This window comes from Triturus cristatus, chromosome 10 (genome assembly GCF_964204655.1).
Source record: "Triturus cristatus chromosome 10, aTriCri1.1, whole genome shotgun sequence".
In the NCBI taxonomy this organism is placed as follows: Eukaryota; Metazoa; Chordata; class Amphibia; order Caudata; family Salamandridae; genus Triturus; species Triturus cristatus.
Genome location: NC_140593.1, coordinates 322987166 through 323475401, shown reverse-complemented (window position 1 = coordinate 323475401; position 488236 = coordinate 322987166). Strand labels below are relative to the sequence as shown.

Genomic DNA, 488236 nt, shown 5'->3' with positions numbered 1-488236 from the left:
TCCCTTTCCTTGTACCAGCAGGGCATCCCTCCACTCAATAGGTATGTGCATCAAGAGACTGGCTCCCCAATCCACTGCAGGGACCCTGTGTGCCTCCAGGGCAACCTCATAGACTTTGAACTACTTATCTATGTCACCCCTCGCAAAAACAGTTAGTCACCATATCCTTCAGAATGTGTACCCTCTTGTCTCCAGTGGACACTTGGGTATTGCTGCCATCATTGTTGCTAAACTCTACTTGCTTGGCCCTGATGTCCAGGTCTCTGAGACTTTGCTCATGGGCCATTCTCATTTCCTCTATGGCCAATTTCTTTCCCTTGAGGGCCCTCTTTGCAGCAGCCTTCTCTTTGGCAGCCTCCCTCTTGGCAGCAGCCTCCTCCTGGCTGACTTCCTGGAGCTCCTTTTTGCTGGAAGCCCCCTCTCCTTGCAGGATCCTCTGAGCTCAGCTGCAATGCAACTCTCCAGGTTGCTGAGCTAAACATCCTTGCTTTCAGGCAGGGTCACAGGCACAAGCAGTCATGTAAAATGAAAGTAAATTTGGAAAAAGCAAAAAAGGCCAATTGAGGAAAATGTAAAAAAAGGTTGAATCTGGTATCAAATTATTTATTCTGAGATTTGTAATCACTGAATGGAACTGCGCAAACGCATGTACCAGATCCCACCACTGAGTCCCAATGTGAGAAATTGGATCATTGGTTGAGTGGGTGAAACCATACACAAGCAACAACCACAATTCTTGTCAGGGTGAAACACGAATAGTAATTAAATTAACCTGTGCTTAACCATCAGGTAGCTTGGCAAAAAACAGTCAGGTTTAACTAAGAGGCAATCTGTAAACTATTTATGCCGCACGAAAGTAACAAAGTGAGAACACAACATAGGGAAAATCCCACACCAATGTGGAAAAATTAATTTGTGAATTTTTCACTACAAGGACATATAAAACTTAAATGTCATTGTCCATCTTTTCAATTACATTGCAAGCTGCTGCCCTATGGGGTGTTTATGGCCTACCCTAGGGCTAACCTATTTGTAATGAAAAAGAAGGGTTAAGCCTCGCAAAAGGTTTATTTTATATGCTACAGATACACTGTGAGCAGCTTCATATTTGAAAACTAAAGATTGATCAATTCAAGACTTCAATAAAGGAATATAATTGATGAAAAGGTCATATTTGTTTTGTTTGGAACGTTATCAATTTATCTTATTTACAGTGGAAGCCTGCGGGCCTGAAGGAAGTGTGTCTTGGTTCTGGTTAACCATTTGGCCACCAGCTATTGATTCTGTAAAAGGTTTATTTTGCTAGATCAAAATGGCAGTTTAAAGCTGTATACGCAGACTATGATGGCAGACCTAAGCCATGAATCAAAAAGCTATTCTAAGTGAGTGGCACAATCAGTACTGCAGGCCCATTCGTGGCATTTAATTTACAGGGCCTGGGTGCATGTAGTACCCCTTTACTAGGGACTTACAAGAAAATTAAACATGCCAATTGGGTGTATGTCAATTTTATCATGTTTAAAGGAGAGGGCACTTTAGCTCTGGTTAGCAGTGGTAAAGTCCACAGAGACCTAAAACCAACAAAAATGTGTTTAGAAAACAGGAGAGATGAAGATAAGAAGCTTGGCAATGACCCTGCAGAGAGAGACAAGTCCAACCAAAAAGTATATATGCTATATAGCTCTCAAGATTGTATAAAGGGTCTTCTAACATTGAAATTATTTTTTTTGTGAGCCCTCTGACAAAATGCATTGTATTTGATAAATATTTTGGAGAATTACTGCAGGAAACTAATTACACTAACCATAAACATTTTCAGGACAGAACTGATTGCTGCCATCAACGGGAGCTGTATTCATTGTTAAAAAAGGTGCTAAGGCTTACCTATGTTCAAAACAGTAGAAAGCATACTTCTGAAGTTTTCCATTGTTCCTCTAGCTAGAGTTATTCATTATTAATTCAGATATTACCCAGCCACTTCACAGATCTTGCTCTTAATTTCTCAAACTAATAGTATGTTGATGCACGCACACTGAGCTCATATTGACAGTCGCCAAGCTGTGAAGCAGCATTGCAGGTGGTATTTGTGGGTGCCAGTACTGCAGCTCTCTGTAAAGCACAATATTGAATCACCACCTCCCGTTGGAGAAGAGGGCAAAGACAATAACAGTGGAATCACACAAGCTTAGCTACAGTATCAGATCAAATTCATTCAATTCACAGTCTTTGTTGTTATTCAGGCTTTTGTAGACATAACAGATTTCAAATAAAATTAATGGCAAATTTACTGTATTACACATTGTTTCTTGTTTTACTGTCAAAATGTACAATGCGAAGCACACTGCTAACTCAAGAGTGAGAATACTAAATAGCTGAGGCCTTGCCTTAGTTGTTTCTCTTACTTAAATATCAAGTTATTGTGAGTGTGACTATGGGCACCTACAACTTTTGTATATTGGGCACATTAACATTAAATGGTCAAGCAGGAAAGCCATGTTTTTATTAGTCTCTATAGTTTCTCCCCTGATTTTGGCAATTATCCTAGGCCAATTAGGGATTCTGCATTGCATATAATAGATGAGCACTGGCTTCACAGGTTGCATCATATCACTTGTGCTCACTATAATATTTCCCTTTATAATTTGTAAACTTTGTAATGTATTAATTGACAAACCTCATCTAGAACTTCCATATAATCAACCAAATTAATTGTCTCCCCCACTTGCAATATATTAACTGGCAAATGTTATCTATAACTTACATAGCCTCAGACAAAATCCCCCAGCCCGAGTTTGAGAAATTCTATATCCAGAGACCACTAACAGTCTCCTCCGCTGGAGTCTCTCAACCTACGAAAAGACAGCACAAGAGGCAGGGCCGTTTCTAGGTGTTTTGCCGCCCTAGGCGAGAATTGAAAAATGCCAACCCCTCCCTTTTACCCGTTTCAATGTCCATTGCTTAAATCCTTACAAAACATAAGTAGTATAGTTTAAAAAGACAACATCCCTGAAGAAAGAGCAGCAGTACACATTTTATAACCTACAATAAGGAAAAGAGCTGATAAGGATCACATTAAAAGTTTTCCACTCCAGTCATCAACCAGGTAGAACCTCCAGGAATGGTGCACTTCCACACCCTCGAAAAACAATGCTGTTCAAAGAATGACGAGAAAGGAAAAGTAGCCCTTCACTGGCAAACTCCATAAAGTGGCACTAATGTGTTTGGGTGAGCAAAAAAACAATCTGGCCACTTTGCGACCACTCTGTAATGCTTTATTTTGTTATTTATTTTTCGTATTGTGCACCTATTTTTCTCTTGGCCCCGAGGCTGCACTTTGGAACAGGCAAATGTAAGAAAAAGAGTATATTTCCAACAAAAGTGTTTCTTTCATCTGTGGATCTATTTCACAGGGGAACGAATGAAGGAAATTAGAGGAACAGAGGGTAAGAGACATTTATTGAAGCTGGGATCGGGTGTTTTTTGCGTTTAAGAGGCGGGTCTGTGAAAGATTCAGAGAGAGAAATGTAATGAACTGCATCTGAAGTGTGGTGAACACACCCATTAGCTACATTAACCGCACAACCAGAGATATCCCCAGGGCCTGTGGGGGAAGGGGTGGCAATGTGGAGGGAACTTTCGATGTCCTGGCAGTGCGGTTACAGGAACCTAGACTCGGTTCAACTGAGGGTATTTCTTTGAAAAGGGCACCCATAATATTTATTGGATAGTTATATTGAAGAACTGGGCTTACCTTGTGCCTTAGGTGTCGGTGACTAGCGCTTCCCTATTGTGAGTGTTGAAAGGGAAGCAAGGGGCCAAGAGGGGGGCCCAGCCCAGCCTTGTCCGGCCGCAGTAGGGCCTGGTTTTGGCCCGGTTTTAACCCAGGCACTTGTCTGGGAGCATTGTGCGCCTGCGTAGCCTGGCACACTAAACTGTGCTTGCCGGTCATTGGCGCCTTCCTCCTGGGCTCATGCTGACAGCTTGAGGCTGTAGTCCCTGAAGCGGCCCTTTTTGAGAAGCAAGTACGGCGGGAACAGGTTGAAGCATGGTTTTCAGCAAGTGAGGAGCTGCGAGAGAGAGACAGAAATAAAGGGAATAAGAGGAAGAAAGAGAGGGGGGCAGCTGACAGCGGCCGAGCAGGAAAAGTGGACACTTCAACCACTGATCTTACCTTAATACACCTGCTGGGCACCTAGGAAATACCATACGCAACAGAAGCAGGCTTCAGGGTAGGCCAACCAGTCTTTGCCTTGATGTTCCTGACTCCGCCCCTCTCGAGCTCCAGACAACAATACTCCGGGTCTACTGCGTGGGAGTGGCCGACCGCGCCAAGGCAAATTCAGAAATTCAAAAGTGAAACAAAAAACGACAGGCCTGTGCCTCATGAGATCATTGGTCCATTCTCTCTGGGGGCAGGCCAGAAACAAGAAACAGGCCTGTCATAAGTAGTGTGTTCGTGCTATGAATTATTGACGGCCGTGATTGTTACAGACATCTGTGGGGGCCGCGGAAATTACGAATTTTGCGCACACAAGGGAAAATGTCCCAACTTCCTTTTGCCGCCCTAGGCGGCCGCCTAGTCTTGCCTAATGGTAGAAATGGACCTGATCAAGAGGCTCAGAAAAACTCACAGCAAACAAAGAGTTAAAGGACCTCCACCCGTGCATCTCAAGCAAGTCTACTCCATCCTGATTCCAGCCTCTAAGACTCTCGAAGCAGCCGATACGAGAGAAAAAGAGGATCTGCCAAGAGTAATTAAACTAAATAAGGAAGCCAAGGACATTCCAGAGTCCTCCAAATACACCCTCCCTTCCCCTAAGTGCAATATCAACCATTGAAGTAGTCATTACCAAACAAATCAGCTCGAGACCTGAACACAGCTGAGGGTATTCACCCTGGAACTATCTAAGCTAACCTGATAGGTGTCCAACACATCCAATCAGAGCATCAAGCGTTCCCTGTGGTGGTAACTGAACTTAACTCTCCCTCCCAAACGATTAGAAGAGAAGGCTGGGTGCCCAACTGGCAGTCTAGCCATCAGTCATTGGGCTTTCCCTTGACTTCATGGCAATTATTTTAAGAGAAAAATACAATATTGATTCATGTATCTATGATCAACCAAATTGATCCTGGCGTGAGTGAGACAAGAAAAGCAGACTGGTTTAAAAAAAAAAAATTGAAGTTATATTTTTAAGAAATACTCTTATATATACATACATTGAAAACGTTTATCATGGTTGCTCCAAAGAGTACGTGAAAAGGTGTATATGAATGTGCTCATGTGCGAAGTGACATAGAAGGAAAAAAGAATGTCAATGAACTTATTTGTATTTTAATGTGGAACATTGGCTAATGTAGCTCAAAATAGCCAATGTAATCAGCCTGTTTGAAAAGGACCTTTTCCTTTCATTTATGTTAAGTCTGTATCTCAGGATATGCGGTCAAAGAATCCAAACACACTACCCCTAAGGATCTAGAAATTAAATCCAGGCCAGAAAGTAAATATTAACGTTTCGACCCGACTACTGTGTGGGGTTTGGCTTTAACCTTGCATGCGGGTCTTCATTAGGACTGTAACAAATTGAGAAAAAAAGGGCTACCTGTAGTATTGCTATCATGGGATCGAAACTCAATATACTTGTGTAAGGGCCCAAGGCTTCTTAGTCCAAAATCACAACATGATAAAGAGATTTCACATCCCCATGGTGAAATGGACGACTTAATCAAACAAGGGAAAATAATAATATTCCAAGGATGATTGTGCTGGTTTTAATCAGGCCTTAGTTGTCATGACCAAGTGATTTATAAGGCCAAACAATGAGAGCCCGGAAAACAAATGAATCATGGAAGGTCTCTCAGAGGATCGACCACAGCTCTCAGCACATCAACCCAAGTGCACCTCTGAAGGCTGACAGTCCCTCAGATAGTCTGCGCAACCACATCTTCATACGAAAATACAAATTGCTGGGACAGTTTAATATAATCAACAGAGGTACAGTGCTTCGCATGGTGCAAGAAATTCTGTCCCTAAAGCACATCAAGTCTTCAGACATACACTCAGTCACTTTTTTAAACCCTTTAAACCCCGGTGTTGAAGAAGCCACAGTCACTACCTCGGCAACCCCTCTGCTTGTGGATCAGGTATGGGCAGAGAAGCCGGTGCTCAAAAATTGGGGTATTGAGATCTCTCGCCATGAGGTTTAAGCTCATCCCCAGATTTTAGCACCTCATAGTCTCGGTAAAGGCCTTGCTCCAATAGCGTATCCAGGAAATTAGGGCAAAAAAGACCCAGCCATGAGGTTAGATGCCCACGAGCAATGTCCGTTCTTAGATCCGGCTCTGAGTTGCTCGGTATCAAATGTAAACTGCCAAGACACCTTCTCAGATGGCTACAATGAGGCCAAAATGGTCACAAACTCAACCCTATTATGCCACAACTGATTGGGCTTGGCTCTTGGGCATCCTGCTACCAGACACAAATAGGCGCAGAAGGTTCTAACACAGCAACCGCCTAATTGACTGGAACCCAAAGGAGAGGTTCTCAATCTGTGCACGGAAGATCGAGGGCTTATCAAGTAAAATTGAGGATGGGCACTTTTTAGCCTACATCAAGTCCTTTCACCTGGCAATATTCAAAGAAACCTGTGCCCTAGAGGCTCAAGAACTTCCAGCATTTTTGGGATTCAGCAAACTAGCAATCAAAACTCACTTGCTAGGCCACCCTGCTGTGGGCTTGCCATCTACAAAGCGGTTGAAATCAATGCCAAAATAGAAGAGATCAACATTGATCATCCCACCCTGCACACAGTCAAGCTCTCAGAATGCTTGAGAACGAGTGCTTTCCCTTGTTGATTATAAATGTCTACACCCTTCCCTCGCTTGCTAAGAAGAAAGTAACTATAAACACTTTACTGGCTTTCATGACGGCTCAAACAACCTCATGCCTGTGCCCGCTCATTCTTATGTACGGTGACTTCAATATAGAAGATCAAGTTGTGGAAATAGATGATCAAATCTGGCATAACCCTACATTTCAAATACTTACGCAGAGGAAGGATGCTAGGGGTTGCTTATTCACCAACGATGTGGAGCATCTGGGCTTGAGAGTCCTGAATGGTCACATCAACCCGGACATTCCAGCTCAGCCCACGTATCACTAGGCAACCTCCAACTCAATCCTCAATTACACCTTCGGGTCCCTAGGTTTATTTCACATGATCACCCATTACCAACTGAGACCTCGACTGGATAGCGACCATCAACCTAAGAAGATCCTGTTATGCTTACACTGCTCAATACATGACCAGGTTCAGTCTGCCATAGGTACTGACTCCACCACTAACCACAGAAGACTTTACTGGTTAACAGGTCCATTGAGTGAGTGGAACGTAAAGCCTGGCATACCTGGGAGATAGCATGCAAATCTGATCCATTGAACCAGTAGGGCATGCACCCTACACTCCTCCTGGATGCCCTGGACCAATCCTGTGGGGCTGTAAACCCTCCAGCTTCAGCACAGGGCTGGCCCAGGAGGACTTCGGCTCAACTCACCATAGCCAAAAAGAAGCTGAAATAGTGAAAATTTGTCTTTTTGGAGGGCGACCCTCCCCCAAGCTAAGATCACTGTATAAAATAGCTAATGGGGGTCTGTTAAGCCAGAAGCAGACCGTAACTGGTGTAATATTTTCCTGGCATCGAGAAGAAACAGTGATGGAGAGTTCTGGAGATTGATGAACCAGGCCTAAAGCTCTAGGCTACCCCCTCTTCCTCGAACATCCCAGAAGCCACCTGGATCACTTATCTCTAGGAAATGTATGGGGGCCCCAAGTCACCATATGGGCACCATGAAATAGGCTTCCATCCCGGGGATGGCACATCGTAGTTCCCCAATTATATTGAGGGACGTGGAGAAAACAATTGTTGCCAGATGTCACAATGGCGCCCAGGGGCCCAAAGGCCAGCCACAGGAGATCCTTAAACAGAACACCCATTACTGAGCCAATCATCTGTCCACTTTGTACAACCATGTCCTTACCAGTCAGGTTATCCCAGATAGCTATCAAGGGTCGATCATAGCCCCGATTTTGCCAAACTTCTACTTGCCGACCTGACTGACTGGGCAGAGGAAGGCTCACTGGGTGAATCAAACTTGGTTCATAAAGAAAACAGGCACATCCACCAACATCTTAATGCTTACTCTGTTAATCAACCAAGCTAGATGCTGCTCTTCAGATACACACCTGTGCTTTGTGGACTTTTGCCCTGCTTTTGGAGTTTTTCAGCAAAACATCCTGTGGTCCAAGCAAAAAAGCTGGAGAATCTCTCCTTCCCTTCTGAAAGCCATCCAACTGCTCTTTACTAATACGTGGTCAAGGATCAGGCTGGGCACAGGTGCCTCGATCTTGAAGAAAATACCCGTAAGCAACGGCCTTAAACAAGGATGTGTCTTGGCTCTATTTCTGCTTAATTTGTACCTAATGGTGCTGACAACTGCTCTTAACAGTGTTAACTCTCATTCTCCCATGTTGTCTGGACTTACCGCTTCGCACATGCGGTACACCGATGACGTTCTCCTGATCAGTTAAACCAAAGTCGACCTACAGCAACTAATTGAGGCAACTGCTTTGTATGCTGCAAATCATAGGCTTCAAGTTAACCTTAACAAAACGAAAACAATGCTAGTGAGCTCCAGAAGAAGCTCGCCTCCCATCTTTCATCTGGATGGCTCAGCCTTGGAATCCTTTCTGGAAGATATTGATAGTAGATGATTGTCAACACTCAATCAGACTACCTTCCCTCCTAATGACAGTATCAGGATTAACTCCAAAATGTTTTAAAGGAACACCGCATTGCTACGCAGCATGGCTCTGGTGTGATTCACCAATGTGTAGATGGGGTCTAGGTCAACTTAAAAGGGATGTACACAAAAAATCGGGGGGATGGAACACTTTCAAGGGGGAGATCTGTACGTCACCGACGGAAGAGATGGCGATGCACAGACGGACTCAACTCTAATCTTCTATGTGTCTGGATTATGTATCATATGATTATCGATGTATTGTATTGTGTATTTATATACCGCAAAAACTGTCACCCAAAGGGTATCCTGGCGCTTTGACTTTTTACCAACACGCTATGTTACAATATCCAGACAAATTAACCTGACCTAGGAAAAAGATGAGTTTTTAATCCTTTCCTAAAGGAGGAAAGATCCGCCATACTTCTCAGCGACAGAGGTAGGGAGTTCCAACATTTGGCTGCCACAAATCTAAAGGACCGTCCGCCCATCCGGGCCCTCAAAACCTTCGGAACCACCAGTAGATAGGCTGACAATGATCGGAGAGAACGTGCGGGTACATACCACGCGAACATTTCCTGCAGCGGGACAGGGCCTTGCCCATGAAGCGCCTTAAACACCAAACACAGTGCTTTAAAAACAATCCGCTGCGAGGTAGGCAACCAATGAAGGTCCGCCAGCGCCGTGGTGGAAGAATCAGAACGCCGCCGAGAAAGGGCCAACTTAGCAGCCATATTCTGCACTCGTTGCAGTTTACCCACCAAATTGGCGGGTGCTCCTAACAGCAATGCGTTGCAGTAGTCCAACCTGCTCAATATAATGCCACGCACCACCTCTGGCCGAGCATGGACCGGTAGCAACGGAAGGATTTTCCATAGCATACGGAGCAGCGCCATACAAGTGGCCACAGTCTTGTTTACAAATACGTCTAGCTGAAGATTGGGCCCGAACATCACACCCAGGTTCCGGACGGAGCCTGCTGCCAAAGGAGCATCCTGGGAGGAGGTGGGCCAGAAATCAAATGGCAGCGGACGGGTGACACGATCCATCGAGCAATGCAGTACCTCTGTTTTGGAGCTATTGAATTGCAGGGAGTTTTGCCTCAACCAATCTGCGGTTGCTGCCATGCGACGATGGAAGGTCTCCAGAGGCACCGCGTCCTTACCCTCGATAGAAAAAATAAGCTGCGTGTCATCAGCGTAATTAATGACCGCAATGCCAAATGATTTAATCAAGCTCACCAAGGGCCAAAGATAAAGATTAAACAGAATGGGGCTGATGGCAGACCCTTGAGGAACACCCTGCCCAACCACCTTGATGTCAGACTGAAACGGTGGCAAGGCTACCACCTGACGTCTGCCCCCCAGATAAGAGACCAGCCACTCACGGGCCAAACCCGTCACTCCGATTTCCTCTAGTCTACTGACCAGGATGGCGTGGTTGACCGTATCGAATGCGGCCGACATATCGAGCAGCACTAAAAAGGCTGCCCGTCCAATGTCGACTCGTGAACGAAGATCGTCCAGGACGGTCACCAAGGCGGACTCAGTACCGTGAGCTGGTCTGAAGCCAAACTGGGTCACGTCCAGACAGATGTTAGTCTCCAGAAAACCGGACAGATGTTTAGTGACCAGTTTCTCCAGAATCTTAATGGGAAAAGGGAGCAGCGATATGGGTCTATAATTCGCGAGACAGGTGGGATCCAGTGTTTCTTTCTTCAGCAATGGGGAAACCACCGCGAGTTTCCAACTATCCGGAACTCGAGCCGTGGTAAGGGACTGACAGCAGATAGCATACAGCGGAGGAAAAAGCTCCGCTTGGAACAATTTCCAATATTTGTGTGGCAATGGGTCCCGGGGGAGCCAGAGTATACACTGTTGGCCAAAGAACAGAAATCCTCAAAGGAGGGGGTGGAAAGCTGTCCAACCATACCTGTCTGCCATCTACCTCTGCGGTCTCTGAATCAGTCACCAGCACGGGAACAGGCACAGGATGAGTGGCAGGCGTGGTCAACAAAGCAAGCTTGCTCAAAATCCGAGCGATCTTATCTTCAAAGGCCTGCGCCAGAGAGTCGCACAGAGCCTGAGAGGCTGGGATGTCATTAGCAGCACAGACTGGTCGAGAAAGGTCTCTAAAGATCTTAAGTAAGGTCTGTGATTTATTCGCTGCTTGTAGTAGCGACTCCTCGAGAAATCTCGCTTTGGCACCCTTAATCTGCGTCTTATAGTCGGTCAGTGCCTGTTTAAAGAGGACTTTATCCGGCTCGAGGTATTGTTTTCTCCAGGTCCGCTCTGCCCGCCTGCATTGAAGTTTCAGCTGCAACAACTCAGCTGTAAACCAAGGCATAGCGATTTTGGACCTATCCCTAATTTTCCGCAGGGGAGCCAATAATTCCAGAGAGTCTAGGATTTTCCGGCTAAGAGACTCATAGCTCTCATCCACACAATCTCCTAGAAGGATACCCCCTCCCAGCAGAGACGGCAGGCAAGATTGTTTCAGTAGCCTCGACCACTGCCTACCAGTCTTGGTCATGATACCAGTGCTCCCACTCCTAGATGTCTCCAATGCAGTATTGTGATTGGTCTGAGCACCGTGGTTCAGCGCTCAGCCAGGTAATGGGAGCCTGGGCATGTTCTGCACCCAGGCTGTAATGCAGAAACATTCATGCGCACTTAGGGAGTGCAAACCACTCCTCCCTTGCTCTGTCAGAGCATGAGCAGCCCCGCCTGTAAAGCACCCGCAGCAGGGAGAAAAATAAAATGATAGTAACCTTGATTTAATATCATTTTATTTTTCCTATATTTCGCCCCAAAGCAGTGGGGCGACGCTCCTCCGCCTTAGCGGAGGAGCTGCCACTGGTGTCTAGTCATGTTTTTATATGCTGAACAAGTTCTCCTTAAGAAATGAAACTGATTATTTGCACTGCTTCAAGCAATTTATTTATTGTAAGTTGATAATGTCAGCTCTCTTGATTCACGCAAAGGTGTTACTCCACAGTTGTAGAATTGATTGGCGCAATACATCATGGAAACAATCTTCTTGCATACATGATTAGTTCCAAAACCCAATGCCTTTCAGGAGGAAAAAATCCTTCTGCAAGGGTAACTATAAATGAAATTGGAAGCAAAAAGGGTCTATTTAGGAAAAATCGTATGGAGTCAGAGAATATGAGATGACAACATGTCAGTTACAGGATGTGCGAAAGAATGTTTTTCATTTTTAGAGAAGTGCCCGCCCATCCATATCTTCCATGCTATAACAAATTGATGCGCTGAAAACAACTATCTACTAACCGAACTGTACAATGAGGTTAACCCTCAGAATCTGTGTGCCAAAACCAAGTGCAGACCACATGACAGCTCCTGATTTGAGTGAAACCCGCCACCTTGTGAACCAAAATAGAAAGAAAATTAAAGTGATAATGCTGTATCCACTCTTAAGAATTGCCCTCTTGCAAGTGAGGCTGTGAACCATGAAGCCAATGCAAACCGTCTGTGCAAAAGAAATAAACATGCAAGTACCAGCATGCATCACAACAGATGATAGAACACATTACTCACAAACAATTGCGCTAAAGGAGCGTCATCAACGTGGCTGGTGAACAGAATGAGTTACAATCAGCATGGGGAAGTGGCCCGAAGCAGCTGGGAGGTATACTATAAGAATGACTTGAGACTGGTTATAAGATTACCGAGTCCGTGCAGATGCACCCATGCATTAGAAACAAGCATTGGTAAATGCAATAGGTTCCACCCATGTGATTAATAATATGTTGTTGTTGTTGCAAGTTTAGGATGAGTGATAACAGGTGGGGATTAGGAGCGGAGAATGTGTTGAAGGGAAACTAAATGGCAGAAAAGTGGCCAGGAAGTAGAGGGAGTTACAGATAGCAAAGTAGCAGGAATAAATAGACCCAATCAATGTAAAAAAATGAGAATATGATGAGAGGAGTGTCGTGTCTCTCTAGGCCAAATGACGACAGACACCGTGGTCTTGGTACAAGGTCTTTATTCAAACGTCTTGCCTCGTCCCTGTCTCTTCCCTAAACTGCCCGCGTCCCGTCTAGCTCCTCCCTTTCCTCTCGACCCCTCTACTCCGCCCCTCTAACCACTAGACTGTCCTGCAACTGTACATCTCCCCCTTTGTTAACAAAATAAAGAAACACTGTGTTACATCTCTTCAATTAACCTTTTGGGCCGTTGAATTGTTTGTCGTGGTCTGAGAGACCGGCCTTCCGCCTCACCTCGGGGGGTGCCCCTTTCATCCCATTCCAGGCTCGTGGCACCCTCGGCTCGTTCCTCAGTCTGCTCAGTTCTCGGCGTCACTGCCCGGGACCCAAGGGCTTCCTGTAGAGCAGGACTACATTTGTGAAAGTGCGACACATTTCGAGTGATGCGCCTCTTGTCTGATTCTGCAGTCAGCATGGTGCCCTTTTGTCGGATGACGGTCAGGGGTTCCGCTCTAAACCTGCTGTCAGTCTTTCTGCTCTGCTCCTGCTTGACTATCACACAGTCCCCTTTCCGAAGGGAGAGTGACCGTGCTCGTCTCCTGCTATCAGCATACGCCTTCATATTGTCTTTGCGGGCTCTGTCTGCGACCCTTACTTCCTGATGTATGCGGTTGGGCGATACCGGTCGAAGGGCTCCTTCCCAGGTAGGTATCCTTGTCCGAGCAGGACGTCCTAACATGAGTGTCGCTGGACACTTGCCTGTGGTGGCATGAGGCGTCGTCCGGTACGATCGGAGCACATCATTGAGTGCTGTTTGCAGATCTCTTTTGTCCAGCGTGGCTTGTTGGAACATTTTCTTGAGGGTGGCCATGAACCTCTCGACCGTGACGTTTGCTTGTGGCCATAACGGTGTTATCCGCCGGTGTCGAATATCCATGAGCCTCATGAACTCCCCAAATTCCTGACTGTTGAAAGGTGGGCCATTGTCTGTTTTCAGTTCTGTAGGCACACCCCAGGCTGCAAAGACTTCATCCAGCACCGGAATGGTCGCAGCTGCGCTGGTAGACGACACGAACTGAGCAATGGGGAAACGCGAGTATTCATCAATCACCACTAGAACATATTTGCCCGATTGCATGGGGCCATAGAAGTCCATGGCTAGCTCGCGCCACACACCCGACGGTAGTGGCGTCATCTGGAGTGGGGCCGGAGGGTCTACCTGCCCCACCACCTGGCACTGCGGACAGTCTTTCAGGGTGAGTTCCACCATCCTGTCAAGAGAGGGGAACCAGACGCGCTCACGAAGGGCTCTCTTGGTCGCAACCACACCTCGGTGACTTTCATGCGCCAAGTTGATGACTCCTTGGCGCAGTAGACTGGGAATGACGATGCGGTGGTCTCGCAGTAGCAGACCCTCTGAGGTGACAGACAGCTCCTCGCTCACATTCTTGAACGCCTGCAGTTCTTGATGCGTCACCGGATCACTCCCTTCCTGGGGTTCTTCGTGCCGCCATCGGTGTGCCTGAACTTTGCGAATCACCCTCTGTAGTGTCTCATCCTGCGAGGTGGCTTGTTGGATGACATCCAGGGGGACAGCCGGTGGCCACGCCTGGTCCACCACAAAGTGAACATATTCCTCGGCAACCGACGGTCTGGAGAGTTGGGATGTCTCAGGGTGTCACGACATGTAGTCGGCAGGGTTGGCTGACTTCCCCGGCTTGTGTACAATGGTGCATGTGTACTCCTGCAACCGAAGTCCCCATCGTTCAATGCGAGGCGGCATTTTGGAGCGCGGATTACCAAAGATGGTGACTAGCGCTTGGTGGTCCGTCACTAAGGTGAAATGCTTCCCATATATGAACACGTGAAAGTGTTCACAGGCCCATACTACCGCAAGACTTTCTTTTTCGGGTTGTGAGTAAGCTTTTTCCGTGTCGAGAGACTCCGGCTGGCATGGGCCACTATGTGGCGTTGATCAGTGTCATTGTCGTATTGGGCTAGGATGGCACCTAGACCGACCGACAAGACAGAAATCTACTGTGATTTCTGTCTTGCGGCCAGGGTTGAAATAAGCTAGGCTCTCGGCTGCTCCTACCGCTTGTTTAATCTCTTGGAAGGCTTGCTCGCACTCGGAAGTCCATTCGAATTTCTGCCCTTGTTTGGTCAGGGTTCGGAGTGGTTGACTTAGTGTGGCGTAGTCTTTGATGTACCTTGAGCAGTAGCTCGCCATGCCCAGGAAGGATCTCACGTCGCTGACGTCCCGCGGGCTTTTGGTGTCGTTTAGCGTGCTCACTTTGTCCGGGTCAGGCTTCATCCCAGCCCCTGAGAAGATGTGCCCGAAGAATTTCAGCTTCGATTGATGCATTTCACATTTCTCTTTGTTGAGTGTTAAGTTCGCGTCTAGGAGGGCGTGACAAACTCGATCTAAGGCCGTGTCATGGTCCTGGACATTTGCCCCATACACCAGGATGTCGTCACTGTAGTTCAGTGTGTTGGGGATATGGTGAATGGTTTGCAGAATCGCTTCTTGGAATATTTCAGCGGCTGAGGAGATGCCAAAGTTCAACCTCTTGTATCTGAATAGCCCCAGGTGCGTCGCGAAGGTTGTAATATACCGAGAGCTGTCGTGGAGTTCCAACTGGTGGTACCCTTTATTAAGGTCCAGCTTGGAGAATACTCGAGCACCATTCAGCGCGGCTATCATGTCACTTAAGTGTGGGCCTCTGGTGACGCTCTCTTTCGATGGCGGTATTGGGCATCCGCATGTCCACACACAGCCGTACCTTCCCAGGAGTCCCTTTCTTTGGGACGATCACTACGGGTGACACCCAAGGCGTGGGACCCTCCGTACGTTCGATGATGTCAGCTTGTAGAAGATCTTGCAGTTCATCTTCCACGGCCTGCTGAAGATGGAATGGCACCTTCTGGGGGTGCTGGGCGACTGGCTGAACCTGTTCATTGATGTGGAGACGTATCTGGCTTCTGTTCATTTTCCCCAGTCCCATGAACAGCTTCGGGAACTTGTGGACAATTTCACTGTCATTGCTGACGCGGTATAGGACTTCCACCAGCCGGAGTCGTTCGGCCGTCGGCAGACTAAGAAGGCAGTCGGCCTCCGGTCCTTCTATGACGTGTATCACGGCAGGGACAGATGTTGTTTGGTGTCGTAGTATGGTTGAAAACTTCCCGAGGCACGGGAGTGGCTTCCTGGACATCCAGGTGTAGACACGGACGTGCGCGGGGCTCAGTCGAGGACGAGGATTCATTTTGTTGTATTCAGTCACTGGGAGGTAGTTTAGTGACGCCCCACTGTCCATTACGAACTTTGTGTTGTGTTCACCGACACTGATATCCAGTCGGGGATATTTCTTGAGCTGATCTGGGTCAGCAACCATGTTTGCATACTCCACCGTGTAGTCTCGTTCCTCGGATGTCGATCTGGAATCCCGAGATGGTGACCTCCTCGACCATCGCGATGTCCGCGACTCCCTGCTGGAATGCGAAGACCTTGACGAGGACTTTGGTCGGTCATGCACCGCTCGCGCGTTGTGCCGGTGGGAGTCGCCCCGCGACGACTCGGGTGTATCCTTTTCCTTCTCGCGGTGATACTCTCCGCACATGGCCTCAAAGTGGTTGCTTCGACCACACTTGCGACATTGCTGTCCCATGGCTGGACATGCTCCGGTGTGTGGGAAATCGTACCCGCATCTGTAGCATCTTCGTGCCGGTGTCTTTCGCACGTGGTCATGGCGCTTGCTTCTCCTTCCTGAGTCTGGCCGTCGATGTCCCGAACGACGGCGGCGCGATGATGGCCGGGTGTGGCGTCTGTGCTCCCGGGACCCTCGGCGGGGACGGCTGGTTCGCACCTGGCATATCTGTTCTCTGCGTTCCGTACGCCCTGCTTCAATGGTCTTGGCCTGCTCCTCGGCCTGATCATGCACCCTCGTCATCTCTTCGATCTCGTCGAGGGTGTGACTTTTCTTCAACAATTTCCTTCGAAGGGTCTCGGACTGGCAGCCATCAATGATGCGCAGTCGTATGGCATCATCCGTCGAGAACACTTCGAAGTTGCAGTGTCGCGCCAGCCGGCGCAGTCGGTTTATGTAAGTACTCACCATCTCATCTTTTTCTTGGTGCGCCCGCTGGAACACATACCTTTCGTAGTCTACATTTTTCTTATGAAGGAATTTCTTGTCTAGGGCCTCCCGTACCTTGGCGTATGTCCCTGCATCCGCAGCCGGGAGTTCCTTGATCATTTTGCTGATGTCCTTTCCCACTAGGTTGCGCAGCGCGATTAGTTGGTCCTCATCGCCAAGCACTTTGGAGCCTTTGATGTAATCTTCAAAATCTTCAATCCACTCCTCCCAGCGGGGGCCCATGCTACTTCCGACCACAAGCGCTAGAGGCTCTGGAGGACGCAAGTGAGACAGTCCCATCACAACGGGCTTCACCTCTTGGCGTGCAGGCGATTCTTGGTTCGACATCTTGCTGCACTAGTGTTTGATTCTTTCTCCGTTTATTTTCTGCTCGTACTTGGGCCAGACTATTTTCCTTCCACTTGATTTTGCCCGTGTTTGATTTCTTGTTCCTTGCTTGGTTCGTGCTTATGTGGTCTCTATCTTGCTGTTGCTTATGCTTGTCTTTCTATTCACTTGCTCTTGCTTGTTTAATTTTGCTATTGCCTTTGCCTGGGTTTGTTTTGTGCCTGACTCCAAGATGGCCGCCTACTTGTTTTCCAGAGCAATGTCCTGTGGTGGCCGCCTGGTTTAAAGATGGCCGCCGGGCCGTCTCCACGCGCGGTGCTTGCCACGAGGTTCAACAGTTTCTCAGATTCCTTCCCACATGGATCGCGCTACCGGCAGCCTCACTCGCTCGCTCTCTGGGCCTTCGTCACTACAGGTAAGCACGCGCAGTTGCTGTCGCTCCCCTTGGCACACACACGAGGCTCTGGCTTCACGCTGGGGTCTCACCTTCCACACGGTGGATTTCTCTTCACCTCGGATCAACGCCGCACTCTGACCCACGCAGCAGGGGTCAGGCCCGGGGGCTGGGGTCTCGCTTTTGTCCCTCTCTCTCGGGGTCTTTGATCCAGCACAGGTTCCGGTCGCGCTCCGGACAGGGCCGCTTTCAGGTGATCTTTAATACAGTATATACAGATGTCAGTGAAAGTGTCGGAGGGGTTAGGGAATAGTGGAAAGGCAGAGGCACAGGACAGTAACTGGCATAAAGAGAAAGCTCAGTGAAATAGCAATGAAATAGTATGTAGAAAAGAAAGAGAGAATAGACGTGCACCAATCGGGAGTGATACTACTCACGTATCAGAAAAATACCAGTGGCATGATAACAGTAAGAAAGGCAAGTGATTTAGCACAGAGAGAAAGAGCAGCCTGGAGCATCAAAAGATATAAACGCAATGGCAGGATAGAGAGAGAATAGAGAGTGCTTGAAAACACCATGGAAATGAGACTGAGATTGAAAAGTGCATAAAAACATCAAAGAGATGACTGAGTCAGAAGCACCCAGGGCTACATTACGAAAACTACCTGTAGTCAACCTCTCAGTTCTTCTTCATTCTCACCACCAATCTCAGTGTGTGTCCCCTTTTACCACGTACCTTGAATACAATGCCAGCTTCTCAATGTGCTCTCATCCCCTGCTACCTGCTTAATTATACATCACAAGAACACCACCGGGTGTGGGGGGGGGCGGAGGGGGGGGCTCACCATTGACTCACCTGCAGAGAGCTCCTAATGAAAGCTACCTCGGGAGGGGAAACTGGGGCAACAACAGTGGGAAAGGGAGAGGGATGATGGGTGGTTGAAGTAGGGTACACACAAGACCAGTGATAAGTCACAGAGAAAGGAAAGGAAAAGACGGGTGTGAACTGAGGGTCTGGTAAGAGTTGGGAACAAACACAATTTGGGCCAAACAGGGGGCAGCACAGACCACAGACTAGCTTGTTCGTGTGAAAAAGGCTGCTTTATTGGAAACAGGTGCACCTTACAAACAACATCCCCTTGGCCTGTGCCGTACAAAACTAATCCTCACTAAATATAGCCTTCCTATCTTACCCCCACCCCCTCCCCTAAACATGTTTCCCCCTGCAACAATCATAACACAACTTACAATTCCCAACTTTCCTACACCTACCTAACCAGGTAACTTCTTATGTTCTATCACACTGTAACCATACCTCATTATATCCTCAATGACCTAGGGAAAAAACGCCCCCCAAAGCATAGCGCACCACACCAGCACCTGTTCCAGCGACAACCCCGTACACTTCATACCCCCCGATGCACCTGCTCCCAAGAAAACCACCCACGAGCCTGATAAGCCAAAAAACGGGCCCCCCCCCCACAAGGGCCCACATTTAGGAAACACGCGAAGCTGCATATGTAGAGAGCAGTTAGAAAGGAACACCTCCGATCAAATACCTCTGAAAACACAAATGCCAACTACTTACCCTTACAGTGACACCCTGCGGGCCCCTGGGAGATTCGTAACAAGATGTGATCACATCAAGATAATATGAATGACATCATCTAAAGGCATTGTGTTTTATTTTGGACACAATTTTGCCTGTGCCATTTTCAATGACTTGTAGCTACAAAAGTGGAAACATAACCCAAGTGACATGCAATTTATATTTGATTAAATGCTGTGTACCTGAGCAGTGATATTTTTCTGAAGTCATGGAAGATGCCAAGGGGCAGAGCTTTTCATTTTTCTGTTTTTCAATTTTCGCTTCTGTTACATCAAACAGTTGGCCTGGGCAGGCAGCAGGCTGCAGATACGTCTCTGTAGTTAGTTCAGCCATAAAACAGCCCGTAAACAGCATTATGTTAATCCTGTTAGATTGTACCCTGTATGTGATGGGTACCTAGATTATGCAGTAATATGTGCTGTTTTCTTATGGGGCTGAATTTTTCACCACCAATGTCTATTAAATATGACTCAAAGACTTTCACCCAGTCTTTCCATGGAGTGTTAGGCTCTCCCATTTCATTAAGGAATGGAGCAGGTTGTGCCGTGCTAGCCGCCATGACTGCAAGAAACAACAGTTGATAGAGAAAAGGAAAGATATGAAGAACCTTATAGGAAGCACCCAGGAGTTATATGTGGATGGAAACAAAGGTTCCCAATTAAGCATTGGGTGAGAGTAGGTGAGCGTATCACCGAGGAAATATGTGACACACAGGAGTAAACCTTTATATAGGTGCGGGTATCGGCAAACAAGAATAGAATGAGATGAGTAATAATATGTGACCATGAGAAAGTGTGCGTATCACTGAACTCCTGGTGACACGCAATAGAAGAAGGTACTCAATTAAGCCTTGAACGAGAATTGGTGAGTTGCCAGAAAAATTGTAAAAGAGAAAGAACCTCATCAGAAAGCAATTCTGGTATTTTACTGACCTCTGCTGGTAATTTTCTATCAAGACAGTTGAATAGAGGCAGTTGAACAGAAAAAAAGGTCCCTAAGTTGAAGCAGACAAGTCCTAGGGCTGATCTCCAGAGCCCGCAAAGTACATTCACATAAATATATACTAAAGTATATACTAAAGTATATATACTAAAGTATATACATGCGGTCTCGAATGCTCGACTTAAAAATAACAACATCATCAAGGAGGGACAAAGTATGGGAGACTCTCCTGGAGAGTAAACCACAGTTTCTAGGCGCACAGCAATCAGTACACTGAGTAGGAACACAGTTTGCAAGAGAAAAGCATGCATGCAGTCAAGAAATAGATCAACTTCTGAAGTATTGTTCATGCATTCACCAGCATAGATTTATTCATGAGTATCCGTTTGACTTCTTTCTTGAATGAGGCAGTTGAGGGATTCCTTCTGATTTCAGAGGGAAGGTCGTTCCAGATACTCAGGGCCCTGCCTGAGAAGGTTCTGTTGTAAGTTTTCTTTTTATGAAATTCTGGTGGTTTCAGAAGTAGGGAACTAGTACTTTTAGGTGCTCTGACACCACCAGGCAGCTCTATTTTTTCTGCAAGGTACCTTGTAAGATGAAGGGAGAGATAAAAAAGATAAGAATACAAATCTCAACACTTCAACAGGCATCCAATAAATCCAAGAACCCTCTGGGCAAAATGTGTCAACACAGTATGTGCAAATCATACATAGAAATTTCTAAAAGCCTCTGCTCAAACAAATGGCCAATTAAAGAACTACATACATTTCTATCATAATTCTGATATCAGATATCAAAAAGCAGTCAAGTTTCAGTTCCCTTCTCTCGAGAGTTTTGCAATTAGTTAGCGCCTCATTACATAAACAAAGCGGAGACGTTGCACTCGAGCAACCAAGAAATTCAGTTTCCTCCCAACTACATGACGAAAAACAATCAAGGTGGAAGAAAAATATTGATCTCTTTCATCTTTTCATGAAATGACAATGATAGAATTTCATAATCTTGTAAATGGCAGAGGTGCAGCTGGCTGGCTGTCCATCTGAGCCTTGCCCTTCACAAACTTTCAAAATGTTTCCTCTATCAACATCGGCAGCTGTACTAGTCAGAAACATAGTCAATAATGCCCTATCAACAGTTCATTTTCAAGGGGACTTACAGAATGTATACAAATGCCCATTGCCAGATTAAAGTTATTTGGACTGAGAAGACCCTAGCAATTACAGATCAATCTCTAATGGACCTTTCTTTGGCAAACTAATGGGAACAGCAGTATTTCTCCAGATTTCAAAACTCATAGAATAAAATTATTTACTCTCTGACTACCGAACTAGATTCCACAGACAAGTAGGCACTGAATCAGGTCTAATAGCAATTCTGGGTAATATAAAAACAGTCAACAAAAATAGTGCGGCTGCCTTGCAACTTTTGCATCTTTCAGCACAGTGCACCACAAAATCTTAATTTTCAGATTCTAATAAATTGTCATTGAGGGTATCAATAATGATTGCTTGGACTTCATCCTACTTGTAAAGCAAGACTAAAATGATTCATAGCCCCCCTTTCTCAATGATATATTGCAACATAAAAACAGGAGTTACACAAGGACCTATCGTTTCACCTCTCCTCTTCTTCATTTACACAGAACAGTTAACAGAGCTAATCAACAACTTTGAACCTACCTGCTACAGTTGTGTGCATAATACACAGAAGATTCTCAAATTGGAAAATGATTAGGGCAATAAAAATGTATACTAAATAACAGCCTTACAGCTTTTGACCAGTGGATGACATTGAATCACCTCAAATTAAATGATTCAAAAGCTGAAACACTCACTATTGATAAATGCAAAAGTTAGGATCCTGTATCCTCCTAGCCTGTTGAACTGGGACCTACATCATAGCTGGCTAAAGATGTATGAAACCTTGAAAGTATCATGGGTTTTTGTACTTTCTAAGTGCTCAAATGAAATCATTCTGCTGCACAGTGTATAAACATTTGAATGATCTTTCCACATCTTGTATATCCTCAAAAAATTCAAACAACAACTTAATTCAAACGCATTTAACTATGAGAAACTCAGCAGCAAAACTACTATATGTAAATACTCAAACCCCAACCTCCTGAAAGCTATCCTTCGGTTACTAGTTGGAAGATAATATTAATTCAAGCTATTATGCATAACACACAGAGGAATAAACAGTAAAAGCTCCTATATTCTTGAAGACAAATCTCAACAAAAGCTGACAACGTCGGAACATAAGTTACAGGCCAGCACTTTATCAAATAATAATGGAATTCCAACTGAGCAAATATAACAGCCACTCAGAACAATCTAAAATTCAGAAAATGAGTTGCTTATTCCCAATGTGATCAAATGAGAACATCAGTATGATTTATTTGTGTTGGGACAGAAAAGTACCTTGAATCGTGAGAGATATTCAGCCCTGCCCTCAGTTCTCCAACTGTAATCATGTCTGGATCCTTAATGCTGATTTTTGTTGTCACTGGCGTTCACGGATCATGTGTGTGCACCATGACATATGCCTGCCCCATGAATTGCAGTATTTTTGGACCTGTAGGGGGCCCCAAAGCTCTACTCTCATAGTGGTGAAATGTTACTGCCTTTACCAGGAGCTAAGCAGCATGAGCACGGTGGTGGTAGCATACCTTGTAGTAAACAGTAGGAGTGAACAGGTATTTTTACCTGTATCACTGAGTGAGGCCTACAGGTTCATTTATTTATGGTTGCACTGATGTGTTGTTATATTCCATATAGGTACCCTGTATAGGCTCAGGTAACATTATAATCTTTCACCTATATCCTTCCCTACATTACATACATAACGGTTCTTGGGGACTGACCTTTTACCCAGATATGACACTGTAGTCAGAACGCGGGTTTTCCCTAGTTCGATTCTCATACATTATGCATGAGGCTTCTTGGAATCACAGCAGGACTAACAGCAGGATTACCATCTCCTGTATAATATCTCTGTATAAAGTTCAGGGCCGACGTCATCCTTTAGGCCATGGGTACTCGTAAACATTTTTGCGGGGGCCAAAATGTTTGCTCTGTGATCTGCAGAGGGCCGCATTGATGCCAGCGGGGTGGTGCTCGCGGCAAAAGGGTTAGCGGGGTGGTGTCTGTGGTACAGTGGGTATAGGGAAAGCAAAGTATGTTTCTTTTTTTTTTAAACATTTTTATTAAGGTTAACAATGGTTCACAGCCAGATACAATTAAGTAGGTCATACTTTAAGACAGTACAATTGTTTTCCAGTTCCTTTGCCACAAAGAGCTCTCCACATAGACAAATAATCTTGCCATTTGTCTCCGCCCCTTAAACCGTAAAGATGTGGTGCGCTGTCCCTCAATGCTCTTCCAACGCTTTTCAGTCGCTCAGGTCCGGATCTGAGTCCTCTGGTGGAGGAGCACATATATTCCCACGAAATTTGTTCCATCTGCCCCATACCCTCTTCCATTTTTGAGGACAGCCTCTATTAATATAGACTGCTCTTTCTGCCACCATGGCGCCGTCGAGATCAGAGCACCATTGTTTGTGAGAGGGGGTCGCCTGAGCCCCCCACTGTCGAGCAATGTTTCGTTTGGCAAATGCCATACCCATGGTCGCCCAGTTTTGCTCTGCATGGTTCAAGTCTGTTGGTTCCCACACATTGAGTAGGCATTTCCTCGGTTCGAGGGAGATCTCATGACCACCAACCCTGGTGAGTGTGTCGAGCATCGCCTTCCAATAGGTATCAATTTGGGGACAGTCCCATAGTGTGTGGTAAAAGGTACCCTCGGCCCCACAGTCTCTAAGGCAAAGCGGAGACTCTGACCTTGCTATCTTATAGAGTGTGGTCCTGTTGCAGTAAGTTCTGTGCAATATTTTAAGTTGCACTAATGTTAGCCTTGAAGGGATTGCCACCTCTCCTGGGGAAGCAAGGGCTTCCTGCCAGTCTTGTTCGTGCATTTCGCCCATCTCAGCTTGCCATTTCTCCCTAAGAGTCTGGGTAGGGTCTGTTTGGTTATTAATCAATTTACGATATGTTAGGTAGGTCGCTTTTTTGGTGAGGTGGTCTGTCAGTAGTCGGTCCTCTAGCGGCGAGGCGTCGGGGAGGTCAGTTCCCGGGGGTACAGCTTTTGTGAGTGCGTGCTTTATTTGTATGTATCTGAAGTACTCAGTCCCGGCCATTTGATATGTTGCTGGTAGCTGGGCGAACATCCCCACTTCCCCTTTTTTCCACAGGTCCCCGACCATGGAGATGCCTATTTGGTCCCACCGGGAAAATCCTTTACTGGTGCGTAGTGTACCCAAGCTGGGGGAGTCCCAGAGTGGTGTATGTTTTGTCATCACTCACTCCCAACCTAATGCCCGCTGTGCCACTGACCAGACATGTACAGTGTGTGCTGTAGGACTCCTCAGTCCCTGCTTCCGTTTGTTGTCATATAGGGCTCCCATAATCCCATCTGTGCCGAGAGTGTGCCTGTCTATACATAATGCAGGTTTGTCTTGTGGGGTGTGGAGCCATTGATTAATCACAATGAGTTGGGAGGCCCAGTAGTAGAACTTAATGTTGGGAAGGGCTATACCCCCATCATACCAACTCCGAATTAGCTTATGCTGCGCTATCCGTGGGGGCTTTCCCTCCCATAGGAGGTATCCCACTTCCGCTTCGATTGATTTGAAGTAGGAGTCCGGAACAGGTGATGGGGTGTTCTGTAGCGCGTATAAGAATCTGGGCAGAGCCATAATTTTGAACATGGCTGCTCTCCCGAGTAGTGTCAGTGGGAGGGAGAGCCACCATCTCACATCACTGCGGAGTCTCTTCAGTGGGGGCAGGAGATTATGGTCGTAGAACTGTGTGGGGTGTGGTGTGATGTATATACCGAGATATTTAAATCCCTCCTTTGCCAGAGATATTCCTACGCCTGAGGGGAGATGCGGGGGGGGGACCTTTGAGCATGTACAATACCGACTTTGCCCAGTTAATTGTATAGCCGGAAACTCTGCCGTATGATGTGCAGATGTCTAGCAGGCAGATATTGGACTTTCGGGGGTTTGCCATGTAAAGCAGGATGTCATCTGCATAGAGGGATATTCTATCTTCCCACCCCTCAGTCCAGTGCAGTTCCCGTATTGCCGGGTCCCACCTAATCCATGCCGCCAGTGGCTCCAGTACCAGAGCGAACAACAACGGGGACAGGGGGCACCCCTGTCTGGTGCCACGCTCCAAGAAGAACTCTTCTGACAGTCGCCCGTTGACCACCACCTGTGCCAATGGTTTAGTGTACAGCAACCGGGTCCAGGTACAAAAATTTGGCCCAAAGCCGAGGTGTTGCAGAGCTGCGAAAAGAAAGGGCCATTCGACCCGGTCGAAGGCCATACTTGCATCCAGAGAAAGGATGACCGCCTCTTCCTGTATGGTAGGTGCCCTAGCTAGCACCCCATGGAGTCTTCGCAGATTCATTGCTGTGTTTCTGCCTGGCATGAAGCCAGATTGGTCGGAGTGTATTAAGGTCGCGAGATGAGGTTGTAGCCTGGTGGCTAACACTTTGGCAAGTATTTTCGCCTCTGCGTTCAGGAGTGAGATTGGGCGGTAAGAGGAACAGTCCTGTGGAGGTTTGCCTGGTTTCGGGATTGCAATAAGAGTGGCCAACCGTTGGTCCCCAGGGAGCATCCCTTCCTCTAGGCTAGTCTTGAACATGTTCAATAAGTGAGGCGCCAGCATGTCGGACTCTTTCTTATAGAGTTCTATTGGGATACCGTTGGGACCCAAGGCTTTCCCAGACTGCAGCCCTTTAATGTCAGCAGTGATTTCCTCCAACGTGAGGCCCACCTCCAACGCCTGAGTATCTTGCGGTGCCAGTTTTGGCATAGGTATGTCTTTGATGTATGCTAGGCTGTCCTCTTCTGAGGTTGTTGCTATGGGGGAGTATACTGCTTCACAGTGTTGTGCGAATGTGGTGACTATGTCATTAGGGTCCCTCAGCAATTCTCCCGAGGGAAGACGAATCTGTGCCACACAGCGACTGGCCCGTTCTTTTTTTTTCAACCAGGCCTGCAGCCTTCCCGCTTTGTCCCCGACTTCGTAGATGGCGTGTTGCGGTTTTGTAATCTTCCCCTTGGCGCGTTCCCGTGTAAAGTAACCGTAGGCTTGTTGCGCCAGTCGAAGGGAGTGGGTCGTATGGTCGGTGGGCTCTGCCGCATGTATGCTCTCAGCTAGGCTAACTGCCCGCTCCAGCTCCCCAATCTGGTGATTTTGTTCCCGTTTGTGGGCAGTGATCACTGAAATGGCTTGCCCGTGGAGGACTGTTTTATAGGCTTCCCATAGGATGACAGGTGAGGCCACCGAGTGTATGTTGTCTTGGAAATAGTGTTTAGAGGTCTTATGGAGGGTTTTCCAAATTTTGGGATCTTTAAGGTATCCTGGGTGTAGTGGATATGTGCGTCTCCGTCTCATGAGGTGAGATGTATATGTCATACGTACGGGTCCGTGATCTGAGATATCCCTTGGAAGGTGTTCAATTTCACTTATTTCCTCTACGCTGGCCGGGGAGGTAAATATATAATCAATACGGGATAAGCTGTTATGTACCCCTGAGTGGAAGGTGTATTGTAGTGTTTCAGGATGACGAGTGCGCCACGCATCCACCAGCCCCACTGCATCTAAGAATTCCCGGAGGGGAGAGGAAGCAGCTCCCTGATCTCTGTGTGGGTATCTGTCAATGGCAGCGTCCACTGTGGCATTAAAGTCACCTCCCATAATTTATTCCCCGGGAGGAAGTGTCAACAGGAATTTACCTAGGGCAGGGAAGGTGAGGCTGTGAAGTGCTGGGGGAATGTAAACTGTCACTATGTTGTACAGTCGCCCCTCCCACTGACAGGATAGTGCCGCAAAACGCCCTTGATCGTCCGTCCAAGTCCTGGTTACTATTAGTGGGCAGCTTTTCTTCAAGAGTATCCCAACTCCTCTTGAACCCGATGTGAACTCAGCATGGACCGCCATATGAAATCCCCATCTGTCCAACGCCTTGGTCGCCGTACTGACCAGATGTGATTCCTGTATTAGGACTACAGATAGGGCATGCCTTTTAAGATATTGTAGCACTAATCCCCTCTTTATTTTGTTACCCAGGCCATTCACATTCCAGGATATAACCTTTAGGGGGGCCCCCAGTGTGTGCGGGTCATAGGGCTGTGACTGGGAGGGGCTGTGTATTCCGGATCCTAGCGTCTGTGAGCGGTCAATCTACATAGGAACATTTGTTTCTTTGTGGGTTCGAGAGGCCCCTTTCCAGTGACAAAGTGTTTTGGCTGCGAATATTCTTTTGAAACTACCTTTGAAACAATAAACGACAACTTAAACAACACCCCTCCTTCCTCCCCCCTTCCTGCTCCCCTGCAAGACGGATTCCCAACTACCCACCCCCCAAACATTGCAGAGCGCTTCAACCCCTTAAACAGTACTTGCGTGTGGGAGATGCAGTCCGAGATGTCCCTCGGGGCTCCCCATTGACCCCAACTTAGGCGATTATGGTATTGTAAGTGTTAGTGTTGGCGTCGGCCCCTGCAGAGTCTCTAATTAGTCCGGCACCAGCCTACCCTGTCCAGCCGTGTCAGTCCATCTTCTCAGTGCTGCAGTGCTAACCAGTATCTACCAGCCTGTCCTGCGGTTGTTGAGTAGTTGTTTCGATCTGTGGGATCCTTGACCTCACCTTCCAGCCTCTCCCTGTGTGGCGTTTATGGTATCTCCGCCATTCTTATCGCTTGAAGAATGCATCCCGCGTTGAACGCCGTTGATGTTGACTCGCTTATCTATCTGTACGTCTCACTTGCCTCCATCCCTCCAGCCAGTCATAGGCTTCCTCCGGCGCCTCAAAGAACCAGGTTTTGCCCTCCGCTACAACCCTTAATCTTGCTGGAAACAACATAGCGTATGCGATTTCTCTGCGTCGTAGTTCTTTTTTCACCTCTAGGAAGTTCCGCCTTCTCTTGGTGACTGCAGCCATATCATCCGGGAAAAAGGAGACCACCGAGTTCATGATGCGCAATGGTGGGGCCACCCGTGCCATCTGCAGAATGGCATCGCGGTCCCGGAAGTTGAAGATGCGGGCCAACACCCGTCGTGGGGGGGCTCCCGGTTTAGTTTTACCTCCTGGTACTCTATGCGCCCTTTCGACAGAGAAGAAACTAGATAGTCCCCTCGGCTGGAGTCTCGTCTTGATTGGCTCTTCAATGTACAGGTCAATTGCTGGTCCCCCCTCACTCTCCGGAATACCCGTGATCCTGACGTTGTTGCGTCGGGAGCGCCCTTCCTGGTCATCCAGCTTCTCTGCCATGAACCTATTTTCGGCCTCTAGTTGTTTGACCTTCTGTTGCAAGATGATGGTGTCTTTGACCAGAGAGGACGTTACGTCCTCCACTTCCTTCACTCCCGCGGCCATTTTGTGGAAGTCCGCGCGTAAAAATGAAACATCCGCTGAAATTTACCCTACCCTTGTTTGCACATTAGTAAGTGCAGCCATAATATCCTGCAGTGTTACTTCATGCTGGCCGTCCTGTGTGGGAGGTTGTTCCTTGGTGGCTGTTTTATCAGGCAGCGCCGGAGAGTCCTTGGAGTAGGCAAATTTGTCCAGTTTCAGCTGTTGCGGCGCCCGCTGGCCCTTACTCCCCATTACGATGCTGTGCGTGGCAGAAAGTGCCCACTTTAGATATGGCGCAGCATTCGCTGCCGCTTGCCGCACGGGTGGACCCGCGCTCGGCCTGTTTTTCTGCTTTGGCGGGGACACCGTCCCTGTAGATGGGGTGGGTATGCTGTGTCGCTGTTGCGTCTGGAGGGGTACTTGAGGGGTTGTGTCACCCAGCCTTAGACTCCTTCCCTGTTGTCTGCTGTATTGCTGGGCCTGGTACTGATTCTGTCTGAACGTGGCCCGGCGGGAATGAGGGATGACGCCCTGCGCCAAAACTGGTGACACCCCGGGGCACTTACAGTACGTTTATGGATCCAGCACTGCGCCCAATTCAGGTCAGCCTTCGCCCCTGAGGCCTGCTCTGTCTGTTAGGAGGGCTGCCCTGCCCAAAGTCTATGCCAGATCCCCCGGGTACCTCCAAGTGCAGGCGGCTGTGATGGTGGGAGAGTCAGCGCTATGTGGCGTGAGGTATGAGGCACCGCCACTGCGTCCTCAGTGCACTCCTTGGCAGAGGCCCCGGGGCTTCAGGACCCCAGGAGGGCCTCACTATTGCTTGTTCCGCACTGCCCTTTCCCTCTGTGGGAGAGAGGAGGGGAGGGCCGTCGCGGTCCAGGCGTTACCTTCCCGGGCCAGCGCCAAACTCGGGGCTGCCGCTGCAGATGTATGTCCAGGCCTTGGCTGGTTCCGTTCTGCTGCTGCCGCACAGCGGTGCGATTTAGCCCCCGGACTATGCCTACCTGGAGCCTGACCTCCTCCACTTTTAATGCGATGCGGGGGGGCCCGCCGCACAGGGCACTGCCGCTGCCGGCCGGGCGTCACTTCGCTGGGCTTGTCCATCACTCGATGCCACTGCTGTGGAGGCGCGCACAGGCCTCAGATGATTGTTGTTCGCCGGCGCCGCACTTCTGCAAGAACGTCCCGGGAAATTCACTCACCAGGGGCCGAATTATTATTATTATTATTATTATTGAATTTTGTACCGCGCACGGTTACCATGAGGCATCCCAGCGCTTATAGAAACCAAGAGCAGGCTACTAATAAAAAACAGAGAAGCTACAGTTATTCTGGGAACAGATACGTTTTCAGATGTTTCCGGAATCTGAGAAGGTTTGGTTCGGACCGCAGCGAGAATGGGAGGGAGTTCCAGGCGAGCGCTGTATGGATAGAAAAACTCCTGCCCCCTGAGCGGGCTCTCCTGATTCTCTTAGTCTGAAGGAAATGTTTATTGTCAGAGCGTAAGGCTCTTGTAGACTTATAAGGGCGAATCATGTCCTTCAGAATAGCTGGTCCTTTCCCCTGTATGCTCTTGTGAGCGATGCACAGGGCCTTAAAGGTAACTCTCTCTTTAACAGGGAGCCAATGGAGTGCTTTTAAAGCAGGCCTGGCTGACTGCCTGGCCGGAGCATTCCGCAGCAGCCTTGCTGCTGCGTTCTGCACTTGTTGCAGGATCTTAAACGTTGACTCTGGTGCTCCAAGAAAGAGCGCGTTACTGTAGTCCAGGCGTGAGATGATTAATCCTTGGACTAACAGCTTCCGGGAGAGTTCTGGTAACAGGGGGAGAACCTTACGGGCCGACCGGAGCATTCCATAACAAACGCCCGCGATCTTCTTGGCGTGTGTCCTAAAGGACAAGTCCGGCTCCAGCCAGACCCCCAGGCTCTTGATCTCTTTTTTTGGGTCAGGCGGGGTGCCCATGCAGTTGGGCCAGCTGCTTGGCGAGAGGGCAAAACTTGAATGACCCAAGATCATCAGCTCAGTTTTTGAGCCATTCAGTTTGAGCGATGACCTGGACATCCAATCAAACACCTCTCTCAAGCAAGCATGGAGTGTCTCTGGCTGTTTCTCCAGCTGTGTAAGACTCACCACTAGCTGGGTGTCATCCGCATAGCTTATGGTCTTAAAGCCAAACGGAGACACCACACCCTCCAAGGGTGCCATATACACGTTAAATAACGTGGGGCTAAGGGATGAGCCCTGTGGCACCCCGCAGTGGAGTGGGAGGGGAGGGGATTTTGCATTTCCTTCCCAAACCTCGAAGGTACGCCCCTCCAAAAAGGAGGCCAACCATTCCAGGGCCCCTCCTGTGACACCCGACTCAGCTAGACGTTGTATCAGCACCCCATGGTTGACGGTATCGAAGGCCGCACTGAGGTCCAGGAGGATCACTGCCACTGATCCCCCTGCATCCAAAGTGTTTCTGGCCTCCTCTACCACTGCTAGCAGAGCCGTGTCCGTACCATGGCCTGGTCGAAATCCCGTCTGGGAGTCCCTCAACCGGCCATTCTCCTCAAGAAAGTTTGATAACCGATGGTTCGCCAGCCTCTCGGCAATCTTACTCACTCCTGGTAGTAAGGAGATGGGCCTGAAATTGGCCAAGTTCTGCGGGTCCAAGCCCGGCTTCTTCAGAAGCGCTTTGACAACCGCACTTTTCCAGTCAGGCGGCACTGTCCCCTGAGTGAACGAGAGATTGATCAGATTGGTCAGGGGCTCTCCTATCGTCAGGGCGGCCTGCTTAAGGTACCGCATCGGGACAGGGTCCCGAGGTGAGCCACTTTTCATGCTCCCGAGGACCTTCAGTACTTCACCTGTAGATACAGGGCCAAATGACGTCAGTCGATTTTCCGACATGCTGAAGTCCTCAGAAGGGGGCGATGTTCCCAAGACCGAGGGGAGAGAACTAATAATAATGTCGATTTTGTTTTTGAAGTAGGTGGCTAATTCCAGACATTTTTCCTGTGGTCTATCATAGACAGGAGTAGGCTCAGGTGGTTTAAGAAGCTCCTTCATCACTAAGAAAGCTTCCCTGGATGAGGACGCAGCATGGTTTACTCTCTCCCCATAGAAGGAGGCCTTAGCAGTACGTATAGCACGTTTGTATATTCTAAGTTCGATGCGATATTTTTCCCTGCTATCTATCTCCGGGCACCTTCTCCATAATCTCTCCGCGCGTTTGCAGTTCTGTCTCAAGGTTCTGAGCTCTGGGGTATACCAAGGGGCAGACCCCATTCTCTTGTCCCTAATGAGCATCTTCTTGAGGGGAAGCACATGGTCCAGTGCATTGGTCAACCAGTTCCTCACTATAACATCTGCAGACACCGGGTCACAGCCCTTCTCAGGCTGAGTGTCCTCCAGACGGGCATTCCAAGTGTCTACCGGGAGCCTTGACCATGCCCTATCTATTCTAAATTCCCTGAGTGGGAGCGTGTCATCACACTTAATCTCCCAGTTAGCCATGATCAGTGAGTGGTCAGACCAAGGAAGAGCGAGGGGAGGCATGGCGGATATACCCGTCATGTTCGAAAAAATGGGGTCAAGAAGATGACCTTTGACATGGGTGGCCCCAGTATTTATCAGTTTCATCTGCAGGGCACTCAGCTCGCTCGACAAATTGGTAGCCCTAGGGTCAATTTCTTCATCGAAATGGCAATTGAGATCTCCTAGCAAGATGAAGTTGGATGCGGCCGCAGCCAGCAGAGTAGTAGTTTCCATTAGTGACGATGTAAAATCACCCATGTTTCCAGGGGGCCGGTAGACTAGGAGTCCTGTCAACGTGTAGGTAGGGGAAAATTGAAGCGAGAATTGGCAGCTCTCACAATCCTTGACCCCTGCCTCACGTGCCTTACAACTCAGTGACTCCCTGTATAAAATGGCCAGACCCCCCCCTCTCCCTGTGCCTCTGTCAAGATGGTAGATCAGATATCCCGGCGCCAGCGCTATCACCGTATCCGGACCCGAGGTGTCAGATAGCCAAGTCTCAGTAAGAAACAAGGCATCAACCTTGTGGTCCAGTAGTAGGGAGTTAATCTCTGTAGCGTGGCAGGGGAGTGATCTACAGTTAAGCAGGGCAAGCCGACACAAGGTAGTGGGGATGGCCTCTTCTACATCCAAGTGGCAAACTCTACATCCCCTAAAGCGCTTTCCGTCTTTGGCAACATAGCAGCATTTGTCGTATTTCGGTGTTCGGTAGGATAGGAGCTCGTCCTTCGTATACCTGATCGTGATGGAGTGCTGGGGACTCACATCGGGCATAGCTACTGGCCCCGGACCCGGTTGGGCCCGGACGGGCACAGACGGGCTTAACTCTGGCGAAACTCCGGCGCTAGTCCGGCGCGTCCGCTGCTCGCGTCCGCTGCGCGGAGCCATAAGGGACTATTTATATAGGGCGACTAGACCGCTCGGCGAATGTGCCCCCACCTAAGATGGCCGCCAAAACTGGGTCGAGCCCGGGGCCGGTCTAAACCCAGCACCCAGGGATCAGGGACAGATGGAAATGATTTATCTGCCTAACGAGGGTAGGAGCGTTTCAGAAAAACAATTTTAAAAGTGATTTTAAAAGTCCGTTTTTTTCGTCCTAAAAAGTAGTTCTAAATGCAGGGGGGATCGGACACAAGGGATAAATCAAGTGCAATTCTTTATCAACACCTTCCAATCACCGTGGCAGCGTGTTGGGGGTATGTTCAATGCGGATTAATGTTCGGATGGCTGGGGGAACCTCTCAGTGGTCCTGGAGCTCCTTTAGGCTGCGGCCATATTGCACGGCAGCAAGCCACGCCCCCCCAAAGTATATTTCTAGTAATGAACTGCACAATGTGAAACCAGAAAACCTGGGATTAATCCCGGCTTCCAAACTTTGCCAAACTGTGTGATACTAGGCAGGTGTCACTTACCCTCCCTTTTCTTCATATCACTTCTAAGAAGACCTTAAAATATATGACTCCAGGATGTGCTCTTTACAAAATCCTCTCCTGTGTTTGATTTAATAAATTATGATGTTGTTCATGTTGAATAGTAACCCAGACCACCCAAGATTATGCAAATAACAACTGACTATTTAATAGTCAATTCAATATTGGCATTGTTGTCAGGGTGGGAGGAAGAATTAATGTTTTTAAATTCATGTTTAGAAACTATCACTTTAACCAAAAAATACTTCTCAACACACTGATATAATCTGATGTACTATGGAGAAATGGTACTGCATGTTAATGAAATAAACTTTTTGAATTTTAAAGTGACTTTATAAAATGTTTACACTTTTGCAGCAAGATGTGTTTAAAAATGAAAGTGTTCCTAAAGTTAAGAGGTGCAGGACACCCTAGTTACTCCTTTTCTTTAGCTTCACTTAACCTTTAAATAAATGCTCAGCCATTTATTTAACACCTTTGTATTTAATGTTAGTGCTGAGTCGAGTAAACAGCAGCCCAGTGCTGCTGGTGACCTGAGGGCCGCAGGTAAAGGTCAAGAGGGCTGCATGCGACCCCCGGGCCGTACTTTGAGTATCAGTGCTTTAGGCCGACACAGTAACACAGCAAGGTAGGACCCCTGGGGAGACCTATGGGTATAAATACATCACATCTTGCTCAGGAAGATAGAGGAGACCGTGACTTCCTGGCTGACACACTGACCAGAGATGCTGAGGTTCCTGCATGCAGACACTCCAGCTAGCAGTGGTCTAACATCCCTCTCGGGGTATCCAACTCGAGACCAGGACGGGGTCCCATATTCTCTCACTCTCAGGTAATGGGGTGTGCTAGATCCTAGAGGTATTCCTGGCATAATACCTACACAGATGCTAGGTACATTTAGGTAGATCTAGTTAGGGAGACATCGTAGGAGTACGTGTACTTTTTATCATGAGTTTTATGTACTTCTAAGTATTCAAGATTTTTGCAAGATGGTAGAACTATACCATCCATTTACTTTCTTAGTGCTTCTAATCATATATCTCTGCTACTGTCTAATGGTTGTTGCAGCTCATCTATTCTACACTAGAATAACAACAGTTGAATACATCCTTATTGAAACGCCCAGCCTGTTTATTCTGTGCATCTCTGAGACAAACTAAGTGAGCATGAGTGACTGAGCGAAAAGTAGTATATTATTTCCACGATCCTGGAGGATCAGGGTTGTCATGTTCTGAGGTTGCCAAGAACTATTCTCTCCCCGATAAGAGGAGATTCTAGTGGCACTGTGAGCTAGCTGATGCAAAACAGGTTAATGTATCCAGTGGGGGTGCACGGAATCAGTCTGCCACCAATCCTAAAGTTTCTGTTATCCAAACGCGCAGATCCTGTATAGGGTATATAGGAACTACATGACATGGTGCCCAACGTTGGTTGGGGACCTATTTAACAGTAGAAACTGAGTAGTTCAGTTGTGCTATTCTCAGAGGCCCTTACTCACAAAACACCAGCGACATCTTGAGTGGTTGGGCACAAACTCCACCACAGCTGAGTAGGCTAAAAAATCCTAATTATTGGCTGTTGGTTATTCAAGCTTAAAGGACACATAGTTCCTAAAATTGTGCATTAAAACCATTATCTGTGTTCCCTTGAACAAACTGCTTCTTTACAAAAAGACTGAGGACAGAGATAACCCAGTAGTAAACCTACATATCTCAGCTGGAGAAGAAACAATGCCACCAGGAGACTTACTCATAGAACACAAAGATGTGATTAAAATCTTTAGAAACTTGATACAATTCGTCATGAGGACATTTACAGTCCAACCCACAATAGTTGCAACAAATGGGACTCAAACACAGGGTACAGCAACTAAAATCACACCACAAACATTACACGCAGTGATGGGTAAAATGCCCTCTAAACGTGAACAAATGCCATTCTGGGTAGCTCAGAAAATAACTCACCTCGAAGCAGTATTCCCGAATACTCCCCGTATGAAAAACACAGAATGCTAACAATCTGCTTGCCCATGGGGATAATACCACAAGTAGAGGATTGTACCACTTGGGGTACAGTCTTTGCTGCCATTTATACCAGAACGCATGGTATCCCGTCATGAGCAGTAGTACCAGACGTATTGAGACAAATACAAAATGAGTACGGAGCAGAGCCTGCTCTGAACTTTGGGATGAAGTTGAGCGGTAACTATGCCCAGGTATCAGCCATAATACTAGCTAATATTAAAGGGGCAGCAGCTTCAGTGGCAATCCGTCAACGCCTAAGGGAGTTCAGTCCTTTAGAACAGGAACACACACTACCCAAAATAATTGAAAATGCAAAAGCAGAATTACGCAGCGACAGTTTGGGTGGGGAAGCTGAAAACCACAACTAATGAGCAGTCCTGAAAAGGACACTTCTAAGCAGACACCTGCTTCAACTAAGAAGAAGTGGGGCAATAAATAACAACAAAACTTGAAAGGAAACAGATCTCAGTCCCGAGGTAGATCTCCTCCACAGGAGCCCTCCGAAAAGAGGTATAACCTTAGGAATAGGGATAACATTAGGAAACCTGACAGGTATCAGGATACTGATACACGTTCCTCTCGTTCCTTTCAGGGTTCATCGAAAAACTCTGAGAGATAAGGACGGTCAGAAAGACAAGAAGAGCATACAAAGTCCAGAGACAAGCTGCAAGCTCAAGATTACACTTCTAAAAAAAAGAAAAACCAAAGCAAAAGCCACAGTTCAAAAAGAAGAAAGTTGCAGGCTGTTAGAATTCCCAAGATCCCTAGTTGGCGGAGGTAGGTACTGCCGGCCAAGCAGGGACCCGTGAGCTCCAACGTTAGGGAAAAGAGAGGTAGCCTCCAGAGATAGCCCCCGTTCCACCCCCTTGGTAGCTTGGCACGAGCAGCCAGGCTTATCTTCAAGGATTAATGTGTAAAGTATTTGCAATTATGCTCACAGCAATCCAATGATGACACCACAAATAGACTCCACGCGAGTTTCATAGAAAACAAGTATATGTTTATAAAACGATATACGATGCGACCACACAATACTAAACCAACATATGCGTCGGGGTGATGTTCCCCCTGGCCTATTATTATTGAGATAAACTAAACAATCCAACGTAATCCTAATGTCGTAAGATGCAGTTCGATATGCAACAGTCAGGTACTTCACAAAATAAGAATAATACAGCTCGTAATACGGTTATCTGGCGATTGGTACTGTCACTGTAATGCAATACGTAAAGCAACAACGTGGTAAATTGTTATGCCCCTGTAATGCAATGCGTATGGTCCCCTTTTAGGTACTCTGTTAGGAAAAAGCAATGCAACATGTAATACAGTTATCAGGCAATTTTTTATGCAAAACTAATGCAATGTGGAACACATATATCCGCCAGTTCGGTATGCAACACAAATGCAATGTGTAATACAACAATCTGGCAGATGGTGATGCAGGATTAAGACAAGGCATAACACATCTATCAGGCAGTTTATTATGCAAACCTAGTGCAATGCGTAACACACCTATCAGGCAGTTCGTTAGGCAAACCAATACAATGGGCAATACGATAAAACAGGCAGTCTGTTGTGCAGAAATGAAGCAATGCGTTATACAATCATCAGATACTCCGGTACGCAGAAGTAATGCATTACGTAAGTTACTCCAGCCCCATTCACGGTGCCTCCGGCAGTCTCTCCGCCACTCTTGCTGGCCCACAGTTAGTCTCCGGCCACAGTTGCCCCCCCACACGGGTAAGGTAGAACACAGTAAATGCAGCTTTGCATTCAGGCCCCAGTGCTGCCACTCCCTTGGCACATGGGCCTCAATCCAAGCCGAAGCAGAGGCTCGCGCTGCAGAACAAAGAGAGAGGCCGAGACGTCTCCCTCCGAACCCGTGCCCGCCCCAGGAGTCGACACACATTACCTGGGGGGCACGAACCCACTCTACTCTCCTCGTCCAGCGACTTGGGCCTCCGATGCAATTTCTGACTTTCCGGGCAATGGGAAGATCCCAGGCTGCACACTACACCCGCACTCAGAGTAATTAAGACTCAAGGGAACTCCGGGTGCACATTAACCAGACAACTCCTCACGAGGGTCTCAGGCTACGCACGACACAAGCACGCAGTGCCGCTGAGACACACTTGATCTTCTTGTGCCCACGATCACAAGGCACAACTTGTGCAGGTCTCATGTGGTAGAAAGCACACGCATTCCGTGTCCCTAGCGAGGGTCGCAGGCTGCGAAAAGCACACGCACACAGCATCCCTGAGGCACACTTGCTCTCCTCGTGTACACGATCATGGGCCAATCCACACGAAAGTCTCAGGTTGCCCCCAAGCACACGCACACAGCATCGCTGAGACTTACTTGGCTCCACGGTACATACGTTCACAGTACGATCCTCTCGAAGGACTCAGGCTAGACAGAACACACGCACCCACGGCATATCTGAGTCTGGTTTTGAACTCCAGGTGCCCAAGATCACAGGGCACAACTTGCGATGGTCTCAGGCTAGACAGAGGACACGCACCCACGGCGTATCTGAGAGTCTTCTCTAGAAACTTTTGTGTTCCTGTGTTTCCAAACAGGGAGGCAGCTCACCTCAGGCCCCTGGGGATAGTTACTTCAGGACACAGCACACAACAAAGTCCTTCAAGCAGGGGGACACAGCACACAGCAAAGTCCTTACAGCCTTTCCTTAGTTAAAACAGCAAACTGCAACTCAGCCCTAGATCACATAGCAAGAGCAGTCCTATCCAGCAGTCTATTCAGTTGTTTCTTCCTTGGTAAAGGTTCCTCTTGATCCACGAAGTAGCTCCAGTCTTGTTCACACTTGATCAAGGCATTCTCCCAAAGTTCAGGGGCTTCAGCTCGCATAGTTATACCCCTCAATGGCTTTTAAGTCTTTGTGTTACAGGGGGGACTGACCCCTGCTCAAACCAATTCTGGGTGCCTCCCTACCAGTGACACCTTCTCCCTTTGATTAGTGGGGGTCTGGATTCTCAATCACTCAGCAGGAGATGGGACAATTGTTTTATAGCACCAGCCCAGGCCTCTTCACCTCTAGGCCTACTCCTCCTCCTACACACCAGAAGCAGGTCAGCCTGTGCTGTATAACCTCCTCCCCTGGTTCAAGACATTCCCCTGATCCTATCGCTTTCAAATCCAGCCAGTCAATCCACAACCAGGCAGAGACACACAGAAATGTTTAAAGCACAAAAACCCAGCCACTTCTAAAAGAGTAGCTTACAAACACACAATGCAAAAACCATCTTAATAACAAGATGTGTTATTGCAGGGTGAGTTCAGGCATATTAAACTTCACCTTTCCATCTTAAGCCTTTGGGGAGATAGGCTGGAAAACATATTACACAGCCTCCCCGTTCTATTCTAATGGGCAAGATGACCTTTCAGCAGTGAAAACAAAATGGAGATTATTCCACTGCCAGGACATGGCACATGCTGTGGTACATGTCCCACCTTTCACATACACTGCACCCTGACCAGGGGGTACCCTAGACCCACCATAGGGGTGCCTGATGTGTATGGAAAGGGAAGGGCAGGGTCTGGCAAGTGCGTGCACTTACCAGAACAACATGGCAGTTTAGGAAACTGCGCGCGTAATGGACAGCCAATCTCCATTACACTTTACACAGGAAGCACTAGAACTCTGACACTGTTTAGCAGTGGCAAAGTGTCCAAAGCATCTAATTTGGCAACACCATATCCGTCACAGTACTAAAAATAGAGGAGGTAGAGGCAAAAAGTCACTTGAATGATTATATCATGGTGGAAACACCTGATACTAGAGTAAGCATCCCACATAAAGTATATGAGATAACGCTCCAAATGGAGGGGGACAAATGTAGAAAAGTGAGAGGTCTCTTTTGGTAGAGCCTAACATTTGGCTATGACATTCTGTTAGCTGAACAAGATTGGCTGCCAGCATTCACCATAGATTGCCCTAAAGGAGAAACTGTAATTCTACCAGCCTTCTCAGATCATATTCCCAAGTACTTGCAGCATACTTATGCGCAGGAGTGGGCGGTAGCCCAGACTCCAGCATTATACAAAAACTATGGGGCATATCAGCAACAACCAGCGATAATTATCGCTAGGCGCACTTAGCGCTAGGATAATTATCGCCGGCTAGTGTGGATTTTTATCGCTGAAATAGCGTGCTATTAGCAACGCTTATCTCAAAAGCGATAAAAATCCTAACGCTAACTGCCTAACGTGAGATTATCGCTGGAAACCCAGCGATAATCTCACGAAATGTGGCGTTAGCTTGTTAATAGGGCCCCACAAACTTAGCCATGATATCCACCTTCCATAGGATATCATGGCTAAGTCAGTCCTGAAGCAGGCGTAAGGAAAGTAGCGATAACAGGGCTTATCGCTACTTTTCTTGCTGCTATGCTTCATAGCATGGGGCTTGATGATAGGAGAAATGTCGCTTAGCGACATTTCTCCTGTCATGTTAGGTCAGGAACGCCCACTTTGCATCTCATTAGAGATGCAAACCTGGGCGTTAAGATTTCGTGCGCTAAAGCAAGGTTTCACGCGTTAGCGTGGCCTTGCTAATTAGGCAATAAAATTATCGCCGCTTTTCGGCCGAAAACAGCCGCAAAAGCGGCGATAATTTTTTATTGCCGCCTTGTTAATATGCCCCTATGTAGGTTGGGATGAGGATTCAACCTACCACATAATTCCTTTAAAAAATACTCCAACTGTACAGAGGCAGTATCCAATAAAGCAGGAAGCTAGAAAACAGGTCAAGGAGATCTTAGATAAACTTGAATACCGAGGGGTAATTGAAACCTGCACCTCTCAAATGAACAATCCTTTTTTCTGGTCATGATACCCGGCAATACATATTGTCTAGTTTTAGATTACAGACATTTAAACACTTGCACTAAGACGTTTGCAGTACAAAATGCACACAGTGCCGCATTGATGAATAACATTGTGCGAAAAAAATTCAAAACGACACTTGATATCTCAAATGGATTTTTCTGCCAAAATATAGCACCTGAAAGCAGGTATCTAACAGCCTTCTCAAAGCTAGGGACTTACCAGCAATTTTGTCGACTCTCCCAAGGGTATAAGAACAGCCCAGGGTTGTTTTCGGCAAGAGTAACTGAGTTACCTCAGAAATTAGATGAAGAGGCATTGTCCTATGTGGATGATATTTATCTGACAGACGCTGACTTAGAGAAACACTTGAACAGGGTGAATACCATAATTTTAGGATTTGCATCTGAGAGCTACAAATTGGTACAAATCAAAAATTGCCCACCTCAGTGTTCTGTTTTTAGGAAATGAGCTTCCAAGTGAAGGGAAAAGCCCGGCAGCTAATTTTTTAGAAAAATGTGCATTGCTCCAACCTCCAAAATCATTAAATACCTACAGTCAATTCTGGCATTCCTAAATTTTGGTAGAACATACATTTTAGATCTACGACTTAATAAAACTTGATTTTTCAGTAAGACAATGGACACATGAACACAAAGATACAATTTGTTCCTAACAAGCTGACATGATAGCTTCCAAACACTTACAGACACGCGTAAACGTACGTAACCAAGTGATCCGTATAATTGCAGATCAATCTGGGTACACCTATCTGACATATCATGAAGGTGAAACAGTACCAATAGCATACAAATCACATTTGTACACAAATGCTGAGATGCGCTTTGCACCTACAGAAAAGATTCTAACAGTAGTACAGACTGCTGTAGTGAGAGAAAGAGCACTGGCTCAGGGGAAACAAATAATAGTAGTGAGTCCAGTTCCAGCCTTGGAGGCTGCAACAAAGGTGAGCTAAAGCTTTACATCTGAGATGGATACAATGGGCTAATTCTCTCACTGCAACAGATTAGGATATAGTTATGACCCTAATTTAAAGACGCAAGCGTTCCTGCAATACGGACAAGAATATCCTCTACCAAACAAAATAATGTCTCTCGATCAGTATGAATCTATTATTTACACTGACGGATATGCTCAACCGGCCATAGGAAGTAAGCAACAATATAGCGCAGCATGTGCAATCATTAAAGGTTGTATGCGGGATGGAAAGTTCCACCCCAGTTGCACAAAAGCACAGTCTCTAGGAGACTGCACAGCACAGTTGGCAGAGTTAAAAGCGCTGATACTGGCACTTGTAAATACGGATCGAGAATTCCCCACACTAATTTTGTGCTATTCCTTTTACTGTGTGCAGTCATATAATGAATTTTTGCAGTACTGGGTTCAAAACGGATTCAAAGAAGCAAAAGGTGGCACAATTAAAGCATAAAATGCTATGGGAACAGGTAGTGGAGTTGAAATCCAAACTTACGAGGGCTCACGTGATTCACACACTGAGTCATCAGCGTGATGGCGTTCGCATTGAAGAGAGCTCTGAACAACATGCCAAGAAGTTCTCTAGGGGGTGTCACTCCATATGAGGTCCATTTGGGACAAGAATGCAGGTACCTGATCTTGATTGTGAAGGCCCAGTGGTGGATGAAAAGCCTTTTGACATCCATGATCGTTTGGCTGTTTTACAGGATCAAAATGAATCCAGGACACAACAAAGTAATGTCCATCTGAAGCACACCGCCACTGGGGAAGTCAAATCAGTCACGGCAAGACCTGTCTGTATCCCAAAAGTCGGGGAAGTGGTCAGAGAGAAAATAGCGGACAAGAAAGAATTTGGACCATCTTACAGAAAGCCTGTGCCGGTCTTATCAATTGAAGGAACAAGAACTGTACTTCTACCGCCTCTTGCTGGACAAAAGGAGAAAAGATTTGTCTCAATTGTCCTAATCAAACCACGTTATGTGGCCGATACTAAGCAGTAGGCCCCGTGGACTCCAAAGTAGCAGTTGCCCTCCTCTCGCTACAATTCAAGAAGTTCAACCGGAAAGACTCATCACGTTCGAAGAGTCCCATGTAAGGAATAATGGAATATGCAACAATGCTATGGAACTCGTTCCTCTTGAACCTGAAGTTCAACTTCAAAATAAAACTCAAAGTAACAAGCAAATCGCTATAAGACCATATACAGATGTCTACGTCAACATACCTCGAGAAGAGCAAACTACGATTTCAACAAATCCTGATGCAATTCCAACAATTGATCGAAAGAGCTTCTGGCTACTTCATAAACTTTGATACGATTTCTTTGGATCCAAGTAAACCTGAAACGATGCCAGCCCAAAAATCACCAAAGCAGCAAGATAAAGACTTTCTGAACTTTCTTAAGAAGACTTACCTGGTATCACCTTGGGTAGAACTATGGGTAATCACTCTGATACTTTTCTTTCTTTTCTGGTTAGGCTAAGTGATAGTTTTTAACACGCTTATGAATGGACAATACATTCAGCAAAGCTCTGCAACCCAAAAGGTGAATTTAATTTTAAAAGCACACCAATCATCTCATCGAGAAAAAATAGACCCGTCATCAGTGAATATTACAGCAGTTTCTATACCTGATGGTATAGTTTGGGACAATGTTGATTTCGATGTCTTCGTCCCAACCAAACTTTTAAAGATTCCACATTTATTCAAAATATCATTAAGTGATATCATTACCTCAAGTACATTTTCCGATGATTGTGATTTTGAAACTGTAAATAACATGCTGTCTGATTCAGAAAAATCTGCTGCATTTGCTAATAGTGAAACATTGGAAAGCACATCAGATTTCAAATCTATGTATTGTTTTCAACATTATGGTCATCATTTTTTGCCTAAATCTGTTAATCCTAGAAATATTTTCATATATCACCAGTGGGAACATTGTCCAACACCGCCGAAGGGCAATTCAAAAACATTTACACAAATGTTTCCATATTTTTCAGTGTTTAATATGTCTGACCCAGCCTCATATTTTGTAAGGTTGCACCAACATCAGCAAAGAAAAACATGTTAACAAACACCAAACAGATTTACTCTGCATTCTTTATTGCCCAGTTGTCCGAACAAGGTTTCAACTTATTGAAAGACACAATAGACTTAAAATCCGTCTGGGGTACTAGAGAATGGCAAGTGCAGGGAACAGAAGCTTTATTTAGAGCATGCCTCATCCCTCAATAGATCATGTTTTTGAACAAGACAGTGCAACAGACGTCTTGCCTTGGACTAGCCAAGAACAAAGACTTGAACACACCTCGAGCTGCCAACACCATCACTGACCGAGGGTAATAAAACATCACAAGAAGGGATTACAATAGATGACATCATGCAGTACAACAGATCAGACCCCGATTGGAAGAAATGGTTGATTTGGCCCACAGACACCAATAGTTGTCAGTAAAGATTCATGGGTAAAACCGAAGCGTTTAGTATCCATAGGCCAGATCCACGTTATGTACAAAGACAACATCCAGAGGTAGTGACATCCTACAGTGTTAGGAAGTTGTGCCTTGATTGGCTAAAAGCCTCAACACTCACACAGGTGAAACACTTATCCTTACTCTCACAATATATAGATCTTAGGCATTTTTTACTAGGTCCCAGGATACCACCTCAGAAACATTTCATATATGCTGGCATTTATGCTGCCTACAATGAAATATGGAAAATATCACAACAAGAGGCTGTAGAAAGATTACGGGAAATAGACCGTATAAACCTTATAACATCTCTAGCAGTGTGTAAGGAGGCTCGAGGGCCAGACTAGTGGTATGGACGGAAACCAGTCGGTCTGTGGGGTATTTTGGTGGATACTGTTTATTAACTTATTCGCCACAGTATGAAGGAGGCAGTCTGTGTTAAGGAAACAACTGAAGGGTCAAACAATAGTAGCCTCCGTAAAGAATCACTACAACATCTGGGTTGAAAAGGATTAGTCCCGCTACCACTCCTTTCTGTACTCCAGGTTGTCTTTGCCTTCCCGTTTCTCTGTCTGGTTTCGCTCTCTCCGGGGAACTCCAAAATAGGGCAGCAAAAGAAACAAAGAGAAGAAACACTCGGGTTAGGCTTTATCTCTTCCTACTAAGTGATTGTGCCACCGTCACCAGAACGTCGTGGGGGAAAGGAAAATGGGAGTCAGGGAGGGACCTTTAAGGGGTGAGAGGGGTGTGAGTGGGGTATACGGACTCCGGTAGCGTGCGGCTGTGTTTTAACTCCTTTTGGGCACCCCAGCTACCCCACCAAAAAGACCCTCTGAGCGGCACTTTCCTGGGGCCACGACCCGTGAACAGGGCCGTGGCAGCTGGCCCCGGGGCGTCCTCTCCCTCTCTTAAGCCGCCGGGTTTGTACGCGGTGTACTCCTTCTCCGTTGTCGTCGCGACCTCCGCGATTCCTGCGCCTGGTTCTCCGGCCTTCTCCGGTCTTCCCCTCCTCCGTGGATCTTCGGAAGCGCCTCCGCTCCTCCTCTTGCGTACCTCGGCTTCTTCTCCTCCTGTTGCTCGTTGCGCCGCTGTCCTCTCTCCTCGGCTGATCTCGATCTCCGCGTTGCTCTGGCCGCTGTCGTCCCAGGTTCCGCCCTTCTTGTTCTCTATTGGTGGATGCGTCCTGACGTCACGCGTTCCTAGCGCGACTAGAACGCGAGCTGTTTCCGGTGTCTCCTCCATGACTTCGTCCGTGTTTCCCGACTTCCGCCGGGCTGAGCCGTCCTCCTCCTTACACAGTGGTAGACAATGGGTTAACTACATTGACCTCCAGAATATATATTCCTTAGGCAACATTGTATCTTCTGCGATAGACATATTGGAATGCTGCACAGGGCTTGTAATGGTCCTGTAGCGAACTTGTCCTGTCATCTGAGGGGTTTCCCAGCTGCAGTGATTACTCCAGTGTTCGGGCTACTTTCAAATGGGAGTTACTTGATGCTGAACAATCAAGTCTGCTGCGGAATGCTTCCGGGCATCACATATCTGGTAACCGTGAGCTCCAGGGTTACTTGTTGTATGCAAGTTTTGTTTCCACCGACACATACAGTTAGGGAGAAACTGTTATGGCCTTTACTGAATGTTTCTTTAATACTGTTTGATACTCTAAGCAGAATGAAAGCCATGCTTTTACAGAAGTTGGTGCCCTTAACCTCCGCTCGAGAGACTTTTGATCTCCTGGTCGCAAGGTCATCAGCAGAGATACAGATGCTTATTCATAGTAACTGCCCTTACCTTTTCGCAGAAATGGTAAATCGTATCTTTAATATGTCTGATACGAGTGGCCTTGTTCACCTATTTAAGACCATAGGTTCTGGACTTATAAGGACCTTTCAGACGGTACTTGGAGTTATACCAAACTTCATACACTCTGTATTCGGAAGCATCTTTGGAGGACTACCGCTGATTCTGATTCTAATAGCAGGTATCCTGATTGTCTTCTAGCTGCTACACAATGGACGTCCCAGTCACCAACGAGATGGAAAAAGCACTCCTGGAGTGGAAATACCATGATCGCATGGTACAATACCTAGGCATGCCTCGCTTAAGAGAACTAAGTGCATCTTGGTTCTTATCATTTCGACCAGTCTGGATTGACGACTGCATCTCACCTGTCCTCCGATGCCTATTTTGCGGAGAAGAATGCGTGTTAGACCTTTGTTTGACACTCCCATCATGTGCGCAACTGTACGAGAATGCGTTACTGAACCCGATGACGGCCCATGTTCTGCAATGTCCTCAGTTTATTCCAATGTTGCTGGCGGCATTCCTTGAGCCACTGCAGGTAGTAACTGCACCTGTTGGTATGGACACCGGCTCCTCCACTGACACCCAGGCTTTGGATGGCGCACAGGCTGCCACAGCACCAGCTGCGGACAGCATGGAACATCATCTGTGCTTAGTTCACGTTTTCTGCGAGGTGTTACAGGTGCCGTCTACTGTGGAAGTAAGCAACAGAAATGTTGCGTTTACCATCCAGGACACATAAACATTTGACTCATTTGGCTCGTCGTGTGCTGGGAAGAAATTTGCCCTTTCTTAAACAAGCTCAAATTTGAAACTCAAAACAAAATTGACATTCCTTTTATTTATCGGGCATACATGGCTTTCTAATGCTAATAGTGCTTTGGACTATAATACGAACATTTCAAAGCTAGGGCTTGCATTTTTTGAATTTTTTTTATTAAAACTTTTAGAATTTTTTTTAGAAGTTTTTAAACCTTTTAAGCAAATTCAATGTTTTTAAGACTTTCTTTGAGTATGCGTACCACTGTCTAGTTAGATAGGTTATACGGTACTTAGTTTACATATGTCGTCCAGTCGGAAGAGGAGTGGGTATTATATTCAATATAGGTACCCTATTTAGGCTCAGGTAACATTATAACCTTTCACCTATATTCTTCCCTACATACATAACGGATCTTGGAGACTGACCTTTTACCCAGATATGACAATGCAGTCAGAACGCGGGTTTTCCCTAGTTCGATTCTCATATATTATGCATGAGGCTTCTTGGAAGCACAGCAGGACTAACAGCAGGATAACCATCTCCAGTATAATATCTCTGTATAAAGTTCAGGGCCGACATCATCCTTTAGGCCGACACAGTAACACAGCAAGGTAGGACCCCTGGGGAGTCCTATGGGCATAAATACATCACATCTTGCTTAGGAAGATAGAGGAGACCGTGACTTCCCGGCTGCCACACTGACCTGAGACGCTGAGGTTCCTGCATGCAGACGCTGCTGCAAGCAGTGGTCTAACATCCCTCGCGGGATGTCCAACTCGAGTCCAGGACGGGGTCCCATATTCTCTCACCCTCAGGTAATGGAGTGGACTAGATCCTACAGGGATTCTTGGCATAACACCTACACAGATTCTAGGTACATTTAGGTACATCTAGTTAGGGAAACATCGTAGGAGTCTGTGCACTTTTTATCATGTGTTTTATGTACTTCTATGTTTTCATGATTATTGCAAGATGATAGAACTATACCATCCATTTACTTTCTTAGTGCTTCTAATCATATATCTCTGCTACTGTCTAATGGTTGTTGCAGCTCATCTACTCTACACTAGAATAACAACTGTTCGATAAATCCTTATTGAAACACCCAGCCTGTTTATTCGGTGTATCTCTGAGACAAACTAAGTGAGCATGAGTGACTGAGCGAAAAGTAGTATATTGTTTCCACGATCCTGGGGAGATCAGGGTTGTCATGTTCTGAGGTGCCAGGAACTATTCCCTCCCCGATAAGAGAAGATTCTAGTGGCACTGCGAGCTAGCTGAAGCAAAACAGGCTAACGTATCCGGTAGGGGTGCACGGGATCAGTCTGCCACCAATCCCACAGTTTATGTTATCCAAACGCCCAGATACTGTATAGGGTATATAGCAACTACACGACAGTGTGCTTAACTCACCCTTAGCCTACATTGGTTTGGTGGGTGGTCCTGCTCAGTGTATGTGTTATATATGTGCTGGGTGTATGTGTGCCTGTGAGTGGCACAATACATGGGAGATTCTGGGTTCCATTTTGGGAGACTCACAGTGAACTGGAGGAACATGAGGAGGTTTCATAAACCCTCTAGACAGATTTGCGGATTTCTGCATTCCAGTGAGCTGGGTGGAACAAACTGAAGGAAAGGGGAGCCAGTTTCTTCAGTATGCTTCAAAGGGTGCTCTTTCATTCAACATTCAGAAAAATGTCACTAGGAAGTGGCCAGGGCATATCTCAAGAAGGCAATGGGGCTGATAAGAGAATCATAATGAGTCGGGCTGAGCCACTGAGGTAACATTTTGATGCTCATATCACTGTGGCTAATGCAAAAACAACAGTTGATGGACAGAATGCAGAACACTGTCATACATTCACCCCAGTACAGAGATCTGGGCCTAAATCCATAGTTCTGGAACAGGTTTTCCTCCCACTGGAATTGGTGCCACTCTGGCTACTTAGACAATGGTGGGGCAGGGATGCCCCTTTGATGTTTGTGCAGTTGGTGGGCACATCCCCCCAGACCACACTGTCAGGAGACAGTCACACCTTTTACCAGTCAAGGGCCTTTTGTTCCTTTTCCTGGGAGCCACTCACACGTCCTTGCAGAGGGCCATCAGGCTGCTCGGTAACAGTTGGAGTTAACTATGAAAAGGTGACAGGAGGCTTTCGGCAGGAAAATGGCAAGTTTCTAAAAGTGGCATTTTCAAAATAGTAATTTAAAATATGATTTGACCATTTGATTGGATTCTCAATAACAATTAATTTGAGTTCTTGATTCATGGACCTAGCTATTCACAAGCTTAGGTTTTGCATTATAAGGTGTTATAATATAACCCAGTGATTTTCTATGGGAGACCCGCCCTTGCCACTACTTTAGGGATGAATTATAGTTATTAATAAGAAATGTTTAAGCATGACAAAAGGTTTATTTTGCCAGATTGAATTTACAATTTTTAAATTGCACGCTCAAGCTGCAGGGGCAGGCCTAGACACATGTTTTGCAATGTCACTTTAGTGGTGGTAAAATAGGTGCTGCAGTCCACAGGTGACTTTTAACTTACAAACCCTTGGTACACTGTTTTCCAAATACTAGGGGCTTATGGGTATGATAAAAGTGCTAATTAGGTTTTTAACCAGTTCAACATGTAGGGGTCAGAGCACATGCACTGGGACCTGGCTAGCAGAGCCCAGTGCACAGAGTCCAACAGCATCAGTTAAATAAATTGGGAGTGATCATGCAAAAAAGAGGCATTTTCTTACAAAAGTCTTGCCCAAAATCTTGTTCAAAGAAAAGAGCATAACAGAAAGGAATATGCAAAGTTCAAAAACAGTCCACTCTTTAAATATCTGCTTGCCTAATTCCAAGGAATATTCAACAGTACAAAATGCAAAACATAGTAATATTACTTATAAAGATACAGGCCATGAACCGAGAAGTATGGGTGTAACTTTATGAAACTTTCAAAGAAGACAATTCAACACTATTTGACAGTCAAGCCTACTGAGCATGGTGAGAGAATATATAGCACCTCACGCATATAATGACCAGTGTAACTTTAGGACCAAGTATGAAAATAAGCATGACTTTCCTCTATGACGGTACTCATGTCTCTATCAGCCTCCTCTCACTGGCTCTACTCTCCCTAATCAAAATTGGCTACATCACCTGGCTATTGCCTTTGAATCCCATATGCACATTTTCCTACATCATGACAATCTCCACATTTCCTTCTAATCCATCTGCACACTTACCAAATAATTTGCATGAAAGGTCAACTCTCCAAGATCCTTATTCAGGAGAGCACTCTGGTGTGCCAAAAGAGAAATAAATTAGGACTTCTGGCTTCACCTGCTAGCAGCCAGTAAGGGAAGGAACCCAAGTAAATGTTGGTCTCTGATTAATCACGCCACAATTGTAAGCAGGAGGGGGACCAACAACAACATCTCAGAATCAGAGTGGATCACGTTATTTTCCTCCCACTTCTCATCAGTGCCCAAAAGCTCAAACCATTCTTGCAGCCCGACAGGCATCCACAGTGCCAGACTTGTGCGCCCAAATGCCAGCAAAATGCCTGGCCCTGCAAATGCTCCAGAATCCTGTAGTAGACTAGAGGAATGCTGCACTCAAAAATTGGCAACGCTGTGCAAAGTTGGAGCCCCTGCCCCCAATGGGTTACCCACTGCTTTCTTTGCTTCCGACCCGGCTCTCTGGTCTGAGGTTTTAACTCCTCTGTTCAAACACTGTCTCGTAACAGATTCCACCCCTGAGTCTTGGAGAGGGTCTATAATCCAACCTATTTTCAAAGAGGGCTCGAAATCAAACCCTAGCTACCACCGTCTCATCGCTCTAATTGACACCGACACCAAACTTCAAGCCAGCCTGCTACTTGATGACCTCAAAGCCTGGGCAGAATTTCATCAGATCATACCCAATAATCAATTGCAGCCTCAGGGACAAGTGTGGCACCTCCTCAAACCGAATGGCTCTGGTCCTCATGTGCAACAAAGCATTCAAAGGCAAAAGGGTACTTTATTCCTGCTTTGTTGACTTTAAAGCCACCTTTGACAGCATTCCAAGAGAGAATCTCTGGCGTAAACTGCAGGACTGGGGGCTTCCAGACGACCTACTGAGAACAATACAGTTCCATACCAACATTTCTGTTCGTATCAAACTAAGAGACGGCTCCACCATCTCAAGGCTGATCCCCATGAGCTCTTACCTGAAGCAAGGCTGTGTGCTTGCCTCCCTGCTTTTTAATTTATACTTAGCTGACATGTAGCAACAACTCGATGAAACAAATTGCAACCCGCCTAAGCTAGGAGGCCAAAGCATGTCACTCCTGCTCTATGCAGACAACCTGGTGCTCCTCAGTCAGACAAAGGTCAGCCGTGAATGGCTCCTGACCCCCTTATACAACTACACAGGCATGAACATGCTGGAAATTATTCAGGAAAAGACAAAAACTGTCTTATTTAGCCAAAAGCCATACCAGGCTCATGTGTGGCTGCTCAAGGCCATCATGCTCCAGCACAGTAAGCACAGCAAATACTTAGGGATCGTGCTAGGCGGCAAATGGTCACTCATGTCTCACATATCCACCATAAAGAGCAAGGGCTTGAGCCTAATGTTTGCCCTGTCAACTATTGTGCCATAGCTACAATACCCTAGCCTCAGAGCTTTAAGTAGGATGAAAAAACTGGGGGGCCTCTCAAAGCAGCGTGGCCAATGTAATTAAGGGCGTGGCTTAACGCACGTAAGCTAAAAATCTGTGCTTAGCATAGTGTGCTGCCCGACTTGTATTTTGCTGTTCTGTCATTCCATCCAGATATATGATACAACAAGTAACATCATACTTACAAGAAGTCAGGAATATTGCCTTTGTTAGTGGTTGTTAGTTGCATAAGATAAATAAGCAGCAACTATGGCTTGTATATAATATTGAAAAAGCTTCCATGTAAAGCCCTGGTGACACCACGACGATGTTGCTGCTCCTGAATTTCAAAAAAGAGAAAGAAAGTCCAGAGAGAAAATGACTCTCTTGAATGGATTTCCTTTCCCCTACAACGCTCACCTGGAATGACGGCATGCCGTAACTTCTCCACTAGTGAGAAGTGAGCAGTGTGAGTACGTGCACAGCGATGTGCCTGCTGTCACTACAGTCCGGAAAAAACGGACCGCCTGTGCCAGAGCACAAAATAGAGCCCGAAAGAGACCCGTTTCGAGCCCCCCTTTAGAAAACTGCTGGAGCTCAGCACCAGTGAGACCCAGCCCGCTGAAAGCCACACCTTGACCCCCTCCTCCAGGTGACGAAAGCAAAAATCACACCCACTCTAACATATGGGAGCAAAGTCAGCCGGGGCAAGGAAGCAGGGACCGTAGACAAACTAGTCACCAAGGTATACAAGTCTACTCTGTGCCTCCCTAAAAGAGCATCACTGGCCAAGTGAGACTTGAGTTAAACATCACAAGACAGTACTGTGTCAGAGGCAGCTGCCTCCTCAACTTCTGCCACAGGCTCAGACAGGCATCTCCTAACACCATGCATGGCCTAATCTGGTGTGAAATTGAGCATCACGACTCAAGATCTCCTTCTTAGAAACAACACATTGAGGCCAAACTGTCTGAATTCTCTCTAGTCGAAACCTGGAGCAAACACCTTTCACAACAGGTCTTCAAGAGCTTAGCAGCCCAAACGGCCACTAAACTGTCAAAACTTGAAGACATGGCAACTATGTGCAAGCGCTCTCATGCGAGGTCAGTCATAAACTCATATTCCTAACCAAAGCAGTGCTACATCACCAGCACCCACCCCTTATGGATGAAACTGAGGCTTCTGGCATTAAGAATGGGCGAGTGGAACTTCTGTATCCACTTCCCGCCTTGGCACCGCCTAGCTACCCATGATACCAGCTGTAGGTAAAGAAACTCTAAGCCATATCTTATGCACCTGTCCTCAACTCATGGAGCAAAGGAGAACTCCCCTCTGAGTAGACTACCTCCGGCTAGGGGTGGGCACATGCCTGCAAGCAGTGATCGCCAGTCTGAACCCAGCAAATACATCACTAAACATTAAAACTGTTAAATTTCTTCGAACCACAGCAAGTAAACTGGACTGAGCCAACTGTACTAACACTGAAGTATTTTCCTCACAAACATCGAAAACGTTGCCGCTGTGCTGGCCGGCACTTTCAACTGTATGAAAGAGGCGGCTGATCTTGCTACATTGTTGAATTGCATCATGCCTTTCATTTTGGACTGTACAAGGCACACTTTGAGCAAGAGAACACGCCTGCTGACCGCCACAGCTCAGCCGATTATTGCACTTTAAGTACTGTGTCATGCGACATTTGCGCATTGCTTTCAGCGTCTTTGCCAAGCCGGTCCTCCCTGGTGCCTTGTCTGCTGCTCTAACTAATTTTAAAGATTTTTGACTATTGCTTTTAATCATTTAAAGCATCTTGTTCACTCTCCTGAGTTACATTTTACACCACCCCACCCCCCCGCACTAGGTCCGAGGCCTCTTCTTCAGTTCATTGATAACCTTCTTATTGCATCACAAGCAGCGCGACCAACAAGAACCAGGACCGTAGGCACCTGTGATTTTTTATTTTATCTGCATGTTGTTCACTTGTCTTTTATCTTTTCTAAAGGTTTTTATTATCCATACAACAAAATACAATACTATTCTCCACCCAACAATGACGTTTCATCTTTCCTAATATAATTAATCAACCACTGAATTTTTAACTCAGCTATCCTTTAATTTCTAACCTAACCATTACAAAAAATAATTCATTTCAATAACAAATAAACGTAGATGTAATGACATGGAACATTTTGAGAGCGCAAGACCCATTAGCTTCAACAGCAAAGGTCTTAGGTTAAGGTATGAAATGGGTTCTATCTGAAGAGACACTTCTGTCAAAAACAAGATCCCTTTGGGTTCCTTTTAAAGCATACAGGTACTATCAGTTATCATACATACACCATTCAAATCATCAGCATTCATACGAAACCAAAAAAGATAATATAAAATTTTCTCTTATTTTATTATATATAGTTTTCATGAGATTCAAGATATACAAATAAAAATAAATTCATAAAAAACACATCATCAATGTACAACAAATGATCAAAGAGAATTAAAATTGTTCTAAAACACAATCTAAAAGACTGTGGGGCATATGCATCAACAATGCCATTTGCGATTCCTTATTAGCGAAAAATAAGGATTCGCTAATAAGGAATAGCAAAAGGCTATGCATGTAGGAATCGCTATTCAAATAGCGATTCCTTAACTTTCCTTAATTGCGACTAGCAAATAGCGAGTAACAATTAAGGAATGCCGTCCCAATCATTCCTATGGGCCTCCAGGCCCATAGGAATGAATTGGAGATTGCATGAGCAAATTGCGAGTACCAGTAGGTTCTCGCAAATTGCTCATGCAATTTCAAGGGTGCAAGGGTGTCAAAATGACACCCTATTGCACCCCTGAAATTGATATGTGCACATATGTTGCACACACACATGCTCTAAGGGCATGTGTGTGCGCAACATGAAACTTTGAAAAATGCACAAAAGTGCTTTTTTCAAAGTTTTTGCAAATTACCATGCAGTTCATCTTCATGGTAATTTGCTCCCCCTATTAGCGAAATCGCTAATTTTTTAACTTTGATGCATTGCATTTAAGGAATCTCACTTTGGGATTCCTTAAATGCAATCGCTATTTAAGGAATCGCTATTTAAGGAATCCCTATTTAAAGAATCGCTATTTAAGGATTCCTTAAATAGCGATTTTTGCTTTTGGGTTGATGCATTGGGATTGGGTATTTTTAACTAGCTAACGGGAGTTATTAACGAATCGGTATTTTACCGACGGTTTTTTGGCTTGATGCATGAGGCTGTGGGACAATTGTTGGAGACATAAGACCCAATCTTTAGTAAATTGGCACACCAAGTCTTACAACCAAATAGATCAGGGTCAACACTTTTTCATATTATCCTTTTTCTTAATGACCCCTGGGGATGCTTAGGTGCTCAAATAACACAAAGCTATCTGAAGAGTACAAACCGAAAGTTCAACAATCCTGGACGAGCCTCTAAATCTTGGTTGCTATAGATGCCTGCTACTCGCCAAAAAGCAATTCAATGCCTTGTGAGCGTTACTAAGTGCTAAAAAAAAACAATAGAAAACTGAACTAAATTTCAGATATCTCAGACAATATTGTTTGCATGATCTGGCCTATACCTCTGAAAATTTCTGTTTTTTTCTCACTCCTGGAGTCATGTGTTTTTCACAACCAAGAAGGCTTTTTAGGTCGAGGACTACCGGTCTGCCGAAAGGCAGAACCGGAAGTCGGAGATTTAATGACTTGGAGAAGAGGGGCTTGATCCAGCCCCTCTTCTCCCCTGTTCTCCATTGGCTGGCCTCGTAAATGCTGGCCAGCCACTGGAGAAGAGGTCAGTCACTCCGATCAGGCCCTGTCCTTTTCGGATCGGGGGGCGTGGTTTTTGCGAAAAGTCTCAGGGAGGAGACAACAGCAAAACACGCCCCCGAATCCGAAAACAACGCTGCCTTTTCGGTGGTGTGTGCTTGCTCTTGTTTCTGCTCTCCTCGCTGCTCCCCCTTACATACCCTTACTTCCCATTGTCCCTTTCCTTCTCCCACGAGGGCTCCACTTCGTTTTCTGCCAGCTGTCCCTGTGCGACTGCCCCCCCCACCTACCTCGTGACTCCCCTTCTCTGAACCCGTAATTCATGGTATACCCGCTGTGCACTGATGCCGCCCCCCACCAAAAAACCCACGTTCTGAGGCTGCCACATATGCCTCCCCTTTGTTCTGTTCGAATCCTCCTCGCTTCCTGGTGCGCCTCTGTGCCCTCCCCCTCACTCCTGGGCTCGGGCTTCTTTGTTTACGAGTCAGACGCTGGATGGTTTGTGGAGGACGGACTGCGGGACTTGTGTAGTCTCTTTTCTTGCCTCTGCTGCACTCTGCGTGGTCTCCAGTTTGGTCCGAACACTGAGTTTGGGAGAAGTGTGTGACGGGAGGGGGGGTGGGGGTGGTTAGCCCGTTCAGTCTTCACCCCCTTCCCTTGCAGCCCCCTAACTCCATCTTTATCAATCTCTGCTCAGAATTCATTGTAGGAACGTAGTATTCGGCGATAGGCGCTTTCTGTGGGGCGTTGGTTGGTGTGATTTTCATATTTCGCAGGGCTCGGGCCAAAGTCTAGCAGACTTCAAATGTGATGGGGCAAGGGGTAAGTAAGGCTCTTTGATGTTTCCAAGAAAGCTTCCGAAATCCGTCTCGAGGAGATCGAGGCATAACCGCGGGCGGGTCACGAGATTCTGCGCAGCCCCCCCTCCCCCCCGTGCTTCCACAGTCCTGAATATTGCTTCCTGCTGGCATTACTGGGAGGCTGGCACAGAGGAAGCGGCAGCCGCGTGCACCCTCTGCAGAGAGGAAGCGGTGAGCTCGCGCACCGCCCTGTCCTGTCTGAAGTGAGAGAGGAGCTCCTTTGTTTGTTTTGGGTCAGTAGGTATGTAGGACCTCTGCCCTACACGTGCCAGTTGTGTCTGGGACTTCAGTGGCACACCTCTGCCCTCCATGTGCAGGTCTTTTCTGGCCTAGCCTGTGATTCAAAAGCAGACTATATGTATATAATCTGCACATCCCACGGGGGAGGTTCTCCGCAGCTGTCCTACAGTATTTTTTACGTGCAGTCATTGGTATCCTGAAAGTGTGTATTATGCCAGATTTTAAAATTAAAATATATTTTTATTCTCCTCAAAACAGTATTTTTGGCAATAAACGTTACCCTTCTACTGGTTAAATAACATCATGTGTTCCCAGCTTCCCACATAGTAGAAAACGACCTAATTAAATTCCCTCTGGCGCCCTGAATGGATCAGTCCTTTGTGAGGAGATCTCCCTGGCCGACTAATGTCCACAATTCACTCATCCCTCCCCATACACAATCCGTCATACTAACCGTTCTCCATCACTGTATTATGTTTGTGCCGGATTTATTCCCGCTTGTTCATGTTCTTGGGACTGAAGTAGTTAAATAGGCCGGTGCTCCCAGGTACTTAGTACATGCATTTGTTTACATTTTGGGAGGGAGAGTACCTGCACTTCTCAGCAGAGCTGTGATACCGCATCACTTTTGATGGGAATCAAATAAAGCTCAAGGCCTGACCCGCCTGCTTCTGCCTTCCTATGAAAGAAGCGTCATCTGATCTTTGGCCATGGTATTGGTAATCAAGATATTCCGCAATGAGCCTAGGAGCTTGGTTGATGCCATGCGAGCATTGCGACCCAAAGGATAAAATGTTGCAAAATCACATTTGAGGTGTGGCACACATTTGCTTCATAATCAAACCCAAAATTTACTCTGGAGAATGTGCAGAAGGGTTTGTGTTGGCTAATTGGCATACTCCGGACTGTGGGTACTCACAAAAATCTTCTCGGGCGCCAAAAAGTACAGTTTGGGTTGTGTCCCAGGGCAGCACCTATACAGTAGCACTCACCACCCCCCTACTCACTCCCCTGTTTTTTTTTTAAAATTTAAAAGGCACAATTAGCGCTATATCAAAAAATTGCATTTCGTACAACTTTTATTTACTAATTCACCTTGGATTTGTAAATAAAAAGCGAACAAAAATGTTCACCTTGTTTTCTAGGCGCCAGCATCCACATTAGCGTGTGCCTTCAAAATGCCACAAGAGTGTTTTTTTTTTTTTAAAAACCTTCTTTTCAGCCATGCCGCATTACAGCATGGCTAACAAGCATTTACAATGCAACGGTCTCGGCATTGTTAAAGTTAGAGCTATTGGCATTGCTCATGACAATGCCGTTTCTTTAAATGTTTTAAAAACAAAAACATAAACAAAAATAATGTCATGAGCAATGCCAATAGCTCTAATTTTACCAATGCCGAGACCATTGCATTGTAAATGCTTGTTCTAATTCTGCAAATGCTACAGAAGCACAACTGATTCATGCAGTGCTGGCATCAACTGTTTCCAACACAAAAGCTCTGCTTATAGCTTCCCAAGTTAGCAAGCAAAGGAAACATTTTTATTGTTACCCAACTCAATGATACTCATTTTATTGACTTTAGAAAGATGAAAGACTGAGTACATCCACCATGATTTTATCCTGTGACCTGTAGGTAATATGCAGATCCTTGGAGTATATGGATTGCTCTACTGGGGCACTAGGTTGGGAACACGAAAGAGTGAGTGAAAATGCACTGTGAATTCATATGTTTGTCTTACAGGTTACATGCAGCTGTTTATGTATACATTAGAGATACATAAGGGGAAGATTCCTCCCCCAGGCAGACCCATCGTGTCCGGGATTGGGTCCATTTTGGAACCATTATCCAAATATACTGACTGGTTCTTACGTCCCTTGGTAAAGAAAATCAAATCGTACGTCCAAGATACAAAGCACATTTTCAACCTCCTCACACAGGTTGAATATGACCCTATGGAGAATTTCCTGGTATGCCTAGATGTGGAAGCTCTTTATACTAATATACCACAGATGGAGAGTATTAGAGCAGCACAAGAGAGTTTAACACAAGAAGACTGGAAATGGGCAGCTCCCGTGGAATGGGTGGTTACCCTCATACATCTAGCCCTTACTGAAAACTTCTTTATTTTTGAAGACCAGATGTATTTACAAGTACACGGTACATCTATGGGCAGTACATTCGCCCCGAGTCTGGCCTGCCTGTATGTCAGTGTCTTTGAAGACCAACATATATGGACACACAACCCATTTAGTGAGAACATACACAAATGGTACAGATATATAGACGATGTCTTTATGATCTGGAAGGGTGATATAACGAGCCTTGAGAATTTTAAAACATGGATAAATTCTCTGAATCCCCACCTTCAATTTACAATGAATATGGACAGGGAGAAAATTTCCTTCCTGGATGTCACATTCACAGCAAAAGACGGGACTCTTGAAAGTTCCCTTTATACCAAACCAACGGACAGAAATAGTCTATTAAGATTTGACAGTGCTCACCCTCGCTCCCTTAGAGAGAATCTCCCAGTAGGACAATTCCTTAGAATTCGCAGAAACTGTTCCAACATCCAGACTTACAAAAAAGAAGCAGCAGTTTTGAAGAACAAGCTGAAACAGAAGAAGTATCCAACTAAGATCGTGGACAGGGCAAACAAAAGAGCACGAAACACCCCAAGAGAGGCTCTTTTGGAAACAAATGAGAAAAATGAACTGGATCAGGTGATTTGCGTAACTACATATAATTCATCATCTAATGAATTGAAGAAAATAATAAACAAAAAATGGCCTATATTGACATCGAACAGATTGGCCTTTGAAAAACCAATGTTTTCTTTTAAAAGAAACAGTAGTTTAAAAGATGCCCTAGTACACACCAACAGTATGACATCTAGTATCGCAAATCAGGCAACACTTTGGGGTACATCCCCTGTTGTGGGACATTACCCATGCGGCTCATGTGTCGCTTGCCCGTTCACAGAACATACTAAAACCTTAGAACTGGGTTTACACTCACCATGGGAGCAAAGGTCACACACAAACTGTAATTCCGAGTCAGTCATCTACATGATAAGTTGCCCATGCGGGTTAAGATACATTGGGATGACGACTCGGAAAATCAAGGTCCGCATTGGCGAACATCGGAGCACAATAAGGAGAGCAATTACAGCTACGAAACTGACAGCACACTATAACGAGAAAAATCATAAGGATACTGAGTTAAAATGGACTGTCCTTGAGAAGGTAAAGATCACTGGCAATCTCCAGAAAAAACTCCTAGAAAGAGAACAACGATGGATTTATCGTTTAAAAACACATGAAACAGGTCTCAATGATTTCATACCTTGGAGTCAATTAAATAAATAAGATATTTCACATTCACTCCTTAAAAATTGTGCAATATCAGTAATATTTATGGGCACACTCTTGATTGATGTAAATTACATCAAATACATATCAATCAGAGTACCCTAATAGTCAGGATATACGAATTGCTGTACGAAATATTGGGGATTGGTGATGTACACAAATAAAGAACCACAGCAAGGTTTTACAATTCCTACAGATCGTATCCTAACGCTGTAGAATACGATATATCCTCAAAAATATGACTGACGATAAGGGCACTCCTCAGAACAATGCTTATGCACACACAATCTCGTACGAGTATTGAAGGTCCCTATTTATTTATTTAGTTTTTCCAATAAACCTTTGAAAAACTCAGTACTAACATGAATAGGAAATCTGGCTCTCGCCATAAGCCAAGCTTGAAGGGTAAAAAACTACATTTCCCTTGATTTACCGATTCAGAACTACAAAATCCGTGTCAAAATCTATTGGATCTGGCTCCGGTCACGTGCCTCGTGCGCACGGAAGGAAATCGGAATACTGATCCTCCCCCAGAACATGATCCGGTGAAAAATCGGAACTTGGATAAAACACCTAACCTTGTCTTTTAGCCGAATATTTTAATAACATGCCACGATCTTTAGTACTAGCGTAGACGGGTTAATAGGCTGACGTGAAACATCACGTGAGTAGGCTGACCAACCCTATCAAGCTACGTCATATGCGGAAGTATAAACTCGCCATGCAAACGATACACGGCGCGAAACGCCGGGGATCGAGACCAAGTAGGTGGACAAACGGGGCAGGACTCTTGATGAAGTAAGTGGGGTGTCAAAGCGGGGGAGCGCTTTTTTGTCCCCAGTGTGACAGATGATCATCATTAGATTATCCTTATATCGCCTCCATTTTCCTCTCTCCCTTAAACTCGGGGGTCCCTTCTCAAATAAGAGTGTGACTATAGAGCTACCCCTGTACAGTCCTACGATTCCCTGAGAAACGGAGCCCGTCCGAAAATCGGGTAAGAGTGAGTGCATGTGTGTGTAATATCACAAAAAAACCACACAGTTTTTAATGAATCACGCATGGTCTAGACAATACCAGGTTTGATCACGGATGCCATAGGAGTGATGAATGTGAGTGGTACATGAGAGAGTTTTTATATTGATAGTGTACACTAACTGGCATGGAGTTACAGTTAGGATGCGAGCGATTTCGCCACCGCACAATATACCTGACGCACTAACTTAGTGTACAGTTACAGGTATGAGTGGCACATGGATGGAGTGAGCTGCACACCACCTGGCCTAATGATCACCTAAATACATATAGGTACCACTTGTGGCTAACAATGGTTATGGCCACTAAAAGAACGCACAAATATAAGTTGGTTGCTGTTTGTTTTTCTTTTATTCTCTTTTCAGATGGAATACGAATTATGACGGATTAATATATCAGTCACTCTTTCAAGGAGCAGCTACTCTGCCCTTGTATCTAAAAACAGGCTAGGGAATCCCCTGCACTGTTTTCCTGGGTGGTTTTTTGTTTTGCCCTGATGAAAGTCCTGGACCTTCATGGCCATTTCAAGGACTGAAACATGTTGGCACTAGGGTCTTAGGACCATAATTATCCTAAAAAGACCCTATTTTGAAGTATTTTAGTATCCCAGACAGACCCGCAAATAAAGGGATACTGGGGATCTGTCTGAGGTTTTTTTAAAAAGAATTTTCTAGCCCCCCTGGTCTATAACATCTTCAAAGAGCTCCCAACATTGTGGTTGAGCCCACCCCGACTTTTAGGCGTCGGGGTGACCCGATGATGAAGCATGACACCACTAGGGTGTGTGAGGGTACCTAAATCAAAAAGGATTTTTTTCCTTGCTCACCTATTGGTGAAGTAGACATACCCCCCCACAATAACTTCATCATAGTATTCCATCTATACATTTAGATATCAGACCACTTCTGAAGGTCAGTTGGAGTAAAATTGTTGTGATACTACATGCAGCTGTTCACACACATAGGGATCTCAGAAACAAATGCATTTGCCCAGGGGTCTAACTTACACAGAACTGTGGCCTTCAGGTTACACGCAATTTTCTACAACAGGCAAGTTAACCCACTGAGCTATTTCAGCATCGCGCAAAACCATGCCCTGAAATTACAAACAGATATTTGTAGCAACTATATTACCCATGTGATACAATATGCAGACACGCGGTTATTTTTAGTAGATTAAAATGTGTTCTTAAATCCAGCTCCGTCCGTCCTCTCTACATACCAAATCACATCTCTCTTTCCATATTTGTGGGTCATATGAGCACGGGATTCTTTTTCAATTTCATGCACTATAAATTCCTGTTGGGTTTTTCCTTCTGGGTTCAAAGGAAACAACTTAAAGCTGTAGGCATGTCTACTCAGCCCTCCGAGTCGGTGCCTGCAGTATTCCTGCGGTCAGTATGCAGCAGATAAAAGCAAGGTACTGGGAAAGCGATCGTGCATTGTAAAGCTTCAAGCAGGCACTTCCGCACGAGCCACCTGGGGCTGGGAGATGAGGGGCGTTTTGGAAGCAGTTAATTTGACACTGTAGCTCGAAAGCTCCAGGGGAGGTTTTCGGCGGCGTTTAATGTAAATATGACTGCCATCGGTCACGCTGATCACAGGGCCTGTGGCAGACAGTCGATAATGCTCTTCCGATGGGGGAGTGAAGGGCGGGAGCCTAACAGGGGGAAGCTGCGCCGAGATAAGGCAGAGGCGCCGTTTTAGTGCTGTACGGAGGGGCCCCCTCCTCTCTCCAGGGAAAGGAGAAGCGGCGAGGCTGGCAGCAGGATACCACCTCTGCTTCAGGACCACGCCCCCCACGCTCGCATCGACCTACATTATAGAGTCCTAAGTAGCGGCATGTTTTGGCGCACATCTGTCGTGTACTCAGGCATCATTGCGCAACCCAAATATGAAATCCCCTGTTTGCTGTAATCAACTCGGGGCCTCGTCTAAAGACTACGGGAGCCCCAGAGTTCAGCTGAGGTAATGAGCGCAGCGCCTTGAAGTGGAAATCACCGTTAGACAAAACCTCGGTGGTAGTAACTATGTTAGATGACAAGGACACACATTTGTTTTACATCTTGCTTACATACAACTCATATCCCACCTAACTGAAGCCCCCCTCCGTCCTCGACAGAGGACAATTTGTGAGTATAGACCAGATGTGCTGGTGACGGAGGAAGGGGGGTGCGGAGTGTCCCCGTCGGTGTCAGGAGGAGGGGCGGTATCCAGACAGAAGGAGTTACCGAGCGGTAAAAACCGGGGCTGTCGGGGCCCGGGGGCGTGCTCAGACTGCCTCCTCATCACAGACAGACCCAGACGGGGAGCGGACTCCTGGCGGGGGTGGGGGCGGGGCAGGAGAGGAAGTGATGGAGAGGAGGGAGCAGTGGTAGATGGAGGTCGGTGGCAAACACGGCGCGCGCCGCTCCGGCCGCCACACTCACGGCTGCTTTCTCCTACAACCCGGGCTCTGAGAGGCCTCCCAGGCAGCCCGGAGGCATGGAGACGCGAGGGATGAAGGTGTTCACCCTCCTCATCCTCGTCTGCACCTGTCTGCTTCTCTTCTCCTTCTGGCTGACATCTGAGGTGCTTCCCCCTTCCAGGTAAGCGACCACGAAGATGCTGTCAGTGCACGGCTCACCGGACTCCAGAACCGGTCCAGTGCCTTCTGCCGTGGGAGGTGCTCTTCCCTCAACACTGACATCTGCGACAGGGGCTCTGTACCTGCTTCACGGACGGGCGTACCCTCCCTCCAGTGCCAGCTGTGAGACGGGTATAGTGCCTGCTGGAGAGGGCGGTGGTCATCTCTTCCCCGTGGCATATGTGACAGGGACTCTGTACCTGCTTCGGAGGGCTGCGTCTCTTCCCAGTGACATGCGGGACTGGGGCACCCTAACCGCTTCAGGGAGGTGTCTACCCTCTCTCCAGTACCTTCTGTGACAGGGGTATAGTACCTGGTGCAGATGGCGGTGGGCATCTCTTACCCGTGGCATATGTGACAGGGACTCTGTACCTGGTACAGTCAGGCAGGGGTGTTACCTGTATTCAGTGCTATTTGTAACGGGGTCTCTGTACCTGCTGCAGCGGGGGGGGGGGGGGGGGGGCGTCTCTTACCAGTGACATGTGGGACCGGGGCTTTGTACCTGCCTCGGGTCAGGGTGTTCAACTCTCTCCAGTGCCAACTGTGACAGGGATAGGCGTTCATCCCTCAATAGTTACATCTGTGATTGGGGATATTTACCTGCTTGGGGGGTGGTGGGGGGAGGGGCAGGGGGTGTTGACCTCTTAGCAGTGGCTTTTCTGACTGAGACTCAGTACCTGGTGCAGAGGGCGCCGTCTCTTACCAGTGACAAGTGTGGCAGGGGCTGTGTACCTGGTACAGGCAGGCAGGGGTGCTACCTGTATCCAGTGATGTGTCTCACAGGGTCTCTGTACCTGCGGGGGGCGTCTCTTACCAGTGACAAGTGTGGCAGGGGCTGTGTACCTGGTACAGGCAGGCAGGGGTGCTACCTGTATCCAGTGATGTGTCTCACAGGGTCTCTGTACCTGCGGGGGGCGTCTCTTACCAGTGACAAGTGTGATAGGGGCTCAGTACTTGCTGCTGAGGACATCATCTCTTACTAGCGACATCAAGGACAGGGGCTCAGTACCTGGTGAAAAGGGATGTATCTCTCATTAGTGACATTGATGACAGGGTCTCACTACCTGCTAGAGAGGGTTACATTTCTCACTAGTGACATCGATAACAGATGACAGGGGCTCAGTACCTGCTGCAGGGTGCTGCGTCTCTCACTAGTGACAGGATGACGTGGGCTCAGTACCTGCTGCAGAGGGCTGCATCTCTCACTAGTGACATTGTTGACAGATGACAGGGGCTCAGTACCTGCTGGAGCGGGCTGCATCTCTCACTAGTGACATTGCTGACAGATGACAGGGGCTCAGTACCTGCTGCAGAGGGCTGTATCACTAGTGACATCGATGACAGATGACAGGGGCTCAGTACCTGCTGCAGGGTGCTGCGTCTCTCACTAGTGACAGGATGACGTGGGCTCAGTACCTGCTGCAGAGGGCTGCATCTCTCACTAGTGACATTGCTGACAGATGACAGGGGCTCAGTACCTGCTGCAGAGGGCTGTATCACTAGTGACATCGATGACAGGGGCTAAGAACCTGCTGGAGAGGGCTGCATTTCTCACTAGTGACATCAATGACAGATGACAGGAGCTCATGACCTGCTGCAGGGTACTGCATTTCTCACTAGTGACATCAATGACAGATGACAGGAGCTCATGACCTGCTGCAGGGTACTGCGTTTCTCACTAGAGACATCAATGACAGGGGCTCAGTACATGCTGCAGAGGGCTGCATATCCCACTAGTGACATCGATGACAGGGGTTCAGTACCTGCTGGAGAGGGCTGCATCTCTCACTAGTGACACAATGACAGGGGCTCAGTTCCTGCTGGAGAGGGCTGCATCTCTCACTAGTGACATCGATGACAGATGCCAGGGGCTCAGTACCTGCTGCAGGGGGCTGCGTCTCTCACTAGTGACATTGCTGACAGATGACAGGGGCTCAGTACCTGCTGTAGGGTGCTGCATCTCTCACTAGTGATAATTGATGACTGGAGCTCAGAACCTGCTGTGGAGGACTGAATCTTCCGCTACTGACATTGATGACACAGGCTCAGTACCTGCTGCAGAGGGCTGAATCTCTCACTAGTGACATTGATGACAGGGGCTTAGTACCTGCTGCAGAGGGCTGAATCTCCCACTAGTGACATCGATGACACAGGCTCAGTACCTGCTGCAGAGGCCTGAATCTCCCACTAGTGACATCGATGACAGGGACTTAGTACCTGCTGCAGAGGGCTGAATCTCCCACTAGTGACATTGATGACAGGGGCTTAGTACCTGCTGCAGAGGGCTGAATCTCCCACTAGTGACATCGATGACACAGGCTCAGTACCTGCTGCAGAGGGCTGAATCTCCCACTAGTGACATCGATGACACAGGCCCAGTACCTGCTGCAGAGGGCTGAATCTCCCACTAGTGGCATCGATGACACAGGCTCAGTACCTGCTGCAGAGGCCTGAATCTCTCACTAGTGACATCGATGACAGGGACTTGTACCTGCTGCAGAGGGCTGAATCTCTCACTAGTGACATCGATGACAGGGGCTTAGTACCTGCTGCAGAGGGCTGAATCTCTCACTAGTGACATCGATGGCACAGGCCCAGTACCTGCTGCAGAGGGCTGAATCTCCCACTAGTGGCATCGATGACACAGGCTCAGTACCTGCTGCAGAGGCCTGAATCTCTCACTAGTGACATCGATGACAGGGACTTGTACCTGCTGCAGAGGGCTGAATCTCTCACTAGTGACATCGATGACAGGGGCTTAGTACCTGCTGCAGAGGGCTGAATCTCTCACTAGTGACATCGATGGCACAGGCTCAGTACCTGCTGCAGAGGGCTGAATCTCCCACTAGTGACATCAATGACACAGGCTCGGTACCTGCTGCAGAGGGCTGAATCTCCCACTAGTGATATTGATTACAAGGGCTTAGTACCTGCTGCAGATATCTGTACTTCTTTCTAGGGACATCCATGGCATGCACTCAGGCACGTGTGACAAGGGTCTGAACCTGCTGCAGAGGGCGTTATTGCTTACCAGTGAAAAGTGTGCTAAGGGTTCAGCCCAGACCTGTGACTTGGGGTGTGTGACTGAAAAGTACGAGCGCCTCGTGCATCATCTCCCTGTGTTAGCTTTGTTCGCCTTAAGTTTTCTGAGTATTCCCATATGTGGGTCACTTGCTCACTTTGCCACTGGATTCAAGCTAGCCTGGCTGATGAGGGCTGTTACCCCAAAACCGGTCCCAGGATGGTTTTTTTTTCAGTCCAGGGAAGACCTGGCTTGGCAGTTCGGGCTGGACTGTTCCCATGAGGAACAGGGTCAAGACTAATTTGCATATGGCTGGGTCAGAACTGGGGTGGTGAAATGAGCTAAAGAACAATTATGGATTCAACCCAGATCTGTGACTGGGGGTGAGTGTCTGAAAAGTTTCAGCGCTCGGTCCATCATCTCCTGGTGTTTGCTTTGTTCGCACTAAGTTGCCAGGGTGTGCCCAGACATGGGTCCCTTGCTCACTTTGCCACTGGATTCAAGCTAGCCTGGTTGATGAGGGATGTTACCTCGAATCCGGTCCCAGGATGCTTGTTTCCTGTCCAGGGAAGACCTGGCTTGGCAGTTTGGGCTGGACTGTTCCCATAAGGAACAGGGTCAAGACTGATTTTCATATGGCTGGGTCTGAACTGGGGTGGCAAAGTGAGCTAAAGAATGATGATGGCGTCAACCCAGATCTGTGACTGGGGGTGAGTGTCTGAAAAGTTTCAGCACCCCTTCCATCATCTCCTTGTGTTTGCTTTGTTTGCCCTAAGTTGGCAAGGTATGCTCACATGTGGGTCCCTTTGCTCACTTTGCCACTAGATTCAAGTTAGCCTGGCTGATGAGGGGTTTTACCCTAAAACCAGTCCCAGGATGCTTGTTTCCAGTCCAGGAAAGTCCTGGCTTGGCAGTTAGGGCTGGACTGTTCCCATGAGGAACAGGGTCAAGACTTATTTGCACATGGCTGGGTCTGAACTGGGGTGTGAAGTGAGCTAAAGAAAGATGATGGATTCAACCCAGATCTGTGACTGGTGGTTAGTGTCTGAAAAGTCTCAGCGCTCTGTCTATCATCTCCTTATGTTTGCTTAGTTAGCCCTAAGTTGGCAGGGTATGCCCAGACGTGGCTCTCTTGCTCACTTTGTAACTGGATTCAAGCTAGCCTGGCTGATGAGGGGTGTTACCCCGAAACTGGTCCCAGGATGCTAGTTTCCGGTCCAGGGAAGACCTCCCTTGGCAGTTTGGGCTGGACTGAGGAACAGGGTCAAGACTGATTTGGATACAGCTGGGTCTGAACTGAGTTGGCAAAGTGAGCTGAGGAACGATGATGGATTCAACCCAGATCCTTGACTGGGGGTGAGTGTCTGAAAAGTTTCAGCCCTCTGTCCATCATCTCCTTGTGTTTGCTTTGTTCGCACTAAGTTGGCAGGGTGTGCCCAGATGTGGGTCCCTTGCTCACTTTGCCACTGGATTCAAGCTATCTTGGTTTATGAGGGGTGTTACTCTGTATCCTGTCCCATCATGCTTGTTTCCGGTCCTGGGAAGACCTGGCTTGGCAGTTTGGGCTGGACTGTTCCCATGAGGAACAGGGTCAAGACTAATTTGCATATGTCTGGTTCTGAACTGGGGTGGTGAAGTGAGCTAAAGAACGATGATGGATTCAACCCAAATGTGTGACTGAGGGTGAGTGTCTGAAAAGTTTCAGCACTCCGTCCATCATCTCCTTGTGTTTGCTTTGTTTGCCCTAAGTTGGCAGGGTATGCCCATACCTGGACACCTTGCTCACTTTGCCACTGGATTCAAGCTATCCTGGCTGATGAGGGGTATTATCCCAAAACCAGTCCCAGGATGCTTGTTTTTGGTCCAGGGAAGACCTGGCTTGGCAGTTTCGTCTGGACTGTTCCCATGAGGAACAGGGTCAAGACTGATTTGCATATGGCTGGGTCTGAACTGGGGTGGCGAAGTGAGCTAAAGAACGATGATGGATTCATCCCAAATCTGTGACTGGGGGGTGAGTGTCTGAAAAGTGTTTGAAAGGTTCAGTACCTTCTGCAGAAGGCACAATCTTTTACTGGTGGCATCTGTGACAGGGGCTCAGTACGTGCTGCAGAGTGCTGCATCTACTAAGAATGGCATGTATGACAGGGGTCTGAAAGTGCTGCAAAGTACGCCATTTCTTGCCAGTGCAAATTGTGATGGGGTTCTGTATCTGACACAAACGATGCCATTTCTTACTAGTGACTTTTGTGACATACGCTCAAGGCGGGCCGCAGGGGGCGGCATCTCTGTCAGTGACGCGTGTCAGGTTCAGTACTTACTGCAGGTAAAGATGCACATTTCCTGACACTGGCACAAAGCAGGGTTTCTGCCCCTGTTGCTGGAAGTTGTAATTTTTTTCAGTTGTTGGATGGTCTCAGTACCTGCCGAATAGGGCACCATCTCTTACCTTTGACAAGGGCTCAGTACCTGCCAAAGAGGGTGCCATCTCTTACCTGTGGCAGGGGCTTAGTATCAGCAGAAGAGGAAGTCATCTCTTACTTGTGACAGGGGATCCGTAGGTACCTGCTGCCGAGGGCACCATCACTTTCCAGAGGCACCAATCACAAGACCTCTATGTGGCCTGCAGGGAGCAGTAAGCCTCTAACCCAGGGGTCTCCAACCTTCTCTGTTATGAGAGCTAATTATGATCAACAAAAATTGTCCAGAGCTGCTAATATAATTTGTATTATAATTGTGATTACATCAGAAAAATAGTTAGTGGCCAACCTATTTAAAATTAACACCAGTGGTCACCTCTGCATCAGGCAGGGTAGCCAGCAGTAATGTGAAAAAAAGCCTTTATCAATTTGGAACGCGTTTGCATGGGTAAGACATAACAGTCAAAGCTTGAATACCCCTTGCACCAAGGTCATAATATTAGTAATAAACCTCCCCAGCGCCACATGGTTTATCACTCTTTTATCAGCTTTGAAAGTATTTTGGAAATGCAACCCTCTTTTTATCAGTTCAAAAAATACACACATTCTCGTTTTGAAAACACATTTTTCAATTTTGGTATACATATATTGAATTGGTCAAGCAAAAGCTTCTAATTTATTAGGCTGGACTGGACCCAGGAGAGCTACTTTTAGGCAGCTGAAGAGCTACCAGTAGCTCATGAGCTACTCGTTGGAGATTGGGTCACGAGATTATAGTTGAAGCACCGATCCCAATGATATTTTGAGACCAAACTATGGCATTTATTTTATTGCTGAGTCATATGTCCATTATACCACGCGCGTTGGACAGCAACACAGAAGGCCTGGTTCCAAAATAGAGGAAGGGTAACACAATGTTTCCTTAAAGTTACAGATTATAAATAAATGGCAGCCTGCCCTTGAATTCTATTGTCTCTCATCACACCAGGACAGCGGTGGTGTTTACGGAGACCAAACAAGAGCACAATAAACAGCAGACAAAGTTGCTCTATAAAGAGAGTCAACTGGGAGCAGTGAAAATCTATTTCAAGTAATGAACTACATACAAAGTAGCCTTTAGTGAGGCCTAAATATGTTTTCTGTTGAACGATTTTATCACATTATTCAAAGTTATTAATGCAGACAACAGCGATGTCATCCCATAAATCACAATATTAACGAATGTGCAATTGCAATAACGTTGATGTAAAATCGTGACATTAGCAATAAACTGATATCAAGGGATAATAGTATTTAATCACAAGATAGTTATAGGAAATTAACTCCTATTTAATAATATAATAAATATGTCTAGCATGAGGATGAACCTAAGGGCGCAGACGATTAGACACATATGGTGTCCAATACATAAAATTTGATTACAAGATATAAAAAATGGAATGCAAAAGTTCATGCTGAACAGAATATTAAGTTGAGTTATAAACGCACAAGGTAAATTAGCCTATTAATATATTCCTATACCTGGTCTCATGAAAGTCTGGAATTTGGTATTCTGAAACCCAAATTAATAGTCTGGTTTACTATTATACTGGTTTATGCTTGGCGAGTGAACAGTTTCAGCAAAGGGAATAAGATTAGGGCGCATCTCCTTGGATGCCAGGGGCTCTCCACGTCTGTGGACCGGATTCGGGTCATAAACTTCTCCTAAAAGCAGCAGTTTTAACAAAACACTGTACAAAGGCTCAGTCCTTCTCAGGCAGTGCACTAGAACTCCTTCCTTCCAGCTGTGCCCTAGATTAGAACCTGGAACTCCTTCCTGCTTGCCAGCCATTCCATAGGCTAGAATCTGGAAGTCTTTCCTGCCAGCCGTGCCCTGGACTAGAATCTGGAACTCTTTCCTGCCAGCCGTGCCCTAGACTAGAATCTGGGACTCCGGCCATGCCCTAGACTAGAATCTAGGACTCCAGCTGTGCCCTAGATTAGAATCTGGAACTGCAGTCATGCCCTAGACTAGAATCTGGAACTGCAGCCGTGCCCTAGACTAGAATCTGGGACTCCAGCCATACCCTAGACTAGAATCTAAGACTCCAGCCGTGCCCTAGACTAGAATATGGAACTGCAGCCATGCCCTAGACTAGAAACTGGAGCTGCAGCCGTGCCCTAGACTAGAATGTGGAACTCCAGCCGTGCCTTAGACTAGAATCGGGAACTCTTACCTGCCAGCCGTGCCCTAGGCTAGAATCTTGAACTCTTTCCTGCCAGCTGTGTCCTAGACTGGAATCCTGAATTCATTACTGCCAGCCTGCTTTAGACTAGAATCTGGAACTCCTTCCTGCCAGCCGTGCCCTAGACTAGAACCTGGAACTCCTTCCTGCCAACCGTTCCCTATCCTGCTGTGCCTTAGACTAGAATCTGGAACTCCTTCCTGCTAGCCGTGCCCTAAACTAGAATCTGGGACATCCCCCGTGTCCTAGACTGGAATCTGGAACTGTAGCCGTGCTCTAGACTAGAATCTAGAACTCCTTCCTGCCAGCCGTGCCCTAGACTAAGTCGCTGGCTGATTCAGGAATAATACACTTTCTCCTCGTCGCCTTACGAGGATGCTTCCTACTTCTAAATAAAGTTGTCAGGGTTTATCTTGCTGCTTCCTTTACATTCTGATGTTTCAAACACCTGCCCTTTGTAAATGTAGATAGTCTTTGATTATTGTTTCTTCTCCTCCTTAATGAGTTTACATTTTTATTTTTAAAGTACCCTGTCCTGTATCAGTTCAGGTTTATTGAATATATATATTCATTAAGTTGTCCCGGACTTCACTGGCTCTGCTTTGGCAGCTTGTTCGTGTTCCAAGGTATTGGTTAGCCTGGGCCCGCCTCGGACTTTGGGAAGAGGCAGGGCGGTTGTGGGGTTATTAACCCCATGTTGGGCGGTGTGCACTGTCACTGCTGCCCCCGCCGTAAGAATTCCTGATATCTGAGGCTGAAGCGGTGAGGGGACCCGAGGAGGTGCTTTTGTTTAAATATCAAGCAGGAAAATTTGGTTTTTAACAGCATCGTGTGACACCCTGCACCCCCGCATAACCACTCGGTGTTATGTATACCCCCATGCACCACCTACCTGGTTTCATTACAATGGATTGTGGGTTCTGTAGTTCACACGAGCACCATGAACTAGAACAGGTGAGCGGACATTTGGGGGCGAAGCGGACTTACTTTGTTAAGATGGAGGCAGGACTTACAGTCATCTTGCTGCAAACCTCCTGGACACTTGGGCGCTGAAGAAGTCAAATTATGTGCAGAAATGCATTCGCCAGAACAACATCAATAAAGTGCTTTCAAAGGTTTTCCCATGTGGCCTCTACTCTCTCGCAAGAAGGAGGTGGTTGGATATTGTTTTCGCGTCGGCCAGGGATGCGATTTAGAGACACCCGCTTCATAAAGTTGGCCCGACTTCACTGGCTCTGCTGTGGCAGCTTGTTCGTGTTCCAAGGTATTGGTTAGCCTGGGCCTGCCTCAGACTTTGGGAAGAGACAGGGCGGTTGTGGGGTTATTAACCCCATGTTGGGCGGTGTGCACTGTCAATGCTGCCCCCGCCGTAAGAATTCCTGATATCTGAGGCTGAAGCGGTGAGGGGACCCGAGGAGGTGCTTTCGTTTAAATATCAAGCAGGAAAATTTGGTTTTTAACAGCATCGTGTGACACCCTGCACCCCCGCATAACCACTCGGTGTTATGTATACCCCCATGCACCACCTACTTGGTTTCATTACAATGGATTGTGGGTTCTGTAGTTCACACGAGCACCATGAACTAGAACAGGTGAGCGGACATTTGGGGGCGAAGCGGACTTACTTTGTTAAGATGGAGGCAGGACTTTCAGTCATCTTGCTGCAAACCTCCTGGACACTTGGGCGCTGAAGAAGTCAAATTATGTGCAGAAATGCATTCGCCAGAACAACATCAATAAAGTGCTTTCAAAGGTTTTCCCATGTGGCCTCTACTCTCTCGCAAGAAGGAGGTGGTTGGATATTGTTTTCGCGTCGGCCAGGGATGCGATTTAGAGGCCCCCGCTTCATAAAGTTGGCCCGACTTCACTGGCTCTGCTGTGGCAGCTTGTTCGTGTTCCAAGGTATTGGTTAGCCTGGGCCTGCCTCAGACTTTGGGAAGAGACAGGGCGGTTGTGGGGTTATTAACCCCATGTTGGGCGGTGTGCACTGTCAATGCTGCCCCCGCCGTAAGAATTCCTGATATCTGAGGCTGAAGTGGTGAAGGGACCCGAGGAGGCACTTTTGTTTAAATATCAAGTAGGAAAATTTAGTTTTTAACAGCATTGTGTGACACCCTGCACCCCTGTATAATCACTCGGTGTTATGTATACCCCCATGCACCACCTACCTGGTTTCATTACAATGGATTCTGGGTTCTGTAGTTACACGAGCACCGTGAACTAGCACAGGTGAGCGGACATTTGAGGGCGGAGCGGGCTTACTTTGTTAAGAAGGAGGCAGGACTTACAGTCATCTTGCTGCAAACTTCCTGGACACTTGGGCGCTGAGGAAAGCAGAATATGTGCCGAAATGCATTCGCCAGAACAACATCAATAAAGTGCTTCCAAAGGTTTTCCCCTGTGTGGCCTCTACTCTCTCGCAAGAAGGAGGTGGTTGGATATATATATATATTCACTGAAAAAACCAAAGGTTTCAGGGGCGTTATAGTTAGGAATTGGCATTTAAAAAACCTTAGACATTCACTGAAAAACCAAAGGTTTCAGGGGTGTTATAGTTAGCTGGACATTTCCCTCGTACAAAACCCTAGAAATTCCCCTGTTATAGTTAGTTCAGCTAACTATAACTCGCGCCCCCGCAATGCACTGCTGATGATGTCACATGTTACATCACTCATGACATGGTCAGTGACATCACTCATGACATCACTGATGACATCTCAAATGACATCACTGATGACATCACTGATGACGTCATCCATGTGATAAATTAGTACATCTTCTCACACCCTAATATAACCTTTGATACACCGACTCAAAATTTCAGACGGCCATTTTGACAACCATAGATACTCCAATACCAATAACTACTCACCCACTCATTGACTTTTAGGTCTACATACATCTCCACTCACTCACCTGTACAGTCACTCATACTTACAGTCACTCTGTGCATTTATACACCTATATAGACACTCACACACCGCCAATCATCCATTGAGGTACTGACACATCTAGTCAGTCATGCAAATAATTAATCACAGTAAAATTTACTCACCTATACAGTTAAAAACACTCAAGTTCACTTACTCATAAAAATACTAACAAATTCTGTGTCTTCCTGCAGAAAAACAAACAGCACATGACACAGATATCCTTGCACTATAGCGCATACAGCCACTCCCAAAATCACACACTCTCACATATAGATAGTTATATACTCTTACACACATATACACTGCGTTTCACATATGTAGTTACTGACACATGTACAACTGAGATATACATTCAATCACTAACACACCCATACATACACTCACCCAACCATACAGTCCATCACAGATGCACTCTTAAAAACATGCACCCACTGAATCACCCACTCACACATCTAGTCACAGAGTCACACACACCCTACCCACAAAAACACTCAGGCACCCATACAGATACTCAGACAACCAATCAATAACCCATATAGACACTCATATAGCTATTCACAAAACCATGCAGCCACTTATACACCAACGCACAGACACATACAGACATTCACACAGTTTAGTCACTAGTCTGCAGTAAGATACATTTAATGACTCACTTATAGACTCAGTTACGCACCTAGAAAATCATCCATTCACACACTTGTACACCCACTTATTTTTCAACAGGCCTTTCCCTATATATATTAAACATAATAAAACTGTTCAGAAACACATACTCAATGGATGATGTCATCAGTGATGTCATCAGTGATGTCATTTGAGATGTCATCAGTGATGTCATCAATGATGTCACTGACCATGTCATGAGTGATGTAATATGTGACGTCATCAGCAGTGCATTGCGGGGGCGCGAGGTATAGTTAGCTGAACTAACTATAACAGGGGAATTTCTAGGGTTTTGTACGAGGGAAATGTCCAGCTAACTATAACACCCCTGAAACCTATGTTTTTTTTCAGTGAATTTCTAAGGTTTTTTTAAATGCCAATTCCTAACTATAACGCCCCTGAAACCTTTGTTTTTTCAGGGAATATATATATATATATATATATATATATATATATATATATATATATATATATATATATATATATATATATATATATATATATATATATATATATATATATATATATATATATATATATATCCAAAACAGTCAAAGTTGCCCTCGGTGGGAAAGCCCTCACGATCACGTATCCCCATCCAGCCAGGCCAACGCAGCAGTCACCAGCCCTCCAAACAAACACTGTAGCAAGCTCGACGCGTTTCGGAGGTTAATCCTTCTTCTTAGAGCCATTCACAAAGAAAAAGCAGCGACAGCATGATTTGGAACACCTGCTATTTATTGAAAAGAGTCCCGCCTTTAAATGCAGATTCTCCCGCCTGATCTGGCGTGTGCCGCAAGGCACCATGGTTGTTGCAGTCCAAACCAATGAATAAAACCCAAGTGGGTGCTGCCGATGACAATCTGTGAAAATATTAGATCCCCAGTGGGTCAATGTCTATGGGAGCTCCATGCCTGCTGCTTACAAACAATGAGCCTACTGTTAGGCGTTCTCGTCCCTTGTGCGTGCCGGGACCTCCCAACATCGCAGGTCCGCACTGATGCGGCGAGGCAATCCCGCGACTTGGGCCAAGCCGCAAATATCCAAAACAGTCAAAGTTGCCCTCGGTGGGAAAGCCCTCACGATCACGTATCCCCATCCAGCCAGGCCAACGCAGCAGTCACCAGCCCTCCAAACAAACACTGTAGCAAGCTCGACGCGTTTCGGAGGTTAATCCTTCTTCTTAGAGCCATTCACAAAGAAAAAGCAGCGACAGCATGATTTGGAACACCTGCTATTTATTGAAAAGAGTCCCGCCTTTAAATGCAGATTCTCCCGCCTGATCTGGCGTGTGCCGCAAGGCACCATGGTTGTTGCAGTCCAAACCAATGAATAAAACCCAAGTGGGTGCTGCCGATGACAATCTGTGAAAATATTAGATCCCCAGTGGGTCAATGTCTATGGGAGCGCCATGCCTGCTGCTTACAAACAATGAGCCTACTGTTAGGCGTTCTCGTCCCTTGTGCGTGCCGGGACCTCCCAACATCGCAGGTCCGCACTGATGCGGCGGGGCAATCCCGCGACTTGGGCCAAGCCGCAAATATCCAAAACAGTCAAAGTTGCCCTCGGTGGGAAAGCCCTCACGATCACGTATCCCCATCCAGCCAGGCCAACGCAGCAGTCACCAGCCCTCCAAACAAACACTGTAGCAAGCTCGACGCGTTTCGGAGGTTAATCCTTCTTCTTAGAGCCATTCACAAAGAAAAAGCAGCGACAGCATGATTTGGAACACCTGCTATTTATTGAAAAGAGTCCCGCCTTTAAATGCAGATTCTCCCGCCTGATCTGGCGTGTGCCGCAAGGCACCATGGTTGTTGCAGTCCAAACCAATGAATAAAACCCAAGTGGGTGCTGCCGATGACAATCTGTGAAAATATTAGATCCCCAGTGGGTCAATGTCTATGGGAGCGCCATGCCTGCTGCTTACAAACAATGAGCCTACTGTTAGGCGTTCTCGTCCCTTGTGCGTGCCGGGACCTCCCAACATCGCAGGTCCGCACTGATGCGGCGGGGCAATCCCGCGACTTGGGCCAAGCCGCAAATATCCAAAACAGTCAAAGTTGCCCTCGGTGGGAAAGCCCTCACGATCACGTATCCCCATCCAGCCAGGCCAACGCAGCAGTCACCAGCCCTCCAAACAAACACTGTAGCAAGCTCGACGCGTTTCGGAGGTTAATCCTTCTTCTTAGAGCCATTCACAAAGAAAAAGCAGCGGCAGCATGATTTGGAACACCTGCTATTTATTGAAAAGAGTCCCGCCTTTAAATGCAGATTCTCCCGCCTGATCTGGCGTGTGCCGCAAGGCACCATGGTTGTTGCAGTCCAAACCAATGAATAAAACCCAAGTGGGTGCTGCCGATGACAATCTGTGAAAATATTAGATCCCCAGTGGGTCAATGTCTATGGGAGCGCCATGCCTGCTGCTTACAAACAATGAGCCTACTGTTAGGCGTTCTCGTCCCTTGTGCGTGCCGGGACCTCCCAACATCGCAGGTCCGCACTGATGCGGCGGGGCAATCCCGCGACTTGGGCCAAGCCGCAAATATCCAAAACAGTCAAAGTTGCCCTCGGTGGGAAAGCCCTCACGATCACGTATCCCCATCCAGCCAGGCCAACGCAGCAGTCACCAGCCCTCCAAACAAACACTGTAGCAAGCTCGACGCGTTTCGGAGGTTAATCCTTCTTCTTAGAGCCATTCACAAAGAAAAAGCAGCGACAGCATGATTTGGAACACCTGCTATTTATTGAAAAGAGTCCCGCCTTTAAATGCAGATTCTCCCGCCTGATCTGGCGTGTGCCGCAAGGCACCATGGTTGTTGCAGTCCAAACCAATGAATAAAACCCAAGTGGGTGCTGCCGATGACAATCTGTGAAAATATTAGATCCCCAGTGGGTCAATGTCTATGGGAGCGCCATGCCTGCTGCTTACAAACAATGAGCCTACTGTTAGGCGTTCTCGTCCCTTGTGCGTGCCGGGACCTCCCAACATCGCAGGTCCGCACTGATGCGGCGGGGCAATCCCGCGACTTGGGCCAAGCCGCAAATATCCAAAACAGTCAAAGTTGCCCTCGGTGGGAAAGCCCTCACGATCACGTATCCCCATCCAGCCAGGCCAACGCAGCAGTCACCAGCCCTCCAAACAAACACTGTAGCAAGCTCGACGCGTTTCGGAGGTTAATCCTTCTTCTTAGAGCCATTCACAAAGAAAAAGCAGCGACAGCATGATTTGGAACACCTGCTATTTATTGAAAAGAGTCCCGCCTTTAAATGCAGATTCTCCCGCCTGATCTGGCGTGTGCCGCAAGGCACCATGGTTGTTGCAGTCCAAACCAATGAATAAAACCCAAGTGGGTTCTGCCGATGACAATCTGTGAAAATATTAGATCCCCAGTGGGTCAATGTCTATGGGAGCGCCATGCCTGCTGCTTACAAACAATGAGCCTACTGTTAGGCGTTCTCGTCCCTTGTGCGTGCCGGGACCTCCCAACATCGCAGGTCCGCACTGATGCGGCGGGGCAATCCCGCGACTTGGGCCAAGCCGCAAATATCCAAAACAGTCAAAGTTGCCCTCGGTGGGAAAGCCCTCACGATCACGTATCCCCATCCAGCCAGGCCAACGCAGCAGTCACCAGCCCTCCAAACAAACACTGTAGCAAGCTCGACGCGTTTCGGAGGTTAATCCTTCTTCTTAGAGCCATTCACAAAGAACTTTGACTGTTTTGGATATTTGCGGCTTGGCCCAAGTCGCGGGATTGCCCCGCCGCATCAGTGCGGACCTGCGATGTTGGGAGGTCCCGGCACGCACAAGGGACGAGAACGCCTAACAGTAGGCTCATTGTTTGTAAGCAGCAGGCATGGCGCTCCCATAGACATTGACCCACTGGGGATCTAATATTTTCACAGATTGTCATCGGCAGCACCCACTTGGGTTTTATTCATTGGTTTGGACTGCAACAACCATGGTGCCTTGCGGCACACGCCAGATCAGGCGGGAGAATCTGCATTTAAAGGCGGGACTCTTTTCAATAAATAGCAGGTGTTCCAAATCATGCTGTCGCTGCTTTTTCTTTGTGAATGGCTCTAAGAAGAAGGATTAACCTCCGAAACGCGTCGAGCTTGCTACAGTGTTTGTTTGGAGGGCTGGTGACTGCTGCGTTGGCCTGGCTGGATGGGGATACGTGATCGTGAGGGCTTTCCCACCGAGGGCAACTTTGACTGTTTTGGATATTTGCGGCTTGGCCCAAGTCGCGGGATTGCCCCGCCGCATCAGTGCGGACCTGCGATGTTGGGAGGTCCCGGCACGCACAAGGGACGAGAACGCCTAACAGTAGGCTCATTGTTTGTAAGCAGCAGGCATGGCGCTCCCATAGACATTGACCCACTGGGGATCTAATATTTTCACAGATTGTCATCGGCAGCACCCACTTGGGTTTTATTCATTGGTTTGGACTGCAACAACCATGGTGCCTTGCGGCACACGCCAGATCAGGCGGGAGAATCTGCATTTAAAGGCGGGACTCTTTTCAATAAATAGCAGGTGTTCCAAATCATGCTGTCGCTGCTTTTTCTTTGTGAATGGCTCTAAGAAGAAGGATTAACCTCCGAAACGCGTCGAGCTTGCTACAGTGTTTGTTTGGAGGGCTGGTGACTGCTGCGTTGGCCTGGCTGGATTGGGATACGTGATCGTGAGGGCTTTCCCACCGAGGGCAACTTTGACTGTTTTGGATATTTGCGGCTTGGCCCAAGTCGCGGGATTGCCCCGCCGCATCAGTGCGGACCTGCGATGTTGGGAGGTCCCGGCACGCACAAGGGACGAGAACGCCTAACAGTAGGCTCATTGTTTGTAAGCAGCAGGCATGGCGCTCCCATAGACATTGACCCACTGGGGATCTAATATTTTCACAGATTGTCATCGGCAGCACCCACTTGGGTTTTATTCATTGGTTTGGACTGCAACAACCATGGTGCCTTGCGGCACACGCCAGATCAGGCGGGAGAATCTGCATTTAAAGGCGGGACTCTTTTCAATAAATAGCAGGTGTTCCAAATCATGCTGTCGCTGCTTTTTCTTTGTGAATGGCTCTAAGAAGAAGGATTAACCTCCGAAACGCGTCGAGCTTGCTACAGTGTTTGTTTGGAGGGCTGGTGACTGCTGCGTTGGCCTGGCTGGATGGGGATACGTGATCGTGAGGGCTTTCCCACCGAGGGCAACTTTGACTGTTTTGGATATTTGCGGCTTGGCCCAAGTCGCGGGATTGCCCCGCCGCATCAGTGCGGACCTGCGATGTTGGGAGGTCCCGGCACGCACAAGGGACGAGAACGCCTAACAGTAGGCTCATTGTTTGTAAGCAGCAGGCATGGCGCTCCCATAGACATTGACCCACTGGGGATCTAATATTTTCACAGATTGTCATCGGCAGCACCCACTTGGGTTTTATTCATTGGTTTGGACTGCAACAACCATGGTGCCTTGCGGCACACGCCAGATCAGGCGGGAGAATCTGCATTTAAAGGCGGGACTCTTTTCAATAAATAGCAGGTGTTCCAAATCATGCTGTCGCTGCTTTTTCTTTGTGAATGGCTCTAAGAAGAAGGATTAACCTCCGAAACGCGTCGAGCTTGCTACAGTGTTTGTTTGGAGGGCTGGTGACTGCTGCGTTGGCCTGGCTGGATGGGGATACGTGATCGTGAGGGCTTTCCCACCGAGGGCAACTTTGACTGTTTTGGATATTTGCGGCTTGGCCCAAGTCGCGGGATTGCCCCGCCGCATCAGTGCGGACCTGCGATGTTGGGAGGTCCCGGCACGCACAAGGGACGAGAACGCCTAACAGTAGGCTCATTGTTTGTAAGCAGCAGGCATGGCGCTCCCATAGACATTGACCCACTGGGGATCTAATATTTTCACAGATTGTCATCGGCAGCACCCACTTGGGTTTTATTCATTGGTTTGGACTGCAACAACCATGGTGCCTTGCGGCACACGCCAGATCAGGCGGGAGAATCTGCATTTAAAGGCGGGACTCTTTTCAATAAATAGCAGGTGTTCCAAATCATGCTGTCGCTGCTTTTTCTTTGTGAATGGCTCTAAGAAGAAGGATTAACCTCCGAAACGCGTCGAGCTTGCTACAGTGTTTGTTTGGAGGGCTGGTGACTGCTGCGTTGGCCTGGCTGGATGGGGATACGTGATCGTGAGGGCTTTCCCACCGAGGGCAACTTTGACTGTTTTGGATATATATATATATATATATATAGATATATACTATTCGTTTCATATAAAAGGGAAACATAGGTAACATTGAAATGTGTTTCTTGTGTTCTTTGTTGGATTTACTGCACTCCACAGTGTCAAAAACATTATTTGTTCGCTAGGGCCAGAGTGGGTCACTTTTCATTAAAGTAAGAAGGCTCAATTACTTCTTTCTCTCTCGGTGTGGTTCTTTACAGTAACATCAAACTGAAAGCCTGCATACAGTAAACAGTCCACTCTAAGGGTATCTGTCTGAACTTTGAGTTTTTCACTCCCCTCATATTCCTAATAACTTTCTTCCCTTGTTTTTTTCCACAATTTGACCAAGAGGCCATCTTCTTCCAGAGATCATTTGTTCATCCCCAAGAACCACTTCAAATCTACTCAGTGGCGCTGAGGAATTTATTTACTTCTACTGTAAGGGAGTACTACTGTGCTTAACAGCCTGGCAACGGTGCAGGCAGAGAAGAACACTATCTCTATGACATGTTTTCCAAAAATCAACATGCACTAAAGAATTTCTATTTCTGATAAATAAAAAAGAGTAAAAATAACAAGGCAACAGACAGTGTCCTTCCATGCACCCAGGGTTTAGAACAACATCCTGTATCAGAAATGCTTCAACCTTGCTTCAATTTAGTAAAGAGTTGATGATGTACCTCTTTAAAGAACACTATATCACAATGCAGTTACAGTACACTTCTGCTCCTAGAACCCAGCTTCCTTTTCAATCACTCATTGACTCTGTCTTTGCCTTCCACCCTGTACTGCACTCTCTGCTGCCCTTTGCACTATACAAATGTTAAATACATACATGATTTCTACATGTGGGTGTTGTAAGGTCACACACTGCAGCCCACATTTGACATCCATCTTGTATACAAGTGGTGGCTTTTGTATTATATTACTACTGACTTTCTAAAGTGGGAGGAAGGTCATTAACTACTTTTAACATATTTTGAAGGGCAGAGCCCCTGGATAAGAAGATGTTCAGTAGTCTCCCAGCGCTGAGAATTAAAACAGACCCGTAAGCAGTCACATAAAAGTAAAAGAATATAGGGAGACCCTGCAGAAAGGAAATTTTCCCTTCAATGTTTATGTGTTTGTCATTCTTCTTATAGTTTACCTAAACCCCTGGATCCACTTTGCATAGAGATTTGGTATTTAAACACTTTACATTAATGACACCGCAACTGTCTGGGCTGTGCAAAATTAGCCCATTAGCCATTTGCTTTCTTCTGAAGAAATCACTCTGTTCACAGCACATGCACCAACTCAGTAAGCACAAGTTGTATTGTCTGTACTGTGTGACACTTTTCTCTCAAGTACTAATATTTCTAGAGGAAAATGTTATAGCTTGGATCTTATTGTTAAGAAGTAAGGTGAAGGCGGTAACCCTTAAAACTTTTGCATCTTGTACCTCATCCCATCTATGTAAGAACAACATACCCTTAACTCATCAGTGTAGAGAAACAGGAAGTGATCCGGGCTGATCTCTGTGGTTTTAGAGCTCCTGTCTAGTGCCCTGTGTCATGTGTTTTTGTCTCATATCTATTCAGGCGCTGCTGGGACTAGTTTAAAGGAGAGTGTTAAATTGTGACTGACCCAGAGCCCCTCACATGGTTCCCATTGCGATCGTATGGGCACTTTGATATTTTTCTGGCAGTTGTCAGTAGGACCCTCTGTCAGGGTCAGGCTTTCAGTGCTCATTGTTGCAGCCATGAACTGTCCTGGATTTTCCAGGAAAGCCCTGTTTTTTCCCATATCTGTCCCAGCAAATTTTAGCAAATTTAGCACACAACCTGGTTTTCAGAGATGATAGAGTGAAAACAGCTGGAATCGAGTTTTATACATTCAAGCACAGACCTACTTAGTAATCCTCATGAGAAAACAATTTAGCATAAACTAAAGGTCGCATTTAATTTTTAATTCCCCTTAGTGTCTCATAGAGTGTGTTTTCTGTGTTGGTGTGTGCCGTCAAATAAGCCTTTCTTTGCCCCTAAGACAATGCAACATTTTAGTCCTGCTTCTGTGTTTGTTGATAGTCTCAGTTTTTGGCTTTTATAATCTGGTCACCCTACTTATTTGCAGTGTCTAGGTACTCTAAATAGGACAGCCGGAAAACCCAACGCTTTTTTCCAGATGTCCTGTTTGGATATCCCATATCCACCAAACTCTAAATCCGCCCTATGTACATTATGAAGAAAGACAGACTGCAAAATTTAGAAAGTTTTTAAGAAGGCAGTCACTAGACTCTCCATGCTCATGCATAATTGGAAGCCCTGAAGACCTGACGCAGGGCGCAGAGTTGATCGCCGAGAGGGAACATAGTTAGGGATGTGACACGGGTTGCCGATGGAGCAGGCTCGCTACAAGCACTGTCCCAGTCCCAATCCCGACACCTGACGACTCAGGGACCGAGGGCTGCCTAAGGCACAGAAGGCGTGGCGGAAAATGGAGAGACCTCCCACAGTTGGAAGACACGGAGTGCATGTCTGAGGTCCGGTGGGGGCTGCAGTGTGCAGTGGGGTTGGCGTGCCTCCCACGCTCATGGGTGGGCCAGGTGCGCCAGTGAGCAGTGGCGTAACGACATGGTGCAGTCACGCGTAGACCAAAGTGACGGCTAGGTCTCAGGTGCCTCTGCTGGTGTACCCGCTGCACCTGGCCCTGAGCATACCACCTACAGCGAGTTCTGCTAGTACTCTGAGGAGCTCTGAGGCCCTGCTCTGCCTGCAGTGTGTGGTGGAGGTAACCATAGGCTGGTGCAGTGGTGAGACGAGGCCCGGAGCGGGAGGGGCACCAGTGACCTGGGTGAGGGACCCGGTGTACCTTGCCAAAGCCCTCAAGAACCCGGAAAAAGCCCTAAGAATCTTCAAGAAGCCTCCAAAGCCCAAGAAAGAGGGCAGTTCTGAGAGAGTATTTTATTACCTCACACCTCACCATAAAAGTGACTTCTCCCTTTGCAAGCTAACAGCTCAAGGGAGGGGTGAGGTGGCACACTTTAGCAACAAAAAGACCAGAAAGTCAAATTGTCAGTAAACACCAGGGGGCAAAGGTGGCGCAGCACAAGGTCACAACCCCCTGGGGCCAGCCTATCAATCCATCTGCCTATCTGTAATCCCCTACTGGAGCTTCACAGAAAGAAAGCAGCCTACAGTGGGGGCCTGTGAGAGTCCTTAGGTGGTTGGTGTCAGTGGGGAGCAGGCGCGGAAGCGACCTGAGTTAGCCCAGTGAGGTTTGCATCTCCCCTGCAGCCTGTTACCACACGCACTTCCCTCCATTTGTCCATCTAAAAGTGCATAGAGCTTCATCTGTGGACAGGGGTAGGACAACCACGGTGAACAACCTTTACAACGCAACTTTTACACCGCACTACCATTACAACGAAACTATTACAACGCGAAATCTGTTACAACGCATGCCATTACAACGCATGCCATTACAACGAAATGCACTAGATGGCGTGCTAACATTAGAAATAGTGTAGTTTTACTATCCAAACACCTTCCCTACTGCAACGTGGACTGGAGTTAGAATAGTAAATTATACATTTCTAATGTCAGCACTCCATCTAGTGTACGTCGTTGTAAAAGCATGCGTTGTAAAGGCTGGCGTTGTAACAGATCTTGCGGTGTAAAAAATGCGTTGTAACGGCATGCAGTGTAAAAGCATGCGTTGTAACGTCATACATCCGACAACCACAGCTTGATGCAGCTACCGCAATGCAATCTGGCAAATCACGGGGAACCAGTGGTGACCCAAAAGAGGAGAAAAAAGAGGATATCACCATCAAGGGGCTGCACGTCACCCTAAGCCCCACCGTGATTGTTCTCACAAGGGCTCTGCCCTGCCTTCAGCTGGAAGGGAGCCCAAGATGTTGTATGGTTTTCAAAAGTTTTGAAGCCACTAAGGATCCCTCCTACAAAGAGTGTGCCTTTGCTGTCCAAGGCAGGGTTGAGGAGTTGCCTGTTCATTTCAGCTCGAGAAGTCTCTTCAGCCCCTTACACCAAGATAAATCAGAGGGGCCAGAGACAACAGCCAGGGAGATCAATTTCAAACTTATGGCTATGAGACACTCAATGCAGCCTTTGCTTAGCTCGTTGCTAGGAGGGGAAGACTTGTCCCATCTAATTACTCAAATAGAGGAAGAGGAAAAAAAACGGGTTCCTCCCTGGACTGAGGCTCCATCAGCCTCCAAAGTAGGACCCAGTTCCACCAGTCCAACTATATTGAGGCACCCCAAGGGAGTGTCACCACTCTGTCAGGAAACGGGCCACAAAGGATGCAAAGAACTGTAGGGAAGTGCATAAAACCAACCAGGTCAAACCGAGGATGACTTATGAATTTTTGCGAAAGATATATCATACCTCCACTCAAAAGAATAGGAGAATATGTTGGCCTTGTATGGCAATGACAAAAAGAACAATTGATGGACAGAATGCTGACCAATGTCACACATTCACCCGAATACAGAGATCTGGGCCTAAATCCTTCGTTTTTCTGCTCCCCATACCATTCCAGTTTAAACCCAGCCATATGCAAATCAGTCTTGACCCAGTTCACCATTGGAACAGTCCAGCTCGAACTGCCAGGTCAGGTCTTTCCTGGACTGGAGCAAGCATCCTGAGACCAGTTTCTGGGTTTCACCTCTCATCGGCCAAGTTAGCTTGACTCCAGTGGCATGGTGAGCACGGGACCCACGTCTGGGCATACCCGTCACACTCAGGGTGACAAATGCAAAAAGAGCAAAAGAATGATGGATTAAACCCAGATCCTTGTGACTGGGGGTTGAATGTTTGCATTGTTCAGCATTCCATTCATCATTTGTTCCTTTTGCTTTTGTCATCCTAAGTGGGAAGGTTATGCCCAGACGTGGGTCCTGTGCTCACTGAGCAACTGGATTCAAGCTAGCCTTGTTGATGAGGGGTGATGCCCTGAAACTGGTCCCTGAATGCTTGTTTCTGGTCCAGGGAGGACCTGGCTTGGCAGTTCAGGCTGGACTGTTCGCTTGAGGAACAGGGTCAAGCTGGATTTGCATATGGCTGGGTCCAAACTGGGGTGGCGTGGTGAGCAATAGAACAATGGATTAAACCCATATCCTTGTGACTGGGGCTGAATGTTTGCATTGTTCTCCATTCCGTCCGTCATTTGTTCCTTTTGCTTTTGCCATCCTAAGTGGATAGGATATGCCCAGACGTGGGTCCCATGCTCACTGCACCACTGGATTCAAGCTAGCCTGGCTGATGAGGGGTGATGCTGTGAAACTGGTCCCTGAATGCTTGTTTCTGGTCCAGGGAGGACCTGGCTTGACAGTTCGGGCTGGACTATTCCCAAGAGGAACAGGGTCAAGACGGATTTGCATATGGCTGGGTCCAAACTGGGGTGGTTTCGTGAGCAAAAGAAAGATGGATTAAACCCAGATCCTTGTGACTGGGGGTGAATGTTTGCATTGTTCTGCATTCCGTCCGTCATTTGTTCCTTTTGCCGCCCTAAGTGAGAAGGATATGCCCAGACGTGGGTCCCGTGCTCACTGCGCCACTGGATTCAAGCTAGCCTGGCAGATGAGGGGTGATGCTGTGAAACTGGTCCCAGGATGCTTGTTTCTGGTCCAGGAAGGACCTGGCTTGGCAGTGTGGGGTGGACTGTTCCCATGAGGAACAGGGTCAAGACTGATTTGCATATGGCTAGGTCCAAACTGGGGTGGCGTGGTGAGCAAAAGAACGATGGATTAAACCCATATCCTTGTGACTGGGGGTGAATGTTTGCATTGTTCTGCATTCTGTCCATCATTTGTTCCTTTCGCTTTTGTCGGCGCTAAGTGGGAAGGGTATGGCCAGACCTTGGTCCCGTGCTAACTGCTCTACTGGATGCAAGCTAGTCTGGCTGCTGTGGGGTGATGCCATAAAACCGGTCCGAGGATGCTTGTTTCTGGTCCAGGGAGGACCTGGCCTAGCAGTTCGGGCTGGACTGTTCCCATTAGGAACAGGGTCAAGACTGATTTGCATATGGCTGGGTCCAAACTGGGGTGGCGTGGTGAGCAAAAGAATGATGCCTTAAATCCAGATCCTTGTGACTGGAGGTGAATGTTTGTATTTTTCATCACTCCATCCATCATTTGTTCCTTTTGCTCATATGGCAACAAAACACCAAAAAACTCTAGCCCCATCACAACTGGCAATGAGGAACCCCAAGGGCCCCAAGACCTGCTCTGGGTAACAGCACTCAGAATCTTTCATAACTCAGTGGAGGCAGTGAACTTCCAAGCCAATAAAATGGACATACAGATCAGTCTACTGAACACTCTAGCAATGTACATAGCAAGAATCGACAAAAAGATCTCAAACCTAAACAACTTGAGAAAAAGAGCATAGGCAGACACAGGGGCCAGGCCAGGGATGCAATTGCTCCCCGGTTCTCAACAATCTATCTACACTTCCAGCGATGATGTCAAAGCTAGTGGGCAACCTGAAGGAGGTGGTCAAAGTGAAACCTCAAAAGAGTAAAGGAAGATCGCAAGAAGAAGTGATAGTTGATTATGGAAATACAGCGCACAGCAATAAGAATGGGGCGATAGTGACATTCCTTGGACTCGAGGAGGAATCCCGCAAATGGCAGGAGCCATCACCTCTCGCCGTAAAAGATCTTGCAACACTCGTGTCCCTGGACTCGGGGGACCAACCACCTTCAGAGTCAAGGGTTGGCCCCCAGGACAATTTGCAGGCTTCATCTGCAGCATCCTGCATGTTATCCTACCCGGATTACAAGTCCAAGGGTTAATTTGAGATTTTAAACTGGGGTAATATCCTCCAGCTTGTTCGATCTATGGGCACTTTCGGAGAAGTCACATCATAATAATACATCACCTCTATTGAATGTATTAATCCAAGCACTGGCCAGAGTAATGAAATGACCAAAGTAACCTGGAGATCCACAGAGCTGGCCCAGAAGCTCCTGGGAAAGCTGAGACCTTTAAGCAGTGGGGGATTATAATTACTCTGTCAAGGAAACCTGGATTTCCGCATGTCCTGGAGAGTCTGAGGGAAGAGGTCACCACACCGACTTCATCTAGACCAGTTACTAGGTCTTAAGAAATGCCCTAAGTAAATCCCCAGGTCCGCAACTGAGCAAACCAGCAGGCCCTATGATACGCCTGCTTCTGGCACTGAAGCGGCAGCTAATTGGGGTTGGATGACGAAAGCTTTAAATTCAACCAGACTTCTATGATGACAAAACACTAACTTAACCAATTACTCAGATCAGGTGCTTAAGGTGTGCTCCTGGAACATCAATGGATTGACAAGTTGGGTGAATTTGAAATCCTTCAATACCTCCACTCTTTTCAAATTGTCCTCCTACAAGAGACTTTGACACAGACGGCACTCCATTTGGAGGGCTACACAAATCTCTTCATCCCTGCAATCAAACAATCAGACAAGCACAGGCGCGGCAAGGGCGGTCTTGCCATTTACGTATCCATCACCAGTGCAATTCAGCCCTGGGAGCAATATGACAATGATGCGGGCTACAAAAAGAAGGACTATCACTCAAAACATCCAACGGCCAAAACAAGAAAATAACCTTGGTAAACGTTTACATCGACCCAAACACTAGATCAAGGACAGAGGTCTCTGACAAGCTGATTGACATCATAGTAGGCTTAAGGTCAGGGAGGCCCAGTAATGACTTCAATATGTAGCTAATAATGTACTACCTGCAAATGAGATCACAGAGGCACAAGACAGCAACTGGATGACACTGACTCAAGATACTCCTGGGTGTCATAAAGACGACAAGAGAGGACGGTCCTTATAAGGCAATCTCGAACACCTTGGCCTTAGAGCTTTAAATGGATGCATACTCCTAGACAAACCACCTGGCCTCTCATACCTAGCATCATCTGGGGCATCTTTTATCGATTATATCTTTGTCAATCTCCCCCTGCTGAACACCATCTCCTCCTTTGGCTTTGGAGAGAAAATGGACAGCGACCACATGAGATAACACCTGATATAAATCTGGATGATTATGACTGGGCAGCAGATCATGGGACCATAAGGCACACAGTCAATTTCAAATGCATCCGGTGCACCCCAGGCACCCTCCCAACTCTGGCCTCAGAAGCTAAACAACTACTGACATCCATTCATATTCTCGAGGAGGACCCTCTATCTCGCTGAGTAGGTTTACCGAAAAATACGCAAATCAGCACGATAAGCCTGTCCTAGCCAAAATGAAACCTAAAAGCACAAAATTCGACCCTGCCCCAAGGATGGGAAAATAACCACTCGACAAGGAGGGCCAAAAGAAGGGTAAACTCACTGTGGAGAGCCCTCAAAAGATCGCCAATGGACCCATTAATACTCTACAAGCTAAGGGAGGCAAGAAGGAAGTTAAGGGAGGATAAAAAGAAGAGACAGATGAAGAGAGATGGAACTACTTATGGGCAACATTACTGCATTTCAACAGGTCAAACAACTCTGTGAACTTCTGGCAGACAGTAAATGGAGTGGGCAGAAACTTCCAAATGTGGTTTCTTCCAACATCTCAGAGTCAACCTGGTATCACTTCCTGCTTGACTACTTCAATCCATCGGCACAGCCGGAACAGTCTCATGTACAGGGAGATGGCGCAAAGGCTTTTAAATTCCTATCATTTCAGCCTAGGAGCAGTGATCACAAAACATCCCGGTGCTCTATCACCGTAAGTCCAGTTCAGAAACAAATTGCAAAGGGCCACAGAGAGGGGGCGTCAGGCACAGGCGGAATTCGTCCCTCATGGCAGGGCTCGATTCTTGCACCAATATTCCAGGGTGGAGACAAAGGGGACCCCGGACACTATTGTTTGGTAGCTCTAATTGACAATTACACCAAACATTTTGCAGGGGTGTTACTAGAAGAGCTACAGCATTGGGCCGAGGCTAATACCATCATTCAGCCAAATCAAAGTGGGTTCACTAAGTATACAGGGACCTCAGTCAACATTATGGCACTCTACCTATTATCTGACCAGGCGAAATCCAACAGCCAACTTGGGTTTCATCGACTACAAGTCTGCATTCAACAGGGTCAACCGCGGGAGGCCCTGGTGGAAATTGGCCCTCCTTAACATCCTGGGTGGCATACCAAGGGCACTGGAATTACTGCACAAAGACACATGGGTCAGAATAAAAATCGGAGGTGGCTCTGCTTGTCCAGGCCAATCAATACCATGCAATACTATGCAATACTATAGCAGGCCTGCATCCGCGCACCAACATTATTCAACCTGTTCTTATCTGCTCTGACTCCCACATTAAATGTACTTAATTCCCACCTGCCCAAACTGGGGGGCTTTCCGCTCTCGAATTAGCTGTATGTGGATGACCTAGTCCTGATCAGAAGAACCAAGGTTGGCCTGCAGCGCCTTCTTGATGCAAACTCAGCTTACTCCACTTGGAACGGTCTGACAATTAACGGAAAAAAAACCTAAAATCCTGATAATGCAAGGGACTAGATTACAAAAACCCACATGGTTTCTGGACCCATTAAAGTTAGTGTAAACTAAAACTTTTGAGTACCTCGAAGTCTACTTCAACGAGAATGGGAGATACAGTAATCAATTAGAAGAAATTGGAAAAAAGGGGCAAAGCATTGACCTTTGGCTTTAGGTTCTCTTCACACAAAACTGAATGCATTCCTCCAGGTGGCCCAAGCAAAGGTTCTTCCAACCTTAACTTACAAACCAAGGATCTTAAGGGGTGGGATAGCACAATATTGGACAAAATGCTACTCAAGGTCTACAGATCAATTTTTCAGCTGCCCTTTCGCTCATCTCCAGCCCAGATAAGGCTGGTGTTTGGCATTGTTAAGCAGTCACTAGCACAGATGGCGGCTTTCACGATGTGTTGTCACAAACTCAGGTCAGCAAAAGAAGATTCACTGGGCCATTACCTTTGGTCTGAACTGGAAACAAAGCACAGTTCCCCTGCAAGGTCCTACCTGTTGCAGGCCTTGAACTCCCTTGGTCTAACGAACGCTTGGGACCTACCCACTAACCATCAGGAGTTCAAAAGGCTGGCAGAAGCAAGCACACAAGTGGTCTCCCTGCTAAAGGACAAGGCCTGCCTGTCTTGATGCAAATACAACTGGATTATGCTTTATACTTAGATGCGGTTAAAACCACAGTTACTTGAGCGAACTCTATATTGATTGGACCAAGGTACAGTTCATGAAATACAGGATGAGGATATTACCAACCTCAATTTACTATCCTGCATGGAAAAGACAAGAGGCGCAGGTGAAATGTTGGCTATGCGACCAGGGTCAGGAAGACATTATCCATATACTGTGCGTTTGCCCCACACTTATGGGGGACCGGCAGGAACTTCTATGAAGAATGTGGAATCACCAAGGCGTAAGGTCCTGCAGGGAGGCAGTGTTGGCCTGCTTTGAACCATCAGACATTAGGTTAAATTATGCAGTGGTGAAATTCATTCCGCGATTTATAAAAAAGGTTGAGGCCACAGCTCCAGCAGATGAAGGGTTGGGGTGTGACTAGATAATAGATAGCATTGGTTTTAGCCTAACCCCCGCCCTTATGTGTATGTAGACTTTATAAGCCGGGCAAAGTATTTAAATGCCAAGCATGTTGCAATCGCACCTATCATGACAACGCCCCTAGTACCCTAATGACCTTGCCCTGGGGTCAAGTTTTTTTACATTCTTCTGCCTCTATCATTTATCACTTGGAACATCAACAATACTTCTGCCCTAAATGACTCATTAGGTGCAAGAAGGTTCACCAGCCTGCTATAGTTTTGCCTGTAGATGCCTAGACCCTTGCACCTTAACCGCCCTGTGCTCAGACGCAGCTTTAATTTTATCCTAGGCATATTGCACTTTAACCGCCGCACCCACACTTTCACGGTTTTATTGATTATTGAAATTGTTTTTTTTACAAAAATCCATATCGCATTGGGGAAGGGGGAGTACGCTTAGAAAATCGGCCACATTTTACTAGTGCACTTCAATTATATATGTTCCCGCCAGTCGAGACAACTGGTATCAATAGTCTTGGGGCGACTCACCTCAATCTACAGGGCAGCAAGTGGGTCCCTTTAAAATCTTTCCACAAATCCCACCTCCAGATGGGTCTTGCCCTGTTATTATCGAGGTTGTGGGACGGCATTCTACAGGTGAGACTGTTTACTATCAATCACTGTTTATCAGCAAATACTCGCTGTCTTGGCAATTGTACAGAACTCAGGATCATTTCACTTAGGAGCAGAACTATGTATATACAGCCCCATACTGATCCCAAGCCTTGGAATTCAAATGGTCTATGTTCGTTTCACATTACTTTTCTGTCTGTTTTCTTAAACTATTAGCCATGGATTATTAATGCAACTCTAGAACATATTTAAATGCACTTTGTTCTTATTTTTATTCTCACATATTTCTAGGGCTGCCATAATGATTCTTGACTAATAGTTAAAGCAAATACAGACAGAAAGCTCATGCTACAATTGATCAGAGACAGTGTGATGGCTGAGGGCACTGTACTGAAAAGAGCAGCTCGGTCAGTCCCTGCTGAGGGAGAGGGATCTGAGTGCAGGAGCAGCAGAGAGCAGTCCATCCAACGGGTCAGTGTTGGATGCTGCAGCAACAGGTAGTCTCCGTCGTTGGGCAGGGAGATCCATCAGGCTGATTCTAGGGCAATGCTTTTGATGTTTTGTATAATTGTTGTTCAATTATACTTCTATTTTGTACCACATTTACTGTGCAGGACTATGTTGACGCATGCATTTCTCATCGCATAACTTTATTTCTTAGTAGCTACACAATAAACTTGGGGCAGTAGATAATCCAGGCGTATCCAGATTCCCTAATAACAAATAATTAGTTATCCGTAAAAAATATACCTGTGCGTTTAAGTGCTCTGAGAAATGCAAAACATTATTTTACAATTATGTCCATCTGCTTTTACTTTTATGTTGCATAGTTATGTTATGCATACTTTCCTTTCTTAACATTTTTCTTTTGCTAAGTGACCCATTCTCTAGATTCCACCCAGAACTTAATTCATGCTGTGCCCTGTAGTTATCACTTTACTTCAATGGTCCCCTTTTCTAACTATCTCACCCCGCACTCCACGCTTTGAAACAACGCTATATAAATACGCTCCAGTTTAGCCTCCATTACTTAAGTTCCCAATTTACAACTCTGTTACTGAGGCAGGGGACATTTGTAAGATGTAGAAGCTCTCATAATAGCTGCAAGAACTGCAAAAAAGCTTTTAATCTTACACAGACACCTGTAGTTAGAGAGAAGGCCAGAAGTAGCGACCTACGCGGTGGCCTTACAAATGCAAGGTCAATGTGTAAGCACGCTCTGCATATCTATGATTTAATAGTTAATGATAATCTGGATTGCCTTTTTGTGACCGAAACTTGGCTAAAAGCCTGGGGTAACCCGGACATTGTAAACACCCTCTCCCCGGATGTCGCATTCAGAGGGTAGATAGAGTGCTACAACGAGGGAGTGGACTCGGTATTATTTACCGTGATACTCTCAGGTGCACCATAGACCAACTACATGACTTGAAAGGAGCAGAGGGCATTAGTTTCTGTATTCAGTTACATGACTCCTTCTCCTTCACAGGAGCACTACCCTATCGCCCCCCGGGTCCGCATAAAGAATTCCTAGAGAATATTGGAGAGTTGATTAGTACGCTAGCTCTCAGGTTCTCTAATTTTACGTTACTAGGCGATGTTAACTTACACATCGACTCTCACAAGGACCCAGGAGCTATTTGTTTCAAGGAGATAATGGACGTATTTGGCTAAGAACAACGCTCCATATCTCCCACTCACAGGGCTGGCCATACGTTGGACTGTATATGTTCAAACTTGGAAACAAGGCCTCACAACAAGACAAGGCTAGATGAAAGGAACTAATAGGACATCCAGATCTTCTTTCAAATGCCCTCAAGGGTAGGAGATCCTACAGCAGATAACCAGCTTTTTGGGCAGTGGATTCATGCCTTGCAAGATCAGCTGTTACCCCCAGTCTCACGTCTTAGTTCTTCAAAAAAGAATGCAAATGAGCTTAAAAATTCAAAACAGCCCTCAGAAAATATCATGCCCTGATCAAAACCTTCAAAAAAGAATATTATACGGAGGCTATTAAAACTACCAATAACAATCAAAAAGAGATTTTTAAAATAGTAAATCCATTCACAAATCCTAAAAGTCTACAACAATAGATTCCCCCCTCTCAGAGACTCTGCAATAAGATAGCTGATTTCTTTGAAGAGAAAGTTCAGAAACTACTTAAAGACTTCCCCTCTCCCCTCCACGAACAAGGAAATCTCCGGAGACACAGGCAGAGCAAGTATGCTGACCTTTAAGCCTATTACAATGGAAGAATCGCTTCTGGCGATCATGTCCATTAAATCAGGATCTCCCTTTGATCCCTGCCCCCCCACCCTATTACAAGCTCTCAAAGATATTGTGAATCCCAATATAAATAACATAATCAACTCTTCCCTTTCCACAGCAAAGATCCCAGTAGAGTGGAAACTGGCTGCAGAAAAACCACTCCAAAAGAAACAACTGGCGGATCCGACTATCCTCCCTAACCTACGCCCCATCTCGCTCCTCCCTAGTCTGTGTAAGCTGACTGAAAAATGCATCAACAAGCAACTTACAACACTTCTGGAGAATACGAATTCGCTGCACACTAATCAATCAGGTTTCAGAGCACAACACTCCACAGAATCCGCACTATTGTATACGACTGAAACCCTATGAGCAGCCCTTGACCTGGGAAAGAGAGTAGTCTTGGTGTTATTAGACCTATTGGCTGCTTTCGACACGATCTCACATGTCATTTCTTTTAGACCGTCTCGCATCATATGGCATTTCTGGCACTGTTGGAGAAAGAACTTCCTGCAAGATCGCCGTTAAGCGATCACATTAGGCCAATATAACTCTCCGGAAAAGGCAACTCCGTCGGGGGTTCCCCAGGGCTCTAGTCTCAGCCCGACCCTCTTTAATGCCTATATGTCCCCGCTGATTAAATTAATATTGTCCTTTAATATAAACACCATCTCATATGAGGATGATACGCAGCTAATCTTGTTCCTAGACAATGATACCACCCAGGCGGAAGAAAATCTCCGAAACTGTCTTACAGCGACTTTCAGTTGGATGAATAATAACCACCTGAGATGTAACTCGGAAAAAAATTTAATTTTACGATTAGGTCAACAAAACGCTTTCTCGCCCAAACTCTGGTGGCCAGCAAATACTACTCCCCCTCCAAACACAGTAAATGGTCAGAAATCTTGGAATAAAATTTGACATTGCCCTATCGTTTAAACAGCAATCCCTGGCAGTTGCCGGGGCCTGTTTTCACATCACAAAAAGCCTTAAGAAATTCTATGATCTAATTCCCATCTTGGCAAGGCAAACTGTCGCTGTCACCCTTATCCCCTCCAGGCTAGATTATTGCAATAGTCTATATGCAGGAACTAATAGATCAGTACTGCATAAGCTCCAGATGGTCCAGCATGCTGCTGCACGGCTGGTTCTGAAATGGCCCAGGCGATCGTCCGCAACAGCGGCACTAGATATCCTACACTGGCTACCAATTCACAAACGCATTTTGTTTAAGGTCCTCATTATCACTTTTAGGGCCTTCCATTTTCTGGGCCCCCAATACCTTCGAACTGGTTTTAAGCGTTATGTTCCCTCCCGAAGTTTGAGATCAGCAAATGCCAATCTGCTGAGAATACCTGCCTTCAGATTGGTGTCAAAGGGAGGAAAATCGCTCACAGTCTTAGGTTCAAAAGGCTTGGAATAAACGTCCCCCAAAACTTCGCCAGATTACATCAGAGTCCCTGTTTAGGAAGGCACTAAAAACCTGGATTTTCACTGCTCCGGACCCTCTATGCAAAACCCTGATCTGATCTCCCACTCCAACCGTTTTAGCAGTAAACCAGCTCTTCTTCCATCTTGGTTTTTCCGTCCCAGTGCCAAGATGCCATCGCGCTATACAAATATACCATTACATTACATTACATAATGTCCTCCACCCTTTCTGCCTTGAGAGAGCCTTTTGGGTGCGTTACTACAGTAAAATTTCATAATGGTTCAACCTTCTGAAATCTGTTTTCGCTAACTGGGGTGTAGGTTCTGCTTAACAAGTCATGTCCTATGGGTGTGCCACTACATCACAAAATTGCCTTAATGCTTTATTACATGGAGCAATGTTTGCAAAAATATCCCTTTTTAGGGTTGAGCCTGCGAGAGCATGCACTAGCGCATGCATCTTGCTTGCGAGACACTGTTGTTAACAAAAAGAGCTTGGAGTCCATCCACTGCTTACCATTTGTTGGCTTGAGTGGCGAATATATACTTTTACTTCGCATGCATTACATCGCATGCCTTTACAACGCAGTCATTACAACGACCGCGTTGTTACAACGCAAACCATTACATCGCAAGTCATTTCAACGACTTGCCGTTAGGGGGGCCCTGGACTTAGGAATAATATAATTTACTATTCCTACTTCAGTTTGTGCAACAGCAGGGAAGGTGTTGGATTCTAAATCCAACACCAGTGCGCCCCCTACAGCAAGTCGTTGAAACGACTTGCGATGTAATGGTTCACGTTGTAACAACGCGGTCGTTGTAATGATCACGTTGTAAAGGCATGCGATGTAAGGCATGCATTGTTATGGCTGTTTCCCTTGAGGGGCACTCTTCTTTACAGCCTCGTAATTCATCAAGGCAGACCTAACATCATTTCTGTTTCTCTCTGTGGAGCTGGCACCAAGTACTGATTGATTTAACTTAATCAGTTCCCGTCTGCTGCTCCCAATGTGATTGAGGTGCAATTTTCTTCTTTTCAACTATTAGTGCACTGCAAAACAGAAGGCGTGTGACTGGCAAAAACGTGCCCTGTAGGGCAAACAAAATTGCAAAGATTTTTTTTTCCATAGTTAACTTTCTATTATTTTGCCATGTCTTCTTTTCTCACTTTGCAGTCATGCTTTCTTTTGTTTTTGCTTGTGGGCGCTGTTCTCAAAAGATGAGGATTATGTATTGCAAAGTGACATTGTTTCTTTTTTATGTGTAATTTCTGAAATTATACTTTCACACATAATTGTGCAGTACACCCCAATCCGCCCCACTCCAATCCACACCAATCCACCTCGCTCAATCCAATCCTCCCCAGACCAATCCAACCCACCCCAGACCAATCCAAACCACTCACCCAAATCAAATTCACTGCAATCCACAATACTCCAATCCTATCAACCCTCCCTACTCCAGTCTGCCCCACTCCAATCCAAAACCATGTGCCCCTCTCCAATCTGCCCCACTCCAGTCTAAAACAGTCTGTTCACTCCAATCCGCCCCACTCCAATCCAAAACAATCCCCCCACTCCAATCCTAAACAATCTTTCCCACTCCAATCCTCCCATCCAATCCTTCCCAATTCAATCTGCCTCCCTCCAATACGCCTAACTCCATTCTAATACAATCTGCCCACTCCAGTCTGCCCCACTTCAAAACAATCTGACCCACTTCAAAACAATCGGCCCCACTCAAATCAAAAACAATTTGCTCCAATCCAATCCATCCCACCACACTCCAGGCCAATCCACCCCACTCCAGTCAAATCCACGCCACTCCAGTCAAATCTACTGCACTCTAATCCACCCCTCCAATCCAATCTACCCCCCTCCAGTCAGTCCAATCCACCCCCTGCACTCCACTCTAATTCACCCCTCTCCAAACCACCCTACTCTAATCCGATCCACCCCACCCCAATCCAATCCACTCCACCTCAAATAACCTAATACACCCCACTCCAGTCTACTCCAATCCGCCTCAACCCATTTCAACCCACCCCACTCCAATCCAATCTACCCCATCCAGTCTAACCACTCCAATCCACCCCATTTAATCCAACCCACACTGTCCCAATCCTATCCACCCCAATCTACTCCAGTACAATTCACCCACTACCTCAATCTGCTCTAGCCCACTCCACCCGATTCCACTCCACGACACTGCACTCTACAACACTCTTTGCCACTGAACTCTACTCCCTTCTACGACACTTTACTCCCCTTACTCCACTCTACAACACCCTACTCCAACAAATCCAGTCTATGGCACTCTACTCCCCCCACGCCATTCTAGGGCACTCCATGCCACTAACTTTTAGCCATACTGAACTGCAACCACACTGGAGTACAACATGGTAAAATACATTCCCAAAGCCAAAAGCTCCTGTATAGGCGAGACCTACTGGCTTTGCTAATGCTTGTTAGCATGAGTTGTAAAACAGAAGTTTAGAGTGGTAAATGCCACTGATTTTGGTAGGTTCACGCTGCATTTGCATAAATGGTCATTTTCTTGCTGCACATAACCTTGGTTTCAGCGCACAAACTAAACTTACACTGCAGCACACAGTGGAAAAAAATTAGAGGTAACATGTGACCTCTATGTCTCTCCAAGAAGAAGGCATTTGGTAGAAAAGCTTTGTCAGAATTAAAACGATATCAAAGTTGGAAAAGTTGTAGGCCATGCAAAATGTACCATATTTTAAGGTAAACCTGTTTACAATGCGATCTCAGATAGCCCCGCTGACCGAAGCGTGTCCTGTGCCGTAGGCAGACTGAGTTCGCATCACAGCTCTATGTTGAGAATAATTTTGTGTTTCTAGGAATGGCTCCAGCGTGGATTGTTGCAGCGGATGCTGTTGAAATGTAAACATCCCCTGATTGTGAAACATTTCCTGCCAGTGAATTCATTCACACACCACACCTAAATATAACAGTGCTCTGAAAAAGATAAACCAATTCTCACCTGGCAAGTCTTAGATCCACTACTTGTTAAAGCTACAAAGGGTGCTTTACAAATGTGACTGAACTTCAAAGTTACTTCAGACAAATATGGGATCAATTCAAGATAAACAGGGATAATGTCAACCCCGTCACTTGAAGTTAATTTTGAAAGTGATAGAAAGTTGGTGTGATCTGTTTCCGGAATAAATGATGCTTGCAGAATTACAGTGGTTATTAATTCTTATGTGTTCAAATATGAGATAGGGAAACGCTTCAAAGCTAACAGCAATGGGTATATTTAAGTGGATATCTTGTGTAATTCAAATTTAGGAGTGTTGGGCAATGGTCAACTAATATGGGACTTAGGTTACAGTTTTGTATACGACTGCTGCAGAACGCTCTTGATCTACGAATTGCATACGGTTGGATCGGAAATCATTAATTATAAGCCACGATGCTAGTACATGCCATCATTACCAATGTTCTTCCATATATACCTATTCAGCTATTTAGAGGTGCTGTCCTATGATGCGTAATGTTCTAATTTACTAGAGTTGCTGTCACAAGATGCCAGATTTCTGCTCCTAGTACCATTAATTTGGGGGATCTCTGATACTAAACCAGCCCACGGATTCCCATTGTGCCAGTGGTGCTGCTCACATATGCCATGCGTGCTAATGGTGTTGCTCTAATAGATCATGGGTCCTTAAGGTATCACTGAAAGTAGGATGTATGGCCATGGGATCTAAGGATTGATGCTTTCCAGTGTATGCGTGAGCTGTTAAGTTTCTGCCTTACTATTCCAATCTGAGGATGGTACTCGCGGTACCCAGTGCAGAGATAGCTATATTACGCAGCGCAGAATGGGGCTCTGTCCCTCTAAGGCAGGGGTCTCCAACCTTTTCTGGAATAAGAGCTACTTAAGTTCAATGAAAATAATTCTGAGCTACCAATATTATTGGTGTTACAATAGTGAGCACATCAGATAATACTAAATTAGTGGCCACCCAAAGCAAGATTCCTAACAGTAATCACCCCAGGGCATCCACTATGGTGACCACCAGTGATTAATGGTAAGTAACATTAAAAAAGCCCTTATCAATTTGTTGCATTTGTCTTAATTATTTAAATGTACCTATTACCATGCTAAAGTGTTCATGCAAAAAATGTTGGAAACACAAATGGACTCCTGCGGATATGTGACAACGTGAACCTAATGTGCGGCTTGGTGAGGGGAACATTCATTTCGTCAGGAGAACTAAATTAAATTGAACCGACTCCCCATGGTGTAGGCAACCCAATTATGGGTAGAACTTGCGGACAGGACTGAAGAATTGGGCCATCTGTGTGGTGATATTGAAAGTTGTGCCCAAAGGTTTTACTGCCCACTTTCAGAGCAATTAATTATTTAATATATGATGACTTCCTGGCAAATGATGTGAGAACGAGGGCACTACCTTCCAAAATCATGTATAAACTACCACACTAGGATGGCTGCTGCACTAACTAGATTGAAACAAGGACAGCTACAGTCTCCATATCCAATTGGCTTACCCCCCAATGGAAGTGCATGAGGTAACACTTAAAATGCTACCTGCGCACATGATGTTAATCAATTTGAAAAGCAAGTATTCTACAACAAAATTGCCACCATCTACGAACACTTCGACCCAGAACCAACCAGCGACAACTTTGACGAACTCCTCAACAGCAGTGACTCCACCTCAAACACTATAATCACTACGTGGGATGAAATAACAACGCAAACCGCTACCATTATGAGCTCCATCCACTCAGGAGCACCCAGGGACCACTGCCCCCACCACATCTTCAACCTGGGGAACATCTCCATCAGTAAGGAACTCACCACTCACCACCATCCTAATCTTACACATCACCTCTGCCTCCTTCCCAGAGGGATGGAAACATTCAGCAGTAAAACATCTGCTAAAACTACCAGCCCATCTCCCTGCTCCCGTTCCCAGCTAAAGTGCTTGAGAAAGCAATAAACAGCTAACTCTCTAACCACCTAGAGATCAACAACCTCCTGAATACATCCCAATTGGGATTCCACGCTAATCACAGCACAGAAACCACCCTAATTGCAGCCACAGATGACATCCGATCTCTCCTTAGACCGCGGCCCTGATCCTCCTCGACCTCTCCGCATCCTTCGGCATCGTGTCATACTACACCCTCCTACATGGACTCCATCAGATGGGGATCCAAGGTAATACCCTTAAATAGATTGCTTCCTTCCTCACCAGAAGAACCCAGAGCGCCTCCTCCTGCCTTATACCTCAGGCCTAAAGAGCATCATCTGCGGTGTTCCCTAAGGGTCCTCACTGAGTCCAACTCTGTTCAACTCATACTTTCCCCCCCTGGCCACGCTGGTCAAATCCAATAGGATGAACATCATATCATATGGTGACAACACTCAGCTCATTCTCTCACTATCCTCAAACCCCACTAACACCAAAAACAATTTCCACATGTGCATGGCCAGTGTATCCAGCTGGATGCAAAACAAATGCCTCAAACTCAACACCGACAAAACAGAGGTACTCATCTGCGGGAGAAACACCTCCCCATGGGACGACTCCTGGTGGCCAGCAGAACTGGGCCCCTCGCCCACTCCCACTGACCACACCAGAAACCTCATCATCATACTTGACAACAAGCTCAGCATGAAGAAGCAGATAAGCGATGTCTCCTGAGCCTGCTTTCTCACCCTACGAATGCTCCAGAAAATATTCAAATGGCTCCATCACCACCGGATGCATTGTCACCCAAGCCCTCATCACCAGCTGCCTGCACTATGGAATCTCCCTCTATGTGGGCAACACCTCACAACTACTGAGCAGACTGCAAACAATCCAAAACGCTGCAGCTAGGCTCATCCTTGACCTCCCAAGTAGAGCCCACATAACCCCCCACCCTAGAGTGTTCCACTGTGCCAGTTCAAACTACTGACCCACTCCTACAAGGCCCGGCACAATAAAGGACCAGCCAACTGTAACAGCAGACTGAACTTCCACCAACCTGGCAGACAACTACGCTCCGCCTCCTTCTCCCTCGTCCACACCCCCTGCTTCCACAAAAGCAGAAGCGGCTGCCGCGCCTTCCCCTACCTGGCCACCAAGACCTGGAATGGCCTCCCACTCAACCTCTGGACTACACCGACCCTACAGAAGTTCAGAAATGGCCTAGAAACCTGGATATTTGATTGGCAACTCCCAGCAGCCGCTCCCCCCCAGTGCCTGAGTACCCTTACTGGTGATAAGCAGTGCTCTACAATTCGTTGATTGATTGAGTATTGAGAAAATCATAAGCCGAAATACGCTTACCTGTTAATAAATGAATTGAAACCTACCCCATGAGTGCTCCGTGCTACCCTTCGGAATTTTATATATATTTATATTCACTGAAAAAACCATGGGTTTCACACACGTTATAGTTAGGAATTAGCATTTAAAAAACCTTAGAAATTCAATGAAAAAACCAAAGGTTTCACACATGTTATAGTTAGCTGGACATTTCACTCGTAAAAAACCAATGAAATTTCCCTGTTATAGTTAGTTCAGCTAACTATAACTCGCGCGCCCGCAATGCACTACTGATGACGTCACATATTACATCACTCATGACATGGTCACTGACATCACTCATGACATCACTGATGACATCTCAAATGACATCACTGATGACATCACTGATGACATCATCCAGTGAATGTGTGTTTTTCTGAAAATTAAATATGTTTTATATTTATGTATATCTCAAGGTCAATGGAAGAATAAATGGGTATATAAGTGTCTAAATGGATGCTTTTTTTTGAATTTTTTTTTGTGTAACTGACTGATTAAGTGCATCATAGTGAATACATGGCTTACTGAGTAATGTTTAAATATGAAAATATCTGTATCAGTCTCTCACTTTGTGTATAAGTGGCTGCATGGGTTGGTGAGTAGCTTCATGGGTATCTATATAGGTTAATTGTTCTTTTTTTAAGTATCAGTCTGAGTGTCTGTATGGTTCGGTGGGGGGTATTACGTAGTGCATTGGTGCATGAATGAGTGACTCACTCTTTGTATGTGTTGAAGACAACATGTGTGCAGGACTGTATGGGTGGATGAGTGTGTGTATGGGTGTGTTAGTGAGTGAATGACTGTCTCAATAGTGTCTTTATGAGTAACTACATATCTATTAAACTAGTATATGTGACTATTGGTGTATATAAGTGAGTATATGTGAGAGTGAGAGATTGAAAGAGTTCCTGTATGAATAAGTATGTGTTTCTATAAGTGATTGTTTTTTAGACTAACTATGTGTAAGTTTCAGTAGAAGTAAGTGTGGTGGTGTGTGTATAACTGTATAAGCTAATAAATGTATGTTTGTTTCTTTATTAGCATGAGTGACTATTTGTGAGTAACTCTATGGATGAGTGGCATTGTGTAACAGGATGTATAGGTGTGTGAGTACATATGATGAGTGAGTACATGTATGAGTGACTGTATAGGACTGTTGGTGAATGAGTGGATGTGTATGTGGTTCTTAGAATTACTGAATAGGTTGTTGTAACTGATATTGGTATGTCCATTGTTTTGAAAATTTTAGTTTCTATTTTTGTATGTGTGTATCAAAGGTTATATTAGGGGAAGAGGAGGTCTGCCACTCTATCACAAGGATGATGTCATCAGTGATGTCATCAGTGATGTAATTTGAGATGTCATCAGTGATGTCATGAGTGATGTCAGTGACCATGTCATGAGTGATGTAATATGTGACGTCATCAGTAGTGCATTGCGGGCGCGCGAGTTATAGTTAGCTGAACTAACTATAACGGGGAAATTTCATTGGTTTTTTACGAGTGAAATGTCCAGCTAACTATAACATGTGTGAAACCTTTGGTTTTTTCATTGAATTTCTAAGGTTTTTTAAATGCTAATTCCTAACTATAACGTGTGTGAAACCCATGGTTTTTTTTCACTGAATTTGCAAGGTTTTTTAAATGCTTTTTTTTTTTTTTTTTTTTTTTCATTTTTTTTTACATATTTTTTTTTAATTTTCTATCCTTTTTTAAAGTCTATGGTTAAATTTTAAAAATTCTACAATTTGTTTTTTTTTTACCATTTTTATAAAATAAACAGGTAAGATTTATTAGTATAACATATTGGTTTTTTTTTCGTTTTTTAAAAAAAAAAATTTTTTTTAACGTGCGCCTACGGTAAGCGCACGTCTTGCTTTCATTACGTTAGATTTCTACGCTGTTTGCGTTCATTTACGCAATTTGCGTAGACGTACGTCGCGCGCGCGCAGCGCGCAACGCGTACGCTGCACGCGCTTGTTACGCGGAAGTGAAGGGGCGTGCCTGTTTTGCGCATGCGCGCGAGCGCGTGTCTTTTTTATGCGCATGCGTACTTTTGCCGTAAGCGCACCGTAAGCGCACCGTAAGCGCAACGTACGTGCACGGTGGGTCATGTGATCATGAAACACAACTTTTGATTGGTTGAAACTACTTTCAGTTCTAGAACTCTCCTACACCACACCCATTCCCCTCATTTCTGCTTGTGATCCCTTAGGAGAAGGAGCTGAGTTGCCTTTGTGATACGATGGCAGAACAGCAGAACTCTTCTGAGAGTGAGGCTAGCAGCACTACCTTGAGGCAGAGAAGGAGGAAACAAAAGAGCTCTTTCATATGGGAGTATTTTTCTTTTCCAGAGGGCAAGAAAAAGGTAAATGCACCCTTAGTGACTTGTAAGCTTTGTGGCCGTGTACTTTCAAGAGGGAATCCCAACAAGAAGTATTCCTTCGGGAATCACACCATGTTGAGACACCTTCAAGATGTACACGGTAGGACATTTGCTCGACATACTGAAGGTAACCCTTCAGTAAGTCAACCAAGCACATCCACAGCAGCTCAGCCTGGTCCATCATCTGCAGTGCCGAGTCCATCTTCGGCAGGTCAGCTGAGCCCTTCATCTGTGGGGGGAGCATCTCCTTTTTCTCGTCCTCTGGAAATCAACCATCGGTTTTCGAGGGTTTTAGTCCGGTGCGCCACTTGTCATGATCTAATTGCTCACAGGGAGACCAGTGTTGCCCTAGTGAACAATTTAATAGATCAGCACATTTGTCGTAGAGACTAATATTCCCACTCTTTCTTTCCTCTGTCCCTGCATGAACACAACGGCTCTTTTAAGAGCCAACCTAACCTTTTAACTTTTTTTAATATATTTTTTAAAACGTTTTTTTTTTTTTTTTTACCGTACGCGTACGGTACGCGTAATTTTTTTTTATTTTTTTTAAAAACCACTAAAAATCAATTATCACATTACAAGGTCCTTGAGAGACTACAATGAAAAACTGAAAATGTGATTGTGGTGAAGTGGAAAAAAGGGACCATGAAATTTTAGACTTACCATACCCACTCAAAAAATTATTTATTAATTTAAATTTATTTTTAATTCCTTTAAAAATGGTTCTAGTTTTCGAAAATGTTCTATCTCAATCTGAAAAAAAAGAAAAAAATATTAATATTTAATAAAATATTTTATAATACAGTACACATATTTACATATTTTCCCCAAAAAATGTTTGCCTTTTTTTGCTGTTTTCAGAATATATTGCATTTCACTATAAATTGTGAAAGCAATTGCATTCATCATTTAACAGCGGGCAAAAAAAAAATTAACAATCTCAAAGATTGTTTAAAAAAAGCTCACAATCTCTTTTTGCATAAACATAACTTTATAGAAATGCATAATATTCTTAAAAAATATCATCTAATATCAATACTTATTTCTTTAAAATACCGTCTGACATTTTTGTTTCAGAAGTATATTCTCAAAACTATATCTCAAATAACTCCACAATACATCTGGTTCCATTTCCTTTAGGCCAAATAGTAATTTTAAAATTCTTTTTTGATTAAATTTCCAATGGTAATCCAATAAAATTGTAAAGTTTAAATTGTACAGATCTCACCGATTGTCTGTAACATTTTGGTTTCCGAAAGATTAATTAATAATTAAATAAGTCCACAATAGAATTGTTTACCTTTCCGCATGGCCAAATAGTAATTTTAAAAATCTTTTTAGAATAAATTTCCAATGGCAATCCAATAACATTCCAAAATTAAAATTGTGCAGATGTTACCGATTTTGTCTAAATTTTTGGTTTTCCAAAGTTTCATAAAAAATTGAAAAAGTCCACATTACAATTGGTTACCTTTGATGTTGCCAAATCTCTCTAAAATTTAGGTTTCAGGAAGATTAGATAGGAATTTGCTAAATCAAAAGGCAAACGTTGCTTGAAAAACAATTGGGAATCATTACACAGTGTCCAGCCTTTTTCACATTTAAGATAAACTGTGTAATGTCCAGAAGTTACAGTAGGTCCTTCATGGAAAATTATTCCAACTGTTACAAAAGTTTTTCCTGAAATTGATAATTGCTGTCCTGTAAACTTCTTTATTAAAGTATCTAATTTTGAACCATCAGCTTTACAGCGTTGCATCATTAAAATTACATATTGTCCGTATTCCTTTAAAATTAACGTTGAAAACATTTCAGATTTACACTCACTGCATTCCATGCTATGATTAGCATCTTTAACTAATTTAGCAAAAGTGACTGTTTTACTTTCTGGCAATGTTAAATAAATAAACCTTTCAGAATCAACATTAGAGCCACATGTATTGTAACAGTTTACACAACTATGTTCCCATTTATAAGAGAGACCAAACAAATTTTCAATGGGAACCCCTTCTTCTTCCAGTACCTGAAGAAAAAACATCAAGAATTCCTGTGCGTCTTGCTGTACATTTTGAGAAAACTGTGTTCGTCCTGAACATACATCTAAAAGTTTTCTAATTTCAGTAGCACTTTCTATTTGAGTTTTATCATTAGTCAGCTTTTGAAAAAGGAGACTCAACTCAGAACAGAATCTTTTTCCCTGATTTACTATTATCTGCTATTGCACACTTTCCAGATAAAATACAACATTCAGCACTACATTAGCGTAGCAGTTGACACCAGAGCTATTTTCAAAATGACATCCAACAACCTGTTCTTCATTTTCCTTTTTCTTTTTGCTTGCAATTACATCACTCCTCTTTTTTTTCCTCCTCTCTACATCTTCATTACAGATATTCTCATTTCTCCTTTTACGAGAAACTACACGTTTCTCCAACACAGGATACTGACCTAAATGAGGAGCATAGGTTCTTCTTAATCTATTATACTCCTTTACACAATTTGTATCAGCACTAACTTTTGAGTCATCAAAGTCTATCAAGAATAAACCAGATAATGTTTTCACTCGTGACAAAGCTACATAAGCCATACCTTCTTTGAACACAGTTGAACCAACGTTCACAAAAGCACAATCTACAGTCAATCCTTGAGACTTGTGAATAGTTACAGCATATGCTAGAGAAAACGGAAAATGCTTCCTACGTACATACAAGTCTTTCACAAGCATGAAACGAACTGAACAACGACAAATATCTTTAACTTCTTCTATCTGATCAAATTTTATTTTTAAACATTCAATTCCATCTTTTTTCTGATAATTAATAAAACCCACAACTCTTCCCATAGCTCCATTAACTAAACCCTTTTCAACATCCAAATTTCTCCTTAAAAATACTCTACAGTTCATGCAAACATATAGATTTTTTTCTAATCCAGCTGTTTTGGAAATGTTCTTCTCTAGTGAATCCAATTTATTTTTCAGTGTGCCTGTTAATGTGATAGTAATTCTTCCATCTTCAATTTTGTCCACTGCTTCCAATTTCCTGATATCTTCCTTTTCCAATTTTAAAAGCTCCTTATTGAATATTGAGCATTCACGTAGAGTGGGCATTAAGCAGATGACACTTTTCTTTTCTGCAATGTTCTTGTATATCTTCTCTGCAACTATTTCTTCCTTTGGAAATAAATTATGTAGCAGCCGACTCTGTAAGGCTTTTTTGCCAACTTCTGTGAGTAGTCCAATCCTGATATCTTTCAGAATACTTCCATATTCTTCATCGTTTGCTTGCCTCATATTAGTAGTAAGTTCCTTGTACTCAAAGAAGGACCAAATATTTGCATTACCGATGCTTCCCAATGACTTCTTTGTGTCTTCATGTGTCACAGTATTAAACACTGGTTGTCCTTTAACTGGAGTAAGCTGTAGAAGATCCCCAAAAACTATGACATGTTTTCCACCAAATAACACGTCATAGTCTGTCCTTAGAATTTGCTGCATTCTTAAATGCACAAAGGCAAGCATTAAGTTTGACACCATGCTCACCTCATCAATAATGAGAACTTGCATCTTCTTCAATACTCTTGAAACATCCAAGCATACTTCTCCAGTTAGCTTGTGGTATTGTATTTTGTTCTCATGCTCCACTGGTAACATTAGCAAACGATGTAAGGTGATTCCTTTTATGTTATATGCTGCTAACCCAGTTGGAGCAGTAACCACACAAGACAAAGTAGAATCCGTTTTTTGCTGTAGGTAGCTTCTGATGACTTTTATTAGGAAACTTTTTCCAGTTCCAGCTTGTCCGCTTACTTACATCCTGATTGGATGAAATGATGTGCAGCTGGGTGTATGCTAAGAGTCTGCTTCTGCACAAAAAAATGGCTCCCCCTTTCCATCTAATGCAAATGTGAAATCTCCAGATCAATACGCAATAAATCTCTGCCTGTAATTCCTATTTGCACACAGAGTCATGTTTTCACATTAGTCACAAAACGAAATTTCTTTGCCAATTTGAAAGCACACTTACTACTCTTTTTTTTGGCAAGTGATAAACACTTTTACAGACTGACACATTTTGAATCCACTTTTCAGATTCTTAAAAAAGCACATGTCCAAACTGCTTTTTCAGACCAGCACCATGTGTAACCTGGGTGACTGACTACACTCCAGCAAGGGCAACCAGCCTTAGTGATGCTGAATGTATTTGCATTACTGACTGAAACCTCAAACCCCACTCGGTTGTGAATACTGTGCATGATTCCACAGGATAAGCATCTGGGTGTTTGCTAAGAGTCTGCTTCTGCACAAAAAAATGGCTCCCCCTTTCCATCTAATGCAAATGTGAAATCTCCAGATCAATACGCAATAAATCTCTGCCTGTAATTCCTATTTGCACACAGAGTCATGTTTTCACATTAGTCACAAAACGAAATTTATTTGCCAATTTGAAAGCACACTTACTACTCTTTTTTTTGGCAAGTGATAAACACTTTTACAGACTGACACATTTTGAATCCACTTTTCAGATTCTTAAAAAAGCACATGTCCAAACTGCTTTTTGAAACCAGCAACATGTGTAACCTGGGTGACTGACTACACTCCAGCAAGGGCAACCAGCCTTACTGATGCTGAATGTATTTGCATTACTGACTGAAACCTCAAACCCCACTCGGTTGTCATTACTATGCATGATTCCACAGGATAAGCAGCTGGCTGTGTGCTAAGAGTCTGCTTCTGCACAAAAAAATGGCTCCCCCTTTACATCTAATGCAAATGTAAATTCACCAGAGCAATACGCAATAAATCTCTGCCTGTAATTCCTCTTTGCACACAGAGTCATGTTTTCACATTAGTCACAAAACGAAATTTCTTTGCCATTTTGAAAGCACACGTACTACTCTTTTTTGTGGCAAGTGATAAACACTTTTACAGACTGACACATTTTGAATCCACTTTTCAGATTCTTAAAAAAGCACATGTCCAAACTGCTTTTTCAGACCAGCACCATGTGTAACCTGGGTGACTGACTACACTCCAGCAAGGGCAACCAGCCTTAGTGATGCTGAATGTATTTGCATTACTGACTGAAACCTCAAACCCCACTCGGTTGTGAATACTGTGCATGATTCCACAGGATAAGCAGCTGGGTATGTGCTAAGAGTCTGCTTCTGCACAACAAAAATGGCTCCCCCTTTCCATCTATTGCAAATGTAAAATCACCAGAACAATACGCAATAAATATCTGCCTGTAATTCCTATTTGCACACAGAGTCATGTTTTCACATTATTCACAAAACGAAATTTCTTTGCCAATTTGAAAGCACACTTACTACTCTTTTTTTTGGCAAGTGATAAGTACTTTTACAGACTGACACATTTTGAATCCACTTTTCAGATTCTTAAAAAAGCACATGTCCAAACTGCTTTTTCAGACCAGCACCATGTGTAACCTGGGTGACTGACTACACTCCAGCAAGGGCAACCAGCCTTAGTGATGCTGAATGTATTTGCATTACTGACTGAAACCTCAAACCCCACTCGGTTGTGAATACTGTGCATGATTCCACAGGATAAGCAGCTGGGTGTGTGCTAAGAGTCTGCTTCTGCACAAAAAATGGCTCCCCCTTTCCATCTAATGAAAATGTGAAATCTCCAGAGCAATACGCAATAAATCTCTGCCTGTAATTCATATTTGCACACAGAGTCATGTTTTCACATTAGTCACAAAACGAAATTTCTTTGCCAATTTGAAAGCACACTTACTACTCTTTTTTTTGGCAAGTGATAAACACTTTTACAGACTGACACATTTTGAATCCACTTTTCAGATTCTGAAAACAGCACATGTCCAAACTGCTTTTTCAAACCAGCACCATGTGTAACCTGGGTGACTGCCTACACTCCAGCAAGGGCAACCAGCCTTACTGATGCTGTATGTATTTGCATTACTGAGTGCAACCTCAAACCCTTAAAGTATTCCTTATTTTTACCAGTACACCTTAATTTATCGTGAAAACATAGTCCATATTATTTTACATGTTCCTCACATTTAAATTTCTCCCAAAACAGAAAATAATAAACACAACTTCAACAAAAGGAATTCCAATTCTATTATTCATTTCTTAATTTACCATATACATCCCCTCTCAAACTCTAAACTCACCTTTAAAATTAGTTAGTTGTGAAAGAAATGTGGCACTCAAACAGCAGATTTTCAGAGCCAGGATCTCTGTTCTTTACACCTCTCTCCTCTCAGCAGAACCAGATAATGGCAAACTTTCTCTCTCTTTTTCCACACATATACATGTTAATTTCAAATCTCAGTGCTTCCCCCTTTTTTTCAAATGTAATCACACATTTCTATTGGTTGAAAACCAACCCTTTTCCAAAAGTACCCTTCCCCCAACTTGACTTCTGCCTAGTACCCTTCCCCCAACTTGACTTCTGCCTGCTACCATAGCAACAGCTCATGGAACACTGCTGTGTGGAGTTAGGTCAGAAGTTCGCCACACAATGTTTCATTTCCAAAGAGCAGGAGTGCTTGACTTTTCAAACCTAACAGCAAATCCAAAGTACTGTTCTTTAGTAACACATTTTTCTGTACCAATACAAAACATGCTTCTATAAATTTACACATACAGCCTAGTTTTTATTCTAGAATGGTATGAAACAGCCAATCAGTTCTTTTTTTTATAAAAAAAATATGTATGCCTCCATTTCCAAACTGTCTTTCATTTCTTTTTACCATTCTACTGAATTACACCTCCTGAGTGCATCCACTTCTCCTTTGAAGATGTTCACAGTGTGGATTGTAGGGCACAGCTATGTCTTCTGGAGTGAAAAGTATGCAGAGAAAACAGATATGGTGAGAGACCTTGCTTTGCCAAATGTAGACATTAAATGGATTGGTCAGAGAGGGTTAAAGTGGCACCAATTGATGCCATTGGTGAAATCCTTCATGCAAATCCAACACCCTGACCTCATAATAGTGCACTCTGGTGGCAATGACCTAGGCACTTTGACTGGGGTAGGTCTGGAAATGCTTATGAAGGACACCTTTGCACAACTGTTTTCACTTTTCCCTAATACTGCCTTTGTGTTTTCTAACATATGCCAAAGGCAAAAATGGAACTGGTCCAATCATTTTTGTCCGCAGATTGACAAAGCAAGAAAGCACGTCAACAAATCTGTTTCTGCTTTCCTCCGTGACTATGGTATGGGTTCCATTTACCACAACAACTTGCGTTACGACATGCAAGACATTTATAGAGGAGATGGTGTACACTTCACTGATGAAGGGAACAGAGTCTTCCTCTTGAACCTTAGACTCTGCATCGGTACTTACTTGTAGGTACCACTAAAAAATCACTTCATAAACACAACGGCTCTTTTTAGAGCCCCCAATATCTAAACTCTTAAATCTGCATTTCATTTCATTTTTTATTTTCTTTTACCGTACGCGTACGGTAAGCTTACCGTACGCGTACCCCGCGATTTTTTTTTAAAATCAATAAATGTTTTCTTTGTACTTTTCTGTCCTTCTTTGACCCCCTTACAAATGTTAGGGGGTCTGTAACTCTCTTCCTTGCCCCCTTTTCAAGATATCACCCTTTTTTTTCTGAGTGAAATACACAAAATGGCGGCCGCCGCTTCCTGGTTTCGACCGATTCGAATGTTTACTAAGATCTAAGAGCCAATCAGAATCGCGCTCGCGCACGTCACCGTACGCGTACGGTAAGCTGGCTCAGATATATATATTGATTTAAAGGCTATTTTCTCAGAATCTACTGAATAGATTTACACCAAACCTACAAAAGGCACTTCCTTGACCTGAGGACTACCTCTCTGCCAAATTTCAAGTGATTCTGTTCAGCCGTTCGGGCTGTAGCTGTGTCTAAAGGTCCTATGGAAAAATGCATGGGAAAAATGCGTTTTGGGACCCCCCTTTTATCTCAGCCCCCGCTTGACGAATCCCCCCGAGACTTTCAGGGTAGGAGCGGAGCGTATCGCCCCACCTATTTTGAAAAATTCGTGAGGATTCGTCGACCGGCGCCAAAGTTATTCAAAATAGAATGTTGCGGATTTCCTATGGAAACGTGGTCCTAACTATAACTACCTACTGGCGACCGCCAGTAGGTAATATATATACATACACAAAAGACGCCGCACTCAACAAATCCACAATTGTCCCAGATTTATTATCTGAGAACATATAACGCTTCACCAATGCGTTTCAGCCTCACAGGACCTTTGTCACAGTAGGTGAGTCTTTCTTTCTTTTTGCTATTTATACTACTTTCACATTAGCCTTCAAAGTGGCATTGTGGGAGTAGTAGTTCATGATGATTGTTAAACATTTACATTTCTTTTTAGTGTGCAAAACAAATGTCATTTTTGCTTATCACATATTTTGTAATCGATTTGTTATTTTAACAGCACGGTAATACATTTACTTGTATTGTACTTAGATGTTACCATCATATCTTCTGAGATAATAAATCTGGGACAATTGTGGATTTGTTGAGTGCAGCGTCTTTTGTTTTCAAAATTGAACTGGGCTTGGATACGGCCCCTAAGCTTGCACCCATTGTTGTGCACTCAGAAACAAGAATCACATTGTTTTGAATATATATATATATATATATATATATATTCACAGAAAAAACCATAGGTTTCAGGCACGTTATAGTTAGGAATTAGCATTTAAAAAACCTCAGAAATTCACTGAAAAAACCATAGGTTTCAGGGGTGTTATAGTTAGCTGGACTTTTCACTTGTACAAAACCATTGAAATTCCCCCGTTACAGTTAGTTCAGCTAACTATAACTCGCGCGCCCGCAATGCACTGCTGATGACGTCACATATTACATCACTCATGACATGGTCAGTGACATCACTCATGACATCACTGATGACATCTCAAATGACATCACTGATGACATCATCCAGTGAATGTGTGTTTTTCTGAAAATTAAATATGTTTTATATATGTATATCTCAAGGTCGATGGAAGAATAAATGGGTATATAAGTGTCTAAATGGATGATTTGTTTTTGAAAAATTGATTGTGTAACTGACTGATTAAGTGTATCATGTTTAAATATGTAAATATCTGTATCAGGCTCTCACTTTGTGTATAAGTGGCTGCATGGGTTGGTGAGTAGCTACATGGGTGTCTATATAGGTTATTAGTTGGTTTTTTGAGTATTAGTCTGAGTGTCTGCATGGTTCGGTGGGGGGTATTACGTAGTGCATAGGTGCATGAATGAGTGACTCACTCTTTGTATGTGTTGAAGACAGCATGTGTGCAGGACTGTATGGGTGGATGAGTGTGTGTATGGATGTGTTAGTGAGTGAATGACTGTCTCAATAGTGTCTTTATGAGTAACTACATATGTTTTAAACTAGTATATGTGACTATTGGTGTATATAAGTGAATATATGTGAGAGTGAGAGATTGAAAGAGTTCCTGTATGAATAAGTATGTGTTTCTATAAGTGATTGTTTAAAAGACTAAGTATGTGTAAGTTTCCGTAGAAGTAAGTGTGGTGGTGTGTGTATAACTGTATATGCAAGTAAATGTATGTTTGATTCTTTATTAGCATGAGTGACTATGTGTGTGAGTAACTCTATGGATGAGTGGCATTGTGTAACAGGATGTTTAGGTGTATGAGTACATATGATGAGTGAGTACATGTATGAGTGACTGTATAGGACTGTTGGTGAATGAGTGGATGTGTATGTGGATCTTAGAATTACTGAAGAGGTTGTTGTAACTGGTATTGGTATGTCCATTGTTTGGAAAAGTTTAGTCTCTATTTTTGAATGTGTGTATCAAAGGTTATATTAGGGTGAGAGGAGGTCTGCCACTCTATCACAAGGATGATGTCATCAGTGATGTAATTTGAGATGTCATCAGTGATGTCATGAGTGATGTCACTGACCATGTCATGAGTGATGTAATATGTGACGTCATCAGCAGTGCATTGCGGGCACGCGAGTTATAGTTAGCTGAACTAACTATAACAGGGGAATTTCAATGGTTTTGTACAAGTGAAAAGTCCAGCTAACTATAACACCCCTGAAACCTATGGTTTTTTCAGTGAATTTCTGAGGTTTTTTAAATGCTAATTCCTAACTATAACGTGCCTGAAACCTATGTTTTTTTCTGTGAATTTCAAAGGTTTTTTAAATGCTAATTTCTAACAATGCCTACAGAGATAGGACATGTGAAGAAAGAAGAAAAAATGCACAGAAAGAAAAAAAAGAAGTGCAGAAAGAAGCAACAGAAGTCCTCAAAGACAAAGAAAAGTGCAGGAAGAAGGATAACGTGCAGAAAGAACAAACAGAAGAGCAGAAAGAAGCCTTGTTGCAAAATCATCCTGTACCCTCAACTTTTTCAGACGGATACTGGTGGTAACTGAGTCTGACTAACCAGTCCTAGAGCCAGTGCTATGTTAAAAGACACTTAGAATACAGTGAAAACACCTACATACACTAGGGAACATTATGCGTTGGGGTCCCCCTGTGATTAGCATGACCTCCTCTGTAAGCCCCTAGTATATAATATGGCAGGGGGATTAAAACTACCTCTTAAAACAGGCCACAGGGCGTTTTTGCACATGTTAACTCAGGCCCTGTCCCCTCCCTTCACCACTGTGTAAACACGCCCTGTGTCCGTTTTTAGTTGGGAGATTAAGTTCATTTGAATCCTGAGGGTCCCTAGGGTCCAACTAGCCCACTAGGTACCTCCAGTAAGTGCCACAGAGCTGCGTTGCAGGGAGGTGTAAAAAGCGGCACGGCCTGGACCACCTCTCTGCAATGCAGCTCAGTGGCGCTTACTGGAAGCACTTGGTGGGCTAGTTAGCCCCCAGGGGCCCTCAGTATTGAAGGAAAATTATATCCCCAATTTAAAACGTGCCATAGTGCGTGTTTGCACACGTCACCTCAGGCCCCGTCCCCTCCCTTCACCACTGTGTAAACGCGCCCTGTGGCTGTTCTAAGTTGAGAGTTAAGTCCCCTTGAATCCTAAGGGTCCCTAGGGTCAAACTAGACCACTAGGTACCTCCAGTAAGCGCCACAGAGCTGCGTTGCAGAGAGGTGTAAAAAGGGGCTTGGCCTCAGAACACCTGTCTGCAGCGCAGCTCCGCTGGCGCATACTGGAGATGCCTGTTGGGCTAGTTGGCCCTCAGGGACCCTCAGTATTGAAGAGGAATTAATTCCCCAACTTACAACTCGCCTGGGGGCACGTTTGCAGAGTGCTGCAAGGAGGGGGCGTGGCCTCCGACACGATGCCAGTCTTTTATTTATTTTAATTTTTTAAGAAGGGGGGCTGTGTGGTTCCCCTTCTTATTCTAATTTATTGGCCCTGATGACCCCATCCCCCAGGGCCTGTCTCCTAATTATATATTTTTGACCCCAATCCCCAGGGCCGGCCACTGTTTTTTATTATTTTAAAAAAAATATATTTATAGACACACCTAGGACATGCTGGAAAACCGTACGTACCTATCACCATGACGATTTGCGTGATATTCATTAAAAGGCGACTATGCATACAATGAATCCACGTGGAATGTATTTACACCACTAGTGAAGCTCTGACATGTCTGATGCCCTACCATGCCTAATCCCGGTAAACACCCTTGTCGTTTATTTATACAAACACGGGTAGCTATTGACGGGCACATTTAATACACATGCACACCAAGCCATTCAAAGGGGATTCGACAAAAATTCGACCAAAACTATGCAAGAAACCCCCCTCACGGTTAATAAAACACACATCCACTGCCGGATGTGTAATACTTTTTATTTTACTCTCTGGAAAGGGAACGAACATCACTTGAGAGTCACAGCGCGCTCCTGGCAGAGACCAATGCTGTGTTACACCCACCATTGCCTGCTGAGTGCCACACACCTCTGTGTTGTATTCCACTAGCTAGTGCATATGCTATGACACTCTCTAGCCCATGTGCACTGTAACACCACCCCGTGAATATGTCATGCCACACTTGTCTTCGCACGGGTTATATTGCCCCATCTAACATGCCTTCCTCGATGCCTATGTTATAACGCACAGTGCAATGCCATACATATTACAATCTGGGATCCATATCTTTGTCACAGTGCATATGCAACGTTACACTCCCCAGCACATATTTTATATTACAACTTTAGAGACTAGTTAGGTTACACAACACTGCCCTGTGTATATTACACTCCAAGGCGCATATCGCATAGCACGCGCTAGTGCCTGTGCTATCTCGCGCTCTCCAATGAATCTGTCATTGCGCACAATGTATTGCATATTATATTTCACGCCCGGTTCATCTTATATCACACTTTTTGGTGCATAGTTTATACCATACACTATATCTAGTTTTCATTTTCAATCGTGCTCTCAGGACTATGTTCTATATAACACTGTGTTCACCTACCCTTTTCACTGGCATTACATTTTGCGATAGGGGGTGGAGGGTCAGGGGGTGTTTCTGCCAAGTGAGCCCGGAGTCAGTCACAAACGTCCTCTTCTTCCTGAATAAAAGTGAGATTATGCTGCATACTTGTTCATATTTTAAGTAGTTCGCACAGACACACGTTTTAAAAACAATAAAGTTCCTAATACTCGCCTTCTCTGAACAGTTAGCTTGCTGCCCCATCCCCCTCCTCCCTATCCTCTGTTGTGTGAATCCATGGACTAGCCTCCTCCCTCCTGCCATGCATGGTCTGATGTGCTGCCACTGCCCTCAATTTAGTATGATGTACCAGTCCACTCCTCCTGCCCTCCATTGCCCAATTCTATGCCCCATCATTGACCTCCTGCTTAAACTCTGTGCTTAGCTTGCTGCCCCTGTTCTCCTTCCCCCTGCCCTCCGATGTCTTTGTGTATGCCCCTGCTCCATCCTTTTTGCCCACCATGTTCCATGGACCTGCCACTCCTATTTACTCTGAGTGTTCTGTTGAGCTGCCACTCCCCTCCCACCTGCCTAGCATTGTCAGATGACTGTAACCTGTCCCTGCCACCTCCACCCTGCCTGTCCACATGCCATGCCCCTATCCTCTTCCTCCTGTCCTACATGGTCCATTGTACTGCCACACCCTTCTGCCCTCCCTGGTCTGTTGTGCTGCAACTGCTCCTCCTGCCTGCCCCGTGCGGTCTGTTGTGAGGCCCCTTCCCCTGAACTTTCTTGTCTGTGCACAGGTCCTGACCCTCCCTTCTATCCTCCATCGTCCTTTGTGCATGCCCCTGCACCCTCCTTCTTGCCATCATAGCCATTGTGCTGCCACTAACCCTCCCACTTGCCATGCATGGTCTTCTGTGCTTCCATGGCCCCTCCCACCTTCCCTGTGTGGTGAGTTAGCTGCCCCTGAACCCCTCCCACCTTCCCTCCATGGTCTGTGTGTATGCCATCACAGTCTCACTGTTGCTCTTCATGGTGTGTCTTGCTTCTAGTGCCCATCCTGCCTGACCTCCATGGCTATCTTGCTGCTCCTGCCCCCTTGCCCCCTTGCCCCCAGCCCTCTGTTTCCATGTGCAGACCCCTACTCCCTCCCTCCTGGCTTGTCTGTTCCATTGTAATGCCCCTGATCCGTCCCTCCTGCCCTTTATGGTCTGTTATGCTGCAGCTTTCTCTCCTGTCTGTCCATTATGGTCAGCTAGCTACCATTGCCTCTTGCCCCTCTGTTCTCTGTTGTCCATGTGCATGGTCCTGTCCCCTCCCTCTTGCTTTCTATGGATTGTTGTGCTGCACTCCCGTCCCGCATGCCCTGTGTGGTGTATTGTGCTGCTGCAAACCCTGATGCCTGCCCTGCAGGGTCAGTTTGGTGCACCTCTCCATGTCCCTCCTGTCCTCTGTTATCCAAGTCCATGTCCCTACCCCATTTCCTTCCATGATCCAATGTACCATACTTGCGAACATTTTGAACTTGGTAAGAGGGAGATTTTGAAAAAAAACTGGGGTATTGATTTTCCCCTTTGAGTTACATTGAAAAAGAGGAGATTGTAGACAGGAGACAGATCAAATAAAGCCCATTTGAGCTTAAAAACATTGGACTGAATCGGCTGAATCGGGTCTGTTGGCATGTATGGTTGTACTACCATTGCCTCTTGCTTCTGCCCACAATGGTCTATTACATTGCCACAGCCTCTCTTGCAAGTCCTGTATTGTTGGTTTGTTGCCCCTGCCCCACTTTCCACTGCCCTCCATAGTCTGTTGTGCTGCCACGGCCCTTCCTGCGTGCTCAGTGTGGTTAAATTGTTGCCTTTGCACCCTCCTACCTGCCTTCAATTTTCAGAGTCCGTGCCCCTGGCCTCTGCCTCTCAACAGTATCCTAATGAACAACTAGATTGCTAACATTCTATATTTATTACAAAAGTGTGGAACGCCTGACGTCATCTTGATGTAATCAAAACTGTAATACCTAGAGAATTTCCTTTAGAAATTACATATATGAGAGGGTCTTATTGGCATCAAAATTATGGTTAGTGCTCTAAAAGACTAAAATAAGGACATATTTTCCGAGTTTTCAAATAGCGACAAAGCACTTTTAAATTATTTGTTACCTTTGTTTTTTTATCCAGTTGACCACTTGATTAAATGTTGCACTTAGGGGAGAGGATGTGGTGTTACTTCCAGAACTGCAGACTTTGCAACTGGGCAACCAGGTTGGAGTTTCTGCTTCAGCTCGACATTCTGTGATTCTGGTCAAATCACTTAGTCTCCCCATGTCTACAACCAAAATGAATTTGTTCTTGTGTGATGTAACCAATGCTCATGTTAAGCACTCCAATACCTGACAAGTCTGCACTATATAACACTGCAAAAACACAAAATAATAAGTGTTTTGCACACTTCTGTCATTGGGCTATATTTGGGCTACATCTGGGTGATTTTGGGCTACATTTGGGCACTTTTGTCTCCGGTGGCCATCTTGGGAGATTTATTTGTTATGAAGTTTCCTAATTTCCTCATGTACTGCAGTCTCCTCAGTAGGAAATGCTTTCAGTTTTTTACTTTGATTCCATCATGAAGGTATTCAGATATGTCACACATTTGCCATAAATTCTTAATGTTAGCACTCTAGTTGCTCATTAGATCACTGTAGTAAAACTACTGTTCACCATGGAAGTCTGCTCCTGGTATTAAAAGTGCATGTTTCAGTCTGCATGTCAGAATTTTTTAATGAAATAGAAGAGGATTTGAGAAGTCACTCAAAATGTGCCCTCATTTTCTTTCTTCAGCATTAATCATAATTTCTATGGCAAAATGAACCCCCTCATTGTGTTCCTTTTTAAATTAAATGTTTTAAGTGTTACCAGTTTATTCCAATCAAGATGGCTTCAGGTGTGCCATACTTTTGTCATAATGAAGACAGTAAGCGCTCTAGTTGTTTTTAAGAACACTCTGGGACATTCTGTCATTGGGCTATACTTGGGCTACATCTGGGTGATATTTGGGCTACATTTGGGCTCTTTTTCTCTGGTGGCCATCTTGGGAGACTTATTTGTTATGAAGTTTCCTAATTTCCTCATTTACTGCAGTCTCCTCAGTAGGAAATACTTTCAGTTTTTTACTTTGATTCCATCAAGAAGGCATTCAGATGTGTCACACATTTGCCATAAATTCAGAATGTTAGCACTCTTTTTGCTCATTAGATCACTGTAGTAAAGCTACTGCTCACCATGGAAAACTGCTGCTGGTATTGAAAGTGCATGTTTTAGTCTGCATGTCAGAATTTTTTTATGAAATAGAAGAGGATTTGAGAAGTCACTCAAAATGTGCCCTAATTTTTCTTTCTGCAGCACTAATCATACTTTTTATGGAAAAATGAACCCCCTCATTTCGTTCCTTTTTAAATTAAATGTTTTAAGAGTCACCACTTTAATCCAAGCAAGATGGCTTCAGGTGTGCCATACGTTTATCATAAGTAGGACTGTTAGCGCTCTAGTTGTTCTTTGGAACACTCTGGGAAGCTGCAGTAGAACACAAAGGAATCAACTGACAGTCTCTGCCCTTGTTGGATGTACATGTTTTACTGAGAATGTCAGACTTCATTCTCACATGACTGAGAAAGATAATGTGAATTTACAGAAAATAAGCTCTCAGTTTAGCTTATAGATCACCTTCCAAACCTCTGTGGGAAAAGCATGAGAAAATATTTTTCTCCCAATCATGATATCCCAGCAGAAGGCTTTTTCACATGGTGAAATCACCTTAGAACATACCACAATTCCTAAAATGAGTATGGTACCATCAACAAATGATTTATAATGTAACTAAAGTCTTAAAACCTTCTATTAACTGCAATGCTTTTTAATGAGGTGCTATCATGTATATTGGTCCCAAGATGGCTGCCAACACTTCTTGGATGAAGTGCTGACAGCCAATCAGATCTCAGGATGAGATGTGTGGTTAGGCTCCGCCCACATATATATATGATTTTACTTTTGATTTTCTCAGGAACTACTGATCAGATTGACACCAGACCTGCAAAAGGCACATCCCTGACCTGAGGACTACCTCTCTGCCAAATTTCAAGTAATTCTGTTCAGCCGTTCGGGCTGTACCTTGGACCCTATTTCCCTATGGAAAATTGCATGAGGAAAATGCGTTTTGGGACCCCCCTTTTTTCTCAGCCCCCGCTTGACGAATCCCCCCGAGACTTTCAGGGTAGGAGCGGAGCGGAGCGCCTCACCTATTTTGAACATTTCTCGAGGATTCGTCAACCGGCGCCAAAGTTATTCCAAATAGAATGTTGCGGATTTCCTATGGAAACACGGTCCTAACTATAACTATCTACTGGCGACCGCCAGTAGATAATATATATATATATACATATACATACATACATACATACACACACACTATTGGCGGTCGCCAGTATGTAGTTATAGTTAGGACCTAGTTTCCATAGGAAAAGCATTTTTGTTTTCCCAATAACTTTGGCGCCGGTTGACGAATCTTCGCAAAATTTTCAAAGCTAGTGATCAGCGTTGGTCAGCTCCTGTCGGGGCGATTCGCCAAGTGGGGGCCGAGAAAAAAGGGGGGTCCCAAAACGCGTTTTCCCCATGTTAATTTCCATAGGAAACTTTAGACAAAGCTACAGCCCAAACTGCTGAACGGAATTACACCAAATTTGGCAAAAATGTAGTTCTTGGTACAGAAAGAGTCCTGTTTGTTAAATGATATAAATCTGTCCAGTAGTTGCTGAGAAATTTAAAAAAGAAAATGTTTCGATATCTTTGGCCTCTGTGGATTCGTGAACCCTCCCGACCACGAGCTTCATTCTAATTTGCTGCCAACACTCCAAACCAGGAAGTGTTGGCAGCCATCTTGTGACTTGGTATCCGAGTCACAAGAAATCAGAAAAAAAACATGAAAAACAAGACAAGGAGGCAGGGTAGCAACACCTTGACCACCTAGGCCTGCCTAGGCCCAAAAAAATGTTGGTTTTTAAAACGGCAGAAATCGCGCTGGGTGCATGAATCCTGCTGATAAAAGTTTAAAACAAATAAGCGCGGGCTCCCGCGCTTCGTTGTATTTAAGTCCCGGGTGGGCCAGGTCCCAGGGGCATGAGTAATTATGTTGCGGGGGCCTACGGGGCCCCCCGTAGCCCTGGCGACTGCCACCTCTCTGGGGCTTCATTTATGATTTGCGGGGGGGAACACGCAGCCCCCCCCGTAGCCTGTGAATCACTACCTCCCTGGGGCTTTCACTTTAAAACATTTTTGGGGGGGCTCGAGCTCCCACACACCCCAGGGACCACCACCTCCCCAGGGCTTTGCCCTTGTAGGGACGGGGGCCGCCCTCCATGGCCCTGGGGACCGCCACCCCCCAGGGCCCGCTCCAGCAGTTTCCCGGGGTGCCCACCCCCGGGACACTGCTGTTTGCTATGGCAGGCGGGAGCCGTGCGGCTCCCGTCCTGTCATAGCAAACACTGGTTTGGATTTTGAAAGCGAGAGCAGGGAAACCTGCTCTTGCTTTTAAAACCCAAACCAGATTGCTTTTCCACAAGGGGAGCTGCATGTTAGCAGCTGTAATGTACATGTAATGTAAATAGGAATTTGTAGAGCACTAACTGTCACTCCGCGAGGAGTATCCTGGCGCTGGTAGAATGGAAGTGAGAGGGGGTCCGAGGCGTGCTAGATCTTAGACCTGCTAAATCAGTGCTAGACAGAATACATCTGAGGTGCTATGCAGTGACGGCCCGTGTAGGGCGTTTTACCGGGGCGGTGACGTGGCGCAGAGGAGGGGAAGGGTGGGGGGTTGCAAAATGCGACAAACTGCCGATTTCAGGTGTTACGAAAAAAATTAATAAAACGAATTTCGTTGCGCGCGCTGCATCGCATTTGGCGATGCAGCGTGCACAACAAAATTCGTTTTATTCATTTTTTTCGTAACTTACCTGAACTCGGCCGTATGCCTCCACCCTGCCCCTCCTCTGCGCCACGTCACTGCCCCGGTAAAACGCCCTACACGGGCCGTCACTGGTGCTATGTATCCTTGTTTTCAAAGCCTTCCTGAATTGAATTTCTGTTTTCTGAAATCTTAGATTGATTGGTAGTGCATTCCAGGCTTTGGTCCCCAGTGCGGCCACAGTTTTTCCTCCTTTTGTTATACATCTAAAAATGGGTGGTTTAAGGAGGTTGGCTGTCGAGGACCTGAGAGTCCTAGTAGTGGTGTATGGGAGAACCGTGCTGAAAGGTACTTAGGTCCTAGTTTAAGCGTGGCTCTATAGGTAATTAGAAGAATTTAAAAAAGGATTCTTTTGTGACTCGGCAACCAATGGAGGACTTTGAGTGCAGCTGATGCTGAAGCTCTACGTGGGAGCTTCAGAACTAGACGCGCTGCAGCGTTTTGGACAACTTGAAGTTTTTTTATAGTTTATTTGTTTGCTCCTGCAAAAAGGCTATTGCAGTAGTCAAGGCGCGAGAGAATCAGGGCCACTGCTACTGATGTCTTTGCAGAGAGTGGAATCAGGTCAAATAATTTTGTTAATGATTTGATGAGGCTGAAACAGGTCCCAACCATGGCCGAGGCATACGGAAGGAACGAAAGCGCAGTGTCAAACTGTACCCCTAGATTTTTGGCTACCTTGACCACGTCTGGCGGGGGTGTAGTTCCCTCTTGCCACCACATGTCCGGCTTGAAAGTTACATCTTTCCCAATGGGGAGGATTTCGTTTTGTCGGTGTTACATCTAAGGTGGTTATCCTTCATCCACTGGATGACTTTCGATAGAGAGCATTTGAAATTCCGTTCGGCATCTATATTGTTGTTATCGAGTGATACAATCATTTGAGACTCGTCTGCATAGAACGTTACTTCAATCCCGCAGGAGCTTATGAGAGAGATGAGCGGGGGTCATATAAATATTGAACAACAGAGGGCTCAATGATGAACCTTGTGGGACTCCTGTTGTTATGTTTCTCTCCATCGAAAGAAAGGTTCCAAGGCTTGTCTGCGGTTGGTAAGAAATGATTTAATCCATTCCAGAGCGGTACCTGAAATGCCGCCGAGTTCGAGTCTCTTCAAAAGAATACCATGCAAGAGGGTGTCGAACGCGGCCGACAGATCGAGTAGGATCAGGACTGCTTTCCTGCCTGTGTCGGCTAAAGTTTTTAGTGCATCTGTAACTTCCAAAAGGGCTGATTCTGTTGAATGCTTTAGGTGGAAGCCCGATTCTCGTGGGTGAAGAATATTAGCAGCTTCAATAAACTTGGTTAGTTCCATATGTACAAATTTCTCTGTGATTTTGCCTAGCAGGGGAAGTAATGAGATGGGCCGGAGATTTGAGAGCACGGAGGGGTCAATGTTTTGTTTCTTTTTAAGAGGTTTTACCAGAGCAAGCTTCCACTCATCTGGTACTATGCCCGTGCTTAAAGATGAGTTGACTATCTGATTTATGACTGGATTGACCGTATCAATGATTTTATGGAGAATCCTGGGTGGGCATGCATCTAATGGGGAGCCTGATTTGCAGGCTCTGATAGCCTCATGAGTCTCTTCTAGAGATACAGGTGCAAACATTTTGATGCAGTGAGCAGTATCGACAGGAACTGATTCAGTGGTATCATCCCAGTCGTGGATGGGAATGGTTAAAATGTCCTTTTGGATATTAAGAATTCTTTCTTCAAAGTAGGTATTTCTTTCTGCTGTGCTTCTGGGTTAGTAAATGACTTTATGATCGAAAAGTTCATAAAGAGGGGAGAGGAGTTGGCCTAACGGCTAGAGCGCTCGACCTCGGACCTGGGGAACTGGGTTCGAGTCTCGGTAATGACGCTGAACTTCCTGTGATTCTGGGCAAATCACTTAATCTCTCTGTGCCTAACAAAAAAATGAATGTGTGTCCTCATGTAACGTAACTGGTGCTATGCAAAGCGCTCTGATACCTGGTTGGATTCGGGTCAAGTTTGCGCTATATAAAACTCTGCAAAAAAAAAAAAGATGACTCTGATCTGGGTAGGCCTCCTTTATTTTCATTGAGTAGTACTCTTTTTTGGCGATTTTAATCTGGTGGTGATTGCGCTTTCTGCTATTTCTGTAAACTATTCTGTCTTCATTGTTGTATGAACTTCTCCACTTATGCTCCGGCTGCTTACAATTAAGGTGTTTTAGTGCTAGATCAGGCGTGAACCAGGGGACCTTCTGTATTTTTGATTTCTTATTCTTATCGTATTTCTCTGGTGGCATTAGATCATTGGAAGGGGTCCCTAGGGCCGAAATTGGCCTCTGCAGTGGGGCCACGCGGCCCCCTTCCTGTTTTTTTCTTTTAAAGTACAAAAACGGGTCAGGCCGTGGGGATGGGGTCCCCAGGGCCCAAAATATTGTAAAAAAAAGGGGGGCCACACAGACCCCCTTTGATAAAAATTAAATTTTTAAAAAGCCGGCATCGTGCCGGAGGCCCCGCCCCCTCCCTGCAGCACTCAGAAAATGTGCCCCCTGGCATGTTGTAAGTTGGGGAATTAAATCCACTTGAATACTGGGGGTCCCTGGGGGCCAACTAGCCCACCAGGTACCTCCAGTATGCACCACAGGGCTGTGTTGCAGACAGGTGGTCTGAGGCCACACCCCTTTTGACACTTCTCTGCAACGCAGCTCAGTGGCGCTTACTGGAGGTACCTGGTGGGCTAGTTGGCCCCCCGGGGACCCTCAGGATTCAAGGGGACATAATCTTCCAAGTTACAACGGACCAGGGGGCGCGTTTGCAGAGTTGTGCTGGGAAGGGGCGGGGCCTGATATGGCAAGTGTGCCAACGTGCCCCCTGGCACGTTGTACCTTGGAAGATTAGGTCCCCTTCAATCCTGAGGGTCTCTGGGGGTCAACTAGCCCACCAGGTACCTCCAGTAAGCACCACAGAGCTGCGTTGCAGAGAGGTGTAAAAAGGGGCGTGGCCTTGGACCACCTCTCTGCAACGCAGCCTTGTGGTGCTTACTGAAGGTACCTGGTGGGCTAGTTGGGCCCCAGGGACCCTCAGGACTCAAGGGGTATTAATCCCCCAATTTACAACATGCCAGGGGGCACGTTTGCACAGTGGTGCAGGGAGGGGACGGGGCCTAACAAAACAAGTTTGCAAATGTGCCCCCTGGCGCATTGTAAATTGGGGGACTAAGTCGGGTTCAATTCTGAGGGTCTCTAAAGACCAAGCAGCCCACCAGGTACCTCTAATAAGTGCCACAGAGCTGCATTGCAGAGAGGTGGTTCGAGGCCACGCCCCTTTATACAGCACTCTGCAACGCAGCTCTGTGGCGCTTACTGGAGGTACCTGGTGCGCTAGTTTGCCCCCAGGTACCTCAGGATTCAAGGGGACTTAATAGGGACGTTATAGATAAAAATTAGCATTTAAAAAACCTTTGAAAGTCACTGAAAAAAACCATAGTTTTCAGGCACATTATAGTTAGAAATTGCAATTTAAAAAACCTTACAAATTCACTTAAAAAACCATAGGTTTCAGGGACGTTATATTTAGTTGGACATTTCACTCATACAAAACCAGAGAAATTCCACCGGTATAGTTAGTTCAGCTAACTATAACTCGCACCCCCACAATGCACTGCGGATCACTTCACATATTACATCATTCATTACATGGTCAGTGACATCACTGATGACATCTCAAATGACATCACTGATGACATCATCCACATGATAATCTGATGCACCTCCTCACACCCTAATATAACCTTTGATACACCCAGACTACCATTTTCGAAACCATAGACACACCAATACCACTTACTACATACCCACTCACTGATTCCTAGGTCTACACACACGCCCACTCATTCACCCATACAGCCACTCATAGATGCAGTCACTCATTAATACAGCACTATCATATGCACTCATACACCTATACAGACACTCACACACCACCACTCATCCAGAGTTACTCACACACCTAGTCAGTCATGCAAAGAATAAATCACACTTCCATTTACTCACCTATACAGTTATACACACTCCACATCACTTATTCATACAGATACTAACACATACTTACTCTCTTACACAATCACTGATACAAGTACACACTCATCCATACAGCCACTCTCACAATCACTGACTCTCACGTATAGTCATTTATATGCTCCAACTCTCACATACACTGCCTTTTACATATGTAGTTACTTCGACATGTACCACTGAGACATCTATTCACTCACCAACACACCCAAACACCCACTCACCCACTCATACAGCTGTTTCCACATGTACTCTTGAAACCCATACACCCAGTGAATCAACCACTCACACATCTATGCACAGAGTCACACACCTCCCACCCACACACACACTCAGGTACCCATACAAATACTCAGGCAACCAATCAATAACCCATATAGACACTCATGAAGCTACTGACCAACCCATGCGGCAGCTTACACAACAACAGACAGACTGATACAGACATTCACATAGTTTAGTCACTAACCCATGCATTTAGTAAAACACATTTAATCACTCACTTATACAATCACTCACACACCTACTAAATCCTCCATCCATACAAGTAGACACCCACTCATTCTTCAATACACCTTGGCATATATATAAAACATATTTAAACTTTACAGAAACACACAGTCACTGGATTATGTCATCAGTGATGTTATCAGTGATGTCATTTGAGTTGTCATCAGTGATGTCACTGACCATGTCATGAATGATGTGACATCATCAGCAGTGCATTGCGGGGGCGCGAGGTATAGTTAGCTGAACTAACTATAACAGTGGATTTTCTCTGGTTTTGTACGAGTGAAATGTCCAACTAATTATAACGTCCCTGAAACCTATGGTTTTTCCAGTGAATATATATCTATATAAATATATTTATATATAGATATATATATATAGAGATATATATATGTAGATAGATATATAGATATACATCTATATATATATATATATATATATATATACATCTATATATAGATATACATCTATATATATATATATTCCTTCACCTCGGCAATTTATAGTTAGTTAGTGTTTTTTGTTATCCTGTGGTGTATCTTTCCACAATATTGTTTGTTACTTTCTAATAGGGTGACTGCATTTTTATTGTAAAGCACTCTAATACCTTTGGGCCATGTTCGCACTATATAAAGCTGCATAAACAAATGACGTATGAATAAATATTGTGACTGGAGAGGCAACCTGATTCGGGTGGGAAATTGAGTTGCCACTGCCCTAAAATTGGAATGACTCCTTTTAAGGAGTAATGGGTGGGTGGGAGGGTGGGGAAGGGGGGAGTTTTCGGGTGTTGTATTAAAATATTGACGGACAGCTGGGGACTGAGGCGGATGGGAGAAAAGCGGATGTTGCCGTGGGAAAGTTATCTGCTCTATTGTGCCAGAATGGTTCTGATACTTAGGGGCCGGTAATGTTGTGCCGCCCAGCCTCCGGGATGTGGGCTGAATGGCTGTGTAAAGTGTTACAATGATGCGAGCCTGTGAAACACATTGTGGGCATGGGACGCTATTGTGGAGTTCTCATACATAATTCTGCAATAAAAATACGTTTAAAAAAAAAAAAAAATGACACCTTTTAAGGAAATCCCACACTTCCACCATGCTTCCCTGAGTAATTTTGCCTGTAAAAGCCCGGTGGAAAATTTCTAGGAAAAAGTGTGTGAAATTATTGAATGTCAGCCAAAATCGACGTGCAAGCACTGATTATTCTGGTTAAACCTCATTCTGAGGACTAAGCCTCAGAATGATACAGTAATTTCGCCCAAACTAAATACCAATCCCTGCATTGTAGGTGTTTCCCAAAGGGTTAATTCACAGTCATTACATTGTAATATTTGACAATATTGGGCATTTAAGTCCTAGATGAATATTCTTCTTTAGTTTGTGGAACCCGTTGGATTTTTGGCTTAACGAGTCCCGTATATTTTTTGGGGAGATTCAAGTTTTTCTATTCAGCCATGGGCCGAAATCTCTGGGAGCGATGCTAAACAACATTTATTGAGCTCGGCGATGTATTTAGGATGTTTCTAGTTACAACAAATACCCTCTTACAGAGCAAAAGGACAACTGACAATGTGAAAATGTAAAATAGAGAAAATACACAGAAGGGGTGGAGAGGGAAAGTACAGGAGGGTGAGGCCTATGACAGAAAAAAAACAGGGCGAGTGAAAGACTGTGTATAAATGTTTGCACAGTCAGTAAGACCCAGGTGCCTATGGTAAAATTTGGTGCAAATGACATTTTCATCCATTTGACCTCTTGTAACCATTCTACTGCTGTGTCCAACTCTTGATAACTCGTTGTTAGCACGGCTACTTAGCAACAGGTTTTACTTCCTGAAAATCACCCATGCAAAGCAGCACAGAAAGCAACATCCAGACTTGCAACATAACTGGAAAAATCCATGCTAAAGCGTGCATCATGGAACCGTCGGGTTGAGAGTGGATCAAGAGTATATGGGCTGGGCTCCAAATGATAAAGTCCCAGCCACTTTCTTGCACTTGGTGTGATCCTGAGTTCTTACACTGTTGATCTCTGTTATGTTAAATCAGCCAGTCAGTTATATAATATGTGCAAGTTAGCCTGAGCAAAAACTTTGTTGGATGAGGCCTGAGCCTATATCTTCTATGTCACACAAGAGGGATTATCTCTGCTTTCTGATGTTTGTGCCTATAGATTCCGTGAAGATTAAATGTTCATCCACTAATCTTAGGTCTGAACCTGTAAATTCTGTGTAACCTGATGGGCAGCTCAGGAGCCTAAAAACATACCTCAAGGTTCGCGAAATATGAGCTATGGCTCTGCTGTCAAAAAGCTGACACCTGTAAGAACTATGCAGCGACACAGCTATTAATAGTGCAAGAGGTGCAGTGGCATCGGGATCCAAGCATCCAAGGGGTATACTGCACCCAAATATAACTCTTTTTAATTACAAAACCAGCGGAAGGGTGCCCATTTTCCGTGCTTGCATTAGGACACATGGTACCCTTGCCACAGCTTTGGAACTATGTAACCACAGCCACAATGCTATTACTAAAAGCTAATATCTGTGCACAACAATGAAGAACTCTGCTCTGCAAGGCCACAGTTTGTGAGTTCTTTGTCTTCTGTGGGATTACTCTGTTAGTTGGAAAGTAGATGGGACACACAGTAGCAGGGCTTGAAGTGACAGTGACATCACATCTATTTGCTGACACAGTGTAATACTGAGTAACTCATATGCTTGATCTAAGCCTTGTTTAATCAGTCATGTAAGGGCAGTACTGGCCCTTAAGTCTGATTCTTTTATCTAAGAGTCAGAATATCTGATCACTTTGCTGAGGTCTGACCTTGTACGTTTGGTATAGATTGCGCTGTTATCAGAACCTGAAGGATAGCTTCACTGTCTGAAGCTAATACCTCTAAAACCGGTGCAACCTTCAGAAATCTTTGCTGTCTTAAGCCAAAGTATTTACCTTGTATTAATTGATCGGTGGCTTTGCTGCATGAGGACTGATTTTAAAACCTATATGCCCCCTGAAGTAGAGACATCCTGCCTAAAGGCAGAGCCTTAAGGTCTGTGCAGAGCGACGGTGTCCAAGGCTCTCAGGTCTGTCCAACCTAAGAGAGAAGTCCTCTGACGGAAGCTTGAGCCTATAAAACAGAACTTTGGTCTGCTCCCAAAGCTTTCGAATGATGAGCATGGGGCTATCCCTGATTCTTTACATTCGGTGTAACACGAGTGATAGCTCTGCTGGCTACTGTGGAAACCTTTTAGTACTTAAGTACTGTGCTATTTGAGTGATAGCTCGCCAGCATTCCCGTGCCACTTGAAAGATAGCTCAGCTGTATGATTCCTGGTGTCACAGCGCAATTGATGTAGGAATGTAAAGACCCATTTATCCAGTTTCACAGGAGGTGCCAGGGATGAAAATCCTTTCATTGAAAAGCCACTTTTCATGGAAAGAAAAAAAGGACACAATTCACAAAAGGTATTTATGAGAAAGTTAAGTAGTGCCCCTCTGATATGACTTCATGTACCCTTAAAGGCAATTCACGTAGGCACAGGCAGAGATCTGCACCCACAGTAGGCACAGGCAGACATCTGCACCCACACCCGTCATCTCTCTTATGTGTGGAGTTCTCCATCACAATTGGAGAGAACTACCCACAAGTAGGTCATCATTTTTGGTGTAAATGTGGGCGTGGCAAGAGGGAATGGCTGAAAAACGGGAAATATCTATTACAAAATGAGACGTGAAAAGGGAAAATTAACGTGTGGCCAAAGTGAGGCATTGCAATACTAAAACATACCCACAAATTGGTGGGTCACTTGCAATTCAGTAAAGGAAAAGCCACACCTATTCCAGTACATGATGAAATCTATTCCAGCCAAGTCAGGGAGTAAGTAATTTACCAAACATGGCCACTCACAGGTTCGTCACAAGATTCTCATGAAAATCATTGGGTACAGTTAAAACGTTACGTGCCCAAAGAACTATACAAAATAAATAATTAAATAAATACAAGGAAAAATAGTCATATATCTTTGGACACTAAAGACACCCATACACAGCATATTATAAAATATGTTAAAACAATTAATATAATTTGTATATATTAATTGTAATAAATAAATACATATAATGTAAAAGAAAGGCCATAAAACTGTACACCTAAACAAATCACATTGTAAAAAATGCAAACAGCATGCACATACTCAAAAATACAAATATGTGATTTGCTTATGAATTAAAAAAAAATCCCAATCACACACAGACACAAACACAAACACACAACTGAACTGTAGTTGATGTTTAGTGTCCACAATATCTCGCTGCACAAGCAGAAGAGGGCAGAATCCAAGGTGTGGTGTCTATTTATGTGCTCCCAGTAGTAATGATTGTTGGGAGGGGGGTGATTTTCCTGAGGTGGGTGCCTGTTTACTTATATTTTTCAATGCTTAGCTTTAGATATCGCAGGCGGATATTGCTGCTTTCAGGGCAGGAGGTCATTTGTCCTCACTGCAGAGGACTAGAATACGTCACCCATATGTCTGAGTGCCCAAATGAATCACTTCTTGCTTAGAAATAGACTCAATACCTGGCTCTTTCCCATTTGTTGATCTTCCTTTGCCTCTCCTAGGGACTCATCTTTGGATTTGACTACTTAGTGCTAGACCAGCCTTGGTTATCTGTGCACTTTATAAACTCACTAGCATAACAACCTGACATGACTTTGAACTACAGTGGGCAGATCAGTGCCTAAAATGTGTCCACAAAGTTACAAATTGTACCTTTACAGACATATTTTGAGGTGCGTGTTCCCCATCCACTCATATAAAAGGATAGAGGCACATATTCTTACTACTAGGCGTAAACCTCCACCCAGAGTTACTGAATTTCAAATAGGTTGAGGTTCATGCTTGGGCGTAGGCATAAATATACTCATTCAGGAATTACCACCTGTAGAGTTACCTTTGTGAATTCTGTCCAATGTTTTTTAAATGTACTAGAAGTTGAATAAGAGTGAGAACGTGTGCAAATATATTCCATTTTCAGGGGAGATATGGAGGCAGGAATACATTTCATGGAAATGGATATGCCTTGAAAATAGAAACTATATTGTATTTAGTCCATATTGTCAGGGTTGATCTAGGACAGAACATAAGGCAGGGCAGCAACATAAAAGTGACCACGATTAGTGAATGAGATAGCTTAGGTATGGGGGACTACATGGATTTATGCTAGCTGCAAGCAATGTTTATTTTGATATCAGGGAAATAAACACTAAAAAAAACGGCCCAACTGATTATATAACAGGCCAACAAACAGCCGAAAAAACGGTCCACACTCTGACCTGTCAGACCAGCCAATGAGGTACTGCCTCGTTGCCTGATAGGCCAGGCCAACCCTGCCTATTATCTCAACGCAAACATGACTGCACACGCGCAGTAGGGATCAGAAAGTGAACCAATAGTCTTATTCATGGGAGGGGTGGGGAAGGAAAGGCTTTCTATGGAAGAGTATTTTCCATAAAAAGAATACAAAAAACAAACAAAAAATACTTTTAAAATGTCTAAACTTTTTGATACGTACACTAAGTGAGGTAAAGTGTAAGTCTGGCCAGATAGATTTTTATTCCTGTAAAGAAAATATTTGTGTTGACTCAGCACACAAATAGCATAAAAAGAAAATAAAGATTACAGAAGAAACTCAAAAGTCTCTTGTTATAACTATTTTTTTAGGTACCCAAACAGGCAGTGGTTGTAGGCAGAGACTGAGTGCTTTACGTTCATTGTACAATGTGCAGTGGGATTAGTGCTGCATTTACTTAACTAAGTAAAAGCCTTTGTCTGACTTGTAAGAAGTATTTACTTTGTCGAGGAATATGTCACTTAATCCAAAATTTGTATTGTGTTCGGTGAAATTAAGGCACGTGGAAAACCCATAAGTGTCTATTAATCAAACATATAGGGCAAACGTGGGGACTGGAGACTGCAAAGGCACTTATTAGAGGCCAAAATAATGGGGACATGGTTATAGGTAGAGACTTCTGTTTTTCTTTTGCATGTTTTATTTGAAGTGCGCATCATTTGAGGGGTGGGTTAAAGAGCATAATAAAAATAATTATCACGTGGTTGATAGGATAAAGTGTTTAAACTGAGTGAAACTGATTACAACTTTTATTTGGATTATTTGAACCTTGATTAGACTTGTCAGGTACAGCAAATATGTGGACTAGTTACTAGGTATTTTCATGTATCAGTTAACTGCGTGATCAGTCCTTCGAAAACTGAGCTGAGCTGTAGAGCTTAACTGAGGAGTTAAATTTGAGAGCGAGCAGTTTAAAACGGAGCTACATGGGGTGGTTGCGTATGTGGCAGCTGTGTTGTTTTTAGAAAAATTGCATCACAGTACAAAAAGAATATCTGTTATTGAAAAGCTCTCTCTTGAATTGAGGTGACCCCTGTCAGTCAAAAACGGATCGCATTTCATATGGCGGTATGTCCTGTATTGCGTCCACTTCGCTTAAAGTGGTTAAGACCAATATGTTTGCAATTGGGTATTCTTGATATGAACTCTTTTTTGCAGGCTTTATATACTCCTCCAAATGAAATGTTTTGCTTCAATATTTTTAACTTTATTAAAGGTTTTTTAGCTATTTATTGATGAAATATGGAGGTCTTGTGTTGTAAATTGTCTTGTTCAGTGGAGAGTGTTGTAATTGTCATTTTGTACTTTGGGAATATGTATTTGCATTTGTGTATTTTGATTATGTGGCCCTCTTTGGAGTGCCAAAACATAATAAAATAAATTGAATTGAATATGGCGGTGATAGAACATTGCCGGCAATGCCTGGCAATAAATTGCTAAATGACTGAATAAAACAAGCTTGTGTTATGTTTGTCACTTTCAACCACTCCTGGCTTTTTAAGCAGCGCCGCTTTGTATTCTGGTATTTTTAATATTACCGGCGGCATAAGAAGTAGTAGTTTGGAACAGCCACCAAGAAAAATGTTTGTTGTCACACATGTATGTTAAGGTTTTCAGCCATAGATTCATTATTTGCAGTTAGGTACTTGTGGCTTTCTTTTCACCTTACCATACAGGCCTATAATTTCCTAAATGCAAAGAAATTAAACGGGTGTATGCGATATTCGCTGCTCGCATGTGGCAAGGTAGCAAACTGCAGACTCTACAGTAGATAATGCAGCGGAAATCATTTTACGAATTCCGTGGTCAGCTCGTACATTTGAAACATTTACTGAACAGAAACAATTCCAAAATAAATACATGCTGCGCCCCCTTTCTATAAGTAGAAACTAGCATTAGTCAGATATGTAGCTGTGTATGTAGCTGTGTTTTGCCTTTCAGGAAAGTTATTCCTTGCAAAGCCGAGGCTCAAAACAAATTCTCCATTCATTAAAAATGGCCACAAAAACGTTCTGAAAAGAGCACGGCTTTTACGTCTATGCAGCATGTGTCATTCGCTGGCTACCAGCCCTGATAGCACAGGATGAAAACCAGGCTTCCCAGGCCCAAGCCAGCAAAGAAACTGAAAGAATGTCACAGCTGTGTAGTTAAGGGCCTGACATCAAATCTCGAAAAAGTTACGGAGAGTTTTCCAAACTACAAATCAGCCAAACCTTTGGGCGATTCCAGCTCGGCTTGCTGGCACGCTGAATCTCCTTTGCACTCGAGATGCTATGGTCTGCACCAGAGAAGGCAGATGCGCAACTGGAGGCATTATTTTCAAGGCAGACAGAGAAGAGGAGACTCATTTGCTTTTTTAGGGCTTGGCTATTGATACCGTTGGTTGTCTGTTGCTTATCTATTGTTTTCAATACATGTTTAGCGCGTGCACATGCTCTGTTCACTCCCCACCACATTCACTGCTCTGACGCACCCAGTCCACAACCTATTTATATTTTATTATTTCAACAGGGGCCCGGCCGGCAGATGCAAAGTTTTTGGCCACCTCGCCTCCCTTTTTTGCCCTCCCACGCACTTTTCTTTTAATAGTGATCTACGATCCTTCTGTGGAAAGCTTGTTTCGTAGACTGAGTTCATTCAGGAAGTATGTCACATTCTAGGCAGGCAGTATGACACAAGATAGGCAGCATAAGGAAAGGCGCCAGAAGACTGCAGCCTGCTTGTGTTCTACAGAAGAGGGGAAGTTGTTGCTAGTAGAACCGATTGGAGCTATATGTAAAGTTGGCGCCTGGGCCGGTCGGGTTTAAAACAGACGACACCAGCACCTTGTGTTTAGTTGTATTAGATGCCTTGTGTCTAACTGACATCACTGCCCGCCTTTATTTTTATGCTAAGGCCCACGTCACTGTAGGCATTACCACTGTCCGGGGACTGCAGGTGTGCACACCTTTGCACCCCTGTATCGCACTAGGCTGTGAAACAAACATTCCTTCCCTACTTAACACAAACCAGAACATATCTACAGTTCACATGTATACTGCATAACAAACAGTGCACCAACAACATTGCACATTAACAGAGTTCATACAGTTACCGCTTCGTCGACTACTGGCTGCTTCCACACCTTCTTCACACCAGGAACCCTGCCAGTCGGGACGAGGGAGCAGGGTTGCTTCTTAGACCATATCTGGAGTAATCACTTGCACCTGAGCACGTAGGAATTTGGGAGTCAGAGCCTTTGCCCTAACGTGGCACTGGAGAAGTGGCCTCAGGCAGCACTGGCCTGGCATCATCCAATAGGGACCTCATCTGTGAGTCACTCGGAGGAGCGATTGGCGACTCTGGGGTGGTGTCCTCATCACTGAACACAGCATCGTCCTCTTCTCTATAAAGCTCTCCATCATACATGCAGACTTTCTTAAAAAAGATGTTGCGAGTGACCTCTTCCTCCCCTTTTTGAGCAGTGACCATCGTACCTCGCCTTCTCACCTCTCTCCATGGTTGGGTTCAAGGGGAGGCGAAACATGCTGCCTGGATGGCAATCCTTTAGGTAGTCCCGATCTCCTTGACCAATGGAGGATGGCTTGCCCTCTTTCTGATGCTGAATTGATCATTAGTTTTCTTCTGTTACTTGAGCACCCATGTGCCATCAATGAGCGTCGGGGTCCAGATGGTGTGATGGGGAATGGTGTTTCGCATAATTCGGCCCATACTGGCATATCCCAGAGCTCACTCAGTGGTCACATGGAGTGTCATTCTATATTCTCGCAAAAACTGTAAATGGCCTTTTTTATATGGGTGAATTGTCAGCGTGAGCTATGTGGATCACTTTAAGAAGGGTTCTCATGAAACGTTCCACTTCCTGTTTGCCTAGGGCTGTCTCAGGGTCACCTTGTGATGTTGGGTGCCCCACAAGTTTAGATAGTCCGCAAATTCCTGTCCATGGAAGGGAGGACAATTGTCTGATTTCACCATCTTGAAAATGCCATGGGAGCAATAACCTTCTCCACTTTGGTACTGACCTCAGCAGCTGTTTGTGTCTCCACTATTTCTACCTCTGGGTTCTTCATGTGGTTGTCAATGATGACTAGAGCGTAGCAATCATCGGGGAGGTGACCGAAATTCAAACTGAAATATTCCCAGGGGTGTTCTGGGTTGTCTTACGTTATCACAGGGAAGACCGATCTGGGACACCTGACACTTGACAACAGTGACATGACCTGACAGCGTGCTCCCCTATCTTGTCCATCCCTGAAAACCATACCTTGGTGCCAAGTCTACTTTTTGTTTTGACCATCCCTTGATGCCCTCTGTGGGCCAGCTGTGCTGCTTGCGATGTGAGACTCGACGGAATGACCAGCAGGGACTCCTTAAGAGACATCTTTCGACAGTTCTTGCCTTACATGAATCAGGTACTCTAGTATCTTCTTGGCTTGAGGGGCTCTCCTTGCCAGGCACTCATCCCCTTGTGTGGCTTCAATCAGGGACTCCAAACTCATTGGAAGAGGGTTAAATTGCTCTGTTATCAACCTAAAATAGGCTTTGATGGCTTCTGCCTCCTCCCTCTCCTCAGATGTGCCTGGATAGATAATCAGCTGGGTTGGATGACCTTGGGCGGTACTCTACTCGCCAGTCATAGTCCTGCAATTACAGTAGCCATTTTTCAATGCATGGAGGTGACTTGGACGAGGATTCCTGTAAAAGGGGTATAAGAGGCTTATGATCCGTTGAGAACTCAAATGAGTATCTATACACAAAAACGTGGAAGTGCCTGCATGCCTAGTGGATCGCTATAGCCTGTCGTTCAATCTGAGAGTATCGCTGCTCAGTCTCAGTCAGAGAGCAACTGGCATAAGCTACTGAAGCCCAGCTCTCGTCTCACTGTTGCTGTATCAGGATGGCTTCAAGACAATAAGGACTGGCATCTACCGCCACGTTGGTGGGCTTCACAGGGTCAAAGTATGATAGGCTGGTGTTAGAGGATAGTGTCTCCTTAGTCTTCTGGAAGGCTTGCTCTTGTTCAGCGTTCCATTGCCAGAACATCGACGATTTGGTGAGTTCTCTGAGTGGTCAGGTCAGATTTGCCAGATCCGGTATTAACCTCCCGCAAAAATTAACCATTCCTAGGAAGCTCCATATTTCTGAGATGTTGGTTGATGCTGGGGCCTCCTGGATGTTGTGTACGTTTTCCGGCCAGGTCTGTGGTGATGCCTTCTCCAGAGAAGGTGTATCCGAAGAAGCTGATCTTCTTTATAATTTTGTATTTCTCCTTGTGCAAGGTCAGACCTGCTTAATGAATGCGTTGCAGTACTCCTCGTAGATGCTGGTGATGTTCTTTGAGTGACTTGGCATTTACGTGGATATCATCACTCATGTGGAGGACTCCCGGCAGTCCGCTGTGCATTTCCCTGATCGTATTTTGGAACACCTTGGCTTTGCAAGAGATGCAAAGTTTAGGCATCGGTACCATCGTAGGCCAACATGGGTCGAAAACATGGTGATGTATCGTGGGTCAGGGTGAAGTAGCAGTTGATAATACCCCGACAGGAGGTCCATCTTCGAAAACCACACAGCACAGTTTAACTCCCCCAATATCTCATCGATGGTAGAAGTGAGGTGGCACTCCCTCTTCATTGCGGCATTCGGAAGAAGCATATCCATGCAGATGCAGACCTGCCCTAGTTTTTTTTTTGTTTGCTACCACTATTGAGGAGACCCACAGGGTGGGCCCGGTTACCTTCTCAATACTCCTTCGCGCTCCAACTTTTCAAGCTTCTCCTCCACCTTACACCACATGTGGAAGGCGATACCCCGGGGTCTCAATGCTACCATCTGGATGGATTTGTCGATATGAAGTCTAATCTCCTTGTTCTTGAGACACCCTATGCCTTCAAAGTCTTCATGGAACTCCTCTAGAATCGTTGCAATCTCTTCCTCCTGAAAGGCAAACACAAAAGATATCAGCTTTAGTGTCTTAGCCATGGCTCCACTTATGAGCATGCCCTGTCTGACTTTAGCCACATAAATTATAGTGTCTGACTTCTGCTCGTGGTGAGAAATCATGGACGTAAAGCAATGCAATGAGAGGGATTGGTGTCTTCTGTTCATATGCAAACAGTCAGATCTTTGCATCCCTTAATAGGGGGCTCGGGTTCATGGTGCGTTAGGTGTGCGCGGCAGACATGAGTTCGATAGATGCCCCGTGTCAGTGGTGGCCATTATGTTCTGGTCATGGACTTGGCACTTAGGGAGGTGATGGCGATTGGGAGAGGGTTTTCCTACTGCTAGAACGTAATGTACTAGGTACTCATCAGCATCGGGAAACAACCTTTACAATGCAGTCATTACATCTCACTACCTTTACAAAGCAGTCATTAAATTGCAACATCCTTTACATTGCATGTCATTAGAACGCAGCCATTACATCGCATGTCACTACAACGCATGGAATTACAATGCATGACACTACAACGCAGGCATTACATCGCAAGGCATTACAATGCATACCATTACAACGCATAGTACCCTTACACTATCAAACACTTACCCTACTGTTGCACTCACTGGAGTTAGAATAGAAATTTTTACCCCTATACTATCCAACACTTACCCTACTGTTGCACTCACTGGAGTTAGAATAGTAATTATTATCCCTATACTATCCAAGACTTACCTTAAATGCGATGTAATGGTATGCATTGTAATTGTATGCGTTGTAAAGGTATGATGTGATGTAATGGAATGCGTTGTAAACGTAGTTTCTGAAAATGCGATGTAATGGCATTCGATGTAAAAGAATGCGTTTTAAAGGATGTTGCGATGTAAAAACTGTGTTGTAAAGGCATGCGTTGTAAATGTATGCGTTGTAACGTCATACATTCATCAGCATCGGCATCGTCCATGTCCCCTCTGTCAGTAGTTTCGTCCACTGCGCGTGCTGTTTCTTTCTGTGATTTGGATGATCTGCATACCTTCGCAAAGTGATTCACCTTCCCCCAAGCCGAGCATTGCTTCCCTTTTGCTGGGCACTCCCTCATTCAGTGTTGGGACCCTCCACAGTACCCACACTCCTTCCTCTTATATTGTGGATGTCTGGGTGGGGGAAAGGTTGGCTCTGCTTTCGTGACATTGACTTGCTCTGTATTTATGGGGTGGTGAAGTGCAGCTTCCATATGCGCAGATCTTCCCTTCACCAGTTCCTTGGACCTCCCCGTAGACAGAATATCCTGCAGCGGTTTTCCTGACTCTTGGAGGATATTCTCCCTTAGTTTTGCACAGTAACACCCCTGGATAATCTGAGCCCGGATTTATTCTTTTTCATCTTGGAACCCGGACATGCTTGTAAGTTCTTTCAAATGGCTGTGGAATGAGTCCAATGACTCGTTGGTTTCCTGGCGGGCTTGTTTGAACACGAAACGCTCATAGTCTTTGTTAGCCATGGGCTCAAAATACGCATTTAGGGCATTCAGGAGGGTGACATGTTTTAGGAGTGGCCTCCACCACTGTCTTGTATATCCTATGGATGTCCTTCCCCCCCAGATGCAGTAGTAGGGCCCTCCTCCTCTCCGAGCGATGCCTGCCCCCTCGACGTAGAATTGTAGGCAGTTTGTCCAATCTTTCCATTTTGACACCAAGAAGGATGGTGCGCCGTCGACTATGAAAGTCTCAATAGCTGGTATAGCTGACATGGCTATCGGTGAGTACACAATACTTTGTTGCGGCACCTCGCGGCACAAGTGCTGTCTCTTGTCCTGGGGTGAATAGAGAGCCACCAGACCGAGGGTGCGTGCTTTGAGAGGGGAGTGCCAAAACAATATGTGGAGTGGCCACTTCACTGTTCTGTCGCTTGGCACCTTCTTACCATTTACACAGTCTGGGCAAAGAGGGTGCAGAGGTAGGTGTGCTGGGACTGAGGTGTGGATGTGTGGTCCTTATATCAGCCAGCCAGTGCAAACCAACCACTCATATGCCAAGCACTACTGAAGGGATAAGCTACTGTTTACGACTCTCAATCACTGTGGAGCTGGGTGGAGGGCGTGCCCCGCCCAGCTGATGCATCAGCAACACTGCAGCCGCCTGGACAGACGATGAGGACTGAGAGCAAACCAATGCAGGAACACAGGCAGGTGAGCGGTAACTGGGGATTAAGGGCAGCGCCCTGCTCAGTGTCAGGAGGTTGCCACACCCTTCACCATGTGGTTTACAGCATCCGAGGTGGTGCGTGTGTAGGAGGACGAGCCCTCCAGCAGGCCACAGAGTCCTCCGGTCCTCATGCATAAGCGCTGTGAGGCATGGGCCCTGCAGGCCATCATCAGCAGGGTTGGGGAATTCACCTAATGCCGGCGGGCTTTTGATTCACTGGTCGCCTGGCTGTTCTCGTCTGGGGAGCCTTGCAGGCAGGTACATTGCGTATGCTGCCTGACGGGACACCGTATCCTGGAGTTCTGTAGCCGGTAGGAAAAGCCCCGGTAAGGTAGGCTGCGTGGCGAACGACCCACCTCGTTGCCATTGTAAAGTTGGCGCCTGAGCTGGTCGGGCCTACAACAGATGACGCCAACACTTAAACAGATGTTTAGTTGTTTGGGATGCCTCATGACTAACTGACTTCACAGACCACCTTTATTTTTATACTAATGCCCACGTCATTGTGGAGATAAACCACTGTCCGTGGACTGCGGGTGTGCACACTTTTGCACCCCCGTATCCCACTAGGCAGTGGAACACTACACTATAAATGCCAGGAAGGTGTAAGTCTGACATTCGTGCAGATCCTGCAAGAAAGCAGAATATCTTTTTCATCAAAAACAGTGACAACATTGATGTAGACGTGGAGAAAAGTTACCTTCCCAGTGGTTGTGACTGATCAAGCTCACGTTAAAATTTTCAACTACAAGAAGAGTGACAGGTTTAGCCGTGGGGGAATGTTTTTGTTTATTATGCATTGGGTACAACATGGGTGATATACCCTTTGTATTGCTGGCATTCTATTCTACATAATGAACACATGGTTTCCCTGAGCCCTACCCAACTACTCTAGCAGATTGTCAGCTGCATAACAATAGCCTGCAGCCCCCGTGTTGCGGGGCTCATGAGCTCCAGGGGCTATCTATACTCAGGCACTGTGCATGCGAGGCAGGCCCCTGGCCTGCAAGCTCCTGACTGAGTCTGGAGCGAGGGGGATCCCCCAATGTACTTTTCAGAGAGGCCCCTTCAAGTTTCGTTACACCAGTGCAGACTGTAGTCAGTAGTAGGGAAAAGTTGAAGCCAGCTGCCACCACTATTGCTATGGATATCATCCTTGCTACTTTGCCCACCCATTTCGCACCCTTCTGATCCCCAGCCTTCCCCTCCTGTTGCATTTACAATTCCCCTGCCTTTCTAAATGGATTCCAGTGTTATTTTACCCTGCGGTCAGAGTGAAGAACTCCTTTTTGTGCCAGGCAATTATGTGAGCATTTAACTCGAAAGGGGCCTTTGCTCCGCCCACATGTTGGGAGCCAGGAGAAGTTTTGTGCTTCCACAAAAAAAGTGCCTGTCCTCCACACAGCTGTGATCATTTTGTTTGTTTGTCCAGCTGCCTGAGCTTGAACCTTTAGTGGCACACACCACATGGATTTTTATTTTTAGCTTGAAAGTGCAATTGTCATCTGAACTTTTATCCTACACCAATATTACTCTACACTTCTTTGCTTCCACACAAAATCATATCTATTCCCATGCTATTTACTTGGAATGCTTCACATTACCATACAGCATTCCTTTAATGCCATACCTAATGGCATTGGTAATGCTTGTTTTCCAAGCTGCTACTGTAAGCAAGGCCTATGGCTAGATTTTCGGTCGACATAAGCTGGAGAAAGAGGTTATGAATACTGCCATTTGTCAACACTTCCATACTTTGCACTCTGAGTATAAACGAGGTTCCAGAGACAAAGTTCATTGAAGGTATACATATGTAAATCATTTTTTTTTTTTAGAGTTTTATATAGCGTAAGCTTGACCTGAAGGTATCTGGTAGTGGGATGCATTCATAGTGTGTAGGTGAAAGATTACTTTGATCCTTGTTTTTTGAAAATAATTTAAAAAAATGGAAAACTCAAAAGGATTTGAATACTCTAAAAAGATACAAATGTATAAAAAAGTAAAAACAAGAAAAATAAGTAAGACAAAATACTATATCATTGACTATTTTATTTGTTAAAGCTATAGACTTGTGGTATTGCCCTTGGTTATTGATATAAGGATTCAAACTGTAAAGGAGAGAGTAAGAGTGATGTGTTTGTTTTGTAATGTATGTCCTCTTATCCTCTCTCAAAGGGTCTTTCAGTGTCAACCATGAGTACTGGCCGATGCATGGATAGGACGTAATTAGGAAATAAATAAGGTTATCACTCATCTATAAACCCGTTAACAATGCTCTTTTTCTTTTTATATATTTATGCATTTTTTTTTTAGTTTTGTAAAGCACCGAATATGTAGTCTTGTGGCTACTTCTCCGATCACTAAGCTACCTCTCCTTCCCACTCTACCACACAGTCTGCGCTGGGACGTCCCGTTGTTGGGGCAGCCATGCGCTCTACAAATATTTTAACATAACATAACTACAGAACAGTTTAAGGAAGCGTAGTCCACAGCATTATAGACAGGAGGTAGAGTCCACAAATTAATTTTGAAGAAGCCGTACTCCATATCACCCTATGGCTCTTCTTGTTAGACAGATGGATACCTGTCTAGAGTGTTCAGTCTTCAAGAGTTTTATGATTAGGAAGTGATTAGGACCTGCTCTCAGGCTGATGCCTAAGGCATTTCAAAGTTTGAAAATAAGGCTGCACATTGACCTGCCTCAAAAATGTTGTTGTTCGAAGTTTTGTTTTTGGATAAGTTTAATATTTGCTGCTCAAAGGTTCTTAGATGGAATTTAAAGTGGGACTATGGTTTGAAGGTAGCTGGATCCAATATTTAACTGCAGACAAAATGCCAAGTGTGCCTATTAACCTGATCAGTATCATAGAGACATCTGCCCTATGCATGCCAGCATGGATTGTGGTAGTAATATTATTTTACATATCTAAAATGGCTTCTAATTAATGTTTGTGCAAAATGACAAAATGTCAAGCACATAGCTTTCCCCTGACCTGATAGTACAAATCTGCCTTGCTTGTGTGTACCCATAAGAAAAATTGGAAACTCAAACCATGTTTTCACCCATTTGACAGATCATCCGAAATAACCCTTATCCAACAATGGCCAACATGTCAAGAGCACATTATACTTAAATGATGGGGCAGGTCAACTTCTCGCCTCACTGATTCAAATATTCTATTGGAGCTGCTTGTAAGATTGGCCTATGTGTATCAAGAAGAATGTGTGCGAAGACAAATAATTGTGGGGCTTCGCTGGCAGAAGCAGGTAATGTTTAACATAGGGCAAAGCAACAATGGTCTACAATTCGCCTAAAATGGCGGTGCAAATCTGCTTTTCTTCTTGATACCTAAATTTACCTTGGAGTGCCACTTACTCGCGCGTATCTAAAATGAAATTAGGAACAGAAATCATGTTTTGCAGCGTGAATCTTTCTGGATTCACTATGCTGTGCATTATTCCGCGATCTTGTGGTTGGGTCCGGATTCGTAGTCTTTTCTTTGTTTTTTTTTTTTTTTTTTTTGTAGCCCAGGTGGGCGTCGACGTCCACCATTTGGTGCACCTCCCGTGACGTCGTCGTGCTTCCTGCGGAAGTCCCACCTTTGGGGCGCCATCTTCAGATTCTTTTTTCCGCCGTTGGGTCTGGATCGACATCGGGAAGCTCCAGAAATTCACTCGGAGGAAGAAGGAAGAAAAGCGAGTTTCATCGATAGAATCAAGAGAAGACATCAGGAATTGAACAGATTTCATCAGGAGCGCTAGGAAAGAGGACCAGCGAGCCTTTTTCTTCGACAGCCCTGGAGAATGCACGCTCAGAGACCCTGAGCGAAATGGACAAGACGCCATTCAAGTTCTGCCCAAACTGCCACCACAAGTTCGCGCAGAGAGACCAGCATCCGGTCTGCAACCTCTGCCTACCGGTCGATCACCAGAGTATCGACTGCAACGCCTGCTCAGCCTTCGCGCCGAAGACACTCAGGGTGAGAGAGCGGCAGAGAAGGGCCAACGCCAACATGGACGGCAAGGGGAAGCCCCCGACGCTCTACGCTCTGGGCCTCTCCTCAGACGACGAGGACAACGTCGCCGAGACAGCCGAAAACTTCACGGTCGTAGAGACCGACAAGAAAAAAGAAGACGAGGTAAGAGAATCGTCGAGCGCAAAACAAAAAGTACCTCGACAACACGAGGGTGACTCGAGAAAAACTGAGTCAAAGTCCACGAAGGGAGCCCCGGCGCCGAAAACTTCGACGTCCAAGGGGGGAACTTCGGACAAAAGGCCCAGCGGATCCTTACAAAAGGACTCCCAGGTGCAGAAAGACGCCGAAAGGCAAGGGTCGTCGAAATCATCCCATGAAACGGGCCGATCGACGCAGAAAGAACGTTCGACGTCGACGCAAGTTTCATCGAAAAGGCCCGCGGTCGACGCCGAAAGCATCTCCGAAATGGAGAAAAAGAAGAGGCGGCTCGAGGCCGAAATGGAGAACATTCTTCAAAGGAAGAAGGAGTTCGACGCCAGGATGAAGGAATTCAAGATTCCAACAGTTTCATCGGCGGACGTCGCCGAGGCCGAAGAGGAGTTCGACGCCGAAGGGCTGACAAGGGATCTCGAAGAAGAGGAGGAGCCCTATTATGAGGAAGAAGCCGAGGAAGAAGACCAACAGTCGTTCTTCGAATCGGCGGCATCTACCAGCAACGACGTCGAATGGCACGATCTCGACACCGAAAACCCGGAGGAGCCCGTGGACACGTACCCCTCGAGGCCTTCGCCACCCGACGACATCGGGGTATACAATATGGTGGTGAGGAGCGCAGCACTGGCCTTCGGCGTCAAACTCGACGAGGAGAGGCCGAAAGCCGATTTTCTCGTCGAAACACTGCTCCCCATCCAGACTAGGAGTCAGTTCCTCCCCATGCTACAAAGCGTGATGAACCAGGGGAGAGAAGCCTTCAAGGAGCCTGCCACCTGCCGGTCGATCACACCCAGGACAGAAAAGAAATATAAGCACTCCTCCCTGGACCCACCTTACATCAAGGGTAGCGTCACAGCAGACTCCATCATAGCCTCCACGGCCAGGAGAAGGGCCAACGTTCCAGCAACTTCGGGCCCACCTCCGGATAAAGAGAGCAGGAGGATCGACCTCACAGGCAGAAAGGTCGAGAGGAACGCCGCAATGCACTGGCGCATGGCGAATTCGAATGCACTCCTCAATAGACACCAATACCAACACTGGGATGAGATGGGGGAGCTTGTAAAGCACCTCCCCGAAGAATACCGCCAGAGAGCCTCTCACCTGGTGGATGAAGGAAAGAACATCGCCAACTCCTGTGTAAAGACGGCGTTGGATGGGGCAGAGACTTCAGCAAGACTCATGGCCATAGGGGTCACAGAGAGGAGGCATGCATGGCTACGAATCTCGGGATTCAAAGCGGAAGTGCAGAACAACATCCTTGGCACCCCCTTCAACGGAGAGACACTGTTCGGAGCAACGGTGGACGAAAAGCTCACCCAGCTCAAGAAGGAAAACGAGACAGCGAGGTCCATGGGGGCCCTACAGCTGAGGGGAATGAGACGAGGTAATCCCTCGAGGAGACCCTACGGTAGGGGTGCAAGCCAACAAGGGACATCGCACCAGGCGTTCCAACAAGGTCAGCAGGGCGAAGGTCACGGTCAAGGTCAGCAGAAGCAAGGCTGGCAATATCATCCTCGGGGCCAGTCCTTTCGCGGGAGAGGGAACGGACGTGGCCAAAGGAGGAGAGGGGGCGATCAGCCCTCCTCGAAGTGACTCAGCACGCAAGAAGACGCCTACCCTCGTCAAGTCCCCAAGGGTGAGGCGCAGAAAAGTGTCATCAGGGGGAAGAGAAGTTTCAAGAGCCTACGAACACACGTCACCAGTAGGCGGAAGGCTGAGTTTCTACCTTCAGGAGTGGCGGCGCATAACCACAGACAAGTGGATACGGAACATCGTGCAGTACGGATACTGCGTAGACTTGGAGAAAAGACCTCCAAGCAGGAAACCGAAAGGAAAACAGAGATCTGCCCAAGAACTGGCAATACTCAGAGAGGAAACGCGGAAACTCCTACAAAAGGGAGCCATAGAGGCAGTGCCGTTCGGGGAACGCAGCAAAGGGGTCTACTCAAACTACTTCGTGGTTCCGAAGCTAGACGGAGACCTCAGGCCCATACTGGACCTCCGTTACCTAAACAAGTTCATAAGAACGCAAAGGTTCAAAATGACTTCACTGCAGGAGGTACTGCCACAGATAAGAGAAGGGGACTTCATGGTCACCATAGACCTCAAGGATGCCTACCTTCACATCCCAATAAACAGAAGGCACAAGGGCCTTCTAAGATTCAACATCGAACAGGAACACTACCAGTTCACAACCCTGGCCTTCGGATTAAAATCAGCGCCAAGGGTCTTTACAAAATGCCTGTCGGCGGTAGCGGCACACCTACGAAAGCAGGGCATACACGTATACCCATACTTGGACGACTGGCTGGTCAAGGCAAACTCACGCGAGAAGTGCGAGAGGCACGCAAAACGCGTAACGGACACCCTCACAAATCTGGGATTTTCCATCCACTGGGGAAAATCATCGCTGGAACCGGAACAGGTAAAGATTTTCCTGGGGGCACAGATCAACTCCCTCAACAGTACAGTAGTGCCCAGCGAAAGGAGGACAGATGCCCTACTGAAGGAGACGCAGCTCTACCAGAAGGGGCAAGCTCTGACAGTGAGGGCGGTGAGCAAGATGATGGGGATGATGGCGTCCTGTATCCAGCTTGTGCCGAATGTACGCCTGCACATGAGACCATTCCAGGAATGGCTGCAACAGCAATGGTCACAAGCAAACGGAAGTTGGGAGGATCTAGTGGTTGTTACGCACGCAGTGCAGGAGGAGATAACTTGGTGGAACAGGGACAACATAACAACAGGGAGAAGCCTGACACCACCAAGCCCAACAGTGACCATTACCATGGACGCATCGCAGATGGGATGGGGAGCGCACATGGACAACCTCAGAGTGAGGGGTCTATGGGCTCCGGCAGACGCGGTCCGCCACATCAACTACCTCGAGTTGAAAACGATACTGCTAGCCCTGAAGGCATTCCAGAGACACCTGTGCGGGCAGAGGGTGTTGGTACACACAGACAACACCACGGCGATGTTCTACATCAACAAACAAGGGGGGACACAGTCGTTTCCCCTCTCATCCCTAGCTCAGGAGATTTGGAGATGGGCCATACCTCTCAGGATAGATCTACTGGCAATTCACCTACCGGGGAAGGACAATGTGGAGGCAGACTGGCTAAGCAGGCAGACCTCAGCATCACACGAGTGGGAGCTCAATGGCCAGGAAACGGAGAAACTCTTCCGGAGATGGGGGACTCCCACAATAGACCTTTTTGCAACACGCCACAATGCAAAATGCCAAAGCTTCGCGTCCAGGCAACCAGATCAGCAATCTAAGGGAAATGCCCTATGGATAAGCTGGTCGAGGACATTTGCCTACGCCTTTCCACCGATACCCCTGTTGCACAGAGTGCTCGACAAGTGCAGAACCAGCAACATGACTCTGATCCTGGTGGCCCCACAGTGGGCGAGGCAGACATGGTTCTCACAGATTCAAGAAATGGCGCAAGGCAATCCGTACAGGTTCGAGAGAAGAAAAGACCTGCTCTCAATGCAAAACGGGGAGGTCCTGCATCCAGAGCCAGAGACCCTCAACCTAGCAGCATGGCTCCTGAAGACCTAGAGTTCGCACACCTAAGGTTACCTCAGAGCACTATGCGAGTGCTACGGGAGGCAAGGAAACCTACTACAAGAAAGTGCTACAGCGCAAAGTGGAAGAGATTCACGGTGTGGTGCAGGAAGAAGGGCCTGCACAACAGAATGACAAGAGACTCAACTGTGCTGAGGTACCTCACACACCTTCTAAAGAGTAACCTCTGCTCGAGCTCCCTAAGGGTGCACCTAGCAGCGATCGTTGCCTACACCAGAGGTGAGAAGGGTGGAAGTTTCTTCAGTTCGCAGGTGGTGAAGAGATTCATGGAGAGAGCCAAAAGAATGGCACCCCCGAAAAGGTTGCCGCCGCCGGCATGGAATTTAAACGTGGTTCTGACGGAGCTCATGAAGGCGCCGTTTGAACCCATTCACAAGGCCAATCTACAAATGTTGACGATGAAGACTGCCTTTCTAGTGGCCATAACCTCACTACGCAGAGTGAGCGAGCTTCAAGCACTAACGCTACAGGAGCCCTACATTCAAATTCACAAGGACAGGGTTGTCCTGAGGACGGACCCACACTTCATGCCCAAGGTAGTGTCGGCGTTTCACATGAATCAGAGTATCCAGATACCGAGTTTCTTCCAAAACCCGACTACAAACGCAGAAAAGGCCCTGCACACCCTCGATGCCAGAAGAGCGGTAATGCACTACATTGAAAGAACCAAGGAGCTCAGGAAGTCGAAGCAGCTGTTTGTGTCCTTTGCTACCAGCTTCATGGGTAGACCAGTGACCAAGGGCACCATCGCTAGGTGGATTGCCCTCACTATTCAATTCTGTCACAAACAGGCTGGACAGGAGCTAACGGAGGGGCCACAAGCTCACTCCACAAGGAAGAAGGGGGCCACAGTTGCCTTCCTGGCAAACACGCCCATCCAAGACATCTGTCTCGCAGCAACTTGGGCATCTGTGCACACGTTCACAAAGCACTACTGCGTGGACATTCAAATGAATAAGGAAGCACAGGTCGGACAGAAGGTGCTACAACACATTTTCAACGACCAGCGATCATCTTCCACCCAGCCACCACAAAAATAGGAAAACCGCTACAAAGTCTATGCACAGCATAGTGAATCCAGAAAGATTCACGCTGCAAAACGAAAAGTTTCTTACCTGTCGGTGTAGTTTTGCAGCTTGAAGGTCTTTCTGGATTCACTAGCGAACCCACCCACCTCCGCCAGGAAGATGAGGCTGGAGGAAGAGGGGGTGAAATGGATAGGATCAAATAGGTGGATACGTACAGAAATATGGACAAAAGGATTAAGCAATCGCCTAGGGTTAAAAAAAAAAAAAAAAAAACAGGGAAAAAAGAACCCGAAGATGGCGCCCCAAAGGTGGGACTTCCGCAGGAAGCACGACGACGTCACGAGAGGTGCACCAAATGGTGGACGTCGACGCCCACCTGGGCTACAAAAAAAAAAAAAAAAAAAACAAAGAAAAGACTACGAATCCGGACCCAACCACAAGATCGCGGAATAATGCACAGCATAGTGAATCCAGAAAGACCTTCAAGCTGCAAAACTACACCGACAGGTAAGAAACTTTTCGTTTTCACTCATCTGAATTGGCGTCTGCAGTGCTCCCTTTGAAAGCAACACAAGAACTGAACCCAAATGTTCACTGTCATCTATCCCCCAGAGTGGACAGTGATTAACATTTTATATAGTCTTGTCAAAGGTAAATTTGTAGTTAAGGTTGAGATACGATTTCGAAGAGTAGAGGGTTTGTTAATTCTTTTTCCCCTCTTTGATGAATCAGTAATTTATGAGATATTTGAATTCCAAGGCGGTACCTGCAGGCTTCGAAGGGTTTATCTTTTGCGGATTTTCACAGTTATCCCTGAATGAGTGTGGAGCCTGACTGGTTGACCAGAACCGAACACAGGGCTGGCGATAATTATCGCTGAGCGCGCATAGCGTGTTTTTTTTTATCGCAAGCTATCGCTGGAATATCTCCCCAATCTAGCGCTGTATTACCAATGCTCAGCGCTATGGCGATAAAAATTCCAGCGATAGCAGGCAAATGGCCAAACATTGCCTAAAAAACAGCGATGTCCCTCCCAAAATGGCGATGATCTTGGTGAAAAGGCCCTGTGGCCTTAACCCCATAATCCACCTCCCATGTTAGGTATGCCTAACATAGGAATTTAGCAGATGTTACATTCCTGCGTTAGGCCAGATGTAGCGCGATTATTATCATCGCTACTCCTCCTTGCTAATATTGCAAAGCTGCCTTCACAATGTTTTCCCATGCTGTTTCTGTCAGCCACGCCTACTTTGCATCTCATTATCGATGCGTAGCGAATGGTGACAGAAACGGGAACTAAACCAAGGATACACGCGGAAGCGTGTCCTTGTTTATAATGCAATAGAATTATCGCTGCTTTTTGCCCGAAAACGGGCGCTAAAGTGGCGATAAATCTATCGCCAGCCCTAGATAATATGCCCCATATTTCTCTGTTATTGTGTGTTGTTGCAGGATGCATGGCAATTGCTGTGAAGTCAAACATTCTCGTGAAAAAACACATGTCCCTGGTCTCTTGGGGACGTAGGCTAGTGTAGGAATACCACAACCCTATAGAGACTGATGCGGTCCCAGAGGCTTTGAAAATACCCACCGTCCCCATAGAATGGCCAAGTTAATCCGAGTTTTCAGTTCAATATGCACGCGTTCTTTCGAATTACAAGTTGGAATTGCTGCATACTGGTCTTGCCTGCGGCTTCAGAAAAATCATTTTGGGTTAGCTATTAAATGTGGCCTTGTATAACAGACGTGGAAAAAATCTGCATGATAGCTTAATAAACAAAATATGTCCTATTTTACTTGATCTTGGAAAGTTATGGGTAGGTTGTTGAAGGGGAGAGGGCTTTAAAAAGTCACCCTAAAGGTTGCATTTTCAATTTTCATTTCCATAGCAAATTAATTACAAGCTACAATTAAACCTCATAACCCAGTTGGAGATAGGGGCAGGGGATTTTCACTGGTTGCATATGAAGGCATGCAGCCAGTGTCTGTGCTCATTGTGGGCAGGGTACTGGATTCAGGATGTGGTCGAATGCCATGCATTTACAGTACTCAATGGACATGACTAAAGGCTCTGCCATTTGGCAATGTGATGGAGCTACTGGGTCTGAATGAAGGATATGTCACGCATCTGATATGCAGTGGGTACTGAAATTCTGGAGACTACATGTTGAGTGTGGCTGCTGGTGATAACTTGTGCCCTGCACCTGTTAAGCAAGGCTGAAGGGTGTATGCAGAAGGTACTAAGGTTAGAGAGCACACAGGACATAGCTAAAGGTCTCCATTATCCCAGAAATTTGTAGAGGTGAGACATTCAGTGCTGAGCAGTGCCAACTACCCATTACGTATAAAACTCTCCGAGCATTGGAGACCAGTGAAGGGTGTTTATGAAACCTTCGTCCACTGGTCAGAGCCCACTGCACATGGCAGAAGCTCAAGGGCTCCGGGGGCCAGCTGAGTGGTATGGCCACACTGCATCATAAGCCAGATCCGAAGGTAATATCCAGTGGGTCAGGTGGTGGACTTAGTTAATGCCATTGCTGATGGTCACACACTGCATTGAGCCGAATATCATGCCTTATGGGCTCAGATGGCCTGAGAATCAAATACAAACTTTTATGGCAGTGTGCAGTGCTCTCCGGGGAGTCTGGCTGCTGGGCAAAGAGATAATGGATAGCCTACAAAATCTTTACTCCCCCAATTCCTTTCTCATGAATGCACACAATATGCCACAGATGATACCACAAATAACACGGTTAAAGATGTAACTGACAGCAACACATATTATGCTACATTGGTGTGAGAAATTGGGTTGGTGGTTGGGGTGTGTGAAACCCGGCACAAGCAACAGCTACAATCCTTGTCAGGGTGAACCACTAAAAACAGTTATAAAAATTAACCTGTGCTTGGTACAAAAGCAGTCAGGCTTAACATAGAGAAAAGTTGTACAGTATTTATGCAGCACTTAAACAGCAACACAGTGAAACCACAACACAACAAAAATCCAAAACCAATTTTGAAAAATAGAGTAACATTTATTAAAATAATATGAAACCAAACGACAAAATACAATCAGCAGAAGTGGAGATATGCAATTTTAAAGATTTAGATAAAGGTAGCACCACAAGGCACAAAGCACCAACTGTGGGTATCCGGCCATGCTGGATTGAGACAAAGTCCCAAGTTCAGGCTGATAGAGAGGGAGTGCAAGCAGGGCACAGGACCAAGATTGACCTGCTGAGGATTGTACCATATGTCCTTGGTGTGTGATGGGCGTAGCGATGCTTTGCAAAGCTTCACGTCATCCAGGGTCAGTTCCCGTGTAGCTGCAAGGCTTTGTGTCACTTTTCATCAGTTCCAATGAGGCTGGTAGCTGTGTGACGAGGCTTTGTAGGGCTGCGCGTCATGTGGCGTCGGTTCCCATAAAGCTTGCAGCTGTAAAGTGAAAGTTTGTGGGGCTTCAGGTCACTTTGTGTTGGTTCCGATGAAGCTTGCAGCAGTGGAGTGGTGCAGCGAGGCTTTAGGGTGCTTTGCATCACTTCACGCTGAATTTGATAGAGCCTTCAGTTAGGCCAAGATGAGCTCTTCCGCATGCCAGCCAAGTGCCCAGGACCTGGGGAGGCACCACTTGGGGGATCAGAAACGAACTCACTACAACAGAGGCGGCAAGGCTCAGGTTGGTTCAGTTGCAGGTCCAGGCAGGTCCATTGCAGCAAGTCAGCTGAGCAGATTCAGGGAGGCCTCTGGGAGCTTGTTGTGTTCCTGTAGCTCAGAACAGGTGGTCAGTCAGCTGACCATTGGAGTCACTCAGCCTAGGATAAAGGGTGCAGGTCAAATCTTCCTTCTCAGCAAGCAGGACATACCTAACGCAGCATGGCAGCAGGCATCCATCTTCTGTACTATCCACAGGTTTAGGAGTGTACTAAAGAGTGGGTCTAAGGCTCCCCTTTTTATGCCTGCTTCCCAATTTAAAGTGGGAGAAGCATCAGGGGTTTCCCCTTCTGAGGTGTCTGGAATTTCCTGCCTGCCTTTCCTGATCCCAGTTTGTCTGGAGGCACAATAGGCTAGCCTAAAGTACTTTGTGTGTGAACTGAGCCAGTGCCATTGAAGTGCAAGTGTGGTAGGTGACAGCTCTGCCCCCATCCTGTCAGTGGTGGCCCATCCTGTCAACACCCAGACCCTCTGTTGTGATACTGTCTAGGAGGAATACGCAAAAGCGAACTGCCAGCTACTCGTAGTCACGTGATACCGGAATAGGCTGCAGGCACCAAATGGTATGGACAAAAAAATACCAACTTCCTAAAGGTGGCATTTTCAGAATTGTACCTTAAAATATGACTTTACCTTTAAGGAGGGGTTTCAATTACATTTTGTTGCAGAAACCAAACATGACTTTCTCACCTACTCCTAATCAAACGTTATTACTCATCAAATGTAATAAGGTAACCCATTCTTATCCTATGGGATAAATAGGCCTTGCATTAGTGAACAACTTATTTAGAAGTTTTTCACTACCAGGACATGTAAAACTTAAAAGTACATGTCCAACTTTTTAAATACACTGCACCATGCCCTATACGCTGTTTAGCGCTTACCCTAGAGGTGACTTATATGAATAAAAAGAAAAAGGTCTAGGCCTGGCAAAAGGTTTATTTTGCTAGGTTGAAATGGCAGTTTAAAGCTGCACAGACAGGCTGCACTAGCAGACCCAAGACATGTTTTGGAGGCCACCTAAATGGACGGCACAATAAGTGCTGCAGGCCTACTAGTGCCATTTAATTTACATGCCCGTGGTACATGTAGTACTCCTTTTCCAGGGACTTACAAGTAAACTAAACATGCCAATTGAGTGTAAGCCAATGTTACCATGTCATGTTTAAAGGAGCAAGCACAAGCATTTTAGCACTAGTTAGCAGTGGTAAAGCGCACAGAGTTCTAAAAGTCAATAAAACAGGGTCAGAAAACAGCATAATCAGTGACATCACTAAAGCAAAATATGTTTGCTCTTTTACACATCGGCTGGCTTGATGAACATACAAATCTTTGCATCTTTGTTTCCATATTTATGTTTTACAAAGCCCTGGAGATGTTGAAAGACCGACGACAGTAACCATTATCAGCAGCGATCGGGCAGGTGCACTTAGTACAGGGCCTGCCAATGTTTCTGTACCTAGAGTGCATGCGGCATGACTAATGGGCATGTTAAACACAATAAGGGCAATTGCTGCTAATTTCCTAAAATGGGGAATAACTAAAAGAAGCCCATAACCAAATCACAGAGAACTGTCATGTAGATGTGTTTTAAGTCTATATCACAGAATGGTGACCATCGTTGTAGAAGGCCTGATTCTTAATGTACAAGAGCATAAAGTATATTCCGGGCCGGGCGCCATTTCCAATCATGCCAGACCTGAGATACTTTGTCAGATTTCATGAGATCTTGTCCCGGATGAAGAGCTGCAGTATTTTACAAATCTAATCCATACAGGAGTACATTAAACAATCTTTATTTCATTTATGAGGCTGCCAATACCAAATTGACTTCTGGGAAAGACAATCTGAGTCATACTTGTAATTATTCTGATGGAAGCACTCTAAGAGCTCACAATCTAATTAATTAAGACAGGTTGGAAAAGAGAATTGTGAAACAGAGATTCATTCTTTTCCCTCAGGACTTCAGGGATATAAGCAAACAGCTAACTTATGGGATATCGTGTCATGGAGATTTCTTTGCTACCAACAAGCCACACGGTGAGGCTTTAGGCCTCCAGAACTATTATCAGCCAATGGTCTCCTTGCTAGTACCGGAACTCTATTTACTGTGCTTGCTCAATGCATCAGCAATTATGTGACTCCCTAAGAAGGTGACATTCTCTTTAGGACAAATTGTAGATTTATCTGTGCAGAAGTTCTTTTGTAAATACAGTTTGATACTATTTAGGGTACTAAACATTATTGGCGAGTGGCTAGTGCACAATTAGGTTCCCCCTGTCCATTTAAGCAAATGCAGCTTTTGTCAGCATAATATTGTTTGTGGGCAGTCAGCTCTGAGAGCATCAATCCGTATTAAGGATAGGAGACCATGGGCATGTGTACTCTTCCATGGATGTTAGGGGGTGTATTGATATGTTTTAATATATTGCAGATGCACAGAGTACATCAATTTCTGAAAACTTCAGAGTTATAATCTAATAATAAATAATATGTTGGTCCCTTCTAGCTTTACTGGCCATTAGCTAATATATCTCATCTCTAGACAGTGAAACACACAACCAAATACAATTGCAATAGACCATACTAACCCCATCAATGAGAATTCTAGACTGTGAAGGGCACCCATGTTCAGAAAAGATGACAATAAACAAATGGTAGAAATACACTTTAGAAATATACATAACATAGCACAGAAAAACATCTCTGGCGTCCTGGCTTTCTCTGTTTCATTGTTTGGTGAGCTGGAAAACAAGCTTTGGCAATGATAGTAGGCCTGGCTCCTAATGGAAAGTAATTATTCACTCACTGATGAGTTTAGGATCTCAATAAGTCACCATACATTCATTGTCAGTCATCCTTGCAATTAACATCCAGTAATCCAACCACTGACTCAATCTTGAATTCACCCCAAATACTCATCTACAATAAAACTGACACACAAACTTAACAAGCATATGGAAGATAAATTTAAAGAATAAAGGTTGAAAAAGGAGCACTTCCCACCACCTAAACTTAATGGGTATAAACTTGCAAAAAACAAAATATAATTAACATAGAAGTGGGATGTATTTTACATAGTTTATCATACTTTTAAAGTTCCAACATAGTTGCCGCATTTAGAAACAACATGTTGGCCATCTTGAAATGGTAAAAACAATCCTGCAGCATGAATAATACCATTCCAAAATGGCCACTCTGTAAACCTTGCACTTAGTGGCAATCTTAGAATGCTAATGTGTTTGGTGTATCACTGTAGTACTGTTGCAAGTTGGTCTACAACCTTCAGTTGGTAACATTTCTGTAACATTTCTATTAGGAATCTTGGAGTCCTTATGGATAAGAAAGTATCCCTAATGAGTCACGTCAGTAGACCATCCTTTACTTGCTTCTTTGCACTAATGGTTCTTAGGAAAGTTTCATCATTGTGCTCAGCCACAGTCGACTGCTAGTAGTGCAGTAAGCAATTCTTAGCAGGCTCAGTTATTGCAATGTACTTCTTCTGGGCTCCCATGACTATCTCATTAAATGCCTCCTCCAAGTTTAGGCTGCAGCAGTTAGGCTGGCTTTGTCTCATCCTCCACAGTCATCCACTGCTGAAGCATTAGACAATCCTCACTGGCTGTCCCTGCCCAAACTGATATTTAAATCCTTTTGCATTGTGCACAAGGCCATTCATCAGAATGGCTCTCGCTATCTACAGCATACCTTCACTTGCAACTGCCCTGTGTGCATCTTGTGTTTTGCCAATGCTATTCTGTTAATCCTTCCTAAATTCAAATAGATCAGAGTTGGTGGTAGAGCCTTCTTGGGTCAGGCGGCATGTCTTTGGAATGGGCTCACACTTTTCTTCTGATAACTGACATCCTTCTGCCTCTTAGGGAAGCGTTAAAAACCTGGTTATGTGCATTATATTGCTTTATGTTATCTTCTTTTTCTCTTTCAATTCACATAATCTGCAGCTTTTTTGAGCCAGGGTGTCTTCTAGACATCAGTTTCGATCAACAAATGCAGCAACAGTAATACTAGTTATAATAATAATATGCTTCTAAATAAGATGGCCATCTTGGAATGGTAAAACAGTGATACACTATGTCTCATACCATTCTAAGATGGCTGCCAAGTTTACAAATTCTGGCTGCAGTGGTTACAGGATATTGCAGTTGAAATTAATGGCAGTTGATCCTACTAGGAGATTATGAAGATGTGGGGCACTCTTAAAAAGGAAAAAAGGAAAAAAGAAAAAAAGGAGAAGGAAACAAATGAGAGGAGACCTATGCAAAGGAAAACATGGGACATTTAAAAGGTTGGACACCAGCCCAGAAACTCAATCACACGAATTTTCAATGGATGTACACATATGATGATGCAAAATGCTGTTACTCACAGGGCCGAATGACAAAAGAAGGTGGACCCCAAAACATTCGCATGTGGACTTTTTCCCTGCTTTTTAAATTAAAAGGGCAAAATCTAAACCTGCCTGGTTTAGCAAGGACTGCTATAGTCTAAATCTACCACCCCTAGGGTTTGTCAAAAGAAGTATCAAACACCAAAATTCTTGCTTATCACAGTAATCTGTGAGTTTCCATGTAACAATGTGCCCGTCTACCTGCATTAGCACAGTGTAATAGCAATCCATCTTTGAAGGCCTTTTGGTGATTGCATATGATTTTCATAATAAATAAGTCAAGCTTTCTGCCTTTGTTGCAATTTATCATAATAAACAGATGGAACCTGTAGCATCCGACATAACGTTTTATAAAAAAACAATGAGGATGGCGCTCTTTATCATTCGCTCATCACCATAACAAACGTAGGCCTACTACATTGAGTATAAGCCGTCCTACAATGTAACCATAAAGAACACATTCATAAACATTGAAATATGTACAAAAAGAGAGTTGTCAAAACAATATACAACTCTACCAAATAGGGTGTGGTCAGTGAGGTAAACACTAGCAGGCCCCTTGCCTATTATTGTAATCCATGAGAATCCATGTAAAGCAATACCTGTCTATGGGCTTTAACACAATATAAAAACAAGCCGCCGTGAAAGGCGTATTGGTTTCAAAATATTATTTTCACTATAAATAAGTCAGGGCTGTGCTTTTCTCATGACTTTTCATAATGAACAGATCAGACCTTTGGAATCTTAAATTAATTTTCCCAATAAACCAATCAGGCATGTAACATTTATCTCTGGCTTGTTGCCATAGTCATAGTCAAGGGAGGCTTCCTGTATTGCACAAAATCTTGCATCAGGCACATGATTATTGAAAAATATATAAAAAATGTAGGTTGTCATAATAATACAAAAAGGGCCTGAGCAAGCATGTCACATTGCAAATCTTCAGCTCCAAGCGCTCTTCAGAGTGGGTACCCAACACTGAACCACTTGCCTTCTACTGTACTTTGTGTTTCCATGTAACAAAAGACTGTCTACAGTCTTCAACACAGTGTAATAACAAACTATCATAAAATAGCTGTTGGTTTTCATAAATTAATTTGAAAATAAATTGGTCAGGCCTTCTACCTTTGTCGTAGCTTTTTATAATAAATATATCAGACCAATGTCATCTGGCATAATTTTCCCAACATTTCCCAAAATCAGGTCTATAATCTTTATTGTTGGCTTGCACCCAAACCAACTCAAACCTATTGAATTCTGCATACGCTTTCCCACACGGCAACCTCTGGACAGACAGTCAGAAAACTATAAATATACTCAAAATTATAGTTGGCACGGCAATACCCAACCCCTCCAAAGAGAGTGAACAAGAATTAGCCAAGAATTAGCCAAGTCCAAATCTTCTACCCAGAGGGATTATGAGAGGAGTAAACTATCACCAAAACCCTTACCTACTACAATAATACTTGAGACTTTGTGGAATGCTGCACTTGCCTATCTGCTTTAAACCATAAAGACTTATTTGCTTTAACATATGATTTTCAAGATAAATAATAATCAGTAATAAATAAGTAAAGCCAACTACATTTCTTATAAATCTTCATAATAGCATTAGATCTATGAGCTCTGACATATTATTTTCTAATGAACCAATCAGGTCTGTACCCTTTATCACTGGCTAAGCACCATAATCAATTCAGGCCTAGTAAATTGCGCATAAGCTTTTCCACAAGGCAAATTTCTGAATTGAATCATAAAATTACCAATATGTACAAAATGACAATTGGCAAATCAATATAAAACCCTTCCTAAAACTGCTTGACAAGGAGTCCCAAAGTGGAAATCTTCTACCCCAGGGGTTTGTCAGAGGGGGTAACCAACACCAAAACCTTTTCCTACTATGGTAATCTGTCAGATTCCCTGAAGCAAAATACTTGTCAACAAACTTTGGCACCGTATAATGAGAGTCCGCCTTTAAAGTCCTACTGGCTTTAGCTATGTTTTCCACAATTAATAAGTACGACCTCCTGAGCTTGTCATAACCTCATCATAAACATAACTAAAGGCTTGATAAATGGCAGGTCACCATGACCAACTCTGACCTGCTGTATCAAGCATAAGCTTTCCGACAAGACAAAAAAGTGCGTTAAAAGCACCCTTTTTCAGCAAAAGGCCTTCATTTCTGCCCAATCAAAATTCTTACTCATGGGAATCAATATTTAAGTGGAGAAAAACCTCCCTGTCAGTGGTCATAAAATTATAAATATATACAAAATTACAGTTAACAAAACAATATACAAGACTTTCTATAAAACAGCATACCACGAATTCGCAGAGGGTAATTATCTACTCCTGATTATTTGTCACAGGGTGTAACCAATGCCAAAACACCCTTGCCTACTGTGGTAATCTGTGAAGTTCCCTGTAACAAAATAATGGTCAACAAGCTTTAATACAGTGTAATGTCAATGCATCCATAAAGGCCTATTGGCTTTCTATATGTTTTTCACAATCAGTAAGTGAGACCTACTGTTTTTATCATAACTTTTCATAATACACAGATCTGACCTATAGCCTTGATCATTGACACTTCAACATAACCAACTCAGTTCAGTGGTAATGAGTATAAGCAAGGCCACTGGAATTATGCAATTGTGCGGCCCCTGCATTTCTCTCATATTTATAGATTTTCCGCATTTGGCACAAAAAGAATCATCTGCTGCATAATCTGCAGAGTTTAACTAAAAATACTTGTTTCTAGCTCTCGCAGTTCAAAAGTTACTAAAAATGCAGCATTGTGTGTTGCTGTGCATTGCAAATGCAAAAACAACAGCTGATGGACAGAATGCAGAACAATTTAATACATTCACCCCAGTATAGAGATCTGGGCCTAAACCTCATCGTTTTTTTGCTCACCATGCCATTCCAGTTTGAACCCAGCCATATGCAAATTAGTCTGGACCCTGTGCCTCATGGGAACAGTCCAGCCCGAACTGCCGGACCAGGTCCTCCCTGGACTGGAAACAAGCATCCTAGGACCAGTTTCGGGGGTTCGCCCCTCTTCAGCCAGGACAGCTTGATTCCAGTGGCATGGATAGCACGGGACCAACGTCTGGGCATACCCGTCCCACTCGAGGTGACAAATACAAAAACAACAGTTTATAGACAGAATGCAGAACAATGTAATAAATTCACCCCTGTACAGAGATCTGGGCCTAAATCCATCATTTTTTTGCTCACCATGCCACTCCAGTTTGATCCCAGCCATATGTAAATCAGTCTTGACTCTGTGCCTCATGGGAACAGTCCAGCCCGAACTGCCAGGCCAGGTCCTCCCTGGACTGGAAACCAGCATCCTAGGACCTGTTTCGGGGTTTCACCCCTCTTCAGCCAGGATAGCTTGATTCCAGTGGCATGGAGAGCACGGGACCCACGTCTGGGTATACCCGTCCCACTCGGGGTGACAAATGCAAAAACAACAGTTGATGGACAGAATGCAGAACAATATAATACATTCACCCCAGTACAGAGATCTGGGCCTCAATCCATCGTTGGGTTGCTCACCATGCCATTCCAGTTTGAACCCAGCCATATGCAAATCAGTCTTGACCCTGTGCCTCATGGGAATAGTCCAGCCCGAACTGCCAGGCCAGGTCCTCCCTGGACTGGAAACAAGCATCCAAGGACCGGTTTCGGGGTTTCACCCCTCTTCAGCCAGGATAGCTTGATTCCAGTGGCATGGAGAGCATGAGACCCACGTCTGGGCATACTCATCCCACTCGGGGTGCCAAATGCAAAAACAACAGTTGATGGACAGAATTCAGAACAATGTAATACATTCACCCCAGTACAGAGATCTTGGCCTAAATCCATCGTTTTTTTGCTCACCATGCCATTCCAGTTTGAACCCAGCCATATGCAAATCAGTCTTGACCCTGTGCCTAATGGGAACAGTCCAGCCCGAACTACCAGGCCAGGTCCTCCCTGGACTGGAAACAAGCATCCTAGGACCGGTTTCGGGGTTTCACCCCTCTTCAGCCAGGATAGCTTGATTCCAGTGGCATGGAGAGCATGGGACCCAGGTCTGGGCATACCCGTCCTACTCAGGGTGACAAATGGAAAAACAACAGTTGATGGACAGAATGCAGAAGAATGTAATTCATTCACCCCAGTACAGAGATCTGGGCCTAAATCCATCGTTTTTTTGCTCACCATGCCATTCCAGTTTGAACCCAGCCATATGCAAATCAGTCTTGACCATGTGCATTATGGGAACAGTCCAGTCCGAACTGCCAGGCCAGGTCCTCCCTGGACTGGAAACAAGCATCCTAGGATCCTAGGATTGTCAGCATTCCGTCCATCATTTGTTTGCTGTAACACTTTTCGCCCTAAGTGGGATGGGTATGCCCAGACGTGGGTCCCTTGCTCACTGTGCCGCTGGATTCAAGCTAGCCTGGCTGAAGAAGTGTGACATACCCTGAAACCGGTCCCAGGATTCTTGTTTCCAGTCTAGGGAGGACCCGGCCTGGACTGTTCCCATGAGGCACAGGGTCAAGACTGATTTGCATATGGCTGGGTCCAAACGTGGGTGGCGTAGTGGGCAAAAGAACGATGGATTTAACCCAGATCTTTTGACTGGGAGAGAACGTTTGCATTGTTAGCATTCTGTCCATCATTTGTTTGCTGTAACTCTTTTCACCCTAAGTGGAATGGGTATGCCCAGACGTGGGTCCCTTGCTCACTGTGCCACTGGATTCAAGCTAGCCTGCCTGAAGAAGGGTGACATACCCTGAAACCGGTCCCAGGATGCTTGTTTCCGGTCCAAGAAGGACCCAGCCTGGCAGTTCGGTCTGGACTGTTCCCATGAGGCACAGGGTCAAGACTGATTTGCATATGGCTGGGTCCATACTGGGGTGGCGTAGTGGGCAAAAGAACGATGGATTAAACCCAGATCTTTTGACTGGGGGAGAATGTTTGCATTGTCAGCATTTCGTCCATCATTTGTTTGCTGTAACACTTTTCGCCCTAAGTGGGATGGGTATGTCCAGACGTGGGTCCCTTGCTCACTGTGCCACTGGATTCAAGCTAGCCTGGCTGAAGAAGGGTGATATGCCCTGAAACCGGTCCCAGGATGCTTGTTTACAGTCCAGGGAAAACCCGGCGTGGCAGTTCGGTCTGGACTGTTCCCATGAGGCACAGGGTCAAGACTGATTTGCATATGGCTGGGTCCAAACTGGGGTGGCATAGTGGGCGAAAGAACGATGGATTTAACCATATCTTTTGACTGGGGTAAAATGTTTGCATTGTCAGCATTTCGTCCATCATTTGTTTGCTGTAACACTTTTCGCCATAATTGGGATGGGTATGCCCAGACGTGGGTCCCTTGCTCACTGTGCCGCTGGATTCAAGCTAGCCTGGCTGAAGAAGTGTGACATACCCTGAAACCGGTCCCAGGATGCTTGTTTCCGGTCTAGGGAGGACCCGGCCTGGACTGTTCGCATGAGGCACAGGGTCAAGACTGATTTGCATATGGCTGGGTCCAAACTGGGGTGGCGTAATGGGCAAAGGAACGATTGACTTAACCCAGATCTTTTGACTGGGGGAGAATGTTTGCAGTGTTAGCATTCCGTCCATCATTTGTTTGCTGTAACTATTTTCGCCCTAAGTGGAATGGGTATGCCCTGACGTGGGTCCCTTGCTCACTGTTCCACTGGATTCAAGCTAGCCTGGCTGAAGTAGGGTGACATACCCTGAAACAGGTCCCAGGATGCTTGTTTCCGGTCCAGGAAGGACCCAGCCTGGCAGTTCGGTCTGGACTGTTCCCATGAGGCACAGGGTCAAGACTGATTTGCATATGGCTGGGTCCATACTAGGGTGGCGTAGTGGGCAAAAGAACGATGGATTTAACCCAGATCTTTTGACTGGGGGAGAATGTTTGCATTGTCAGCATTCAGTCCATCATTTGTTTGCTGTAACACTTTTTGTCCTAAGTAGGATTGGTATGCCCAGACGTGGGTCGCTTGCTCATTGTGCCACTGGATTCAAGCGAGCCTGGCTGAAAAAGGGTGACATACCCTGAAACCGGTCCCAGGATGCTTGTTTCCGGTCCAGGGAGGACCCGGCCTGGCAGTTCGGTCTGGACTGTTTCCATGAGGCACAGGGTCAAGACTGATTTGCATATGGCAGGGTCCAAACTGGGGTGGCGTAGTGGGCAAAAGAACAATGGATTTAACCCAGATCTTTTGATTGGGGGAGAATGTTTGCATTGTCAGCATTCCGTCCATCATTTGTTTGCTGTAACACCTTTCGCCCTAAGTGGGATGGGTATGCCCAGACGTGGGTCCCTTGCTCACTGTGCCACTGGATTGAAGCTAGCCTGGCTGAAGAAGGGTGACATACCCTGAAACCGGTCCCAGGATGTTTGTTTCTGGTCCATGGAGGACCCGGCCTGGTAGTCCGGTCTGGACTGTTCCCATGAGGCACAGGCTCAAGACTGATTTGCATATGGCTGGGTCCAACCTGGGGTGGCGTGGTGGGCAAAAGAACGATGGATTTAACCCAGATCTTTTGACTGGGGGAGAATGTTTGCGTTGTCAGCATTCCGTCCATCATTTGTTTGCTGTGCATTGCAAGGCACTTTGGAATGGTTCACTGGCTATCTTCTTGTTGCGTATTGCTGTATTCTGCTGTTAAAATGGTTTTAATGAGGTGCTACTAATGCCCAGACACTGTTTACATGTCTAAAAATGATAAAGTAATGAAGTAATACCATCACAAGATGTGCCACATTATGCAGCATAATTTGTCTTTTCTTGAAGTATAATTTACTCAATCCTGCTGTTAAATGGTAGCTGCAGTTTCAATCGATAACCTTTCAAGTATTTGCCCGGCGGTAATCGCCTCTCATACCACTCGATAATTTACCAATGAAAGAGGCAGGCGCCGGAGACTGGAAGGCAGGAAACAAAGTTTTATTCCGTCGGAGCAGAACACATCAGATCAGACAGCAAGGTATCGTCACGAGGTGCTCTAACTGCATCTCTGAGACCTGGTCTCTTATACACAGGTTTATTGCTTTATTACACATGATACATTCTTATTGAGACTTTGATGTACGGAAAGACATCCTTGGAACCCCCACTTCAAGCTCGTTCCCACACATATCTACAGTAGAAGTCCCCACCCCATCTACAGTAGGAGATGGCTATCACACAGCTGGACATTCCGCCAATTCCCGGGGGTGTGTGCAACCGGCCGGGTCTCAGGGGGTAGGGGCTTTGATCCACTGTAATCCCTTTGATGTGGGGTGTTTCCCTTACAGTAGGGGCAATAAACTGCATCCGCAGGGCTAGGTGATGGCCTGGGATCGGTTCGGACAATGGGGCGCAGAGGAAGGGAGTTATCAAAGAGAGGCATGACCATGTATGGGATGTCGGTCAGGCGTGGGATGTGGTTCTATGGCAGGGTCGCGCAGAATGAGAGGGTTTATGGCCCGTGTATGAGAGAGCGGGGGTGGCCGGCGCGCGGGGGATGCTCGCAGCGCCAGGGGAAAGCGCTGGCGATCGAGAATGAGCGGGGAGAGAGTGGGGTGCCTAAAATGGCGGCCGTGCATTCGCTGTGCGTGGCGCTGGGGAGGGGCAAGATGGCGCAGATAATGTTCAGTTTGCAAGCTAAATTTCCACACTGCCTCGAAATTCCAGTGGCCCTGTGTAAAAGCACATAGTGAAAAGTGCAATATGAGCACTGTTTTAAAGTGGAGGCAGACAGAGTCTGCCCAATCAAAATCTGTGCTCAGGCTAAATCACTTTGGGTGAAATCAAAGCCCCTCTCTCTGTAGTGCTCCTTAAAGTTTTTTTTATATTGATCAAACAACGTCTGGCAACAGCTGTGGTATCAGGCCAGACGTAATGAGGTTTACGGAACACTGAAATAGACCAAATTTTACAAAATCATACCAGGAATTATATTATCTTTTCTATTCAGCACTACATACCACATGTTGAAGGTGTTAATTACACAGTTCAGTGGTACTCCATTTACTAGTCTCAGAGGATGCAATGCAGACTTGGCATGGTGGGACTGACACTTAAACCTAGCTGATCACAATTGATTTCAGCTGCAAGTGTTAGATGGCTGAGCCATGTTCCTAGCTTGCTCATTTTAATTCATGGATTTAGCATAGATAATTAGATTTGAGCACATTTTCATTTTCCATATTTCTGTACTAATAAGGTCTATTGGGACTTTTGTACCAATTAGTAACTTACTAGGGAGAGAGAGGAAGTAAGAACACTGAATACCACCTCCCCACATGGAACGATGTAGGAGAAGGCTCAACCGCCAGATCTGGTTTTCTGCCTTTGTGGGATTTGTGCAAGTAGGAATACTGATGAGTGGGGGTGTCTGGAAATTTTGTGAAAGCAGATGTGATTGTTGAGGTATGCTGGGGCAATATAATGCAGTGCCTTAAAAGTGTGGACGAGGAGCTTAAATTGTGCTCATTTGTAAATGGGGAGCCAGTGGAGTTCCTTCAGATGTGGAGTGATGTGAGTGGGGCGTGGGAGGTTGACAGTGATTCTGGTTGCCAATTTCTGAATGGTCTACTGTGCAACCTTCTGGTGAGTTTTTTGTTGATCTGGGCATAGAGGGTATTCCCATATTCCAGCTTGTTCGTAACTAGGGCATGCATGATTTTTTTCCGGGTGCTGATTGTGAGCCTTTTGAAAATCTTCCTCAGCATCTTCAGGGTCTGGAAGTATGAGACAGTGATGGGATTGACTTGAGCAGTAATCTCGAGTTTGCTATTGATAACGATCTCAAGGTTCTTGATGTGGGTGGTGGAGGTGGGTGTCACTTTTAGCTCTGTTGGGCACCAGGTGGAGTCCCATGGTGATGTTCTCTTCCCAAAGATCACAATTTCAGTTTTGTCTTTGTTCAGCTTTAGGTAGTTGGTCTTCAGCCATTGGGTGATTTTAATCGTGCAAGCATTGAATTCGTATCCGGCTTCTGGGCATCTTGTCTGTGAGGTAGAGAACGAGTTGCATGATGTTGGTGTAAGAGAGGACCTTGATGTTGTGAGAGGGAATGAGGCTAGTTAGAGGGATCATGTATGCGTTGAAGAGGGTCAGGCTCCTGGAGGATCCTTGCAGAACTCAGCAAATGAGGTCACGGTCATCTGAGGGGTACGGTGCCATGCTGACTGACTACGTCAGTCAGGAAGTAGTGTTTTTGGATTCCAATGTCATGTAGGCGTTGGATGGGGTGGGAGATTGTTTTAAACATTGCGGGTAAGTCCAGGAAGAGGAGGGCTGCCAAGTCTCCTATTTCCAGAGTGATAGGGATGTCAGCCGTGGCAGTGATGACGGGCAGTGTTTCAGTGGGGCCCCTGAGAGGATGGACTTCATGGGGGTGTCGGTTTCTTCTGGGGTGATGACGGGCCATGCAGTTAGTATTGGTTCTTTTTATAAGGTCTGCAGGCATTTGGTGAGGTCTTTCAGTTTTAGTTGTGGGTTGAATTTACTATAAATGGCAGTGACTTAGTTGCATAAGAATTGAGAACGTTTGTTGCAGTGGTCTTGCGAGGGGAGTAATCAAGTTGAAGGCAGCCTATGGTGAGTTGAAATCATTCACAATGGTGAAATGCTTCTGTTGATGCTGGCATTGATGCGGTCTGCCACAGCAGTGTGTTTGGTGGTATGCATCATTTGGTGGTAGAGTCAAAGGGTGGATTGGAACGTGCTATCACCTGCATTGTCCTGTCTCATTCTTCATTTGCACTGTAGTTGTTAGCAGTGGCATCCAATCAGTCTGAGTTCCTCCTTGTACCAACCTGCCAGGGGTCTGGATCTTGTTTTGATGTTTTTGAGGGGGAGTGGAGAGTCAGTGCAGGAGGCAATCCAATTGTTGGAATTCTTGATGACTTTGGTGAGGCTTTTGCTGGATTGGGTTCATTAGGTGTTGAGAGTCAGGTTCCAGTCCTTGCCAGTGATGCTGTTCCAGTTTCGACGGACCGGTCTGGTGGTGGTGTATGTGCCTTGGACTGGGATGGGGATGCTGAGTTTTACAAGAGTGTGGATAGGACTGGTATGGGCTCCCTGATCGTATGTTGTTGAAGGTGGTGAAAATAGGGTCCAGGAAGTATCCAGGGACGTGCGTAGGTCCCTTTACTGTTTCATTGAGATCCAGGCATCCAAGGTTTCAATAAGTAATCTTGACTGGGAGTCAATGTGATCCTCCAAGTAGAAGTCTAGGTTTCTGAGTAGAGTATAATTGCTATCATAGAGGGAGAGTGGTGCAAACAAAGTATATGATGATGTCGTTTCAGTTTGTTCATGGTCCCAGTGATCTGTAGTTGAGAGAGCCACTTAGGGTGAAGATGGCTGTGACATGAAGCCAAATTGCAACCAAATTAATAATTTGTCAGAAGTTGGCTGAGGCTCATGTTTCGGATATCTGAAACAATTAAAAATGTGTCCAGTTGGATTAAGTATTTATTAGTTTTTCCTTAGCACATGTTTGAATATGCACACTAGGGAACATTTCACCCTAGGCAGCAGGGCACATAAGAGTCGAACTGTTGCTATACAGTGTAATGGATGTGTGCTAATAAAGCAATAGTCATTTGAAGACCATCCTTGACAATAATCCAATCTTGCATCACATTTCCCATGGGTTAAGTAGCCACCCGTACATTTCTGAACTGGCATCCATAGAAATTAGGCATTCTTTAAAGCTATACAAAATCCATTAAAGATGATTTAACAAAATATGTGAGTGAGGTAACACAAATATAATGATTTAAATGATCTCAACCAAATTATTTACTAAACTATATGTATATATTTATAAAAAACTCAAAACTTTGAAAAAGTATTTATACGTGGATCATGGTGCAATTTCTACAGTATCACCCACCAAGAAACTGCACCGGATGCATCATGTAGTAGGGAGTGTACACAACCGAGAATAAATATTGGCATGTTTAGTAATTCCTTTAAGTGGGGCACATTTATATATGAGTAGTGGGACATTTCCTGGGGTTCTGGTGTTCTATACACAGGATTTGGTTTCAAGAAGGAGGTATAGGTTGTGTTACATTTCAAATACGATGTAACTATTGGCAGCCATCGGAAAATCATCATTAAATTTGAAATCAAGTTTGTACGTGAAATAGAGATGAGGTAATTATACATGCAACTTGGACAAAACCATATTGTCCAAAAGCTGACATCACTCCCAGTGGTTTTGCCCAGCCAATCACAAATACATAATGAACATAGATAGAACTAAGAAGCACAGACACACAAATTGTTGTCCATTCATTGCTGGATCTACATGTCACCTGGATAAGAGTAGAATTCAAAGCCATAAGTGTGACTATGCAGTGCCTTCTGATACACTTTAAGGTAATATAGGGCTTGAGTGATGCAGGAGCTTATTGGGACACCATTTGGAAAAAGATGAAATCTGAAAGTGAAAGTGCTTTGGTGATGGGGAGGGGAGGCAGGAGACAGGCTGGAATCAGTCATATAGGAAATCAACTTCATAGTACTGTCCAGGACTGTAGCTAAATAGAGGCAATTAATCTAATACTCCCCCCAATAATGAATGTGTGTCCATTACCTCCTCAAATATAAAGAGTGTGCGCTCCCCCAAATTAAAACAAGCATTTGCAATGCAATTGGTCCCGCCTTTGGGACCGTATAAAGTATTTAGCCATGCATCACATTATCCTGGGTGCTGCCACATCTACTGTTCTTTAACATAGCACTGCATTTAGAAGTACTTGCAGTTTGACCCAATTTCCTAGTCTTTCAAAGGCATCACTAACTAGAATCAAATTCAAAACCAGATGCATGGCTCATAAAGCCACCAACTTGAAAACAATTCAACAACTGCTAAACTACTGATCATATCTCGGAGTAAATAAAGCCTAAGAAGTAAAAACTCCTTGCAACTTGAGAATCATAAATGTATAGCTCAAATATTAAGACCAGTCCTCCATGGAACATCAACCCACTCTTGGAACTCTCTATTCATCTAAGCAACTAACCAGCAGTGCGTAAAAATTTCAAATTAAAGATTTACTTTAGTATGTTCTGGATGTCATAGAACTCACTTCGGAATGTCAATTTGTTTGCCTTCTATCAGTTTTGAAAGTTGTCCAGCCCCTCTAAATTCTCTCCTCCAAAATTAGACATTCTGCCTTTTAGCTGGTGACCTGAATATTAACTAACTGTATATACAGGGGTGTCCCTCTGCAAATAGTGCTATTAAAATATGTAATAATATAAAAAATAATACATACAAATCAGTAAAATTTAAAAAGCAAATAAAAATATTTTGAAAAAAAATATTTAAAACCAACATGTGATGTAAAGAACCCATGGTCTATTTACGGTTGTCATCCAGGTCGTCATGACATCATGCCTTCTGGACGTTTCTAATACTATTCACTGTCACCAGGTATGGCATAGTTAAAGTGCTCAATGGAAGCAGCCCATGACTACAACTCTCATAGTAGTTGTCAAGTAACGGTCAAGACACAAAATGTGATGTCCTGGTGGCATGGAGCTAGGTAGGCACTCTAAATCTACTGCCTGGTGGGCATTCATGGAATATTTAATATCAATAGGGAATGGATCACTTGACCTGAGTAACCAGGGTTTGTAACATGTTAATTTAAAAAAACCCACATTCACGTACATAGGTTCTTGGTTCTCCGCCAAAATTAAAAACGTGACAGCATCATCATAGGGCTTCTTTTTTATATGCTTACCTCCACCCGGAGGAAAACCACTGGTTATTACAGTAGTGATCAAGGAAAGGTGAGTGTCAAGTGCCGTAGTGAAGTGAGTTAAAAAATGGGAAGTTTGGAGAACCTGGTATGTCCTGGACAGTATTTTTTAATAAGTCTGGAATCAAGGTAAGTAAAAACAGTGGTGTGTGTTGAAAGACGAATTATCAGTCTAACGCACTAGAAATGTCAGAAAAATAGGTCGACATGTTTCAGCCCTTAGAGCTCGCCCATGTGGGTTGAAGGGGCTTTCTTCAGGACCTCAGAAAAGTGAAAGAGGCTGTGTATAATGGCAGCAGCCTTACAGAACCGGGCTGTGGTTCGCTATTTTCGAAGAGGGTCATTAGTATCTTCAAAACCGGTGATACGGGCTTCAGCGGGGGACCGGCGGGCACATTAAGCCGGCTGCTTTTCCTGTTCAGAGCGACTAGTGCTCGCTCTTCCTACGGCGCCCCGTGGAATATGCAGTGTATACACCTACCACCCCTGCCCCCTTTTAATTTCCAGAGCTCACAAGGGGCCACATGTCTTGTGATGCACTTATACCCAGTCCTGGAGTTTTCGCGCACAGCATTTCTAGGTTTAGCAAGGTTTTTTTTACTGTCATCGCAAAAACATAATAACAAACACACTACGTAGGATCAAAACTAAGCCAGTCCGACTGAAGCAGTTCACTTTTCTGCCACTTTATCATGTTAATACTCACCTCCTTAGGTCTTCCACCCGTCACACTTACTCCCAAACTCTGATTACGCAAAAGTTAAACATAAATTGCCTATGACTTATGTTTAATAAAAAGCATAAATCATATACAATGAAAATAGCAGAAAACTATGGGTATCTTCGTAAAACGGTTGGAAAAAACTTTGACAATCCCAAAGTATGTTTGGATTGCCTGAGGTATTCAACAGCCATTTGGAAAGGAGGTTGACAGAGGCTTCAACAGCTTCCAAATTCTTCTTTTATCTGTGTTTTTTTTATTTAAATGTTGGTAAATGAAGAGCCTGTATTCTGCCTCTTGCCCCTATAGTACAGTTGAAAATATTACATGATGATTACGTCATCAATGACATCATGTACTAATCCTGGGCTTTACATTATCAACCTAATGCATTCTGGAAGGTGAAGTCTTTTTAGGTCTCGCCTGAGCCAGCGCACATGCGTTGCACTGCGAGACATTAGTAAGGGCTTTAAACTTTGGAACATACACTCGTGCGTGTGCTTTTGTTTCCTTCACCCGCTATTGGCCTTTGCATGCGTCTTTCTAAGAAAGACATGACGCAATTGGCCAAAGGCTGGTGTATGTCCCGCCTTCTCTCTGCCCTTGCCTAGATTCTGCGGGAACGAGCGTGACTTTTCTCCCTCGTCATGGCTCATTAAGCACAGCGTGCACTTTCAGCTCCAAACATGATCGCTTTCACTTGTTTTATTTATTTATTTACTAGAGCGCCGTAATGCCTTTGTGTACAGAACACCCCTCCCACATCCCAAGCATGAACCAGAGCGATGCTGTGGCTTGTTTCTTTTCTTTGTGAGCCACTCTCACTGCAGGCACAACGTATTTTTTTTATTAACGGAGCATTGCGCTTTAATGCGCTTTAAATTTTAAATGCAGTACTGGGCTGTACAGAGCCCTCATTGCTGTGCGTGCGCTACATGAACGGATATAATAGGCTCTTGCTCTACAAGGTCTGCTGGGTGTTTGTTTTGCAAATTCATACTGCGCAAACTGAACTCGAGTAGTAGAGACCTTTACAAGACACCCAGTTACATTACACAAGAGCACATTCACACAGGAACACATTGCCTTTTAGAAGGCACGGGAGATTAACTAATTTGCCCAGAATCACACATTGGTAAGCCAAGGCTGTGACTCGAACAACACCAGCTTCCGCACGCAATCATCATGCGTGATTAATCAATTACTCTCACGCAATCATCATGCGTGATTAATCAATTAATCTCCCTATAGTCCCCCTGTTTACTAAAAACGGGGTGCTAAGGAACATCCACATGCGCTATAAGAAGGGACCACCCCGTTAGATCTGTTTCGTGTTCTATCTACTTGCCGTTTTCAGTCTCTTTCTGCTCTCCCATGTGCCCCCTTCGAGATCCTCCTCTCCATCCACATTCTGCCAGCACCCTCCTACCCAATAGTCGTCCACCACCACATCCAACACCACCACCACATCCACCACCACCACCACGTCCACCACCACAACCACCATCACCACGTCCACCACCACAACCACCACCATCATGTCCACCACCACCACCACGTCCACCACCACCACCATGTCCACCACATCCACCCCCACGTCCACCACCACCACCACATCCACCACCACCACGTCCACCACCATCATGTCCACCACCACCATGTCCACCACCACGTCCACCGCCAACACCACCACCACGTCCACCACCACCATGTCCACCACCACCACCACGTCCACCACCACCATGTCCACCACCACCATGTCCACCAACACGTCCACCACCACCACCACTTCCACCAACACATCCACCACCACCACGTCCAACACCACCACCACCACGTCCACCACCACCACATCCACCACCACCATGTCCACCACCACATCCACCACCACCACGTTCACCACCACCACGTCCACCACCATGTCCAACACCACCACCACCATGTCCACCCCGACCATGTCCACCACCACCCCATGTCCACCACCACCACGTCTACCACCACCAACACCACCACCACTACCACGTCCACCACCACCATGTCCACCACCACCACCACATCCAACACCACCACCATGTCCACATCCACCACCATCACCACATCCAACACCATCACCACGTCCACCACCACCACCATGTCCACTACCACCATGTCCACCACCACGTCCACCACCACCACATCCACCACCATATCCACCACCACCATGTCCACCACCACCACCACATCCACCACCACCACCATGTCCACCACCACCACATCCACCACCACCACTACGTCCACCACCAACATGACCACCATGTCCACCACCACCATGTCCACCACCTCATCCACTACCACCACGTCCACCACCACCACATCCACCACTACCACCACGTCCACCATGTCCACCACCATGTCCACCACCACATACACCACCACCACCACGTCCACCACCATGTCCACCACCACCATGTCAACCACCACCACATCCACCACGTCCACCACACCACCACGTCCACATCCACCACCACGTCCACCACCACATCCACCACCACCACATCCACCACCACGTCCACCATCACCACCATGTCCACCACCACCCCCATGTCCACCACCACGTCCACCACCACCACCACCACGTCTACCACCACCACCATGTCCACCACCATGTCCACCACCACCACCACATCCACCACCACCACATCCACCACCACCATGTCCACCACCACATCCATCACCACCACCATGTCCACCACCACCACCATGTCCACCACCATGTCCACCACGTCCACCACCACCATGTCCAGACCACCACGTCCACCACCACCACATCCACCACTACCTCCCATGACAGGTAAAGTGTCACTGGAGGGCAGGGATAATAGGAGTGTCAACCCCGGCTGTACATGGGACATTTAAGGATGCATTGGGTGTGAGAAGACAGTAATAGGGGCTAGAAGTATTACACCAGACCCAAGATACATTTTGAAGAGGCGCAATGTCACAGGGGCTCCTGTAAAAGCACTCGCAGCATCTCTACCTCACAGTGACATACCTGCACGAGCCACTCACTCAAAACAAACCATGGCATAGCCAATAGGTCTCGCCTTTGGGACCTTATAAGTGTTTAGCCATGCAAAACTTGATGTTGTTGCACCAAGGATATTGTGCTGGATAACTAAACACTTATAAGGTCCCAATGGCGAGACCTATTGGCTATGCCAATGCTTGTTTTATTTTAACCGCTCCACATTACTTAAAAACACTTGCAAACAATCTGTACAAGGAAGGGAGCCCCATGACTATTGCCTGGTGGTATTGCGCCCGGTGGTCACCTTACAGAGTAAACAATGAGCTGTGAGTTCAAGATATAAACACTTATGTTTCCAGAACGGGGCAGAGAATCTGGATGTGTTCTACTGCCACCCGAATCCTCCAGGAGGAATGTCGGGCTTCGGACATAGTGCCGTTGGGCCCCTGGCTGATGGTGAGCCTGACTTCCAGCGTCGATTAAGCAAAATACAGATGGGAGCCACATATTGTTCCGGGCAAGTGTGGATTCTCCCCATCAGAGGAGTCCGATGTAGACGTTGATTCTTATGGCTCTCCTGGTTCCAGTTCATATTTCAGTCGAAGCCCTGCTACGTAGCTACTCGTGAACCTCAGGCCCAGGGCTCAAAATACATTTATGTACAAGTCCAATACAGCAGTGTTTAGTAAACCCGGGTATCCCTCCTTAAACTGAAGCATGGCTCTCTGTCGGCTTTTCCTGGCGCAGACCAGCAAAAATTAAAAAGGCCATCTGGTCGGTCTCTCTCTTGTTTTTGACACTCTCCAAATCCAGCAAGTCTTCTTCACTCTTTCAAACAATCAGAGGAGGAATTTGCAACAAATGAGTGATGTATACACAACAGCTCTGCTGCTGACCTCGCTCTTCCGTTTTTTCGTTTGTTACAATCAACCAGCCCACATTGTCTCGGCTGAAAGCGGGCATGGCCAGCTGAATGTAAGCAAAGCACATCGTCGTGCTTAACGTAGGAGAAATTCAATAAAGAAAACTGTACACTACTGTGTAACAACCAAGTAAAGGGGCCAGTAGCCTTGGGAGGCTACAAATGAAGACAAGGCTGTACTAAGAAGGGACTAACAAGCCTTTTTATGAATCAGAAGACAGCATTTACGAAGGACAAAGACACAAGCCAATTAAAAATATGGGCGGGGAGTGGGCGGGACTTCTCTCCCGTACTGTACTACAACAGATCATCGACAGAGCAGCGCTTACGCGCTGGCTCAGGCTCGACCTAAAAATGAATTGCATTCAGGTGTACTAACTACTCCTCCTCCCCAAATAATGTGCCTATACCTCAAATACCTCCTCTTAATGAATGCTGTGGCCAAATGAATAGTGCTACCATTCACCCTCTTTGAGCCAGTTACTGAGCAATGCCAAGTAAGCAAACAAGTACCCATGTTCAGATTTGTCAATACATTTTGACATGCTCTAAATATATATTTTTTTCTTCAACATAGCAGAGGCACTGATATGTAGTTGTAGTTTTAAAGTTGAATCCAACCTCTGTACAATCATGCAGAGTTTACAAACCAGTAATCTATGGATGTAGCGGCCGATTCACAAAGAGTTTACTGTGATTTACTCTTGTGATACTCCTGGCTTACTCATTACCTTTAGGAGTAAGCTTAGAGGGAGCCTTCAATCCTGGAACACAGGAACAATCCAGGAGAACTACAAGAGTAAGTCAAAGCTACTAGTAGCAAAATCTTTGTGAATTGGCCCCAATATCTCCTAGCCTTTTGGAAACTGTTTATGATCCTTGTTCATCAATGTTTCTTCAAATGAATTCTCAAAACTCTACCGGGCTAACCTAAAGGAAGGCTTCCAAGTTACCTTGCTTTATCCTAGAACAAGTAATTTCGCCACATTTCTGCTAATTTATCAGCACATTCCCTTTTTCCATGGGATTCACGTAGATTACTTTTTTAATGGAAGGTGAAGAGTAAGTGGGTCTTATTTATTTGTGATGATATTCCTAATGTTCGACATAAACTGGAATCTGTTTTGCTTTTGTAATTAGAATCAACCTGCCTTCTTTCCTTTTTTAGGAATAAACACAGCAAAGAACGAAAACCTTTTCCCAACATTACACAGCCAAGACAGGGTCAACTTGTAACCCGAAATGTAGTTGCTTCTACATCAAAACCAGACCATCGAACATCACAATCCAATCAGAGGTATGTGGTCTTCCTGGCCTATGTTTTAGGCTTACAATAAAATATTGTATTCATTTAAAAAACAGAGCAAATGTGCCAATAGAAAATAGGTATCTTGTTGCTGTTTTTGAGGGGGCCCAGGTAGTAATTTTAATTGATCAATATAGTGAGATTTTGGTTGAGGGTTCTTGCATGTGCTAAGGTTGGAATTGTGTTTTCTGGATTGAAAAAACTGAGGAAATAGCGAACATCTAGGTATAAGTAATGATCTCTGCCTGGGCCCTATGTGTAAACAAGACTGTTTACAAGTGACAAGAAGTCAGAATGCTGCCAAATAATGGTAATGGATGAAAAAAGGCTCTCAGTCTGCTTTTTACCTATGCTGCTATAAAAAAAAGAAGTTGTTTGTGAAAATCGAAAAAACTTAAATGGAAGATATAGGAGCTACAAGAAGATGCCTTATTTTCAGGAAAAGGTATTCGTTCACATGTCTGAGGTCATGCTGGAATGGAAGGCAGTGCTGTTTTTGAGTCGGGTATCCAGGCAGTGTGTTAACTACTCTCCATTGACTTTTCTTTTTACCTTCAGGCCAAGATATATAATCCTGGCAATGTCGTCTGCCTTCTATTCTTCTAATGTTGGCAAATTGAATATTATTTTGTTGGCTAATAGCAGCACCGTATATTTATATTGTATAAAAGCTTACTGTATAAAAGGGTACAGAAAACAAATCATTACTTTCCCAAAGTACAAAGTAGAAGATGATTGCTGGATGGACAAGAACATTGTAGCCTCTAAACTGGAAGTTTATTCTTCAGATTGGAAGTTGCAGTGGAATGCTCTATGAACAGATGCATGGATATGCTGAAGTGAAGCAAGTAACAGAAAAGCCACTGTTAAATGTCGACAAGGCGACTTGCTTTAGGAATTTTGCTTAGGTGAGACACTGTCGGTACCTCAAATGATACTGTCTATCTGTCCTTTATGGAAGAAAAGACAGGGATGGCAGTTTAGACATAAGATCACTCCTCACAGTAAAGATAGAAGCTTGATTCATCTACTCCTAGAAGAAGATGAATGTGTTTTTAAATGACCCAATATGGCATGATCAAATGTGCAAATGAATAAGACATTGACTGAAAAGCTGGGTAGGATATAAAACATATTTTTGGATTAATCTGATATGTACATCCGTGTTCCACAGTGTAGTAATTTTTTTTAAAGGTATTTGAACTAATTTATTTTATAATGTTACACCTAAAATGGTATTTAATCTAGGAGAGGCTTGGTTACTTTGTGAGAAGAAACTGAAATCAATGTGCAGCTGCTAATCATAACTCATCAGCCTCCCATGCATGACTCTGGGTGGCACACATAATGTTAAGGAATGTCCAGTTGCATCTGAGTGAAACTGAATCGCAGGATATCAACCCAGAATTTCTGGTAGTTTCTGTTACTAGTTGCCTAAGGTTTCTCTTCTTTACTCACCTTCATTCTTTCTTTTGTCATTTTCTCCCCTTATTTTCTTCCTTTGGATTTTCATTTTTTAAACATAGTTGCATATAAGTTATTTTATTGTTTCCACATGGACTTTGTTATTCTTTCATTAATTGCGCTTTAGCCGAAAGTGTAAATAAATAAGTCAATAATTAAAATAATGATGGCACTTCATGAAGGATTTTATACACAGTACAGTTTTTCACCTGACATTTTCACCTAAATATAACACCCCTCTAACTTTTGTTTTTTACATTGAATTTTGAACGATTTTTAAAAAAGGTAAATTAACTTATTATTGCAATTCCTAGCTATAACATCACTATAATCTTAGCTTTTTTCAGTTACTTTCTAAATTAAAATAAAAGTAAAATAAGATGTTCATCTCCAAGCGTGGCATGGGGTTGGGTTCAGGGCCTGGCCTGTGGCGACAGGACTATTGGCTTTATCAAGATGTCAACACAGCACCATATATTAAGCAGACCTATGGGCTTTGTCAAAAAGTCACCAATAAATATAACTAAGTTTATACTTTATAAATTCATATGTTGCAACGTTTAATAATAGCGATTGTCTCAATTTATTTTAATAAAGTATTTAATGACCCAGAAGACTTGCTGTGTTTTTTTTTTTTATGTTGCTTGAGGCTGATATGCTCCATGCTTCCTCCACAACATAAAAAAGTGTTTGGTGGTGCCGCTGCTCCTTCTAGAGCACCACCAGGAAGAACAAATATAAATAAAAGAAGCACTAGGGGGCGCTCCTTGCAGGAGCAGTGAATAATAAATCAGTGGCTCCTTACTCTAATTTATTTTTTTTTAAAATTACTTTTTGTTATGGCGCAGAGTTCCCACCTAGGGAACCTACGCATGTTTTTTAGTTGGGGGCCATGGGGGAGCCTCAAGTACCCTGTGGTCCCTGCCAGCTCGCCAGCTGTAGTGTAGTTCCTACCAATCCATAGGATCTGCACATTGTGTTGAAAACATAAACTAGGGGCTTAGTGCCAAGACTGATTATCGTCACCCCCGCAGGATATGTTGGCCTAGAAACCAGCTAGCTCACAGTGCCACCGTAAGCCCCTCCCTTACCTTACCAGGGAGCATATTGTTTTCTGGCAACCACTGATCATGACAACCCTGACCCCTCAGGGATCATGCAAACAGTACAGAACCTGTTGCTCAGTCACTCGTGCTCACTTTTTCTCAGAGAAATATACAGAGCATATACAGTGGGATGTTTTCAATAATATTTATTGAACCAACGTAATTCTTGCATAAAATATATGTGCTGCAATGATTAGTAGACAGAAGCTGATAAATGTGATTACAAGCACCAAAAGTGTAAATAGTAGATAGTTCTACCATGTTGCTAAAACAATGAATATAAGGCATATAAAACAACGCAGTAATCGAGTGTACTCCTACTATGCGATCCCTACTCTAAGTGTACCTAGAGTGTGTGTAGGTATAGAGCCAAGAATCCCCCCAAGGGACGATCCAACCTCATTACCTGATGGGATAGGATGAAGGACCCCATCTTGGTCACAAACTGGACACCCCTCACGAGATGTCAGACCGCTGCACGGTGAAGTCTCAGTATGCAGGGACCCTCGTTGTCAGCGGAAGTGCCTCCTCTGCTAATCTATCGGGATGCTCATCTTTTATAATAAAAAGCAGCCTTGCTATGTTTGTATAGATTAGTAATGTTATGGTTATGTAGATAGCCCTGTCGCCCCGTGGATGAACATAGTGATGACATTTGTACATAGTGTGAAACAAGACTTGTACATGATGTTCAGGGTGTTGTGATAATGTTTTGCAAAGCTAGATGTGTAAACAAGTTTAGTTTCAGGAAAACGAATCCAACACTGTTGTGCATGCAAATATGTGCAAAAGGTCGCAGCTGAAAATGTTATTTGTGAGGACAAAGTGAGAAATAAGCTGCTTCGCTACATGGGCCTAACTGGATCATATAACACAGCCAGCACCCATAGTGAGTGTCAGCAGGAGACGACTATTATTTTTAAGTGGGTGCCTGATGCCCAAACATGGCACCCACAACAGCTGCAGTCGTTGAGAGGTGTAAGGGGAAACCTGTGGGATAAGGGTCCCCTGGACGTTGCTCACGTCGGGCCTTGGGGAATGGGATCCCCCGTGGCCAGTGACTTTCTTTTTGCCCCTTCCCCAAAATGTTGAATTCGGCCACAAGGGAAGAGGGCCTCTAAGAGGCTAAGTGAGGGAGACTGTATGACCCCGTCCCATAAAAAACACATTTGGCTCCGGTAGATGGCCTAATTAAGGCTCAGGGCAGCTATGCTCCACCTCACAATTATAATTAAAGCGTCCCCGAGAGGTGGAGTTCCGGGGCCTAAAAAAGGCTTTGGTAGGGGGCCATGCAGTCCCCAGTCCATAAAATATCAAACCGCTGACTCCCACGTCCTGGCCCCACCCCAGGGCTCATTTCATTTTAAAAACGGACAAGAACCTGCATTTTTATTTATTTGAGCAGTGGATCATCAGCAGATCCACAGCGCCAATAAAAATAAATATGTATTTGGCCCCAGTGTGGGTACCTCTGGGACCCCCCTCCCCACCGGGTCTAGGGTGGTAGGATATCCCTACCCTACCCGCTATGAATTTTTTATTACCTTTTTGGGCCATAGGTTCATACCTTCCTTTGCCCAAACCTTACTTACACTATCCTTCTGAGTTCTCCCATTCTGTAAACAGACCTTTAAATCTTGTTCTGATCTCTTCACATTCAAAGACGAGGGTCGAATGTCAGACACTGTTTTCTGAAGGAGATTGTTTGCATTTATTTCTCTGACTTCAAAGTGAGAGAATTTATGCAACATTCTTGCAGGATACTGGGGGCAAGAAATTGTTTTTTCTAGCACACAGCAACATTTAAATAAACGGTGTCAGTATTTCTGAATATATCAGAATTAGGAACACAAGTGAAACACATTACTGAAGTGTGTTGGAAACAAAAACTTTAATACGATCAAAACAAAGCATTACACTAGGTGATGCAATCTCCCCACATTTTCGTCTTTGCACTGTATATTAGTAAAATTGTATGTCTGTGCATATGTAACGGTCACTTCAATTGAAAATGTGTTATCTGTAATGGCAGTGCACTACCATACCATGAATACTCCACTCTACAACACTCCACTCTACTCTGCACTAATCCACACCACTGCATTCTACTCTGCACTAATCCACTTTACACCACTCTACTTCACTGCACCCTGCACCACTATATTCTATGCCACTGCACTTTATGCCACTGTGCCTCATTTTCTACCCTGTACCACTCTACTCTATGCCAATGCACTCTTCACCACTCTACTCTATGCTTCTGCACTCTTCGCCACTGCACTCTACACCACTACAGACTAGGCCATATCAATCTACTCTCAACAACTCCACTCTATGCCACTGTACTGGACGCCACTATGCAATACTACACTCTACGCCACCACACTCTATGCCACAGAACTCTATGCCAATACATTCTATGCCAATGCACTTTGCTGTGTTACACTCAACTCAATGCCCCTGTACTCTCCACCAATCCACTGCACACCCCACTAATCTCCTCTGCACCACTGCACTCTACACTACTTTTCTCTATGCCATTACACTGTATGCCACTCTACGCAAATGCTCTCTACTTGCACCACTCCATTCTATGTTACTTCACTTTACTCTGATACAATCTGCTGTATGCCTACTCTAATCCACTCTGCACCACTCCACTTTCTGCCACTGAACTGAACGCCTCTCTACTCTTAACCACTGCACTCGATGTCAATGCTCACTACATAACTGCACTCTGTGACTGCACTCTACGCCACTGCACTCTACGACACTGCTCTCTTCGCCACTCTACTCCACTCTACACCACTGCACTCTGACACTCTATTCTACAACACTGCACTCTTTGCCACTGTACTCTACGCCGCTCTACTCTGCACTGCTCCACTCTATGCCACTGCACTATATGCCACTGCACTCTGGACTATACTCCTCTCTGCACCACTCTATAGTACTCTTCTCTGCACCACTGTACGCCACTGCACTTTATGCCATTCTGCTCTACTCTGCACTCCTCGCCACTGCACTCCATACCACTCAACTCTACTCTGCTCCACTGCCCTCTGATTCACTCAACTCTACGCCACTACACTCTGCACCACTGTATTCCACACTACGCTATGACACTGTGCTCTATGCCACTGCACTCTACACCTTTCTACTGTACTCTACTCTTTGCCACTACACTCTGTGCTACTCCACTCTGTGCCACTGCACTCTGCACCACTGCACTGTACTATGCATCACTCTAATCTACACCACTGTATTTTACACAGTTGAATTAAATGCTACTGCACTCAATACCACTGCACTCTACAACACTCTACACCAGTCCACTTTTTTCTATGTGACTCTAATGTCTGCCACTCTAAGCAACTTCATACTATGCCACTCCAATACACAACACTCGCTGCCACTCCACTCAACAACACTTTACTTCACCCTTCGCCATTCCACTCTACTACACTCCACGCCATTCTCCTCTGCGCAACTATGTTTTAGCAATGCTGAATAGCAGCCATGGTGGTATGCAACATGGCTAAAACACATTGGCAAAGCCAATAGCTCTTGCATAGGTGAGACCTATTGGCTTTGCTAATGCTTGTTTAGGGCATGGGACTGAATTTCTGAGCCCTAAAATGGCTGCTGCCACATATTTGTTGATTTGGTGGCAGCCAATCAGATCTTATATTGAGATCTGAGAGCTCCACCGATTCTCCATGGTGTGTAATAAACATTTTTTTCAACCTTAATTTCACAAAAACTACTGAATGGATTTACACAAAATCTCAAAAAGCACACTTTCTCAGCCAAGATCTAGTTTTCTGCCAAATTTAGTGTGATTCTAGTCAGACGTTTTGGCTGTAGCTATGTCTAATTTTCCTATTGAAAATTAAATGGGGAGAACACATTTTGGGTCCCCCAAACCCCTCTTTTTCTTGGGCCCTGCTTGACAGATCCTTCACAACTTTTTAAGATGGAGCTGATGTGGATGAGACAGCATGCTTTATATTGAATTGGATGAACTGTAATTTGTTAAAACAGATAAAGCTGAGATTCCTATTCTTAAGAACATGTCTTTCTGAAACTATTATTCCTGGCCCCCATGCCCTAGAATTGGGACCAGCGTCTCTACCCAAAGCATAAACAAAAAGTCTTGTAGTTCTGGGAGTCTACAACCTTACCTTAAAATCACAAATAGTAGTGGTAATACCTAAATGCATATTTATTATGAAAATGTTACCTATTCTCTCATTAGAAGCATATAAACTTCTTTTAACTGCCGCTACTAGATTATGCCAACACAATTTATGAAGGGCTACCTAAGAATCATCTCCACAGGCTTCAGATTATACAGAATTAAGCACAAAGATTTTTCTACTATCAAGACGTACTGATGCCACCTTACAAGGCACAGTATTCTCATTAATGATGTTATTTTAAATGTTGGTTGCAGTGATGTTATCAATGATATTGTAGAACATGTCACAAGTGTTTTAGTATGTGGGGGTAATTAGCTGTGCATGGCAAGGGCGCACGCTATAGTTACCTTAGGGCACATGTTATAGTTGATATAACTTGTGAATTTCAGTGTTTTAGTTTAAAATGTTAAGTTGTCACTGAAAGTTCCCCTAACTATAACACATCTTAACCTTTCATTTTTCCAGTGAATTTCCAGGTTTTTTCATGTAAAGTAATATTTTGTTACCACATAAAAAGCTGACCCCCAATTGAAAGGAGGGGGCATGCAGGCTATCTCTCCCAGCCACTATGGGCACCCAGGGACCCCATCCCCTGGGCTGTATTTTTTTTATTAAGGGGAGGGGGTGTGGCCCACTCACCGAGCCTTTACATCCCCAGGGATCCCCTGGGGTCTTTTTTCATATGTATACTTTTTATATTTTGGTGTGCTGACCATTTGACAAAGTCAGTAGCTCTGCGTTACTTAAAATGACACCCTTTGTATTGTTAAATCACATAGTCAGCCTATGCCCAACCCCACGCCATGCAAACCCACACTACATACAGTGATAGACATCTTACTTTACGTAATAAAAAGCATCAAAATTCACTGAAAAAAAACAAAGGTTAAAGCAACATTAAAGTTAAATGAAAATGCCAGTTAATGCATAATGTTCTTAAAAAAAAAAAAGGTAAATCTATTAGGATGAAAAATACAAATTACATTAATTGTCATATAAAGCGAGCAATTATAACATTGAAATGGGAAAAATAATCACATATCAAGTAAAAACAATTTGGAATGCTGTGCTAGTTAATAACCATACATGTTAGTTAAACAGAGATAAGATTGTGGAAAAGGTGTGGCGCAGCGGCCAGGGCAACTGATTCCAGAACGTGGGGGTTCACGGTTTGATCCCCGGTACTGGCGGCAGATCAGCCCAGCACCATGTGACTGAGGGCAATAGCTCGCTTAATCTTCCTGATGGCCCCCAGCGTCTTGACACCTTCAGGTAATAGTTTGTGCTTTACAAATACTGAATAGAACTATAGAACTCAATAATATTAACAATCATGCAAGCAACATAGAATGGAGGCTTCAGGACTTCTTGCTCTGCAGGTGGTCGTATATTATAGTGTTTCGCACTTCTATCGATGTATTGAGTGACACGGAGCCATAATAGTAATCGCTTCATAGCGAGAGAAGGGGGATAGGCATAAGCTGTATCTAATCTGTGGTTATGACAGACTGCGTACCACCAAGCCTGGAAAGACAATTTAGATAAGTCTTTCCAATTTTTGGTGATTTGCTGAAATGCAACTGCTATGAGCAAGTCCAAAATTGGTGCACTTAAGGAACAATCCTCCCAGTCATCTGACAAGGAACCTAAAACAATATTAGCGGGGGAAAGAGGTGCTACACATTCAAAAATGTTGACTATCTGCTTCCAGACTTCCTCTCCAAAAATTTTAACAAAAGGACAGTCAAAGAGTAGGTGGTTTAAATCGGCGTGTGCTGAAGAGCAGGATGAGCAAACGTCTAACATGTCTGTGTTTATTCTATGCAGGGTTGAGGGAGAAAGGAGGAGCCTTTTATAAATATAAAAAAGTGTTTGAGTGGTGTTAGCTGCTCTAGAGGTTTCCCTGATCTTAGTCCAAATTTTTATCCAGGTGGAAATTGACTAAACCTTTCCAAAATCTTATTCCCAAGCTAATTCTATCTCCGTTTTGTCTGTGGTGTTAGTGGACTTGTTAAAAAAAGAGTAAATGGTGGAAGCTCTAGGGTTTGTGTGAACGAGATTACAAAAAAGACTATTGTTTTGCGAGGTATAGGGGCAGATGAAGGAAATTGGGTAAGGGAGTGGCATAAAGCGTCATATAATAGTAGGTATTTATTTTGAAATGAAGGAGGAAGGACAAATAAGGGGCTAGCCTGAGAGAAGGATATTACTCTATCTGCTTCAAATAATTGATTCACCCAAAGTAATCCCTTTTGTCTCACAGTTTTCCAGTAGAAAGGTTTACCTTTGATCAATATCAGTTTATTATGCAATAAAGTGGTATAAAGAAACATTTCGCGATTATCAGGGAAGAATGAAAGAACCGATTCTAAAAAGTGTCATGAGTGTTTAAGAATGGGAGTGGATATATGCTGGGGTTTGCGGGTGAACGATAGGTATTCCTTAAAGGAAAAGGGAGATAAATAAGATTGCTCAAGTGATACCTAGAGAGGTGGAGCTTGTGAGGAATCGGATATCCAATTGGAGGTTTGGCATAATAGGAATGCCCTATGGTATCAGGGAAATTAACACCTCCCTCTGCTTTTAAGCGCATAGGTTTTAATAAAGACATGCAAGCATTCTTGTTTGTTGTAGAGAAAAGAAGAAAGTGTAAAATTGATTTTCTTGAAGGATTTTGAGGACATAGCAAATGGAATATTAGAAATAGTATCAAGAATAATAGGAGAAAGCATCCTTTTGATAGTATCTAAGTGTCCCCACCATGACAGATAAAGTGGATGCCATCTGCTCGTCAAGTCAACCAATCTTGACAAATATTTCTCTACATTCGTGGATATGGAACTTTTAATTGACGAAGCAAAATAAATGCCTAAATATTTTATATGTTTGGGGTTCCAAGTAAAATTAGTACTGATAAAGTCTTCCTTGAAGGTAAATTTGGTCAGGGGTAGAATCTCGCATTTATCATTGTTTAGTTTATAACCAGAGATGAAAGAGTATGAATTCACCTCTTGTAAAAAGGAGGGAAGGGAAGATTGAAGATTTGAGATAAATAATCAAGGGTGGGCGTAGTGGGGCTATGTGGAGCAACGCGTAGGGTGGCAAAATCTACGCACACTCGCGCGATCCGCGTAGCCCCACTACGCGCTGCCCGCCTCCCGCCCGCCCTAATTTAAAAATAATTAAAATAAGTTTAAAAGTAAATAAAAACCTCTTACCTTAAGCACGGCGTCCCGGGGCTCCCTCTTCTTGCTGATGGTAACTTCTTTATGCAAATGCACATACGCCCGCGCATGCGCATCTCTCGTGAGGAATGCGCATGCGCGGGCATCTGCGCATGCGCATTTGCATGAAGAAGTTACCGTCAGCAAGAAGAGGGAGCCGCGGGACGCCGCGCTGAAGGTAAGAGGTTTATATTTACTTTAACCTTATTTTAATTATTTTTAAATTAGGGCGGGCGGGAGGCGGGTGGCGGGCAGCTCTGCCTCGCTACGGTGTGTGCGTAGCACTGCCTGCTTCGCCTACTTCGTAAATGGCGAAGCAGGCAGTGCTACGTGCACTCCGTGGGCGAAGCGGAGCACGATGCCCAGGGTTATAAATAATAAGATGTCGTCAGCATATGCTGCCAACTTCACTTGTAATATATTAGATTTGAAGCCATGTATTTCCTGGTTTTGGCATATTTTAGATAGGAAGGGCTCTAAGGCTAAATTGCAAAGAAAAGGAGACAAGGGGCAGTCTTGCCTCACCCATCTCCCTAAGGTAAAGAATGGGGGAGAATTGCTATTAACGTAAACGGCTGCTTTAGGATTTGAATAAAGAAGAGAAATCATTTTTGGACCAAATCCAAACCATTTGAGATATTGAAACAAAAAAGGCCAATGGACTCTGTCAAATGCTTTCTCAGCGTCCAATGCAATTGCCACTAGAGACTCGTAAAAGTGGGAAGATTTAGAAAGAATATAAAAAAATAGTCGAGTATTAGCTGTAACGTAGCGTCCTTTAACAAAACCTGACTGTTCCCTGCCAAGAAGATCTGGAAGGTAAAAGTCCATTCTCAAAGCCAGGGCTGTGGAGAAGATTTTATAGTCTATGTTCACTAAAGAAATTGGTCTGAAATTCTTGCAATAATGCAAGTCTTTACCATCTTTGGGAATGAGGCAAATCATGGTTTCAAGGAATGAACCTGAGGCTTTGCCATTATATAAGAAAAAAGATATGAGAGTAGATAATTTTGGGATGAGTAGTTGAGAAAATTGCATATGAAATTCTACAGTGAATCCATCGGGACCTGGAGCTTTATCCTTTTTGAGTGCATGTAAAGCTTTATGTAATTTGTCTTGTGAGATATCCAACTCAAATGGATCAAGATTTAATTGTGTATCAAAGGGTTTCGTTCTGGAAGATAGATATTCTGTAATTTGAGAATCTGAGGGAAAGGTATCTGGTGTATATAAATAGAAGTGATGAAATTCTTCTAGCATCTCAGAATGCTTATATTTAAGAGTTTGTTGGGAACCTAGAATTGATTCAACGTTATGTCTATTTTGTTAAATTGTAATGTAATTTGCCAGGAGTTTGCCTGACTGCTTAGAATTTTGCACTGGATTTTAGAAGATATAATGAGGCATTATCTGTAGATTCTTTATTGAATTTGAGTTTGGAATCAATAAGTTCATTTAAACAGTCTTTTGACCTAGAGATAAAGTAGGAGTGTTCCAATTCCTTTATTTTTGCGAAGAGATCAGTAGATTGTTTCCGAGCAAAGTGTCTCTTTTTGGAGACGTAGTTACTGATAAAGTCATTTGCTGTCGCTTTAAAGGCGTCCCAAATGATGTAAAGAGGTAAGTCATCCAAATTATTGAGGTTAAAGTATTCCTGCACTAAGGAGGTAAAAGAGGAGGTAAAATTAGGGTCATGAAGTAAGGAATTACTAAAGCGCCAACGATTGGATAAATTGGGTTTTTTCAGAACGTCTATTAGGATAGAAATTGGGGCATGATCTGAGATTATAGAGCCAAGGTCAGCAGATTGTAAGTACTGTGAAATGTTATGGGAGATAAAAAGATAATCAATACATGACTGAGTTTGGTGTACCGGTGAAAAATAAGTGTACTCTCATGGTGGGATTGCAAAGTCTCCTGGCATCTAACAACTTCCGTTGCTTAATGGTTTGTAAAAAAAAGTTTGTGAGCTGTGTTCTGTGTGAAGGAAGTTAGGGAACTATGGACAATAAAAGGATCTAAGATTTGGTTGCAATCACCCGCCAAGAGGAAATTGTCGTGAGAATATTGTGAAAGATTTTTTGTGAGATTCGCCCAAAATAAAGAATCTCCTGTGGTCGGAGCATAAATGTTAAAGAGAGAAAGTGAGATCTTTTCAATCATCTACTCAGTGAAAAGCCATCACACAACATCGTCAGAATCCTGGGTAAGTAATTTGACATTTAAAGACTTGCGACATAGAGAGGCAACGCCATTCCTTTTGTCATCTACTGGGGAGAAGAAAACTGTACCACCCAATCCCTTTTTAATTACAAAGATTCTTTTTCGGTGAGGTGGGTTTCTTGTAATAGAGCAATGTCTGCACCAAGCTTAGATAAGTGTGCTAGTATACTTTGTCTTTTGATGGGGGAATTTAAGCCTCGTACATTCCATGAAATAATTTTCAATGACATAAGAACTTCAAGAATGAAATAAACCACAATATGTATATGTAGGAGATAGCACAGAACATACCTTATAATTCCGAATGAGAAGATAAGCATCATTCCGAACAAGAAGAAAACTATCGTAGAAATTGCTTGAAAGTCAGAATTAACATAATAAGGAGATTTAGAGGAGCAAAGAAAATATTGATGAAGAATATAAAGAGGGGACAGAAAGAAAAGAGATAAGTGAAATAAGGAAAAGAAGACAAGAAAAAACACAAAAATAAGAATAAAAATAGACAACGGAATACTCATACCTACAAATCTCTAAAAGAAAGTGGGGGGGAGAAACCACATGGAAGGACGGCACATCCGGACTCCGTCGACAGGACAAACGAACCCCCTGAATCAATGAGATATAGAACATTGACAGGCACAAATACCGCGTTGTCTACAAAGGAGAAACAACAAAAACATATCAACTTTAAGTATCAACAAAAGTACAGAGACAAAGCATCAGAAGAATATAAAAACAGTAGTAAATATTCTATGGCATTTAAAAAACAAAACAGTTCTGATAATCAGTGAAATCCTGAAGTATTAATTTGAATAGGAAGACAAAGGTCTTGAAGTATTCATGGTCTCTGACTTGCAAGAGTTTATAAAGCTTCTCAATTTGCTGTGATCCTCGTAGGCAGTCGTGTTTTTTCTGTATGTAACTTTAAAGAGGTATGGGTGGAAAAAGCCATAATGAGTTCCCAGTAGATGAAGCTCCGGTCTCATGCTGAGGAATTCCTTACGTCTGTCAGCCATGTTCTTAGAGTAATCCTGGGAAAAGATTAAAGTGTGACCAGAGCCAGAAATGCGGTTGAGTGATTTTGCAGCTGAGAGAACTTTGAGTAGATCTGTGTATTCCCAAATATACAAGATAACGCCTCTTGGGCGTCTTGGAGTAGAAACCATAGCAGGCAAGTGACCCAGTCGGTGAGCATGTTGTATGTTTAAAGAAGTGTTTTCAGGAATTTTAATAGTTCTGGGAGAACATTTGTGAAAAAAGTGAGTGGATCCAATCCCTCCACATTTTCAGGCACTCCAAAAAATGTGTAGATTATTTCTTCTGTTTCGATTTTCAAACTCTTCAATATGTTTTTGTAAAAATGAAACTTGAGTCTCGAGAGAATTGACTTTATTTTCAGTATCGCTGAAAAGAGAGACGTTGCGCTGCACTGCCACCAAGCATTCGTCCATTTGAGACCATCCTTCTGTGAGGCATTGCAATTTATTATTTGTTTCTTCCATAAAAGGATGTAGGGTTTGAATTTCATCTAGCAACAGGTCTAATGAAGCTGGAGGAGGGGATTTTGTAGGAGAAGGCGGGTCTTTCTTGAGACGTTTTGCTGAAGCCTTCCCCAAGACAGTCGAGCCAGAGCTTGTGTCAGACATAGCATCATTTTTAGGAGAAGAGGCTGCTAATGAGGCTTCCATAGCTGCGAATTTTGAGAAGATCTTGGAATTTTTGATAAATTTCTTTTGCACCACAGACTCAATGCAAGAATCAGCTTTCCTCAATCTCCCCATCAGGCGACACATTAACAAGTAAATAAAAGTCCACAAAGTCGTTAAGGTACTGCAATAAATATGGTACTGTTCTGGGAGAGAAGCTAGGCAACTCCAAAGACCAAAAAGATCACGGCCACATTTCACATAATCAATACAGGATCAGCTATCCTCAAATTCCTCATATGATGGCCATTTAATAGGTAGAGAAATGTTCCACAGAGTCGCAAAGGTAAAATAGTGAATATGCTGATATTATAGGGAGCGTGTCATTCAGCATTATTAGGGACTCAAAAAGACCAAAAACATGTCAGCTGGTTCAAAAGATAATGTAGCCAGAAATGCTGAAGGGAGCATACCTTGAAATCCTTGGCATGTGATTTATAGAAGGAATTCCCCTCAGCCAGGCTTCTCCGGCATAAATGAGTTGAAAGAAAACGGCCGCGATTCAAAATGACGGCTGCTTCTGAGGTGAGAAAGAGCGCATCGCCTAAATGTCTAGAAATCTCCATTGTAGAGGTGCAGGCTCTTGGTTAAGGCAGCGCACAACTCTCCCTGCCCTCCAGAACCCATTTGGTTCATCAGGAGAGGCGAAGACAAGGCAGGCAGTCCATAGTCCACGTCGACTCGGAGAGAGTCACGGGCGCGTCGCCATCTTCTCGGGCATCAAGCCACGCCCCCCAATGCATACAGTTCTAAACAAACAAAAACCACAGAATTTCACCAGCTATAGTTATCTCAAGTAACTATAACTTGTGCCGTACACTAACTATACCTCGTGTCCAACCTATGCACTACTAATAAATTCATACTATTGCATCACTCATGATACTATGACTATGACTTAATTGATAACATCACTGCAACTTCTGAAATTGCGCAGTTGATAACAACACCAAGGGCGGGCCTCCATTATGGTGGATGAGCATTGCCCAACTAGGTGGCAGCAGAGTTAAACACTTAAAAAAAAAATAACAAACCGATTTCATTATCATTTTATTTTTCTTCTTACCTGTGGCTCGTGTCATAGGATGAGGAAATGCACTCTCTACAATACCTGTCTTAGGCCGACCAAACTGTCATGCGCACTTAGCATTTCTCCACCCGGCTGTGTTGTACAGCTGGGTGGAGAAAAGCCATAGGCACCCAGGCACTGTCTGAGTGTCAATCCAGGGTGCTCAAAGCAATCCTAGTGCTTTTCTTAGGCTGTGAATAGCATTTCCAGCATGAGAGCAGTGTCTGGAATTGGCACCTGGAGCCTGCGCAGTGTGATCATCCCGGGACCAGACCAGCATCAGGAGCAAGGCGGGAGGTAAGTTCTTTATATATATATTTTTTGTCTGTTCCCGGCCCCCTCACCCCCGCCGCTTCGGATCCCGTGCAGCCACCTCTGAACAACACTGTGCATGGCTGTCGGTTTGAAATTGTATTCATGTTACTACCAGTAACAAATCATCCCGAAATTTGGAAATGTTGAGCAGAACATGAAATTATTTTTCTATTACACTTCACCATCTGGATCACAACTATGAGACTATAAAGTCTGCTTGTAAATGGAATGCATGCTCTTTGGAGAAATTGTTGTGTTGTGTGATCTTTCATGTTTTCTATCATGTAAAAACTTGAAACATTCCTTGCATCAGCACCACATTTCATGAGCGCGAGCAGATCTATGAATAAGTTTGGACTCCTCCAGTCGGGCATCTTTTGACATGTCGTAGTTTGGCTGAAAAGTTCAGTTGAGTCAGGCTTTTGCGGGAAGGGCCTTACATTGGACTTGAACCATTTTTCTCATCCACGGTGTTTAGCATTCCTCTGTAATTGGAGCATGAGTAACTGAGGAAGTGCCCTCTTGGTGGTCAATGGAACGGCCCTGGGCCAAAGCTCTTCAGAGGCACAGCTCTTCTCTCTTGCTTGCTGCCCAGTAGGATTCGTGAATGCTTTTCAGTGCGGATTTTCCACTTTGTTGCAGGGGGGGTTTGAGCCAGTAGCTTTTTTTTGTGCAGTTTCAGATTTTTTTTATGTGCTCCCTCGTTCAGCTACATTCTTTCCGCTTTTCCCGCTGTTTGTTACATTTTGTGAACTGGAGTTCAGCGAGCAAAGACAGAAAGAGGGATTTGAAAAGCACTCGGGTAGGGAGCGAGTGCAGGTGTCTGTTTCCAAGCTGTGCTCATCTGCTTGGTCACAAACCTGCCACCAATTAGGCCGATCGATAGCCCGCGATGCCTTACAAGCTATTGATCGGGTCCTGCCGGTGTAATCTGTCCCAGACCCGCCTTCCTGGCCGAGGCTTGTTTCAGGGCTAATTACACCAAGACACGGACCCCAAATAGACTCTCCGCGGGAGCTAGTTGACGTGCTCGTTAGCAGAAGGTGCTTATAAGGGACATCAGCTGCAATAAATAAAATGACCTCCATGTATGCAATGAAACATTAAAAGCGTTACTGATATGGGAAAAGATTTAATAACAAAGATATCGATAGAGATATAATTATTTCCCATTTTCGTTTCCATTTCCACTTTCCGTAATGTTTTTGGAAAAACATAAATGTGGTGCATGGAATGCGTTTTAATCTCAGCCACCAGTAATTACTCAAACCAAATTCCAATCCATCATCTTTTCCTCACTAGGCCAGGCCAGTCGTATTCAAATCAGACCTGGCCCTGCCCCTGCCCCAGAATTAGAGTCCAGCCCGGACTATGAGGCCAGGACCCCTCCTGGTGGAAACACAAGCCCCCGCAGCCCAGTTTGGGCCTTTTCTGGACTCATGAGTGAGGTGCATTAATGTTCAATGGCACAATGAGCACAGACCGTCATCTCTGTCTGACTGGATCTATCACATTGGATTTAGGAATTTATCAGCACCTAAGTTCGGAGACACCCTGCCCATAATAGTGAAAGAGGAGTTCTCTGGTAACACCTTTGTCTAAGTCTTTATGTACAGCATTGGGTTCTCACCCTTTCTATAGCACCCGTGCATCACACATACACCGATTTGCTGTTTTGGGAACTGGTGCACAATCCAACACTGAGTGGCCCACTGTGTTTTAATACACTGAGAGAAATGTCAGGTTAAGCATCACTTCGGCTAAGTCAGGCAGTCAGAATTGTGTTAGAGATGGAGAGGATGAAGAGGAAAGGAAGTCAGAACAAAGGCCAACTTTCCTGTTCTGTTTTTGGAAGCTGGGAGTCAGTGAAATGCAGAGGTATTCACTTCCCACTCTTTTCCTCAGCAATAGTGGAGGGAGATTGCTCATGGTGAGTGGAGGGAGATGCACTCAGAGAAATCTACAATGCACGTACACTGCTGGTCAGAAATGGGCACCCAGTGCAAGTGGTTGCTACACAAAGGGGAGGCGTGGTCAAACATGTGATCGCTGGTGGCCAGACAAAAAGTGGCATCCTGAACCACTTGTGGGTGTCGGAGTGTACTCTTCAGAGGACCTAAATTCATGGATTTCATATAGACCAAGTGATAAACAAGAAGTAGAGACACAGCTGGTGTTCTGCCTTAAGTAGTGAGGAATGGAAGGATTATGTAAAAAACTTTCAAATAAAAAAAAAAAGACAGGAGGAGCGCACCACGAAATATATGGAAGTTTATCGAGGGCGTGGATGCTTTCATTAAAATCAAGTTTTCACTGGCATAAGAAGATCTCCCAGTTCTTTGGCCCAGAAGGCAGAGGTTTCAGAGCTAACTGAAACTTGAGCTAGGCTTGGCTTGGACAAAATACAGTGACTGGCTGCAAATTTAAGATGCAATTTCCACATTCAATTATCATCACAGAACAGTTTTTTCTGGCTGTTGTGCCGTATCTGTTTCAGAGTATAATGAATGAATGAAAGGTTCCCAGGAATGACTGCTTGCAGTTTTGAGCCTGCAGCCATGGACGAGTTAGACAAACTAACCTCACTGACAACAAAGCACCCCTTAATGTGTAATTTTGGTTCCATGTGCCGTTTCCTAGTGCTTGCTGAGCTTGGCTATCCTGCGAGCGACTGATGGAGGAAGAACAGGTATCATTGAAAGGCCTCTGGTCCGAGGTCAAGTTGGACCTTCAGAGCTTTTTTGCATCCCATGCTTTTGATGGGTTCGACCTGTGGGAGGAAGGTTGTTTCACCCTCGTACATTCTTAGATGAAAGAACTTCATCCTCCAAACCCCAGTTTGAAGATCCAGAGGATGACCATGATGATCGGAAGAACAGGAATAATGTTTAGTCCTCTCTGTAGTTATTTCAGCCCGTTTATCGGCCTGTGTTACATACCACACTCTCGATCTTGAACTCACTTCATTTATGGATGAAAAACAGAAACTGAAACAATAAAAAAAATGGTTTACAGTGTAGTGACTAGGGATGGGCATAATTTTGCCTAATTTGCAGTTGCGTAATTACACTAATTTACAGCAAACTTATGCAATATTAAGCAGAATTATGCGACGAGTGTAACTAGTGTTTAATTTATAAAGGAATGAGTGCCCGAACCCAAATCTGCTCGGAAGCTATCAGTGGGCGCTATCACATAACAGTGCACTGAATGGCAAGGATGAATCCATCTCTTGCCTCTTTAATTCATTACCAACCCCTTTATCCCCCTCTTGCAGGTTCCGGCTTCCTCCTTTTATAATGGATTTGCTGTGTTTCTATCTCCCCGTTTTATTACTTTGTGTGTTTCTCCTCTCTCACTCTCAGTAAATGTCTGATGCAGAAAAATAAGTGCAGGTCCCCAAAAATATGTGCAGGTGGGCCCCACAGGTTCTAGTTAAGCACTGAGTGTGACCCTGTATTTAGCACTGATTCTTAACACAAAATGCACCCTGTTGCAACAATGAACACGGGTATGCTTTTTGACCAAGAAAATAGTGGTAAATGAAACAGAATAGGAACAGTAGCAGCTAGCCACTGCTTGTGCTCTGTTCCTGTGCTCTTGGGAGGGCGTCTTTGCCCAGACTTACTACAAATTATGCAAACACGCATAATTGTGTAATTTTTGGTAATTTTCCATCACAAAACTAACGCAACATTACTGAAATTACTGCGATAACTGTTGTACGTAAAAGTTTGCCCAGTCTTAGTAGCGGTGTATATGAAAGACTCAGTGCAGGCACTTACATTTAAAGAGAAGGAGATCATAGCTAACCTTGGATACAAGAGCCTACATCGTCCACAATAAATAATGTTGCTGATCTACAAGGAATATGAAAAATTATGATATACTTGTAGGGTCATCCCTACATCAAATCACTGGCCATGTCACCTTATTTTTCCTCGGAACCGACTAAAATGATTGTCGTGGGGAATATTAAATTGTCATAGTATCGTGACCAGAATATTAAGGGACAAAATATTGGAGAGGAAAGTGCAGGGAGGTATTTATTTCACTATAGTTAACTCTTAATTTACATACCTTGAAGATATATATATATATATTACCGAGGTATGTATAAGTGGATTTGTGTACGCAACATCTATTCAAACATACCTTTTAATATTTTGTTCCTTGATTTTCTGGTCACGACCTTATGACCCTTAGATATTCTGGCTTCGATATCCCAAACCCACACTGACAAAATGTCAAATGTTTTTTCAGTGCATCTCTATATTCACTCTTTGTGCCAATCCTTAGCAGATGTTTTAATTGAAAAGATTGTTTTAATTTGGAATATACTTTAGCAACTGGCCTTATGATCGACTTGGCAATTGTCATTCCTTTAGAGACCCTTCTATATTGTCCCTGGAGGGCAAGTAAACCTTATTCTGGATTTTAAGGCCTTTCCTTCAGCTTTAATACTTGCATGGCCCATTAGCAAGTTATATTGCAGACATTATTGTCTCGATGATCAAGAATATATTGAAGTACTCTTTTCACACAATATATTAATCTTACCATACATCATGCAGCCTGTCGCCAAGCAAGTCCAGAACAGAATGTCTTTTTAGTATGTCTCAGCTTCCAATAATCACATTAAAGAAGAGGCCCACATAGTTAACGAAAAAAATCACAATCCTTTATTGGAAAATCATCCTCAAAAGCAGAATATAATGTACTGAAAATAACCGCACACCAACATGTGTGTCCATAGGCTAAAGGATACAATTAGCATATTTGTACAGTGCATGATCACCACAATGGGTATCTTGGCGAAACTGACAAATAAAATGTATTGTTATACATATCAGTGGTAATTATTTTATCGACCTCAGAATGATGAAAAGCTTAGTGGAGCTACTTGGGTGTGAACCCGTGGCCCTGATGTCAAACACAGAGCCCTACAAGACAACAGAGTTGGTTCACTAATTCACTAGACCTTGCAGTCTGTTAAAGAGGGTTCTGCCAACCCCACTTTATGGACCCCCTGCGCATGGCCAACTCAGGGATCTATTGCTATCCCACTTTTACAATGCCCTTGATTATACACAAAACATCTTACCAATTAAAGAAACGTCATATGGTTCGTGAGTTAAAGTCCAAATAAAAGTGGTGCAAGTATGCTAGTCCTGGAGACGAGCATTATAAATTATTACTTTTCCTGGAACTTTCCTGTCACTGGTGCCTATCACTGGTGTTTCAATCCTACAAATTTGCGAAGAAAACTGGACGATTAAATGTGGACTGTCTCAGTCCTCCAACATTGAAGATGAGGAAGAGTCAAGCTGGTCAAACGCCAACAAAACATCAAGAATACAGACAATCCTGGAGGGAGCAGAGAGAGACAATCTTACGGTGTGTTGTAGAATCAGCCTTCCAGAACCGTGGTTGTACTTCAGAAATAAGGGCTTTAGAGTCAGTCCATTTGTTACCATTTAATCAATTAAAATTCGGCAGAAGAACTTACCTAGAGTGGGAGGACTGTACATCAGTCATGTGTAAAACAGACCCCAAGTTGAAAAACAGTCGTCTTGCAAAAACCGGAGCATGATTCCCCAAGAAAAAGTGTAAACCTGTACACCTAGTAACACTCCTACAAGCAGATGGAGATGTTGTGAATTCACAAAGATTTCTGGCGGTGCACTTCCTGGAAAGGTGCAGGATTCTGAGTGAGCTACTGTGAACCTCATGTAACATTTTCCTCTGGGTCCCATCCTCCAAGGTGTAATTTTACATTGCATTAACTCAAGCACTGGGGAAATGCAGCCAATGCTTAAATGCACATCTTTTTTCTCCACAGAAAAAATATTTGCCCCTGTGTAAAAGGCCCCCCTCCACATTGCCTCTAAATCTAGACGTGAAATGTTCCTGGGATAGAAAGGTTCGACTTTGAGTTTGTGAATAGCCATAAACTCACAAATGTGCTGCTTGATTGCAAACCACACCTTGTGCCACTCCTTCCAGATCCCTTGTGTGGGGTTAACCACTGTGTAATTCAGCAGACTATTGCTTGACAATCAGGCAGTATTATGACCATTTATTCTTTTTCCCAATCCTCCTTTTAATTCCTGGCAGGCATAAATAAAGTATATAAAAATAGAGAGAGACCCCTTCGACACAAAGGGACTAGAGTACTGTTCAGTAGTTTAAAACAAATTATCCCAGGGGATAATTTGTTTTAAACTACAGGCATAAATAAAGACCTTTTCAGCTGTGGACATTTGTTTACAGTCAAAATGCCTATGTGACTTTTTTCAGACATCTGGTCCCTAGTCTTTTATTTTTGAAACTGTTGCACATGGCTTCAAGTTTCTAATTATTTATTGGCATATTGCAGTGAGACCTCATTTTCTTGCTTTGCGTTTTGTAGTTTAATTCAATAAGCTTTAGCTACTCAACATCTCAAGTATCGAATGTCCAAGCTATCACCAAAAATCGAATCAATTGTTCTGTAGTCTCCTAAGGTGAGAGCAGCAGCAGGGCCTCCTGTCTGGTCTCTTCAGTAATTGCAATAAGGATCCCATTTAGTCTAACACCGACCTCAACCTGTACACATGCAACCGTGCACACACTGCTGTCCTTTGGCTGTGTGTGTTGGCAATAGTCATGCTTAAGCACAACCATTAATGTTCCCCAATCCTTGTGACCTTTAAAGGACCAATGACAATGTCAATGAAACAGCTCAAAGACAATCTCATGGGACTTATAAATAATACTTAACCTGCCACGTTAAGAAAAAAGTGAATACGTGAAATTTTGAATAAAGATCAAACCATTATGAAAATGAACGCCAAAGTAGAAAGTTATTAACCAAGTTTCATATTGATTTACATTAGGCTAACCTATGCTTGGGGAGTGTATTTGATGGTGTGGTCTAAGAAGTCCAATCATACCCGCTATGAATTTAAGCATATTGTTTACTTTAAAGGCTTCTTGACCCATGCATGCTTAATCACATATTCTGTGCCATGATGAAGAGCTGTCCCAGGGGCCCTGCACACATTAAACACCTCCAACTCAGGACACTCTTCAAGCACACATTCTCCTAGTATGCATGCTCCTACCTGCAAACAAATGGACAAGACTAAAGAAGTGCTACAAGGCTACACTAGAGGTAGAAGCATGCTATGCCGAGTATTCAGTGTGGGGTATTATGCTGTTCAACCACTAATGTGCTACAAAGCCTCGTCGGGGATTTCAAGCATTATGGAAACAGAGGGGCCATGGAAAATGGGCTCTGCTGGAATGGAAGGGGATCAGGGGGACCGCCTCTCTAGAGGCCCAGCCCGCATAAATTGAGGGGCGGGACAGAAAGTGGAGCATTCTTGCACCTGGAATATTGCATAGCAGCAAAGAGATCAGATTACAACACAACAATATAATAACATACAATGTTTTATTCTACATTATTCTAGTTCATTCTGACTGCTTGGATGGAGAAAGTACAATGCTCCAGAGGTACCGTTCCTTCTTCGTACAACTGAAACATATCCTATGAATCTGATGTCTTCACTTCTAGGACATTTTCTAGATAACCTGTTATGCTCGAAGCATAAAACGTTCTTTGCACAAAACAATTGCTTTATTGCAAAATATAGTTTAGTAGAGGAACCTTTGGCATAAACCACTACCTTTGTGTTGCTGCTTGAAATTTTTGTGAACTGCTTTGCTAACCCTGCGAGATAACCTAGCTAGACTAGCAAGATTATACAATATGCACACAAGGACATAGCTAGAAATAGTGCAGCAGGTTCACCGGCACTAGGGCCAAGGAATTTTGTGGGGCCCACTTTAATCCAATTAGAAGATGCTGTTACTAGAAAATCAACAAATGGGGACCCAATTTCCGTTCTTTCAATGGAACCCACTGCAACCTTTCTTATGCCAATGTCTGCATAACTAGTTTTGACCTGTGCACTCCCTTGTCATTAATACCTACATTTGACCCTGTACACAGTGCTCTGCTCTTTTATGGCTAGGTCTGCTCAATACAAACACCACATAGTATGACACTGATAGCTAGTTCCAAGAGCACTTTGCATGCTGGGATTATCGAAGCCACCATTCAAATGTTAAAACTACAAGTTTTGGAATGTATAGTTGTAGTAATGTGATCTAAGGGTTCAGAATCTGTATGAAGTTCTATTTTGTATTTATAAGCTTGAATCACCTCAGAGTTCCAGACAATTTTATCCGGGGGCTGCAGAGGGCTGTGGTGAATAAACCAGTTGCTTTCTCTACTGGTTGTCTTTGTGTGTATTTGAACACTACAATTTTGGTGACGAGTATCACCACAGCCCTGGATGGTGGATTATTTCCCCACACAGAGAAACAACTACACACAAACATTTTAGCACCACTGACAAGTTTATGCCTTACAACTTTGGATAAACATTGGGGACATTCACATTATTATAGAGTGCCACACACATAAAAATATATATCTATATATTGTTTTCTACATTTAAACGTGTTTTTAGGTCTCGCCTGATGCAGCGCATGCGCCGGTCTGGCCGAGACATTTAGTCAGTGGCATTTCGAAGTGCTACCAAACCAAAGGCTTTTCCCCTGCCACCAGCTTGCGATTACGCGTACAAGTGCGCGTGCCTCGCTCCACCCCTCCATGTGCCTCTCTGTCCTGTTCTCCTTCTTTGCGCCCCTCCCTCTCCCCACCCACAACCCGCCCTTTACCTTCTTTACTCCTCCAGCCTGTCTCTGTTCCTTCCCCTTTCTCTTCTTTGCGTCCGTCCATCTGTCTCCTCGTTCCCCTCCCACAGTTCCTCTGTGACACTCGCGCTCTCCTTTCTCCTGTACCTTGGCTCCTCCCCTCTATGCCTCACCTTCGTCTTCTCCCGTCTTTCCCTCCTATGCCCTCCTTGCTCCCAGTTCCAGCGCCGTCGGACCTTGCCCTCGCGCCCCCGTGTTTCACTCGCAATGTTTCCTGTTAGTTCTTCTTGCGCGCCCTGTCTGCCGCCGTCCAGCTTTCTTACTTCCAGTCTCTCATGCCTCACAGCATAATTCTTGTTTTATCGTGGTAGCAGTTTGTACAAATTACGGATAAGTAGCTGCGCATTTTCATTCTTCAGATTGGTCCAGCTAAAGCGTGCCTAATGTCACACGGTCCACCTTTTTTTATTATCGATAACGTCCTCATTGGCAGTCATATGATCGGCGTGGTTTGGTGAGTTGCTCCATGCACTTTTTGCAGTGCATGTTTCATACATATCATATTTCTTTCTGTCCATGGACCTTTTGTGTTTGCTGCCTTGCTCAGCTGGGTCATTCTTGAGTGTTATGCACTCGTTGTTCAGTGGCAAATACATTGTGGATGTAGTTTCGGGTATCAGTTCACAAGGGAATTATTGGTTATTGTCATCAAATAACGACAGTTGTATATACCCATGCTGCCATTTGTGGCTGCGTTGGGCTTCGTTCTTTACGCTCTGTTGTAGACTGGAGCATGTGTGGCTGCAAGTGTGGGTTCAGAGTGTGGTCCGCGGGGTAAAGAGGGGAAGTTTAGCTTCACTTTCATACATCGATGCAGTGATGAGAGAGTAGCACATCCATACTTATCTTTTATTTGCACCTTATTCATTAGCCTCCTGATGGTCACAGTTGGGAGTTTTGGACACCTAAAGGACCGTGTTTTTATAGGCAGTCTTCAAAAGCGTAATGTTATTTACTTATGACCACATTGGTCAGCGGGCTTAATTTCTTAAACACTTGTGCCTTCCGGTAGCAGACATTGCGTCAAGTATAGCACCTGAGTCCCGTGTTTAAGATGAGCCGTTCAGCTGTGTTGAAGTTATTATTGAGATATTTAGGCGGGCAGATGTTACAGTAACATAGGGTCTGTAACTTTAACTGATGCTATCCCCAGTACCAGCATCACTTTGGACCACCACAGCATCACTCTGCAGCGCGACAGCGTCAATCAGCATTACCACAGCAACAGTCAGCACCACCACAGCATCACTCAGGGCCACCACAGCATCACTCAGGGCCAGCACAAAATCACTCAACGCCACCACAGCATCAGTCAGCACCACCACAGCATCACTCAGGGCCACCACAGCATCACTCAGGGCCACCACAGCATCACTCAGCACCACCATAGTATCACTCAGGGCCACCACAGCATCAGTCAACATCACCACAGCATCAGTCAGCAGCACCACATCATCACTCAGCACCACCACAGAATCACTCAGTGCCACCACAGCATCCCTCGGGCCACCAGCATCACTCTGCACCACCACAGCATCACTCAGGGCCACCGCAACATCACTTAGGGCCATCACAGCATTACTTAGGGCCATCACAGCATCACTCAGGACCATCACAGCATCACTTAGGGCCATCACAGCATCACTCACCTTCACCACAGCATCAGCACAGCATCACTCAGAACCACCACAGCATCACTCAGGAATACCACAGCATCACTCAGGGCCACCACAGCATTACTATGCATGACCACAGCATCAGTCAGCAGAACCACAGCATCACTCAGGGCCACCACAGCATCACTCAGGGCCACCACAGCATCACTCAGGACCAGCACATCATCACTCAACGCCACCACAGCATAACCCAGGGCCCGCACAGCATCACTCAACGACACCACAGCATCACTCAGTGCTTCTTACACTTTTTAATTACAACTTCTTAGCATGCTGCACAGCAGCCACACTTCTCTACAGCACAGCTTAGAAACATTGGCAAAGTCAATAGCTCTACCTAAACACTTAAAAGGCGCCCCAATGCATAGCCAATAGGTTTCGCCTTTGGGACATTGTAAGTGTTTAGTTATCCAGCACAATATCCTTCATTAAACAACATCAAGTGTTGCATGGCTAAACACTTACAAGATCCCCAAAGCGAGACCTATTGAATATGCCAATGCTTGTTATTTTATTTAACATGTAAACGGTCACCAGTAACACACACTCCATTTCAGCGAGGCACGCATTTCATTTATTTTTTGTATCAAATAACCAATTTAAAAAATAATCATTTTAGTGTGTATCCAATACATAAAGTGTAAATCCACCTTTTCTTCAACTCCTTGGAGGACCATCTAGAAAGTGGAAAACATCATTTAGAGTGTTTAGAGCCAAATACTTGGGTGCAGTAGAGGGGAACAAGTACTGCCCTGAACGTAAAATATATTTATTAGAACACAGTATAGGTTTTGGGGGCCAGGCTGGATTTGAACAATTTGCCTCGATATGAAGTAACATAAGATGAGGAGGTAGATGAATACCAAGGTGCTGTATGCAAATTAGAAAAATTATTTGATAAGAAAACAAGCTTACTATTCATGAGACACACTTTTTTTACTAGAGCAGCACCATGATGAGTTCATAGATACGTATGTAGCATTTTTCCTCAGTTTAGCTGAGTATTGTCAGTTTGAAAGTTTGATATCACAGTTGATTAGGCATCAAATAGAAGTTAGATGTAGAGACATGAAGGTTGAGGCAAAGTCACTTACATTGCACATCTTTAGCGTAAACAGTTGGAATAGTGAAAAGCATAGAAATGTTCACCTCTAAAGAGTTAGTAAAAAGAGACACTTTTAAGAGTAGGAGCTGTCAAGGAACAACTGATGAAGAAAGCATTTATGACAAGTGGTCACAAATGTTTTGGCAATAGATACAAAGGAGGGGAAAAGAAAAGAGCATTTCTTCTTTTTTTAAATGGAAGAATGAGTGTTTTAGATGTGGTTTTCCGAAGCATAGGGGCGTGTTTGTATGGCCAAACTGGCTACATGCTGGAGCTGCAGCAAAATTGGACTCTTCCCAAAAGTTTGTTGAGGTGGACATTCAAGAATTAATTGTGTAACAATTGGTATTTCTGAATGGGATGATTTTGACCTAGGAGAAGGCATATCAAAAGATATTGTATTGTGATTAGAGAAAGTTTCGATATAATTGTGGATGAATACACTGCAAATTTAAAGATTGAATCATATTTCGAAAAGTATGTGTAGCCAAGAAGGGCTCAATATATTGGGGTGGTATCAGAAAGGACTGTTGGACTTGGCCCTTTTTGCAGGGTCATCCCTAAACGTTTTGCCTTTCTCCTAGCCTTTTTTCTGACATGTTGTTGGTGATTTTCGGACTCTGGGCACTTTAGCACTCCTGTTCAGTATAAAGCGTGAATGCTGTCTGTGATAAATATGGTAAGATTGTTCTACATCTGTTTGGCCTATTGAATTTAACTGTCGGTCCCTTGTAAAATGGTATCTCCTATACCCAGGGCTGGTAAAGTAAATGCTACTGGTGGGCTTGCAGCGCTGATTGTGCCACCCCCCAAAGTAGCCCTTAAAACCTATCTCAGGCCTCTGCCATTGCAGGGCCTGTGCGCGCAGTGTTACTGCCGCTGTGCCGTGGCACCTAAAGTGTCTGCCATGTCCGTGACTCCCCTTTTACTACATGTCAGTCACCCCTAAGGTAGGCCCTAGCTAGCACTATAGGCAGGGTGCATTGTAAGTAAAAGATAGGGCATGTACCTTAAGTGTGTGACATGTCCTGGTAGTGACAAACAGCCATTATGGTTTCTCACTACTGTGGGGCTTCCCTCCCATAGGAATGCATTGGGGATTCCCTGATAAGTGTTTCAGTGGTAATTCCTGTTATGAGAGGAGCAGAGTGGTGAAGTTTGGTATATTTGGAATAGTGATAATAAATGCTGCGCAATGGTGTGCACAGATTTATTATAACTATATAACTTTTAGAAGTTGCCATTTCTGTGTGCTTGTTCTTGTGCTTACTTGGAACTGAAGAGCGGACACTGCGTGGGCTGCAGTGAGCTAGGAGGATCCGCCATGGGACTTTGTTGCTGAGAGGACTGCCCCTCTGCCCCTTGTGCTGGCCTGCCTGGCTACACCCTGCCTGCATGTCCCCTAGGCACTCTTCCAGAAGTGCTGCTGTGTCCCTGGTATGGGCAGGCGTAGGTGCTTTGTCCTACAATTAGCCAGTGGGGATGTGCTGCTGTCCCCGTGTGTGCAGCGCATGGTGAGTGCTTGACCGTCCCCCCCAGGGCTTGAGGGATCCTGCCCTGCCGTACTTAGCCAGCTTAGCACTAAGAGAGCTCTGGATGCCGTATGAGGTGCCTTCCCCTTGCTTTGCAGACATTCTCTTCCTGGGTGCCTGATCCTTTGGGCATTGCGCATCGGGAAACCTGCCAGAGGAGCACTAAGTGGACGGGAGAAACCTAGGCTGAGCCCCACCCCAGGGTGTGCAGATCTCCGTGGCCGCTTGTGGGCAAACCGGACGTCAGGCGAGGAGAGCCTGACTGTGGGCGGGGCCGAAGGCAGCAAAGCCAGAGGAGACGTCGCTCCGCAAGGTGGCCAGTTAATCGGGTTAATCGGGCTGTGAAGAAGCCCCAAAAACCCTTAAAGAGCCCTGGTCAGAGTGAGGGGTGACCTCAGAAGGAGGGCAGGGGCCTAACCCGCATTTTTGTCCACGGGGAAGACAGGCAGAGGTTGCCTGGTTGTGGGTTGGGCCTAGCGGGAGACAGTGCCCCGTGGGTGCCTAGACCAAGGTTGTCAAGGACTGGGACCGGAGCCTCGCGGGCTCACTTGCCGCAACAACCCGCCTCCATCCCCGCCTGGTATAGAGAGAGGAGGGTCACAATAAGGAGACCGGGAGAGGCTAAAAGAGGTGCCGATGAGCAGGACCTGCAAAAGCACCCTGCTGTTGCGTGCCCGATTCCTGCCACAGCTGCGCCGCCGGAGCGCGGGCAGCTGCAATGCAGGGTCCGTTTCTCTCTAAGGAAGAATAAGGGTGAGTTGCACCCTCGCTCCCCCCTTGCGTTACAAGATCAGTAAGGACCACAGATTTGGCAGTGGCTACCTGTGAGAAGACTACTGGAAGAGCATTGCACTCCTGTTCTGCACTCCTGGTCGGGTGAGGCTGGTCTTGCCTAGATGCTATGCCCTGATGTGAGAAGATTTTGGATATTATGTTGCCAGGACCTGGCACCATGGGTACAGTGATGTGATGGTAATTTGTACCCAAGCCATTCATGTGCATCGCGCCCTGATGTCATGTTGTTTCTTACAAGGGGATTCACAGAGATTCGGTTTATGCCTAAATGTGAAATACTACACTGTTGCGGATGATGCCTAATGTGTTATGCTAATGAAGTTTGGGTCTAAGGTGTTTTATGCCTAACATGATAATGCTGAGGTCATTATGGTACCAGTAGTTACTGGTTGTGTTTTACATTTACTTACCTGTCTGATGTTTCTGACCGTGGCCCGATTGGCCTGGTCCTGTATATAATCCCCTGTGAGTATTGGCTAGTGCCAGTCGGCACAGTGTAAATGTGTGATTACGTTTCTAATGTGTTTATGATAATACAAAGGCTATTTTTGATATAACCTTGTGTGGAGTTTCTTTTGTGGTGTGCCTAGTGTGTTGCTGCTGTGTGTGTGTTTCACAAACGATTTACACATTGCCTCTGGGATAAGCCTGACTGCTTGTGCCAAGCAACCAAGGGGGTGAGCAGGGGTTATCTTCAGCGTCTAACTCCCTTGCCCTGACTAGAGTGGTGGTTTCTGCCTGGCTTTGGCGCAAGCCTTAGCCCACCAGAAATCCCATTTCTAACAAGGACTGTTTGAGATTACATTTAAACCTAGGACCAAAGAACAGATTTTGCTAGTTGGTGAATCTGTTGAGAATAAGCAAGCATATTAGCTTCATTTTTTTAAGAGGGTATTTGTCAGGAAAATCTGAACAAATAAAAGGATTAAAATACAAAATAATATTAAAGAAGGGAGTGGCAGCCATCAAACATAAGTTTAGAAATGTCTCATTCAGTATTTCAGACGAACTTGAAGATGAGGTAAAGAAAATGTGTGGAGAAGGAATAACTGAATTAGTTGAGTCTTCTCTGTGGTTATCTCATTTAGTTGATACTCACACTTGATATAGGGTAGCATTCTTTGTAAAAACTATTTAGAAAGCAATGGGGACGGGCATAACAGCGTTATGGACGAAAACCCTCACTCACCCGAGGGTGACATGCTTCATCATTGGGTTCCTCCAGCACACGGGGACCGCAAGGTATCCCGTGTGGGCTACGACTTCACCAAGAGGGAAGGAGCAGGAGTGCAAAGCACAGGTTGGATCTACCAACTCTATATGGTGAGGAGGGGCAGAGTGCAAAACAAAATGTGTGAATTAAAAGACTCTCTGTATAGGGACAACAACTTTATTCTTCCTGCCTATATAGTAGTCAATTAAAATGCAAGTGATTATAGGGTCAAAAAGTACCCTAACTTAGGATCAACATGTTTCTGCCCTAATGACAAGATAGTTCGGGGCATTCATCAGGATCATAAGGAAGTCACTCTGCTATAAAGGTGCATAAATCATAATAAAATACTTAGGCCACCATATCTTGACCATCAGACGCAATGTCGTTTTGAACGATGGATCAGAAGGCTCTGTAAAATAATAAAATATTTTCTTAACAATATTAGAGCATACACCCGTGTACACCATAGCCCAGTGTCTAGTGGCAGAATTCAAATTCTTACCTATAGCATGTGGTATTTGTGTTTACTCAATCATCAGCAGAGTCTCACACCAGTTCGTCATGCTATTGGGGAACATCATTGCTGGTTAGCAATATCAAAGAAGTACAAATTGCAGACACCACAGTAAAAACACACCGCAGAACTGGTAAACCCATTACATCATGAGCAATTCCTATCTATTCTCTAAACATTCATAATCTTCTGTATTGTTGTAGAAATTGGTAATGTTCAGATGACAATCTTTAGATGATATATTTTACCTTACTAACTCAGTTAATAATGACAATAAGGAGGCTCGACGGCGAGCGTGATACTCACATACAGGTGAGATGCGTGCTAGAGTCGAGCTTGTTATACACCAGACACTAACATGCTAGATTTTAAGCCCTGAGTTTAAAGAGAATTTTTAAAGAGAATTACAGAAGTCCTATTGGACCTCGGATTATTAAGAGTCTGATATGTTGATCTGCTACTTGTTACTTGTCATACGAAAGAAAATATATAGTAATCATACAAGCGTGCAGTCTAGTATATTGGGATATAGTTAGTCCCATCACGATTAATCTGTCTGGTTGACAATTACTCATTCTAGTTTGGGTGAACATTACCAATTTCTACAACAATACAGAAGATTATGAACGTTTAGAGAATAGATAGGAATAGCCCATGATGGAATGGGTTTACCAGTTCTGCGGTGTGTTTTTACTGTGGTGTCTGCAATTTGTACTTCTTTGATATTGCTAACCAGCAATGATGTTCCCCAATAGCATGAAGAACTGTTGTGAGACTCTGCTGATGATTGAGTAAACACAGATACCACATGCTATAGGTAAGAATTTGAATTCTGCCACTAGACACTGGGCTATGGTGTACACGGGTGTATGCTCTAATATTGTTAAGAAAATATTTTATTATTTTACAGAGCCTTCTGATCCATCGTTCAAAACGACATTGCGTCTGATGGTCAAGATATGGTGGCCTAAGTATTTTATTATGATTTATGCACCTTTATAGCAGAGTGACTTCCTTATGATCCTCATGAATGCCCCGAACTATCGTGTCATTAGGGCAGAAACATGTTGATCCTAAGTTAGGGTACTTTTTGACCCTATAATCACTTGCATTTTAATTGACTACTATATAGGCAGGAAGAATAAAGTTGTTGTCCCTATACAGAGAGTCTTTTAATTCACACATTTTGTTTTGCACTCTGCCCCTCCTCACCATATAGAGTTGGTAGATCCAACCTGTGCTTTGCACTCCTGCTCCTTCCCTCTTGGTGAAGTCGTAGCCCACACGGGATACCTTGCGGTCCCCGTGTGCTGGAGGAACCCAATGATGAAGCATGTCACCCTCGGGTGAGTGAGGGTTTTCGTCCATAACGCTGTTATGCCCATCCCCATTGCTTTCTAAATAGTTTTTACAAAGAGTGCTACCCTATATCAAGTGTGAGTATCATATTGTGGAAGATATATAGGATAGAAGTATTTATTTAGTAGCATAGTTCTTCCTTTGACCCCCTTGTGTGAGAATACACTATCTCATTTAGTTATCACGTGCAAGAATAGTGGGATATTGAGAGTGTGTGTGTATCTTAGGAGTTTGAATAAAGCAATATGGGTAGATTCACATCCTCTTCCAGGAATATATGACATTCTGACTATGTTTGCTGGTTCCAGATTGCACAGTAATATAGATCTGGCATCTGCCTATCATCAAGTTTAACTAGATCTTTCCTAAATACATAGCACTGTGTGTGTTTCATCTGTAGGCACAATTCAATTCAAGAGGATGCCTTTTGGTTTAGCATCAGCTGCTTCTGTTTTTCATAGTATTATGGAAAGTCTTTTATCTGTCATCAATGGCACTGGGGTCTTTCAAGATCACATTTTGGTGGCTGGATGCACTGAAATTGAGCATGATAAAATATTAGACATAGTTCTTTCAAGATTAGATGAAGTTGCAATTGTGGCAAACAAGGATAAATGTGAATTTGCTTAAGAATCTATTGAATGTTTGGGCCACATTTTTCCCAGAGATGTGGAAACTCGACCTGGTCTGTTTAAAGGTATTGTACACACGTCTACTCCTACAGACAAAGTCTAACTTGTATCATGTTTGGGTGTATATGAATTCTATTAGACATTCATCCAAAACTTTGCAGCTACATCTGAGAATCTAAGGGAATTGCTCAAAAAGAAGAATAGTTGTGCATAGAATGAGATTTCTGAATGCAAATTTACTTTGTTGAAACAAGAGATTGTATCACAAAATGTTTAATTCCCATATGATCCAGATAAAGAGCATACTGTGACTGTGGACACCAGTAAGTGTGGATTGCGTGGTATGTTTACCCAAAACAATTGTGATATTGAACACAGGACTGGATTTTCTTCTTGAGCCTACAACCTACTGAGAGCAAATATTCAGCTATTGAAAGAGAATTGTTGGTGTGTTGTCGGGCTATTGAACAATTTAAAAATCATTTGTAGGGAATGAAGTTTGTTCTTTTAACTGATCATAAGACTCATTTATATTCTGGGGAATCACACACTCAGAAGTGGTAGGTGGAGGTCCAAATGACTCCATTAAAACATAAGAGCAAATTGCTTACCTAGATCTCCTATACCTACCATACAACTAGATGGACAAGATGAAGAAGAAGAGAAATGTTTGATAGCAGCAATAAATGTGTGTTGTTTGAGAGTGTTTAATGAGGAAGAATGGTTTAGAGAATTGGAAAATTATGATGCACTCCAAAAAGTGTATGATTTTGTGGTAAATTTGTTCTCTCAAGAAAGGTCAGTCCCTGTAAATATTTAGCCTTATGCATACATTTTTGATGAATTGTCATGAGAAAAAAGAGATAATACTCATGTGAGGTTCAAAATGTATACCTTCTTTGAGTCTAATGTCTAAAATTATTGAATTAGGTAATTTAGGACATTTTGGTCATATCATTATGAATTATGCACTCCGCTTTGGTGGCTGCCCAGGGGCACACGAATTACGGATGCAGTTAAAGTTTGTCTGATATGCTAAAACAGTGATACATTTTTAAATACATGTACCTCAGCTCTTAAGCCTATTGTGCTGCCAAATGAGCAATAGACCAAATTAGCTGTTGATTTGTTGGACCTTTTTATGCATTACCAGGCAAATACAGCTTTGCCTCTCTTCTAGCTGATTACTATAACAAGTGGTGGGAAGTAAAATGTATTTAAGGAAAGGAGTGTTGTGTTGGTGTCTAGAGATAATGCACCTTCTGGGAGTGACAAGGAGGTAAATAATTCTGGTCCCTGTGACAATCTTACTGGTCCAATTATGTTACGTAGACAAGTCTGAAGATGTCCATGGAAGTGGGGTGAATTAATCTAGTATTTTCTCTTTCAGGGAAAGCTTTGTTAATTTTATAGATGCATTTGTTTTCAATATTTATGTTGTTTTATTATTTATTACGGGTCTCAGCACTGTAAACTCAAATGTATTTCTGTTTATTAGTATTTCTATTATAGTATTGTAGAACGTTTTAGGAAAGGAAAGGAAATATAGTAACGTGATCTATGTATTTAGCATTTGAATGTATAAGCTTCAGTTGCCTGAGGACTTTGTATCCTGGGAGCTACAGAGGGCTATGGCGAATAAACCAGGTGCTTGTTCTATTTTGTGTGTCATATTTTTTTATTGCAATAGAAGCATTCAACATGATGTCAAATGCAGATGGAATGCAACAGTGAACAGACACCAACATTGCCTTAGGGACTGCATAAGTGTCTGCACAGGGAAGCCCCTTGGTTTATGTATGTGGCCCAGAAGACCCACAAGAGTGTGGATTAGTAAGGCACCTACACACAGACATGGACTGTTGGTTGATCCACCAGGTCATATAGCTGTGTTGTGTACTATATTGTATGTGCACCAACAGTGTCAGGTAAAGAGCACAAGACTGCCTGCTTTGTTTTGACAGTGGGTTGTACTGGCCTTGAGAATCTGTGGCGTGCATGACATCAAGTGGACCTATCCACACAACGTGCTTGTTCGCGCCTTTCTCACTGACCCTTAATTTTAAATACACGTGCCTCATCTTTTGCTTGTTTGAATAACTGGGATCAACCAGTATTTATTAACACATGGCTGCCTCTACTTCACAGTAGAGTGTATTTAAACTAAAAACACTATGTTCTGTCATCTATTTCACTGATTATGCAAACTTGCTACAGGAGTCATGAAGTACGCGCACAAAGCACCTATCTTAAAAGTCTCTAGTCTCAAATACTATTGAATGGTTTTACATCAAATCATTGAAAGCATTGGGTAAAGTTCCTTCATGCCACTTTTGGTTACAGTCGTGAGGAAAATTCCTTTGGGAGCTGAAATGGGAAAACACATCTTTTTCACCGACCTTTCACAGTTTTTCTGCAGCAAGGATCCATATAAAAATTGGAATGCATATGGATGTGTGTGTGTGTACATGTGTGTGCGTGTGTGGGTGTGTGTGTGTGTGCATTCAATGAAAAATATAAAGCTTAAAGTGATGTTATAGTTAGGTCTGGTAATAACGTACTTAACACAAAAAAAATTAAAATCACTGAAAAAACAAAGGTTAAAGTGAGTTTAGCATTAGGTGAAAATGTCAGCTAAAAACACATATTTTATACAAACAATTACCCACTGAAATTCACCAGCTATAATTTATTGAGCTAACTATAACTTGCACCCCGGTAAAGTACGGCTAATGACTTCACATATTATGTCACTCATGACATGCTCAATGACATCATTGATTACATCACTTATGCCATCACTTATGATATCATCCAATGAATATCACAGTTTGCTATATGCGTCTTGCACTGGAAGGTATATAATGAGCTACGTTTAGGACACATTTTTATTAGCTTCTGTACAGAAAATAACTGTAAACTTTTGTACAATGCTTGGCCCACTCCCTCCAGAGACCTAAGCCCCATTAGGTCAGCAAGCTTCTACTACACAGAGTTTGCGCTCAGTGCACAGACTGTAAGTAGAGCCTACTTCCTGAAGAGACATAAGCCCAATTAAATGGGGCAGCCCCTACTATGCACAATCAGCCCTCAGTGAGAAGACTGTGCATAGAGCCCGCTCCCTACCGAGACTCAAGCCCCATCAGGTGGCCTCCTTAGCCTCCTAAGGGATGTTCTGTCATCTATTTCACTGATTATGCAAACTTACGACAGGAGTCATGAAGTACGAGCACAAAGCACCTATCTTAAAAGCCTCTAGTCTTAAATACTACTGAATAGATTTACATCAAATCATTGAAAGCATTGAGTAAAGTTCCTTCCTTCATGCAACCTTTGGTCACAGGCATGAGGAAAATTCCATTGGGAGCTGAAATGGGAAAACACATCTTTTTCACCCCCCTTTCACAGTTTTTCTGCAGCAAGGATCCACATAAAAATTGGAATGTATGTGTGCAATGGAAGAAAAATATAAAGGTTAAAGTGATGTTATAGCTAGATCTGGAAATAACATGGTACTTTACACAAACATTAAAAAAATTCACTGAAAAAATAAAGGTTAACGTGAGTTTAGCATTAGGTGAAAATGTCAGCTAAAATACATATTTTAAATAAATAAATACCCACTGAAATTCACCAGCTATAATTTACTGAGCTAACTATAGCTTGCACCCCCGCCAAGCACGGCTAATGACTTCACATATTATATCACTCATGACATGTTCAATTACATCATTGAATACATTACTTATGACATCATCCAATGAATATCACAGTTTGCTATATGCTTCTGGCACTGGAAGGTATATAATGAGCTACGTCTAGAACACATTTTTAATAGCTTCTGTACTGAAAATAACTGTAACCTTTTGTACAATGCTTGGCCAATGCTTGGAGGGTATAGGCTCTCTGTGAAGAATTGTCCAAAGGACATAGGTTGTGCATAGTACAGCCTTCACCACCTAACAGGGTTTGAGTCTCGTGAAAATGTGTGCACAGGTTGATAGCTGTGCATAGTAAGGGCTTGGTGACCTAATGGGGCTCGGTTGTCTACAGGGAGTGAGTTCTCCATGAAGAGCGGTGCACACCTAAAGAGACTTGGGTGCTTGGAGACAAAAGACTCTTCGCAAATATCTCTGCTCAGGATGAAGGCTTTACATAGTGGGAGTTTGACCACACAATGGGGCTTGGGTGTCTGAAGGGAGTGGACTCTCTGCAAAAATGTGGGCACATTGCGAATGATGTGTGTAGCAGGGCCTTAGCCACCTAATGGGAGTAGTGTGTCTAGAGGCAGTGGGCTATAGTCTAATTATTTTATATAAAGGCATATGTTTACGTTATTTGTTCTTGGCATAATTCTGTATCATTTGATATTTGTTTACATATTTCATCAATGATGTCATTTGACATGTTATCAATGATGTCATCAATAATGACATAAAAAATGTCATGAGTGATGTAGTATGCAGAGTTATAAGCATTGAATAGCAAGGGTGCAAGTTATAGTTAGCTCAATAAATTATAGCTGGTGAATTTCAGTGTTTTTTTAAGTTGCAATTCCTTTAACTAACAATTCACTTACCAGAACTAACTATATAGTAGAGTAAAATACTACTAACATACCTAACTGTACGTAGTATGCCTTCGCTACATAAGCAGGCTTAAATATGTGGGGGAGAATTGATTGCTCCTTGAAGAGTTACACAGAGGGCAGCCTCTCTGTAGTACTGGCCCCTCCACCAAAAATGGGCTTGGGTGTTTGGAAGGAGTGGGCTCTTCATGAACAGCGATTCACAGAGTGCAGGGTGTGCACAGTAGGGGTTGGCCACCCAAAGGGGCTTGGGTGCCCGGAGGTTGTGGGCTCTATGCACAGTCTGTGCACCTATTAGAGACTGCCTAGTAGGAGCTTGCCCACCTAATAGGGTTTGTGTCTCAGGAGGGAGCGGGCTCTATGCACAGTCTGCTCACTGAGTGTTGATTGTGCATAGTAGGGGCTGACCCCTTTAATTGGGCTTATGTCTCTTGAGGAAGTGGGCTCTACTTGCAGTCTGTGCACTCAGCGCAAACTCTGTGTAGTATGAGCTTGCCGACCTAATGGGGCTCTACACACAGTCTACGGAGTCAGTGCTGAATGTGCATAGTAGGTGCTTGCCCACCTAATACCGCTTGCATAACTGGAGGGAGTGGGCTCTATACAAATTAGCTCCAAGCAATACCATTTCCCGTTTAGAGTGCTGCATAATATATACAAACAAGAAAGTACAGAACTCTGTGTAGCTCCCATCACCTCAAAAGTGTATTTTCTTAGCAGAGTTTTTAAACATAGGATTAACACAATGCCATCCACGCTGATCTAGAAAAGTGATAATGCCTTTTGCCATTTTTTGCAGCAAAGTCTTTGAGCATAGGAATAGTTAGTGCCATTCTCTCTGAGCTGCAAAATGCCAAAAACAAATCCAGGGTGGAGGTGGTTGTGGAATCTGGGTAGTGTGGAGCATGTTTCTTCTTCCTTTTCTTCTTACTCGACTTATGGTCAGAGGCTGTGCTAGCAGCGAGAGTTTTGTTGTTATCATGTTTGTATTGCTTGTTTTTGTTGTTTTGTTGATGGCGATCATAATCAGCCATATTGAAAGGCTAGACGATACTGTTAATTTGCTTATTTTACTGATGTGTTTATTGCTGATTTGTTATTATTTTTATCGTATCATTTTTGCTTTTGCAAAACTAATTTAAAAAGTCTTGACAAAAAAGATTAAACTGCCAACTAGGCAACACAGACCATTATACCAAACTTACAAAGGATCCCTCTAGTGATATACAAAGGGAGATCTTGAGGTTTACCACAGAAGTAAAAGAAGAAGAAAGCCTTAGTTAAAATAAATTACTTGTTTTGAACGCAAGAACCCTTGCACTCCGGTGATTTCTACATTGCCCAAAGTGAACAATAATTAATCCAATCCCCTCCAGAGTTTCTGGCTGTGGTTCTATATTGAAACCCATAGAGAAATATGTAGAGTTTTTCAGAAAACCCTTTACTATATTGACAACTTGCTACGTACATGATATGATGGATTTTATAAATCTGAGCGAATGTATGCCAATTTCTCAAACTGAATGTTTCATGGCTACTAAGGGCAAGTCCTTATATACAAACATACCACAGCAGGAAGGGATCAGGGTTGTTTGTGACAATCTCAATAACAGACCCAGACTACACCAGGTTCCAACCACTTTCATTCTAGACTTAGACACCTTGGCAGTAACAAACAACTTTTTCAGATTTGACAATAATAATTTCATGCAAAAAAAGATACTTCTATGGGTTTTTTTTTTCTCCAGACTTTGCTATTCTGTGCAAGGACAGCTTGGAGTCTATTATTATACGAACTGATTCAAATACCTTTCAGGAACCATCTCCATATTGTACTATGGAAACGCTATACTGATGATATTTTCCTGATCTGGAAGGGTCGCTATGAGACCTTGGGACTGGTTCAAAGTTGTTTAAATCAAAACTGCAATGGGATAACCTTTACCCTAACAAGTGATAAAAAGGAGATCCCTTTCTTGGACGTAATAGTCAGAGCAGAAAGCAGTACATTACACACAACACTCTACCATAAACCAACAGGGAGTAATACTCTTTTGAACTATTTGATTTTCTACCCTCATTCCCTAAGGGACTCATTACCATACAGCCACTTCCTAAGGACCCGATGCAATTGTTACCATAAGTCCGACTATTTTTAGGGAATCAGAAATGTTGCTCAAGAAACTCATAGACAGAGGGTACCTGAAACGCCTAGTTAGGCATTCACTTAAATGTGCATGGTATTGTCCTTGGGATATACTCCTTACACCACAGGATAGGGAACACAAGGGAGAAAAACTTACCTATGTAACTACCTTCACTATTTCATTTTTGGTTCCCAAAACATTGGAGGGTACTGGCAGCTGGGGACCCTGCTCTGGAACAACCCATGTTTTCATGTAAGAGGAGAAAGAATCTCAAATATCACCTTGTCCGGGTTGCCTTGGCATCTGCTAAATCACCCAAAACACCGGCAGAACATTGGGTCTTACTCCCAGCCATTGGGCGTTTCAAATGAGGCAGCTGTAGTGTATGTTTTTTTCATAAAGAATCCAACATGTGTGAACATAGCAACATTGTGGTACCCCTTAAAAGGTTTTCGAACTGCAACACTTCTAATGTAGTGTATGCAATAACATGTACATGTTGTAAACTTTACGTTGGACAAGTCACTCAAAAAATACGCGTGTGAAACACTGTAGCCGTATACGCTGTAAGGACCCCACTGCTCCTTTAGCAAAGCATTACTTAACCGAGGGCCACACAGAAAATGATGTCCATTTGCTAGTGATCAATTTCCTCAGAATACCTGAAAGAGGAGGGAATATGGAACAATTAATTAATAAAGGAGAATTAAGATGGATTCTGAAGAAGTACACCATGAAAACTGGGCTAAACCTACAGGAAGAATGGACAAATTTAATTTGGAACTGGCACAGAGACATTTCCCCTTAACCTAATTGACTGGATATTATCTGGAATTTCGTTATGTGCATTCCTTGGTAATCCCCAGGGTTTCTCATCAGTTTTACAACATTTGTGTACATTGCAGCAATTCATTGTAACTCAATTTTTTCCTTTCATTTTTGATTCCTTGTGTTTGCTACTTTTCACATTAATACCCCTTTCTTTCTCATTCACCATTTATCTATATGTTTTCGGCTTATCTTCCTTTCTTTTAGCCCCTTTTCCAAAATGGTGGCCACTGGGTACAGGATCTCCTTTTGTATACTCTGGTCTGCCCTTCCTCATTTTTTATGACCCTGGTGTCCTTATTTACAGCCATCCTTTCTTCATTTTTATTACCCAAGAGAAGCAGCCAAATTCTGGAGCACGTCCAACCGACTTCACTCTTATTTCAAGCAGTATTGTTTGCTGTCGAGGAAGATCTTGGGGTACTCCTCTGGAGGCCCGTTCATATTTTAGAAGTGTTCCACTCCACCCTGCTGACATTACCAGGTATGCACCCTTATGACATGGCATTTATTCCTATGTAATGTTTTTACTGAGCGATTTTTTTGTCTGACATTACTTTCTGACACCTCACTTTAGATCCCCCTGGACCACATTCGAACTACAATGGCAATTCGTGATGACTTTGAAAGCCAATACAATCCCTGCACAGGCAATTTTGAGACTCTTGAGATTTACTTTAATACCATTCACTTTGTCTTTCTCCATTTTTTCCTTCCATTATAGCTGATGTCTTGTGTATTTTGAATCCGTAGGTGTGGCTGAATTGAGCCCATTGGTGCCTTAAGCAATGCTTTGTTAGTACCCAAGGAGTATCCACTCATTTTATATACATTGGAATCCCACACTATAACCTTCTCTACTCTTCACACTATATTTTCTGTGCTATTTTTCAGTCCTCTATTTTTCACAGCCTCATGTATTCTTAGACTCCTGATAACGTTTCTTCTATCTATCTAAAGGATCAAAACACTATCAACTAGTTCTACAGAACCAATTTTATTGTACATAAGAATAAAATTGGACATGTTATTCTTACTTGATCCACAACCTTGATCATGTATTGTTTCATGTGTGTATCACTTGTATGACAGCACCAACCAAGCATGTTTCTCACCATCACATTGTTTTTACTTTTTTTATATATAATTGAATAAATTGATCATTAGATTATTTATACATTGATTTAGATATCTATGGTCTTGGGATGAATGTTCTTTATGCATAAACATATCCAAGGTCCCAGACGACACTCGGGTTCCCTTGTTACCTATAACTCAGACTGCACACTGAGCACAGGCTGTTCATAATAGGACTTAGGTGTTTGGAAGGAGTGGGTATCCCAACAGTCTCTGGACTGACTATGCAAAGTGCGGGTTTTCCCACCTAATGGGGCTTGTGTGGCCAGGCCCCATGGCCAACCACCTGCTGTGCTTGGTCAAAGGCCATGCATGGCAAGGTGTTGACTTTACGTGTGGCAAAAAATACTACTTCATGTTAATAAAAAAAAATCACTGACAAATACAAAGGTTAATGTAACTTAACGGTTCAGTGTGATAAAATATTCTGTTTTTGTTTTTGTTTTAAAACTTGAAAATTCACTGAAAAAAACCAAAGGTTAAAGTGACACTATAGTTTGGTAGATAACTCAGTGACAACAATAAAGGTCTGAACTGAAAAAAACATAGAAATTCACCAGTTATAGTTAGCACAGCTTACTATAACTTGCACCTCCACCATGCACTGCTTATGACCCCACATATTACATACCTCATGCCATGTTCAATAAGATAATTTATGACATCTCTTTTGACATCTTAGATGGCATCATTGATGCCATCATCCAATGAGTGTGTTGGTTTGTTTTATAGTTTTGCAAAAAAGGAAGTAGGGAACTCCTGCTGATTCCAAAGTTTTAGGAGGAGAGCAGCTGCTACATATGGGCATTCTACAACACCACCAACTCAAAACTGCTCACCTCAAATGTCTGTTTTTGTAGTAGAATTTTTAGGCAGAGGATTCGCACAATGCCATTCACGCCAGTCTAGAAAAGTGACAAAGCCTTTTGCCATTTTTGCAGCATGTCTTTGGGCCTATGGTTAACTAGTGCCGTTCACGCTGAGCTGAAAAATGACAAAAATATTTTTCAAATACAGGCACAGTATTATCGCTTTAGAATAGTAAAATACCATCCAAGCCAACCAGGAATTAATAAAAGCAGCCCCTGATACATGTGTTTCACTCTTATTAGAGTTCGTCAGAGAGGCACAGCTTTGTCCAGACACGGGGAAGTACTTATTATAAGTGATGCCCATTCAGGCTTAGAGTGCTGCAAAAATTATGCAAAAAAAGTAGGGAACTCTGGGTAGTTCCTAATTTTTAGGCAGAGAGCAACTCCTACATACTGAGCATTCTACAAAACTGACACTCTAAAACTGCTCACCTCAAATGTCTATTTTTCTAGAAGAGTTTTAAGGCATAGAATTACCAGAATGCCAGAAAATTGAAAAAACATTTAGCCATTTTTGCAGCAAAGTTGTTACGCATAGGGTTATCTAGTGCCATCCACTCTGAGGGCATAAATGACAAAAGCCTATTACCATTCCAGGCACCGTATTAAATGTCTGGATTGGTAAAATACCTTCCAAGCATCCTTGAATGAATAAAAGCAGCCTCTGACATGGTACGCTCTTGTTAGAGTGCGTGAGAGCAGCACATCTTAGTCAAAGCAATAACCTTTCAGGCTTAAAGAGCTGCATATGGTATACGAAAAAGGAGGTAGGGAACATGGGTGGCTCATAAGTTTTAGGCAGAGGACTCTACCAATCTACTGATGCTCTAAAACTACTGACCTCAAATGTCTTTTTCTAGCATAGTTTTTAAGCATAGGATTAGCACAGTACCATCCACTCAGAGCAAGAAAAGTGTCTGTCTGAAACATTTGACCTACGCATTGGACCTACGCAGAGTTACCTCGTTGCCTTTTGACATAATTTATGCATAACTCTCAGTTTGGAAGGGTATTGCTCATAGTCATAGTCATTATGTTTGTATTTATTAGTTCTTAGCTACTTATGTTTTTGAGCTCAAGTTTCAATGTTCATTGGTTTTCTTTCGTTTTTAGGTCTCGCCTGCGCTGGTCTGGCGAGACATTTTGTGAGGGCTCCAAAAGTGCTACCATGCCAGCCTAGAGCTACAGGGCATGTGCGCGGGCGATTACTTTCACTTTTGCGGCTGCGCGGCCGCTTTGATGTTTGATCGCGATCACTTTCACGGCCGCTTTAATGTTCTCCGTGAGGCTTCAATAGATTGCAGCAGTTAAAACAAGCATTGGCGTAGCCAATAGGTCTCGCTTTTGGGACCTTATAAGTGTTTAGTTATGCAACTGTTGCATGGCTAAACACGTATAAGGTCCCAAAGCCGAGACCTATTGGCTATGCCAATGCTTGTGTATATTTATTTTACTGAATACTGTGCTAGTATGCTTGCCCTCTACCTCCATTGGTTTAGGCAGAGCTAAAATGAAATGAACTCTTGGAAAAAGAGCGTAGATGTCCTTCATTTTGAGAAAGTGTGTCTAGGATCACTAAAGTTACTATGGGGAATAAATATGTTTTCATGCTTCTGTCTGATCGGCAAGAAAAATATCCAGTCTGGAGAATTTCCTATGATTTGCATCGTGGAATCTAAACTTTACAGGACATTGAAATGTCTGTCAATATATATATATATATATATATATATATATATATATATATATATATATATATATATTACCTACTGGTGCTAGGTAGTTATAGTTAGGACCTAGTATCCATAGGAAATCCACAACATTCTATTTGGAATAACTTTGGCGCCGGTTGACGAATCTTCACGAAACTTTCAAAACTGGTGAGGCGCTCCGGTACGCCCCTATCCTGAAAGTCTCGGGGTGATTCGTCAAGCGGGGGCCGAGAAAGAAGGATGGTCCCAAAACATGTTTTCCCCATGCAATTTTCCATAGGAACCTTTAATCGCAGCTACAGCCCGAACTGCTGAACGGAATATATATATATATATATGTATATATATATGTATATATATGTATATATTTTCACTAGGAAAAACAAAGGTTACAGGGACTTTATAGTTAGGCTAAGATTTTAACCGTACAAAACCATTGAAATTCAGCAGTTATAGCTAACTATGACTTACGCAACCGCAGTGCACAGCTTATGACCTCACATATTACATCACTCATGACATGGTCAGTGGCTTAACTGATGACATCACTGATGACATCTCACATGTATATATTAAGGGCCTGATTACAATGCCGTTGGAAAAGACTCTGAATGGCATTCGGTCTGTGGGAATCCTTGATTCCGATCGACAGATTATGATACAATGTAACTGGTCAGTCATTCCGAATTGGTTCCAACTGGCATTTGGAGAGTCAGAGTCGGTCAGAGCCAAATCGTAGAGCTCAATGGACTGCATTTCCGCCCAACCAATTACGATTTCGGATTTGGACAGCCATTCCGAATCGGTCTGTCCGACATGGGTCGGCTGTCGGAAACAGACTTTGGGGGCCCGTAGCAACCCCCCTTCTCCCGTAGGCCTTTGATTGGGGCCCGTGGGGATACCCATGAGTTCACTCTTTCCAACAATGCATGGTGTGGCAGGCACCATGGGGTGCCTGCCACAGGGTGCAAGGTTTTTGGCAACCACCCCATTTTTCAATGGGAGCCTGTGTTGTCGGTCGGACCACAGGCTCCCATTGAAGTCAATGAGAGTCTGACCGAATGGTGTTCAGAATCATCGTATTCGGTCAGTCGGACTCCCCAAAGCCGAGTTAGTCGGAAACGGTTGTGACAAAGAGTCGGTCGGACTGCTTTACGATCAACATCGTAATTAGGCCCTTAGTTGGGATTGGTGTTGTTTGTTATTTACTGTGGGTGTGGAATGGGTTGACTAGGGTTTTTTTTACTAGTGTGAATTTAACTAGTTTGGTGACTTTGGTGAAAGCAAGATTTTTGAGGTAGCCTTGAGACAGGGTTTAGATTAGAGAACTTTGTGTCTCCCAAGAAGCAAACCCAGTAATGATAATAATGATTACGATAATGTCAATGATAATAATAATAATAATAATACTAATAATAATAATAGTGGCAATAATATAATTATAATGATAACCAATGTTGTGCTGGTATTTTCATTATTGTTATTGTTATTATTATTATTATATTTGTAGGGCACTTACTGCAAAGTATTTGTATCTAAGCACCAACCACCGAGATCCTTGTCATGCACTAATTGATTCAAGTGATGTTTCGTTGAAAGATCAGGAGTTAGTCAGATAACTACATGCATTGATGAATGGAGCTGTCCGAATAAATAGTAGATAATATCATTTAGTGAAGGAGTGGTCAGTTGTCAGGGAATCATCATTTTGATCAAAGCTTGCTTATCAGTTACTTGGTGATAATACAGACAATGATTATTTGGTAGTTAGGTTTTAATGTGACAGAATGTGGTTGAATTTATTAAGTATCCTGCAGCATTAATTGAACTACTGGCAATTGGAAATTTTCAATAGCTATTGGCACTTACCAAAGAGGTCAAACTGATCATATGAACATAAATTACATTGCAGTTAATTTATTAAGTTAATTAGAACAATTAAAGGAATCAGATTAAAGGAAGTTTATTGTCAAGCAGTTATTAAATGGCTAATTATCCCTATTAGCTCAGGCATCAGAGTGATGCAACCTAATTAACAAATCATTATTTAAGTGGGTGCTGAAATGAAAGTGATATAACAGTAATTAGCAATTAATCACTGCATTAGAACATAAAATATCTCTCAATTGTAGCTTTAATTCCTTGATATGTATTTTCATGAACACAGTCATTGAAGCATTATAAAGTTCAGTAATTTGTACCGATGTTTCAAAGGTCAGGTTTCTATGAAGTTATTAGCGACTTCAGTGAACTCATGAGTTGTCAGGTCATTCTACTGTGAATTGCCAATGAATCGACTAGGATAACCCAACAGTACAAAATAATTTGCCTCCAAATATTCTAGTGAAATTATCTAGAGTGCTGTGAAATATGAAGATAATGCAGGTAGGAAACTACTTCTCAGGAAATGTCACGCTAACTTTGTGTTAGGGATGACAGTTTGCATTGTAGGTCTTGTTTATCAGATAGCACAAGGTGTCTGGTTGTGAAAGACCTTTTGTGAACTTCCAGAGTGCTTAGAGCCTGCCCATTGCTTATCATTGTTTAGCTGTACTGCCACTCTTTTTTGCTTTATTCTTATTTGATGGCTTGTGTTGAGCTTCTTGTGTTTGTCACTGTCCTGGAGCACAGCCTTCCTACGATTGTTTTGATTGGCTGACTTGTATCCTTCCGCTGCTCAAAGTTTGCAGCTTTATTTTTAATTCAGCACTCTATGAGAGTCCATGTGTTTTCTAGCTCTCTCCTTCATGTTCTGCTCCCCCACATCAAATTCACCACCTCACACTGTATTGCATCCCAACTCTCCCAGTTTGTTTGTAAAAAACAAAGCACCAGGGATATTGTTGCTGGGTATTGCTGGAGAGCAGAATTAAGAGTTGTTTTTGCTTCCTCTTTTGTATTCCACACACTGCATTGAAGCACACGCGTTGGCATTCTAGTGCTATGGGAAGCGCCATCTGATGGATTCACTTGCCTCTGCAAGAGATGGTGCACTCATTGTGACACTTCTCCTGAATGCCCATAAATCTATTCCCTGGGCTATTGCAGAAAACCAAATGACTGAGTTCTGTGGGAAGTAAATTAAGCCCTGGCAAGCATTTCCTTTCACATTTAAACACTATCATATCCATTTTAAATGTTGTTTAGCATTTCCTTTGTGAAAAAATAAACCATGTCATTTATAAAGATGGAAAACTTTGAATTCAATGTAGAGTGTTGAGACACTAATGGATATGTATTAGCCTTTCCTCCAATAATTTGAAATGTGTCTTTTGCTCTTTTTTAACCAGTGCCACAAATAAAGAAACTAGTTTAAAATATAATTCAATGTAAAATGTAGTATTGATTAGTGTGAAAACAACTTTGCAATTGGGAGAAAATGTCCACTTTTGCTTGTTTCTCCCATGTGTTGCTTAATTTTATTACTGTTTTTTAAACTGTGCACACTGGAGAAGTGCTTTCCAGTGCCTAGTGTATATGCACTGTGACCCATAAAACATATAGAATTTGGCTAATATCTGATTGGCTTTCAAACTTTTCTATAAGGCAACAGCCTATGGTATGAAAATACTCCCATGGCATGAAAAGTTAAATGTCACCTGTGGACTGCAGCAACTGATTTCAGGCCTACCATTGTGGCCAGACTGCTGCTGTGTGAGAGCTGCAGTGCGACATGCTAAAATAACAGTTAACAGGTAAAAAACTCACTTTTAAATATGAGTAAGTGAGATCTAGGGCCGCCTTGTAGCCCACAAGGTAGGGTGCATGTTATTTAAAAGTGGAACATGTAAATAATTAATGCTACCATACCCCTAAAATGGCAAGGTCCTAAAAGCTATTTTCACTGTGAGAGGCCTATGTTGTCTTATGTAGAAAACCAGAGTATATGTTAAAATATTCATTATCTTTAATAGATATTAAAAATCTAATTCAATACTAAAGTTAGATGTTTTATACATATTAAGGAAAAGTAACTTTTTGCAAGTTCCTTTACCTGCCTGAAATATCAAGAGGCTAATAAGCATAGGTCTCATCCTGTGTTCCAGGCTGGGGAATAGGTACGAAAAAGATATGAAATGTCTCCAGAAAGCAAACAATAGGCTGATGTGAATGGGCGAAATGACTCCACTAAACTGAAGAGAATATTCAGAGTGGGGACTGTGGGCATTCTGTTGATACCATACTGTCAAATCCTACTTGACAGGTATGTTGAGCCAAATGTAACACTTAAGGCATACTTTAGAGAGAGAGAACAGGATGGCAAGTCAATTTTTGTGTATTCCCTGTCTAGTTGCTGAAAGACCTTGCTTTTATCCTAATAGAACTCGTTGGGTTTCGTGTGGGCACAGCGCCTGCTTCAAACTGGATTTTAATGTTAGATGTGAGAGGACACTTGTGATTTCCCTATGACACTCACACACCCCCTCAGCTTTCAGAACAAAAGTTTACTTAGGCCAAAGACTTTCACCATCTTGAAGATGTTCCAGCAGATGTCATTTTTAGCATGTTTGCAGTAAGGCAAACAAGAGCTATGGAACAAGTAGGTAGACCAGGGCCTGGAAACAATCACTTTATTGGTCAGAGAGGGAATATATGTGTCTTAGGGTGTCCCCCACACATGGCTTGGTGATCCTTGCAAAGCAAAACCTACATTCAGTCTTCCTCAGAATACTACTGGATATGCGAAAGGATGCCAGGCGGACTGAACCTACTGCACATGGTATCTTCGACATGTGAGAAGGACCTGAGGAAGTTGAAATGCCTTCCACTTGAAAGCCAAAGACAAAGAGATTTTCAAGAATCATAAGTCTGGCCCTCGGGGTCACTCAAGGAACATAAAAAAACAGACAAGTAAATTCCTGTTATGGAACCCCATCTGACCAGTTGCAACTGACTAGACTTTGCTGTTGCCCTCTGACTGACACCCTGAGAGTCTCTAAGGGTTGCTCCTGAGTTTCTGGGGACCTGGGAAGTGTACTCAAAAGAGTGTTTGGGCACCAAAAGAAATTTGAACATTTTTTCAAAACCTTTTGCTCCAGATCTTCATTCTGACTGATTGTAAAAAGAATCCGGCTGGCAAGTCCACTTCATCAACTGAATTTCAACTTTATCCCCAGTGGAGAAGCATTTTTCAGATTGGAATTTAGGAGCTTTATCAAATGTCCCTACTTCCAGTCCCTAGCAACACCAACCTATTGGGTGTATCTGACCTGTGTGCCATTATGGTGGACCTCAAATTGCGTTTAAGTCCCAGGTTACTGCGACTATTGACCCTTAGTACTGTGTTGTTCTTGGTGCTATTTTCTCTTAAATCTTTAAAAAGTCATATCTTTGGTTCACTTTATTAGATTTTTGTTATTTTGGTGTCATTTTGTTGATTACATTTTACTCTACTGGAGTGGAATAAATATTGTGTTGTGTTCTCGACCTTTTAACTGTTTTGGTGCATCTAAATGCTTTACACATTTTCATTAAGTTAAGCATGTCTGCTCTGTGCCATAGCTACCAGAGGTTGAGCTACTGATCCTTTTTCTAGACCAAACAAGATAGTGAGTTTATTACTAGTGGTGGATACCAATCCACACCAGGTAATAAACCACTTTCTCACATCATTATACTTCCCAGTATGTTTAAAAAATAATCTCAATTAGAATTCCTGTTTGTTCCACATCGAATAATGAACATCATTACAATGGGTACACAATTTTCCATTTTTCAATTAGGTAAACACTTATTAATAAAGATTTACTTTTACATAAACATCCTTTTCAGGCTGGCAAGTCCATTTTCAATCAACATATTTGTAGAGTGTGGTTTGTCACCCGGGGGCAGGGAGGATGGGATCCAGGTGCTTACTGCTGGTCTCATTTAAACAGTCAGGTCTTGAGTCCGTTTCTGAAGGAGGTCGGCGATGGTGCAGTGCGGAGGTGGAGAGGTAGGTCATTCCAGACTTTGGTGGAAAGGCAGGAGAAGGAGCATCCTCCAGTGCTGCTGCATCATATGCGTGCTATCTCTGCGAGGGCAGGATGCGCTGAGCAGAGGTTGCTGTTTGGCTGGTGAAAGTGCAGGCAGTGGTTTATGTAGGCGGGTCCTGGGTTATGGAAGGACTTGTAGGCATGGATCAGGGTCTTGAAAAGTCATCCCTTCTGGTCTGAGAGACAGTGGAGGTCCTTCAGGTGATGGGTAATGTGGGATCTCTTGGGTAGGTAGAGAATCAGTCTGGCTGCTGCGTTCTGTATCAGCTGTAGTCTCTGTGTGAGTTTGGTGGTGGTTGCTGTTGTCCAGTAGGCTGATGACGAGGGCCTGTGTTACCATTTTCCTGGTGTTGGCAGGGAGCCACTTGAAAATCTTTCGGTGCATGCAGAGTGTGTGGAATCAGTCTGAGGAGATGGCGTTAACTTGACATTTCATGGAAAGTTTGCTGAGGTTGTGGGCGTGATCTTTAGAAGTGGAGGTAGGACTGAGTTCTGGCGGCCACCAGGAGCAATTCCAGAGCGTGGTGTGTTTGCCAAAGATGAGGACTTCTGTCTTGTCTCTGTTCAGTGTGAGGCAGTTGTCCCTCATCCAGGCTGAGATGATGATGCTTCAGCGTCATAATAGTAATGGTAAGGGATCTGGATTCTACCAAGAAACCCCTCCCAAGTTTTTCCACTTTTGGACCTGTGATTTTTTACCTTTGGTTTGGCCTGTAACCACCCAATGGTAATGCTAATGCTCCCATCTAAAATGGTTATGAGGTGCAACCTCCAGAACCCACTTTTTAAAATAAGGGCAGCTGCTGTGGACAGCTGATATATGGACTCTGAGCAGGTTGTACGGGATATGTCTTAACAAGCATGTGCTTATATGTAGGCTAAGCAAGGACGCTGTTATATGACTCAGCCTTTCATCTGCATACAGGTAACTTGGATGGGGTACAATTTCAATATTTACAATTCAGTTGGGCACATATCTTTTAGGTAAAGTGTTTTTTCACTTTGTGCACTTTATATTTAAATGGGACATTATTGGAATTTATACAGATGATTATCAGTGGCTGTAATGTTAGCGGAAACCCCTGTTTTTAACAATAGGGAAATGACAGAAGTCTGTCTCTGCTGCCCTGCAGCAGGCCTCTTCAAAAACATGAAACATGAAGGGAACGACCAGGCCTATGTGGACTGTGATAAGCTCAGAGAAATGTTGTGCTCTGATTTTGGAACAGTGTGCTATCTGGGATCTTTCCAGAATGCTGTACATTGAGAAAGTAAGTAGATTGGTTCATGGAGTATCCATTAAAGGTGGAGGGATGGTGAGGCTTCATTATTTTGGGTGGGTGCCTTACCAATCACTGAACTCACCACCTCCTTGGAATATCTCTGTCGAGAAGAGCTGACAAAGGGCTTGGAAATAAAGGAGAAAGATACAGTACTTCTGCGATTCATGTCATGAGACTGGGGGTGCACACATTTCTCAGTTGTCATCTTGGTCTCTGTGAAAGTCTCTTCAGGGCTGGTGGCACCAACTCTGTTTCTCCCCCAAACCCCAGTGTAGTGGGGAGTGGTCCTGCTGAAGTGCTCTGAAGGAAGGTGTACTGTGGTCTGCCATTGAAATTGGACCTGCAGTTGTCCCAGGTGGAGCTGACAGTATGCACTATGGCTGTTGCAAACAGTCAGCCTGCAAGGCATGGATGGCTAGGGGAGTGCCAGCCTGGAGTGTGGCTTGAGCTGGTGGGCCTGCAGAGTTCAGCTATTTTCAGGTGAGTCAATAGCGACATGCACTGTCTTTAGCTTCGTGATATTAACAATATGTAATTATATACATTGTCTTCCCAGGATGTGGATGCACAATGTTTGCCCAGCTTGTTAGGCAATAGTAATTTTTAGAAAAAGTCCCAACTAGGAGCGGAGCACTTGTTGACTATTTTGAGGGAAGCATGTTTTGGAGGAGAATAAGGGATTGTCTTTCAACAAAATATTGATGCACTGTTAGCAAATAACATTTTCTCGGGTGCAGTCAAAATATTTTAAATTTTCTATGAGTATATGAAAAATTGCACTAGATACCTAATTATCTACATGACAATCTTCCTGTTTATATAACTAACACATGATATATTTGTGTGCTTCCGTAACTGCAGTGATATATTTTCAACCATTTGGTAGCAATGGGTTAAATGGCTAAAGCACCCTTCAAGAACTTAGTAAAATAAGAGAAAAGAATATCTACATTCGATACATGTTAGTGCATTACTTGTTGTGAATGTGCAATACCAAAAGCATCACCCATACTTTTGTAAATGTTTGTATGTCTGATTTATGTTAGGGTTATTTTTTGCCTAATTTGCAATGGGTGGTCCGTTTCTGTAATAGCCCAAAGGAGAAAAATATAAAGTACAACAAACAACAACTGGGGTGTCTCATACCAGTAATAAGTTATCTCAATGACAAAAGTAGTTTTGGGGCTTTTTGAGTTTGAAGTCACTTTTCAGATTCAGTTTCTATCTTCTGTAATAAAAGTCTGCCATCGAAAGTAAAGCTGATTGGGGAACGCGTGTATCTCATGAGGTCAACGATTACTTTTGTAGAGTATTGAACTTGCATTTCTACAAAGGGCTTTGGCAAGTTGGCATGACTTGTTAGCGGGGGCGCCCTACTGCTTTATGAGCAGTGCAGAGGAAAAATAAAAAAATAATAACGAGGCGTTATTATAATTGTATTTTTCCTTCCAAGGTGCGGGTAGCCGCAGGGCTGGCCGGAGCAGGGGACAGGGGATGAGTGGTGATCACACTCAAAGTGCTCATGAATGTTTGACTGGCCGTCTTGGGCTGGTCAAACATTCATGCACACTTTCCATGTTCTCCACCAGGCTGCATTACACAGTCTGGTACGGACCATGCACAGGTTCCCTGTCCCCATCTGAGTGCCTGACCACAGTGCTCAGACCAATCACAATGCTGCAATTCAGCGTTGTGATTGGCTTAGGGGAACCAATCACAACGCTGCATTGCAGAGTTGTCATTGGCTTAGGGAGCCTGGAAGCTCGGTGTTTCCTGCGAGGAGGAGAGGCTGCGGAGGGGCGTTGGCTGGAACGCGACCGGCAGGTAAATTAGCTTTTTTTTATTTCTCCCCCCCCACCGCATACCCCTGCCACCATTTACTACCAGCCGCCTCTGATTGTTAGGCTGAATAGCAGAGAATATAGGGTAATAATACCTGCAATACACAGACAAATTTATAAACTCATTCCAAGTGCTCTGTTAATCTCAATGACGCCAGTAATTGGAGTTACTGCTAGGGAATATTTCTGCGGAAAAATGCTGGGCAAAAACTTGCAGAAATTGGTGTAGAAAAAACGGATTGTTGCATTTTATATTTAAAACCCTACTTTCTGGAGTATATCCTTCTACTCTCTGAATTATTGATGCCGACAGTGTTTGTACCTCTAGGGAAGAGGGTGAGTCCCAAACAGAAAACCTCCCCTTTTGTAGTTGGGTCCTTACAAAGCATTGTTCACATTTATTACAGTTGTCTGAGGAAGTAAGTGAATATTCTGTGGTTACTGTAAGCTTTTGTAAACCTGAGTAAATAAATGCTGAGACAGCTTTTGGGAATTTGTAGAATGTGCATGGAGGTATCATATACTGAGCTGGTCTTGAGGTTACTTGTCATAGACATGATGTTTTTTGATACATCTTTCTTCGATTCACTGGTGGAGTACTCACTGGGGCTAGACTACTAAGTATTTTAACAGTCACAAATGCTCCGATTCAAAATTTGCGAGAGTTAAAATGCTTTGTCTTAATTACTAATCCCCTTTTAGGAGTTAGAAAAGTTTTTTCCAACTCCAAAAATGAGATTACAAATGGATACCAATTCAGTATCTGCAAGGGGTGTGTTTTAGGCGCCCCTTTCAAATACCGAATCGGTATCTAATGTATCAGTAGTTTGTGACCAAAATTCGGTAGAAAAACCTCACTGACACCTCAAAGGATGTTGTAACCCTTTCACAAATGGAAAGTATTCCCCTTGGGACTCCTCCTCCTTTGGTTGTGAATATAAAAAAAGTTTAAGAGGAGGCACTTCCTTCTCTTAAAAACATTTTTTTAAAGTAAACTTTCTTTTCAAACTCAGTCCTGTTTACTGTAAAAAAAATGGGCTGTGCTTTAAAAATAAATTTGCTTTATTAAAAAGCAATTACAGACGTTGTGGTCCGCAGTCACAATTTGTGATGTACTTTATTAATATGCATGAGTTAGATCAAATCCAGCCCCCCACGGTTCGGATTTTTAAGAACCGACCCATTAGTACATACATCAGTCCTTAAAAATATTTACTGGTCCCAAAAATACTTTTTGCTATTTGTGACCCGTGTCATGTAAGCAGATATCAGCTTTCTGGATCCGATTTCCTTATATTACTTTGTGTGTACAAACATTTAATTTATTTCTGCTATAAACATCAGTGTTCATGACCAACACAACAACTGTTTGTCTTTACTTTTTATTGTGTTTTAGGAGAACATTATGTATCCTTGTAACTCTTTGGTGTGAGGTTGTGGATGGATTGCTCATTGCACAGACAATTTAGGCTCATTTCGCAGTCTTGTTTACATACCTAATCTGATCTTGGTTGTACATACTTGCATCCATAAATTGCATGCTGTCTCAAAATACTCACTACATTCTTTATTAATTTTGCATTTAAAAAAAATTGTCCTGTAATTAAAACCTCTGTTTGTCTCCTCTCCTTTTTACTTCTCTTTCAAATGTCCTTCTCCTTCCTTTCCATCCTCTGCATGCCTCCTCTGTCTGACCACAACCTAAACACAACCTACTCTTGACACATGCATGTTTGACTATTCTCTATTTCAGCAAATTTCCCACAACTCATTTACAAGATACAATCTCATCTCCTTCCACTGAAAATCATTCCTATGCAACCTAACAATACCTTATCTCCTTTAACTCTTGTAATAAACCCACCAGCCATGTGCTTGAGCTCACCTCCCCCCAATAATGATTGCAAGCAACCACCATTACTTCAGTCCACCATAAAATCTGAAATGACTGCATGGAATGGTTTGCTTTGACTGCACAAAACTAACCCCAATAACAAACAGTAACCAATAACACTGATCTAACCATTAACCTTGGGTTCTGGAGCAGTTTGCTGCCAAGCGTAAAGCACTTCAACGCCTCATCAGAGGCAGTAAGTGCTATAAAATTCAATTACAATTATAATTTACACACTCAGGATGAGCATAGTTTTAAGATACTAACTTGTTGTGGAAAAATAACACCAACCGTACGGTTAGGGATGGTATAATGGGTTTCTGGAGGGGACATCATCATGCAAAATTTACATCGACAAAACGTTTTGCATGGGATTGCCCACGGTGGAAACATACTTAAAGTTACTCTAAAAAACACTGAGGGAACTTAAAGGGGAATGGGTAACGGAGGGTGCAGTGGCAAAGGTTTCCCAATAGGGACAAATACTTTCTATGTGGTGAAAAAAAGAAAAGTTCAATGTGCAAATGCATATTTGCACTTTATTTTCCCTGAATGATTTTGCACCTAGTCATATCCATATGCTTATGGAGGAAGAGGATTACTCTTGGAAATCTATGACTGTCATAGATTTCCAGAAGTGCAACTTGCAATTAATGTAAAGTTCCTAAATATAGGAAGAAACACACACGTGCCGACATCTTTCTTTCACAGTGCTCTGCATTCACAGAATCTCTTAAGAACAATCTCTTTCTACCTCGCTTTCTGTAGGCATTTTGCCCATCCAGAAATGGTGCATGAACTCCATATGACCTTACAGATAGTGATGTAAAACTTTAATGCAAAAGCACACCTGTCTTCAGATTTGAATCTCCCCACTGCCTCCTGAATTAATTATGCATTTTTTAAAACATGGCAGCACTTCTTGCAGCTTTTTGAAGCCCACCAGGAACTGGCATCTGAGCCTTGGTTTCATGCATGGAGGGCCACTGACCTTTAATCTAACCTCAAATCACATCCAGAGTTATTTTCATGTACCGATCAGTCGTATTTTTGGCTAAGCCGAAGAGTAAAACAGACAGTGATAAGAAAATGGAGTCTATAGCACACTCTTATTCGATATATAAATAATCCACAAACGTAAATAATCATAAACCACAACATTACAGGAAAGGTACATGTTAGAAATGGGGGTCTCTAGTTGGCAGAGGTAGGTACCTTTGTCCAAATAGGGACCCTTGCTTCTAGTCAAGGTAAGGGGGATACACACTTCAGATAAACATCAGTGCTGCAGGCCCACTTGTAGCATTTAATTTACAGGCCCTGGCACACTTCAGTGCACATTACTAGGGACTTCACAGTAAATCAAATTTGCCAATCAGGGAGAACCAATTGTAACAAACATTTATACAGGGGGCAGTTGCACTTTGACACTGATCAGCAGTGGCAAGGTGCCCAAAGCATCTACGCCAGCAAAACGAAATCCAGCACAGCATCAAAAATACAGAAGGTAGAGCAAAATGTCAGGGGAAACCATGCCAATGATGCCAAGTCTAACGGTGCACGGATCTTCTCTATGAAAAGAGACACTTGCCCTGATTCACATTTCCATTTGTAAATTTGATTTACTGCAAAGTATTCGCAATTTGTGACATTTCTGTGGTAAATTGAAACTAAATATGTGCAATATTACCTCCACATTTAAATATTGTTGCACAAATATATTTCATCCCATGGGTTAGAAGTTGGTGTTCAAGAGCGTGGTTTACCCTGGAAGGATTGGCACAATCTGCAAATTGTTGGTATTCTCAAGCTTCTCTTTAGTCCTATCCCAACTTGGAAACAGGTAAACTCCTTTCAGGGGCAGAAGGGAATCAAGTTAGAGGGTAGGAAGGGAATGTTCAAAATTCTTGGTGGTGTAGCGAGATGTTTGATCAGTAAGAAAATATATAAAAAGTTGTACCATAGCACAAAGGCACTGGCATTTCATCATGTGTTTTTGTAGAATGCCCCCACTGTGAAAATGTCTGTGTCAAAGAGGAAGGGAGGCATCAACAACACATCGCCTCCTCTGCTCCACGCATCAGGCCCTCGTCCATAACTCAACAAGGTACTTTTCTGCAGCACAAGGTTGGTCCCTGTATCTGACATAGTGCTCAATCACAGTCTGCCTGAACTTTTTGATCTGAGCCAGTCTAGCGCAATGACATAGCCCCGGTTAGTGCTTTATGCTTTTAAGCACTACATTTCATTTTAATCTTTGAAAATTCATAACTCTGGTTACACTTGTTGGTTTTTGTTATTTTGGTCTTGTTTTGTTCATTAACTTAATCTCTATTTTCTAACCAGGTGTGGTATCTTTTTGTGTGGTGTTCTCACTGCTTTACTGTTTGAAGTATTGCACAAATATTTTACACATTGCCTCTTAATCTAAGCCTGACTGCTCTGTGCCAAGTTACCTGAGGGTGAGTACAAATTAATTCATGATGTGTATCTGACTTACCCTGACTAGGATGTGGCTCCTGCTTGGACAGGGTGCACACCTCTGCCAACCAGAAACCCAATTTCTAACAACTGGGATTATCACCTTTGATAGATTTTGGTTGTACCGGTAACTGCAAGGATCATGGGACACTCTAGCATCAACACCTTACAAAAGAACCTCACTGTTAACATGACAGAAGTTATGTAACATTGTTCAAAGTTTACTATAGCTTTATAGCCTGCTGCCGATGGCTATGCCGGTTGTTAAGTGCCCTTAACCAGAGTGTGGCTTGGGCCTATAAAGTGGGAAAGGCCCTGGTAGAGCCTGAGGCAGAAGGGCTACTAGGCTGTTAGAACATTCCAGACCCCTGAAGGTAGAATGTCCTAAATTGAAAAGGGAGAAACAGAAAGACAACATTGAACTGTTGGATCAGAAGGCTTATACCAGCCATTAATAACCCTGAGACACTTCACTGTCTTCAATGGATCTTCCAACATTCCAATGTTCTAATAAACCGAACATGATCCACAAAACAACAGGATAACATTTACACAGATTTAAAATTTCAGCAATTTTCTTCAGTCAAAATGCACTTGTATCGTACAATATTTCAAAATTAAAACAGTTCAAGTTTACAATTTTGGACTTTGTTCTGTTGTTGTTTTGTTCTAGTTATGACTGCACCCCCCCATTCTCACTAACAAACCAGGCTCAGCTGGTTGAGTTGGCAAGTCATTCCAGTCCTCATTCTCACTGTCTAGATTTTGGTGCGTAAGGAAACAGAACACAATTCTCCGCTGTGCTTAACTCCTCTTTAGTTCTCAGCAAAATAGTGCATGCGCTGTCTCTTCAAAACATGTTATTTACAATCAGTGGGCTACAGCCAACCCATAGGATTACCATTTGTTTGCTTCAACTTCACTCTTGTATACTTCATTCCCGTTTGTCCATGGCATGCATGCCTCATGCCTCTTCTTGTGTTTGACCCTCCCATACAGCATAAACCAAGTATTTGGGCCTATCCACTGCTCCCATTTTGTTAGCTGTTATTTTTATTTGTGTTTAAGTGCTCCATATGAGTGCTCGTGTTTTAACTCGCCTCCATCTCTGTTGCTTCTTTCCCCTCCCACCCAACGTATTTATTTTGCCTCTTCTTTACCCCTTCATCATCCCAATTCCTGTTGCTTCTTCCCCTCCCACCCGACCCATTTATGTTGCCATTTGGACCCCTTCATCAGCCCCATCCCTGTAGCTTATTTCCCCTCTCGAGTCTGGTAGCATTAATGCAGAGAGTATGTGGAGTAAGAGCCAGGGCTACTGACTTTGAGCTAGGGAACCAGGTTCAAGTCTCAGCGTCTGATCAACATCCTGTGATTCTGGGCAAATCACCTAATGTCAACGTGCATGGCAAAAATAAATGTCTCCTTGTTTTAATGTAAATGGTGCTCAGATAAAGAGCTTCAGCACTTTACGGTCCAGCTGGCAATTTATAAAACTGCAAAAAAAATACTTTACATCCAAATGCATTCAGTTATAGGTTTTGCCTAGACAATGCATTTTCTCTTCGCCCCACATGTTGAATTCATTGTCCTGCCCCTACTGACACACAAAGGGCGCAATTACGTGGTCGGAGCTGGCCGTGTTATAGCACTTTTTTCCATGACTTTCAACCATGCTGGGCAGCAGATGTGCTGCTATACACAATGGCTAAAAGACATTCACATTGACAATGCCAATTGCACGGGCATTGCCGAGACCTGATGGCTTTGCCAATGCTTGTTTGATAAGTATACGAAAGAGAGTCGAGACATGCTCTTTCTGAGGTGTGGCAAGTTTTAAGCAGAAAGAATACTAGTCACATATCAATGTCTGGAGAGGACTCCTCAAGACTAATCACCACCTTTCCATGAGTCGAAAACCTTCATCTCTCTGAGCACACTGAGGAGTTGAAAGGACAGGCCAATGGGAAACAGAGTAGGCGGGGTAGAACAGGTAGAGAAAAAACCCACACACATCTGTTAATGTCAGGCGGAACAGAACCCACCAGGACCAGTGGGCAACAAGAAGCTAAGCATTAGTAAAAGAACGAAAGTACTGTTGGCAGCATTTAATATCTCAAGGCTGAATGATGCTACCTCTGGAAATGTACTCGAGAATGGTTCTGAAGGGTAAAGAGGAGGACTCTGGAATGAATTCTAGAGGCATTGAGTTGGACTGAAGCTTTGCTCTGAGTGGCAGGATAGCTGTTTTAAAACAGTATGCATGACTCAGAGGATCGCTCAGAACATATCAGATCAAATAGAGCCCCAGCACTAGTAAAAACAAATCCATAGAGAACTAGAAAAGAGTGGGTAATATGTAAAGCAGGAAACAGTCATCAAAATAACATGCATAGCATAAAATATCATATTATAATATCAAATACTACATCCTAATAACTATATTTATAAATATATATACACATACACACACACACATATATATATATATATACATTCACTCACATATATCTTTAGTATTTCTTATTTGTAACATATTATTATGAATTAGATAGAATTTTCAGTCGCACAAATTATACTTTAAATCACGTGCACTGTACCAATTATATTTTCAATCTAAAGTGATTTAGAACAATGTACTATTGGGAAAGGAAACATGTAGGCTATTAGGGCTAAAATCATCATCAGATACTATGAATCACATTTTCCATGCGAAGATATTAAAACATGTGCCTAAAATGACCATGTTCCATTTTCCGTTAATTTCCACTAATAAAATATGTCTTTCAGTACTTTTGCTCGACTCAGAATTTCTCTTGGCTTATTATGATCTTCAAGAGTGTTTGCAATAAAAGCTGGTGCAAGTTCGATGCCAAATAGCTCAAGGGGCCTCTTTGCTCACACAGGCGAGTTATTGTTGAAAGGCAGGGAGTGAGCAATTCTGGAGGAGAGCTTTCCATGAAAATGTGGTAATTGGAGAAAAAAAACCTATGTGATATGTAGTGCCAATTAGTCTTCTGTTTAAGATAAGTTGCCTAATTTCAGGAAAGGAAGGGGACAAAAGTTTATTTGCATTGAGTTTTACCTAATAATCCAGAACAGGGGTTGCCTTGTACAAGGGCCATCCAGTTCGTGTTGAGCTGTTTAAGAGAAAAGGTGGTCATCTCTCAGTCATACTGTCGACTACTGCAAGACCCCTCGATTCGGGGTGAAAGTGGTTCGTGCAAACCGTCGAAGGGGGTTGGAGGGGATATGTAAACATTTCTTGCAAAGTTTATTTCCTGCTACCATACACCACTGACTAAGTAATAGTGAGAGACACGAGAATATTAATTTTTCTATTTATTGTACTGCAGAAAACAATATACAGTGTAAAGGGTAAACGATTTGCTTGGTTGAAGAATAATATTAGATTAATTTAAAAATGCTTTTTAGGGCATGAGCTCTAAAACTGAACATATTATTTGAACCATACATACGTTTTATACTGTTTTTACTCATTTCCTCTTTCCCGGTGATGTGTTAGTCCTGCTATGTGTACAACGAACTATAGAAATGTCATCAAATAGCTCAGAAATAAAAATCATTGCTGATGTGAAAAAAAAATGCTAAGTTGAAGAAATAGCTGCCAAATAAATGAGCTATGTAAAACAGAACAGATTGTGAGAGCCGTGCACCACTGACATGTTTTTTTTAAACTTTATCATGGCTGGGTATATTTGACAGGACTAGATGGTTTGACTGCACACGTCTGTGCAGTTTGGGCGAAGAATGTGTCACCCACCGTCTCTGCGCGCCTCTTGGCGCCCTATCCCGTGGCCTCAGAAAATCTTGGGGTGGGAGCGTGACCTTCTGCACATGTGTCCTCTGGCAGTACCCACAGGAGTCTACAAGGTGCATGGGTGTGGGCAACAGTGCCTTCATCCCTGGCAGCTTGGGATAAGAAGTTGTAATCTCCACCATGATTTATACTTTTTTTGTAAACGGAGTCACTGCCAGGGAGTCACTATTGCCTAATGGGAATGGAGCCCCAGGATTGAAGGATGCAAAATAGGGACGGTGAGACCCTCGGAATTGGCATTTCCATGGGCATGAGGACATACCTGTATTTGCCCACTTGCACTGTGGCAAATTCATGCCTTCACTGGGCCAATCCCTTACATTTCCTAGGTCAAGATATTTGGCACTAATGGCAACTCACACTAGCCCCATGATACTCCTGGTCTATGACTGCCCTGCAAGTGAGAATGGCTGACTAGACCATCAGCAAGCCAGTACTTCTGCCACCAGGCATATATCTGCTATCACGCTTAGAGAGTCTGTATTAGTAAGGAATACCTACTTGTGCTCAGCAGCACAATGGCAAGTGCTTAACTTTAGCAGAGAGTTGTGCCTCTGCCCACATCAATATCCCTCCCTTAGTGTGGGGGCCATTCTTAGAAGAAGGGAGTCTTGGTGGTCTCGGGTTGTCCTGCGACATTTTCATGGGTTCATCTTTCCAACATACTAAAACATTTTAGTACTGATAGGTGCAGTGAAGCCATCAATAAAATTAATTCACTGGCAGTGCATGCCACACCTTCTTCAATGTCTTGCCTTTTTCATAGAATAAAGACTTCAGTCGAGGTGCTGATCAAAATGCCAATTCTACTCTTTTCACCTACACCAATAAGTGGTCTGAAATAATGCCTGTAGGATTATGTTTGAGTTGCTTGAATGTCTTTTCAGAGGAGAAGAAGATCTGATCACACAAACAAAAGATGTTATTATAGCCTTATAGCCCGCCGTAGCGGGATATACCGGCTGTTAAAGGCCCGCTGCAGCGTTAAAGGCCCGAGCCGAAGGCGAGGGACTTTAACAAAGCAGAGGAACTTTAAAAGCCGGTATAGCCCTGCTACGAAGGGCTATAAGGCTATTAGAACATTCTGCCACTAGAGGGCAGAATGTTCTAGCAAATTAAACAAAGCCTTCAGGGAGCGCAATGGGATTGAAATCCCCTCAGGTTCCCTGAAGCCTTTGTTCACAGCCAGAGCTGTGAACAAAGACACATTGGAATGTTGGAGCTCCGGGCTTATACCAGCCATTATAAGCCCGGAGCACTTCATTGTTTTCAATGGAGCTCCCAACATTCCAATGTTCTAATAAAACCTTCGAGTTTAAATTGCATCATATAATTATCCAGTGACTGCTTCAAATCATTTGGTTCTATTTGAAAGTAATTGGAACAAAGTGGTTAGAAAAACTAGTGAGAGAGAATACAGCAAAAGCATTGGAATGACATGGCTTCATCACCAACATTTTAAAATATGCTGACTTGCTTTATACATCACCTAAGTCCTCAGTTTATGTGAATGGAATACAATCAGTTTATTTTCATTAGCAAAGAGGTCCAAGGCAAGGCTGTCCCACATCTCCATTATTCTTAATGTTATCCCTTGAGTCTTTCCTAGAAAGAAATTGCAGATCAAGCAGTTTTGTCGGCTATAAAGAAAAGGATATGAAGTCAAGTTCACAGCCTGTGCTGTTGAGTTTTTGCTATATTGCAATAAATAATTTATTTCAGCATATTTTCCTTAAAAACACATAAAGCATAAATTCAATGATACCAATGCAATACCAGTTAAAAATATACAATAAGAATTGATAAGCTTCCAGTGATCACATATCATTAAACATGATAAAAACTGAGAATGTTATTATATATATCTAATATCCATGATACTATTTCAGAATTTGTTCAATTATTAGACAACTATTGAGCTGTATCAGGATACAAATTAAATATTGGTAAAGCTAAATCTGACGTCATGCCTATTAGTAAATATTTTTGGGAGTTATGTTTAAAGATTATGGTTCTTTTTGTAAATAATTTGAACAAAGTGTTTAGAAAAACTCTAGATGGAACTCTAAAAGTTTTAAATGTCTAGTCGGTAAATATTAAGTTCAATTAATTTAGAAGAAAGCGAAATACGTACACCAGCCGAAAAATGGTCTCCTATGTTTTTACCATGGTGGGGCAGATAATATACTATAAAGATAATGATGTTACCCATCATCATTTTCTATGTATCCATGCTTCCTGTGGAACACTCTTATTATTTCTTTTATTAATTGATGGAATAATGATAATGTTTTCATGAAATAATTGGAAAACATGCATCTCTTTACATAAACCAAAACTGTTAAGTATAGAATAGGTATTAATTGCCCTAATTTTATCATTGTGCATTTATCCTTAAACAGATGTGGATTCCAGTATCTGGAAAAAGTTAGAACATACTTTCATGCTCCAATTTACTTTTAAAGACCTGGTCTATATTATGCAAACACTTAAATCTTTCTCCTCTCCTATAGTTAATTGTTCCTCATAATTAGCCTATTTTATTCTTCTAATCCTCTTCTATGATTTACATAACATTAGATTATCCCATACTTGCTTTAACAATAATAATATAATAAATAATAGAATATCATCTTTGAAGGACAAGATGAGCAAAGGTATCAAAAAGGACTACTGCTCTCTGACAATTATTTTATTTCTTTTCACAAATTTCAAAATAAATGTATTTCACTTCCTTGTCCTACATTCATATATGACTTGTTAAATGACTATAATGAGTAATTTGTTTATCTACCTCTTTGATAACAGATTCACAGTTAAATTAAACACCTTCTGTTTACATTTTGTGTACAGAAGTTAAAGCTTCTTATACATACAAGGATGCTGACACAGACAATACAGATGAATCTGAAATCTTAGTAGAATTACAGTGGGAAAAAGACATAAATCAAGTCTTCCCCATTTACCTATGGAATAAATGCTGCATTCAACTTCTTGCAGTTAGCACCACGCAAACACAGTTTTTTTCTATAATAGCGTATTCCTGGCTACTGCTTCTCTTGATAAAGTGGAAATTTATGACGATGTCAAGTGTTGGTCTTATAATAATGAAGCATACAAAAAGTGATGGATGGCATGCTTGAAATAATCTCAGCCACTGGTAATTACTCAGAGCCACATCCCAGGCCATTGTTATTTTGCACACCATGCCATCTCAGTTTTTAACTGTGATAATTGTGATGTCTTAGATATGTTTTTGAATGCCAAATTGACTGTTTTGGTTACTCATTTGGAAAAAGATTACTCATGTATGTTTGATCAAACCTTTTTTGATAAATTGCAGATTTTGCTGGGAGGTTCTTCTAATATTTGGCACACTGATGTCATGATTGGAAAGATTGTTAATCTTATTGCTATTACTTTGCAAATAATTATATTGAATTGAATTGGAAAGACACTGCCAACATTACTTTTGCTAGATGGTGGAATATGTTGTGGCACAACCATAGACTAGATAAATTAAATAATTATCTTCACAAACGATGATTGAGCTAAACCTAATGTAGATGCCACTTCCCTCTTTTTTATCTGGACATAATACTAAGATTTCTGTAGAACCTATAGTTTTTGATCATTCTCCGTGATTTTTAGAGTGTTAAATATATTATCTACTGGCGGTCGCCAGTAGATAGTTATAGTTAGGACCGTGTTTCCATAGGAAATCTGAAAATTCTATTTTGAATAACTTTGGCGCCGGTTGACGAATCCTCGCGAAATTTTCAAAACTAATGGGGCGCTCCGCTCAGCTCCTACCCTGTAAGTCTCGGGGTGATTCGTCAAGGGGGGGGCCGAGAAAAAAGGAGGTTCCCAAAACGCGTTTTCCCCATGCATTTTTCCATAGGACCTTTAGTCGAAGGTACAGCCCGAACGGCTGAACAGAATTACTTGAAATTTGGCAGAGAGGTAGTCCTCAGGTCAGGGAAGTGCCTTTTGCAGGTCTGGTGTCAATCTGTTCATTATTTCCTGAGAAAATAGCATTTAAAAGCATATAAATATCTATACGCGCGCACCGTGCGCGCACTGTGCGCGCACGGTGCCGTGCGCGAGCGAAATTCTGATTGGTTGATAGATGTCAGTAAACATTCGAATCGGTCGAAATCAGGAAGTGTCGCCGCCATTTTGTCTGTCGCACTGAAAAGGAAAGGTGGAAAAAAGGTGGAAAACGTGAAAAGGGGGCAGGGAAGAGAGTTCCTGTAACGCCCTGAACGTCCCAGGATCGTTTAACAGACACGATAATGAGGACGCAACCACTTGTGAAGGGTTAGTTATTTTAATGAAGGCAAAACAATACAACGAATAAACAAAAGTTATAGTCACTGGAATACTCCAGGCTAAGTATGTTACCAGCCCACAGCACGGATGGTCCTAACCGTCCTCTGCATATACGCCGATCCCGGCGTATGCCAACAGAGGGCAGAAATGAAATGGCCGACAATGCCAATCGGTAGGCTGTGAGGGGCACGACGAGTGTTGGGGAGAATCGAGGAGTCAGGGAAACACCCAGCCGGGGTCTCTACCTGAAGGGAGCAGCCGCTCAACCTCTTCCTCAGACTGCACCGGGACGCGGAGTCACCTCCTGGTGATGCGTCACCGATACCCCAATCAAAAGCAAGAAGACTGAACCGAGAGCAGCCGCTCGATCGATCCTGTGGACTTCCGAGTCTGTAACGCGGCAAACACCTCCTGGTGTGCGTTACAGCTGGCAGTCCCTGTATCTCTGGTCGGGCTGGGAGTTACGACTCCAACCAGCAAAAGCGCCACTGCGCTTTGACTCAGCCGAGTCAAAAAGCGAAGCTCAATGGTTATCCGGTAGAGCTTCCGGGTCCTTCACAGGTGACGATGGGGCAAGACACGGCCCAGGGAGTAACGACTCGACCTACCTCCGTTCTTGCCTTACTGGAGCACCACTCCGGAACACTGCTCTTCACGAAGCAGGTACGTCGGTGTAAACACAATATCCGACAGCCTTGTACCTCCCGGTTCCTCCCTTTATAGGGCGTGTTTTCCTTGAGTTATGTAACAGCTCTCCTGTTTACATAAGGGCGTGTTTTCCCTTGAGTTATGTAACAGCTCTCCTGTTTACATAAGGGCGTGTTTTCCCTTGAGTTATGTAACAGCTCTCCTGTTTACATAAGGGCGTGTTTTCCTTGAGTTATGTAACAGCTCTCCTGTTTACATAACCTCTCAACCACTAAGCATCCTGGGAGATGTAGTCCATTTACGCTGGTTACCGTTTTCCTCCCCTCGCATGACAGGAATTCTTGACAGTTCCTGACCCCCTGGCCTTTGTCAGGGGTCACAGAAGGACCCCCAAGGGTGAAAAAAACATTTTATTATTTTTGAAAAAAATTGCGGGGTAAGTTTCGGGGGTGATTCGCCAAGCAGGGGCAAGAAAAAAGGGGGGTCCCAAAACGCGTTTTCCCCATGTAATTTTCAATAGGAAACTTTAGACAAAGCTACAGACTGAACAGCTGAACGGAATTACACCAAATTTGGCAAAAGGGTAGCCCTTGGTTCAGAAAGAGCCCCTTTTGTTAAATGGTGTAAATCCATTCAGCAGTTCCTGAGATATTAGAAACCCTCCCGTGCACGAGCTTCACTGTGATTGGCTGCCAACACTTCAAACCAGGAAGTGTTGGCAGCCATCTTGTGACTCGGTACCGAGTCACAAGAAAACAGTGAAAAAACAAGAAAAGGGGGCAGGGTAGAAACACCCTGACCCCCTGGGCCTGCTCAGGCGGTCCCACAAGGACCCCCAGGGCCACAAAAAACATTAAAAAAAAAAAAATGTCCGGATTTGCACTGGGGTCGCGTGCAGCCAAGAAAATTTTTAAAAATGAAGCGTGGGCTCCCTCGCTTCGTTGTATTTAAACCCCTGGGTGGGCCAGATTCCGGGGGCACTGAAAAAATGTCATGTCATTTGAAATGTCATCAGTGATGTCACTGACCATGTCATGAATGATATAATATGTGACGTCATCAGAAGTGCAGTGCGGGTGCGCGAGTTATAGTTAGCTGAACTAACTATAATGGGGCAATTTCTATGGTTTTGTACGAGAGAAATGTCCAACTAGCTATAACGTCCCTGAAACCTGTGTTTTTTTCAGTGAATTTCTAAGGTTTTTAAAATGCTAATTCCTAACTATAACGTGCCTGAAACCTATGGTTTTTTCAGTGAATATATATATATATATATATATGTGTGTGTGTGTGTATATATATATATAAATATACATATATTGTTTTATAAAATAGTGTTACATTTGATATTATGTTCATACCACCTTCCTGCACATAAACAATCAGAAGAGGTGATTTCCTTGTTCTATGTGTTCTGCAGAATGCTGCTCGCATAGAAAGAGGGAAAAAAATCACCCCCTGGGTAGGCGTAGCATTCTGACTCATTTCCAGGTTTGCGATTTTTCATAAATCTGGAAATGTGGCAGAGGTCATGGGTGTTTCATAAGAGCACCCTCAGCAACACCCATGGCACGCCCCTTTCATGCAAAGTGTTGCATGTAAAGGGGCCAAATTTACAAGGACACGAAAAGCCACGCTGGGTGGCGTTATGTGTCCTTGTAAATATGGGGCAGCAGGTTGCACCACTGGTGTGCCACAAATAGTGACGGACCAGCGGCGCAAGGTGCTTGTAAATTAGCTCCATATTATTTAAAAGGGTTAGTAACATGAGGTCTCCCAAACACTAAAGCTGTCTGGGGAGAGAGCTAAAAATGAGAGCTTGGAGTAGAGGAGAGATAAGACAGGAAGCAAAGAAGAATGGTAGAGGATAAGGAAAGGGTGAGTGTAGGGTGGAAATTAAGGGCATGGGGGACACAGCCCATTGGAAGAGGAAAGCTAGAAACAGACAAAGAGAAAGGGAACAGGGAAGGAGAGGAGAAGAGGAATTGAAATATGGAGGAGAATGTGACAGGAAGACAGAAGAGGGTACAGAAAACATAGAACCAAAAGATTAATAAAATATCAGTTTTGATACCCAAGAACATTGTCAAACCAGTTACACTTGATGCATTTGGTTTGAAAGAGTTGTAATTGCCACTCAGCCCTTTGAACTAATCACAAAGAATTGGATGTATGGCCTAAAATAACTGCTGAAAGTGATGTCAATCTTTCAAATAGGCATTGAGAAAGCTCATACTTCTGGGGATAATGTGATATTGCAGCTTAAACACATTATACCCTGACTGTTAATAAACGTCTTCAGTACAGCCTGCCTTTTGTTACTATGAAATGTGTTGTGATCTATGAAGATAGACACCTGAAGCCAGGAGGTATTATTAAGTCTTCTTTATTCAGCCTCCAGTACAGGTCACATCTGGTGTTGACCCCAGCCAGCCTAGTGTGGTACCAGCCCCACCAGGAGCAGCCTCCCTAGCTGCTCAGCCCATCTTCAACTGCCAACACTCATCCACTCAGACACCCAGGCATTCCATGCATCACAGGCACACCAACATTCTATGACCATCTCACGCTCTGGCTGAGCAGCTAGTGGCAGCAGGGCTGGACTACAGGTTAATCAATTAAGTAGGATATAACATTATCCCTTTTTCTTCAACGAAAACAAACATGCAAGTGAAAAAAACATCAAGGAAGAACTATCCACAAGAAAAATGAATAATGGTACAAGTCCCACGGATGCAAACATAAAATTAAAACATCGCAGGAGAAAGAACCATTATACAAAGAACGGATAAGATAAATACATTTGATAAACAATATCTCCCATCCCTCTCTTAAAGAAATAACAAACATTTTGAAGCAAGAATAACATTACCCGAAATACATTTGAAGCATTATGCATTAAACACTGTGACGTAATGCACTACAACAGAAAGGGTAAAAGACCCCACACAACCAATGCCCAAAGTCATAACCTAGAGTAGCACTAAAGATAGCATACCCTACTACTACAATCCCAAAAGAAAGGGAACCAAACATGTATATGGGTCGTCACCCATAGAAACTCCCATGAAGGGACATACACAAGCACTGCGCGCAACTATAACTCAACCCTGTGTGCAACTATAACTCAACCCTGTGTGAGAATTAACCACAAAAAAATGTACATTGGTACTGCGCGCAACTATCTATGGACTAAACCATAACCCTACCCTGTGTGAGGGTTAACCATAAAAAGATGTACATTAGTACTGCGCGCAACTATCTATGGACTAGACCATAACCCTACCCTGTGTGAGGGTTAACCTAGGTACTCCAAACCCCTTATAGAGGTTACATACCCCCATATGGGAGTAACACACCAAATTAAACACAGGGTGCTATTTGCCAAAACCTTCCCTCGTGCATGGGAACAATGTGATGACCACCCACAGGAAAACGATCACTGTAATATGTAGACCCATCCTCAAACTATACACCTGTGGCATCACAACTTTTTTCCTCTTGTCACAATACTAACAATTAAAGCCATTCCGTTAACTGTAAAACAGTATTACATTGTGCCCCTCACCGGTGAGCGATATCTCACCCGAGTTGTGACAGGTCTGGACTTTCCCTGCAAAGAACTTCACCCTCAAACAAGAACGCTCCGACATACATGAAACGGAGGACTAATCTCTGAGGCAGTCCAGACAACGACATAATGACTTGTTACAGCAGAGCTTCTCGTACCTCTTGTCCTTTGTACTCAGAACATGCCAAAGTCACAACTGGAAGCCGCCACCCGTCTCATTAATTTCCCACACCTTACCTCCAGATACAATACCAAAGTAAGGCTCAACGGGGACTAACATAGCACTTATGTTGACCGCTTGCATAAAGAAAAAAACATCTGTTGTTACGAGTCTCCGGCGTCTACAGGGTGCTATTTGCCAAAAAAAAACAACTCGACACGATGAAGAAGTAGAAGTCGTGCAGACACCGCGTTGTCTCTGACCCTCATGCCGACTTGCAGGAAACTTTATTCTCACAGAACAACGAACACCGTGGTTGGCAGAAGGAAGCTCTGTGGACGACAACATTACAAGAAACCGGAAGCTCCAATGGGAAGAGACAATAGCGACCGCCAACCTCAAAATGGCGGCACGCTGTCTACGTCGCTGCAGAGTGGCTCACGGTAGGTGTATGCACCAAATCGCTCCTGTGGAATAGCCCAACGTCACAGAGAGGCTCACGCAGAAGAGCGCAGCGCGGAGGAACCATCAGAGGCACCACAGGTAAGCGTCCACGCGCTGATTGTAGCGCGCACCTCAGCTTTTGAATTTTCAAAGATAGCTGACAAACTGACACTAGTGAAACGCTGCCAGTAACGATAAAAACATGTGAAAGGCTCACCATTCGGGCAATTTCCTCCATACCCTGCCGCATAACATGTAGAACTCGACTTCAGCTCTGAAGATGCCAACAATAGTAGAGTGTCGAGTATGAACCGCAGAGTCGTGTGTAAACACGATGATCTCCCAAACTATGCAAATCCTGGGCTTGTTTGGGTCTCCGCTCCAATGAAGACCAAAACAAACGTGCAGTCACCCAGAGTGCCACATACACCGAGTTAGCACCTCGCCTCTAGGGCAAACATCCAGAGATCCCTAGCTTCATCAAACAGGCTGCTGCACATTAGCACGTAGTTTCAAGTAGTCAAAGTCACTTAGATTGAAGTACACTTCACTTGACAAAATTGCGTGTCCTGTCAGACATCTTACCTTCACCATATGTGGAACTACTGCACCCATGACACCTTTTCAAATAGAGTCACTGTGGTGTTCGAGGCACTATAAATCGTTGTAACTGTCAATAAAGCACCTTTTTACAAAATATTCTCCATCTGTGCAACCACTGCACACTTTGCGTTCTTACATCTCCATGATGAAAGATCCTAAATTGACTTTTTCTTCTTTCTGTGGCTGGAACACCCTATATGGCTGTAGTTTGACTACTCCTCCAACTCACTGTAGTCCTTTTGTGGCTGGAACACCAAAAGCGGCTGTAGCTTAGCTACTCCTCCAGCTCACTGAAGTCCTTTAAGATGTTTGTAGTATTCCCAGGCTGCAGTGTCCTTTTATGATGACACATCTCTGTGGGCTGTCCAATGGAAAGGACACTGGTGGGGCTGGCGCTGGCTTTCCTGGGAATTCTTTCTATATAGATGTAGTAGCTTGTAGATCTCTTGGTTTCTCCTAGTTTCCTTTGTAGTTCCTTTGTTTCAGTGGTTCACCAAGAGTCTCTAGGGTTCAAGTCCGCTCGTCGCCAAAATAAATGTTGTGATCTCTGTAGAAAGACACCTGAAGCCAGGAGGTATTATTATGTCTTCTTTATTCAGCCTCCAGTACAGGTCACATCTGGTGTTGACCCCAGCCAGCCTAGTGTGGTACCAGCCCCACCAGGAGCAGCCTCCCTAGCTGCTCAGCCCATCTTCAACTGCCAACACTCATCCACTCAGACACCCAGGCATTCCATGCATCACAGGCACACCAACATTCTATGACCATCTCACGCTCTGGCTGAGCAGCTAGTGGCAGCAGGGCTGGACTACAGGTTAATCAATTAAGTAGGATATAACATTATGGAAAAAACCCGATCCGTAATGGCTCTTATGAAAGCTGTCATAAGGCGTGTATGGTGGAGGGAAGACCAGAAAGGAGATAGGAGAACGGTGGAGGAAATGGAGTACACAGAAAAAAGAGGAAGAGATGGGAGGGAGATAAAAGATTGAGGCAGATCGGGGAACAATGGGTACACAGAGGAAGAATGCTGAACAGCATTCCCGCTCCCTCCTTCTGTGGCTCCAGTGACTCTGCATAAGAGGTGGAAGGCCTTGGTGTGCCCTGCAGCACGGCTCCTTCCTTTTGCTTTTCCCTGCCTCTCTGTATAGTTTGGAGAGGAGGGGGAAAGAGGAAGGCAGAGGCTGTGTATTAGAACATTGAAATGTTGATAGTAGGGGGCCTATACCAGTTTGTACAGGCCGCTGATGATCCATTGTCTTCCATGGAGCTCTCAACATTCCAATGTTCTAATAGTACATTGAAGCAAGACCTTTTAGCTTTGTCTACGCTTCTGCATTTGTATAAAAGATTTAAGCTGAAATAAACATATATATTAAAGTATCAGTAACAAGACCGTGTTTTCACAGAAAAACGAATGCATATGTTGTGCTATTAACCGTCTGGTGTATGTGTCTTCACGGCTCAAAGGTGCTTGTTCTACACCAGAAGGCTTGCTCAGTGAGTTTGCCACTTGCCACAAATAATGCATTCCTCTGAACTCAGACTTTCCTTGTACCAGAATCAGTAAATTAAGAATCATCATTTAGGTAATACTAATATAAATTCATTACAGCACTTAAACCAGGCACAAGTGTAGGATAAATAGTTATTAATATTAATAATTATTCTTATTATTAATACTATTAATAATAACAACAAAATCAGCAGGCGCAGACCTTACAGGACAGTGGCTTCAACTTTGTGGGGCTAATAAATGTTTAATGCGAAAAAGCAATATGAATGTATTACTTTATGTGAACACTTTACGTGAACATATATTGTAGTATGTTCACTACATTAAGGTGTACAAACAAAAACGTGCACATTCATTGGATTAAGACATCTTGCACAGCACTTGCAGAAGTCAGACTGCAATATAAAAACACATTATTATTAATATTATCATGAAAATGCACAGGAAAAACTGGACACAATAGGATAGTGGCTTAAACTCCAGTGGAGTGATCGCGTGGCAATGCCTGACAGAACTTGAATTTATGTCTTTCCCGCACAGACCTACTTCATCTCCAGTATTAGAAGAAGCAACAATAAGCGCATTAAACCTTTCCTATACAGGTCTGCAAATACAATGAGATATAACCCCCTGCAAACACCTAAAAAATATGTAATGGATAGAGGCTGGAATATGGTGACTTTTAGACAGCACATGCCAGGCACACAAATGTGTTCTTCGCCCTCAAAACCTTTCTCCCACTTCTTTTTTGCATGTATATTTGAGAGCAAGATTAGGATTCATATTTTAATTTTTCACTATGTATTTTAAAGTATCACCCAAAGATGTTATGTTCACAAACGTCTGAATTCACCGGGGAGATTTGAACCCGCTTCTGCAGGTGGTATCTATACAAACGGCTGCCAGTCTTTGGAAGTCCCTACCACAGGGTGGAATGCTAACAGCCCATTAATGCAAAGAGATGCTTGGAAACGCTATGCTCTTTGCCCTCTGGCGGTAAATGGATTGTGTAAAGGATGCAGGCAACCCATAGACAGTACTAAAATAAGAAAGCAAGACGTATCTGAATTATAATCAAGAAAATTACTATAGTGATCTATACCGATTGTCAGGTGTTACATTTTAAAGGAAAATGTATCTTTTATCATTTTGTAGGTTGCTTTTTCGTGCAGAAAATAGGTTTTATTTGGCAACATCACCTGAACATTATTACAGAGCACTCATACTCTTATTTACGCCCTACTTCATGCAAGCATTGGTTTCATGCAGAGGGGCAGATTTATATCGGACTTGCGCCACTTTTACGCCGCCGTTGCGTCACTTTTGTGACGCAGCGGCGGCGTAAACCCTGCGCCATGTTGCGCCCCATTTACATCGTGATGCATCTATGGAGATGCGTCACGGTGTAAAGCCCTGCGCCACATGAAGCCTGCGTCAGGTTTCATGTGGGCGTTTCAACTCAGGGGGGGCGTTCCGTCGCAGGAACGCCCCTGAAAAGTGACTCAGTGAAATCTATAAGATTTCACTGAGTCACTTTCCCAACGCTGATGCATCAAAACGCTGCGCCTGCTTGAAGCAGGCGTAAGGCTTGACCGACCATGTTAGGGATAGGAAAGGTTGGAACAGTGCTGGAGTTGCGTCACGCTTGCGACGCAACTTCAGCACTGCGCCAACCTTACGCCAGCAGATGCGTCACGTATCTGCTTGTCCTTGTGCCATGATGCGCCGCAATGTAAATGCGGCGCATCTGCGGTGGCGCAAGGGCAAACTTGCGTGACGCATCTTCCCTGGCGCATCCATGCTGATTTGCAGGGATGCGCCAGGGAACATAAATCTGCCCTAGAATGTTTTGCTCTTTACGCCACGCATTCTACCATGCCTGTTTCCTCCTTGAAAACACGTATTCCCATACCTAGGTTGACCCATATCTTCATCCCACGGGACCGATCGCGGGTTTCATATGGTGCTTTCTGGAAAGATGACCCGCCAGACACAGCAAACGCTTGTGCACAATCCTAAAGATTCTTTATGACACAACGTTGTCAGTGTTCTTGCTGGTTAATAAACATAAATAGAACTTAGGCAACGTATGACAGTCTTTTTCCGCCTGCTATGTTCTCTAATTGTGTTTGTGTGGAATATTTGTGTTTGTAAAGGAATGTATTAAACAGAGACTACAAATGGGCAACCTGCATCTTAAAACAAGCATTGGCATAGCCAATAGGTCTCGCCTTTGGGACCTTATAAGTGTTTAGCTATGCAACAGTTGCATAACTAAATACTTATAAGGTCCCAAAAGCGAGAGCTATTGGCTATGCAAAGCGGCCGTGCGGCCGCAAAAGTGAAAGTAATCGCGGTCAAGCCCGACACGCGCACCCGCGCACATGCATTGTAGCTCTAGGCTGGCCTGGTAGCACTTTTTGGAGCCTTAACAAAATGTCTCGCCAGATCAGCGCATGCGCTGGGTCAGGCGAGATCTAAAAAACTCTGGTGACTCCACTTCCAGTTCTGAACTGCAGAGTGGGGTAAGTCTACAATAACACCATCTAACTTCTAAAAACAGTGCCGAGCTGATAGGGCACGTGAATACATTTTTTTTAGATATGACATATCCTCCATGAATTTCATTGGAACCAAGATGTCATTGACAATGTCCAAAGCCAATTGCTGAAGGGTGCAGAAGCAAGACAGCCAATGGACCCAAAGCCCACTCTTTTTTCGTTAAACACAATAGGTCGGGCGATAGCTTTGTCAGCCCTGTTGCTATGGATAAGTGTTAGGGACATCCAGATAGGGGTCCATAATGGTTCTCCTATACAAGTGGAGGAAACTCCGATTTGCCGGCGACCTATAACTAGCTCAAATTTTACTCTGCACTCTGAGCTTAACCAACATTGGGGCATATTCAGAAGGGAAAACCCTGGTCTTAAGTTGGCGATACAAGGAGAAATGCTTTATTTCTCCTCATTTTTGCATTTTCCATGTGTGCTGCCTTGTGCAGCACACATGAAAAATGCAAAATGCCATGGTTTGTTTATGTACAGGAAGGTGTCCCTTCCTGTACATAAACAAACCTTTTTTAAAAAATGCTGTTTTGTAACTTACATGTGTGCCTCATGAAGCAGCACAAATGTAAGTTACAAACTGGCCTTTTAGGTTTGATTATGTGCAGGAAGGGACACCTTCATGTACATAAACAAACCTGCCTGCTTGCAGAACCCTTGCACTCTGGTGCAAGGGTGCCTGGCACTAAATTGTGAAACTTAGCACCATCGCAAGGGGAAAAGCAAGGCTGAACCATGTCCTTGTGAATATGGTGCAGCCTTGCTTTTCCGATGTGGCGGAGAGAGGCATTAAGCCAAGAAGGCTAACGCCTCTATCCGCCACTTCCTTGTGAATATGCTGTCTCCGAAGCGGTCAAACCTACTTTGCTATTGTTGTGGGTCAAAGTATGGTCCAGGCCGGAACAAAGCTTTAACAGGGAGTTAGTTTCGGACTGTCTCAGGCTTGATAAGGGCCTATCTATACCCTGGCTGAAATATGCTAACACGTTATTTACAGACATTGGGCTCCATGAACTGTTTCCAGGCCCACAAATTGAAACAAGCATTGGCATAGCCAATAGGCCTTTAGGACCTTATAAGTTTTTGGCAATGCTACAGTTGACGTTGTTGCACCAAGGATATTGTGCTGCAAAACTAAATACTTATAAGGTCTCAAAATCAAGGCTTATTGGCTATGCCAATTTTTTGTCTTATTGGCTGCTGTAGAAATCAAAGCAACAACAATATGCATAATTCTTCCCTCCATATCTCTAATAAAATCTAGCCTTTGAAACCAAGGCTAGGAAAACCTATTTGAAACTCTATTCTGCTGTTTCATATACTGCATTTTGTGAGCGTCATGCTTTATTTAGAAATTGACTGACTGACTTCTTGCCACTTTACTTTCTGTAATGCCTTCAATGTTTCAATATACTGTCATGGTTTTTAGCATATTTGTCTGTCTTCATTGTTAAGCATAATGTGTTTGACATTTAGTTCTTAGATGTTATTTGATATTGAATGTAGATGCTGACCAGGTCCATTAGCGGAGCAACACAATCCTTAGAGGATTAACATCCCTCCCTTGTTGGTCAGCAGCGCTTTACATTGAAAAAGCGCAACATCAACTTTCTATCCCGTTTGAGAGAGCCTAAAGGAGGCAACAGTGCGGTGAGTGCAGCAGTACCCGGGTCTAGCAGAAACGCGATCGACGCCCAACAAACAGAACGCCGGACCGAGAGACGCAATCATCCCACCCAACACTCTTGTGACGGAATTCTTCTGGGCGTCCGTCATTATCTAAAAGTAAACCATTTCAACTACAAGAGCGATTTTGACGAGAGTTCCGACTTCTCATTGCTATAGGTGAATCCGTTTTAACGGACGGTCTCGTCCTCCATTGAAGAATGGCATAAGGCCTACGTCAGGCTCCGTTGAACTGCTGAGTTTTGCAGCTCACTAAGCATGGAGAGTGTTTTTAATAAGTGCCATTCACCTGATTATTATATTTTTTGGGCTTCAGAGGAAATGGCATTTTACCTTCATCTAGAACTCTCATGATGGGAAAGGCCACTCTTTTTAGATCTCGCCTACGCAGCGCGCATGCGCTGCTTAGGAGGGGACCTCTTGTAATTGATCTCACCAAAAACATGCACGCTTTGCATTGCTTTCTATTGCAAGGCGTGCATGTTTGGCGATTCCCTTGCGGTTAGTAATTATCTCGCTCGCTCCCGCAAGGTAAACACTGCGCGTCCCTGCTCTCGGCCGCACTCCCCCCGCCCCTCCCACTTGTTTACCGAGCATCAGCGGGCTACACCGAGAGTGAGACACATTTTTTAAAACTTACAGCGCGAGGCTCCGAGAGTGAGACGCATTTTTTTAACTTTCAGCGCGAGGCCAACAAAGAATATTTTGCACCTCTGTATTCTAACGACTACGGCTAAAGTTAGTGCACAAACTATTATAGCTTCGCAGGTAGCAATCGTTTTAGATTCCAAACTATTGCTAAGTTTATTTTGCTGTGCATTTACCTATCACTAAGCACATGGATAGGTTCACAAAATCAAACACTGGGCCGCACATGCACAAACATTGGGCCTAATGTCACGCCATGATAAGTGTAGCTGGCCAATTCCACACTGTTTGGGCATGGTTAGATGTTTTGGATCCCATCCTCGTTTCGATATTTATATCCCTGGGTTAATTGCACCCTATGTAGATTATCGCCTGCATGAGGGAAAACCTTATATAGAGCGTGCGGAGCAGCAAATATAAGACAATGGCAATGTCCGTTTTACTCATGAAAGACCCCGATGCAGCCGCTGCCATCTGGATTTTATGTCCGCTCCCTAGAACATACAGCAGATCACGTGAGAAGAAAGGTCTGCGCTGGTGCCGGGTGAGGTCGTCAAGCAGAGCCCGGTGCCTCGCCATGGCTGGCGCTCCCAGGGCCTCAGTTAACCCCTTCCTGAGCGACTCTGAAGAGGAAGATGAAACGGCGGCAGGCGGGTCGGAGCCTGCTCTGTCACCAGCGGGACCCCCGGTACCGGCCCCTCCCACGGAGCCGCGCTCGGTGCCGCTGGATGTACTGGCCGCTCAACTCCTACGGGAACAGCTGGTGCTGACGGCTCTGGAGTTGCACACTGAGCTGCTGGAGAGCGGCCCCGAGCTGCCGCGTCTGCGGTACTATTTCTCTAACCCGGGGCATTTTGAGAGGCAAAGCGGGTACTCTGCCCGGAGCCGTCCCTGGGGGCGCTCCAGTGCTGGCCGGCGGTCCCAGTGAGGCCTCGCAGAGCGCAGGAGCAGCCGGCGGAGCCAGCCTGAGTAAGTGTTCCTAGTGCATGTGACCTGCTGGTGGGGTCTCTGTGATGAAGAATGCCAGCGAGGACGGGAATGGAACCTGATCGTGAAATGCACAGAGCACCTTCTGTGTGAGGCATGGTACTGATGGTGAACAGATGGATGAGTGGATTGGCCCATCCTTCTGGCTTCATTATTTGTTACCTCTCTAAAGAATGATTTTCTGCATCCCGTGTGAGGGCTTTTTGTGCAATGACGCCTTTTCCTTCTTCCGGACTTTATTGAGGTGTTGATTTGCTATCAAACATGATATTCTAAACTATTGCCGAGAGCTTCTGTGCAGTACGACCCATGAGCGCAATCACTTATAGGAGCTTGCCGACAACACATAGCTACAGATGGCTGCATATCACGTGTGTTACACTCAGTGCTTTAATTAACAAGCATTGGCGTAGCCAATAGGTCTCGCCTTTGAAGCCTTATAAGTGTTTAGTTATCCAGCGCAATATCCTTGGTGCAACAACATCAAGTGTTGCATGCAGTGGTCGAAGTGGGGAAAAAAAAGTAGGGGAACTGTGGTCGGAGACTCAGGGGGGCGGGAATAACCCAAGGATTGGATTAGTGGGCGGAGTCGGAGGTGTGGCTAGAAATAGCAAAACATACCAATTTTTGAACGTTTGGCATTTCACTGACCAGTTACAGCTTATAACGTTATTTAATTCAAAGAATCAATAAACATGTTTATTTGAGGTTTAATATATAAGTTGTTTATATTTAATTCATTTACAATGTGGGACATGTTTCCAATCACAGAATATTCCAAATACGCTTATAAGTGGAATCATAAGCCATTTGTCTCCGAGCCATGCAGTTTCCTTCATCTGCACTTCTCCTCCCTTTTTCTAATCATTTCTGAACATAAAATTCAGGTTTAAATTATATGACAGGTGGCCCCACGATATTTATGAACATTGTAGAAGACAGACGATTGATTGATATTCTGTTCCGCAGTGGTGTGAGCACATCATTCATTACACTAAAGCCCCGTTCACATTCAGCAGTTGAGGTACAAAAGGTGTTTATAATGTGCATTAATGGTTTCAGGCTTTCAGAGATGCAATTTTTATTTTGTTTGTACTCTCTGAAACCAAGGATGTACTGCCTGGTATCAAATACATGTACTAACTCTTTGTATTCTATTTCATCATTGTTTGTGGTTGTGCATCTAGAAACATTTGATGCATTAGACATTTTCATCCTTTTTCGCAGGTTATTTGCTAAGCTCCTAAAGAACTGTTCCCTATTGATGCTAACACAGCCTTTGTCCTGTTGCAGTCCTACACCAGCAAACTGCATCCGTTCAGCAGCATCTAATGCAGTTGTAGCAAACAAAGGGCCCAGGTGCATCAGCCATTGATTCAAACACTAAAATCTGCATCTGTATTGAACGATCGGCCTCATATATGGTCATATCACGCCGCTGCAGCCTTCTGGATAGGTCACCCGATTCTGTGAGAGCATCATATAAAATGCCCATATTTTCAACAAACACCAGGGAGGTTAATAAACGGTTTAAACCAGCATATTTCCTCTGCTCAATGTCACTCCTCGTTGAGTCTTCGGAAGATTCCATAACATTTTTAATAAGTCCCTTGTAGTTATTCCAAACAGCTCTCACAGATCTTTCACTTGAGGACACCCAACGTACATCTAGCACCTTTCCAATTGCCAGAAGTCTTACTTCTACCTCCAGAGCACATTCCCCAAGCTCTCTCTGATTTTTCGGAGAGGCATGGTAGGTGGTATATAGTTTATCAAAAAAAAATTTGAGCTGATTAATGCCTGCGACTTCTTTACAAACATCACCCACAGCAAGCTCCAGCTTGTGGTTAGCACAGTGCCATACACTCAACAGTGGATATTTCAGTTTCAGAAGAGTTGCCACACCGGATTTCCTACCTATCATATTGGAAGCACCATCTGTTACAAGCTGAACCAAATGACTTTTTAAATACTCATCAGTAAAACCGTGTCTCTCTAAGCATGCAAGTAAGGTATCTAAGATTAGATTTGCTGCTGTGCTTGGCAACTCAACAAGGTCCAAGAAAAAGGTCAGTGGCTCATTGTGTTTATCAATACATGCTCTTACACAGATAATTAGTGTGGTCAATTTACTATTTGTGAGCTTAGGGACATATTTATGGGAATGGTGGCGCAGGGCAGCACAGCAAGTTACTTTGCTGCGCTGCCCTGCGTCACAGGGAAAAGGGCGGGAATGTGCCGTATTTATCCAATATGGTGCATTCCGGTCTTTTCCCCCTGCACTGGCGCCATTTCGACAGCCTAGCTTCAACGCAGGCACACTTGCCCCATGGTGCAAGGGTGCCTCCTTTGCATGCAGGATTGTTTTTGTGCAGGAAGGGGCACCTTCCTGTACAAAAACAATCTTGAGAGGCTTTTTCATCTTTCTATGTGGGCTGCAGAATAAAGCACAGTTTGAAAGAGTAAACAGCAAGGAGAAATAAAGATATTTCTCCTAGTTATGCCTCCTCTGGGGCAGCGCAAGATTTTGCCGCATTCCCAGGATTACAAGTCCTTGTAAATCTATGAATGCGTCAAAAACCGTGGGGGTTGAGTGGGAGACTTTTTATTATTGCAGGAAAACTACTGTGTGACAAAGCCACTGCTGCTCTAGGGTGTGCTGCTTTGTAGACCTGCCCGCAAGACTGGTGGTGAACCTGGGTATGAATTGTGGTGGACAGGGTTTCAAGTTTACCCAACTGGCCACCGGTAGGGTTCACCTGCTGGTGCTAAGAGACCAGGGCTTCTAAGGTCTAGTGGGGCCTTCTAAAGTCTATCATGGGTGCTCCCTCAGGAGTGGTCTGATGGACAAGGCATGAAGGCTGAACCAGGTTCCCCAGTTCCAAATTTGGTAGCTCTGGCCATAATGCCACATCCTATCCCCACCGAACACCCTTCTGCCCCACTGAGTGAAACTCGCACTGTCTTCACCTACAACCCAATTCTGCCCCATTATAAGCACCTGGATGTGACTCATTTCAAATTATGCAGTGCCTGAAAAAAAGTAACAACATTCTGGGAAAAGCAAATACTCATAGGGAATGCAGGATTATGTAAAGCATGCAAAATATAAGCAGGAACGACATGTTACCTTAACGCTTTTAATCTCGTTCAGAAATCAATGAGTATTTTTTGTCTCAAACATTGAGGACATGAATATAGGGCTCCTCCTGTACACATGTGTTAAGCAGGGCTCAGAGACAAAGGAACTCTTCAAGAGACTCTGATCTGACTCACGGAAACCCACAAGGGCTCCTTCTTATCCACAAATTGTGCACTCTTGATTGTCAGCGCCAGGATGCCTGTTAGGTGAGAGTGCGCTTTACAAGTGAGATAAATAAATAAATAATTCTTATTCATGTCAGCCAGCTAGCTGCTCAAACATAGTATAGCACATATGTATTCAAGTGTCCTGCAAAGAAGAATGAGTGCGAGTAAGTAAATGTGGGTGTGAATGATTGAGTGCCTGAATGTAACTGAGCATGAGTGAAAGAGTGTATGTCGATGAAAGTGAGAGAAAGTGAGTGAGAAGGAGTGACGTAGAGTAAGTGAAACTGTAAGTTAGAATGAGGTAATCAGAGTAGGAAAAAGTGGTGAGACTGAGTGAGTGAGAATGTGATACCGAATGTTGAAGAGTGAGTGCAAGTGAGCAATTTTGAGTAAAAGGGAAAGTGAATGAGAATGAATAATGGGGGTAGTGAGCTTGAGTGAGATAACATGTGAGCAAGCAGGACAAAACACAGGCCTTGGCAAAGTGGAGGTAATATTTACTTATGGGAGGAACATATTGTGCATCTTGAAAAAAAATGTGGTCAACTCCTGGGGATGTTGTCTTGGCACAGTAATGGCTTTTGAGAGAATTTGTGTAAAAATGGGGTGTTGAAAATAAAAAGCAGTATTTGACCCTATAGTTTTTTTTTCAAAATTATCTTGGGAGTAGCAACACCCTCCGGGCCCTCCTTTATCTCTTCTTAGTCTTACAGGGCCCAGTAAATCGCACTCTTTTCCAAATCTCTTTCTAAATATTATCACTCTCAAAAACTGTTTTTTCTATGTAATTTTCCTTTGATGGGAAGAGGAGGTTTCTGAGGTGGTAGTATCAGGCAAGTGACACTACTTGGGCTCCCTCTGTTCGAGCCTTCATGGAGGATCCCTCTTCATTGCTACCTCCACCTGACCCCAGACTCTGCAACGCACTCCCTTACATGCTTGATTATCCACTACTCCTCTCCAGTGCACCTTATCTCACAGCTGACCTTGGGCCCCAGCCCCATATCAGCCACCATCGGGCTCCACTTTCATTTTTCCCGGTAAAAACATTAGTAAAATCACCTTCAAACTTAAAACATTGAATATAGCAGTAAATATAATTAGCACACACTTTAAAGTATGTACCACAGTAGCCCTTATGACCCGACTGCTAATTAAATAAACCAAAACAGAAAGGCCATGACAAGGCCGGCTTTAGCGCTGATGCGAAAGTCTTTTTTGGCGCCCCACCAATAATCACTGCCATACGCCACAAGTGCTCCTCATCTCCCCATAGCCCCTCCCCCTCATGACCTCCTCCTCAGAATCCCTCACTACCATCCTCCAGCAGTGCCCCTCATCTCTCCCTAGCTCCCCCCTCCCCCCATGACCTCTTCCTCGGATTCCCTCACTGCCACCCTCCAACAGTGCCCCTCATCGCTCCATAGCCACTCCCACTACCTCCTCCTCGGATTCCCTCACTGCCACCCTCCAACAGTGCCCCTCATCTTTATGTAGCCCCTCTCTCATATGCATTTCATTTGTTGTGTAGCGCTACTCATATCAGTGTAGTGTGTGTCAGTACTTTACACCACGCACACATTATACAGAGACAACGAATCATACAAGTATGTAAATCAGCCTACAGGGAATGTCACATAAGCCAATGAGGATTACAAGGTGTATGAATCACATGTCATCCATACTGGTGGGCAGTTATTTTAAGAGGGTTTGGTCTGGAGAAGCACAAACTCAAGATTTAAAGAGTACTCCAGTGGTTAGGGGTTGGCTTTACTGATAAAAATGTATATCTGCCCAAAGATACTCATTTTAGCAACATTAGAATAATGAAAGACTGGGGAAGTTCTAACTATATCACAAAACAAAAAACTCGAAGTTCTAACTATATCATTCAGGTTTGCATACAGCTCTTTGATGACAGTTCATTGGTCACTGTCCGATGTTAGGATTGTAACTTCTGAACTGCAAGTAACACAAGGATCTCTGTCACAATGACAGTAACCCACTGAGCTTCCACATAAAATACAGTTCATCTGCACTTAACTACTAACAGAGAAATGATTGCCCTCCAGCAGGATCATTAATCCCCAGCATTATCTGGGCATCTTTTTATTGTCCTATTGTTGTCCTGCATCAGCCATGATAATGATAAAAACGGATTAAATGAAGCACACACGAAGTACATGTCCTGCTGCGCCTGTGCGGATTTAAAAAGAAAAACAAAAAGTGACACATTCTCCTACCTACTCCATTAGTCAATCTTAGTGTCGCAGCCTGAAGTGATAAGCAGCTGCAGGGGTTGGGAAAGGTGAATTAAAATAAACAAACTTCTTTTCTCCTGCGCTGCATAGAAAAAGAATATCCACGCAGCAGGACAGTTGGCAAAGGTTACCGCGGCCAAAGAAAAGATTTCTCGCCTTTCGCCATGTTGGAGATGAAGGGGTGAAAAAATAAACAAAGCCTCGTTAACATGTAAATGGTCTTTTAAAGACCTGTGAAGTACTCAGGTAAGGCTGCGATAATCTCAAAAACTGTCTGTGACACACGACGGGGGAGGTGGGGGGGGCTTTGAAGCACTTTGAGCCCCATGGCGTTTCGCGCCTGCCTTCAAGCCCTTACTAGAACCGGGAATTAGGGCAGTCCCGGGACGCTTTTTTTAAATCAAGAAGTAGGGGAACGGACTAGCATAATTTTTAAAAGTAGGGGCACGCCGTGCCCTTCCGTTCCCCCCCACTTCTAACACTGGTTGCATGGCTAAACACTTATAAGGTCCCAAAGGCGAGACCTATTGGCTATACCAATGCTTGTTTAGATTTAGGGCCAGCATAGTTTGGAGCCTATTGCGTTTCCCTGATGTTTCAAAGCCCTGGTGCACTCGATTGCTGGCCTGCCCCTGTGATGGATCAGCAGGGCAGTCATTGGTGCATTTTATGTTTTTTTGTAAATTTTATAGATCTTTTTTTCTCAGTTGGCGTAAACATATTTTGAAACCACTTGCTTTCCATAAATGTTTTGACACCCTTTTATATTTGTAGCTGATAGATAGTCCATCTGTTTGTTATAGTGTGAGTTGTTTTTTTAAACTGTCAGTCAAAAATAGGAAATCAATGGATGTATTATTTGGTTAACTGTGGAAATTGTTGTTTGAAATTTGTGGAGCGGCTGTCTTTTAGTGACTAATGAACTTTATTGAATTGTATCTAACGCACTTTAAAGAGCTCTTTTTGCTTTCTTCCACGGATGTGATGACAGTAACGGGATTATTTATTTTCTCAGCCATTGCTTAATAGTTTTTATTCATTTAAGATGCAGTGTACTGTATTTATTTATTGTTTTATGTTCTTCTACGATTTTATCCATAAAATCGAATAAAGATATTTTGAACTGAATTGAATTGGGTAACTGTTAAGGGCATCAATTTTAATGCACATAAAAGGTTTTGAAATTGAACCAATGCAATAAAAACTGAAAACAACCTTGTTTTCCATTTTTTCTTTATTAAGGCATTGTAAAGATAAAAATATTAAATCTGTGAGTAAATAAATATTGTGAGTGAAGAGTAATTTCTATTCAATAAGATCATCTTAATTCCATCTAAACAATGAATCATGTTCAAGGAGACCTTGCACTTGGCTTCACCACTAAGCTTTGGGGCTTAAAATGGGCCAGTGGGTAAGGTGGGTTGGGTGCAATAGTGGTAAAATGTGAGGTCCTGCTCATTGAGGTAAGGGGCTTCTCCCATTTCTCCCAAGGGTCATGCATCCAGTGTACCACAGGAGAACTTGAGCTCCTCTCAGGAACGAGACACAAGAGGGCAAGGGATGCGTAACCGAAAGAGACAACACATGTCCGAGCACTTTCAGACCCTGTCATTCTCACAGTTCGGCCACCTCACAGTAAAGCAAACAAGCATTGGCATAGCCAATAGGTCTCGCATTTGGGACCTTATAAGTGTTTAGCCATGCAACAGTTGCATAACTAAATACTTATAAGGTCCCAAATGCGAGACCTATTGGCTATGCAAAGCGGCCGTGCGGCCGCGAAAGTGAAAGTAATTGCGGTAAAACGCGGCGCGCGAGCCCGCGCACATGCACTGTAGCTCTAGGCTGGCCTGGTAGCACTTTTTGGAGCCCTCTCAATAAGTCACGCCAGACCAGCGCATGCGCTGGGTCAGGCGAGACCTAAAAAAAAGACATAAATATAGGACAGGGATTATGTAAAGCATGCAAAATATAAGCAGGAACGACATGTTACCTTAACGCTTTTAATCTCGTTCAGAAATCAATGAGTATTTTTTGTCTCAAACATTGAGGACATGAATATAGGGCTCCTCCTGTACACATGTGTTAAGCAGGGCTCAGAGACAAAGGAACTCTTCAAGAGACTCTGATCTGACTCACGGAAACCCACAAGGGCTCCTTCTTATCCACAAATTGTGCACTCTTGATTGTCAGCGCCAGGATGCCTGTTAGGTGAGAGTGCGCTTTACAAGTGAGATAAATAAATAAATAATTCTTATTCATGTCAGCCAGCTAGCTGCTCAAACATAGTATAGCACATATGTATTCAAGTGTCCTGCAAAGAAGAATGAGTGCGAGTAAGTAAATGTGGGTGTGAATGATTGAGTGCCTGAATGTAACTGAGCATGAGTGAAAGAGTGTATGTCGATGAAAGTGAGAGAAAGTGAGTGAGAAGGAGTGACGTAGAGTAAGTGAAACTGTAAGTTAGAATGAGGTAATCAGAGTAGGAAAAAGTGGTGAGACTGAGTGAGTGAGAATGTGATACCGAATGTTGAAGAGTGAGTGCAAGTGAGCAATTTTGAGTAAAAGGGAAAGTGAATGAGAATGAATAATGGGGGTAGTGAGCTTGAGTGAGATAACATGTGAGCAAGCAGGACAAAACACAGGCCTTGGCAAAGTGGAGGTAATATTTACTTATGGGAGGAACATATTGTGCATCTTGAAAAAAAATGTGGTCAACTCATGGGGATGTTGTCTTGGCACAGTAATGGCTTTTGAGAGAATTTGTGTAAAAATGGGGTGTTGAAAATAAAAAGCAGTATTTGACCCTATAGTTTTTTTTTCAAAATTATCTTGGGAGTAGCAACACCCTCCGGGCCCTCCTTTATCTCTTCTTAGTCTTACAGGGCCCAGTAAATCGCACTCTTTTCCAAATCTCTTTCTAAATATTATCACTCTCAAAAACTGTTTTTTCTATGTAATTTTCCTTTGATGGGAAGAGGAGGTTTCTGAGGTGGTAGTATCAGGCAAGTGACACTACTTGGGCTCCCTCTGTTCGAGCCTTCATGGAGGATCCCTCTTCATTGCTACCTCCACCTGACCCCAGACTCTGCAACGCACTCCCTTACAGGCTTGATTATCCACTTCTCCTCTCCAGTGCACCTTATCTCACAGCTGACCTTGGGCCCCAGCCCCATATCAGGCACCATCGGGCTCCACTTTCATTTTTCCCGGTAAAAACATTAGTAAAATCACCTTCAAACTTAAAACATTGAATATAGCAGTAAATATAATTAGCACACACTTTAAAGTATGTACCACAGTAGCCCTTATGACCCGACTGCTAATTAAATAAACCAAAACAGAAAGGCCATGACAAGGCCGGCTTTAGCGCTGATGCGAAAGTCTTTTTTGGCGCCACACCAATAATCACTGCCATACGCCACAAGTGCTCCTCATCTCCCCATAGCCCCTCCCCCTCATGACCTCCTCCTCAGAATCCCTCACTACCATCCTCCAGCAGTGCCCCTCATCTCTCCCTAGCTCCCCCCTCCCCCCCATGACCTCTTCCTCGGATTCCCTCACTGCCACCCTCCAACAGTGCCCCTCATCGCTCCATAGCCACTCCCACTACCTCCTCCTCGGATTCCCTCACTGCCACCCTCCAACAGTGCCCCTCATCTTTATGTAGCCCCTCTCTCATATGCATTTCATTTGTTGTGTAGCGCTACTCATATCAGTGTAGTGTGTGTCAGTACTTTACACCACGCACACATTATACAGAGACAACGAATCATACAAGTATGTAAATGAGCCTACAGGGAATGTCACATAAGCCAATGAGGATTACAAGGTGTATGAATCACATGTCATCCCTACTGGTGGGCAGTTATTTTAAGAGGGTTTGGTCTGGAGAAGCACAAACTCAAGATTTAAAGAGTACTCCAGTGGTTAGGGGTTGGCTTTACTGATAAAAATGTATATCTGCCCAAAGATACTCATTTTAGCAACATTAGAATAATGAAAGACTGGGGAAGTTCTAACTATATCACAAAACAAAAAACTCGAAGTTCTAACTATATCATTCAGGTTTGCATACAGCTCTTTGATGACAGTTCATTGGTCACTGTCCGATGTTAGGATTGTAACTTCTGAACTGCAAGTAACACAAGGATCTCTGTCACAATGACAGTAACCCACTGAGCTTCCACATAAAATACAGTTCATCTGCACTTAACTACTAACAGAGAAATGATTGCCCTCCAGCAGGATCATTAATCCCCAGCATTATCTGGGCATCTTTTTATTGTCCTATTGTTGTCCTGCATCAGCCATGATAATGATAAAAACGGATTAAATGAAGCACACACGAAGTACATGTCCTGCTGCGCCTGTGCGGATTTAAAAAGAAAAACAAAAAGTGACACATTCTCCTACCTACTCCATTAGTCAATCTTAGTGTCGCAGCCTGAAGTGATAAGCAGCTGCAGGGGTTGGGAAAGGTGAATTAAAATAAACAAACTTCTTTTCTCCTGCGCTGCATAGAAAAAGAATATCCACGCAGCAGGACAGTTGGCAAAGGTTACCGCGGCCAAAGAAAGGATTTCTCGCCTTTCGCCATGTTGGAGATGAAGGGGTGAAAAAATAAACAAAGCCTCGTTAACATGTAAATGGTCTTTTAAAGACCTGTGAAGTACTCAGATAAGGGTGCGATAATCTCAAAAACTGTCTGTGACACACGACGGGGGAGGTGGGGGGGGCTTTGAAGCACTTTGAGCCCCATGGCGTTTCGCGCCTGCCTTCAAGCCCTTACTAGAACCGGGAATTAGGGCAGTCCCGGGACGCTTTTTTTAAATCAAGAAGTAGGGGAACGGACTAGCATAATTTTTAAAAGTAGGGGCACGCCGTGCCCTTCCGTTCAGCCCCACTTCTAACACTGGTTGCATGGCTAAACACTTATAAGGTCCCAAAGGCGAGACCTATTGGCTATACCAATGCTTGTTTAGATTTAGGGCCAGCATAGTTTGGAGCCTATTGCGTTTCCCTGATGTTTCAAAGCCCTGGTGCACTCGATTGCTGGCCTGCCCCTGTGATGGATCAGCAGGGCAGTCATTGGTGCATTTTATGTTTTTTTGTAAATTTTATAGATCTTTTTTTCTCAGTTGGCGTAAACATATTTTGAAACCACTTGCTTTCCATAAATGTTTTGACACCCTTTTATATTTGTAGCTGATAGATAGTCCATCTGTTTGTTATAGTGTGAGTTGTTTTTTTAAACTGTCAGTCAAAAATAGGAAATCAATGGATGTATTATTTGGTTAACTGTGGAAATTGTTGTTTGAAATTTGTGGAGCGGCTGTCTTTTAGTGACTAATGAACTTTATTGAATTGTATCTAACGCACTTTAAAGAGCTCTTTTTGCTTTCTTCCACGGATGTGATGACAGTAACGGGATTATTTATTTTCTCAGCCATTGCTTAATAGTTTTTATTCATTTAAGATGCAGTGTACTGTATTTATTTATTGTTTTATGTTCTTCTACGATTTTATCCATAAAATCGAATAAAGATATTTTGAACTGAATTGAATTGGGTAACTGTTAAGGGCATCAATTTTAATGCACATAAAAGGTTTTGAAATTGAACCAATGCAATAAAAACTGAAAACAACCTTGTTTTCCATTTTTTCTTTATTAAGGCATTGTAAAGATAAAAATATTAAATCTGTGAGTAAATAAATATTGTGAGTGAAGAGTAATTTCTATTCAATAAGATCATCTTAATTCCATCTAAACAATGAATCATGTTCAAGGAGACCTTGCACTTGGCTTCACCACTAAGCTTTGGGGCTTAAAATGGGCCAGTGGGTAAGGTGGGTTGGGTGCAATAGTGGTAAAATGTGAGGTCCTGCTCATTGAGGTAAGGGGCTTCTCCCATTTCTCCCAAGGGTCATGCATCCAGTGTACCACAGGAGAACTTGAGCTCCTCTCAGGAACGAGACACAAGAGGGCACCATCGGGCTCCACTTTCATTTTTCCCGGTAAAAACATTAGTAAAATCACCTTCAAACTTAAAACATTGAATATAGCAGTAAATATAATTAGCACACACTTTAAAGTATGTACCACAGTAGCCCTTATGACCCGACTGCTAATTAAATAAACCAAAACAGAAAGGCCATGACAAGGCCGGCTTTAGCGCTGATGCGAAAGTCTTTTTTGGCGCCACACCAATAATCACTGCCATACGCCACAAGTGCTCCTCATCTCCCCATAGCCCCTCCCCCTCATGACCTCCTCCTCAGAATCCCTCACTACCATCCTCCAGCAGTGCCCCTCATCTCTCCCTAGCTCCCCCCTCCCCCCCATGACCTCTTCCTCGGATTCCCTCACTGCCACCCTCCAACAGTGCCCCTCATCGCTCCATAGCCACTCCCACTACCTCCTCCTCGGATTCCCTCACTGCCACCCTCCAACAGTGCCCCTCATCTTTATGTAGCCCCTCTCTCATATGCATTTCATTTGTTGTGTAGCGCTACTCATATCAGTGTAGTGTGTGTCAGTACAAGGGATGCGTAACCGAAAGAGACAACACATGTCCGAGCACTTTCAGACCCTGTCATTCTCACAGTTCGGCCACCTCACAGTAAAGCAAACAAGCATTGGCATAGCCAATAGGTCTCGCATTTGGGACCTTATAAGTGTTTAGCCATGCAACAGTTGCATAACTAAATACTTATAAGGTCCCAAATGCGAGACCTATTGGCTATGCAAAGCGGCCGTGCGGCCTCGAAAGTGAAAGTAATTGCGGTAAAACGCGGCGCGCGCGCCCGCGCACATGCACTGTAGCTCTAGGCTGGCCTGGTAGCACTTTTTGGAGCCCTCTCAATAAGTCACGCCAGACCAGCGCATGCGCTGGGTCAGGCGAGACCTAAAAAAAAGACTTAAATATAGGACAGGGCGCCTGTGGTGCAAAGATCCACTGACCATAGGAGGAAATTAAATGCAATGTGTCACAGGGCAGGGAATGCGTGGCGCCTCTGTCACTCACAATTATTCATGATATGATTCTACCTTTACCTGAGTCGGTCAATCTGGACTTGGAGACACCTTGACAAACTACAAAATTGTGGCACGGTGAGGTTGATCATGCATTCCTGCTGAGAACTACCAAATGAGTCTTAGGCTGGCCCGGTTGCTTCTGGTGGCCAGTATCATTTGGGTATTTATGGCCTTTCAGAGATGCTACTGTTTGTGGCTAGGTGCGGCTTGGTAATATTGCAGAAAAGGTCAATGTCCTGGATTAGATTTTACAGTGGTGGGGTGCGGCGTGCCCTACAGCTGGTAAAATAACATAGAGGGTTAAGTGACGTCCATTCCTTGTGTCACCTGAAGTTCACAAGTTCGAATCCTTGAAAAGTTGATTCAATTCTTCTTCCTTCAGAGGTTAATACACTGAGTACCCTTACATTTAGTAATATTACCACTGTTTATTTACGTGCAACGTAACTGCTGACTTGAGATAGCCAGTTATTTATAACAACGAGTTGGCATTGTTAAGGTCGGACTCCTTTGGATACATTATATTAGGTTTAAATTATCTGTTTAACTTGCTCTTTTTGCGGAACCTCCCCTCGCAAGCTGAGTAGCAAATGGGATATCTAATGTATTTTCTGAATGTACATGCAACCTTTAGCGTCACGGTGAACACAGTGCATATAAAATATTTAAGTTAACTTTGCTTTTGTTTTTTAGCATACGAACACATGGACAGAGTACCCCTGCTGGGAATGCATTATTATGCAAAGAAATGCAAGACAGATTCTTATCTACTGCTTTAAGAAAAAGGTAAATCTAGTTACACTCTTTGCAGCTTTTTTAGTCACTTTCACGCAAATGTTCTCCCGAGCTACTCACCTGAGCCATCAGCCTGTTTTAACTGATCTACTTCATAATAATAGTCGTGGGGATGAAACCACGAAACTGTTTACACTACATGTCTACTGATTTGCAGTTATTAATATTATGAGAGTGAGTTTCGAAGCAGCTTGCTACACACATAGGAAAAGGGAAGTGTTTTAGTTTTAGGAGACTGGGCAGGTAGAGGGAGGTAGAGGAAAAAAGATGACCTTGGGAGAATCCAAAGGTGCAGGTGTTGATTGATGCGTATAGAGGGGAAGCAGCACTACAAGTGATGCTGGACTTATCACTCCTGTTTATTTCTATCGAGCCATCAATCCTCCTAGAAAGTAAACAGGTGGCATAAGCGTCAAAGAAAGCAGGTCACTGGCTTCAGTTGTTTCTCACCGCATGTATCCAAGCAGCCCTAACCCCAAACCATCTTCATCATGCAGTCTTTACCACCCAGGTAAGTACCACACAGGCCCTTTTTAGCTACTTTTGCAAAGTGGGACTTTGCCACGCAGGTCAGTTAATATTATTTTTTTGAATGACATAAAATAAGCAAGGTGTTCTAGGGTTCAGGGAAGGGTAATGGTAAGGGATATTAGTTTTTTTTAGTGTTCAGTGATAGGGTAGTGGGTAGTAAGAGCTTTTTAGGTTTCAGTGATGGGTAGGGGATATCGGTCGTAGGGGTTCATGGAACGGTAAGGGGCAGTAAGGGGAATTTGGGGTCCAGTGAGGGGTAAGATGAATTGGTAGTAGGGAGTTGTTAGTATTCATGGAAGGATAGGTGTAAGCGGTAGGAAATGATTTGTAAGGTAAATGGATGGGTAAGGGGTAGGAGTGAGTTTTCAGGTTTTGGGTATGAATAAGAAGTAATAAAGGGTTTTTAGAGTTCTAGGATGGATAAATGTAAAGAGAAGTAAGAGATATTTAGCATTCAGGAAGAATAAGAGGTAATGGGTAGTAAGAGTTTTTTATGAATCCGGGGTGGTTATGGGTAAGAAGTAGTAAAGGTTTTTAGGACGTCAGAGATGGGGTGAATTAAGGGTTAGTAAGGGAATTTAAATTTTTAGGGATGATAGCGGTGAGGGATAGTTAGGGGCTTTTAGGGTTCGGAAATAGTTATGGTAAGGAGTAGTAAGGGACATTTAGTGTTCAGGATGGGTATGTGTAAGGGGTGTTTAGGTTTTAGACATAGGTAAGAACTAGTCAAAGTTTTTAGAGTTATGGGGTGGGTAAGGGGTAGTAAGGGTTTTAGGGTTTGGGGATGAGTAGGGGTAAAGGGTATTAAGGGGGTTTGAGGTTTCAGGAATAGGTAAGGGTAAGGGTTAGTAAGAGGCTTTGGAGATATAGGGGTGGATAAGGGGTACTCATGACTTTATGGTTTCAGAGGTGGATAGTGGTAAAGGGACGTCAGGGTCTTACAAAATGGTGTTTGGGGGCGAAATAGCCCCCCAAAAAAATAAAAAGCTAAAAGCATTTTTTTTTTTTAAAAGGGAGGTTACAGTGGAAGCTCCACCCCAAAAAAGAATTAAAAAAAAAAATATATATATATATATTTTTTGTTGGGCAAAATACACCAGACGCCGTAACCACAAGGACTTTGTTTTGATGGGCCAAACACGGCTAAAGATGACTGGACAAATCTAAAAGAAATGAGCTTGTAACGTATCATATGAGGATCCACAGATGGAAATTAGGTGCACATAAGGGACAACTAATGGACACTTTCTTTTCTAAATATAGAAGATGAACACATATTTGTCTAGAGGCCCTGAAGAAGCCATATGTGGTCAAAACGTGTCGGCTGCATGGAAATCTTTTTCCTCAACTTCAAGATGATGTTTGAATAAAGAATTGCAAAAATGAAGATATTCAAATCTTGATTCATCTATTTGTGAACAAATGGCAATTTGCTGTCATTCATTTTGTGCGTTAAAATTTTCTCTCTGTTGTGTTTTAAAAATACTTGCATCATTTCTGGTTCAAATTGATGGTGAACCATTTTGAGGTGGGCAACAATTGATTTCCGTATGAAACAAATACAGCACACATGGGTGTGTGACAAAAGGGCTCCCTAGCCACCATTACGTGCTCAGTCCACACATATATATATATTCACTGAAAAAAACATAGGTTTCAGGGACGTTATAGTTAGAAATTAGCATTTAAAAAAACCTTAGAAATTTACTGAAAAAACCACAGGTTTCAGGGACGTTATAGTTAGTTGGACATTTCTCTCGTAGAAAACCATAGAATTTCCCCCGTTATAGTTAGTTCAGCTAACTGTAACTCGTGAACCTGCAATGCACTGCTGATGATGTCATATAGTATATCAATCATGACATGGCCAGTGACATCACTGATGACATCACTGATGACATCATCCATGTGAAAATCTGATGCACCCCCTCACACTCTAAGATAACCTTTGATACACCCACTGTAAAATACAGACTACCATTTTCTACACCATCGACACACCAATACCAGTTACTGCATACGCACTCACTGATTCCTAGGTCAACACACACATTCACCCATAATGTCACTCATACATGCAGTCACTCATCAATACAACACTATCATATGCACTCATACAACTATACAGACACTCACACACCACCAATCATCCAGAGTTACTCGCACATGTAGTCAGTCATGCAAAGAATCAATCACACTCTCATTTACTCACCTATACAGTTATACACACACCACATCACTTATTCAAACAGTCACAAACACATACTTACTTTCTTATACAATCACTGATTCAAATACACACTCATCCATACAGCCACTCTCACAATAACTGACTCTCACGAATAGTCATTTGTATACTTCAACTCTCACATACACTGCCTTTTTCATATGTAGTTACTTGGTCATGTACCATTGAGACATCCATTCACTAGACCAACACACCCAGACTCACCCACCCACCCATACAGCTGTTTCCACATGCACTCTTGAACCCATACACACAGTAAATCAACCACTCACACATCTATGCACAGAGTCACACACCTCCCATCCACCCACATACACACTCAGGCACCCATGCAAATACTCAGGCAACCAATAAATATCCCATATAGACACTCATGTAGCTACTGACCAACCCATGCAACAGCTGATACTACAACAGACAGACTGATACAGACATTCACACAGTTTAGTCACTAACCCATGTATTCAGTAAGAAACATGTAATCACTCACTTAAACAGTCAGTCACGCACCTACTAAATCTTCCTTCCAGACACTTATACACCCACTCTTTCTTCAATACACCTTGGCATATATATAATGTATATTTCAATTTTAAAGAAAAACACAGTCACTGGATGATGTCATCAGTGATGTCATTTGAGATGTCATCAGTGATGTCACTGACCATGTCTTGATTGATGTAATATGTGACGTCATCAGCAGTGCATTGCAGGTGCGCAAATTCTAGTTAGCTGAACTAACTATAACGGGGGAATTTCTATGGTTTTCTACGAGAGAAATGTCCATCCAACTATAACGTCCCTGAAACCTATGGTTGTTGTCAGTGAATATATATATATATATATATATATATATATATATATATATATATATATATATATACACTCCACTGGTTCCCAGTTACCGGGTGATTGCAGCGCTCCTCGTGGGTGCAAATCCCTGCGGTTGAACCACACCGCTTAAAATCCACCAAAATTCCCTCCAGCCGGAAAGAAACGGGAAGCACTCTTTACAACTTTTTATGCGCTTTATTTTTCCTTTAAATTCAATGCATAGGGTACAGGCAATGGCTGATCAACGCGTTTCGGTATTCCTGATACCTTGCTCACGATCAACTGTTTGTTTGATCCCGCCCTTTTTAAATTCAATTGAAATTACATCATTTCCTGGCGGTTTTCAAACGCCCCTTTGCATTCTGGAGAATGTAGTTTTAATACTCATTGTTTCTTTTTCTTTTTTTACGTCCTGTTTTTTGTATTTATTTGTATATAAATGCTTTATTTATGGAAGTTCAGTCAACATTGTCCTTTATAACCGCTTGTCTTGCTTCTTTAACTCCACTGATAGAGCCGTCTATTGTCATTATTAAAAAAAGAAAAAGAAACAATGAGTATTAAAACTACATTCTCCAGAATGCAAAGGGGCGTTTGAAAACCGCCAGGAAATGATGTAATTTCAATTGAATTTAAAAAGGGCGGGATCAAACAAACAGTTGATCGTGAGCAAGGTATCAGGAATATATATATATATATATATATATATATATATATATCCAACACAAGTTTGCCTGGAATGAGATAGCCCAAACAAGGAATCGATATCTGCAGCTTTATTTGGTTGAGGATGCAGCGTGACAGAACAGCAAAGTACTTCTCAGAGATTTCGTCCAGCCCTACGCGTTTCATGCTCTTGCACTTCCTCAGGGGCACAGGCTTCACTGAGAGTGTCGGTTCACGGTGATTTTATCAGGCATCCAATTGAAAACTTGCTGCACCCCGCCCATGTGGGCGTGGCCATCCCTTTGGCCTCCTGGTACTTGTGGTGCCTTTAATTTTACTACAGTGAGTCACCATGTCGCACTCTTCTGTTTAAAAGTATAAATACCAAGTGGGTTGAGAAGCTCACCCCGCTGTTGTCACACCTTCGTTAATTCCTCAATCGGCATCCCTGTCCATAGGCCGCCCTGACACTTAAGCAAAGCAGCAGACTGCACAAACTCACTGTAGAAAAACCCAGCACTACACAGACCATCAGGCCACACGTTTGTGGCCACGCCCACTGAGGCGAGGAAATATTTAAAGTGTGCCTTTCAGCCGGAGGTATCCTGCGCTAGTCCATTTTCCTTTGACAAAGTGCAGTGAAGCACGAAACGCATCAGGACTGGACTTCACCGCGTGAAGCGGTTTGCTGTTCTTCCACTGCAATCTCCACTGAATAAAGCAGCTCAATACTCACCTTCCAGTGTGGGCTCCCCTTTTCTCCAGGCAAACTTGTGTGATGGATGTATTGCGGCTTTTGCCTGAGCCGCGAGGTGAGCCCAGCTGCAGGAGCAGCCCATGCTGCAGCGCCAAGCGACGAGGCAGCTAAGGAGCAGGAGGAGCTAGTGGTGTGATCAACGGAGGTATTGGAACAAGCGGTACCGGCTCCACAACCCACTTGGGAATACTCTCTTTTACCGAAGATGCAACCGGCAACTCACTGTAGAAAAACCCAGCACTACACAGACCATCAGGCCACACGTTTGTGGCCACGCCCACTGAGGCGAGGAAATTATTTAAAGTGTGCCTTTCAGCCGGAGGTATCCTGCGCTAGTCCGTTTTCCTTTGACAAAGTGCAGTGAAGCACGAAACGCGTCAGGACTGGACTTCACCGCGTGAAGTGGTTTGCTGTTCTTCCACTGCAATCTCCCCTGAATAAAGCAGCTCAATACTCACCTTCCTGTGTGGGCTCCCCTTTTCTCCAGGCAAACTTGTGTGATGGACGTATTGCGGCTTTTGCCTGAACCGCGAGGTGAGCCCAGCTGCAGGAGCAGCCCATGCTGCAGCGCCAAGCGACGAGGCAGCTAAGGAGCAGGAGGAGCTAGTGGTGTGATCAACGGAGGTGTTGGAACAAGCGGTACCGGTTCCACAACCCACTTGGGAATACTCTCTTTTACCGAAGATGCAACCGGCAACTCACTGTAGAAAAACCCAGCACTACACAGACCATCAGGCCACACGTTTGTGGCCACGCCCACTGAGGCGAGGAAATTATTTAAAGTGTGCCTTTCAGCCGGAGGTATCCTGCGCTAGTCCGTTTTCCTTTGACAAAGTGCAGTGAAGCACGAAACGCGTCAGGACTGGACTTCACCGCGTGAAGCGGTTTGCTGTTCTTCCACTGCAATCTCCACTGAATAAAGCAGCTCAATACTCACCTTCCTGTGTAGGCTCCCCTTTTCTCCAGGCAAACTTGTGTGATGGATGTATTGCGGCTTTTGCCTGAGCCGCGAGGTGAGCCCAGCTGCAGGAGCAGCCCATGCGGCAGTGCCAAGCGACGAGGCAGCTAAGGAGCAGGAGGAGCTAGTGGTGTGATCAACGGAGGTGTTGGAACAAGCGGTACCGGCTCCACAACCCACTTGGGAATACTCTCTTTTACCGAAGATGCAACCGGCAACTCACTGTAGAAAAACCCAGTACTACACAGACCATCAGGCCACACGTTTGTGGCCACGCCCACTGAGGCGAGGAAATTATTTAAAGTGTGCCTTTCAGCCGGAGGTATCCTGCGCTAGTCCGTTTTCCTTTGACAAAGTGCAGTGAAGCACGAAACGCGTCAGGACTGGACTTCACTGTGTGAAGCGGTTTGCTGTTCTTCCACTGCAATCTCCACTGAATAAAGCAGCTCAATACTCACCTTCCTGTGTGGGCTCCCCTTTTCTCCAGGCAAACTTGTGTGATGGATGTATTGCGGCTTTTGCCTGAGCCGCGAGGTGAGCCCAGCTGCAGGAGCAGCCCATGCTGCAGCGCCAAGCGACGAGGCAGCTAAGGAGCAGGAGGAGCTAGTGGTGTGATCAACGGAGGTGTTGGAACAAGCGGTACCGGCTCCACAACCCACTTGGGAATACTCTCTTTTACCGAAGATGCAACCGGCAACTCACTGTAGAAAAACCCAGTACTACACAGACCATCAGGCCACACGTTTGTGGCCACCCCACTGAGGCGAGGAAATTATTTAAAGTGTGCCTTTCAGCCGGAGGTATCCTGCGCTAGTCCGTTTTCCTTTGACAAAGTGCAGTGAAGCACGAAACGCGTCAGGACTGGACTTCACTGTGTGAAGCGGTTTGCTGTTCTTCCACTGCAATCTCCACTGCATAAAGCAGCTCAATACTCACCTTCCTGTGTGGGCTCCCCTTTTCTCCAGGCAAACTTGTGTGATGGATGTATTGCGGCTTTTGCCTGAGCCGCGAGGTGAGCCCAGCTGCAGGAGCAGCCCATGCTGCAGCGCCAAGCGACGAGGCAACTAAGGAGCAGGTGGAGCTAGTGGTGTGATCAACGGAGGTGTTGGAACAAGCGGTACCGGCTCCACAACCCACTTGCGAATCAGTGATGTCATTTGAGATGTCATCAGTGATGTCATGAGTGATGTCACTGACCATGTCATGAGTGATGTAATATGTGACGTCATCAGCAGTGCAGTGCGGGCGCGCGAGTTATAGTTAGCTGAACTAACTATAACGGGGGAATTTCAATGGTTTTGTACAAGTGAAAAGTCCAGCTAACTATAACACCCCTGAAACCTATGGTTTTTTCAGTGAATTTCTGAGGTTTTATAAATGCTAATTCCTAACTATAACATGCCTGAAACCTATGTTTTTTTCTGTGAATTTCAAAGGTTTTTTAAATGCTAATTTCTAACTATGCCTACAGAGATAGGACATGTGAAGAAAGAAGAAAAAATGCACAGAAAGAAAAAAAACAAGTGCAGAAAGAAGCAACAGAAGTCCTCAAAGACGAAGAAAAGTGCAGGAAGAAGGATAACGTGCAGAAAGAACAAAAAGAAGAGCAGAAAGAATCCTTGTTGCAAAATCATCCTGTACCCTCAACTTTTTCAGACGGATACTGGTGGTAACTGAGTCTGACTAACCAGTCCTAGAGCCAGTGCTATGTTAAAAGACACTTAGAATACAGTGAAAACACCTACATACACTAGGGAACATTATGCGTTGGGGTCCCCCTGTGATTAGCATGACCTCCTCTGTAAGCCCCTAGTATATAATAGGGCAGGGGGATTAAAACTACCTCTTAAAACAGGCCACAGGGCGTTTTTGCACACGTTAACTCAGGCCCCGTCCCCTCCCTTCACCACTGAGTAAACACGCCCTGTGTCCGTTTTTAGTTGGGAGATTAAGTTCATTTGAATCCTGAGGGTCCCTAGGGTCCAACTAGCCCACTAGGTACCTCCAGTAAGTGCCACAGAGCTGCGTTGCAGTTAGGTGTAAAAAGTGGCACAGCCTGGACCACCTCTCTGCAATGCAGCTCAGCGGCGCTTACTGGAAGCACTTGGTGGGCTAGTTGGCCCCAGGGGCCCTCAGTATTGAAGGGAAATTATATCCCCAATTTAAAACGTGCCATGGTGCGTGTTTGCACACGTCACCTCAGGCCCCGTCCCCTCCCTTCACCACTGTGTAAACGCGTCCTGTGGCTGTTCTAAGTTGAGAGATTAAGTCCCCTTGAATCCTAAGGGTCCCTAGGGTCAAACTAGACCACTAGGTACCTCCAGTAAGCGCCACAGAGCTGCGTTGCAGAGAGGTGTAAAAAGGGGCTTGGCCTCAGAACACCTGTCTGCAGCGCAGCTCCCTGGGGCATACTGCAGATGCCTGTTGGGCTAGTTGGCCCTCAGGGACCCTCAGTATTGAAGAGTAATTAATTCCCCAACTTACAACTCTCCAGGGGGCGCGTTTGCAGAGTGCTGCAAGGAGGGGGCGTGGCCTCCGGCACGATGCCAGTCTTTTATTTATTTTAATTTTTTAAGAAGGGGGGCTGTGTGGTTCCCCTTCTTATTCTAATTTATTGGCCCTGATGACCTCATCCCCCAGGGCCTGTCTCCTAATTATATTTTTTTACCCCAATCCCCAGGGCCGGCCACTGTTTTTTATTATTTTTAAAAAATATATATTTATAGACACACCTAGGACATGCTGGACAAACCGTACGTACCTATCACCATGACGATTTGAGTGATATTCATTAAAAGAAGACTATGCATACAATGAATCCACGTGGAATGTATTTACACCACTAGTGAAGCTCTGACATGTCTGATGCCCTACCGTGCCTAATCCCGGTAGACACCCTTGTCGTTTATTTATACAAACATGGGTAGCTATTGACGGGCACATTTGATACACATGCACACCAAGCCATTCAAAGGGGATTCGACAAAAATTCGACCAAAACTATGTAAGAAACCCCCCTCACGGTTAATAAAACACACATACACTGCCGGATGTGTAATACTTTTTATTTTACTCTCTGGAAAGGGGACGAACATCACTTGAGAGTCACAGCGCGCTCCTGGCAGAGCCCAATGCTGTGTTACACCCACCATTGCCTCCCAAGTGCCACACACCTCTGTGTTGTATTCCACCAGCTAGTGCATATGCTATGACACTCTCTAGCCCATGTGCACTGTAACACCACCCCGTGAATATGTCATGCCACACTTGTCTTCGCACGGGTTATATTGCCCCATCTAATGTGCCTTCCTCGATGCCTATGTTATAACGCACAGTGCTATGCCATACATATTACAATCTGGGATCCATATCTTTGTCACAGTGCATATGCAACGTTACACTCCCCAGCACATATTTTATATTACAACTTTAGAGACTAGTTAGGTTACACAACACTGCCCTGTGCATATTACACTCCAAGGCGCACATCGCATAGCACGCGCTAGAGCCTGTGCTATCTCGCGCTCTCCAATGAATCTGTCATTGCGCACAATGTATTGCATATTATATTTCACGCCCGGTTCATCTTATATCACACTTTTTGGTGCATAGTTTATACCATACACTATATCTAGTTTTCATTTTCAGTCGTGCTCTCAGGACTATGTTCTATATAACACTGTGTTCACCTACCCTTTTCACGGGCATTACATTTTGCGATAGGGGGTGGAGGGTCAGGGGGTGTTTCTGCCAAGTGAGCCCGGAGTCACAGTCACAAACGTCCTCTTCCTCCTGAATAAAAGTGAGATTATGCTGCATACTTGTTCATATTTTAAGTAGTTCGCACAGACACACGTTTTAAAAACAATAAAGTTCCTAATACCCGCCTTCTCTGAACAGTTATCTTGCTGCCCCATCCCCCTCCTCCCTATCCTCTGTTGTGTGAATCCATGGACTAGCCTCCTCCCTCCTGCCATGCATGGTCTGATGTGCTGCCACTGCCCTCAATTTAGTATGATGTACCAGTCCCCTCCTCCTGCCCTCCATTGCCCAATTCTATGCTCCATCATTGACCTCCTGCTTAAACTCTGTGCTTACCTTGCTGCCCCTATTCTCCTTCCCCCTGCCCTCCGATGTCTTTGTGCATGCCCCTGCTCCATCCTTTTTGCCCACCATGTTCCATGGACCTGCCACTCCTATCTACTCTGAGTGTTCTGTTGAGCTGCCACTCCCCTCCCACCTGCCTAGCATTGTCAGATGACTGTAACCTGTCCCTGCCACCTCCACCCTGTCTGTCCACATGCCATGCCCCTATCCTCTTCCTCCTGTCCTACATGGTCCATTGTACTGCCACACCCTTCTGCCCTCCCTGGTCTGTTGTGCTGCAACTGCTCCTCCTGCCTGCCCCGTGCGGTCTGTTGTGAGGCCCCTTCCCCTGAACGTTCTTGTCTGTGCACAGGTCCTGACCCTCCCTTCTATCCTCCATCGTCCTTTGTGCATGCCCCTGCACCCTCCTTCTTGCCCATCATAGCCATTGTGCTGCCACTAACCCACCCACTTGCCATGCATGGTCTTCTGTGCTGCCATGGCCCCTCCCACCTTCCCTGTGTGGTCAGTTAGCTGCCCATGACCCCCTCCCACCTTCCCTCCATGGTCTGTGTGTATGCCATCACAGTCTCACTGTTGCTCTTCATGGTGTGTCTTGCTTCTAGTGCCCATCCTGCCTGACCTCCATGGCTATCTTGCTGCTCCTGCCCTGCCCCCTTGCCCCCAGCCCTCTGTTTACATGTGCAGACCCCTACTCTCTCCCTCCTGGCTTGTTTGTTCCATTGTAATGCCCCTGATCCGTCCCTCCTGCCCTTTATGGTCTGTTATGCTGCAGCTTTCTCTCCTGTCTGTCCATTATGGTCAGCTAGCTACCATTGCCTCTTGCCCCTCTGTTCTCTGTTGTCCATGTGCATGGTCCTGTCCCCTCCCTCTTGCTTTCTATGGATTGTTGTGCTGCACTCCCGTCCCACATGCCCTGTGTGGTGTATTGTGCTGCTGCAAACCCTGATGCCTGCCCTGCAGGGTCAGTTTGGTGCACCTCTCCATGTCCCTCCCGTCCTCTGTTATCCAAGTCCATGTCCCTACCCCATTTCCTTCCATGATCCAATGTACCATACTTGCGAACATTTTGAACTTGGTAAGAGGGAGATTTTGAAAAAAAACTGGGGTATTGATTTTCCCCTTTGAGTTACATTGAAAAAGAGGAGATTGTAGACAGGAGACAGATCAAATAAAGCCCATTTGAGCTTAAAAACATTGGACGTTTCCTGGCTGAATCGGGTCTGTTGGCATGTATGGTTGTACTACCATTGCCTCTTCCTTCTGCCCACAATGGTCTATTACATTGCCACAGCCTCTCTTGCAAGTCCTGTATTGTTGGTTTGTTGCCCCTGTCCCCCTTTCCACTGCCCTCCATAGTCTGTTGTGCTGCCACGGCCCTTCCTGCCTGCTCAGTGTGGTTAAATTGTTGCCTTTGCACCCTCCTACCTGCCTTCAATTTTCAGAGTCCGTGCCCCTGGCCTCTGCCTCTCAACAGTATCCTAATGAACAACTAGATTGCTAACATTCTATATTTATTACAAAAGTGTGGAACGCCTGACGTCATCTTGATGTAATCAAAACTGTAATACCTAGAGCATTTCCTTTAGAAATTACATATATGAGAGGGTCTTATTGGCATCAAAATTATGGTTAGTGCTCTAAAAGACTAAAATAAGGACATATTTTCTGAGTTTTCAAATAGCGACAAAGCACTTTTAAATTATTTGTTATCTTTATGTTTTTTTATCCAGTTGACCACTTGATTAAATGTTGCACTTAGGGGAGAGGATGTGGTGTTACTTCCAGAACTGCAGACTTTGCAACTGGGGAACCAGGTTGGAGTTTCTGCTTCAGCTCGACATTCTGTGATTCTGGTCAAATCACTTAGTCTCCCCATGTCTACAACCAAAATGAATTTGTTCTTGTGTGATGTAACCAATGCTCATGTAAAGTACTCCAATACCTGACAAGTCTGCACTATATATACTGCAATAACACAAAATAATAAGTGTTTTGCACACTTCTGTCATTGGGCTATATTTGGGCTATATCTGGGTGATTTTGGGCTACATTTGGGCTCTTTTGTCTCCGGTGGCCATCTTGGGAGATTTATTTGTTATGAAGTTTCCTAATTTCCTCATGTCCTGCAGTCTCCTCAGTAGGAAATGCTTTCAGTTTTTTACTTTGATTCCATCATGAAGGTATTCAGATATGTCACACATTTGCCATAAATTCTGAAAGTTAGCACTCTACTTGCTCATTAGATCACTGTAGTAAAACTACTGTTCACCATGGAAGTCTGCTCCTGGTATTAAACGTGCATGTGTCAGTCTGCATGTCAGAATTGTTTAATGAAATAGAAGAGGATTTGAGAAGTCACTCAAAATGTGCCCTCATTTTCTTTCTTCAGCATTAATCATAATTTCTATGGCAAAATGAACCCCCTCATTGTGTTCCTTTTTAAATTAAATGTTTTAAGTGTTACCAGTTTATTCCAATCAAGATGGCTTCAGGTGTGCCATACTTTTGTCATAATGAAGACAGTAAGCGCTCTAGTTGTTTTTAAGAACACTCTGGGACATTCTGTCATTGGGCTATACTTGGGCTACATCTGGGTGATATTTGGGCTACATTTGGGCTCTTTTGTCTCTGGTGGCCATCTTGGGAGACTTATTTGTTATGAAGTTTCCTAATTTCCTCATTTACTGCAGTCTCCTCAGTAGGAAATACTTTCAGCTTTTTACTTTGATTCCATCAAGAAGGCATTCAGATGTGTCACACATTTGCCATAAATTCAGAATGTTAGCACTCTTTTTGCTCATTAGATCACTGTAGTAAAGCTACTGCTCACCAGGAAAAACTGCTGCTGGTATTGAAAGTGCATGTTTCAGTCTGCATGTCAGAATTTTTTTATGAAATAGAAGAGGATTTGAGAAGTCACTCAAAATGTGCCCTAATTTTTCTTTCTGCAGCACTAATCATACTTTTTATGGAAAAATGAACCCCCTCATTTTGTTCCTTTTTAAATTAAATGTTTTAAGAGTTACCACTTTAATCCAAGCAAGATGGCTTCAGGTGTGTCATATGTTTATCATAAGTAGGACTGTTAGTGCTCTAGTTGTTCTTTGGAACACTTTGGGAAGCTGCAGTAGAACACAAAGGAATCAACTGACAGTCTCTGCCCTTGTTGGATGTACATGTTTTACTGAGAATGTCAGACTTCATTCTCACATGACTGAGAAAGATAATGTGAATTTACAGAAAATAAGCTCTCAGTTTAGCTTATAGATCACCTTCCAAACCTCTGTGGGAAAAGCATGAGAAAATATTTTTCTCTCAATCATGATATCCCAGCAGAAGGCTTTTTCACATGGGGAAATCACCTTAGAACATACCACAATTCCTAAAATGAGTATGGTACCATCAACAAATGATTTATAATGTAACTAAAGTCTTAAAACCTTCTATTAACTGCAATGCTTTTTAATGAGGTGCTATCATGTATATTGGTCCCAAGATGGCTGCCAACACTTCTTGGATGAAGTGCTGACAGCCAACCAGATCTTAGGAAGAGATGTGTGGTTAGGCTCCGCCCACATATATATATGATTTTACTTTTGATTTTCTCAGGAACTACTGAACAGATTGACACCAGACCTGCAAAAGGCACTTCCCTGAGCTGAGGACTACCTCTCTGCCAAATTTCAAGTAATTCTGTTCAGCCGTTCGGGCTGTACCTTGGACTAAAGGTCCCTATGGAAAATTGCATGGGGAAAACGTGTTTTGGGACCCCCCTTTTTTCTCAGCCCCCGCTTGACGAATCCCCCCCGAGACTTTCAGGGTAGGAGCGGAGCGGAGCGCCCCACCTATTTTGAAAATTTCGCGAGGATTCATCAACCGGCGCCAAAGTTATTCCAAATAGAATGTTGCAGAATTCCTATGGAAACAGGTCCTAACTATAACTATCTACTGGCGACCGCCAGTAGATAATATATATATATATATATATATATATATATGTATATATATATATATATATATATATATATATATATTACCTACTGGCGGTCGCCAGTAGGTAGTTATAGTTAGGACCCCTTTTCCATAGGAAAACCTCAACATTCTATTTTGAATAACTTTGGCGCCGGTCGATGAATCCTCGCGAATTTCTCAAAATAGGTGGGGCGCTACGCTCCGCTCCTTCCCTGAAAGTCTCGGGGGGATCCGTCAAGCGGGGGCTGAGATAAAAGGGGGGTCCCAAAACGCGTTTTTCCCATGCATTTTTCCATAGGACCTTTAGAACGAGCTACAGCCCGAACGGCTGAACAGAATTACTCGAAATTTGGCAGAGAGGTAGTCCCTAGGTCAAGGAAGTGCCTTTTGTAGGTTTGGTGTAAATCTGTTCAGTAGATTCTGAGAAAATAGCCTTTAAATCAATATATATATCTGAGCCCGCTTACCGTACGCTTACCGTACGCTTACCGTAAGCGTACGGTGGCGTGCGCGAGCGCGATTCTGATTGGCTCTTAGATCTTAGTAAACATTCGAATCGGCCGAAACCAGGAAGCGGCGGCCGCCATTTTGTGTATTTCACTCTGAAAAAAAAGAGTGAAAACAAGAAAAGGGGGCAATGAGGAGAGTTACAGACCCCCTAACATTTGTAAGGGGGTCAAAGAAGGACAGAAAAGTACAAAAAAAACATTTATTGATTTTTAAAAAAATCACGGGGTACGCGTACGGTAAGCTTACGGTAAGCGTACGGTAAAAAAAAATAAAAAAATAAATGAAAAGCAGATTTAAGAGTTTAGATATTAGGGAGCTCTAAAAACTGCGTAAAGTGGGCGCGTGCTTACTGTGTGCGTGCTTACTGTGCGCGCACGGTGCGCGAAGCGCACCGTGCGCGCACGGAACGAACTGCGTTAAGTGGGCGCGCACGCCACGAATGGCGTAAAGTAACTTAGCATTTAAAAAACCGTACAAATTCACTGAAAAAACCATAGGTTTCACACACGTTATAGTTAGGAATTAGCATTTAAAAAACCTTGCAAATTCACTGAAAAAACCATAGGTTTCACACATGTTATAGTTAGCGGAAATTTTACTGATAAAAAACCAGTGAAATTCCCCCGTTATAGTTAGTGCAGGCAACTATAACTCACGCGACCGCAATCTTCTGCTGATGACATATGTGTCTTTATGAAAAAAAAATATTTGTAATATATGTATAGCTAAAAATGTATGGAAGAAGACATGGGCAAATAAGTGTCTAAATACAGTATTAGCATCAGCAGAAGATTGCGGTCGCGTGAGTTATAGTTGCCTGCACTAACTATAACGGGGGAATTTCACTGGTTTTTTATCAGTAAAATTTCCGCTAACTATAACATGTGTGAAACCTATGGTTTTTTCAGTGAATATATATATAAATGTAAATTCGTCTATAGTGCTGCCTTGATTAGGAAGACGAAGAACGGACCCAAACTTCGGTGCCAATCACTGAGATTTTTATTTAAATTTCTCTGAACCAGTCCGACATAAATATATATATATATTAACAACCTGAGCATCTCTTACACAAACAGGCACCAACTCCGTGAATAATTCTGGCACAGAGAATGATTTATTTCAAAACTTGGTCAGACGCGTTTCGGCGGCAAAACCGCCTTGTTCACTGCATGATCTGTTCTGTCAGTGTCAACCATACAAATACCACCACCATTTACCATTGGTTGCCATAGAAACCAACAAAGTCATAGACATAGAAGTTTTTCACCGTAATTGTGATACATTAGTTTAGGTACAATATGAAAAAGTGAAAACGTACATATGTAGCTTAAATATAAGCAGCTACCATATGTGACTGGTTCCCAAAGAATAAAATGAGTAAACAATCACTCAAATAATAAGCGGGAGGAATACCGCTGAGCGGACATGAGATAACTATATATATATATATATATATATATATATATATATATATATATTCACTGAAAAAACCTTAGGTTTCACACATGTTATAGTTAGCAGAAATTTTACTGATAAAAAACCAATGAAATTCCCCCGTTATAGTTAGTGCAGGCAACTATAACTCACGCGACCGCAATCCTCTGCTGATGCTAATACTGTATTTAGACACTTATTTGCCCATGTCTTCTTCCATACATTTTTAGCTATACATATATTACAAATATTTTTTTTTCATAAAGACACATATGTCATCAGCAGAAGATTGCGGTCGCGTGAGTTATAGTTGCCTGCACTAACTATAACGGGGGAATTTCATTGGTTTTTTATCAGTAAAATTTCCGCTAACTATAACATGTGTGAAACCTAAGGTTTTTTCAGTGAATTTGCAAGGTTTTTTAAATGCTAATTCCTAACTATAACGTGTGTGAAACCTATGGTTTTTTCAGTGAATTTGTACGGTTTTTTAAATGCTAAGTTACTTTACGCCATTCGTGACGTGCACGCCCACTTAACGCAGTTCGTTCCGTGCGCGCACCGTGCGCTTCGCGCACCGTGCGCTTCGCGCACCGTGCGCGCACAGTAAGCACGCGGTGCGCTTCGCGCACCGCGCGCCCACTTTACGCAGTGGGCACGCACCGTGCGCACATGGAGGACATATTATACGCTTCCTTGTGATAGGTAATCTGTTAAATTTAATTTGTAAGTGATGACAATAATATGCCATGCACAGAGAGTGTTTTTTTTTTTTTATTAAAATTTTTAGCGTAAGCGCACCGTACGCGTACGGTAAGCGTAATCGGCGAAATTTTCAAAATATAAAAATTTACCGTTTTTGGCCTTGGGGGATCTTTGAGGACTCAACTAACATGGCTATGTGCATGGGCGCTGTCTAAACAGCCCCTTTATATGTTTTTTGCCTTTGTTTACAGCCCCCCCCCTCAGAGTGCGAGAGAGAAAATGGCGGCCGCCGCTTCCTGGTTTCGACCGATTCGAATGTTTACTTAGATGTAACAGCCAATCAGAATCGCGCTCGCGCACGCCACCGTACGCGTACGGTAAGCTTACGGTAAGCGTACCGTAAGCTGGCTCAGATATATATATTGATTTAAAGGCTATTTTCTCAGAATCTACTGAACAGATTTACACCAAACCTACAAAAGGCACTTCCTTGACCTGAGGACTACCTCTCTGCCAAATTTCTAGTAATTCTGTTCAGCCGTTCGGGCTGTAGCCCTGTCTAAAGGTCCTATGGAAAAATGCATGGGAAAAACGCGTTTTGGGACCCCCCTTTTATCTCAGCCCCCGCTTGACGAATCCCCCCGAGACTTTCAGGGTAGGAGCGGAGCGTAGCGCCCCACCTATTTTGAGAAATTCGCGAGGATTCGTCGACCGGCGCCAAAGTTATTCAAAATAGAATGTTGCGGATTTCCTATGGAAACAGGGTCCTAACTATAACTACCTACTGGCGACCGCCAGTAGGTAATATATATATATATATATATATATAGGCTGTGTGTCAACAGCCGAAACGTTATGCTGATGCTGACCGTGGAAGAATAAACTAGCACGCTTTACTAACTTGGCACTGTGTGGTCTGTACCTGTTTGACAAGGAAAGAGACGGGATTGCTGAAAGTTATATATATATATATATTCAATGAAAAAACCAAAGGTTTCACACATGTTATAGTTAGCTGGACATTGAGACAGTCATTCACTCACTAACACACCCATGCACACACTCATCCACCCATACAGTCCTGCACACATGCTGTCTTCAACACATACAAACAGTGAGTCACTCATTCATGCATCTATGCACTACGTAATACCCCCCACCGCACCATGAAGACACTCAGACACTCATACTGATACTCAAAAAACCAACTATTAACCTATATAGACACTCATGTAGCTACTCACCAACCCATGCAGCCACTTATATACAAAGTGAGAGACTGATACAGGTATTTACACATTTAAACATTACTCACTAAGCCATGTATTCAAAAAGATACACTTAATCAGTCAGTTATACAATCAATTTTTCAGAAACAAATCATCAATTTAGACACTTATATACTCATTTATTCTTCCATCGACCTTGAGATATACATATATAAAACATATTTAATTTTCAGAAAAACACACATTCACTGGATGATGTCATCAGTGATGTCATTTGAGATGTCATCAGTGATGTCATGAGTGATGTCACTGACCATGTCATGAGTGATGTAATATGTGACGTCATCAGTAGTGCATTGCGGGCGCGCGAGTTATAGTTAGCTGAACTAACTATAACGGGGGAATTTCATTGGTTTTTTACGAGTGAAATGTCCAGCTAACTATAACATGTGTGAAACCTTTGGTTTTTTCATTGAATTTCTAAGGTTTTTTAAATGCTAATTCCTAACTATAACGTGTGTGAAACCCATGGTTTTTTCAGTGAATTTGCAAGGTTTTTTAAATGCTAAGTTTTTTTTTTTTCTTCTATTTTTTTTACATATTTTTATTTTAATTTTCTATCCTTTTTTAAAGACTATGGTTAAATTTTTAAAATTCTAAAATATGTTTTTTTTTCAATATATTTTATAAAATAAACAGGTAAAATTTATTAGCAATACATTTTTTCCTTTTTTTAAATTTTTTTTTTAGTACGCGTACCGTAAGCTTACGGTAAGCGTACGGTTTACGCAATGTCCGTAATTTATCTACGCTGTTTGCGTATAGTTACGCAATTTGCGTAGCCGCGCGTACTCCGCGTGGGACGCGTACGCGTGTACGCTACACGCGCACGTTACGCGGAAGTGTCGGGGAGTGACTGTTATGCGCATGCGCGCAAGCGCGTGTCTTTTTTACGCGCATGCGTACTTTTGCCGTAAGCGTACCGTAAGCGTACGGTAGGTCATGTGATCATGAAACACAACTTTTGATTGGTTGAAACTACTTTCAGTTCTAGAACTCTCCTACACCACACCCATTCCCCTCATTTCTGCTTGTGATCCCTTAGGAGAAGGAGCTGGGTTGTCTTTGTGATACGATGGCAGAACAGCAGAGCTCTTCTGAGAGTGAGGCTAGCAGCACTACCTTGAGGCAGAGAGCGAGGAAACAAAAGACCTCTTACGTATGGGACTATTTTACTTTTCCAGAAGGCCAGCAAAAGGTAAATGCACCCTTAGTGACTTGCAAGCTGTGTAAGCGTGTACTTTCAAGAGGTAATCCTGACAGGAAGTATTCCTTTGGGAATCACACCATGATGAGACACCTTAAGGATGTACACAGAAGGACACATGCTCGACTTACTGAAGGTAACCCTTCAGTAAATCAACCAAGCACATCCACAGCAGCTCAGCCTGGACCATCATCTGCAGAGCCGAGTCCTTCTTCTGCAGGTCAGGTGAGCCCTTCATCTGTGGGGGGAGCATCTCCTTTTTCTGGTCCTCTGGAAATTAACCCTCGGTTTGCGAGGGTTGAAGTACGGTGCGCCCATTGTCACGATCTAATTACTTATAGGGAGACCAGTGTTTCCCTAGTGAACAGTAAAATAGATCAGCACACTTGTCGTACCGTCTAATATTCCCAATCTTTCTTTCCTCTGTCCCTGCATGAACACAACGGCTCTTTTAAGAGCCAACCTTACCTTTCATCTATTTTTTATATATTTTTTTAAAAACTTTTTTTTTTTTTTTTACCGTACGCGTACGGTACGCGTAATTTTTTTTTTTTTTTTTAAAAACACTAAAAATCAATTATCACATTACAAGGTCCTTGAGAGACTACAATTAAAAACTGCAAATGTGATTGTAGAGAAGTGGAAAAAAGGGACCATGACATTATTGACTTACCATACCCACTCAAAAAAAGATTTATTCATTTAATTTATTTTTAATTGCTTTTAAAATGGTTATAGTTTTCGAAAATTTTCTATCTCAATCTGAAAAAAAAGAAAAAAGTATTAATATTTAATAAAACATTTAATAATACAGTACACATATTTACATATTTTTCAAAAAATATTTTTGCCTTTTTTTTGCTGTTTTCAGAAAATATTGCATTTCACTATAAATTGTGAAAGCAATTGCATTCATCATTTAACAGCAGGCAAAAAAAAATTAACAATCTCAAAGATTGTTTTTAAAAAAGCCCAGAATCTCTTTTTTCATAAACATAACTTTAAAAAATGCATAATTTTCTAAAAAAATATCATCTAATATCCATACTTATTTCTTTAAAATACCGTCTGATATTTTTGTTTCAGAAGTATAATCACAATAATATATGTCAAATAACTCCACAATACATCTGGTTCCATTTCCTTTAGGCCAAATAGTAATTTTAAAATTCTTTTTTTGTTTAATTTCCAATGGTAATCCAATAAAAAACAAAAGTTTAAATTGCACAGATGTCACCGTTTCTCTGTAACATTTTGGTTTCCGAAAGATTAATTAATAATTAAATAAGTCCACAATAGAATTGTTTACTTTTCCGCATGGCCAAATAGTAATTTTAAAAATCTTTTTTGAAAAAATTTCCAATGGCAATCCAATAACATTCCAAAATTTAAATTGTGCAGATGTTACCGATTTTTTCTAAATTTTTGGTTTTCCAAAGTTTCCTTAAAAAATGGAAAAATTCCACATTACAATTGGTTACCTTTCCATTAGGCCAAATGATAATTTGTTAAATCTTTTTATTTGTAAATTCCAAATGGTAATCCAATAAAATGGTAAAATTGTTTTCTCCAGATGTTGTCAAATCTCTCTAAAATTTAGGTTTCAGGAAGATTAGATAGGAATTTGCTAAATCAAAAGGCAAACGTTGCTTAAAAATCAATTGGGAATCATTACACAGTGTCCAGCCTTTTTCACATTTAAGATAAACTGTGTAATGACCAGAAGTTACAGTAGGTCCATCATGGAAAATTATTGCAACTGTTACAAAAGTTTTTCCTGAAATTGATCATTGCTGTCCTGTAAACTTCTTTATTAAAGTATCCAATTTTGAACCATCAGCTCTACATCGTTGCATCATTAAAATTACATACTGTCTGTATTCCTTTAAAATTAATGTTGAAAACATGTCAGGTTTACACTCACTGCATTGCATGCTATGATTAGCATCTTTAACTAATTTAGCAAAAGTGACTGTTTTACTCTCTGGCAATGTTAAATAAATAAACCTTTCAGAATCAACATTAGAGCCACATATATTATAACAGTTTTCACAACTATGTTCCCATTTATAAGAGAGACCAAATACATTTTCAATGTTAACCCCTTCTTCTTCCAGTACCTGAAGAAAATAAATCAAGAATTCCTGTGCGTCTTGCTGTACATTTTGAGAAAACTGTGTTCGTCCTGAACATACATCTAAAACTTTTCTAATTTCAGTAGCACTTTCTATTTGAGTTTTATCATTACTCAGCTTTTCAAAAAGGAGACTCAGCACAGTACAGAATCTTTTTCCCTGATTTACTATTATCTGCTCTTGCAAACTTTCCAGATAAAATGCAACATTCAGCACTACATTAGCGTAGCAGTTGACACCAGAGCTGTTTTCAAAATAACATCCTACAACCTGTTCTTCATTTTCCTTATTCTTTTTGCTTGCAATTACATCACTCCTCTTTTTTTTCCTCCTCTCTACATCTTCATTACAGATATTCTCATTTCTCCTTTTACGAGAAACTACACGTTTCTCCAACACAGGATACTGACCTAAATGAGGAGCATAGCTTCTTCTTAATATATTATAATCCTTTACACAGTTTGTATCAGCACTAACTTTTGAATCATCAAAGTCTATCATGAATAAACCCGATAATGTTTTCACTCGTGACAAAGCAACATATGCCATACCTTCTTTGAACACAGTTGAACCAATGTTCACAAATGCACAATCTACAGTCAATCCTTGAGACTTGTGAATAGTTACAGCATATGCTAGAGAAAACGGAAACTGCTTCCTACGTACATATAAGTCTTTCACAAGCATGAAACGAACTGTACAACGACAAATATCTTTAACTTCTTCTATCTGATCAAATTTTATTTTTAAACATTCAATTCCATCTTTTTTCTGATAATTAATAAAACCCACAACTCTTCCCATAGCTCCATTAACTAAACCTTTTTCAACATCCAAATTTCTCCTTAAAAATACTCTACAGTTCATGCAAACATATAGATTTTTTTCTAATCCAGCTGTTTTGGAAATCTTCTTCTCTAGTGAATCCAATTTATTTTTCAGTGTGCCTGTTAATGTGACAGTAATTCTTCCATCCTCAATTTTGTCCACTGCTTCCAATTTCCTGATATCTTCCTTTTCCAATTTCAAAAGCTCCTCATTGAATATTGAGCATTCACGTAGAGTTGGCATTAAGCAGATGACACTTTTGTTTTCTGCAATGTTCTTGTATATCTTCTCTGCAACTATTTCTTCCTTTGGAAATAAATTATGTAGCAGCCGAGTCTGTAATGCTTTTTTGCCAGCTTCTGTGAGTAGTCCAATCCTGATATCTTTCAGAATACTTCCATATTCTTCATCGTTTGCTTGCCTCATATTAGTTGTAAGTTCCTTGTACTCAAAGAAGGACCAAATATTTGTATTACCGATGCTTCCCAATGACTTCTTCGTGTCTTCATGTGTCACAGTATTAAACACTGGTTGTCCTTTAACTGGAGTAAGTTGCAAAAGATCTCCAAAAACTATGACGTGTTTTCCTCCAAATAACACGTCATAGTCTGACTTCAGAATTTGCTGCATTCTTAAATGCCCAAAGGCAAGCATTAAGTTCGATACCATGCTCACCTCATCAATAATGAGAACTTGCATCTTCTTCAATACTCTTGAAACTTCCAAGCATGCTTCTCCAGTTAGCTTGTTGTATTGTATTTTATTCTCATGCTCCACTGGTAACATTAGCAAACGATGTAAAGTGATTCCTTTTATGTTATATGCTGCTAACCCAGTTGGAGCAGTAACCACACAAGACAAAGTAGAATCCGTTTTTTGCTGTAGGTAGCTTCTGATGACTTTTATTAGGAAACTTTTTCCAGTTCCAGCTTGTCCGCTTACATACATCCTGATTGGATGAAATGATGTGCATGAGCACTCTTTTTTTTCATGTAGAAATCCGTGATCAATTTTGTTTCTGATCTCTTCATAAATTTGTTGCTGCTCTTGATTCAGTTGTCTTTCCAAATTTTGTAAGTCTACAAATTCTTCTTGAGCTTGATTCATAGCTGTTTCCACTTCATTCATGGCTATTGATGCTTCATTTTCAACGATTGGTTGTCCTAGGGGATCTTGACTGAGTGTTCCTGAACTTTGGCTGTCCTGAGAACTGTCTCTAGCTATTTCTGCTGCAATTGTAGTTTCCTGTTCAATTTCTTCATTTAACATTTGCAGATAAGTTGTGAATGTTCTGCATTGTATGCTGTCTTTGCAAGCATTAAATGAATCTTCATAGCTTTGAAATTCTCCCAGTAGTTCATCCTCTGTACGCCATGGTTTAAACAGCTGTAAAAGAGCCAAGTAGTAAAATTCCTTTTTGTCAGTAGTGTCGCAACTCAGCTTCCGGTGATTTATCAAACTTCCTTTTGTTTGCTTCACCAAACATCCTTCCTCACCAATGACTTTATATTTTCCATTGTTGATGTCTTCTGCGGCTTTCCGTGAATAAATGTAGTTCTGCAGCACTTCATAGAGACACATGTTCTCCAGATGATGACTTCTCTTTGGGTAATATGTGTCCAACATGTTTGATTTCAAAATATCTGTACTTTCTGGGTCATTCTCGGCCAAATATTCAATTTCTCCAACAGATTTCAGTACCCGATTTCTCATTGCTGCAAGGCCTAAACTTGCCCAAATTATTCTTCTTGATTTTGAGTAGAGACTTGCAGAAGATAACCTATCTGAACATTCGTAGGATCCAATTTCTCGATGCGATAACATCTTCAAACTGAAACTGTACAGCTTCTTACTGACAGTTTTCTCGTGAGAAATCTCTTCCCACATTTCCTTCAATTCTGTTTTTTCTGATTTCGTAATGTAAGACGTTACATATCGAGCAACAGCAATGGAATTGTCAGCTACATACTGTATATCCATGTTAGCGTTCCACATGGATAAAATCACTGGGTTGTAGTCATTTATATTTTTTGATTCTTCTTTTCTTTTAAGGTTGTAGGTATTCTTAGGTGATTTTCTTGTGATAGTATGTCTCACAGCTGACATAAAACTGTTAACTCTTCCATTTGAAAGAACAGGTCTAGGAAATCCAAATCGACATTTAGTGTAGTATTTATCTTTGCTCTTGTATTTCCGTCGACAGTATTTTCCACACCGATGACTTTGGAAACGTAAAACTTGCTCCTTTAACTTTTTCTCTTCTGTGCTTTTTGGTATAGCACATGTTGCATATTCTTCAATGTAAGATAACACTGCTTCATCAGTATCTGTTCCAAACTTTGGGGCATCCTTGATCCACAACAGCATATGAATATGAGGAGCACCTCTTGCCTGGTACTCTTTTCTCCAAAAGAAATCCACTACTTCTCCTAGAGGTGGATTTTTTTTATTGCAGATGAAGGACATCATAGCCTCAAATCTATGATTGAAATATCTGCAAACATTAACCGGATCCAATGAGCACAGTTCTCCTGCTGTCTTGTATTCGATGTTTTTAATGTTTGAATTTGCCTCTCGTAGAAAATCCAGTAAATCATCCCAAGCGTACTCGGCACAGCTTAGGGTAAGGAACCATGTTGGAGTTCCTAAATTCCGTAACATGCATTTTAATTCACCATGGCGTCGGTACCAATATTCATTTGTCCCACGCTGACAAGCCATCAGATTGATCAGTTGTGTTTCCAAATGATCATCTCGGTGCTGCACTTTCTCCATAAAATCCTTAGCAGACACATTTTGTAAATGTACTCCACTTTTTAAAATGTGATTTACTGCATAAGACAGTGCAGACAAGTCGCTTTCAAATAAAAGATGGAACAAATAAGGAATACTTTGTCGAAATCTGGGATCTTCAGCATATAGTCTTGTAGTCCGATACTCAGAAGCTGGAATCTGTTCCGGACGTTCATCGTATCGTCCTCCTTTTCCTTTAGGAAACAGCTGGGGAAAACATCGAGCTTCCAAGCTCTCCTCCCATACACTCACGGGAGTTCCTTTTGCTTTCTTCATCTGAAATAGATCAATATTGTCTCCCATAACTTCTTTTGAATGAAGAGGATGTATGCTAAAATGTTCATAAATTTCTTCTTCCTTTGACTTGTCCACTTTTTCAATTTGTCCAGTTGGTGTTTCTGTGTCTTCTTGTAAATCTTCTTCTTCTTCTTCTTCTTCTATATAAATTGATTCATACCATTTGTTATTCCTTTTCAAATACAAATTTGCTCTTTGTACTTTCCGTACATCTACCAGCTCCTGCCAAATCTTCTTATTCTTTGTAGGTACACCATTAACCAGAATAATTAATGGTTCAGTTTCCAAAGTATCCGCATCAATAGTTTCCATATTTTTTTTCAAATCCAAGGGCAAATACACCACTCTACCTTTTAAACCTCTCAGTAAATCTGAAGGAGGTAATTTACCAGTTTTGGGCTCCATACGTACTATGGTCTGGAACGGATGAACACATTGAATGAGTATAGACTCATATGTATTTAATTCAGAAAGTTCAGCAGGAATAGCATCCAATTCTAAATTATTATGTACAGCTCTGGTCGGCATTCTATTTTCCTCTAACATGTTGTAACAGTATTTACAAATACGCTGAACTTCACCCAATTCAAAACAATTTTCAAGAAATATATAGGTGGCAAAATCCTTCCACTTATAATTATCTTCATTTTCACTCTTTCTGTAGAGATCAACATACCTGGTTTGTTTTCTATAATGAGTTCTGCGGCAACAAATACAAGTAATATTTGGTCTTTCATTAGAGATTATTGCAAATTTTGTTATGTGATCATTAAATGTCTTACTTACAGAGGGTTCTACATTTTCTTCCACTTCTTCCTCATTTACTGTGTCCTTCTCTGCACTGTTTTGTTCAGGACCAAAGTAACAAAACTGAATTTCATCAACAACCTTCTCTACATCTGATACCGTTCCACGGAACAGAGCCCTATTCAATTCATCTAACTTTATTGCTGGACTTTTAGCAAAATACAACCGTCTCACAAACTTTCTCATTTCAGTATGATGATAACAGCCAGCATCCTAAAATGATGGAAAACACTATTACACACTTTTCTAGATAGACAAGCCAGAGAATGACCCTGCAAACCAGTATTCTCTCTCACTCTGCATGGATCTAGACTTTGAAGCACCTTAATCTTCTGTTTCACACTTTTGTTGCTATATTCTCTTAGAAACTCACGAAATTTATCAATAGATTCCTGACGCACAGTGCAAATACTACTTCCAAGTGTACACTGGGGCTTTAGGACGTCTCCCCATAGCCTCATCCGCCATCACTTGTACCTCATCTCTTGGAACCATTATCTCCTTCTCCATTATGCAACCATTTTTCACTTCATAAGCGCGACCTCTGGTGTCAACTGCATGCAGCAAACTATTACTTTGAAAATAACTCTCTTCATTAAAAAAAGGTTCACTACTTGAACTATGCATCCATTTTCCTAAAAACACTTTACAAAAGTTTGTTCTGTTCACTACTCTTTTCCTTTTGCTATGTGATTTCAGTACATTAACCATTTTGTCTAATGTACGCATCCTATTCAAAATTAAAATGAATAGTTTCCTTTTTAATTCTAATGCCTTTGCTGCAATGGCTTCAATTTCTTTTTTTCTCTTATAAAACTTTGCCTTTTGCTTATATTTCTTCACATCCTTTATCAAATTGGACATAACTCTCCTCTGAAACATTTTTCTACGTATCTCTTTAAACGCTGTTTTTCTGTTTAAGTTTATCTTTTTAGTTGCAGAAGGTATATTTGCATTAACTAAATTCTCAATTTTTTCCTGTCCTTTTCGATTTAAATCATTCTTTCCAGTACAGACATTTTGTACATTTTTCCTTTTTTCCTTTTTTCCTTTTTTTGAATATGTTCCTTAGAAAATCTTTTGTTTGCTTACCAGAAGATTTTTTCTTCTTCCCAACATGAGCATCTTCAACTAACTTAGGTCCTCCAGTTGTCTTCAAATATAGGTTTTTTTTCTGCTCTTTTTTTACTCTGGATTTTGTAGGCATCTTAAATTTTGTTCACTGCTCTTCAGCAATACCTGAAAAAAACTAAAAAAAAATTCCTTTATTTTATTTAAATATATTACTACATTTGTTTTCACATTAGACACAAAACGAAATTTCTTTGCCAATTTGAAAGCACACTTACTGCTCTTTTTTTTGGCAAGTGATAAACACTTTTGCAGACTGACACATTATGAATCCACTTTTCAGATTTTTTACAAAGCACATGTCCAAACTGCTTTTTCAGACCAGCATCATTTGTAACCTGGGTGTCTGCCTACACTCCAGCAAGGGCAACCAGCCTTAGTGATGCTGAATGTATTTGCATTACTGACTGAAACCTCAAACCCCACTCGCTTGTGAATACTGTGCATGATTCCACATGGTAAGCAGCTACCTGTGTGCTAAGAGTCTGCTTCTGCACCAAAAAATGTCTCCCCCTTTCCATCTAATGCAACTGTGAAATCACCAGAGCAATACGCAATAAATCTCTGCCTGTAATTCCTATTTGCACACAGAGTCATGTTTTCACATTAGTCACAAAACGAAATTTCTTTGCCAATTTGAAAGCACACTTACTGCTCTTTTTTTTGGCAAGTGATAAACACTTTTACAGACTGACACATTATGAATCCACTTTTCAGATTTTTTACAAAGCACATGTCCAAACTGCTTTTTCAGACCAGCATCATTTGTAACCTTGGTGTCTGCCTACACTCCAGCAAGGGCAACCAGCCTTAGTGATGCTGAATGTATTTGCATTACTGAGTCCAACCTCAAACCCTTAAACTATTCTTTTATTATACCAGTACACCTTAATTTATTGTGAAAACATAGTCCATATTATTTTACATGTTCCTCACATTTAAATTTCTCCCAAAACAGAAAATAATAAACACAACTTCAACAAAAAGAATTGCATTTCTATTATTCATTTCTTAATTTACCATATACATCCCCTCTCAGACTCTAAACTCACCTTTAAAATTAGTTAGTTGTGAAAGAAATGTGGCACTCAAACAGCAGATTATCAGAGCCAGGATCTCTGTTCTCTACACCTCTCTCCTCTCAGCAGAACCAGATAATGGCAAACTTTCCCTCTCTTTTTCCACACATATACATGTTAGTTTCAAATCTCAGTGCTTGCCCCTTTTTTTCAAATGTAATCACACATTTCTATTGGTTGAAAACCAACCCTTTTCCAAAAGTACCCTTCCCCCAACTTGACTTCTGCCTAGTACCCTTCCCCCAACTTGACTTCTGCCTGCTACCATAGCAACAGCTCATGGAACACTGCTGTGTGGAGTCAGGTCAGAAGTTCGCCAAACAATGTTTCAATTCCACAGAGCAAGAGTGCTTGACTTTTCAAACCTAACAGCAAATCCATAGTACTGTTCTTTGGTAACACAGAACAGTACTGTTCGCCAAACAATGTTTCAATTCCACAGAGCAAGAGTGCTTGACTTTTCAAACCTAACAGCAAATCCATAGTACTGTTCTTTGGTAACACATTTTTCTGTACCAATACAAAACATGCTTCTATTAATTTACACATACAGCCTAGTTTTTATTCTAGAATGGTATGAAACAGCCAATCAGTTCTTTTTTTTTTTGAAAAAAATATGTATGCCTCCATTTCCAAACTGTCTTTCTTTTCATATTGCCATTCTACTGAAAGACACCTCCTGAGTGCATCCAGTTCTCCTTTGAAGATGTTCATAGTGTGGATTGTAGGGCACAGCTATGTCTTCTGGAGTGAAAAGTATGCAGAGAAAACAGATATGGTGAGAGACCTTGCTTTGCCAAATGTAGACATTAAATGGATTGGTCAGAGAGGGTTAAAGTGGCACCAATTAATGCCATTGGTGAAATCCTTCATGCACATCCAACACCCTGACCTCATAATAGTGCACTGTGGTGGCAATGACCTAGGCACTTTGACTGGGGTAGGTCTGGAAATGCTTATGAAGGAGACCTTTGCACAACTGTTTTCACTTTTCCCTAAAACTGCCTTTGTGTTTTCTAACATATGCCAAAGGCAAAAATGGAACTGGTCCAATCATTTCTGTCCGCAGATTGACAGAGCAAGAAAGCACGTCAACAAATCTGTTTCTGCTTTCCTCCGTGACTATGGTATGGGTTCCATTTACCACAACAACTTGCGTTATGACATGCAAGACATTTATAGAGGAGATGGTGTACACTTCAATGATGAAGGGAACAGAGTCTTCCTCTTGAACCTTAGACTCTGCATCGGTACTTACTTGTAGGTACCACAAAAAAATCACTTCATAAACACAACAGCTCTTTTTAGAGCCCCCTAATATCTAAACACTTAAATCTGATTTTCATTTCTTTTTTTTTTACCGTACGCTTACCGTACGCGTACCCCGTGATTTTTTTTAAAATCAATAAATGTTTTCTTTGTACTTTTCTGTCCTTCTTTGACCCCCTTACAAATGTTAGGGGGCCTGTAACTCTCCTCCTTGCCCCCTTTTCTTGTTATCACTCTTTTTTTTCTGAGTGAAACACACGAAATGGCGGCCGCCGCTTCCTGGTTTCGACCGATTCGAATGTTTACTAAGATCTAAGAGCCAATCAGAATCGCGCTCGCGCACGCCACCGTACGCGTACGGTAGGCGTACCATAAGCGCACCGTAAGCTGGCTCAGATATATATATTGATTTAAAGGCTATTTTCTCAGAATCTACTGAACAGATTTACACCAAACCTACAAAAGGCACTTCCTTGACCTGAGGACTACCTCTCTGCCAAATTTCTAGTAATTCTGTTCAGCCGTTCGGGCTGTAGCCCTGTCCAAAGGTCCTATGGAAAAATGCATGGGAAAAACGCGTTTTGGGACCCCCCTTTTATCTCAGCCCCCGCTTGACGAATCCCCCCGAGACTTTCAGGGAAGGAGCGGAGCGTAGCGCCCCACCTATTTTGAAGAATTCGCGAGGATTCATCGACCGGCGCCAAAGTTATTCAAAATAGAATGTTGCGGATTTCCTATGGAAACGTGGTCCTAACTATAACTACCTACTGGCGACTGCCAGTAGGTAATATATATATATATATATATATATATATATATATATATATATATATATATATATATATATATATATGTATATATATATATATATATTCCAGCTCCAAAGTCCACCTCGGCAATGTATGCACTCTTACAGACGGGTGCGGTTCGTGTGGAGGTGGGTCCACACAATTATAAAAGCTCCGGTTCCCAAAAGAAACACACCGCACTCACGGGGCCCAAGTTGAAGATGCTTTATTCACAAGGACGCGTTTCGGCGTTTTGCCTTCATCTGCTTGTGTTTGAAAAGCATACAACCTATCATGATGGTTTTATACAGGTGAGTCCCATTGGATATGGCACACAAACATCAAAAGAGGACTCGGACCCAGCATTCTTCTTCCCTGATGTATTCTGGGATTGGAAGTCCGTTAAAGAAAAGGATTTTTCTAAATAGCGGCAAAATTGCTGTCCTCTTTGCCCTGTCGATATTACCAGCCATACCACCTTTGCGCCGTGGAGTGCATCCTCTCCGAGGACCCCTCGCCTTGCCACGGGGTCTCGCTGCACACAGCGCGGGAGCAAGTCAAATGGTCTTGGCTTCCACAGGCATGATTCCTGTCAACAAGAGTCGGCGTTGGTGCCTTGATTCCCTGATGGTGGTGCAATTGCCAATTAAATTCCAGCTCCAAAGTCCACCTCGGCAATGTATGCACTCTTACAGACGGGTGCGGTTCGTGTGGAGGTGGGTCCACACAATTATAAAAGCTCCGGTTCCCAAAAGAAACACACCGCACTCACGGGGCCCAAGTTGAAGATGCTTTATTCACAAGGACGCGTTTCGGCGTTTTGCCTTCATCTGCTTGTGTTTGAAAAGCGGCACAACCTATCATGATGGTTTTATACAGGTGAGTCCCATTGGATATGGCACACAAACATCAAAAGAGGACTCGGACCCAGCATTCTTCTTCCCTGATGTATTCTGGGATTGGAAGTCCGTTAAAGAAAAGGATTTTTCTAAATAGCGGCAAAATTGCTGTCCTCTTTGCCCTGTCGATCTTACCAGCCATACCACCTTTGCGCCGTGGAGTGCATCCTCTCCGAGGACCCCTCGCCTTGCCACGGGGTCTCGCTGCACACAGCGCGGGATCAAGTCAAATGGTCTTGGCTTCCACAGGCATGATTCCTGTCAACAAGAGTCGGCGTTGGTGCCTTGATTCCCTGATGGCGGTGCAATTGCCAATTAAATTCCAGCTCCAAAGTCCACCTCGGCAATGTATGCACTCTTACAGACGGGTGCGGTTCGTGTGGAGGTGGGTCCACACAATTATAAAAGCTCCGGTTCCCAAAAGAAACACACCGCACTCACGGGGCCCAAGTTGAAGATGCTTTATTCACAAGGACGCGTTTCGGCGTTTTGCCTTCATCTGCTTGTGTTTGAAAAGCGGCACAACCTATCATGATGGTTTTATGCAGGTGAGTCCCATTGGATATGGCACACAAACATCAAAAGAGGACTCGGACCCAGCATTCTTCTTCCCTGATGTATTCTGGGATTGGAAGTCCGTTAAAGAAAAGGATTTTTCTAAATAGCGGCAAAATTGCTGTCCTCTTTGCCCTGTCGATCTTACCAGCCATACCACCTTTGCGCCGTGGAGTGCATCCTCTCCGAGGACCCCTCGCCTTGCCACGGGGTCTCGCTGCACACAGCGCGGGAGCAAGTCAAATGGTCTTGGCTTCCACAGGCATGATTCCTGTCAACAAGAGTCGGCGTTGGTGCCTTGATTCCCTGATGGCGGTGCAATTGCCAATTAAATTCCAGCTCCAAAGTCCACCTCGGCAATGTATGCACTCTTACAGCCGGGTGCGGTTCGTGTGGAGGTGGGTCCACACAATTATAAAAGCTCCGGTTCCCAAAAGAAACACACCGCACTCACGGGGCCCAAGTTGAAGATGCTTTATTCACAAGGACGCGTTTCGGCGTTTTGCCTTCATCTGCTTGTGTTTGAAAAGCGGCACAACCTATCATGATGGTTTTATACAGGTGAGTCCCATTGGATATGGCACACAAACATCAAAAGAGGACTCGGACCCAGCATTCTTCTTCCCTGATGTATTCTGGGATTGGAAGTCCGTTAAAGAAAAGGATTTTTCTAAATAGCGGCAAAATTGCTGTCCTCTTTGCCCTGTCGATCTTACCAGCCATACCACCTTTGCGCCGTGGAGTGCATCCTCTCCGAGGACCCCTCGCCTTGCCACGGGGTCTCGCTGCACACAGCGCGGGAGCAAGTCAAATGATCTTGGCTTCCACAGGCATGATTCCTGTCAACAAGAGTCGGCGTTGGTGCCTTGATTCCCTGATGGCGGTGCAATTGCCAATTAAATTCCAGCTCCAAAGTCCATCTCGGCAATGTATGCACTCTTACAGACGGGTGCGGTTCGTGTGGAGGTGGGTCCACACAATTATAAAAGCTCCGGTTCCCAAAAGAAACACACCGCACTCACGGGGCCCAAGTTGAAGATGCTTTATTCACAAGGACGCGTTTCGGCGTTTTGCCTTCATCTGCTTGTGTTTGAAAAGCGTACAACCTATCATGATGGTTTTATACAGGTGAGTCCCATTGGATATGGCACACAAACATCAAAAGAGGACTCGGACCCAGCATTCTTCTTCCCTGATGTATTCTGGGATTGGAAGTCCGTTAAAGAAAAGGATTTTTCTAAATAGCGGCAAAATTGCTGTCCTCTTTGCCCTGTCGATATTACCAGCCATACCACCTTTGCGCCGTGGAGTGCATCCTCTCCGAGGACCCCTCGCCTTGCCACGGGGTCTCGCTGCACACAGCGCGGGAGCAAGTCAAATGGTCTTGGCTTCCACAGGCATGATTCCTGTCAACAAGAGTCGCGTTGGTGCCTTGATTCCCTGATGGTGGTGCAATTGCCAATTAAATTCCAGCTCCAAAGTCCACCTCGGCAATGTATGCACTCTTACAGACGGGTGCGGTTCGTGTGGAGGTGGGTCCACACAATTATAAAAGCTCCGGTTCCCAAAAGAAACACACCGCACTCACGGGGCCCAAGTTGAAGATGCTTTATTCACAAGGACGCGTTTCGGCGTTTTGCCTTCATCTGCTTGTGTTTGAAAAGCGGCACAACCTATCATGATGGTTTTATACAGGTGAGTCCCATTGGATATGGCACACAAACATCAAAAGAGGACTCGGACCCAGCATTCTTCTTCCCTGATGTATTCTGGGATTGGAAGTCCGTTAAAGAAAAGGATTTTTCTAAATAGCGGCAAAATTGCTGTCCTCTTTGCCCTGTCGATCTTACCAGCCATACCACCTTTGCGCCGTGGAGTGCATCCTCTCCGAGGACCCCTCGCCTTGCCACGGGGTCTCGCTGCACACAGCGCGGGATCAAGTCAAATGGTCTTGGCTTCCACATGCATGATTCCTGTCAACAAGAGTCGGCGTTGGTGTCTTGATTCCCTGATGGCGGTGCAATTGCCAATTAAATTCCAGCTCCAAAGTCCACCTCGGCAATGTATGCACTCTTACAGACGGGTGCGGTTCGTGTGGAGGTGGGTCCACACAATTATAAAAGCTCCGGTTCCCAAAAGAAACACACCGCACTCACGGGGCCCAAGTTGAAGATGCTTTATTCACAAGGACGCGTTTCGGCGTTTTGCCTTCATCTGCTTGTGTTTGAAAAGCGGCACAACCTATCATGATGGTTTTATACAGGTGAGTCCCATTGGATATGGCACACAAACATCAAAAGAGGACTCGGACCCAGCATTCTTCTTCCCTGATGTATTCGGGGATTGGAAGTCCGTTAAAGAAAAGGATTTTTCTAAATAGCGGCAAAATTGCTGTCCTCTTTGCCCTGTGGATCTTACCAGCCATACCACCTTTGCGCCGTGGAGTGCATCCTCTCCGAGGACCCCTCGCCTTGCCACGGGGTCTCGCTGCACAAAGCGCGGGAGCAAGTCAAATGGTCTTGGCTTCCACAGGCATGATTCCTGTCAACAAGAGTCGGCGTTGGTGCCTTGATTCCCTGATGGCGGTGCAATTGCCAATTAAATTCCAGCTCCAAAGTCCACCTCGGCAATGTATGCACTCTTACAGACGGGTGCGGTTCGTGTGGAGGTGGGTCCACACAATTATAAAAGCTCCGGTTCCCAAAAGAAACACACCGCACTCACGGGGCCCAAGTTGAAGATGCTTTATTCACAAGGACGCGTTTCGGCGTTTTGCCTTCATCTGCTTGTGTTTGAAAAGCGGCACAACCTATCATGATGGTTTTATACAGGTGAGTCCCATTGGATATGGCACACAAACATCAAAAGAGGACTCGGACCCAGCATTCTTCTTCCCTGATGTATTCGGGGATTGGAAGTCCGTTAAAGAAAAGGATTTTTCTAAATAGCGGCAAAATTGCTGTCCTCTTTGCCCTGTGGATCTTACCAGCCATACCACCTTTGCGCCGTGGAGTGCATCCTCTCCGAGGACCCCTCGCCTTGCCACGGGGTCTCGCTGCACAAAGCGCGGGAGCAAGTCAAATGGTCTTGGCTTCCACAGGCATGATTCCTGTCAACAAGAGTCGGCGTTGGTGCCTTGATTCCCTGATGGCGGTGCAATTGCCAATTAAATTCCAGCTCCAAAGTCCACCTCGGCAATGTATGCACTCTTACAGACGGGTGCGGTTCGTGTGGAGGTGGGTCCACACAATTATAAAAGCTCCGGTTCCCAAAAGAAACACAACGCACTCACGGGGCCCAAGTTGAAGATGCTTTATTCACAAGGACGCGTTTCGGCGTTTTGCCTTCATCTGCTTGTGTTTGAAAAGCGGCACAACCTATCATGATGGTTTTATACAGGTGAGTCCCATTGGATATGGCACACAAACATCAAAAGAGGACTCGGACCCAGCATTCTTCTTCCCTGATGTATTCTGGGATTGGAAGTCCGTTAAAGAAAAGGATTTTTCTAAATAGCGGCAAAATTGCTGTCCTCTTTGCCCTGTCGATCTTACCAGCCATACCACCTTTGCGCCGTGGAGTGCATCCTCTCCGAGGACCCCTCGCCTTGCCACGGGGTCTCGCTGCACACAGCGCGGGAGCAAGTCAAATGATCTTGGCTTCCACAGGCATGATTCCTGTCAACAAGAGTCGGCGTTGGTGCCTTGATTCCCTGATGGCGGTGCAATTGCCAATTAAATTCCAGCTCCAAAGTCCACCTCGGCAATGTATGCACTCTTACAGCCGGGTGCGGTTCGTGTGGAGGTGGGTCCACACAATTATAAAAGCTCCGGTTCCCAAAAGAAACACACCGCACTCACGGGGCCCAAGTTGAAGATGCTTTATTCACAAGGACGCGTTTCGGCGTTTTGCCTTCATCTGCTTGTGTTTGAAAAGCGGCACAACCTATCATGATGGTTTTGTACAGGTGAGTCCCATTGGATATGGCACACAAACATCAAAAGAGGACTCGGACCCAGCATTCTTCTTCCCTGATGTATTCTGGGATTGGAAGTCCGTTAAAGAAAAGGATTTTTCTAAATAGCGGCAAAATTGCTGTCCTCTTTGCCCTGTCGATCTTACCAGCCATACCACCTTTGCGCCGTGGAGTGCATCCTCTCCGAGGACCCCTCGCCTTGCCACGGGGTCTCGCTGCACACAGCGCGGGAGCAAGTCAAATGGTCATGGCTTCCAATCCCAGAATACATCAGGGAAGAAGAATGCTGGGTCCGAGTCCTCTTTTGATGTTTGTGTGCCATATCCAATGGGACTCACCTGTATAAAACCATCATGATAGGTTGTGCCGCTTTTCAAACACAAGCAGATGAAGGCAAAACGCCGAAACGCGTCCTTGTGAATAAAGCATCTTCAACTTGGGCCCCGTGAGTGTGGTTGCTTGATATTTGTTGTACAGACATGTGCGAACACCTATTGGACAGTAAGCTTTTTGAACCTAGGAATAGGCAGAGCTGACTTTTGGAGCCAGTATATTTGGCACCTGAAGCAGAAGGTGACTGACTCTGAAGACCGGGCTAAATGTGACAATGGCAGGTCATATGAGTCCTTATGAAAATGGAGAGCAATGATATGAGATGTTTTCTGACTAAGCTATTCCCTCACCTGCTGGGCATATATTTTACTACTGTATAAAAAAGAATTAGAGGAGGGTCCCAGGGAATTTTAACGACCTGCAAGGAGAACATCCCCAATGATGTACTTTCTGCCAACAAAGAAATCCTTGGGTCTGAAGGTAACTCAGCTAGCATGTAAAGTGCACGCAAAATCACACAAGGGAACCTGTGGGATGATCCCTTTCAGGACGAAATCCCTCACCCAGCATAGGTGGCATGCTTCATCATTTGGGTTTCTCCTCTCGGTAAGAATTCCCGGTCCCACCAAGGGCTACAACTCCCTCACTGAGAGGAAGCAGCTCAGGGATGTTTTTGTATTCCTACACCAGCGAGGATATACTGAATCCAATAGATGAAGGACAAAGCTAAGTTGGATGAGGGCGCAGCGCAACTAAGAATAAACTGTGAAGGAGGTGATCTTAAAACTAACTAGCGGGAACAAACGGGGAACCTTTAATAACATGTTCTCGCTGTCAGGATTAAAAACAGTGCACATGCAGAATGGATTTAAAACTGCCAGTGTAAGACGAAGGGGTCTACATGTTTCAGCCAGGGTGACCCACCCGGTGTCAAGTCTTTCGTCTGGACCTAAAAAGGGTGCTGCTGCTAGAAAGAAGTGAAATTGTGCAAAATAATACAGATAACTTAGTTCAAGTATCAAACCAGTAATCCTGCTATTATCAGGTCCAGATTATTACTGGCCGTGCCTAGTGAAAGGGAGAAATAAGATAAGCCTAGGCAAAATTCTGCTGTTACTCCAACTTAGCGAGATCTAGTCTCATCTCTTTTCTTCCCTCCTGTCCACCAGCTCCTCAGCTCCACTGCTCCTGGCTGGTGGAACCATTATTGCTTCCTGCAGGTTGTTGACCCCCTCCCCAAGAGGTGGTAAACCCATATTGGAATCTACACTCAGGTTATCCCCCTTATCTATGATTTCCAGCTCCTTCTGCCCAGGATGGTCAGAAGCTGCAATCCGAGTCTCGGACAAAGCTCTCAATGCTTTCTGGAACTCTACCTACCTGGTGAGTCCCTTAATAGAAATCTGAAATCCCTTACGGAAAGCCTTTAGCTGTATCCCATTTTAGAACTCTAACTTATCCAGCTCAAAATCAGTTGCTGCAGGTGCAGGTACTACATCTCCAGTTTGGGACATGATCTAGCAGGAAATAATCAGAAAGTCTACACAGGAAAAATTGAAGTGGTCTCAATGCAGAATTGTAGTGAACAATGAGTTACTTGCACAAACACAATCCTATCCGCTCTGCTGATCACCAATGTTAAAAATTGAATTCCTGGTTGGCTGAGGTATGCACCCAAGCCAGGCAGGAACTACCACTCTAGAAAGGATAAGCTAAATACACACTGAAAGATAACCTGTGCGTACCCTCTGGTAGCTTGGGACAGAGCAGTCAAGCTTATCTAAAGAGGCAATGAGTAAAGTATTTGTACAACACACACACAGTAACACAATGAATACACTACAAAAAGACTCCAATCAGGTTCATAAAACATTTTGTCTGTATTATTAGTAAAACGAGAACAAAACGGAAAAAATATCACACATGTTTCTCAAGATATCCACACTTAAAGAATACCAAGAATCTCGATGTTCAGTAGTTCTTGAGTGTCGAAGAGACACTGGCGTTCAAAGCGTTATGTTTAAAGTAGGCCAAAACGCAAGATTAGTAAACTCTGGAGTGCTGAAAGAACACTTTTGTTTGATTGTGCAGTCATGGGATCACAGACCTGTTTACACTACCAGGCGTAAACAACAGAGGAGTTGAAACAACAGTGCCCCGCTATCGAGTCAGACTCTGCCACCTGTCAGTGGGAGCATGGGAACTGCCGAGACCTCCGAGATCTGCTGTGAATCTGTACCTGCCATGGGTGCTGAGAACAAGGGAAGCGGGTCTCCGGCATCAGACGGCCCAAGGTGACTGGGGCCCGGATGATGTAGTCGCTGCACTCTGTGTTGCCCAGGCAATGACTTCTAAGAAAATACAGATGATCTGCTCGGCACCCAGTATGAGGCGCTGCTCTTGTCTGGAGTCTCTGCTTACAGGGCATGTATGTGGGGGGCACAGAGAGTCTGCCTCCCAAGGTGGAGCGCTTGTATTTAGAGATGAGAAGCACGCAATCTGAGTAGGTTTCAGCTGCCGGCCTCAGAGTCCCACGGCAGCGCTGGTATGGCAAAAAGTCTTTGATGACCCTGAGACTTTTAGAAACAGGGGGCATGCTAACTATTATGTGCCCGGGTTGGGCCCAAGTAACGGAGCTACACATTTTTCTTACATTGTTCTAATTTTCTACAATAACATTTCTGCTGTGACCTTTTGCACACATTTGCGTGCGCGACAATGTTGGATTAGTTTCTTTAAAACTACTTCATTTATACATCTAGCTTTGCATGACATTATCATGATGACTTGAACACCATGTACAAGGCCTCTTGACGCACTATGTACAAATGTTGTTCTACCTTCATCCACGGGATGACAGGGCTATTTATATATCCATAACATCGCTGATCTATACGCACATCACTAGAATGCTTCCTAATATAAATAATGAGCATCCGTAAAGATTTGCAGAGGAGGCACTTCAGCTGAAACTGAGTGCCCCTGCATGCTGAGACTTCACCATGGAGTGGTCTGACATCTCCTTGAGGGGGTGTCCAGGTCGTGACCAAGACGCGATCCTACATTCTCTCCCACCAGGTAATGGGGTTGGATTGTCCTTTTGGGGGGGATTCTTGGCTTTACGGCTACATACACTCTAGGTTCACGCAGTGTAGGGTTCACATAGTAGGAGTACACCTAATTACTGCCTTGTTTATATGCCTGCATATATACACTGTTTTAGTACCATGGTAGAACCATATCTACTATTTACGCTTTTGGTGCTTGTAATCATTTTTAGCTGTTTCTGTCTACCGATTATCGCAGCACATGTATTCTATGCAAGACTACGTTGGTTCAATAAATATATTGAAAACGTCTTACTGTGTATTCTCTGTATATTTTTCTGTGCACAAGTAAGCATGAGTGACTGAGCAAAAGGTTCCGATCTGTTTCCACGATCCCTGAGGGGTCAGGGTTCTCATGTTCAGTTGTTTCCAGAAACCATTCGCTCCCTGATAAGGTTAGGGAGGCTTACGGTGCACTGTTAGCTAGCTGGCCTATAGTCCAACATATCCTGCAGGAGTGCCCGGAATCAGTCTAAGCACCTCACCCAAAGATTATGTAAGTCCAACAAATGTGCAGATCCTATCGATTAGTAGGAACTACACTACACATCAAGCCCATTTAGAACACTTGTAGCACAATAAAAGTTAGAAGGCGCACAAAGCAGTTAGCAAAGTGGCAGTTCTTCCTGGCAGCACATTCCTGATTGTTATGTTGTCTAACAAACGCACAGCTTCACCGGAGAGGTTCAAGCCGCCGACACAAGGATCCCTTCCAACCCAGTCCTGACTGCCAAGCTATCGGTGTGGGGTTATCAGTATCTTGTGTGTGGGCAGGAGTGTGAGCCCCTCCCACCCCTGTCAGCCTAGGACGACCCATCAGAATGCAGATGAACACAGATGCAGTTGAGTGGCCTGTGTTGTGGCTGTCTATAGGGAGTGCATAAATGTAGCTGTCATTCAGCCCAACCCACACCTGTATTGGAGACATGCTATCAGTCACATAGAGCAGTAAGTGCAGAGAAATATCCACTTTCTATAAGTGGCATTTCTTAAATAGTTAAATCCAACCTCACCAGTAAGTATGATTTATCAGCACCATTCCAATCATATGAAACATCAGAAAGCTGCTCCTCTCTGATCCGGAATTACCACTTAAAAAGGTATAAAGGAATTCCCAATTCTAACCTATGAGAGGAGTAGGCCTCACAGTAGTGGAAAAACAAAATAGGCTGTTTGTCACTACCAGTACATGCAAACCACAACAGTACATGTCCTACCTTTTACTTACATAGCACCCTGCCCTGAAGGCTATCTAGCATCTACATTAGTGTTGAATTATACGTAATAAAAGGGGAGTTCAAGGCTTGGCAAGTAGTTTTAAATGCAAAGGCGTGGTGGCAGTAAAGTGAACACACAGGCACTGCAGTGGCAGGCCTGAGGCAGGTTTGAAAGGCTACTTCTGCTGGTGGCACAGTCAGCGCTGTAGCCTACCAATAGCATTTAACTTGCAGGCCAAAGTATATGGTATACCACTTTATAAAGGACTTACAAGTAAATTAAATATGTCAATCAAGTATACACGATTACACACATGTTTAGGGAAGAAGCAAATGCACTTTAGGACGGATTAGCAGTGGTAGCATGTTCATAGTCCTAGGCCAACAATAAGATACATGAAAACGTGAAGGTAAAAAGCAAAATGATTAGGGGAAGACCACCCTAATGATGCCAGGTTTAACAGGCATTAAATGGTGTGACCAAATGAAAGGCCACAGAAAGCACTACATTGCAGTGATGCAGTTTGTAATTTTGTTCATCTTTTTAGTTTGTCATTGTGGTTGCGGTTGACAGAGACGTTTGGTATGGCAAAGTGGGCTCTGGCCCAGGGCCCCAGCCTTACAGGGTCCCCCTGATAGTGCCAGCTCTGTTCTGCAGAGACTTGTCTTGATGAGCTAGAATAATTCTTAGACAGATTGTTTTAATTTATTTATATTGTGGGTGATGTGTGAGAGTCTATTACAGACATTTTTCATAGAAATGTGTTTATTTTTCATGCAACATCCATAAAAAAATCTTTTAGATCAAAACAGGACCTTACATATGAGAAATGGGAGGGTGTCACAAAGATTATTTGCAGTAATATTATTAAGCTGCTGCTGTGTTACAATATTAAAAACACACATCACTATCCCTGAGTATTAGATGTGAACACATTTAGAATTTGGATGAGTATGTCTGTGCACTGCCAGCGACCTGGCCAAAGAGAGCATGAAAGAGCTATAATTGGATCATGAATTTAAAACTGTTCCAAACATGGGACCCCAAAATACTTTAGGCTCAGGGCCCCCCAAATCCTTAAGATGTCACCATTGGTTGAATGTCCTTGTTGCTGACTCTAAGTGATAGTTACTTCAGTTTTGTATGCCTCTTTTTAACACATATTATTGTGTCATGTCCTGTGATTATTTGCTGTTAACATCCAAGCTTTTCCAGATGTCTTTCTTTCCTGCAGGGAAAGTACAAGTCATGTGGGCCTTGGGAACTTGCAAGTGTGGGCTGGAATGCCCAGGATATGTCTCTCCAAAGAGACATTAGAGTTTGTTGAGCTCCGGTTTCCCAGATCGGATTTCTCTGACGTACATTTGTACATTTTTGGCTTTGGGTGATGGGTGGGGGAGGCGATCTGTTTGGATGGAGCTTCTCCAAACAACTTCATTTGCTTTCCTTCTTGGCTTTCTAATGGTTTTCTGAAAGTCTCTGCCCGCATGGCTTCCTCAATAAAGGTTTTATTGGCTTTTAAATGTGTTCAACACAATCGTTCTTAGCAAGTAGTTCGTGTTTTCCCTGCAGCGTTTCAGAACTCACACTTTCCTTTCCCCAGTAAAGGGAGAGGCTGTGGTAAGTAAAACCACTTCAGATGAATTGTCAGACTTCCTGAAATATTCTTAATTGGTTGCCGGGAATATATACCTTATTAAATCGCAAAACAGGAACACACCTTTTCTTTGATTTAGAAGTGATTTTTTTTTGTAAAGATAATTTTATTAAATCTATTTTAAAATATATCGCAAAATGCAAAAGGTTTTGACACTTCTGAAAGATAAAAATGCAACGTGACAGACTTGTGCTGCACATAAAAACAAAAAACCACGGAGGAAATGGAGTCTTGACCTTGATAGATACAATAATTTGGTCACCTGTGGGACAAAACTAGGAGAGAGACTATGGCAGGTATCAAGGAAAGCAAAATAAAAGAATCCCTGCCGCAGTCTATTTATGAAGCAGTTGTGTTAAACCTAAACCATAGAAGGATGTATCAGACTTACTACAGATTACAAAGCACTGCGGTTGCAAAATGTAAGGCCAGATGTATGATAGCATTTTGCGCTTGCAAACTTTATTGTTTGCTCTCCTACATCAAAACTGGATTCCACCTGAGGAGCAACAGTCAGACCCTTTTTTAGCAGGTGACTAGAACTCATTGTGCTTTCATCTGGAGCTGCCAAAGACTTACTGAAAATAAAGAAGTATTTGTGGATAACACTAAAGATCTTTGATTTTGACTTTTATTTCTACTTTAATAATGGAGTCACCCTTTTCAAAGATGACATACTTTATTGCACTTTGTTTTCACAAGAGGTTTGTCAACTTGTACATACTTAGTTTGTAGTATTTAAGATACAAATTAAATTAAGGTTTTGACCATGGTGGGGAAGTAAATGTATAGTATCCGGAGGAACCACATAGCACTAACATGTAGTTAATATGATACTGCTGATGAACTTGTTACATTGAGAATCCTTCGGATCACAGATTTGATTTATAAATCATGGAAAATAGTTATCTATACAGAAATGCTATTAAGGTCAAGGTTATTACACCTTTCCTTAAGGCTTCATTTATATTTCAGTTCTAAGATGTTAGCGATTCAATCACTGGATGTAAACGAAAAATGCCTTTTTCAATTGTACAGAACAAATTTTACGTCACAGATAGGTTTTTCCAACTCGTGGAAAGGGCTTTGCGGCTCATACCGATTTGAAAAGGGCAGATTTTCCTCTCAAATTGCGTTTTGGTATGCAAGCTATCAATGGTTTTTCACAGCAATTCTGGTCACAAACCATTGATCAGTAATTGGAACCTCAAAGGAGGTGGTAACTGATTTGCAAAGGGAAAGGAGTCCTGTCATAACCCGTTCCCCTATAGGAACTGTAATACCGGCACTACCTGCCCCAAAACAATGTTTTTTTATCATTAGCACCACTCCTTTAAGGAACGTGGGCTGCTTCAAAAAAGGTTTCCATTTGGAATTGTAAACATAGAGATGGTGGTCTGCTGTTCCTTGTTGGCCATCATCCCAGTATTTATAGCCAGTCACGGGGTCTGTTTGATGAATATTCCGTAGGCAGCGTGTTCTGTGGCCCTCTGTGAATGGTGCCTTTGTGACGCAACCTTTTAGTGCATAGGTGACTTCACAAAATCATAGTCCATTCGCAAATTTACAACTATGTTTTTTGTGAACGGGCTCTTCCTCCATTTGGCCTGTAGATTCCAAAATAGCAAGAAGTTAACCTCCAACACTGCGAATGGCATGAACAATGGAGACCAGCAGCTGTATAAGTTTCCCAGTGGGAGCCTACAGATGGGCTTTTAAGGCAGCCCTGTGTCTGTGCTTTTTAAGAAACAGTGCTGTAAACATCGCATGGAATAATTAAGTACCTCGGAAAGTCTGTGCATGAGGTCCGGTTAGGTGAAACAGAGAAATAGAAAGGGAAGGGGAAGGTGTGAGGGGACTGTAGGATATGGGTTTTGTACACGATAAAATGTCACTGTTTCCGCTGATATCCTTATGTTGATGTTGTTTGGTTTCCATAATACAATTCTTCTTGGTCTTCCTCAACTTTTAGTCCAGTATAGTTGTTCTTTTGTTGATTTTCATATCTTCAAAAGTATGTTTCACACAGTGTGTGTGTGTGTGTTAGCGCTGGGGGGTCACAATGAAAGTTATGTGGTTGTTCCACTACTATAGACATTTCTAAAGTGTTGTTGTCCTTTCTAGTCTGTTGATTTAATAAAAGGGGTTTCCTATTGGTTATACCGTCAATACCTATAGTCCAGTATGAGGTTAAACTTTCTAAAGGAAGTGCTGAGCATGTTTTTTTTGGGGGGGGGGTTGTTTGGAACTGCTTTTAGGAAAACTAGCTGTTGGAATTGTAGTGATTGACGTATTTAAGGAAATGTAGTCAGAATCTTGAGCTTTGGTAATCTTCATATATTCAAAAAGTGATGCGTAAGATAACCTGCTTTGGCAGACCATCTCAGCAGGCATTGCATTAGTACACGACGTGTAGTTATTTGAACACAACAAGATTTAAATAGACACACTTATCTAAATACTATAGTTTGTATTTAATAACAACACAACAGCAAAAATATATAGTTGGTAAGAAAGAGACTGTGTAGACTTGCAGGATAATGAGAGGGACTGCATGCAGTTAATAGTGTCAAGAATCATTAGACATTTTTTCATACAACACAACGGTTTAGGAGACATTGTCAGTATTGGTGGTAGAGTTTGTCTTAGGGCCCCTTTTCTGTGAAAGAAATGGACTTGACAGCCACCTGTAATTAATAGAGAAAGGTCAAATAAAAATGTTTGCAATCGTGTGGATGTCTGCGTTGGCCACCAGACTGAAAGACGGCAAGATATTAGAATTTTGTGTATACGACATGGAGTTTATGGTGTAACTGCTTCACTGGGGGGGGGGGGGGTAGGGGGGCTAGGCCATGACAAACTTGAACATCAGGCAAAATAGTTTGAATAGGACCCTATGATGCACATGTGCTAGATTGTGTGGAGGTGGTAGACATAGTGGAGAGTTGAGACTGGTTGTGTCTATGTTACCAAGAAGGGGCCTTTGTTGGACTGAATAGAGAAGAGGGCCAGTTTTCTCTTCTCACAGTGTTTATCAGGATTTTGGTATTGTGTTTTGTTTTTTATATAAGGGTGAATCTTTACATATGTTGAAAAGGCGAAGACACACTGCAATGGCTTAAGAAGTGACAAGGGAGGTGAAGTACCTCTCATTTTCAAAGAATATTGTTTTGTCTTATTGCATTTATATAGCGCTTTATACAACTGACAGAGTTGTGAAGAGCTTTGATTTACAACCGGCATCACCCATATAGATCATTTTACATGAGAGGGGTTGGGTGAAGTGTGTCAGTTTTCGTAATAGGCCCTAAACATGGTACAGCATTGGTGCTGCACATAGTCATGAAGTGTTGAGGATTATGTGACGAAAGACGCTTTGTGCATATGTGGATACCCACCTATTTGTAGTGCTTATTATAGCACAGTTAACATTAATATTATAATAGTTGTATCTTTCAAGCTCACCAGAATTCCTTCCAAAAGAGAATTCTGTATCCTGGCAGTTTGGACTCAGAAGGAGTTTGCCCTTGTACGAGATTTGTTGAAGAACAGGACAGGTAGCAAAGGGGCTACCATAGAGCGACTATCTCTGGCTTAATGGCGTGTACAGACTTTTGTTGAAAGAAGTGGGTTCTGAGCATTGGTGGAGTAGTGATCTATTGCTTTATTGATACTTTCCTTTGAAGGTGATATGTGTGGCCATCAACAACCAGTGCAGAGACTACAGACCAGGACAAATGTACAGTTGCCTATCATTTTAACCTAAACTAGTAATTTGAATCGAACAGGAGTGAGGCTAATATCCACACTTCCCTGAACCCACTGGCAACCATGGAAAGGATACTGATGCTGGTCAGCAGCAGGGTGGAGGAAGACGAATGCGACAAGAGAGAGAAAAACAGAGACCCTGGATTCCTTCACTCTTCCTCTTCCTTTAGCTGGGCAAAACCTGCATTGCAAAAGAGCTAATATCTACATAAGAAATTACTCTTATAGCATTTCATTATTGGCATACCAATTAATTATTCCTAACATGACATACCTACTGAACGTCTCTGTATAATCAACTCTCTATGATTGATTGAAACGCTAACATCTTAGAACTGAAATATAAATGAAGCCTTAAGGAAAGGTGTCATAACCTTGACCTTAATAGCATTTCTGTATAGATAACTATTTTCCATGATTTATAAATCAAATCTGTGATCCAAAGGATTCTCAATGTAACAAGTTCATCAGCAGTATCATAATAACTACATCTTACTGCTATGTGGTTCCTCTGGATACTATACATTTACTTCCCCACCATGGTCAATACCGTAATATCATTTGTATCTTAAATACTACAAACTAAGTATGTACAAGTTGACAAACCTCTTGTGAAAACAAAGTGCAATAAAGTATGTCATCTTTGAAAAGGGTGACTCCATTATTAAAGTAGAAATCAAAGTCAAAATCAATGATCTTTAGTGTTATCCACAAATACTTCTTTATTTTCAGTAAGTCTTTGGCAGCTCCAGATGAAAGCACAATGAGTTCTAGTCACCTGCTAAAAAAGGATCTGACTGTTGCTCCTCAGGTGGAATCCAGTTTTGATGTAGGAGAGCAAATAATTCTGTTCAATACCGAAAAATTGTTGGATATAGGGAGCAATTTTAGTCAATTTTCTTAGGCAAGAGCAATTACATCTTGTATAATAGTTGGGGGGAATTTGGTCTGAGCTTTGTTTTTAAAATGTGAGTAGTTTTTACTTCTTCTGGGAATATGTCAGACTCCAGCAACCAGGTTATGTTAGCTCTGCCAGAATAGCAGCTGAGGCTTTCATGAGGATGTCTTTTCATTTGTGGGCTTGTATATGAACCAAAATTATGCCAGAGGTGCAGCAGTTCAATAGAAGATATTTCACCTGGTTTTGGTTGATAACAGCTTTGAGAAATATAATTTCCTTCTCTCTGTGATGTTCTCCAGGGAAATGGTCCAGGTGTTACTATCCTTGTCTAGGGATATGCCACTTATCTGGGTACTGACAACGATTTCATCTCTCATGAAAAGAATGCAGCTGCTAGACTTATATCGGGGCCCGAACAGGAGAACCTTAGTATCTCATTTTAGTTATCTCAATTGACTACCTCTGGCAAAGGAATTACACTCAAGCCATGGACTATTGACATGAATTGCTAACAATATTCATCCTTCTTGACTAAATATTTTAGTGGGTTATACCAATTGGGGTAGCTGGCAATTATTTTTTTTTTAACTGAAGGGGCATCCAGAATAAAAAAAGTTTGAATACCACTTCATTAGATTATTACGTTTAAAAGCAGAATTTTCTAAATGATGAAGTTAATTTCATAATTTTGTTTTGAATTTCTATATAAATGTTATTCCTTCTCCATTACACGTGAATTTTTGTGTTGTCTTTAAAGAATGTTCAGTAATATTTAAAGTAAAATAATCAAAAGCAATGATAGAAGATATGAAATGACTGTGACATTTGGGTCCCTTTTTCTATTTAACAGTTGATGTTTATAAATATCATGAGTGTATGTTTTATAGCTACATCAATTTTGCAGAAGATAACAATTACTGACTTTGTTAATGCATATAACATAAGCTGTAAATAAGAATACCTCATCAACATTCTTTGATAAATGACATTATCATTAAAATGGGTAGCCTTTATCTATTGAGAAGAGTTTCTTCCATTCAGTTATATATATATTAATGCCAATGTTGGTTCATGTTTTTAGGTACTCAGAAGATTTTTACATTCAGTCTTTCCGTACAGTGCAGAACTGCACTTGGACTCGAAGATCAAGCGAATATAGAAAATTCAGGTAATTTTGTTTAATAACTTCAAAACACAAAAATAAGTGTTTTTTTTTTTAAAAAAAAATAAAGACTGCCCTATTCTGGGCTACCTTGAACTTTCCCTTAGAGTCCAGCTTTCAACCTTCTTATGCATGCTAACCTCACCAACATCCTCAACCAACTCAAGGCAGCTATCTAGGATGACAACATTCTATCTTCATCCTTCACAAAATTCCTCCATAGAGATCAATCAAAAAACCTTACCACAAAATGTGACATTCTGAAACATCATGCCCTTACTGAAAAAGCACAATCTTAGCTACACAATTTCTCCAACTTCCACTATCTCACCCACCGTATATTTATCAGAAAACTTATTCAGAAAGCAGTTGCCATTGAAAAAAAAACAGACCAGAAAGAACAACTTCTCAAGGATTGCAAATTCAACTTCAGACTATGCAGGAGCATAGACACTGACGGCCTCCAGGTAGTCAACAATACCCTCCTGATCAATAACAAGAATGAATCCTGCCTCCTGATTCCACTCAACCTTTCTAGACTAACTATCATGCATTGAGCTACACTCTGCAAAAATGCATGTGCTTCTTCACCACAGTGCTGTAGTTGCTCACCTCCTACCTCTCCGTATGGGAACATAGTAATCCCAGTAACAGAGTGCTACAACTCTCAGTCCTATCCCACATCAACGTCACCTCTAAATGGGAATTGAAATCCCACTCACTAACAGGAAAATCAGAATCCATCAATATGCTGAAAAAATGCAACTTTACCTGAACATCTTAACTACCTAAGACATTCAGCAGTTTTAAACCTACCTTGATTAATTTTGAATTGGATGTCCGGTGCCATCTAAAACTCAATCTGACCAAGACACAATTCCTCCTGTTCTCCAACAGTAATAAACAATCACAAATTTAGTCCTAGCTCCTCAGAATGCATTTAGATGGCTTCACCCTCAAAATAAAATCCCTTTCAGTCACATTCGACACCAATGCCTCCTTCAAAGAAAACATTGCCAAGGAGAACAAGACTGCAAAGTACTTATATTTCCTCCTGAAAAAATGGAAACATTTCTGACCTGAAACTGATTTCAGAACAGGCGACGTGTACGGCTACACCTAAATGAATGTAGCCCCCTGTTCTACAATGTCCCAAACCCCACTTTGGCCCTCTAAAAGGAACATACTGTAGCATGTTTCATCAAAGGCCTGAAAAGGTTCAACCATAACACCCTAACTTTGCTGGGGCTGAAATGCTTTTTTTGCTTAGATATATTTCCATAGAAATCGGGAATCTTGAAACAATTGATATTTCATATATACTTATTTAACTTTGGAAAAAAAATTCTATATAAGATATTTTCTCCGAAAATAAATAATGCTCTTCATCTCTGTGATATTATGCATAGGAAGTCCTCTCCTAAATGTAAACTGCTCATAAAAAGTCTGCATATATTTGCAATGTTCATAGAAAAGTACTGCACAAGGTAGAACGTGAGAAAAGTATACACACATTTCATTGGACTTCCAATCTACACTCTTAATGTTCAGCAACCTGAGAGTAGGGGTGCGGCGCATTATACACCTGCTCCATTTCTACACTGTTACCAACAGCCTGGAGGTCAACCTGAAGAAATCTAAAGTTGTGCAACTTGGAAGAACGTTTTACAAGAGGGGCGGCTGGCTCTACAACAGCATCAAAATCATGAAGTACCAATCATATAAATATCTGGGGGCCCTTATCGATGCAAGAGGCTCCTATGCTTGGCAACAGAAGGAAGATAAAGCAAACAATCTGGCCCTTCAGGTGACTCTAGCCAAACTATCAAACTCATTGTTCGGTCCAAGCCTTTCTCCCTTCCTGGAAGTTTTGAGAGCTAAAATCACTCCATCATTGTCCTATAGTAGTGAAATATTGCTAGGTAAAGATTGCAACCTGCTAAACAAAGTTGTTACCAGGGTATATAAATGCATCCTTCGGCTGACGAGATCCTCCTCCGCCACCCAAAATAGGATGAAATTGGGTATTCTTGATCAGCAAGCAGTTAGATCTGGCACCTATCTTAATTTGTCCCATAAACTCCTGGCGGCTATGGATGGCTGCACAGAGGTATTACTATGGAATGAGATCAACACCGCCGGCCCAAGGCAATTGCACTATCAGTTCCTTGAGGAGTGCCTAAGCACCCTGGATGTGAGAGATCTCTGGGCTACCAACCAGAGTCAACCCGCCTTTAAGCAAGGTATTAAAAAATGTGTATGCCTCTGGTCACACCACTCTGACAGGGCCATTTTAGCCAAGCATAAGCATGCCTGGCCAGTCATCAATACCAATCAGCCAGCACCACCCTCAACGTACCTGTGTTGCACCTACTCCAAACTCTAGAAGGCAAGATTCAAGACTCTTAGGCTTAAGGAACGGTGATTTTTGAAACACCTTGCCAGTTGGCGTCGGCCCATTGGAAGCAACAACCTGCAGGGGCTTTGACCTGTGTGAGTAATCTCTCAAACACATTATTTGTTTTTGCCCAGTTCTTCTGGCTGAGCATAAAATCAGACTAAGGAGACAGTGGAACAATCTATGAGTTAATTCTTGTCTGCTGCCATGATCGTCTCCCTCAAACCAGACAACACCACTCTAAACATTCTGCTGACCAAGTTTGTTACTTTAGCCATTAACAGGCTTAGCCGCTCAAGGGCCTCACTGGAGGGACCGCCCCCTCACCTTTGTTAAACCGCTCACTGGCTTCTGCTCTCCGAGATGCTCTCTTGGCATGAAGAGTCATCTTTGCATTCTTCGCCGAATAGAGTTTTGCGTGTTTACTAACATGAGTTTATGACCCCTCTGTCACTGAATGCTGGAGATTGCATCCCTCATCTGATGAACTGCTGCTATTATCTGGACTTTGTGTGTTCACTAACACGAGTTTATGACACCCTTTGTAATGAATGTTGTGAGATTGCATCCCTCATCCGATGAACTGCTGTTATTTTTTGGACTTTGTGTGTTCACGAACATGAGTTTATGACCCCCATGTTATTGAATGTTGTGAGATTGCAGCTCTCATCCAGTGAATTGCTGCTATTATCTGGACTTTGCACTAGTACTTTGACGCAAATTCAGATGTTCCCCTGCCCTTGTTATCTTTGATGTCCATTTTACTTGCCTGTGGAATGTGTGTTCATTAACATGAGCTTTCGACCCCCTTGTCATTGAACACAGCGAGATTGTATCTCTCATCAAATTAACTGTTGCTATCATCTGGCTTTTGCACTAGCACTTTGACGCAAATTCAGATGCTCCCCTGCCCTTGTTATCTTTTAGTCAGATGTTCATTCTATCTGCCTGTAAAGCATCAACATTACCATGCCTGTTTCCAATTTCAAGGACGTTTTTGCTACCTTGGCCATTTACTAAGTTTGATTGTGACAACTTACTACTAGTATCTGATTTGCTGTGAATCTTTATTCTTTTTTACCTACTACTTTAATCTAACGCAGTTTTGAACACCTGTAAAGTATTAACATTTGCCCAGGTTCTCTTACTTCAGGTGTTAATTCGATAGGACCTCAAGGCTGTTTTTAATGTTTCTTTCTCTAAGCTGATGGGCCTATCTTTGCACACACAAAGGCCCTGTTGCCATGAAGCAAAACTCTTACATTCCACTTATGTCGTTTTAAAATTTTTATTTTTATAAAAATTGTAATGGTTTGTAATAAACCAAACAATAATGATGATATATATATATATCAGTGATGTCATCAGTGATGTCACTGACTATGTCATGAATGATGTAATATGTGACGTCATCAGCAGTGCATTGCGGGGGCGCCAGTTATAGTTAGCTGAACTAACTATAACGCCAGAATTTCTATGGTTTTATACAAGTGAAATGTCCAACTAACTATAACGTGCCTGAAACCTATGGTTTTTTCAGTGAATTTCTATGGGTTTTTTAAATGCTAATTTCTAACTATAACGTGCCTAAAACCTATGGTTTTTTCAGTGAATTTCAAAGGTTTTATAAATGAAAATTTGTAAGTCTAATGTACCTCAATCCTATGTTTTTTTTTATTTTATATATATATATATATATATATCTCCTTAACAACAAAGCTCCTTCCGGACAGCTGGCACCCGTGGATGGTGGTGCACACGCCAGCGGAGCATGCTGGCAAAATCCAATTTCAATAGTCACCAAATACGGGTGCTCTTAGGCACAAAGTAAACACCATCCAAGTGAATATGCAACTGGGTTTATTCCACCACAAATAAATCCAGTGGTGGAATAAACCCAGTTGCATATTCACTTGGATGGTGTTTACTTTGTGCCTGAGAGCGCACGTATTTGGTGACTATTGAAATATATATATACAACAAATTTTGTTGTAAAGGTATGTATGGTAAATGACCATGCGTTCTAAAAAACATGTAGACGATCCACGTCGTTGTAAGGAAACAGAGGCTGTTCCGTTTCCTCACAACAACGTGCACCGCCCCTCAGAGACGACAGGAAGCAGGAACCACGAGGAGAGAGGAACCACGAGGAGTGAGAGGTAAGGGGGATTAGGCATGGGGTGGGGGTTTCTTTTCTAGGGTTTAGGGTAGTGCAGTGGTGTTTGTGTAGTGTAGGGGGTTCTGCTGGGGGTAGTGTTTTAGGGTTTATGGTAGTGCAGTGGTGTTTGGGAAGTGTAGGGGTAGTGCTGGGGTAGTGTTTTAGGGTTTATGGTAGTGCAGTGGTGTTTGTGTAGTGTAGTGGGTAGTGCTGAGGGTAGTATTTTAGGGTTTAGGGTAGTGCAGTGGTGTTTGGGTAGTGTAGGGGTTCATGCTGGGGGTAGTGTTTTAGGGTTTAGGGTAGTGCAGTGGTGTTTGGGTAGTGTAGGGGGTCATGCTGGGGGTAGTGTTTTTGGGTTTAGCTTAGAGCAGTTGTGTTTGGGTAGTGAAGGGGTCGTGATGGGGTAGATTTAGGGTTTAGGGTAGTGCAGGGGTGTTTGTGTAGTGTAGGGGTAGTTTTTTAGGGTTTAGAGTAGTGCAGTGGTGTTTGGGTAGTGTAGGGGTCATGCTGAGGTTAGTTTTGTAGGGTTTAGGGTAGTGCAGTTGTGTTTGGGTAGTGTAGGGGTTCATGCTGGGGGTAGTGTTTTAGGGTTTAGGGTAGTGCAGTGGTGTTTGTGTAGTGAGGGAGGTCATGCTGGGGGTAGATTGAGGGTTTAGTGTAGTGCAGTGGTGTTTGGGTAGTGTAGGGAGTCGTGCAGGTGGTAGTGTTTAAGGGTTTAGGGTAGTGCAGTGGTGTTTGTGTAGTGTAGGGAGTCATGCTGGGGATAGTGTTTTAGGGTTTTGGGTAGTGCAGTGGTGTTTGTGCAGTGTAGGGGGTCATGCTGGGGGTAGTGTTCTAGGGTTTAGGGTAGTGCAGTGGTGTTTGGGTAGTGTTGAGGGTAGTGCTGTGGTAGTGTTTTAGTGTTTAGGGTAGTGCCGTGGTGTTTGGGTAGTGTAGGGGGTCATGCTGGGGGAAGTGTTTTTGGGTTTAGGGTAGTGCAGTTGTGTTTGGGTCGTGAAGTGGGTCGTGCTGGGGGTAGTGTTTTAGGGTTTAAGGTAGTACAGTGGTGTTTGTGTAGTGTAGGGGTCGTACTTGGGGTAGTGTTTTAGGGTTTAAGGTAGTGTAGTGGTGTTTGTGTAGTGTAGGGGGTCATGCTGGGGGTAGATTTGGGGTTTTGGTTAGTACAGTGGTGTTTGTGTAGTGTTGGGGGTCATGTTTTAGGGTCGTGAAGTGGGTCGTGCTGGGGGTAGTGTTTTAGGGCTAAAGGTAGTACAGTCGTGTTTGTGTAGTGTAGGGGTCGTGCTTGGGGTAGGGTTTTAGGGTATAAGGCAGTGCAGTGGTGTTTGTGTAGTGAAGGGGGTTGTGCTGGGGGTAGTGTTTTAGGGTTTAGGGTAGTGCAGTGGTGTTCGTGTAGTGTAGGGGGTCATGTTTTAGGGTAGTGCAGCGATGTTTGGGTAGTGTAGGGGGTCCTGCTGGGAGTTGTGTTTTAGGGTTTAGGGTAGTCCAGGGTGTTTGGATAGTGTAGGGGGTCGTGCTGGGTGTAGTGTTTTAGGGTTTAGGGCAGTGCAGTGGTGGTTGTGTAGTGTAGGGGGTTGGGGCGGGGGTAGTGTTTTAGGGTTTAGGGCAGTACATTGGTGTTTGGGTATTGTAGGGGGTTGTGCTGGTGGTAGTGTTTTAGAGTTTAGGATAGTGCAGTGGTGTTTGGGTAGTGTACGGGGTCATGCTGGGGGTAGATTTATGGTTTAGGATAGTGCAGTGGTGTTTGTGTAGTGTAGTGGGTCTCTCTGGGGGTAGTGTTTTAGGGTTTAGGGTAGTGCAGTGGTGTTTGGGTAGTGCAGGGGTCACGCTGGGGGTAATGTTTTAGGGTTTAGGGTAGTGCAGTGGTGTATGTGTAGTGTAGAGGGTCATGCTGGGGGTAGATTTAGGGTTTTGGTTAGTACAGTGGTGTTTGTGTAGTGTAGGGGGTTGTGTCGGGGGTAGGGTTTTAGGCAGTGCAGTGGTGTTTGTGTAGTGAAGGGGGTCGTACTGGGGGTAGATTTAGAGTTTAGGATAGTGCAGAGGTGTTTGGGTAGTGTAGGGGGTCGTGCTGGGGGTAGAGGTTTAGGGTTTAGGGCAGTGTAGTGGTGTTTGTGTAGTGTAGGGAGTCATGCTGGGGGTAGTGTTTTAGGGCTTAAGGTAGCGCAGTGGTGTTTGTGTAGTGTAGGGGGTCATGTTTTAGGGTTTAGGGTAGTGCAGTGGTGTTTGGGTAGTGTAGGGTGTCATGCTGGGTGTAGTGTTTTAGTATTTAGGGTAGTGCAGTGGTGTTTGGGTAGTGAAGGGGGTTGTGCTGGGGGTAGTGTTTTAGTGTTTAGGGTAGTGCAGTGTTGTTTGTGTAGTGTAGGGGGGTCATGTTTTAGGGTTTGGGGGTAAATTTAGGGTTTATGGTAGTGCAGTGGTGTTTGTTTAGTGTAGGGGGTCGTGCTGGGGGTAGATTTAGGGTTTAGGGTAGTGCGGTGGTGTTTGGAAAGTGTAGGGGGTCGTGCTGGGAGTAGTGTTTTTGGGTTTAGGGCAGTGGTGTTTGGGTAGTGTAGGGGGGCATGCTGGGGGTAGTGTTTAGGGTTTAGGGCAGTGCAGTGGTGTTTGTGTAGTGTACGGTGTCATGTTGGGGGTAGATTTAGGGTTTAGGGTAGTGCAGTGGTGTTTGGAAAGTGTATGGGGTCATGCTGGGGTAGAGTTTTTGGGTTTAGGGCAGTGCAGTGGTGTTTGAGTAGTGTAGGGGGATCGTGCTGGGAGTAGTGTTTTAGGGTTTAGGGCAGTGGTGTTTGGGTAGTGTAGGGGGTCGTGCTGGGGTTAGAGTTTTACGGTTTAGGGTAGTGCAGTGGTGTTTGTGTAGTGTAGGGGGTCGTGTTTTAGGGCAATGCAGTGATGTTTGGGTAGTGTAGAGGGTCATGCTGGGGGTTGTGTTTTAGGGTTTAGGGTAGTCCAGTGTTGTTTGTGTGGTGAAGGGGGTCATGCTGGGGTAGATTTAGGGTTTAGGGTAATGTAGTAGTGTTTTGGGTAGTGTATGGGATCGTGCTGAAGGTAGTGTTTTAGGGTTTAGGGTAGTGCAGTGGTATTTGTGTAGTATGGGGTCATGCTGGGGTAGTGCTGTAGGGTTTAGGGTAGTGCTGTGGTGTTTGTGTAATACAGAGTGACATGCTGGGGTAGTGTTTTAGGGTTTATGGTAGTGCAGTGGTGTTTGTGTAGTGTTGGGGGTCGTAGTGGGGATAGATTTGGGGTTTAGGATAGTGCAGTGGTGTTTGGATAGTGTAGGGGGTCGTGCTGGGTGTAGGGTTTTTGGGGTTTGGGGCAGTGCAGTGGTGGTTGGGTAGTGTAGGGGGATCATGCTGGTGGAAGTGTTTTAGGGATTAGGGCAGTGCAGTGGTGTTTGGGTAGTGTAGGGGATCATGCAGGCAGTAGTGTTTTAAGGAAGTGCAGAGGTGTTTGTGTAGTGTAGGGGGTCGTGCTGGGGTAGTGTTTTAGAGTTTAGGGTAGTGCAGTGGTATTTGTGTAGTGTATGGAGTTGTGCTGGGTAGTGATTTAGGGTTTAGGGTAGTGCAGTGGTGTCTGTGTAGTGTAGGGGGTCATGTTTTAGGGTTTAGGGTAGTGCAGTGGTGTTTGAGTAGTTTAGTGGGTCATGCTGGCGGTAGTGTTTTAAGGCAGTTCAGAGGTGTTTGTGTAGTGTAGGGGGTCATGTTGGGGGTAGTGTTTTAGGGTTTAGGGTAGTGCAGTGATATTTGTGTAGTGTAGGGAGTTGTGCTGGGGGTAGTGTTTTAGGGTTTAGGGTAGTGAAGTGGTGTTTGTGTAGTGTAGGGAGTTGTGCTGGGGGTAGTGTTTTAGGGTTTAGGGTAGTGCAGTGGAGTTTGTGTAGTGTAGGGGGTTGTGTTTTGTGGTTTAGGGCAGTGCAGTGGTGTTTGGGTAGTGTAGGGGGTCGTACTGGGAGTAGTGTTTTCGGGTTTAGGGTAGTGAAGTGATGTTTGTGTAGTGTAGGGGGTCGTGCTGCGGTAGATTTAGGGTTTAGGTTAGTGCAGTGGTGTTTTTGTAGTGTAGGGGGTCGTGCTTTAGGGTTTAGGGTAGTGCAGTGGTGTTTGGGTAGTGTAGGGCGTTGTGCTGGGAGTAGTGTTTTAGTGTTTAGGGTAGTGCATTGTAGTTTGTGTAGTGTAGGGGGTCATGTTTTAGGATTTAGGGTAGTGCAGTGGTGTTTGGGTAGTGTAGGGGGTCGTGCTGGGGTAGTGTGTTAGGGTTTAGGGTAGTGAAGTGGTGTTTGTGTAGTGTAGAGGGTCGTGCTGGGGGTAGATTTAGGGTTTAGGGAAGTGTAGAGGTGTTTGTGTAGTGTAGGGGGTCATGCTGGGGGTAGATTTAGCGTTTAGGGTAGTGCAGTGTTGTTTGGAAAGTGTAGGGGGTTGTGCTGGGGGTAGTGTTTTGGGGTTTAGGGCAGTGCAGTGGTGTTTGAGTATTGTAGGAGGATCGTGCTGGGGTAGTGTTTTAGGGTTTAGGGCAGTGCAGTGGTGTTTGGGTAGTGTAGGGGGTCATGCTGGTGGTAATGTTTTAGGGTTTAGGGCAGTGCAGTGGTGTTTGTGTAGTGTAAGGTGTCATGCTGGGGGTAGTGTTTTAGGGTTTAGGGTAGTGCAGTGGTTTTTGTGTATTGTAGGGGGTCGTGCTGGGGTAGTGTTTTAGGGTAGTGCAGTGGTGTTTGTGTAGTGTAGGGGGTCATGTTTTAGGGTAGTGCAGTGATGTTGGGGTAGTGTAGGGGTCATGCTGAGGGTTTTGTTTTAGGGTTTAGGGTAGTGCAGTGGTGTTTGTGTAGTGTAGGGTGTCATGCTGGGGTAGTGCTTTAGGGTAATGCAATTGGGTTTTGTGTAGTGTAGTTTGTCGTGCTGGGGGAGTGTTTTAGGGTTTAGGATAGTGCAGTGGTGTTTGTGTAGTGTAGGGGGTTGTGTTTTAGGGTAGTGCAGTGGTATTTGGGTTGTGTAGGGGTTCATGCTGGGGGTAGTGTTTTAGGGTTTAGGGTAGTGCAGTGGTGTTTGGGTAGTGTAGGGGGTCATGCTGGGGGTAGTGTTTTATTGCAGTGGTGTTTGGGTAGATTGTCAACAATAGAGCTTGCCAAGCGTGCAGCGCATGCGCTGCATCGCTAGGCGAGACCTAAAAGCATTGCACCAAGATGGCTGCCATCACTTACTGGATTGAAGTGTTGTCAGCCAATTAGAATAAAAACTACTGAACGGATTTACACCATTTAAAACAAGCATTTGCAATGCAATAGGTCTCGCATTACTGAAAGTTTGAGCTATTGGTGTTGCATTATTATATGCAACGCAAATGGCTCAAACTTTCAAGAATGCGAGACCAATTGCATTGCGAATGCTGGTTATTTTTAGTATTTTTTTAACCTTTTTTTATTCTCCGCTCAAAGGCTGCACTTCTGAAAAAGAAGACATTTGAAGTCAAAGTGTTTTTCTTATTGTTTTTTCGATCCACTTCATAGGGGAACAAAAATAGGAAAGAGAAAAAGAGCCATTTGTTGAAGTAATGGTTGCCAGCAAGTGAGGAGGAGTGAGACAGAGGGAGCGAGTGAATAAGAGGAAGAAAAGGGGGGAGGGGCAGCAGCATGGAAGTGAACATTGTTGTTTAAAAAAAGAAAAGACAAGAATTTATAATGCAATAGGTTTCATATTTGTTAGAGTTAGAGCTACTAGCGTTGTAAATGATAACGTTTTTACCTGTGTGTTTTGTTTTGAAGTGTAGTGGAACCATGTGTGTTGTATTGGAATTGTTAGTTGTTTATTTGTGCAGTGTGTAACTGTGTGTTGTGTATTTATGTACTGGAATTATGCGGCATGGTGAATAGATAGTAGTGAGAGCTGTAGAGAAGCGATAGAAAGGAAGAATACAAGAGAGGTCGTTTGTGAAGGTAGTGGCTATTGAGATAGAGGAGGAGAAAGAGTGTGTGAGAAAGAAGGGGAGAGCAGGCAACAGATGCCTAAAGAGGTATTTTTTGTGTATATAGAAGACACCCTAAGAAGAAGAGGAGGAGAGCATGTGTTTGAGAGAGGGAAAGTTTGAAAAGGCACGTTTTATGTTTTTAGCCCATAAATTTGTCCTGAAGAGCAAAGTCGATTGTTTCCTGTTTCTGTGCACTGTTCCCTTAAAGAAGCTGATGTGCAAACAGGAACAGAGCTCTTCCAAAATAGTCAGAGAGCGTACACAGCCATGGTTTCAGAGTTTCCATTCTGTTCAATGTAAAGTTACTTTTCTTCCAGTAAGTATAGGACTACAAGTCCCATAATGCAAAGGTAGAATGAGAGTATGAGCTCCCAAGGCGTGGTTTGAGACGATGTGTGATATGCGGCCAACCTGTTGAGCAGCCGATGGTTGTGCTTTCTTACAGGCTGTTGCAGCTCTCCGATTTATGTATTAAAATGTAAGGCGATACGTGAGATTCTTTTTACAATGAAATTCACCCGGTCAGCACCAGCGGGACTCTGCTGATTGCTGCCCACCCCGGATGAGGGTGTTCGGAAGAGCTGAAACAAGTGTCATGGTATTTCCCTAAATCTGTCCCAAAAAATCAACGTAGAATGTTTTCAGTTTTTGTGTAGTGCTACTTTAAAGAAGCGACTGTCCAAGCAGGAGCAGAGCTCTTCCGAGAACGGGGATGGCTGAGAGCTAGTGCGTGTCCGAAAAAGAGACTGGAAGAAGATTTGTGAAAAAAGGAAGACGGAGTGTTACAGTTATCGCAGGAAAAATGAGTAGAAAACGGATGAGAGAAAGAAATGACAGGAGGCAGTGGAAGTGCGATGGAGAGAGAAATAGTGTACAAGAGTCTGGAGTGAATGTGAGATGCACAATGATACTGTGGCAAGAGTGCGAAAAGCTGAAGAGTTTGACAAATGTAGTGAATGGTAATTTAGTGAAAGTTGCATAAAGCCCTGAGTATCTGGTTTAAAGATAACGCCTTACAATTAGTGACTTTAATATGAACTGTAGGTGATGTAGGTTGGCTGAACTGTTAAAAGCTTTATTTAACTTCTGGCCTAGAGATAATGTGACCTATTTTGCTGAGCTGGTAATGTTATGCCCAACTTACTGTACTCTTCCTTAATAAAAATAAAGTCATCAGCTGCTGTTGTCTTTTTAACAAAGAAATGCCGAGCCAAATGAAAAACAAGCTTTGGCAACGCGGCCGCGAAAGTGAAAGTGATCGCGATTACGATCGCGTGCTACGGAGGAAAGACACATGGCACTGCGCGAGTGCACGTTCACGTGCACTGAAGCTTTAGGCCACGGCAGCACTTTGAAAAGCCTGTATACAAAATGTCTTGGCCAGATCAGCGCAAGCGCTGGATCAGGTGAGACCTAAAAAAGGTCTCTTTCTGAAACAAGGGCTACCTTTTTGCCATATTTGGTGTAATTCCATTCAGCAGTTCGAGCTTTAGCCGTGTCCAAAGTTTCCTATGGGAATTAACATGGAGAAAACACGTTTTGGGAACCCCCTTTTTTCTCGGCCCCCGCTTGGCGAATCACCCCGAAACTTTCAGGATAGGAGCTGACCGGAGCACTCCACATGTTTTGAAAATTTTGCGACGATTCGTCATCCGGCGCCAAAGTTATTGGGAAAACAAAAAACGCTTTTCTATGGAAACTAGGTCCTAACTATATTTATCTATTGGCCACGGCCAGTAGATAATATATATATATATATATATATATATATATATATATATCAGCTCCCACCTCGTCTCCACTCGAAACAAGGACGACCGCACACTGCTTTCTGGGGAAAATTCAGTTGTTTATTTCAAAACTGAGAACTCATGCAAAGGGGCAGGACGTGTTTCAGCATAGCGCCTTTTTCCACTGTGCGTGGAAACGGAAAGGGGTGAATTTTTTTTAAAGGAATAGAGCATGAACAGCAAAATGGGACAGCATTATTTTCTCTCAATAATACTATCAATAACATGAGACAAGGACAAACATATTTTCACTCAACTTTGCGCCATCTTGGTATAGAAAACGGAAATTATCATTTCAATACAGCTTTCTGATTCTCAAATCAAAACATTGTAACGCATTCATGTTTATAACATTATTAAGCCCTGGACGAGCGTTTCATTTTTGGACGAATCACTAAAATATACAGATATTTACATGTCGGTCTTAATTTCAGTTCATCATATTTGCCACTATTAGCCTGTGCCATATTACTTCAACCATAGCAATTAATTATAATTAAATGAAACTTATAATATATTTCAGGAGTTTCCTAAGTTAATTTTTTTAAATGGATATATGTACAAAATAAACCACAAAAGATCGAAACTCAAAAGAATTAAGACCTAAAATTAGGTAAGCAGTTCTACATGTTTATGCATAATTGAGCCCTGGATGGGCGTATCTCTATATAGTGGGGCCCTGAATGAGCAACAGTGAACAGCAATTTATCAGACAATTTGAAGGTCATGATCTAAAGTCAGAATTGGAAGATTGCATCTCGGTAGCTAAACTTATCAAAATACCAATACTTATCAACTCATTTTGACATTCTGTAGCTTCAAAAATAAATGTATCAAGTATTAAATCAGATACCTTAATTGATTATAGACCATCACTTAGTTGTGTCTAACTCGATCTTATGCAGTTTGGTTTTCACAGATGGATCGCTAGCTCTTCTTCAGTATTTAATCCATTTGGAGCTTTTGTTTGTAAATCCAAAATGTATCGAGACTCCAACCTATGCAATTTTAACTCTCTATTTCCTCCTCTTTCCTGTGCTGCTACGCGATCGAAACAGAAAACTCTTAACAGTTTCCTGTCGCTTTGATTAAACTTATCAAAATGTCTTGCGACAGGGTATGAAAAGTCACGTTTCTCAATAGCTCTGGCGTGTTCCAAGATCCTTTGTTTAGTGGGATGTATTGTGCTCCCAATATAGATCTTTCTACATGGACACACTAGACAATAGACACAGAAAGAGGTGGTGCAAGTTAAAAATTTATTGATGGTCCGGTCCTGCCTGGAATTTCATAGGTGAGGGTTGTAGGACTATTTTTACATGCTTTGCATTTGGAACATGGATAAAATCCTATCAGATTGCCAAATCCTGAATTCTGAGTGATCCCTTCATAGTGACTATGTACTAAGGAATCCTTTAGGGATCGGCTATGCCTGAAAGTTATTAGTGGGCGTTCGGCTAGATTCTTGCCGATTATAGTATCTGATTTAAGAATGTTCCAATTGCTTGATAAAATGGTTCTAATATCATTGGAGTCACTTGAGAAAGTAGTTATGAATCTCGGTGTACTTTCTGATACATGCTCCTTAAGTGGTTTATCTTTTAGAAGGGTATGCCGTGGAATTTTCTCTACCCTACTTAAGGTGTCATTCAGTAGTGTAGGGGCATATCCTCTTACCACCAATCTCTCAATAGAATCTCTGGCTGCCTGTTGAAAATCATTCTCATTGGTACAATTTCTCTTGAGCCTAAGTAATTCCCCATAGGTGATACTTTTCTTGAGAGATCTTGGGTGGTTACTGTGTGCTTCCAAGATCGAGTTACCGGCCGTGGTTTTTTTAAAAAAGTTTTGTGCATATTGACCCTTCATGTATGAAGACTTTTAGGTCAAGAAAACCTACTTCTGATGCACTTATGTGGCCACTGAAGTGAAGATTCACTGTCATGAATGATGTAATATGTGACGTCATCAGCAGTGCATTGTGGGGGCGCGAGTTAAAGTTAGCTGAACTAACTATAACGGCAGAATTTCTATGGTTTTGTACGAGTGAAATGTCCAACTAACTATAACGTCCCTGAAAACCTATAAACCATATATTATTTCAGTAAATTTCTATTACTTTTTAATGCTAATTTCTAACTATAAGGTGCCTGAAACCTATGGTTTTTTCAGTGAATATATATATATATAATTATGGCGCCAACCAGATTGACAAAGGCTTCAAGCAAGCTTAAACACGTCTCTCTTATCTCATGGGTTGAGGAAGGACCTGAGAAAATAAATATTTGCCATACCATGACTGCCTCGAGTCCGTGCCTTTTTCCATGCTGTGGAAGTTGGAGATTTGTTCATTTGAATTCAGCGTTTTGGTGGTCTTAACTGCACACGGAACACCAGTCGTTTGTGGCTCTCCCCTTTGACCGCTTGCTTTTGTACAGGAGTGCTAGAGGGTGAGCCCCCATTTTGGCAGCCAAGAACTGGATTTAGGATGACAGCGGTGGGAGGCCAAGGTCATGCAGCAGGCGGTTTTTGTGACTGCCAGCATGAGGTCTACGCTTTCCAAGCAAGAAATGCCTTACCCAGGAGACTGGCGCCATGTGGTGACACACAATTGATGGACGGAATGCAGAGAGTCCCGTGCTCTCCATGCCACTGAAATCAAGCTATCCTGGCTGAAGAGGGGTGAAACCCCGAAACCGGTCCTAGGATGCTTGCATATGGCTGGGTTCAAACTGGAATGGCATGGTGAACAAAAAAACGATGGATTTAGGCCCAGATCTCTGTACTGGGGTGAATGTATGACATTGTTCTGCATTCTGTCCATCAACTGTTGTTTTTGCATTTGTCACCCCGAGTGGGACGGGTATGCTCAGACGTGAGTCCCGTGCTCTCTGCCACTGGATTCAAGCTATCCTAGCTGAAGAGGGGTGAAACCCCGAAACCGGTCCTAGGATGCTTGTTTCCGGTCCAGGGAGGACCTGGCTTGGCAGTTCGGGCTGGACTGTTCCCATGAGGCACAGGGTCAAGACTGATTTGCATATGGCCAGGTCTAAACTGGGGTGGCATGGTGAGCAAAAGAATGATGGGTTTAACCCAGATCTCTTGACTGGGGGAGAATGTTTTGATTTGATCTGCATTTCGTCCATCAATTGTGTGTCTTTTGCTTTCTCACCCTAAGTGCTCTGGGTATGCCTAGACGTAGGTCCCGGGCTCACTGTGCCACTGGATTCAAGCTATCCTGGCTGAAGAGGGGTGAAACCCCGAAACCGGTCCTAGGATGCTTGTTTCCGTTCCAGGGAAGACCTGGCTTGGCAGTTCGGGCTGGACTGTTCCCATGAGGCACAGGGTCAAGACTGATTTGCATATGGCCAGGTCTAAACTGGGGTGGCATGGTGAGCAAAAGAATGATGGGTTTAACCCAGATCTCTTGACTGGGGGAGAATGTTTTGATTTGTTCTGCATTCCGTCCATCAATTGTGTGTCTTCTGCATTAATGGCAGCAGTACCCGTTGCAGCTGGGTATTTAATTGGTGATGCACTACAGAGTTGTAAATGACTGCCTACAGAGTGCTGTTGTTTTTGGTGCCACCCTGCCGTTGGGCTCCTTTTAAGGCTGTGATTACAACAGGATCCTTAAAATTATAATATGCTTGGTAACTCATGATGCTACACATATCAGAATTCTGAGTTTTGGGGTCATTACTGCACCCCCACAATTTTCCACAGGTAAATATCTACAGATCAAACATGCCTAAATTTCCAAGGCGGAAATGCCTACTCTATACCGATGTATGAGTTAAGCACCAAAGTCCATATGTTATGCTGCATTTTCCAAGATAAAAATCGGAATAGAAGGTACTTACCACACAAGGGTAGATCCCTCAGCCCACAGATTTGGCATTTACCAAATGCCGCCACTGCCCCGCAATCGAGTATATCGAGGCTTAATTTTTGGTAGTCTAGTACTTTAGTGAGACATGCAACCTTGACATCAGAAAAAAACAATATTGGGGGAAGTAGCTTCACTTAGCTGTGTTCTTAAATATATTTGAGAGCCTTTAATTGTTTCCCTAGCACTTGACAACTATTTTTTCAACATAAATAATCCATATTCTCAAAAAGATTGCATGAAGAGAGCTCTTAAATCTCTACAACACTGATAAAAACGAACAACAAAGATTTAAAACTCAAACTGGCAAAAAAAGATCAAAAGGGGGATTTCTAAATTAAAAATTACCCTAAAGTGTCCGCCACAGTAAAATAATCTAATACACATTCCTTGGCATTTAGTGGCTGCTCGCTAGAACCTCTTATTTTTAATTCGTAAATTGATAACTATTATACAGACCACAGCAAGGCATCCATTCACCCAAGGCAGATGCATTGTTCCACAAATTCTGTTCGAATAAAGAGTGTGGTGCTAAAGTCTAGAAAGCAACAGTACTAACACAAACCCAATGAATACCATTCTGTGAGATAATTTGGTATTCCACGTAATATTAATACATTTTGAACCTTTTTGCACTGTCTAATTTGACCAGGTTTGGCCGAGTGGATTTGCCCCTGCTACAACTTGCAGTAATTCTGCATGTGGCAATACCACGTGTCTGATAATACTGGTTAAAGGTACCGACTTAAGTCCTGTTTCTACCCAAATTGGCATTTGGAGCCCACTTGTAATATGGCCCCACCCTTCAGCTGAAATCCCCTTGCCAGACCCATCCTTTACTCCTTAGGTTGAAAGGCGTCAGGTCCACCACGTCCTATAGATATGCACACGTTTTGTCCTTGCAGCTTTTATCTTGACCCTCCTTAGTAAGCAGGATGTTCAGCAGTGTCCAGATAAGACAGCAGTAAAAGGCAGAAGCTGCAGCTTACTTCTTGGAAGTAGTCAGTAGGTGCGTCAAAGTGAAAAACCAATATACGTGTTATTTATTCTTGGTGCAGGCAGGGCGTACTTACCACACAAAAAACGTCCTAGGCATTGAGAAGAGGCGGAGCTGCAGACATGGTGGTTTGCATTCAATGTTAACCTCAATTAAAGGTGAGGATTGTCGATTTTTTTTTCAACCATATTTTATTGGCATTTCATCTTTATTGTCACATACAGTACTTTATGATGAATAAGCCTTTAGCATGTATGAGAGATGGGTCTGTGGACATTCCCAAAGTCTTGCAAACCAACTCCCTCAAAACAGAAAATAGAACAGTTCCCCCCTCCCCCTCCCTAAAGTTGAGGATTGTCGATACTAATATACCAGACCCTCCTGCTCAGACGGTAACACCCCCTTGTTAAAAACACCTAGTTAAAACGTGTTCTCTTTGTTGACAGAACTATGAACCAGTCTGTAAACGAATAATTTTTTTAAAAAACTTTAAAACTAGACTGAACATAAGTGTCTGGATGTTGACAAACATGATTTCTTGAGATTCATAAGTCAGTTGAAAGAAATGGTACAACATGCGGATGAGCCAAAGCGGCGTATGGTCAGTTTAGAAGAGGCTCTTTATTATATGTAAATGAGCTTCGAGCACGGGCCCAAAGGATCGCCTTTTATTCTACCTTTTATGCGCGCTTTTGGTACATCGAGGGTTAACATCTGGGATACGAAGCACGCCAGCGCATTTGTCGAGCTGCTTCATTAGTAAGACCGAGCACGCGGATTTCATGTGTGGTGCATGTTTCCTTGTGTTTTTTTTCATTCTGCCCCGCAGGTTTTTACTCTGCACAATATGTGGAGGAATTCGTGGCATTGCACTTTGTGGTTATTCGCTTCACCAATTAGAGATATTTAATGTGTGAAAATCGCGGAGGCTCTGGGCTGAAAATGCAGACCGTCTACATACTTGACTATTTTTTGCTTTGTACAGTTTTTATAGTTTTTATAGGTTTTTTGTAGGTGTGCAAAATACGTGAAATCTCTTTTTGGTTAATTATGCGGAATTTTGGAAAAAACATGCACAATTATGCAGAACGTAAATCTGGCATTTTCCGCTTATTTTTATTGATAGGATTCATGTAGTCGAAATAGATGCGATGTTGCATTTCACCTGAACAGGGCACACGAATTACAAGTCCCACAAACAAGAGCCGCTTGTCTCCATTCATGTTGTTCCGCTATTGTTTTCTTTGCAAAAATGTGGACAATTTATCATTAAAACAAAGGCTATCTCAGCACTCGTGAAGTGACATCCAGTGACCAGATCTTTAAAATAAAAATTTCAACGGGTCCTGCCTTCATTTAAAATTGGATTAAACGAACCCCCTTTCTATAAATAGTACAGGAACCTGACTTGTGCCCCGCGCCAATCCTAACTCAGAATAACAATACCTTTGCACTTAATATTGACTAAATGTCCGTATTCCGTGGTAAACAGGGAAGCAATAAGCTGTGGCCTGGCATGAAACGGTATGCAATGCTAAAACCACATAACACTGCTCACAACAGGGACAAAAGCATGCATAGAGGCAAAATTCACCAGAGAACATGCTGTGTAACATCTAGGCAGAGCTACCTCATTTATCTCACAATAAATATCACTGCACACCGAAGAAAATAACCATGGTATTTCCTTATTTCAATTAATTGAAAATCACCCGGACACATACAACTCGAGCAGTTAACCAAGCCTTTGCTCAACCCAATTATAGTTGCTCCTTCACTTGCTCCGTATTACATAAAGTGCCCCGGGGGTGCAGCGGGTGTTTGTGCCTGCTTTGCGCACCCCAGGGGGCACTTTGGTATTACAGAATGGGCACAGACGCTTGTGCGGTCCCTTCTGTGATACCGATGGCGCTGATGCACATAAAGCACCAGCGCTGTCTTCAGTGGGCATTCCCTCATGTGCATGGGAGTGTGCCCCATGCAAAAGAGGGAATCCCTTTGCCTCTGTGTCCGCGCCCTATTACAGACGCGGGTGCAGAGGCAAAGAAGCTCTCAGTAGGCGTACTAACAGTGCGCCACCTCAAAGGTGGTGCACTGCCAGTGCGCCCCCTGTGAGCAGACCTCTGGAGGGGGGAAATAGGGTCCTATGGACCCCTGAGGACCCCCAGACATCCCCTTGCAGGTGGGTTCAGTCACAGACTGCACCCGCCTGACCTGGGATCTCTAATCCCCCTTCAAAATGCAGGCAGGTTGCTGACTGCACTGTGAAAACACTTTTCACATGAATGCACTGCTCTGAGGGCAGCACAAGTTCGTGGCTGCTCTGGGGCGCTTTTCCTGTTTGCACCTGGCGCAGCTGTTTTAAGGTGTGCCAGGCGCAACCAGCTAAAGTGTGCCCTTTATATAATAGGGTCCCAGGACGGACTGTGAAGTCTTAAATTGCCCTGTTTGGATCCCTCAAGCGGCACTGCATACAGAGAACTTGAGCTCTGCATAAGGGACTGTGAGGGGCCTCCTGGTTGTTTACAGGGTAAGTGGAAGCACGCAGCATCCTAACAAAGGTTTCCTACTAAGCACTACCAATTACACCCAACACCACCACCTACAACCTACCCTATATAATTCTAACCCTACAACACCACCTGCCTCATATATCACATACACATGCATCACTACTTACAATCTACACCAAATACACCTTACACCAGAACCTATAGTCTGCACCATAACCAACACCGAACATCACATTCACTCTACACTACTTTCACAGAGTATGCTTGACACAAAATAGACTCTCTACAGCCTGCACCAACTACTTGATGCACCACTAGCCACTCCCTGCACCACCTACAGTATCAACAGCTGCACCACAACTTTCTCCCTTGACCTTACACCTACATTAGCACCCACTACATGTACTACAGTGTGCCCAACGTCACCTTACAACCTTACATCACCACTTATAACCTAGACCCCTACAATTCTGCTCTTGACCCCTACTATCGATTGCCATACCACCATACATAATCAGTGTCCCACTTGACACTACCAACAACTTGGACATTCACTGAACATCATCATAGAAAACTACTTACTGTCTGCTTTACTGTAAAACAATCCCAAATCATATACTTGGGCTCTCTTTATTGTTCAAAGCTCAATTGCTCCAAGCTAGCTTTATGCTTTATAAGTTCCCCCACACAAATACACATCATACTGCATATGCCATGCAACTACCACAACGTGTACTAAATAATACTTTCTGGACCCTACACCACAATCAACATATCCTCCTACAGAAATACCACCTACAGTCTTGAGCTTCTAAATTCTAGAACCCTATACCACGATTTGGACCACTGCATACATGCACACATCTCGGCACCCTATACTTACACAACATTCTACAGATGAACACCAACAATCCTTCATCATGCACAACAATCAATATGACCACTAACACACTACACCACCACCATGACTATCATCAGTATTATCCCAGATACCAGCACCCAGACCCTAAATTCCCACTCTACAACACCCCCAATACCTGTGCACTACACCTAATATTTCCTACAATACCACCTGCACCCAACATTGCCTGCAGCCCTCTACACTGCTTTATCTACTGACTACTGAGTACCTTATAGTAACTACACCACACCCTTAATTTCTATAATCTCTACAGCTAACCATTCACCACCCCTTAACTTCTATACCACCTCCAATATCCTACACTGCCAGATGGACCATCTACACCCCCAATTGATTACACCACCACATACACAAAAACAAAAACACATGAAAAGACGGTTGACTAAGATTTCTGCACCTCATGCCAGTTTTGACATATGTACAGGTCCCACGGAGCAAGCCCTGGCATCAACCGTCTAATGATGCCTCTGTGCTCCAGATCCTTAAGATACAATTGATGGGCGTGTACAGAATGATAAAGTCCAGATAGCAAAATAAGATTTACAAAATTTCTTTAATGTTCAGTCGTTATCAAAGCTTTAGATTCCAGCCAACGCGTTTCGTTCTACCTGGGAGAACTTCATCAGGGCTCCTAAGGGCAATCACCCTTATTAATGGAAAACCAAGTTGAATGTAGAAAATCCTTTTATCTATGAAATGTCCTGAGCTGTACCCAAATATTTCCCTGGCAACGATGTCTGGATCAGTCATGATTTCACGTGAAGAATAGGTAGGAATTCTGTATGACGACTCCCACTCTTATGATGTCAAGAAAATGCTGTTTGCTCAGAGACAGTTCTATATAGATCCTGAGTTCTGAACTGAATGTATATCCATTAGCAATAAGGTTTCAGGTGTACTGGAGAAATCCCAATTCGGGATCTTACAGCTGATCGTGTGATCTCACACTTGTCGGCGAAGGTCCTAATTTCTGTAACTATACAGTAGAACAAATGGATGTAGTGTAGTCTCCAGGCAATAACTCTGGAGTCTTCAGTGGGAAAAGTTCCCGCGGCCTTTTTGGGCCCGTCCGTAAAGTCAAACGTTCGGCACTCCAGAGCTTTGCAGCTTGTAACAAATGCAAAATGGCATGACAGAAACACCCAGCACTACGGGTGAGTACCTCATGACCTGCATGTCTCAATCACTTTCGCGGATCTAAACTAGAGCACTTCTTGTAATTAGGTATTACAGTAGATGGTTCTATGGGTGCTCTCCTCTATTCATATGGGCAGACCAGAATTGTTGACATTTTCTGTATACATCTTTTGAATGCTGGAATGGCTGTGGTGCAGGTACAGGAGTATGATTAACCAGCATACCTTCATCACTACATTAGTCCTAGTCTAAGCCTTAAAGAACCTGGCAGCATGTACTTCCACATTAAGGAAGCAATGCAGCAGGGTTCACTTAGGTCTGCCATTGGTGATCTTCTAGTTTCTGAAGTGGGGCATCTGCTATTGTGCAGACCTTATCAATAGGTTGGAAGCCCAGTGCTAAGCAGTGTCAGTGCATTCATAAAGGTAAACTATCCAAATGGGGCTGTTAAGGCAATTTCCCTTCTGATACCAGATGATAAATAGAGCATGCCTTGCATTCTCCCAGAATGCACAGTGTGGGTTGTTGCCTGTGTGACCACAAGCAGATACTGTCGTCACAGGTCTTCTTTAGTGGGAAACCTGTTTACTTCCTCCTGAGGAGTTTTTATTAACCAAGGATCAAGTGAGAGAAAGGAGAGGGAGGGAGGGAACTGGCACTGTTGCTTCCTTTTCGGTATTAACGATTCTCCATCTTACAATTACTGTCCATATTAAAAGGTGACCTCAATCAATTCTCACTGATTCAGATGTTCGTTGTTCACCTTACTTCTGCTAACCAGTGCTAAGGTGCTTCTGCACTCTCCTTAACACATGGTAGACATGGCTTACACCTAATTGGAACATTTAATTTACTTGTGAATCCCCAGTAAATGGTGCTACATGTACCCTGGTCCTGTAAATTAAATGCTGCTAGTGGGCCTGAAGCACTCATGGAAACACCTACTAAAGTAGCTTTAAAAAAAGTATCAGGCCTGAACTGCAGTCTGTGTATGCGGGTTTAAGCTGCCATTTTGGCCTGGCAAAGTATATCTTTTGCCAGGCCTAAACCTCCATTATTAAACCTTAGAAGTCCCCCTAAGTTAGGTGCTAACCACAGGGTACATAGTATTTTAAAAAAAAAGTAGGACATGTGGGTTTAAGTTTTACATGTCCAGTCTCTGAAAAACTCTCCTAAAGACCTTTTCCACTGTGGTAAGGCCTATCTTTCCCATTGATTAACACAGGGTTAAGTCATTACATTTAATAAGTGCTAACTTTGGATTGGTAGCAAATATAGATATGTTGGTTGCACTCAAATGAACTGTAAAATCCTCTTTAATGGTAAAGTAATATTTTATGTTAGAATTCTGAAAATTCCACTCTTGGAAAGTTGACATTTTCTTGTCCCAACCATTTGTGCTTTTTGTCCTGGGTCATATAACTGTGAATTGCTCTGTTTTGGAGTTTGTGTATTGCATCCAGACAGTAACACAAAGTGGGCTTACGTGTGGACAGGTTGGGCCATCTTGGCAAAATAACTGGGGAAGGTCTGTTCTCATCCTCACCTACACTCTAATGGGTTTTTCCTCCTGCATACTGAAAGGAGCCTGCCCTGCCCTTTGTCACCTCAGACAGTTTAGAGCCTTGACAGGGGAAGAGCTTACCAGAACCAGATGTGGTGGTAGGACAGGGAGTCTCCCCACACAAAGGTTGGCACAAGTATAAATATTGGACCTCCAGAGCCACTATTCAGACCACTCCTGGACCTGTGGACATTACAGAAGAAGGACTAACCTGCTGCAGAAGACTGCCCTGATGGTTGGAGGACTGCCATGCTGTCTGAGAAGGATGACTCAATCTGCTCACCTTCATCCCAGGCTATCCATAGTCAGTTGGCTGACCTCCTGTATGAGCTAGAGGGACACAGCAAGCATTAGAGGCCTCCCTGCAACTAAATCTGCCTGGGCCTACAACTGGACGTGCCTGAGCCCTATTGGCCTCTGTTGGAGGGAGTCCCTGATCTCCAAAAGGGGCTTCCCAGTTCCTCGTTCCTTGGCTGGCATCAGAGGATACTCTTCCTGATGCAAAGATGAAAATCCTGAAGTTTAGGTTCCTTGCCACAGTAAACAGGCCAAACTATGCTGCCTGGGATGACCGTCAATGCAAATCTCTGGTGAGACCTGCTCTTCGCGTTGACAGTGACCGCCATCGATGACCAGAAACGTGAGACCTACATTTCGCGCTACAGCAACGACAGCCTGCAAAAACCGCAAATGTGAACCTACAGCAACGACTGTCCGTGACACTTGACCAGCTCTTCCAATCTAGAGACAATCGTCCACAACACTGAGCCTTTTTCTCATTGCCTTATACAACACGAATGGTACTCTTCGCACCAGACTTTGAAACTAATTTGTTGGAAACTGGGCTTCTTTGCAGATGCCCCCCCCCCACTTTTTGCCCCATTTTAGACTTGCTACATGCTGGTTTTTAACTCAGACAGTGAACTGGGACCTCCTAAACAGGCCCCAGTGCCTGTGCTCTTTCCCCTAAGAGTAATTTGAATTGGTACACCCAATTGGCAAGGTACTTTTACCCCTTCTAAGTCCCTAGTATATGGTGCCAGTGATACCCAGTGCAAGGATGGAGAAGGGGTCACCAGGGCTGCAGCACTGGTTGTGCCACCCTGTATGACACAAGTAAAAGTGTGTCTGCAGGTCTACCAGTGCATGAGCAGCCTGTCAGATCGATAGGGACTCTGCACACAACATGTGCTGCAGAGCCACACCACTGCCTTAATGTAAGTAAATCACTCTTATGGTTGCTCTCCTAAGCCCAGGCGGTCGAGTGCATCATATTAAAGGTGTGGAGATATATATATATATATATATATTAGCATACATCAGGCTTTTTCTATCAAGAAAGCACTCTCGAGCCCAGCTCCATATGCGTGAGTTCTTTATTCACAAAATGACAAACAAACGCCCGACGCGTTTCGGTGCAGCCGCACCTTGGTCACGGGCTGCACCGAAACGCGTCGGGCTCGAGAGTGCTTTCTTGATAGAAAAAGCCTGATGTATGCTAATTGAAGGAGGATCGCTACCTCGCTCGAGCCCGCCGCCAGGAAAGCGGCAGGAAAATCAGCGAACCCTGTTGTTGATATATGTATATATATATATATATATATATATATATATATATATATATATATATATATATATATATATAGCCCCCAGCTATGCTAATTTGCATATGGGCTGGTGGGAGGAGCAGGTACTCAGGGTGGAGCTGCAGGCTGCATTCACAGAACATGTAAGAATATACGTCAGATACATCGACGATATATTCATTCTGTGGAAAGGTTCAGAAGAGAGTGCTACCCTATTCTCTAGAGAAATTAACAACAACACTCTAAACCTCAGCTTCACGTGCAATATGAGCAGGGAAACTATCCATTTTTTGGATCTGGAGCTTTTCGTAGAAGGAAATAGCCTTCAATCGAAAACCTTCAGAAAACCGACAGCTGGGAACGCCATCCTACACGCACACAGTTTCCATCCTAGCTCTCTCAAAGCCAGCATACCCTATGCCGAGTGCCTACGCATGAAGCGTAATTGCAGTACTAACACTGGCTTCGAAGAAGCCACAGATGAACTGTGCAACAGATTAGCCCACAGGGGCTATAACCAGGAAACCCTCGATAAAGCCAAATCAAAGGTAGCTACCAAAACCCGCAGGGAACTTCTTACTACAAAGACTACTACTGCTTTAGGCAGTAAAGAAAGCTCCACCACCAACACCCCGAGATTAGTCACGGGATTCAATGCCTATCATGCCCAAGTCCGCAAAATCATCTATAGGCATTGGAATGCAGTAAGGAATGACCCAGTTCTAGGCACATCCATTAGCAACAAACCCCAAATCACATTCAGAAAAGCTAAATCTTTGAGACAGGAAATAGTGAATAATGCCCCAAGCAGAACCAAAGTTGAAGGCTCTTGGCTTAGATTGCCTACAGGTTTCTTTAAATGTGCCAAATGCAAGGCTTGCAAACATGGTAAAAATACGAAGGACATTGTCTTACCATTTAGACAATCACCGTATGTGATCAGAAAGCATTTCACATGCAAAACAGACTTTGCTGTTTACGTATTGACCTGTACATGTGGCAAAAAATATGTGGGAAGCACTATACACCCCGTACACGTGCGCATTCTACAGCACCTGAGAGCCATCACGCACAATGACGTCACATACCCAGTTGCCCGACACATAAACACTCACCACAACGGAAAAACGGAAGATCTCACTTTCTATGTGGTAGACAGCATCCCCAAAAACCCTAAGGGAGGTAACCGACTTCTAGCTCTAAGGAGATTGGAATCCCGTTACATTATTTTGTATAATTCAAAAATTCCTAATGGTATGAACGCAGATGAAGCGCTAAATGTTCACCTTTAGTTTAGCGGGTCTCTGGCCGCTATTCCCAAAATCTCTCTCCAATATTTTGCTACATTCTGTTCACATTCTTTTAATTCTGTATTATGTATGTTTGACATCTTAGCAACCCACTTTCTACATGTACATCTAAAGATATTGTTTCTTTGCCTTTGTATCTGTCCTATTGTTATCTGTTTTCATCTGTGCCCCAGGGAACGCTTTCGCACACTTCCTTATTTCATCACACTTCTTTTTACCTTTTCACAGTCTAGGCCCACTTGGGCGGGACCCTCCTTCTTATTCTCCTGCATACTATTCGCTGTATTAGGACCTTCACAGACTCTTTCTGTTTATATTAGGCGGACACTCTGCCTAGGTATCCTTTTTCCTCCCCGGCAGCTCCTGTCTCTGTTACGCATGTTCACTAGAACTCTTCACTAATTGACGGACACCGGAGTGAGACACGTTAATCAGAAAGCGTCTTCCATTAGGACTTTAATATGTATAAAGTAATTCCATTAGGATATTTGTCCTGACAGCTGCATCTTGCATTCCTCGTGTGTATTTAGAATAGTTTAGTTAATTTTTCCGCTGTGGGCTCATTTTCATGTCTTCTATGTCCATATATGTTCACAGGACAGAGAGACATATGAGGCATTGTTGTTTCTAATTTTGTTAAGCTCGATTAATTGTTATTTTCGTATATATATGCTTCATAATATATATATGTGTTTTATTTTTACATGTATTCATTTTAAACACGTTTATCAGCCGGTTCGTGTTTTTGTCAAGTCATGCCGATCAGCATGGTCATGTTTCTTTATGTCTATGATGACAGAGTGGTGGTTGCCATGACAACTGCACATTACCCTATGTAAGTGTCACTGGTATGTGTAACAGACAAGTGAACAAGGCGGTTCGCCGTCGAAACGCGTCTTGCTGTTGTTGGATTAAACTTCTTTTTGCCATTATTTCACGGAGTCTGTGCCTGTCTGCTCTTCGTTTGCCAGGATTGGAATTACATATATATATATATATATATATATATATATATATATATATATATATATATATATATATATATATATATATATATATATATATATATATATATATATATATACATACATACATATACATATATATCCCTATAGCAACCCTGTAAAGTTCTCTGACTGACTATCCTCAGATTACTTTTAGGAAATCAAGATCCCTAAAAGATCTATTGGTACAGAGTCATTTAAAAAAACCATCTGTCTCCTCCTTGGGATCGAGGGACCTTCAAGGTTCGTTTCCCTGCGGGAAATGTAAGGCGTGCCAAGCAAGTAGGAAGACTATCATGTACACCATTCCGGGATGTGAAATCCCAAGAAAGATCACTAAATTTATAACTTGCACCACACCTTTTGTGGTATATTGCCTAGAATGCCCCTGCAACTACCGCTATATCGGGAGTACGGTCAATGCGGTTAAGATGCGCATCCTAGAACACCAAAGGGCAATTGCAAATAGGGATGTCAACTACCCGGTTGCACGACACTTTGCCTCTCACCACAACAGCGATAGAACTCTCCTCAGTTTCTTCAGTTTGGACTGTATACCTAAAGACATCAGAGGTGGAGAAAGGGAGAAAGCTCTGAGACGCCTGGAATCCAGGTATATTATAGAACTCCAAACAAAAACACCTGAGGGACTGAATTCAGGGGAGGAATTAATTACCCACTTATGAGAAACTACTTTTCCACTGTGGTCCAAAACTTGAGCTGAACAGAAATTTAAGGAACAACTGTAAAAAAATTGTATAAGTTTGATCCATGAAGTAATGAGATGTCTCGTTTAAAGTGCACTAATGAAATTGTGAACATATAATTTTAGAGTATGCCCATACAGGGCTTTATTTTCACCTAATATGATGGAATGAGATGCCTCATTGAGAAATAAGTTATTAATTGTGTAACATGCAATTGAAAGTTAAGAAATCTAATGAATTATAAGTTTAATTTGATTACAAAGAATGTATATTACGAATGAATTGTGATTTTGCATGTTCAAAGATGGCGACCAAGTTAGAGAGTACTGGTCCCTCTTTCATGTTTACAGAATGAGTTAAAATCAATTTCCGTTTTGAACGCGAGCCGACACTGACGAAAGCTACGGCTGAAACGCGTCTGTTTGCACTAATAAATCCGTACTGGGATTGAATCTAACCGGAGTGCTGGTCCTTTGTTCTGGTTGTGGAACTTTTGGAGCGTAATATATATATATATATATATATATATATATATATATATATATATATATATATATATATATATATATATATATATATATATATATATATATATATATATATATACATACATACATATACATATATATCCCTATAGCAACCCTGTAAAGCAAGGTTTTACTGTAAGTGACCGGCGTTCCATAGAGTAACATGAGCTAGGTACCTAGAAAACTCAAGTTAGCCAGCTCCATTATGGAACAACCGAATTGTGTCATGTTTGGTTTAAAAAACCATGCTTTTTCACCCCCAACTCAAGTCATTTGTCGAGGGTGTGCAGGCATGCATGTAGGTGCCCCCTCGGATACAGTCACCCAGTGCCTTGGCAGACTTCCCAGAGCCATTTGCCGCCAAGACAAGAGTCTGCCCTCCTTGTGGGATGTGCTAACACTTCCCCAGGATGGAGACAAAGGCTTGGGCAGGAAGGAGGTAACACCTCCTCCTCCCAAGATGGCTAGTGTGTACAGACATCAAGGCGGTGAGCCTCAAGGGCTTTAACTGCCCTTGATGTGTAATTACTTGTCTACCACTTGAGGACAAAGCCCTTCCCGCCCTGTTCAGCATGACACGTCGGAAAATTAGTTATTCAGGAGGCATACACCTCCAGACAGGTAGCCACACTTTTAGGGTGGGCTTGGAGTCTGTATGGCGAAGGAAGGGTTCTGCCATGGTGGAAGACTCTAAATTAGAGGACTCTGGGTGGAAAGGTGATGTACACTGACAGGATGTTGTCGCCACGGGGGGGGGCTAGCCACAGGGACCAGTAGCCCCTTTGCCACTATCCCTCACACTTTTAATGCCCCCTAAACTAGGATGTAAGGGGGTCCCCTTTCACCAGAACCTTAGTACTGACTTTTAACCTTGGATTGGTGGGACCAGTCCCGTGCAAGCTGCAGGAAAATTGACATGCTACGTTACAAGAAGCATGTTACGACCCGCTGGGCCTGTCGAGAGTGAGCCCAAAGAGAAGTGTTGTCCTGCAAGCCCAGGGTGGCAGATAAGCTTTCACCAACTTTCAAGCCTCTGCCACCTCTGTCTATATGACGTAACATGGACAACATTTGCCATAGCCAAGGCTTATGGATCGCCAGTCGGATAATTGACCCCTTGAGGGACATCTCCAGCCCGAGGGCAACTCACAGCGACAGCAACCAGCATCGGAAGCAGCCCCGCTGCTGTGTTCCTGCATTCTGAAGTTGGAGTTGTCAAGTGTGTGGTAAATCATTTTTGAGGTGACCTGCACCGGTAATTGACAGCTGCCAGGTACCTCTCCACCCGAAGCCGCTGAGCAAGGTAGAAGAAATCCGGCTGTTGAACCCGGGTGCTACGAACACAAAGGCCTCTCCTCTTTGTGGGTAGAGTGGAAGTCCATCTTCAAGTGTGGGTTGTCAAATGCTGAATATTTGACAGCTCCAACTGATCCAGTTCAGTACCAAGAACAGCCAAGTTACCTCTGCACCCGGACTCCCTGGGTAAGGTAACAAAGTAACAACTGTTGGAACTTGGTCTAGGGACCCACATGACCTTATCCACAAGAGGGTTTGCTTGAACTGTATTGCATGTATGTATGCATGTATGTATCCTGTATTGTAAAGCGTGAACTAATCATCCCTAGGGGTCTCAAGGCACTGGGGGCTATCGGGGAAATTAAGGGAGCTATTGCCCAGAGCCATAGGGTGCTGAGCTGAGCTGCCGCTGGTCATCGAACTGTGAGCCCTGTGCTCCGTAGGCAGCTGCTCTGGCTGCTGCACCACACCTCTGTGTGCAAGTCACCGAGTGTCACCTGTGTTTTCTGCATATATTTTGGAACGCTTTAAAAACCCACAACTCCGGTTGTATGTGTATGTATGATACAACGTTCATTTTGGTGTCTACATTTATATGTAAATAAGCTCAATTTTTATAGATTGGTGTTGGATTTCTTTATAGTCATATCAATTACTTATGTACCTGTTCCTTTAGTAATGCCTGCCTGTTCTTTGCCACACTACGAGGACTGAGCTAATGACTATTGGTTTTCAATCCAAGGATCATCTCTGTGTATTGTGAGAATATTGCATGGTAAGGCCTCCCAGCCATACCACCTAATATTCCGCCTTGCAACATAAATTTTCAGCTGGACTAACCTGATCCCTGTGTCTGACCACTCCCCATCAAGGTCGGCCTGAACATATGACTTTTCCCCCATTTAGCGTGACCAGATGACCAAGAGTGGCACTTCTTGGTTTTAGCTGCTATATTCACTAAAAACTCCCCAAACTCCAAAATTCAATATATCCCGTTCTACTGCTTAGATTTTTGTTGTTCTGGTTTCCTTTTATCCACTAAAATGTACTCTACATTTCTTAAGTGGTGTGGGATTTTTCTCTTCTGTTGTGTTCTCACATTGTTACTGTTTATGTGCTGCATAAATACTTTACACATTGCCTCTAAGTTAAGCCTGCCTGCTTTGTGCAGCCAAGCTACTGAAGAGATAAACTCAGATACACTTAGTGACTTTCTATGGTTCACCCTGACAAGAATTGTGGTTGCTGCTTGAGTGAAGCTTACACACCCTCAACCAATAACCCAATGTATTCCATGTGTTTCTGCAGTACCACTCAGTAATTTGTGCAAAACTAAAATCCCATTTAAACAATCTGATATCAAAGCCAACCTCTTTTTTATATTGTCCTTGATTGGCTATTTTTCCTTTTTCTAAATTTAGTTCCTACCTCATCTGTGCATCTGTAATTCTTGCCTTCAAGCATGAAGATGGATCTCAACAACCTGAAAAGCTACGCCATGGCAGAGCTGAAAGGGTTTTGCAGCGAGAGGGTTGACCAACAACAAGAAGCTCACAAAAGCAGGAATGACCAGTCCTCTGAGGAACTGGAGAGAGTTGATAGGAGGTTCCAACTGCAGATGATCAAACTAAAGATGGAAGCAGCCAAAGAAAAGGCTGATACAAAGAGAGCCCTCTTGCTCTGGATGAAAAGCAAATTTATGATTATGAGATGAGTCAAAAGGAGCTGTACCTATTGGCCAAACAGTTCTCACAGTCCAGTAACGGTGGACGCAACAATCCAGTATCCAATGGAGACACAAAGTTCCACATCCCTAAATGCCTGGGGCCTAGTTATGTGATGGGGGATGATATTGATTAGCGTTCGGCAGCCTATGACGTAGCCCTGCATATGCATAGGGTCCCAGAGGAGGATTCGGGGGCTATCCTATGGAAGCACATGCCCCTGGTTGAGAGGGATAGCCTACTGACCCTATAGGTGTCTGGCCAGATGGCCTCTGCCCCTTTTAAAGCTTTTGTTATCACCCAGTGTGGTCTTAATGCAGAGAGGTACAGTCTAAGGTTCAGGAATTACCACAAACTCTCTACCCAGTCTTGGGTAGATTTTGTGGATTACTCCAGTAAGGTACTGAGTGGTTGGGTGAAGGGCAGCAACATGAGTGATGTTAATGGGTAATTTAACCTGATCGTGCGGGAGCACATGCTCAATATTTGCTTTACAGACTTACACCATAATCGGATTGATAGCAAGCTCTCTTCACCCAGAGAGCTTGCTAAAAAGGCGAACTTCTGGGTCAGCACCAGAGTGTCAAGACGGCACCTGGAGGGGTGATCACCAAAAGGGTGGACAGGTCCCCACCAGGAGAAAGAGGGAGGAGACAAAAAATAATAGCAAAGTGTTCTTAAAAGGCCCCAAAACATTTCTCATGGACAGGATTCCCAGTCCTAATTCGACTAAAAGAAAGGTCGTTATCTGAGGAGAAATCCTCAGGACATGTTTCACCTAATTGCTACGAGTGCTACGGGTATGGGAACGGCAGGAGGAATCTCTTCTACCCTAAAAGGCAGCATACTCCCACTGGTGGGCAGACACCAGGGACAGCCAGTGTAGTCCTTTGGGAGGAGGTCATACCAGTTAGTTTGGGGTGAAGTGAAGAGCTTACAATAGTGTCCATGAGTGACAGAGAGATGGTGCCCAAGGCCCACAATAGTAAAAAGTATAGGTGGTGGATCATGATCAATGGGCAGCGGGTGGATGTTCTGAGAGACATAGGAGCCAATGTGGCTACTGTGAGGTATCATCTGGTAACTTCTGAGCAGGCAATTCCCTATGTATTCCACCCAGTTGTAGTAGTTGACAACCACGAGAGTCACTATCCTGTGGCTTTGGTTCCCTTTGAATGGGGAGGTTTCAGGTTCCCTAAGGGAAGCTGTGAGTCCAGCTATGACTGTGGATTGTCTGCTTCATAATAACATGAAGCACACTATTTAAATAGAGGTGGAGCTCTAGTCTCACTTGGAGAAGCAGGTGTGTCTGACCACAAGGCCCTTGGCAGCCCGAAAGCTAATCAAAAGTACCCGGAGCCTGGAAAAATGTCCCAGGTACCTGCAAAAAAGAACAAGCATTGGCATAGCCAATAGGTCTCTCCTTTGGGACCTTATAAGTGTTTAACCATGCAACAGTTAATGTTGTTGCACCAAGGATATTGTGCTGCATAACTAAATACATATAAGGTCCCAAAAGTGAGACCTATTGGCTATGCCAATGCTTGATATTTTTATTTTCTTTAACTCCTAGCAGCCCTTTATCTGATGTTCCCATGTGCCTTATGGTTTGCTCCGCGCTTCATGAATCACGAATAAAAAAATATTGGGAAGTACACAAAAGCAATGGTTTAAAAAGCCGGGCTACCTGCCAACATTCTTCTGTGACAATTTTCTTTCTCTGTAAAAACAAAAACGTTGCGTGCGGGCCTGTCGGCACTTAAAACAAACAACTCGCAAGTAAACAAATTGACAAACACATTGCTATGACCTCCACTTTTTTTTTTTTTAAGTCCTGCCATACACCACTGTCTGCTCTTCACGGGAGGAAACTGACACAGCCCCTGGAGCTATCTGATTAAGGCCAGGGCACATATGGATAGAGTGAGGAGACCAGATATTCTGGTATTTACTCGGCTTTATTCGTGCTGTGAGGAGTTTGTCTCGCTCAACAACGATTCTGGTATTCTGGGGGTTCAGAGGAAAGGTGTTCGTGATGCACTTGCCAGGGTACCATCTTCAGGCGATGGACTTGCACACAAGGTCAAAAAAAGGTTATTGTGTCCAGTCAGAGCGCTGTTGATAGCATCTTACACTTGATCCACTGACGCCCGTACACAACAGAAACGTGTTTTATGGAAACGCCTTGCCCATTTCGTCTTGTTTGATGTCCACTGTGTTGCAGGCGGCTTTGTCCGCAGATTAGGGCGATAGGGCTGACTGTGGCCCCGTGCGCAGGCATCATTGCAGGCGAGCAGAGGTTGCAAGCCGGGGGACGGCGGGAGCTATTAATTCAGACTAATCGCTTACTGTACATCATTTGTTTACAGGAGCTGAGAAGAGGAAGGAATGATGAATCCGCACAGCCAGCTAATTGGGGGCCCGAAACCTCCAAAATAGAGAGCTTGTTAATTTCACTACACAGAAGCGTCTACACTGGGCGGCTACAGAAAGGAAGTTTTCGAATAAACTTTGTTTTTTGTTCTTGCAGTTCACATTAAGTGTAAAATGTCCTTGGCTGTGTTAACGTTTATAGCAAAACGGCTCTTGAGATTATTGTCAATAGACCAATGTCTCCTGCATCAAAAAAGGCGAGGCCCTAACTTGTGAAAACACGCGCACAATTGACATGGCTCCCAAAAGCAACAATATGAAAACTAAACAATTTAAAGAAGACAGAGCAGGTGTGTGCAGCAATATAACGAGAACTTAAAAGGACACATGACAAAATACTAGATTCCCGATTTATTAGGCCGTAAAAGTAATGCGGCCACGCGGCCGTGAAAACACTGGCTCACTGAGAACAGCAAAGTGGCCACGTGGCCGCGAAAGTGAAAGTGATCACGATCACGATCAAGCGCGGCGAGGGGTGCGCTTAATGAGCATGACGAGGAAAGCCATATGGCACCTCTGCTCGTAAGCATGCGCCCGCACACATGCACGCAAGCTGTAGGCCGGACATGGTAGCATTTTTTGAAGCCCTTACTAAAAGTCTCGCCAGATCAGCGCATGCGCTGGGTCAGGCGAGACCTAAAAAGGGCAGGGGGTATGGGGCATGGGAAGCCCTCCCATGAGATTCCCACAGTCAGGGAGGAGGCTGGACCTCAGTGTGTTACGACCTGGAAACTTATGGGGAGCATGTTGCTGGCCTGGGGACCGTACCAGAGTTGGCCAACTGGCAGACTATGGGGTAAGGGCATCTTGGGCACAGTTCTGCAAATCACAGAGCGAGTGTTCTATTCTTGAGGATCTACAGCAACAGGTTGAGGCCCAGTCAGCTGGTGGCACCTCTGGCAATCACCTGGTCTACTTGGGGAATGATCTTCTGTGTAGTGAGCCTAAGGTTCCTGAGCTTGGAGCAACCTGTATATTTGTAGTCTCCCAGTGCTACAGTGGCTTCCTGCTGGTCTGGTCTATGACATACCCCTAGCAGAACATCTGGTGCAGACCAAAACCTTTGCAATGCTGGCCCCCCACTTTTATTGACCCCGGATGAGAACGGCCTCAGATGCCTTTTGAAGGTTCTGTCCCAACTTCCAGCAAGTGAAAAGTCAGGGACAAAGCAAAAGGCCCCCTACTTCCTCTCCCTTTAGTGGGAACATATTTAGAGGTGGGAATAAATATTATTGGAGCACTGGACCCCAGTGCTGCCCTAGGCAACAGGTTCATCCTGGTCTTGGTGGACCATGCCACCGGGTACCTGAAAGCTTTGCCTCTGAGGACCGTGACTGCATTTGCAGTGGCCAGGGCACTGATGGGAATTTCTACCCGAGTGAACTTCCCTAAAGAGATTTTGTTAGACTGATGTACCAACTTCGTGTTTACCTACATGAATTCAATGTGGGATTAGTGTGAGGTAAGCTGCAAGTTCTCCACACCATGCCACCCCAGCCAAATGGGTTTGTTCAGAGGCTCAACAAGACCCTGAAGGGCTTGATTATGTGCCTACCAGAACCTATGAGGCGTAAGTAGGATGTACCCTTGCCATGCCTTCTTTTTGCCTACAGGAAAGTGTCTGAGTAGGGAGTGGGATTTCAGTCCCTTTAAACATCTGTTTGGTTACCCTGTAAATGGACATCTTAGTCTTCTCAAAGAGGAATGGGAGCACAAAACTCCTTCAAGATTTAGTAAGCTAAATGTTGCAATTCAGGTTTCAAATGTAGCACTTCTGGAAGAAAGCCCGTGAGAACCTGGAAGCCATCCAGGAAGCAATGAAGCACTAGTTCAACAAGAGAGCCTCTCCGCTGGAGTACCAAGTCATCAAGGACTTCTTTAAGGGTCCTGCATGTGAACTGCCTCAAGCCCCACTTTGAGGGGTCCGTAGAAACCATGCTCCTGGTGACAGATGATGGGGTGGAGGAGGAAAGTGAACCACTCCCAGACCTCCTTTCTTATAAGGAGCAGGAATGGGCTGTGGAAGGTGTTGTCTTCTCCCCTACCCAGACCCCTGAGCAACAAAGGGACTGTCACCACTTGCTTGTTCAGTTTGTCTCCCTATTCCCACTTCCCCACCACTTGGTGTAACGATGACATTCTCACCGGGGACAGCAAAAACAAAATGTATAGGCTGTCTGGCAGATTGCAGGACAGTATCAAGGAGGAAGTCTCCAAAATGTTGGAGTTAGGAGTGATTGAGCACTCCATCAGTCCAGCCTAGTGGTTCTAGTACCCAAGGCCACCCCAGAACTTTGGCACTCCTAGCCGGGGCTCAATTCTTTACAAAGACTGACGCTCAGCCCATCCCCAAGCTGATAAGCTCATCAATCAGCTAGAAGCTGCCAAGTTCCTGAGAACATTTGACTTGACATCAGGGTACTGGCAGATTGCCTTAACTGAGGTGGCTAAGGAGAGGTCTGTATTCTCAACCGCAAAGGGTAACTTTCAATTTTGAGTGATGTCCTTGGGTTAAAGAATGCTTCTGCCACCTTCCAGGAGGCTAGTCAACCAGGTCCTGGAAATTTTCCTAAATCTGTTTGGGATTTATTTTTTGTATTGTATTTACACTTCATTACTGTTTGTGTACTGCATAAATACTTAACACCATGCCTCTAAATTAAGCCTGACTGCTTTGTGCAAAGTTACCATAGCGTTAAGGACCGGTTGATTTAGTGACTATCTGTGATCCATTCGACAAGTATTGTGGTTGTTGCCTAAATGTCCCCCCCCAACCAATAACCCCAAATCGAACATTCTTGTCATTATTGTTGATGCAATTGGATAATGTTCACGGGCATTCACATTCATTAAAATAACATGAAGGGTACTTATTTAGTTTGGGTCACTGGACTAAATTTGCATAGCATTATGATTTAGCATCACCGATCGGTACATCTACTACATCCCAAAGGGAATAACATGATGCCATCAGCCTGGAACAGGTCAAAGGTGTTGTGGGTGGCTACTACCTTGAGACACCAGGGGAGAGACTAGTCTGCCATATTCACTATTTAATGTTGCACATTATATTTGCAATTTGGGTGATCTTTTAGGATTAGGGTCTCCTTTAGCATAAAGGGAATGATGCAGCTGAACCATAGTGACTAAAGAATACGTGTAGAGACTAGAAGAACTGCTTAGGTTGTCAAGGAATTTTGCCATACAATATGCATGTCAGTTGCTGCAAAGGCCAGACACACTGATGTGCATGGCCTCTGCAGCACCCTATTCACAGCATGAAACAAATGAGTCTATGTGTTGCACAGCCGTCTTTGTAAAGTCGTTACATTCAGCTGTAAATGTTCAATTTGTGCCTAAACAGGTATGGCCTACGGCAAAAATAATGACAAACAGAGGACCAAGATTGTCAGCCACATAGTGGGGAAGGGGGGGAGGGGCGGATCTACAGAGAGCTGCAGACATTTTGCTGCATCCCAGGTCCCTCCCAGAAGGGATTTCGTTTCAGTTAAGCCACTGAATGTGGCTATATCAATATTTAAAGTCATGCTTTTTTAGCTATTGGCTTGAGTTGAGGTCTCAGATCAATAACTGTGAAGTAAACCTTTAATGACTGGTTCAGACTCCTGTATTTTGCTATAAATCTGCATCCTGATTTTTCCTGTGGACTGATTCGTGTAAAAAGCCTGCTTCTAAGAGCTGCATTAGTTCTTTGTTCTTCATAGTAACTGTAAACATTATGTTGTGCTTTATCTTCATTCACGAAATCTATGTGATTTTGCTTTTAAACGTATGGAAAGTTGATTGTATACATATCCAGGACCATTTCCTATTGATCACTGTCAGACCCTTTGGTGTCACACTGCAGGAGCTGCAAATAAAGGGACACCATAGTACAATTACACAACCTGGAGTTCTATCATACTTTTCAAACTGCATGTGTTCTTATCCACTGACTGCTCCTGGTAGAAGGTCTCTTTAGGTTGTCATGTATCCAATGTGTGGTTGATTGGTGAAAGAGACCATCTGGATTGCCTTTGCTTGAGTTTGTCATTGTTGCTCTTAGCTCTGTAGCGCTGCATGTTCTGCAGGTAACAACCAGGGGAATGAACACCTAACACAACTTGCTGTCTATGTATGTCTACAATAAGGCCCTGATTATGACTTGGGATGTGGGAGGGGGGGGGGGGGGTTCCAATCGCTGAGTACCACCGCTGTTTTCTCCTGACGGATTTTGATAGGTTAAACGCCGAACAATTTGTTGGTGGAAAAAGTCTGTTAAAAAGTCAAACTGATTTCCCTGTGATAAGAACCAAGTCTGCAGGGAAGCGTAAAATATCGAGTAGGAGGTTTTCACAGAGGAGCAGGTATTAACCACATCTGGTAAACACCTCACTTATTTGGCAGGTAAGTATTGCTCTTCTTCTGACATACCCTGAAACAAAACCAAAACGATGTTAAGTGTGCAAGTATATTTAAAAAATTGACTGGTCTGTGCTCTAAATAATGACTTGCAAGAAGTGTTTTTTAGGTTGGTGCTGTTTGGTTGTGAATGACATATTGAGGGATTACCAGGACCATCTAGGGGTTGCAGCCTGCTCATTGCTTACCACTGGTTGGATTAACTGTCACTGTCATTTGCCTGCCTCTTATTCAATGGCTTGCCTTGTCCATCTTATGTTTGTCACCCTCATTTGACTGACTGGCTTCTGTGCCTCTTCTATGCTTCCTCTGCTCGCTTTTAGGGACCTACATTTTTGTTTTACTAAAAGCACTCAACAAGAGTGCATGTGTTTTCCAGCTGCCTTCCTTATGTGCCTTTTTGCAAAATGTTTGACCTAGGACACACTGCTTTAATCTTGTTGTGACATCCTTAGTCATGTCCATCGTTGTCCTCATAAGTTCTGTTAGGTTTTCTTTTGTATTTTTTGTAAAACATTTATTTGAATATGTATGTCATCTTCAATGTTTATGACAGTGTTCTTCACACAAACCGACGTAAACATGCGTTTGAACTACTAGTGAACAACAATAATAAAATAATTGTGATCATGTTGATTAAGAGTCGTGATCATATACCCTAAAAAGTCCTGTAGAGTTGTGTCAGTATTGGGTATTTCAGTGTTTGAACAAAATGACTTGGGAAGCTGCATCAATGTTTTTTTTAATTTAGCTGCTCTGCACAGCCCTGCCGATTATGTGCAGCTGTGCTGAAAACTATTGGCAAAGCCAGTAGGACGCAGAGATGAGACGTATTAGCTTTGCTAATGCTTGCTTTATCTGGACGTTTAATAGTGCGTGCAACAAATGCATGCGTACATTGACAGATCACAAGAATTCATGCACTCCTCATCAAGCAGAGGCTCCTCCTCTTTGAGATGACCAAATATGTAGAGTGCGGAAGATGATTGTTCTTTTCACCATGGATAGAAAATTATGCAGTGTACACATGCTGTGACAGTATTCACCCTGCATACATAACTGTTTATTATTTTACAGGGCAAAACTTGCCTACTGTTGCAATGCTGTGCAGAACTTCATTGTTTCACAAAATAATACCTCCCTGGGAAGTAATATGAGCTATGAAGTGGATAACAAAAAGAACATAACTATTTCAGAGACCATTTTCAAGATGTTACCGAAGGTAAGTCATGGCTTACTTAAATGTGATGTGATTTTAAATGATGGTTTCTCACTCTGCTTTCACTTCTTAAGGAGCACAAGGTAGGGAATTCCCCATGTCTGCCCCATTTCTTGTAGCCGAGAAATATAAAAATCTTACTTAACTTTTTTGTATACCAATATGTTTTAGCCCACCCATAAGATTAATTTTTAACGTAATTGATATACATTCATGATAGGCCTGTCGTCCTAAGGGTGGTCTTACCCCAACTTTTAGCTGTCTGCTTCCCTCCACTTTCTGCTGTATCTTTTTGTTGGCCATAGGACTTTGGGCACTTTACCACTGCTAACCAGTGTTAAAGTGCATGTGCATCAACCCTGAACATGGTAACATCGATGTTCACCTAATTGCCATATTTAGTTTACTTGTAAGTCCCTTGTAAAGTGGTATACCATATACCCAGGGCCTGTAATCTAAATTCTACTAGTGGGCCTGCAGCACTGGTTGTGCCACCCTCACAAGTAGCCTTTCAATTCTGTCTCATTCCTGCCCATGCAGGGCCTGTGTTTGCAGTTTACTACCGCTTTGACTTGCCATTTAAAACCACTTTCCAAGCCTTAAACTCCTCTTTTATCACACATACGTCACCCCTAAAGTAGGCCTTAAGTGACCCTAAGGGAAGGGTACTGTGTAACTAAAACGCAGGGTATGTACTTTTAAGTTTTACATGTCCTGGCAGTGACAAACACCTAAACTCATTTTTCACTGGCCTCATAGGTTAGCATTTTGGGCTGGGTGACAACTACACTTTATGCATTCTCTCTAGACAGCCACAAACACAGGAAGGGCTCGGTGTGACAGAGGACTCATCTGCATTCTGATAGCCATCCTGGGCAGAAAAGTGGAGAGGTGGCTCACACTACATCTAACTTGGTTGTGTCCTATCCTCACACAAAGGGCTGATTACTCTCCATAGATAGCCTAGCAGACTGGAGTGGGTTATAATGGGTTCATTTTGCATTTCAGAGAACTTCTTAGAATCACCCCGTACATCAAAGGCACTTTTGGGTATAAGTACCAGGGTTCTGACTCTACAAATCAGCACAATATTGGACCTGGGAAGAACTATGCTGGAGTAAAGTCTGCTGTGCAATAAGGATTGCCACTTTGATGTGACTGACTGTTCCGAGGAACTGCTTCTCTGCTGAGCTGCTTTGTAATGTAATGTAATGGCCATTTCTAAAGTGCACAGCTACCTCTGCGGAGGTGTCCCAGCACTAGCAGAAGGCTCAAGTGAGGGTTCATTTGGCAATTATGTCTAATTAAAGAGTCAGGTTTTTAGTGCATTCCTGAATTATATTTCTGATTCTATCCGGCAAAGGTGGACCAGCAAGGAACTCCATAGTTTAGCGGTTCTTACCGCAAAAGACCTGCGCCCTTTCAGGGCTTTGTGGAATCATGGCACCTGTTAGAGCCGCAAGTGGTTGGAACTCAAGACATGATCTTAATGATATAGATGCAACCTCTGCCTCAGGTACATAGGGCCCAGATCTCTAGTGGCTCTAAATGCTAAGATCAACAACTTGAACTCCGTCCTCCTAATTACTGGAAGCCAATGCAGCTCTCAGGTGAGGGGATATATGGTGGCAGAAAGGTACCCACCTAATCAGTCTTGCCATGGAATTTTGGATGATTTCAAGCATGCGGATCAAGTATGCAGGCAACCCCAAGTACAAGCTATTGGCGTAGTCCAACTGTGAGATGACCAAAGCATGCACTGTTGCTTTCCGGTGTTCCTCTGGCATGAAGCGTATGAATTTCTGAATAGATCTAATTTTCCAGAAACACAAAGGGGAAATATGTCATACCTGAGTGTTGAATGATAGGTACTTATCCAGCCTACTTCCCAAGTGTCTCACAGACTCTGAAGGGATTGACGGTGGATTCATCTCTGACGGCCACCAGAGATTAGACAGAGGGGGATGAGCCTGACTAAAGAACAGGACTTCCGTCTTAGCAGCATTCAATTTCAGGCAGTTCTCATTCATCCATTCTGAGATGTTTTTTAAACATTCCACAAAATTGCAAAAGGCTGCCAGCGAGTGTTCTTTAAAAGAGAACACTAGCTGCGTATCGTCCACATAAGAAAGAACCTTTACACCCCAAGATTCAATAAGGGTGGCCAAAGGGGCAAGGTAGATGTTAAAGAGCAGAGGGCTTAATGCCCACCCCTTTGTTACCCCACACACCAAAGGTTTCTGTGCAGGTAGAAAAGGGCGAAGAAATACCTGCTGAGAGCGATTCTCCAAGAATTAGCGTATCCAGGCCAGTACTGTTCCTCACACACCCACCTGATTCAGCCTCCTGAGCAGAATGTGCTATAGTATCGAATGCTGGGTGATAATATCACTGAGCTCAGATAAATAGCCAGATGACAGTCTGGAGTTCTGTATAGTAGTAATCCAGCCAAGGAGGAACAGGGGGCGGACCTAATGCAGAAGGTTAGGGCCTCGATGTTCCCAATAGGACCCAATCTCTCGGTGGTGATCTCCCAGAAGTCTTTTAACCCATCTTCAACCCCTCCACCAACCCTGTTTCCCCCTCGATTGGCACAGACTATCCGAAATCCAGGGTGGATAGCTAGCGTCAGGTCGGGGTTAGTGCCTTCCTTCAAATAGGTTTCCGGAACATAATATCCCACTTGTTCTCAGCTAAAGAGAGACAGATGCCGTCAGGGGAGATCTACAGTTGATTCAGGCAGGCTCTAACTATCAATTTATTGTCAGTGCAGGAACCTGGGGGACTGTTTTTCCTCTTGCCACCCCTGCCTCTACAGCCTGTTGAAACTTACAAATATCACAGCAGAACATATTCTCCTACGGTCAAACTTAGCCTTACCCGACCAAGTGCCTTTATTCATGGCTAGGAGCAAGTCTTTGGACCATGAGAGGGTCTGGGAGCCGGGAATTTGGGCAGCATGGCTGACACTGGCCGTGATCCGGACGGGCGCAGATGGGCTTGCCTTTGTGTGTTTTGCTGTTCACCCTATGTGGGAAGGGTATGCCCAGACGTGGGTCCCGTGCTCACTACGCCACTGGAGTCAAGCTATCCTGGCTGATGATGGCTGATAGCCAGAAACCGGTCCTAGGATGCTTGATTCTGGTCCAGGGAAGACATGGCTTGGCAGTTCGGGCTGGACTGTTCCCATGAGGCACCGGGTCAAGACTGATTTGCATATGGCCATGTCTGAACTGGGGTGGTGTTGTGAACAAAATAACGATGGATTAAACCCAGATCTGTGACTGGGGGTGAATGTTTTGCCATTGTGCAACATTCCGTCCATCATCTTGTGTGTTTTGCTTGCCTTTGGTTCGCCAGCGGTGCGTCCGCTTTGCATACGCGTAGCGGCTCTCATTATATAGGTAAATGGCAGGCAGGAAGGTTGAAACACTAGCCTGTCAACCTCCCCAAGAAGGCGCCCAGCCGGTGTCCCTATTGAGGAGCAGAGAAATGCCGCACCCTCGAGGCAGGTGCCAGCAGAAAGCAGAGAGCCCCGATACCGCCCCAATCAGGTGAGGCAAAGAAAGAACACAAAATGCTTTATCGAACAGAATTGTAAAAAGGTCTAAGACAGACCGATCTTGGTATACAATCTCTGTACTCTGCAACACACAGCAGTGCAAAGAGAAGCAAAAACTTTAAAAAGCTTTACAAATACAGTGAGCAATAGACATAAAAGTACAATAATTTCTAAAAGAGCACCCATCTAATTTTTAGAACAAAAATCAGAGCGCCAACAGGGATTACTCACAAAAGTCTGCTGATTTGCTGCCTGTTGGTCTCTGCCCTGCTGAGGACAAGAACTGGACCCATCTCACTTGAACCCAGATTAGCTCTAAGGGCTTGCCTCCTGTTTTTTGAAGTCTCAGGGACACAAAAGTTTTCCTGCAATCCTGCTAATGTTGCTGGACTCTGCAATCTGTGAGTTCTACCCTTGCCCGAGGTGCCCCCTCCAGTCCTTGGCCTCAGAAGTGGTTTCTGCAGTTGATTTCTACAAATACTTGCTTAACTTAATTGCCTCTTTAGTTAAGCCTGACTGCTCGGTGCCAAACTACCAGAGTGTGAGTACAGGTTAACTTAAGGTGTGTATCTGACTTACACTGACTAGAGCGGTAGTCCCTACTTGGACAGGGTGCAAACCTCTGGCAACTAGAGATCCCATTTTCTAACAATTCACAAATATAAATTTAGCAATATGGTCTCCCGACATACAAACTTTACAACTGGATATCAATGTTCATTTTGAGAGCAAGCCAGCGTTATATTCCTTTAATAACTTCAGAGTTGTCTATCTTTGAGTTCTCAATAGTAAAGTTCTGCACACATTCTCAAGGAGCTAATAATGTGCAATTCGAACTCTGTCTAGAGAACTGCTGCCTAGCTCCTGAGGGTCATAGAAAGAGTAATCTGCCTCTAAGGCTTGATTTGTGAAAGAGGGTACCCCTTTCTGAGCAAAAACAATCCTGACCATAATACAAGCATCCTTGCACTATGGCGCAAGCATGCCTGCGATGGCGCTAGACTGCCTTAGGTGTGCCTGTGCTATGAGAGAGCACAAGTGGATTATATCTTAGTAGATATGGCATATTTCTGCTTTCTCCCTTTCACGCAAAGCAAAGCAATAAGTTGCCTTGCTCCGTTGTGTGAAGGGTAGTAAATCACGGTCCTGAAGAACATTACTGTAATGAATCGCTCGATGAAGTATTCTTTTTCAGAAAGCTGTAGTTTATTCCAATTACATAGACCCACGACACTCCGTGTTCATCCAGCTCCGATCCCAACAGCTTACTTTTAACAGTAACGGGAACGGGCTGGAACACACGAAGCGCTCGTGAACAACAATTTAAATCAAAACATAGTGCTCATGTTGGCACCACATGAGCGCACATTTAAAATATACACACGCCTCTCTACAATAACATACTGAGCGCATGGACACACAGCACGCGCCGCAGGCAAAGCGTGTGCTGAGGATTCTGTAGTATGATAATTACATTCAAACCCAAAATACACCTGAGCACAACCAGTTGTAGTATCTATGATCCATAGGTATATTTAAAACCTGAGCACAGTATCATTTGATCAATTACTCAAATGTCCTTTGAAACATTGGAACAAAATCTTCAATCAGGTCCTTTTGCAGAGTTTTAATTGTCAAGAAACATGCAGAACAATGGCAGCCGACACACGTTTCGCCCCCCCCCCCCGGGCTTTTTCAAGGCTTAAGTTTCAACGATATGTGTGCTCTTCTGTATTGCACTAATTGTGGTACACCGATCTCTTGCTTGATTACTTCCCAAATCGCGGACAAAAAGTAAACCGTCTTGTACGATGTCGGCTCGTTCAGCCGTAACGCGTCCTTGTTAAAAGGTTTCCCACAGTTACGGAAAGACCTCCCCTTTTCCAAATATTTTCGGACCTTGATAAGTCCTCTGATCCCTGTAGTACTGTCTCGTATACGTGAAACGGCAACTCGGCGTCACGTATACAAGACAGTACTGCAGGGATCAGAGGACTTATCAAGGTCCGAAAATATTTGGAAAAGGGGAGGTCTTGCCGTAACTGTGGGAAACCTTTTAACAGGGACGCGTTACGGCTGAACGAGCCGACATCGTACAAGACGGTTTACTTTTCGTCCGCGATTTGGGAAGTAATCAAGCAAGAGATCGGTGTACCACAATTAATGCAATACAGAACAGCACACATATCGTTGAAACTTAAGCCTTGAAAAAGCCCGGGGGGGGCGAAACGTGTGTCGGCTGCCGTTGTTCTGCATGTTTCTTGACAATTAAAACTCTGCAAAAGGACCTGATTGAAGATTTTGTTCCAAAGTTTCAAAGGGAATTTGAGTAATTGATCAAATGATACTGTGCTCATGTTTTAAATATACCTATGGATCATAGATACTACAACTGGGTGTGCTCAGGTGTATTTTGGGTTTGAATGTTGCTCTAGGATTTTGTCCTAACGCTATTATACCCTGATGGGTGGGTATTGCTAACACCATTGTAGCACCCCTAAAAGAAAGACATAAGTGAAATAGACTGATGTCCAATAGACTATTTTGAATAGATGTGCAGATCCTTAAGCAAATACCCATAAAGCTTCTGATGGAATATGTTAATTACATACTCACAAGTAACTGGTGCTACTAGTTTCAGAGTACTCAACAGAAAAACCTATGCAAGGTATACATTTGCTCACAACATAGTTAACAACGCCCGTTAACACTTGTGAGACAACATGATACAAGTGCATATAAAAAATGGGAAACTTGTGAAATACGGGCTCACCAATAGTTGGGAACTCTTTGAGAACATGCTGGCATAATAAACATTTCACACAACACAAGCTTGGTCTCAACAGCCAGGGAGATAAAACCTAACCATTGGGGTCCCTTCTCCCCCTTTTCCAACAGATATAAGGCAAACATCACAAGTCTCAGAAATCACAGACAATAAGAGAGAGTTTTGTGATTTCAGGGGCACTTTGATTATCTCACAGTGCATATAGTGACTTAGTGCATTCAATAGCGTTATATTCCGGGTAATGTAGTATGTGCTGTTCACAATAGGATGTCATTGTAAATTCAACCACCAGCTGAAAAGTAAAGCTAGCAAATATGTAAGTGCCTCAATAAATGATGCCAAGCAAGTCATACAATAATGTTTTGGTGTGTGATAAACATTCTTAAAAAGCTCTACATGAATGGCTTAGCTAGGCAAAATGAGATTTCATTTAATAAAAAAATGACAATTTCACATAACGTACTGTAGTAAGGATCAGAGCGTGCGTTGTGCGGCATTTATTTGCGCGTGCTCCTTAGTCCTGTGTTAGGCTTTAGACGGATGGCAAACATTAGATGCTGACTGTCTGCAGGGAAAGGGCACAGCACAACCAAGTGATGTGAACTGCATACCAAAAAGCCCAAACCTGGAACTCTCCCCCAGCAACAGAGGAAGATTACTATCATTAATCCAGATTACACAGACAGGCTCGTGAGATGGGATTCAGCCTGACACCGTGCTCTTCTCCTTGTGTAAAGAAACAAGAATGCTTTACAAATAAGCCTGAATTGTTTCGCGGGGATATTCATGCAAAGATTCTTAGCATAGTTTGTTATAGCCCTAATTGTTTTTGGAAGACAACAACTGTATTCAGTCGCACTGTGATACGCTTTTCTAGGCATGCTGTTTCCAATTTGTAATGTACTTTATAGATCTAATATAGTCTACAAAACCTAGGGCTGAACATAAACTGAATTTGCATAAAACACTTCACAATATTAAGCAACGAGCAAAAGGAATATCAAGAAATCTAAATTGTTTCAAATGAAAAGCTTGTGTGTTTGTTATACATACATATTGTCCAAGTTACATCAACACATATCCAGAAATTCCTTTAATGCATGACGTTTTGGAAAGAGAGCTCTATGGCTCGTATAATAATAAGCTGTAACTTGAATTATTATTACAGAATCAGTGGCCCCTGTTGGAACACCAGTGGCCTCTGGATATTCTTTGCCACATTATACTGTGACAAATCACAACCTACGTTCCCTGCACGCTTAAGCACCTGTACACTCTCTGTATTCATTCCTGCGCGTTAAAAAGCTGGGAGTGTGCACATGTAAAGTAAACAATGCAGAAAAACACAGAAGCAACTTTTTAAGTCTCAGCTCAAAGAGACATGTGTTTAATCTGTGGGTTTCAGCCTGCCCACAGGCTTCCAATTTGCTTGCTCAATCGTCTGTCTCATATTCTTTGTCACCTTTAGTCCCTAGCTTGCTTGGTCATGCCCCTCCTTGTGGTTAGCCCTCCCCCCCAGAGCATGGACCAAGTACTTGTAAACTTCCACTGCTCCTGTTTGTATGAACGTTTTAGGACCTATTTTTTCTTTCTTTTTCAGCACTCTACACAGTGATTGCACTTTTATCAGCTCTGGCTCCTCCCACCCACCCTCATGCCATGTCTACAGATCAACCCCTCCCCGTCACTGCTTTTCCTATCATTGCTGCTTATTGTTTCCCCCACCTCCTACTTTCTGTCAATGTTTGCTGAGTCTTGATATCATCAGTGTCTGTCTGCCCCTCAGTATCAATGGCAAAAGTAGTCCTTTTAATGTGCTTGCTGATGAAATGTATTTCCTCATGTTCACTACTTAAAACCAGTATAACACTGTAAGTCTTTCTTTTTTTGAGCAGTTTTATTTAGCACCAACACCACCAAAGGTATTTGAGTGCTTTACATAAGCACCAGTTCTTTTACACAAGGACACATTCATTTTTGTAGGCACGGGGAGATTAAGTGATTTGTCCAGGGGATGTTAAGCCAACACCAAAACTCAAACCAAGTTGCCCAGCTCCCAGCAGCTGTGGCACTTACACCACATCCTCTCCCAAGAGGACGCCACATCGTCTCCCTAGCCCTGGCCTCAGTTCAATATTATGATTACAGCCGAATCACTTAGTCTCCCCGTGACAGCCTGCATTTGCTGTTGGTTGCTCGTCTACCTCTCCCCCATCACTGCTTGCCCCGCTGAACTCCGTTGCACGGATCCCTCCTCCCCAACTCCAATTTTCTCTTTCTTTTTGTGTGCACTTTTATGTAGCGTCAACACCAACCAAAGGTATTGGAGCATATTGTATTAACACCAGTTAATTTTCACATGAACACCGTAAGCTTAGGCAAATCACGTAATCTCCCCGTGGCAGCCTGCATTTGCTGTTGGTTGCCTGTCAACTTCCTGCCCGTAGCTGCTTTCACACGCTGAACTCCTGTTGCACAGATCCCCTCTTACCCCAGATCCCACAACATATGTTTTTCTTGTGCAGTGCAAACTAATGCCAACACCACCTGAAAGTATTGGAATGCTTTACATAAGCACCAGTTACTTTATCTTGTGCAGTTTTATATAGCGCCAAACACCACCCAAAGATATTGTAGCATCAGTTACTTTATACAAGGACATATTCATTTTTGGAGGCAAGGGGAGATGAAGTGATTTGACCAGAATCAAGGATGTTAAGCCAACGCTGAAACTCAAACCAGGTTTCCCAGATCCATAGTCAGCAGCTCTGACTGTTAGGCCACTTCTTCTCCCAAGAGAACACCACATTGCCTCCCTAGCCTCAGCCTCAGTTCCGCATTTTGTGATTATGGGCAAATCACTTAATCTCCCCATGGCTGCCTGCAATTGTTGGTGGTTGCCCGTCAACCACCTGCCCATTGCTGCTTGCCCCAGCTGAACTCCGTTGCACAGATCCCTTCCTCTACCACTCTGTTTTTCACATTTTTTAGGTGCAGTTTTATGTAGCACAAACACCACCCAGAGGTATTGGAGTGCTTCACATAAGCAACAGTAACTTTTTTTGTGCAGATTTATATAACACCAACACCATCCTAAGGTATTGGAGTGCTTTACATTAGCACCAGTTTCTTTTGTGTGTGCACTTTTATATAGCGCCAACACCATCCGAAGATATTGGAGCACCTTACATTAGCACCAATTACTTTACACAAGGACACATACATTTTGCATGACCCCGAAACTCGAACCCATTTACCAGCTCCATAGTCGGCAGCTCTGGCCCTTACACCACATCCTCTCCTGAAAGAATGCCATATCACCTCCCTAGCCTCTGCCTCCATTCCACATTTTATTATTATGTGTAAATCATTCAATCTTCCTGTTTCCAGGCTACCCATCTCCTACTATTGGTAAACATCAGCGTTGCTCTAATTTTCTTCGATGCCATTTGTCAGGGCATCTTCTTGTTTTTGGCCCTCCCATAACGCATGGACCAAGTACATGTCTCCTTACACTGCTCCGGGTTTGTGCAGCTATTTTACTTTTTTTTCAAGCACTCCATAGGAGTAATTGTGTTTTCAGGCCTTCTGCCTTGAAAACATAAACACATACCACTAAAATGCATGCATGTGTACATAAGCAAATGCATGTCTTTAAAAAGTGGTTAAAACACGAACAGCACTTGTTTCTTTTTTTATTGCACAATCTGATTGCATTGGAGTGCTTGCTCCATCCTCTGTCTTGCCGTAGTATGAACAAGAGCCGATGGTATTGGAGCGCTTTAAGTGCTCACTAGTTACATTCCACAAAGACACATTCATTTTTGTCGCTGATCCTGTTTCAGTTAAGGCATTTTTTTAACTTCTTCCTTGTTGCTTCCTCCCACCCTCTCCCGTCGTTGCTTGCCCGTCTGCCCATCCCCTCCTGCTTCCCTGCTTGACCAGTCCCCCACTACCTCCCTCACTGCTGCTGCTCTTATTTATTTTTGAAAAATACGATGGGATTGGAGCACTTGTTCCATCTTTTATTTTTCCATAGATCTAACACCAGCTGATGGTATTGGAGTGCTTTAAGGGCTCACCAGTTACATTACACAATGACACATTCATTGTTGTATGCAGGGAGAAGAGCAAGTGATTTGCCCAGAATTACAAATGGTTCAGCCGACCAAGAAATTCAAACATGGTACCCCAGCGCCCCTGTCTGCAGCTCTAGCCATTACGCCACATCCTCGCTTCACTTTAAAGCTCCTCAACTGTTTCTCAGTATCACTTCCACATTTCTACAGCAAGATCCTGTCAACACTGAACACGCACTGGCAAATCCAATAGATCTCAGCAATGCCCAAGCTATTGGCCTTGTCGACATGAAGGTCTTTTAGCGATGTTTTCTAACAGCACATCAGTTGATCAGCATGGCTGGAAGCCACTGAAAAAAGCGCTGTGATGCGACCAGTGCAGTCCCCCTCTTAGCGCTAGTTTGTGTTCGGAGGGGCAGGACACTAAACACAACATGGCGGGCGAAGAGACTCGGCGTCAGCTCAACATCCTGTGATTCTGGGCTTTCAGTGACTTTCAGCCGTGCTGAACATCAGATGTGCTGCTAGACAACGTGGCTAAAAGACATTCACATTGACAAGGCTAATAGCACAGGCGTTGGCAAAACCTATGGGCTTTGCAAATGCTTATTTCTACGGACATCAGCAAAAGAAAAATGCTTTCTTAGTAAATATAGTCAGGAGCATCTTAAACTCCCTCTGTATCAGCTTGAACGGGCACGGGTTTCAGAAAGGTTGGTAAAAGGGAAAGAAAGCAAGAAGGATGGCGAGAAGAATGGACAACTGTGACATGGATGATAGGAAAGGGTATAGAAAGGATGGATAGAATGATAGATGGCTGATGGAAAAAAGTATAGAAATAGGGAAGGAAACCAAGACGGAAAAGACGGAAAGAAGGATGGAGAAAAATAAGAACAAAAGACAGAAAGAATAATGGAGGAAAGGAAGGAAATTTCTGAATTCCCTCAGTGGGAGAAGTGTCCTGAATAACTTCCGGATTTCCTTGCCTCCCTGATCCTACAGAGCTGTTGCAGACACACGATTTTAAATATGGGTGTTTTATTTTGTTATCTACTCCCTTGAACATACTACACCTCCCTTCTCTAACTGAAGTGGATTTGACCAAAGATCTTCTATGTTTCTCTGGAAAGAATATGTGAGCGAGACATCTAGGAGCTGTAGGTGTGGAGCTATCCTGCTCAGATGCATTTGCATACCCACAGTCCCTTGCAACATCACTCTCACAATGTCGGAGACACATGCACCAGCAGATAAGTGAATAGAGCTGCAAAGACGTGGGTTCGTGTATAATCCCCAAGCATTTAAGTAATGCTGCTTGCATTTCCAATCAAATCTACGCGCTTAGCGAAACGACATTTAAAACACTGTTTATGTCTTGTTCTCTCAGTCGCTCTCCTAATCCAGGCCCTCTTTTTCATAGCCCACTCAATGGATATTATTAAGTTGCTCACTGTTCAGAGTCCAACAATCAATCGGAGGGGTTGTGCTTGCAGCAAGGTTCTTGTTGTTTTCTGAATAAGGCAGTCTGTCCTGGAACTAGACACCATCTCGTTCACCCCCACGCCCTCTGACACCACAGGAGGCCAACACAGGATACTATATATGAACCACTGCTGCACATTTTGATTTATAAAATTGTGCTGCTTGAAAATGCATAAGATAAACTCCTCTGGATGTAGACATGTGTACGTCATCGTTTGTTTCTTTCTTGTATGCTGAGCTTTGCAACACAGCCATGCTATATTTAATGTTTCATAACACATGATATCGCTGATACTACCTTGAATACAGTAGCTGGCTACTCGCACGGCGTAATTCCTGCGTTAACCGCCCCTCCCTGATGCTCTTTGACACAGTTACCCTGGTAACGTCTGATGACAGTGTACGTTCTTTGGCGCCAGCTTTGTTCGTTGCTAGGTTACCCACAACGTTCGGCGTACTCGTGCACGTCATCCTCGGCTACTTGTGCTGACTCACATTGAGCGCTGCTGCCGATTCTACCAGACGAGCAAGGACTTTTTGCCTACCGCCCGCATTTCCGAATGAGGTAACCGGTGCACGTCTGTTTAGCGCCCCTTTACTTAAATTCTGCATCCTTGCTCTTAGTTTTCTAAACCGTGCACTAATCCCTTACAGTTAACTTCGTTTGATGAGCAAGGATTTTTGCCTGCCGCCTACATTTACGAGATGGAAGCGCCCGGAATAGAGACGGCACTTCATATGAAAATAGGTGAGCTTTAACCTGTTGCCATTCAGCTTAATCAGCGGATGAATATATGGATCAATTCTAACGCACCGCATTTACTTATAGATACATTTGTGGACCCCCGAGTGCTACGTGACCAGTGATTCAACTGCTCTCACATGTAACATAGGTGAGCAGTTTTTGCCGCTTTTTTTCACTATATCCTAAATATAAAGCGTTCTTGATGCGCCTTATTTTAATTAATTTAACTTGAATTGTTCACATGCCCATCACTACCACATAATTCTTAAATTGGAACCCCATCCCGAGATTCACGTCGGATGTGTACCACTTTGAAGGGCCCAGACCATAATTGATTTTTAGTCACACTAAGGTGAGTTGCCTGCCACCTTTAGTACATGGGTCCTCCTTGTTCATGCCAACACACCTGATTAAGCCCTCTCGTTAATTACAGGCCGTCACCTCTTGCCCAAGTCCTGATGAAGACCCGCACTGACCTTACAGTAGTGCAGTACGAGGGTTGAAACGTCGACTTTAACGTTTGGACCAGCATATAGAATCTGCGTTAAAACAAATTCTTCTATTGCGCAGTCTTACTATAAATATTCGACCTTCTGGCCATTTTTGAAATTTTCAAGTTTTTAACTATTGTGTATATATCACACACGTTGTCACTGAGCACCAATTGTCACTGTGTCACTATTTGTTATCACATTGTTATTTGACGGTCTCTCCAAAATATTTGTGGATAATATAGATGCATATATGAATGACTTAATTTATATAAACAATCAGATTAACATACAAACTGTTTGGTGTGTTGCTTATAACATGACATTGCATAGTATTCAGATAGCGTTTGACTAATGCTTTATGCACAAAGAAATTCTTTCACCCAACAGAACCACTGTTTTTTTTACAATTCTTTTTTTGGCAGCACATACATCTGTGCAGATGGCACTAATTGTCATTATTAATATATTAACATGTCTTGTTATCCACCATCGGTAGAAGATTAGGTGCACGTTCACATGCACTTTGAAACACACTACTTCAAGCCCCTGTGCTACCTTTCATCGTCATATGCATGTTTCAAAACAAGTTATTTCAGGTTTTTAGGGTTCCAGGGAAAAGAAGAACCCAGTAATAGTGTACTTAGACCCGAGAACGCGGGATGTGCAAATGATTGTGTTTCAAGTGACATTGTACTATGGATTTTAAATCTGTATGTATTGTGCACATCTTTGTAACAATTGCAGGCGCAGCTACTCGGTAATAGTGGAGGAGCGTCACCCCACTGCCAGCAGATGAAAAATAAAATGATAATAAAACAATTTTATAATAATTTTATTTATCATTGCCTGAGCCGCCTGACTTAGCCATGGGGTCTTGGGACAGGTCGGGCCATGGCAAGGAGGAGGAGTTGTGGGCACTTATAAGTGCAAATGTTAGTTTCATGCACACTTATATTTCTCCAACCCAGCTGTGTTGCACAGCCGGGTTGGAGAAAAGCCACAGCCTCTCTGTGCTTGAGCGAGTGTCAGACCAGCCCACTCAGGTCAATCCAGGTGCTTCTATCATGCTGGGTATAGCATGAGAGGAGCATTTGTATTGGGTGAGGAGCCTGTGCGGTGGCCCATGGACTGCCAGGAGGAGTGATGGAGAGGAGTGCCAAGGCGGCAAGTCTTTTATTTATTTATTATTATTCTCCTAACCCACCCGCGCTGCCCTCCACTTTAGACTGGCGGCCGCCGCCACTGAACAATACAGTGGCTATGTCAGTTAGGGGCCACTTACACTGCATTTCAGTAACTTATTATCAAGGAAAATATACTACACATAAACTGTTTATGATCAAGCTTGATTTCTCCCCGCTGCAGTATAAGGGTCCTAGTTTGTGCTGATTTAAATAGCTAATATTTGTGTGAAATCTCTGCTCACAATATCTAAAAATACTTGAAAACTCATTAAAACTAGCTAATTTATTTAAGTGGTGGGGCAATCTACTTTAGACTCTGCTGCGGCCAGAGGAATTTAAATGTTAGATGCCTGCAATGTCAATAATATTCCTTTTGGAAATTATTGTGAAAAAGTTTAGACTACGTAGATGCTCAGAAAATGCTTCAGAAAATGTGTGTATGCTGTACAGTTCCTAATGATTACCTTTTCAGACATATTTACTTATTCTGGCGTGCCCTCTCACCAAATGTAACCCTTTCTGGTGGGATCACAACTCTTTTGACTAAACACCTTTTGGGTACCACGTTAGTCCACACAGACTATTAGCCTAATTTTGTATAAATGGACCCCTGTTAAAAGCAGCAGAGAAGTCTTTATTATGATATTGCCAGCAACAATCGTGGAAGGACCTCTTCCCTCAGAGATAGTTAACAACTTCATTCACAGAGAAAACAAATTAGAGGGAGCATTGATCAAAAATAAACACACCAATATGTAAAGATGCCCCCCAAAATGTGAGTATAAAGCAGTGGCGGTTTGCAGAGGGAGAGCTGCGGGTGGTGGGGTGGGGCGGGGTAGGGGCAGGGTTGAAGGATAGTGGAGTCAGAGATACGACGGCAAGGAGTAAAGTAAGTAAATAAATAAATAAAAAGATTTACTTTGCACTCGCTGCATCGCCAAGTTGGGCAACGACTCCATCATTAGGTTGTGTTTTTCCGCCATCGGGTTCGGATGTGTATTGCTGCGCTCCGGTTGTGTACCGTTTTTGGACCCCTTCAACGCGCAATCCACTACCCTCAACGGTATTGTTATCGATCGCGGTTCCTCATTTGAAGTGCATCATCTCACTTCGAAAAACTCTCTATCGGAAAACTAGAGGCAGGCTGTCGGGCCTACCCGTGCCGACCGCGCTAGCAGTCGATGGAACGGACTCTATTCAAGCTATGTCCCAGGTGTCGTGCTAAATTTCCACGCACCGACTTACACGGAGTGTGCAACCTCTGCTTGTCCCCGGATAATGACGAGAAAGACTGCGACGCCTGTCGATCATTCGGGTCGAAAAAGACACTTCGTGATCGTCTGGCTCGACGCCATGAGATGCAACATCAGAGCGACTCTGTTTCAGACATCTTCGGAGAACACCCAGCTCAAGGGCTGGGGGAAGAAGAGCAGATCTCCGTGTCCGAGGCCGACTCCGACATGGAAGAAGAAGAAGACATCACTGCGGGTCAGCGTACCATGAGTACAGATCCCCCTGTGCCCATTGAACATAAGACAAAGGCTCCGGTCCCTTCTTCGCCCTCGGGTTCAGATCCGCACCCACAAAATAGTTCCAAAGCTTCGCCCTCTGGCCCGGCTCCGAAACAAAAAGAGAAGCCTTCTGGCTCAGGCTCGAGCTAGCCCTACGCTGATGCTGAACCGACACCTTCATCACCAAGACATAAGACCAAGCATCTATCGGTCAACATACCTTCGGGACCGAAGATTCCACCTTCAACACCGAAAGGCTTGGAGCCGAACCCCTCCTAGTCCAAAGACTCGGAGCCGAAACCCTCCAATGCCAAAGACTGGGAGCTGAAATCCTCCAAGGCCAAAGACTAGGAGCCGAAACACTCCAAGGCCAAACACTCAGAGCTGAAACCTTCGACGCCCAAAGGCTCAGAGCCGAAACCTTCGGCGCTGAAATCACCACGTACAGAAAAAGACACTCTTCCGAAAGAGCCTCCGTCCAATGAGCCAACTTTGGACCCGAAACAGAAAAAGCTGGTGATAAACCCTAAAACAGGACATGTTCAGGCAACCCTCCATAACAAAGGGGAAATTGACCTACCGGAGGACTATCATATCCCTCTTAAGAAGAAGAATGTGGGTACTAACCCTTCTCCTCCTTATATTCCACCACCTTTTCCTCCTCCTAATCCTAACTTGATTATTAGATCATTAAATTCACCACCAACACTAATTACACCTGACCCACGGGATAAAGGGGATGGGGATGAGGATCAGGATCCACCACAAGACACTGAGGATAACCACACAGATCCAAATACAGATAATGACCCTGATTAGTATCCCTCCAGACCCTCCCTACCTGATGACAACATTGGCTATGTCGAGCTCCTTAACAGGGCTGCTCATTATCATGGGGTAGAGCTTCACAAAGAGCCTTTAGAAGAGGATTTCCTCTTTGAGACACTTACTTCCACACAAAGAACTACTCATACCTTGCCAATGATAAAAGGGATGTTAAAACACACAGACGAGGTATTTAAAGATCCTGTAAGGACAAGAATAATCACACCTAGATTGGATACAAAATACAAATCAGCTCCTACCGATCCTTTTTATATTAAAGGTCAGCTGCCCTTAGACTCTCTTGTAGTCTCCAACGCATGCAAGAGGGCTAACTCACAAGCCACAGGAGAGACCCCTCCTTCTGACAAGGAGTCAGAGCTTATTGATGCCTCAGGCAAAAGAGTGGCTTCACAGGCAGAAAACAACTGGTGCTTTGCCAATGCCCAGGTGCTGCTAGTTCGTTATGACAGGGCTCATTACGATGAGCTAGAAAAACTCATGCAACATTTCCCTGATGAATATAAATCTAAAGCTAATGACCTTATTCAGGAAGGTAAACTCATTACCGATACCTCCATTAGATGTGCACGAGATGCAGCAGACACAGCAGCTCATGCAATTAACACCAGTATACTATTACGCAGACGCGTTTGGCTCAGAATTTCTGGATTTAAGAGCGGAGGTGCAAACCTCCATACTTAACCAACCCTTTGACAAAGAGCATCTTTTCGGCCCAGCTGTTGATACCTTGCTGGAAAAGATGAAAAAAGACACTGAGGTCGCAAAGTCCATGTCTACTGGGAATTCCTTCTCCTCTTACAAGGGCAACAACCAATCTCCCTTGTTCAGAGGTTATTGTAGAGGAGGTTTTAGAGGAAACACTGGTATGGGAAGAGGTAGAGGTAATTCCACACGACCTTCCCCACAAACAAACAGTGACTTCCTTCCGCTACCCCCGATCATTCCACTCCTGTCAGGGTATGTCTCTCCCAATTCCTACCTGTCTGGAATTCAATCACCTCAGTCAAGTGGGTGCTACAAATTATCCAATATGGTTACAGCCTGAAGCCTACAAGCACTCCCCCAAATATTCTTCCAAGAGCACTTGCAATGTCACCGGAACATCTCACCCTCTTAAACAAGAGGTTCGATCTCTCTTAGAAAAACATGATATAGAGCCAGTCCCATTAATATATCAAGGGACCAGAGTATACTCCCTGTATTTCTTAATTCCCAAAAAAGGACAACTCTCTCAGGCCTATACTAGACCTCAGACAGCTGAATCTGTTACATACAGTCGGACCGCTTTCACATGGTCACACTCCAACAGTTGCTCCTACTACTTCAGCAAGGCAACTCTCTGTCCACTCTAGACTGAAAGGACGCCTATTTCCATATTCCCATTCACCCTGCTCACAGAAAATATCTCAGGTTTGTGGTAGACAGACAATATTATCAGCTCAAAGTTCTCCCATTCAGAGTAACTACAGCACCCAGGGTTTTCACCAAGTGCCTGGCAGTAGTCGCAGCTCATCTAAGAAGACAGCACATTCATGTCTTCCCTTACCTAGACGACTGGCTGATAAAAGCCAAGTCGCAAAAAGCTGCCTATACCATACTTGAAAGACAGTCCAACTGCTTCACGACTTGGGGTTCACTGTAAACCTCACCAAGTCTCACCTCCAACCATGCAACACAAAAGTGTATTTAGGACTCACATTAGACACTTGCAAAGCTCTGGCGTACCCCAACCCAGTCAGGATTCGCAACATGCAAGCTCTAATATCACAGTTTCAACCTCAACACTCATTACCAGCCTGAGTGTTCATGCAATTGATCGGAATGATGGCTTCTTGCATTTTAATTGTTCCCTATGCAAGACTTCAAATGCGTCCCCTACAGGAATGCTTAGCACATCAGTGGAACCAGGCTCAAGGTCAGTTGATCGATGGCCGTACTCATCGCTCTCTGCAGTGGTGGAACATACAAAACCTTTCCAAGGGGCGGCCATTTCTCGATCCGGTTCCATAGATAGTGCTGACGGCAGACGCATCCCTCACTGGTTGGGGAGCTCATCTGGAAAAAACATACCATTCAGGGCATGTGGACTCTGCAACAAAAACAACTCCACATAAACCATCTAGAGCTGCTAGCAATTTTTCTAGCACTGAAAACCTTTCAACTTCATCTTGTAGGCAAAGCTGTCCTGGTTCGCACAGACAACATGACAGGGATGTACTAAATACAAAAGCAAGGGGGGACGCACTCTCTCCAGCTCTCACAGCTAGCACATAGCATCTGGAGTTGGGCCATACCTCACAAGATATATCTCCTTGCAGAACATCTTCCAGGAGTAAACAACCAAATTGCAGATCTGCTCAGTCGTCAACGACAGCAGAACCACAAATGGGAACTCCACCCTCAAGTTCTCCTCCCATTCTTCCAAATGTGGGGCTTCCGAGAGATAGATCTGTTCACCACCCACCTGAACGCAAATTGTCCAAAGGCAATGCACTATGGATGAATTGGTCAGGGATATTTGCTTACGCTTTTCCACCTCTCCCACTCATTCTGTTAGTGGTTCGGAAACTCAAACAGCACTCCCTGACGCTTATCCTAGTTGCCCCCACATGGGCCTGACAACCTTGGTTCACAAATCTGTTGGGGCTATCAGTAGTGCCCCACCAAAAACTTCACCTTTCTCCCAAGCTTCTTACTCAGAACCATGGAGAGATAAGACATCCAGATCCCAATCAGCTCAACCTTGCGATCTGGCACCTGAAATCCTAGAGTTTGGCTACCATAATCTTCTGTCAGACTGTATGAATGGTATCAAAGAGGCTAGACACCCTACCACAAGAGCATGCTAAGCAGTAAAGTGGAAGAAGTTTGTCATTTACTGTAACAACAATCAGATCGATCCACTAGATGCTTCAATCCAAGACATCATTTGTTATCTATTACACCTACAACGTTCTAATTTAGCGTACACATCCATACTCTTACATCTCGCTGCAATAGCTGCATAGCTGCAGAATAGACAGCATTTGTCTCTTTTTAGAATGCCTGCTATTAAAGCTTTTATGGAAGGACTTGAAAGAATCATACCACCCAGACTTCCACCTTCTCCAGTGTGGCATCTCAACATAGTCCTTACAAGAGCCATTGCACAAATGTGAAATACAATTTCTCACCTGGAAGGTAGCCTTCCTTAAAGCCATCACTTCTCTAAGAAGAGTCGGTGAGCTTCAGGCACTAACCATAGAGGAATCATTTTTGCAAATACACTAAAACAAAGTGGTTCTTAGGACTAACCCCACATTTTTACCTAAAGTCATCTCTGCCTTTCATATCAACCAATCTGCTGAGTTGCCAGTGTTCTTCCCTCAACCAGATTTAGTGGCAAAACGTGCCCATCACACATTAGATGTTAAGAGAGCATTACTATACTACATAGAAAGAAAAAAACCTTTTAGGAAAACCAAACAAATTTTTGTTGCTTTTGCTCCCCCACATAAAGGCAATCCCATGTCAAAATCAGGCATCGCAAGGTGGATAGTTAAGTGCATTCAAATGTGCTACATTAAGGCTATACCCACATTAACAATTCCCCCTAGAGCACACTCTACACACAAACTAGGGGCTTCTATGGCATTCTTAGGAAACATACCCATAGATGACATCTGCAAAGCTGCAACATGATCTACACCACGCACATTCACAAAACATTATTGTGTGGATGTGTTAGCAAAACAACAAGCTAGTGTGGGCCAGGCAGTTTTACGAACACTATTTCAAACCACTGCAACAGCTACAGGTTAGCCACCACTTCAGAAATAACTGCTTATTAGTCTATGTTAAAGCATATGATCTACAGCTCATATGCCTCGAACAGAAAATACTACTTACCCAGTATGCATCTGTTCTTGGCTTATAGAGCTGTAGAGTCATATGCGCCCACCCACCTCCCCGGGTACCTTTACCTGTTTCAGTGATATCTTACTTAGATACAATTTATATGGACATCTATCTTTACTACTTTACTAACTTCATCATGAACTTTATGGCAAAACAATCTAAGGATGGAGTTGATGCCCATGCGCACTATCACCGAAAGGAGGAGTCACCTACCTCGTGACTACAAGGCTTCTTCGAACAAAAATAAAGTGCAAACATCCGGACCCAACACCAGATGGCGATCTATGCTAAAGCAGATGAGTCTACAGCTCTATATGCCAAGAACAGATGCATACTGGGTAAGTAGCATTTTCCATATATATATTTGTACAGCTATCTATCTATCTATCTATCTATCTATCTATCTATCTATCTATCTATCTATCTATCTATCTATCTATCTATCTATCTATCTATCTATCTATCTATCTATAAATTAGTGCATAGTATTAAGCAGTGTGTGTAAAAAATGTACGTTTTCATTTATAAAGAAAAAGCACAGACTGGACAAACATTTATTGAGTGCTCTTGTTCGTGCTAGTGAATGGTGATTACTAGCCCACCCACCTTTCCTGTGGAGGCACAGCTCTGCCTCACTACCCTGAAAAAGTCAAGTGCCACAATGGGTTGCTTGGTTCCGAGTGAGGGGGTCATTGGGCCCTATTACCTGTGAAGGTTTCACATCCTGCATGACTAATAGCCCGGTTTCCTTACAGCTGCCATAATTCAGACACTCAATATAAATGCAAGATGAAACACCACTTTTGTAGACAAAATCATATATATGAAAGAAATGACAAATAACCTTCACCAACTTCTTGCTAAATACTGATATCAATTTCAGTTCCTTTCTCGTGTTGACAAAGATCTGCAAACAATTGCCCCAGTACTCAACAAAGCACTCTGAGGCTTCTTCAGTCACCAAAAAGAATGTGATTAATGTCCCTCCATTCAAAAAACCTTTCGGTAACCAAATATTCTCCGTTTGAAGTGCCTCAATCTAGATGGCAGTACATGAAAATAAAGACTTGTTCCAATTTCACAAATGAAAATCTAAGTTTTAAAACTACCCTTAATTAGTCTTAGCTGAATGCTGATTTGCTAATCATTTTGTTCAAAATTCTATGAAGTGGGCACCATACAAATTCCCAAAAATACATGAATGTATAAAATGTTAATAAGCTGCAGGCTCACACTGACTAGCCCTGGAACCCCTCTGTGACAATGAACAAGCATTACTACTGACATTTTCTCTCAAGACAATTCTGTTCTAAAAAGTCAAGCAAATCTACAGTAAGTGAAGAGCTGCAGGGGCATAAAAGCAGGTAAGAATATCAAACTCTGAGAAAATAAATCTACTGGAGTTTGTCAACATCTGTTACAAACAATGAAGAGCTAATCTTTTCTCTAGAGTGCTAGGTGAAATGCAATACTTCTTTTATTAATCAGATATGTCTGTTTTGCTTCGTGCTCCCAAATACTGAAGCACACAAACTGCAAAATAAGAAAACAAGGGGTTTTACTCTCACAAAATCAGGCACATCAAAAGACAGTTTTCAGAATGAAGCTTTAGATTTTATTTGTGCAATACTCTCTAACAGAAAGGATTTCCTAGATGTCAAATGAAACAACATAGACACACAGACACATCACAATGCCAATAATTGAGAAAATACCTCACCTGTTGCAATAACTTAATCTTAGCCCACACCAGACCAGGGGGGTTTCACAGCCGCGGTCAAGAGACTCAGCAAGCCGGGAACTGCTACACTGAATAAGATGCTTCTGTCCTTTCATGTCCAAAATCCCACTCTCCAAGTCAACGGACCCCAGTTTTATAATCTCAATGCACTTTTCCGAGTTGACCTCCTCTGCTCCAAGGAAACTCACTGGAGTTGTTTTTGACCTGTGGTGATAATTCATATTCGAGGATTCGGCATGAGGGCTGCACACGCTGCGAGGGACGCATACATGTGACTCTGAAAACACTGTAGAGGAAGTGAGCATAAAAATTGTGGATGTTAACGAATCACGGTTACCCCGCGCCAAAGGAACTTGTGGGTTGGAATTATCACCACAGGTCAAAAAATAAACCTGAAGACAGTCAAGCCTTGAAAAAGTCGCATGTACATACATAACAAGAAGCGACAAAACACGTGTTGGCTCTTGGCTCATTGATCTGAAGTGACAACTGAAGAAAAATATAAGAATCAAGTGTCGACTGTGATTGGTGTTTGTATGTGCATTGACCTACTAATGCTACTGCTGTCATTTCTAGGTATAATTTACTTTGAATGTGTGCTAGGGATTTTAAGTACTTGATTTGCAGCTCAGGTCGCAGGATTTGGGGAGGCAGGTGGTTCTTCCCAACTGTTAGCAACGTACTTATTGAGTCAGACCTATAGATACCTGGTGGATATACCCATTGGGCGCCTTTCCCTATATACAGTACCACCGACTCTTTGGTTTACACAAGTTGAAAGAGTCAATATGCCTCGCGCTGTGTGCACATTCCTCTCGTCTATTTTCATAAGGGATCTGCGCATTGCTATTATAGTGTGGTGTGAAACATTAAGCACACCCTGTAATTTTATCTATATATATATATATATATATATATATATTCGTCAGCTTACTGCCAGAGCAGTCCCCTTGCCTGCGACATTGGTGCTGTCAGTGGTAGCAGCAACCACTGTAGTATACTTCGAAATCCTTTATTCCGTGAGTAAATTCCAAGAATAACGGGACAGCACACCAGGAAACGGCACAAAACTTGATTGTGCGCTAGCTTTTCAAGGACGACGTGTTTCGGCGTTTGCCTTTGTCAAGTTACTTCCTGCATGTCAAAAAGCCATAGAAATACGAAAGCGTAGTTCATAAACATAAACGAAATACTTCAACATCGGACTTCATAGCGAACGCGACATAAATCAGAATAAACTTAAATTGATTGTTAATGGTCATACGCTGAATACATGAAGTAACTGCAATTGCAGAAAATTGAAATTGGGTGCATTATTTCAATAAACATTACGATCTCGCTTTTGATAACAGTGAGGGAACAATGAAGTTGGGAACGATGTCAACAAAAAAGGGTTATGATTGTATACATCATGATTATAAAGTACCCTGTGCATTTATACCATAAAATATGGACTTATTTCAATTGGGGCTAAATAGCCATATAATTCAACAAGTTATCCATAGCGTAGTTCATGAACATAGACGAAATACTTCAAAATCGTACTTCATAATGAACGCGACATAAATCAGAATAAACTTAAATTGATTGTTAATAGTCATACGCTGAATACATGAAGTAACTGCAATTGCAGAAAAATGAAATTGGGTGCATTATTTCAATAAACATTACGATCTCGCTTTTGATAACAATGAGGGAACAATAAAGTTGGGAACGATGTCAACAAAAAAGGTTATGATTGCATACATCATGATTATAAAGTACCCTATGCGTTTATACCATAAAATATGGATTTATTTCAATTGAGGCTAAATAGCCATACAATTCAATAAGTTATCCATTGCCTATACAATCATAAGGACCCTAAGATCATCATATATGTTTATATAGCAATGGATAACTTTGGGTCAAACAAATCTTTTAGACCATGAGTTCCAATCATTCACCCATGGATTCCCAATTGGATAAATGCACAGACTATCCCTTACTCATGTTGTAATGTGTATGGCAAGTGCAGGAAGTACCCTTTACTAAGTGCTAGGTATAATGGGAGTGACGGGATGGTGTGATGTGTAATTGAGTATATAATTAAACGTGTGAGAGAGGAAGGGTATCAGGGAATGACTAGGATGATAAGGGGGAACCCTAGGTGTTCCATTAAGAGCTTTCCACAATTGCGGTAAATGCTCCTACAATGTCCCAAATGGAAAATAAAATTTCATCCAATGTAAACCCATTTCCCTATCTCGGTAAAAGTGAGTTCAAAGAAATGAATATCAAAATATTTTAAAATCCCAACCAAAGGTTAGGAGTAATCATGTTACTTCTGAGACAGTGTTGTCGAGGACTACAAGCCTATATGAGTTGCAAGTTTCTCCCCACTATTGAGTTCTTTAGGTGCCTTACAGTCCAGATCTACAATAAATCTGGACTCGAGTATTCTTAGGTGTTTCTCTCGATCCCCTCCTCGTATGTGTCTGGGAATTCTCTCAACTCCAAAAAAACGTAGATTGCTGTTGTCACTATTGTAATGACGCGCCACTGGATAGTTATGATCACAGTTTGTGATGGCACGTAGATGCTGCAAGATTCTCAATTTAAGTGGTAATTTAGTACTGCCTACATACCAGAGGCCACAAGGGCACTCAAGTATGTAGACAGTAAAATCACTATTGCAGTTGATCATGTGTTTTATTGGACGTTTTTGTTTTGTGCCTGTGGTGTACTCTTTGCAATTCCTGCCATTGCGGTCTGCCTTGCACATTCCACATGTGGTAAAGCCATTTGGCATTTGCAACCATTGTGGTTGGGTATCCTCTCCACGATAACTATGGACCAGTTTATCTTTTAATGATCTGGCCTTTTTGTATGTTATTTGTGGTCTGGCTCCTATACATTCACCAATAATAGGATCTGCTGTCAATAAATTCCAGTGTTTCCTCATGATTTTCTCTAACGTCCATGCTCCCCTACTGAACTGAGTTATCATTCTTGGTGCACTGGACTGGTTACTATCACCATCACTTTTCTTAATGGTGCTACTAGATGTCTTAAATAGTGTGTCGTGCTGTTTAAGTCCTTGACTTTGTTTTGGGCTATCTCTAAGATTTCCTCTTTGTATCCCCTTGTTCTGAAACGTGTAAGCATGGTCTGTTGCTCTTTTCTGAAATCACAGTCCGTGCTGCAGGCACGGCGAGCCCTAAATAATTCCCCATAGGGTATACTTTGATTTAGGGGGATTGGATGGTGACTTGCCGCGTGCAACACCGTGTTGCCTGCAGTTTGTTTGCGGAAAAGGTGTGTTGTAATTTTCCCTTCCCTTATTTCCACTGCTATATCCAAAAATTCACAATAAATTGGACTGATCTTATGTGTGAATTGTAGGTTCAGGTCATTAGTTCCTAATCGTTCGATGAATTCCTTGGCTAAATTCTGTGGGCCATTCCAGATGAGGAACAAATCATCTATATACCTGATCCACACTAATATGTGATCGGTATACCTTTGTAGCTGCTGTGTCCACACTATTTGTTCTTCCCACCACCCTAAGAAAAGGTTAGCTAGGCTCGGGGCAAAACATGTGCCCATAGCGGTACCAGACCGCTGACGATACACTGATTTTTCAAAGAGAAAGATATTGTTTTGAAGACAGAATAGCATCATTGTTTCTAGCATTCTATTGTGCTCCCAGTGATCTATATGTCTGCTCTTCAGAAAATACATACATGCTGCTACTCCTTTGTGTTGATCAATGCATGTATAGAGTGAGCATACATCTAGACTGATCATTGTATATCCATCCTCCCATTGAATGTCATGGAGTCTACGCAAGAAATCTGAGCTGTCTTTGCAATATGACACTAGATTAAGTACATATTTGGACAGGAATAAATCCAAAAATATGGATGTGTTTTCAAGTAATCCCCCATTTGATGAAACTATCGGACGCCCTGGTGGTGAAGTGGCGCGTTTATGGATCTTCGGGAGAAAGTATATGCATGGTATGCATGGTTTATCTGTTCTTAAGAAATTGTACTCATCAGTATCAATCAGTCCCTGGAAATACCAGTCACTCAAAAGCTTATGGTAATCAAGGATAGTCTTTTTATATTGGACCCAATCAATGAGTTCATAGCATGTTTCATCCGTGAGTTGTCTCATTGCTTCTGAGCTGTACTTCTCCACATCCATCACAACAACATTGCCCCCTTTATCAGAGGGCTTGATTATGATAGTTGAATCAGACTCCAAGGTTTTAAGGGCTTCCCTTTGTTCCTTTGTAAGATTATCCCACTTTGAATTTTGGAATGTCTTTCTTGCTTTCTTTAATTCAATGATGACCGCTAAATTATAGGCCTCAATATTATCAAACGGAACATTGGGGTTAAACTTTGATTTCCTTTTCAGGCCACTATGTTCTTGTTGTCTGTTCGTAACGCCACATGATTGCAGTAATTAGTGATTATTCCCACCATGATTGTCTCCCATTTCCAGGTCATACATGACTCTCAATAGTTCCATATCTTGGATTTGTAGATTGGACATTCCAGGATTACACGTTGTAGTTGCTACTTGTTTTAGCTTGGATTTTGAGCGTGTCTCAAACATTTTCATTAGTTTCAATTTCCGAATATATAGAAATAGGTCAATTCTTGTGTCCGTATAGTTCAAGTTATTACTGGGACAAAAGGACAGACCCAATTGTAATAACGAGATTTCTACTTCGTTCAGACTCCTGGTGGATAAATTAACGACTGTTTTATTTATCATTTGATCCTGAGTTTGAGAAATCAATGTCTTCAAATTTTTATGTTTCTTTTTGTTCAATCTCTTTCTTTTGTGGTCCCTCGTCCTCTTCCTCTTTTTTGCCCTTTTCCTCTTGTTTGTCCTCTCGTTTGGGGCTTGTTCACTTGATTTTGTTCCTTTTTCTGTTTCAATATTTGGAACTCGTGTAAAAAAGTGAGAGGACGTATGGGTAAAGGGACCCCTGTGCTGCGATCTTCTGAGTCGGTGCTCAATTCTGAACTGGAACCTGTTGATAGTGTTGATAGTAATTCAGTTGTGCGTTCAGTGGTGGTCGCTTTGAAATTTCTTTGGGCCCAGTCGTATCTTTTGGCATACGTTAAGATGCGCCCCTCGGCGTAGTCTCGTTTGTCTCTAAGGAATATTCGCAGTTTTTTCTGTTTAATTGCGTCTTCGTACTCCTTCAATTTCTTTGGGAGTGTTTTCAGAAATTCCTCTAGTGTGTTATCGCTTTTGTATTTTTCTAAGTCAGCTTTCAATGTCACCAATTCTTTCCTGGTTGCCTCCAAATCTATTTGCGCATACTTCACGAGCATCTCTAACATACCCTTACAGGTTTTAGCCATAAACTTAGCCCATTCCGTGAGAAGATCTTGGTTGGGGTTGTCGTATGTGGGTACAATAGTGATACTCAGGCCTCTGGGGACACGGCCAACTTCTACATAATTAGTGAGAGAAGCTACTTCCCACCACTTGTTTATCTCACGTTTGCTCAACTTTTCAAGTAAGAACAGTTTTTGTTTCAGAGTAGTGTCACTTCCCACGAGGGCCGAACTTGTTGTAGGTTTCACCCCGAACTCGTCTTGTTCCTCATTGAACAACGAAATTGCCTCCGCCTTTCTCTCAATGTCCCAATCACTCATATCTCATCGGTTTCCTTACGCCGCAACTTTACTTTTGTTGCGGCCGTCACGTCTGTAACCCGTACTGAAAATCAGGCGCTAAATTACGCGTTCAGGGCAGAGGTACTGTGCTTAACATCGAGGGAGATGCGTACAGCTAGACAATCCCCGTTCTCCAACGTGGACCCTCAACTCCCACAAAACCCTTCTGTGTCAAAGCACAGGCTTACCCGCAGTTGTCTTCTTCGTACAAGTCGGGAACGGCGGGAACCGCTACAATTGTATCTATTTGTCAGCTTACTGCCAGATCAGTCCCCTTGCCTGCGACGTTGGTGCTGTCAGTGGTAGCAGCAACCACTGTAGTATACTTCGAAATCCTTTATTCCGTGAGTAAATTCCAAGAATAACGGGACAGCACACCAGGAAACGGCATTGTGCACTAGCTTTTCAAGGACGACGCGTTTTGGCGTTTGCCTTTGTCAAGTTACTTCCTGCATGTCAAAAAGCCATAGAAATACGAAAGCGTAGTTCATAAACATAAACGAAAGACTTCAACATCGTACTTCATAGCGAACGCGACATAAATCAGAATAAACTTAAATTTCTATGGCTTTTTGACATGCAGGAAGTAACTTGACAAAGGCAAACGCCGAAACGCGTCATCCTTGAAAAGCTAGCGCACAATAAAGTTTTGTGCCGTTTCCTGGTGTGCTGTCCCGTTATTCTTGGAATTTACTCACGGAATAAAGGATTTCGAAGTATATATATATATATATATATATATATATATATATATATATATAACTCCCATTCGGGAGCAACGGGAAAGCAAAATATCCTGTGAAAGAGCACATTATTTCATCCACTACCCAACATGCAGAAGTGGCCCCCAAAGGGGTGTCATTATGAGAGGTAAAATTGTTCATGACATCCACTATACTATAAAAATAATCGCATTTTTATCACATTGGATGGAATGGCTTAGAGTGTGAAGTTAGGGGTACCACTTAACGTAGGTTTGAAACAAAAGCTGCTGTGTTTGGTCGGGTAATGAGACTCTGACTCTTACCAAATTTCGGCGGACCACACACGTCCCACGAGTGCAGTAAGGCGGGCAGTCCTGTAGTTAAACACTATGGGCCCGATTCACAGAACTAACCTAAGACAAAATCCTAAACTTACTACCATTTTGGTATTCATAGAAGGCACTTACTCATTTTGGTATTCACAGAAGACACTTACTCACATCAGTATTCACAGAAGTTAGGAGTCCTAACTTTAGGACTCCTAAGTGCCTTCTGTGAATACCGAAAGTCTTAAAATTAGGATTTTTCTCAGTTTAGGAGTCCTAAAATTAGGACTCCTAACTTTACCACTACTAAACTGAAAAAAATCCTAATTTAAAGGCTTTCAGTATTCACAGAAGGCATTTAGGTGTCCTAAAGTTAGGAGTCCTAACTTTACCAATACTAAATTGAGAAAAATCCTAATTTTAAGACTTTCGGTATTCACAGAAGGCATTTAGGAGTCCTAAAGTTAGGAGTCCTAACTATACTACTACTAAACTGAGAAAAATCCTAATTTTAAGACTTTCGGTATTCACAGAAGGCATTTAGGAGTCCTAAAGTTAGGACTCCTAACTTCTGTGAATACCGAAATGAGTAAGTGCCTTCTGTGAATACCAAAATGAGTAAGTGCCTTCTGTGAATACCAAAATGGTAGTAAGTTTAGGATTTTGTCTTAAGTTAGTTCTGTGAATCGGGCCCAGTGAGAGAGTAGCCAAAAGAGCTGCTACAATTGAAAACTCACATGAAGCCCATGGACATAAGGACATTTAAAGTATTTAAAAGTCCCCTCTATCGTCTTCTATGTCAGAACAGGAAACTTATGTTTTCAAGGATCCTGGCCCCGCGGCAACACCTATTTAGTTCTGCAACTCCCGGCGTGAGTGGCGGTGATTTGGGGCCGCGGTCTATATAAAGGAAACGGAGACCACAGGTGGGCACCCGCGTCTACAAGTGGGTCCAATTCTGATCACTCGGCGCATAGCCATTGCTTCATGTCTGTTAGACCAAGAACGAACTACCAAACCCCGAAGGGGCTATGGAAGGTATAGTTCTCCTTACCAATTGGCATACGGACCTCACGTTTCAAAATATGAAAACTTGTACAGTGCAAAACAAACCAAAGGAGAAATTCCCTGGAAAGAAAGTAAGATGGGGGAATCATGGAGGTTGCAGTACTCCTATAGATATCACCCTTTAAGCCTCGTCTGCTGGAGACCGGGGATTTTTTCAATTTAGAAATGGCACCTGGAAATCTTGGGTCAATGTAGAATGGCCCGGAAGTAAAGTCGTTTGGTGAGGGTATGAGGAGTGTTTACTCTAACCATCCAATGCAAACGTGCACGTATAGAATGTACAAAAAATATAATATAATACTATTTCTCAAATGGATGATACCATATCTCACTCGGTCGAAGGGATTACCATGAGCTAATCCCAGGCTATTGAAGAGAATTTCAAAATCTGATAGCAGGTATTTTAAACTCAGCTCAGGTATCAGCACTGCAGCAGCTTCACAGATGCCTTGCTTCATGTTTCGGACAGCATTTGCATCTTTAACCATGAGTTTCCTTTGTTCAGTTTAGCCTGCCTAAAATGGCTTACACATGCTACTTACAAGTGCATTCACTTTAAATCTGAGCTGTTACACGCCCAGGTAGGTGAGTTTCCTCAGCGTCTCCTGGTGCATGTGTTGTGTACCTTGTGAACTGCTAATGTTCCAGAACTTTATTCTTTGCTGCTAGAGTGAATGGAACATATTCCACTCAATTGCACTCTTTCTGTGGTCCGCTGAATTGTCGGATCCTGCCCGGCCGCATCTGTAATGGTCCACACACCCAGGTATTTTGTTTACTAATTTGAGGAGTGGGGCATTAACAGCCGCACTGCGCCCATTCCTGGAACCATAACATACCTGTGTATCTGTATTACTACACACAGCCAACAGACATTATTTTTGTGGTGGTTGTTGGCCGCAGTTTTATTACTCATTACATATGTCATTTTTGTACAACTCCCCTGGACACCTTCTCTGACCGGGGTCATAAATCATTATCATACATTATCACAATTGATTAGCACTCTGTCATTTGAACATCATAAATCATGGGTCATAAATCACCGGGTATCATAAATCATTCTGTCACAAATCTGTCATCATTTTGTTGTCATAAATCACTCTGTCTGATCATCCTAAATCAGCCGCCATAAATCATGGTCATAAATCATAGAGATGTCATAAATCATTCTGTCACAAATCTGGCACCATAAATCATCAGCCATAAATCATCGGCTGACCATAAATCACTGGTTTGTCTTTTGCTCATTTGCATATCCTAGGGTCGTAAATCACCCTGACAGCTTGTAGATTGTTCTTTGTTGTTTTCCATGCCCCTTTGCATGTGGAGGGTAGCCTTTTCCCGGAGCCAGGCCACAACTCGCTACCTTGCTAATCTCTCCTGCGCCCTGCTGTCTTGGGGGGGCTGGGCTGCGAGTGCCGTCTCAGTTTGCTACCCCGATTTTTGTCAGGCGTACTCACCCAGCCATGAGGCATCCCATAGTGAGTGGCCCTCCTTCTACACGCCGCCCTGTCGGTGTGTTTCCATAACCAAACCAATACACCTTCTGTTTACGCCCCTTTTGGTTGGATTTGTGTTCTCTTTGCGTTCTCATCGCATTGGGGGTAGCCTCTTCCCAGAGTTAGGCCTCAGCTCGCTACCATGTTGAACTCTTTTGTGCCCTGCCGTCCGGCGGGAGCTGGGCTGCGAGCACCATCTCCGTTTGCTACCCCCTTTTGTTAGACCGCTTCACTCAGCCGTGAGGCATTCCAAAGTGAGTGGTGCCACTTCACTCAGCCGTGAAGCATCCAAAAGTGACTGGCCTTACTCCCACACACCGCCCGGTGTGTCTCCATCGTCAGTCGTTGCACCCTTAGTTCTTTTTGTCCCTGTCAGCAATGCGACGCTGCTGTTGTAGGTGTGGGTGGGTGGGACTCAAAAACCGTTGGTGCCGCTCCCCCAGCTCGCTGATGTAAAAGGTGAGCTGCCCAGGGGGAGCGTCGCCTTATATTCCCCTCCCCTTTCCTTCTTCCCTTTGCTCTTGGGGAGGGGGAGGAGAGGGCCTCGGGCGCTTTTCGCCATGCGGCAATTCCCGGCGGCGCTAACCAGCGCAAACCAGATCCGTTCCTTGTGGGCTCAGGCGGCCGTTATGGCGCCGACCCTCAAGGCCCCTTTCGAGGCGGCCTCTGGTAGAATAACTCCATCAAAGGGACAACACACTTTGGTTCTGGAGAATACATTGTGCAGGAGGGCACTGAGACAGTGACTGGAGGAAAAGAAACAGTACTCCATTGTGCATGGAGTACAAGGACATCTTGAGCCTGCAAATATATTTTAGCATCCACCACTGGATTGAGGTGGCCGTGGCGTGCCAGCGCTGCGGAAATCTGAGCAGCCATTCAGCCACAGTATTGTGTGTTTAAGTATTGCGTCATGCCATGTAACACACTCTCACTCTGCCCTTCCGCCTCCCGCCACCCCACCCCCTCCTTCGTCAGACCTTACGTACTGCAGTAAAAATATAACGAATTGTTGGTGCAGATGCTGAAATGTTAGCAAGCGACACTAAAATGTAAGTGCAAGCCCAGACAAAGTATCCTAGTGTTTTAAAACGAGTGCCGGAAAAGCACACCGGCACAAATCAAGCACTGCTTCCTCCCTCAAAAGAGGCCCTAGTTTGCCTTGAACCGTGAGGCTTATGAACTACTTTTGTAGCAGGTGTGCTGCTTTCCGTCTGCCTTGTGATGGGCAGATGAATAAGAATATCTGCATTGTGGTCTGTGATTGACATCTGAGATGTCTCCTCGGTACCAAAAACTGGAATACAAGAACTACATCCAGATTGTGAGACTGAAATCAACTGGCTGTGGCTTCCAAGGACTATAAGGACTTTGTCAGATTGACCAGAACTGCCTGGGCCTTACAAGAGGTACACAGGCCTTGTTAGAGTAAAGGCAGCTGTCAGGGACTAGCACTCGGTAGAGAGGGTTGGTTAGGCTAACATAAACCTGCTGTGGTTTGCAAAGTTAAGCAGGTATTGTCAACCGAGACGAAAACTGCTGCATCTCTCCAGAGTAATGCATGGATTGATTGTCCTGCTGGGAAAGGAGTCATCTTGCCATTAAAAACGCTCGATAAACATTACCAACCGAAGGAAACTGATGATTACAAGTATGTTGTCATGGTGACAGATATTGTGTGCGGTTTATAAGTGCTGTGTCCACAGAGGGGAATTCTCTGAGGATTGCACACCTGTAAAGGTGTTTTCATACTGATGGGTGGTGTTTGTGGATGACACATGCTACAAAGATACTATGAGGCTGAGAATAGCGCTGTCTGGTTACAAGCGCCAGATATACTGTCAGACTGAACAAGGCTGTCTCTTGATTACTAGAACTAAAGAGACAGCAGACTGTAGGGAACGGGATTACAAGAGCTACAGTCAATCCGTCATCATAAAAAAGGAACCATTTGGATTTAACTAGTCTTTAAGATATTGTTACACAGACCCCATACCGTTCCTCTGTTGTGAACAGGCTTTTCAAAGTGCTGTTATTCTCGGTAATTTCATCTCAGCACCGGGAGTCAAAGCAGGCCCCTACTGCTGTGAGGCATAAAGTACATAATATCACAATTAGAAATGCCTGTTTTCAATACTAGACCGGACTAGAACCCTTATCCAACATAAAATTGTGGCTAGATAACTGCGAATAAACGTGATGTTTTTCACCCACACCTTCAGGGGACATTGTAGACCATGTAAGCTTCGCTCGTGTCTATTTTCATGTCACTTTAGTGAAAAACATCCCAGTATCCACAGCTATCCAAAGTATAATTTTACACATCAGACTGACAGGAATTGGATATTGATTACATGAGTGGCTGAGACGTCATTGGGCTGAGAAGGGGGATTCTTTTTGAGTTACTTGCAGTTTTGAGGCTCTATCAGCAGGGCCACTGGAGTTATCCTGAAGAGGAGCACCACATTAGGCAGCAGGGTTGAATAAATTATGTGGCAAGAAAAAGTACACTATGGGGCATAATGCAGCGTATTTATTGGTAGTGTAACTTCATGATTTTGTAAATTTTACACCTGGTAATACTTTCTGGATATAGATGTCACCTCATTAGTACCAGTTTAACAACCAGATACAGAACTAAGCAACTCAACGGTGACCAGCTAAACTTTGCAAAGTGCTTTCCACTGTGCGCAAACATGTCACCAACCCTCTCTACCGAGTGCTAGTCCCTGACAGCTGCCTTTACTCTAACAAGGCCTGTGTACCTCTTGTAAGGCCCAGGCAGTTCTGGTCAATCTGACAAAGTCCTTACAGTCCTTGGAAGCCACAGCCAGTTGATTTCAGTCTCATAATCTGGATGTAGTTCTTGTATTCCACAGTTTTTGGTACCGAGGAGATATCTCAGATGTCAATCACAGACCACAATGCAGATATTCTTATTCATCTGCCCATCACAAGGCAGACGGAAAGCAGCACACCTGCTACAAAAGTAGTTCATAAGCCTCACGGTTCAAGGCAAACTAGGGCCTCTTTTGAGGGAGGAAGCAGTGCTTGATTTGTGCCGGTGTGCTTTTCCGGCACTCGTTTTAAAACACTAGGACACTTTGTCTGGGCTTGCACTTACATTTTAGTGTCGCTTGCTAACATTTCAGCATCGGCACCAACAATTCGTTATATTTTTACTGCAGTACGTAAGGTCTGACGAAGGAGGGGGTGGGGTGGCGGGAGGCGGAAGGGCAGAGTGAGAGTGTGTTACATGGCATGACGCAATACTTAAACACACAATACTGTGGCTGAATGGCTGCTCAGATTTCCGCAGCGCTGGCCCGCCACGGCCACCTCATTCCAGTGGTGGATGCTAAAATATATTTGCAGGCTCAAGATGTCCTTGTACTCCATGCACAATGGAGTACTGTTTCTTTTCCTCCAGTCACTGTCTCAGTGCCCTCCTGCACAATATATTCTCCAGAACCAAAGTGTGTTGTCCCTTTGATGGAGTTATTCTAGCAGAGGCCGCCTCGAAGGGGGCTTTGATGGCCGGCGCCATAACGGCCGCCTGAGCCCACAAGGAACGGATCTGGTTTGCGCTGGTTAGCGCCACCGGGAATTGCCGCACGGCGAAAAGCGCCCGGGGCCCTCTCCTCCCCCTCCCCAAGAGCAAAGGGAAGAAGGAAAGGGGACGGGAATATAAGGCGGCGCTCCCCCTGGGCAGCTCACCTTTTACATCAGGGAGCTGGGGGAGCGGCACCAACATTTTTTGAGTCTCACCCACCCACACCAACAACAGCACAGCAGCGTCGCAGTGCTGACAGGGACAAAAAGAACTAAGGGTGCAACGACTGACGATGGAGACACACAGGGCGGTGTGTAGGAGTAAGGCCAGTCACTTTTGGATGCCTCACGGCTGAGTGAAGTGGCACCACTCACTTTGGAATACCTCACGGCTGAGTGAAGTGGTCTAACAAAAGGGGGTAGCAAACGGAGATGGTGCTCGCAGCCCAGCTCCCGCCGGACGGCAGGGCACAAAAGAGTTCAACATGGTAGCGAGCTGAGGCCTAACTCTGGGAAGAGGCTACCCCCAATGCGATGAGAACGCAAAGAGAACGCAAATCCAACCAAAAGGGGCGGAAACAGAAGGTGTATTGGTTTGGTTATTGAAACACACCGACAGGGCGGTGTGTAGAAGGAGGGCCATTCACTCTGGGATGCCTCACGGCTGGGTGAGTACGCCTGACAAAAATCGGGGTAGCAAACTGAGACGGCACTCGCAGCCCAGCCCCCCCAAGACATCAGGGCGCAGGAGAGACTAGCAAGGTAGCAAATTGTGGCCTGGCTCCGGGAAAAGGCTACCCTCCACATGCAAAGGGGCGTGGAAAACAACAAAGAACAATCTATAAGCTGTCAGGGTGATTTACGACCCTAGGATATGAAAATGAGCAAAAGACAAACCAGTGATTTATGGTCAGCCGATGATTTATGGTGCCCATGCAGAATGATTTATGTTGCCAGATTTGTGACAGAATGATTTATGACATCCCGATGATTTATGACCATGATTTATGGCGGCTGATTTAGGATGATCAGACAGAGTGATTTATGACAACAAAATGATGACAGATTTGTGACAGAATGATTTATGATACCCGGTGATTTATGACCCATGATTTATGACGTTCAAATGACAGAGTTCTAATCAATTGTGATAATGTATGATAATGATTTATGACCCCGGTCCGAGAAGGTGTCCAGGGGAGTTGTACAAAAATGACGTATGTAATGAGTAATAAAACTGCGGCCAACAACCACCACAAAAACAATGTCTGTTGGCTGTGTGTAGTAATACTGATGCACAGGTATGTTATGGTTCCGGGAATGGGCGCAGTGCGGCTGTTAATGCCCCACTCCTCAAATTAGTAAACAAAATACCTGGGTGTGTGGACTATTACAGATGCGGCCGGGCAGGATCCGACAATTCAGCGGACCACAGAAAGAGTGCAATTGAGTGGAATATGTTCCATTCACTCTAGCAGCAAAGAATAAAGTTCTGGAACATTAGCAGTTCACAAGGTACACTACACATGCACCAGGAGAGGCTGAGAAAACTCACCTACCTGGGTGTGTAACGGCTCAGATTTAAAGTGAATGCACTTGTAAGTAGCATGTGTAAGCCATTTTAGGCAGGCTAAACTGAACAAAGGAAGCTCATGGTTAAAGATGCAAATGCTCGTTCACGTACCCAGGAGGTCTGCCTCCTCCTGTGGCTTTTCAGGTGGACTCTGGCCTTGGTGAAGTCCCATCTGTGCCCCTCTCGGGAGCTGATGTTCATTGGAGGGGGTCTTCAGCGCCTGGCTGAGAATACTTTCCTGTCTGAGCCTCACTGACTGTCCCTGGTACGCGAGCTGTGGAGGGTGTTGGTCTCCCCTTCTTCCACAGCTCGGCAGTGTTACCAGGTTCAGGGGTTGATGTTTGCTACTGTGTTGGTTGTTCCTTTGACCCGGTTGCACTTGTACCCTCTGGTGTCTCCTGTTCTGGGGCTTTGGAGTCTGGGGTCTCAGACATACAAACTGTTGTTTCCGGGGTGTGTGGAGATTCCCCAGGAATCGTAATGGTGGCTGGAGGTTCAGTCCCTCTTGAAGGGCTCTCATTTTGTGTCCCGGGAGCGGTTGGTACTGCATACAGGTGCATGCATGCTGGGTTATGGGGCTGTAATTACCCACGAGTCTGTTTGAGGGATCTCGTCCATCCGGGAGGCAGGGTTGTCTTCCTCTTGGAGGGGATTGATGACGGGTCAGTTGTCCTGGACTCTTTTTCTTCCTTGGGTCCTACAGCGCAATGTGCTGGTGTGGTCGGATGACACGGTGATAGTGTGTTGTGTCAACCGTCGGGGGAGTGCGTACATGGCCTACCTCATCTTGTGGGGGTGTCTGCTTTGCTGGTGGGCAGAGTGGATCTTGTTGTCTCTGTGGCCGTTGCATCTGCCGGAGGTTTTGACATCTCCGGCGGGTCGCCTTTGTTGTTTTTTTCCCCCTTCCTGTCAGTCATGTGCATGACACCGGTGTTTGGGGGGCTGATGGTGAGGTTTTGCTCTCTGGTTCAGTCGGACTCTGTTTGGAGAGTGGATGTGCTGCCCTTTCACCTTTATGTGAGGTGGCTTCTCTTTTTGTGGCCTTTGGCTTGGTGGACCAGGGACTGAGGCGACTCTCAGTCAGTGGCTGGGGTGGGCTCTGGGGGCAGCCTCTGTGGCTAGTGGTGTGCTGGTGCCTGGGTCGGTGCAAGGGAGTTCGTCTCAGGTGTGGCTCCTTCCAGGACTTGTTTTCATGGGGCGTCTCTGACTGAGTCCTGCGGGGATGCTACTTGATGTACTCTGCATACCTTTATGTCCCATTATCGTTTGGTGGTGGGTGTGACAGGGTCTACTGGTTTTGGGGACACTGTGTTGCGTTCTTTTCAGGTGGGGTGACTTTCTGCTTGTACTGTTAAAGTCTTGTTTCCTGCTCTATGGTGAAGCCGATCCTTGCTTTGGTATCTGTTCATGCATTAAGGACTGTGACTGGGAGGTCTGATGAGGAGGTAATGACCGGTTACTTACCGGTAATATCCATTACTTCCGAGTCGTAGACCTCCCTGTCAGCGTCCTGGTTGCCATCCCTCCCTCCCTGTTTGGCTTCTTGTGCTTTGTGGTACAGGATGTGCTACAGTGGGTCAGGGGTTATGAGTCACAGGATGTGGGAGTGGCCTGGAGGGTAGGGATGGGCTAAGGGAGTTTTTTCTTGGAAGTTCTGTGGGAGGGGCTACTGCTCATGCGTTAAGGACTGTGACGGGGAGGTCTATGACTCGGAGTAATGAATATTACTGGTAAGTAACCAGTCAATATTTGTTTGCAAACATTGTGAACATATGAATAATATCGTGACCTATTTTCATGTTTACAAAGGATCTGAAATTCATCTTGTGCTGCTAAATTGCTTCATAAATCATAATACATTTCTGTTCCAGCAACCCATTACATGTCTACCTGTCTGTCCGTCTGTCTGCCTGCTTCACTACCTGTCTATCTAGACTGATCGAGCTACTTGCTCATCAATCTGTGTCCTTATCAAACAATCTCTATACCTACCTGTCTGTATATTCAGATAATTTCCATCCACCCATTACAGCTAGACAATGTGTCACCTTATTTGTGGGCACGTATGTATATGAATGCTTGTGCATGTGTGCGCATGTGTTTGTGTTTACATAAAATTTCAGCTATTTAGCGGACACGAATGGCGATGCAAGCCCAGGGGAGCTCTGTGGACAAGAGGCTTCATGTGCAGTGGTCAGCTTTCGACCCACCTTCTGCATTGTTTGTTCATGCAAAGCTCAATACTGAAGGAAATTGAGATGCAACTTATTTAAAACCTAGTGCAAGGCTCCATAAACATATGTGTGTTTTCAGTGATAGTAATAAACAACAGTTTATTATTATTGTCGCTGATTGATATTTACAATCTACAGTTTACTACTAGTAGATGGCAACATTTAGAAGGAGAAAGGAAGACATTTTTTAAAACTAAATTGTGGGAATATCTGGATTATTAACAGGATAATGGCTAAACACTTATAAGGGCCCAAAGGTGAACTCTATTGGATATGCCAATGCTTGTTTTAGGAATGTTTGAGAATCAGCCTCTGTGCACAATGGACAAACAAACTAAAGAAAACACACAAACGTGAATACAATTTTCTGACTTGTGTTTTATTCTATTTTGTTAGTCACAACCTTTTATGGAGCGTCCTTACAAGCGCTGTGCTGTAGTTGGTAATGGTGGCATTCTACAAAACAGCAGCTGCGGAGCTGAAATTGACGAGTCTGATTTTGTATTCAGGTAAGCAAGAAATCTTTTAATGACAGGTTGAAATGTGTGCACTCATGTATGTGCGAATGGCAGAATTTGTTTTAGCTAGTTTACCATTTCCTCCTTTTCCTCACTGCTAGTAACTTTTCATTCATGGCCTGCTTAATAAACACTAATCTAAGAGGTAAACCTAACATAACAAGCTTCTCATCGCATGGTATTTTCTTAATTTATCCTACTACTTCTTCACATGATAGTGAAGCATAACATTATTTGCATGTGAGAGATTGACTCACACGTACAAATAGTATTTTTTACAAATGCAAAGCTACTTTTGGAATATGCATAGCTTTATTTGCAGTCATAAAAAATGAACTTCAAGAGGCCAGGTCCCAAAAGCATTTTTGAGAACATAAAGTACTACTTTACATACTCTCAAATACTATTCACACAAAACTGTCCGGGGAGCTTCACCTATGTCTGCCCTATATCCTATGAGCGGAGTTCTCCACCATGATTGCAGATAATTCAGCATCTTAAAGTGTCATTATAGGAATAAATGTGTGTGGGGCAAGGGAAAGTCATAAGAAATGTTGAAATATGGACTATTAAATGGATGGAATTAGAAGAAAATTAAGTCTAGATTTTTGGGAGGTACATCCACAAAGAGTCCCTCAACTACACAGCAACCGCCGACACTACCACCCCATCATGGAAGACCTCACCTTTCAGATCCACACCAACAGCAAAACAACGGTCAGAGGCACACTCGCCTACAGACCTCCCGAACCATGCTCCGACTTTTGCGAGACCATCTTTGACTTCATCTCCCCGCCGGCCATCAACACAAAAGACTTCCTCTTCCTTGGTGACCTCAACTTTCTCCTGGACGACCTCAACAACACCAACACAACCAATCTACTTGAGAGTATGGAAATACTCTGGCTCTTCCAACTGGTCACAGACCCCATGTGCATCGCCGGACACACTCTCGACCCCATATTCCCAGCCAACAACAGAATCAGGTACAGCCATGCCACCATAATCACCTGGTCTATCCACTTCTGCATAACAACCACCTCCACCACACGCTTAGACCCACCCAAATCCACCTACAGGAGCTGCAGCAAAGTAACTGAAGACCTCTGGACTAGCTATCTCAGCTCCTCACCTCTTGAGGCCACCACCGACCTTGAGGGGGCAGTCGGAAACTTCAATGCATGGATAAACAATTGCACCAGCATAGTCGCACACCACAAACCCACCAAAACCATCAGATCCTCCAAACATCACAGCTGGTTCACCCCAGAGCTCAAATCTCACAAGCGCACCTGCAAGCATCTTGAAAGGATCTGGTGCACCAGCAAAACAAAAAATGACTGCTCTAACTTCAAAAGAGCCCTTAATGAGTACCACCAGCAGCTCAAGACAGACAGGAACAACATCCTTGCCTCCTGTGTGGATGCAAGCTCCAACCACAGCAAGAAACTATTCTGCATCATCAAGAAATTTTCCAACCCCACAAGCACAGAGAACTCCATAACCTCCTCTCAGGTGCTCTGTGATTCCCTCACAGGCAGCAAAATCGCAACCATCTACGAAAACTTCGACCCCCAACCCCCTGTAACCAAACTCAACAGACTCCTCAATATCCCTGACTCTCACAAAATCTCACTAAACGCATGAGAACCTCTCTCCATGAACACAACCGCCACCATCATGGGCTCCATCCACTCAGGAGCTCCCAAGGATACCTGCCTTCACCACATGTTCAACCTGGGAAAATACACCATCAGCGAGGAACTCACCACCATCATTAATGGATCCATTCCCTCAGCCTCCTTCCCCGAAGGATGGAAACATGCAGAAATGAAATTGCTCCTAAAAAAAAAACATTGTGGATGCCAAAGCCCTCAAAAACGACCCCCCCATCTCCCTACTGCTATTTCCAGCAAAGCACTTGAGAAAGCAAAAAACCTACAACTTACCGCCCACCTGGAGAACACTAACCTACTGGACCCCTTACAATCTGGATTCTGCTCAAATCACAGCACCAAAGCCACCCTGATTGCAGCCACAGATTACATCGGAACTCTCCTAGACGGGGAGAAACCACTGCCCTGGTTCTCATTGATCTCTCAGCAGCATTTGACATTGTATACAACTTCACCTTCCTCCATGGTCTACACCAAATGTGGATCGAAGGGAAACCCTTGAATGGATTGTGTCCTTCCTCTCCGGATGAACCCAAAACAGTCCCCTCCCACCCTTCACCTTTGGTCTGAAAATTATAGTCTGCATCGTCCCATACGGATCCTCCCAAAGCCCAATCCTATTCGACACCTGTATGGCCCCTCTGGCCACCCTGGTCAGATTCTACAGTATGAACATAATTTCCTACATGGACAATACTCAGCTCATCCTCTCACTACTCAGACCTGACTAACACCAAGTCTAACTTCCACAGATGCATGACCAGCGTCGCAAGCTGGGTGCAGAACGGATACCTCAAACTCAACACAGACAAAACAGAAATACTCATCTTAGGGAGCAACAACTACCTTTGGGGCGACTCCGGGTGGCCTACAGAGTCGGTCATAGAACACGCAAGAAACCTCTGAATCACTCTGGACAGCAAGCTTCTGATGAGGAAGAAAATAAACGCTGTCTCATTCAACTGCTTCCTTACCCTGTGCATGCTCAGGAAAATCTTCAACAAGCTCCCCATCAGCACCAGACGCACCATCACCCAGGCCCTCATCACCAGCCCTCTAGACTACGGCAACTCCATCTACATGGGAATCACCTCACAGCTACTAAACAGAATCCAGACCATCCAGAACGCAGCAGCCAGGCTCATCCTCATCCTCCCGAGATGGACCACATCACCCTCCACCTCAAATCTCTGCACTGGCTCTCTGATCAGCAAACAATGCCAGTTCGAACTTCTCACCTACGCCTAAAAAGCATAGACAACAAGGCACCAGCATACCTCAGCCACAGGGTGAACTTGCACCAACCCACCCGTATACTTTGCTCCTCATCCGTCTACTTGATCGGCACAGCCCACATTCACAGGAGCAGGAGCATGGCCGCACCTTTTCACACCAGGCAGCCAAATATAGGAACAGCCTCCCCCTCCATCTCCGCATAGCTATCGCCCTACAGGAGTTCAGGAAGGACCTAAAGACCTGGCTCTTTGACTACTCCATCTCAGCAGCAGCAACCCTCACCCTCTTCCCCAGTGCCTGAATACCCTTACAAGTGATAAGCAGCGCTTTACAAATCCCATTTGATTGACTGAAATACTCAGCTACAACTGCAAAGTAGCAAGGTAAATGCTGTTTACCAAAGTTAACCTCATAAGTACCACAGTAGTACTACTGAAAAATAGGCTCAAATCTACCACAGCCATGCCTTGGAGTAAGTCACACAGTACACTTGTACAAATACAGGTCTTGCAAAGCCCCCTCATAGAAATCAGTGGGGGCACGGAATAACTCTACACCACAAAGGGAAAAATTAAAAAATAAGAGAACATTTTATATGGTAAAAATATATAGCAATTTTAATAATTAACTTTTCTTACATAAAAAACTAACACAATATAAAATGTATCTACAAGTAATAGAAAACATCTATTGTAATAATGCTTCATTCAACTTTAGTGCACCTGCTACCTACTGTGAGAGGATGGAGTTTACTGTCAGGACTCCACCACATCCAACAACAGCTAAAAGTTATTACAACATACCTGCCAATCACACACAGCCTATCCATATAAGAAAGCAAGCCACAGACCAAAAAAGAAATTCACAATGTCTTGAAAGGTAAATCGTTTATTGCCTTAACCTTCACTTTGCGTAATAATTAGGAGAGCGAGGATTCACAGGCAGACAATCAACATTTTTGGGTTGTCCAGGGAAGCAATCATTGCTAGATATCTCTTTTTACCTGATGTGATGCTTGAGATGGTTGCAACTAGGAGCAGGATCTCACTTCTCCTACAGCTGCTCCTAGACCATCTTTCCACATGTTAAAATGCTGGCTGCATTTCAGTTCCTAGCCACTGGACCTTTCCAGAGGGTTAGTGGTGGGGACACCATCAGCATCTCATAAGACAGCCAATCATTGTGCTCAGAACAGGTACTGTGATAAATCAGCAGCCAAATGAACCACTTTATCCCCATGCCAGGCATACTGGCAGAAATGCAACAGGTTTAAAGGGAATTGTATTCTATTGCCAACTTCCCTTAAAATTTGGTTCCATTGATTGTACACATGTGGTGCTTCACCATCACACAGAAAACACAATTTTCGCATCAGACACAACTGTCACTAAACCAGGGCGCAAGCTGTTGCCAATACCAGGGGTTGTTTCATTGATGTGTACGCTGTGTTTGCTAGTTCACACATGTCAACTACATTTTCTGACAGCCACCTCTTGTGTACTACATTTTGTAGCTTACCGTATTATAACAAATATCACATGTATGTATTGCAAGAGATGCCAGGTATGCCCTCTCTGTATTGGCATTCAAGTGCTAGTATGGTAACAGTTAGAGCCACAAACCAGGCTTTCACAATAGAGTGGAGTACAAAGCACGTGTGCCTTTCAACCAATTCTTTTTCGATATTTCTGTGCAACTACCAATTAGTGACATCAATATTTGATCTGCACATTGTTTCAATCAAAGAAGAGAGAATAAATTTCTTCTGTTTGGGAGCCATGCCCCAGTTTCCATTAGTGATGTACACATTTACCACACCAGATGTATGTTATATATCCACTCTCTGAATACAAAGTGAATCAGAAGAAATCTCAGATACTCTCATTTTCAAAAGGAAGCCACAAGAGTGATTATGATCATTTGTGTATTGTACGTGGGCGCCACCTGTATAAAATACCTCTGTATTTTATCCCACATCATTTAAAATGTTACCTCAGCACATTTTGAGCTTGTGGTATGCAGCTTGAAAATAGAAATAGAACTGGATTTTGTTTAATGTGTTAACCTTGTATTTTTGTAGGGGTGAGGGACACATTCCTCATCCATGTTTCTCTGAACCTCACTTCCTTCTTCCTCCTATACCCATGTCATTTACTCCCCTTCTCTCTCAATGTTTTTCCTCTTTACCCTGGTCCTCCACCCCTTACAGCTCTATATTCCCTTTACCCACTTCCAATTTCCTAGTATCTCTATTCCACTAAATCTGCCAGTAACATAATATTCTCTTACTATACCCCAGTACTTCTACCCCTGCCTATACCATTTTACCTTTTATCCCTGCCCATATCCTGGCACCTTTACCCCTACCTATACCCTGGTATATCGTCCCTAGGCTATACTCTGATGTCTCTAACCATAACTACACCTTAGTACCTCTAACACCTCCTACACCTGGGTACCTCTGCTCCACCTATACCCTACCAATACCTGTACACTAGTACAGTACTTTTTAAATTAATGACTTGTGTGGATTCCTACTTAATACTTATTGAACATGGAGACCCCAGTGAATCATTATTGGAAACTGGGGACCTTCCTACTAAGTCATTACTTGAAGCAGGGAATCCCGGCCTAAGCATGATCAATTATTTAAACCATAAAACAATACGCACAAAAAAACAGAAACAAGCACAACCAAATTTAAAAAAACACAAACAAGTTTTAAAAAGTCAACATTTTAATTATAATGAGCTTTTCATGGACCACAGGTTAACAACCACTACACTAGTACATTTACCTTACTTATTACTTTGTCCATTTATCTATACCCTGGTACCTCTCCTGTGTAAATCCTGTATCTGTAGTCCTACCTAAATTCTACTTTCTCAGCCGAACCTTCTGCCTCCACATCCATTTTCCATCTTCTCCATCAAGCTCTGAAGTATTCTTTAGCTCTGCATGACAGTGTTAAAGATGTTTAGCAAATAAATTAAGTAAAACAACTGCATAGTTCAGTCAGACACTAGCCATCTATAGTATCACAAATGCTGCTAGGCTCTCATTACAAGTGGCCCAATAATCCAAATGCTGCCTGTAACAGGAATTGCATCTATGTCAGGATTACAAGTAATGAAAGAATACCATCTGAATACGTGTCTTATGTAATTTTAGAAAAGTTTTTTCACCTGCTCAAAGGAGGAAATCGCCAGTGTGAAAATATTTCTTACAAATGGGGAACCACTACTTCCTGTATGTTATTTTATGGTGTCTCATCAGATTCTTTTGGCGAGACTTAAACACTTGTGATTGACGTCAACTACGTTGTCATGGTTCCAGTCATTCTGAGAGAACCGCTCTCAACAGGTATTCGTCCACCCCCTTGTGTCCTCCCAGAAACCCCTTGTTGGTGGTGTTCCTCAGGGTTCGGCTGTGAGCCCTCTACTGTTCAATGTTTATTTGCCCCCCCTCATGATCCTAGTCAAGAAATGGGGAGTATGAGTAGTCTCCTACGCTGATGACACTCAGCTGGTGTTCTTTTTTAAAGAACACTCGGAGACTGCCTTCGCCAAATTTAAGCAATGCCTGATTAACATCTCGGCCTGGATGATTGAGAATTGCTTAAAATTAAACACAGAGAAAACAGAGGTCCTATTTCTCAATCAATCATCACCCACTCTGCCTAAGCTCTGGTGGCATTCAGAGATCACCCCCAGCCAGAAATGTGGGGTTTAAATTTGACAATGACCTCTCCTGTAAGGCCCAGATTCGTCAGGTTTCCTCGACATGTTTCTGGAAGTTGAGAGCCCTGTGAAGATTCCTTCACTTCCTTAGGATCGATTGCAGGAAGACAGTGGTCTATGCACTGGTCAAGCCTCGTTCAGATTATTCTAATAGCCTTTATATAGGACTACCTGCCTATCTGGTTTGCAGGCTGCAAATGGTTCAAAATGCTGCGGCCAGATTGATTAGGAAAGGGACATTCTGCCACCACATTTCCCCTCACTTGTGAAGCCTCCATTGGCTGCCCATCAATAGGAGGATCGAGTATAAGGCACTCACCCTCGCCTGCAGAGCCACCAGAAATCGGGGCCCGGGTAACTTGAGACAGACTCCAAAACTATCATCAAGGCAGGTTCTTAGATCTAATCACATGCAACTTCTCGCTTCTTTAAGGCTAAGATCGGCGACAGAGTTTTTGGGTGAGGGATGCGGGACTTTGGAATTCCATGCCTCTCCATCTTCGGTTGATTGAAACTGAACAGACCTTCAGAAAAGCACTGAAAACCTTGCTTTTTAACCTCCCATAGTTTCCCCCCTTTTCTCCTCACTGTGAATCTGCATCTTAGGGCCGGGACACACCCGTTGGAGGTAGCCGTGCGCTCTAGAAATCTCTATTATTATTATTATTATTATTATTATTATTATAATTTCTGAACTGTGAATGGTCAAGTTAAGGAGCAGTAATACAAGTGAGAGACGGTGTGTTATGATCATACCATTACACCAGGCTGCTCATAATGAGAACCCTTTTGCCCTTATTCTGTTTTGTGCAATGTATGTACAGAATACGTTTATTGTTTTTTATGTATTTTAATGTGTCAGTCTTGATGATTAAGCCACTTGTGGCTATATTTCGATGGCAATCCTATGCACATTACAACTCATAATAGCAGCTAACAAAATTATACATGCATTCATGGCACTGTCCTACAGTTGGTGGTAAAGTTATCTTACCATTTTGAAGTACTGGGTATTTTAGACCCAGCGGTGCAGGGGCACACACCCTATGACTTCTGGGTTCACCCTGTTCCAGACCTACAGAAACACAGAGTCTTCTGGGTGAAGTCAAAGATTCGTTTATTGGCTGCAGACCAATGACAGGTATCCTAGAAGTACAACAGCGTGTATGTTCTCAGGAGACTGCTGCAAATCATGGAAACGGACTTCACTTTAAATAGGCCTTTTCTGGCCTCAAGCATACATTCCTAGGTTTTATGATACAGCAATATACAAGTGTACATTACAAAGAAAAGGCAGAGTCATGATGACCATCCCACATTCCAGTTCGGCCAGCCCACAATGATTTACACAGTAAGGTTCAGATCCCACATCAGATGTAAACAGACCCCCCAATAAACATGAGCATCTCCTGTTTTGGGAAACAAGTCATAAAGCAGGAACAAGCAGGTGTGGAAGAGATTAGCCGGGGGATTGTATAGAATGAAAGGGTTTTATGACGGGTCAAGCCCTGATGCTAATCACAGGTGGACGGAGGAAGGGGAGCTCGTGAGACCGGTTTGACCTGGGGCAGCAGAGCCAGCTGCCCAGGTCACAGAGAAGTCAGAGGAGAAGCCCATGTACTGTGAGGCCCGTATTTACTCCATTATAGCCTATGTGAGGGCAATGACAAGATGGCCACTGCTTCCAAAATGGAACCCGCGTAGTGAAGCAGAATAACGTGTACACAGTGCATTCATAGCTAAAACGGTATATAAAGCACTCGTACATGCCGCATTTACCATTTGCGGTTTGCTAACACCAAGATAGACAGGGGTAGGGCCCTGTCCCCTACGCGGTCCCGAATATTAAAGTACGACAGACCCTCCTTTTGCCCTTACATAGGCAATCACTATACTCATCTTAATCCGAGTCCAGGTCAATGTTCACAAAGTCATGGAGATGTTGCTGTAGCATCATCCTATTACTTAGTTCGTCCCTCGATACGGGTTTCCTTACACATAAGGTAGCACAGAGGCCACATATCGCGGGAGCACACTGTATGCACAGACAGAACAGGAAAAGAATGGCTAAGATCATTCCAATGACCATCAGAACTTTCCAACCCCAGGCAGATATCAATTCCCAGAACCACCCCACCAGTGACCAATCTCCCTTATCCACGTGTATGGCTTCAGATATTTTATGGAGTTTGGAGATGGCTTGATACACTGTTGGAGCATTATCTGGTATGAAAATGCAGCAACTGGATTGGATGACCTTGCATACCCCACCGCGGTCTGCAAGAATAACGTCTAGAACCATGCGGTTCTGCAGAGTCATAAGGCGATCCGCTTGGAGCTCAGCTGTCAGATTACTAAGGGCACCAGCCGTTACATTGACAGTGGATTCAACCACATGAGTCAGCTGTCTCAGGTTCCTACTATTGACCATAGGTCCCCAAAACGGCAGGAAACCCAAGAAGAAGTCTCCCGCTTCCTGACCGGCAGTATCCTCCTTACTAATCACACCTCTCACAACTCTGGTCTTGTGATAGTCAAAGGCAGCAGTAAATGTCGGCGGTAGCAAGTTCGCAATATAACATGTGCCCGAGAAATCAGGGGGCAGCCATGTATATGCTCGGTCATTACAGATGAAATATGTGCCCTTGGCAGCCAAAAACGCAGGGGAAAACTGCGACGGGAAGGTGTACGTTTCAGTACAGTCACTCCTTCCCAGTTGAGCTCTAGGATTCTGACCATTACCCTGTAAGCAGAACCGACCCATGTGGGGTACGACCCAGATTGGAGATGAGAATTTTCGCTGTCTTTCACCCAGACTAATACTATACCCCGTCGCGTTCCATCCTACATAAGGTCTCAACTCTTCTTTGGGAATGGATGAGTAGGCATCGATATCCCTACTCATATCGGCAACTCCTTTCATCAAAGCCTTATTATTGGTGATAGGCCTGATGGAACGCGGTTGGCGAGGGGAGTATGTATCTAGAGCATAGAGAAACATGGTTTGGAATGCCCATGACGAACCATTGTAACTGTACGGCAGCACCAGGTAGGGAATACCCTTGTTAATGGTATGTGGCATTAACCCACACACCCAGCAATTGGTCGTATTCATTACCAGTTGGTGCTGGTGCAAGAGCTGGATAAACGAGTTATTTACGAACTCTGATCGTCTGGTCTGTTCGTGCTCAGGCAAAGGGTGAAAAGAGTGAGAGGAGGCAGTAGAAAGAGGTATAGGCTGTTCAGTGGGTTCAATGGGCTTTTGAGCGGAGAAAAACACAAATCCTACAATAAACATTATGATACTACATAGTGTAAAAAGGCACAAAAAGACAAAACATTTACTTTTTACAATTCTACACATCCTTGCGTTAAAGTTCATTTCCTCAATTGGTCTCTCCATCTTAAAAAACTCCATCCTCTACTCGGGCCGCTCGCGGTGGATGAGTGTCTTCTGCTAAGGAGTACGCCTGTCAGTCCAGGGAAACGCCCTAGACCAACCAGAACCGTTGACCTAGCGTCTTCGGCCTGTACCCCTAAGTCTTGGCACCGCGACCCTGCGGCAGAACCCGGATGGTGGTTCGAAAAACAAAAATCAAGAAAGTCCTTCAGATGGGAGAGCAAAAATGTCAAAAAGGAAATAGTGAGGAAATCTTTATTTGTCCATGGGCCTAGGTCTCAAATTATAGCGGAGGCGGCCAGGTGCTGTTTGGTCTTGAAACAAAAGTTCAGGCTCAGTGGTGTCCAGTCGATTTGATGGTGGCACAGCTTCCTGCAGAATATTGTCACTCTCTTGGTCTGAAACTGTGTCTCTTATGCGTGCGTCACTGAATGGTACAAAACGAGGTACAGTGTCTGTCTCAGAGTCGGCGATACCCTCCTTGACCCACTGGTCATATGGCAGAGGCAAAGGGACTACTTTACAGTGGGTACCATGGATCCAGTGTTTCTTTCCTTTCACTCGCACTGCTGATCTTGTTGAAAGAAGAACAAGATGAGGGCCGATCCAGCGAGGCTCGTCGTTGCTCTTGCGCTGGAAATTTCGGACTAGCACCCACGTACCAGGGTTGATAGGGTGTCCAGGAGGTTCAGAAGCTTGGGGAAGAGTATCATGTACCTGTTGGTGCAAAACACGCAGTTTAACAGTCAAATCATACAGGTAATCGAGCAGTACTGGATGCTCTATCTCACTGAACTTCATGGGCCTCGGTACACCCCATACATTGGCCGGACGGCCAAAGACAACCTCGTAAGGGCTAAGCCCCACTCGTGAGTGTATGGTCATTCTGGTGGACAGGAGTGCTAAAGGCAGAGCGTCAGGCCATTTAAGACCGGTGCTCGCCTGGATTTTGGCCAGCTTGAGCTTTAAGGCTCCATTGTAGCGTTCTACTAATCCAGCTGATTGGGGGTGATTTGCAGCGTGGAACTTCTGCTTTATCCCTAGCCCTTCACATACATTCTTCATCACTTTACCCACAAACTCACTTCCATTATCACACCACACCATTCTTGGCATCCCAAACCTAGGGAAAAACTCTTTCACAAGGGCTTTGGCTGTGGATAGGGCAGTGTTATCTTTCAGAGGATAAGCCTCTATCCATTTTGAGAAAGCACAAACAACCACCAGTACATATTTCAGGTTGTTGCATCTTTCCATGTGAATAAAGTCCAGCGGCAAAACTTCAAATGGACATGATGGGGGTGCAAAGTGACCAGCTGGAGTTGGGGTTCCCCTACCAGGGTTGTACTTCAAACATACTATGCAATTCTTGACCACATTCTCTGCACACTTGGGAATCCCAGCATTCTGCCATACTGGAGCCAACAACTTGCATATACCTTTCGTGCTGATATGTGCCATTCCATGTGCCATAGTAACCACTGGAAGCACATATGCATCAGGCAACAACCATCGCCTATGTTCTGTCAGATCAATCCAACAACCATTCTCATCCAACTTACCCATACTTTCTCTCCACTTGCTTAACTCTTCCTCTGTGGCTTCAGCTTGAAGCGACTTCACACTCTCTATTGTGTTCTCACACATTCCCACATCGTCAACCCATCTTGCGGGGCCTGCAACATACATTCTAGTCTTCACATTCTGTGCTGTTTCTTTCGCGGTCTCATCAGCAAACGCATTCCCACGTCCAACATCATCTGTGACTTTCCTGTGCGCACTGCATTTCATGATCGCAACTTGCAACGGTAGGGTCAGTGACTCAAGGAGATCATTCACCAACTTGCCATTCTGAATTTTAGCTCCATGCGACGTCAGGAACCCACGCTCCTTCCACAATCGCCCAAAATTATGAGCCACGCCAAAGGCGTACTGGCTATCTGTGTATATATTCACTCTCATTCCTTCAGACAACACACATGCTCTCGTGAGGGCGATTAATTCCGCTGCTTGGGCCGAATTATTGTCAAGAATTCCTGTCATACGAGGGGAGGAAAACGGTAACCAGCGAAAACGGACTACATCTCCCAGGATGCTTAGCGGTTGAGAGGTTATGTAAACAGGAGAGCTGTTACATAACTCAAGGGAAACACGCCCTTATGTAAACAGGAGAGCTGTTACATAACTCAAGGGAAACACGCCCTTATGTAAACAGGAGAGCTGTTACATAACTCAAGGGAAACACGCCCTTATGTAAACAGGAGAGCTGTTACATAACTCAAGGGAAACACGCCCTATAAAGGGAGGAACCGGGAGGTACAAGGCTGTCGGATATTGTGTTTACACCGACGTACCTGCTTCGTGAAGAGCAGTGTTCCGGAGTGGTGCTCCAGTAAGGCAAGAACGGAGGTAGGTCGAGTCGTTACTCCCTGGGCCGTGTCTTGCCCCATCGTCACCTGTGAAGGACCCGGAAGCTCTACCGGTCAACCATTGAGCTTCGCTTTTTGACTCGGCTGAGTCCAAGCGCAGTGGCGCTTTTGCTGGTTGGAGTCGTAACTCCCAGCCCGACCAGAGACACAGGGACTGCCAGCTGTAACGCACACCAGGAGGTGTTTGCCGCGTTACAGACTCGGAAGTCCACAGGATCGATCGAGCGGCTGCTCTCGGTTCAGTCTTCTTGCTTGTGATTGGGGTATCGGTGACGCATCACCAGGAGGTGACTCCGCGTCCCGGTGCAGTCTGAGGAAGAGGTTGAGCGGCTGCTCCCTTCAGGTAGAGACCCCGGCTGGGTGTTTCCCTGACTCCTCGATTCTCCCCAACACTCTTCGTGCCCCTCACAGCCTACCGATTGGCATTGTCGGCCATTTCATTTCTGCCCTCTGTTGGCATACGCCGGGATCGGCGTATATGCAGAGGACGGTTAGGACCATCCGTGCTGTGGGCTGGTAACGTACTTAGCCTGGAGGATTCCAGTGACTATAACTTTTGTTTGTTCTTTGTATTTTATTTGCCTTCATTAAAAGAACGAACCCTTCACAAGTGGTTGCGTCCTCATTGTCGTGTCTGTTAAACGATCCTGAGACGTTCAGGGCGTTACAATTATGTGGCACTCGTGCAGTTTCCACGACCGTGTGCAAAGTCGTGATAGCATATGCAGCAGTCGTGTCACCATTAGGGAGCTTGAAGCATGAACCATCTACCCATAAAGTGCCATCACACTCAGTCAGGGGAGTATCTTTTAGATCTACTCTCCCTTTCGTCTCTTCTTCTGTTCTGAACAGACAGTCATGTTGCTCAATCTCATCTGAGTCTGCTGGAATTGGCAACAATGTAGCTGGATTCAGCGTATTGCATCTTTTTATGTGTATGTGATTTGCTAACAGTGTAAGTTCATAACCTGATAATCGCGCACTAGTCAAGTGTTGTGTCTTGGTCCTATTTAATAATGTGTCTACAGCGTGTGGAACCATAACAATCAATGTATTGTCCATTACCAAACCAGCAGATTGTCGGATAGACATCGCTGCAGCAGCTGTCGCTCTCAGACAGCTTGGCAATGCCCTTGCTACAGGGTCCAAGGTTGATGAAAAATACGCGCATGGGCGCGGTCTGTCGCCAAAAGGCTGTGTTAACACTGATAACGCACATCCATCTTTCTCGTGAACATACAATGTAAAAGGCTTAATGTAGTCAGGGGTACCCAACACAGGTGCTGAACATAATGCATTACGCAATTCCACAAAACTTTTCTGGCACTCTTCAGACCATGGGATAGGATTCGGTGTGTCTTTGCACGATAAGGCTAACAAAGGTTTTGCCAATAAAGAAAAACTAGGGATCCAATGCCTACAGTATGAAGTAATGCCCAAGAAAGCACGCACTTCTCTCTGTGTTTTTGGCACACTCAACTGTGCAATGGCTTGAATTCTTTCTGGGGTCAGTTTCCTTCCCTCCTTCGATAAGAGATGACCTAAGTAGGTCACTTCTTGTCGACAATATTGCAGCTTGGAGAGAGACACCTTGTGATGGAAAGCGGATAAATGGCGCAACAGTGACAATGTGGCTTCTTTACAGATCTTCTCAGTATCCGCGGCGATCAGTAAATCGTCCACGTACTGAATCAGGATAGCGCCACTAGGTAAAACAAGTGCATCAAGCTGCGCCTTCAAAGCCTGACTATATATTGATGGACTCTCACAGTAGCCCTGGGGAGCGCGTTTGAAGCGGAAGCTTCGGCCTCCCAGACTAAAACCAAAAATATCCCTGCTCTCTTCTGCAATTGGGATACTAAAGAAAGCATTCTTTAGATCGATCACTGAAAACCATGCAGCAGAGGCTGGAATCATTGTTAACAAGGCTGTTATATCAGGGACAACCGGAAACTGTGGCACAACAATCTTATTAACCTCTCTAAGATCGATCACAAATCTGTAAACAGGTGGCTGTGAAGGATCCGTTCGTTTTAAGACAGGTAAAATCGGACTATTGCAAACGTTGCCTCTTGTCTCTTCAATCACACCCTTATTAATCAAGTCGCTGACAATGTCTAACAATGCTTTCTGGCCTTCGTTAGAGATCTTGTACTGGGGAATACGTGGCAGTCTGACATTAGCCTTTAAAGTCACCACATATGGCGGTATCTCCAAGAGGCCCACATCATTGGGACCAGTAGCCCAAAGGGAATCCGGAAGGGATGACAATTCAGGCGGCATTGTATTTTTAGACAAGTACATTGGGGAAATCACTTTCCTACCTAATGTGAGTTGTACTCCTGAAGGAGAACAATACAGTGTAGCATGCAATCTTTTCAACAAATCTAATCCCAGCAAATTCTCACCACAACCTGTTGTTAGGATCAGGGGTGCTTTCAGCTCGCAAGGTCCAACAGAAAGTGACATGGGACTAGAAATCGGGTTCCTAACAGGGGCGCCAGAAAAACCTACCGAAACATTTATATCGCCAGACAAAGGTGCGCCAGGGAGTTTTGAATGCATGATTGAACTCTTTGCAGCACCAGTGTCTAGCAGAAAAGGCTCCGTTACATTTGCTGTAGTCACCTCAACATACGGTCCACTCTGATCCACTGGCACTGAAACAACTCCCTCTCTCTGTCTACGGCTGTCCTAGTAATCATTATTTTCTGCATCACCGTCCTCTGCATAATAATCATTATTATAATACTGAGCCGTATTACTAATCGCGTTAGCTTGCTGATCAAAGCTATTGATGGTACTCTGAGGCGGCAGAGGACGCGCATTCTGGGGAACACTTCCACGCCCTCTGCCTCTAGGAGCTTGCTGACCACCCCTACCTCTTGCGCCATACATATTACCGTTCCGCTGCATTAATTTAGGGCAACTGTATTTAAAATGACCTTCCTCTTTACAGTATGAACATTGGTTGGGACCTACAGGGACACGTGGTTGGTAATACCCATTCATTTGCTGAAACTGTTGGGGTTGGTGATAGACACCTTGGGGTTGCCTATAATTATTCTGACCTCCACGTGGCGGATAGGCCTGCTGTAAAAGGACCTTTGTCTTTAGTTCCTTCGTTTTCTTTTCTGTTCTATCTTTCTCGTCTTTATCTCTATTTTCATAATACTGTGCAGTAGCCAGTATTTGCGCTGAAGAAGAAACAGCCCAAGAACTTTCTGAATCTTTTAACTTTTTACACAGGTCAGGAAGTAAATTCTGCACAAACTTATCCACAAACAACCGTTGGCCACCCTCAGTACTCATATCCTGCCCACTGTGATCAATAAACGTTTCTTCAAACCTAGTAAAGAAGTCTGACACTGTCTCATCTTTCTTCTGCTTGCATGCAGATAACTTGTCCCAATTTACGCGCATCGCAGGCATTATTGTCTTCATATACGTGATGATTCTACCAGGCAGTTCAGCTACTAAAGGTTCTGGTTTCGCACCACCAGTTTGTCTAGCATCAGCAGCAACAATGTTAGCCCATGTATCCCCTAGTTCTGCATTGTGATCTACATTACGAATTGACCCCCATAGAGGCTGTGGAACAACATTACCAAACAACATGTCTATGTCGGCCAGATTCATAATGCATGACCCTGCCGTCTGTGATAACTCTTTATAATAACCTGCTGGGTTTTTACGGGGATCAGGCAAGGACTGCTTAAGCGCTAACACCTCAGAGCGCTTCCATGGAACATGCACCCAAACACGCTGGAAATGCGCTGCCACAGCGGGGTTACCACCGGCAGCTGCAACCGCTTCCTTCCATACCGGGGGAACTTCTCTCATGGGGTATTGTCGCGCTTTTACCTTTTTCCCCACAAGGACATCTTGTTCAAACAATGATTGTTGGCAATCATCATTCCTAAAGGACAATACAACCGCAACTGCTTTATCTACTCCGCGGTCCACAATTATACCAGTTCCAAAATCGAACCTCACTCTACACAATTCCTGCGGGTTCGGATTTTTACCACTATCCTCCAATTCTTCACAGAGAATTTCGCACATTTTCTCGAACACATATCTCTGTTTTGGGGCATCCCACTGATGGAAAACGTTGACAACTGATTCCACATTATACAGTGAAGGGAAAACAATCCATCTACGCGCCATGTTATCTATTACCTTTTTCTCGTCAGGGTTAGGTAATTGGCTACGCAATTGCTTACGCTGTAAACCAGGAGTCGCACCAGATGACTCAAAGAGAGGAGACATTAATGTAGTAACCACATTAGCTAAGCGCTGTCGCGCTGAAGGAGAAGCTGAGGCGAGAACAGGGGGAAAAACAGAGGGAAGGAAAGAGGATGTAGAGACAGGTACTGGAGTGGTGGAAGGAAGAGTGTCGGGGGAGGCAGCTGCTGTATTAGGCAAAGTCGTAGGAAGTGCGGGGGCAGTTGGAAGCACAACTGGCGGTCCTTGAGAGGGCTGCGCTACAGGGATAGGAACCGGCTGCAAAGCAGCTGGCGGTAGCGGCAAGGCTTGCAGTATATGCACTGGAGGTGGCATATTTACAAGCTGGGGAGGCGCCGTGGCAGTTTGAGCATACGGGGGTGGCGAACTCAACAAATGTGACATCAGGGGATCTTTCTCCTTTTCTTCTAACTCATTCTGCTTAGAATGTGGTAAGGCTGGGTAACATTTGTCAATCCCTAACTTGCGCTGCCTATGCAATTGCTCACCCATTTGCTCCTCTTCATTGTCTTTAAATTGTACAGCTGCTTGCATTACTGTCATACCTTTCTCTCTCTTATTCTTTTTCGCTAGCTTAATTTCCTTTTGTTTGGCTTCCTTTCGCCATAAGCGGAAAGAGTCAAACATCGCCGGCCGGGCTTTCTTCTTAAACAATTTAATTTCCAAATTATCTAAAATATCGGTATCAAAACTACCATTTTGGGGCCATTTTAAAACACCATCTTTCCTGGTGTAGTGGATCCATACTTCGTTATATGCAATGGGGCCTACGCCATGTTTTACATAGAGCTCATAAGTTGGAGTTCCAACCGGAGGAACCGGACATGATTCCTCTAGCTGGAAATCTTTTCCACGACCCAAACAGAATAATCTACCAAATAGTCCAGAACCAGGCATCTTTGCTCACTAGTCTAGATCCAAACGTCAAAGGATTATCGATTACGATATTCTCGTGAATACACGAGTCCTCTGGTTTTGGCGTTTGCAAACTCCAAAGTACCAAATTACCAAATCAAACGATCCCGAAGGATACCAAAAACAAATGGGAGACGCTCCACTTATACTTAACTGAATATTGCTGATCGATGGCGTCACCAGAAGACTCTCTCGATTGTTTCGCTCTCTCAAATTCGTCAAGGGTCCAAAACAGGTCGATTAATCAGGGCAGCAGTCCTTCGTAGCCGTCGGGACGCGGAGAACCTCGCAGAAAAGACTTTCGGACCACGTCGACATGCAGGGGTCGATAAAGTGGCGGCCTTCCTCCGGAATTTCCACACGAAGCTCCTCACGAACCTCTGGCTTGGACTGGTACCGCTGAAATCGTCCCGAGTTGGGCGCCAAACTGAAGTACTGGGTATTTTAGACCCAGCGGTGCAGGGGCACACACCCTATGACTTCTGGGTTCACCCTGTTCCAGACCTACAGAAACACAGAGTCTTCTGGGTGAAGTCAAAGATTCGTTTATTGGCTGCAGACCAATGACAGGTATCCTAGAAGTACAACAGCGTGTATGTTCTCAGGAGACTGCTGCAAATCATGGAAACGGACTTCACTTTAAATAGGCCTTTTCTGGCCTCAAGCATACATTCCTAGGTTTTATGATACGGCAATATACAAGTGTACATTACAAAGAAAAGGCAGAGTCATGATGACCATCCCACATTCCAGTTCGGCCAGCCCACAATGATTTACACAGTAAGGTTCAGATCCCACATCAGATGTAAACAGACCCCCCAATAAACATGAGCATCTCCTGTTTTGGGAAACAAGTCATAAAGCAGGAACAAGCAGGTGTGGAAGAGATTAGCCGGGGGATTGTATAGAATGAAAGGGTTTTATGACGGGTCAAGCCCTGATGCTAATCACAGGTGGACGGAGGAAGGGGAGCTCGTGAGACCGGTTTGACCTGGGGCAGCAGAGCCAGCTGCCCAGGTCACAGAGAAGTCAGAGGAGAAGCCCATGTACTGTGAGGCCCGTATTTACTCCATTATAGCCTATGTGAGGGCAATGACAAGATGGCCACTGCTTCCAAAATGGAACCCGCGTAGTGAAGCAGAATAACGTGTACACAGTGCATTCATAGCTAAAACGGTATATAAAGCACTCGTACATGCCGCATTTACCATTTGCGGTTTGCTAACACCAAGATAGACAGGGGTAGGGCCCTGTCCCCTACGCGGTCCCGAATATTAAAGTACGACAATTTGAATCACAATATTATAACAAGTAAGGAAATGAAACGGCAGAAGGAAACAATGTGAAGTTCGCAAATACATTTTCACATTCTTGAAACATTACCAATGCCGGACTGGTTGTAGCAGGCACTGGGCATTTTCCCGTTGGGCCAGAAGTGTGGGAGACCATTTTCGAGCAGTAACGGCCGGTTTTGTTACTGGGGGCCATTTTGCAGCAGTGCTGTTATATCGGCCCCCTGTAACAAAAGCAGCCGTACTAAAGCGGTTGACAGCAGTGCTTCTCACTAGCACCTCCTTCCCCCCCAGGCTGGTCCAGGGCTGGTTTGTTTTCCCACTCCAGCCCTGAACATTACCACATATATAGTTTTAAGGGTAGCTGGTGCTTGAAATTCTGTGATCATTCTGTTTCTGAAAGTTAAGATTGCTGACATGGCAAGCAAAATTGATGTTTTTTTGCAAGTGAATGGTGTATCTTTTTTACATATGTAACTGTTGTTTCTAAACTCTAGGTGCAATCTGCCACCTATCAACGGGCATTTTTATGAAGATGTTGGAAATAAAACAAACGTTGTGACTGTCAATCCGAGTATCATTATACATAAGTGAGTATAATTGTGTAAATGTTGTTTCTTTCAACCTAATTCTGCATTATTCACTATCAAAACGTGTGCCTGTATCAAATTAATATCTTGAACTAAGTAAAAAAATTAAGGATAATAATTAATTTTATTACTTATCAACTAACATTTGTGAAAATGCATATATTTTGGGGGTGAGGGGTAAAGATTACTAATACAACTCAAAACCTAGTAACATTGAGAAAAGTGTTGAACTCTGGTGGCCAGATTTAGTATGGCCACTCCAACCTACGCAAAATAGGAAACATGTTGGACTTTGAAGGGATCTGATGCATTATTCCCACTCCAACCTAAGCAACAGTAGCAAAAGTTTTGAATTGTGGGAGGGTCAGATTTACTGTTCCCCCTCCAAGCATAACGAATGTGAAGAGTGGTTTTTGGAGGGTCAGATTTACTATTCCCACTCCAATGTATGCAATATATAAGAGAGGATGAAGCCTAACGGCTACGGCGGCCGATCTCAAATCTGGGGAGCCGAGTTCGAGTCTCGACAATATCCTGTGATTCTGGGCAAATCACTTAATCTCCCCGTGCCTAACAAAAATGAATGTGTCAGTCTGTATAACGCAACTAGTGCTCATGTAAAGTGCTGTGATACCTGATACCTTTGGGTCAAGTTCAAGCTATATAATAACTATGAAAAAATATATATATATTAGGGAAAGTGTTGGACTTTGGAGTGGACCATGTTTACTATTCCAACTCCAAACCTAGGCAACAGTATGGAAAGTGTTTGACTTTGCAGACATTAGACTTACTATTTGAACCCCAAACTTAACAAGATTATGGTTATGGAGGGGTCAGATTTACTATTCCCAATTCAACCATCAGGGCCATCAGGCTCAATCTGGAGGCTTGCCAATCTGGAGGTTGCCCTGCTGCCTTCGTCCCTTATCCCGGGAACTGCCTGATGCCTGATCCCTGCGATCTACACCGGGCCTGAGATCGGCCCCTGCTGTGTTCTCTGGGCACTGCTGTTCGCTGCGCACAACGGCGCCATTGCCATCAGGTCCCAAGAACTACGTGAAGCTGACTGGGGAGCCCTGCCCCTCTACCTCTGTGAGTCCAACTCTGTGAGTTTGAAATGCGACGGCACCAGGTTATTGCGCGATGGCTGCCTGGACCTAAAATGGCGGCACCACGGTAAAAATGGGGATCATTGTTCTTCCCTGATTTGCTCATGAGATCATCATTCAAGATGAGCAGGTAGCGTTTTTGGAAATCTATACTGCTCATAACCATCAGAGTCGTGATTTATTGTCGTTGTCTCTACAGTAGCCATATATCTGGCAGACTGTTCATCGCCTGACCCTAAAATGGCGACAGTATGAAGACACTACAATCACCTTCCATTGCCTGACTTCAAAATGGCGGAACTCCTAAGACAACCTGATTATCCTCACCCTCACTAGTTATTCCTCGAGAACTGCCAACCAATTATCCTCATCCTCGCTAGATATTCTTTCGAGAGCTACCAACCAGGCTCTTACATTAATAGTCCGCTCTCCCATGATACTGACACATTACAATTCTGGTTCCCACACGGTGAGCAGCCAACTCTGCTGCATAACTGTCCCTATTGGTCCTTGAGTAGCCCACCCGAGCCAGCATGGCAAGTCCTGGCCTATCCGCTACGGGGGTAAACTCTTACACTCTAGTCTACCCCCAACCTCTCCAAAACCGACGCAAAATCCTTCAAGCACTCCACCCTGAAAAGGCACCCTGAGACACTGATCTCTGACCTACGTTACAGCGCGGACAACGGCACAGTCATTAATGACCTCATTTTCTACTCTAGAAGAACCTCTGCCTGGCGCAAAACCTTTTTCCACCTCCTCAATGTACGAGCAACAAAGAACATTCCATACGGCACTAAGCTAACAATAGCACCCTCTCCAACCCTGCGAGCTGACCTCACCATCACTCTTGACAAAAATGGCATTGTCTTGATCCAAGCCTCAACCAAAAACCTGGATAAATTTGCAGACCTTTTTACCCTCCTCAGAAACCACGTGCACGACACTGGCAGCGTAACCAACTCCCGCTCCGATGAGTCCTCGTCCAGCCTATCCAGCGTAGCTAGCCACTCCCAAACCCCTCTAAGTTCTTCCAACACAGACCCCCTAACCACTCCAGCACGGTGCACGGCCTTGCCAACAGAATCAACCCCAAACCTTTAGTCCCCTCCCTACTAGCCCCCCAAGTAAACTATGCCACCGGTACACCCCCACAGACCTACGATACAGGTTGTGCTCGCCCTTCTAGCCCTCAACCCAACCCGCAAAGGGGCTTCAGCATAGATCCAACGACCTACAACGCAGACCGTACTAGTCCTTCCTCTCTGTCACCTATACATGCCAACAGAATGACTCCCGAACCACTGCCCCCCCGCCCGATAGTGCCTCCACCTGATAGGGACATGGTTTCCCTGTACTCCAGAGCTGCCAAACTAACCCAGAGCATTCATATTTCCATCTTGGAACTAATGAACCTCCTTCACCTCGCTGAACTCTCCCTCGCCAACCTCATGCACCTGCCAAACTCCACCCCCTGCATTTGACAGAGCTTCCGCTAGCCTTGAGACATCTTCGCCCCCGTAAGCAACCATGCCACTTCTCAGAGGAAGAAACCCTTGCTCTTGTCCTCTCCTACAACTCTACCCTTGCCACTCCAAGTCCACTAGACCTCACTGAAATGGAAATCCTTGCCATCCTCAGAGACTGCAACTCTACCCCAGCTACCCCTTATCCTTTCGACGTAAATGCCGAACATGCCATCCGCACGGTCACTATAAACCCCAACAGGCCAGCTACCCTCCGCAACAGAACTGTGGTCAAGAGTAATCTAGCACCTGTTCACCTGTCCACCCAGACTCCTGAACTCTGTCCAAATCTTCTCTGTCTGGTCTGTTAATCAATTGCCAATCGGCAGCTAAGCACACCGCAGATATTGCTGACCTCATCCTTTGCAAAAACTCTGACTTAGCAATCCTAACAGAATCATGGCTCAATGAATCCTCATTTCCATGCCTGGACCTTCCAGTCCCTCCTAACTACAACATCGCAAGGCTGGACAGACAATCTAACAAGAAAAGAGGAGGCATCGCCTGCATCTACCGCTCTAACCTTCTTGTCACAGAACTTTTGGCTGATACCACCGAATCCTGCGTATACCTCACCCTCGCTATTTGCAGCAACTCCACCCAACTGTGCAACCTGCATATCTTTTACCACCCCCCAGGCATGAACGACTCCTTCACCGACCACCTCATGGAAATCATCACAGCTAAGATTCCCACCAATGCCAAAGATATTTTCCTAGGTGATATTAACTTGCACTGGAACGATCCCAAGGATTCACATGTCAATGCAATCAAAGACCTCCTGGCTGATCAAGCCGTGACCCAAGCCTGCTCACTTCCAACTCATTAAAAAGGGGCCACTCTTGACTGGACCATCTCCAAAGAATCAACAGTCAAGCTTACCTCTATTGACCCATGCGACTGGTCTGACCATCATGCCATCACCTTCCATCTACCTGGCACCCACAAGACAAGAGCACCGCAACCGTCGATTCGTAAACGCTGGATCAGAGACACCAAGAACCTGGACCGTAGTGAACTTGAGGCTCGCTGCAAATCCGACCCCCCCTTTGCATATCACAACAGTCAGTGTCCTCAATGATCACTACTCTGTGACTATATCGAACATCCTGGATGATTGTTGTAACTTGTGTTTATCAGCTGCTCAGCCAGAATGAGTGTTGCGTGGAATGTTGGATGGATGGAATGTTAGATGTCTGTGAGTGTCAACAATGATCAAGCCCCACTAAACCTGAAAAGAACCCAAATCAAAGACAGAAACCCCTGGTTCACGAGATCCCTTAATAATGAGAGGAGAGCCCTCCGGCAAGCTGAAAGATCCTGGAGGCAGCATTCCTCTGCCGCATCTAAAACTCCTCCACCAGGCCAGAAATGTCTACAACAGGAACATACTCAATTAAAAAAAAGACTTCTTCAGAACTGAACTAGAGAAAGCCAAGAACAGACCCCACAAGCTCTTTGAACTGGTCAAACACCAATCTAATAAACTGGCACAACATCGAAAGAAACCCCCAAGTCTATTATATCCTCAGAGGAATTCTCCTCTTTCTTCGCTGACAAAATCTCAGTCCTCGGAAACAAACTCAGCTCCATCACACACCCTCAACCCCTTCCCGACCCGCCTCCTCCCACCACGACGCACCCACAGGCTCTTCCCAAACATCATGCTCACTGGTCTGTCTTCAAAGACTATAACGAAGACTCCATCTCTAAAATCCTATCTACCTTAAACCCGAACAACCATTTTAATGACCCACTCCCTTCCAACTGCCTAGCTGCCCTCGCCCAATCCATTATTCCTAGCTGGACTACAATAACCAACGCCTCCCTCCAGCAGGGAACAATGCCTGACTCTCTAAAAGTCGGCCAAGTCCTCCCCATTCTGATAAAGCCGTCGCTGGATCCAGCCTCCCCCGACAACTTCAGACCCATCTCCAACATCTCCCTCTTAGCCAAAGTGCTGGAGAAATGTGTGCAACAGCAGCTAAGTCAACACGTCAACAACTTCCACCTGCTCGATGACTTCCAATCCAGATTTAGACCAGGACACAGCACCAAAACCACCATGCTCCACATCGTGGATGATGCCCTTCAAGTCCTTGACCAAGGCAAAACTTGTCTCCTAATTCTCCTGGACCTATCCTCGGCCTTCGACACGGTCAACCATGAAAAACTACACGAACGCCTCAAACTCAGGATTGGATTGGACGGCACTGTTCTAGAATGGTTTAGGTCCTTCCTCCAAAACCGGTCACAGAGATTCCTAATCAACAGCAACCTATCGTCACCATCCCCGGTCACGGTTGGAGTCCCTCAAGGATCAACCCTGTCCCCCACCCTTTTCAACCTTTACCTAGAACTGCTTACCGAAGTATTACCCGCTGCTAATATCTCCTATCATATGTATGCTGATGACACTCAGATCTACATCAAAACCTCATCTCTCGAAGAGATTCTCTCCCTGAACGAAGCCCTGAAACTCACCGTCCAATGGCTCACATCCAATCAACTCAAACTGAATGCAAAGAAAACAGAATTTCTCCTGGTCTCCCCTCCCAATACCAACCTTGAGATTCAATCATGGATTAAGGCTATCACAGCCTTAAATTGCCCACCGAACATTGTGGACTCGGCCAAATCCCTGGGAATTACCCTCGACAGCAACCTGAACATGCGGGACCACATCAATTTGATGGCCAAAACAGCCAGATTCCACCTGAGCTACCTTAGGAAATTGAAACCCTTCCTCGATACTCTCGACCTAAGTATGACAGTCCAAGCACTTGTCATCTCTAGACTGGAATATGGCTGCTCTACCCTCTCGGGTTTACCTAAGATCTCCCTGGCACCTCTTAAAGCATGCCTCAATGCGGCCGCCAGACTACTTACCGGCACAAGGAAATATGATCATATTTGCCCACACCTGAAGGCTCTCAACTGGCTTCTCCTGGAGGCTAGAATACAGCGCAAGCTTGCATGCATCACGCACAAGCTTTATACTCTAACTCCCCCGCATATCTGGCACAGAAACTTGTGATGTCCGGAGGAATCAGAAACTCCCGATCTGCCAGAGATCTCTTGTTCCAACCTGCAAGCTTTAGAAAAAAAACCTTACAATCGGGCCTTCTCTGGGGCTGTTCCAAGAATATGGAACTCTCTCCCACCCGACATCAGAAGAATCCCCTCTCTGACTCGCTTAAAAAAGGATGCCAAAACCTCGTTTAAATTTTGCCTCAACCACCACTATGGCCCTGATCTATGGCTGTCCATTGCCTCCCTTCGGACTACCTAGTCACCCCATCTGAAACTTGGGGCCTGGTCTTGAATAATTGTAAACGTAATCTGTAAATATGTTATCTCGTCTTGAGTAATTGGTTTGTAAACTGTAAATACGTGCCCTTCTTTCCCTTCTGTACTCGGCACCCTGCCCCTTACTATTCGATCTGTTACTGGTTAATTCTAAGTCTGTCTGTATATTGCTTTGCTCTCCTGTAAAGCGCTCTGATACCCTAAGGGGTCAAGTTTGCGCTCTATAAAACACTTACATAAATAAATAAATAAAAAACCTACTCAAAAGTAGAGAATGTGTCTGTGTTTGAAGGGTTCAGATTCCCTATTCCCACCCTAACCTAAGCAACATTAAGGAAAGTGGTGGGTTTTTGGAGAGGTCAGATTTAAAATCCCCACTTCAACTTAAGCAACAGTAAAGAAAGTATTAGACTGTGGAGAGGCTAAATTAATTGTTCCTACTCCAACCTAAGCAACAGTATCAAATGTGCTGAACTATGCATACATATTTACGTAATCCCACTCCAAATTTAACAATTTCTGAAAGTGTTGGACTTTGGAAGGTCAGATTTGCAACTGCTACTTCAAACAACAAAAGTGGGGAATGTGTGGGTTTTTGGAGAAGTCAGATTTACATGTTCCACTTACAAAATTGGACAAAGTGTTGGACTTTGGAAGGATCACTTCTACTATTCCTATTCCAAGCTAGCAAAGATTAGAGGAAATGCAAAAATGGGTACATAAAATATACATTATAAAATATTTAAGAAATACAATTCAAAAATACCATTAGAAATAACCATTATTTTCAGAGAAATACAATGGCAAACCAATATTAACTAACAAAATATGAAAAATATATAATTAAAAACATACTAAACCTATAATTTTATCACAAATACAAAAACTAATTGTATTTATATCAATAAAGTATGAATTAACATTGACAAATAAAAAACCTGAACATTTCTATTTTTCAAAATGATTTAACAAAAAAATGTAAAAAGTAAAAAAAAGCTGAAATGTCATACTATAATTTAAAAATTAAACATTTACAAATCATTCAAACACAATAAAAAACAAAACATCTTGCAAAAATATTAAAAACATTTTAAAGTATTAAATAAAATTAAAATTTACAATGCAAAATAAAATAGATAGTTAATTATTCATATATTAATAAACCCCCACTCAAAACCCCCATACAATTTAAATGTAAAAAAGATATTAAAATATTTATATAATTTTATATAAGTTCAAAAAATCAGTAAATTAAGCATTTTAAGTACTTACAAATAATACTTATAAAATTTGTTTAAAAGCTACCTACCCATAGCCCATATAAACCCAACAACCTAAAAAGTACTATGAAACATAAATTAATTAATTTGTAAAAAATGAAATATTTTCATCATGAATGAAAACTTCGAAATATTCCTTAAAATACTTCCGAAATCGATTTAAAGCACTGCCCACCCAAAAAACCCTTTAAAGCTCAGAAACCTTAAAAATATTAAACTTACAAATTTACTCCCTACAACTTGTCATATCAGGCCCCTATTAAAGGACATCCGCTGGCTCCCAATGGAACGAAGAATAATATTTAATGTTTGTTGCATCACCTTTAAGGCTCTACTGGGTGAGGGCCATAATTCCTAATCCTATTTGGGTGCTTCGCTCCACATTGTCAGATCTACTGACTTTTCCAAATTACAATAGGAAATGGATGGATGGTGCCTGCTTCTCTGACCATGTCCTAATAATTTGAAACTCTCTGCCTCTCCTCTTTTCTCACTGATTTCTTGTGGTTCATGAAAGAACTTAAGACCTGGCTGGGCAGGTATGCCCAGCAACCTCTCTAACTCCTGGTGTTAGGAATTCGCATCATTTTCCGTTCGTTTGCCTTAGCACCAAGAAACTTCATGGTGTACATGTGCTTAATACATTTATTTTAACATAACATAACAACATAACATGACATAACATAACATAACATACTATAACAAAATACAACAAACAGTTAAATACAATAAAAAAATATATATATTAACATCAGTTCCTAAAAATGATATTAACAGCTACAATATTAAAGTAAATTATATTTTAAAGTTTGATGTTACCATCAATAATCCCATCCTTTTTAGACTGGAACCCACAATGATATGGCTTAGATATGCAGTACCATTGGTATTAAGGATCCACACCATTGTGGTACATAATTCCCAGGATGCAAATGTGAATACAAATAATCTGTTCATGAAATCTTTTCATAGAAAACAACTGCGGTAACAAGAAGTCAGTACGTTACCATTGAAACAATATTGTTATTGCTATCTGACTGTACTTAGTGTAAACCTTGTGGGATCAGAGAGCAATGACAATGTTATATGAATGCTGCAGCGTACTGATAGGTGACTTTCACATGAAATTAAAGGAGGGAACTGTGGGATGGCGTAGAGATGTGACAGTTTCAGGAGGTTCCAGGATTCAGTGGGCGCCCATCAAAATTTATTTAAGCCCTATGGCAATAAAAGTTGGAACCAATTTTTCAGTTATATTAGTGCACAGATAGGTAATTTGGGAGAATGAAAAGTCGGCCTTGACCCATTTGATCACGAAGTTCCGATCCCCTAGTTTGCCCTCAATCCCAGCTATGTAGATGACCAGGGTATTTAAAAGTGTGAGCTGGATATCCATCTTATTCAATTGCGAGATAGCTGTGCCGTGTTCAAGAGAGTCTCCCATACGTTATTTAAAAATGGATGTTGTTCCCTTCTTACATAGGATTTGTTGCCTTCAGGGCTGTGTTGGAGACTTAGTTACCGGGGGGACCAAAGTGGTTGTTCAACTGCGAGTAGGTTACTGGTATTTCTTCCCATTCTGCTGTCTTTAGGTAAGAGAGTGCCATGGTGTCCTTTGCTTCCGCTTCTTCTTTGGTTCCAGAGGGTCCTATAAATAGTGCTCCTAGGTGGTCAGATGGGGAAAATGAGTTTGGAGTGTTGTTAAGGTTGCCTACGATGGTAGAGGCAACTGGACATCCCCACGGGACCATGTTTGGCCAGTGGGGGCCTTGGGTTCCATTGCTTCATTGCATGCAGCTGAAGCTCCCACTGAGTTCTCCATAGTGGTCGTGTGGGCTGTAGGGCTTAAGATCTATAATCCTTGGGAAGGTCAACATGCCAGTCAGTCTCCAGCTTTACATGCTGCTGTGTTGTGAGAACTCTTCAAAGACACTTAGCTGTTGATCAAAGGTTGGAATAGGTGGTTGGTTGAGAGTCCCAGGCAAGTAATGGCCCAAGGCTATTCTCATGTTGGTATCTGGATGATGAAGATGGAGGGGGAGTTTTTAGGAAGGATTGCAGCCCCATAGCTTTTCCTTACTTGAGAAAAGCGCTGTTCTGGCTTCATGTAGGAAAATGAGTTTTGTGTAGATTTCTGGCTGTTTTGAGCATACAACAGGCTTGATGATGCGGGGAGGCGGATTCCCCGTTGTTTCTTTTGATTGGCTTAGGAGGTCTATAAAAGGAGCTTCATTGGCTCAAAGTGTGGGCTTTGCTTTAGACCTTACACTTTCCGTTGCTTGTGCAGGAGAGCTATTCTCTCTGCCCTGTTTCCTCCATGTGCCAGTTGGCTGGACCTCCCCTATGCCTAACTGCATGTGTCTTGGAGTCTGTGGGCCTATTGCCAGATACCTGAACATTGGTCGAACTGTGGCCGCATTGCCACTTTAGCCCATGCAAAGTCCGTGAGAATGTTGTTATGACCTTTAGTGTCGAAAAAGGGAGGCATGGTCACAACAAGTGGGGTGTGAGGCAGGCTGTGACCTGCTTCTGTTCTGCTTTTACTGGCAGGTCCAGGTGTGGGCCTGACCACCGAAGAGAGGTGGTGAGATGCAAGCGATGCCTCCTTCTATTGTGGAGTTGGCTTAGCTTCTTGTCGAAGTTGAGGCCACTTCTGCAAGCAGGGACCTTGCTGGTTTGCTGCATCTCCCTTGTCATGCTGCTTGAGGATCTATACAAAGGGTCAGTCTGGGAAGTGCCGCTATGCCCTCTCTGTATGGATCCTTGTGTTAGTGGGTTGGGGCAGAAGTGGGCATAAGCGCACTGATGGAATAGAGAAAATTGCCTATCTGAGTAGGGTTCAGCCAGGGGAGCAAGTTGCCTGATTCCTGTGACCCAGGAAGCAGCACAGCCACATAACATCTGTTAGCTACCATGTGCCGATAAAGTAGCTAGGGGGGCCACAAGCGCGCTGATTGTTTGTGTTGATTCTCAATTGGTATTCAGTCCTGCTATTTTTGTACTTGACTTTGCTGAGATTTCCACTCCTAGCTGTAAGTTGCTCAAAGTTGCCACTGGCGGTAGTGCTGCTTTCTTGGCATTTTCTTAGAGCTCAATGCTCTGTTCACTGCAGTCCTTCCACTAGGACAGCTCCTTCCAGGGATTGTGAAATGGAAGTAGCTACTGCAGGGTCTGGAGAAGGGTGGCAGCTGGCAGCAACAAGCAAGGGAAAGTGGGGCAGCAATTTGCACCACAACCTAGGGTGGCCCCTTCCACCACTCACCACCTTCTCCCCTCTAACCACGGTAGACCTACTGGAGGCCAAACTAGGATGCTTGTTTCCCACTTGTTTCACTGCCCCCTTAGTTCCAGCCACAGCAGTCCCAGCCCAAGCTCCCTATAGTCCGGGTGACATGGGCACCATTTACTCTGTAGGCTCTTCACTTCAACCCTCGCTGTTCTCACCCAGTCACCGCTTTGTCCACTGGTGGCTAGGCGTGTTAGTGAAGATACCTGGGGTGAGTTGCAAGAGTAGATGGCCAAGCAGGAGCGGCCAAACAGGAGCGGGGCACAGGAGGGGATCCACCCCCTGCCTCCACAGCAACAGCAGCAGGGCCTCCAGATGCTCCGAGAGAATGGCTGTCTTGACTAGGTGGTCGGCACAGCGAGGAAATAGTAGAAAAGCAGGGGAAGTGTCCAGCCCAGTGCGATGTAGTGCAGTGCAGATGGGGTAGCACCAGTTGGGTGGAACCCTCAGGGTCTGGGTTGCCCTTGAGCCTCTGCTTCAGCGTTGCGGCATTCCACATGGCTGCCAACAGTCTTGCATATCGTAACAGCATCAAAAGTTAGAACATAGTATATCTCTGTGAAGACTTCCACAGATCAAAATCACTAATTTGGCAGGGAACATGGTGCAACGACAAAAGTCATGCTTTTATTGACAAAGTGGCCGAGGTGTCTGTCCAGATTTCGCTATCTTTGCTAATGGAAGGAGATCACTGTTACTGAGAAAAATAAATTGCCTTTTTCCCTTACTATCTGTTGGTCCTGGCCCTTTTTGCAGGTTTATCCCCAAACTTTTTGCCTTCCTCCTGTATTTTTTAGGTCTCGTGTGACGTAAGCAGCGCATGCGATTCCAGAAGCCTCGTCCTAGCTCTGCCTTCAGCTTTGATTCGTGCGCGTCATTTGACGTCACAAATTATGCTAAAGGCAGTGCAATGATTGCACTGAAGGCATGGCAATCATTGCTTGTTGCCACCCTGTCTCCTTTAAGCCACGCCCAGTGGGATTGCATCGCTTACCCACGGCGTGACACAGTAGGGATATTAGCAGCTTGCTGCACTTTTTTTGGTAAAATTGTTTGTCAAGCAGACCACTTGCCAGAGGTAATGACTCTGTGGCGTAACCTTATGATTGATTGATTGATTGATTTACTTATTTATACCAATGTCAGTAGCAGAAAATGGAGGCTTGCTGTCTATGGTGAGATGCTTTATTGATTGATTTACTTATTTATACCAATGTCAGTAGCAGAAAATGGAGGCTTGCTGTCTATGGTGAGATGCTTTCGCATTGTCGCGCCTGCGGATGACACCTTGTCTGTTTTGATAGTGCCACTTGCACCCTGTGTGAATCATGAGATGCATTCGCGTTGTCACGCCTGCGGATGACACCTTCTCTGTTTTGCCTGTTCCGCTTGCATCCTGTGAATCATTTAACTGGGGAGGACTCGCTGCTGAAAGTCCGAGGAAGCATATACAAAGGATGCCGAGGCGCGCACTACAGGCCCCCGCCGAGGCCGGCCTAAACCTGCCGGCCAGCAGCGGTCCCAGTCACGCAGCAGAGGGCAGGCACGCGACCGTTTAACCCTGCGTGGGCCTGCGGGTAGGGGGCGTTTGGAGCCGGACGCGGCCGTGGCATGTGCGAGTGAGTGGCCACCCTACCACAAGCTCCTACAGTCTCACCATCCTATCCACAAAGGCTGCATTGTAAACCGACGTCCGCTGCCCTTTCTTGCGTCGATGAAACCTGTTTCTAGCAGAAAACAGTATCTTTTTATTTCTTTTTATGTTTTTAAAGCGTGGCCCTAGACCAAGGAGGCGTCGTAGCGCTGCACAGAGGCGCGGGCAAGCCCACAGAACAAAAGTAGTCATTACAATATTTTGTTGAAAATTGTTTATTCAATCTGGTTATAGAGGGTCCTAACAAAATGATGTCATTAATTCTCTGCTTCCACATGTTAACAGCAGTAGCTTCACAGATACGAAAACTGTCTCGAAACAGGAAAGTAACCGTATTTAGTATGCTTGGGTTGGCCCAGGTTTCTGGTTGTTTTTTTAAATATTGTTTTCCTTTAGAGCGTTTGTGTTTTATGTTGTTAGCGTTTTCATCAATGGTTTCAGTGAACCGAAATGATGGCTCAGTGAGTTAAACTGCTGTCATTTGTTGGGATCTGAAGGGCAGGACAGGAGTTCTAATTTCAGCCAAACCAGCTCAACCTTCCACCCTCCCGAGGTCGGAGAAGTTGGGGACTAATAACGCCTGTTTACTTTTCACCATTATGGAAATGACAAAACGTCAGTGTGAAGTGCCTCTACTACTCTCTCTCTACTGGGATATTCTTCATTAGCTCCGCCGAGTTTAGGACAGCCTGAATGGTTGGCGTGTGTGTGTTAAGAATATGCAGTGAATCTGTCCAGCCCTAGTCACCCTAGCTCTTCTAACTAACACGGCACGCTGTATGTTGGGCATGAACCCGAAGGTTCTCCTAGGAAAACTGTGGGTGCACATAACCTATCAAAAGCCCCAAAAAGTTGTTGAGCGAAGTGTGGGAACAGGAGATGGGCGACCAAGATGGGGGCCTTCACATCCGCATGCACACATTGTGTCAAAAGAGAGCAGTTTACAAGGGAGCAGAGACCCATGTTATATATTGACTTATGTTCTAGAATTGTAGGGCTCCATGAGACACACAGTGGGCACAGTTTTATGTACTTTTATTTTTCGCATTGGTCAAAGAAACATTAAGATGACTCTTATCCATCCTCACTACAGATTTGACCCTTTCCCATACAAATATTTTCATATTTCGGCAGGTTTTATTTTTCTGGCGTTTTTGTCCAACACTGGGAATTTCATCATTTCAAGGTCAATTAAATGAGTATTCGTTATATATACATTTTCAGAGCTATGAAGCCACACAATTTAATGGCAACCACACTTTTAAAACGTAATAGCTCCCTCACGCACTCCTGCCCCCTTACATGTCACAGATCTCACACTAGCTCCCTCACACACCCTGCCCCTTCACATCTCCCCACATCTCGCCCTTGTTTTGCGATCCCTTCACCGCCGTGCCCTCTCCACACACCCTTCACATCACGTGTGTCACATCTCCCCCTGAGCCACCTCCCGCTCCTCTCTCCCTCAAGTCCCCATCATTCCCTCCCTCCCCCTCCACGCACTCACGCACAGAAACTCAGAGATGGAGGTAAAAACCTTGCAGTTGGGGAGACAGCGCAATACAGGAGGGAAGGAATATACTGGCAGAGGAGAGGAATTAAGGCTCAGGCAGCTGGGCCTACGGGGGCAGGAGGGTGGGGGTGAGGGGGCAGGAGAGAACGACCTTATACAGGGGTGAGAGAGACGGGGGGAATATACTTGGAAAAGAGAGAAATAAGCCACAGTCAGCAGGGCCTGGTGCAGAGGCTCACAGAGGGAGGGAGGCAACAACATTTCAGAGGGGTTAGGGGAAGAAACAAGGAGAAAGAAACAAGGGAAAGAAGCATTTGTAATGCAATAGGTCTCGCATTTAGCCGACTTTTAGCTATTGGCATTGTAAATGACAATGCCTTTTATTTATGTTTTAAAAACAAAAAGAAAAGGCATTATCATTTGCAATGTCAATAGCTCAAACTCGCGTAAATGCGAGACCTATTGCATTGCAAATGCTTGTTCTGACCTGATTTTATTGGTTTTATGACTCTGGGCACTTTACCACTGCTAATCAGTGCTAAAGTGCATGTGCTCCCTCTTGTTAACTTGATATAATTGGTTACACCTGTTTGGCATATTTAATTGACCTGTAAGTCCCTTGTACAGTAGTATTCCATATACCCAGGGAACGTAAATTACAAGTGGACCTGCAGCGCTGCTTGCGCCGCCCACACACGTAGTCTTTCAAACCTGGCTCAGGCCTCCGTCACTGCAGGGCCTGCGGAGTTTTCTGTCACAGTGACAAGGCATTTAAAAGGGTTGCCACATCTGCACCTCCCCTTTTACTACATATAAGTCACCGCTAAGGTAGGCCCTAGATAGTCCTATGGGCAGGGTTCTGTCTAGGTAAAAGGTAGGGCATGTGCCTTAGCTGTGAGGCATGTCCTGGTAGTGACAAATAGCCTATTTGGTTTCTCACTGCTGTGAGGCCTGTTCCTCTCATAGGTTTGCATTTGTAATTCCCTGAAAGGAGTAGCACTGCCATGTTTGGTATGTTTGGAATGGTGGTGAAAAATCACACTTACTGGTGTTGGTGGATGTTTTACTACCATTTTAGAGTTACCACTTTTACAAAGTGGGCATTTCTCTGTGCTCATAACTCTTATGTGCTTTGCAGCCTGACTCCAATCTGCGTCTAGGCCAGAGTGACAGGTCAGCTTGTGCATACTTCCCAGCCAGCCATCACACAGGGAGGGCTGGATGTAACAGCGTTGCATCTGCTTCATCTGCATGTTGAATGGTCTTCCTGGGCTGGGAGAGTGAGAGACGTTGACACTTAACAGTTATATAGGCGGTGTCCTGCCCTCACACAAAGGGCTTGTGTACACCTTACTGATGTCTGGAGTCAGTGCAAGGGTGGAGGGAAACTCCTGGTACTGACCAGATCATGCCGGAACCTTCTCCCCTCTTCTGGAAGTCAGGCCTCAGAGTATAAGTACAGGGGCTCTGACCGCACATTTTTGGAGCACACTTTTGGAGTACACTACGGGACCTGGAAAAAGCTCTGTTGGAGTAAAGTCTGCTGCGCTGAAAGGATTGCCCCATCTTGCTGTGCTGACTGTTCCTAGGAACCGCTGCCCTGCTTTGTTGTGCTGCCCTGATGCCTGCTGACCTTTGCCCTGCCAAGAAGGGCTCCACATTGCACCCAGTGTGATTCAGAGACACCACATAGACTTGAAACCAGCCGCTGTTGGCTTTACAGACTGCACCAGAGAAGATAATTTTTATCTACCAGGAGAAACCACCACTATGACTTTACTCTGAGTGCTGCCCTGTCGCCTGCTTCCTGCCTTTGTGCCCCCAGTGATCTCACAGGGCTGGGTAGCCTGCCCTACGCATTGGAAAATGGCCCATGGGGAGCACTTTGGTGACTGACAGAAAGCTCTAGTAAAGTGCTGCCTTTTTCCCCTTGCTTTGGGGCAAACCGCGAGAAGAGCGCTCTTGGGTGCCAGCAGCATGTGCAGGACGGCACTGGCAACATGTTTCTAGATGGGCAGGAGTGGAGAGCTGAGGAGGAAGAAGCCCTCCCCCCCTGCTCATTATGGCCGATGTGGTGAGCGTGGTGGATGTCTACGCAAAGAAGCTGACTCGGAGAATCCTGTCTGCAGCCCCACCCGGAAGGTTGCTTAGCAACCTCCCAAAGCGGAGTGCATCTCCACCCTTTTTTGGCAGCGGCAGGGTGCCAGCTCGAGCGATGCAGCTACCGTTGAGTCTCAGAAGAGGCTAGCGGGAGCGGGGCCCAGAGACCGGACAGAGACTGCACCAGGTAGGAGCATTCCCTGCGAGACCGAAGCAGGAACTTCACCACCACCCCAGCGGCACAGGACCGACGGATTGCGCTCCCCTACAAGGAGCCAGTGTTCCTGTGTCTCCCACCTCGAAAGTCTAAGGGAGAGCTTACAGCGATTCAGTGGTGTTCTGCCTGGGTCCCAGGTCCCTTTCTCCTTCTCCACATTTGTTAAGCAGTATTTCGCCCCAACGGCTCCACATGTTCGTGGGCAGCTGTGCTCCATTACGTTGCATGCAGGGGACCTAGTGTGGTACCCCCGCAGAGTCTGGAGTGTCGCTACACCCCGCTCCTTTGTTGGTGCCTACCTGGTGGGGGCAATCGGCTGCCGTGTTGGTTGTGGCACTGGACCTCAGCTCAGGGACAGGGGGAGACCTTGACGGAGGCCCTCGATTCCTGGATCTGAAAGGAATCCCCAGAACTGACCATATGCCCTGTGATCAGGGCACAGATTCCTCTGTGCTCCACGTTGAGGGTAGGAATTACCGTATAAAGTATAGTACGAGTGCAGGGAAGCTGCACCCTAGCCATTTATAGAGATGTTGGGTAACTCCTGTGGTTTCCTTCCTTGGGTGTGCAAACTACCGCATACTATCCCCTGAGGTTGTGATATATGTAGGTTTGCATTGCTAGGATTTGCATAGTAGCCTCATCACATGGTTTATATATTCCTTTACCTGCTTCAGTTTTAGCCCCTGATGTGTGCCAATGTGTGTCATTTTCCTTGCATTTGTCAGGATAACGAGCATTATTCCAGGATTTCCCTTACATGTGAAGTAATGGTGCTTTCATGTGTGCAACCTACCAATATTTACTTGATTACACTACCTTATGATGTTATGACAATTTGTCGATTGGTAAATCGATTTTATGATCTATGTGACTTTATATCAAGGGCCTAGTGGCACAGTAATTTTTGTGATTATGGTCTAATGTGATTTTATGCCTAATACAAAGGATATTTTTTATATATTACTGTGTGATGTGCCTTTTGTGGTGTATTCATTGAGTCACTGGTGTGAGTGTGTTGCGAAAAGGCTTTACGAATTGCCTCTGGGGATAAGCCTGACTGCTCTGTGCCAAGCTTCCGGGGGTGAGCACAAGTTATCTTTGATGTGTAACTTACTCGCCTTGACTAGAGTGATGGGTTCTGTCTGGCTTGGGTGCATACCCAAGCCAACCAGAAACCCCATCTCTAACACTATACATGTGATTATGCACTATGGAGTGATTCGTGAATTTTACACTAAGTTAAGCTTAAGGTTGTCGGCCATATATTGGTGCAGAATGCATATGTGGCAAATGTAATATGTATGTTATCTATTACTGACTGTTACAGTCACTGTCCATTCACATAATGGACACAAATATGTACTCATTAATAATTATCAACTATTTTTAAGCTGCTTCTGTGTGTGTACATTCAAATAACCATTGCCCTCGAAAGATTTTATTGTGATGTTTTTCTCTGACAGATATGGCAGACTGAAGGGAAAGAAAACAGATTTTCTTCAGAACATGACAAAATATGGTGGTGCATTCTTTCTCTTACCTGCATTTTCCTATAGCAGCAACACGGCTCCAAGCTTTAAAGTGTTCACTACCCTGAATGAGTCACAAGCAAATCAGAAGGCAATATTCTTCCATCCCAAGTACCTGAAGAATCTGGGTCAATTTTGGAGAGCTAATGGTGTGCGATCCTATAGACTGTCCACAGGGTTAATGATAACAAGTGCAGCAATCGAGCTATGTGACCAGATTACCCTGTATGGATTCTGGCCTTTTTCTAAAACCATGAAAGGGAATTTAATCAACCACCACTATTATGACAACCAGTTGCCAAAGCCCGGTTTCCATGCTATGCCTAAAGAATTTATCCAGGTTCTGCAACTTCACAGTAAAGGCATACTCAAATTGCAGGTTGGTAAGTGTGAATATAAACACAAAGACAACGTTGATGAGGTTTAAGCAAGAGATTGTTTGAAAATGCTTATAATAGCATTTCCGTTCTTTGATGATTCTTAGAGAATCCACCCTTTTTTTAACTAAATTTGAAGGCAATGGGGCCTATTCACAAAGTAATTACATATGTAAACATCATGGGACCAAATTTATTATTTTTTACTCAACGCAGATCAGCAATGATGCTTGCGGTGCTGTCCTGCATGGATGGGAGAGAGCAGAACAGCACCATCACTTTTAAGATATGGCACTGTCTCTCTCCCCTTTTGCCAGCACACTCTAGGCTGCCTTGACCTAGGCACAAACCCTTGTAATATGGAACACGGGTGTGTGTGTGATGTCTAGCATATGTTTTGTACAACATGAATATGCTTCCAGTACAAAATACTACACTTACATACAGTTTAAAACTTTTCCGAGTCTGTATATGTGCTAAACAGTACAGCACACATGCAAAGTTGGAAAAGTTTGGGAAAAGAAAACTTTGCTCCGTTACGCCTGCCTGGAGGAGGCATACACTTTTGGTGCCAAGTCATTTCTCCCTTTTTTAGTAGATATGGGTTTAACCATGGGTGCTTGCATAGGAACACCCATGCCCCACCCATGGTACTCCCCCCTTAATGAAACGCAGGGCAAAGTAGTTCATAGCACTAATTTACATGACTTTCCAGCTACTTTCCAGCGCAAAACAAGTTTTGCACTGGAAAGTAAACCTCAATTCATCACTTTTGTGACACAAACTCAGCACAAAGTGTTAGTAAATCTGGGCCTCAATATGTGAACATTTGTGGCACAAGGGCACTTTTTTTTAACTTTTTGGTTATTCTCTTGTAACTCGTGCACACATTACTCATGTCAGAATTTGGGTAATGTTGCCATTTTCCTTGCACTATGTATATTAAATGTACACAGTCGCATGGTTTCTCCCAGATTCTTTTGGAAGTATGTTAGATGCTAAGGTTAAAGTAGGGAGCGGATGCCTAGGCATTTTCAAAATACCAAAAAGTTACTAACGTGTGTGTGATAAGCATATTTGTCTTTTTTGTCTTGTTATTGCAAATTTGCTTTCCCTAGTTGCTTCTCCAACATTCGGCTGGGGATGCCCACTTTTTCGAATCCAGACATATTATGTTTGTGCTTAATATATTTTTCTCTTGCCTACATGATATTAACGTCATACGTATACATAGTCAGAAGTCATTAATACATATCACATTTTGTGGTCCAAAAACCTTAGCTGGCCACGCCTCTGTGCTAATTGATAGCTGTAAAATGGTTGCTCTTTCTCAAATAAGATGGTGCTTCTGATGAGCACTGGACGTCGGAAAACAAACGACGTTCAAAAGGTCGCTGCTGAGAAAACTGCAAAGTACATAGTCCCAGTGATCAAAATGAACACCAGGTGAAATTTAGGTATTAATATACTAAGCCAAATAATGTTACCTACCGCTCTGTGAATAAAACCAGAGCAAGCTCTCTCTCAGGGATTTTTTATTACTGAGGTATGATTTGAAAATACTTAAGAATCAGTAAAGGTTTCATGATTCAACTAAAATCAACCGCACACAGTCCCATGACACAGTACTCGAATACTACATGTTCAGTAATTAAATTTATAGCTCAGACATATAGGCGGTTAAAGTAGTTTTTGTTGTAATTCATAAACAGCTATTTTCAAAGCAAAGACAACTGCAGATATACATTGATACGGTCAAGCTAGTTCAATATTTCTAATGAAGCTGCAACTTGCTCATCGATTATAACAGAACGGTTAACAGGCTAATTTCATGAAATGAAGAAGGGAGTAATGGGTGGGAGACAGACAAAGGCTTGTGAAAATAGCACATTGTCCAGAGGAAGAAAAACGTTACTGGCTCTTTCCACTACTAAATCACACTTTTGTGAGTTGAACTTATGTACAGTTTTGTAGTATGTGATTTTTAACAGTTGTAAGTGTGACTTCTACCTGGAAAGAACTTTGTGATTCAGCCCCAATGTCTCAAATAACCTTAATTCAGCTCATTCAAATGTCTCCTCCTCAAAGCATCCTGATGCATTTCTAGCTAAATGAATAAATGTAAGCACCACCATTCCTTACAAGGTGATGCTCAGAAATCGCCCTCAAGGAAATATAACAATGTAGCCATTCATTCTATGTTTGGTGGAACAGTATCAACATTAGGTAGTTGCTGGTGGTAATGGGTGATCTGTTCTGCTGATGTGATTCTGCACACTGCTTTTCACTGCCCACAGTTTGCTGAATCATCCGTGGCTCATTTGCATGGAGGTAACCCTATGCAATCTAATCCCATCTCTCTCATCCAACCGCAGAAGCATCCATGCTCATAGTACAGTACCACTGGAGACGAGGCACATACCAACCACATTTTGACCAGCATGTTGTAAATGGATGAAGGCCCCCTTTCCCGTGTGGTTGCACAATAAAACCCTCTTCTGCTCAGCAAATTAATTTCTACCATACACTCTATTTAGGTGTCATTGTTGGGAATAACCCAGTTGAATGAGAAAGTGGGCTGGTGGGCTACCTTCAAACCGTCATGGGTTGAAAAGTATTAGTTTCTGTAATCCATTTACCCTTTGTGTTTAGCACCCAGCATGTAGCAATCACGGTGGCTAGTAAGTGTAATGTTACGGTGACTTTTTTGTAATTTAAAAAAAAAACTTTACTTTCATTATCTTATCTTATTTTGGCAAGAGTCGCATTGAAGCTAGTGTGTTAAAGTGTCAAATACACACTAAAATTAATGTGGATGAGAAACGAAAATGCACCCACTCTTTGTCAATGCATTGTGCTCATTTTAAATGAGAATGTATACATGTGCTTAATTTTTATCAAATTTACATCCATTTTTAGTACATATTTCCATTTGAGCACAAAACTGCTGGAGTGTGAAACATTCCACAACGTCTGCAAACAAACTAAGGGGCATATTATCAAAGAATAGCGATAACAATTGCTAAGCACACTTAGCACGTTTCTGTTTATCGCCGTCTATCGCCGGTTTACATCGCCGTGTTAGCCGCGTATTATCATCGCTTTGCTAACAGGCGATGTAATTCCAGCGATAGAGGACGAAAATGAGAAATAGCATGTGAAATCCAGCGAAGATTTCACAGCGCTATGGGGCTGCTTGCTGATAGGGGAGTGTGGACCTAAACATACAATCCACCTCCCATTATCAGCATAGCTAAGTCAAAAAAAAAGCAGAAGTTAAATTCCAGCGATAAACGTGGTTAGCGCGTTTTTTTGTCGCTTCTCGGGTCTGCTGCAGGGTTGTAAATAGCGCAAAGCTGTGTCAGCGTGAATTGACATGGAGTTATGGACGGGAACGCCTAATTTGCATGTCATTAGCGATATTGATTGCTGACATGCAAAGTAGCAAGGAAACACGCGCTAACACTTGTTAGCGTGTCCTTGTTGATAGAGTGATAAAAAAATTGCAGCTTTTTCGGCGCTATGTGCCGAAAAAGCCGCAATTACACCCTTGATAATATGCCCCTAAGTCTCTTCATTGAGCCGTATTATGCAAATAGTTTTGCATTGGTGCATTTTAATATGTTAGCAGTACTGGCCGTATCAGAAGCAGAGAATCTTTCAGCAGTAGTGGAATTCGTTTGGAAAAACACTACTGGCAACATTGAAATTCACATGACAGAGAGCGAAATTGTGCTTCGATCAATTCACTGTGCCAGCACCCTTTATAGCAGATCAAATTCCACTGACACAAAACTGTTTGCACGACAGGACTCCTAATGTTTTAATGTGTCTAACAGTCTTTAAAAAGCATTCTACAACCTGCCGTAAATGCCTCAACGCCATCATTAAAACAAAATAATAGAGGTATGGCTGTTTTAAAAGTGGTATGTATTGTCACAACTATGGCAAACATCATGCTGTCTGCATGATTGTATGCTCAAAAGCACCAGTTGTTTGTGAGGGTAAAATTAGCAGATGCAATTGGAATATGGGGTTATTTTCAGAGAGGCCAAAGGAAAATCGACCAGACAGAAAAACAAATGCTTAGATAGAGGGCCTGTGACAAAGTAGTTGACTAACTAGGACAACTTGAATAAAGGTATGATAGACACAATTATTAAAATAACTTCACAACTGACTATCTTCGAGGAATACAGATGAGCCATGTGAAGTTGAAAATCTGCCTAAATTGTTTTTTTTTTTTCTTACACATCATCCTAGGGTCACCACATCGAAAAGGTATACATATCACAATAGATTTGATGAGGAAGGCTCACCCACATCATGTGGCATCCTTCATCATCATGGTCTTCCTCATCCCACCCTGGTATGCTGATACTACCAGGGCAGTCTCAACCCCAGAATGAGAGTTTTCTTAGATAATATACCAACTGGATAAGGGCGGGAACCAGATCAACTTTAAAAATACCTTGAGGTAAATCTAAAGGAATTTCGTTTTATTCAGAGGTACTTCAGGTATGGGTAAAACCAAAATGATAGATGATTGTGGATATAATGGTCCAGTCACTCCAAAATCGCCAACCTTTTTCTGACCATCCTAGTGCCTAAAGGTCAAGAGCAAATAGAACTGTCACTGGCACTAAATTCTTTAACTGTGATCTAGAAAGCCTTGTGATTCTTCTGTGTAGCTGCTGAAACTCAATTATCTCAGTCCTTGCTGTTCACCTAATCTTTCCTCCTTTTTAGAGCAAGTTTATAGAAGCAGCAGGACAGTGATGCCTCCAAGGGGTCCCTAAGGATAGCTGATAGGGCTCTTCATAAACGTCTTTTTGCTATCAAGCATGTGGAGTCAACCACAAAGAGATGTTGTAGGAATTCTTAATAGGCTTAAATATTAAATATTAAAATAAGGCAGATTTTATGTGATTACATAAAGATTGTACAATTTGTCTGCTACTTCCTGCATAGACTAGACAACTTTAAAATGTCAAGGTTTTTCAGGAAGCGAGATCGTAAGAACTGGTGTACATTCCGAAGGCTCCATGGAAGCCTGAGACTATTAGGTTGGGATTGAGGGTGGACAGAAAGCTTCATTGGAAAGGTGTACTTTAATAAAGAGATGCTTAATGAAGCCACACAAGGTTATGGTCTCCAAAAGAGGATTCTTAAATCTCTCCATGCACTAGGGTAAGGGTACTCATCTAACTTCTGTAATCTTCTATATTCCGTTAATGTATTTCTTTTTTCTTCATTACAACTACTGCCTGATGCCCTCAACAAATACACTGTCTAATAGGCTGCCCTGTGTCTTTAAGGACCTTTTTTAACAACAAATGAATCAAAGAGAATAACTACTTCTCAAATCAAGTGGAATGTCTCTGTTATAAGGAAAGGTTGAACACAGGAAATGGTAATTTGTTTTACTGCAGTTAACAGAGGAATAATATCAAATGTACTGTTAGAAACAATTGTATCTCATTATATCTATAAAAGAACTAACTTGGAGCCAAAGCAAAATGGTGCCTGTCTGTATGTGTGTGCGCTTGCATGACTATCTGTTAACTCATGGAGAGATTTGTAAAATCTTATAGCAATTTGAGATGTACCTAGTCTGAAGTTGTTATAAAACACCCCCGCTTACACTGTTAAAATGTGTTGCACTGGAAAAAAAATCTTTTTGGGTTTGTCAATGTAATTTATACATTTTGAATTGTACATAATTTTTCATACAGTGATATTTGTTTGGTGATTTTTTAGAGCTATTTATTACTCTTGACATAAGGACTCAGGAAATCATTGGTGTTTGACATGTTTAATGTAATTTTATGCTGCTTTTTTTTCATTTTTTTAAATTTTTGACAAGATGATTATTTTTGTTAACTTTGAAAATATGTATATAAAAGTTTATTTTGTTATTTATGGAATGGGCAACTTTACAATAAATAACTGTTTATCAAAACCTGTGTGTCTTTTGTGAGATGTTCAATTGGTTAAAATACTCACTAGGCTTTGTGTTGACATGATGTTATAGCTTCTAGCTTAGACATTATTGCTTATTTGAGCCATTCAGTGTTGCAAATATGAACTTGATTACAAACATTTTATTTACAGCACTTTTTCCCTTACCTACTGTCTAATATAATATCCAAAACATCAGAGTATTAAGTCAAAAGCCATAAGTCTCTCAACTAAAACTGGAATATTTCCAACCAAGGTGTGATACATCATACGTTCCATAAGGATGACAACACAGAGTGCGCCTGCCACAGTCATGAATGACAGTATGAGATTGTGGAGATTTCAAGAATCTTCCAGTTTTTTTCACTACTTGTTTCCCAAGGCAAGCATTTTAACAGGAGTTCACTTTTGGCTGTCAGACATGTGAAGAGGTAAGGGAAAAGGCATGGGAGAGTCTGACTCACAGGATGCGTCTTTGTAACCCTACCATTCTCTAGGGTTGCCTGCCCACACAGAAAGATCCTGTATGAAGAACATGTGCAAAATATTATGTCAGGGAATGTATGGACAAAGACTGTTTCGCTCTTTCTGTGTACAAGAAGGAACAACCACACACAACCATTCTGATCATCCTCTCTCAACAAAGTCTCTACAGAATATGGTAGAGGACTCAAGGTTCACGAGATTTGTGCTGTTCTAGACTGATTCTATGCAATAAAAGATTGTGACAAATTCCTAAGAGGCAATACAGCGGCAAATCCATTTAGTGCATCGCCATGGTCAGCTCTTACATGTTAGGATTACAGATTCATGCAGAGAAGCAAAGTAGAAGATTCAACCTCATGCGCTGTAAAATTGTCAATAAGCAATACACAAGTAGGGCATTGCGTTCAATGCATGACTGTGGGAAGATCTAACTCTGCAACAATGTGGGGAATTGGTACAATGCAGAACTGCCTAAAATTTAAAATTTGTTAAACTGGGAAATGCTATCTGATACAGTTATACAATGCAGAACTATGTCAAAATCATTGAGTACTGTTTATTTGAACATTTATTCTCTAAGGAACTGCTGCAAATACACCATGAATGGAAATGAAGGGAACATTCACAGCAAGCAGAATTAGTGATGTGATTCACAAACAGCCTGGTATTGTGGGAAATGCAGATAATTTTGTGAACAGCTGAATGGACATTTAGGAAAAGAGGCATCTCTGAAAGCAGGGAGACAAGAAGCTGGTTTCTCTAAAAGACATATGAGAACATATTACATAAACACCCCTGGGGTGCAAAGGGTGTGTGTGACCTTTTTTTGTGCCCCTGGCAAACTGTAGTTTTACAAAAGGGATTGCAGATGCTAGTGCACCCTCTTCTGTAGTACAGATAGCGCTGGTGCATACACAGCACCTGTGCTATCTTAGGAGCCTGTTCCCTCATTTGCATGGGGGCATAAAGATGAGGGATACACTTTGCCTCTAGCCCCATGCTGTATTATGAAAGCAGGCTCAGATGCAAAGAAGCTGTTAGGAGGGGCACTGTGCACCATAAGAGGTGGAGCATAGTCAGGGCACCCCTTGAGGACAGCACTTTGGAGGGGGCGAGAGGATTCCATGGGACCCCCCAGACATCCCACTGCAGGAGGGTGCAGTTGCTCAGTTCACCCACTTGCAAGGGGATCACTGACCACCCTTTGAAGTTCATGCCACTGCAATCCAAAGATGGAGCATTAACCAAAATTGGTTAATCAATCAATTAAAATGCTAACAAATCAAATTATCTTTGAGAGCAGAAACTAAGTCCTAATGCAATCCATAGCCAGCACCGAATACAGACTAGCACATGCCAAATGAAAATGAAGGAGGATTTGAGGAGCATTTCTCATAAGGACTGCTCATTAATGGCCAGAGAGAACGGGAGAATTATACTAAGTACAAACTGATAAACTAACTTGCATGAAATCTGCTCATTTCCCTAATGGTGGGTTTTATCCCTTTTTAGACAGAGAATCTGTGCAGTCACTGTGGTATGACAAAAAAAGTAACATCTTACAATACAACCAACAGGTAAAAAAAAAGCACATCACATTTCACTATTGCCACCTGTCCCAACTCTATTGAATATGCTGTACTATGCCTTACACAGAAAACAGTATCAGATTCAGACTATAAACAGCACCACAAAAACTAAGGTTTAAACTTTTTTTCAAAAATAGGAAAAGTTCAATTTTAACCTGGTAACTAAATGCGATAACATTTGAAACTATTTGTATAACTATTGAGGAATCACAATTGACAGGTTAAACTGTATTAAGCACAAAGCAACACGTCTTTCCTTTGCTAGTTAAAAGTTGCATCATGATATGTCAAGTCCAACAACTGTACCCTTTCTTAAGGTCATGCAAAAGACGTTCTTTCCTGAAGTGTCCCGTAAGGCATTAACATTTACAGACAAACTGACAGAGGCCTGTGACAAAGTGCTGTCCTACTTTATTTGTTTCACCATGCACACTATACTCTTCGGAGGCAAATTAGGTTAGAATTGAGCTTTTTTACACGATTCTGCATTTTTAAGCAGTGTCTCGTAATACATGTTTTTTTAAAAAAAACATGTTTTGGTCTCAATTAGCTGAGACCTAAAACCTTATAGGTTCGATTTGAAAATGTCTGTATCACTTATATGTCCCCATTAAGTGGTTGGTGTGACCATCACCATTTAGCAGAAACCCTTGATATTTGTTATGTATTGCTAGAGTGGAAACAGTGCTGCGTGAACAATTATCAGAGTGGAGGGCTGCCATCAGTGTTACGTTATGTGTTATGTTATGGCAATTTGTAAAGCGCGCGATTACCAAGTAGGTGTCCTGGCGCTGTCCACAACTCCGAAATTTTTAAGCTGAGTTAGTTATTAAAAAGCCAGGTTTTCAAGGCTTTCCTAAAATGTAGTAGGTTCTCCATGCGTCTCAGGTGGAGAGGCAATTCGTTCCAGAGCCTGGCTGCCCCATAAGAAAAACTGCGCCCTCCCCAACGTGCTTTTTTTATAACTGGGACCGTAATAAAGCCAGCTTCAGCGGAGCGAAGACGCCGGGCAGGCACATATCTAGAGAGTCGTTTAGTGAGGTATTCAGCGCCCTCTCCATTCAAGGCCCTGAATACCAAACATAGAGATTTAAACTGGATTCTGCTTTTTATAGGTAGCCAATGTAGGTCGCGAATGGCCTTGGATATAGGGGAGAATTTCGGGATACCAGTAAGCAGTCTAGCAGCCGCATTCTGCAATAGCTGTAATCTGTGCAGCAAGTTATCCTGTATATTCAGATACAGACTATTGCAGTAATCGAGCCTAGGGGTTACCAAGGCCGAGACCACCGATTGTCGACTCACATAAGGAAGCAAAAACAGGATCTTTTTCAGCATTCTTAGAATAAAACCTGTTTTGGAAGCTACAGCCTTAATCTGTAATGCCATGGTGAGTTTGTCGTCCAGCACCATCCCGAGATTTTTTACTTTATTTACCGGGCTGGGAAGGGTCCCCAGTTCTTGGGGCCACCATAACGGGGTCCAGAAACTAGGGTTATTCCCAAACAGCATTACCTCGGTTTTATTCGAATTTAACCTGAGGCAATTGCTAGCCATCCAATGGGCTACCTCTGACATACAGTCCTGGAAATTATGGTCTATCCCCAATTCACGTCCCGGGTGTAGAGACACTAAACCCATAGCCTCTGATGATGGGGGCGAGGGAGGCTACATATACGTTGAACAAAGTGGGACTTAGTGAGGACCCCTGCGGGACCCCACAAGGCAGAGAAAAAGGGCGGGACGAGAAATTTCCTAATGCTACAGTTTGACTTCGCTCGGTGAGGAAGGAGTTCAGTAGATCCCATGCTTTTGACTGAATTCCTCCTTTCCTCAAACGGTCCATCAACAGTCCGTGGTGGACCGTGTCAAACGCCGCCGATAAATCCAGAAGGATCAAAGCTGCTCTGCCACCTTGGTCCACCGCTGACCTGATTTGTTCTGTGGCTGAGATCAGAGCGGATTCAGTGCTATGCCCCTCCCTAAATCCATGCTGGGAAGCATCCAACAGCGCAGATTTCTTTACAAAGGCAGTGAGTTGAAGATTCATTGCCCTCTCCACTAACTTGGCCGGAAGGGGGAGACGAGAGATTGGTCTAAAGTTGTTAGGATCCGACTGATCCAGGCTAGGTTTTTTTAACAGAGGAAGGATAGAGGCTTCCTTCCAAACCTTGGGAAAGGTTCCTTCCTGAAACATGCCATTAAAGATAGGCGTTAAGTGGCTGGCTATGGGCACTGACGCCATTTTGATGATCCTCACTGGACATGGGGTCCAGAGGGGACACTGAGTTAGCTTTGGCCAGAAGGTTCAGAGTGTCTTGTAGTGTAAGAGGACTAAAAGCTTCCAGGATAATCGGTGACATGACCCCCTCATTGGTCCTTTGCGCGGACTCCTGCTCTAACCTTATTGAGTCGCTAAGACTAGTAAAAATGTTGTTGACTTTGGTAGAAAAGAACGAGGCAATTCTTTCGCAGAGTTCTGAGTTCTGAACTGGACGAGACGGGAGGCCTTACCACTGTGGTTAACTTGGTAATGGTGGAAAACAACTCTTTAGAGGAGTTTTTTGCGGCTAAAATCTGGGCCGCGAAATGCTTCTGTTTTGCTTCTCGTAGCATGCATTTGTAAGTTGCTAAGCTAGTCAGGTATAGCTTTCTTTCCTTATCAGAGTAGTCCTTCCTCCAGTTCCGCTCCAATCTCTTACATGTGCACTTTTGCCCCTTGAGCTCGCTAGAGTACCAAGGGGCTGAGGGCACAACTCTTTTAAAAGCGACTTGCCTGGGGGGAGCAATATCCGCACAGGCCTGCGTCAACCATTTAGTATAGGCCAAAGCAGCCTCGTCCACGTTACTGGAAATAGGTATGGAAACGGTAGTCAGGGCCTTGGACAGAGTCTCTGAATACACCCTGTTTCAGGCTCTGACTCCTTTCAGATCAGCGTGATGTTGCCCATTGGCTGTGTGGGGTGGTGGACTAAGATCAAAGCGGACACCCGCGTGATCCGACCAGGCCAGCGGTAACAGGGATGAGAAAGAAAGTTCGGGGGTGTTAGAAAAGACCCCATCAAGCGTATGTCCTGCAAGATGCGAAGGGCCTGTTACTTGCTGTATCAGTTCAGCTGTTTCCATAAGGTTTAGGAGGCGGGCCGTGTCTGGCTCATCGGCCAACTCAAGATAAAAATTAAAGTCCCCTAGTATAGTGTAAGAGTTCCCCAATAGTGCATCCTCTAAAATGGCTCCTAGCGTGGGAAAAAACAAATGTTTGGCCCCGGGAGGTCTATAAATAAGGGTACCTTTAAATGAAAAGTGATTAGTTAACCTAATATTGAAAGCAAGTGCTTCGCAGGCCGGGAAGGCAAGTGCTTTGAAGGTTCCTGAAAAAGTGCTATGGTAAATAATAGCCAGGCCTCCACCCCTTTTTTTAGGTCGGTTAAGAACTTCGCAATGATAACCAGGGGGGGTAGCTTTAATTAAATCTGGACCGGAAGCATCGTCCATCCAAGTTTCAGTGATGAACGCAATTTTTATGTTTAGGTCCATCAGCAAATGAGCACATTCAGTACTGTGCTTTACCAGGGATCTGGCATTTATTAGGATACAAGCCACGGACTTACCCACTGAGCCGGCAGAGAGTCCACTCTCTAGAGAGGCCTTATTGGGTCCTGCATTGATAGGTGGAAAAAGGGAGGAGCACGTTGGGAAAAAACCAAGGGATTGGTAGAAACCGGATTCAACCGGCCTAGGAATACATTTGGCCATTAATTCTCTCGGGTTAAGCCGCAGCAGTGCGGTTCTAGTGTACGTATGCCGTATCTGTGCTTCCGCGTGCAGCCGGGCAGGGGTTCGTGCGCTGAGCGCGACCTGGGCGCGGACAGGCGCAGACGGGCTTGCCTTAGGCGCGCCTTCGGTGCGCCTAAGGCACGCCTGCTGCGCGCGTCCGCTGCGCGGTCGCGCCAGTGCCCCTAAAGTAGGCGTCCCCAGAAAAGACTAGAGCGCCTAACAGCGAATGGCCTTCCAAGATGGCCGCCGCTGAGCAACACGCCCGGTCCACAGGAAACCTGTTTGGGTCGGTGCTGCCACACAAGAAAAACGAAACAGGTAAGGAGCGACTGCGCACGCTATGTGCAATTAGCAAGGGGTGAGAGCAATGTGCAAAATAGGCAAAAGGAAATACGTGCAGCTTTTAAAAATTCACAGTATTACACAGACATAAAAACAGTTTAAAAAACAAAGCACTTCAGGCTGGTCGCTACTATAGAATGCCAGTAGGGTAATACGCACAGTCCTACTCCCGGCTCAAGCCTCAGGAGTGTGTGGACAACGGCGCGGTCGCGCCAGTGCCCCTAAAGTAGGCGTCCCCAGAAAAGACTAGAGCGCCTAACAGCGAATGGCCTTCCAAGATGGCCGCCGCTGAGCAACACGCCCGGTCCACAGGAAACCTGTTTGGGTCGGTGCTGCCACACAAGAAAAACGAAACAGGTAAGGAGCGACTGCGCACGCTATGTGCAATTAGCAAGGGGTGAGAGCAATGTGCAAAATAGGCAAAAGGAAATACGTGCAGCTTTTAAAAATTCACAGTATTACACAGACATAAAAACAGTTTAAAAAACAAAGCACTTCAGGCTGGTCGCTACTATAGAATGCCAGTAGGGTAATACGCACAGTCCTACTCCCGGCTCAAGCCTCAGGAGTGTGTGGACCATCACCAAGGTCTTAGGGAAAGACAAAAATCCAAGCTCCACACAATTAACAAATATAGCAAATGAGCCACGCCCATTCAGCAGCAGAGTGGTATGGGTGTAGAATGTTCTTGGTGGTGCATTTTGGAGCACACTGTCACAAATGTATTACTAAAACATAGTGTAGTACCACACTGTAATTTACAGACAGTACATATTCCATTGAAATGGCGATTAAAATTGCACAGCATGCAGTTTTACTGATAAAACTATAACTCACAAATGTCATGTGTTCAGTGAATATGTCATTTGCACATTCCCAACTAAAGTGTCTTGATTTTTTTTATCCTATTAGTACCAATATTTCCTTCACACTTCAGTTCATTTTGAGATACTATAATTTTGTGGTGTGTTACGAATAATTACATCCTATGGCCTATTGTTTTACACTCCTTGTACCGTTGCAAGATTGTCAGATAGTTCAATTAAGAAAAACCTGTCAAACTGCAGTCAGAGAAATAAAAGTAAGCTGTTGGAAGAATAATAAGCAGTTTGTCAGAATGCATTTCCTGACATTGGACCACTGTTAGAAATGGGGGTGTCTAGTTGGCAATGGCTTGCACCTTTGTCCAAACAGGGACCCTTGCTTCTAGTCAGGATAAGGGGGATCCACTCCTAGATAACCCCTGCTCACCCCCTTGGAAAGTTGGCACGAGCAGACAGGCTTATCTCAGAGGCAGTGTGTAAAGCATTTGTGAACACATACAGCAATACAGGGAAACCACTACAAATGGACACCACTCCAGTTTAGAAAAATAAATATCTTTCCTAGACTTAACACAAGACCAAACAACAAAAATCCACAATACAATATCAAGAATATGACTTTAAAATGGTAGAAATCGCTTAGTTCAATGTAGATGGTAAATGCAGCACTTTTCTCTCAAAGTACCCTGCGACACGCTTCTCCAGTGATGTGACACGCTTCGTCTGCGATGCGACGGCGAACAGCTGTGGCGGCATGCTTCTTCAGCGATGCTGCGGCGGTTACACGCTTCTCCTCATTGCGTTGAGCTTCCACCTCCCAGCGACATGCAGTCTCTCAGAGGGCCCAAACAGCAGGCACCTCACTGCAGGTAGAATTCCCAGCAAGGGAATTCAGGGGGAGCTGGTGGTGAAGTCTTTGTGTCCCTGAGACTTCAGAACAGGAGGCAAGCTCAGCTTCAAGTCCTTGGAGATCTTCCTCAAGATGATTAAAGTACACACTAAGTTCCTTTTCTCCTTTCCTTGGCAATAAAGTAACCACTGCAGGCCAACCCTAAACAGTCACTATCGCAGGGGCAGTCTCCTCCTTCAGCTTCCTTTGTTCTTTTCCTTGGCAAAGCTTTGTCTTGATTACCAGAAGTGATCTAAAGTTCTGGGGTCTGGGCCCCAATATTTATACTGCAAAATCCTTTGTTCTCTGAAGACAGAGAGCGTCTGTACATAGTCAAAACCAGTTATGCCTTCCTCGGTGCAGCTTCCTGGCAGGAGGTGGAGACAGCATTGTTTGAGAGCAGACCTGGCCCAGGTAGCTGAAATGAAATCTCCTCCCCCTACTCTCTATTCTGTGAGGGCTCAGGACAATGAAAGGAAATCTCCTCCCCCTACTCTCTATTCAATGAAGGTCCTATTCAGCCCAGACCTGACCCATCAGACTGCTGGAGCCAAGGCCCTCTCCAGCCTCTTCTCACTTACAAACCAGACATGGAATACACAAACCTAGCAGAGACATACTGGATGGTTAGGCAAGAAAATACCTACTGTCTAAAAGTGGTATTTTCAAACACAGAATGTAAAAACCACCTTCACTAAAAGATGAATTTTAACATTCTGAGTTCAGGCATACTAATCTAGAATTTCTACCTTGTTCCCTGGGTCAGATAGGATTATAAGGTGGTATAGTCAAACTGCCCATTCTGGCCTATGGGAACAGGTAGCCTTGCTATAATGAAAAACAAAATGCAATTCACTATCAGGACATGCCACACACATCAGGGTGTGTCCTACCTTACACATACAATGCACCCTGACATGGGGGTACCTTGGGCCTACCTTAGGGGTGACTAACATATAGAAAAGAGAAGGTTTAGGGACTGGCAAGTGTGTGCACTTGCCAAGTTGACATGGCAGTCCTTGACTGCACACAGGCTCTGCAATGGCATACCTGAGCCATATTTTACGAGCTGCTTCTGTGGGTGGCACAACCAGTGCTGCAAGCCCACCAGCAGCATTTGATTTACAGGTCCTGGGCACACACGGTACACAGTACTAGGGTCTGACAAGTAAATCAAATAACCAATCATGGAGTCACTAATCCATTACAACAAATTTACAATAGAGAACATATGCACTTTAGCACTGATCAGCAGCGAAAAAAAGTGCCCAGAGTCAGAAAACCACCAACAACAGGTCAGAAAAAATACAGGAGGAAGGCAAAAAGTTCAGGGATGACCCTGCAAAAAGGGCCAAGTCCAACAATCACTATCTTTGAACACACATGAAATTGGACAAGATAATGTGCATATTTATTGCTTGTTCACCTTCTAAACCTTAGCATGGTTATTTTTTTACTTTCAGCACCTATGAGTGGAAGGAGGATAGCAAGTGGTATTAAAATGACATGAAGTCTATTTTCATTTAACAAGCCTTCAGAAGTTGAAGAAAAATATAACATGGTATTTGTAAGAAAGCAAATTATTAAGTGGAGTGGACGGTAGCTGTTAGATCTGTCAGCCTTAGAGTGGTCCTTACCAAAATGTTTTGTCTTCTCCCCTTCTGTTTTGCTGACTTCTTTTCTGGCGGCCTTAGGACTCTGTGCACATTACCAGTGCTTACCAGTCCTAAAGTGCTTGTTTTCACTCCCTAAAACATGGTAATATTGACTTACACCTGATTGGCATATTTAATGTATATATAAATCCCTAGTGAAGTGGTTTAGGATATATCAAATACCTAGGGCCGATAAATGTCATACTACTAGCAGTCCTGTAGCACATATTTTGCCAATCACTTAAGTTGACCTTTAAAACATATCTAAGCATGTAATTGCAGTCTGTAAGCAGTATTACACTGCTTAGACATGTTCAACTTGGCAAAATAAACCCTTTGCTGTGTCTAAAACTCCCTTTTTAATATATATATAAATCACCCCTAGAGTAGGCCTATAGGGAAGAGTGCATGATATATTTAAAAAGTTGGGCATGCATTTTTAAGTTTTACATGTCCTGTTAGATAAAAACGCTCACATATGTTTTTTAACTACTGTGAGACCTATCACTCCCATAGGATCACATTGGGTTAACTTATTACATTTATTAAGATATAACTTTTGTTTAGGAGCAGGTCAAAATATCGTGTTTGGTGTCTAATGAATTGTAAATCCCTCTTTAATGGTAAAGCCGAATTTTAAGTCACAATTATGAAAATTCCGCCTTTAGAAAGCTCATATTTTCTTGCCCTAACTATTTGGTGCCTGCAGTCTGTTTCCTTAGTCACATGACTAGGCAGACCCCCCACCCCTCAGCATTTTTTGGCTTTGTGTGGCAAATTGCGTGGCCAAAAAAGCTAAATTTGCAGCCCAAAACCTCAAAACTCGTGGTATTTTTGCGGTGGGCAACAAATGTGTCCACCACAAAAATATTGAAGGCCTGTGCTCTGTCACTGCTGGAGACAGTGCTAAATCACAGTCTGTAACATTGCGGAGTCTCCATAAGCACAGCGCCTTGAACCGGGGGTGTCTGATGCCAAAGCGAGTAGATTAAAGTTTGAAACTTATGCTTTTTGGAATCAGAAACCCTGTACATGCAGGGCAGCAGGGGCCTGCAGAGTCTGCATGGGGCACACAAATGTGTGAGGCAGGCTGCAGGCTAATTGCACAGTAGGGGGCTCGGTGCATTTCAAAGGCAGGTGACAGAGGAATTTAACACCTCTGCTTGATCCCAGGACTTCCAGAGTGACTTACAGGCCTCCTGACCTGAGCCTCAGGGACAGAAAAGGCTCCAGCCATCCTAAACGCACCCCAGGACCCAGCCAAATTGAGTCCTGCCCCTCCAAGTGGTTCCCTTCCAGTCCTGGGCCCTTGGAAGTGGTCTTAAATGTGCCCAGATAGCCCAAATCCAGAACTTGGGTCTTAGACATTTTTTAGTGAACATGAGCTCTGAGAACCGCTCAAGATACATCACCAGTCGGCCTGACTTTGTGGTAGATCCCGCTATGTTCTTCTCCCCATCAGCAAATTCTCTTCTGCGGCTCCTTGCAGACGGGGTATCTGGACTGGTGGAGCCCTCGACAGCTACAGCCTGCATCATTGCCTCACTGAAGATTTTCCTCTGTTCAAAAAAGAGACTAATGGCCTGATTCCAATGTCAACGGTTGGATCGCCGACAGCCTTTCGGTCTGATTGCCGTATGATGATACTGCCTGTCGGACCTATAGCTGTCAGACGCAAGATCGCTGCCTCCACCAGGATCATAGATCCTGACGGTGCAGCAGTCGGGGGAGCGTCCCAGTATGGTGGAGATGCTGAAGCAGGCACCGCCTTCGGGATTTCAATATCCCTTTCCAACAGCCTTTTCATTGCAGGAACCCCACCATCAAAAGGTTGTCGGTAATGGATCAGGGGCCCGAAACCGGGCCTCCGGGCATCGGAGCCCACAATAAAATATTTATGGGGGCACATGTGGTGCCCCCCTCTCCTGGCCTATGTGCACTGTGTGCATAGAACATAGTTCACAGACGTATCAGAGGCTCTGCTTGGTGGATGCATCTGCTGCAGTCCATTTCTAAGGCCGCAGCAGAATGCTCCCGCTGTGGTACTGCCATCTTCCGACTACCAACCCGGCGGTCACATCGAAATACAGTGGTCAGACCTCCTGCATGCTTGTCGGACATCGGAATCAGGCCCTAAGTCGGAATATAGATGACAACACCTCCTCCTCAGACACCACAGGCTTCCTTGCCCTGCTGAACTTTATCTTCCCAGGTAATTTTCTCCAAAAATTCTTCTAACTCAAAAGGTAAGCGGAGACCGGGCCCAATCCACCTTGTGTATCCGAACTGTGCTCCATCGTGGTCGGCCATAACTTTGGCTTTGCCCCAGTCTCGCATGACTAGGTGTCCGTGTCTGGCACTGATTGGATTTTTGTCATTTTGATATCAAATAATTTATTAAAATGTACTTCATTCTGAGCAATTGGTGTGGAATTTTTCTTGTTTCGTATTTTCACTTTATTACTGTTTAAGTACCCCTTAAGTGCTTTACACATTGCCTCTAAGTTAAACCTGACCGCATCTGTGCCAAGCTACCAGAGGGTTAAGCACAGGTTAATTTAGTAACCTTTGTGAGTCACCCTGACAAAGACTGTGGTTGTTGCCTTAGGAAGGTTTCCACCACTCTCAACCAATAACCCTGTTTCTCACAGTAGTCCACCATAACTAATAAAGACTTCAACTTGTTAGGTCCAACACAAGGATTCAATAATTTAAACCTGATATCAACCTCTGCTTGCTATGACACAGAGTAGAAAACCTTAATTTAGAAAAAATATGTAAAGCATTTAGAAGTACTGTAAAAGTCACACAAAACACAATGCAATAACAATTCCACTCCATTTGATAAAATAGGGAATCATTTATTGAACAAAATGACACCAAAAGGTAAAAAATGTAATAGGTGGAACAAAATATATGAATTTTTAAATGAAAAAGCACCAAGTAAAAGTAAAGCACCAATAGAAAGTACAGTTCACATGTGACTGGAACCTAAGCATGATTTGAGGCTGACTGCAATGGGACACTAGTTGCATACGGCAAGTAGGTTTGCCCCGGTCAAAGATTTTGCCTTGTGAAATGGAAGCCAGAATCCTTCATGGTGCAAGGCAACAGAGTGTATCCAGTGAAGGCCCTTCAAAGTCAGATAGGCTTTGAGTAACATCCTGTTAGTTTTGTTAAATATAGATGTATTAATAAACACACACATATACATCCTTCCAACCCCCCTTTTTAAAAAAAAAAAAAAAGCACTGGCTATCTCTTTTTTGGTTTTTTGGAGGGTAATATTTATATATATATATATATATATATATATATATATATATATATATATATATATATATATATATATATATATATATATATATATATATATATATATAAATAACTACTTAATCTTGATAGATAGATGGATAGATAGATAGATAGATAGATAGATAGATAGATAGATAGATAGATAGATAGATATAGATAGATAGATAGATAGATAGATAGATAGATAGATAGATAGATAGATAGATAGATAGATAGATTCACACAAAAAAACAAGAACTACAGGGACGTTTAGTTAGGTTAACGTTATACCCACACAAAACCATAGAAACTTAGTAGTTATAGTTCTACTTATGTTAAGAAACTATAACTCATGCACTAAAGTTACTTAATGCACGAGTTATAGTTTCTTCAGATAAGTATAACTATAAGCATAACTATAACTGCTGAATTTCTATGGTTTTGTGTGGGTAAAACGTCAATCTAACTATGACGTCCCTGTAACCTTTGGTTTTTTTCAGTGAATTTCTATGTTTTTTTTAACATTTGGTAATAGTGGGTGAGGCGTCCGTAGATATGTATACATGTCTTTCTTTAATAACTCCCAAACTACAGAACAGATTTACACAAAAAATGTCTCTTTCTAGCCCAAGATCTACCTTTCTGCAAAATTTGGTCTAATTCCGGTTAGTGGTTTATGCTGTAGTTGTTCCTAAAAACGGCAAAATCCCCATAGACATTGCATGGGGAAAAAGTGTTTTGGGACCCCTTTTTTCTAGATCCCTGCATTATGAATCGACCTGAAACTTTCTAGAGAGCAGCTGAACTAACCTGTGTACTAGTTTTGAAAATAAAACTTTTGTGAAGATTCGTCAAATGGTGCCTTGCCAGTAGGTAGTTATAGTTAGGACCTTGTTTTTATTCAAAAAGTGTTTTTTCTTTTGCCAATATCTTTGGCGCCGTTTGAAGAATCGTCACCAAATTTTCAAAACTAATGGTTTACTCAGATCAGCTCCTGTCTTGAAAGTTTTGGGGTGATTCGTCAAGCGGGGGTTGAGAAAAAAGGGGGGTCCCAAAACAAGTTTTCCCCATATTAATTTCCGTAGGAACTTTAGACACGGCTACAGCCCAAACTGCTGAACAGAATTACACCAAATTTGGCAAAAAGGTAGCACTTGGTTCAGAAAGTGATTTTTATGTAAATGGTGTAAATCCATTCAGTAGTTCCTGAGAAATTCAAAAAATATAAATGTATATATCTGAGCACCGTGGAGGATTGGCGAACCCTCTCGAGCACCAGCTTCATTCTGATTGGCTGCCAACACTCCAAACCAGAATGTGCTGGCATCCATCTTGTGACTCACAAGAAAACAGTTGTAAAAATGTAAAAAACAAGAAAGGGGGGCAGGGTAGAAACACCCTGATCCCCTAGGGCTGCTCAGGGGGTCTCACAAGGAGCCCCATGGCCCAAAAAAGCAGTTTAAAAAAATAATCGTCCGACTTCGGCTGGGTACATGAATCCGGAAGCAAAAAAAAAAATGAAGCGCTGCCTCCCGCACTTTATTTTCCTTAAGCCGCCGGGTGGGCCAGGTCCCGGGGGAAATATCCAATTATGTAGTGGGGGCCCGTGGGGGTCCCCACAACCTTGGGGACTGCCACCTCCCCAGTACTAGGATCGTTATATGAGGGTAGCACCTGGCCCCCTGCAGCCCCAGGGACTGCCACCTTCCTGGGGCTGGGTGCATGAATCCGGAAGCAAAAAAAAAACGTAGCGCTGTCTCCCTTACTTTATTTTCCTTAAGCCCCTGGGTGGGGCAGGTCCCGGGGGAAATGTCCAATTATGTAGTCGGGCCGGTGGGGGCCCCCACAGCCCTGGGGACTGCCACCTCCCCAGTACTAGGATCGTTATATGAGGGGAGCACCTGGCCCCCTGCAGCCCCAGGGACTGCCACCTTTTTATAAAAAATGCATGGGGGGCTCCTGCCCCCCCCCCCACGCTGCCCTGGGAACCACCACCTCCCTGGGGCATTGTTATTTTAGGGTGGGGGCCTTGCAGGCACCCCCATGCCCAGGGACTGACACCTTTCCCTGGGGATACTCTCTAAAACTATGTGGGGGGCTTGAGCTCCCCCCACAGTGTCCCGGGGACCACCACCTCCCCAGGGCATACATTATTTAAATGCATGGGTCTGTTGCAGACCCCCGGCCCCAGGGACCACCACCTCTCAACTTTAATCAGTTGGAAAGGGGAGCCACGTGCCCCCTTCCTGGAGCCCTCCTTGGCCCTGGGGACCGCAACCCCCAGGGCCGGCTCCTGCAATGTCCTGGGGTGCCCACCCCAGGACATTGCCATTTGCTATGGCAGATGCAAAAACAAAAGTTGATGAATGCAGAACAATGCCATACATTCACCCCAGTGCAGAGATCTGGGCCTAAATCCATCGTGTTTTTGCTCACCATGCCATTCCAGTTTGAACCCAGCCATATGCAAATCAGTCTTGACCCTGTGCCTCATGGGAACATTCCAGCCCAAAATGCCAAGCCAGGTCCTCCCTGGACTAGAAACAAGCATCCTAGGACCGGTTTCGGGGTTTCACCCCTCTTCAGCCAGGATAACTTGATTCCAGTGGCATGGAGAGCACGGGACCCACATCTAGGCATACCCGTCCCACTCGGGGTGACAAATGCAAAAACAAAAGTTGATGGACAGAATGTAGAACAATGTCATATATTCACCCCAGTACAGAGATCTGGGCCTAAATCCATAGTTTTTTTTCTCACCATGCCATTCCAGTTTGAACCCAGCCATATGCAAATCATTCTTGACCCTGTGCTGCATGGGAACAGTCCAGCCCGAACTGCCAAGCCAGGTCCTCTCTGGACTGGAAACAAGCATCCTAGGACCGGTTTCGGAGTTTCACCCCTCTTCAGCCAATTGTGTCTTTTGATTTCTCGCCCTAAGTGCGCCAGGTATGCCCAGACGTGGGTCCTGGGCTCACTGTGCCACTGGAATCAAGCTATCCTGGATGAAGAGGGGTGAAACCCCAAAACCTGTCCTAGGATGCTTGTTTCCAGTCCAGGGAGGACCTGGTTTGGCAGTTTGGGCTGGACTGTTCCCATGAGGCACAGGGTCAAGACTTATTTGCATATGGCCAGGTCTAAACTGGGGTGGCATGGTGAGCAAAAGAATGATGGATTTAACCCAGATCTCTTGACTGGGGGTGAATGTTTTGATTTGTTCTGCATTCCGTCTATCAATTGTGTCTTTTGCGTTCTCGCCCTAACTGTGCCAGGTATGCCCAGACGTGGGTCCTGGGCTCACTGTGCCACTGGAATCAAGCTATCCTGGTTGAAGAGGGGTGAAACCCCGAAACCGGTCCTAGGATGCTTATTTCCGGTCCAGGGAGGACCTGGCTTGGCAGTTCGGGCTGGACTGTTCACATGAGGCACAGGGTCAAGACTGATTTGCATATGGCCAGGTATCAACTGGGGTGCCATGGTGAGCAAAAGAATGATTGATTTAACCCAGATCTCTTGACTGGGGTGAATGTTTTAATTTGTTCTGCATTCCATCCATCAATTGTGTCTTTTGCTTTCTTGCCCTAAGTGTGCCAGGTATGCCCAGACGTGGGTCCTGGGCTCACTGTGCCACTGGAATCAAGCTATCCTGGCTGAGGAGGGGTGAAGCCCTGAAACCTGTCCTAGGATTAAGGGTGGGCGTAGTGGGCATAGTGGGGCTACGTGAAGCAGCACGTAGTGTGCCCAAATCTACGCACACTACGCGCTTCGCGTAGCCCCATTAAGTGCCACCCACCTTCCGCCCGCCCTCCTTTTAAATAATATCAGCAATGTAAAATAAATTAAAGTAAAGAGACTTACCTTAAGCGCGGCGTCTCCGGGGCTCCCTCTTCTTCTTTTCTAATTTCTTCTGACAAATGCGCATGCGCGGACGCCCGCGCATGCACATTTCTCGCAAGAAATGCGCATGCGCGAGTGTCCGCGCATGCGCATTTGCCAGAAGAAATTAGAAACGAGGCAGTGGGTGCCCCGGAGACGCCGCGCTTAAGGTAAGTCGCTTTACTTTAATTTATTTTTCATTGCTGATATTATTTAAAAGGAGGGCAGGCGGGAGGTGGGTGGCGGGTGGCAGGCAGCTACGCTTCGCCCTCGGCGTGTGCGTAACGCTGCCCTGCTTCGCCTACTTCGGAAAGTGCGAAGCAGGCAGCGCTACGTACACTACGTGGGCGAAGCGTAGTGCTACGCCCGGGGTTACCTAGGATGCTTGTTTCCGGTCCAGGGAGGACCTGGCTTGGCAGTTCGGGCTGGACTGTTCCCATGAGGCACAGGGTCAAGACTGATTTGCATATGGCCAGGTCTAAACTGGGTTGGCATGGTGAGCAAAAGAATGATGGATTTAACCCAGATCTCTTGACTGGGGGTGAATGTTTTGATTTGTTCTGCATTCCGTCCATCAATTGTGTCTTTTGATTGCTATGGCAGGGTGGGAGCACGGCTCCCGCCCTGCCATAGCAAACACTGCTTTGCTGCTTGGAAGCCAGAGCAGGAAACCTGTTCTCGCTTCCAAGAAGCAAAGCAGAATTTTATTTGGGCAAAGGGAGCTACATGTTAACTTCTTCCTTCACCCAAAAGCAATGCCCGCTCCAGCAGGAGGCTGGGAGCTGGCAGGGACCGTGGGGTATTGGGGCTCCCCCCACGGTCCCCAACGTAAGGCCAGGGCCCGTGTGATGGGGTCCCCAGAGCCATAATTGTCCTCAGGAGGGGGCCACTTGGCCCCCTCCCAAAAAATAAAATAAATAAAGTCTGGCCAGGGCCTGGAGGATGGGGTCCCTGGGGCCAATAGAGGCCCAGGGAAGGGAGGCCATGTAGCCCCCCTCCCTTATACATATATGTATATATTTTGCAAAAGGATGGCCAGGCCCTTGGGAATGAGGTTACAGGCCATAATTGGCCTCAGGAGGGGGGCAACGTGGCACCCCTCCAAAATACAAAAAAAAGGCTGGCCAGGCCCAGGGGGATGAGGTTCCTGGGGCCATAATTGGCCACGGTAGGGGGGTTGTGTGGCCACCTTCCAGTTTAAAAAAAAAGTGGGTCAGGCCCTGGGGTATGGGGTCCACAGGGCCCAAAAAATACTAAAATAAGGGGGCCACACAGCCCCCTTCTAAAAATATAAAAAAAGGAAAAAGCCGGCATCTCGCTGGAGGACCCGCCCCCTCCCTGCACCACTCTGAAAACGCACCCCCGGCGCGTTCTAAGTTGGGGGATTAAGTGCCCTTGAATCCTGAGGGTCCCTGGGGGCAAACTAGCCCACCAGGTACCTCCAGTAAGCCCCACACAGTGGGATTTCTGAGAGGTGGTCTGAGGCCACGACCCTTTTTACACCAGTCGGCAAACTCGCCTCTTGGCGCATGTGCTGGTGGGGCGATGAGGTCCTCTTGTGTCTTGAGGACCTCAGGACTAAAGTGTACTTCATCCCCCGAGCAGAAGTGCGCCAGAAGGCGCGATTGCAGAGTGGTGTGAAAGGGGTCATGGCCTCGGACAACTCTCAGCAATCCAGCTGTGTGGGGCTTGCTGGAGGTACCTGGTGGGCTAGTTGGCCCCCAGGGACCCTCAGGATTCAAGGGGACTTAATTTCCCAACCCAGAACGCGCCAGGAGGCGCGTTTGCAGAGTGGTGGAGAAAAGGGGCATGGCCTGTGTCCACCTGTCAGCTATCCCACTATCTGGGGCATACTGGAGGTTTCTGGTAGGGTAGTTGGCCTCTAAGGACCCCCAGTAGCGAAGGAGACTTTAATCCCCATCCAGGAGCTCGCCAGGAAGTGCGTTTGCAGAATGGTGGGGAAAGGGGGCATGGCCTGTTTTCAAAATTTAGCAATCCTGCTGTGTGGGACCTATTGGAGGTAATAGGAGGGGTAGTTGGCCCCCAAGGTTGACCTCAGGGGCTAACTACCCCTCCTGTTATCTCCAGTAAATCCACACTGTGGGATAGGTAAGAGGATTTTTAGAGGCCACGCCCACCTTTCTCCACCACTTTGCAAACGGCCCCCTTTCTCCACCACTTTGAAAATGCGACTACCAGTTAAAGAAGCATTTGTAATGTAATAGGTCTCCCATTTGCAAGAGTTAGAGCTATTAGCAATGTAAATCCAATAGTGTTTTATTAATGTTTCTACAAGTGGAGTGGATGTATGTTGTGTGTAGTGAAATTATGTGGTATGTTATACAGTGAAATTATGTGGATAAAACGTATGTAATATTCAATATATTGGAATTATGTAGAGTGGGATTATATGTTATGGAGAATAATTATGTGGTATGGTAGTCTGTGTTGTGGAGTGGTAACCTCAGGCTTAGACTTCCTCGTTTCCATAGAAGATAAACAATGAACTCAAAGAGACAAAAAAAGAAGGAATCACTGAGGTGCACTTCTGGACCTAGTCAGAGGTATGAGCAGGGCCACTGGAATTATGCGACTGTTTGGCTGCACCAACTTTCGCACAATTATACATTTTCCACATTAGCCACATAATTTATCATCTGCTGCCTAATCTGCAGATTTGAACAAAAAAATCCTTGTTTCTAGCTCAAACTGCTCAAACGTTACCACAAATGCAGCGACAAGTGTTACAGCGTGGTGGAAGGTACTTTGTAAACCTAGATTGGTTACCTGTTACTTATTGCTAAATGCGGGTGTTAAATTGGTACTAATGATGTGCAAGCCACTCTTGCTTCTTTCTCAGCCTCTCTTGCCTCTTTCTGCCTTTCTTTCTTTTTTTTCTGCAATTCGCTTGCCTCTCTCTGCACATCTCTTCTACTTTCTGTATCTCTTTTGCCTCTTTCTGCACCTCTGTTGCCTCTTTCTGCACCTCACTTGCTTCTTTGTGCACCCCTCTTGCCTTTTTTTGTTCCTCTCTTGCCTCTTTCTGTCCCCTTCCCTTCTTTCTGCACCCCTCCAGCCTTTCTGCACCTCTGTTCCTTCTTTCTGCACTTCTTTTGTTTCTTTCTGTACCTTTGTTGCTTCTTTCTGCACCCCTCTTGACTCTTTCTCCACCCCTCTTCCCCCTTTCTGCATGTCTGTTGCTTCTTTCTGTACTTCTCTTGCCTCTTTCTCCACCCTTCTTCACTCTTTATGCATCTCTGTTGCTTCTTTCTGCACTTATCTTGCGTCTTTCTGCACCCCTGTTCCTTCTTTCTGCACTTATTTTGTTACTTTCTACACCTCTCTGTCTTCTTTCTGCATACCTCTTGCCTCTGTCTCCATCCGCCTTTCCTGTTTCTGTACCTCTGTTGCTTCTTTCTGCACCTCTCTTGCTACTTTCTGCACCACTCGTGCATCTTTCTGTACCCCGCTTCCCTCTTTTTACACCCCTCTTGCTTCTTTCTGCACCTCTGTTGCATCTTTCTGCACTACTCTTGCTTCATTCTGCACCTCTCTTGCTTCTTTCTGCACCACTTGTGCTTCTTCCTGCACCCCTCCTACCTCTCCCTGCACCCCTCTTACCTCTGTCTGAACCCCTATTCCTTCTTTATGTTTTTTTTGTTTCTTTCTATACCTCTCTTGCTTCTTTTTGAACCACCCTCGCTACTTTCTTCTCCCCTGTTTCCCCATTTTGCATCTCTGTTGCGTCTTTCTGCACTTCTCGTGCCTCTTTTTCCACCCCTCATCCCTCTTTCTGCACCTCTGTTGCTTCTCTCTGCACTTCTCTTGCTGCTTTCTGCACCTCTGTCCCTTCCTTCTGCAACCATTGTGCCTCTTTATGCACCCCTCTTCCCTCTTTCTGCTCCCCTATTGCCTCTTTCTGCCATTCTGATAATTTCTTTTGTTTCTTTCTGCAACTGCTTCTGTATGTATCCCTCTTTCCTCTTTCTCCTCCCCACTTCCCCCTTTCTGCATCTCTGTTGCTTCTTTATGCACTTCTCTTGCTTCTTTATGCACATGTCTTGCTTCTTCCTGCATACCTCGTGCCTCTTTCTGTACCCCTCTTCCTTCTTTCTACACTCCTCTTATTTCTTTCTGTACCTCTGTTGCTTCTTTCTGCACTTCTTTTGTTTCTTTCTGCACCTCTCTTGCTTCTTTCTGCAGCCCTCTTGCCTCTTTCTCTACCCCTCCTCCCACTTTCTGCATCACTGTTGCTTCTTTCTGTACTTCTCTTGCCTCTTTATGCACCTCTGTACCTTCTTTCGGCAACCCTTGTGCCTCTTTCTGCACTCCTCTTCCTTCTTTCTGCTCCTCTCTTGTCTCTTTCTGCACCTCTGTTGCTTCTTTTTGTACTTCTTTTGTTTCTTTCTGCACCTCTCTTGCCTCTTACTGCGCATTTTCCCTTTTTGCTGTACCTCTCTTGCTTGTTTCTGCAACTCTCTTGCCTTTTTCTGAAGTTCTACTGCCACCTTCTGCACCTCTGTTGCTTCTTTCTGCAATTCTTGTGCCTCTTTCTGCACCCCTGCTGCTTCATTCTGCACTTCCTTTGCTTCTTTCTGCACCTGTCTTGCTTCTTTCTGCACCCCTGTTGTCTCTTTCTGCACTCGTCTTACCTCATTCTGCACCTCTCTTGCCTCTTTCTGCATCTCACTTGCCTCTTTCTGACCTTTTCTTGCTTCTTTCTACACCTCTGTAGCTTCTTTCAGCAATTCTCTTGCCTCTTTCTGCACCTCACTTGCTTCTTTTGACACCCCTCTTGCCTCTTCCTGCACATCTCTTCCCTCTTAGAGCAACTCTCTTGCCTCTTTCTATACCTCTCTTCCCTCTTTCTGTACCCCTCTTGCCTCTTTCGATAACTGTTCTTGCCTCTTTCTGCACCCCCCCTGCATCTTTGAGCACCTCTTTTGCTTCTTTCTGCACTTCTCTCTCCTCTTTCTGCACCCCTCTGCATTGCAGGGGCTCGAGTTATAGTTAGCTCAACTAACTATAACGGCCAAATTTCTCTGTTTTTTTACTAACGAAATGTCCAATTAACTATAATGTCCCTGAAACCTGTGTTTTTTTCAGTGAATTTCTAAGGTTTTTTAAATGCTAATTTCTAACTATAATGTCCCTGAAACCTATGGTTTTTTTCAGTGAATGTCAAAGGTTTTTTAAATGATAATTTCTAACTATGCCTACAGAGGTAGGACATGTGCAGAAAGAGGAAGAAAGGTGCAGCAAGAAGCAAGAGAAATGCAGAAAGAGGCAACAGATGTCCAGAAAGACAAAGAAAACTGCAGAAAGAAGCAAGAGATACAGAAAGAGCCAACAGAGGTGCAGAAAAAGGCCTTGTTGCAAAGTAATCCTGTGCTCCCAACTGTTTACTGTCTGGTACTGGTGGTAACTGACTCTGATTAACCAGGCCCGGAGCCAGTGCTATGCTGAAAGACACTTAGAATACAGTGAAAACACCTACATACACTAGGGTACACTATGGGTTGGGGTACCCCTGTGATTGGAATGACCTTCCCTGTAAGGCCCTAGTACATAATAGGGCAGGGGGTTAAAACTACCTCTAACTCAGAGATGCAGAAAGAGGCAAGAGAGGTGCATAAACAGGCAGGAAAGGTGCAGAAACAGGAAACAGTGGTGCAGAAAGAGGCAAGTGAAGTGCAGAAAGAAGTAAGAGCAGTGCAAAAAGAACCAAGAAAGGTGCAAAAAGAGGCAAGAGGGGTGCAGGGAAAGGTAGGAGGGTGCACAAAGAGGCAAGAGAGGTACAGAAAGGTAGGAGGGATGCAGAAAGAAGGAAGAGAAGTGCAGAAAGAAGCAACAGAGGTGTTGAAAGAGGCATGAAGGGTGCAGAAAGAGGCAAGAGAAGTACAGAAAGAAGCAACAGAGGTCCAGAAAGAGGCAAGAGTGGTACAGAAAGAGGGATGAGAGGTGTAGAAAGAGGCAAGAGAGTTTCACAAATTGGGAAGAGGGATGCAGAAAGAGGCAGGAGGGGTGCAGAAAGAATTAACAGAGGTGCTGAAAGAGGCAAGAAAGGTGCAGAATGAAGTAAGTGAAGTACAGAAAGAGGTAACAGAGGTGCAGAAAGACGCAAGAGAGGTGCAGAAACAAGCAAGAGAAGTGCATAAAGAGCTAAGAGAATTGATGAAAGAAGCAACAGAGGTTTAGAAAAAAGCATGAGAAGTGCAGAAAGAGGCAAGTGAGGTGCAGAAAGAAGCAAGAGCAGTGCAGAAAGAGGTAGGAGAGGTGCACAAAGAGGCTGGAGAGGTACAGAAAGAGGCAAGAGAGGTGTAAAAAGTAGAAAGAGAAGTGCAGTAAGAGGCAAGAGAATTTGTGAAAGAAGCAACAGAGGTGTAGAAAGAAGAAAGAGAAGTGCAGAAAGAGCCAAGTGAGGTGCAGAAAAAGCAAGAGCAGTGCAGAAAGATCCAACAGAGGTGCTAAATGAGGTGTGAAGGGTGCAGAAAGAGCAAGAGCAGTGCAGAAAGAAGTAACAGATGTACATAAAGAGGCAAGAGTTGCGCAGAAACTGGCAGGAAAGTTTCAGAAACAGGGAACATGGGTGCAGAAAGAGGCAAGAGAGGTGCAGAAACAGAAAAGAGATGTGAAGAAAGGGGCAAGAGATCTGCAGAAAAAAGCAACAAAGGTGCTGAAAGACGCAACCGAGGAGCAGAAAGGGGCAAGAGATCTGCAGAAAAAGGCGCTGGAAGAGGCAAGTGAGGTGCAGAAAGAAGCAAGAGGTGTGCAGAAAGAGGCAATAAAAGTGCTGAAAGAAGCAACAGAGGTGCAGAAGGAGGCACGAGGGGTGCAGAAATAAGGGAGAGAAGTGCAGAAAGAAGCAACAGAGGTGCTGAAAGAGGTACGAAGGGTGTAGAATTAGGCAAGGGAAATGCAGAAAGAAGCAACAGAGGTTCAAAACGAGGCAAGAGTGTTGCAGAAAGAGGGAAGAGCAGTGTAGAAGGAGGCAAGAGAGTTGCACAAATAGGCATTAGGGGTGCAGAAAAAGGTAGGAGGGGTGCACAAAGAGGCAAGAGAGGTACAGAAAGAGGCCGGAGGGTTGCAGAAAGAAGGAACAGAAGTGCAGAAAGAGGCAAGAGAATTGCTGAAAGAAGCAACAGAGGTGTAGAAAGAAGCAAGAGAAGTGCAGAAAGAGGCAAGTGACGTGCAGAAAAAAGCAAGAGCAGTGCAGAAAGAACCAACAGAGGTGCTGAAAGAGGCACAAAGGGTGCAGAAAGAGCAAGAGAAGTGCAGAAAGAGACACGTGAGGGGCAGAAAGAAGCAAGAGCAGTGCAGAAAGAACCAACAGAGGTGCAAAAAGAGGCAAGAGGGGTGCAGAAAAAGGTAGGAGGGGTGCACAAAGAGGCAAGAGAGGTACAGAAAGAGGCCGGAGGGTTGCAGAAAGAAGGAACAGAAGTGCAGAAAGAGGCAAGAGAATTGCTGAAAGAAGCAACAGAGTTGTAGAAAGAAGCAAGAGAAGTGCAGAAAGAGGCAAGTGGCGTGCAGAAAAAAGCAAGAGCAGTGCAGAAAGAACCAACAGAGGTGCTGAAAGAGGCACAAAGGGTGCAGAAAGAGCAAGGGAAGTGCAGAAAGAGGTAACAGATGTACAGAAAGAGGCAATAGATATGCAGAAACAGGCAGGAAAGGTACAGAAACAGGGGTGCAGAAAGAGGCAAGAGAGGTGCAGAAAGAGAAAACAGAGGTGCAGCGAGAGGGAAGAGGACTGTAGAAAGAGGAGAGAGAAGTGCAGAAGGTATCAAAAAAGGTGCTCAAAGAGGCAAGAGGGATACAGAAAGAGACAAGAGCAGTGCAGAAAGAACCAAAAGAAGTGCAGAAAGAAGCAACAGAGGTGCAGAAGGAGGAACGAGGGGTGCAGAAAGAAGGACGAGAAGTGCAGAAATAAGCAACATAGGTGCTGAAAGAGGCACGAAGTGTGCAGAAAGAGGCAAGAGAAGTGTAGAAAGAAGCAACAGTGATACAGAAAGAGGGAAGAGAGGTGTAGAAAGAGGAAAGAGATTTGCACAAATAGGGAGGAGGGGTACAGAAAGAGGCAGGAGGGGTACAGAAAGAAGCAACAGAGGTGCCAAAAAAGGCAAGAGAGGTGCAGAAAGAAGCAAGTGAAGTGCAGAAAGAGGCAACAGAGGTGCAGAAAGATGCAAGAGAGGTGCAGAAACAAGCAAGAGAAGTGTAGAATGAGGCAAGAGAATTGCTGAAAAAAGCAACAGAGGTGTAGAAAGTAGCAAGAGAAGTGCAGAAAGAAACAAGTGAGGTGCAGAAATAAGCAAGAACAGTGCAGAAAGAACCAACAGAAGTGCAAAAAGAGGCAAGAGGGTTGCAGAAAGAAGTATGGAGGGATACACAAATAAGCAAGAGAGGTACAAAAGGAGGCAAGAGGGGTGCACAAAGAAGGAAGAAAAGTGCAGAAAGAGGCAAAAGAATTGCTGGAAGAAGCATCAGAGGTGTAGTAAAAAAACAAGAGAAGTACAGAAAGAGGCAAGTGAGGTGCAGAAAGAAGCAAGAGCAGTGCAGAAAGAGCCAATAGAGGTGTTGAAAGAGGCAAGTGAGGTGCAGAAAGAAGCAAGAGAGGTACAGAAGGAACAGAAGTGCAGAAAGAAGTAACAGAGGTGCAGGAAGAGGCAAAAAGGGTACAGAAAGGCGTGAGAGGGGTACAGAAAAAGGCAAGAGAGGTGCAGAAAGAGGCAGGAGGGATACAGAAAGAAGCAAATGAGGTGCAGAAAGAGGAAACAGATTTGCAGAAAGAGGGAAGAGAGGTGTAGAACGTAGAAGAGATTTGCAGAAAGAGGCAAGAGAAGTGCAGAAAAGGAATGTGCAGGAAGAAGCAACAGAAATGCAGAAAGAGGCAAGAGAGGCGCAGAAGAAAGCAAGAGTGGCTTGCACACCATTAGTACCAATTTAACACCCACAGTTAGAAATGAGTAGCAGGTGACCATTCTAGGTTTGCAAAGGGCCTTCCACCACGCTGTAACACTTGTCGCTGCTTTTTTGGTAACATTTGAGCCGTTTGAGCTAGAAACAAGGCATTTTTAGTTCAAATCTGCAGATTAGGGAGCAGACGATGAATTATGTGGCTAAATCGGAAAATGTGTATTTGTGCGAAAGTCGATGCAGCCAAACAGTCGCATAATTCCAGTGGCCCTGCTCATACCTTTGACTAGGTCCACAAGTGCTCCTCAGTGATTCCTTCTTTTTTTGTCTCACTTTGTCCATAGTTGAGCTTCTATGGAAATGATGAAGACTAAACCTAAGGTTACCACTCCACAACACAGACTACCATACCACATAATTACTTTCCATAACACTTAATCCCATTCTCCATAATTCCTATACACTAAATACCACATACTTTCTATCCACATAATTTCACTGCACAACATACCACATAATTCCACTATACTCCAAAAAACATTAGTAAAAATCTTTTACATTTACAACGCCAATAGCTCTATCTCTCGCAAATGTGAAACCTATTAAATTGCAAACACTTCTTTATCAAGTGGTCGTGTTTACAGAGTGGTGGAGAAAGGATGCTGGGCCTCCGACCAGCACTCAGGAATTTTGCTGCGTAGGACTTACAGGAGGTACAAGGAGGGCTTCCTGGCCCCCAAAGTACCTCAGAAGTAAATTGGACTTCATCCCCCATCCCGTAGTCTGCCAGGAGGTGCATTTGCAGAGTGGTGGAGAAAGGGGGCATGGCCTCCAAACACATTTTAGCAATCCCACTGTGTGGGACTTACTGAAGGTAACAAAAGGGGTAGTTTGCCCCCAAGGACATCCTTGGGGACCAACTACCCCTCCTGTTACCTCCAGTAAGTACCACACAGAAGAATTGTTAAGTTCTCATAACAGGCCACGCTCCCTTTGCCACCACTCTGCAAACGTGCTCCCTAGTGTGCCTTTTGTTGGGGTTTGAAGTCCCTTCACTGCTGGGGATCCTTAGGGGCCAAGGAGCCTACCTCTTACCTCTGGTAAACCCCATACAGTGGGATTGCTGAGAGGTAGACACAGGCCACGCCCCCTTTCTCCACCACTCTGCAAACGCGCCTCCTGGTGCGTTTTAAATTGGTGGATTAAGTCCCCTTGAATTCTGAGGGTCCCTGGGGGCCAACTAACCCACCAGGTACCTCCAGTAAGTGCCACACAGCTGGCTTGCAGAGAGGTGGTCTGAGGCAATGCCCCCTTTTTGCACCACTCTGCAAACACACCTCCTGTGGCACTGCTGCTCGTAGGATGAAGTCCGCTTGTGTCCTGAGGTCCTCAGGACACAAGAGGACCTCATCGCCCCACCAGCAGTGTGCCACGAGCCCCCCACATCCAAAAAAAGAAGCCCTGGGGAGGTGGCGGTCCCCAGGGCTGTGGTGGGGGCCACGTGCCCCTGCATATAGTTAGCATAGCCCCGGGGAGGTGGCAGTCCACGGTACTGCGTAATGTAATTTTGGCATTCCCCCGGTACCTTGCCCACCCGAGGGGCTCATTAAAATGAAGCTCGGGAGCCCGTGCTTCATTTTTTAAATTTTCTCGGCAGGATTCGTGCACCCAGCATGAATTCTGCTGATTTCTTTTTTTTAAAAGGCTTTTTTGGGGCCTGGGGATCCCTGTGGGTCCCCCTGAGCAGGCCTAGGGGGTCAGGGTGTTTTTACCCTGCCCCCTTTTCTTGATTTTTTATCTTTTTCCCACTGTTTTCTTGTGACTCGGTTACCGAGTTACAAGATGGCTGCCAACACTTCCTGGTTTGAAGTGCTGACAGCCAATCAGATCTCACGATGAGATGTTAGTTAGGCTCCACCCAGAAAGCGATATTTTTTTATTTTTGAATTTCTTAGAAACTACTGATCGGATTTACACAATTTTTTAAAAAGCACACTTTCTAGACCAAGATCTACCTTTTTGCCAAATTTGGTGTAATTCCACTCAGCAGTTCGGTCTGGAACCTGTTTTAAAATTCCTATGGAAATTAACATGGGGAAAACACGTTTTGGGACCCCCCTTTTTTCTCGGCCCCCGCTTAACAAATCACCCCGAAACTTTCAAGACAGGAGCTGACCCGTCCGCCCCATTCGTTTTGAAAATTTCGCAAAGATTCGTCAAATGGCGCCAAAGATATTGGCATAATCAAAAAACGCTTTTTCAATGGAAACTAGGTCCTAACTATAACTACCTACTGGCGAACACCAGTATGTAACATATATATATATCTATATATAGATATATATATATATTACCTGCAAATATTGACCTCCAAAATAAATATCGCAAAGCGTACCTGCAATGTAAATACTTCTGATGAACAGCCTGCGATGTACAGGTTGCACATGATTGCTGGCCTTAGCTTATACCTCACTTATGTTTTGCTGGAAGACACTTATTTTGTTTAATACTGCATGAGGGCAATTGGTTTCATAAAAAGTTAAACTCCAATCAATAAACAGTGCCAATTCCAAATTAAAAAACACTTTCTTAGATTAGTTGCAATAAAATGTCAAGGTCGTGCTCATGTAGAGCTTTTAAACGTCCTATTAATTGACTGTTTCCACCTGAAACGGTCTCCGCATCATCTCCATTTCTAGTCATGCAAAAAGAAACTTCAGATGCACTGAAAATGCGCTCTTTCATGCCTGAATGCTTTCTAGCATCATAATCAATAAACTGTCATGTAAGGTTCTCGGACCTTCCACCTCTATGATGCCAGCACCCTTCTCGCCCTCAACTCAGGGTGCCATGCCGCCTGCCACCTTGTGTCGCTGAAGGAGACCCATGGACCCTTCTCCTGCTGGAAGTGCAGCCGCACCTTCACCTTTACCCACGCCATCACGCAAGCTCCTCTCGCCGCCAGCCGACCAACAGCACTCCTGACCGGCTCAACTGCATCCTCCACAAACACGCCACAGAAATCTGGGAACTCCTCGATGTCGCTTCTCCTGACATCACCTTCTTCATGGAATCCTGGACCAACCCCTGTTCTGGAAGGGACATCGCCATCCCCGATGGCTACAAAATCACCTGCAAGGACTGAACATCCCCACCAGGAAGAGGCATCGCGATCATAGACAAGAACACCCTCCGACTGACCACTCACTCAAAGAACCCAAAGACAACAATGGAACACTTCCAGTTTCAGATCCAGACCAACCCCAAAACCACCCTTGTTGGCACCCTTGTCTACAGGCTCTCCAGTCCTCGCCCTTCACCGATGCCTTCATAGACCACATCGCACCCCAGGTTCTTGCATCCACCGACTACTTCGTACTTGGAGACCTCAACTTCCACCTGGACAACCCTACTGACCACAACACGGCATCCCTTCTGGAGAATCTTACCAACATAGGACTCAAGCAGTTAGCCACTGCACCGACCCACACAGTCACACACAAGCTGGACCCTGTTTTCTCTGCCAGCAGGAACATCACCCACAACCACACCACCAAACTCCTCTGGTTGACCACCACTGTGTGCATCTCGCCTTCACCACGCCCACCATACAACAATGCCCTCATCCCCTGTCACAGTTGGTACAGGGCAACCGTAGAACTTCTCATCAACTTCCTCAGCACGACCACTCCGCCAATACCCAACAGATGCCAACACCACAGCACTGATGGATCTCCAACTACGCCGACACTCTGGCACCCCTCAAGAAACACTATGTAAGCAACACTCCAAGAAAGCCAGCTGGTTCACTCCCCGCCTCTATGAGGCCAGACACACCTGTTGACGACTCGAAAAGAGATGGAGGAACAAATAAAAACGGAAACCCATGCAACCTTCAAATCTGCCGTCAACACACACCACCTTCTTCTCAACAACAACAAAAACAAGCATTAAAAATGCAATAGGTCTTGCCTTTCATTAAGTTAAAGCCATTTGCTGTGCTATACAATACCATTAGCAAAACAAATGGCTTTAATTTAATCAAAGGTGAGACCTATTGCATTTTCAATGTACAGGGATGTGTGTTGGGCAGTGGGCACGGTTAAGTGCAGTGTCTGATGAATTACAAAGGATTTATTGACATTGAGAGGATGATGAGCCGGCAGCCCCGCACGGATTTAAGCCTGTGACCACGGGGTCTAACACAGATCTTTGCAAGTAGGTACACACATTAGTTCGCTGAGACAGAAAACCCACGGGATGCAGAAAGAAGCAAAAAGGGTGACTGGCGAATGGATTGAGAAGGGGGCAGCAGAATGTGGAAGGGTGCAGACGGCTGTGCAGTGGAAGGAGAGACGGAAGGGAGGAGAGGTGAGAAAGGTGCTGCATTGTAAGAAAGTACAGAGAGATAGTTAGTTATTAGCCAGCCAGGGAATGACGGAGCCAAGAAAAGGCGAAGGGGGAAGTCACAGTAATGACTGAAGGCGAGGAGTGACTGCCCTGGCATTAGAGGATTAGTTTTAACCCCACTTCACCCCATCCCACCCAAGTTGGCCAGCATTCATTTAGTCCCTGCCTCTTGCACAGTGCCGCACGTTACCTCAAGACAGCTCACAGCACTTTATTTCTATTTGTTTTGCTGGGAGTATTTATAGCGCCCAGAGGTACCACTTCTTTAAAGCATAGCAACGCCCGCGGCTTCTAAGCGCTATACAAGATATCATTGAGAGGCTTTCAAAAAAGGAACAGAGGAAGGGAAAACGACAGAGTAATGGGCAAGACTTAATAGCAGCCCCATCCATTTATGAAAACAAGTGCCTTCGCCTTCTTCCTTTCTCGCATAACGCAGCTTTCCTCGTGCTGGCTATAACTCCTCTCAGCCGTATCCCGGATATTCCCCTCCCCCCCCCACCCTGTACATTTCACCCTGCTGCCCCTCACCTCTTCCGTTGCATCTCTCCCTGCTAGGTTGTCTCGCAGCCATTCTCACATATATGGCACTCTGCACCATTCCAACAAAAGTGACAAGCGCCTTGAAGCCTTCAGGGAGCATAAGGTCGCTTCATAACTGGGCTGCCACTTGCTATATTTTATTAATCGGCGTTCTGTAGCGCCAACCAACATTATTACTGCTTCCTAGCGGATTCTCCATCTGAGCATCCTTTTGAGCAGATCAGTAAAGGTGAAGATAGAAACATGATGTCATAAAAACAATATACGAATGCAGGTCTAAGCGTAATCTAAACTAACAGGAACAAAATAAACAGTTCATCAGCCACTTCCAGCACTGCGCCGAGTTATCCTGCTGAGCTGACAGGAAGTCACCGCCTTCAAGCGACACACGCCTGAGGAATTCAGCAGCAAACTGCAGAACCTTTGACTGAATCACATCTGTAACACGGCAGGATGTGTGCGCCATCCGATTTTCAGACAAGATAAAAAGTGAGGGCAGTGCTACACAAAGGTGTGCTGTGCACCCCGGTATTCCTTGAGCCACCCTCAAAGGTTTGCCCGTCTCCTCGAACAGGAGCAGGGCCTAGATTCCGGGGACCCACCGGTGCCTGTGACACTGAGGAGTGTGGTGGAATAACGTCACAGGTTCACCATGTGAGCCGAGCGCCCTTCCCGACCCCTGCCAGGCCAGCTTCAGGTGATGGCACAGAGGTCTGGGGGCTGGGTGCACTCCCCTTCCCGCTCCCATAGTGCACTGGGGTTGAGGATACTATATTAAGACACTTAGCACACAGTGCCAGAGGGGGTGCAATGTTTCGTTCTAATCTGGCACATGGGTAAACATTTTATCATGTGCCCAGAAACTGTGCTGGCACAGCAGGACTGCACCGTCGGCGTGTGGGACTGATACCCAATAAGCCAACCTGGGAGCTGTGTTATTCCCATTTGATATAGCAACGAATCATACCCGAAGGTTGTGCCAGGCGTGTACCATTTTACGCTGCTGTTATACATGACCCCGGAGTAAGGCAATGGAACCATGCCCTGGAGACACCATGCATAGCCCTCAGGGAGCAGGCCACCGCTGCCCTGAAATCCACCAGTGGCACGGAAGACTTGTATTGGTGAAAACCTGTGTCTGACACTTTAGAGAGTCCGTTATTGAACCCCTTCCACAGGGTCCATGAATGCCGATATACCGAGGTACCCTGGTGGCCCTTACTCTTAAGAACTAACTACTGACGTGCACGTGATAAGTGAATCATGAGCACTTTCTTTCAACAAAACTTGTGCGCGACCACACTATTCACCAAATGACTGTTTTGCAAGACGATGTACAACACATGTGCTTGCAGAGTACACAAATTTCACAAGCCAACCGGTGCACTATCACCCACAGCACACAAGACCTTTCCTCGGACAACAGACAGTTGGCAAATTGTGCAGTCAGGGTTAAGTAACTCCTCAAAAGGGAAAGCATCAAAACACAACTCGCACCACACCACAGTGCAAGGAGCTTCAAAAATAAAACAAGCGCAATCCCAAAAGTGAAAGAGGATCGTGCCGGAGCTGGTCTTTATGGGGCCATGTGTTTGAAACACATGGCCCCATAAAGATAAGAAAACGTTTGCGACGGGAGGAAAGCAGGCGAGGGAGTTCAAGTAGGCCGTCCCAAAAAGCCCAAGGGAGGCAACATAGAAAGCTCTTATCCAATGGCTGGCCACCGTTTAGCATTAACGGTGACGCCAGCCAATGGAAAAGAGGGGCGGGGCTTAAAACCCTTTACTGAAACCAATCAAAAATATTAAATCTCGCCGAACGAGCTGCGCATGTGCGCAGCAACACTAGCCGAGACCTAAAAAGCTGAAGAGATAAAAACTTAGATAGAAAACAAACTCTAACAGTGAGTTCAAATAACATGAATAAAAAGGAAAAGACAAAAAATTAGGCCATTTTCACTACACAATATAATGCATTTAGCAATCCTATTTAAAAATAAAAACAACAAAAAAAAACAGCACCTTTTGGACTCAAAAACGCTCCCTAAGGGTGTTGTTTCCCAGAAGCCCTGACTGGTCTACCAGAGGGGAACCACTTTGAAGAAAACTTTGTGCCCCAATTATGTAAGAAACACACCAGAAAGAAGTGTCCCCAAAACATGGGTCCCTCACAAGCCCAATGACTTTTACACATGTGGCATGTGTTCCATTTAAACCTTAGGGTGCGATAGGACTACTAAATTTGTGTGCAATACTAAGACTGAATACACGGTTGGTAATTTCATAAACTGCAATACTGTGTTTTTAGTCTATGTTTTGAGATATGCTTGTGGAAAAATCCATATTGGTAGCAGCATTCTGAGCTCGAAAATAAGGATACAGGAACATGTGAGAGAGATTAGACATGATGAAAAGTAACTGGTAGCCACACGCATACATATCGCCCACCCCACTGATACCCAGATTTGGTTCCATGCTCTTGAGCAAGTGAGGAGTAATGAAAGAGGTGGGTATAGAGAAATGGTTCTTAGGCAAGCTGAAGCAAGATGGCATTTGTCGCCCGAAATCTGGCACAATGAGAGAAAATGGCAATAATTAATTCAATCATTTTTTACAGAACGTGATCCATGAGTTTGCGAGTGCTCTGGCACTGTGTTGTTGACTTTTTTTCTCTCTAGATTAATTAATTCACCACAGTAGTGAGATCGTGTTTGGTTTCTTAGAATTGACAAGGGTGATCTTCATGCTGTTGTGAATTTACGCTAAAATTGTGGTTAAATATGACTCTTAGGTTTTGCCTATGTCCCTGACCTGAAGGGAGGCTCTGGCACTTTCGCTTGGGTCGTGCTTGACTGATGGGCACGACATATGCAAAAAGAACAATAGATGGACAGAATGCCGATCAATGTCAAACATTCACCCCATCTCTTTGTATTTGCTTTGTTCGCCTTAAGTTGCAGGGTATGCCTAGACTTGGGTACCTTGCTCACTTTGCCACTGGATTCAAGCTAGCCTGGCTGATGAAGGGTGTTAACCCGAAACCGGTCCCAGGATGCTGGTTTCCGGTCCAGGGAAGACCTGGTTTGGAAGTTCAGGCTCACTGGTTTCCATAAGGAACAAGGTCAAGACTAATTTGCATATGGCTGGGTCTGAACTGGGATGGCACAGTGAGCTAAAGAACGATGATGTACCAGATATGTGACTGGCGGTGAGTGTCTGAAAAGTTTAAGCGCTCCGTCCATCATCTCCTTGTGTTTGCTTTATGATGGGCACGACATGGCATGTCTTTTTTGGGACTGCGTGCACCCGGCTGATAAGTACCTGGACATGGTGACGTGATTTACTGGTCCGACAAACAAGATTGGTCAATAGAAAACTGGCTTTCGAAAAGAAATTATTAAATTTGAATTGACATTATATTCTATGTCAGAACCCGGAAGTGAGGCTTATACCAGACTTTCCTCGTTTATTTAAACAGTAGCCTTATTTAATAACATAAAACTTCATTTCCCATCATCCATGGGGAAATAAGAACAAACAATGCACTATTTAATCAGCATCCAGCATGACCCTTATAAGTCCCCGTCCGCCTATGCTCGTCCTATTTCTTCACTGCTGCAGCAGAGGTAAGTGTGGGTCTTCTATTTGGTTTGTTATTACTGGTGCCATAATTGTAATGCCATTGCCAGGGCTTACTTATTTTTACTTGGCGCTGCATTCGCCTATCAGCAGCGGCCACTTATCAGTATTTTAGTTCTCATCAGCGGCCTGCGGAGCCACGGGGGCAGATGCGTTGCGGTCCTCAGCTGGCGTACATGATCCCAGCGGGTGCTTCACTCCCTGGAGTCCAGCTCCGTAGATGCTTTTTTTGGCAGTTTCCCAGGGCCTCAGCAGAGCGTATTACTGTGTGTGATCCACCCAGGGTGCCCCCATACAGCCTGGAGTGCTGACGCCCCCTGGGGGTCTGTAATTATGGATATTGGACAGCAGTGCAGTCAGGAATCTTGTGACACTGACCCAGGCTGTGAGTTTGGCTAATAGATATGCATAAGGCCGTATTGGTGTCTTGTAGAGGCCTACGTCCTCCGAGTAAACAGTAGCCTGGCTACCCCTTTCACCTGTGTTCCATCACACCAGTCACTGCCCCCTGAACTAATAAATACGTGGTTCTCTACAGGCCTACGTACCTCCATTGATTGCCTACCATGGAGCAATATGTCGACTCCTATACTGAGAAAGAGGAGGCATCCTACTTCCCAGTGTCAGATGAGTTTTGTGAGACTGTGGATGTGTCCATTTATAGGGTAGCCTCGGACGCAGTGGCGCTTCTGGAGAGTAACATCTTAGCATATGCACAGCAGGGCTTCCAACCCCTCTTTTAGAGCGAAGGCCAGCCTGGGCTTTGAGCCCCCTCACCTGCCCATAAATCTGGAGAACCCATGCCACCGCATGCAGGCCCCTTGGGTAGATCTGGACGCTTTTCCCAGACTTAAAAATTGCTTCCTGGTTGGGCCCAACTGGCATTCATATTTTTTGGCCATCTCTAGAGACACACACAGATGGCTTTTCATCAAAATCGAACCTTGGTTGGAGGATTTAGCAATCTCGGAGGCGGGGCCGGTAGCTCATGCCGGGTTCTTTGGTGAGCCTTTCATTAAGGATCTCGGCAAATTGGTCTTGACCTTAATTCGCTTGACAAAGCACAATCATTGATTAAGCGCATTTTTACTCCCCGGGTTTTCGCTGGTGCTGGCCATGGCAAGGGGCGCTCGGCTTCTGCCAGGAATCACAGGCCCCTGGTAGGGGTCAGCCCTCTAGAAGAGGACAATGGCAGGACTCAGCATGCTTTGCTTATTTTACCCCACCAAGGGTTACCAAAAGACAGAGAATCCCAAGGGGAAAAAAATAAGTACTGTGCCCATTAAATTGCACAGTAATTCAATCTAATAAAGAATCAAGCCCATAGAGTCAAGTGTCAGATACAAGAGCAAGCGCATGCTAGAATGTATGCAAACATGAGGTCCTATACAAACAAGTACGAATAAGTCACTCTGGAAGTCATACCATGCTGTTCTATAGGGCATTTGTTTGGCCTTGTTAACTTATGGCCTGGGCGATGGAAAAGCAAGCACCAGCTTGGGTTATTTTATAGAAGGATTAAGTAACTTGGTACGTGTCTGACTGTAACGAACAGGAATGAACGATAAATGTCATGGATCCCCATGTTCAACTGCAGTTGATCTTAAGCCACAGCCCAGATCCTGGTGTACTGTTCACAGTCCATCGAAACCCTAAGTATAGCGGGAGTGAAGTAGCAAGATGGTAAAAAAATGCATCCACTGTCAGGATCTGGCACCCGGCAGTCGCGCTCGCTGCTGTACCCGGAAATGACGTGGCGCGAGGAAACAGAACTACAACCCCCATTAGGCAAGGCGCGCTATGTAGCGCGTGAGGCAACAGCGGTTCCGGAAGCAGGAAATAAAGACCATGCGCTCCGGACCGCGCTGCCGATTATTCGACCTAATCCTCAGAAGAAGCAGGAAGCTTCGTTTCTCCGCTCCCAGTGCGGTAAGAGTGTCTAAAGGACACAACGTTCGACTTCTGTCTAAAGACAAGCGGGAGACTAATCCTGGTTCTCAGTGCCTCCCCTGTTGGAAGTGACCGCGTAAGGCGAGTTCACATTGCAGGGGAGCGTAGGCACACTTAGAGGCGCTTGGGCTGCTCTTGACCCCGTTGGCGATACCATACTCGGTTTCATGCGGGGTGAAAATATGCGCTCGCGAATTACTTCTTGACCGCCACGCTGTGAGAATGTGTGAGTGAGAACATAACTCTGCTGGCATCACAAGACTGTATTATAATCCGTTGTGTATGGATACGGAGGCATAGAATAAGACAAAAGTCTGGGCATTACATGAGTGTGGATGTACATTAGCGGGTATCGTACGAATATAGCAGAGGGTCTGGATTGAAGGGAACAGCATGGCATTACAGAATCTGAGGTGCGCTGTACAAGAAGGATAGTGATACCTAACGAGTTACTTCTGTGAGCCCGCATCAGCCACATTCTCACCGGACACAATTATCTGTTCTCGTGTTTGTCCCCAGTATCTGCTTCGCCTTCCTTTCTTTTGTTTGTGTTGTGTTTCTCTCTTGGTATCCACACAGGAGGAAAGGAGAGTAGAGAATGAAGCCACATATAACCACCTTGGACTAGTGCATCGGAGCCACGCTCTGTAAACAATTTCCTCTCCTCTCCTCCAAAGTGTGATGAGACAGCGTTCTTTTTCTTTACAGGTAGGAAGGGGAGGCGGAGGGGTGAGGGAATAGAGTAGGAGAGGAAAGGGTTATAGTCCAATTCTCATGGTGTTTCCTTGATTTCCACACAGGTCTCCCTCCCCGCAGTCCCCACCCTTTCCTTTCCCCGCTCAATTGCCCCAAAAGTCTGCGTATGTTTACATAGTCCAGACTTGGGTCGATTCAGAGGTGGGCCCCCATTGAGCATCAACACAGCCCGAGGACACAGAACCGGAGAGTACGACTTCCACCTCCCATATTAAAAGTCTGCAATGACGGTTCATCCCAACCCCAAATATAGCTGGTGTAAAGTAAAAAGATGGTAAAAACTGCAGATATCCCTCCGTCCGTAAAAGCATCCTGTGGGATGAGTCTCCCCGCATGTCAAGAACTACAAACATATTAAAGACATTGTCAACAAAGGTAACGTGAGGGCATGAAGAACCCCCCCATCACCACCAGGGACCCGAATGAGGTTAAAGTATTCCGAGTAGCTCATGGAAGCACTACCAAAATAATAATGCAAACAATGAAAAACCTCACCTGTGAGTTTGGCAGTTCACGCATGGTATGTCGTACAGAAAAACTGCAGTGAGAACAGCGCAGCTCCATGTTTATTGGGAATTTAAATAACCACATCAAATTGCCACCACCGGCTGGAAACAGAAAGTCTCGTCTGGCTAGTACGTGGAAAACTCTGTTGGAGACCGTGGAATGTTTAAACAACTACGTAGCGATGCAGAATACTAGTCAAAGCAAATGGTCCCCAAAATCACAATTTTTTTTAGGGTCGTATGTGTGGGAGTATGTATTTCCCATAAGTACCACGCTGATAACTTCCACCAAAGTGTAATTTCATCATTGGGCCAGCTAGTTCAAAAACAGTCGCCATCATAGAATACACAAACTCAGGATGGATCAGAACAACAGTGAAAACACTTAACTGCCAGTAAGACCACACTCGTTTTTTAACCAGACTACAATTGAGTTTTCAAGTCAATATGTCTACGAAAACGGCCTCCATCTTACAAGAGCACAGGCGCAGGACCAGACAGTGTGTGGTTATGACTATATACTAACAAAGGTCCCTGTACTGCTTAACTGCACCCGGCTGTGGGTAACCTCCAAGGCAGGAACAATGTGTTGTGGGGCAGACACAGGGAATGTGGGCGTTGTCCTGTGGCTGTACCGCGTGGTAACAGTGCAGGGGCAGGAAGGCAGGCAGTTGCTGTTAGCCACTGGGAAGTGGTGAGGAGGTGCCGGTTTGGTATGCCAGCTTCCTGATACGCTGATCTTGGGCAGGCCACAGTAATAAACAAGCATCACGGCACCGACGCTTTACTTTTAATGTTAACAGTAAAGCGCAGGTGCCGCGATTATACCAAAAGTAAAGAAATAGAAAAAATAATCTATTTCTTTACTTTTGGTATAATCGCGGCACCCGCGCTTTACTTTTCATGTTAAAAGTAAAGAGCGGGTGCCGCGATTATAGCAAAAGTAAAGAAATAGAAACAAAAATCTATTTCTTTACTTTTGGTATAATCGCGGCACCCGCGCTTTACTTTTAATGTTAAAAGTAAAGCGCGGGTGCGGCGATTATAGCAAAAGTAAAGAAATAGATGTTTTTTTCTATTTCTTTTCTTTTGGTATAATCGCGGCACCTGCGCTTTACTTATAACATCAAAAGTAAAACGCGGGTGCCGTGATTATACCAAAAGTAAAGAAAACAAGCGGCACTGAAAGCGATCGCGTTGCGATCGCTATTATCAACAACTAGTGGTGCGCGCGCACCACAGAGGAGCGGGGGGGAGGGAGCACGGCAGTGACAGCAAGGTGAACACGTGCTGCTGCGCGTGCTGGCCACTGTCGGGAATGGGCATTTCAAAGGCGGGACGCCCAATCACGTGCCTTTTTTTGTAAAAAAAACACGCGAAAGCCAATGCCTGACGGCGAAAGCTGATCACACGCATGAGCATGTGGTCAGCTTTGAAAAACCCCATACAAAAGGGCTCTCACTGCGCGAGCAGTGCTGCACACTGCAACGCTGGCGCGAGCACTAATAACAGCCTCCCAAGACAGAATCAATGCCAACGCACAAAACAGCAAAGAACTCTTAACCATTGCCAAGGAGTTCACCAGGCCCAACAGCGAGACTACAGACATCCCACCCTCCCAAGACCTCTGCAACAAACTCAACACCTTCTTCCACCACAAGATCAGGCAGATCTATGACAGCTTCGACACCCAAGACCCTCCCACTAAGCCTGCCACCACCGCATGCAACCACGCCACACCCCAAAAGATCGTTCTCAACTGGACTCTGCTCACCACAGGTCACATACTCAAGACAATGAAGAGCATCCACTCAGGAGACCCATCGGATCCTTGCACACACCACATCTTCCATAGAGCAGCCACCTCCATTGCCCCCCAGCTTCGCTGCACCGTCAACTGCTCCATCGAAACCGCCACCTTACCCGATGACTGAAAACACAATGAGATCAACCCCCTGCTGAAGAAGCCATCCACCGACCCGACAGACCTCAAGAACTTAAGACCCATCTCCCTCCTCCCCTTCCCAGCCATGGTCATCGAGAAGGCCATCAACGCCCAACTCTCTGAGTTCATCGAACAGAACCACATCCTGGACACCTCCCAATCCGGCTGCTGAAGCAACCACAACACAGAGATCACATTCCTCACTGCCAATGACAACATCCGCTCCCTCCTCGACTGATGCAAAAACAACAATTGATGGACAGAATGCAGAACAATGTCATAAATTCACCCCAGTACAGAGATCTGGGCCTAAATCCATCGTTTTTTTGCTCACCATGCCATTCCAGTTTGAACCCAGCCATATGCAAATCAGTCTTGACCCTGTGCCCCATGGGAACAGTCCAGCCCGAACTGCCAAGCCAGGTCCTCCCTGGACTGGAAACAAGCATCCTAGGACCGGTTTCGGGCTTTCAGCCCTCGTCAGCCAGGATAGCTTGATTCCAGTGGCATGGAGAGCAAGGGACTCACGTCTGAGCATACCCTTCCCACTCGGGGTGACAAATGCAAAACCACAATTGATGGACAGAATGCAGAACAATGTCATAAATTCACCCCAGTACAGAGATCTGGGCCTAAATCCATCGTTTTTTTGCTCACCATGCCATTCCAGTTTGAACCCAGCCATATGCAAATCAGTCTTGACCCTGTGCCCCATGGGAACAGTCCAGCCCGAACTGCCAAGCCAGGTCCTCCCTGGACTGGAAACAAGCATCCTAGGACCGGTTTCGGGCTTTCAGCCCTCGTCAGCCAGGATAGCTTGATTCCAGTGGCATGGAGAGCAAGGGACTCACGTCTGAGCATACCCTTCCCACTCGGGGTGACAAATGCAAAACCACAATTGATGGACAGAATGCAGAACAATGTCATAAATTCACCCCAGTACAGAGATCTGGGCCTAAATCCATCGTTTTTTTGCTCACCATGCCATTCCAGTTTGAACCCAGCCATATGCAAATCAGTCTTGACCCTGTGCCCCATGGGAACAGTCCAGCCCGAACTGCCAAGCCAGGTCCTCCCTGGACTGGAAACAAGCATCCTAGGACCGGTTTCGGGCTTTCAGCCCTCGTCAGCCAGGATGGGGAACAACCTTTACAACGCAACTTTTACAACGCACTACCTTTACAACGCATTTTTTACAACGCATAATCCATTACAACGCATGACATTACAACGCATGACACTACAACGCATTTTTAAAAACTACCTTTACAACGCATTCCATTACAACGCAGACTACCATTACAACGCATACCATTACAACGCACAATATTACACTACACTATCCAACACTTACCCTACTGATGCACCCCCTGGAGTTAGAATAGTAATTTTTACCCCTATACTATCCAACACTTACCCTACTGTTGCACCCCCTGGAGTTAGAATAGTAATTTTTACCCCTATACTATCCAACACTTACCCTACTGTTGCACCCCCTGGAGTTAGAATAGTAATTTTTACCCCTATACTATCCAACACTTACCCTACTGTTGCACCCCCTGGAGTTAGAATAGTAATTTTTACCCCTATTCTATCCAACACTTACCCTACTGTTGCACCCCCTGGAGTTAGAATAGTAATTTTTACCCCTATACTATCCAACACTTACCCTACTGTTGCACCCCCTGGAGTTAGAATAGTAATTTTTACCCCTATACTATCCAACACTTACCCTACTGTTGCACCCCCTGGAGTTAGAATAGTAATTTTTACCCCTATACTATCCAACACTTACCCTACTGTTGCACCCCCTGGAGTTAGAATAGTAATTTTTACCCCTATACTATCCAACACTTACCCTACTGTTGCACCCCCTGGAGTTAGAAAAGTAACTTTTACCCCTATACTATCTAATACTTACCTTAAATGTAATTTAATATTATGCGTTGTAATGGTATGCGTTGTAAAGGTAGTATGCGTTGTAATGGAAATGCGTTGTAAAGGTATTTTTTAAAAATGCGTTGTAGTGTCCTGCGTTGTAATGTCATGCGTTGTAATGGATTATGCGTTGTAAAAAATGCGTTGTAAGTGCATGCGTTGTAAAAGTGTGCGTTGTAACGTCATACATCCGCCAGGATAGCTTGATTCCAGTGGCATGGAGAGCAAGGGACTCACGTCTGAGCATACCCTTCCCACTCGGGGTGACAAATGCAAAACCACAATTGATGGACAGAATGCAGAACAATGTCATAAATTCACCCCAGTACAGAACTGGGGCGAAACCACAGCCCTCATCCTACTGGTCCTCTCGGCTGCCTTCGACACTGTCTGCCAACACACCCTAATTATGAGACTCCACGACGCCGGCATCCACAACAAGGCACTGGACTGGATACACTCCTCCCTTACTGGCCAAACACAGCGAGTCAGACAACCCCCGTTCCACTCAGAACCTACAGAGATCAGCTGCGGAGTGCTCCTGGGCGCCTCCCTGAGCTCCACCCTCTTCAATGTCTACATAGCCCCCCTCGCAGTCATCATCAGAAGCCATGAACTCAACATTGTCTCCTACGCCAACGACACCAAGCTGATCCTCTCCCTCGCCAACGAACCCACAGCCACAAGAACGAACTTTCACAGTGGAATAAAGGCCGTTGCTATCTGGATGAAAGACAGCTGCCTCAAGCTCAAATCGGACAAGACCGAAGTATTTATCGTGGGACCTACCCCCTCAGCCTGGGATGACTCCTGGTGATCTGTCGCACTAGGTACCCCTCCCACCCCTACGGACACCGCACACAAACTCGCCATCATACTGGACTCCTCGCTCTCAATGAACCACCAAATCTGTAGAGGATCCTCATCCTGCTTCCACATGCTCTGCCTGCTTCAAAAGACATTCAAATGGATCCCCACAGAATCCTAAAAGACGGTCACCCACACACTTATCACCAGCAGACTCGACTACGGCAACACACTCTATGCTGGTGTCACCCAGAAACAGCTCAGGAAACTACAGAACGTCCGCAACGCCGCAGCCAGACTGGTCCTCGACATCACCCGCCACAGCCACATAACACAACACCTCCAACAACTCCACTGGCTCCCAATCAACTAGAGAATCCCCTTCAAGCTCCTCACACATGCCTACAAAGCTCTCCATGGCGCAGGAACAGAATAACTGAACCACCGCCTCACGTTTCACATGCCCGCCAGACAACTCTGCTCCGCCCAACTCACCCTTGCCTCCATTCCACGAATCAAAAAGACCAGAAGCGGAGGAAAATCCTTCTCCTACCTCGCTGCCAAGACTTGGAACACCCTGCCCCTCCACCTCAGGCAATCCGCGTTGACCCAATTCAGGAAGGACCTCAAGACCTGGCTCTTTGACTGAACCTCCACACCCAGACAGATCAGCAGCCTCCTCCCCCCAGTGCCTTGAGACCCTCACTGGTGAGTAGCTGTGCTATACAAACCCCTGATTGATTGATTGGCTGACCAGAAGAGACTAGAGACCACTGCAGATCTTTTGTGATGCACTTTATGTTCAGTATGAAAAGCAAACTGTTGAATTACTACAGAAAAAGAGCCCGATTTGCAAACATAATTGTAATTGTACTGTTTGGAACAGGTTTACAATGTTTTGGGAATTCATAAAGATCAGGAGTACCCCAGCAATATTTTCCCATGAGTACGCCTGAAATCCTTCCATTTTCACATGAGCTAATATCCTTGAGCGAGTGAAAGTGAACTTGTTAACTATTTTATTTTATTTTTGTTCATGGAGTGTTTTCCATTCTTACCCTGAAAAGCGAATTGCTCCTGCCCTTCCAAAGAAGTAAACCTTTGACCTTTTTCAGAGTAGAAATGGTTGCCTGGACAAATATGTGAATACCCAGGAATAACAAAGTATTTTTTTCTGCACAAGCTTTTTTGGCATTCCTTACCAGTAATTTCCACTTTCCTTCTATGGTAGTAAAATGTACTAACTCAAAAGTCATTGTGCGAGTGAATCTTTTTGCAAGTATAAAAAAGCCTATTTGTGCATGGAAGCAAAATTTACACACGCAAATAGTAAGCATGTTGCATTCAAAGGCTACAAACCTTTGTGGTATCTCCTGCAAGTTCTATTTACATAATGTCGACTAAATATAATGATAATAACAGAAAGGTTGTGTGTTAAGCATCCTTTGAGGAAACAATCAGCTGCTCTCTAGCATTTCTTCCACACTACCTTCTCTGTCTTCCTTGTCACAGTTATTTACTAGTCGAACTTTGCTTCCTTGTATTCAGATTCATCACACTCCCTCAAAAATTGGGGATTGATCTGCCAACTACCTGCTGGTCTGAGTTGATGGATTTGACTTCTCATGCGATGTGACCCAGGTCTGTTTTGTACAATGGAAAATATTGGAGGATAGTGTTTTCAATAGCAAAAGAGTTTCATAGAGGAAAAAGGTTTAGGTGACTGTTGACCTGCAATATGAATCCCAGGGCAGCTTCCCAACTCCTGCATTTATGGAAACTTTTCTGAAAGTAATAAATAAAGTTGTGGCTGCAGATTTAAAAGTACAGGATACTTTCCATGCTAAACATCCCAGGTGAAAGGAAAATTGGCATACTGAGCCCTCAGAGGATGATGGGAAACAAAGGGACAGATATGCTCAAGAGGCAGACTTAGAAGTGTAAAACACAGAAGAGAACATTTGAATGTGCCTGATAATGCTGTGCAAGAAGAGGTAGAGATGTTTGCACAGTAGATGAGGAATGAACCTAAGTGCCTGCCATAGCACTCCACTATCATTATAAATATTATCTAAATATCGGAAGAACATTGAAAATTTCGGTTTCCATGATTCATGATAAAATATATACCCTCTTACAGCACTTTTAAGAGGAGTTTTGCCGTTAGTGAAGGTAGACTCCCTGATGGTAGTTCTTTATTATCAGATGTCCTTTATTTCCGAAGAAGCATCACAAACAGATACAGGGGATACGAAAGTTGGTGTCGCAGTACAAAGGGCTTAAGCTACTTTGAATTTTGTGATTAGATTTCCACAAATTTGTCTGAAGATATACACAGAGACTGTGCATCACCGCTTCAATTACAAGTCCTTCAGTATAAACTAAGTGCTACTTGTAGATGTGCTCATGGAGAGAAGATGCTGCTCAAAAGACTTTTCTCAACCATCTACCATTTACAGGTTTAAAGCTGGAACTCTGCTGAGGACACAGACAATCCTACAAGGAATCCAGAATTTACTGTCCAGAAAAGAAGAAAGGAAAGGTGTGTTATTCCCTAATGTTTCTAATCAAAAAATGGTCTGGGGAAATTGACACATTCTGGACTTGAATATATTAAATCTCTTCCTACCTCATAGACCTTTCAAAATGCAACAAAACGATTGATCCTGCCACTGACAGTTCTAGAGATGTTCTGGTGGTTGTATGACAGTACTGATTTACCAAAATATCGCTAAAATAATATTGATCACCAAAGTATCATCATCCTATACCTAAACAATAAAAACAAAATTTTGACTCCAAAAATATCACTTAAAATGCCCTACTATTGATAACGAGATTAAAGAAATACAAAATATTGCAATCAACCTAAACATATTGAACACTACTCAAATATTTAAAAAAAACACAATATTGAGTACCAGAAAATTTATAATAATAAACAAATATATACCTATTAAACTAATATTTTAAATGACAAAAATACCATATAACAATTAATATTCCAACTAACTATTTAACATATAAACATAAACAAATACATATTTTAACCCCTTCAGCGCTCATGACGGAGCCACTCCGTCATGAGCCACGGGTGCCGTGTGCTCATGACGGAGTTGGTCCGTCATGCTGCGGCCGTTGGCCGCCGCTCCTCCCACGCTGTGCTGATTCCCCGCCTGTGCGGGCGATTAGCGCAGTGGGCGGAGTCATGACGGAACCACTCCATCATGAGCACAGCTCAACCGTGGCTCATGACGGAGTGGCTCCGTCATGAGCACAGCGCCACGGCGCTGCCCCCAAACCCCCCCCAGCGCTGCGGCGGAATTCCTACCGCAGCCAAGGGGTTAAAAAACATATAAATATTCCAATAAATTCGTCAATTTATAAACATAAACAAATAGACATTTTCTAAAATATATCAAACTAATATTGAAAAAAATAAAAAAATGACACAACAGCATTAAAAAAACAAAATCAAGAGCAATAAAAATAATTTTATATTAAAACATATCATTAACTTTAAATCTTAAATAGACGTAATATCAAATCTAAATATATGGATATTATTAAAATATAAATACTGATGTGTCCTCAAAAATAAGATTTAAACTGCAAAAAATAAATGTAAACATCTAACAAAGCAACTAATGAAATTAAACTTAAAAGCAAATAAGCAACAAAAACACTTCTCCAATTAAGGACTCGATTCCGATCCTGTATTTTTTTTTTCCGTACGACTCGTATCCGTAATTTTTTCCGTACGAATCGTACAAGTCCCGTCCGACCCTTGAAGTACGATTCGTACGGGAAAAATACATACGGATCGGCCCAATCCGTACGAATCGGATTGGGAAAAGTTGTACGAGACGGACCTGGACACTTTTCCGTACGAATCGTACAAATACAGTCCGACCGTACTAGTACGATCCGGACCGGCTTTCCGATTTACGATTCGTACGGAAAACATCCCGTACACGGGGAATGCATTTACCCGCTACGAAGCGAACTTTGTACGACTCGTATCCCGGAAAAAATTGTTCCCGGGATGTGAGTCGTACAGGCCCCCCCATGCATATGTACGCACCTTACAACAAAATCGCGTATGTACGCACCATGCATACGCAATGTTGGGGTACGCATCGTACATACACAACGCATGGGGGTGTATGCCTGTACAACTCGTACCCCTGGAGACTCTGCATTTACGGCTGTTTTTGGCTCCGTACGGAGTGCCGTAGGGACGAATTGTACTTGCTGGGCCGGAAACTGCTGCCTAAATACGTCCGGATGTCGCGTACAGGCTGTTCCGGATCCGATTCGTTGGTTTTTTTTACCCGTACGGTCTTTTGTACGATTCGTATGGAAATAGGCTTTCTGTATGAATCGTACTTCCTAGGTTGTACGGAAAGTGTACCGGGTACAAGTCGTACGTAGAAAACGCTCCGTTCAACGATTCATACAGCCTTTTTCCTGGATTGGAATCGGACCCTAAATTGGAGTGCACCTCAAGCAATCACTATGGCTGTGGCAATTCATGAAGGATCTCAAGACCTGACTCTTCGACTGAACAGCAGATCCCCCCGTCCCTCTCAGCACCTTGAGACCCTAATGGGTGTGTAGTCACGATTTACAAGAAGCTTCATTGATTGATTGTGATGGAGTACCTCGTCCACCGAAGTCAAAATCAGGCCCTAAATTGCCCTCATAAGTATCCTAACTTATATAGCTTTCCGTCTCATATCCTGGTGATATGATCAGTGTAGGGCAATAAGGTAGGACCAAGTATTCTTTCATCAAGTCCTAATTTAGTCTGGACCGTAAATAAGTATTGCAAATTGAGGGTAACATACACCTTCTTTACAACCAATACTAAGCAAGCTGAACAAGGCAAGAGAGAGGGTACTCTTTCCATAATGTGGCAAAGCCTATGGATGTTAAAGTGCATCTCCCGATAACCAATCTGCTTTAATCAGGGGAATAGGGTCAGAGAGCACTTGAAAGTAGCTTTCAAACAGGATATTACTTAATATTTTATAATCTGTGCCCAAGCTAGCCAGAGGCGGGTAAGAGATGAGACAGGAAAGGTCCAAGTTGTACTTGGGAATTAAGACGAGAAGGGCTTTCCTAAGTTACACCAGCAGAGTATCATTCTCAGAAGCTGAGGCATAAAGTGCATTCAAGCATGGGATTAGCTTGTATGCAACTGTCTGGTAGAACTCTAGTGGGATCCCATCAGACCCAAATCGCTCCTCTGATTCCTTGGTTCGTGATCGGAACATTGATCTTCTCCACTTGTGCCCCATGGATGCACAGTAATGATAAAGCTGATAGAAAGTCCTCTGCTGCATCCACCTGGACTTGATGGGGACTTTCATCTAAAGAAGAATAATAAGTAATAAAAGTGTTTAATATTTCTTGTTATGAGTAAGCAATAGTTCCAGACTGAAAGTGAATCAACACTAATGGGCTTGTCGTGTGTTCTTGTTTTGTGAGCCATGCCAGTAGGCTCTCAGCTTTATAACTTTCCAAATGAGTGCACACAGTGTTAGATGTGTAGTTAAAAAAGTGTAAATGCTCAAGCAGGTTTGAGTGCTCCACCCGTGACATATAAAGTGCCTGCCTCTGCATGGGATCCTAAGCAAGTTCTTGCTCAAGTGAGGCTAGAGTAGGTTCAACTTGCAGAATTTTTAGCAGAATCTCCCTACACGCACCCATCATAGACTGAATGCAAAGTCCTCTGGTAACACCTCCGATTCGATCCCCAGTAAAGTACCTGGGTCACAGTTTTCATTAAATTAGTAAACTAGCAATGTGCTCGGCTACTGTGGTCTGAAAAATGGGTCTTCTTATGCCTCAGGTTGGAGACTTCAAGTTAGGATTGACGGAAGTGCTCTGCTCCACCAATAAGGTGTTACGATCCTAGATTACTCTTCCAAGATAGTTGGCATGTGTTGTGAAAATGCTGAGGGAGTTAGTGCACAATACGTGGTTAGGTGAACAAACCGGTCACGAGGGGCTGAATCATACGAGTACAGTTTAGCATACCTTAGTTTTGGGTTTTCACTAGCTCCCAGGATGTTTACTAAGGTTTCAATGTCAGATTTGACCACTAACCTTGCTATTTACCTATGGAAGCAACACAGATTCGCAATTGACAATTCCCTCTAAATGCCTCTTCCAGGCCAAATACTCCAGTGAAAATAACACAAAGACTTGTCACCCTGACAGGGAGAGGAGAGTGGATCGGAAGAAGAGATGAAGAAAAAACTAGGGGATATATGCCCAATTTAAGATGTATTCAAATCCGATAATCACCACTCATCTCTTTCTTGAATGTTGTGCCCTAACACTGAAAGGGGCAATTACTTTTACATTCTATTACTCCAATCTTCCTTTGCTGTACTCGTCTTCCAGCTAATAAAGTGTTCACACCTGCTACTACCCTGTTCCCCAATGTCTTTCAATATCTCTCGTCTTCTTTTAAATCACTAAATAAGCAAGAGTTGAATGTTAGTCCTTTTAGTAATACCCTGTTTTTTTTAGTAATATGTAAATTTGCATTTGATGTAAAACGTGTTACCCCTTTTTAAATAGTAGTCCAACCTTCAGTTGCTAACAGCATAACCCTAATCCTCTCTTAAAATCACCCCCTAAAATGTTTCTTCACAATCAAAAAACTAATATTCCATTAAGTGAAAACAATATTTAACACATAAATTATCAAACACATCATTCTCTGTTGAAGGCTAATAGTTTCCAAGTGACACTTAAGATGTTCCACTAAATTTGTAAATAATATATTTGCACAATGAATATTTCTTCCTTACTTTTTTTAACAACCTTAGATTGAGCTGGAGAAAAGGAAAGGAAAGCAGTCTATTTTCCTCTGGATTAAAGTTTTAGGGTAACACTTAAACTATAGCATAATGTAGGGTGGTGGAGGGCATTAATTATGTCAGCCTGACGGACTACTGACTGCCACATTTACAGATGACCAGCAGTCCAGCAGTCATCTCTGTACAATGATATAAACTGACACCATGCTGGTTCCCTTCAAGTTACAAAAGGCTTGGTGTGTGGTTGATGTTTGTTTTGTCAGCCATCCACCAAATATTTGACATTTTTGGTGTTTCACTATCAAACTCCCAACCGAAAGTTTGTTTTTGAAAAACATACATAAGGACCCTCACACCCTGAAAGTTTTATCCCAGGGTGTAGAGGTCATTATTTTTTTCTGTCCCTCACTGCAAGATTTCTCCTGTTGATGACAGACAGAAAGAAAGGATATCACACAGTCCACCTTAAATATGGCAGGAGGTGTAATGCCCTCCTTTGATGG

General features: G+C 44.1%; 1 protein-coding gene across 1 annotated transcript; it reads left to right on the top strand.

The window, feature by feature from the left end:
• The first annotated feature begins 62740 nt into the window (after positions 1 to 62740).
• ST8SIA6 (ST8 alpha-N-acetyl-neuraminide alpha-2,8-sialyltransferase 6) lies at positions 62741 to 438728 on the top strand. The gene is made up of 8 exons (XM_085631516.1): positions 62741 to 62987; positions 176207 to 176335; positions 268312 to 268404; positions 316260 to 316346; positions 355735 to 355879; positions 395248 to 395360; positions 414803 to 414895; positions 432359 to 438728. The coding sequence occupies exons 1-8, from the start codon at positions 62884 to 62886 to the stop codon at positions 432849 to 432851; spliced, it is 1257 nt and encodes a 418-aa protein (XP_085487642.1). The 5' UTR covers positions 62741 to 62883; the 3' UTR covers positions 432852 to 438728.
• Positions 438729 to 488236: the final 49508 nt, after the last annotated feature.

Coding starts and splice junctions, on each gene's coding strand:
- ST8SIA6 (XM_085631516.1), top strand. CDS start 62,884: ATGGAGACGCGAGGGATGAAGGTGTTCACCCTCCTCATCCTCGTCTGC. Junction 62,988..176,206: donor GAGGTGCTTCCCCCTTCCAG/GTAAGCGACCAC, acceptor TTCCTTTTTTAG/GAATAAACACAGCAAAGAAC. Junction 316,347..355,734: donor AGCGAATATAGAAAATTCAG/GTAATTTTGTTT, acceptor ATTATTTTACAG/GGCAAAACTTGCCTACTGTT.